The following is a 510704-nucleotide window of genomic DNA, read 5'->3' as shown; positions in this document are numbered from 1 at the left end:
TAATCTCTGAGACTCTATGAGGTAACTACTATTATTGTTTTAAGTAAAAGGGTATCAAAACCTTGACAGGTCAACTAACTTTTCCAAGTAGCATCTAGTAAATGGAACAGCTAAGCTAGATTTGCTGGATTCCAAAGCCCCAGCTTTTAGCCAAACCCTCTGTAGATCTACATATCATTATTTTTTGTTTCCCAGTCATGAGAAATTCCATTGTAAATAAATATGCTTCCACTTGAGACAGTTTGAATGGTCATCTTGTTGTGTTGTTGTTATTGTTTTTTCTTTTCTCTCTTTCTCTCTCTCTTTTTTTTTTGAGAAAAGGTTTAGCTTTGTCACCCAGGATGGAGTGTAATGGCGCGATGTCAGCTCACTGCAACGTCTGCTTCCCAGGCTCAAGCAATCCTCCCACCTCAGCCTCCCAAGTAGTTGGAACTGCAGGTGCATGCCACCATTCCCGGATTTAAAATTTGTTTTTTTTTTTTTTTTGGTAGAGACAGGGTTTCGCCATGTTGCCCAGGCTGGTCTCAGACTCCTGGGCTCAAACAATCCACCCGCCTTAGCCTCCCAAAGTGCTGAAATTACTGGTGTGAGCCACCCATTCGGGTCTCTTGTTTAAAGCAAAGAACTTAATTTAAAATACCCTCTCAGTAATGATGTATTCCATTTTGGCAGAGGTTTAGGTAACTTAAAGATCATGTCTTCTATTTTGTGTTTCTCCTGAAATGGTATTTCATACAATGTTTCCCATTCACAATAATGGAGGGCCACTCATTAGCCCTTTATTGTTGAATAACATATCCAGTATTGAGGAGTGCGTTCTAAAGCACATCTTTTTTTTTCATGCAGGTGACACAGTTTTGTAAAAAGAAAAATAATTTCTACCTCTTACCAGATGAAGTAAAATTTCTTAGACATTTTTAAATTGGAGTAAATGTTTTATTTTCAGTAATTGTGGGGTTAAGAATATAATATCAAAGACTACACGTTTGAAAATGATTCTTTTAGTGGTTAACCAAGAGATTACATTAGCCCATCCTTAACTTACTTCAATCGGATTAAAAATTAATACTTCTTATGCAACTATGGGCCACCTTAAACCTGATGCCAAATATACAATTTCCATCATGAAATGGCTTGTTGCCACCCAATGTTATTGCTTGGTGGATCTGATAGTACTCAGTTCATGATGAGTAGCTTTGGTCAAACAGCTGCTTGGTCAAGGGTCAGACTTTGGGTTAGTAGTAAAATCTATGCAGCAGCATGCCCAGATGTGCTATTTAAACAGTGACTAGTTCTGTGCTGCAGATGGTGTGGCCTTGTTCAAGAACCCTTGAAACTGCACTGTGAGTCTCCTCTCAGTGCTAGCTGGAGACTCCATCGAAGGACCCTGGATTACGGTGGGACATTGTATTAGTTACCTGTTGCTGTGGAACAAATTATCCCTAAATGCATCAGCTTGAAACAACAGTAAGCATTATCTCAGAGGATTTCTGCAGGCCAGAAATCCAGAAGCAGCTCAACTGGGTGGTTCTGGTTTCAGACGTCTTTGGCTTGAAGGTACAGTGAAGCTTACAGCCAGGGCTGTAGTCATCTGCGAGTTTAACTGTGTCTGCAGTATACGTTGGCAGAAGGCCTTGCACTGTACTGGCTTTTGGAAAGAGACATCAGTTCCTCAGAATATGGACCACTCCAGAGGACTGCTTGAATGTTATAATGACATGGCAGTTGGATTCCCGCAATATAACTGATCCAGGAGAGAAAGAGCAGTGCCAACCATAATTCCCGAAGATGCAATCCCGAATGCCATAATCCCAAATGTTATTACTTCTAAAGATCAAAATCCCTAAAGTTAAAAATCCCTAACATCTAAAACCCCCCAAATCACAATTAGTGCATTTACAGTTGTACACAGAATAGTGCAGCGTATTAGGCAGAACTATTACCTTGTTATTGTCCTTATTTGGAAATAAAGTGTGGTTTAAGGAGATGCATATGGATGCCAAGCTAACAAGGGGTAGACTTGTGGACTTAATCTTAGGTGTCAATTTAACTGGATTAAGGAATGCCTAGCGACCTGGTAAAGCATTATTTTCAGTGTACCTGGGAATTTCCAGAGGAGATTAGTGTCTGAGTCTTAATGGATTGGGTGGGGAAGATCTGCCTTCAGTGTTTCTAGTTTTTCAAAGGTCATCAAAGAAATGAAAATGCAAGCAAAAAATATGAGGCCGGGTGCAGTGGCTCACTCCTGTAATCCCAGCATTTTGGGAGGCTGAGGCGGACAGATCACTTGAGGTTAGGGGTTTGAGGCCAGCCTGGCCAACATGGTAAAACTCCATCTCTACTAAAAATACAAAAAGTAGCCGGGTGTGGGATTGTGGGCCTGTAATCCCAGCTTCTTGGAAGCCTGAGGCAGGAAGATCACTTGAACCCGGGAGGCAGAGTTTGCAGTGAGCTGACATTGGGCCACTACACTACAGCCTGGACAATAGAGCAAGACTCCATCTCAAAAAAAAAAAAAAAATCTCTCCTGCCAGATTATTCAGTTGTGTACTACTCCTGCCCCTTCACACATAACACCATGCTTGCCTTTTTAAAAATATGCCCTTCATCAGAGAACGAAGAAAATTCAAGTTCAGAGATCTTCTGAACCAAAGATGTTTGCTGATTTTGAGATTCCTCCAGCATTACAAAAAATTAAGGGGTGAGCTATTCTTGGTTACCGATTTGACTATTAAAGAAGATAGACTTTTTCAGTTGAAAATATAACATAGAAAAACTAGCAGATGCTTCACTTTGGCTCATGGATGTGTTGACCGAAATTAAGGCTGTTGAGGCAGAAATAATTTGATAAAAATTTATTGGAAACTGAATGTGAGGATGGACATGGGAAGACACCAACAAAGTTAGGCATGTTCCAAAGTCTGTTACAAGTTGGAATGCTTTTATAAGGAATTTTATGAGAAGGGAGAGGGACTCCTCATACTGGACTTGTCCTTTTTCTTTGGAGGGTACAATACAGAGGTTAACATCATTGGCTACAGATGTCAACATACAGGCTTAAATGTTCTAGGTGCAAGACAATACAACTTCATAATTCAGAAACAAATCAGCAAAACCTTATGATTCAGAAACAAATCAGTGTCCTTGTCAATGTCAGTAAGTTATGCATTAATCAGTGTATCAACAGTTTGAGGAACTCATGATAAGATTTGAGGGACTCGTGTGAATCACAAGACTTTCCTCAGGCAGTTAATTTGGAAGGCTGCCAAATGTGAGCTGTAAGTTATCAAATGGCATATTCAAAACTGTCCTCACTGTTTTTTAATCAGATAGGTACTATTCATGCCCCTATTGGATCTGAAAATTACAGAGCTTATCCATTCATTTATGTATTAATGACTGCAAAAAGTGAAGCACTTTATAAATGCTTATTTGAAGATTTGGTGGAGTTTGCAGAAAAAAAAAAAGAGGATTCCAACTAAATCCTCAAACCATAATGACAGATTTGGAATTAGGTATGATCAAGCCTTCTAAAAGTGAATTTCAAGGTGTTATCAATAAAGTTTGTTTTTTCCAATCAGCCCAATGCTTTGGCAAAAAAAAAAAAAATCAGATAAGTGGATTGGTCGCATAATACAGCAATGACAAAAACTTGAGTTTAGAAATTTGTCTGTGTTGGCATTCTTTCCAACTGTGAAATTCCAGGAGCTTTTAATAGCTTTCTCTGTGTTTGCCTGGAGAAGCCAGTAAAATTACTGACTCGTTCAAAAATAATTCTGTGCACAGTAGGACAGGAAAACACTTACACAACAGTTTTCCTGTTCCATCACCAATATCATTTCTGCCAAATTAGTGGTCTGTCTATAAGTGCATACAGAACAGATTCTGAGCACTCCAAACAACACAGAAGCATGGTACAGAATGTGGGAAAATTTAAAAGGGAATGCTCCTGTGAATGTATATTGAATCATAGAAGAATTTCAAAAAGAGCAGCACCATGTAGAAAATGAATGGGGGCAGGTGCACTATCATAGTTCACTGCAACCTCGACCTCCCTGGGCTCAGGTGATCCTCCTATCTCAGTCTCCCCAGTAGCTGGGAATAGAGGTATGGCTTGAGCCGGGGAGGTAGGGACTGCAATGAGCTGTGATCCCGCCATTGCCCTCCAGCATGGGTGACAGAGGGAGACCCTGTCTCAGAGAGAGAGAGAGAGACAGACAGACAGAGACAAGCTAAAAAGAAACTTTCTTTAAGTACAATTAATTGTGATCTTAATTACCTTTTACCTTTGCTCACTCCCACTTAGTTGTTTATTGTTATTATTGTTATTATTATTTTGTTATTGTTTGTTATTATCATTGTTATTGTTTGCTGTTATTCATTTATTTATTTTTTTGAGACAAGATCTCACTCTGTTGCCCAGGCTCCAAGTCCTGGGCTTAAACAATCCTCCCACCTTGGTCTCCCAAACTGCTGGGATTATGTGAGCCATTATGCCTGGCCTGGTCATATTTTTGATGTGTTGATTCTTTCCAGTCCATGTTCCAGTCCGGATGCATAGTGATAATACAAGAATTGAAAACAAAAAAATTGAGACAGATCCATCTCATGAACCTGCGTCTCTTTTCTAGCGGTACAAGCCCCGCTGAGTGAAGTGCTCCTAATCTCTGATGATTTAAAATACTGTAGAAAGCATTGCGGTATTTAACTCTGTGCACTGAAGATTTTTTCTAGTCCTAGAATACAGATCAATCTAGATGTATGGTCTCGATCAATCACAAGAGGATCAATAAGCTTTTTTCCTTATTCTACTTCCCTTTTTTGAAAGGGCCTTGATTTTCATTTGCTGCCTATAGACAGCAATTTGTCTGATTTTTTTTTTTTTTTTTTAGTATTCAGGGGGTACATGTGCTTGTTTGTTAAATGAGCATACTGCATTCTGGTGGGGAGTGGGCTTTTAGTGTACCTAATACCTGCATAGCAAACATTGTATCCCACAGGTAATTTTTCATCCCTTTTCCCCCTCCCACTCTCCTCACTTCTGGAGTCCCCAAGTATCTATTATTTCCATCTTTATGACCATGTGTACCCACTGTTTCGCTCCCACTTGTAAGTGAGAACGTGCAATATTTGCTTTTCTGCTTTGGAGTTAGTTCATTGAGTATAATGGCCTCCAGCTCCATCCATGTTACTACTGTAAAAGGCATAAAATCATTCTTATAGCTGCATCATTGGAGAATTTTAACTTTTTTATTGGTTGGTTTTTCTTTCTCTCTCTCTCACTCTCTCTCTTTTTCTTTCTTTTTGCATCTCAGATGACACAAACCAGTGTTTGTTTTTTGAGACAGGGTCTCACTCTGTCACCCAAACTGCAGTGCAGTGGGAATGATCCTAGCTCACTACATCCTCAGACCTCCTGCCCCAGCCTCCCCAGCCTCCTCATGATATAGGAGTTAAGAAGAAATAACTTAGGCAGAGAGTGAGAGTAAGGAAGTCCTCAATAAGGCTTTCCTTTTAATGAAAAGCATCCCCAAATTATTTTGTTTTCTAATAAAGAGCAGCCTGTAAAATCGAGCTGCAGACATAGACAAGCAAGCTAGAAGCTTGCAAGGGTGAATGCCGTTAGCTGTGCCAATAGGAAAAGGCCACCTGGAACTAGGAATGTTCAAAATGCTGGCTCCATCTCCCCTTTTCCTTTCCAACCACTTGTGCAGTAGGGAGCAGACAACATGGCACGGCCAAGTGGAAAGTCTATTTGCATAATAAGATTAGGGTGGGTTAGCCAGCTTCCCAGAGCACTATATAAATGTCACACCTGGTCCAACCAATCTGTGGGCCCTATGTAAATCAGACACCTCCTCCTCAAGCCTGTCTGTAAAATCCGGTGCACTCTGCCATGGGCTGGAAGTCCCATTCGGAAGCCCCTCTCTCGCAAGACAGAGAGCTGTTCTCCTTTTTCTTTCTTCTGCCTATTAAACGCATGCTCCTAAATCCACTTCTTGTGTCTGCCTACTGGATTTCCTTGGTGAGACAACGAACCCCAGGTATTTACCCCAGACAAAGACATGGCTTCACTGAGCTGGGCTGGGTGTGAAGCCTGGGCCACCCACCCTGCCTGGATTTTATTTTTTTTAAGAATTGGGTTCACCCTCCCCATGCTGTTGCTCAGGCTGGTCTCCCGGCTTTTCTTTTTTTTTTTTTTTTTTTTGCTACTGCTACATAGCTGTTCTATGTAGGAGAAATCTGCCCTAACAAGGATAATCCTTGGAAATTTCCCTTTCAAATCTAGCATTTACTTGTCAAATGATCATCTCATGTAAAAGGGAAAAGATTAAAAAATAAAGACAAATATAAAAATATGAAAAAAAAAGAAGAATGAATGGAAACATATTGTACAAGGAGAGCCATGCCTAAAAGAAAAATAAAAAGCAGCTATTCATCAAGATGCAATACTGATAGATGTCGGAGGCAGACAAATGCCTATGCAGATAAGGAAGGGTCCCTGGAGAATCTCTGCTCCACAAGTGTTTATGCCAGATGTTTTTGTGCAGATAAGGGAACCTGCACAGGGTCTTGCCTGGGCATGCCCACAAGGAACTGGAGGCCCAAATGCACTGGTGGAATAGAGTGGAGCCACCAGGAATTCGCGCCTTACACGTGGGAGGAGCCTGACCTCTTCAACTCATGTGTTGTGGCCTGGCATTCAATTTGTGAGGTGGAAACCTGCGTGCATGACCCCTCTTTTTGTTCAAAGCTTTCCTTTCACTTAATAAATTCTGGCCTCCTCACCTTTCAACATGTCTGCGTGCCTAATTTTTCCTGGTTGTGAGACGAGAACCTGGATTTAGCTGAACTAAGGAGCAAAAACATCCTGCATCAACATTTCAAAATATAATTAAGAATTGGGGTTCTCTCCACCCCGCCGACACCTCGGGGCTCCCCCCGCCTGCCAATGGCAGGCCTGGCTTCCCGATCCCCCTCGCTTCCCATGCTCTCCCGCGAGGCCCCGGCCCCGGCCCCCTCTCTCCCTCCCTTCCTTTTAATTCCTCTTCCGGACGCTGCTACCATGTTGAAGCCTCAGCCGCCACAACAGCTGTCCAAGCCCCAGTAGCCGCCCCCTACGCAACAGGCCATGCTTCCTGCGCAGCTCCACCGGGGCCTCCTGCAGCCTCCTCCGCCTGCCTGGGGCCTTCGGCTGCGGGGAGCGGGCTCCGCTGGGGAGCCGAAAGCATCTTGACAACGCAGCCGCCACCGCAGCAGCAGCACCAGGAGAGGCCGGGGGCCGCTGCCATCGGCAGCGCCAGGGGACAGAGCACAGGAAAGGGACCTCCGCAGTCACCTGTGTTCGAAGGCGTCTACAACAATTCCAGAATGCGGCACTTCCTTACAGCTGTTGTGGGCTCCGCTTGTGATGTAAAGGTGAAAAATGGCAGCACCTATGAGGGTATCTTCAAGACGCTGAGCTCAAATTTTGAACTAGCAGAGGATATTGTACACCAGAAAGCATCTGAGCCAGCAGGTGGCCCTCGTCGGGAGGACACTGTAGACACCATGGTGTTTAAGCCAAGTGATGTCATGCTTGTTCACTTCCGAAATGCTGACTTCAGCTGCGCTACTAAAGACAAGTTCACCGATTCAGCCATCGCCATGAACTCGAAGGGAATGGGGAACACAAAGAGAAGGTGCTTCAGCGCTGGGAGCGGGTTGACAGCAACAGCGACAACTACGACCTCGAGTCCAACATGTCCAATGGATGGGACCCCAATGAAATGTTCAAGTTCAATGAGGAGAACTACGGTGTGAAGACCACCTATGACAGCAGTCTTTCTGCTTATACGGTGCCCTTAGAAAAGGACAACTCGAAAGTTTCAGCTGAGAGCTGCGTGCGGCCCAGTTGGCTCCAGAGATTGAATCAAGCCCCCAGTACCGCCTGCGGATCGCCATGCAGAGCGACGATGGGCGCACTGAAGAGGAGAAGCACAGGGCGGTCCAGCGGCAGGGGTCGGGGCGGGAGAGCCCCAGCTTGGCATCCAGGAAGGGGAAGTGTATCATCCCTCTGCCTCAACGAGTCCAGGAAGGTCCCCGGGGAGGAGTTTGACGCAGCAGCCCTCTGGGCAGTCAGCCTGGCCTTAGCAATTTGTCACCTCGTGGCCCTCACCATCTGGACAATAGCAATCCTGGCCCAGGTTCTGAGGCCCGTGGTATCAATGAAGGCCCTTCCCACATGTCCCCAAAGGCACAGAGGCCTCTGAGAGGTGCCAAGACTCTGTCTTCGCCCAATAATAGGCCTTCCGGAGAAACTTCTGTTCCTCCTCCTGCAGTGGGCCGGATGTATCCCCCGAGTTCTCCCAAGTCTGCTGCCCCTGCCCCAATCTCACCTTCCTGTCCTAAGCTTCCCATTGGCTTGGCAGTGCCAACCTCTTCAGCCTCCATCCCTGTGACCTCATCAGTCTCAGATCCTGGAATGGGCTACATTTCCTCAGCTTCTCCAAAGATCTCCCTGGCCCCCACAGATGTAAAAGAACTCTCTACCAAGGAACCTGGGAGAACCCTGGAGCCCCAGTAGCTGGCTCAGATAGCTGAGAAAGTCCCTGGTCTTCAGAATGAACAGAAACTATTCCAACTGGAAGAACTGAGAAAGTGTGGGGCCCAGTTTAAGCTTCAGCCCGGTAGTTCCCCTGAGAACAGCCTGGATCCTTTTCCTCCCTGGACCTTAAAGGAGGAGGCCAAAGGAAAGGAGAAGGAGGATGTTGGTCTGTTGACTTCAAAACCCATGGGGTCCCCCGTCTCCTCCAAGACAGAGTCTGTATCGGATAAGGAGGACAAACCACCCCTGGCACCAGCAGGAGGCACTGAGGGGCCAGAGCCGCCCCCACCACCTTGCCCAAGCCAAACTGGCAGCCTCCCCTTTGGCCTCATCAAAGGAGAGGACAAGGATGAGGGCCCTATTGCTGAACAAGAAATCAACGTTGAACCCCAGTACCAACGAGTGCAATCCCACAAAGCCTCTGCTGTCTGTGAATAAATCCACCAGTATCCCAACTTCTCCAGGGCCTCAGACTGATTCAACTCCCTTTATCCCAGTGCTGACGGCAGGCCGGAGTGGGCTATACAGCCCCCAGTACATCTCCTACACACCTCAGATCCAAATGGGACCAGCTGTGCAGGCACCTCAGATGTATCCGTATCCTGTATCCAATTCAGTGTCTGGGCAGCAGGGCAAGTACTGGGGAGCAAAAGGCTCCCTGCTTCCACAGCTCTGGGACCAACACCAGCCAGCCTCAGCCCCGCCACGGTGGCTGCTGGCTCACCTCTGGTGGCTGCCACGCCCTATTCTTCCTACATTCCCTACAACCCTCAGCAGCTCCCAGGCCCACCTGCCATGATGCAGCCCATGGCCCACTATCCCTCACAGCTGGTGTTTGCTCCCATGCTTCAAAGCAATCCACGCATGCTGATGTTGGGCAGCCATTCCCAGGTCATCGTGTCATCCTCCACCCCTCAGTACCCTTCTGTGGAGCAGCCCACCCCCCAAGCCCTTTATGTCACTGCTCACCAGGCTTACCCACACTATGCCACACAGCTTCATGCCCACCAGCCGCAGCCAGCTATCATGCCTACTGGGAACCAGCCTGCAGCCCCCAGTCCTGTCCAGCATCAGGCGGGGGTGGCCCCACACCTGGACAGTGGACAGCCACAGCAGAATCTGTACCACCCAGGGGCCCTGACAGGCATGCTGCCCTCTCTGCCACTGGGACCTTCTGCCCAGTCCCCTCAGAGCGGTTTCCCCCAGCCAGCCACTGTGTATGCCATCCACCACAAGCAGCTGCCCCACGGCTTCACCAACATGGCCCATGTTCCCCAGGCCCGTGTCCAAACTGGAATCACAGCAGCCCCGCCCCCTCACCCTGGGGCTCCCCACTCGCCCCAGGTGATGCTGCTGCACCCACCCCAGAATCATGGGCCCCCCCCGCAAAGTGCAGTGCCCCAGAGTGGGGTGCCTGCATTCTCAGCTTCCACACCCTTACCCTACCCCTACACTGGACACCCCCAAGCTCTCAGTGACCCCGACTGTCTCCTGACTTACTGGTGGAGTTCAATCTTATCCCTCCCAGCAGCTCCCCTTCCACCCCGCCGGGGAACTGAAGATTTTCCTGGCCGCGATCTGAGACCTCCATGAGTGGAGAGAAGAATGATCTACGTCTCTTCCCCCAGCAGCTCAGACTACTCCCAGCTCCCCATCCCCCCTTTCCCCAGGGGAGCTGGGGAATTCCTACCAAGCACCTTGAATAGGAGGGGCCTACAGAGGACAGCGCCAGGGTCCAGCGGGGTTGAGGGGTTACTGCTCTGTCCCTGCCTGTCCCCACCCAGTATTGCCCTCCCATCCTCTCATCTATTTCCCTGCTGGACACAGAAGATCTTTTATTTTGTGTTATTTATAACCTGAGACTTAGGCCCCCTGTTCTTTATTTCCCATTAACTTGAGTGACCTGTGTGAGAGACAGACAGATGACCCATGAGGATGGCTGGACAAGAACTTTTACTTTTTATTACATAAAAATATTAAAAATAAATAAATAAATAAAATTTTAAATAATTGTGAAAGTCAGCCAACTCTTATGGCCTAGTTCATCCCAATAGCTTATAACCTATTCCCATAATATACTTTTTCATATGTACAATTGTCTTTTTAGTTTTTTGTCCACGATTTTAAATTGTGAGCATTACTTTTTGTAATTTGCTAACTTATACCTCCATTTCCAATACAGGAATTATGTCAAGACTTAGAGTTATAATTTGTTTTATAAATTTTTCACAAATCTGACTTCACAAAAGTACATTTTTGCAACACTGATTTTGTGTGTAAGCTTTGTGTGTGTGTGCATGAAAACATAGAAACTTCCTCAATAAATGAAGAGATGTCCTTTTTGGATGTCTGCATTTGTGATATACATTTTGCTTTTTGACCTATTTCTTTATGAATATGGTTTGTCTGCTCATAACTGTTATTTATACCTGTGCAACTGTCGTTAGTATACCTGAGTGCTTATGCTTGCAAAAATGTATATGTCATTATTGCCTATTTTATTGTATAAAGTGGCCTATAAAATGTTCTGTAGATATAATGTTTCTCAAACACATCCGTTTTAAAAAATGTAAACAAATGTCTTTTAATTTTTTTTTAAATTATTTTTTCCAGAATTACATTTTTGGGACTATGTCTTTTGTCTTTTGGATTATCGCCCAAGCCAGAGCAAGGGAATGCCTCAATTCTTTCTATCACCTAATCTTGGAAGCCACACACAACTACTTTTGTCATGATACCAGCCACTCACCTACATGAATGGTCAAATGTTTGCTTTTTCTTTATTCTAGCTGCAACCTTTTTCCAGGGAACATATCTGAATTTTTAGACTCTGGCCGTGCACAGAATGATAAGTGCCCACAGGTGAATGGAGGCTGTAGATTCTCAATGTCAATTCACTATTCCTTCTAGGCCTTCAGGTCGTGCCTATTTTGATTCCAGTCCACTTCTACAGTGTGTCTGTGTTTCCCAAGCACCATCAGCTAGAGGGAGATGTCACTCTGCCCTTTGTAAGCCTTTTATCTAGCTCCTTAGGGAAAACCAGTAATGAATTTGAGTTACCTTCAATGTCCACTTTTGTCACTCAGTACTAGGCAACTGCTAAAAGCATTTGGATTTTTTTTTTTCCCTGAGGAGCAAGTTTCTGGCTACACCAAACCCAGACCGTTAGCCAGAACTGGCAAATATCTCAAGAGATGAGAGTCAAAAATAGTACACCAGATAAGTTAATTATGTTATAGTCTTACAATGAAATATTATATAGCAGTAAGAATGATAGAATCATTGCTTCTAGCAACAACATGGATGAATCTTACAACGTCAAGTGAAAAAAGCCAGACACAAAATATTCATCTTCTGTGATTCCATTTATATGCCTTTTGAAATCAGACATGGTTAATTTATTGTCTAGAAATCAGGACAATGATTACTTTGGAAGGGTGAGTAGTGACTGGTACAGGAAGGAGGGAGTTTCAGAGTCCTGATAATGTTCTATTTCTTGATCTAGCATGCCAGTTACATAAACATGTTCAGTTTTTGAAAATTCATTGAGCTGAACACTTATGAATTTTATATATTTCTGTACACAATTTTACTTAAACAACTTTACATTTAAAAACCTAAAATGTAGGAATTATTTTTCATTATTGGTGTTTCTGTTTACATTTAAATGTCTCAAATAATATCATCGTAAGTATGTAATATGCTAAGTCACAGGGAAGTTTAATATACAACTGAAAACCACTAAGATTTCTAGAAATACCAGGGCTTATCTCAGTGTAACTGTGAGCATTTGAGCTGGTTCTGTGCCTTCCTCTTCAAGGTATCTTTCCTCTCGTGTTGGAACTGTGTCCCAGTTCATAGAGGTCAAAGTCATCACTGATCTCTTCATGGACCTCACAAAAACAGCATCTTCTGGGTCATCAAACACAGTTCTGCAAAAAAAGCAATTATGTCAGAAAAAAAGCAATCAAAAATGAAAATTTGATCAAAATGAAATTTTTATTCAAGTGAATCAATGCCATGTTTTTCTGTGTTATTTGTAGTATAGTACCACTAACAAATAATTTGCGGGCTCCACTGACAAATGACTCTCAGGCTAAGTGACACTATTTTTATTGTATATATTGTTTATTTTATAAATAAAGTATCTGAACATATTTGAGGATCAACTATTACAGTTTAGATCTCACATACTCATGCAGTCATGTTTTAAAACCAGTTAAATGAGATGGTTAAAATATTTATAGATATATGCATATTATTACTGTAAGTTCATTGTGTTGCTAAGTTTTTTCTACATTATGCCATATTTTATAAATGTACATGGAGATAATATTCAATACTGTATCCAAAGAAAAACATCTTAAGTGAAAAAATAAAAAAAGAATAATGACTCTAAATTCATCAGTATTCATGAATTTGAAAAGTCTTCCATAGTATTAGTGAGGTGCTTGCTTTTGGAAATGTAAATTCCAATGAATATAAAATGTTAATCTACATGATAACTGCTATGACTGAACATATTTAGAGACTAGCTAAACAAGGAATATAAAGCCCCACTTTCAGAATAGCTAATAGTTAAGGTTTATTTTTTATTTTTTTATTTTTTGAAACAGAGTCTTACTCTGTCACCCAGGCTGGAGTTCAGTGGCATGATTTAGGCTCACTGCAACTTCTGCCTCCTGGGTTCAAGTGATTTTCCTGCCTCAGTCTCCTGAGTAGCTGGGATTATAGGTGCCTGCCACCATGCCAGGCCAATATTTTGTATTTTTAGTAGAGGCAGGTTTTCACCATGTTTGCCAGGCTGGTCTCGAAGTCCTGACCTGAGGTGATCCACCCACCGTGGCCTCCCAAAGTACAGGGATTACAGGCATGAGCCACTGCGCCTGGCGAGGTTTATTTTTTTAAGCATCAAATTATCTTTTTGCTTATTTAGTATTTTGACAGTAATATTAAAAGCCCAAATATGTCAAATATGAATACAGAGCTTGAACTCATTTATCACAGAAAGACCTAGCAATTTTTCTAATCTATTGAAGAGTGAGTCATTTTTTAATTCATTAAAATCTATTTTAGGAAATGGAGATGAATTAAAGGGACAACACAATTATGAAATAATCTGATAATAAATGTATAGATGAAATTACTTACTTGTCTACATTATTTGCAAATGCAAAATCTAAAAAAAAAATACATTTTAAAGTTAGTATTTTAAAATATTTATCCAGCATTTAAAAACAGTGGAACAATGCTATAAAGGAAAAGTATAAAGCAGGGCTTTCTGTTTTCAGGTTATTCTTTACGCAAATAGTTCAATCTGTCAAAAATGCCTTTTTATCTACTCCAAAGCAAAACTTTCTCTTAGATATAGTGGGTTTTGCCTTAGGTTTTGGGGCAAATTTTTTTAATACAATACAAATCTCAGAACCCTGAGAACAGAAAGCTTAGTCAATTTATAATGTACCAATGGAATCCAAGTGGGAATTTTTATAATTAAGGTATTGAGGCTGATATGCAGAAACCTATCCCTTTTCTTCCGAAAGGCACATGCATCTATAAATGGACTAACAGTCCAAATGAGGGGAAATATTTAGGAACATTTCAACCATTTGGATTCTTAGCATTAACTTTAAAGAAACGGAATAAACAAATACTAGATCACAAGAATCTAGATCTTCCTAGCTTTGAAGCTCCAAGACTAGTCCTCAAAACCTGGATTTCTTACGGTGTCTTCCAGAGACTGTCACTGCTTTGTTGATTTCCCTCCAGAAAGCCTAGGGCCCGTACAGAGACAGATTTTACTAGCACCTGTTGTGCCAGAGAAGCCCACAGTATCAGCTCTTGCCATTCCACAAGCAGCAGCAACCACAAAGCCTCTCTGCCTTTGAATTCATAGCATTATTCCCTTCACAAGTGGCTAACGAAAGTCTCTCGTGCATTTCTGATCATCCTAGGCTCTTTCTTTTTCTACATTTTTCTCCCAGCTTTAGTGGTATAATTGACAAATAAAAACTGTATATATTTAAGGTGTACGACTTGATGTTTTAATATACATATTCATTGTGAAATAATCACCACACTCAATCTAATTAACATATTCATCAGCCAGACAGTTGCCATTTTTTGTGTGTACGTGGTGAGAACACTTAAGATCTACTCTCTTAGTAAACTTCAAGTATACAATACGGCTAACTATAGTCACATCATATAAGATCTTTAGAATTTATTCATTTGTGTAATATAATTTAAACTTTGTACCTTTTGACTAACATCTCCCCATTTCCCCTTCCCCACAGCACCTGGCAATCACCATTCTACTCTCTGCTTCTATGAGTTTGACTATTTTAGATTCCATATATAAGTGAGATCATGCAGTATTTGTTCTTCTGTGTCTGTCTTATTTCATTTAGTATAACGCTCTCCAGTGTCATCCATATTGTCAAAAAATGACAGGATTTCCCTGTTCTCTTCTTCATTTTTAGTTACAAAAAGTGCATACTTTACTTACAATGAATATAAACAATAAAGAAAATAGTGAGTAAAAAGGGAAATTTCCACTTCCTCTTATTACTATTATCACTATTAAAAGTTTTGTATGTATGTTTCCAGCCTGTAAATAGTATACTCATAGTATACTATTTTTTCAATGTGTGTGGTTTTGTTTTTTGTTTTCGTTTTTGTTTTTGTTTGAGATGGAGTCTCACTCTGTTGCCCAGGCTGGAGTGCAGTGGCACGATCTCGGCTCACTGCAACCTCTGCCTCACTGCAAACTCTGCCTCCTGGTCTCAAGCGATTCTCCTGCCTTAGCCTCCTGAGTAGCTGGGTACAGGCGCCTGCTACCACGCCCAGCTAATTTTTGTATTTTTAATAGCGACGGGGTTTCACCATGTTAGCCAGGCTGGTCTCAAACTTCTGACATCAGGCGATCTGCCCGCCTTGCTAAGGTGTTTTTAATACCTCCAAATATATTATGGATTAATTCTATAATGGAATAGTTTGTATTATACAAATGTGCCATAGTCTATTTAACATTCTCCTATGAATGACCATTTAAATTGTTTCTACTACTTTTGCTATTACAAAAAATGTTGCAACATGCAGCCTTATGCCTCTATATTTTTTCTTTGTCCATATGTGCAAGCACTTCTGTAGGGGAGAGATCAAATTTAGTTGCTGTGTCAAATGGTTTGCACATTTTCTATGTTGGTGGATACTGCCACATGGTCATCCAAGAGAGTTGAACGAGTTTACATTCCCATCAATAACATGAATTGTGCTTGTTCCCCCCTCATCTTTAACAGCCCTTTAAAACTTCTGCCTGCTTGTTGGATGAAAATGGTATCTCATTGTTTCGATTTCCATTTATTTGATCATTAGTGAAGCTGATCATTATTTACATTTCTTTCTTTCTATATATGTCTTGTCCATGTCGTTTATTTTGTTTTCTACTGGGATTTTTAAATTGACTTGGAGATGTCCTTTAGAAATTATGGGTGTTAACTTTTGCCTATTATATATGTTATAAAGACTTCCTCCAATCTTGCATTTTAATTTTCTTCCTGTATGATGCTTTTTATTTTTAATTATTATGGATACATACTAGTTGTACATTTATGGGACACATGTAATTGTTTTTCATTTTTATGTAGTTAAATCTGTCAACATTTCTCTTTGATGGCCTCTGGGTTTTGTGTGAGGCTTTGATTGGCCTTCACTTTGGGATTATGAAAGTATTTTCTTCCAGTACTTTCTGATTTCATTTACATTTAGATATTCAATCTCTCTGGAATCTATTTTTGTATATGGTATCTCCCTTAGAAAGTAATTCTAGTTGATCTCTTTGGCCCAGGGCTACTTTATGGCACAATTCTTGGGGGGCCTCAGTAAATGTTTTCTGTGCAAAGAGTGTCCACTGGAGTTATACAACATGGAAGCTCTGTTGACTGCTGATTTTTGCCTTCACAAATTCTTCTTGTACACAACTCCCTCAGTTGCTCAGCCCTATGCCGAACAATCTCTAGATCTCACATTGACCTCTAATACCTACCTGAACCTTCATGCATAGGTAGCAGTTGGCATTTACTCTTCTGGGTGTGCCTGATATGTCATAGCTACCCAAAGTCAGAAATATCTTCAAGACTTGATTTCCTGAGCCGTTGATCTCCCAGCTCATAACTTTCAATTATCTGTTTTCTCTGGATTGTGTCCTGCCTTGTCTGTACTGGTGCACTCTTTGGTGAATTGCTGTTTGCTAAATAGTCTGCCTGGTCTTCCTTTTTGGCCTTACCCTTCTGTCTTCCCGAGTAGTACATGCCTCACCTGCCAGGCCCAGGCTCTGCGACACTATACCCCAGCTTGGGCTCAGCTCCTGGAGCTCTGTCTTGAGCAAACATGGTGGAAATCTGGCAGCTTCACTTTTGGACCACTAATGGACATTTTAAAAGCTTGTTGGTATTTTATTTTAAGTACCCCTTAATGTCTTTCTACATTTAGACATAGGTAATTGGTGAAAAATCTGCAAATCAAGTTCTTAAAGCCAGGTAGAAGCCCAAAGTGTTTTGGTTCAGAGAATATTGGCTATCATGCAATAAAACCCAGAGACAGTAATGAAAATTGGTACAACCCTTTTAACCATACTTATTTGATAAGGACTGATAGATGGGACTTGAAGAAAACTTCAAATTGATCTTGCTTTTCAAGATATTAGAAATATAATTGGTTTCTTTCTCAACTTCAGATTAAGGATAATAAAATCAAAATGTGGCTTTACAATTGCCTCATAAACATTTTTAAGTGTAGTTTCTTTCCAATAAAACAATTCATATTTCTCTTAGAATTACTCTAATAATTTTTTAGAATGTCACCATAAGGTAAGATTTATAACAAAACAAATATAGAAGCTGCAAAACTATATGGATAAATTTTAAAACTTTACATAGTATGTTTTATTAGTTTTACTACAAATGTTTGCTTAATTAAGATATGCTAAAATAAGCCATACTCTGGGCTAAAAATACTTTTTAGTTGTTATGATATAGTGGCCTTTTGTGGAAAATGAGTAGATTTATAGTAATTGTCCTATCGATTATTTGAGGCTTTAGTCAACATATCTGTTAATTAAGAAGAAAAAGTTTCAAATGCAATAAAATACTCTCCCTATCTTTTCTGCTCCTGATTTTGTTTTTGGAGGTTCAATAGGAAAAGGAGTAAAGAGAATTTAAAACGGATTATAGTTCTTTCAGCAATCTGGTTAAACAAAAGAAATGTAGATCCCTAAAGGTAGGGATCACACCAATAATAATTATAGCACTGAAAAATAGATTGTGGGGGCTGACCTTGCATTGTTTGTTATTGTGTGCATTCGCTGTTTTTAAGAGGGGAGATTTTCTATCTAAAGACTCCTTTCCTACCACAGCATGGTCTACTCCAGTAACATTCCATTTGGGCCATCACCTCTCACATGAAGTAAAAGGAAGGACTTTTACATAAACCAAGGAAGTGGCTGATTAACACAATAGTTCAACTTATTATACACCTGGTATGTGTCAGATCAAGTATCTCAATGTTTTACATATCAAGCATAACAGTCAAAGCAAGATATTATACTCATTTTAAAAATCAGAAATCTAAAGCAAATGTCCAAAATAAAACTTATAATTATTAGCAGATCTGGTATTCAAACCCAAGGGAGTCTAATCCCACACGGGTACTGCCACCTCTCTATTGGTTGATCTCTGACTTGAGTGTACATCAGAATCATCTGAAGGGCTTTATAAAACACAGCTTCTCAGGTCCCACACTTGTTTCTAGTTTAGTAAATCTGGTTTGGGGCAAGAAATGGTAACAAGTTTCTAAGTGATATTGATACTGCTGGATTGGGGACCATACCCTTGTTGATGAAAAGAGTCAAACTCTGTAAAATATTTGAAGGGATTTATTCTGAGCCAAATATGAGTGACCAATGGCCTATCACACAGCCCTCAGGAGATCCTGAGAACATGTGCCCAAGGTGGTTGGGTCAGAGCCTGCTCCCTCCCTCCCTCCTTTTCTTTCTTTTTCTGAGACAGAGTCTTACTCTGTCACCCAGGCTAAAGTGCAGTGATGCGATCTCAGCTCACTGCAACCTCCAACTCCCGGGTCTAACCGATTCTCCTGCCTCAGCCTCCCAAGTAGCTGGGATTACAGGTGCCTGCCATCATGCCTGGCTAAGTTTGTGTTTTTAGTAGAGACGGGGTTTAACCATATTGGCCAGGCTGGTCTGAAACTCCTGACCTCAAATGATCTGCCTGCCTTGGCATCCCAAAGTGCTGGGATTACAAGCATGAGCCACCATGCCTGGTGAGTTAGACAAGTATAAAATATATATATATATATATGTATATTTTATTATACTTTAAGTTTTAGGATATATGTGCAGAACGTGCAGGTTTGTTACATAGGTACACATGTGCCATGATGGTTTGCTGCACCCATCAACCTGTCAGTTACTTTAGGTATTTCTCCTAATGCTATCCCTCCCCCAGCCCTCCAGCCCCCGACAGGCCCCAGTGTCTGATGTTCCTCTCCCTGTGTCCATGTGTTCTCACTGTTCAACTCCCACTTATGAGTGAGAACATGCAGTGTTTGGTTTTCTGTTCCTGTGTTAGTTTACTCAGAATGATGGTTTCCAGCTTCATCCGCGTCCCTGCAAAGGACATGAACTCATCCTTTTTTATGGCTGCATAGTATTCCATGGCATATGTGCCACATTTTCTTTATCCAGTCTATCATTGATGGGCATTTGGGTTGGTTCCAAGTCTCTGCTGTTGTAAATAGTACTGCAATAAACATACGTGTGCATGTGTCTTTATAGTAGAATGATTTATAATCCTTTGGGTATACACCCAGTAATGGGATTGCTGGGTCAAATTGTATTTCTGGTTCTAGATCCTTGAGGAATCGCCACATTGTCTTCCACAATGGTTGAACTAATTTACACTGCCCCAAGAGTGTAAAAGCATTCCTATTTCTCCACATCCTCTCCAGTATCTGTTATTTCCTGACTTTTTAATGATTGCCATTCTAACTGGCGTGAGATGGTATCTCATTGTTGCTTTTATTTGCATTTCTCTAATAACCAGTGATGATGAGCTTTTTTTCATATGTTTGTTGGCCGCATAAATGTTTTCTTTTGAGAAGTGCCTGTTCATATGCTTCACTCACTTTTTGATGAGGTTGTGTTTTTCTCGTAAACTTGTTTAAGTTCCTTGTAGATTCCGGATATTAGCCCTTCGTCGGATGGATTGCAAAAATTTTCTCCTATTCTGTAGGTTGCCTATTCACTCTGATGACAGTTTCTTTTGCTGTGCAGAAGCTCTTTAGTTTAATTAGATCCCATTTGTCAATATTGGCTTTAGTTTCCATTGCTTTTGCTGTTTTAGTCATGAAGTCTTTGCCCATGCCTATGTCCTGAATGGTATTGCCTAGGTTTTCTTTTAGGGTTTTATGGTTTTAGGTCTCACATTTAAGTCTTTAATCCATCTTGAGTTAATTTTTGTATAAAGTGTAAGGAAGAGGTCCGGTTTCAGTTTTCTGCATATGGCTAGCCAGTTTTCCCAACACCACTTATTAAATAGGGAATCCTTTCCCCATTGCTTGTGTTTGTCAGGTTTGTCAAAGATCAGATGGTTGTAGATGTGTGGCATTACTTCTGAGGCCTCTGTTCTGTTACATTGGTCTATATATCTGTTTTGGTTACTGTAGGCTTGTCGTATAGTTTGAAATCAGATAGTGTGTTGCCTCCAGCTTTGTTCTTTTTGCTTAGAATTGTCTTGGCTATACAGGCTCTTTTTTGGTTCCATATGAAATTTAAAGTAGTTTTTTCCAATTCTGTGAAGAAAGTCAGTGGTAGCTTGATGAGGATAGCATTGAATCTGTAAATTACCTTGGGCAGTATGGCCATTTTCATGATAGTGATTCTTCCTATCCATGAACATGGAATGTTTTTCCATTTGTTTGTGTCTTCTCTTATTTCCTTGAGCAGTGGTTTATAGTTCTCCTTGAAGAGGTCCTTCACATCCCTTATAATTTGTATTCCTAGGTATTTTATTCTCTTTGTAGCAGTTGTGAATGGGAGTTCACTCACGATTTGGCTCTCTGTTTGTCTATTATTGGTGTATAGGAATGCTTGTGATTTTTGCACATTGGTTTTGTGTCCTGAGACTTTGCTGAAGTTGTTTATCAGCTTAAGGAGATTTTGGGCTGAGACAATGGGGTTTTCTAAATATGCAATCATGTCATCTGCAAACAGAGACAGTTTGACTTCCTCTCTTCCTATTTGAATACATTTTATTTCTTTCTCTTGCCTGATTGCCCTGGCCAGAACTTTCAATACTATGTTGAATAGGAGCGGTGAGAGAGGGCATCCTTGTCTTGTGCCAGTTTTCAAAGGGATTGCTTCCAGTTTTTGCCCATTCAGTATGATATTGGCTGTGGGTCTGTCATAAATAGCTCTTATTATTTTGATATATGTTCCTTCAATACCTAGTTTATTGAGGATTTTTAGCATGAAGGGGTGTTGAATTTTATCGAAGGCCTTTCTGCATCTATTGAGATAATCATGTGGTTTTTGTCATTGGTTCTGTTTATGCGATGGATTACATTTATTGATTTGCATATGTTGAACCAGCCTTGCATCCCAGGGATGAAGCTGACTTGATCGTGGTGGATAAGCTTTTTGATGTGCTGCTGGATTCAGTTTGCCAGTATTTTATTAAGGATTTTTGCATTGATGTTCATCAGGGATATTGGCCTAGAATTTTTTGTTGTTGTGTCTCTGCCAGGTTTTGTTATCAGGATGATGCTGGCCTCATAAAATGAGTTAGGGTGGAGTTCCTCTTTTTCTATGGTTTAAAATAGTTCCAGAAGGAATGGTACCAGCTCCTCTTTGTACCTCTGGTAGAACTCAGCTGTGAATCCATCTGGTCCTGGGCTTTTGTGATTGGCAGGCTATTAATTACTGCCTCAATTTCAGAACTTGTTATTGGTCTATTCAGGGATTTGAGTTCTTCCTGGTTTAGCCCTGAAGTTTGAACTTCCTGGCGGCTTTGTTTACACTGTGAGGGGAAAACCACCTACTCAAGCTTCTGTTTTGGCAGACGCCCCTCCCCCCATCAAGCTCGAGAGACCCAGGTGGACTTCAGACTGTTGTGCTGGCAAGGAGAATTTCAAGCCAGTGGATCTTAGCTTGCTAGGCTCTGTGGGGGTGGGATCCGCTGAGCTAGACCACTTGGCTCCTTGGCTTCAGCCTCCTTTTCAGGGGAGTGAACAGTTCTGTCTCTCTGGCATTCCAGGTGCCACTGGGGTATGAAAAAAGACCTCCTGCATCTAACTCGGTGTCTGCCCAAATGGCTGCCCAGTTTTGTGCTTGAAACCCAGGGCCCTGGTGGCGTAGGCACCCAAGGGAATGTCCTAGTCTGAGGGTTGTGAAGACCACGGGAAAAGTGTAGTATCTGGGCCGGATAGCTCCGTTCCCCAAGGCACAGTCCCTCATGGCTTCCCTTGGATAGGGGAGGGAGTTCTCCAACCCCTTGCACTTCCCGGGTGAGGCGACACCCCATTCTGCTTTGGCTGTTCCTCCGTGGGCTGCACCCACTGTCTAACCCGTCTCAGTGAGGTAAGCCAGGTACCTCAGCTGGAAATGCAGAAATCACTCGCCTTCTGTGTTGATCTCGCTCAGAGTTGCAGACTGGAGCTGTTCCTATTCTGCCATCTTGCCGGCCACCACAACTGTAAATATTTATCAGACTTAATATCTGCGTTGATGTTAATGCTGGTTGGCTTTTCCTGAATTCCAAAAGGGAGGGGGGTATAAGGAGGCATGTCCGGAGCCCCCTTCCCTCACGGCCTGAACAAATTTTTCAGGTTAACTTGGAATGCTCTTGGCCAAGAGGAAGGGTCGTTCAGATGATTGACGGGCCTTAGAATTTCATTTTTGTTTTACACTCTGAAAGCCACTGCTTTACACTATGCTCCTCTGCACCTACAACATGTCCTATGGATGCTACTTTCATTCTATGGGAAATACTAGGAATAAAGGAACAAATCGAATGACACCTTAAGGAAGTAATTTAAAATTGAGGCATTCTACAGTATAACTGGCCTGGTCTCTTTAAAAAGTCATGGGAAAAAAAAAAAAAAACAGAAACAAAAACCAGGTAATCTATTCTAAATTAAAAGACACTGAAGAGCATAATAAATCTAATTGTGAATCTTGACTAGATTCTGGTTTGAAAAAGCACTGTAGAAACCTTCTTGGAACAATTGAGAAAATGTGAATATGGGTTTTTTGTTTGTTTGTTTGTTTGTTTTGAGAGAGGGTCTCGTTCTGTTGGAGTGCAGTGGTGTGATCTCAGCTCACTGCAACCTCCACCTCCTGGGTTCAAGCGATTCTCATACCTCAGCCTCCTGAGTAGCTGAGATTACAGGTGCTCACCACCAAACCCAGCTAATTATTGTCTATTTTGGTAGAGATGGGGTTTTGTCATGTTGGCCAGGGTGGTCTCAAACTCCTGACCTCAGGTGATCCGCCCACCTAGCCCTCCCAAAGTGCTGGGATTACAGGTATGAGCCACCACGCCTGGCGAGTTATATTTTAAATAATATAAACAAACCAGTTTTTTTCTAAGGTGTGAGAGTGGCATTATGGTTAACAGGAAAATGTCCTTATTTTTAAACTTTCAGTCTAAATTATTTAAAAGTGTGAAAGTTGCAGATACCAGGATGAAATCACTCTTGTCAGAATCAAACAAATTGGAGCCAGAAGGCAGTAAGGAGGAGAGATCACGCTTGCATGTCTGATAAGACCTGTCTCAAGGGCATTCCAAAATAACCCCCACAATACATTATTTTGTGTCCTGCACACAACTCGTGTTTGTCATGACCTACATTTCTCATGTATGCACACATTTCTATGACCAGGTTTATCACTATACATTCTTTAGGACTCAACAATTCAGATAAGATCCTCTCAAAAGAACATTTACCTAGTAACAGAATCTCCACCAATGAACTCGTAGCTTTGGGCCTCTGGAATCAATGAACTGTGCTTCCAAGAGGCTTATGTGAATTCTTTTTTTTTTTTTCTTTTCTTTTTTGAGATGGAATCTCCCTCTGTTGCCCAGGCTGGAGTGCAATGGTGTGATCTCGGCTCGCTGCAACCTCCACCTCCCAGGTGCAAGCGATTCTCCTGCCTCAGCCTCCCAAGTAGCTGGAATTACAGGTGCCATAACTGCACCCAGATAATTTTTGCATTTTTAGTAGAGACTGGGTTTTGCCATGTTGTCCAGGCTAGTCTCAAACTCCTGACCTCAAATGATCTGCCTGCCTCGGCCTCCCAAAGTGCTGGGATTACAGGCTTGAGCCACTACGCCTGGCCACTTTTTCCCAAATAAAAAGCTTCCTTCCCTTTCCTTCCTCTCTTGCACCTGTGGCTTGCCATAGCTGTGCATCCCGGGTTATAATTCTTTTTGCTTACTCCCACATAAATTCATTATCTTAAGGGATATTTTTCTCTGATGTCTTTTTTTAGGTTGACAGGAGTGAAATGTAATGATGTCTGCTGCTGAAACATTTTAATCCTTTGGCAAAACATTGATTTTCCAATTTACACTGTAGTTGGAAATGCCAAATGCAGTGTAAGTCATTCATTTAGGAAGGACAGGTCTTCTGAGGAGACCTGTCCTTGTTTGTTTTTTTGTTTTTTAAGATGGAGTTTCGCTCTTGTTGCCCAGGCTAGAGTGCAATGGCCCGGTCTCGGCTCACTGCAACCTCCGCCTCCCAGGTTCAAGTGATTCTCCTGCCTCAGCTTCCTGAGTAGCTGGAATTACAGGCATGCGCCACCATGCCTGGCTAATTTTTGTTTTTAGTAGAGATGGGGTTTCTTCATGTTGGTCAGGCTGGTCTTAAACTCCCGACCTCAGGTGATCTGCCCGCCTCGGCCTCCCAAAGTGCTGGGATTACAGGTATGAACCACTGCGCCTGGCCACCTGTCCTTAAACAAAGAGGCAAAGCGTCAGATATGGAGGGCGGTAAATATAGCAGAATATGAACACTTGTTGAATATATGTGGGCATATACCAATATTTATTTTAATATTCTTTAACTTTTTCTGTTAGAAAATTTTCACAATAAAAAGTTCAGGGAAGTCTTAATTTTGTTCTCATTCTTCTTTTTCTTTTCCTTTACCTTTTGCTCATTCTTGAATAATAATTGAGTTGGTTATAAAATTCTTGGTTGGCCATTACTTGTCCTCAGCATTTTAAAAACTTTCGATCACTGTTTTTTGACTTCCACGATTGTAGTTGGAGAGTCTGTTGTGAATCTCTGTGTTATTCTTTTGTAGGTCATCTGGGTTTTCTCTCCGACTGCTTTAAGATGGTTTTGCCTTTGGCGAAGACTTTTGTTGTTGTTGTTGTTGTTGTTGTTATGTGTCTTTTTTGTGTTTGGATTCATTTTGTCTGGTGCATCTAAGAATTCTTTGCCAATTCTGGTAATTGTCTGGTCAATCTAAGAAGTTATTTATCAGTTTGGGAAAATTTCCAGCCATTATTACTTTAAACATTACCTTCTGCTCAATTTCTATCTATAATATGTTTTTCAGGAACTATTACTGAAGTTATATTGGACCTTCTCTTTCTAATGTCTCTCCTTTTCTCAATATCTAATTCATATCTTCTATTGCTTTCTTTCTCCATGTAGCATTCTGGGTAATTTCTTCTAAACTATTTTTTTAATTCAATTTCCCCTTTATTTCTAGATAATTGGTTTGGTTTTTTAAAAATGTATGTTGTCTCTTCGGCGAAGTGTCATAAAGAAAAGGATTTTACCTTTGCACCTTTTCTTATCCACCCTCTCTTCCTTCCTGGAATGGAGATGTGAGGCTTGGGGGTATACCAGCCACCTTGTAATCATAAAGCACACTAAGAGTAGCAGAACAAAAGACAGATATATCCTTGAACACTGAGAACATTGTAGAACTTTATGCTAACCCTAGATACCCTATCTTTCTATTCTTTGCTCTCTGAGAAAACTAAACCCCTATTTTTTTTTTGCATTTCTGTTACAAATATGAAATTAAATTCCTACAAATGAAACATCCTGAAAATATTCAAGTTATACTTGCATATAATGACCCTGTATGTGAGTATAATCAAAATATTACCAGTGCTTATTTCTGGATGGCAGAATTGCAGATGATCTTTATTTCTTCTTCATGTTTTTTCTATATTATCAAAAATTATATAGACTTAATTGGTAAAATCATCCATGTTAGTGGTAATAAAAATAACAATGGCTTATTTACTGAGCCCTTTATACTGTGTTAGGTACTGGGATAGAGGCTTCAATGTATTATCTCATTATCATCACAGCACCTCATTTAATTTCACATGCACGAGTGAGGATGAAAACTGCATACCTACTTTAACTGGACTAAAAGTGTTATAAAGTTAGCAAATATATTAGAAATTATTCCATTATATAGATACTTAAGTTTATTGTAAATGGTAGTTGTTATTATTACAATCAAATTACCCAAAAGTTTGAGGAGTTTTAATTTCATTAAATTTGTTTTTTTTTTTTTTTTTTACAAAATACCTGAAGGTACTCTCTGGGCTGGTTTTTGCTTAAATGGTGATTTAGGATCCCGTGAAGCATCCACTTTTCCTCCGAGTGCTATTGATTGAACGATATGAGCCTTTTTATGGTTAAAAATGGTAATCATTGATCTTCTTTCTTTTTCTGTAACTTCTGATAAATGCAAAAAGTAATGTTATTGCATAACATTATAAATAGGCGGAGTGATTCAAAATAGAACTGAACACTTTCAAGAATGTATTTATCTAAACTATGATATATGAGAACATCCTGTCAAAACTGTTTTGTAAAGGGACTATCACACTTATTTCCATAATCTTACAAGCACTCAATATACACCCCACATGTCACAAGACAGAGCTTAATCCTTCAATCTAATGCATCCCAAACACCCTTTAACACATCACCAAGGATGATTAAAATTTTAGCATGAAACATCCTTTCATTTCCTCAAGGCTATTAGAAAGGAGAGGTATAACCATAAGTTTCCAATGTATCCTATAGAAAGTGATTACTCAGTAATAAACTATTAAGTATGTTCAAACCTGCAGAGACAGAAAGGTAAGTAGATAGATAATATAGCATTTGGGGGCAAAATAGGCCTCAAAAAATTAAGTGTAATATGCTGAGGTTGATTGTGTGTGTGTGTGCATGTGGCTTATAGAAATCTGACATGGTATCTTGAAGATGTATTCATAAAGAAGTCATCATTCATTGTATGTTTCAATATATATATATTTACAGAATTTTAAAATCACGACTTTTAGAACTTAAATTCGCCTTATGAGATTTATTCCAATTCCCTCACTTTTGAGATAAGAAACTAAGGTGCCGGGAAGTAAACGATTTGGCATCCAACCTGTTAATGTCAAAACCAGGACCAGAAGGAATACTTTCCTCAGCTCAGTTAGAGGCCTTTCTAATAAAGTAGTAAAGAGACATGAATTTCTAAATTAGGGCAAATTTTAGAGAGCAAGTGTTTCAAAAATAAATAATTGAAAAACTTCCATTTACAAAGACAATTATTCAAAGACATATTTTTTACAAAGACATATTTTCAAAGGTAGTCTTCGTTTTTAAACCGCTGAGCTATAAGACTACTTCTCAAATATTTCTTTGCAAGAAGGAAGGGTCCTTACGATTTCGGTCAAGCAGCTCCACTCCTGGAAGGTGGTAGATGATATATAAACGATACAGGTTATATTGGCACAAAGGATTTTGGTATAGACCTGCAAATGAAGAATCCAAAATAAAAATGTCAGATTTCAAAATCAGTTTCACTTATCACTTATAAAATACAAAAAAAATTAAGAGATTCGTATAAAACATAAGAACTTGTAAAGCTCTTCTTCATATCAAGCAATAGACCCATTAAACCTTTACTTAGAGCACCAGTTAATTTTTCTATCTGTTAAATTCATTCATTCAACAAATATTTACCAAGTGCTTACTATCCACTAGGAACTGTGCTGAGGGCTATGATCAAATCATTGACTCAAGTCTGCAACAAATGAGGGAAATTTTTAACATGTCCATAAATAAGTTAGTAAATGAAGAACTAGATATCAGCTCTATTGGAGTCTTGAGGCTACTTTTTATTAAAATATCACTTGGTACTCTTCTTTCATTCTCCAAGTTCACAAGGGTGCATGTGTGAAGATAGGCAGAGACACAACACCCGGCTCTAATAGAACTTACTTCCTCCACACCATTGCTCATAGTTCAGAATGTGTCAATAGTAGCTTCAGATCTCAGCAGGACCAGAGCTGAGCAGAAGTGGCTCTTGCATCTTGTCTACCTCTGGCCAGGCACGTGCAGTTCTGAGATCCTGGTGTGCAGGTGCTAGGATGTGTGATAAACGGCACTTCCTAATGCAGTGGTTGGAAGAAGGGGGCATGTGGATGCAGAAGCAGCCCTGGCACTTTTGACATCATATCTCTTGGGAATCAGCACATAGGTATGTTTTTAAACATCCTCAACTAGAAGTTGTGAGGGCTTTATTTTTTAAAAAAGATGTTTTCCCTATTCATCCTAGATGATAATAAACATATTTTTTCAATACAATGTGAAATAAAACTTTAATGATTTTCAGTCGGGCATTTTTTTTTTTTTTTTTTTGACAGAGTCTTGTTCTTGTTGCCAGGCTGGAGTGCAATGGCATGATCTTGCTCACTGCAACCTCTGCCTCCCGGGTTCGAGCAATTCTCCTGCTTCAGCCTCCTGAGTAGCTGGGATTACAGGCGCCTGCCACCACGCTTGGCTAATTTTTGTATTTTTAGTAGAGACGGAGTTTCGCCATGTTGGCAAGGCTGGTCTCGAACTGCTGACCTCGTGATCCGCCCACCTTGGCCTCCCAAAATACAGGCATAAGCCACCGCACCTGGCCAGTTATCTTTAGTTATTCGGATTCCACCTACCTACATGCAATTTCTAGGAAATTCTTCTGAAAATACACCTAATAAGGAGAACCACTAGATGGCAGTAGGAGAAAGAGCTCCAGCTACCGCACAACTACTTCACTCAACAAAATGAAGCTCACTTAACGTACATGTGAAATTTAAGAGTACTTTTGTAGACTATTCATAAAATACAGGTTTGATAAAGGCATGAAAATAGTAAGCATTAGAAACTCGGAAAAAACTGATTAATATTTCTAAAGAGCAGTTTGTAACATAAAGAAGATTGGGGTAGGTGCATGCTTAAAAGATAACAAGCTAGATAAAAACTAAAAAAAAAATCAATCATCTGGATGTTTTCTCTGTAGTAATAAAGCATTCTGATATTTGTTGTATAAACACAACTTTTTCTGGCTAATAAAAGCGTTATATATAGCTATTCCCTGTGGAAAACGCGAGCTTTAGAGGGACATAAAGCAGGCAATGGAAGACACCTGGTACATAATAAACAAAAGTTACAGGAGTGAGGAAAGGCATACAGGAAAATGTAGAGCCAGGAGCCACAAAGAAATTTAAAAGAAAGGAAATATGTATGTAATGGAGAAAATGAGAAGAAAAATAAAACTTTTTTTTTTCAAGATTCCTTGAATGACAGAAAATGGTCTGAATTTTATTCTTGAAAGAGAAGGATTTTAAAGTGGTAACAAATAATTATAACTGCAGGACAGGGAATAGAACAGATGTATATTAAACCACTAATAAGGACAGATTTTAAAAGAGCCCTAGGGATCATGAATTGTAGTTCGAGCCAGAGAAAGTAAAGAAAAGGACCCTCTTCAAGGATATAAAAGCAAAACACAATTGTTTCTAATGAGAACTCAGAAGGAAGAAAAAGTCACAGATGCTTTAGTACAGAAGTCTGCTTTGTGGTTACTGTCTTGGGGAATCACATCTGACACCTCATAACCCTGTTATACATTATAGCATCTGGAAGTAGAGTCTGCCGTTACATATGACGTTAATGGAAAGTGTACCAACATCTTTCAATGACGTTTTCTCTAGGTGTACCGTTCGTCCTCTCTTTCCCCTCTGAGGACATTACTATCCACTTCATTTCATTTCTTGGCTTTTTCTGCTAATCCTTGGTTAAGTAACTTCTATATGGAAATTTAAAAACTAGCTTCAGCTAAATAAAACACCAAACTTGGATTTACTACTGTTACATTACTTATTAACAACATATTGATACTTAAAACTCTATGGACTTGTGGTTGACCATTCATCTCATCCTAAAGTAAAAACTGAATGACACGAAATCAGAAAACTGAACTGTTAGCCCAGCCTCTGCTTAAATTAACTTTAAAAATTGAATTAAATAACTTGACAGGCATTTCATCATTATTATTCACTGTTTCCTAGCTCTTAAATTTTAGAAGAAGCAATCATATTTTTAACTCTATTTTTCCTTCTATACTATTAAACATTTAACATTTTGGATTTATGAGTTTTGGATTGATGCTACTAAAATCAACATAAATTAAATGTCTAAGATGTGAAATCGGTTTCCTGTTTCTGAATGTTCTGAAAGCCTTCTATGATGTATGGGCACATTCTTTTAGAAACCATGAAGAGAAATTGCTTACACTTTCACTTTCAATAGGTTAATACTATTTAATCCACCTTCCCTCTAGGCTACTTACAGAGTATACCTCAGTGGCGCCAGCACTGTCTTGCTTATCTTAATTTGGGATTCTGAGTCTAAGCAATTTACATTTACCCAATGATATATCAAAATGTCTCTACTACCTTACCGCACAAGCTTGGCTTATAGGAGTCACGTGTATGAAGCTACTTATTATCGAGACAGAAGAGGAAAAAAAAGACATCTAAATAATTGGCTCCAGTTATTTTTTTTGTAAACTTTTAAAGCAGAATTTAAAATCATTATTTAAATGAACCCCAATGTTTTTAAGGCTGCCTTCGAAGAAAGTTGATGTAATTAATAAGAGACCAACATCCCAATTTTAATATATTGGAAAAAGAAAATGACATGGAGAAGTTAAAAGCCTATAGAGAACGGCCTGTGGAAGGAAGTTCAGCTGTCAATAATCAGATACGAGGATTGTGAGGCTCCGGGTCAAGGTTACTTAGTAAGGTCAGCATCTCCATTGTTAATCACCATCTTGTTTTAACTAAAAATCTGGTGGCCACCACACACCATGTGCTTTTTACTGAATATGGAAATCACCCCTGATTGTAAAAGGCAAACTACGATAAAGCAGAGGATCGAGAGAGGAGGGATCAGAATATCCTCTTTTTCAGGACAAACAGTGGTGAAAAACACTGTTGGTTCTTTTTCTTTGGTGAATTGTTTTGTCTTTTGGGAGGGGTGGTCCCACCTGGAAGGGCATTATGGGAAAAGAGGCTCAAAGGAAGGGACCCTGGAGATCCTAGTCCCTCCCCGTATCCCAGAATCCCTCTGCTCCCCTGGCTTTTTGCCATGGGCAGTGGATTGGGGCCACTGCTGAAGACAACGGCAGGCAGTGTTTAAAGGTAATACCTGTGGAAACATGGAGACCCTCTCTCGAAAGGAGGAACTCCCTGTTCCCGATGCTGATTCCTGGAAGCTCCGGTAGGAAGCAGGTCTTAACAATTATGGCATGCAGGAGTCTTAAGCATACTTTCCAGCAGTGGAGTTTAATAAAACAGAAAATCAGAAAGAAACGAGAAAACTGAAGGTTTAGAACAGGAGAGTGGATTAAGCATTTTGTTGCTGCGGCTTTTGGTGGTGGTGGTTTTCTTCCCTTAGTACTGGAAAGGGGGCAGGAGTTAATGAAAGCCATCAGCCACAAAGTGGGTCTTTGACACATGTGGATTCTGATTTAGAAAGAGTTTGGAGGAGGGAAGGGAAGAGGAAAACTGAGCTAGAAAGAGAGGGTGTGGAAAGGTAGACTGCCTAGAGAGAAGAGGTGGGGCCCCCTGACTCTGCCTGAAGACAGGAATTCCAGTTCCCAGGACCTCACACTCTGCAGCTGGTTTAGGCCTCCCTGAAGCTCTCAGCCATGCGTCTCCCAGGCAGTCCTTGGCAATTCTCCTCATAAATGCCAATGGAAGGTGCGATGCTGAGAATGGATTAGTGTTTTGCCCTTCAGGCTATTTTCTCACCCTCTGAAGAACTTGTAATTTAAGTGGAATAATAACAACACTTTATAATTTTATATGGATTTACAACTTAAAAAGACAAAAATGACCACATTTGAAAATACATAGAGTTCTCATTTTAGTTTATCAGCTAAAGCTAATCTGTGATTGCAAATGAGGCTCATAGAAACTTAATCTGAGGACATGACTGCACAAATAACGTTAGTTGTCTCATAAATACAAACTATTTTTCATACAATATCTTTAACCAAAATGGAACATGAGTTCAAAATGTGAATTTTTAGAAAATGTTTTTTGCTTTTTGTAATTGGCCATAGCGTTTTCTCCATTTCAAACAAATGACCCCACAACAAGATTCTCAACTGGAAAATTATAGTTATGTAACTTGAAATACGTCACTGTGATTTTAAGTAGCGGTCGTAAACTATTGTGACTGGTAATGATATGGACATTATACTACCAGGCTGGTATTTAAAAACTAGAAAACTCCCACTCCTCATGCCTGGCACAATTCTACGCTCACATACACCCTTGACAAGTAGGGCATGGGCTGGATTTCGGGATCCATTCAGTCCTGGGCTGGGCACCTTTGTTTAGGGTATAACCTTATTTATTACTATGGGCATAACTCTGTTTATTACTGTGGGAGTAAGCTTGTTTACCACTCTCCAAATGTTGTTTTATAACAAGTTTCCCTAAATTATAGAGTTTTTAAAGTAGCAAATTAAATCATTTTGCATCAGACCCCTTCGACTCTAAGAAATATTTAGGCTGAGTGTTACTAATTTGTAAGCCCTATATAGGTATAGACTGGGTCTTTCTTGTTCAAATTTGAGTCCTATTATCTAGAATAGTGTCATGTAGTGAATGTGTGATAAACATTTATTAAATGAATGAATGAATAAATTATAAATATTTATTGAATGAATGAATAAATAAATGATAAGTAAAACAAGGCATGAGTTTATGTTTCAACACTCCTTAGGAGTTTGGTTAAATCTCTGAGCTTTTCATTTCCATGATTAAAGGGAATAATTCTAATCACATCATAGGATGCTGTAAAGATTTAAATGCGACTATAATCATTTTTTTAACAGGAAAGACATTCAAACATATTACTATATGATTATTATTTAAAATATCGTTGTTTTATTGAGTCTATTAGCAGAATTTTGAGACTGGATGCAATTTATTTCATTATCTGATTTACATAATCCACAATAAAACAATTTTTTTCTTTTTTTAGAATTTCAATTTTTGTTGTTGCTTCAAAATTACATTAATGGTGAGAAACGTTTTCTTAAAAAAAAAAACAAAACAGAGTTATCTTAATGTTTGAAGCAACCCTGAGAGGTAGCTATCAGCCCATTTTATAGAAAAACAAAGGTAAGTGTTCTAGGTCTAGCATAACTAGTCTTTTAATTATAGCAGCATTTTTCCAGCAGACAGGGGCCAGGTGACTCAAATATGCAGGCCAATTCTTTCACAGAAGATCTAAAAGCTGTAAAAAAACTCCTGACAGCAGGCAGCCTTCTCACGTCTCCAAAATAAGCATAAAATTGCCATGAACTTGGTGTAATTTTGTGATTTTAATACTTGGGTTTAAAGAATCTAACTATAACAAATGAATCATTTTCCCTCAGTACAGTAGATATAACTGATAACACTAAAAATATATGGAAACCTTAGTAACTCTCTGTACATTTATCTGATTAGAACCTTCACCATCAATACTAGTTTACAACTGTTCAAAACACTGTCTCAGGCAATTCTGAGAAATGAATAGAAAAGGAATTAAAAAATGTATCTATTGCATTACATTATTATAAAGAGGTCTCTAAACTCTAAAGTCTGAAAACCTACTCATTTATCTGCAGGTCTTTTACCTTAGTACACCCAGAATCCTTTATCTTGTATTGTGGTTGTATACATGTTTATTTACCCTTCAAGACCATAAGTTTATTGAGAGTAGGAGTGGTGTATTATTTATTTATTTTTGACTCATCTCACACTTCTTTCCAATAGGTTAGTTCCTTACTGGGTGTGATTCAATATATATGAATAAAGTTTGCTGGGCCTCCAGTTGAAAGCTTAAAAAGTCTTTTAGGTTTTTTTTTTTTTTTTTTGGTATCAGCTTTATTAATATACTTCATGTATCACACTGTTCACCCAGCTTAAACATATGATTTGTGTGTTTGTGGTATATTCACAAAGTTATGCAACTTATCACCACAGTCAATTTTAGTATGTTTTATCACCCCCAAAATAACCCCACACCCTTTACTCTCTAGCTGTCACAACTCCCAATTCCTTGGCCGTTGGCAACACTCATCTATTTAAAAACAGTTACCTCTCGGTGTTGCTGTCCCTATAGATGTGCCTACTTGGACACTTACATAAATGGAATCATATGTGTTAAAACTTACTTTTGAGATAAAACCAAAAACAAATTTAAACATGTAAATCCTCTTGCTACTTTTGTCATTTTCATTAGCCATGTGATAGATAGCATTTCACAAACAAAAATTTTTCTATTTGTTGTTTTTTCAAAAGCATATCTTAAAAGACAGTAAGATCTAGCCTTATTTTCAGGAATATCTAATTTTTTTTTTTCTGAGACGGGGTCTTGCTCTGTTGCCCAGGATAGAGTCCAGTGGCGCAATCTTGGCCCACTGCAACCTCTGCCTCCTGGGTTCAAGTGATCCTCCCACCTCAGCCTCTCAAGTAGCTGGGATTACAGGCATGCGCCACCACGCCTGGCTAATTTTTGTATTTTTGGTAGAGGCAGGGTTTTGCCATGTTTCTCAGGCTGGTGTTGAACTCCCGGGCTCAAGTGATCTGCCCACCTCAGCCTGCCCAAGCACTGAGATTACAGGCGTGAGTCACAGTGCCCAGCCTAAATATCTTAGTTATAAACATTGCCTCTCTAATTTTAAACTTGATAAATGGAAAAATGTCTTATGTTAATACTATTTTAATTTATGGCCATATAAAATTGCAAATTGTTACTTAGGATCTTCAGATTTAGCATTCCCTTTAATTCCTTCACTGTTGCATCAATGTTGGTTAGCTCATTGTGGTGTAGCAGGAGTATATGCAATGAAGGCAAATAATGCAGGCCTAAAAAAACAGAATATTTTTACAAGATTTTAAACATTTTTTTCAGTTTATTTTTTTATTGCAAATAAAAGTAAACATTTTTAATGCTAATTAACATGGTAACTAAAAATGAAAACATATGATAGCTGGTTAAAGAAGGAATAACTATTAATAATATATTATAAATTATTATTAAGAATACAATAAGGCATAATTCATATAATTAATTGTGATGTGGGAATAAAGAGTAAATTTCTTTCCACTGTCATTGTTTTCCTTTTTTTTATTTTTATTTTTTGAGGTGGAGTTTCACTCTTGCTGCCCAGGCTGGAGTGCAATGGCACAATCTCGGGTCACTGTAACCTCCACCTCCTGGGTTCAAGGGATTCTCCTGCCTCAGCCTCCCAAGTAGCTGAGATTACAGGCGTCCACCACCATGCCCAGCTCATTTTTGTATTTTTAGTAGAGACGGGGGTTTCACCATGTTGGCCAGGCTGGTCTCGAATTCCCGACCTCAGGTGATCTGCCCGCCTAGGCCTCCCAAAGTGCTGGGATTACAGGCATGAGCCACTGCGCCCGGCCTGTTTTACTTTTTAAAATGTAGCAATGATTTAGTTTGTTTGATTGATTTTGGAGGGGTTATTTTCTTCTTTTTGTTTGGTTTTGGTTTTGGGTTTTTTCCTTGTCAATGCTGCTTAGATTTACAATGCTAGTCAAGGGAAAAATTACTCATCTCCTCCAAATTGCATAGCTAAGTATTTTCTGTACATAACTGGAAGCCAAATATTCAAATCATTTTCATAGATTGTAAATTGTATATTTTCCCACATTTTTAACATAAATGAAAGTGGGATGTGCCTTTTGATAGCCATGTCGTAGCTTCATTGGCAAGATGTTCTTTCTTAGTGGTGCATGAAATCATGATGGGCCTTAAAATTTATGACATTTTGATTCTATGATATATGATATTGAAGAAAAGTGTTTTGTACTGTGCTTCTTTGTATTTCATGATCATGGTATGCCACATGCTTTTATAACTGGCTTGAAATGATCAGTTTTGAGAGTGTTTTGCATATAAAATTAATTCAGGGTCAAAGCAGGAATTTGGCTGGTAGAACATATAGCCAATAAAAAATTTTAAGACTATTTATAAAGTTTTTGTATTTATCAATGCTCCCAACTATTGTTAAAATTTGCTTCCACATGCCTAGTTTATGTCTAAAATACTTGTTAAGATTATTTTACATTTTGAATAAGATATATGGCAATATTAAATTAGAAAAGTAATCTAATGGCACATTTCTTAATATCAAATGTACATTAAAACATTTTAAAAATACATTTCTTAATATATTTTCAACAGAAATGTTAAAACAGATTTTTGTATGTCATTAGCAATTACCATAGTTGAAAGTTATTACTTAATTGAAAATCTATTAAATCAACAGAGAATTTAAGACGTACCTTCTATCTCAAATATTGCATTGTTGTTTAGATATAGTTCTGTCAGACAATAGTTTCTAGTTAGAAATGTTATTCCATGGAGCTAAAAATGAGAGTTAGAGAACAATATACTTTCTATAATAACTGTATATATTACATCAATATAAATAACCTGATATACATAAATAATATATATTTAATTATAATAAGATAATAAAAGCTGACCTTTGCTATTCTTATTTGTGACCTTTTGGTCTGGCTGTAAGTTACATTTGGATTGTCTTTGAGGAGAATGTGATGAAAAGAATATTTTTATCTAACTTAAACCTCTCTTACCACATCTCAACCAAACTTGCTTGCTAGGCTTTCCAAACCTCTGTAACCTGGCCTAGCCCTTTTGCGCTGACAGTATTTCTTCTACTTCTGCTCCATACAGTCTCACTGGATCCGGTTCCATATAGTCTCACTGGATCCGGCACCACTTATCCACCACCTAATATTATCATGTGCCAAGGGCTCTTCCCTTAGATTATGCCGAGGCCATTTCTGCATCTGTAGGAGTCATGACTTCCCTTTGCCTGTATGTCTTTTCTTCTTGGTACACTCGAAATTATTTTTAAGGATTAGCTGTAGGCCAGCAAGGCATACTAAACCGTGCGTGAGTGGCCTGCCGCAGTACGTTTTCACTTGCAGAAATCTGTTGAAACCAAGGGTTGAACTCCTTGTATCTTACTACTTACTGTCTTTTTGCCCTATTGACCCACTTTTTGTTTCTCTAAACTTCTACCTGCTTCAGCACTTTGAGTCAGATTTCCTGGACTCTTTCTTTATGGCCTCATGTATAACCATCTCCTCTTCTCTAGTCCTCTGCCCTTCTAGTAAACAGATCTCAGTTTAGCCATGGGCTCTGTAATCTGAATACACACAGGAGGCAGCTCTGCCAGATCAGGCGCAGTGCTAACAGCTCAACCAGTCACCATCTGCAATTAGAGGGCAAGGCACAGTATAATGCTGTTCATCATTCAGAGTTCATCCTTTTTCACAAAGCCTTTCCTGACAACTCCTATGCTCATGAACGATTCTCATGAACGAGTTACTGATCAAGTATTTAGTACTTTGTGTATACAAGAATATATGTTCCTGACTGTAAATTCTTTTTTTTGTGTTTTCTAAAGCTTATCATAGGAACAATTAATTTTTTTTTTTTGAGATGGAGTCTCTGTCACCCAGGCTGGAGTGCAGTGGCACGATCTCAGCTCACTGCAACTTCTGCCTCCTGGGTTCTAGGTTCAAGTGATTCTCCCACCTCAGCCTCCCAAGTAGCTGGGACTACAGGCACATGCCGCCATACCCAGCTAATTTTTTATTTTTAGTAGAGATGGGGTTTCACTATATTGGCCACGCTGGTCTTGAACTCCTGACCTCAGCTGATCCACCCGCCTCGGCCTCCCAAATTGCTGGTATTATAGGCGTGAGCCACCATGTCCGGCCGGGAACTATTATTATTAGTTAAATAAAAATATTTTGCTCATTGATAAACAGATTCAGAAAAAGGATCCCAACCCATCTGACTTAGTGAGGATTTATTGGACATTTTATTCATGCCCCTCTCAAATCTCAGAAAAGCCTTTTTAGATTTGTATTCGAAGTTTGAAAATTAACTTCTTTGATGAATTTTCTTTACTTTGTTTTTATATTGGCAACATTCACAAATTATGAAGCTATAAAAGGCATATCATGTGCTGTTCATCTGATCGTTCACAGACTCATCTCCACCAAATTATGCCAGCACTCCTCCTGGAGGACCACTAGTAATTTCACCAAATGTTTTGTTATGTCATGAGAGAAGCCGTGTTTCCCCAAGATAGGAGAAACCGTTCAAAGCCAGAAGGTGAGTGTCCCTGTTGGCTCTTTATCGCTTTCTAACTTTTCCCACTGGCCTCCTGGCAGCAATTCGCTGCCTTCTATTCTTCCTCTCACCACTCCCTGCTTTAATAATAGCCACACTTGACATCAGCGTAGGAAAACAATGCCAGTGGAAATCAGAACTTTTTCCTCTCTCTTCTTCCAGTTACCTGCCAACCACACATTAATAGAACTAATTAGCTGAGACTTTAATTTCTCTTGCGTTGCTCATTAAAACAAGAAGAACAGTAATAAACCCGACAGTTTGACCTTGATTATAGAATCATGGTTTTCCCACGAGCATTAACATCCTTGGACCATGATCATAGGGATTATAGGATTGCGGTGTTTGTGAAGGTGAGGGGGAGTGAAGGGAGATAGAGTGGAGTCAAAGCCAAATCATGAGGACCTTGGGGAGCTATTAAAAGATCTTGTTTAGAAGAATGTTATTGCCCAATTAGATTTTAGAAAGAAAATGGCCGATTTACAGGGGATATTAAATACAACGGCAGAAGATGAATAAGGAGGGCGTTTCCCTAATTCGGAAGAATTTGTGGTGGCCCAAAGTAGAGTAAAGGTTGCAGGAGAAGAAAGAATTGGAGGAAATCGAGGTAGTATTTCAAGGTAGAATTCAATAGACATTGCAAGATAGCAAGTTGTTAAAGTCAGGAACATTATAAGATATGCTATTGTCCTGATACTCAGCTATTATTAAAATAAAATGCTATTTATTTATTTATTTATTTTGAGATGGAGTCTCACTCTGTCACCCAGGCTGGAGTGCAGTGGTGCAATCTCTGCTCACTGCAACCTCCACCTCCTGGGTTCAAGCGATTCTCCTGCCTCAGCCTCCCGAGTAGCTGGGATTACAGGCGTGTGCCACCGCACCCAGCTACTTTTCGTATTTTTAGTAGAGATGGGGGTTTCCCCATGTTGGCCAGGCTGGTCTCGAACCCCTGACCTCAGATAATCTGCCCGCTTCGGCCTCCCGAAGTGCTGGGATTACAGGTGTGAGCCACCGCACCTGGCAGTAAAATGTTATTATTATTATCCATTTAGAGAAATCTATATTACTGATTCTCAGGATTGCTGTAGGATTTATATTTAGTGTGGCATTTCACAAATCATATGTCTTAGCTTAGGCTTGGAGCATAGCAAGTGCTCAATAGATGACTATTATTTAACCATTATTATTAATTTTATGGAGCTGGGAGCTTTTATATTTAATGTAAAATACATACAGGTAATCACTAGGGTACTACTAGGTACAAATGTATACCACCATGAATTTAAAATTAAGGAAGAATTCAGGGTTTCTTAATCTCTACAACAACCACATATATGGGACCAAATAATTCTTCGTTGGAGTTGATGGGGCAGGGGCTGCCCTGGGGGTTGTACATTAGCATCCTTGGCTTCTTACTCAGTAGATGCTAGTAGCATACACGTCCCAATCAGAAATGTCTCTAGACATTGTGAAATGCCTCCTGGGAGGCAAAAAACGCCCCCAGTTGAGAAATGCTGATTTAGATGCAAGAGAAGAAAATATATTTATTAAGTGCTTATTATGAGCTGGGCATTAAGCTAGATGTTTTCACAGGCACTATACAATATAATCCTAACAAAAGCCCAATGTTATTTATTTGACCCCCATATGCCCAGTTTACCTAGGAGAAAACCAAGGCTCAGAGAAGTTAAACAACTTTCTCAAGATCCAGAGATCATAAGTAGTAGCAGAGTGAACATTCAAACCCAAGTCTATCTGACTCCCAAACCAAAGATTGGCATATATTACATCATAACTGAGCTCTTTCATTTGGGGAGACTTCTGTCTAAACCATCCAGAAGTTACTAATTTGAAAATATTTTGCAGCATATTAGTTTATCAGATAGAGCACTGGAAAATATTCGATGCATCAATTTATTCCTAGTATTTCAACAATAGCCCCAAAAGGTGTCTAAAATGCATCCAAAAATTTTGACCAGAAATGGAAAGAAGAAGAAATGTAATAATCTCTGAAAACTTTCAAATTGTAAAAATAAACAGAATGTAGCCTTACTAATCTTTACTATAAACTCATTAGGAAGGAGCATATTATTATCTTATTTTAAGATGATGAAACTGAGGCACAGAGAGGTTAAGTAATTTACCCACGATTATACAGCTACTACATGGTAGAAGTGGGTAGGCTTTGACCCAGGCTCGAGTACCTGCTGGAAACCACTGCACTTTACTAACGTTCAGGACAGGAAGCTGAACTGTCCAGCCCAGCTCATTCTCAGACTTGGTTTGAGCCCTGGCCTGCCTTGTTCTACCTACCTGATCTAACTTGACCTCTCAAGTTTTCTGGGTTCTTCTCGACAGTTGCTCTAACCGAGCTGCCATCTCTCAAGCTCGTTTTGAGTTCCAGGCACTGTCCTATCTTTTCCCCACCTCTTAGGTGATGTTCTTATGTTTTTTAAAGAACTTTTCAGCAGAACCTAGATAGATTCATATGGTTACCAATCAATCCAAACTAAAAAGAAGATCCAACACCGGCACTAAGCAGCATCACACACAAGTAACTGCACTTGTTCTTGACTTCTTCCACTCTTCCTTTCAGCATTCCGTTTTCTCCTCCTGGCATCTTCTTAACCTTGGCCATCCCAATGTCCTCTTTTTCTGCACACTTCATTTCCTTTCACGTGCTCTGGAGTCCCATTTCTGCGTGTTCCAGAGGTAAACTATTATATTCTCCCTAAAGATTAATATATTAGCCATCTCAGGGTATTTCTTTTAAATTAGAAGATTATAATCAGTGATGCTGTAATTGTTGATTTTAACATCCCTGAATAGATATGTGTGATCTGAGAAAACTTTTGAATGTTCCTCAAGTTATGCTTCATAACAACTCATTATTATTAGCTTATGAAATCAGCTTTGGGGACTGCGTTGAAAAAACAGATTTTCTCCTCTGCTCTCACACACAACACAGAAGACTTTTTTTGACCAAATGTGTGGGGCTTTTCCCCACATACCATGCAAGCAATTAATTATGCAGCAGACACCAACTGTGTGTCCTCCAGTTGAATTTCTGCACCATCTCCCTGGAGATCGCATCAGATCTCACAGGTTCGGGGCTCAGTCCCACAAGACTGCCCCCCCACCCCACTTCTGATGCCAATTGCAAGCCCCAGGTTGTTTTACCTGTGCTTCTGACCAACTGGCTGTAAATTGGGGTCCCCATTACCCTCTCCTTGAACTTGAAATTTGCTGGAGTGGCTCACAGACCTCAGTGAAACACTTTCATCTACTTTTTTTTTTTTAATAAAGGATATTACAAAGGATACAGATGAAGAGCTGCATAGGGCAAGGTATGGGGGAAGGGATGCAGAGCTTCCATGCCCTCCCCCCGGGTACCACCCTCCAGGAACTTCCATGTGTTCAGCTATCTGGAAACTCTCTGAACCCAGTCTTTTAGGATTTATATGAAACGTTTATTACATAGGCATAATTGATTAAATCATTGGCCATTGGTGATCAATTTAACCTTCAAGCCCTCTCCCCTCCCAGAAGTAGGGCTTCCGGGAAGAAGTCCCAACCTTCTAATTTTGACTTAGTGTTTTTGATGGCCAGTCCCCATCCTGAAGCTGCCTGGGAGCTGCCAACCATCAGTCAATTCTTTAGCATACTAAAAGATGCTTGTCACTTTGAAGATTCCAAGGATTTGGGGAGTTGTATGCCAGGAAATGAGGACTGCGACTAAACATATATTTCATAACATCACAGGGACTATGTCCGTTAAACCCAAATAGTGTCATCAATATAAAGAATGGCTTCAAAAAGTTTATTATTGTTGGCTCGTAGGTGGCCATTTGGTTCTGGTGTCTTCATGTGATCTCTGTCTATGTGCATATGTCTAGTCTCTGGCTCTCTCTGTCCTAGTCTCCTTTTGTTATAAGGATTTTAGTCATATTGCATTAGGTCCCACCCTAATGACCCATTTTAGCTTAATCACGTCTTTAAATGCCCTGTTTCCACATACAGCCACATTCTGAGAGACTGGGAATTAGGGCTCGAACATATGAATTTGAGGGAGACACAATTCAGTTCCTAACAAAAAGCTAACAAAAAAGTCAAACAAATATAAACTCCGGGGAATTGAAGGAAGTATAATCAAGGAAAACATAAAGCTGAATACATGGCTTAGCTCTGAATAGCATACTTTGTCATAACAATATACCAGTGAATATTGATTTAACCAAAATTACAATACAACCACATCAGGAGAATGGGCAAAAGAAAGTATGCATGTGTGTGGCAGAAGTGAGGGCAGGAAAGAGAAAGAATTAAATGCTCATTTCCTTAGTGAAAATTCAATAGCTATTTTCTAGAAGAGCAAAATCAAGAAGCAGCAGCAATACCAGCAAGTGACTTAGAGAAAAGCTGATAAGTAACAAAAGATCACTTAAAAGAATTGAAAGTTGTTGCAACTGGGAAATGACAAGTGAGAGCAGATGTGCGCAACCCTTGCTAACTTAGAGAATTAGCCAATTCTTTCAATTCATATTATATGTTTATATAGCTATGTTAAGAACAACATAAAGAAAAGGAGTAAGGAGGTTGGGTCTTATTGTTTATTCTGTGACTACTATGTGCAAGTTTCTTTGATTAGTACTTTACATTTGTCATCTCATTTATTTTTCATAACAACCCTGGAAGCAGTCAGAAAGAATAAATACCCCGTATTGTCTAAGAAGAACATCGATTTAGAGATATTATGTGATTTATGTTATTAGCTGGTTAGTGATAGAACCATTGCTATACTTCAGTTCTCAGTTCTACACCTTTTTTTATTTTATTTTTTTGAGATAGGGTCTCACTCTGTTGCCCAGGTTGGAGTGCAGTGGTGCGATCACAGTCACTGCAGCCTCACCCTCCCGGGCTCAAGCATCCTCCCACCTCAGCGTCCCAAGTAGCTGGGACTATAGGCACACACCACCATACATGACTAATTTAAAAAATTTTCATAGAGACGTGGTCTGACTATGTTTCTCAGACTGGTCTTAAACTCTTGGACTCAAGCAACCCTCTAATCATGGCCTCCCAAAGTGCTGGGATTACAGGCATGAGCCACCTCACCTGAAAACATCTGTTAATTTAATAACTATCCTTTTCTGGTACTGTAACAGGAATCATTAATGCAGATATAAGTACTTTTCCTTTTATTTTTATCTTTCTAAACATTAATAAAATGTGGAACATAGTTATAACTTTTTGGCTGTGTAGCATCTAAAACTCCTCCCCACAATTCAAGGAATTTCTTATCTAATGAGTCTTGGTGGCAATCAGAAACTACACCCCATTAAACAAGATATTTGCTTTTCCAGACTTCTGGCAGGGAGGGCATGGATTCATGACCTTGATGCACCCACTCTGAACTTCTAATCAAGAGCTATTCACGCGAAGAAGCAGAGACAGTTGAAAGTTAATTCTGGTGATGGTAGAGATGTAGAGAAAAAATATTGCTTTCCATAGCAGTGGAAATGGTGGTAGTGGTGACAGTGGATGTGTCGAGCGGCTGGTGCTGGTGACACCAACAGTACAAGCCACTGCTTCTATTGTTGATTGTTTTTCCACAAACAGTGTTTGTGGAAAGTAGTTCTGTGACATGGTTTTGACCATGGCTCCCTTTGATTTTGAGAACTTTCTGAACTTGATTCTCAAGCTCCATAATATCTATCCAATATCTTTTCGATAAATTATTTTTCTGCTTAAATCGGCCAAAGCATGCTTCTGTCATGGAAATTCTGTTACCTTAACTAGTACTCATGCAGAGAAATATTCTTAGCCATAATGTCCAATAAACAGAAACTGACATTTTCAAATGAACAAAAAGTAAAATACTAAACAAAATATTATCAACTTGCCTTCCTCAAATTTATAACTGGTGACCAATTACATGCCATTTGGATTCACTGACAAAATGAAAATATTGTATTTATGAGAAAATATTAGAGTTTTTATTTACTCATTCTTCCACTCAGCAAACATTTGCTGAGCATCTACTATGTGCCAGACTCTGTGCTAAGTTCTGGGGGAACAGCCATGAAGAAAATAGACAAAATTCTCTGCTTTTATTGTAGTAGGGAAAGATTAAATAAATAATACATACAATGAGTAAATTATATATTATGACCTAAGTTGATAAGTGCTATGTGAAAAAAATGAAGCTTGGAGATTGCGTTGCAGGATCTTTGGGGTACTGCTTCACCAGCTGGAAACCTCTGTGGCCAGTGGCACCTTTGCCTGAGTTTTGCTCTGGCCTGCTGGGCTGGTTCTGCCCACTCAGCCTGGAAGGCTGTGCTCAGCTCCTGCTACCAGCTTGGATCCCATGCCTGTCAAGAGTGAGCCAGGCACAGAGCACTGAGGGGTGTGTGAGCAAGTGTGGGGTCCAGCCGGCTGTGGCAGGACAGGCAGTTCCAGGGGTTGGCATGGGCACCAGCTTGCTGTGAGGCTGTGGCTAGGCCAGGTGTATCAAAAGCAGCTTCCACGACTGACACTGGGGAATGCGGTGTGTGCTCAGAAGCTTGAAGATGCCAGGAACTGCAGATCCCTAAAGAGGGTGTTACAGCCCTGGCTTGGGGAGCTCCTAGGTCTGGGTTCCCCAAAGGGCCTCAGCTCTTCTCTCCTCTCTTCTCCCCTTCTCTCTTCTCTCCTTCTTGTCACCCACAACGTGGCAGGCAAGGGGTGTGTTTTCAGCCCTGTTTGTATTATGGCTCTTTTAGCCCCGCCATTCAGCAGGTCTCGAGTTCTTGTCCTACATCCAGGAAGAATGAGGTACACAGACAACTGGAGGGTATGCAAGACAAAGGGGAGATTTACTGAGCAATAGAATACCTTAGAGAAGACCTGCAGTGGGCAGCTCCTGTCCATAGCAAGGGTGCCCCAACAAGTGTCCAGCTCTCAGCAGAGAAGATAGCTCCTCTCTGCAGCTGGTCGTCCTGTTGTCTCTTCAAGTCTGGCTGAGTTTAGGGATTTCATGGGCCTTAGAGGGGAGGAAGTGCTTGCTGATTGGTTCATGGGCAGCCACGGGCAGGCCCAGAAAAGGTACCACAAGTTTTCACTCTGGTCCATGGGACTGGCACCCCAGCCCTCAGCCTTTAGGCCCTTTCCAGCTTGAAGGTGGGGCTTCATTGGGGACCTGCCCCCCTCTGCCCAGGAGCCTGTGTGCCTCCTGCCGCTGTTCATGGAGCTGAGGTTGTTCATGCCAAGGGGCACCTGCAGGCCAGTGCCGAGCTGCCTTCAGCTCCCCTTTAGCCTCTCTCCCATGCTTCTTGGCGCCCAAAGTCTGGAGGGGGCCAAGGTGGCGGGGGGCTGGCATACCAGCATTGCCTCAAGTGTGTGTACCCCCAGCCAGGTTGTGACAGTGCCCAGGCTTGGGCTCAACTTTACTCTGTTATTGGAGTGGGTGCTGACAGCAGGGAGAAGCCAGACAGCAGGAGGAGGCACTTCTGAGCCTGCAGGCATAAGAGGGGCCTTCCTGGGTCCCGAGAGTGCAGGGAGATGCCTGGGTCCACAGCAGCAGTTTGGGCAGCTGCAGCTGTGCCTAGGAGGATGGGGCTCCTGCCTGCTCCCAGATCCCAAGAGCACAGGGGTGCCCAGGTTGCAGCCATGGCTTGGGCAGCTGTAGTTGTGCCTGGGGAGCTCCTGCCATCTCTGTGGAGCATGGCACCACCTCAGTCCCAGCTCTGCCTTGGGACTCCTCTCTGCCCCCCACTCCATGCCCAACCACACTGCTCCTCCACCAGTGGGTGACTCGGCCTGGCCCCATTGCAGCAGCTCCCAGGGTGGTGGGCTCTGGTGGGGTCTCCCAGGGGTGGGCTCCAGGGCCTTTCCACCTCCCCTCCACGTTTTCCTGGCTGTATCTTCAGCTGGGTAATCACAGGTTCCCAAGACACAGCAAGGAGTGAGGTTAAGGCCACAGTGGAGGCTCTGGGCCTGGGAGCGGGTCCTGCCTGGCTGTGCGAGGGTGGAGGTGGTGCAGTTGGCTGCCTTGGGGATGCAGGGCACAGGGGTCCCACTGCCACCGCTGCTGCTCCCAGAGCTGCTCCTGCTGCCACTGTCCATACCTCCCTGCTGCAGCTGGTATAATGGCAGCAACTGCTCCAGACGGCCTGCCGCCACCATCAGTTGGAAGTGGTAGAGTGAAGTAGTGTTACATTTTAGTGGGGTTGGGCAGAGTAGGCCTTGTGGAGGATGCAATGTTTGAATAGACTGTTGATCACAGGAAGGGAGAGGGCCACTGCAATATTTGTAGGAACAGCACTGGGGACAAGCCAGTGCACAGGTCCAGTGCACACCCCAGTGCCTGGGGTGGCTAAACCAGAATAAGCCAGCGAGAGATGGCAGGTAATAAGGTCAGACAGAGAACCAGAGGCCCAGTGTGTACAGGACCTCGTTGGTTACTGTAAGAACTTGGCTGAATGTAGCAGGAAACCACCAGAGGTTTTGAGCAGAGGAGTGACATGTTTTCACTTAGGTTTCCACAGATCACTCTGTCTGCTGTATTGAATGATTCTCAGTGGAGGTGGGGGGAATTTTGCCCCCCAGGGAGCATTTGACAATATCTAGAAATATTTTTGTTTGCCACTCCTTGGGGGCATCTCCTGGCATTAATGGGTAGAGGCCGAGGATGCTGCTGAGCATCCTAAAATGCGCAGGAGACTCCACCACCAAGAATTATCCAGGTCAAAACGCAATAGTAGCAAGGTTGAAAAACCGTAGGGGCAAAGTCCCATACATAGACCAGTGATTAAACGACATGATGAAATTCTGAAAAATTCTGTACTTATGTGTTAATTAAAACGGTATGTTATTGTATGTTTAGTACTGAAATCCTAATATTTACTAAATTTACATAGAACATGAAACATTAGTTGGGAAGCATTTTAATAATATACCCTAAATTATATAGGAGTAAAAAAGAAACATTTCAATATATTTTTAGAATTTCTAAGTTGATTTTTATGGTGTTCTTATCCAATAAATTAAAACAATGCATTCATTTCTATCTTAGTTTAAAATATAATATACGGTACTTACACAGTCCATACCTTAAAAATATTCAAAAGTAACTATTTTTAACCAATCCAGACTTTCATTCTCATGTTTTTCCCTCTCTTTTCCAACATACTAAAATATTTCTACCTGCTCTTTCCAAAAATAGGTTATATTTTTTGGTTAAATCATTAAAATCCATAACTAGATATGTATTGTACATATCTTCAAATTTCACAACCATGCGGTGAAGTGTTATTTAGTTTATTTATATTGATTTGCTTTTTAAAGAAGTTTTAAAATATGGAGTAAAATATAATTTTTTCAACAAAGTTGACACAAGGATATAATTAATGTTGCCTTAAGGTAACAGAAACACGTAAGAGCCCAAAATATATGGAATGTATGCTAATTCATTTTGTTTTTTTAATAGCTCTTACATCCTACAGTGGAGTTTGTACTGCTCTAAATAGTTTTTTGGAACAAGGTATTGTATGTATAAATGAATAAACAAATACATATACCCAAACTTAATATAGAAATAAATCTGATTAAAGAGGCCAACAGAAATTCCATGATACAAAGCACGTTGTAAAGCTACCTGAAAAAGTACAGCCATTCAAAGAATTCTTTATCAAATATTTGTAACCGCACATTAAAAATAATTAATTCAATTTCCAAAGTATGATTTGCTAATTTTATAAACCAATATTCCTTCCTAAAATACATAAATTTGTGCTATTTGCTGAATTCTCAATATGGGCTTCATGTCTAGGAGCTAGGAAATCATAACAGTATCGAAGATTGAGCCTAAGATGTTTCTTAAAACATTTACTCTTTATTTTTATTTTATTTTACCTTAAGTTCTGGGATACGTGTGCAGAGCGTGCAGGTTTGTTACATGGGTATACATGTGCCATGGTGGTTTGCTGCACCTGTCAACCCGTCATCTAGGTTTTAAGTCCTGCATGCATTAGGTATTTGTCCTAATGTTAAAGCATTTATTCCAAATCTGACCATTCTCTAGTCAGTTAGTGTGAGTGATGTTATTATAAATGTCTCAATTATTCTTTAGATAATGATGTTTATAAACAATGACTTCGCCAGAAGCGTCCTTTTATGTAAATTGAATTTATAAAATGTATTAACCATTGGTTTTTGCTGCACAGCAGAAACCCAGATTCCATTTTGAATACTTGCTTGGTGAGGCATTAGACAGGTTCTTCATCTGAGACAAAATGTAATATACCAAGCTACTGTCGTACTTCCAGAAATAGAAGGATATTAACATTGTGGCACCAATATTATGAATGCATAGTCATTATTGGACATCCATAAAAGAAAATTTTTGAAGTAATGAGCAAAGACAGAAGATTATATGTATGTGCCATATAAATTGTTGTGTAAAATATAGGTCACTTAGGTAATTTATCTGAGCCTAACTCAACCTTTCATGAGAGGCTGGAAAGAATGAATTCATGGACCTGAAATTCTCTGGGTCAGACTTGTTAGAGAATGAAACGAGGAAGGGAGACTTTAGACCTAAGAGCAGCTGCCTCCCACTAATTATGTCAGCGGGTGTTAGGAAAACATGATCTCAAAAAGGAGGAGATGCAGCACTAATGAATATCTATGTAATATGAAGCTAAACAAGCCCTCACAGAGCATAAGGAAAGAACTAGAGTTGCCAAAGCAAATCTAGGAAAGCTAGGATGTTGGAGGTCCTTAGAAATAAACTTGTGCTTTTTCATCAGCTGGTTCACGTTTGGACCAGAAGCTCAAGTTTTATCACCCACTAGATAATGATTTGAAGAAATATGCACCCTTCCAGCATACTAGGCTTCAAATTTACCAAATTATATTCATTGCCTTCAAAGACAACTGTGTTGTCTCATTCCAGGCAGCTATCAAATACAATGTACTTGCTAGGAGCAGAGCCACTCCCTTTACCCTTCCTAATTTTATCTCTAGAGCAGGGGTAATCACATTTATTGTTGTATTGTGTAGCAGCCTAATGCAAGTACAGAATAAGCTATATCCAAATAGGATGCTTTTGGCTCCAAGTAACTTTTAAGCCCAACTCAAATTGGCAAATAAAGAAACATCATTAATTTTCTCTCATATCACCACGTGCAGAAGTTGTGATAGCCTTAGTCTTGGCATCTCCATGAAGCTCTGGGCTCTGCCTTTCTCTAAGTGCTGGCTTCATCAAGTTCATAGGATAGTTACTTCCTGCCTTCACATCCAGGTAAGAAAACATCCAGAAGCAAAAGTACTCTTCTAGTACTCTCTTTTAGGAATAAGAGAGGCTCTCCCAGGAACCTCCCAGCAAATGTGCCCTTATGTCTCTATTACAATTAGGTTAGATGCCTGTTGATTGACTAATCACCCGCCAGAAGAGTGGGATTATTCTAGTTGGCTTAGACAGTTCAGGATCCACCCATGGACCTAAGTGGGGCCACCTATTTAGAATGGAGGAGGGGTATGTACCAAAACTCAAATCCAAATTCTGTTGGGCAGGAAGAAGGAAAGAATAGACACGAATGGACAACAAATAATGACCTCATATACTTCAATAAATATTGTGGGTTGAATAAGTGAATGAACAAAAAAAATGCATTCCCTTTATTTTACTCCTTTTGCCTTATTTATTCCTAAATAGAGGGTAGCTAAAATATTCACTAATGTAAGAATAATGCTGGTCAGGATTTCAGATCATTCTTAACAATGTGTTAATGTGTTATAACTCTAAATATATTCATATCTCAGGGCAATGTTTTTCACAAATCTCTATATCATTTCTACAGTGGCATAGTTTCCTCTTAGTGGTCAAGCTAGTATAATCTAGATTTTAAAGAAAACTCATAATTAAAATTTTATATGTAAACTTTGATGAAATATTATAATAGTTAATATGCCTGTTAGAGTTTGCGATCTGAATAAGACTTTAATTTTTGATGGAGTATGAACACTTAGGCAGCTTAGCACCCAGTCAATTACTGATCAATAAGAAAACTCACATTAGCTTATTTACTTATCCCATGACCACTCAGAAGCTGTTTTGGGTATGAAATCCTTTCAGTACTACACGGACTAAACCAGTCTCTTTCATAAAGAACAAATTAAGTGATAGTGATTTTAGAAATGTGAAAGGAAAATAAATCTCAGGACCCCAATAGCACTAAGCCAAAGGGAAAAATCAAACTAGGAACCACTTAGGGCAAACCTCCCTCATATTCTATTCCTAAAAAAGATAGCTACTAAGATAAAAAAGCTACACACCTCTCTCACAATTTGTCCACAGGGAAATTCTTTGGGGACAAAGGACACACAGGACTCAAAGTCCTTCCTCTGCTCACTGAGATAGATGTATATCTGATTGCTTCCTTTGGAAAGGCTTATCAGGAACTCAAAAGAATGCAGCCATTTGTCTTTTATCTACCCATGACCTGGAAGCCTCCTTCAGGTCACAGGTGGAAAATTGATCAAAGTCTCCTCTCCCTAAAATGCATAAAACCAAGCTGTGCCTGGACCACCTTGGGCCCATGTTGTCAGGACCTCCGGAGGCTTTGTCACAGGCACGTGTCCTTAACCTTGGCAAAATAAACTTTCTAAATTGATTGAGACCTGTGTCAGATATTTGGGGTTCACAGAAATAATATAGTTTGTTGCATATAAATAATCAAGCACGAGAAAAAATTCAGCCTTTTGTTGTATTCCTTTCCTGCCCCACCCCTTCAAAAACAAAAGAAAGTAAAACAGTGGATGGTGCATGCGATCCCTTTCTAAGTGCAGATGCATCTGCAAGTCCATTTTGTGAATATTCAATGAGTAGTTGGAAGTCAGATGATATCCATTCCCAGAAATATTCCAAAAAAATTATAAAATCACTAATTATACCTCTCCCTTCTAGACATTGGTACATGCTCTTTCCCTCCAAACTGGACACCACGGGAACACACAGTAAAAACAGATAGTCACTTTTGCCATGCCTGATGATTTTCATCTTTTTCTAACAGAAGTCGCGCACTGTGACCGAGGACAAGTTTTGGCTGTGTGTGTGTGTGTGTGTCTGTGTGTCTGTGTGTGTGTGTGTGTATGTGTGTTTTTGAGATGGAGTCTCGCTCTGTCACCCAGGCTGGAATGCAGTGGCACAATCTCGGCTCACTGCAACCTCCACCTCCCGAGTTCAAGCAATTTTCTTCCTCTGCTTCGCGAGTAGCTGGGATTACAGGTGCCCGCCACCACAACCAGCTAATTTTTGTATTTTTAGTAGAAACGGAGTTTCACCATGTTGGCCAGGCTGGTCTTGAACTCCTGACATTGTGATCCATTCGCCTCGGCCTCCCAAAGTGCTGGGATTACAGGCATGAGCCACCGTGCCCAGCCAGCAGTATGCTTTTTTAAAAGCATTTTGAATTTGTATGCCCTAAAGTGGAGTGTGCACTTTCCATTCCAGCTGTTAGCTGCCTGGACCTTGAAGGTATTTGTGTTTGTTCTCCTAGAAATTATTTCAAGCTTATGAGATTTATGCTTATAGTTAGTACCAAAGCACTTTCATTTTCCATTTTCCACTTAGTTGGTGTTTAAAAAGACTAAGAATGAAATAAAATATTGAAATATTGTTATAAACATGGCTGTTTACAGATTCAGTGCTGAGATCTGGACTTACTACTTGACAGGCAGATGACTATTGAAAACTCAAATTATTTCTTTTGTCAGCTAGTGTTTGAAAGTCTACATTCAAAATGCTAAGATTGGGTTATCAATATACTGTATAATGAACAAATACAAGCTGTCGGAAGATGAATTTTTGAAAGTTGCAAACAACCTAGTCACTAGCTTACTGTAATGATTGTCTGGGTTTGAATTTTAGTTCAGTCTTGCTCTTTTGCTTGGAAAAAGCTTTGAGTCCAACACTCAGGCCCTTACTGTGAGGGAGGGGTGGGAGAACACTGCCTCCTTAACCCTAGCCTTTAAGAGAAACTTCAACAGCCACACTTGGTGATCTTGAGACGTGTTCCCTCATTTGGGGGCATGGTGGCCTGGTGCCTGACACTTCCTGAGGAAGTTAAATTAGCTTGGATAGTGTATTAGTCCATTTTCACACTGCTATAAAGAACTACCCAAGACTGGGCCATTTATAAAGAAAAGAGGTTTAATTGACTCACAGTTCCACATGGCTGGGAAGGCCTCAGGAAGCTTACAGTCATGGTGTAAGGCAAAGGGGAAGCAAGGCACCTCTTACATGGTGGCAGGTGAGAAAGAGCATGAAAGAGGCAGTGCCACTTTTAAAACCATCAGATCTCATGAGAACTCATTCACTATCATGAGAACAGCATGAGGGAAACTGCCCCCGTGATCCAATCACCTCCCACCAGGTCCCTCCCCTGACACATGGGGATTACAATTTCAGATGAGACTCAGGTGGAGACACAGAGCCACACCATATCATTTTGCCTCTGTCACCTCCCAAATCTCATGTCTTTCTCACATTTCAAAACTTAGTCATGCCTTCCCAACAGTTCCCCAAAGTCTTAACTCATTCCAGCATTAACCCAAAAGTCCAAGTCCAAAGTCTCATTTGAGACAAGGCTAGTCCCTTCCACCTATGAACCTGTAAAATGAAGAGCAATTTAGTTATTTCCAAGATACAATGGAGGTACAGGCATTGCGTAAATGTTCTCATTCTAAATGAGAGAAATTGGCCAAAACAAAGGGTCACAGGCCTCATGCAATTCAGAAACCAGGTGGGGCAGTCAGTCATTAAATCTTAAAACTCCAATATCTCTTTTGACTTCATGTCTCACATCCAGGGCATGCTGATGCAAAGGGTGGGCTCCTATGGCCTTGGGCAGCTCTGCCCCTGTGGTTTTTCAGGGTACAACCCCCACAGATGCTTTCATGAGCTGGCATTGAGTCCCTGTGGCTTTTCTAGGCACATGGTGCAAGCTGTCAGTGAAGCTACCATTCTGGGGTCTGGAAGATGATGGCCCTCTTCTCACAACTCCACTAGGCAGTGCCCCAGTGGGGACTCTGTGTGGGGGCCCCAACCTCACATTTCCCCTCTGTATTGCCCTAGTGGAGGTTCTCCATAAGAGCTCCACCCTTGCAGCAGACTTCTGCCTAGACATTCAGGCATTTCCATACATCCTCTGAAATCTAGGTGGAGGTTTCCAAAGCTCAACTCTTGTCTCTTCTGTGCACCTGCAGGCCCAACACCATGTGGAAGCTGCCAAGGCTTGGGGTTTGCACCCTCTGAAGCAACAGCTCAATCTGTACCTTGGCCCCTTTTAGCAGCTGGAGCTGGAGTGGCTGGGAAGCAGGGCGTCAAGTCCTGAGGCTGCACAGAGCAGCGGGGCCCTGGGCCTTTGATGCCCTGAAGATCTCTTACATGCCCCGGAGACATTCTCCCCATTGTCTTGGCTATTAACCTTTGGCTCCTCTTTACTTACACAAATTTCTGCAGCTGGCTTGAATTTCTCCCCAGAAAATGAGTTTTTCTTTTTTACCTAACGGTCAGGCTGCAAAATCTTCTAAGCTTTTATATTCTGCTTCCCTTTTAAATAAAAGTTTCAGTTTCAGATAATCTCTTTGTGAATGCATATGACTGAATGCTTTCAGAATCAGCCAGGTTATGTCTTGAACACTTTGCTGCTTAGAAATGTCTTCCACCAGATACCCTAAATAATTTTCTCAAGTTCAAAGTTCCACAGGTCTCTAGGTCAGGGGCACAATGCCACCAGTCTCTCTGCTAAAGCATAGCATGAGTGACCTTTACTCCAGTTTCCAATAAGTTCCTCATCTCCATCTGAGATCACCTCAGCCTGGACCTCATTGTCCATATCACTATCAGTATTGTGGTCAAAACCATTCAACAAATCTTTAGGAAGTTCCAAACTTTCCCATGTCTTCCTGTCTTCTTCTGAGCCCTCCAAACTGTTCCACCAACCTCTGCCTGTTACTCAGTTCCAAAGTTACTTCCACATATTCAGGTTATCTTTGTAGCAGTACCCCACTCTGCCAGTGCCAATGCTCTGTATTCGTCCATTTTCACACTGCTATAAAGAACTCCCTGAGACTGGGTAATTTATAAAGAAGACAGGTTTAATTGACTCACCATTCCACATGGCTGGGGAGGCCTCAGGAAACTTACAGTCATGACAGAAGGTGAAGGGTAAGCAAGGCACATCTTACATGGTGGCAGGTAAGAAAGGGAGCAATGGAGGAAGTGCCACTTTAAAAACCATCAGATATTGTGAGAACTCACTCACTATCATGAGAACAACATGGAGGGAACCATCCCCATGATCCAATCATCTCCCATCATGTCCGTCCTTCAACATGTGGAGATTACAATTTGAGATGAGATTCGGGTGGAGACACAGAGCCAAACCATATCTGGTAGCAACTGGGATGTACCAACCCTCTTGGCCTCTGATTGCAGAACAAAGATATGTGAGTCTGAGGACCAGGTACGTTGACCTGGGGCACTGTATAAGGGATTCTGCACATGAGGGTGATTTGCCAAGGCCAAAAGACCCTCAGTTTTAAGTAACCCTGGGATAAAGGTGAGGTGAGCCAGGAGTGGCCAGTGAAGAGGAGTCAGTGTTGGAGAGGCCTAGCAGAGGAACTTCTGAATAAGCCATAACGGGAAGGATCAACTTTGAACATCTGTTAGTACTATAGGGTACAAAGCAAAGAACTTTGCTTCTCCCTTGCCTTTTTGCTACTACAACACCACCCCATTCCATACCAAACCTGGAGAAGGCTGAAGTGGAGATAAGAAGGAAGGAAAACAGCCAACCATGGCTTTCTAGTTAATAAAGAAGGCAGGTGGCCCTCTGCAGTCAGCCATAGCTGGATATAGATGGGGGCATATCTCATTTGTGATTGAAGATGGACAGTTGGCTATTATACTCTTATTTATGAACTGGGACTATGACTATGACTCAATGGGCTGTAAGATTTTGTATTACCTAAGAGAGATGAAAAAGGTTATGGGGCTGCCCAGGTTTTCTTTCAGGAGCCTAAGTAGGAATAGCTTCCACTAAGTGGATTTGATAGGACGTGGGAGACAAAAGTAAAATTGCAATTTGATAGCACCTCACAGATTGCCCTTATTCAATGTATCTCGTGTGTGTATATGTGTATGTATACCAAATACATATATATATGTACCAGATGTATATGTTTTATATTGGTTTCTTAGCTCAATTTAAATTTTAAGCAAAAATTTTAATACTTTTAAAGATTAGCTCTATTAGGAATATAAAATTAAGATAGTAGTTTAATTTTAGTAATTGAAAGATAAAATAAAACACTACCTTGTTATGATGAAGCCATAAGTATTTTAATTTTTTAAACCTAGAAAGATCAATGACCTCTGTCAGTTCCCTGGAAAGAAAAAAAAATGTGAACATTAGCAACAATTAGTTCACACATAGGTAAGTCTGGGCATGTAGTTAGTATGGCTTCGTAGTAACTAGAAAGGCCTCTCTTTGTCCTTTCAAAATTATTGGCACACTCACTTGCTTATTTCAGAAATTCCATCATTATAACTTCATTCACTTGGATTAAGATTTTGTCAGCTAGTTGAAGCTAATACTTGAAAGGGAGCACTTTATCACATTAGCAAAAATTTACACCTCATTATGGCTGAATTTATTGGAACCTTAATTCAAAACAAGTTTTACTGGGGAGAGGACAAAGGAAAAAAGTGAAGCTGATACTGTACTTTCAAGTAAATGTGGGAAATGTAGCTGGGTCCTGCTTCAATATTGTCTGTGGGGTTATTAGTGTGGGGCAATAACCTTGAAGTATTTGGCCAGACTGGACTCAGATGGAAATTGCAGGACACCAAGAGACAGACACTGTGTGAAGTGCTTTATTCTCCCTTTATTTATTAATTATAGGATTAAAATATTACCCACTTCTCTTGATCTGTGTGAGATTCCACCTATCCAAGTGGTCTTGGTTCTTGTTGCTCAGGCAGCTCACTCATCAAAGGGGCAGATGTGGGTTTGGGAGAGGGCACTGCCTGAGGATAGTTGGTCATTTGATTGATGTGGCCTGGAGTAGTTGGATCTCTTATTTCTCAGGGCAGAAATTGTGGAACCCAAGTAAGTATACGTGTACGTATCTGTTTATTTATCAAATGCTTATAGATCACGTATTGTGTGCCAGGTACTTTTCAAAGCATAAAAATATCAATATTTATTATTATTACAGATATTAATTCATTTATGGTAAAATTTTATCACAATTATTTTTAACCTTGGGACACTGAAGGACTAATATTTTTCTAATTTTTATAAAAACATACATTTTTTGAAAGCGTGCAACCATTTCTAAACAAAATAAACCTTTTTTTGCCAACTTTTTATATTGAAAAATGTCAAACCTGAGAAAAGAAGGAATAGTACAATGACCACTTGTATAACCATCGTAATTTTTAACATATTGTCACATGCTCATACTATCTATCTAATTTATATATTTATTGGTTGATAATTTTCTTGGCGAATCATTTGAAAATAAAGTTGCAGGCTTATTGCAGGTGTCTCAGCTTAAGGAGTTCAGCATGTGTATCTCCTATATCAGGGCATTGTCCTGTGCAACCACCATACCATCCTCACACCTAAGAAGATGAAATTGAATTCAGTAATGTAATCTAATATGCCATTCATATTCAAATTTTTCCCTGTTGTTCCTACATTTTTTTTGGTTTATTTAAATCCTGTATCCCATTAACATTCATGCATTGCGTTTTGGGGTGGTATAACCTTTGAGTCTTTTTAAAGGTAATCATCTTCTTTCCTTTTTCTCCCTTAACATTAGTTTTTTTGGGCTGGGCGTGGTGGCTCATGCCTCTAATCCCAGCACTTTGGGAGGCTGAGGTGGATGGATCACCTAAGGTCAGGAGTTTGAGACCAGCCTAGCCAACATGGTGAAACCCCATCTCTACTAAAAATACAAAAATTAGCCGGGTGTGGTGGCACATGCCTGTAATCCCAGCTACTTAGGAGACTGAGGCAGGAGAATCACTTGAACCCAGGAGACAGAGGTTGCAGTGAGCCGAGATCGTGCTATGGCACTCCAGCCTGGGTGACAAGAGCAAAACTCCATCTCAAACAAACGAACAAAAAAACCAGAAAACATTAGCGTTTTGGAGAGTCCAGGATAATTGTCTGGTAGAATGTCTCACATTATTGATTTTTTGGATTGTTTCCTATTGATCAAATGCAAGGAAGATCACGTCTACTTCTCAATTACATGGGTGGTAATTACTGAATCACATAAGGATCCGAATGATGTCAGTCTGCCCCACTCTTGATGAAGCTAAATTCAGTCATTTGGTTAAGAGGGTATCTGCCAGTTCTTGCCACTGTAAAAGTACAAATTTTATAATTGGAAAGTCATACATGAGGCAAATATCTGAGATCATGTGTGTATCTTGCTCCCTGACAACTCTTTACTCAATAACTTTAGCTTCAATTGATGATCCTTACCTGAGCCAATAGATTTGGGATTATAAAAAATGATTTTCCTAATGTTCTTATTCTTTTAACATTTATTAGCTGCTATTCTCCTGTAATGAACATCTGTTCCCTCCTCTTCTATCTCATTCATTCTCCTCCCCACCTTCCCTGAATTTTCAAGAGTTTTTCACTTAATCCTTTATCACTTAAAACAATTATCAAATTCTCCCTTATAAAAGACATTTCAAGCAGAATTGTGTGTCTCTTTGATATGTACCATTAGTTTTTGAGCACTTCTCTGGCACAACTAAGTATTTCAGACTCTTCCAAAACAACTTTTTTTTTTTTCTTTTTTAGAAAGGGTTTGGCTCTGTTGCCCAGGCTGGAGTACAGTGGCTCCATCTCGGCTCACTGCAACCTCCACCTCCTAGGTTCATGCGATCCTTCCACCTCAGCCTCCTAAGTAGCTGGGACCACAGGTGCATGCCACCACACCTAGCTAATCTTTTGTAGAGACAGGGTTTCATATGTTGCCCAGGCTGGTCTCAAACTCCTGGGCTCAGGTGATCCACCTGTCTCAGCCTCTCAACGTGTTGGGATTATAGGCGTAAGCCACCATGTCTGGCCTCAAAGCAATTTTTAGTAGGAAATTTGCACAAATAATAATTCATTCTCCTCTCTCACTGTATATATGTAGCTTATTTCAGGGAAAGAGTACTTGGACCTTGGGGCACCCTAATTATTGCATGGGGCGATAGTGAGAGTACATTAACTTCATCTGTTCCTATGGTAAATAATAAAGAAATCATTACATGGCTACATCAGAGTATCTCATGCCCCACTCAGAGGATTTCCCATAAAAGTTATTTTATTTTATTTTATTATTTTATTTTATTTTTTGAGACTGAGTCTCGCTCTGTCACCCAGGCTGGAGTGCAGTGGCGCGAAAGTTGTTTTAATACACTAAAACTTTAAAGTATTAACTGTGTCAAGTTACTGTCATTAATTTTTTCTTGTAGCGGTAATATCAATGTTGAATTTTCATTGATTAGGTAATGTAATAAATTCATTTTTCATTTTTATTTTTTAAAAAACTTTTACAAGCCCACATCTGATATCATATAAATTCACTTTTCAAGGGTACTTTAACTCTTTCACGTCAGAAGGGTTTATTCTGCACATAAACCTGTCCTAAATCAATAATGGGCCGTTACATTATACAGTGAGGCCAGTCAAAGGATAATGAGAGGTAATTCTACTAATGATGGCTATGACTCATGCTGACAATAATTATCAACATCTTGTTACAATGTATGTTCTCCATGATCACTCAAGAACACATCAATAAGATGCTTTCCATTTCCCAGAGTCAAGAGAAACTTGGTAAATAATTCAGTATACCAGTGTATTGGCATCTGGACTGGGAAATAGTTTTTGTCCACAGCTGGATGAAATGGTAACTTAGTGTCCTTAAAATGTAAAAGGTGTTATCCTTCTCACAAGGAGTCGATTAATTATCTACTGTCAGGTGATCAATATCTCAAATTTCTAGTATTTTAAAGCTACTCTTATTATCTACTTACTGTAGTGATCAATAGTATACAATTGTCAAAATCATGAAAGATGCAATCTTTTGACCACATGAAGTATTTACTGTTATTTTAAAACTAACTGACCTATATCGAGAGGCTCAAAGCATGACCTTAAATGTGTCAGAATGCTCTACCATACCTGTTCCATACGAAAAAATATATTTTTAAACATTTCAAACTGGTTATCAATTTATTCCTTTACTACCAAGAGATTCAGAGCCATTACAAAGGTAAACACTTTTCTCTGTACTGATTAACATATTTATTTATAATAAAATAAATATGTTTAATAATAAAGGATTTCCCCAAATCACTAGAAATAAGTGATTAAATTTGTTGATAAACTAAGGCATTTTCTTTACAAGAAGCTGAGTTCCAAAGATTACATATGAGCAAAAATATGTCAAGCCTATTTAAAAATAATACACAGAATTCAGAGGCATTAAAAAGCACAAAGTAAGGGGGACAAAATGTAGGAATAGGGTCATTGCGCTTAAAATGCAAACTTCAGTGTCACTTATCGGCCAGTGAGAACTGTGGTATCAGAGTCTAATCTTATTTATAACTCCCTTTTCCTCTCATACCTGGGTTCTATCTCATTCTACTCTAGAGAAAAACCCAATTTGTTGTCTGCCACCTTGGGGAGTTCGAGTGGAATCAAAGTGGTCTGTTGATATAAGAGAGGGATTTTTCTACTTACCAGTAAAATTGGTATGGGGATTGGTAGAGGTTGTAGTATAATGGAGGTCATTATCATAGTATGTGGTATAATGATTCCTAATAATAGTAATAATGTTAACCATACTAATACTCATTGAGTGCTTGCTGTGTACCAGTAACTTTGACTAACTTTTACTAACTCACCTAAGCTTCACAACAACCCTGAGAATGAGGTAGTATAATTATACCCAGGGAATAGCGTTGCCAGATAAAATACAGGATATCGGGCTACATTTGAATTTCACGGAAACAGTGAATTTTCCAACTACTATGTGGGACATATTTATACTAACTAAAATTATATTCGTTGTTTCTACGAAATTCAAATTCAACTGGATGTCCTATATACTTATTTGTTAAATCTGACAATCCTAATAGTGAGGTTATATGACATACCCAAGATCACCCAGCTGGAAGAGACAGAGTTGGGATTCAAACAGCCTGTCTCCATAATTTTTTTTTTAATCAATTTCAGTATCTTGTCTCTCCAATAGAAAACTGTGGATTCCAGGAAGTGGTAAAATAATTGGAGTCCTACCCAGTCCTTGAGGGGGTAAAATGGAAAATAACATTTGAATCTGTGAAACATTTTAACATGATCATGATAACATGATACTGTTTCATTTTTTATGTTAAGTACACTTACTTTTTAGAAAGGAACAGCTCAAAGACATCAGCATCCCTCTTGTGGCCACATATCTTTAGCTGATCTTCAACTGCCTGATAACATATAATTAATCTGTCAAACTACATTCCAATGAACAAAAATGCTGAGGCATTTGCAGTCAATAACAATAATGTCTACAAGAAGATCAAAAGAAAGGTGAATATGGAGGTAACCATTCTAAACTGATAAATTCCAACACTACAATTATAGATTATTTACTCATTTTTGTGGTTGAATTTCATTATCCTTAATCCTGGGCACAGATGTTTAAATAATTTTTAATCAGAGAGAAAAAAATATGTATGCGTACGTATACACCAAAAGCAAGTTTTTTTATTCTGTATGAGGCAAGGTAATTTGGTCTTTAAAGAACTATTTTTAGATGATTCTTTGAACATGAAGAATTAGTATTTCATAGGTTTCCTATAGAGAATTCACGCAGTATCAGGGTTGGAGGTGGAGAGAGTAGGATAAAATGTATGTTATTATAGGACATTCTGTTTTGTGCCTATTGCATTATGCTTGGCACCCAGTAAATTCTCAGAAAATGTGAAATGAATGAATACATGCCATTTTTCTCTGAACAAATGAATAAATACATTTTCCCTTGCTTGGCAAGCAGCAGTGACTTCGTTTTTCATGAGTTGCTAACATACTCATGCTGTGAGAATTTTTGGTGGAGAACCAGCTTTTATTCCCATAGCTCTGTTTTAAAAATAAAACTCTAGCAACAGCTATTTAAATGCTTTACTTTTTTTTCTTAAAGTCCTTTGCTAAATTATAAAATAACGTTAATAGGCCACATGACCTAAAATAATATGAAAAAAGTAAAGTCTGTCCGTAATTTTCCATGAAAAAGTAGAGCTAACAAGACATGACAAAAGTGAAAAGTATAATCTTTGCAATCCTGGAATCTGACAAACATTGTAATTATCAGAGTCAAAACAATCACTGAATTTTAGCTGGGATTTGTTATGAATGGTGAGGTTATAGTGACTTATAAATCTTTCTGGGTGATATATGAAATTTTGACAGTGGTTTTGCTATTTGGTAGAGGACTTTAACAGGAGTTATATTTAGTGCAATGAACATATTTAAAGAAATGAGGAAGATAGGTACCCTAGTGATGGAGAGCAGCTGCAAATGTATAGTCAACTTCCCTTGGCGCCTTGTTAATAAGCAAGCTGAATCTAGGGGCTTGGAGCATTCATAGGCTCAGGTTTAGGCATTGCCATCAGGGTGCTTTGTTATCCAGTTACACAAGCCCACCTGGGGCTTGGAAAAACCCATTGGATCAGGCTTAGACATTGTCATCTGGGTTTTGCTTTTTTTGTTTGTTTGTTTTTGTTTTTTGTTTTTTTTTTTTTTTTTTTTTTTTTGAGAGAGTCTTGCTCTGTTGCCCAGGCTGGAGTGCAGTGGTGTGATTTCGGCTCACTGCAACCTCTGCCTCCCAGGTTCAAGCAATTCTCCTGCCTCCCAAGTAGCTGGGACTACAGGTGCACGCTGCCACGCCTGGCTAATTTTTTGTAGAGATGGGGTTTCACCATGTTGGCCAGGCTGGTCTCAAACTCCTGAGTTCAGGCAATCTGCCTGCCCCGGCCTCCCAAAGTGCTAGGATTACAGGCGTGAGCCATTGTGCCCAGCCCTCATCTGAGTATTTTAACTTAAAGATGTCAACTATCAGCCTCTACTACGTACAGTCAGTCACATCTTTGCATAGTGTTTGGGGTGGTTATAGCCCAGCCAAAGAAGAATTAAAACTTGGCAGCCATCTGTTAAAATTATAAATGTGCTTTTAAATTGATCCAGCCATTCTACCTCCAGGACTCAGAAACACAAAGGTGCATACACCCAGACAAATGTGATTATCACTGCTTATTTCAGCATACATTTTCTGTGGTTGTGAAATAGTCCCCATTAATTGGAATGCAGGTTAAATTGACATGTGACATCACAATGGGATACTGTGAAGTAGTTTCAAAATATAGAGAGGTGGTCTGATGGTTAATTTTATATATAAATTTGACTGGACTAGGGGATGCCCAGAAGCTGGTAAAACATTATTTATGGGTGTGTTTCTGAGGATGTTTTTGGAAGAGATTAGCATTAGTATTAGTGGACTGAGTAAACAAGATCACCCTCGCCAACAGGGGTGGATATTATCCAATCCACTGAGGGCCCCAAGAGAACAGAAAAACAGACGAATGTGAACTCATGCTTGCTTCTGGAGTTAGGACATCCATCTTCTGCCTTCAGACATCAGCATTCCTAGTTCTCAGGTCTCTGGGCTTGGACTAAACTACATTACTGGCTCTCTCCTGGGCTCCAGATTGCAGACAGCAGATTGTGGGACTTCTCAGCCTCCATAATCAAGTGAGTCAATTCCTCATAATAATAGTCTCTTTCTATATATCTCTATATATCCTATTGTTTTGTTTCTCCCGAGAACTCTAATAATACAGACAGATATCTAGACATCTAAAGATATCTAAAACATATTTATAAATAAAAAGTAATTGGCAGTATAATATGTGTAACAATATTTCTGTTAAAAGTCATATTTATATGAATACAAAATGCACACACTTCAAATTACTAGCAAAAGTCAACACTTGAGATCATGAGGGACTTTCACTTTCTAGGCAATATTTATTTTTAGTGATGTTTTAGTATTTCACAATAAGCACATATTAATTTGATAATCAGAAAGTAATGCACGTTTTAAAAATTTTAGCCATAGAATATTTAAAAATTTAAATCAAATTTCAAAAAATATGAGGTGCAAGGGAAATTGAATGTATCAGCATAATATGTAAATCACTATCATAATTATTTATTTACACAAGTTTTTATCACAGCATGTTTCTTTCCAATCAATAATTTTGCATGAATCCGGTACAAAATATTAATATCAAAGTGCCCAGAAACATGAAAATGTGCCAATTGACATTTCAGTGAATCCATGGTGGAACAATTCCAGTTCCCAGTGAACACACAGCCTCACTGGTACCATATGCCCTCATCTAAAGGAATTCAGTTAAGTTTGCCATGTTATAGGGGCACAGTTCGTGGTCCCTTAAGCAATTACGATAGTAACATTAGAAAAACCCCAAAAAACAGTATCTGCAAAGCACAATACAGTGAAGCACAGTAGAAATGAAGTACGCCTGTTCTGTTAGCCTGGACACGCTGGAAGATTTCAGGGCACAACCGACAGTCAGGCTGGGCCTTAAGAGGTGAGGCGAAATTAGAAATGGGATGTTGGTGGAAGAGGAGAGTAAGCGCACAAAACAGAAGCAGCAGAAGAATGTATAAGGTATGTGGGGCTGTACAGCCTTTGGCTGAAGTAAAAGGCATGTGGAAGGCAATTGTGAGAAATAAATTAAGAAAGGTGGGTTGGGGTCATATTATTTATGTCAACTTTGAAATTTAGGCTCAGAAGTGTGTACTTAATCAGTGCCGGGAGAAAACTTCTTCAGGCCTTGAGAACTCTAACTTAACATCATTTAATTTTATATGATATATAAACACATGTATATGTACATATATATGAAATATATATTCTAAGTAACTGTATGGTAAAATTCATGTGAGAAAGTCTAATTCTGATTTTTCCCAGGATAACAATGTCAATGCTTTTACACAATATCCAATATCAAATTATTTCAGAAACATTTTTCCTCCTTCTCTGTTAGTGCTCTTGCTTTGTTGGTACCCTGAAAGCACAGAACTAACCTACTGGGTGATGCAGCGTTGTGCTCACTTCTGGGGCAGTAGGAAGATATTACTGGATTTTTGAACTAGAAAAAACATGTGACAAAGCCAGGCTTCAGGAAGATGACTCTAGCAGTGATGTGTATGGGGGCCTGGGGTGCAGTGAGAACTGCAGACAGGAAGCAAGGCTGCCTCTGGGAAACAAAGTCCGCCAGCTAATGAGCCTGCCCCAGGGTGGGGGCAGGTGTGAGTGAGCAGTGAACACATATGACATGGGGCGTGTTTAGGGAGAATGAATGGGAAATGGCAAGTAAATGGAGGCAGAGAATTAGCACGAGGGAAGTCACAGGTGATGATGATGATGATGTGATGACTTGATGAGAAAGGTGATGGGAGGGAAGACAGATGCAGCTGAGAAATGCTGAAATTGAGGCCCTGGTGGAACACACTGGTCAAGGCGCCCACCAGAAAGCTGCAAGGGTACATGTGGAACTCATCAGAGATCTCATCAGGGCAGCTGTGCAGATCTGATAAGTCAGTTAACCAGAGGAGAGTGGGATCCAAGGAAGATCGTGATGAAGTGTCTACATGGAGAGAAGGGAGAGGGAAACATGTTGGAAAGGAGACAGAGGAGGATGGTTGTCAAGTGAAGTAGAAGAAGAAAAGGACAGCAGGAAGCAGAGGAGCATCTGAAGAAGGTAGAATTTCAATCTACAACATTGTTTTGGCTGGTGGAGGATGTCGCTCAGAAAAGGTACTGAATTTAGAGGCCTGAATTTCAGTAGCTTGAAGAGGGTGAAAAGTCAGATTTCAAATTAGTTGGTTAACCTAAAAGGAAAATAAAAAGAGTCCATCACAAAATTGGGATGTGAACAGTTCTAGTATGGGGAGAACAGCAGCTGCTTCTTCCACCACCCGATGCCTGAGGATCTAGAATCAAAGGGAAAAAATGTTTGAAAATGGTAGGATTATTAAATCCTAGAAGAATAAGGTCAGTATTAAAACCTATAGAAGAAAATGCCCTCTCTGATGATAAAATCTTATACCTCCATGCAACACGCAGGCACAAGTTAGGACTTAGTGTGAAGAGCTTTCAATTCATTACAGAACTCTCAGCCTCGTTTAATCACAGCAGCCCCCCATCTTTGCAGATGAGTCAGAGAACTCCAAAAAGCCTTGCTAGGTCTTACCTGGCACAATTCTGAGATTTTTTTTTTCCCCACCCAAATATCCAAATATTCTTTTAATCATTATCTTAACTGCTCTCGACTCTGCTTGTAGGGCTCATCAAATAACGTTTTCTCTTCAAGGTGTTGATTTGCCCTTGCTGGGAACAATATATTAGGGATACACACCGACACCCACATCCACACACACACACACACCCCTGTTGGAGAATCAAGACTGCGAAATTTACTTAATCTCCGTTTCACTTAATCTGCAAACCACTATAATTATATACGCAGCAGATGCTGAGTGGTAAAAGGTCAGTGTAAGTCTACTAGTGTGGATTGGGAAGTCCTCAAACCCCACCCAGGGGATTAGGACCTCTAGCCCAGGCAGAGATGCTGAGGGGGGTTCGCCACCGCTCATAGCTGTTCACATCCCAATTTTGTGCTGGATTCTTTGTTCTCCTTTTATGTTAATCAATTAATTTGAAATCTGACCTATCTCCATCTTCAGGCTACTGAAATTTCCCTCCAAATTCAGTACCTGCCTGGAGTCCTCAGGCAGGAGGTGGGGCCCTGGGGCGGGGGGCCAAAGGGGCTTATGGCTTGGGAAGGCAGGTGCCGCTTACCCGGCGACTGCTCTGTAGGGCAGTTTCGGATGCCCTCCGTAGGCGCCAGCATCGCAAGGTACGGGGCACGGGGTTCGGGTCCCAGGACATCATGACACATGGGCGGCCGAAGCAGCGGTGATTAATCCGGCCTCGCCCGCCGGTGGCACCGAAGAGAGACTTGGCTTGGTGCGCAGCTCGTTGTTCTGTTACCAACAGTTACCGCATTCCCGTTGACTAAAAGCCAGTCCACACTGGGAAATATTTGAAGCCAAACGCTGACTTTTGTGACGTTTGCGCGTGTGGCCCTGCAACACCCACGCTTGTGCCTCGGACACACGCGTGTTACCCCTGCTCGTGGTGATGCGTCCGGTGGATGCCGGAGAGCGGGGGTCAGCTATGTCCGGGACCGGGAGGAGGTCAGAGCGCCTCAACGGCAGTCACCCAGTAATCATCACTTTGATTCGAGATATGAATATCAGGAAATTTAGGTTTCTGGGAATTAGACGTGTGTGTGTGTGGACCACTGGCCTCATGTACAGGGTGGGGGTGAAGAGGTGTGCTGCAGAGTCGCTGTGGATCTTGACGCAAGAGGAAAAAAGCCAGTACTACTGATCGTGTCTCTATTTAAAAGTTTGAAATTTTGTTCATTATGCATGTTATTTGCATACATTTTGTTTTTTTTTTTTAATATTGCATTAAGATATTTATTTTGAGGTCGGGTGCGGTGGCTCACGCCTGTAATCCCAGTGTTTTGGGAGGCTGAAGCAGGTGGATCACCCGAGGTCAGGAGTTCTAGACCAGCCTGGCCAACATAGAGAAACCCTGTCTCTATTTTTAAAAAACACAAAAATTAGCCGGGCATGGTGGCATGCGCCTGTAATCCCAGCTATTTGGGAGACTGAAGCAGGAGAATAGTTTGAACCTGGGAGGCAGAGGTTGCAGTGAGACAAGATCCAGCCATTGCACTCCAGCCTGGGTGACAGAAGGACACGCTGTCTCAAAAACAAAACAAAACAAAAATTTATTTTGAATGCTGAGTTTTTGGTGATTCTTAGATCTGGGTCCAAGGCCACTGCCTTACTTGCGTCATCATAGACCCAGACCTGGGATGAAGGTGGGGGTGGTAGAATTAAGGCTCCTCAAGAGTCCAGGTGCACAGAAAAATGGAAGGAACTCTGTACTGACTTCATTGGCTAAGAACAAGTACTTATTGTTTCAGTAGCTGAGAAATCCTTTCTCTGGCAGAAAATGGACAAATTGAGCCAATATTTGGCCAATCTTTTCCAACCTTGTTTTTTGTTTTTGTTTTTTGAAATTTCTGTCTCCTGTAACTGTATTGGAACCTCTAGCATAGATTATCTTGTGATTTTATTTATATGAGGCTTGTTCCCTCTAGCTTGGGTAACTTTGGAGGCAGGATCCTGTTTAAGACATCTCTCTCTTCTGCCAGAGCTTAACGTACTGCGCTTAATTAATGTTGACTGGATTAAACGAGTTTGTTTCTTGGCTCCAAATTTGAACCTGAAATCTAGGAATCAAATGTAGCTTTCTGAAATGGGTCAAGCTACTTGCATTTAAAAAAAATGCTGGTGTTGAAATGAAGCATTAAAAAATGTCTCAGTGGGGAAATCAAGTACACATTGTTTCAGTAGTTCTAATATGTATTTGGGGCTGAGGTGGGGGTAAAAGCTCTCCAAGTTATTGTGGAGGGATTAATCATCTAAGAACTATTGTTTAAGTAGTTTCTATCCTGGAAATAAAACTCAAATGAGAGAAATGGTCCACTGAGAAGGCATATATAATAATTCATTGGCTCATTTTTGCTGTTGATATGTGCTATAGCATTGCAGATATTATTCATGAATATGCTACACGAAAAAATGGAAATGCACAATACTTGTTCAGTTTTCTACATTACACAAATGTGACTTTATAACCATATGCAAAATAGTTTTAAAGAGCATCTTGCAGATGTAAACTAGTCGCCAGTTAATTTCTACTAAAATCACATTAAAATTTTTTATTCTTTATTTTTTCAGCATTTTACCTCATATTAAAAAGGTAATTTTGAAAAAAACCCTATTCTTAGGAAAGGAACTCAAAACTCACTTATTATAAGGTCTTAATGCGTTCCTTCTTCAAGAAAAAATTAACTGATCACGAAGGCTAAAATAAAGCAAATTTAATTATGGAATGTCAAGGATGGAGGTTAATGAAGGCACTTTTTGGACAAAAGCTCCTTCCCAGACATTCTCACATTGGTGACATGAAATTTTTACAAAAGAATTGTTCCCAGTAGACTGAGCAGAGAGAACTTTTACCTCCATGGAGTAGGATTATAGCCTGAGGAATCCAGCCTGAAATTTTTAAAATTCGTGTAAAATATGCATTCTTCTTTACAATCAATCTTGTTTTAATATAAAAATAAAGCAGTTCCCCAAACTCTCCTCAAATCTTTGTGTAATATTTACATTGAAGCAAGACACCCTGTGTTTATCCTGTGGCTTTACCTCCCTGGCTTGATGCCATTGCCTGCGGGGGTATGCATACCCCAGTTTGAAAGCTCTATCATATCATGTACATGGATTTGGATAAGAAGAAAGAACCCTCTGCTCCAAGTCAGGGCATGTGGGATTTAGTCTCAGCTCTGACATTAACTAGTTGTTGGCCACCTTCAAATCACTTAATGTCTCTGGGCCTCAGTTTCTTCAACAGTAAAAGCTGGAAGTTCAGTTCAAAAAATTTATTATTTGATTAACTCTCCTAGACAGGTAGTGTGTATTGTTTACAGAGTAAAAGATTCTTGTATTGATATAGAATAAGTTTTTAAGAACAAGTTTTCAGTGAAAAGTGTGTGAGAAAAAAATTATGCATGTGACGGCTATCGTTAAAACTACATAATTTAAAAAATTCTTTCTAATTTTGTCTTCAATAATTCCAGTTATCAATCTAGATATTGTTTTTCTAAGTGAGTGAAAAATATTTATTAGATACAATGATCATTATCACTCATTTTCTACTGTGTGAAATGAGCATAGAATAAACAATGTATCGGCCGCAATCAATATACATATTCTTATATGACATGTATAAAAAGATATATCTGGCCAGGCACAGTGGCTCACGCCTATAATCCCAGCATTTTGGGAAGCCAAGGCGGGAGAATCACTTGAGGCCAGGAGTTCAAGGCTGTGGTGAGCTATGATCACACACTTTACTCCAGCTTGGGCAACAGAGTGAGACCCCCATTTCTAAAAAAATAAATATTCAAAATTTATAAAAATACATGTTTTTATGATATTCAATGACCAAGCTATCAAAATTTTCATTATTATAATTTTAGATAAAATAACATCCCATTTTAATTGATAGCTACAATTCTTTTTTTTGTTTACATAAAATGCAAATAACAATGGAATATTGGGGGAAAATTCTCCAGGAGTCTCTCCTGTTACTGCACATGAGCAAAGGCACTAACTGCCTTTGGTAAGGACTACATTTTCAAGGATATTTGTATAGAAAACAGCCTTTGAAGATGCAGTGTCTACCTACAGCCTTGGTAGATATAGCGTCTACCTTCAGAGCAAAAAGTAGGTGTTTTTGTTTTTTGTTTTTTTTTTTAACTGAGCAGTATAATAAAGATAATGTCTCCCTCATTTATTATAAAGATAAGCTGAGGCAACTTACTGCCCAGTATAAAAGGTCTGGCTTCCTTAAGTTCAAATTTCCTCTTCTGTAACACAACCCACTCTATGTGTTCATATCACCTGGCCCATTTCACATCGCCCTCTGGCAATTGTGGGTAGGAGAACTGGTGGAAATACTAATATTCTATCTATGCTATTACCATGAGTAATAAGCTATCCTTTGTCTCTAAGCCAGAAGTATCATCTTTTGCCAGCATCTGTGAAACTGTGGTAGGCTAACTTTTGCTTCTCCGTATATAGGTGGATTTTAAATGAGATTAAACCATGTAATTTGTTCCTCATCCTTCATTTTTCTCTTTACCATCTCATCAACCTCCATCTTTTCAAGTGAGTGTTCATGGAATTACAAAATTGAATTGTGGCATTATGTTCCATTGTCATGTATCTTACATTTTACTTACTTATTACTCCATTGATGAACACTTATGTTGTCCAGGTTTTTGCTCTGACAAACAATGTTGTAACAAATGTCTTAGCATACCTGGATTACTATTCCAGTAGCTGAAATTCCTTCATGAGATTATTGGATCATATATGATAATGCCCCTTTCTGGATAGGGTATCTTTCTCTATTTGACATCAATTTTGTTGAACTTTGCCAATCTAATTGGAGAAATTTTTAATGTCAATGTTTTGGTTTATATTTATTTAGGGAAGTTTATGATCTTTCCAAATCTTATTGGTCATTTGTATTTTTTTCTGTGACTTGTCTTTTATATTCATTGCTTAACTTTTAATATCCAAATGCCAATGAAAAGCACTGCAAGCTGGATCTATAAAGTGTGTGCCATTTATTTCTTGAAGTCACCAATGGGTAGCCTCAAGTCATCTTGCAGCATCCTGCAAAGCTGTCTTCTCTTGCCCTCCTCTTCCTTGCTCATGCCTGCTGCCCTTCAGACTATTGAAATAAGCTTCATTTCTCTAAGCCCAAGTGTCCTTTGCTAGTCTCTAGGATCCATGCCCAGGATGCTATCACCTGATGTTCTAAGTATCAACTTTTTTGTTTTTGAGTTATTAGAGTGTTGGTGGGTTTTGAGCTGATAGGAGAAACACTGCTTTACTCCGACCCATGTGACATTTTGCCATCAATGTTCTGAAGAAACACTGTTCACATGCAGTTTTTCTTAAGCTCTTTCAGGAAAGCAGCCACTTCCACTTCTTCCATATGCACCTCAACTCTTTCAAAATTTGCACACAATCTTCCAAATACCTACCTGTATAGGAATAGAAAGTGGTTCAGATTTGTAAACATTCCTACACTGTCTGGAAAAGCTAGATGCTGTTAGACACAACTTCAGCTTAACTAAAATGATAACAATAATAATTTTCAATTCCAAACCAGTACAGCTTCAATGTGATTTCACATTTCTTCCCAAGAATAATGGGTCCCCATGTCTAAGCTCTGTCTATCCTCATAAACAGCCACCATTTGCTTATCCCTTGGGTCTAGGGGAACACATGCCCATCATTTCAGGGTAGGGTAAGATCTCCAGTGGGCACTCCTTCTCCTCCAGTGAGGAGGGCCAGAGCAGCCCTTCTAAATCATGGAGCCAAGGACAGAAGCCTCTAGCCTGAAATTAGAGATGGAACAGAATGGAAAAGTCAGATAACTTATAGAAGTTAACTTCCATTATGCCAGAAGCCACTGAAATTACAAAGTCTTTCCTCACTTCACTTAATTTAGACTTGGTGATAATTATTGACAATTATTCTCTGCCTAAACTGACAGAGAAGTCTTGTGAATGTTAGCAGGAATGCCACATATTATCACACATATGATACAACAGTCAGGCATTTGAAGCATAAATACTCTAGAAATATATAGATACATGCATGCATAAATATATATGTGTGTGTGCACACACGTGCATGTGTGTGTATTTAAATGTGAGTGTATGTATGAGTAGGTATACATGATCATATACATGTACATGCATACATGCATGCATGTGCACGTGTGCACAACCTCAACAATGCCCTCAGTAATCTCTGCCTCCTGATTTTCACACTCCTGTGTGATCCTTTTTTCTTGCATGTGGGCTGGATTCTGTTCACATCTAATGGACAGAATACAAAGGATAGGATATAACTTCTGAGATTAGGTGATAAAAAGACTGTGGTTTCTATCTTGAGCCCCTTCTCTTTGCTCTCTAGCCCATTCTGAGGAAAACCAGCGGCCATGTTTTAAGCTGACATACAGGGAGACCCACATGGCAAGGTATTGAAGTCTCTGGCCAACAGCCAGGGAGGGCTTGTGGCTTGTCAATAGCCAGATGAGGCAGCTTGGAAGTGGATCTCCCCAGGGGGAACCTTGAGATAACCACAGTATTGCCCTGGATTGTAGCCTGGTGGGGGACTGACTGGAGGCACCCAGCCAAGCAACCCCCAAAGTCCTGACATTCAGAAAGGAGGATAATAAATACTGGTTGTTTTCAGCAGCTATGTTTTGAGATAATTGGCTATGTAGATATCGATGTTATATATTATTAGTTATTATATATATATGCTATGTAAATTGAAATTACAAATATACATAAGACCCAAAAAAGACATCTCTCTGGTCAAACTCAGCTTTTCTTAAAATAATCCTTATCCTTGCCAGTCTGTGTAGTAAAAATTTGACAAAATTTCTTACCCAACACTTTCTGGGTTACTATTTAAATCTAGAAAGACAGATTTACTCTTGGAATGTCATCTGCATGCAGCCTCCTGTTCAAATGTAAAAATAAATAATTTTTTTGCCATAAGAGATAATTTAGCAAATATTTTTAATGTTAAATAATCTAAGTTGAATGTTGACTTAAAAAATCATTTGCCAGAATGTATACTATTACCAAGTCAATAAATATTTTTCTCAAAATAATAGATGCTGGAAAGGTTGTGGAGAAAAAGGAACACCTACACATGGTTGATGGGAGTGAAAATTAGTTCAACCATTGTGGAAGACAGTGTGGTGATTCCTCAAACAGCTAAAAACAGAACTACCATTTGACCCAGCAATCCCATGACTGCGTATATACCCAGAGAAATAGAAACCATTCTACCATAAAGACACACACATGTGAATGTTCATTACAGCACAATTCACAATAGCAAAGACAAGAATCAACCTAAATGCCATTCAATGATAGACTAGATAAAGAAAATGTGGCACATATATACCATGGAATACTATGCAGCCATAAAAAAGAAAGAGATCATGTCTTTTGTCAGAACATGGATGGAGCTGGAAGCCATTATTCTTAGCAAACTAACATAGGAACAGAAAACTGAATACCGTGTGTTCTCACTTATAAATGGGAGCTAAATGATGAGAACTCATGAACGCAAAGATGGGAACAGCAGACACTAGGGCCTAGTTCAGGGATGGGGAGTAGGAGGAGGGAGAGGAGCAGAAAAAAAAATAACTATTGGGTACTAGGCTTTGTACCCGGGTGACGAAATAATCTGTACAACAAACCCCGATGACACGAGTTTACCTATATAACAAAGCTGCACTAAAAGTTAAAACAATAAAATATTTTTCTTACCTGTTTATGAAAAGCTTTGCAAATGTGCTACATACTTAAAAAACATGGGGACAGTGTAAAGCACAATCACTACGTGAAATATATTAATTTTTCTTAAGGTCAAACAGCTAGTCAGACTATCTCCAGATATTCCTTCCTTAATGATTATTCACAGGACTTTATTACTTTCTTTCTGGATTATCTTTAATTGTTTTTAAATTTCAATAGTTTTTTGGGTACAAGTGGTTTTTGGTTCCATGGGTGAATCGTATAGCGGTGAAGTCTGAGATTTTAGTGCATCTGTCACCCAAGTAGTATATATTGCACTCAGTATGTAGTTTTTTTAATCCCATACCCCCCTCCTATCCTCTCCCTTCTGAATCTCCAAAGTTCATGATATCACTCTGTATGCCTTTGCGTACCCATAGCTTAGCTCCCACTTATAAATGAGAACATATGCTATTTGGTTTTCCATTCCTGAGTTAGTTCACTTAGAATAATGACCTTCAGCTTCATCCAAGTTGCTGTGAAAGACATCATTTCATTCTTTTTTTATGGCTGAGTAGTATTCCGTGGTGTATATATACCACATTTTCTTTATCCACTCATTGGTCAATGGGCATTTAGGTTGGTTTCATATCTTTGCAATTATGAACTGTGCTGCAATAAACATACACGTGCAGATGTCTTTTTGATATGACTCCTTTTCCTTTGCATAGATACCCAGCAGTGGGATTTGCTGGATTGAATGGTAGATCTACTTTTAGTAGTAGATTATCTTGACTTGGGGGTAGCTTATTTTCTGGAGCTCATTGCCTTTTTATTCCTGTTCCAGTTCCCTTTTTCAAAATCTTTGCAAATCAATCATATTTTGCTACTTTAATTCCCTAAAAGCCATGGCTTCTAGATTTTCTATCAGCATATACTCTCACCAGAAGTTGAACCACTACAGATAGAAAAAGAAAGTTCCATTAGCAATGTTTTTAACCAATGTAATATTTAAAGCTTCCAAATATAAGTATTTTTAAAGGTTATATTTTTCAAAGTCACAACAATGATTCCACCTATTTTGTCTCATAGAATAGATTGTCTTGGGATAAACAGTGGTCTCTACCTTCTATTTTTCCAAATAAATAAGTAGAACATGGTCTTGGGATTATACGACTAAAGGTTAATTTTCTTAAAAAGAAAAAAGAAAGATTTTCATCTGCCAGAGTTTTATGTTAGTACTCAGACTGAGGTAGAAACAGGAGCACGAGGTTTCACATTAGGATGACTCGGGTTGTTCTCCTTTAGGCTTGAAGTGCGCCCACCCACCCTTCTGTGAGAGACCCTGTTTTGAATACATAGACTGGATTGGCTGGGTTGTTTAGAACTGAGGATCCCAAAAAGAAAAAAAGAGACTTGGAAAGAACTACTAGCTTTGTCATGAATGTTTGCCCCATCACTAATGTGAGTCCACAGGGAAGTTTTCTTTACTTAGGGTTCAGTCTATCATTTCCTGTCTGAGTGTTATTAATTTGTTCTGAGTTATTTTGACTCATTTTGATTATTCTGATAAATGAATTATTTGACTCATTTACTTGGTTATTTTGTCTTTTAACCAAGTAAAGGTAATGCAGTTTTTCCTAAAAAAAAAAAAGTATTGGGATGTTATCTGTGAACACATGGGTTTCACTATCTATTAACAGGTGGGTTTCTCTGATTCTTTTAAACTTAAGCATTTGAGGATACTGGGATTTTCTTCTCCATACTCCCATAATTTTTAAGGTAAATTTCAGAAAGAAGAATCAGCTTGGAAGTCATTTTCCTTGATGTCCTGGAATCGTTTTGCAGCTGATCTCTGTTAGCAGTGGCATTCAGGATTCTTGGTAGCAGAGTCTTTGTTGCTCTCATCTACAAGCTACAGTGGCAGGAAGAGACTACCAAACCAGTTCCAGGAAGCCTGGGTCACCATGTATGGCCAGACATGGGCCATCAAGTGATTTAAAGTGTTCTAACTGTATGAAGAAGCTATTTTAGATAACCTGGCACCCTTCATTTATTATTGATTTAGACAGGCAGGCAGTAAAATGGACTGAGTTCCTACCATAAACCACACACTCTGCCAGACACTGGGGGATGTGAATAAGACAATCTCTAAGGAATGACCATTAGGAAGCAAATAGCCTGAGTACCCATAGCTTTAAACCTACCTTAATTGTATTTGGTCTGTTTGATATAGACTGGCAATCAAATGGAATATTAAAGATGTTACTCTTATTTCCTCAGAGCCTGAAGTGTTTCAGTTGCCTTCATACATAATTCCAAACTATCTTCCTTAGCACATTAACTGTGTGCTCCTTGTGGCCTTTATTCTTCTGCTACATTCTTATTAATGATGTTTTCATTACCACCTTCGCACACAAAGCAAATAGCAGAGTAAAGTTTAATAATCATTTTAATTAGAGGCAGTACTTGTTGGAAAGTAGTTCAAAAGAAATCTTTTTCATAAAAAATGCAAAGGTATTGAGAGACTTTAGCAGAGCAAGTTCAAAGCTTCTAAAGTTTTAGAAAATAATTTTTGTTTCATAAATTCATCTGTAGTTATAACAAAGAAAGAAAATCTGTTTTCACACTTGCCAAGAACTTGGCAATTTTTCATAAATTTGGATAGGTGAGACAGATTAGCAGTGAATGCAGGCTCTATCCAATTATTTACCATTTATCTAGTGTTCAGAATAATTCAGGAAGAAGTAGAAATAAAGTTGAAGGCCACCAGATCACCTACAACTTGTGTAGGTGATGACTGTGGGTGGCTTTTGTTGGAATGCACTATTAAAAGTGGGCAGAGGGATAAGGAAAGAGAGTGAGAGACAGAGAATAGAACAAAAATGAAGAGAAGGAGGAGAAAGAGAGAAGAAGAAAAAAGGAAAAGAAAAGAGGGTTGTAAAGAAGAGACAGAGTGAAGAAAAGAAATGATAAAAGGATGAGAAGAGAAGGCAAGGGAAGAGAAAGGAAGTTTAATATAGAGAAGCAGGTGTGAGGGAAAGGAAGGAGAGAAATAAAAAGAAGGGTGGTTGGGAATTATGCTGCCTTTTGATCCCCCTTGTCTTTTGAAAAGAGAATGTCCTCTTTGGGGGCACTGTTTCATCCTCAATTCTGTGTCCCAGTTAGGCTGACAAACATAATTTGCTATACTCCTGGCATTAAGGGTAGGCATGCAACCTTTGCCGGTCTAAGCAGAATAATCCCCCCCAGGTTTTTCAAATTGGAACTAAGGAGAAAGGAGCAGTCTATTATTTGCAGTGGAGCTCTGTGGCATAAGGCCTAAAATTAATATCATGTGTTGTTTTGACATGTGAAACAGAGAGGACCTCAAATGGCCTAACTGCAAGTTCCCCTTCCTGTGCTGCTCTTTTATTCTGTTGCCTATCCCTGAGTAGCAGGTTCTGCTTTCTGTCTGTATGAATTTACCTATTCTGGGCATTTTATATTAGTGTGATTATACAATATATGACCTTTTATGCCTGTCTTCTTTCATTTGACAAAGTATTTTTGAGGTTCACATACATTGTCACATGTATTGGTACTTCATTCCTTTTCATGACTGAATAATATTCCATTGTATGAGTATATCAGATTTTGTTAATCTGCTCAACAGTTGGTGAACATTTGGGTTGTTTCTACCTTTCGCCTATTATGAATAGTGCTGATAAGTACATTTGTTTACAAGTCTTCATTTAAATACCTATTTCTATTCTTTTAGGCATATATCTAAGAAACTGTTGAGTTGTATGCTAATTTTATGTTTAGCTTTTTGAGGAGCCCCCAAACTCTTTTCTACAGTGATGGCAATGTTTTACACTCTCACCAGCAATGTGTGAAGGTTCTAACTTCTCAGTTCCTCACCAACACTCATTGCAGTTTCAATTTGCATTTCTCTAGGGACTGATGATGTTGAGCATCTTTTCATTTGTTGGCCATTTACATATCTCCCTTGGAGAAATGTCTATTCAAGACCTTTACCCATTTTTTAGTTGAGTTGTCTTTTAGTTGTTGAGTTGGAAATGTGCTTTATATATTCTTAATGGTAGACCCTTATCAGATATGTGACTTGCAAATACTTTCTTCCATTCTGTGGGTTGCTTTACAACCTGATGATTTTGTACAGACTGTTTCTACTCTTTCTCTAATTAATGCTAATTCGAATTTCTTCTATATGTATTGTTATTCAGTATTCACTTTTCTATCTTATCCATATAATGAGAGGATTTGTTAATGAGCCAATAAGAATAGGAACTACATGGCCCACCTCCCAGTCACAGTTTCTTGTCTAAAGGTGGGGACTGAAGTGGACCATAAAACTTGAGTCACAACTCTTGGTCAACCACACAAGCTAGGCCATTTAAAATCCTTCCCTAGAATGTTTCCATTGTCTTATCATTAAGCATGGGTCTTCCAGGTTCAGTAGTGCATGAGCCTAGAAGCTGCCATCAGCCATGCATCTTCCAGCATAGAAAGCGGATGGACAGTAGAAGAAAACTAAACTAATGCAGAGAGCAAGAGACGATCAATTCTCATAGTATTTGAGTCCTTCGTTCTAGTTAGCTCCACACCTTTGTTTACTGTAGTTTAGTTATGCAAGTCAATATACTACCCTTTGGGTTTAAGCTGGTTTGCATTAGATTTTTCTACTTTAAATCGAGAGTCTGACCAAGTCAGTGATATGGTAACATTATCTTGTGGAAGTAGCTTGCAATATCATTGCATTTTCAAATTTACATGTCATTTTTTGGGTCTATATTCTGCCCATATTGATTCTAATTTTTGTGGTAATACTTGCCCAGAGCTTGCATCTTTTGACCTTTTCCATCATATTAAGGACTAAGAGAAAAATTGAAGTTATTTCTGGTGGAATTTTTTTTCCTCATTCTCTTTTTTTAAAAATTTTTCATTAAAATTGTTGGACAGCTGCCAAAAACTTGAAGAACAGCTGCATTTTGTGAATTAATTAAATATCATAACCCTGTTTTCGGTTTCTATCAGTAACTGGAATGATATAAAAAGGCCATTTATTGAAAAGAATGTGTTGTATAATTTAATGTATGCTAGCCGTAGGTGGCCTAAAAATATTTTACTGCGTTCCTGCTTTTACTCATAAACTTTTAACATCCTGTCACTAAAGTGTGAATACCATTAGACAAAAGGAAGTCAACTAAGAATTTATATGGCATTATTTTAAATAATCCGCTCTGTGTTTTCTAAGTCAGATTGTACAGTTAGCTAATCCATTTACCTATTGTAATATTAGGTGGTGAAAAATATCATGCATCCTGTCTTTGCTGTAATTACATACATTCCTTTTCAATTTCCTTTTGTTGACTTTTGTTATATTTTGTATCACAGCTTTAGTAACTAGGATGTCTCTTGGGGGAAGAAAATCCCTTATTTCCGATCTTTGTCATTTACAAATTAATGGCTCAAAGAATTACATGTGCACTTCCCTAATTGTTTGTCTTGGTGTGGCCCACAATGAAAATTATTTCCACTATCAACTTTATGCTGTTCTCTGACATAATCTCTTGGTATTTTTATGTTTTCTCTAAAAGTTCAAGAATTGTCTGTCGGAAGTCCTTTGACAAGAAAATTTACCAAGAACATTATTAGACTGGTAAACTTGACAGTTTCTTTGCTAAGAAATTCTAGCTTCCCCAGCTTAAATTCTTCTTACCCTACAGCTGTTTTTTTTTTAATCTTGCCTCATTTTTTCATGTATTATTCTTATTTGAACAAAATTCTTTTTATTAACTTCATTTTGTTACTTATATAAGGATCACACCTAAACTATATAGCTATTGTAGTAATAAGTTTATGCTTTGTATTAATTATGAACATTTAAGAAACTTCAGTGGCTGTGCTCACGCCTGTAATCCCAGCACTTTGGGAGGCTGAGGTGGACAGATCACGAGGTCAGGAATTTGAGACCAGCCTGGCCAACATAGTGAAACCCCGTTTCTACTAAAAATACCAAAAAAAAAAATTAGCTCAGTGTGGTGGCCCGCGCCTGTAATCCAAGCTACTCGGGAGGCTAAGGCAGGAGAATTGCTTGAACCCAGGAGGCGGAGGTTGCAGTGAGCCAAGATTGCGCCACTGCACACCAGCCCAGGCAACAGTGCAAGACTCTGTCTCAAAAAAAATAAATAAATAAAAATAAAGAAACTTCCTTTAAGCCAGGTTTGGTGGCTCACACGTATAGTCTCAGCACTTTGGGAGGTTGAGGTGGGTGGATCACCTGAGGTCAGGAGTTTGAGACCAGCCTGACCAATATGGTGAAACCCCATCTCTACTAAAAATAAAAAATAAAAATAAAAATAAAAAATTAGCCAGGCGTGGTGGGAGGTGCCTGTAGTCCCAGTTACTAGAGAGGCTGAGACAAGACAATTGCTTGAACCCGGGAGGCGGAGGTTGCAGTGAGCCAAGATTGTGCCACTGCACTCCAGCCTGAGTGACAGAGCAAGACTCCTTTTCAAAAAAAAAAAAAAGAAAAAGAAAGAAACTTTATTTAACTGGTGGAATGACCCTGAGGCTCTTGTCTGTAGTCCCACATGAGACCCACTGGGAAATCTAAAGCTGGGCTATGGCTTTCTCCCGGTTAAGAGGAAGCTTCCAAGCTCTGATTTCTAACACTGTTTATCTGTAAATAATCCTACCTGTTGTTTCCAATAACCCAGAATATAAGTCTCTCCTATTTACCATGTGCAGAGCTGCTAGCAGACTCACTGGCAATGATATGCGCTAACTTTGGAGTAAAGGTATTGTTGCCAATTCAGATGTTTTTATTACAGTATCAGAACACCAAGATCTACTTGTTTAAATAATAAAGGAGTGTCTTGCCTCCATTAGCAAGTAGTTTAAAGAGAGAGTAGTTTTAGGTTCCGTACAATCAGGGCCAGAGCTCTAAATCTCTGCTATTAATAGTTTTAAATCCTACACTCTTCTAAGTTGGCTTTCTTTTCAGGTTGCCTTTCCCCATCACGACATAGCCATAACAGTTCCAGGATTCACATACTGACATGTCACTCTTGAGAGAAAGTAGATGGCCAACATTCCATGGTCACCTTCTTAGGAGAGTCTGGGCTGTTATAACCAAATACCATAAACCTCGTGGATTATAAAAAATAGAATTTTATTTCCCACAGTTTTGGAAGCTGGAAGTCCGGGATAAGGGTGCCAACGTGATTGGGTTCTTGTGAGGGTCCTCTTGTGGGTTGCAGATGGCCACCTTCTTGTTGGATCCTCACATGGTGGAGAACAGAGAGAGTGCTCTCATGTTTCTTCTGAGAACCCTGAAAAGTTGAGACAGGTCTCAGTTAATTTAGAAAGTTTATTTTGCCAACATTGAGGATGAGCCCGTGACACAGCCTCAGGAAGTCCTGACGGCATGTGCCCATGGTAGTCAGGGTACATCTTGGTTTCATACATTTAGGGAGACATAAGACATCAATCGATATACGTAAGAAGTACATTGGTTTGGTCTGGAAAGGCGGGACAACTTGAAGCAAAGGCAGGAAGTCTTGAAGCCCAGAGGGAGCTTCCAGGTCGCAGATAGGTGATACACAAATGCCTACACTCTTTTCAGTTTCTGATGAGCCTTTCCAAAGGAGGCAAATCAGATAAGCATCTATCTCAGTGAGCAGAGGTGTGACTTTGAATAGAATGGGAGGCAGGTTTGCCCTAAGCAGTTCCCAGCTTGAGTTTTCCTTAGTGATTTTGGGGGCCCAAGATATTTTCCTTTGGCACTTCTTGTAAGAGCACTAATCACACACACAAAGGCTCCACCCTTATGACCTAATTATCTTCCACAGGCCCCACTTCCTAATGCCATTGTGTTGGGAGTTAGGATGTCAACATATGCATTTTGGGGGGACACAAATATCCAGCTCATCACAACTACCTAGAACATGGAGTAATGTGTGCCCATGATGGTTAGCTATCCCTTTTCCCACACCCAGCACGGACCCTGCTTAGTTGTCATCACAGTGCCGTTGAGGTGTGTTCACCCCACTCTTAAGCGATGTTTGAAATCAGATGACAGCACTACACTTTATTTTTTTTTTTAATTAATTAAGACGTGGTGTCTCACCCCTGTGATTGCAGCACTTTGTAGGGCTGAGGGTATCCCCTTTCCATGGATACCCTCCTTACCTTTCTTGGGCTCAAACTTTTTACAACAATCCTGCCCCTGCATGAATACCCACACCCATCTCTCCCTGTGCCTGCTTAGCTTGCATTGCCAAGACATTCCCTTCTTGGTCTATACACCATGCCAGTTTCCTCTGCCAAGCTGATGCTGCCCTCATTCAGGCGGAGTCTGACAGTCCACACTCGTGTGCCTGGACCTCCCTCCTCACCCTGCTATACCCACCGGGATGCCCTGCTTCCACGTGAATGTTCTCCTCACCTGGCTTGAACTCTGACACTGCGCCTGTGCTCCTACTCACTTCCACTCACAGGGTTGCTCCCTGCACCGTGCTGAGGCCCTGAATCCCCAATGTAGACCCACTGCACAGACATTGTCTTCACTCAGCTTAGGCTCTAACATCTGTTCCCTTTTTCATGCCACTGAGACAGACCACTCACCCAACAAGTCTGTTTCATCAAGAGTTAAAACCTTGCTCAGACGCGATTTTTATAGGAGTCTATTTAAAGAAGCAAGTTGATACGGCAAATAGCTATGTACAAAGTAAAAACAACAACAACAATAAAAACCTGTGAGATTTTTCCACTCACAGCGAATATAATGGGGTTGTCAGAATAGAAAGCTGTGATGCTGCATGCAGACTGTTGCTATAGTATCTAATACAGCTAATAAATTGTGTGGTTTTCATAAATAAACGTGTGTAGCTATTGCCCCCTTCCATCTTCCATCAGAAGTATCCGAAGTTACAATTGTCATTTTAACCTTTATAACTGTAGTGATACTTACCAATTGGAAAACATAAAAAATAAGAATCTGGCTCTGTTCTGCCAGAGATGAACTTGAAACAGAATAGTTACCTTTTTTAGAGTTAATGTCATGATCTGTCTGAGAAGTCCCTGTAATAATTGCATTGTTCTTGCCACCAGAAGGCCATTTAGAGTAGCAATAGCCCTTTTATATTGGTATATTATCTGCAAGATTTCCAACCTAGACTTATTTTACAGATGAGGAAACTGAAGGACAGAGAGTTAAGAAACTGGTCGAGGGTCATACAACTAGTAAGAGAGACAGGCAGTTACCCCCCACCCACCCCATTTGATCTGGCTTCCATGCTTTTATCCTCCATACTGTGTGCTGACCCTGGGTAAAAAAACAGAAACAAAAAACCTTATTACAGGATTATCTGTAACAGGAGAAAACCAGGAGAAACTAACCATAGATGAGAAAGAGATTAATAATTCATCCTGTGGAATTTAACAGTCACCCTGTGCCTACCTGTCCACCCCAGGTAAATCCTGGGCACAGCCCAAGTCCATGAAGGATCGTCACTAGAAGGAAAAGCTCTAAGGGGTCCAAGAGACCCCTCAGGCATGAATGGTCTACTCAGAACATCCTGACCTGGTTTCTGTTTAATTCCCTTCAGGAGAAGTTTAAGGAAACTCCATCATGAGCTTGGAAGGTGGCTGTTTCTGGGACGTAGAAATGAGACAGCAGGAGTGAGGCTCAGCTCTTGGTTTGGGGGGATGAGTGGCCAGGGCTAATCTGCCAGCCTTCTGCCTTTGAGTCTTGCACATGCAACTTTATTTAAGAAGCTGTGTTTTCTTTATGACCACAAGAGATGACCAACATCCAGAATGCAGAGCACCCTAGGCAAGGCCACAAAACTAGAACTTTTCCTGTGGTGATGGCTGCTTCTTTTTTTTATACCAGTCACCATATGATGTCACTTGTCATCCTGTCTGTAACACTGGGCTTCCTTGCTGGATTCAAACCACACAACGGCCAGATTCTGCCCTTGTGCAGCTCAGACTCTGGGCTCAAGACTCTTGGGGGAAGACTCAGTTTGAACTCCAAGGGCACATCTCTCTAATTGATCACAAGGTCCAGCAGGTAGTTGGGAGGGTCCTGGGGCCTGGTGAAGGGGGAAGGACCTCATGCCTAGAGTCCCCATTGCTACACTCTGAGGGTGGCCCCAGGGTAGGAGAGAATACTGGGCTTTGTATCCTCTCCCATGGTGGCATGGTGATTATCCCTATCTGGTTTTATTTCTTCACAAAATCACCACCAGGTTTCAATGGTCTTGAGCATTTGTGTAGCCGAATCTGGCTATTTAGCAAATGTCAAAGACTTTTTCTGTAAGATTTGGTGACCTATGGAAGTTAGGACTTTGATGAAATTAAAATAAAAAACTTTCATAAGGAAAATAGTCCTACTGGAATTTTGACCAGAACTGCATTCAATGTATAGATTTAAGGAAAATTCATGTCAACGTAAATGATTAAGACTTCCCATCCAGGTACAGGAGCACAAAATGTTGCTCTATTTATTGCGAGTCTATCTAATAAGGCAAGTCCATCTTCTTTGTACCTCCCCCAAATTTCTTTTTAAATTTCAAGGCTGACTTGGCTACTTGTGGTTAAAATGAAAGAATTTATACTTAATCTGAATTAGGATAAGACTCCTGGAGTGATTTGAGGAAGTGGTGACAGCATCATTTGAATGTAGTTGGTAAATCATTTAGCTATAAAAATTTCTTGCTTGGTGTTTTTTTAAAATTTGAATTTTTATGTGTACATAATAGGTGTATATATTTATAGGGTACAAGAGATGTTTTGATACAGGCATGCAATGCGTAATAATCACATCATGGAAGATGGGGTATCCATCCCCTCAAGCATTTATCCTTTGTGTTACAAACAATCCAATTATACTCTTTTAGTTATTTTTATTTATTTTATTCTATTATTTTTATTTTATTTATTTTAGACAGAGTCTTGCTCTATCCGGGCTACACATGGTGCAATTTTGGCTCACTGCAACCTCTGCCTCCCAGTTCAAGTGATTCTCCTGCCTCAGCCTCCCAAGTAGCTGGGATTACAGGCACCTGCCACCACACGCAGCTAATTTTTTATATTTTTAGTAGAGACGGGGTTTTACCATTTTGGCCAGGCTGGTCTTGAACTCCTGACTTCAGGTAATCTACTGCCTTGGCCTCCCAAAGTGCTGGGATTACAGGTGTGAGCCATTGTACCTGGCCTTTTAGTTATTTTTAAATGTATAATTAAATTATTATTGACTGTAGTCACCCTGTTGTGCTATCAAATATTAGGTTTTATTCATTCATTCTATTTTTTCGTACCCATTAACCTTCCCCGCCTCTCCCTCCCTCCCCCCACAACTACGCTTCCCAGCCTCTAGTACCATCTTCCTACTCTCTATCTCCATGGGTTGAATTGTTTTGATTTTTAGATCCTACAAATAAGTGAGAATATGTGACATTTGTCTTTCTGTGTTTAGCTTCTTTCACTTAACATAATGGCCTCTAGTTCCATCCATGTCGTTGCAAATGCCTGAATCTCATTCTTTTTTATGGCTGAATAGTACTCCATTAGGTATAAGTACCACATTTCCTTTATCTATTCATCTGCTGATGGACACTTATGTTGCTTCCAAATCTTGGCTATTTGAACAAGTGCTGCAACAAACATGGGAGTGCATATATTTTTTCAATATATTGGTTTGCTTTCTTTTGGGTATATACCTAGCAGTGGGATTGCTGGGTCATGTGATAGCTCTATTTTTGTTTTTTTGAGGAACCTGGAAACTGTTCTCCCTAGTGATTGTACTAATTTACATTCCCATCAAAAGTGTACAAGTGTTCCCTTTTCTCCACATCCTCGCCAGCATTTGTTATTGCCTGACTTTTGGATAAAAGTCATTTTAACTGGGATGTGATGATATCTCATTGTAGTTTTAATTTGCATTTCTGTCATGATCAATGATGTTGAGTACCTTTTCATATGCCTGTTTGCCATTTGTACGTCTTCTTTTGGAAAATGTCTATTCAAATCTTTTGCCCATTTTAAAATCGGATTGTTAGATTTTTTTCCTATGGAGTTGTTTGAGCTCCTTGTATATTCTGGTTATTGATACCATGTCTGACAGGTAGTTTGCAAATATTTTCTCCCATTCTGTGGGTTGTATTTTCACTTTGTTGATTGTTTCTTTTGCTGTGCGGAAGCATTTTAACTTGATGTGATCCCATTTGTCCACTTTTGGTTTGATTGCCTATGCTTGTGGAGTATTGCTCAAGAAATCTTTGCCAGGCTGGTGTCCTGGAGAGTTTCCCCAACGTTTTCCTGTAGTAGTTTCACAATTTGAGATCTTAGATTTAATTTTTTAATCATTTTGATTTGATTTTTGTATATGGGAACAGATAGGGGTCTAGTTTCATTCTTCTGCATATGGATCTCAAGTTTTGCAAGCACCATTCATTGAAGAGACTGTTTCTTTCCCAGTGTATATTCTTGGCACCTTTGTTGAAAATGCGTTCACTGTAGGTGTGTGGATTTGTTTATGGGCTCTCTATTCTGTTCCATCGTTATGTGGTGATTTTTAACATCATGAATAGTAAGTAATCTATTAATACTTTTTAATATTAATAGTAATAGTAATCATTCTGATAAATGATAACATTATGCCTAGCTCTTTTCTTTTTGTCTATGCTTACTTTTCACAAGTTTATTTACCCTAAAATATTTGTTTGAACTTTCCTAGGTTAAGCCATAGACATATATGTCAAAAAAATTATTGCCCTCATGAAGATTACATTTTAGTGGGTAAAAAAATGTTATACAACATGGTATATCTTTATCCATAGATGTTTCCATAAAAAGCAAGAAAAACAAAAAGCTGACTTTTTCTCAATGAAGCATGGTACCATTCGAGCTGCTTGCCATATTTCTGGTCCTTCTCACTTTCTGGCACATAGTAAAGTTGCACTTCTTTGACTCCTGGTTGAGTGGGACCAGGTGACTAGTTGTCACCAGTGAGTTGTAAATAGAAGTAAGTTGGTGCACTTCTGAGCTGGAGCATTTAAATGCCAGTGCAAGACCCTCCAGGACATTTTTATTGCTGTGACATGAAGCTGGACTGCATTGGAGATGGTGGCTGCTTCATCAGGCTGGGCTCCTGAGTGACTACTGGAAAAAGAGGCCCTTTCCACCTTACCTACTCCCAATGGGCGTGGTCTGTGACTGTGACATTTTGTGGTTTTGCTCCTCTGAAATTTTGTGGGGGAGGCATTATTTGTTACTGCAACATGCTTCATTTTCTTTCTTTGTTTCTTTCTTTTTTTTTTTTGAGACGGAGTCTCGCTCTTGTTGCCCAGGCTGGAGTGCAGTGGCGTGATCTCAGCTCACTGCAACCTCCACCTCCCAGGTTCAAGCTTCTCCTGCCTCAGCCTCCTGAGTAGCTGGGATTACAGGTGCCCACCACCACACCCGGCTGATTTTTTACTTTTAGTAGAGATGGGGTTTCACCATGTTGGGCAGGCTGGTCTCAAACTCCCAACCTCAGGTGATCCTCCCGCCTCAGCCTCTCAAGGGTTACAGGCGTGAACCGCCGTGCCTAGCTGCTTCATTTTCTATTGTCAGTGGGAAAAATGGCATGGCTGGAGTATTGGAGTAAGCCTATGCTGACTGATACAACGTGCTTGAAAGAAAACAAAATAAACTACCTTTCTTTAGGACTTGTGAACAGCCAGGTGCTAAATTATACTTGCACAGCACAAGTGGGCAGATGTGGCTTTGTGCAATATTCTTTGCACTAGAATTAATCAGAGCTATCTAGTACTTGTCTCTTCTTGCCTTTTCTACTTTCTATTCCTGATCATTGGTCCCCATTTCACTGCTATAGTTCTTGTTCCTTCTCTATCCAATGCTTGACATCTTTTCTTCATGTACTTTGTAATACTCTAGAATTGGATCTGGCATTGACTTTCTGTTATGAACACCACATAGTTCTGATTTCAGTCTTCCTATGCTCCTTTTCCACATTAAACCAAGTGCAACATAAACATCTTCCTTGCATCCAAAATAGGTCATTCAGTCCAGATGGCTTGTTAATTTATTTGAAAAGTCTAAGGTAATGCTACATTGTTTCAATGCATACTAATAGACTGGCTCTATCATTTTTAGCTTTATTATTTTATTAGTAAATGGCACTTTAGATACAATATAGCCCACTCCCTCTTCCTGATTTACATGAGTGGAGATTGTTGGATTGAAGTACCACTTAGGCAACCAGAGGTCTGAGAGATGTTATGGTAGCATTTTGTAATCTCTGCTACACGATAAAGTTAGTGAGGAGCTTCAAAAGATCCCAAAGCCCAGGCATCACCACAGCCAGTTGCAATGATATTGCTAAGGCCAGGACCTTGGCAACAGTATTTGTTAAAGTCTCATAGTGGACTCTTAGGAGAGGCAGCTGAGATTGAGAATGACTCTTAGATGTGAGTTCTGGGTCAGATGAAGGCAGGTAACCAAAGTAACTAGCAGCAGTCAGACAGGAAGGAGAATGAAACCTAGGAGACAAAATTTCCCAGGTCTTCCCAGCAAGGACTAACCTGCTACAAATCCCATTGTTGATATGCATCATACTTGGGCTTAGACCCCATTGAAGACCACCAGGCCTCTGTAATTTGTGTCAGCTTCTCCTTTTCTCTTCTGCTCTAGGCACAGCATTAAAGCTACTCCTAGGCCAGCAAATATTTAAAGTCAAAGCCAGGTAAATGGACTCATATTGTAAAGTCCAATAAGAAAGAAATAAAGATTGTGAAGACACTGGAATGGAGTGTCTGGGGTTGGGAACTAGAGCAGAGACAAGAGGGTTTTTCCCTCTTCCATTTTTTGGAAGCACACACACAATGAAGCAAGTAGGCTAGAAGGACCCAGCTCCTTTACTGGGGCAGAGCCATCTTCACACTGCTGGATGGTCCAAGCAGGGGACAGATGGGAGATGGCATATGACATATTTTGATATAGAAACCAATACCTAAGCAAGTAATGAAAACAAACATCTAACAAAGTGCTTCTACATTTGTTTTTTTGAATAATAGATAATGATATATTACTATATACTTAGGCAAAGAATATTGTTCACTTCTGAGAAAAAAAATCCAGTTTAATATCTCATTAAAAAGGTACATCTTAGGGAGAAGGCAACTTGAGTTCACCTTGATGTTATACCTTGATATTATTCTTCCCAAGCTACATTGGTTGTTAGGTGTAAATGTGTTATATATTAAAGATGTACAAATACAAAGGGGCTCCATAGGCTGGTTCAACACCCACTTTTGTACTTTCTTTCTTTGCTCTTCTCCCCATAACTTCCCTTGTTTTTGCTCCCACCTTCTCTTTTTTCCCCCTCATTTTTTCCTTGCCTTCTGCATTTCCTAGGTTCCCTGCCTTCCCTGGCCTCTCCCACCACCAGATCAGCCCACCTGGCAGCTCTCATGCTAGGCCCTCTCTTTGATTCCACTTCATCAATACCACCTCTTCTTGCGACTTGTATCTGTTCTTCAATTTCCAATCTTTGTCTCTGTTAGGAGGCTTTCCCTAAACTGTGTGACCTCATTTCCCTGCTGTCTCCATAAGACCACCCGCGAAGCTTGAAGCTGCGGCCAGATTTCTCTGGGACTCCTTGCAGTGACCTACCCAGTGAAGCTTTGTTTAACCATTCACAAGAAATGAGTCATTGAAGCCTTCCATGTTTGGGGAAAACTCCTGTTTGTCTAAGGAGGCTGACAGAGTAGCTGAATGCTATCTGAACTTGACGTCTACAAATCCTAATGGAGAGCTTCATTATTTCTTCTCCTTGATTTTCTAGCTTTAGATCTAATAGACCAGCTGCTTATTCTGTGTGCTCTAGCTGATGTCAAGAATCCGTCTGGGCCTGATTACCTTGATGCTTCATTTTCTATGTCTTGTCAGTGGGGAAAATGGCAAGGCTTTGGGTATTGGAGGTTGATGGTAGCTCCTGCATTTATTTCCTTCTGCTTCTCACCCTTTGTTGATATGGGACCTCTTGCTTCTCTGAGTTCAGTCTGCCATTTTATCTATTCCCCCTTAAATGAAGATTCTCACCTTAATGTTAGGGTTTGAGTAGGATGGAGAAAGTACAGAACATCTCAGAATCTCTGGAGGTGAATAATAGTTTGGAAACTTTTCCATGATTATAATATTATTATATAGTATAAAAATAAACAAACAAGCAAATCTTACTATTTTCTTTTTGTTAAGTTATGCTCCAGTGACTTAATATTGGTTAACTGCAAAACTTTTAAGATAACTTATTTTTCTCAAAACAGGGTTAATTGTACTACTGTTCGGTGAAAAATTCCTTACTGGATTCGCATTTATTACAAAATAAATTACTGAATCCTTAATATGCAATTGAAGGAACCCCTTGACACACACACACACACACACACACGCACATACACGGTAGGACTCCAACATAATTTTTCAACATTTTCCTATGTGCCAACTTATTTTTTTAAGTAAGTACAACAGATATTTTAAAGCTTAAGGAAACTTTGCTTATTCTATTCTTTCTCCTCACATGCCTTCTTTATTATCACCAATCTTGATAACATTTTTTCTATTCTTTCTTATTTTAATGCAAAAATTCTAACATATGTAAGGGCAGAGAGAATAATACATGGCTAATCTTGTTTTAGCTATCTATCCATATTTTTTTCCTGGAGTATTTTAAGACAAATCCCAAATGTCATATCGTTTTGCTTATAACTCTAAAAGACAAAGATAACTAAATACTAAATACTTGTGTTAATTACCTAATATCATTTAATATTTATTTCATGCTCAAATTTTTTCAATTGCTTCAATAATGTCTTTTTACAATTGGTTTGTTTCGGTCAAGATGCAAACAAGGTCCATAATTAGGATTTGGTTAACGTGTTTCTTAAGTCTCTTTTCAACTACTTCCACTTACCACCCTATCCCATTTTAATGTCCTTTAGTTTTTGAATAAATCAGCTCATTGGTCCTGTATAATGTCCTGTCTTCTGCATTTGGTTGCTTGATTCCTCATTACTACTTATTATGTCCTTTTTGCCTGTATTTTTGGTATATTGGGAGTTAGACCTCTTCAGAGGCTTGATTTGGATTCTAGCACAATTGTTTCAGGGGGGAATACTTTACAGATAGCCTTGTGTACTACATCATTCAGAAGACCCACAATGTCTTCTGTTCTTCTTTAGTGATATTGAAGCAAGATATTTCCCTGACCCCTTCGTAGGACTAGTGAAGGGGGTACCTCATTTACTAATCCCGCAGCTCTCAAGCCCTCGAGGGAGGGAACGTGCGAGCAAATGAGGTGGGAGCTGTAGTGCGCAGGCGCTGGAACTGGCTAGCCACTTCCGCGCTGGCAGGGGCGAACTCCACTCACTCAGACCCGCTGCTCTCCACCCCTCGCCGGAGGGAGAACGCAGGTGAACAGCTGCAGGAGCTGGGGTGAGTGCTTTTGAGCCCCGGCAAGAGCAAACTCTGTGCTGGCCGCGCGGCAGCATCTGGGGGGTGCTCGTGACCCCAGAAGCCCCAGAGGGAGTGGTACAGCACTCTTTTACTTCAGCCATCCACGGACGGCTTAAGTGTTAACAGCTCAGTGGGCCCTCTGCCTTTTTGCGTGAGGTGGCTGCCTTCCACCAGCGAGGGCAAAGGGCAAGTGTGACAGCCTTTTGCATCCACACTCCTGGTTTCCGAGTTCTTGTCCAATGTCCAGGAGAAATGAGGTCACACGAAGGATGGTAACTGCGGAGGATTTTATTGCCAATAGAGGTGGTTCTCAGCGAGAAGGGGAGCTGAAAAGGGGACAGGGAGGGATGGTAATCTTCCCCTGAAATCCAGCTATCTCTGGCCAGATTATTCTCTGAGGTTATGCTGTCAAGCTGTCCCTTTAAAGTCAAGCTGCTTCTCTCCGACGTCCAGCTGTAGTCTCTGACATCCAGCTGCTGCTTCTCTCTCTGCCGCTAAGTTCTGGGGTTTTTATAAGCACAGAATGGGGAGTGGGGCGGGCCATGGGTGGTTTTGGAAAAGGCAACATTCGAGCAGGAAAACAGGGATGTAACTTCTCACTTTGGGCCACGGTTTCAGGTTTTTTGGCTTGCAGGTAGGGCCCTCTTCTGCCCAGAATTTCCCTGCCTCCTGTCCCTATCAATATTAAGATTGATCTGTGGGCTGGTTGTGGTGGCTCACACCTGTAATCCCAGCACTTTGGGAGACCAAGACAGGAGGACCACCTGAGGTAAGGAGTTTGAGACCAGCCTGGCTAACATGGTGAAACCCCATCTCTGCTAAAAATACAAACAAAAATTAGCCGGGGGTGGTGGCTCATGCCTGTAATCTCAGCTACTTGGGAGGCTGAGGCACAAGAATCTCTTGAACCGGGGAGGTGGAGGTTGCAGTAAGCTGAGATCTTGCCACTGCACTCCAGCCTGGGTGACAAAGCGAGACTGTCATACACACACACACACACACACACACACACACACGCAAAAGATCAGTGCGTTCAAGAGATTTCAGCCTGATGATCTCATTATAACTTTTCCTATTAACCTTTCTTTCACTTAAAGGTTTTAGCAGCCTTTGACGTTTGTCTAGTTCCTTTATTTTATTAGGGGTTGTAAAACTGTGACTCTTCTTTCATTCTGCCTGCATTTATTAGCTATCATTTTCTAAGAATAACTTTCTCTTGTCTGTGATTTAATTACCCAGAAATACAGTTTGTATAGGAAAAAAAGAACAAATGCTTTATTTTTTCCCTTTATGGATTTATTTTCAGAATTATAAGTTGGGACTTAACCAACCTCCAAGATGACCAGTGAATTTTTGTTAAAGTTTTATTATAAATTCATAAATCCCTTCATGTTTGATGTGTTTTAATCCATTGCAGTCATTATTATTTTTAATCTGCTATCATTGTAATTCGAACCACAGCATATAAAGCCTGTCTAAATTTTCTTGTCTGGTGGGGATATAAGGCAACATAGCAAAGATTCTCAAGGTAACCTGTGTGTTAGCCTATGGGGAGTAAGCGGTGATGGTTTTATACTAACCAAAATGGGCCTAGATGTGGTAAAGAAGTATTGGTAAGGTTATAGTAAAAGACAATATACATAGGGGTGCTCATTGTAAAATTCTTTCAGCTTTGCTATAAGTTTGAAATTTTGCAGTACATAATTGGAAAAACTAAAAAAAGAAAGAATGTGGTTTTAAAAGGTGAGACTCCCTTGTGTGAACACATGGAAAGTTATAGCACCACACAGGGAAAAAGGGAGTTAAGGAATTTCTAGATTTTGTATATAAAAGGTGATATATATAGTATCTTTTTATTAGTGCAATAAAATTTTTAACAGTGGCACTCAGACATCTACAATTTCTGTTGACCTCTGATATGTAACATTTTTCTCAAATTAAATCAGGACTATTTAGCTATGTAGGGATAAAAGAATCTTGATTTGTTTGAGAAACACATTGGGAAAAGTTATGATGAACTTTAATGGAAAACACACTTGTATAGAAGCCTGGGCATAAGATTGAAATTGATCATCACATTGTTTGTTTAGAAAAGAAAACATAACATTGAAAGAATATGTTGGAAGCATTGGATTTCTTCACATGAGAACACACACATTGAAAATGATGAGGCTTGGATAAAGCATAAATTACAGACTACTTTTTTCTTTCCTTGAAAGTGTTGAGCTTTAAAAATATACATATATTATTGGATATACTAAAAGTTAGTTAGAATACTTCTGCATGGGGAATTCTTTTTGGAAAAAGATACAAAATAATAAAGACTTTAAAAAAAAATACTAATGACCAGACTTTGAAAATAATTCTACAAATGGCAAAATGAAATGACAGACAATTTACAGCAAGCCAAATATGCAGATTTGGGGTGGCAGCCTATCACTGCCAGCATGGGTGGTCTCCCATTTCCCAGAAGAGGGAAATAATGAGCTTTGTGATAAAGTCATGATGTACTCTGCACCCAAGGGGCCTTTGGGGCATGGAGGGAAAGGAAGAAAGGGGGGTAACTTTTTAAAAAGTCATAGAAGGGGGTCAAAAATTAATATAGGAAACTTTGTAAAGTTATATAAACCAACCCATTTACCCCCAAGAAAAATCACACCTAAATTCTTTCAGAAAGATTACAATCTTTCCTATTTCTAAAGACCTCCTGAGAAGGAGTTTCCATGGCCTTGCTTTAGTATTTAACAAACTTCATTCTCAGGAATACTGTCGTTGGCTACATTAAATCCTCAGTGATACTGCCAAGACCTTTATTTGTTCTCATAATACTCTCATGGGGAAGGAGGACGGCTGAGGGAGGTGCTTCAAGAGCTCTCTCTCAGTCCCTCGTAGCTTCCCAACCCTACCCCACCCTCATGCTCTTTTCTTTATATTTCTTACCTCAGTTTCCTTCCTTCTTTTTTTTTTTTTTTTTTTTTGAGACTGAGTCTCACTCTATTGCCCAGGCTGGAGTGCAGTGGCACAATCTCGGTTCACTGCAATCTCTGCCTCCCGGGTTCAAATGATTCTCCTGCCTCAGCCTCCTGAGTAGCTGGGATTACAGGCACCTGCCACCATGCCTGGCTAATTTTTGTATTTTTAGTAGAGATGGGGTTTCACCATGTTGGCCAGGCTGGTCTCAAACTCCTGACCTCAAATGATCCACCCACCTCAGCCTCCCAAAATGCTGGGATTACAGGTGTGAGCCACTGCACCTGGCCTTCAGTTTCTTTAAGGCAGGGATTGCAAGTGCCTTTAGGGTTTAGGCAGATAATATACAAGTTGTAGAATTTAAGACTGCAGAGAGTGGTGGCAAAGTAAAGAACCCAATACTATTCTAAAGGCATTTGATTACATATTCATTACTCATTAAATGCACTGATTAGGCCAAGTTGAATCTGACTTTAGGCTGAATTCTGCTTGAAAGCTGCCTATTTCTAGCCTTTGCTTTATACGTTTCCTAAAAGAGTAAGGCAGATCACAAGGTGGCAGTTGCCTGTGTATAGAAGTGAAAAACTAAGGCTTAGTTGAGCTCTGTTGAAAGATGGTTCTTGTCTGTATTCTCCAGTGCAATCAGCACTCTTATAATCATAACATAGTTTCTTCTGGATACTATATGTATCTATATTCTGTAGAATATATTAATATATACATTAAATGCAAGATGGCCCCAATGATCTTTGCCTCCCAGTATTCATAGCCTTGTGTGCTAACCCTGTGTGACTAGCAGAATACAGTGGAAGTGATGGTGTGTTTCTTCTGACATTAGGTCATGTAAGTCATTGCAACTTTCACCTTTGTTTCTTAAATCACTTGCTCTGGAGAAAGCTGGCAATCATGCTGAAAAGACACTCAAACAGCTCTGTGCAGAGCATCTGAGGCCTCCAATAAACTTGCCAGCCTAATGAGTGAGCCACCCTTGAAATGGAGCTTCTCGAACCAATCAAGCCTTCAGATGACTGCAAGACCAGTTGACATCTGACTGCAACTACATGAGCGACTCCAAGTGAGAACTTGACACAAGAGCCTTTTCAGAGTTCTTGATCAGCAGAAACTTGAGACATAATGAGTGCTTGTTGTTTTAAGCCACTAAGTTTTAGGGGTGAATTATTTGGCAGCAGCAGATGACAAAATAGAATTGATAGATTGAGAGTTGCACATTCATGACTGCAGAGATCTGTCATTTTAACTAAAAAGATCAAACTTGGTGACCTGTTCCTTTCAGTATTTTTTTTTTTTAGCAATGGGAAAGGAGATGTGTGTTTCCTTAGGAATGTAGAGCCAGGATTCATACAGAAAATAGGTGATTTTTATATGGATACGTGTAACATTAGTTTTTAATGGTAGTTCAACAGTAGCTAATATTGATTAAACTTAATGGTAGTTCAACAATAGCTTAATATTAATATTAGTTTTTAATGGTAGTTCAATAATAGGTATTATTAATTGAACTTTTACTATTTGGCAGCATTATGCTAAGAGCTTTACCTGCATTATCTTCGTATGATTCTTATAGTGGCCCTACGAAGTAGCTATTACTATATCTCATCAGTTCACTGCAAGAAAACTAAGGAGCTGTTGAAATAAGCTGATGTCTAAGCAGCTGTGATTTGAAAAAATGTTATAAAATTTCCCTGCTCCAAAATATCTTTACAAATCAGATATCACAGTTGCTTAAATTTCATGAATATGTGCCTTAAGCATTTTCAAAATTATCTCTAAACAGGGTACTCGGTCCATTAATGAGTATATGTTTAGCAGGTGTGTTTTTCTGTCTCTCCTGGTGAAAGTTCTTGTCTAGTGGCCAGCCATGAAAGTGAGCCTCACAGATCTGGGACTGCGAGGAGCCCAGCTGTGGTACTACGAACTCCATACCTGTCTGCATGGAGGCCATGCTTCCCATAAGTGGTTCCTGGCCAGTGATGGAGTGGTAGGGTCACTTACCCAGCACAGTTCCTGCAGGCTGCTGGACTCCTGCGAAGGTGGATTCCCCCATGGCTCTGCTCATCTCTCAGATGAACAAGTTCTGGAGATCTAGCATACAGCACAGTGACTATATCTAATAATACTGTATTGTGTACTTGAAATGTGATAAGAGTAGATTTTAAGTGTTCTCTACACACACACACACACACACAAATGGTAACTGTAGGTGGTAATAGAAATGTTAATTAATTTGACTGTAGCAATCATTATATAATGTGTATACATATCAAATCATCATGTTGCACACCTTGAATATATATAATTTTTATTTGTCAATTAAATATTTTTAACTAAAACAACAACAAAAACGACACTTCTACCCACCCTTTTCCTTTCCTCTCTCATTTACCTGTGATCAGGCTGCATCCTGGTTTGACCAGTCCCCACTCCCCTGTCCCTTCCCATCTCCTCCTCAGAGGAGGAGATGTTGTCTGATATAGTTTGGCTGTGTCTCCATCCAAAGCTCATCTTGAATTGTAGTTCCATGAGCCCCACAGGTCATGGGAAGGACCCAGTGGAAGGCAGTTGAATCATGGGGGTGGGTTTTTCCCATGGTGTTCTTGTGCTAGTGAGTAAGTCTCATGAGATCTGATGGTTCTATAAAGGGCAGTTCCCCCTGCACATGGTTTCTCGCTTGCCACCATGTAAAATGTGCCTTTGCTCCTACTTCACCTTCTGCCATGATTGTGAGGCTTCCCCAGCCATGTGGAACTGTGAGTCCATTAAACTTCTTTTTCCTTATAAATTACCCAGTCTTGGGTATTTCTTCATAGCAGTATGAAAATGGACTAATACATTGCCTTAATAAATCTCTTGCACAGCTAGTCCTGTCTTGGAACCTGCTTCTTAGAGGGCCTGGACTAACATACTCTGGTAGTACATGAAGCATCTGTGATCACAGCGTGACAAGAAAATAGCACAAACAAACCTATGAGGACTTGAGAGAATTCAAAAGGTAAGTAACCTGTGATATAATTTGCTTAAGCAAAGCTGGCACTATACAGAATCAAATGAAAAGATTATTATGAGGAGATTATGTGGAGAACTATTACTAACAATAGAAGTGCTGACTAGAAAAATGAAGATGCATAAGGATGAATATGTGTGGTGTTCTGACTGGTGTAGGTGGTAGATTTATTCTTTATTTAAAATAAAGAATACCCATGGGCAGCAGATGCTTTTGGTTCCCTGCTTCACCTCCCTTCAGGCCACCTCTGATTTTAGCTACAACAGGGGCAGCAAGGTCTGGGCAAGCTCGAACTCATGCTGACAGCACCCCGCCTCAAGCACGTGCCAGGAGTGCTATCTAAAATCCTAATTCAGGCCAGGCATGGTGGCTCATGCCGGTAATCCCAGCACTTTGGGAGGCCGAGGCGGGAGTTCTAGACCAGCCTGGCCAACATGGCAAAACCCCATCTCTATTAAAAATTCAAAAATTAGCCAGGTGGTGGTGCACGCCTGTAGTCCCAGCTACTTGGGAGGCTGAGGCAGGAGAATTGCTTGAACCCGGGAGACAGAGGTTGCGGTGAGCCGAGATCGCACCACTGCACTCCAGCCTGGGTGACAGAGTGAGACTCCGTCTCCAAAAAAATAAAATAAACATAAAATCCGAATTGAATCTGGTTTTGTATTTTACTGGCACTACTAGCCAGAGCTTTTTCTGAAGGCATAGGGGCCTCATCAGCCCTGCAGTGTGAGGGAGTAATTGTGCCCAGGGAACCCTGCATGCACTGAGGGAGGACAGTAGCTGTTCCTCAAGTAGAGAGTGTGGGCGTGCTGTTTCTCAGAGGTTCTAGCAGCCTCACCCCTGCTGCCTACAGCAGCCATTGCCATAGTGCATACCTGTGCTGGCCTGTTGCCTTCTTAACCTCCCCAGTCCTCCACTCCTGCTTCCTGTGAATGCCCTTTAAATAAATCTCATTTCGTATCGTGAGATCTATGTTTAGGGGCCAAAATAAGACAATATATTTGTGGATAGAGGCAAGTGTCAGCAATCTCATTCCCCTAAAATAATTTTAAGTAGCCAGAAATTTGAAAAATGAGTTTAGTAATAAATGGTTACCTAATTACACAAAGATATGATTTCAGATTCTAAGTAAATAAAAACGTTAAGTCAATTTGCTTTTTGGGAAGGGCCATTTTCCATATTTGACTGTAAACAAAATAAGCTATTTGCTCATATTAACTTATGGTAAAAACATTTTCTCATGAAAACAGTAAACCACTAGCATGTATGAAGTGAGCAACTGAAGCTAATCAAATCTATTTTCTAGTGTGTATATACTTTAAAGGCAATAATAGTTTTGTTTAAGGAAGTAATGAAAACATAGTTTTTATATGGATATCTGTAGTAGATTTGGGGAGTTTGTGATTATTAATTCTCAAGTACTTCTGGTCATCAATATAAATATTGTGATAATATTCAAGAGTTACATTCATTTTTTGGCAGTATTTTGCATTTCGTCTACCACAGATTTCAAGTACCTTTAGACCCTGTGAGGTTCTGCATAAAATAATCAATCATTCCCTCTTGGCTGTTTGGCAGAGGCAGCCAATGACTTGTTCTGTCATGAACTGAATTAATATATATTCATGAAGCGCAGAGAAACACTTCATTGTTTCAGACTGTTTTGTTATTTTAGAATAAATCACAAAGGCAGCATCCCACTCATAGCTGGTAGAGAAATATTTGTCCTATGATCCTCACCTTTATGGTTGTAATGTTTCAACTTGCACACAGTTTAGCCCACATAACTTTTTTTTAAAAAAAATAGTAAATTGCAAGCTTTTAAAAAAGTACCGTGTCTCTGTTACCTTTTATCAGCAAAATTTGAAAACATTAAAAACTGAAATGACATGCGTCCCTAAGTCAGAATGATTTAATTTTCACAGACTGAGGGGACTCATGGCAAAATGATGTACAGGTAAGTATTGTTCAAGCTCCCACATTCCATCAATCTCAATCTTTATGGTCCCTCATTTATTTGTGAAGAACTCTCAAGAATCAGTTGTAATTGTAAAATTTTTATCCTGCCAGGATATCTATGTGAACTTCCATAGGGCAACCATAGCACAAGCAGCATGAAAAAGACTTGTTGGGAAAGCTATTTTAGCACCTCTGATAAACAGAGAAAAAAAAGGTGATTATTCCTATTTCGAGCTATCTAACTTTCTCACTTTGTCTGCCTTTTCTAATCAATGTTATCATGTGCTGGCAAAATCTTGTAAAATTCAGAAAGGTAAAATCCAGGGAAATGAAACCCAGGGACAGCAACTCCCCGAAATGTAAAAGCCATTGAACATTCTCTGTCACCACAAAAGTGGTTCTCAGAAAAGACAGTTTATTGGCTCTTCCCTAAGAATTATGTTTTCAGCAACAATACTTAAACATTTACTGTCTCGGATTGTAACAATGGCTATTTGTTTAGGTGGCACTGTGCCTATTTAGAACTTAGTAAAATTCTTGCCATAGGGATCAACAATGTTTAGGAGGACAAACATGAACATAAACACGGCTCCACACGGAGTTGGAGTTAGATTTCTTGGGTTTGAATCCTGGCCCTGAATGCATTAGCTATTCAACTCAGACAATTTATTTGATTTTAACCCTAGGTTTTCTTGTCTGTAAATTATAGATAATAGTGTATACTTCACCATTATGGGAATATGTACTATCATACAGTAATAATCTATAAATTTTAGTTATTATTTTTATTATCAATCGGTGTGCTTAACTGCAAAAAATAGAACCCACCCCAGCTAGATTAAGCAGAAAAAGAATTTGTCAAATGAACCAGGTGACTTATAAATCCTGGGGGTAGGAGGGACAGAGAGTCAGACTTAGCAATGACATAAAAAGGACAATGCCTAAGTCATATTGTAGAGGCTGCAGAGTGACAGAGACAGTGGAGCCCACACAAGAACTACATACACTGTGGGGCCCAGCGCAAAATGAAAATATGAGTCCACTTGTTCAAGTAGAATACTTCCATTGAAGGTACTAAAATATAAAGCTCTTTCCTTTCTTCTGCAGCCTTTCTGAACTTTTCACGAGTGTTTTTTCTTGCCATTTCATGTTGTTCTAAGTAAAGAAAAATTTAAAATTTATGAATTTTTAAATTAAAAAATTTGAGTATGAATTTTATCATTTTTCTTTACATCAGTTTTAAAGATGAAATGTCAGTTTTAAGTGGAAATATAAAAACATTTAATTACATACAGAATTACAGAAATTACCACAATTCATAGATTATAGCTCGTATGTGCGTATGCATTTTGTTCTTACAAGGAGAGTGTAAACACTGTACAAAACTAACCTAACTGCTTTCATTTCACTTCTTGATATATGCTCATTCTGCCAACACTCTCTGCCTTCGGCATACTGGTGAGAAAGGAAGAACTACAAAGAAAAGTAGCTAGACTTGCCCGGTCTTTCCATTTCCTTCTGTGTCATCATTTTCAGTGTAAGTGGTTGGTAACACAGGAAGAAAAGATATGATATGATTGTTAGTGTTTCTTAGAAAGACATGGTATTGTTTTCTCTGTTGGAAGTCACTTCTGGTTTAAAAAGCAAAGTGTCAGCTTCCCCCCACTGCCATCCTACTTACTGAGTAACAGACATTACACGTTTACTTTGTACTTGCTTTGAGCCTCACTGAACTCCCATACATTGTGGGTTTACTGGAATGCTGTGCTCATGGGTCAGTAAATGTTGTATGCAAATGGGCAGTAAGGAATGGGGGCGGATACACTCAGTGTGCAAATTATCACATTCAGCACAATCTGGTTGGGGTATGCCTTGGAAGATTTCATTTTTAACCAAGAAAGGCATATATTTACTGTCTGAATATGTCTTGCCCAAAAAGTAAATGCTAGTCTCCGAAAATGCACATATTTATTCTGCTTAAAGAAATATGTACAGGCCTCGTGAGACTACGTGGAAGAAATATATACTGTATATTAATTTGTCGTTGTCCTGTTAGGCATAAAGAGCCTCAGGATGAAAGTCATCTGATACAGCATGTTGTATTATCATGATCCAGAATTTTAAAATGCCTATCGGCAAAATTCACAAAAGCTTAAGCCGTCTATGTTATCCCATAAAGTGAATTTGGTAGACAGCTATACTTTGTCACTCAGTTCCTGAGAACCTTTTCTTGTGACCTATCATCAATATTCACCTTCAATGCACACTGATGGGTCCAACAATATCAAGAAAGGCCTTTCCTCAAATAACTGGGGGGCGAATGTATAAATTCCCTATGATAGACAGTGTGTTATGAATTTCTGAAGTTCATTTTCAAACTCTTTTTTTATTCTATTTTAACTTTGTGTTATTCTTACTGTTCTCTATCTTTAAAGACAGGTTTATTCTCATGAAAAACATGTTTCACTTTATCAGACGTTATCCAAATAACTTACGTGAAAAATTTCCTGGCTATAAGATTGTTCGTATATTCATCTATCTTTTTTGTTTTATTTTTGTTTGTAAAAGTAAAGGCCTTACATTCTGAATCTTATAAGAAAATTTAAATTACACAAGTCAGAAATACATAATTGTTTTCATGATAGAAATAACATTGGTAAATTGGCTTCTATTTCTTCCTTAATATTTATTGATTCAGATGATTTGGATGAAATTATATGTATAGATAAATGAATACTGAGAGTCTTGTTTCTTTTTTCGGATATGTTTTTCGGAATTCATGTAAGCAACTTATTGCTCAATAAATATTTATTTGAATGATGACTTTTGGACCATTCTAATGAATATGTTGGACCAAGTCATGATAGCTAATAGATTCAAGTAAAGAAACTTCACAAAACTTGATTTCCCATTTTGAGTTACTTGCGTTTTCAATTCAATTTTGAGAAGCATTATAAAAGGATTAGATCAACTATTTTAAGGAAAAAAGCAAGAAGCTTCCACTAGAGAAGTGGTTGTTAGGATTCTTTTCTGGACTGAATCATGAGGTTATTGAGGACAGCCTGGGGCAGAGTTCACTCATTCTTCCCTTTGTCCTTAGCAATAAAATATTCAGCTGGGTTCATGGTGGCCCAGAACAAAGACTACATTTTCCAGACATTCTTACAGCTAGCTGTGGCTGTGGGGCTAGATTTTTTTTTTTTTAATGTGACTAAATTTTAAGTCCAACGATATGTTAGCACAAGTGATGTCTGCAATTCAGATTGTGTTACTCAAGTCAAGAGAATAAAAATTAACCTTAAACAAGTTACTGTGATTCTGGTTTTGCATTGCATACAGCTAAACCTTCATTCTAAACCATTAAATTCCCACGATAGAATGTCTTTAGGGACAAAAATATGGTAAAGATTAGTTAATTTTGTAGTGAAATAAATTAGTGTAAGATGAGAATATTTTGTTTACATATATACATACATGCATGTATATATATGTGTGTGGGTGTCTGTATGTGTATTTGTATGAGTTATAATAGTTAAAGACCTTTCTTAGAAAATAATTTGCTTCAACTCTCCTTGGTTTTGGCACCCCAATTTCCTGAGGTATCAAGACCTTGCCTAGTCCAGTTCCGGCCTTCAGGACCACCTGGCTGGCACTCAAGCCCCCTGAAGGGGAATATTATATGTTTAGTATTGCGGTTGCTGCAGTCCCATATGTGGTGGAGACTGCAAACAACTGCAACAAAATGAGGCAGAGCATAATCAAAATAAAAGAGTGTGATACATAGCAAATATACTTCTTTCTCAGACTTGTGATCATAAAGCCAAACTGTCCTTTCCCGGATAGTATGAGATCTGCTCACCACAACTGATCTCTTCAATCTGTTAGCATGCAAATTAGAAAAATGTGCCCCTTATCATCTGTTTGAAAATTGTCATAGGAACCTGCTTTTATTACAATGAGGCATTTCTTTGCTATCTACTGGAAAGATGTATGTATGTATGCATATATATGTAGGTATGTATCTATCTATCTCTGCAGTATAAACGGTAACCCCTAGACTTGTTCAGTGTACTGCATGCACAACTGTACGAGGCAAGCTGTGTGTAACCACAGGTGGAAATTGTGAGTTAAGAAAAGTGATTTATGCGTCTCTTTAATTTGCACTAAAATTAGACAATTATAGAGGAGTGACTAAGTTTGGAACAACTTCTGACATAGAAGTTTCAAGCCATCACTACTACTAAAGAAACCTTACAGGCTTTTAGAAAGCAGTCACAAGATACTGAAGTGTCTGACAAATCAACAAATTGCTCAAGAGTATGCAAATATATGCTAGAGAACATACATAAGAAGAAACATGATTCGATGGAATTTGTGGCAAATAAAAGTTGGATGTCCATTAAAATGAAGTACAATTATGGTAGAGTCCAATTTTAATACAAGTAAGGACATGGAGGCTTAAGGCTAGGCTGAAGTGTTTACATAGAGATAGGAAAAAAATAAAAGAATGAGAAACGTTAGCTTAAACATTCCACTCTGCTTATACTTTATCAGCTATGGAAGTGGCATCCCAGTTTTCTTGAAAAAGAGAACACAAGGTTTCATTTTCCACTTAAATTAATCATGATTTGCACAAAGATCTCAAGACATATTATTGCATAAAGTTAAAAAATAGTTAATACAAATTACATGATCTTACATAGGATATGTAAACAATTCATGTATCTATACATAATGTATAAGATTTCTTAAAAGATCTCTAGCCAAAATTTTAACAGTAGTTATTTAGTGATTTAAAGTATTTTACTTATTTGCCTTTTCTATTTTTCTACAATAAATATATTTTGTTTTGGGATTTAAATAATTTGGGCTATAAAAAGACTACCAAGCAAAATGTCAGTGTGATCATGTATATTGGACCTCAATATTCTCCATTCCTAATGATATAACCAATAGGATACATAATTGGGAATTCTCTGGAATTCCTCATGCCTAGAAACTCTGAGAATTTCCTACTAAATACAAAGTCTGTTTAAAGAGACAGAAACAAATTTGGCGAAAGCAAACTCACAGCCTCTATTTGGTTCAATATTTATTTTTGCCAACTCAGTGAGCAATATATTATTTTTATAATTAAAATACTCGAAGTAGGTTTTTTAGTTAAGAACAGTTACAAAGTTTCAATATTGTTAAAAACTACATACAATCCAAATATCCATTAGGGTGCTAATTAAATAAATACAGCACAGATAAATTATGAGATACAATATAGAACTTAAGGAGAATGAAGTTGACTTTCTTTACATGTTCTATAAAAATTATTCATAGTTGCTACCCCTGGAGAAGGAAGAGTATTGGGAAGGGAGTAAGGTGAAGGTGGAATTTAACTTTTGAGTATATAAGCTTCTTTTTGTTTGAATGGTATACAAAGAATATGCAGTCAGAAATTCCGCGTGGCATTTGTGTGTGTGTGTGTGTGATACATGTGACAAAAGTGTAAGAGAACTTGGGAAAGCTCAGTTTGGTTATGTTGCCTGTGAAAAGTGTCTTTAGATTTTTTTCCCCTAGGTTTGACTCCTGGTTCAATAACTTGCTAGCTGTTGATAATGGGTAAGGTGCACACATTCTTTGAAAAGTGTCATTTATAATGCAGCCTTGCAGGGTGGCTGCTAGGATTATAGATAATATCACCAGAGCATTGATGTGCTGTTGCCTGGTACATTAGAGGTACTCAATAGATTGCTGCTGTTGTTACTGAAATTGCTCTCAGAATGTAGAAAGCTGGAATGAAATCGCTTTGATATATGAGGTTTATAATTTCATTATGTCAGGCAAAAGTTATAATAGAGAAAAACAAAGTTTGATAGAAAAAAATATAAACAATATTTTAAATAAGCGTATTTTGTAAGTGAATTCCCTGAAGTTACTGTGAAAATATGTTTTACGGACAGGTGCGGTGGGTCATGCCTGTAATCTCAGCACTTTAGGAGGCCGAGGCGGGTGGATCATGAGGTCAGGAGATCGAGACCATCCTGGCAAACACAGTGAAACCCCGTCTCTACTTAAAGAAAAAAAAAAAAGGGCCGGGCATGGTGGCACGTGCCTGTAGTCCCAGCTACTCGGGAGGCTGAGGCAGGAGAATTGCTTGAATCCGGGAGGCGGAGGTTGCAGTGAGCTGAGATCACACCACTGCACTCCAGCCTGGGTGACAGAGCGAGACTCTGTCTCAAAAAAAAAAAAAAAGTTTTATTACATAACATTATGGATCACATGGATGACATGACGAAAGAGTTCTATTTATAATGCAGAAACCAATAAAAACCAGTATAAGAAAACCAGGAAAACTCTTTTAAAAATCTGTAAACCAGCCAGGCACGATGGCTCATGCCTGTAATCCCAGCACTTTGGGAGGCTGAGGTGGGCAGATCACTTGAGGCCAGGAGTCCGAGACCAGCCTGGTCAACATGGCGAAACTCCATCTCTACTTAAAAAAAAAAAAAAAAATTAGGCGGGCCTAGTGGCAGGCACCTGTAATCTCAGCTACTCAGGAGGCTAAGGCACCAGAATTCCTTGAACCTGGGAGGCAGAGGATGCAGTGAGCCAAGATTGTGCCACTGCACTCCAGCCTGGGCGACAGAACAAGACTGTCTCAAAAACAAATAAACAAACAAATCTGTAAAACTTATATAAAGCAAGGTTTGCTAAGAAATGTATAAGAAGATGAATAAATTTAGAGACACTGTATTTCTAAATGGAAAAACTAAGTATTAAAAGAAAGTGTCTTTTTAGATAGATAGGTTTGGCACTGTTTAAATTTGTCACAGTTTGAATTCTTCAAAGAAAGAGGTGGAGGTGGAATTTAGGATATAAGACATTGATTAGAGATGGACATCTGGGAAAAGAAGGGGGAAGTCACAGGATTGAGTGAAAGGAAAAGTGAAGTTGAGATGCAGACCCAGCAAAGCCTCGGCCAAACCAGCAAGGAGCTTGGGAACAGGTGTTGCCCACCAGAGTCATCCCAGGTCTGCTGAAATGACTGATTCTCTTTACCACCACTTTGCCCATGTACTCAAGGGAAGTGGCATTGGAAGTGCGTGACCCTGAAGGAGTCAACAGCTGGAAGTTGTCCATGTGCTCCCAGCAGCTGGGCAACAAGCCCTTCCTTGATGTGGCATCTGGGGGTGCATCTCTGTGTCTACCACATTTTGGGGTGAACTTGACAACGTGATTTTAAAGTTCAACAAGAGGGATCAGTAAACAAGAAGAGCCAACACATTTTTGAAAAAGGAAAATATTGAGAAGGGATTTGTTCTGTCCAGTGGTTTCTTTTTTCTTTTCTCCTTTTTTTTTTAATTTTACTTTAAGTTCTGGGATACATGTGCAGAATGTACAGGTTTGTTACATAGGTGTACATGTGCCATGGTGGTTTGCTGCACCCATCAACCTGTCATCTAGGTTTTTTGTTGTTGCTGGTTTTTTTTTTTTTTTTTTTTTTTTTTTGTGAGATGGAGTCTTGCTCTCTTGCTCTGTCAACCAGTGCAATGGCACAATCTCGGCTCACTGCAGCCTCCACCTCCTGGGTTGAAGCAATTCTCCTGCCTCAGCCTCCCAAGTAGCTGGGATTACAGGCACATACCACCACCCCCAGCTAATTTTTGTATTTTTCGTAGACACAGGGTTTCACCATGTTGTCCCGGCTGGTCTCGAACTCCTGACCTCAGGTGATCTGCCCTCTTCTGCCTCCCAAAGTCCTGGTATTACAGGCGTGAGCCACCGCACCCAGGCCCGTCATCTAGGTTTTAAGCCCTGCATGCATTAGGTATTTGTCCTAATGCTTTCCCTCCCCTTGCCCCCGACTGCCTGACAGGCCCCAGTGTGTGATTTTCCCTTCCATGTGTCCACGTGTTCTCATTGTTCAACTCCCACTTATAAGTGAGAACATACACTGTTTGGTTTTCTGTTCCTGTGTTAGTTTGCTGAGAATGATGGTTTCCAGCTTCATCCATGTCCCTGCAAAGGACATGAACTCATTGTTTTTTATGGCTGCATAGTATTCCATGGTGTATATGTGCCACATTTTCTTCATCCAGTCTATCATTGATGGGCATTTGGGTTGGTTCCAAGTCTCTGCTATTGTAAATAGTGCAGCAATAAACATACATCTGCATATGTCTTTATTGTAGAATGATTTATAATCCTTTGGGTATATACCCAATAATGGGATTGCTGGCTCAAAAGGTATTTCTGGTTCCAGATCCTTGAGGAACCACTACACTGTCTTCCAAATGATTGAACTAATTTACAGTCCCACCAACAGTGTAAAAGCATTCCTATTTCTCCACATCCTCTCCAGCGTCTGTTGTTTCCTGACTTTTTAATGATTGCCATTCTAACTGGTGTAAGGTGGTATCTCATAGTGGTTTTGATTCGCATTTCTCTAATGTGTTCTGTTCAGTGTTAAAACATGTTTTAAAAGCCTCAGTAAATCTCTGGTAGTACCCTCACAGGAGTGGATTGAAAGTTCAGTGACACAGATGTGAAGGCCAGAAACAGCTTTCTGTACACGTAAACATTTAGTACAGGATTGTGGAGCAACAGGTTTATTTATTTATTTAATGAGATATTGGGAAGATTAAGGCAGTGACACCAATTATGAACACTAGTGTACTGTCTGTTTCCTATACCCCATCGTCATGTGGCTGTCACCTTGCTGATAAGTAGGTTTGCTTAATTTTTTCTAAATAAAAAAACTAGATAATTTTGTGTCCCCTAAAAATACCCATAATTTGAAGCAATTACATTGCTGATGCTACTTCTCCTGGAATTAGGATATAACCCCAATTATTTAAGATTTATGGGAAAGTAAGTCCCATTTATGGGAATGGCAATTTACTCTGCTGTGACAGGCCTCTATAGGGAGTGTCACCAGTCGCTGTTAAGTCCAGTTAGTAAACCAAGAAAAAGCATCTGCTCCTCTACTGTGGATCTTTACATTTACATATATTTGGCTAATTAAGTCATAATCATAACATGTGTGAAGAAGAGTAGGAAAATGGAGATTAGTCTCTTATAAATCTGTAATTCTCCTGAAACTGAAATGTTAACTGACAAAAATCAGTGAGAAAAGGCCAGATGTTCAGTAGGCTTTATTTTAAACTTGCTTAATCGTTTGGGAAATATAACAAAACAGATCATGACCTTGTACTCTATACCAAAAGAATTAAAATGTACATACTTATTTATCTGACCCTGGTGACAGAGAAAGCCTTATACCTGTGAAACTGTAGTCAGAAACCATAAAATGCATGATTGAGATATGTGATCATACATACCCATGCCCACACAGAGACATAGACAAACCTTATATGTAAAAAGCATACACAACTAAGCCTCAAAGCAAAGTCTAAGACAAAGGTTTATGTGTGAGTAGTTTATTTAGAAATATGATCCCAGACAGCAGGAGTGAGTCACCAAAGGAGGAAGATAGGTTAGCCGAAAAGGTTAACAAAAGGATGCATTGTTCAGTTGGCCACCCTCTGTGCGTCCCGTTTCTCTAGCCCTAAGATGTTCTGCGAAGACTCAGAAGATCCACTTGAAGAAATAAAGAAGAAGCTCCATTGTTCCCAGGCCTTAATGGTCAATAGTGGCAGTGACCAGAGGATGTTGATTCCTCCATATTTTCAGGTTGCACCAATGAGTACAAGTGAATTTTGGGAGATATCCTACTGTGGGGTGAGAGAACCCCCAGAGCAGAAAGCAGGAGGCTTGGGACAGGGGGCTCAAGCAGATGCACTCAGATTGCACCCAACTGAAACCAGGCAAAGCCAGGAGGAAGCTGAACATTACAGCAGTGGCTGGAAGAAGAGGTGAGACTGGACTGGAGGACTAGGGGTAGGCACCAGCATGCTCAATATAACAAACCAACAAAAAATTTTATAAGCATAATTAAGCAGCAAATCAAACTCAAAAATTATTTTCTGTTTATGATAAAGCATTAATAACTCATAGGCAAAGACCTTTTACACATCCAGAGAAAGAATAAATATGATTTAAAAATGAAGAGGCAAATAAGAAAGAAAAAAACTCATGATAAACATGAAAAATGATCCCATTCATTAACAATCTCAGAGATGAAAATTAAATATTTAATATATGTACTCTTCACCTACTCAGTTGGCAACTCAGTTAGAAAATATTCTCAGTTTTGGGGTGGTTGAAAGAAATGAGCACTTTCACATGTGGCTGAAGACTGTCTATTTTGGTATTTCTGAAGAACAGCTTGGCATTATTCACAAATGTGTTAAAATGAGCACATACAATAATCAAGAAGTAATTCTCTATCAAGTTTTTAGAACTCAGAGAGAAATCAAAATGTGAAATAAAAATAATAGTGAATTTGCAGAGGAAATACAAATAGCTAATCAGTAAGTGAAAAACTAGCCAAATACAATAATGAGCAAATAAACATACAAAATTTAAACATACAACATTTCTTATCTATTATTTATTTATTTATTTTTATTTTTTTGAGATAGTGTCTCACTCTGTTAACCAGGCAAGAGTGCAGTGGGGTGATCACGGCTCACTGCAGCCTCAACCTCCCAGGCTCAGTCGATCCGCCCACGTCAGCCTCATGTTTAGCTGGGGCTACAGGCATGCGCTACTATGCCCAGCTAATTTCTGTATGTTTTTGTAGAAATATGGTGTCACTATGTTGCCCAGGCTGGTTTTGAATTCCTGGGCTCAAGCAATCCTCTGTCCTCATCCTCCAAAAGTGCTGAGATTACAGGCCTGAGCCATCTCACCAAGCCCCCAAATTTTTATCAACTAAAATTCTGGGATGTTTTCACACTGGCAGTGCTAAATGCTGATAAGAGTGGGACTTACACACTGCAGGTATATGTGTACAGCAAGCACTGAAAACAGTTTGGCACCATGTATCAAGCATCATTACATCCATTTTAAGGAAAACAAGAAATACAAATATTTATACACAAAGATCTTTGCTTAGGTGTAAGTTAAATTATCAAGGGAAGAGAGATAATTAAAAAGTCTATTTGAAACACAACTATGACATCAAAGTTTAAATGAAATACCAGAATCATTCCAAGTTAAGTCAGGAACAATATAAGATAACCCATCATTGCTGATATATTTTAACATTGATGGAAAACTTTAACCAAAGGGATAAATAACAATATATGAGAGAAAAAAATATAAATATTGAAAAGGAAGGAACAAAGTTATTATTATTGACAGATGATGTGATTACCACTAAACACTGAGATAACTGAAAAAGTATTAAAAAGTATTATTACTGTGGTCAGTACAAAGTCAATTATTGAATTCAAAAGCAGTTCAACAAACATTTGGAATATGTAATATAAGAAAATCTGATTTCAGCAGCAAGCTAAAACACAAAATAGCTGTGATTAAACTTACGATGTATATATGATATAAAGATGTATATACGATATAAAGAAAACTATGAAATTTGATTCAAGGGTAAAAATAAATGGAATAGTCTGGGTATGGTGTCTCAAGCCTATAATCTCAGCACTTTGGGAGGTCGAGGCAGGCAGATCACCTGAGGTCACGAGTTCGAAACCAGCCTGACCAACATGGTGAAACTCTGTCTCTACAAAAATACAAAAATTAGCTGGGTGTCATGGCGGGTACCTGTAATCCCAGCTACTTGGGAGGCTGAGGCAGGGGAATCACTTGAACCCGGGAGGTGGAGATTGCAGTGAGCTGAGATCACACCACTGCACTCCAGCCTGGGCAACAGAGTAAGACTCTGTCTCAAAAAAAGAAAAATACACATAAATAAATAAATGGAATACATGAATAAAAATAATGGATAAAAAGAGTAAATATTGCCAAGGTTTTATTTAAACACTCTTCCTAATTAATCTTTCAATTCAATATCATGTCAACAAAATTTTCAATGATACACCTATGTAACAGTGGTTATCTCTCAGCATATAAGGATGATGTTTAAATTTACTTTGTCCTTAAGTATTTCTGAATTGTCCCATCTCAAAGATGTTATTTCCTTAGAAAAGTTACCATTTTCATGGGAACCGAACTTTGGCTCATTCCAGATTATTTGGAAATCTTAAAAATATTTTAAGTTCTGGTTCAGTTTACTAAACTTTAGCCTAAAACCACTGCTGAATAACTGCTATTTTCGTTCCCATACTAAAGATGTTTACCCTCTAGGATTTAGGCAATGTTTGAATTTCTGTTTGCAAAGTGAAGGGATTGAGCTCTCTGCCATAACGTTTGTAAATAATAATGGTTACTTAGAAACATCAAGCAAAAAAGAAGTGCTGTTCAGGGGACAATTCTATTCATCCATTTGCTTATTAATTTAGTCAGGAAATATTGAGCACCAATTTTGTCCCAGGTAAATTCTTCTTCATGTGGGAACCAACACTAAACAAACTAAAGTCCCTCCTTCAGGAGTTTACATCTGGTAGAAGGTGTGAGGTGAGAAGAGACAAAACAAAGGGAACAAAGAAAAATGTGAATGGTGAGGTGTGCTATTTTAATTTAACATGGCTTCATGAAAACCGTTCAGATATAGTGACATTTGGACAACAGATATCCAAGGGAGGGATGTTTTGAGCAGAGTGATGCTGCTAGCGCAGAAGCCCTGGAATAACTGTATTTGTTTGTTTGTTTGTTTGTTTTTTGAGACAGGGTCTTGCTCTGTTGCCCAGGCTGGAGTGCAGTGGTGCAATCTAGGCTCACTGCAACTTCCACCTTCTGGGTTCAAGTGATTTTCATGCCTCAGCTTCCAAAGCAGCTGGGATTACAGGTGCCTGCAATGACATCTGGCTAATTGTTGTATTTTTAGTAGAGACGGGGTTTCACCATGTTGGTCAGGCTGGTCTCGAACTCCTGGCTTCAAGTGATCTGCCCAGCTCAGCCTCCCAAAGTGCTGGAATTACAGGCGTGAGCCACTGCACCCAGCCCCTGGGATAACTGTACATCTGAGACAAAAGGAAGCCCAGCGTAGCTGGATAAGAGTGAGAAGAGGGGACAGTAGGAGGAGATGGGGACAAATAGGTAGCAAGGGACAAGATCACTCACAGTCTGTAGATTATGATAAGATGATGGAAAGCCACTGGAGGATGATGAACAAAGGAGTGATGCCTACAGGGTGGAAGCAGGTAAGACAAAGTTTTCAAATTGACCAGTTAAAAGATAATGGTGTCTTGGACCAAGGTAGTAATGAAGATGGCGAGAAGTGTTTGGACCCTGGATATAATTTGAGGGGAGAGCTGATAATAGTTGTTGGTAGATTTAAGACACATGTGACAGAAAGAGAGCCATCAGGGGGTTTTTGATCAAATCAATTTGATATGTATTCAATCATAATCATGGAAGGTATGAAGAAATTTCTCAAATATCTTTGTATTATTTTGAGAACAGGCTAGATGAGAAAGAGTAACTGATGCAACATTGTTGGCATATTAAGGTGAATAAAAGAATAATTTGTTTCTTTTTTGGAGAAATAGAATGCCATGTAAATATCTTATGTCCTCCCTGGCCCTCTTTCATCTCTGATTGGAGACCTATGATGTACAGTAAGCTTTACTTCTAATCACCTCCACAGTTTTTTCCCTCTTTTTCTCTTCTCCCTCTGGCTCTCCATTCCCCGTGTTTTTCTTCCTTTCTTTCCCTTTATCTTTCTCCTTAGTTTTTCTTTCTTTATGATAGTCCTGATCGACAGAAGTAATGGCACAACCTCTGAGCTTTTTGTCCAGCACTGTTTTCAGTGCCAGATAGCGTCTCAGTGCTCCATAATGTGAACTGAAACATGGTCATTCTATGTTAAATATTTTGTCTTTAACTTTCTTCTACAGTTCCTCAGAATTATCTATTTAAGACCCCAAACTGGTCATGTCACATCTTTGCTCAAAATTCTTCTAAGGGACCACATTGACTTTAGAATAAAATTCAGACTTCTTTGGAGGGCAAAAAATGGTGATTTAAAATCTTGGTGTGCTTATCCATCCCTCCTCTTTTCTAGCTACTCCATGGAGGTCTTTCAAGACAAGCAAAGCATTTTTAATTTTCTCTAAAGTTGGTCACGTTTTCTCTCACTGCCAGATCTGGGTGCACATACTATTTCTTCTGTCTCTTGAACACCCAACTTACTTGCTTTTGTCATCTGCCCGCTGCTATTATCCCCAATGCTGTGCTCAGCTTTCACCTCTACTTGGAGTCTGTTTGGCCCTCACCAAAAGGCTTTGGGTCCTACTTCTGTTTTCCCTTGACTCTGTTCTTACTTAAAGCGCTACAAAGCATTATCTGCTTAACTGACCGTCTCTGCCTTATGCAGTTTAGGGGAGGTAGTTTAGTTCCATAACTGCAGGGCAGGTCACAGTCTCTAGTACGTAAGAAGCACTCAATGTAAGTTAGTTCAAATGATGAGTAAATGAAGAGAAAAAAAGCATATTATGAATCCCACAGGGAAAAATCTTATTTCTTTGTCACTGATAAGGAAAACTCTTTTTTTAGATCGAACATGGAGGGGTTAGCGACGAAGATGAGGATTTAAGATGTAAATTCTTGAAAGGCTGTAGGCCTTGTTTTGAATCATACTATGATTTCACTGGATCAAAGGGTGTTTGGCAAGCGGGAATCCTGAAACTGTGCCAACATTTCTGAGCTGATCTGCTCAAGAGTGAATAAATTTTAAGGAACTGTAATTATCATGTGCATTAGCCACCTTTATAATGGGAAAGGCAAAATAGCACTGAAACGGTGCTGTAAATGACAATATTTATGTGCTTAAGGGTTGTCTTTAAAGACTCAATCTTATAAAGATTTCATCTGCAGGGATACAAGCCTTTCAAGTGTTTCAGCCATGGACTTGTATAATATTTGGAGACAGAGTCACCCTCGGGTGTGGCTGTGCACAGTTGTATTTTGTTTTGCTTAACTTCTGAAACTAGCCAGATTCCTGGGACTACCAAGTACGGCAAAAAAAACTAGCAGAACAGTTAGATGCTCCTAAACAGCTTGCATTATCCTGGCAGGAGTGGACTTTCTACAGTCTGTTTCAAGTTCTTTGGCTGTTTGTCAGAGAAGCCTGGCCTCCCCAGCACTGGTGGGCTGACAGCTCCCAAGTGCTTTATAAACATGCTGGAGAATTAGGTTTGAAAGACACTATAAAGTGTGAGTTGACATCATAAAGTTCTAAGCTATAAGACATATTAAGTATCCTTTTTTGTCTTTCCTTGTTGAAAACAATTTTAATCAATGCCTCTAAATTAGAGAATAATGGTTAAATTGTTTCCATGAGATTTTTAATTGAGTTAATCTTTTGCCAACTTTAAACAAGATTAAATCCTTCAATAAAGATTGTAAAAGTATCAATTAAAAGTAAAAGTGGCCAGGCGCGGTGGCTCAAGCCTGTAATCCCAGCGCTTTGGGAGGCCAAGGCGGGCGGATCATGAGATCAGGAGATCAAGACCATCCTGGCTAACACGGTGAAACCCCGTCTCTACTAAAAATGCAAAAAAATTAGCCAGGAGTGGTGGCGGACGCCTGTAGTTCCAGCTACTCAGGAGGCTGAGGCAGGAGAATGGCGTGAACCCGGGAGGCGGAGCTTGCAGTGAGCAGAGATGGCGCCACTGCACTCCAGCCTGGGCGACAGAGCGAGACTCCGTCTCAAAGGAAAAAAAAAAAAAGAAGTAAAAGCAAGGACAAACAAAAAAGTAAGAGTCTTAATGCAGGCATTACTTCTTCATAAAGCATTTTTTTCTCTTCATAATAAATTATTAAATCTTGTCTCTTCATATGTGTTTCAGACGTTGCTTGATGTCAGTGTGAAAACAAAGTGATCAAAGTGATATAATAAATCTGACAAGCCTGGCACAGTGGCTCACTCCTGTAATCCCCCTGAACTTTAGGAGGCCAAGGTGGGAGGATCACTTGATGTCAGGAGTTCGAAACCAGCCTGGCCAACATGGGAAATCCCATCTCTAATAAAAAAACAAAAATTAGCTGGGCGTGGTGGTGCAAGCCTGGAATCCCAGCTACTAGGAGGCTGAGGCATGAGAATCACTTGAACCCAGGAGGCAGAGGTTGCAGTGAACCAAGACTGCGCCACTGCATTCCAGTCTGGGTAACAGAATGAGACTGTCTCAAAAAAAAAAAAAATCTAACAACTTGAGACTCTAGTAAAGTTATGGTTTATTTTTGTTGAAATTCTTTTTTAAATAAAAGAATGGATACCCAAAAATTCCACAGGTAACTGTGTCAGCATAAAAGAACACCATTTCAAATGGGCATTTTCTCTTTCTCTCTTTCTTTCTGTCTTTTTTTGATGGAGTCTCACTCTGTCGCCCAGGCTGGAGTGCAGTGGTGCGATCTTGGCTCACTGCAGTTTCAGCCTCTCAGGTTCAAGTGATTCTCGTGCCTTAGCCTACTGAATAGCTGGGTTCACAGGCACACGCCACCATGCCTTGCTAATTTTTGTATTTTTAGTAGAGATGGGGTTTCACTATGTTGGCCAGGCTGGTCTCAAACTCCTGACCTCAAGTGATCCACCCCACTTGGCCTCCCAAAGTGCTGGGATTACAGATGTGAGCCACCATGCCTGGCCCACATTTTCTCTTTAATCAGTGTAAAAGATTTAGGCTCTTATGGATAAAATGTCTCCAAAATTAAAGTTTGACTTTAAGTATAAAGAGATATTAAATAATCTTGGTATCTTGAAAATTGCAAATGTTTATGAAGATGGTATGAATTCCGGTCAAGAAGCTTAGATGTGCAAAATAAATCAACAAAAAACCGAAAACTTGAATTGCATTTCTTTATATTTTAAAATCAATTTCATTTAGAACCCTGACCCTTATTTTCCCCTTCCTCCTTTCCTAGCCACTCTCCAAGAACTTTACAAAGTTTTGTCCAGTAGGACCAAGGCACTGGGGAGGTCCCTACAGACAGTGATCATGAGCAATCATTCCCCATTGGTTACAGCCAAGGTGTCCACACCCAGTCTGCACAGTCCTTTCAGGTCCAGAGGCGCTGGAATTACATATCCTTCTGGGTCCTTGGAATCATCAAGGAATGTGCTTACCATGCCTTTCTGAAGCCTAGTCTTCTGTCTGGACACTGTCAGTAAACAGGCTTGGCTTCTGGTCTTTCATGAAGTGTGCATGCTCACCCCACTCTTCCACTCCCACTCTTTATCTCTCCCCACCTACTTGGATAAAGGAATGGAGAAAACAGGGGGATGACAATCTAATAGTTCAAAACTATTAGGTTTTGAAAATATCCCACCACATTTATAAAGAAGAAAACCTGAAAACACTCTAAATATTCATCAACAGAGAACTGGATAAATAGGCTATGGTACATCCATACAACCCATTCAATGAAGGGGTTAAGAAGAATGGGGTAAATCTGTATGTTCTGATATGGGAAAATACCCAATATAGATTATTAAGTGTAAAACGTAGTTGGAGAAGTTATATGTATAGCATGATCCAGTCTATATAAAAATGTAAGATATATATGTATGTGTACATTTATAAGCATGCATACATTTATAAGCATGTAGAAGTATGTGCACATTTATAAGCATGTTTAGGTATAAATGTATATGTACCTAAACATGCTTATAAATGCAGACAATATTGGAAAACATCACAAGAAACTCTTAAATGTGATTATCTCTGAAGAATGGCTTTGGAAGAAGGATGAGAAGAGGTGGATTTTATCCTTCTACTGAGTAAACTATTTACATTTTTTACAACATGTACATGTTATTTTCCAAAATTTATATAACCTCAGTTTTAAAAAAGGTAGGAATCTGTACAAGTCTTTTTTATAACATAATCACTTTTGCATGTGTTCAATACATTTTTAAATAAGTTTAAGTATTGTTCAGTAATCTTTTTAATTTTCTTGTTATTGCTGTGGGAGCATGAAGAAGAATATTTGTTCAGAAAATCTGAAAATTTAAAGCAGTATTCTCTTTCAAGCCTCATAAATTAAATATTCTATGTTAAAAAATCTGCATTTTCCCCATTATCTTAATGTTTCATTTTATTATATTTTAAATTATTTTACTAACCATAAATATGTTTTGCAGTATGTTAGGGTTGGAAAAGTAAATCACACAATTGTATTGAGACTAAAAGAAATGTCCTCACATTATTTTAAATTACAGTACCTAATTCTCATAGATCCATACTCCACATGTTCAGAAAAGCTTCCTTTTGCTCCAGTTGCCCTTGTCTCTCTTTCTCATTGCTTGATTAATTAAGTCTATACATTTAAAAACACTTCAAGGAGCAGAATTTTGAATTATGGCGACAACATTTACAGGAAGGAATGGTGTTCTAGGCAGGAGGAACAATATATGCAGAGGCATGAAAGCATTACATAGAGTCATGAGTATGGGAAACTACTACTGAAGCACAAACTGTAAGTAAGGGAGTGGCAAGAAATCAGAGTAGCTGGCTCATGAAGGTGTTTGTTTGTTATGCAAGTAAAGGGAACAAACAATTTTTGAATGAGATGTTCATATATGCATTTTTCAAAGATCATTCTGGTTCTCATTGCAGAGAGTACATTTTAGGATGATGAGACTGGGAAGGCAAGAGATGAGCTAAGAAGTTAGGACAGCAGTTCAGACAAATGATGAAAACTTGGACTAAGCCAGTAGGTAAATGGGCAACATAAAAGGAAATTGGAGAAATGTGTATTACCTATGGTTTCATTAAAACACAGGGCATACATTTTATAAGCCTGTACGAATATATCTATACAATAGTTCATCCTACTTGAGAATTAGTGAACGTAGGGAGTGAAATTTTAATACCTAGGAGCGTGATTAGGTGACTGTAGATATATAAAGGAAAGTCTTAAACCAGTATAATAGTTTTCTAAACCAAGGTCTATCATAATAATGTTGTAGAAAAGCATCCTCATGAAATTGCTTCAGTAGCTGGACAGATTCTTTTATTTTATTTTTTTACATTCCGGGGTACATGTACAAGATGTGCAGGTTTGTTACATAGGTAAACGTGTGCCATGGTGGTCTGCTGCACCTACCAACCCATCACCTAGGTATTAAGCCCAGCATGCGTTAGGTCTTTTCCCTAATGCCCTCCCCACCCCAGACAAATTCTTGAGCTCTGTTTTGATATGGTTTGGCTGTGCCCCACCCAAATCTCATCTTGAATTCCCACATGTTGTGGGAGGGACCCAGTGGGAGGTAACTGAATTACGGGGCAAGTCTTTCCTATGCTGTTCTTGTGATAGTGAATAAGTCTCACGAGATCTGATGTTTCTAAAAAGAGGAATGCCCCAGCACAAGCTCTCTGTCTTTGCCTGCTGCCATCCAAGTAAGAGGTGGCTTGCTCTTCCTTGCTTTCCACCATGATTGTGAGGCTTCCCCAGCCACGTGCAAATCCAATTAAACCTCTTTCTTTTGTAAATTGCCCAGTCTCAGGTATATCTTTATCAGCAGCGTGAAAACAGACTACTACAGTTTCTAGTTGTCTCTTAGACACCTTCTCTTAGATTCCCATCAGCAACCTAACCTCGTCTTAACTCAGCCTACACTCATTATTGTCGTCTTTCTCCTGACACTACAGTCTCCCATTCACTCAGGTTTAAAACATCATTTTCACATATGATTCCCTCTCCAATTACCTACCATCCTAAACTCCACAGTATCTCTAATCTCTGTCCTAGCCTTTCCTCTCTCCTTCAAGTTCAAGATTATATTCTTTTTCACCTGGGCTCTCACAATAATGTTTCCCCTGCCTGTGTTCTAATACAACCACACCTAAACCATCTTACACGTTGCAGGTGGATTAAGCGTCCCAAAACATAGTGCTGATACTGTCCCTGTTTCAAATCTGTCAAGGCTAGTGGAAATTTCAATTATTAAAATTACTTTGGAAAACTCTTTGCTATTATCTCCTAAAGTTGAACACACATGCACCCTATATTGCATCCATTTCACAACTAGATATATATCAAACAAAAATGTATGACCACATACATAAAAGAAAGGTACAGGAGCATTTATAGAAGCATTATCCATAATAGCCTCAATTGGCATCAACGCAATCTAGTAGACTGGATGAGTAAATTGTGGGGTGTTCATGCAATACAATACTACACAACAGTGAAAAAAAGTTAGCTTTTTTACATCAATTTCTAAAACAGTCAAAAGTAATAACTGGTGTCAGAAATCAGGAGAGTGGTTTATTTTAGGGAGAAGAAAGGAAGTAATTACTAGAATGGGACAGGAGGGGAACTTCTGGATATTGGAAATTTTCTATTTTTTTTTTTTTTTTTCGAGATGGAGTCTTGCTCTGTCTCCCAGGCTGGAGTGCAGTAGTGTGATCTTGGCTCACCGCAACTTCCGCCTCCTGGGTTCAAGCAGTTCCCCTGCCTCAGCCTCCTGAGTAGCTGGGATTACAGGCATGCACCACCACGCCCGGCTAATTTTGTATTCTTATTAGAGACAGGGTTTTATCACATTGGCCAGGCTGGTCTCAAACTCCTAACCTCAGGTGATCCTCCCGCCTCAGCCTTCCGAAGTGCTGGGATTACAGGCGTGAGCCACTGTGCTCAGCTGATATTGGAAATTTTCTATCACTTGACCTGGGTGGAGGCTATACTCTGCTTTCCCTTTGGGAGAAGAAAAATAAACGCACACATATACACTTATACATCCTTCAGTAGCTCTCCATTATCTAACAAATAATGTCCAGACTTCTCAAATGCAAAGCAAATTGTAGTCAATAATCTGCTCCAACCTAACTTTCCAGTCAATGGAGTCAAACTTCCTTCCCAATGCTGACCCCTTCACTCCAGCTATGCTGTTGCTGTGAAACCCCCTATGACAGCAGTCCCCAATCTTTTTGGCACCATGACCCCATTTTGGAAGATGATTTTTCCATGGATGGAGCTGGAGATGAGGATAGTTTCAAGATGAAACTCTTCCACCTCAGATCATCAAGCATTAGTTAGGGTCTCATAAGGAACATGCAACCTAGATCCCCCACACGTGCAGTTCACAATAGGGTTCGTGCTCCTATGAGAATCTAATGCGCCACTGATGTGACACGAGGAGGGGCTCAGCTGGTCATGCTCACTCCCTGGCCGCTCGCCTCCTGCTGTGCGGTGCAGTTCCTGACAGGCCATGGATCCATACTGGTCCGTAGCCCAAGGGTTGGTGACCCCTGCCCTACACCACAGATTCCACCTGTATATAACTTGGAAGCAAATTATTTTATTTAAAAAAATGAAAATTGAAATTGAAAATTTCTGCAAGGACTTTTTTTTCCAGGAAAGACTGTGGCATCGTTGGGCCAAATCCTACTAAATTCTTGGGCTTTCCAGCATCCTGACACACCAGGGAGCTTCATACTGTAAAGTCTCTAAGCCCAAGTATCTACCAGTGATGTAAGATCATAACTGACTTAGGCCTTGCCATGAAGCCTGCTGGTACTTGAATAAGGGACTCCTCAGGGAAGAGGGATGCAACACTGCATGTGGCCAGGGCTAGGAGCCCAATTTGACTGTGGGATGTCATTAAGTCTGGTGGACAATAATCAAAATCACAACGATCCAAGTATTTTACCTAAATCTGGGTCAACGCTCACCTCTGAGCAAATCAGAAGTGGCTTCCAGAATTTCTAGTGAGTGATAGTACTACTGTAGGTAGTAATTTTCATGGTTCTCGGTGTCCATTTCTGTGAAACAAAGCATTAATCAGGACCGAGGGACACTGAGAGTATCCAGTCCCTAGGGAGAAATAAATAGAGCAGAAGGAAATGGGTTAGGGTTTGGGCCTTGAGGGCAGAGCTTCAGGGCAGGGCTTCCATTTGATTCTGCAAACTGGAAGTATTTGGAGCACAGGCCCAGTTAAATAGACTAGGCAACCCTCATGGGGATCATGAGTCTAGGCCACAGTTATGAGGGCATGCGTGTATCCTATAACAGTTTACTTCAGACTTTAGCATACTTAAGAATCACTTGGAAGCTTGTTAAAACACAGATTCCTGGGCTCCAGCCCAAGGGATTCTGACTCAAGTCTGAGGTGAGGCCCAGAATTTGCATATCTAACAGGTTCCCAGTAGAAACATTGTTTTAGACCAATTATTAGGCTGGTGGAACAAAACTCATTCCAATCTGCATTCACCACTGGGGGCAGAATATTTAATATGCTGCCAGCCTTTGTCAGATTTAGTTTAGGGACTGTTGGACTGAACGCACACATTGAGGGCATTGATTCCTACTGTGCAATGTAATAAATGGAAGTGAAAAGGACAACTTCCTACTGGCGCTAGTTTGTGCAATCGGATGGAAGTCCTGTCCCTCCTGTCCTCACCTACTCTCTAGCGCTTGCTTGTGAAATTTCTGGGTGGGGGAGGTGCTGTTGGCATCTAGAGGGTACAGCCCAGGGATGCTGCTAAACATCCCCCACAACAGAACTTTCCAGCCCAGAGGTCAATAGTGTGGAGACTGGAGGAACCCTTTCTAGATCTCTATCTATTGGATTTGAGATTTTTCACTTGGGTTTTATATCAGGTTACCCAGGGTATTGTAAGCTGGGTTCTCTAAATTAATGTTATTCATGGTAAGGCAGTTTATAATAAATGAAACATTATATTCAACAATTAAGACCAGCAAGCATTCAAACAAAATACAAATAAAGAGACAAGTAATGAAGGTGATGAGGGAGAAAGAAAGAAAATTTTACAGGAAGAGTACGTTAAGGTGAGTTCCTTCAGTAAAATTCTAACCAGGAGCTTTCTGGAACAGGAAGAGAGGGTAGGCTTCATGTCTCATTCAGCTTTGCCTGGATGACACCATATTTAAAAAGACTGGGCACAATACACGCTAGTATGAAATGAATGAAAGTGATTATTTCATTCTCATTTTAAGGATTTTTATGCATAAAGATTCTACGGTAGTTTGTTGTGTTTTTTCTAAACTTATAATAGCTAATCACTTTTCCATGTAACAGGTGCTATCCTCTTAAGGGGAACTCTCAGAATAGTTTTAAGCCAGAGAGGAGCAGAAATAGTTTATTCTTGTATTCAGTAAATGCTTTTTGTTTATATATTTGGAAATCCCCTTTATCTGTGATATTGCTTTCCTTGGTTTCACTAAAGGGAAAATTCCAGAAATAAACAATTGATAAGTTTGAAATTCCACACAGTTCTGAGTAGCGCGATGAAATCTCATGCCATCTTTACTCCATCTCACCAAGGGAGTGAATCTTCCCACTGTCCAGCATCTCCACGTTGTCTACACCACCTACTATTAGCCACTTAGTGACCGTCTAGGTTATCAAATCACCTGTTGGGCATCAAAGTGCTGTGTGCTCAAGGAACTCTTATTTTACTTCATAACGGCCCCAAAGCACAAGAGTAGTGATGCTGGCAATTCGGGTTTGCCAAAGAGAAGCCGTAAAGTGTTTCCTTTAAGTGAAAAGGTGAAAGTTTTCAACTTAATAGAGAAAGAAAAAAAAATCATATGCTGAGTTTGCTAAGATCTATGGTAAGAAAGAACGTTCGATCCATGAAAGAAGAAAAAAATTCCTGCTAGTTTTGCTGTGGCCCTTCATACTGCACAGGTTACAGCCACAGTACATGATAAGCGCTTAGTTGAGATGGAAAAGGCATTAAATTTCTGTATGGGAGAGACGAACAGAAACGTGTTCCAAATGATGCCAGTCAGGTTTGGAACTGGTTTTAGGCTTTCACTGGAGGTGTTGGAACGTATGCCCTGGAGATAAATGGTACTGTTGTATTCAGACACATCCCCTGTTAAAAATTAAAAACAATTGATTTGACTAATTTTTTAAGCCTAATGACATTTATCCATTATCTCTTACTTTGTTGGGCTAAACAAATCTCCCTTCTCTCAACTTTTTGTTCTTTACCTTAAATAGGGTAATCATATTTTTGTTCAGACTTCTCTAGTCTTTCCAAACTCATGTTTATTATTTGAAGGCTATAATATAAAACCATGCTCCTAGATTCATATTAAATGGCTATTTTTTCCACATTTCTTCTGTGCCAGGTTTTGTGCTAGACATTTTCATATATTTTTGTTCCTCTGTGAGGTAGGTAAGCGTGGTCATGTTTTGTAGATGAAGAAACTGACTAGGAGAGTTTCAGAAAGTATAACTGACTTGAACAACACAGAAGTTAGGGAGCTGACCCCTGTACAGTTGAAAATTCACATATAACTTCTCACTCCCCTAAAACTTAACTACTAATAGCCTACTGTCAACTGGAAGCCTTATCAATAACATAAACAGTTGATTAACACATATTTTGTAGGTTTTATATATATATATAAAAAATATATTCTATCCTTAAGTAAGCTAGAGAAAAGAAGATGTTATTAAGAAAATTGTAAGGAAGAGAAAATATATTTATTCTTCATTAAGTGGAAGTGGATCATCATAAGACATGTCTTCATCTCCATTGTCTTCATAGTGAGTAGGCTGAGAAGGAGGAATGAGGAAGGGTTGGTCTTGCTGTCTCAGGGGTGGCAGAAGTGGAAGAAAATCCAAGTATAAGTGCACCCTCACAGTTCAAACCTGTGTTGTTCAAGGGTCAACTGTATATCCAAATTCATACATATCGTAAATGGTAGAACTAAGATGCAATTTCAGATCCAAATTCAGATTTTCAAATTCAGTTTCCAAGTCATATGATGACACTATTTAGAAGATCAAAATTAGTTTCCAGCTTTTACAAATCAAGCTGCTAGTAGTAATTCTAATACCATTATATGATTATTAATAATGCCACCACATTGATGGCTCAGCTGAGGACTAGAAAATAAGTCTTTAACAAAATCTCCTATTTGTATTTTATTTTTCTTGCAATGATGCACAGCTGAGAACAGAAAATAAGTCTTAACACTCTCCCAAAGATTGCAAGATGCACAGTCACCTTGTCTAATGATTCCACATCTGATGCTCTCAAGGCCCTAGCATTATTCACAAAATGACTTAATTACAAATAACATTGTACTGATTATCTGTTATATAACAAATTATCCCAAAACTTAGTTAAAACAACAAACATTTATTATCTCATAGTTCTTATGGGTGCCTCTGGTTTGATGTCTCTCCTAAAGTTTGCATTCAGGTTGTAGGACAGGGCTGCAGCCTCATCTGCCTGTGAGAGGATTTGCTTCTAAGCTCACCCATGTCATTGTTGATGGAATTCTCATCTGTTTGGCTGAGGCCCTCATTCAGTTGCTTGTTGGTTACGAGCATCAGTTCCTTGTTACATGGACCTTCCTATGGAGAAGTACACATTATGGTAGCTGGCTTCCACCAAAGCAAACAAGAGAGTGAGAGCAGCCAGAAAGACAGAAGTCATAGTTTTTTGAAAACCTAATCATAGAAGTCACATCTCATCATGTTAGTATGTTATACTAATTAGAAGTTAATCACTAAGTTCTTCCCACACTGAAGAAGAGGGGATTGCTACAAGGATGTGAATATCATGAGAAGGGGATCATTAGGAGCCATCTTAGCGACTGCCTACCACAAATATTAGCCAATTTCTTTTTAATGAAAGAATATTTTTTCTACATTTCCTAAATACTTAATTTAGCCACTTATTCCACAATACCCATAAGATAGAAATGGTTCTTCTTTCATAAGTCTTGCCAAGTCATCAGGCAAGTTGCTGCTCTGGCACATGTATGCTGGATGGAGACGAGCAGATAGAGGGAAGAGAGGACAAGGCAAGTTTTCTCAGTGCTATTGCCATCTAAACTGAGACTGGAAGGAAAAGTAGGTGATTAGCCAAGGAAGAGGGTGAGGGAAGAGTGTTATAAGCAAAGGGAATAACAGGTACATACTAATGCCTGAAGATGAGAAAGAATCAATTTCAATATTAAACATCTATATCCATTCTTCTTGGGTTATTACAGTTTGTGGTTATCCTTCACTTGATCTGAGCCAAAAGGCCGAGAAGCAATAGTTTGTGGTTATTTTTAATGGAGCTGTTTTAAACTGATCAGAATAACTGTTAAGTATTAAATTTATGATCATTTCTATTTTAGCAAAGTAGTTTTCTTTCTTTTTATTTATTCATTTATTTTGAGACAGGGTCACACTCTTGCCCAGGCTAGAGTGTTGCGGTGGTATCATGGCTCACTGCAGCCTCAACACCCCAGGCTCAAGCGTTCTTCCTGCCTCAGCCTCCCGAGTAGCTGGGACTACAGGCATGAATCACCATGCTCAGCTAGTTTTTATTTTACTTTTGCAGAGACAGGGTCTTACTATGTTGTCCAGGCTGATCTCGAATTCCTGCGCTCAAGTGATCCTCCTGTCTTGGCCTCTTAGAGTGCACGATTACAGGCAGAAGCCACTGCACCCAGCCTCAAAATAGTTCCCTAGGGGTCTGTCGGGTAAATTGGGCCTAAGAACTCTGAGTTTGTCCTGTCCACATGCACAACGACATTGCCTTCTCTTCCAATTTTGCTTCTGCCTGAGGTGATATCCTAAGGCTGAGCCTTCAGAATACAAGGTGCAGCAGATTTAATAACTGTGCGTGAATTTGGTCAACCTCATTAGCCCAACCCGATAATTAAATTCCAATTAAAATATCTCCTACTTCTGACACAAAAAAAGAAAAAGTAGTGAGGAACAGATTAGATTATTTTGACCTTTTAATTTCCTTTAGGCATTGGGTCTGTAGGTCAATGATTAATATTAACATGCTTTGTGTAATTAACATCAAGTCCCCTGATAAGTAGGGCAGGAAATCTTCATAGTTAGTATTTTAGAAGGATGCCTGTAATCTCCATTTGCACAAAATAAACTGACATATGATTTTCCAGGAAGGATATTAGAATAAATGACTATCCAATCGTAGGATAGAGATATACCATTAGTAGGAAGTATATGTCCATTAAACTGATTGTCTGACTCTGGTTTTTAAACTTTTTATTATGTAGAATTTGGAACATACACAAGAATAAACAGAATATAATACTTTACCATCCTGCTGTAACAACCATCAACTTATAATTAATCTTTTGCCACTCACACCTCTAACCTCCTCATAGTATTTTTGAAGCTTATTCTAGCTTATTCCATATAATGTAAAAGATGATATAAAATCATTTCATCTAAGGATATTCCAGTATATACCTCTAATAGAGAAGCAGTCATTGTTTTAAAACAAAACTACAGTACCATTTCTGTCCTAAAAAAGAACAATAATTTCTTGGTATTATAATATTTTTCCTTTATACTTATTTTTACTTTCTTTTATAGTGAGATAGATGAATAGATAATTAGTGGTTAAATTGGGGGTGATTTTACCCTGTAAGGGTCATTTGGCAATGTTTGGAGATATTTTTGTTACCAACTAGGGGGTGCTACTGGCGTCTAGTCGTTAGAAGCCAGGGATGCTGATAAACACACAGGATGGTCCCCCAATAATAAAGAACTGTCTCTTCCAAAATGCCAGTAGCGCTGCTATGGAGAAATTCAGGTAGGCAGACATATAGGCAAACAGCAGTTACAAGGGACAAAAGCTTATACAGAAAAGAAATACAAAATTAGGTGATTTAGGTAACCACACAAAGGACAAAAATGGATTTATAATTGAAAAGATGATTCAGAATAGTTATTCCAATTGAGATGTCCCATGATGAAATAGAATTTTATGATTGTTTTAAAGGGATCATCAGTGGCCTATAATTAATTAATGGAACACGTGTTCTGGGTGCCGGTAAAGTAATTCAGAAAAATAGGTTTCTTACTTGGGCAGCAGAGTCAAAGGAAGTAATGAGCAAAATATTTAGTAAATACGAGTAGAATCTGTGTTCTGAAAAAATCTAGAAAAAATTATTTTGAATCCGCTAAAAAGTCTGTCACAAATGGCTTTGTTTTATGTAAAATAATGCTATGGATATTAATGCTTGTGACACATTTTTAAGACAAAAATGAGTATTACTTTAATGTAGACAGAACTATGCTCATTATTCTCCACACAAAACCCCTGGCAATAATTTACCTAGCAGCACAGTAGTTCATGCAGATCAAAGCTGCATTATTTAAGCATGTCCAGGGGGCAGGTTTTAGCTCTGTGCCTTTTACTTTAAGGAAAAAAAAAATATTGGTTTGCTTCTTGAGAGAAAGTAATGTTTAGCTAACTAGGTGCTTCATGCAAGTCCTACAATATTTAAACTCACATGAATTCCTCCTGTTATCTGGGAAGAACTCCCTTTCTGACCCAAATACTCTAAAATCTGAGGAAAGTACAGAACAACTGTGGGAAAGCCAGTCTCTTCAAATGAACAGCGATGTATTTTCGTTTAAATTAAACCCGAATGTTAACTAGATTCAGGAAAGGAAATGGCAGAGGAGAGTCTGTCGTTGATATAGAATATGCCTGCCTGCGTCGGCTCACAGACAAGTGATGAAGTCCAACTCTGAAATTTCAGGCAATTTGTATACCAAGCTCCTCCTTTTCTGCAGTCTTCTTTTCCATTGGTAAAATTCTTTTGCAGGGTCATGTAGGGATCCCACCCCTTCTCTGTGTTTTCACTCTGAAGCTCTACACAACTTTACACCTGAATGAACGCCAAACCTCTATGGATATATAAAGGGAAGCTTGAGGAGGAATTTCACAGTTACAGTGCAGAAGCAGAGGCAAAAGAATTAACCAGCTCTTCAGTCAAGCAAATCCTCTACTCACCATGCTTCCTCCTGCCATTCATTTCTATCTCCTTCCCCTTGCATGCATCCTAATGAAAAGCTGTTTGGCTTTTAAAAATGATGCCACAGAAATCCTTTATTCACATGTGGTTAAACCTGTTCCAGCACACCCCAGCAGCAACAGCACGTTGAATCAAGCCAGAAATGGAGGCAGGCATTTCAGTAACACTGGACTGGATCGGAACAGTAAGTGTGTTTTACTTGTACAGTTTTTTTTTTCTTTTCTGGTAGCATTAGCTCACATTCCTGTAGAATTGTTTTATTGGTAACTAACCTGAACCATATATATGTTGTGAAACAATTTGGGAGTAATCTGCTGCATGTGCAGGTTGGCATTCTTCCCTAGGTAGTGATTTTAAAGTTAACCTAACTAAAACAGTGGTTTAATAATGCAAGCACAGACTGAAGTTTTATCAAACATCCACAAAGAAAACATTTCCAGGAATTAAACTATTGTTTTGTCAAAATCATGCAAAATGACCATTTTAAAAAGTATTATTTTAGATAGCTCAAGTTCCGGTTGTTTTGTCAATTTATTTCAGGGCATATGCAATTTTGGTAAAGTGTATAAACGTAACTAATATATATTATTAGTTACCATCCACAAATAAATATAGGGAATCACAAGGGAAAAAAGGAAGCTTCCAAGAGAAAAAATTTGTTTACATTGGATTTCTAAAATATGTCTAGTGAGATAGTCAAAAGTTTTGATGATGCTCAATGTAAAAGAGGGATAAACTAAAAATGTTGGAGAATCACATTTTTCTAAAATAATTCCTTGTTGTCCCATTCAAAATTTAGATAATTGTGTATTTCTGTGACAGACTGGGGACATTTTTGTAACTTAAGAGATGTAAAACAACAGCTTAGTTGACACACTAATTGACCACTGGTTAGGGGGATTCAAATTTCCCCTAACTTTTGTTTCTATCTTTTCCTTTAGAAGAGGCCACATGCTAATAATCAGGTTTTAAGAGAGAGAGAGAGAGAGAAACAGTGCGCAGGAAATCTTACACAAATCTTTTGCCTCTCCTTCTTCACTCCATTCAACTACGAAAGTAGTTTTGACTTTTGAAAAGTCAAAGCAAATATGACTGTTAATGTCTAAGAAAGCTGGGATGTTTTAACTTTCACGAAGCTGGTTGCTTTTAAGTACACAGGACATATCTGATTATTATTAGATTACTGAGCAATGTGGTGGGTATTCGTTGTCAATGAACTGTCACTGCAAAAATGCCAAATCTGTATATACACAGGAATAGAAAGCTTGATGAGACAAAATTATTTCTGGCTATTTCCAGGTGCATTCCTGAGGCAGCTGCAGGAAGGTGAGCTGGAGGCAGAATCAGGCACGCTGAGCACAGTGTCCAACCAAACAATTTACGCTTTACATTTTAATCCCACAATTATAGATTTCTATGCATGCATGTCTATATACATAAGTTTTTCCACAGCTGTCACGTTCCCCTTAAGCTATATCTCTTACCTCAGAAGTACTAGCATACAGAGATGAAGTGAAACTCTTGATTCAGTTCTACTTCGACTTATCTTTCAGTACTTTTTGTGGAACCACTTCAGTGTCCCTTATCATTTTTATTTGTAAAATGTCAGCAGCCTGTACTTTTAAACATCCTTTTTTTTTTTTCCTGGTTGGCAAGCCTTGATTTCTTTTCAAGCTTGTTATAGGCAATTCTCCTCAAGTTTAGATAACAAAGCAAGTAAGGAAAACTTAAAATATTTAAAGATTAATTTTTGCTTTAATTACATAAGGCATGTAACAAGAAACAGCCAATTAGAGAACATACCTATCAAATCCAAATAACTAAAACAAAAAGTTTGCCATGACCAATATTCAGGAAATGAACACCGCGGTTCCTTTTGCAGTTGTAAATCAGACATGTTAGGCATTTTTCTGCCATAAAATTCATGGAAATGTAGCCAAGTTGTTATGGCAACCATACGTTCCTGATTTAGGGGCTTTTATATTCTTTGAGTCTTGAGTTGTAGTGGCATTTTACATTTCAAACATTTTACTGTTTGTATTTTTTAAAAGATAGTTTGGGAATTTATGTTTAAAACATAGTTATTAAGTTTGATATGCAAAATGTCAGATGTTGTACACATATGTATGTCTGAGTCTCTGCAGCTAAAGTCTATAATTGAAATAAAATATTACCGAGAGCATATGCATTATACACAATATTTAAATGGCTACCACATTTTTTCTCAACAGATTTTTAAAAAGCCTAATTAAAAACACTTGCAGACATTAACCAATATGACCCTTGAGAAAGAGAATATTAAAGTATACTCTTAACTCATTGAATAATGAATATTTACACATAAATGGAAGAGCTGCTAACCCCTTATTGGAGAGTCAGACTAAGGAAACTGGATTTTCAAACACTCTAATAAGGAATTAGCTAATGTTATATATAAAAACAATCAGGCATACATTTTTTTTCCCAAAAAAGTTATAGCCATGTAAACTGATGATTTTCATGAAAGTATCCCTATACTATCCAGACAGAATTTTTTCACTGTGAAAATAAAGTAGGTGCTCACTTTCTATTTGGCAATTTGCTATCATTTGCCTATTATTTTTGTCATTGCAGATCACTTTTTAAAAGGTCTTCATTTGCATTTTTTCTCTGATGCACATTCTTTTTTGTTTCCTGCAGCTCGGGTTCAAGTAGGTTGCCGGGAACTGCGTTCCACCAAATACATCTCTGATGGCCAGTGCACCAGCATCAGCCCTCTGAAGGAGCTGGTGTGTGCTGGCGAGTGCTTGCCCCTGCCAGTGCTCCCTAACTGGATTGGAGGAGGCTATGGAACAAAGTACTGGAGCAGGAGGAGCTCCCAGGAGTGGCGGTGTGTCAATGACAAAACCCGTACGCAGAGAATCCAGCTGCAGTGCCAAGATGGTAGCACACGCACCTACAAAATCACGGTAGTCACTGCCTGCAAGTGCAAGAGGTACACCCGGCAGCACAACGAGTCCAGTCACAACTTTGAGAGCATGTCACCTGCCAAGCCAGTCCAGCATCACAGAGAGCGGAAAAGAGCCAGCAAATCCAGGAAGCACAGCATGAGTTAGAACTCAGACTCCCATAACTAGACTTACTAGTAACCATCTGCTTTACAGATTTGATTGCTTGGAAGACTCAAGCCTGCCATTGCTGTTTTCTCACTTGAAAGTATATGCTTTCTGCTTTGATCAAACCCAGCAAGCTGTCTTAAGTATCAGGACCTTCTTTGGGAATAGTTTTTCCTTTTCAGGTTTTTCAAGATGTAGGTATATCCATGAATGCAATTTGCATTTAAATTCCACGTATCCTGTAGTTTTAATTCCTCATTGTTCTTAAAAGACTGTTGATACTATAAACGTCAGTGAATCATTATATTTTAAAACAGAAAAGGGCTTCTCAGATACCCTCCATCTACTGGCCCATCCCCTCTCCTAAACAAAACTCCTTCAAAACAGAAAGGTTAAAAAAAAAATGTTGTCATGAATCTTCACAGTAACATTTCAGAAAGGTGCTTTTTTGGTACTCTTCATGGGAACAGTTTAGCAGCCATGAGTGATCTTCCTTTGAAAGAGAATGAAAGACCCTGTGACATTTCACTTCAAAAATAAGCCCTGTAGCTCTTTACGGTCGCATAGTATGAAATTATACCCTGCATGCTGACCCTCGCTTGGAACGGAATGCCAGAAATGCATGGCAGCGGCTAATAAGTAAAGCTGATTAACTATTTATTTGTCAATGTTATTATTTAATGAGCTTTCACATGTGATCTGTTTCAAAACTTTAATTTTTTAATGTTTTGAAACTTTTTCATGGACCTAAATATTTTCCTATATGATTTGTGGTTGATTAGAAATATGAAAATACATGTTGTAGATATGTAAGATGAATATTTTAGTCTCCTTATTACATATATGTTCATGGTGAACTTTATCAATAGTATGGATCTTTTTAAATCAGTAAGATGCTTTGTAAAGTTGAAATAAGTAATACTTTCTTGTTTAATCTGTGCAATCAGAAGGTGTCTTGACCTTCAATTCAATTGGTTTCTTTTAACAAAAATAAACACTGCTAAAAGTTATTGTTGTTGCCTCTAACATGTATAAAGGGTGCAAAAATTGTAGAATAAATGTATAAGGGTAATTGCTATTTTTTTTTCTAAGTCACATTTAAGCTTTGACAGAAGTATCATTCTAAGAGAGGAGACAGAGGGAGACAGGGAGTCCATCTCTTCAGTAAATGGGAGGTTGCAAAAGTTGGGTGTCAATCCAGCAATGAGTAGTCATGAGAATATCAAATTTACATACACCAGTGGATGCCAAGTCTGCTGCTCATTATAATCACCCGGAGGAGATATTATGAGACCCAATGCCCAGGTTTTCATCCACATTACATCAGAATTTCTTGGGGTAGAGCTCAAATATCAGCAGGTTTTAAAGTTTTCCAGATGATCTCAATGTACAGCTAAATTTGAGAAAGGAAAGAATTGTGAAGAAATCAATATCTTATCTTGGAGAACATTGAATACTATTGTATGGCCCACAAACCAAAAACATGAAATAAAAACAAAGGAAACAAAAGCTAATTTTTGAGTGTTTTCAATTTTGGCATGTTGTTATATTGAGCAACATAGTGTCTTGAAGCAGATTATACAGCTGAAGGACTGTTGTGTCAATTCAATCAAATGATTGATTTCATCACTCCAAATGAAGAAAACCAAAGAGGCTCATGATGTATTGGTAATATTTTCTGGGTTTTCCCTTTTGGGATGCTGAGCACGAAAGACTCCTTAGTAATTTTTTTGTAGTAGATTGTTCTTTTTGTAATTACTAGTCTGAAAATCACATGTAAATTACATATAGTATACTAAGCTAAACAAGAATATTAATATTGTTGCTTCCCTGTGAGAAGCAGAAGCATCTAAAAAAACCCTCTAGATTTTATAATAATGCTAACTGTTATACCACCAAATAAAGAAACAAATCATCGCCTACTACTGATTTCTCTTTCAGTCTTAATAAGGATCTTAAATTATTTCATATTATATCATCATATTACTACATGAAAAATTCATAATAAATATAGGTTGAATATACCAAATATGTCTTGTTTCATATGTCTAATTTACCTGTCCATCCTCAATGTGGGATATTTAAGATAACGCAGAAAATTTCAGATACAGACACTTTGGCCATTTCTTCCTTCTCAACAAGACAGCACCTTCTACAGAAGACCTTAGAGATGGTCTCAAGAATTAGTGTGCCCTAAGATCTGGGGCATAAAAAGGACTTGATCTGACAACAGCTTTTCATAATCAGGAAGACTATGTTGTCATGCTTTACTAAAACAAAGGTTTTGGTGATAATAAAATGCTGAAATCTTCAGTGATTTGATTCCTAATAGTGTATTACCAAATGGACCATAAATATACAAGAAAAAAGAAATGTAATAAAAGAAGCTTATAAATAAGACTTCTGTAGTCTCTGCTAAGTCAAAAATTAGATCTGTTTCTAATGATCACATGCAATTTACTGATCCGTTTCAGGCCATGTTACATTGATGATGCATTCATTGTATCATCTTTAACATCAAATGACAGGAAAAGGTCAGCAGTCAATAAGAAAGGCCTAGAATAAAATCAGTGTCTCAGTGAAGTAAAAATTGAAAGCCAAAAGAAAGAATAGCTTTCTAGTTATTATTTTAAAATACTAAAAATCATATGTGTCTCAACTGCTAATTATATTTTGTGGTTTATCTTCAGTTAACTCATGCGTTCCAATCTAATAAACTGCATAATTTTACTATCACCTTAGTAACTATCATCTCAAAATGGTAGATTATGATAATTTTAGCATATTCTTACCTCTAGTTTACATTCATAATATCCATGAAATGATAGAAATTTAGAGGTGTTCTTAATTAAACTTAATAAGCATATTAAATTTAATGAATTACTAATTTATCAAATTTACTTTGGCCACTATACATCAAGGACTTCTTCAAATGGTTTCACAGATACATAGACAAATGAATAGACATAAATATATTGATATTTATAGATAAGTATACCTTGACATATATATCAATAACAAGAATGAAAGAAAAATTAACAGCATATACACAAATGACTAATATATAGTATGCTAGACCTAAGCCAAACATGGACATAAAACCTTTAAAAATATCTGTTTGCAGGCTGGGCATGGTGGCTCACACCTGTAATCCCAGCACTTTCAGAGACCGAGGAGGGCGGATCACTTGAGGCCAGGATTTTGAGACCAGCCTGAGCAACATGGTGAAACCCCATCTCTATTAAAAATACAAAAGTTAGCTAGGCATGGTGGCACATGCCTGTAATCCCAGCTACTTGGGAGGCTGAGGCACAAGAGTCGCTTGAACCTGGGAGGCGGAAGTTGCAGTAAGCCAGGATCGTCACTGCATTCCAGCCTGGGCAACAGAGTGAGACTCATCTCAAAAAAAAAAAAAAATCTATTTGCAAAAAAGTTAATATTTTAACTACAGATCATTTATATTTATTAATTTGTGTTAGTTACAACCAACCAGTAACTGGCAACATGCTGTTGGCCATGTTTATTTTACTATATATTTTTTGAAAAGCAACCAAAATTAGAATGTGTGTGTTAAATAAAAGACACTGAGCCTTAATTCATCTCTGCTCTATTATCAAATGAGTAAGGTTTTACCAGGAGATCTTGCAGTATCATCCATCCTATAAATCACTACTGAATATCTACTATATTGCTAGAATTTTGTTTTTACTATGTAACATGATCTGTTTACTGAGCATGATGGTTTTAATAGATGCTCAGTGGAACGGTTATACTAAGAAGTTGTGAGTAGAGAGAATAATATTTAGCAGCAGCCAAATCAGAAAACCTCCAAATTTCTGAATAAAATTAAAGCTTTTGAAAGCTTAAATTTAGTATGTTGCAACTTTCTCCATTTGCCATCACCATGAAATTTTAGATATCAAAATATAATTCATTATATTTGGAATTAAAACATGATTTAGATTATATATAACTCTAAAAAGTACCTTTTAATCTTAAAATGGCAATTAACTCCATGCCCTAAATTCAGCATTTATATGCTTTATATGATCATATCATACTGATAAAAAATGAAATGCATGGCAAGGTTTTGATGGAATCCTTGAAGAAACTGAGAAGGAGTTCAGTGGGGAGGTGACTTAGGATGCTCAATGTGAGAAAGCAGCATTCTCTTGTTAGAATGTTTCCTTCCCTCAAAGGCCGATAGAGATGACTCTCATCTTGGTTTCATTGGAACCTATTAAAATATAGCTCTATGTTGAATGGAAATGAGTCTAGATTTGTGAACTAGGTAGACATTTGGTCACCAGAAAACTCTGTTGCATCTGCAAAGAGACCTACTGAAATAGATATCCCAAAAGACATTGTGTTTGTCAGTGTCATTTTCAGTTCCACTGCTGCATCATTCTTAATGTAATAGCTAATTTCACATTTCGTGCATTTTCCTGCATATTTTGCAAATTGTCTTGAAGAGCTATAGGGTAACAACTACTGCAGCAATCTTGAAGTCTCAAAGGGAAAATGTTTTGGTTTCCAGGTTCAAGAATTGATTTAAATGAATTAATACCAAACTGAATGCATAATTATTTCCAGAGCAAATTAAACTGAGTTTATCATCTGCATTTGGCTCACTTGCTGAAGGATTTATTTTTTGTTAACTAGCAAAACAGTTTGGGAGATTTCCTATGAAAAAACTTAAAATATTTTCCTCTAATTTAAGTAACTGCAAATGACTAATATATAGTATGCTAGACCTAAGCCAAAGAGGGACATAAAACCTTTAAAAATATCTGTTTGCAGGCTGGGCATGGTGGCTCACGCCTGTAATCCCAGCACTTTCGGAGACCGAAAGTGTTGTATTACTGATTTCATTTTTAGGAATGGGATTAGGTACTTAAATCTGAGACAGATGTCTAAATTGAATGGCATTATCAGTGGCACAGACATATTAAACCAAAGTTTATTGTTATTAAAACTGATCAAGAGTTTGATATGCATGTCACCTGACTTCAAACTATACTGCAAGGCTACAGTAACAAAACAGTATGGTACGGGTACAAAAACAGGCACATAGACCAATGGAACAGAATAGAGAGCCCAGAAATAAGGTCACACATCTACGACCATCTGATCTTTGATAAAGCTGACAAAAACAAGCAATGAGGAAAAGATTCCCTATTCCGTAAATGGTGCTGGGATAACTGGCTAGCCATATGCAGAAGAGTGAAGAATGGGCCCCTTCCTTACACCACACACAAAAATCAACTTGAGATGGATTAAAGACTTAAATGTAAAACCCAAAACTATAAAAACCCTGGAAGACAACCTAGACAATACCATCCTGGACATAGCAACAGGCAAAGATTTCATGACAAACACACTAAAAGCAATCACAAAAAAGCAAAAATTGACAAGTGAGATCTAATTAAACTTAACAGCATCTGCACAGCAAAAGAAACTGTCAACAGAGTAACCAGACAAACTACAGAATGGGAAAAATATTTGCAAACTACTCATCTGACAAAGGTCTAATATCCAGCATCTATAAGGAACTTAAACAAATTTACAAGAGAAAAGCAAACAGCCCCATTAAAATAAATGAACAGACATTTCTCATAGGAAGATATACAGGCAGCCAACAAGAATATGAAAAAAAGCTCAATATCACTGATCATTAGAGAAATGCAAATGAAAACCACAGTGGGATAACGTCTCACACCAATCAGAATGGCTATTCTTAAAAAGTTAAAAAATAACAGATTGTTATTTCTGAGGTTGTGGAGAAAAGGGAACACTTATACACTGTTCGTGGGAGTGTAAATTAGTTCATTCATTGTGGAAAGCACTATGATGATTCTGCAAAGAGCTAAAAGCTGAACTACCATTAGACCCAGCAATGCCATTACTGGGTATATACCCAGAGGAATATAAATCTTTCTACCATAAAGACACATGCTTGCAAACATTCACTGCAGCACTATACACAATAGCAAAAACATGGAATCAATCTAAATTCCCATCAATGACGGATTGGATAAAGAAAATGTGGTACATATACACCATGGAATACTATGCAGCCATAAAAAAGAACAAAATCATGTCTTTTGCAGGAACATGGATGGAGCTGTAGGATATTATCCTTAGCAAACTAATGCAGGAACAGAAACCCAAATACTGCATGTTCTCACCTATATGTGGGAGTTAAATGATAAGAACTTATGAACACAAAGAAAGAAACAACGGACACTGCGGTCTGCTTGAGCAGGGAGGGTGGGAGAAGGGAGAGGAGTAGAAAAGATAACTATTGGGTACTTGGCTTAATACCTGGGTGATGAAATAATCTGTACAGCAAACCCCTATGACATATGTTTATCTGTGTAACAAATCTTCACATGTACTTCCACACCTAAAATAAATGTCAAACCCCCTCCCCCAAAACAAAAAACAAATGGACAAAAAAAGAGTTTGAGATGGCTTAAACATAAGTTACTATAAAAACATAGGCATCATGATTTTCAGAAGAAATACATTTCTTTTTAAATATTTGTCATTAAATTCATATAAATTAAAATTTTTTTAACCTTACAACATTGGCAAATTTGTCACAAAACGATCATTCAATTCCTTTTATTCATTGAGATGTTAACCCAAATTTGGCATTCAATGACAGCCAAAACACTGAACCCAGCCATCCACTAACCAGCACTTTTAAACAATCCTTTACGATCTTTAATCAAAGCTATATTTTATGTTAAATAGTTTACCACTTTTACTGACCTGAACTTCCTGTATAATTGTTTGCTTTACTTCCTCCCTCACTTTTCAAATGTGGTTTATAAGTTATGAAATAATTTCTTTGCTTTTTTTGGTTTACTTTCTTAAGCTCAAAGGGCTTTACAAAACTTTCTTGCCTCAAATTTATTTATTGTAAACCTAAGACAAAAAAACTGCAAAATGCATTTAATAATCTAGTGAAGGATTGCAACTTTGCCGGTTCATTGACACTTTCTTTCCTAAGCTGATTAATTTTGTCTACTTTTTTTTTTTTCGATGGAGTTTCACTCTTGTTGCTCAGGCTGGAGTGCAATGGCACGATCACAACCTCCACCTCCCAGGTTCAAGTGATTCTCCTGCCTCAGCCTCCAGAGTAGCTGGGATTATAGGCATGCGCCACCATGCCTGGCTAATTTTGTATTTTTAGTAGAGACGGAGTTTCTCCATGTTGGTCAAGCTGGTCTCGAACTCCCGACCTCAGGTGATCCGCCCTCCTAGGCCTCCCAAAGTGCTGGGATTACAGGCCTGAGCCACTGTGCCCAGCCTTTGTCTACTTTTTATACTAATAACAGTTTACATTTAATCTTTGACTGAGTTTGACATTTAAAAAATAATAAAGTTTTCAACTGGACTCATCTGCAATTTTGTAATGTAGTAACTTTATACAAGTGACTTTCAAGACATGTGAACTTGGAAACAGACCTGGGATCTGGATTAGACTCTGTGGCTACTAATTTGTTGGGTGAATTTGCACTTGTTTATTCAGCTTCGTAAAGCTTCACTTACTTCATCTGTAAATTAAGAGAGTTGAACTAGATAATGTCTAAAGTATCTTCCCTCTCTGAAATGTTCACATTCTATTGTCTTAAACAATATGGTTATTTACAGTCACAGTGACATACACAAAAGCAGATTTGATTCATGCTACTCTCTACTTTTGACTCTGTCCCCAGCGCACTCAAATGTGAACTTTTGCAATAACATTTTGGTCAAACTTTTTATGGAAGTTGACATGGTCTATCATAACCAATAAGGCAGGCAATATAGAATGAAAGTGGAGACCCAGCTTCAGGAGGGCTAAGACTGTAGCTTGTTATCAGGCATTTCTTACTCTTAGTCCAAACTTGATCCAACACCAGGAAAATGTTAAGGATCTGGGAGAAGGTGAGGAAACTCTGTACAAAACAGATTAGGATTTTTCTCTGTTAAAAAACTCTATTACTACTCTATTACCTCTTCCCTTCTAGAGAAAATACTATAAAGTGGCTGGAACATATAATGAGAATTGGGTTTTATTTTAAAATAATGATGTTATATTTTGTTGAAAATTTTTATTTTAAAAATTATATTACATATTATAGGTGAGATAGTGATACTTCTAGTCAATATATTTTATAGTATTTGAAATTCATTAATCTACTCCTTTATTTAGTAATTGTTGAAAACCTAGTCTGTATCCTTTAGGTTCTAAGAACACATTGGTGTACAAAAGGCAATCCAATTAGGAAAACAACAAATATCCTGTGGCAAAATGTAAAGGCAAATACATATAATCCCATTATTGAGCAAAATTTATGTGTGTCATTGCTGTGATCCATCACCTAAATTGTGCTATCTGGACTTAAAACAAGAAGAGTATATGTCAGAAGGTATTGCTAATATCCCCACAAACATTTGAGATAAACCACAGCAAATAATAATAAGCATAGTGGAAAAAAACTTTCTTTTTAAAATTAATTTAATTTACTTTAATTCAATTTTAGATTCATGGGGTACATGTACATGTTTGTTACATGTATGTGTATATTGCATATTGCTGGGGACTGGGCTTCCAGGATAGCCATTATCCAGATAGTGAACACTGTACTCAGTAGGTAGACATCTTTCTTTATGATTGTAAAACTTGTCAAATAGAGCTGAACCTTTATTTGTAAGCAGACAAAATCTTAGCATAACTTCTTGAAAAGGACCTATCTTCTTGTTTCAAATTGTTAGAAATTTTATAGAGACTTTTCCCTTTGATTATTAACTATTCATGTACTCATAAGTTGCTTTTTGCAGCCCGTCTTCTTCTAAGTATTCATATTAAAGATAAAAAATTCCTGTTTCATGTTAGTTTCCATGTATTACGTGAAGCCATTTCACTGCTAATGATGGCATGAGTTTAAAGGCAATAGTTGTAGAAAAATTAAACAATCAAAATATGTAGAGACTGGTCCATCTGGGCCACTAAATATTGCTTCTATCCATTATTTAGAAAGATATTTTAAAATAATTATACACATTTCGAATAATGGTATTGTAATCAATTTGCTCTGCAGGGGGGCCTGTGATGATAGAATGATCTGCCTGGCTGCATATGGTAAGGTCTCAGGAAAGCAATCTCCAATAATATGGAAAATTTTATGGATTACATTGGATGATTCCAATGCTATCATGTAAGTCATGCTGTTATTTTATAAGTTAAGCTGGTTCTCAGCTATTAACATACGTTTGAGGGCAATAATTTTTTTAAAGACTTGAATTGCATTTGGGTAAATATATATTATTTCCCCATTCCTCAGTCCATATAATGGGGGGAAAATCCAAGAAAATGCCTCCAGCAGATGTTGGAACTGGAACAAGGCTCTTTTTTGATCATTGTGTTCTTTCAGAGTTAAGACATTTATGATTCAGTAATATTATTAAACCAAAACAGGTGTGGTTACTGAACATTCCAGGTTAAGACTTTTTCTGTTGTGTTTTATTCTCTCTTTCATTATCAGTAGTAATGATAGGCATGTTCAATGGGAAGATGACCATGATACCAAGTAGCTGTATGTTAAGCTGAAGTGAAGAGCTGGGAAATGCTGATAACAGGGAAAACAGGCTTGTAAGGATGTACAATCAACATGATAGAATAGCCCTGGAATGAGTTCTGAAAAGCCACAGTCCATGAGGACTGCTGCCCAGACTAGGAGCCTTCAAACCCTATAATTTCAAGGCTATCCGAAGACCTGCTGCTCTCTTTTCCTGGCTAACAAAACAAAACAAAACACCCCTTTGCAGCTCTTCCATAACTACAGATACCTAATTTCTACCATTAAAATATTATTTTTATTATTTAAAATTTTTGATTCCTCTCACATACAAACATCTCTAGAAGAGAAAACACATTAAGACAAGGTTTGCAAACTCAATACCTACTCAGAGCAATAGGTTGGGAGTAAGGCAAGGCAAAATGGCGGAGACTGTAGAAAAGCTGTATTAACAGCTCCAAATCTACTCCCAGACACAGCCAAATACCCTCATAAATCCAAATCTTTTATATAAATTTTACCAATTTTTAAATGCTAGTCGCAAATCTTAGAAATATCCTGTACCTGCCAAACTGTATATACCTGCCGATTTGCTGGGATAGTTGAAGCTGTCCTATGGGCTGTATGGGGCTTCTTAAGTCATCTCTCAGAAGTTAAGAGAGCGGCACGCTAATCTCAAGTCTGCTCTCCTGAATGGCCTTGGAAGATTAAGCTAAAATGTAAGCTTTCTGAAATCTGAGTTGACATCTCTATTTTAGTTAGTATTCCAAAATGAAACAGAAGGCACGCTCAGAATAAGTTAGGGAGGACTTATTTACAAGGAAACTAATCATAAAAGTCTGGATGGGGAAAGCACAGGGCAGAGCACAGAAGCCCAGGGCCAGCAACAGCAAAGCTGTCACCACCCCAAGCCCTACAAAAATGAGGGATGAGTTGAGGTGATGCCTGGAAGGTGAGAGCACACAGGGAGAGAAGCAGTGAGCTGTGGTCAGTCAGAGGAACCTGCAAAGCGAGGGGGCCAGGGGAGTAATAACTTTGTCACTTTCCTTCCTTCTTCCAATTGACCTCCTGCCAGAGCTCCCCCTTGGCTGGGAGCTGGTGAATGTAACCCTACAGATCAGCCTTGGGCTTACCTTTCTTTGCAACATCTGAAAGAGTGTATTGCATTCAGTTGGCATTGAATTATTATAGAATCTCTTGTTTTATTTTGTTTTTCATTTCAAAAGGTAGATATTAAAATGCCCTCCAAGGTCCCTTTCAACATCAATCTTCTCACTTCATTACTTTATACTTGAGATGAAATCTGAAAGAGAAAATTTGGGAGAAATTCTGAGAGCTTTGAATGTCTTACACTGAGGTCAGATATCATGTCCTTCAAGAAACAAATAAACCTAAATTAAAGCCAAAAAAGACATAAAAACCGAGGATTTTTTTTTTTCACAGTATCATCATGTAGCCTATAAAAAACAGGAGAATGTTAAGCATAGATCCCTGTATACTCTGAGGATGTTTCACTTGTTTACATTCTAGAGTCGGGTTAGGGTTTGGCTGTTTGGGGAGGGTGTTTTTAGTTTTGTTTTAGAGATAGGTGTCTTGCTATGTTGTCCAAGCTGGCCTCAAACTCCTAGGCTCAAGTGATCTTCCTGCTTTAGCTTCTCCAGTAGCTGAGACTACAGGTGTGAGCCACCACACCTGGCGGCTGCTTGTTTTTGTTATCAATGTTATTAGAGGTTTTAATAACAACCATGTCATTAGAATATGCAGTGATTGGTGAATGATTAAATGCACAGTTTCTATTTGAGGGTTTATTTCAAAATGGTCACTCAAGCTTTGGAACAAGACATTAATTGAATAGAAACAATATACTTTATAAATCCATGAAAAATTAACTGAGAACAATGACTCATCAACTATGTTAATACTCACCAAAAGGCATTATCTAGAACACAAATAAATACTATGCTAGGCTTTTTCCTTATCCTAGAAAAAGAAAGCGTTTGAATCTTGGAGCTTTTAAGTTTGGCTGCCATTGCAATCCTTGGTGAGAGTAAAAAGCCAGAACTAAAACGTTAGGGTGGAAGGTTTATAGCTTAGAGGTAGGGTAGCTGCTTAACTCCTACATGATTTCAAAACATGTAACGGTAACCCATTCACTCTGTACCCTCCAGCAGTCATCATCATGACCCATGCACCACCCAGAGTTGTAGAAGGACATCGCTAGGGTTCCACATGCAGCTGGTCTCCTCCCGTGGGACAGTGATGATCACATCACAGTTTCACAGAGTGGGACAGATGCAGGGAATGACGACAGCAGTGTGCCAAGCCACTTTAGATAGACATCAAAGCCAATCTTGAAACTTGGCATAGGTGTAGAATGATGGGAAATGAAGCACGCGGCTTTCAGAATTTCAGATACTCACTCTAAGGGGAAAGTACTGCATAGATAAAAGATGATGAGACAGAATGAACAGCTGTGCCAGGCTTTGCTTCGTGGTTACACTGCCGAGCAGTCTTTAGATGTGCAAAGGAGAAAAAGCACTGCCAACTTTGCAATTTCTTCTTCACCTACATCTGATTGCATAGAAATAACAACTTTGTAACTGGAATAGTTCCCTTTTCCTCTTATTTCACTCCCTTAACTTCAGAGGCCATATGTTAAGCTTAATCCATTTATGGTAATATTACTTGATCAAAATAAAGGCTCTAGAATACTGGAATCTTAGGAATCAGAACACACACACAAAGTTTAAATGAGGCCGGGCGCGGTGGCTCGCGCCTGTAATCCCAGCACTTTGGGAGGCCGAGGCGGGCAGATCACAAGGTCAGGAGATCAAGACCATCCTGGCTAACACGGTGAAACCCCGTCTCTACTAAAAAATACAAAAAATTAGCCGGGCGTGGTGGCGGGCGCCTGTAGTCCCAGCTACTCCGGAGAATGGCGTGAACCCAGGAAGCGGAGCTTGCAGTGAGCTGAGATGGCGCCACTGCACTCCAGCCTGGAAGAGAGAGCCAGACTGTCTCAAAAAAAAAAAAAAAAAAAAAAAAAAAAAGAGTTTAAATGAGAAATTCATGGAAACCTTACTTGTATTTTATTTGGCACATTACTAGATAGTAGTGCATAGTAGTGAAGAGTATGGGTACTGAAGCCAGATACCTGGATTTGAATCCTGGCCTTGCCACTTAATAGTTGATTACTTTAAGCAATATATGCCTGAATTTCCTCATCTATAAAAAGGATAATTATGTCTACCTTAGAAGAGTTAACATTTGTAAGAGCTCATATCATTAGTTTTTACTGCTATTATTATTATGTGTCTTAAGTTGAGATTAGCTATTTGGGTGAGGGAAAATGTCCACTTGAATAGGGAGTTTATCTTCTCCAAGTCCTGGCTGCAGAAAGTAAGCTCAGAGAAGGATAGTGAGAAGCAGAGGAAAGAAGGAAGAGTTCAAAAGAAAGGAAGATTTGAGGTGAAATATCAAAGTATCTTTTGGAGGACATTCTGGACTGATCTTTTTAATTTTAAATAAAGATAAAAAGCTTTGACCTTGTGTTAGTTTTCCAAGAGGGAGTTTTTCTTTTACTGTAACCATGCCTTTATTTATTTTCTTTTTGAATCATCTTAAGCTTTCTTTTCTTGGCTATGTTGTCATTTCCCATTTATTTCATGTATTTGTGTAACACAAAAATTGATATAAGAAACATTTTTACACATTTATTCTTTTACTGTTCTTGCTTACTTTACCAGTATATCACTTCAGGGCTCACCCTCTTGTCTGTTTCTTCTACAAAAGAAACAAATGCAGCTTCATTCCTGTTTTTTTATAATGCCAACAAAATTATTAATCCAATCCTAAATGTTCATATTATTGCTTTATTCTGTTTTTTTCCTTTTATTATTGATGTTAACTGATGGGTTGTTGCTCCCTAAGGTCGTGTCTAATTGTTTTAAACAAGTTCTTCCCAAGAATAAAGGAATTTTGAGCACCTCTCCCCGTGTATCTTTTATTCATTTATTTATAATTATATAACCATATTAATTTATGTACATTATGAAATACACATTTAAAAACAGATAGTGAATGAGACAAAATTGAATACAAATTTTCTCCCTACACTTCAATAGTTTATTAAAGCTTAAAAAATAATAATGATACTGGCATTGTCTAAATGTCTGTGTCTCCCCAAAATTCATACATTAAAATCGAATCCCCAACGTGATAATATTAGGAAATAGGGCCTATGGAAGGTGATTAGGTTATGAGGGCTCTAACCTCATGAATGGGATTACTGAACTTATAAAACAGACTCCAGAGAGCTAGCTATTCCCTTCAGTCATGTGAGGACAACTAGAGTGTCCATCCGTGGGGAACAGGCCTTCACCAGACATCAAATCTGCTAGTGCAGATTTTATCTTAGACTTCCCAGTCTCCAGAACTGTGAGAAATAAATGTTTATTGTTTATAAGCCACCCAGTTTATGGTATTTTGTTATAGCAGCCTGAATAGATTAAGGCAAACATAAAGGAAGAAGAACATGAAACAAGTAAACTTGGCTACATTATTTGAAAATAATAAACCACATATGATTTTGGAAAATGCATAAGATTTTATAGTGTCTATCTGAACTATATTTCGAAGCATTTCTGGCACATTTCTCAAGTCACTGTTACTACTTCCCTTGAGTGATCTTGTGCCATCAGCACTTGAACAGTACAAATTATAGTTTCCTATCATCACGACCTGATTAATCCTTCCCTTATTTACTAGTTTCTTTGACATATATTTTTCTTCTACATGCCAAGATGGTTTTATGGAGTAAAATCCAGAAGAGAATATGAATGAAAATAAAATATTTAATATCATTCCAAAAGGCAATGGCAAAATTCCAGGAAAATGTTTCCTGCTATATGTGGAAATATATTTTATTCTTGGTATCACAAGAGGCTATTTGGAAGAAGTATAAATAGAGGCTTTGTTGCTAAAGATTCTTTCAGCATAGTTTCCTGGTATAAAGGTAATAAACCATTTTTATACCAGTATACTCTTTATATGCTTGGCAAATTTGCTTGATAGCCTTTAGAAACTTTATATCCTCAATTAATGGCTTCATTTGATATGAATATTAATTCTTCACTTGTGTCTTTTTTATATTGGAAAAGGAAGAAGGCACACTGGGAACATTAAAAGTTTTGTGTCTATAGATGAAAAAACTTTGTTTCTTTTTTCTTTTCTATGTGAGAAATAAAGTATAATTTCATAATTTTGAAATAGTATCTAGCTTTTTTCTTTCCTGTTTTGTGTTTTTGTTTCCATAGGAAAACCCATTATTATATAAAGATTAAACCAGGCTTGATTAGTAAGCAGTTGCTATTACAACAGTACATGTAAACCTTAGAATAACAATCAAACTCTATGGGAATGGAAATAGAAATGTTATTATTATTACTGGATGACCATATCATCTATTGCCTATATTACCTCAGCCACATAATTGAGCTCTTAATTGCACTAGGCTTTAGGTGCAACATTTTTTTCTTTAATTAGATTAGAATTTCTTGGAGGGGTAGACCATGTTTTGTATCATCTGTGCAGCTCTTTAATAATAGGTTGATACCCTCTTAACAAGGAAGAATGTTATTCTTGTTTTTCCAAAGCATAGAATCCTCAAGTTGGTGAGGAAGTTGGGGCTGTTGCTTTTGAGACCCTCAGATAGCAAGATGGTCAGAAGTGTGATGTCTTATTCTTCCCACCATGGGAAATGTCCCACAAGCAATGGCAAGAAGGCCCTGGCGCAGCTGCACCTTCCTGTCGATGCTGGGCCATGCAGTCAACTCCTGAGACCTGGTTGGCTGGGATCCCTTTGTAATAGGTGACTGCTAAATAGGCAGTTGTGAATTAATCAATAGAAAGGTTAGGTGTTGGTAAGGTTTGCTAGAAGAGGGAATACAGCATGTGTCGGGGATATCTGAAAAGCCTTTTTCATGTGGATGATATTTTCCCTTATTTTCTTAACATGCTTTCCCAACTTTTTTTCAGAATCATTATCTCAACTCAGTGTGGCATTCCCAATTCTCCATTGTATTTCTTAATTCTGTAATTCAGTCCTTTAAGGAGGTAAAATCAGCATCCCAGGCAGGGTTTTGAAACTCAGACAGATGACTAGTTACAGTGCATACACACTATCCTTCACACAAAGAATCATTGTCTAATAAAACAGAAAAATCTCAACAATGTGGATAAAACAAAGTAGGTTTTTGTGAAAGTCTCATTGATTCATCTTCTCTTTGATATGGTTCTCATATGTCAAATAGGGTTTTAGGGCTAGTTGAGTCAGGCAGTTATATTATGATTGTTTTACTCCTTTTTTCTTGGTCCTAAACTTCTTTCAATAATGCTCGTAAATTATTTTGCAAGCCACAGCCAAAAAAGGCAACAATATTGACATATTCTTTTAACCTGATGAACCTTGACAGAGCGTAGACAAGCTCTTTACTTTAGCCATGATATAATAATTTAATTTGTTTTTTCTTGAATAAATTGTCTTTTTCCACTCCAAATGGGACCTGAGATTTAATGGCCCCTGGCAATGACCTATGGTGAGTAAATAGTTTACTCTTACACAAAATCTAGCTTAATTCTAGAGAGACAGAACATGGCCCATAAAATGTGTCAGCAATAAGATCAGAGAAGCAGAAAGTATTCTCAAATTCTATTCTTAACCCCATCTCTGAGCCACAAAGACTTGATAAAAGTCATTGTTTCACCTCCATTTCTTCATTTTGGTTAAACTGTGTTATTTGTGGAGAAGAATCATGCATATTATTTATTACTATAGGTTATATGATATAGTTGTTATGTAACAGGGACTGTCATATTGGCTGTGGTTAAATTGATTCTGTGTAGTATCAACTAAAATAAATAAATCCAAAGGCAAAATATATCAATTGAAATAGAAATATATTCTAAATTTTTCTATTTCAATTGAAAATAGAAATAGAATGAAATAGAAGAGAAACATATTCTATTTCAATTGCATTATATTTTGACTTTGGTTTTATTTATCAAGACTAAGAATCCTGAACCTAATACTGAAGGGGCAGGCATAATCCACAAGAAGAAAAACTTAGTTAAAACCACAGGAAAACAATGTAGAGATAGCCTACAATGTGCTTATATGAAGTCTGAGTTCTTAAAATCTTTTCCGAGGAAGGACATTGCCCATAGACAAGGGGACTAGGATTGAAAAGAATGCATCCCCTATTACTTAGGGCAGTGGTCCTCAAACTGTGCTTTCCAAATCAGAAGCCTCAGTCTCAAGTAAGAACTTGTTAAAAACTCAAATTCTGTGGTCCCTCTCCAGACACATTGAATCAGAAAATGATTCTGAAAAAAATATGCTTTAACAACACCTTCAAGTGATTCTGATGACACTTCAAAGCGAGGCCCACTGGCTTAGTGTAAGGCTGGCTAGATACCATGAGGAGGCACCAAATAAGCCATTCACTGGAGGTCCAGTATGGCATTGCTCTATCATTAAGGAATGTAGACAACCTGCTCAGCCCTGGGTTTTTGTTTGTTTGCATTTTTAAAAATTAATGAACTTAATTTTTTTAAAGAGAAATTTTAGGTTCACAGCAAAATCACGCGGAAAGTACAGATAGTTCCCTTATACTCTCTTTCCCCTACACACACACACAAAACAAAACAAAACAAAAACCAAAAAAAAAAAAAAAAAAAACTCCCCTACTATCAACATCCTGCACCAAAGTGGTACATTTGTTACAATAAATGAAACTACTGAACCTATATTGACACACTTTACACTAGGATTCACTCTTGGTATTGTACATTCTATCGGTTTTAGCAAATGTATAATGACATGTGTCCAAAATTTTAGTATCATACGGAATAGTTTCACTTACCTAAAAATCCTCTGTTTGCTACCTATTCAGCCCTCTGTCCCACCTAACTCCTAGCAACTGCTGATATTTTTACTGTATTCATGCTTTTGCCTCTTTAGCATATAATTGGAAACATAAAGTACGTAGCGTTTTTTAATTGGCTTCTTTCACTGAGTAATATGCATTTGTCTCCCCCACATATTTTCATAGCTTCGTACCTCATTTCTTTTCAGCACTAAGTACTGAAGTACTTTTATTGTGCCAGCTTATTTATTCACTTGCCTACTGAGGACCCCTTGGTTGCTTCCAAGTTTTGGTAATTATGATTAAAGCTACTATAAATATCCTTGCGCAGCTCTTTGTGTTAACAAAGTTTTCAGTTCATTTGGGTAAATACTAAGGAGTGCGATTAATGGATTTTATGGTAAAAGTATGTTTACTTTTGTAAGAAACTGCCAAACTGTTTTCCAAAGTGGTTGTACTATTTTTGCAATCCCACCAGCTATGAATGAGAGTTTCTGTGGTTCTACATCCTTGCCAGCATTTGGTGTTGTCAGTGTTCTGGATTTTGCCCATTCTAATAATGTGTAGTGGTATCTCAGTGTTTTTTTAATTTGCAGTTCCCAAATGATATATGTTGTGAAATATTTTTTCATATGCTAATTTGGCATTTGTATATCTTTTTTAGTGAGTTATCTATTCAGATATCTAATTTTGGCATTTTAAAAATAGTCATTGACTGGGCATGGTGGCTTGTGACTCTAATCCCAGCGCTTTGTGAGATGAATGCAGGTGGATTGCTTGAGCTCATTAGTTTGAGACCAGCCTGGGCAACATGGCAAAACCTTGTCTCTACAAAAAAATACAAAAATTATCCAGGCATGATGGTGTGTGGCTGTAGTCCCAGCTATCTGGGAGGCTGAGGTGGGGGGATGGCCTGAGACCATGAGGTAGAGGTTGCAGTGAGCTGATATCGTGCCACTGCATTCCAGCCTGGGCAATAGAGCCAGATATCATCCCCCAAAAAAAAAAAAAAGACTGTGGGGGGAGGGGGAATTGTTACGTTTTTACTGTTGAATTTTAAGAATTCTTTGTACATTTTGGATAATAGCCCTTTATCTGATTTTCTTTTTAAAAAACTATCTCCTCATCTGTAACTTGTCTTCTCATTCTCTTGAAATTTTCTTTCACATATCAGAGGAAGTATTTAATTTTAACAAATTCTAGTTTATCAATTATTTCTTTATGAATAATACCTTTAATGTTGCATCTGAAAAGTCATTACCATACCCTAAGTCTCCTAGGTTTTCTCCTATGTTATTATTGTCTAGCAGTTTTATACTTTTTCATTTTGTATTTAGGTCTATGGCACATTTTTTAATTAATTTGTATGAAGGGTGTAAGGTTTGTGTCTACATTCATTTTTATCCATGTGGATGTCCAGTTGTTCCAGCATAATTTTTTGAAAATACTATCTTTGCTTCATTTTATTGCTTTTATTCTTTTGTCAAGGATTAGTCAACTATATTTATGTAGTTCTATTTCTGGGATCTCTACTTTATTCCATTGACCTATTTGTCCATTTTTTTCACCAATACTATGTAGTCTTGATTACTGTAGCTTTATAGTAAGTCTGAAGTAAGGTAGTGTCAGTCCTCCAATTTTGTTCTTTTCCTTCAATATCTTGTTGGTTATTCTAGATCTTTTGCCTTTCCATATAAGCCTTAGAATGAGTCTGTCAATATTCACAAAATAACTCGTTGGGATTTTTTTTTTTTTTTTTTTTTTTTTTTTTTATGAGAGGGCGTTTCAGGTTTTGCTCTTGTTGCCCAGGCTGAAGTGCAGTGGTGCTATCTTGGCTCACTGCAGCCTCCACCTCCTGGGTTCAAGTGATTCTACTGCCTAAGCCTCCTGCTGAGGATTACACCTGGGATTGTAGCTGGGATTATAGGTGCCTGCCACCACACCTGGCTAATTTTGTGTATTTTTAGTAGAGACAAGTTTTCACCATGTTGGCCAGACTGGTCTCGAACTCCTGACCTCAGGTGATCCATGCACCTCGGCCTCCCAAAGTGTTGGGATTACAGGCATGAGCCACTGCACCTGGCCTCAGGCAAGCGTTTTTTCCATTTTTTCAGATTTCCTACATAGATGACAATGTTATCTATGAATAAAGACAGTTTTATTTCTTCCATCCCAATCTGTATACTTTTTATTTCTTTTTATTGTCTTATTGCATTAGCTAGTATTTTCAGTATAATGTTGAAAGAAGGGGTGAGAAGGGGCATCCTTGTTTTGTTCCTGGTTTTGGTGGGAAGGCTGAGTTTCTCACCATTAAATATTATGTTAGCTGGAGGTGTTCTGTAGATATTCTTAATCAAGTTGGGGAAGCTCACCTCTCCTCCTAGTTTACTGAGAGTTTTTATCATAAATAAATGTTGGATTTTGTCAAATGCTTTTTCTGCATCTATTGATATGATCACATGTTTTTTTCGCTTGTTGATGTGATGAATCATATTAATTGATTTTCAAATGTTTAATAAGCCGTGGACACGTGTGATAAATCCCACTTGGTTGTGGTATGTAAATTTTCTTATACATTGTTGAATTCAATTTTCTATTTTTTTGAGATTTTTTGCATATATGTTCATGACAGCTATTTGGTCTGTAGTTTTCTTATAATATGTTTGTCTGGTTTTGATATTATGGTAATGCTAGCATCATAGAATGAGTTGGGAAGTATTTTCTCTGCTTCTATATTCTAGAAGAGATTGTACAGAACTGTTAAAATATCTTCTTTAAATATAAGCTTTTGGTTGTGTAGATTTTCTCTATTGATTTTCCGTTTTCAATTTCATTGATTTCTGCCCTCACTTCAAATATTTCTTTTCTTCTGCTTACTTTGGATTTAATTTCCTCTTCCTTTTCTAGTTTTCTAAGACAGAAAGTTAGATTATTCATTTTAGATAATTTGTCTTCCCTAAAATATGCATTCAGTGCTGTAAATTTCCCTCTAAGCACTCCTTTCACTGCATCCCACATATTTTGATAAGTTATATTTTTATTTTCATTTAATTTGAAATATTTTTAAAGTTCTCTTGAGATTTCTTCTATGACTTGTGTTGGAAGTATTTTGTTTAATCTTCAACATTTTGGGATTTTTCAGCTATCTTTCTGTTATTCATTTCTAATTTAATTGCATTGTGGTCTGAGAGCAGAATTTTATGGTTTCTACTTTTTAAAAATGTGTTAATGTGTTTTTTATGGCCCCCCATCTGGTCTATATTGGTGAATCTTTCATGTAAGCTTGAGAAAAATGTATAAGCTGCTGCTGTTGGATGAAGCAGTCCAATAAATGGATTAAGTTCATCTATGTCCTCACTGATTTTCTACCTGCTGGATTTTTTTCTGATAAAAGCGTGTTAGAATATCCAATGATAATAGTTTATCTCATTTATATCTCATTGCAGTTTATCAGTTTTGCCTCATGTATTTTTCTCTCTGTATCTTCTTACTCATTAACTTCTTTTTCTTTCACATTGAAGAAGTCTCTTCAGCATTCCTTGTAGGATAGTTCAGGTATTGATGAAATCCCTCAGGTTTTGTTTGTCTGAGAAGGTCTTTATTTCTCCTTAATGCTTAAAGGATATTTTCACTGGATATACTACTCCAGTTTCCAATTTTTTTTCCTTCAGCACTTTAAATATGTCATGCCACTCTCTCCTGAAGGTGCAAAACTCACTGGTAATAGTCAGCACACAGAAAAATACAGAATATTATAACACTGTAGCTGTGGTGCGTAAATTACTAAACTTCAGTAGAAAGACTAAATGATGAACTAATCAAAAATAATAAACTAAAATAGTTTTCCAAGACATAGACAGTATAATAAGACATAAAGAGAAACAACAAAAAGTTAAAAAGCAAAGGGAAGAAGTTAAAGTGTAGAGTTTTTATTAGTTTTATTTATCCATGTTTGTTTGTTTATGGAATCAGTGTTAAGTTGTCACCAATTAAAAATAATGGGCTACAAGACAGCACTGAACAGTCTGCTGTCAGACATATTGGACCTCTATTGTATATTGTTTCTTCTCTCTTGTTGCTTGTAGGATCCTTTATTTTTGACCTTTAGGAGTTTGATCATTAGAGGCCTTGAGGTAGTCTTCTTTGGGTTAAATCTGCCTGGTGTTAAATCTGCTGTTCTCACACTGCTATAAAGAACTACCTGAGACTTAGGCTTAACAGGAAGCATGACTGGGGGGCCTCAGGAAACTTACTGTCATGGCAGAAGGCCAAAGGGAAGCACCTTCTTCACATGGCAGTAGGAGAGAGAGAGAGAGAGAGCGGGGGGGAAGTGCTACACACTTTTAAACCATCAGATCTTGTGAGAACTCACTCACTATCACAACAACAGCATGGGGTCAAGCAATTCTCCTGCCTCAGTCTCCTGAGTAGCTGAGACTACAGGTGCTCACCACCATGCCCGGCTAGTTTTTGTATTTTTAGTAGAGACAGGGTTTCACCACGTTGGCCAGGCTGGTCTCGAACTCCTGATCTCAAATGATCCACCCACCTCAGCCTCCCAAAGTGCTAGGATTACAGGCGTGAGCCACTGTGCCCAGCCCTCTGTATCCTCAGCTGTATAATGAGGAGGAAGGAGATTTGAGGTTAAAATGCTTTACTGTGCTAACATATGTATGTTCTATTATGTTATCAAATGAATACTGCTTATTCCATTGAGTAAGCCATTTGAGTAGAAAAAGCTTCAGTGAGGAAGTCTTTTTCTCAAGGTACTAATTATCTAGGGGAAGATTCTGGCAAAATTGTAAATTGGGCTATAAAGTTGTTTTGGCTCCTTACAAGCTTGAAAAGATCAATGAAATGGCCATAGTCATTTAGCCACTGTTGACATATCAATTGAGTTGATTCATCTAAGACTTCTTGAGTGCCTACCATGTACTAAGCACTATGACAAGTACAGAAGATACAATTGTGAAGAAAATAGATATAATCCTTCACACATACACTGACGGCAAAGTGGAAATTGGTTTTACCACTTTGGAAAACAGTTTGGCATATCTACTGAAAGCAAACATATGCATACTCTATGACTCAACAATTCCACTGCTAATACACACCACAGAGATGTATACATATGTTCACCAAAAATATATCCTTTTAATGAACATATATTTATAGAATTATTTGGAATAATTCTCACTGGAAATTACCCAAATGCACATCAGCAATAGAATGGATAAGTAACTGGGGGTATATTTATACACAGTAATATCACAGAGCATTACGAATGAATGATCTATGACTACCCCAATAATATGAGTCTCATAAACATTATGTTGAACAAAAGAAGCCAGACACAAATAGTACATACTGTATGGTTTCATTTATATTAATTCTAAGAACAGGTAAAAATAGTTTTAGCTGTTAAAAATCAGATAATGCTTATTTTTGGAATATAGCAACTTATGAGATAGCACCAGGAGACTTCTGGGGTGCTGTTTGTTTTCTATTTCTTAATGTAGACTCTAATTATACAGATGTGTTCAATTTGTAAAAATTCACTGAGTTCTACACTAGTGATATGTGTACTTTCGTGTATGAACATTATAATTCAATAAAAATGTATCTCCCTCCCCAAGATAAATGACAATCTTACCACTTAGAGTAGGAGACAAATAAGCAAATAAGAACATAAATAAATGGTAATGAGTGCAATGAAGGAAATAGAGAGTGTAGCAAATATTATTCAAGTATTTACAATTGGGAAAATACAAACAAGGAAATAATTCCTTGTTTGGCAATCAAAGTCAATATATGTAGAACCCTTGGTGATTCAAAACTGATTATTTGTCTTCTGTTTACTGAGGGTATTTGTCCAAGGAGGTGCCCCATCTATAGTGGAGGATGTTGTAGACTGGTCAGTTGATCAATGTGATTTTCCAGTAACAGTTATGCAGTGCTCCTTGTATATACTTTCTTTAAGAACTGTAGTTATTCTGCCTACCATGCCTATGGTTGCACCACCTGACTCTACTAGCAATCTGTTCTCCCTTTTCATCCACTCTGTCCCAAAGGAAGTACTAATAGTATTTGAAGATTTATAATGGAGATAAGTGACATTAAGAACATCTGGAAATCTGGTACTTTGGCTTCATTCAATTTATTTTATTAATTAAATTTTGGTAGCTGAGATTCAAATATTGCATGAATCTTTTTTTATTTTATTTTATTTTTTTTTAGAATGTTGAAAGTGTTTGTGTGTGTGTGTGTATCTGACTATACTCTTAAGCCTCTGGGGAATATTATGCATATATTTAATAATGACACTAGAATTTGCTGCTTTAAAAAAAAGATTCTCACTGCATTGTTGTAGTAAGTGAATATTTACAGATTGAATCTAAATTAAGTTCTACTTAAACCCAAGTTAGCTGTCCATCCAAAAAGAGGCTGAACTACATCAATCTGCCTGTGAAACATCCCGGAAGTCTTAAGAGATGTAATGAATCAATAGCTAATCCTTCATCATTACCTTTTCCTGTAATTAATTTGTGACCAAAATAATTCATTTCTATAATTACAATTTTATAAACCACAAAATGTGTTTAAAACATGCTGTTAATGTGCAACAGACTGAGAAACCTCTGAAAAATATAATTCCAATTGATTAGAAAAAGAGTCATCTCTACTTAGTCTGTGCTTCCGAATGTCTTGGCTTGGTCACCAGACCCCTACATGTTGCTAGCTGTCAGGTTACATCAACTGCATGCAACTCAACAGATCTTGACAAATTGAACTCTCCAGTCTGTCAAAGAGACAATAATGTGAAGTTCTTTGTGAAAAGAGCTTTTTTATATCAACTCTTGACTATCGGGGATCTAATTTCCTAGTTCTCTTTAGCTAGGTCTTTGTCTCTCCCCATGTCTTACGCCTTGCCTTTTGGACAACTGACCCCTCTGTAGGTGAACCCCAGGAGATAGGCAGCGTGAGAAAAGCAAAAGGAACTTATTTGGTCAATTGAGCAACTGGATATAACTCTGACATCTCAGTATTCTTACTCTATAAGACTTGTGGAGATAATCATCAATTGCTTCAGAAAAGTGCTATTTAGGAGAATGAGAAAAAAATGCATATAAAATTTGAGTCTTAGGCAAAGCAAATTTAAATAGTGCATGAAATGTGATTATTTTCAAATCTTCAAATTCACAATTTCTGAAAGTAAATATAATGGTACCTTGAATGGTTAAATTTTAAAATTCATTCTATAACCTCTCTAGTTTGTTTGTAAAACACTTTCTTGGGTTATATATTCGGGAAAAAAGCCTAATTAGTCCAAAGAAAGGCACATCCTTGAGAATGGATGTATTTATGCTCAAACACACAGTAATTTTTTTAATTCTCCTCAAACTAAAATTACAGTCCTCAGAAAAATAGGAACATAAATAAGACTGAGATTTAATTAAAAGGATGTCTATTATTATATACATTTAAAACAAATGTGCATACATACAGACACAGAAGAGAAACTGCAATGTAATCTGAATAAGGAAGGAGCTTAAAACTTTGGAAAATAATTTAACAGAAACTCTAGTTTTTTCACTCTTTTTCCAGAATAAGAAGGAAATTGGGGAAAACTTTTACTGAATTAAATTAAAAGAATGGTTGGGTAAATCCCTCAAGTTTTTGAATGAGTACACATATCCTTACTTTTAATGGGTTAATTCCTGCATTCACTAAGCATTTGGTAGGCGCTCTTCTGTCACTGAAGATGCTGTAGAGTATGGACAAAGTTCCACAGAGCTTTTATTATGGGACAAAATGACTAAGGACACCATTATGGAACAAACAAAGGATCAACAGTAAAGAATAAAGCACAAAAATTGCCTTGCTGATTAACTGCCAAATTTCCAACACTTCTGTGGGTGGCAGGTTGATTGCCTAGACAGGTATAAATCAAGCATCCTCTCTAGTTCATGCTTTGCCTTTTTATTGATAAAAAGTGCTTGGGGCTACACAAGTTGATACTTGTTGGAACCCCTCAAACACTACCACCTTTTGCTGAAAAGGAAGGGCAGCTTTGAAAACAGAAGGTGCCCACCACTCCTTAATAAGCTTTTTTTTTTTTTTTTAAAGATCTCATTCTATATAAAGCTCAGTTAGACACTGAGGGGAATGTAATAAAAGCTCAAGGTAGTGAGGGACCCTCCCTTCCAATCAAGTGCAATTCAGCAGAAGATGATATAACTATAAGAAATAATAACCAATGTTAGCATTACATTTTCTTTAGAGGTCATGACAGATTTTCACATACATTTTATTTTGAAAATAACCCTGTGGTGTAGGTAGGACATTAAAATAATATTATGATGCCCAATTTAAGTAAGAAACTGAGCTTGGCAAAAATGAATGACATTTTTCAAAAATCACAGCACCAGGGATGAAACAAGACTTACTTTGTTCTACTTATAATCATTTACATTTATAACCACATCCTGCTCTTTCCCATAAGAATGTTAATGACAGATAGACCCTCATTCATTCCTCTATTCATATATTTATTAAACATCTATTTGGTGGCTACTGTGAAAGTGATGCAAAACTCAGTTATTTTCTGCTCTCAAGGTGTCCATACATATTTGAGTCACACTTTATCTCTTACAAAACTCTTCTTAGAAGAATGATAAATCATCACTACATCTTATATAATGTATGTAATGAGGAAACAAAAGCTCAGAGGGATCTCCTCACTGACCTAATACCATAAAGATAGCCTGAGTTCAGGAAGATTCAGTCATTACTTAAGAGCTAAAATGAGCACAGAACTGTAGGATATTAGCTATAAACTTTGTTGGACATGCATCTCCATTACTGAAAATTTTGACTCTGTACTAGCAGTATATTTTTAAAAAAGTTTAAGTAGTGTGCATGTGCCACTGTGTGTGCTACACGTATTTAACACTAATGGTAAATACATAACAAAACTCAAAAAATTTAAAAGTTTAAAAGGGATGAAATGCAAAGCACATATAAATAGAAGCTTTACTCCTTACTTCCTGTAGCCTAATGGATTATCTTGCATATACTTGAAAGCATACATATCTTTCTTTGGAGATCACTGTTATAATAGGCAATAAATTTTAAACAAATATTAAAAGAAGGACAGTCAATGTGAGTAGGTATACTTGCAACGAGTTCTGGGTGTCTGTTAAGCTTTGGGTGGATAATCAGCAATCTAGAAAAATCTGATCTTCGGATTCCAATTACGAATGTCTCTATTAAACACTAGTGAGATGCAAGTTTTCATAGTCACTCCTACCAGTCTGTTTCTGGGTTACACTTTTCAGCTTTTTGGACAACCTGACCATCAAAAAGCTTGAATGCCAATGATAAAAGTGAGAACATTTTGAACAAATGAATGTCTGCTCCAGCAGAAAAAATGAGAAACACTTAGATTTTATTTCATTCATGTGACAATCACACAAAACTCAATTAAAAGGGGTAGGCCTTTATAATTTAGAAACATTTTATTTGAATTCTCTATTAGCTATTAATATAATTTGCACTGTCGCAATAACTGCACCACTCTATAAAAACATTTAATTTCCACTTATGAACAAGAGATCACTTTTCCCTCCACAATAAACTCTTTAGTTGAGCACAATTTTAATTACTTATTTATACTTTGCCCAAACTCCTCCTCCACAAGGAAACATTTTGTCTTCAAATTTATGGTAATATTGAAATTCAATTTTTTAGCTGTTAGCTCAATGAGTAATTTTTACCAAAAAGCAACAACAAATTTTCATTAATCCTTTCTTTGAAGGATCTAAAGCATGGACACCCCCATTCTCTCAGTCTTCTAAAATTAGTTAACAAGAAGCAACAAAATAATAAATCAAAGTTTCCATTTGTACCATTGTATGACCCAACTTCTGGAAGCACAGTTTACAGTATATCTTCTGGACATGGTAACTACTGGAATTTTGCAACACCAGGTCCTTGACCCCCGAGTCTGCCAGGGCAAATTAGTAGGGAAATAAAAATATAGTTTTCATAAGAGTAATGATGTTTTTGTGCTATACTAGGGCTCTTTGAAAAACTAATTGAACTTTAAGACTTTAAAAAAGCTTTTCCAAAATTCAACAACAAATTTGATTAAAAATTGAGTTACCATGCAATTTTGGGGAATATTTTTATAATGAAGAGAAAACTTGATTTCAATTTATTTATATTACACTTCTACTGAGGAAAAATTGTGGTGGCTTATGTCGGAAAATTTTTGAGACAATTTTTGAAATAAACATTATGTAATAATGGAAAATGTTGAAGTAAGGTAATAAAATGAAGAAACAAGTATTTTCAGAAAAAAAGTATTTTATACTTTAGGATGATGTAAGAGCCATTATTCAAGATGAGAAGAAATCTTAATTTCTAAGGAATATTATAGTTTTCAATGCCTTCTTCAGTTGCCTCATCTCAATTCATCCAAGAAAGTTTGCTCAAGGAGACATTGCTCATTGTTCATTGGAGAAGAGTTTATTGTAATATTTTGCTAAAAGAGGTATTAAAGAGGCTGAATCTCGCTATGGAGAGAATGGAAACACTGTCCTACCCTTTGGAGACAAGTATAGGTTAGACAGACCTGGGATCATAGCTCATCATTTCCTTTGGCAAATCACTAATTTCAGGTTTCACATCTGTAAAAAAGGAGCAAGAAAAACCTTTGTATCACAAAGCATTGTGAACTGAAAGAATTATTGATATACACATATAATACTGTGCCTAACATGTGATACATGTAATAAGCTAAAATTATTCAACAAGTCTGTTCACAGAGTAAAATTAGACCTATTCCCTGATTCAGTACTCAGTTCATTATACCACACTCTGTTCACCTTCATCAATTAGAAAGTGTTAAATTAGACCAGGTTTTCCAGCTTTGTAGATAATCTAGTATGGTGACTATCAGCAAAGGTCTTCATTGGAATAAGCACTTTCACTTTCCTGTCTTGGATTCTGATTTAGCATCTGCAGCTATAAAAACCCCACAGATGATTCTGATGTGTAGCCTAGCTGAGAACTACTAATCTAGTTTATGTGCCAGCCTCTTACTTTCAAAATCTCTAGCTTATCAATGTAAAACTACTGTTGCCTTATTTGCTGTTATTACTATATGAGCTTTCTTTGCTTCCATTTGCAGTGGAATCAGAAGCTGGAATACAGCAGGCAATGGCAAAAGTCAAAGTGACACCATGACTCTGATTTCCCCCCATTTGTTGATGGTTTCTTCCATTATTTCTGGCCGACACATTTACTTATGCTCTTCAGAGGATTTGTAAGCAGGGAGAAGTCTCCTATAAGATAGGACTCTTATAGGAGTCCTTGGGATAGTTCCAGTCCCAAGATATGAAGAAGCAATTAACAGTTCAAATATGGCACCCATGATTTCAAATGAGAGGTCTAACTCAGATAAACAAGTCGTTGAAGTGGGACACCATGTCCACATGATAGAACATTAGGCAAAATACATTGTTTTTCTCCTATTGTTACTGCCAGTGGGTTATTTATCAAAAACTGATAAGCAGGTGACTTCTGTTAAAGAAAGTTTGTACATCTCTAGTAGATATTGAGCTTTTTGGCTCCCTTTCCAACATAGCATAGTTTTAATGTTCAGAAATTCCTGGTTTGCTCAGTATACAACTGTAGGTAGAGGAAAAAAAGCTCCTATCATTTTGTAGACATTTCTCTCTCTTAAAGTAGATGGCCACAAAAAATTGTAATACTCAGAGCTTATAACTTTCAGCTTTGAGGTAATAAAAATCACCTTCTAAATTGTTCATTGGGGCTGGGTGTGGTAGCTCATGCCTGTAATCCCAGCACTTTAGGAGGCTGAGGTGGGTGGATCACGAGGTCAGGAGATGGAGACCATCCTGGCTAACACGGTGAAACCCCGTCTCTACTAAAAATACAAAAAATTAGTCAGGCATGGTGGTGTGTGCCTGTAATCCCAGCTACTCAGGAGGCTGAGGCAGGAGAATCGCTTGAACCCGGGAGGTGGAGGTTGCAGTGAGCTGAGATTGCACCACTGCACTCCAGCCTGGGCAACAGAGTGAGATTCCATCTCCAAAAAAGAAAAAAAATTTTTTTTCATTGACTTTCAAAGAAATTAATTGCTTTTAATCTGTTATTGCAAATATTTCTTCATATTTATAGTTTTGTTGACTTGTAAATTAAGATCATCATGTGACATGGTTTTAACTCTGATTAAAGTTACATTTAATATGTGTGGTTGAAATTAAAAATGGAAAAAATTACAAATATGAAGAAATTCTCACTGCTACCATTTCTCCTTCTAATAATAAAGTGTTAATCCATACAGTATGGTCCTAAGGAGAGCTTCACTTATAAGTGAGACCTAAATGTTGTCACATCTTGAAAATCAGTTCTTTGTATATGACTTGGGATATATAAAAGCAGGGTCATCCATATCAGAAACAATTTCTTAAACATACACTCTCTTTGCCAATATTTCAACCCTAGTTTTGGGATTTTATGATGGCAAAGGAGGGTTTTTGACAGCTATTGGTACCTTAAAAGTGAACAGCCTGTAGAAATAAATGATCCCAAAGAGCAGATAGAGCCATACAGATCACTCTGAATTTCTTTGATATCTCCCTCTCCTGAGAGGAAGGCCAAAGAATAACCTATTGACTCTTCTGCCCTCCTGTGGCCAGAAATCAATGGAGTCTGTACCTATTGAGTAGATATTGCTGTGATCTAAAGACAAGTGGATTATTAAAATGGATGTTTGGTGCCTATGTTAGTCAGGGTTCTCTAGAGAAACAGCACCAATAAGAAGATATATATTTATTATAAAGTATTGGCTCAGGCAATTATGGAGGCTGAAAAGTCCCAGGGTAGGTTGATTGCAAACTGGAGACCCAGGAAAGCTGGTCATGTAGTCTGAAGGGTGGATAGCCCGAGAGCCAATGCTTTAGATTCCAGTCTGTGTCTGAAGGCCTGAGAATCAGGAGGACCTATGTTAGGAGAAGATTAATGTAAAACTTAAGCTGTCAAACAGAGAGGCAATTCAACCTTCTTCCACTTTTTTGTTCTATTCAGGCCCTCCACACATTAGATGATGCCCACGATATTGGAGAGGACTATCTGCTTTACTCAGCTTACAAATTCAAATGCTAATCTCTTCTGGAAACACCCTCACAGACACACCCAGAAATAATGCTTACCCAGCTATCTGAACATCCTGTGCTTAGTCAAGTTGATGCATAAAATTAACCACTTCAATGCCTGTTGAAGATTGTCTGCAAAGATGGCCATTAATAATTCCTTCATTTTCTGTAAAAATTCCTTTCATCATGATGTGCAGCTACTTTCCCTCTTCTTGAATTCTGTCTGGACTTCTGACTTCCTTTGACCAATAGAATGACACAGATTTGACACTGTGCTAGTTTGGGGCATGAAATTTAAGAGGCATTGGCAGAATCTGTTTGTTTGTTTTTTAAAGAAACCATTCACTATATAAAGAAGATCAGGCTATCCTGCTGGAGAAAAATACCATGTGGAAGAGAACTAAGGTGCCCCAGGCAATATCCAACACCAAGGACCCCAACCTATAAAGGAGTCCATTTTGGATCCTCCTTTAGCTTCATTTGAACTACTTTAGCCAACCCCATGTGAAAGAGAGATGAGCTGCTTCCTTTAGTGCTGCTTAAAATCTGGATCCATAAAACTGTGAGCAATAAGATGGTGTTGTTTTAAGCTGCTAAGTTTTGGAACGGTTTTTTATACAGCAATAGACAATTGAAAAAAGTTGTAAATGTTATAGTTTTTATTCTCCACAACTTAACTGATTCATCAGTTACAGAGCATATTTACCCTTAATCATCCCCTCAAATATAAGGTATGAGTTATTTTCAAGATGAGTCTTTCACTGGCTTATGTGTAAGGTATATTTCTTGACTTCTTGCCATTATTCCCAGGCCTTGGAAATTTCCAGGGTTAGAATATCAAGGCTTTAGGTTATAGTCTTAGTGCATTTCTGCTGTTATAACAGAGTAGTACAGGCTTGGTAATTTATAAAGAATAGAAGTTTATATGGCTCACAGTTCTGGAGGCTGGGAAGTCCAAGAACACAGTAACAGCATCTGGTTGATTGTTACTGCATAGCAGAAGGGCAAAAGGCAGAAGGAAGCACGTAAGACAGAAAAGGAATGGGGGCCAAATTTTCATTATTTTATCAGGAGCCCACTCTCATGATGATGGCATTAATTCATTCATGAGGGCAAAGCCTTCATTACCTAATGAACTTTTAAAGGCCTAACCTTTTAATACTGCTGCAATGGCAATTAAGTTTTCAACACATCAACTTTAAGGAACATATTCAAATCATAGCAATTATGGTTCTGATATTTACTAAAGTGGAGACGTCTCAAACAACTATAACTACTTATTCTTGAAGATAAATGAAAAGATTAGATTTTTCTTGACAGCCAGATTAAGTAGGGACAGGAGGGCCTTAGGGTCATAACATGAGCAAGCTCAGATCTTAGCAGCACTGGCTGGTGGGGATGGGAAGTAAGCCAAGGCCAGGCTGTAGAGCATCCCAGGGAGACCCAGGCATCAGAAGTCACAAGAATAACAATTAAAGCCAGTCAAGGGGTGACAACCTGTTTGTATGTGATTAATCCTTTCATAGCAGTTCTTTGGCCAATTAATCAGAAGTCAGCCCTCTGATGACTCAAGCCTAGTCAGTCAAACCGGGGTTGTGTTTTACTTCATGCTAAAGAGATGTGAAATCCCAAGAAGGAGCCAGTTATAAGACCTGGGTCAATGAGATCAAGTTTGGGAAAAAGGTTGCAAGTGGTGGGTACACCCCATGAATAGTAAGACAGTTTTCTAGGCAATGAGACAAATGCAAGATTCGGCCCATTCACAAAGTGAAGCTGCCTGTCCTGGTCAGGACTAGCAGGATTAAGTTCGTAGATGAAAGACACAAGTGAATTCCGGTTCAGCAGAGCTGATAGTGAGATACCCAATTCAGGAGGTAGTGAGGAAAAATAAAAAGACTATAGAAAGGCAAGAGGCCAGGAGAACTAAGACAAGCATAATGAAATTTGATAACTTGCCCAAGACCAGTGTTGGTTAGTTTCATGTATATTTTTGTTATTGTACTATAGCAGTTAATAACCATATATTTTTATGAAGTTAAGAGAATAATTACTAAGGAAGATTTGACAAAGGGGGAAGTTTCTGATTTTCTTTTTAATCACTTGTCAAGATCTTGAATTCTTTCAAGGATAAGTGGTAGGAGAGGTGAAAAGACGTAAGAAGTTGGAGTGAGAGAGTCTGTACAAATTTAAAAACAAAACAAACTTTTTATTTTGTGAATAGTTTCAAGCACTCTAATTTTTCTGAAGAGTAAATGTAAATAGTTCTTTATTGATTTAAGTTTATATTCAATGGTAAGTTTAACGTTCAATTATTCATTTATTCTTTCACTTATGTCTTAAGCCAATTAGCGGTAGCAATGGTCACAAAGGAAAGTACTTAATTTCTATTTAACTTATTTCTCTTCACGTATAGTAAAGACAACACAGTGTCCTCATTTATTCCTCTTAGCTATCTGCTGCAAGTTACTTCTACATAAAATATTGTCCTTTTGTCACCACTAAGTACTTATTGTCCAAAACAGTACAGTTTATTGCTCTCCTAAGTAGATTATACAGCATCTTCCCAAACTCTGTATATTCTTTTTTTCTTCTTCTTTTTCGTGGGGGAGAGGGAGGGTCTATCCCAGTGAGTGTCTCATGCTAGAGAGCAATGAAACATTCTTTTTGCAAAAATCAAAAGCTTGTTTATATCCTTACATCCTTTGGACATCACTGAAGAGACTATATTATTATATGAAAAGACTGTTGCAGTCTTCTCTCTCTCCCTTCTCCATGTTACCCCTTGTGCTTCTACCCTACCATAGTCTCTTTCAATCTGCTTAAGATAAAGATGTGGTGCCCTCATGGGTAAGGCACTATAAGGCAATGATGTCTGAAATTCAGACTCTATTGGACAGCTCACTTCCTGTATTTACTGTGTGCTTGGCAAGTTGTTGGGGGTGGTGGCTGTGGTCACAAGGAACAACGTCCGCATTCTCTTTTTCTTATCCCTCAGATAAAAGATATGACTTTGAATTCCTTTGGACAATTTTCATCTTAAAGCCAAATTTTTTCTTCTTTAAATCTTCTTTTAGCAATGAGTCAAGGTTAAAATGCATATAAACAGCTGTTGTCAATATGTTTCTTGCAGAAATGACAAATCTACCTTTTCTAGCTGTTGCTTTTCTTTAATGATTCCATATGTTCCTCCCTTCCACAGATTATTAAGGCTGGCCACCACCATCTCTAGATTAGTGATTTGTTTCCTAAACAAAACTTTCAAAGATATTATCTCTGTTACATTGTCCCTTGTGCAAGGGGTCATTACCCTCTTTTGGTTTCTGGAGTAATGTGGCATCCTCAGTTGAACTGCATGCATTAGTTCTGTGCTCAGAGCAGTTTCAGGCAACAATTCCTATTCTATTTAAGCTGTGGTCAAGGATACTGCCTTTGATGGTTCTCAGAGGCGACACTGTGTTTAAATGACAGCTTTTACAAGGCAAAATGAATTCTAAGTGCACACACACACACAAAATGACAGGTCTGTAGAAATACCAGGGGATGATCTGGTTTTCTGTTTCTCTTCCATCATTCTGTTCTGGTACTTAAATATTCTTCCCTTGTGTTTCCCTTCTTACAAATTAACAAGAAAATGAAACAGTTTAATGAATTTCTTATGCAATTTTAAAATAAATTTCTTATGCAATTTTTATATGGTATTTTAATATATTACATGCATTTTGCTTTGGGTACTGAAATTAAATGTATTGAACATAAAGTGAGTTGGGGTATAATTCTTTTAAATTCAGTGTTTATTTCAGTCTGGCTCATGACTACACTGGAATCTATGGAGGTGTATCAAAACTCAGATTCCTGGTTCTACTCTGGAGGCATTTAATCAAAATTTCTGTCAGTAGATGCCAGGAATATATTTTCTAAGATTATTATATAATATATACTATATAAATTATATTGTATAAAATATATAAAAATACTACATAGAAACAATTGTTCCAGGTGCTTCTTATGAAAAGTTAAACTTTAGTATCATTAATTCAGTCCTAAGGCTAAATATTCACCATTGCTTCCCTTTTCAGCTATACAAGAAAAGCAGAGTGGATGGTAGAGACAACTGACAATAACTTTGCAAGAAATATTATGAAAATAAAAGATAATAATAATGTTGTCACGTGGTATTGTTTAGTCTGCATTATCTGCAGAGAGACCTCAATTCTGAGTGTCACCTTTCTTATGTATAAAAATGAGTTAAAGGTCAGAGGTTAATAGACTGTACCATTTACATAAGATACACAATAGCAAAACAGAAATTAGAATTCATAGGCTGCCAGAAATGATGGGGATGGCCCATGGTAGAATGTTAATTTATTTCTTCTGGCTCTGATTTCAATGGAGTTAAAGGATGAACCGTTAAGCTGTTCATTAGCACTGATGAGAAACACCCCAACTAATCTCGAGAAAGGGTACTAGAACAATAAGTGTAGCTGGGGAGGAGGGGTATGACTGGTAGTGCTAATTATATTTGAGTTAATACTAAAAAAATTAACCCACTGGAAACTAAAATTTTCTAATAAAAGAAATCTCCAAGACAAGTATTCCAGACAGGTATACTAACATGTAAAGACAAACAAACAAACAAAAAAGTAAGTTTTGGGTATTTCAGATATAAAGATGAGAGCCACTTCCATTTAATGTGCACTTCTGTGCATACTAAAAAGTAAAGACAACGGCAGGAACTAATAAGTGATTATAGCAGTGCTGTAGGATCCAACGTTAATACAAAAAAGTCAATCATTTTCTATATACTAGTAATGAACAAGTGGAATTTGAAATTAAAAACACAGTATTATTTACATTAACCCCCCCCATGAAATCCTTAGGTATACATTTAAGACAACATGTACAAGATCCATATGAGAAAAAGTACAAAACTGATGAAAGACATCACAAAAGAACTAAGTAAAGATGTTCCATGTTTGTGGGTAGAAAGACTCAATATTGTCAAGATGTCAGTTCTTCCAAAATTAATCTATAAATTCAATGCAATCCCAATCAAAATACCAGCAAGTTATTTCGTGGACATTGATAAACTGATTTTAAAGTTTATATGGAGAGGTAAATCCCAATCAAAATACCAGCAAGTTATTTTGTGGATATTGATAAACTAATTTTAAAGTTTATATGGAGAGGCAAGAGACCCAGAATAGCCAACACGATATTGAAGAATAACAAAGTTGGAAGACAGACACTACTGGACCTCAAGACATATAAAAAGCTACAGTAATCAGGACAGTGTGGTATTGACTAAAGGATGTACAAATGAATCAATGGAACATTATAAAGAAACCAGAATTAGACTCAAATAAATATAGTCAACTGATCTTTGACAAAGGAGCAAAGGCAACAAAATGAAGCAAAGACAGTCTTTTCAACAAATGTTGCTGCAACAACTGCATATCTACATGCAAAAACAACAAAGAATCTAGACAAACCTTATACCCTTTACAAAATTAACTCAAAACTCACTGACCTAAATGAATCACTGACCTAAAAAAACACAAAACTATAAAACTCCTAATAGATAGCATAGCAGAAAATCTAGGTGATCATTTTTTAAAAGCACCACCAAAGGCATGATCCATGAAAAACAATTGATAAGCTGGACTTCATTATCACTAAAAATTTCTGCTCTGCAAAAGACACTGTTGAGAATAAGAAGACAAGCCACAGAGAAAATATTTGCCAAAGTAATATCAGATAAAAAATTGTTCTTCAAAATAAACAAAGAACTCTCAAAACTGAACAATAAAAACACAAATGACCCAACTAAAAAGTGGGCCAAAGACTCTGACACCTCACCAAATATGATACACATGACAAATACGCATATGAACAATGCTCAACATCATATGTCATCAAATAAATACAAATTAAATCAACACTGAGATACCACTACACACCTATTAGAATGGCCAACATCCAGAACACTGACACACCAAATGCTGGTGAGGATGTGAAGCAACAGAAACTCTCATTCATTGCTGGTGGGAATGCAAAATGGTATACCTATTTTGGAGGACAGTTTGGCCGTTTCTTACAAAACTAACCATACTTTTGCCTGTGCAATTCAGCAATCTTTCTCCTTGGTATTTACCCAAAGGAATTGAAAATTTTTGTACACATAAAAACCTGCACAGAGGAACAGAAAACCAAACACCGCATGTTCTCACTTATAAGTGAGAGCTGAATAATCAGAACACGGGGAGGGGAACCACACCGGGACCTGTAGGGAGATGGGGAGTGGGGAGGGAGAACATTAGGAAAAACAGCTAATGCATGCTGGGTTTAATACCTAGGTCAAGGGTTGATAGGTACAGCAAACAACCATGGCATACATTTACCTTTGTAACAAACCTGCACATCCTGCACATGTACCCCAGAACTTAAAATAAAATTAAAAAAAAAAACCCTACACAGAGATGTTTATTACAGCTTAATCATAATTACCAAAACTTGGAAGTAAACAAGATGTCTTTCAGTAGGTGAGTGAATAAATACATCACGGTACATCCAGAAAAAAAAAAATCAGTGTTAAAGAGAAAGAAGTTGTCAAGCCATGAAACGATATGGAGAAAACTTAAATGCATATTACTAAGTGAAAGAAGCCAATCTGAAAAGAATACTGTATGGTTCCAACTATATGATGTTCTGGAAAAGGCAAAAGCATGGAGGCAGTAAAAAGATAATTGGATGCCAGGGATTGGGCAGGGATTAGAGGAGAGGAAGGCATGAATAGACAGAGGATAGAGGATTTTAGGGCAGTGAAATTACTCTGCATGATACTGTAATGGTGGATACACATCACTGTAAATTTATCAATCCTATAGAATGAATGTACAACACCAAGTGTGAACTCTAACGTAAACTAGGGACTGTGGGTTATAATGATGTGTCACTGTAGGTTCATCAGTTGTAACCAATGTACCACTCTGGTGGGAGATGTTAATAATGTGGGAGGCTATGTATGTGTGGGGCAGGGAGCTATTGGAAATTTTTGTACCTTTCTCTCGATTTTGCTGTGAACCTAAAACTACACTTAGAAAGAGTCTACTTTAAAAAATTAAAGGCATGCCAAAGCCAGGTTATGAAATCGTGGTATACATTTAACAAAGTTATGCTTTAAACATTTATAATACATTTTTAAATTCACAAGACAAAGGATTTATTTTAAAACTCAATACTGGGGGTCTAGTAATGGGACATAAAGTTGAATGAACAGTGCCTTATTTTTTCAATCATATTACTGCATTTCTAACTACGTATAACTTCATTTGGAGATTATAGTCCAAATGAGAATCTTCCTCAGTGTGAAGCCTGTATTAGTTTCCTCTTGCTGCTATAATAAATTACCACAGATTTAGCAGCTTAAAACAACTCAAGTATATTATCTTACAGTTCTTGATATCAGAAATCTGAAAATGGGGTGGCAGGGCTATATTATTCTGCAGGCTCTAAGAGAAAAACCTGTTTCCTTGCCTTTTCCAGCTTTTAGAGGTTGCCTACCTTCCCACCCGTCTGCACTCTGACGGCTGCTTCCATCCTCATACCTCCTTCTCTAACTCTGACCTCTCTCTTATAAGGATGCCAGAGATTACACAGGGCCCACCTGGATAATCCAGGCTACTCCCCTCCATCTTGAGATCCTTCACTTAATCACATCTGCAATGTCTCTTTAGCAGTGTAAGGTACCATATTCATAGCTTCTGGAGATAAGAACATGGGCATCTTTGGGGAGTCATTATTTTGCCTACTTGGAAGCTCAAAATGGAAACCACTCCAAGAACTTCCAACTCTGCATGCTCTGCCTCATGATTCAGTTGGGGTTTATTTTTTCTAAACTCTTCAAGTGATGTCTTAGAATTGTTATTACCAATGGGTCCCAGAGGATTTCACTTTTCAGGGTATGTACTTTCACATGCCTGATGCAGAGAAGATCTTCTCATATTGTGGCTGCTATAACTTGGTATTAAGTAACAAGGAAGCTACATCTGTTACCCCAAAGTATGCATAACATGGAACTAATTATATTTATATAAAAAGGACAGAGGGAAAAATGTTGCTTCATACTACATATATGAATGAATACTTTAATCTGCCCTTTTTTCTCTACAAGTTGGTCTGCTAGACATTGTTAATATACAGTATGTAAGATCTAAGCATCTAAGGATTCATGGAAGATCTAAATTGATATATCTGCTCTAAGAACAAAACTAAGATTCTAGTTAAAATTTGTCAATGTTTAATTATATAAAATTATTCTATAGCAATTGGTATAACAAGAGCTTTATTACTCTACTTTTCTTCGCTCAAGGTTCAGTAAAGGAAGAATACCTTTATAACAACTCCACCTTTAGATTAAAAAGGGAGATTTAAAGATCAGTATTAATAGAAATACTATTTGATTTGCCTTCCTGCTCTCACAGATAGACTCATTTATTTATCCACCCAGTTAGTCAACAGATATTTAAATGCTTGATGCAGGTGTGGTAGTGGCGCTATGAAGTCAAGTATTGTGCCAAACTTGTTTAATATAGTTGCTGCCTGGGCATCCATTTTTAGGCCTGATATAAGCTGTTTGAAACCCAGTTGTATCACGTCACCTGTGGCCTACTTAAAACTTCCCCTCCCTGCGATATAGAACACTTATTCCTCATTCCATGCCCAAAAACCCAACAGCTGCTAACCATGATAAAACCCAATGGTCAACACCAGAGTCAAGTTCCCCCTTTGCTGGTGTTTTCTTTAAACTAGTCAATCCACAGCCCCCTCTGGAAAGCCTAAGGGATAAAGCCTTTGGACCTTAACACAGCCCCACAGGTCCTCTCTCTTGCTCCCCACCTGCTGGTTGGGAGTCCTGTTATCTCCAGACTTCCATCAGGCTTATTCTCTGGTGAATCTGTAAGTAATAAAATGCGCCTGTTATTTCACATGTTTTGTGTGCTGCCTCCTCTGGCGTCTCACCTGCACACCAGAACCTAGCTTTCCTCTCTGGGCCAGGGCTCTCCTGAAGAGTGGCTGTTCTGGCTTATGGCCACTCTTAAGAGAGAGACCTCGAGATCAAATTAGAAAGGAACGATAGCAATAAAAATTACAAGGAAGTATATTATGACACCCACTTTTCAGTTAAGAAACCAACTAGCACAGGACCTAAATGCTAATTATAATAAAAGTAACAAAAGTGAAAGAATGCCTTCAATAAGACTAAACAAAAAGGAAAAGCAGAAAACATATTTTTGTATGCTCTCAAGAAAACAGGTAAAAATAAAAATTGTAATACTATAACTGGATAACATTTCCAGTGTTTAAAAAGATTATTTTTTATGAATCATAAACCACTGGATTAAGACTGAATTACTGATGATTATACACTTTATGATCATTAATCTATTTAATCAGCAATTCATTCAATAAATATTAAGCTTGTGTTACATTCCAGGAGCTGGGCACACACACACAGCCCAAGCCAAAAGAAAAATGTTGCTGCTTTCATGGAGTTTACATTCCAGGGACCTAATACAATAGTGCTCTCCTCCAAACTCTCACTATACTTTCATGGTAAACCTCACCAGCAACAAGAGTACTAAATAAGGTAAGATATGCTTTAGGCCTGGAATTCTTCAACTTTGGCCTACTTCTGTATGAGGGCCTTAAGGCTGCTCTGCCATTAGTTGTGCAATCTTACATAAATTAACCGTTTTAACTTCTTTTCCCCTTTGTAAAAAGGGAAATGGCAATAGTTGAGTTCTTCTGGGGACTAAATGACATAAGGTGTATCGATTGTTCAGCAATTAGTATTGCTTTGGCCCTATGGTTCCAAAACATGCCTGCTCATCAGAATCACCCGAGGATCTTTAAAAACATTCCAAAGTCCGGTGCTCACCAGACCAATTAAATCCCAATCTCTCAGCGTGTCAGGACACGCTCCCCAGGTGGTTCCAACGTGCAGACAAGTTTGAGAGCCACCACAGTTTGGATTATTGATGTGCCACAATAACACTTGCTAATCCATCTGTCTTTACCCCAGGTGGAACCAGGAAGCCTCCAGAGCTTAATGGAATTCAGATAATCGAGGTGCATACGCACCCTACGTCCCATCCTGTGACTTGAATCCCAGTCTCTTCCAAAATTTTAAAGCAGGGAGGGATGGGACAGAGGCCTGATCTCTCCTGCGTACTCATGGCCCTTGAGTATCTGCGATCTTTAGATATGTAGGGCGTGCTGACATTTCCACTTGCGGCGACAGCTGGGCCTGCCCGGGGGAAGCGCAGAGCGGGCAAGTCAGCCCTCCCGGAGGCGCTGGGACCGGGTGCGGAGGCCGCAGCCGCGCCGCGAGGGCAGATCGGCAGCCTCAGCTGCTGCCGTAGCTGTCGGGATCGTCCCCCGCGGGGCAGCAACAGCGGGGCTCCGGCGGCTGAGGGGGGCGCCTTCTGCTTGCGCACTCTGCGTCCCTCTCCGTGGTCTGCCCTTCGCCCCGCGACCCCGGCCGAGGGTGGGAGCAGCGCGGGGTCGCATCGGCCCGAGGCTAGCGGGGCTCGCCGTTCCGCCCGCAGCCATGGAGGCCGGGCCGCCGGGCAGCTCCAGGCCAGCGGAGCCGGGTCTTTGCCTGAGTGGTCAGCGCGGCGCGGACCACACGGCTTCCGCCTCCCCGCAGAGCGTGGCCGGGACCGAGCTCGGGCGCCACCCGCAAGCCGTGGCAGCTGTGTTGCCTGCCGGGGGGTGCGGGGAGAGGATGGGGGTCCCCACCCCGAAGCAATTCTGCCCCATCCTGGAGAGGCCGCTCATCAGCTACACCCTGCAGGCCCTGGAGAGGTAATGCGGCGCCGGGCGCGCCCCGCGGTTCCCTGGGGCCCGGCCTCCCGCTCCCCGCCCTGCCGCTGCTCTAGCGCTAGCACCTTCATTTGGGGGGACTGCCGGGCCGCGCTCAGTTATTCAAGCTTGAGCTCTGTTCCCTCCCGCATTTCAGAGATGGGAAGTTCTGGCCTTTAACAGATGGGCACGAAAGCTGCAGCTCCCCCACAGAGCCCTTTACGTCCCCAAGCAGATGAGGCTGTGGGGAAGGCCCGTCGTGTGGCGCCGATTAGAGAGTGCATGGGTTGGGACTAGGCGATTTGGGGTTCTAGCTGTGGGGCCTAAGGAGAAGCTGTGCGGATAGTCTCGCGGTCTTGGGGCTCTGCCTCCGCGCATGCGTGGATTGAGTTGTACGTGCACACTGAAGTTTCCAGGGCGTGTGTTCGTTTTTTTCATTCATTTACTGAGCACCTTCTGTGAGACAGGCTGCGCTAATTACTCGATGCTGCAGGAGGGGAGAGGAGCAGAATTTAATAACCTTTCAATGGTGGAAAGGGCTTTAAGCCTGAATCTGAGGTCATACCCCCTTTATCTTAGAAAGGGCACTGAAGTTAACTAGTTGGGGAAATGAAGGAGACAGGGAATGGGATAAGGAGGACTAGGGGAACAGTCGTGAGGAGCTGAGGAAGTGAAATGAAGGGGTATGTTATAATATTAACTTACTTGGTTTTTAGCACTGAGTAATGAGGTGGAGCTTGGGGCGAGGGTGCAGGGGTGGGAAGCAGCGGCATTACAAATATCCACATAGTTTTGCTAAGGTGTTTGAACTTCTCTGAAGCCAGTGGGGAGCTGTGGTAGTTTGTGAAGCCTTGAATTGATGCGAACCGTTTGCATTTCAAGATAGATGTCATCCTTTAGCATACATTGCCTTTGCAGGAGGTTTTGAAAACCAAGCTAGTGAGGTTCTAGTCCAAGGGAAGTGGCACGTTCTCCAGAAAGGAGCCCCACGCAAACCCTCACACATGCTTCAAAAGCCAAAAGGTTCAAGTTGTTTTGTAACCGCCCCACGGGTTCACCTTGCCCCTGCCTAAACAGAGCGGATTTATCAAGACAGGGGAATTGCAATGGAGAAAGAGTAATTCACGCAGAGTCGGCTGTGCGGAAGATCGGAGTTTTATTATTACTCAAGTCAGTCTCAAATTATTACTCAAAAAATTATTACTCAAAAATGATTGCTCAAATCGAGCATTTCGGGATCGGAGTTTTAAAAGATAATTTGGCGGGTAGAGGCTCGGGAAGTGGGGAGTGCTAACTGATCAGGTTGGAGATGGAATCATAGGGGGTCTAAGTGAGGTTTTCTTGGTGTCTTCTGTTTCTGGGTGGGATCGCAGGACTGGTTGAGACAGATTACTGGTTTGGGTGGTGTCAGCTGATTCATGGAGTGTAGGGTCTGTAAAATATCTCAAGCACTGATCTTAGGTTTTACAATAGTGATGTTATCCCCAGGAGCAATTTGGAGAGGTTCAGACTCTTGCAGCCAGAGGATGCATGACCCCTAAACTGTAATTTCTAATCTTGTAGCTAATTTGTTAGTCCTGTGAAGGCAGACTGGTCCCCAGGCAAGAAAGGGGTCTTTTTGGGAAAGGGCTATTATCAATTTCGTTCCAGAGTCAAACCATAGACTAAATTCCTTCCCAAGGTTAGTTCGGTCTATGCCAAGAAATGAACTTAATGGTTAGAAGCAAGATGGAGTTAGTTAGGACTGATCTTTCACTGTCCTAATTTCCTCAGTTATAATTTTCACAAAGGCAATTTCAGGTTCTCCTATGACTATTTTACTTTCTGAATATTGGAGTTTGGAAAATGGAAGTGTAAAAAGCCATAATCACCGATTTAGGTAATCTGCCCAATGATTACATCTGAAACTCAAAATTTGAAATGATTCCAGTTGCTAACTTTATTCCATTTCTCTGGGTAGTGGGGAGAGGGGTCCCTGAAACCATTTCATGAACCACTTACCTATAATATTCCAGTGCCATGAACATTGTGACAACATAGCTCATATATGAAGGCATTTCTGTGGGACACAATGGGTCTTGGCCAGCAGGATCTTTATCTGCGTGGTAATTAGCTATGGGGGTTATAGTCACTTTTACACTAAACTTTTCTCCCATGGAGAAAACTTTTGCATTAACTTTAATTTTTTGCATCTTCTGAGGCAGTCTAAGATAGGTGGACACTAAAAATCTCACTGATATGGTTTGGCTGTGTCTCCACCCAAAAATCTCATCTTGAATTTTAATCCCCATAACCCCGCATGTTAAAGGAGAGATCAGGTGGAAGTAATTGAATCATGGGACAGAGATCAGGTGGAGGTAATTGAATCATGGGGCGGAGATGAGGTGGAGGTAATTGAATCATGGGGACTGTTTCCCCCATGCTGGTCTCTTGATAGTGACTTCTCATGAGATCTGGTAGTTTTGTTAGTGTTTTGTAGTTTCTCCTGTGTTCATTCTCCTTCCTGCTGCCTTGTGAAGAAGGCACCTTCCTTTCCCTTCACCTTCCACCATGCTTGTAAGTTTCCTGAGGCCTCCCCAGCCATGCTGAACTGTGAGTCAATTAAACCTCTTTCCTTTATAAATTACTTAATCTTGGGCAGTTCTTTATAGCAGTGTGAAAACAGACTAATACACTCACTTTTAAAGGAAAATAATGTTTGGAAAGGCCTTGTTTATGGAAAATAAAACGTTTGTCTTCTACTTAACTGATAACAGCAGTCAGAAAATCCTAATAGCAATAGTAACTCATCAAAATTTTCATTCTGAAATACTTCATGGCTCATTTTTATCACTATTATGTCTGAAGAACTTATGGAACATGATTATATTTTGGGTATATCCTAGGAAGTCCTTAGAAAGCTTGCTTTATAACAGTGTGTGGGTGCTGCTTGGCCATTTGCCAAGTGAAAGCCCTTACTTCTTTCTGTAAAAGATCAGCCCTACAGACTGTTGATAGTTTTCTTAGGGTATGGTGCCAAAAGTCTTAAGTCACTTCATTAAAAAAGATAATTTATACAAATTCAAATAAGGAAAAGGACATGGAAGTATAAAATGCCTTATAAGACTACTTTTTTGCTCTGTTGAGAAATTATGCATGCTTTTTGCTTATTAAAGAGAAAGCACAGTTCTCATTGTCCCAAATAAGAAAAATAATGGGTGTCACCGCTGTCAATCATTTAGGTTATTCTGAGAGAATGTCATTTCTTGTTTTTCAAGGGCTGTATGTGATACCCCAAATTTTATTTTTTTTTTATAACTTCAACTTCTATTTTAGATTCAGAGGGAGTGTGTGTGTAGATTTATTACCTCGGTATATTGTGTGATGCTGAAGTTTAGGGTATGATTGATCCCATCACCCATGTAATGAGTGTAGTACTGAATAGTTTTTCAACCTTTGCCCCCTCCCTCCTCCCTCTAGTGATCCCCAGGGTCTATTGTTGACATCTTTATGTCCATGAGTACCCATTGTTTAGCTCCATCTTGTGAGAACTTGTGGTAATTGGTTTTCTGTTCCTCTGTTAATTTGCTTAGAATAATGGCCTCCAGCTGCAATCACGTTGCTGCAAAGAGCTTGATTTTGTTCTTTTTATGGCTACATAGTATTCCATAGTGTACACGTACCATATTTTCTTTATCCAATCCACCATTGATGGGCACCTAGGTTGATTCCCTGTGTTTGCTATTGTGAATAGCACTGTGATGAACATGGTGCATGCATCTTTTTGGTAGAAGCATTTGTTTTCTTTTGGATATATACCCACTAATGAGATTGCTGGGTTGAATGGTAGTTCTGTTTTAAGTTCTTTGAGAAATCTCCAAACTTCTTTCCACAGTGACTGAACTAATTGACTTTCCCAGTAACAGTGTATACGTGTTCCCCTTTTCTCTGCAGCCTTGCTAGCATCTGTTTTTTTGGGCTTTTTCATAATAGTCATCATGACTGGTGTGAGATGGTATCTGATTGTGGTTTTGATTTGCATTTCTGACTAGTGATGTGGAACGTTTGTTTGTTGGATACTTGGATGTTGTCTTTTGAGAAGTGTTTGTTCATGTCATTTGTGCATTTTTAATGTGGGTATTTGTTTTTTGCTGGTTCAATTGTTTACAGTTCCTTATAGATTCTGGATATTAGGCCTTTGCTCGAGAGTGCAAAAACTGTTTACTCCGATAGTTTCAATTGCTGTGCAGAAGCTCTTTTGTTTTTTTGGAGATAGGGTCTCACTGTGCTTCCCCGGCTGGAGTGCAGTGGCAGGATTTCAGCTCACTGCAGCCTCAACCTCCTGGGCTCAAGCGATCCTCCCACTTCAGGCCCTCAAGTAGCTGGGACTACAGTCACGTGCCACCATGCCCAGATAATTTTTTTTTTTTTGTATTTGTTTGTAGAAATGGGGTTTTGCCATGTTGGGCAGGCTGGTCTTGAGCTCCTGAGCTCAGGTGATCCACCTGCGTCGGCCTCCCAGAGTGCTGGCATTACAAGTGTGAGTGACTGCACCTGGCTGCTGTGCAGAAGCTGTTTAGTTTAATTTGCTCTCAGTTGTCAATTTTTGTTTTTGTTGGAATTGCTTTTGAGGACTTAGTCAGAAATTCTTTCCCAAGGCTGATGCCCAGAATGGTGTTTACTAGGTTTTCTTCTAGGATTCTTATAGTTGGAGGTCTTCCATTTAAATCTTTAATCTATCTTGAGTTAATTTTTGTGTATGGTGAGAGGTAGGGGTCCAGTTTTATTCCTCTGGATATGGCTAGCCAGCTATCCTACCAACATTTATGGAGTAGGGAGTCCTTTTCCCAAAAATTGCTTATTTTTGTCAACTTTATTTCTAGGTTCTCTGTTCTGTTCCATTGGTCTGTGTCTATTGTGTACCAGTACTGTGCTGTTCGGGTTACTGTAGCCTTATAGTATAGTTTGAAATTGATGCCCTGAATTTGACTTCAAAATTCATTTTATTTGCCCCTCACAAGTAAGAATATTCTTTGCCCAAACTTTTGCTATCTCACTAATAGAGGGTTGAGAAGTTATAATTTTTTAATATCTCACCTAAGAAATTCAAACTACCATTGAAAATAACTCTTATGGGTGGATTTGTCTTTTGGAATTTTGAACAAAAATCTAATTGGGGACTACAAAAGAGAAGGTAGAAACTTCTGAACCTTGGCCCCAAATTCCTAAATTGGGATAGGGAAATGTAAAGAAACATGACTAGTCTTGCCTCTAGTTAAAGACTGCCACTTACACATACATTTGTTTCCACTACTTCCTTGACCCACCTAAAGGAGCTAAAAATGTATGGCTACAGAAGGGAGAATGAATGAGAGGAAGTGCAGCAGATAAGTACTAATAAACTCAAGAGCTAGGCGCGTGGTAACCTAATCAGATTTAATGAACCCAGGAAAGCTAAAACATAAGCCTTCAGGTAGAACTTCAGTTCAGGTAGAACTTACTTCTCAGGAAGTAAGGTGATTAAAGTTATACGACCTTGAAAAAGTATAGACATCAGAGGCAGAGGGTATCTCTGAAGGTGGGGTAGAACAATGAAAAGGGGACACCTGATTGAATCCTTCAAAAGGAAGATTAAAATTCCCAGATCTTTAACAGATACTGAGGCTTTTTCTCTGGCTGAGAATTAGCACAGCTAATGACTTGAGTTCGGTACTCTCTGGCAGTGGGGGAATTAAGAGAGGCTACATTTTGATACAGTGAGATCCTTAGTGCCTGAGGTAGATGACTCAAGGAAGTTTTCTGCTTTTCAGACATGCCATATATTAAAGTAGCTATTCTTCTAAAATCAAGGAGTTGGAGGAGACATTGAAAGAAAATCCATTTTGTGAATTGACTGGAACTTCAGATTGCTTGTCCATTTTCCTTTTGACAAAATCAGAACAGTTTTAGTTTAGCCAAGTTCTACTTTGCGCCATTGAAACTGCTTAGAAAACTACTTATCAGATTAAATGAGATTCAAAAGTACCTCTGAACCCACCAGTATCTGAGGCATGTTGGCTAAAGGCTCTGAGAGAATGGAGATTTACAGCTAAGTATTTAACATATCAAGGTTATGTTGTTGGTGGATATATTTGTATATTATGATTAAACATCATATACATGTATAGACATATGTATTAGTATACATGAATGTGTGTATAGGTTAGTATACTCCAATCTTAAAGAATGGTAGTCCAGAATTGTGCATATGGATATTACTAGGAAGGATCACATATAACAACTCATTTCTACTTTATGCTGGGAACTAGACCCTTTCAGAAGTTGATTAAAAATGTTCCTAGGATTTCAAAAGTTGTTTTGGCTTTTTAACCAAACTGAAATATAATTATTGAACCCCAGGTTATAAACTAAAGGGAATCTTAGTTTTTGCCTTTTACTAACAAGAAACTGAGATTAGGGGTACTAATCCCTTAGATAACTATCGCTTTGTGACCTGAGTTTCTATAAGGAAATGTTGCTCCAAGAAATCAGATGACAATGGTGTTATTGGCAGGGGCATAAAGCTGACAATTAAACCGTAACATTCACTCACAATTTCTCAATTTATGTATCTAGATTTTACTGTTTTAAAAAATGTATTCCCTGGATCTGTTGTAGGAGGCAAAAATTCCTGCCAGTAATCTAATTTCTGGTTTAAATATACAAGGAAAGTGTCATGGGGTGTGTGTGTGTGTGTTGGGGTAGGGGGATGGTCAACCTGGAATAGCTGAAAAATAGACTAAGATGACAACTACAGCAAAAGGGATTAAGAAAGGCAAACTTCAGCCATGCTTATTCAGACTTGGTGATGAGTTGGGTAGGGGTTGGGAATTCCTGACAGTGGATTTGAACAAGGTCTGGCAGGGCTTTCCTCATAGTTCATGAGGTTTTTGAGCTCTCTTAGGTGGAGGACAATGCTTAAGATAACTTTCCTTTAGATGGTTTCATGCTTGTCAAAGTTTGTTATAATTTGGCCTCCCCTATAAATCTTCTACAGGAAAATGTGCTGTTCCACTGATTAAAAAGTATTCTAGACCTTATGATAGTTGTGTGTATCATTGTATGTTAATCTATTGGCACTGATTCATGTTTCAGAATATTTTCAGTTTGGCTAGAGTGAATTAGTCTCCTTGAGTCGGACAACTCCAGGTAAATTTGGGGAGAAAAATCACTTTTGTAGATCTGTATGTGTTTATATTATGGAAACTAAATCTTCAGATTGAGATTGGGCTTGGAAATCAATGAAAGTCTATGTTTCATTATTGTTTAAGAGTCCATAGTGTGTGTTTCAGTATATTAACTTTGTTTTTTAAAAAAATTTTTGTCCATTTATTCGATTTGTTTTCTTGTGTACTTTTACATATTCTGTCCTAGATTTTGGAAAACCACAGCAAATTCTGTTGAGCAAGATACACAAGTAAAGATATAAATGTTAGTCCAGATGAACAAGGTTGATCACTTGAATTAGGCTGAGATAACAGGAATGGAGTAGAGAAGACGGGAGAAATATTTAGGAGCTAGTGTTGATAGCTCTGAGTGATTAACTGTATTAGAGATTCAGAATGAGAAAGGAATGTTTTTAGTTGTGTGGTTAGATGAATTTGACTTAAAATTTTGTCTCAAGGCTTCCTTAATAAAAGGGTCAAGTCTGAGTCATGGGACTTGTATTTTGTACAGGTCAGATGATTAGAGGTCAGTGTCACATTTCTAAAGGACCGCATGGAACACCTTCAAAATAAGTGGTAAGACTAAGGCAGGTAGGCTGAGGCCTGACAACTGGGAGCCTTCATGGGCCATAGTAGGAAGGCTTCACATTGCAAAGGTAATCCAAGAGCCAGCCCCATCATGCCAATTCAATATTCTGCTGCTAAAACGTCAGGGTCAGTATGGAGAAATAGAAATCTATGAATTATGTCCATAGTACAATCCAGAGGCCAAGTTTCCGTGAAGGCTGCCATGGAAATGAGCAGCAGCTGCCACTGTCCCCTTGCAGCCAAACTCTGCAGACTAGATGAGAGGGCTTTCAGAGGTGTTAACAGGGCCTGATCTTTCCCATCTGTTTCATAAAGCATTTGTTAAAATGTTCTGTTCCCAATAGATCTGTTAAAACTGTCTGGGCCGAGTATTCCTGTAAGCAATATTTGTTATTCCAGGAGAAAATAACTTTTGAGTTATTATATTTCTTCCTCAATGTCTGTAGGTGTAATAGAGCTTAAGGCTAGGTTCCTATTTGCCTATGGAATGTGCTAGAAAGGAAATATTCAGGAGAACTTGACAGAATTAGGCTGCTGAGGGTTTGGTGTGGACTTGTCCTCAGTTAAGAGGTAAACTAGATCTCTTTATTCAGCAAATATTTGATCGGTAGGCACTGTGTGAGGTACTTAAGGTCTTTTTAAGTCCCATGATTTTACATTATTAAATTTTAATACTATAAAAGACTTTTAGTTCTATAACTAGAAAAGAATGTGAATAAATCCTTAGAAATACAAACAGTACTTATAAAGACTTGCAAGTACTGGGTGTATGCTTGGTTGCTGACCAAAATAGCTTTATAAGCCTGTTGTCTCTGAAGAGTGTTCTAAAATAGTGTTTTCCAAACTTTTTTTTGACCTGTTACAAGAATTACATGTTTGCCTTATGGCTCAGTGACAAATGCATATTTACTTATATACTCATGCACATTTGAAAGAAAATTCATGCAAACAACCTATCTCTGTGCTACGCATTTTAACTTTTCTGTTCTATTTCTGTTTCATTTACCCAACAAAGTTGCTTTAAAACTTACTATAAACTGATTTTATGACACTCTAATGGGACCCGAAATTGGCAGTTTGAGAAATACTGGTTTAAAATGCCATTTTCTGTTTAGAGTCTCATACAATTGTTTGAAATAGTGTAAGGCCATAAGTGTCTGTTTGTAATTATTTACATCTACTCTGGCTGTTTTCTGTCTGATGGAATGGAGAATTTGAGTTATTTTAAGGCAATCTAGTAAAATTGGGAGTTAATTCATTGAATAGATACTTGAATGACTACTTTATGTCAAATGTTATCCTATCTTCCTCTTAATTCTTCATCATATTTTAACATTTAAGTCAATGTAAATTTTCTTTAAAAAGTAGCAAACTGATTTCCTTAAAAGTTTAACCATTTTTTTCTGGTAGAATATACTATGAAAAGTGACAGGCGAATAGTTTAGAGGACAAGTTGTAATCTTTCCTTTAAAAATACTACTTATTTAGTTGAACACATACTTATAACTCCTATATTAAAAAGTGAACATGTCACACTAATAAACAGCTGAAGTATATATGAAATACTTTTAGTAGCTTCCTATAAATCTAAGAGCAGTTTTTATGCCTAATTATTCAAGCATTCTCCTCTCTATTTATTTAACAGATACTTACTGACATGTGGTTGAGAAGTTAGGAATTCTGTCAGTCTTTGCTCGTCACTGACTCATCAGTATCTAGTATAGTGCCTGACAAATGCTTGATACATACTTGATGTTTGTTAAATGACTAAAGGAACACATGAAAGAATGCCTACTTCTGCCTGAGTTACAAGAAATTATAAGAAACTTCAGCGCTTTTGACTATAAAAGCAGGAATATTATGTGTTTCAACTTTAATATAAATGAAGTGCTGTAGATGCAATGATCCAAAATGATTTTTTCTCTCCTGTATTTTTCACCTTCCTCTCAGAGACAGTGTTGGTGCATTATTTACAGAGGCTAAAGTTATAGACTCCAAAGTCAGACTGGAGATCACAGCTTGGTCCCTTAGTTTCTGAGCTGTGTGATTATGAGCAGGTTACTGCCTGTGTCCTCATGTGTAAAGCTGAGATGATGATAATGTGCTTTATAGAGCTGATATGGATATTGAGATATTGCAGGCGAAATATTCTACACATTGATTGCCTGGTACCTAGCAAACATTCCATATATCTTAGGTGTTATTTCTACTATGTTACTGAAAGTCGAGTATGTGCTAAGTTCTGGGACATAGTTTTTGCTTTCTATGAGTTGGCAGCCTAGTGAGGAAGATAAAGTTATAAACAGTGCAGTATAGTCCTTAGGGTTCTACATGTATAAGCACTCTGCAAGCTGAGAAGCAGGGATGTTGTATGCAGAATGGCAGTCAGGGAAAGCTTCCTGGAGGGAGCCATCTCTGAACTCAGAACTGATGAGTATGAAAGACTCGGGCAGGGCTGGCGGGGAGTAGGGGCAGTTAGGGAGGAGAGAGGGATGGGGACAGTGTTGAGAGGCCAGGTAAGCAGCACATGCAAATACCTGAGTATGAGAGATGCCTTCCCTTCAGGGAGTAGTTGGGTATGTGAGTAAGAGGGCATGGAAGAGACCAAGTGATGTGCATGAAGTAGGCTGAGGTCAGGGCTTGAAGGGTCTTGCTCGAGAGCCAGCAGGGGATGACCTCAGATTTGTGCTTGAGAAAGATCATCCAGAAGTGGTGAGAATGGATTGTATTGGGATAAGAAGAGTAAGAGGAAACAGCTGAGGGGCTAGTGCAGTTAAATTATGGTAGAGATGACCGTTTGGGTCACAGCTGTGGCAGTAGAGCCAGAATCTTGGGAAATCCCACATTTAAGAGGGATTGAAGAACTGTCACTCACCACTTGCTAATAACTTTAATTTGAAACTGTGAGTGCAGTGTAAGTTCTGCAATTGCTAAATTTGCAATTAAAGGCCTAGGAAATGGGCTACAAAACAAAGAACAACCCACGTTTAGTCTTATTCCAGAATCACTTTCATTGCCTGTACAGTTTACTGCAGATTGTTCTTTGGAGTTCTGAAGTGAATTATTTTTTATTGTGATACACATCCTCCCAAGGTGTGTGAAACGTGAAAGTAATCCCAGCTCTCAAGGAGCCTTAGGACCTAGAAACCAGAGCAGAGGGTCAAATACCTAGAAACAAAACAATCAACAAAATCACACTGCATAGGGAATGCTGTTTTCATTCTTAGATTTATTTATATATTTGTAGCTAGTCAGGGTAATGAGAGCCTCCTTTGTTTTCACAGTCCTTGAGACTATGCTGTGTTGTAAGATGTTATACTGCCTCCAGTAGATGAGATTGACTAGTCATTTTTTCAACAAATAATGTACTGAGCACCCACTAAGAGTTAGGTGTAAGGCAATGGACAAAACAGACATTGTCTCTATATGGAGCCTACATTCTAGAAGAGGAAATAAAATGAAATGTTGTATTATCTTGAAAAATGGTAAAAATTTCTTATTGCTTCATTTTTAGAATAAGATGGTAGTATAGAAAAAAGTAATGTAATGTCTTTGTATATTCGGATCTTTTTGTCTCTTGTATGAGAGATCGTGTAGAAGTATTGTAAAGATTGCAAGAGCTAAAATATAAAAAATGCTTAAGACATAGTGCTTAATTTATATTGGCTATTATTATGTGATACTTGTCTTATTTTGCTACTTTTTCTTCCTGACTCATGTAGATGATTACGTCTAGAATAGACTATCTCTAAAACGCCATATACAAGCTCCACCTAGTACCCAGGCGACCATCATTGCATTGCCCATATTACAGCAGCTACCTCCTACCTGGTCTCTCTGCATCCTTTCTCTCTTTGCTGAATCCTTTCTCCTCCCTGCAGCCAGAGTAAAATTTATGCTCTTGTGATTCCTATTGCTGCTATAAAAACTACCACAAACTGAATGGCTTAAAACCACATTCTCTTACAATTTTGGAGGTCAGAAGTCTCAATTTAGTTTCACTGAGCTGTGTCAAGGTGTTGGCAAAACTGTATTCCTTCTGGAAGATTTGGGGGAGTATCCATTTCCTTGCCTTTCTCTAAATTCTAGAGGCTGGCCATGCATGGGGTTCAATTCTATAATTCCAGCACTTTAGGAGGTTGAGGTGGGTGGATCACCTGAGGTCAGGAGTTAGAGACCAGCCTGGCCAGTATGGCGAAACCTCGTCTCTACTAAAAATACAAAAATTAGCTATGTGTGGTGGCAGGTGCCTGTAATCCCAGCTACTTGGGAGGCTGAGGCAGGAGAATTGCTTGAACTTGGGAGTCAGAGGTTGCAGTGAGCCAAGATTGTGCCACTGCACTCCAGCCTGGGTGACAGAGTGAGACTCTGTCTCAAAAAATAAAATTGTAGAGGCCACTCATGCTCTTTGGCTTGAGGCCCTGCATCAGTCTGACATCTGCTTCTGTCATCACATCTTCTCCAGTGACTCTCCTGCGACCTCCTTTCCTTTATAAGGACTCTTGTGATTACATTGGATCCACCTAGATAATTCAGGACCATCTCCATATTTCAAAATCCTTAATCACCTCTGCAAAGTCCTGTTTGCCATTTAAGGTAACATAGTCACATGTTTCATGAGTAAGAAAGTGTACATCTTTCTGGGTACATTATTATGTTTACCAAAAACTCCTATTAGAATGTGATGAGTGAGTATTGGTTTTTGGCCTGACTGCACTTACCTGCTTAAAGCTTTTCTATGGCTGCCTATCCTCTTTTTAGGATTAAAGTTTAAAACCCCTAGGATTCTGCCCACCTCCTGCCTGGGCCTCCAAGGCTCTGCATGGGGCCTTCTCCTTGCTCGGGGAACTCCAGCTACGCTTCCTCCCAGCCCATGAGGACCTTGCCATGGCCTTTACTTGGACCAGTCCTCTCTCCTTCTCTCCTAGCCTGTTTGCCTGCTTACCTGCCACCCATCCCTTGTGTCTCAGTGCAAACTCCCTTTTCTTGCAGAATGCCCCCAAAGCCTTCTCCAGACTGTTTAGCTACTCAGCCTACATGCTGTCTTGAACGTGGACTTCTTCATTGTGTTTAATCACAGCTTGCAATTGTTGATCGGTGTTTTTGTTTCATGTCTGTAAGTTCTGAGTGCTTATTTCTATTGTATCCTCGATGCTGATAAGTTTTTTTTTTTTTTTTTTTAAAGACAGAGTCCTGCTCTGTCGCCCAGGCTAGAGTACAGTGGCATGATCTTGGCTTATTTCAACTTCTGCCTCCTGGGTTCAAGTGATTCTCTTGCCTCAGCCTCTCGAGTAGCTGGGATTACAGTTGCATGCCACTATACCTGGTTGATTTTTTATATTTTTGGTAGAGACGGAGTTTCACTATGTTGGCCAGGCTGGTCTTGAACTCCTGATCTCAAGTGATCCACCTGCCTCAGCCTCCCAAAGTGCTGGCATTAGAGGCATGAGCCACCATGCCCGGCTGATGCTGATAATGTATCGGTGCCTAATAAATATTAAAGAAATGGGCTTAAAATGAAAAGGCAGTGTCACCTATAAAGTAGCTCTTGGTTTTGTTCATCAGTGTAGTCTTGTTTTAGCTACAGGCAGAATGGGGTTTTGGGTTGTGGAAAGGGTCTGTTCGATAACAAGAGGTAGGAGACATTACACCCAATGTTAACTTCATTTTTCAGTAAAGGTAATCTTTATGCAGTAATTTTCAGGCCCTTCCATATCTTTAAAAATATTCTAAAGACTTAACTGGGCCGGGCGCGGTGGCTCACGCCTGTAATCCCAGCACTTTGGGAGGCCGAGGCGGGCGGATCACGAGGTCAGGAGATCGAGACCATCCTGGCTAACACAGTGAAACCCCGTCTCTACTAAAAAATACAAAAAATTAGCCGGGCGTGGTGGCGGGCGCCTGTAGTCCCAGCTACGCGGGAGGCTGAGGCAGGAGAATGGCGTGAACCCGGGAGGCGGAGCTTGCAGTGAGCCGAGATCGCGCCACTGCACTCCAGCCTGGGCGACAGAGCGAGACTCCGTCTCAAAAAAAAAAAAAAAAAAGACTTAACTGTTTTAGCATGAAAGTATAGGATCTCATAGGCTAAGAATTAAAAATTAAGTCTTTGTTCAGAATTGGTATCATGGGTCAGAGACCGTTGTCTTGGTTTGGGCTTTTGGGCTCTGGTATATTGAGTCTACAGTGATGCTTGCCTCCATTAGCACTGGTGTTCCAGACAAGTCTGCCAGACTCTTATGCAGCAGCAACTCAGTAATGTGGACTACTTGCAGTCTAGTATGTCAGTACCTTCAAGAAAATGTTTTACAGGCTGGGCTTGGTGGCTCATGCCTGTAATCCCAACACTGTGGGAAGCCGAGGCGGGTGGGTCACCTGAGGTTAGGAGGTGAAGACTAGCCTGGGCAACATCGTGAAACCCTATCTCTACTAAAAAAATACAAACACTAGCTGGGCATGGTGGCGGGTGTCTGTAATCCCAGCTACTTGGAAGGCTGAGGCACGAGAATCGTTTGAACCCAGGAGGCAGAGGTTGCAGTGAACTGAGATGGTGCCACTGTACTCCAGCATGGGGCACAGAGTGAGACTCTGTCTTGAAAATGTTTTACAAGAGAAACATTGCTTAATGCTTTGTATATGACTCAATAGAACAATCCTATTTCATGAATTGTAAGCTTTTCCACTTAAGCCTTATTGCTACAATATTAATTATTACGGTTTCTCCCATTTAAGGTACGTATTTAGCAAGGCTTGTGTTAGCTAAGTTTTCCAGCTTTGTTGGTATTCAAGTGGTTGGCTGCCAACTCGGTGGAATTCTTGAAAGAGACAGTCAACTTTTAGATCTCAAAAGTGCTTTCAATTGTCTCATTGAAGGGAAAAGTATTTGGAAAAATTAAAAAGCATATCCCAACTATAGACTATTTTTTCATACAATCTATATTCTAATTATTCAAATTTAAGTAAAAAATGACATCTGGTAGTACTATATACTGTGTACATTTACTATATCATGTAAGATATTCTATGTAATATGAAACACTATCTAGAGCTACAGTGTTAAATGCTCACTGATTCTTTTTCATCAACCTCTTTACTGGACCTAACAAGAATGCATAAAACTGATTTATTAACTTGCAGTTTTTAATCTCCCTATGTAAATATACTAATACTAGTGATTCAGTTTTCTGTTACTCACTTTAGTTGTCTAAGAATTAATTTACGAATTGTACATATACTTTCCTTTTAGAGTATGTTGGATAAAGGACATTGTTGTAGCAGTAACTGGAGAGAACATGGAAGTAATGAAAAGTATTATTCAGAAGTATCAGCATAAACGCATCTCACTGGTCAAAGCTGGAGTGACCCGCCACAGGTCAATTTTCAATGGACTAAAAGCACTGGCAGAGGATCAGATCAACTCTAAACTCTCTAAGCCAGAAGTGGTGATTATCCATGATGCTGTGAGACCATTTGTTGAGGAAGGTGTCCTTCTTAAAGTTGTCACAGCTGCTAAGGAACACGGGGTAAGTCTTTTTACTTGAGTCTAGATAGAAGGGACAAGCACTGTAGTGTGGTTCATTTGCTGAATTTTGATTCAATTCTGTTTAAATGTCAAATTATTTAAAATGTGCATGATGACCTAAAGATGTTATGGTGATTTGTTGTAGTAACTTTATAGATTGAGACTGTTCTGGAGCATATCTTTTGCTGTAGTCATCTACCATAATGTGATATGAGGTATTTGGAGAAGAATGTATTAATGTTATTACAGTATAGATATAAATGAAACTTTAATGAAAATTAAAAGGCAGTTATATTAAAAATGCCAGAGAAATCTCTCAGAAGTAAAGGATATGTATAATATGGTCCATTGTACTCAATTTTGTGTTAGTTTCGAAGTGGTTTGTTTTCTAGTATATACTATATAAGATTTTCATAGCCCTTAAAGTAAATCATCTTGAGATGACAATTGTTTCCATTTGCTTCACCAAAATAAACACAGGATAGCAAAAGACCTATTGTAATCTTTGGAGCATGTTTATTTTTTCCTTCTATTACCAAGTAAAATTATATAAATATGGTAATAGATACTAAACTTTTTTGCAGTCTAAATTGGAGACTTAGTGAAATTTATTGCAAAGCGATGGTATTATATAATAGAAATAGGCTATGAAGTTGGACAGACCTAGGTCCAAATCTGTCTTTTTATTTACTAGTGATGTCGTGTTTTTAACTTTCTGAGTCCATTTTCCCTACCTGTGAAAATATAAGAAATAATACTTGTAAGGTTATTTTAGGATTGGAAATTATGTTAGCTATTAGAATACTAAGTGCTTAAAGGGTATTAATACTAAGTGCTTAAAGGGTATTAATACTAAGTGCTTAAAGGGTATTATTTTAAGAGGAATTATAACATCTTTGTAATAGTTTCCTTTAAGATTATAGGCCAACAGGAGGCAAGCCTTCCTAGCCATCTGGGTGCCCAGAAGCTTTTTTTTTTTTTCCCCTTTAAAACCTACTTAGGAAAGACAGTCTATAACTTCAATAACCCATGTGTATTTGAATTGCCGTAGGAAATTTTCCCTAACTTCATCTCTTCCTTCTGCAACATGAATTTCACTTTAAATTTAAAACTGTGTAAGAATTTCATAGACCAAATGAAATATTTTGATTTGCCTTTAAACAAAAGGATAAATGGTATTTAAGGTAGTGAAACTTGTGGTCCAGGAACCATTAATGACCACAAAACTTTCCCCTGGATCTTGTGCTTCCCCCTTGACTCCTTCCTCTTCTCCAGACAGCTCAATTGTGGTAGAGGCAAGGTAATCAGTTGCAAGGGTGGTGAGAAGGCATAAAGAAGCAAAGGATTTACAACTTAAGAATTTGAGTAAATTTTGCACATTTGGAAAAGTTCTTAGGGATGACAATACAATTTGGTAGATGGACATTCATTCCAACGCATATTATACACAATTTTTTTTTTTTGCCTGTGATACCTTTTGGAAAATTCACTTAAGCTCACTATAACAATTGCACACATTTGCAATTTTTTTGTTGTTGTTGAGTAATAAGCAGAAGGTATTTCTGAGATATTGTCCATACAGTGAGTCTTCTGAGAGTATGTTGTAAAAGGCAAAAGAAGTCTTTTATCTTGCTCCAATTAATATGCTAAGGATATCATTGTCTTACATGTGATTTAATATAACATTAAAATACATAGCAGTTACTTTTTGCAGATTTGAGGGAGTTCCTATTAGATTGTTTCTTAGAATATAATTTGTAAGATTTAATCACATAATGCATCTTAAATGAAACAAACTATATTTCAGTGAAATCTGTAATTTTGTGATTAGTTTAAGAAGCTGGTTCAGAACAAAACCTTACAACTTGTTTAAGGAAACCTCAGAAATACAGTTTCTTTTAGAAATATTGCCTTGTTTTTGTTGGTGTTAAAACATAAAGGGTAAAATCATGAGTTTTATATACATCCATGTTTAAGAATTTTTTTCAAGTTTATTAGTGAGAGAACCAGACAGATATTACAACTGGTTCAAAGTTGAATCCAGAAAAGCACTTATTTATACAAAGTAAAAAGGTATGTTGAAGTGAATTAAAACAGAAAACTGGCTTTTTTATGGGGGAGTCAGTTGAAACTCCAATAGACAGAATTCATTTGCATGTTTATAGGCAAGAATTGTTTTGCATTGCTATTGGTTATCTACAACTTTGAAAGCTGTAAAAGAGCTCAAGGCTAGATTCAGCTAATCTGGAAGAGTCTGCTTTTAGTCATGTAGTTGTCCATTGCAGACATCCTGTAACCTTTTTGGTTTGTTTTAGATTTTCTTAAAACAATTAGGATAGTGTCCCAGTATTCTCAGTTAACTCCAGGCACTACGTCCTGCCAGTTCTCTCACACTGTACTGACTTACTGTCATAAAAACATAAATGCAGTCACACACTGTTCAGACTGTTTTCCAGGCCCGCTTTTAACTCATTGCCTTTTGTTGTCTTAGATAGTTTTCTACAGACTCCTTAACTGATTATTTTTTCTTCCTAGGTATTAATTTTCAGGTTCTACCTAAAGGTCCCCTTCACACACATTTTCTGAACAAGCTACACTTGTTATTATCTTTAGGGGGAGGGGTGGGTTATGTATGCTAACAATAACTCTATTTTAACTGACTTTCCATTTTGCTTAATTAAAAAAACTTAAACTGGTAAAGAGAATGCCTCAAGAGACTCAGATATCCACGATTAAGGCTGGCATTAAGGTTGTAGAGCTCAAAAGCATCACAAGGACCCAGTTTTTCTTTTTGCCTATATTACATTGTCAGGCCCTACAGGGAGGCAAGATGGCTTCCATAAGTTCGGGAGCAAAATTCCATCAGGGTTATTTCTGTCTTACTTTAATGATGATAGTTTTTCTGGGTATAAAATTCTAAGTCTACAACTGTTTTTTCCCCCCCATCACTATTTTGAAATTAGGTTATGTCACTGTCTCCTGGCTTTTATATTGCTTTTGGGAAGTCTAACCAACCTAATTGTAATCCTTTGAAAGTAATTTGACTTTTCTCTCTGAATGCTTAGATAATTTATTTTTCCTATGTGTTATTTAGTCTCTGTGATGTGTCTGTATAGACTTTTTCCCTTGCTTTGGATTTATTGTCCTTTATGAACATTGATTCATATTTTTATTCTAGAAAAATCTGAATAATTATCTAATTTGAATATTGATTCTGCCCCATTTCTGGTCCTGACAACTCTTTTCCCCTTACCTTATGTATACTGTATATATGATACACTCTTATCCAGTCCTCATGTGTCCTAAGTTCTCTTTCATATTGCTGTTTTTGTATGCTGCATCCTAGGTAACTTGTTTCCAATTTCTCATTTTTTTTTTAGCTCTGTCTAATATCCCGTTTAAGGACTTTTAAAACAAACATTTTAAAATTATTTGGAGTCCCATTTTGTCCCTTATCATGTATGATTAATCTCCTTTCTGTTTTTTATCTTCTATTGCCTTTTAAGCTCTGAACATAATACTTTATACACTATAGCCAATAGTACTTCTTGGTCGTTTAATTCACTGACTCTTCATTTCTGTTTACTTTTGTTCGTAATTTGTTTCCTCCTTTGTTTTATAATTTGGATTGTAAGGCCATGTTTGGCAAGACTTTATCATCAGGATTTCTGTGAACATGGGATAAGGGTGTGTTTCTGAGGCATGGATTTTTGTTCCTTCTGCCAGAAATCCCAGGGGCTTTACTAACTTGGAACAACTTTACATTAATTCTTGGCTTGAAGTTTTATAGATTCTGTGGTAATGTTAAATGAAACTCCAAACTCACATGAAACCAAGCTTACTGTTGTAACTTCTCAAGGAAAACTGTCCCTGCCCTTCAAGATCCCAAGCCAAGAAAATTTTGCTTGCTTTTTCCTTCACTTGTGGGTGTCTCTCCTCCCCTGCCCCAGCTACCTTTTAAATGAGGGACTTTCCCTTTTATGGGTCTTAGTGTGGAAATTACAGTTCTAATCAAGTAGCACACGCTCAAGGTCTTAGTCCTCATTCTTCCTCATCTGTTAAAACTAAAGCCTCTTGTTAACTGAAAGCATCTCTGCCATCTTATTTCTCTGATTGCTAACTATCAGGTTGTTTTACTCTTAGGTGATTAGTTGAGTCCAGACATACTCTTAAAAGGCTGTTTGTAAAATTCTCTCCTATATATATATATTTTTAATGAAAGAGGTGTTCCAAGATACCCAGTCTACCATATTACCAAAATTAGAGGTCCGTAATCTTTTCTAAGTCAGAAGGACTTGTATATTTCTGCATAATTAAGTCAGATAAAGAAGTGGCAATGAGGACTTTGTTATAAGGGAAATGTTGGAAAGAGTAAAGTAAGTTGGAATGTGGAGAAATCAAAGGTAAGTGAGAATAATTTTAAGAAGGACCGACACATTAAATATTACATTGAGTCTAAGAACACTAACAATAGGATTACTCAAATGAGACTGCATCAACAAAGCAACCTCCTAAGTATTGCTCCTGGTGGAAGAAGGCATTTTCTAAGTTACTGGTATATCCTTCTTACCTCAGCTTTGTACTCCAGCACCTCTAGTCATTTTATGTTCTTGTTGGTGATCAACTTCTTACACACTTCTCACCTTGCATACCCCTAATTTATGTTATAAATCATAGCAGTCTGGCTAATTTTTCCTCTGACCATTCTTTCCAAAATCACCTGTGACTACCTAATTCCCATAATAAAAGTGCGTTTCAGTCTGTTGAATAATAAAGAATTTGCTCTTTATTCCAGGTTCCTGGGAGGAAGACTCTAAATCTTTGGGATTCCTGAAGTAACAGGAGAGTCTGTTATTTATGAGCTCCTTGGATTATACCTGAGCTTATGCTAATGAGAAAACATGATTTAGGAAGTGGGCTGGTCACCAGAAAGATGAAGTAATGTGATTAGAGGCTTTGAACCAGCTCAGCCTCTGGGGACAGGAAAGGGGCTGAAGATTGAGTTCAACCAGGTGGCCAGTGATTGAATTAGTCATGCCTCTATCATGAAACCTCAAACTCTGGACCCTGGTCCAGGAGAGCTACCTGGTTATTGAACACAGGGCTGTGCTGGGAGGGTGGTGTACCCTGATTCCATGGAGACAAGGCATAAAAGCTTTAGGATTCCCCCAGACCTCACCCTGTGTCTCTTCATTTAGCAGTTGTATCCTTTGTAATTAAAACTGTAATTACAAAGGTATAACTTTTATGTCACACACGTGTCAGGCATGTGTTGGGCATATGTTGGGCATGTGTCCATGTCTTCCGTCACACATATTGGTCATGTGCCACGTCACACGTGTTGGTCACATGTCACAAACGTGTAACGTGTCACACGAGTTGGTTATGTATCTCATGAGTTGGTTATGGACCCGTGTCAGTCACGTGTCAATAATGACTCGATCACATCATGTCGGTTGTGTTGGTCATGTGCCAATCGTGTCAATTGTGTGTCACAAATGTGTCAGTCAAGTGTCAGTCGTGTCGATGTGTCAGTAGTGTCAATCATGTGCCAGTTGTGTCGTTCGGGTGTTATACATGTTGGTCATGGGTCAATCAGGCGTCGGTCATGTGTCACACAAGTGTTGATCACAAGTCGATCATATGTCAGTCACCTGTTAGTCATGTGCCAGTCCTGTCAACCAGGTCAGTGTGTCACAAACGTGTTGGTCATGTGTCAAGCATGTCAATCACGTGTCTATCAGGTGTTGGTCAAGTGTCAATCATGTTCCGTGTCTCATTGGTCATGTCACACAGGTGATCACGTGACAATCACGTGTTCATCATGTGTAGATCTTGTGTCAGCCACGTGTTGGACACCTGCCAATCATGTTTCAATTGTGTCAGTCACATGTCACAAACGTGTCATCACGTCAGTCATGTCAATCACGTGTCAATCATGGTCACGTGTTGGTCACGTATATGACCAGTCACGTGATAGTCATGTCATACACGTTGTGGATCACGTGCCAATCATGTGTTATGTATTTGTCACGTGCTAATCATGTCATTTGCGAGTCAGTCACATGTCAAATGCATCAGTCACGTGTCAATCGTGTCACATGTAGGCCATGTCAGTCACGTGTCACATGGTCACATAGCACACCTGTCACACACGTGTTGATCACGTGACGATCATGAGTCAATCACATCAGTCACATGTTAGTCGTGTGTCAATCAGGTGTCTGTCATGCGCCACACGTGTTGATCACGTGATGATCAAGTGTCAGTCACGTGTTGGTCACGTGCCAATCATGTCAATCACTTGTCATTTGTGAGAAACGTGTCAGTTACATGCCAATCATATGTCAGTCATGTCAGTCATGTTGGTCACGTGTTGGTCACGTGTCACTGATCATGCGTTGGCCACGTGTCACACGTTGATCACATGTCGATCATGTGTCGATCTCGTGTCAGTCATGTGTTGGACACATGCCAATCGTGTAAGTCACTTGTCACATGTCACAAACGTGTCAGTCACATGCCAATCGATTCAATCACGGCAGTCACAAACGTGTCATGTCATTCATGTCAATCTTGTGTCAGTCACGTGTCAGTCATGCTCTGGTCACGCGTTGGTCACGAGTCACGTGTTGATCACACGTCTTGTCAATCTCGTATAAGTAACATGTTGGACATATGCCAATCTTGTAAGTCACTTGTCACATGTCACAAAGGTGTCATATGCCAATCACTTCAGTTGTGTCACAAATGTGTCACGTCAATCATGTCAGTCATGTGTCACACTCTGGTCACGTGTTGGTCACGTGTTACACGTGTTGATCACACGTAAATCATATGTGTATCATGTCAGTCACATGTTGGACATGTGCAATTCAATCCTGTCAGTCAAGTGTCTAGTGTCACAAATGTGTTGGTCGTGTCATGTGTGAATCGTGTCATGTCACGTGTTCATGTGTCAATCATGCTTTGGTCACGTGTTGGTGACATGTCATGTGCTGACCCAAAATGACAATCACGTCTATCACGTGTCAGTCACGTGTTGGTCATGCACCAATCGTGAATGGCTTGTCACCTGTCAAACGTTTTGGTTACATGTCAATTGTGTCAGTCACGTGTCAGTCACATTCTGGCCATGGGCTGGTCAGGTGTCACGTGTTGGACATGTGCTGATCACGTGTGAGTCACGTGTTGGACACATGCCAGTTGCGTAAATCGCGTCAGTCACGTGTCAAACGTATCGGTCATGTGTCAATCATGTTAATCACGTGTCAGTCAAGTGTCAGTTACGTATCACACGTGTTGCTCACATGTCAGGCATTGGTTAAGCATTGGTCATGTGTCACCCACGTGTTGATTAGATGCCAATCGTGTCAGTCGCGTGTCACGTGTCACAAAGCTGTCCACGTTTCAGTGATGTTTCAGTCACGTGTCAGTCGTGTTGGTGATGTGTCAATCATGCTCTAGCAACGTCAGTCACGTGCCACACGTGTCGATCACTTGACGATCACGTGTCACTCATGTCGATCATTTGTCAGTCACATTTTGGACTTGTGCCAATCACGTGCCAATGATATAGGTCATGTGCCAATCATGTCAATCGCACACGTGAGTCACGTGTCACAAACCTTGGTCACGTCAATCATGTGTGAATCACTTATGTTGGTCATGTGTCAGTCACATGTCAATCATGCCCTGGTCTTGCCTCAGTCACGTCACACATGTGTTGATAACGTGTTGATCATGTGTTTATCAGTGAATTACCTGTCAGTCACGTGTTTGTCTTGTCAATCATGCACTGGTCACGTGCGAGTCACGTGTAAGTCACGTGTCGGTCACGTGATTACATGTAGATCGTGTCTTGATCACGTGTCATGTTGGTAACATGCCGATCATGTGTCAATTGTGTCATTCATATGTCATGTGTCAGTCAAGTGCCAATAATGTCAATCACCTGTCAGTCATGTCAATAATGTTATTGTTCACGTGTCAATCATGCCCTGGTTATGTTGATCAGCTGTGACACATGTTGATTACGTGTTGATCATGTGTCAATTGCATCAGTCACGTTGGTTAGGTGGTAAGGTCAATGGCATGTAAGTCACATGTCAAACGTGTCAATCACGTGTCAATCACCTGCCTGTCGTGTTAGTCACACGTCAAACATGCTTTGGTCACACGGTCACATGTTACACACGTGTTGCTCAGGTGACGATCACGTGATGATCACGTGTTGATCCTTTGTGGATCACGTCAGTCACATGTTAAACACGTGCCAATCATGTCAGTGATGTGTTGGTGACGTGCCAATCGTGTCATTCGCGTCAGTCACATGTCTCAAACGTTGGTCGCATGTCAATCATGTATCACGTGTCAGTCCGGTGTTTGTCAGTGACGTCTTAGTCACGTCAGTCATGTGTCACGTGTCACACACGTGTTGGTCACGTGTCACGTGTCACACACGTGTTGGTCACGTGTCACGTGTCACACACGTGTTGGTCACGTGTCACGTGTCACACGTCAGTAACCTGCCTCACGTCTCATTTGTCAGTCAAATTGGTCACATCAGTCACATTTCGTCAATCACATGTTGATTGTGTTGATCATGTCACATGCTCACATGTTATGTGTCGGTCATGTTTCTGTTATATGTCAACTGTGAGTCACATGTCACGTGTCACGTCTGTTACATCACACGTTACACGTCTGTCACGTGTCTGTTACGTGTCAGTTACTTGTCACATCTGTCACGTCACACGTGTTACACACGTTAGTCACCTGTAACACGTGTTGGTCATGTCACACATGTCCGTCACGTGTCAGTTACATGTCAGTGACTTGTCCCACTTGTGTCACCCTCATGTGTTGGTCATGTGTACATGTCAGTTACATGTTATGTTTGTATCACATACGTGTCAGTCGTGTTACATGTCCATCACGTTTTGATAATGTGTCATGTCATTGGCATTTTGCTAATGTGTCAGACACGCATCTCTAACTTGTCAGTTGTGTGTCCACGTGTCTTATTTCACACGTGTGTCTTCCATGTCACACGTGTTTTCTCACACCTGTCCCATGTGTCACGTGTTACGCATTTGTTCTGGCACATGTTTCACACGTGTTAGTTCCATGTCAGTCATGTCACACGTGTCACCAGTGTCACACGTGTCTTCCATCACACGTCACAGTTGTTTTTTTATTACACATGTCACATTTGTCTTTCACACAGGTGTCACATTTTTGTCACACGTGCTTTCAGTCATATGTCATCTTCTATTACGTGTCACGTATGTATAACGTATTCCATCACACGTGCCACACATCTTTAGTTACACACATGTCACATGTCTTCCTTCACATGTATGTCACACGTTTTCCATCATTCATGTCATACGAATGTATTCCATCACACATACATCACAGTTTTTTCTATCTACTCATTGACTGGTGGGCATTTGGGCTGGTTCCATGTTTTTGCAGTTGCAAGTTGTGCTGCTACATATGTGCATGTGTGAGTATCTTTTTCGTACAATGACTTCTTTTCCTCAGACTGGATACCCAGTAGTGGGATTGCTGGATCAAATGGTAGTTCTACTTTTAGTTTTTTAAGGAATCTTCTCACCACACTGTTTTCTGTAGTGGTTGTACTATTTTATATTCTCACCAGCAGTGTAGAAGTGTTCTGTTTTTACCATATCCACACCAACATCTACTGTTTTTTTTAGGTTTTGGTTTTGACCATTCTTGCAGGAGTAAGGTATTATCATATTGTGGTTTTGATTTGCATTTCTCTGATCAGTTGGCAGATTTTTGAACTCTGTATTTGGAAATGTGATATTAAGTAGGATTCACCATGGCTAATAATCACTTGTACTTGTCCATTGTAATCAATGACTTCAGGTCAGGCTTTATTCATGTGTGGGGGTAAGATAATGATTTTTCCTGGCTTCTGCGTGGGGATAAGATAATGTTTTTTTTCCTGGCTTATTGGATACCATAGTATTGTCTTCTAGAGAAACTTTGATACTGCTTTAAATCCTAGATCTAAAGAAATTTTACTTGTGAGAAAGCAGTGAGTTCTGGTTCGTAAGGAAACCCAGGTTTATTTCGACAAAGGGTAAATTGCCTGGACCAAGGACTGACCTATTCTCTGAAGTGCTATGTGAATGAGGTGGAACTTGATCTATTTTTGATGTTGGGGAAGCTACTATGTGAAAAAGCTTTTGCTTTGCTTTATTTCAAATTACCCACTTCTATGTTTCCGTTCTATGAATTACTTTCAAAGGAAGTTGGGAAAAGGGTAGGTGAAAGACAGATGAGAGTATCTATGGTTTAACATGAAATAATGTTTAACATCCTAGTATATTCCCAATCATGTTATAATTAGGGTAAATGGTACTGTTGAAATTTTAGGAATTTATAGGTAGAATGTAAAATGAAGGCCTCTCTATTCCTTTTTGCTGCATATCCACTTTTAGTGGTGTACTACAGTAATATGAATAAAGATTTTTCTAAGATATCTCTATTTCTATATTGGACAAATTAGCTCAGTTCAATTTATTTGTCAGAAGGAGATTAGAAGTATTCTATGATTAAAAATGTGAAATATTCAATCTTATAATTCCCAATGATTAGCTTTAGAGATGCTGTTCTGCAAACACTGATTAAGCCTTTCAATAAAGACAACTTGCCTAACTAAAATCATAATTATATGGTTGGAGGATTTCTGTTGTACATTGTTATAATTAGCTAGAATGCAGTTGCCTGAGGAGAAATGCATGTTAGTGCCTGCTGTATGGATGCATCACAGTATTATACAATAAAGCAAACAGTAGAGGTGGGATTTATTATTCCACATTTTATGATTTGTATCAATGATTTCCACACAGTGACATGTGGAAATATGGTGATAGATTAGCTTGAGAGACAAGTAATCACTGAGGCTGGTGCTGAGCTCTTAAGCTTCCATTCAGGGCCTATTACTAGTACTTGAGGAGGCATTTGTACTTGATAAGTCAGGAATGATGCCTCCTACAACAAGCTTCTCAGGGAGATGTGCCTTGCAGGCCACTAACCAACTTGTTTATACTTGTCATAATTTTGATACTTTGAATTTCAGAAAACATCACAAAATTGAGGTTTCATTGCATGTTTGTTTGTGAACAGAAGTCTCTTACATAAAGACAGCTGTGGAATATATGCCTTTTAACATGAGCATTTTCTGTATCTGTTTATAGCAGATGGCAAGGCAAGGGATGGAGTCAGCCAAGAAGTTATTTTCACTTGTGATCTCTTTTCATGGGCCTTTAGTTTAAGATGCCTGAAGCTTTTTGTCACCTTTTGCTTTGATCTCTCTTCTTGTTGTACAACTTTCCCATCTGATATTCTGGCTTTCATAGACAAGAACCTAGTAATTTGTGGAATTTACCAATCCTGCCATAATTGTATCTGAAATATGGATGGTTTCTGCTCTTGAAGCTAGTTTTTGGTAATCAAGGTGGGAACCCATGAATACACATTCTGAATTTTAAAAAACTACTGAAGAACTTTGGATACCTCTGTGTCTACTACTGGTATAATCAGAACATCACCAGTCGCATTGAAACTGTCTCCTCCCAAGTCTTATCTAATCCCCCCAATGAGTAAACATTACCCAAACTTTGTTTTTCTTGTTGTCTCACTTTTCTCTTTAGTTGTATAACATCTTTTCCTAAAGAATGTTTTGGCTATGTTTATATGATTTTAAAACATGCTTTGCATATATTTTGACAGCATTCTCACTTTGCACAGTGTATTTGGGGAAATGTATTCATATAAGTCTACTCAGCTATAGTTTGTTCATAATCACTACTGTGTATACCGTAATTCATTTTACAGGTGATGGACATTTGTTTTCTAATTTTTTGCTGATGTAAACATTACTAGTATGGATATTATTATATATCTTGTGCCCATGTGCAAGGATTTCTCTACAGTTCTGACATATGTAGGTTATCAGCTTTACTAGATGATGCCAAATTATTTTCCAAACTTGTCTTGAATTATCCTCATCAGTAACGTAAAACAAGTTCAAGTTGCCCTAGTCCTCACCACTACTTGATTTAGTTAGACTTTCCTCCAATCTATTTACTGGAAAATGCTTTCTCTTTGTGGTTTAAATTTAGCATTTTGTTAATAGGTTGGGCATCTTTTTATATTTATGGGCTTTAAATATTCTTATTGAAACGCCTGTGTAAGAATTTACCCTATTTTTATTTTTAAGCTTTTGACTTGTAGGAGTTATAGATTCTGGACACTAATACTTTGGCCAGTGCATGCTTTGTTTTATAACTATTTTCTTTCATCTGGAATGCTTAAAAAAATCACAATGTGTTGTGATAAATAAGCATTTTTTAATCTTAATATACTTAAAATCACTAATGTCTTTGTTTATGGTTTTTGTTTTTGCCTGGTTTAAAAATTTTTTTCTTACACTGAAGTCATGAAGATATTCACCATTTTTAAAAAATGTGTTATAGTTTTGAATTTTACATGGACATCTCTTTCTGGAGTTTACAGATTGAGTAGGGGTTGATTTCACTTTGGTCTTTTGCTACAAAGGTAAGTCTTTGCCTAGCACCATTTATTGAATAATTATCCCCTTTTCCACTGACCTGCACTGCCACTTCTGTCATATATTGAGTTTCTATGTCAGCATGGGTCTGTTGGGACTCTCTTCCATGCTGTTGGTCTGTTTTTGTACCCTGTCTTTGTCACTATTGAGACAGCTCTCTCATAACTTTTCATACTGCTAGATCAAGTCCCTTTCCCTGCTGTTCTTAAGTATACTTCTTAAACCACTTCTGTTGTTTAATTTTCTTATATTAATATTGCTGTGTATATATGCATTCTAAACTATTAGGTAATTTTTAATGTTTCCTAAGAAGTAGTTTGTTCAATCACTTATCCATCCAGCAAGTATTTGAGAACCACTTCAGGAGGTTAGAGGCTCCCACCTTGCTCTGGAACTCAGGGCTCTCCACCCCCAATATTTTGCATTATTGTATCTTATAGTTGTTGGCTTGCTAATCTGTCATGTTCATTAGACTTAAAGATCCTTGACAAGAGCAATTCTATCTTATTTGTTGAAATCCTTAAAACAAGATTCTTTCTTTATACATAGTACAAAAAAAGTGGTCAAGAAATGTTTAAAGAAGTACAAGAATACTTTTTAGAGAAAAGATAGAGATTCTTACTTGGAGTATCCAGGTGGAAAGAGAATATTGTGAGCCTGTCTGCTTTTCACTGTTTGTTGGGTAGGGGAGGAGGCTGGGTGTATGAGAGGGTGTTCAAGTTTTTATTTAAACTACGTAATTCTTTAAAAGTCATAAAAATGAGTGAATATGGTATTGAGAAACTATTAGGAAGTTTTCATAATAGGAACTGAGGTTAAAATATCAAAAGCAATTTATTAATGGCTTATATTCATCAAGTAACTGAGATGAGGGAAACGAGTTCACAGTGTATTTGTAGCACTTCAGCATTTAATAACTGGTCTCTGGAGGGAATGCATCTACCCTCTCCCTCCCACCAAAACTGAACCCTTTCAGAGCAAGTATTGCATTTTGCGTATTCCTCATTATGCAAAGCATAATGCTTGGAATATGGTTGTCTAGGTCTTTCAGATAATATAAACCTATCATATGAACTAGATAGCTGTGTGAAAGTAGGACAAAAATATGAAGAATCTAAGACTACTGTTTGCCCATGCGCTCTACTGAGATGGATGTTTTCTGCATGGGTGATGATATAATATTCTGCCATTTTGTAAGGCTGACATTTCTATTTTGGTTTGGGAAACTGCCACCACATAACTCTTACTCTGTAGGGGTATGATGGCTATTGAGAGAACTTAGGGTGAATTGTTGGATTGGAAGCTTTGACATGTGGGGGCTTTCCTCATAAAATATTATAGTACTAAAGCTGAAGGGGCCTGAAATAAAATACCTGGTTAAAATGTTTCATTTCATAGAAAAGAATATTAATTAAGCAGAGATGAACTTGTTACAAATAACACAGCTATTAAGTGGCATGAATGAGACTTGCATTGTTGTTCATAGACTACAAATACAGGGTGCTTCTATCAAAGCAAGTTAGGTGTCTTACTGAGGGAATGGGATTTGGTTTGACCTCATCTTGAAATTTCTTCAGATGCTGCTGCTGTGTAAAATATCATGAAGACATATGTGTATTACCAAGTGACACTTTGACTTCTTTGTGTGGCCTAATCAGTATCTCTGAGACCTAACAACACTGATTCACCAATGTAACCCTTATTTACTGAGTGCATGCTATGTGTTAGGCACTTTTGTAGGTGCTGGAGAGACAGCAGTCATGGAGTGAACATTCTAGGGCACTGCTGTCCAATAAAACATTCTGCAGTGATGGAAATAGGCTAACTCCACTGTCTAGTACCTAAGCTACTAGTCACATGTGGCTATTGAGTACTTAAAATGCTCCTAGTGGAAATGAGGAACTGAATTTTTTAGCGTTATTTAAGTTGAATTAAATGGAAGGAACTTGACTAGTTCTTTGAGATGGAAAGCTCTTGGAAGATTTTGAACAGAAGAGAGACATGATCTAACTCATCATGAACAGGTTTGTTCTATTGCTTTGTGAAGAATAGGCTGTGGAAGGACAAGAGTGAAAGAGATACCAATTGGGAGGCTACTGGAGTAATCTCGGAGGATGGGTGGCTTGGACTTGGATAGCGGAGACAGTGAGAAGTGGGCAGATTTGGAATACTTTGAAGTTGACAGGGACTGGATTACTGATGGGCTGAATTATAAGAGTGGGGGAGAAATCAAGGACAGCATTCAAGATTTTGGGCAAGAATAACAAGAAGAATAGAGTTCATGTTTGTGTAGATGGCCGTCTGTAGGAGCAGGTTTGGAGGCTGTGGAGTGGGTAATACCAAAACTTTGAGTTCAATTTGTTGCAGTAAAGGTATGCATTTTGAACTAAGTGGAAATGTTAAACAGGCATTTGGAAGTGCAAATCCAGAATTCAAGAGAATTCTGGGCTGGATATATAGGTTTGGAAGTTCTCATGTAGATGGTGTTTAAAGTCATGGGACTTCATGTGGTCATTAATAGAATGACTGTAGATTGTGTTAAATAAAATTTATAGGAGGCCATTGACTTTGACTAGGCTCCTGAACTAAGCCTAACAGACCAAACCAATACAGAGTTTAACTTCAGGAGCTGAGCATTAGTTAATTGCAGGAGGACCTGTAACCTTAAATTAAGCTGTAACTTATTAAGTCATCTCTACACAGCACTTCCATTTCCTATAAATGCTGTCAGATTATGTTATTGGAGTTCTCCAAAACTGCTCTGGTTTGGAGGGCCGTGTGATTCACAAGTCATTTTTGTTTTGCTGGTTTTGTTTGCTCAAGCTCGATTAAAATGCAAACTTGCCTAAGTTTTTTCCCATTTAACAATAGAGAAGTATGAGGATGCAGCTCTGGAATACTTTACCATTTATAGTCTGAGAAAGTAAGGACCTAGGAGTTAGTTTGGGAAGATGAGAGGGTGTGGTTGAGAATGATTTCTGAAAACTAAGTTAACAAACACTCAAGAAGACTAAGAACTATTAATTGGATTTGGCAATGTGGGGGTCATTGGTGACCTTGGTTAAATGTATTTTTGTGGTTGTGTGGCGATAATGGCCTGATTGAAATAGATTCCATAAAGCATAGGAAGACAGAAATTGGAGATGTGCTCTTATACAGATAATTTAGAGTTGGGCTTTATACTTGTGTGAAGAAACTTGTTATTAGCTGGAAGAAGATATATATAGAAAGAATTGCTTTAATGATGGCAGAAGTCATGGCATACTTGTATATTAATAAGCATAATTAAATGGAAGACTGGAAATTGAGGAGGCAGGACAGAAAGAAGAAGACTAAATGCAGAGACATATTTGAGAGGGAATGGGTAAAAGTAGCTAAGTAGAGACATTGGCCATTAGAAGCCAGGACATTTTTTTGGAGTTTTTGTAGTAACTTCTGAACTTCTTCATTAAATTTACTCTTAAGTGGCCTTCTCAATGCTTTTGTGAGTGAATTTTTTAAATTTCATTTTTGGATTGTTGTATTTCTATATGCTAGCAGTAAACTGATATATATATATATATTTTATATATATATATATATTTTTTTTTTTTTTTTTTGGTATACTAGGCTTGTTCTCTGTATCCTTGCTGACAACTCGCTTCTTCTAATAGTTAGAAGACACTTCATTAGTGTCTTCTATATATAGGATCATGCAATCTGCAAATAGAGATAGCTTTACTTCTTTTGGATAGCTTATTACATTTTCTTGCCTAATTATCCTAGCTAGGACTCCCATTACAGTCTTTACTGGAAATGGCCAACAGTGGATTTCCTTGCTTACTCTTGATCATAAAGGGAAAACACTCAGTATTTTACCAGTAAGCATGATCTTAACTGTGGATTTTTCACACACTCTTTTTCAGGTTGAGCAAGATCTCTTCTGTTTCTAATTTTTGTACTTTTCTCACAAAGGGGTGTTGGATTTTGTCAGATGAGTTCTATGCACCTATTGACATGTTCATATGTTTGTCCTTTATTCTATTAACATGGTTTATTACATTGACTATTTTTTTTTTATACGTTGAACTGATCTGGTATTGCTGGGATAAATCCCACTTGGTCATGGTGCATAACGCTTTTTTATATGTTGCTGAATTGGGTTTGTAAGTATCTTGTTGAGAATTTTTGCATCTGTTTTTGCAATGTTTACAAACTAATATCCCTAATTGGCTTTCTTTTCTTGTGCTGTCTTTGTTTTTGGTATTAGGATAATACTGGTCTTACAGAATAAGTGGAGAAGCATTCTCTATTTTTTTGGAAAAGTCTGAGGAATTAGTATTAACTGTTCTTTAAATTTTTGGCATAGTTCATCAGTGGAGCCTTCTGGATCTTGGCTTTTCTTTGTGAAAAGTTTTAAATTACTAATTCAATTCCCTTTTTATAGGTCTATTCAGACTTTCTATTATCAAATTAATTTTGGTTAATTGTCTTTCTAGGAATTTGTTAATTTTATCACTTTTCTAATTTGCTGGAATATAGTTTGTGGTTTTGTATTCCTTTTTATTTCTCTGAGATTGATAGAAATGTCACTACCTTCCGATTTTATTAATTTGCCTTTTTTTCGTCAAAGGTTGTGAACTGTTTTTGTTGGTTTGAGATGGAGTCTTGCTCTGTCGCCCAGGCTGGAGTGCAGTGGCGCCATCTCAGCTCACTGCATCCACTGCCTCTTGGGTTCAAGTGATTCCCCTGCCTCACCCTCCCGAGTAACTGGGATTACAGCCATGCACCACCATGCCTGGCTAATTTTTTGTATTTTTAGTACAGACAGGATTTCACCATGTTGGCCAGGCTGGTCTCAAACTCCTGACCTCAAGTGATCCACCTGCCTTGGCCTCCCAAAGTGCTGGGATTACAGGCATGAGCCACCACGCCCAGCCTCAACTGTTATTTTATAAGAGAACCATATTTGGCTTTTTTTCTTTTTCTATTCTCTAATTTATTTCTTTTGTTTACTCTTTGTCTGTTTTAATTTTAGTTCTTTTTTCCCCCAGTGTCTTAAGGTGAAAAATTACACTTGTCTAGAATCTTTTTATATAGGCATTTACAGTTGTACATTTTCCTCAAAGGGCTGCTTTAGCTGTACCCCATACATTTTCATATTGTTTGTGTTTTCATTTAAAAGTATTTTCAAGTTTGCTAGTGGTTTCTTTGGCTCATTTTTTTTTTTTTAGTATTAATTTTCCACATACTTTAAATTCCCAACTTTGGCTGGGCATGGTTGCTCCATGCCCACTTGGGGACTCCAAGGCAGGCAGATTGCTTGAACCCAGGAGTTTGAGACCAGCCTGGGCAACATGGTGAAACCCTGTCTCTATCAAATATTAGCTAGGTGGGATGGCACATGCCTGTAGTCCCAGCTACTTGGGAGGCTGAGGCTGGCAGGTTGCTTGAGCCCAGGAGGCTGAAGCAGTAGTGAGCTGTGATTGTGCTACTGTACTCCAGCCTGGGGGGACAGAGCAAGACCTTGCCTCCCCGCACAAAGAAAGAAAAGAATAAATGAGGTTCCAACTTTGTGTCTAATTTTATTCTATTCTAAGAGACTATACTTGGTATGATTTTGATCCTCTTAAAACTGTTCTATGGTCCAGCATATGATCTGTTCTAGAGAATGTTCTATGTGCACTTCAAATACGTATTCTGCTGTTGTTGGGTGGTATGTTTAATAGATGTCTGTTAGTTTTATTTGGTTTATAGTATTTTTCAAGTCTTTTGTTTCCATGTTGATCTGCCTAGTTCTAGCCACTATCGAAAGTAGAATATTGATGTTTCCAAATATTGTTGGATTGTTTATTTCTTCAGCTTTGTTCATATTTGCTTGTATTTTGGACATCTTTTAAATTCAAACTATTTGTGTCTTTGAATCATAGTTGTCTCTTGTAGACAGCATGTGATAGATTTAAAAAAAATTTAGTTTGACAGTTGTTGCCTTTTGATCCATTTGTTTTAATATATAATTAGATTTGTCTGCTAGTTTACTTTTTTCATGTCTCCTATTGCTTTCTTTTGTAGTAAGTGAAAATTTTTATTGTAATACTTTATTTCCTTTATATTTTCTAATTTTTTGAGTTTCATTGCTAGCGGTTGCTCTAGGGCCTACAGTATACATGCAAACATTTATTTGCTTCAGAATTTACTACCTTAATTCCAGTGAGATATTTAAAAATTACATGGCTCTATTTTCCTCTTTTTTGTTCTGTTATTATGCATATTATATCTATGTAAGAAACCCAACAATCCATTATATTTTTTGCCATTGAAAGTAATGGTAAAAACTGCAGTTACTTTTGTACCAACCTAATAATTATCAGTTTATATTTTGCTATCTATAGAAGATGAAAAGTGAGCAAGTGTGTGTGTGTGTGTGTATATACATATATATATGTATTTTTATATATCTTTTTTTTAATTTTAAATTAAAAAAATTTTTGAGATAGTCTCTATCACCCAGGCTGGAGTGTAATGGCACAATCTCAGCTCACTGTAACCTCTGCTTCCTGGGTTCAAGTGATTCTCCTGCCTCACCCTTCCAAGTAGCTGGGACTACAGGCATTCACCACCATACCGTGCTAATTTTTATATTTTTAGTAGAGTCAGGGTTTCCCCATGTTGGCCAGGCTGGTCTCAAACTCCTTACCTCAAGTGATTTGCCTGCCTCTCCCTCCCAGAGTGCTGGGATTACAGGTGTGAGCCACTGTACCCAGCTGCAAGTATGTATTTATAGAGTTTGTTGTATTAACTTCCTTGCCTGTCATTTTTAATTAATTTGTTACTGTTGGTGCAAGTTGCCATCTGGTGTCATTTCCTTAATCCCATACGCCTTTATCCCTATCCACCTCCTTTTTGCTGTTTTCATCAAATATATACAGTTCAATATGTTATAGACTAATTAGTTAACTATGTATCTATTGTTCAATATAATTTATACAGATAGGAGGCAGGGAGATACTGGGTAGAAGAAGACAGTTCACTGGCAAAGGCCCCATCCTCAAGCCCAGAAACTCATGGTCCTAAATGGGAACAGACTTTCCTGTTTTCACACCCAAATGTTGCCTTTTGGCCTGCCACACCTTCCCTATCCTGTACCTACATAAGCCCCAAACCCCAGGCTCCATGAGCAGAAGAGCAGACAGACAAAAGAGCAGCAGAATGGCAGAACAGCGCGGCAGAGAAGAAGAAAAAGAGCATCTGAACATTGAGAGGAGTTCAGCTGGGGGTGGTCAGAGAGAAGATTGACCACTGGACAGCCAAACTCCAGGAGAAGATCATCTTCCCACTCCATCCCTCTTTTAGCTCCCCATCCATCCTACCGAGAGCCACCTCCACCGCTCAGTAAAACCCCCACATTCACCATCGTTCAAATTCATGTATGATATGATTCTTCCTGGACGCTGGACAGGGACCTGGATACCAAGAGGGCACTGAGCTGTTTAACATTTAAGCTGTCTGTGGACGGCAGAGCTAAAGGAGCACTGTAACATGCATGCCCACTGGGGCTTTAGGAGTCATGGGTACCCACCCCTAGACGCTACTGTGTGGCTGGAGTCCAAAAGCGCTCGCTCTGGCTACTGCACCTGCCCATCTGGGTGCTCCCCATCCCATAAGGGGTTTGAGTGTATGGCAGCCAAACAGATGAGCCACACCCCTGTTGCAGGTCCTGTGAGGGGGGGTCAGGGAACTCTCAGGTTCCATAATTGCTTTTAAAAACAGTATATAAAGAGAAACATACATTTATATTGTCTTTTATAATTACATTATCTTTACTGGTACACTTTGTTTTTTTAATGTGAATTAGAATTGCTGTCTTCAAATGTCCTTCAGGCTGAACATTTGTTGCTACTTTTTTCTAAGATGAATCTGTTAGCAAAGAATTCTGTGTTTCTTTGGAAGTGTTTTCATTTTGCTTTCATGTGTGAAATATTGGTTTTGCTGGATATGAGATATTTTTCCTATTAGTGACTATTACCCCACTGCCATCTAACTTCTATTGTTTCTGATAAGTCACTTGTTAATATTGATGTTCTCTTGCTAATCATTTTTCTTGAGCTGCTTTCAAGATTTTCTTCCTTGACTTTGGTTTTCAGCACTTTTACTATGATGTGTCTAGATGTGGATTTTTTTCTGATTTTTCTACTTGGACTTCATTGAGCTTCTTGAAGACTAATTTTTCCTTTATTTTGGGAGGTTACCAGTCATTTCCTTGAGTTTTTTTTTTTCTGCTTCTTTCTCATCTTTCCTTTTGGTACTCCCAATACAAAATTGTTGTGTACTTAATGGTGTCCTTTATTCTGCGGCTCTGTTCATTTATCTTCATCCTTTTTTCTCATTTGTTTGGATTGTATTACCTCTATTTATCTAAGTATAAGTTCATTGATTCCTCTCCAGTTCAAGCCTGTCACTGAGCTCCTTTATAAATGTTCATTATAGTTATACTTTTCAATTCTAGAATTTCTATATTTTTAAACTGCTTAACATTAGTGATATTGTCATACCTTGCCTTACTACTTTAAGTGTAATTTCCTCTAGTTCTTTGAATGTATTTATAATAGCTGATTCTGATTTGAGGTCTTTATCTGCTAATTTTGATATATGGGTGGGGCCTTCTCATAGGCAGTTCCTCTTGCCTGCCCTTCCCCTCCCACCCCATCCCTGGAGGATATCACTTTCCTATTTGGATGCATGACTTGTTTGCTTATTTGTTTATGACTTGGTTGGCCTATTTTAGTGATGTCTTTTACTTTTACAGGGAAAAGCTTCTGATGTTGCTTTTTCAGAGGGTGGACACTTGAGTATTATATAGTCATCCTAGAATGATAGAGGTTTCAGTGGGGCTCTCTTTGACTGTCTCCTTCCCTGACCTCTATTATATTGTCTGCCTTTGATATCTCACCTAGCTGTTAAGCTACATTCATTGTGTGCTAATTGCTCACCTTTATTTTTGATAATGCCTTGGGCATATATCCCTGGTAGTCTCAGTTAAATTCTAGCCCCTTTGCGGGGGTAGTTTTTGAGGTTTGTTCCTAATCCCAGGAGAGCTTTTGTTGGCTTTGTTTTCCTGTGGCTTTCACTGGTAAACTGGCTGTCTGACAGTTTAGCTTTTTGTGCTCATGTATCTCCAGCATTCTTTTAATTGCTTACCATGATGATCTCTTTTGAGAGTACACTTAGGTTTGAATTTCCAAATAAAGTGAGTTCCCTTTGGGAGAGCTTCATAGCTCTCTACTCTCACATCCTTTGTCTTCTACTTGTGAAAAATCACCACATCAACCCCAATGGCTAACTGCATCAAGAGTGGCCCTAACACGGCTGCAGCCAAGATGGCCGAATAGTAACAGCTCCGGTCTACAGCTCCCAGCCTGAGCGACGCAGAAGATGGGTGATTTCTGCATTTCCATCTGAGATACCGGGTTCATCTCACTAGGGAGTGCCAGACAGTGGGCGCAGGACAGTGAGTGCAGCACACCGTGCACGAGCCAAAGCAGGGCGAGGCATTGCCTCACTTGAGAAGCGCAAGCGGTCAGGGAGTTGCCTTTCCTAGTCAAAGAAAGGGGTGACAGACGGCACCTGGAAAATTGGGTCACTCCCACCCTAATACTGCGCTTTTCCGATGGGCTTAAAAAACGGCACACCAGGAGATTATATCCCGCACATGGCTTGGAGGGTCCTACACCCACGGAGTCTCGTTGATTACTAGCACAGCAGTCTGAGATCAAACTGCAAGGCGGCAGCGAGGCTGGGGGAGGGGCGCCCGCCATTGCCCAGGCTTGCTTAGGTAAACAAAGCAGCCTGGAAGCTCGAACTGGGTGGAGCCCACCACAGCTCAAGGAGGCCTGCCTGCCTCTGTAGGCTCCACCTCTGGGGGCAGGGCACAGACAAACAAAAAGACAGCAGTAACCTCTGCAGACTTAAATGTCCCTGTCTGACAGCTTTGAAGAGAGCAGTGGTTCTCCCAGCACACAGCTGGAGAATTGAGAACAGGCAGACTGCCTCCTCAAGTGGGTCCCTAACCCCTGACCCCCGAGCAGCCTAACTGGGAGGCACCCCCCAGTAGGGGCAGCCTGACACCTCACACGGCCGGGTACTCCTCTGAGACAAAAATTCCAGAGGAACGATCAGACAGCAGCATTCGCGGTTCACGAAAATCCGCTGTTCTGCAGCCACCGCTGCTGATACCCAGGTAAACAGGGTCTGCAGTGGACCTCTAGCAAACTCAAACAGACCTGCAGCTGAGGGTCCTGTCTGTTAGAAGGAAAACTAACAAACAGAAAGGACATCCACACCAAAAACCCATCTGTACATCACTATCATCAAAGACCGAAAGTAGATAAAACCACAAAGATGGGGAAAAAACAGAACAGAAAAACTGGGAACTCTAAAAAGCAGAGCACTTCTCCTCCTCCAAAGGAACGCAGTTCCTCACCAGCAACGGAACAAAGCTAGACGGAGAATGACTTTGACGAGTTGAGAGAAGAAGGCTTCAGACGATCAAACTACTCCGAGCTACAGGAGGAAATTCAAACCAAAGGCAAAGAAGTTAAAAACTTCGAAAAAAATTTAGACGAATGTATAACTAGAATAACCAATACAGAGAAGTGCTTAAAGGAGCTGATGGAACTGAAACCCAAGGCTCGAGAACTACGTGAAGTATGCAGAAGCCTCAGGAGCCGATGCGATCAACTGGAAGAAAGGGTATCAGCGATGGAAGATGAAATGAATGAAATGAGGCGAGAAGGGAAGTTTGGAGAAAAAAGAATAAAAAGAAATGAGCAAAGCCTCCAAGAAATATGGGACTATGTGAAAAGACCAAATCTACGTCTGATTGGTGTACCTGAAAGTGACGGGGAGAATGGAACCAAGTTGGAAAACACTCTGCAGGATATTATCCAGGAAAACTTCCCCAATCTAGCAAGGCAGGCCAACATTCAGATTCAGGAAATACAGAGAACGCCACAAAGATACTCCTCGAGAAGAGCAACTCCAAGACACATAATTGTCAGATTCACCAAAGTTGAAATGAAAGAAAAAATGTTAAGGGCAGCCAGAGAGAAAGGTCAGGTTACCCGCAAAGGGAAGCCCATCAGACTAACAGTGGATCTCTCAGCAGAAACTCTACAAGCCAGAAGAGAGTGGGGGCCAATATCCAACATTCTTAAAGAAAAGAATTTTCAACCCAGAATTTCATATCCAGCCAAACTAAGCTTCATAAGTGAAGGAGAAATAAAATCCTCTACAGAGAAGCAAATGCTGAGAGATTTTGTCACCACCAGGCCTGCCCTAAAAGAGCTCCTGAAGGAAGCACTAAACATGGAAAGGAATAACCGGTACCAGCCACTGCAAAATCATGCCAAATTGTAAAGACCATCAAGGCTAGGAAGAAACTGCATCAACTAACGAGCAAAATAACCAGATAACATCATAATGACAGGATCAAATTCACACATAACAATATTAACTTTAAATGTAAATGGACTAAATGCTCCAATTAAAAGACACAGACTGGCAAATTGGATAAAGAGTCAAGACCCATCAGTGTGCTGTATTCAGGAAACCCATCTCACGCGCAGAGACACACATAGGCTCAAAATAAAAGGATGGAGAAAGATCTGCCAAGCAAATGGAAAACAAAAAAAGGCAGGGGTTGCAATCCTAGTCTCTGATAAAACCGACTTTAAACCAACAAAGTTCAAAAGAGACAAAGAAGGCCATTACATAATGGTAAAGGGATCAGTTCAACAAGAAGAGCTAACTATCCTAAATATATATGCACCCAATACAGGGAGCACCCAGATTCATAAAGCAAGTCCTGAGTGACCTACAAAGAGACTTAGACTCACACACAATAATAATGGGAAACTTTAACACCCCACTGTCAACATTAGACAGATCAACGAGACAGAAAGTTAACAAGGATACCCAGGAATTGAACTCAGCTCTGTACCAAGCGTACCTAATAGACATCTACAGAACTCTCTACCCCAAATCAACAGAATATACATTTTTTTCAGCACCACACCAAACCTATTCCAAAATTGACCACATAGTTGGAAGTAAAGCTCTCCTCAGCAAATGTAAAAGAACAGAAATTATAACAAACTATCTCTCAGACCACAGTGCAATCAAACTAGAACTCAGGATTAAGAAACTCACTCAAAACCGCTCAACTACATGGAAACTGAACAACCTGCTCCTGAATGACTACTGGGTACATAACGAAATGAAGGCAGAAATAAAGATGTTCTTTGAAACCAACAAGAACAAAGACACAACATACCAGAATCTCTGGGACACATTCAAAGCAGTGTGTAGAGGGAAATTTATAGCACTAAATGCCCACAAGAGAAAGCAGGAAAGATCCAAAATTGACACCCTAACATCACAATTAAAAGAACTAGAAAAGCAAGAGCAAACACATTGAAAAGCTAGCAGAAGGCAAGAAATAACTAAAATCAGAGCAGAACTGAAGGAAATAGAGACCCAAAAAACCCTTCAAAAAATTAATGAATCCAGGAGCTGGTTTTTTGAAAGGATCAACGAAATTGATAGACCGCTAGCAAGACTAATAAAGAAGAAAAGAGAGAAGAATCAAATAGACACAATGAAAAATGATAAAGGGGATATCACCACCGATCCCACAGAAATACAAACTACCATCAGAGAATACTACAAACACCTCTACGCAAATAAACTAGAAAATCTAGAAGAAATGGATAAATTCCTCGACACATACACCCTCCCAAGACTAAACCAGGAAGAAACTGAATCTCTGAATAGACCAGTAACAGCCTCTGAAATTGTGGTAATAATCAATAGCTTACCAACCAAAAAGAGTCCAGGACCAGATGGATTCACAGCCGAATTCTACCAGAGGTACAAGGAGGAACTGGTACCATTCCTTCTGAAACTATTCCAATCAATAGAAAAAGAGGGAATCCTCCCTAACTCATTTTATGAGGCCAGCATCATCCTGATACCAAAGCCGGGCAGAGTCAAAACTAAAAAAGAGAATTTTAGACCAATATCCTTGATGAACATTGATGCAAAAATCCTCAATAAAATACCGGCAAACTGAATCCAGCAGCACATCAAAAAGCTTATCCACCATGATCAACTGGGCTTCATCCCTGGGATGCAAGGCTGGTTCAATATATGCAAATCAATAAATGTAATCCAGCATATAAACAGAACCAAAGACGAAAACCACATGATTATCTCAATAGATGCAGAAAAGGCCTTTGACAAAATTCAACAACCCTTCATGCTAAAAACTCTCAATAAATTAGGTATTGATGGGACGTATCTCAAAATAATAAGGGCTGTCTATGACAAACCCACAGCCAATATCATACTGAATGGGCAAAAACTGGAAGCATTCCCTTTGAAAACTGGCACAAGACAGGGATGCCCTCTCTCACCACTCCTATTCAACATAGTGTTGGAAGTTCTGGCCAGGGCAATTAGGCAGGAGAAGGAAATAAAGGGTATTCAATTGGGAAAATAGGAAGTCAAATTGTCCCTGTTTGCAGATGACATGATTATATATCTAGAAAACCCCATTGTCTCAGCCCAAAATCTCCTTAAAGTGATAAGCAACTTCAGCAAAGTCTCAGGATATAAAATCAATGTACAAAAATCACAAGCATTCTTATACATCAATAACAGACAAACAGAGAGCCAAATCATGAGTGAACTCCCATTCACAATTGCTTCAAAGGAATAAAATACCTAGGAATCCAACTTACAAGGGATGTGAAGGACCTCTTCAAGGAGAACTACAAACCACTGCTCAATGAAATAAAAGAGGATACAAAGAAATGGAAGAACGTTCCATGCTCATGGGTGGAGGAATCAATATTGTGAAAATGGCCATACTGCTCAAGATAATTTATAGATTCAATGCCATCCCCATCAAGCTACCAATGACTTTCTTCACAGAATTGGAAAAAACTACTTTAAAGTTCATGTGGAACCAAAAAAGAGCCCACATTGCCAAGTCAATCCTAACCCAAAAGAACAAAGCTGGAGGCATCACACTACCTTACTTCAAACTATACTACAAGGCTACAGTAACCAAAACAGCATGGTACTGGTACCAAAACAGAGATATAGATCAATGGAACAGAACAGAGCCCTCAGAAATAATGCCACATATATACAACTATCTGATCTTTGACAAACCTGACAAAAACAAGCAATGGGGAAAGGATTCCCTATTTAATAAATGGCGCTGGGAAAACTGGCTAGCCATATGTAGAAAGCTGAAACTGGATCCCTTCATTACATCTTATACAAAAATTAATTCAAGATGGATTAAAGACTTAAACGTTAGACCTAAAACCATAAAAACCCTAGAAGAAAACCTAGGCATTACCATTCAGGACATAGGCATGGGCAAGAACTTCATGTCTAAAACACCAAAAGCAATGGCAACAAAAGCCAAAATTGACAAATGGGATCTAATTAAACTAAAGAGCTTCTGCACAGCAAAAGAAACTACCATCAGAGTGAACAGGCAACCTACAAAATGGGAGAAAATTTTTGCAACCTACTCATCTGACAAAGGGCTAATATCCAGAATCTACAATGAACTCAAACAAATTTACAAGAAAAAAAACCCCATCAAAAAGTGGACGAAGGAGATGAACAGACGCTTCTCAAAAGAAGATGTTTATGCAGCCAAAAAACACATGAAAAAATGCTCACCATCACTGGCCATCAGAGAAATGCAAATCAAAACCACAGTGAAATACCATCTCACACAAGTTAGAATGGCAATCATTAAAAAGTCAGGAAACAACAGGTGCTGGAGAGGATGTGGAGAAATAGGAACACTTTTACACTGTTGGTGGGACTGTAAACTAGTTCAACCATTGTGGAAGTCAGTGTGGCAATTCCTCAGGGATCTAGAACTAGAAATACCTTTTGATCCAGCCATGCCATTACTGGGTATATACCCAAATGACTATAAATCATGCTGCTCTAAAGACACATGCACACATATGTTTATTGTGGCACTATTCACAATAGCAAATACTTGGAACCAACCCAAACGTCCAACAATGATAGACTGGATTAAGAAAATATGGCACATATACAGCATGGAATACTATGCAGCCATAAAAAATGATGAGTTCATGTCCTTTGTAGGGACATGGATGAAATTGGAAATCATCATTCTCAGTAAACTATCGCAAGGACAAAAAACCAAACACCGCATGTTCTCACTCATAGGTGGGAATTGAACAATGGGAACACATGGACACAGGAAGGGGAACATCACACTCTGGGGTCTGTTGTGGGGTGGGGGGAATGGGGAGGGATACCATTAGGAGATATACCTAATGCTAAATGACAAGTTAATGGGTGCAGCACACCAGCATGGCACATATATACATATGTAACTAACCTGCACATTGTGCACATGTACCCTAAAAAAGTGTAATAATAATAAAATAAAATAAAAAAAAGAAAAATCACCACATCACTGCTTTGAAACTGTGGGTGGGCACAGTGCACTATTTTTTTTGGAGTAAACTCCCTACTCTGTGATCTACATGAGGGCAGTAGAAGACTCTGGTCTTTTATTTCCCCTGGTATGAAAACTGCCATATGTGTGAACTGGAAGAAGAATGATCAGGGCCCCAGTATTCTGGGGCATGGGTGGGAACTATGTGAAAGAGGTGGGCCTCAACCTCGTGTCCACACTTGCATAGATTTTAGCCTCTGTGCCATAGTGCTGAGGGGCATAGGAAATGCTGGCCGTCTGCCCTTCATACTGGGAACTTGGGGTGAGGGGGCCGTATCTTTTTAGCCATACCTACTCTGAGTAGAGCATCCATTACATTGAGGTGGCTGGAGGATAGAAGAAGAAACGGGTCACGGCTTGAGTACTACAGAGTCTGTTCTTACCAAAATTTAGTAGATTTTCTGGAATAAATGTTTCTTCATTTGCTGAATGTCCTTAGGACAATTTTCAGAGGCTTTTAATGGTTCTTAAAATACTTTTCACTAGTTTCAATGAGGACAGAGTCTGCAGAGCTCCTTGCATTGGCATTTTGGATGTCTCGTGTTCTCTTAAGTATTTTTTAACTTCATGCCCTGATATAGAATTCCAAAAATATACGTAGTTTCAGTGGAATCTTTTTTCTTAAAGCAGCATACATGTTTGTGTGTACATGCATTTCCTTCCTGTCTTATCTTCTAGCTCTACTGATAGGTACTGGGCTTGACCAGTTGACCTACCCTTCACCTACTTGGATACTACTTCCTCTTTGTCACCCTGTGTCCTCATTTTTGTTTTTATGCTTAGGTTCCAAATTTCTACTTGAGGCACTGGAAGGGGTGACACAATTTATAAACCGTCTGTTTGGCTCATACATTTGCTTTGATTTTCAGCCAGTCCCTTGGCTTTTGCAAACCAATGTGTGGACTATCTATCTTGTTCAGATGTTGGTCTCATCAAGAAGACATTTGTTTTATTTGTGCACTAATTTCATATGCTGCAATCATCCCCATGTAGCAATTGTGTGGAAGAAAGGATGTTTTTGAGTAAATATAAGGTTTGGTTAACTGCCCACCATTGAACTATATTTTAAAGCAGTTTCACTAAGGCAGTTCTTCTGGTAATGGCCTTCAAAACTGTCTTACAATGGGACTCCATAAAAGATAAAGGGAAAAATTGTCAGACATGAAATGTCTCTTCTAAAGTTCAGATGCAACTATTATTGAGAGAACTTTCATCATAGCAATTGAAGTCAATGGTTATTGCCTGAGGAAGCATTGCATGGAGACTGTGTTTGACAGGAACTGTTTTTCCTTGTGAATTAGAGCAAGACACAAATTAGAGCAACCCACATTGTTTGGGTTATTGAGTCTCATCTAGGGGATCTTGGAGAACTTGTTTATTTCCTTAAGTATCTAATATGTAACTCTCCTGAGGGTGTACTAATATTAATTTGCAATCCATATCAATTATTTCGTGATAGTCTTTCTCTGCCTCCTTCATCTTCAGGGAATACCCAGTTGGATCTTAGCATCTTTTTTTTTAGTGTTGACTTCAATGGCCTGTGATCAGAAGGATTTTGAACTTATAATGAAGGAAAATTTCACCTTAATGTATGGAACTGTAATACTACAAAATTGATTTTTTTTTTACCTGAAATAACCATTTTTGAACCAATCACACTTATTCAGATGTTTTCTTAAGGCAGCTTGTTGAAGGTATGAATAAGATCTATCAAAAGTGAGATACTGAATTCAGAATGTCACTTTAAAATGGCTTGTAGGTGAAATATATTCTTTGCCTCTTTGTTCTTCAGGCAGCAGGAGCCATTCGACCTCTTGTATCTACTGTCATCAGTCCATCTGCTGATGGTTGCTTAGACTACTCGCTAGAACGTGCCAGACACAGAGCAAGTGAAATGCCCCAAGCTTTTCTATTTGATGTGATTTATGAAGCATATCAGCAGGTAAGAATTTGGGCTTTTTGAATAAGCTGCTGTTATGTCAGGTTCCCCAAACAACCTCCACATTTGGAGAATTTCCAGAACTCTTGGGACTGAGCGTATAGTTATACTCAAGGCTAAGACTTATTACGATGAAGTATTAAGGTTATAGAGCTGGATCAGAAGAGAGAGATGCAGGCAGAATGTTGAGGATCCGTTTGCAGGCTTCTAGATGCTCTTTTCCCTCCCTCTCCTGAAGGATCATGCAAAGCACACCTTCCTTCCAGCAGTGAAAATTCAGCAAATTGTGTGTGACGTTTATGCCCAGGGAGGGCTGTTAGAGATACAATGCCCAGGGTGTTCGATTGGTCATCTGGATATCCTCTGCTTGGCACATACAAAAATTCCAGATTTCCAGAAGGAAAGTTGGTGTTCAGCATAAATCATATTGTTGATACCAACAGTCTAGGCAGGCACAGTGACTCGCCCTTGTCAGTTAATTCTCAGATGCTGGCTGAGGGCCTGTCTTATAAGCCAGTCTTTTTAAGAACAGCAGTCTCAGATGTACTATTGTAAGTTATCTATACAGCTCCTTAGACATTTTGTTAATCAAAATTTTAGTTAAAAGTAAGTAACTTAAAAATCAAGTAATTTCATTAATATTACTGGATTGCTTCTGGTTTTCATGTTTTGGAAATGCTGCTCTACTTACATAAGTTTACTGTCATTTGTTTGCACATTGAGTAAATAGTTATTGAATGTCAGATATTGAGCTTGTCAGAAACTTCCCAATGATGATAAGTTTGAGCAACTAATCTAGTGCTTTAGTCAACTTGCTACAGGAGGTGGGGAAGAATTAGGTAAGGGGTTAGAAGAGTGGCCATAAGGATTAGAGGGTAGTATCCCAGAAACTTAATGAAGACAGTACTTTCTGATTGAGCTGAATCAGATACAAGCTGATCCATGGTCATCGTAGAACATGGCAAAGTAAAAGGAGGTGTGCAGTTGTAGGTTATAGATAACTCTTCCTCTTCAAATGGTACTGGAAGGTCACAGATGTCTAATTGCCATTCTGTTAAATGTTGCCTAGGATTTCTAAAAAGTGAGGACTGAGAACTGTACATAAACATTTGCAATGTGAAATTACCAGTGTTTGATGGGAGTGGTGGATATGAAAATCTTGTTGGAATTGATCTAAGAATAGAAGGGCTGATTTTTGGAGGAACTTTTATACATATTGAGTAGAGAAATGGGAGGAGGTAGCTGAATAGTTATAGATTAAGTTTGATTTTTTTTCAGGTGGATGATAAAACAGCACACTGTTATGCTGATGGGGGTGATTCCACAGTGAGAAGACAGTGGTAAAGTGAGAGTGGATGGGACCTACTGCATTAGTGGTATTGAAGTTGACCTTGGCTGGGAATATGGATAGTTCATCCATAGGGACAGGAGGAAAGAGTAGGTGAAGAAAGATGCAGATAGACTGGTAGATGTGATGAGAAGACTTGGAATTTGTCCCTTTTGAGGAATGCATGCAGAAAATACATAATAATGTTGACCATTTGGGAGCTGAGAAGTGCATTAGGGTTCTCCAGAGGAACAGAACTAATAGGATATATGTGTATATGAAAGAGAATTTATTAGGGAGAATTGGCTCACACAGTTACAAGGTGAAGTCCCATGATAGGCCGTCTGCAAGCTGGGGAAGAAAGAAGCTGGTAGTGGTTCAATTCAAGTCCAAAGGCCTCAAAAGTAAAGAAGTTGAGAGTGCAGCCTTCAAAGGCTGAAGAGCCTGTTGTCTGATATCCAAGGGCAGAGGGAACAGGAGTAAGCATCCAGCACAGGAGAAAGATGATAGCCAGAAGACTTAGCAGGCCAGCTTATCCCACCTTCTTCTGCCTGCTTCGTTCTAGCTGTGCTGGCAACCAATTGAATTGTTCCACCCACATTGAAGGTGGGTTTTCCTCTCCCAGTCCACCGACTCAAATGTCACTCCCCTCTGGCAACACCCTCACAGACACATCCAGAGACAATACCAGCTATTTAGGCATCCTTTAATCTAATCAAGTTAATATCTAATATTAACCATCACAAGCAGATATCTGGCAATTGTAACCAAGGTGTCATATGAAGTTAGTCAGTTAGAAGAAACTCACTGCAAGCTGATCCATGGTCGCTGTTGAATGTGGCAAAATAAAAGGTGTGCAGTTTTAGGTTATAGATAACTCTTCCTCTTCAAATGGTGCTGGAAGGTCACAGATGTCTAACTGCCATTCTATATGCTGACTGGCTGGATTGCTTCTTCTCCCTGTTTCTTCTGGCTTATCTCATTTGCCCCCTTATATATGCTCTAGCCATGCTTACTCTAGTTCTTCAAATACAAGATTCCCACTATCTAGAACCTTACTTTCTACCTTGCTGCGTATTATTTAGTTATCCTGTAATTATCATTTATTCAAGGAATTCTTTTCTGTCTGGCCACACAAGGTTAGGCTAATCCATTCTGTGTTCTTTTAGTGCCTGTTTTTCTTCTCTCCCCAGCATCAGACTTACAATTGAATAATTACTTGAAGTCATTTGTGAAATGTCAAACTCCTCTGCTAGGCTGTGAGCCCTGTGAAGGCAGGGATGGTATCTGTCTTCTTCTTAGCAATCTGCCTGGTATATTACTAACACCAAGTATATATTTGTTCAAACGAATGATCATAAAAGGCTGTGCATATAAATGTATTAAAAATGGTCCACATGCTTGCTCTTCCTCTGCCTAGGTCACTCTTTCCAGATCTTAAATTGCTTATTTCTACTCTTTTTTTTTTCTGAGATGGAGTTTCGCTCTTGTTGCCCAGTCTAGACTGCAATGGTACAGTCTTGGCTCACTGCAACATCTGCCTCCTGGGTTCAAGCGATTCTCCTGCCTCAGCCTCCCAAAGAGCTGGGATTACAGGTGCCCGCCACCATGCCTGGCTAATTTTTTGTATTTTTAGTAGAGATGGGGTTTCACCATGTTGGCCAGGCTGGTCTCAAACTTCTGACCTCAGGTGATCCGTCTGCCTTGGCCTCCCAAAGTGTTGGGATTACAGGCATGAGCCTCCACACTTGGTTTATTTCCACTCTTTATTGAGGTCTGTAGCAAACATCACCTCCTCAAAGAAGTCTTACCTGATAATCTTATAATCTTAAAGTAGCAGCATCTATCCTGTATCCCTTTTTCTGGTATAAGGATCACTACTCCTGCCCACTTTTGGTTTCCATTTGGTTTGCTTGCAATGTATTTTTCCACCTCTTTACCTTAAGTTTATGTGAGAGTCCTTATGTGTTAGGTAAGTCTCCTGAAGACAGCAGATACTTGGTTGGCTTTATCCATTCTGCCATTCTGTATCTTTTAATACTGCATGTAGGCCATTTACATTCAGTGTTACTACTGAGATGTGAGGTACTGTTCTATTTATCATGTTAGCTCTTACCTAGGTACTTTTTTTTCATTATGTTATTGTTTTATAGACCCTGTGAGGTTTATGTGGAGGAGGTTCCATTGTGATATATCAAGCTTTTGTTTCAAGATTTAGAACTCATTTTAGCATTTCTTGTAGTGCTGGTTTGGTAGTGGCAAATTTTCTCAGCATTTGTTTGTGTGAAAAAGATTTTATCTCTCCTTCATTTATGAAGCTTAGTTTGGCTGAATAGAAAATTCTTGGCTGACAATTATTTGTTTCAGGAGGCTAAAGATAGGACCCCAATCCCTCTGGCATGTAAGGTTTCTGCTGAGAAATCTGCTGTTAGTCTAATAGGTTTTCCTTTGTAGGTTACCTGATGCTTTTCTCTCATAGCTCTTAACATTTCTTTCATTTGTCTTGACGTTAGATAGCCTGATGACTATATGCCTTGGTGATGGTCTTTTTGCAATGAATTTCCCAGGAGTTTTTTGAGCTGCTTGTATTTGGATGTCTAGATCTCTAGCAAGGTCAGGAAGTTTTCCTCAATTATTTCCTCAAATAAGTTTTCCAAACTCTTAGACTTCACTTCTCCCTCAGGCACACCAATTATTCTTAGGTTGTTAATCCTATATTTCTTGGAGACTTTGTTCTTTTTTTAAAATTTTTTTTTTACTTCATCTGATTGGGTTAATTCAAAAGCTTAGTCTTCAAGCTCTGAAATTCTTTCTTCTACTTGTTCTAGTCTATTGTTGAAACTTTCCACTGCATTTTGTATTTCCCTAGGTGTGTCTTTCCTTTTCAGAAGTTCTGATTGTTTTTTCATTATGATATCTATTTCTCTGGAATTTTTTTCATTTATATCATAGATTTAAAAAAAGTCTTTAAGTTGTTTTTCACCTTTCTCTGGTATCTCCTTGAATAGCTTAATAATCAACTTTCTGAATTCTTATATCTGGCATTTCAGAGATTTCATCTTGGTTTGTATCCATTGCCCGGGATCTAGTGTGATCTTTTATAGGTTGTTATAGAACCCTGTTTTGTCATAGTGCCAGAATTACTTTTCTGATTCTTTCTTATTTGGGTAGACTATTTCTTCAAATTGTTCTTGAATTTATTTTTTGATTGGACTGTAGGTTTTTTTTTTAATTTATTTTTTTCCCCTTTCAAGGATCTGACTTTAATGTTTATTATAGCCTGATTTGATTTTTGGTGCTTTTAGGGGAGAAGATGCTGCATGAGTTCCTGAGTTATAGAGGATCTTTGTGCACTGGCTTTCCCAGATGCTGATTGTAGTAGTTGGGTACTTGGTGTGTGGGCAAGTTGAATGTCTCCTATGGGGTTTGAATGGCAGGAATCTCTTGAAGCTTATCTCATTCTGTTGTGGTATACACTTTAATTTTTCTCTAGTATTTTATTTACTGAGTTGATTCAGGCTTCAGGTCAATAGGGAGGTATCCTTTGGTAGGTACCAGTTGTAGCTAAGGCAAGTGAGTAGATGTAATACTCAATGGTGGGCAGAGGTCCTAGCCTTGATAAAGGTGGCTGGGGAAGCTCTCAATTAGACATGCTGAAGATTTATTAGGTGAAGGGTGGGAGCTACCTCAGCTCCCCTGCCAGCCCAGCAGGAAAGCGATCTACCTCATAGCCTCACTCCTGTTCCAGTGTTCTGGCTATTCAGATTAAACAGTCAGCTCTTTTCATCTGTAGGAATGTTGATGTTCCAAGTAGGGAGGAATTGTGACTATGCCTCTCATGCAAGCCTGAATCCAGGAGTGCCCCTTCTGTGGGAGTGCAATCACCCTGAATTGTTCCAGGAAGGCTGTTGGTAGGTGCACTCACACTGCATTCCTGTGGGAGAAGCCTCAGCTGTGTCTGCAGTGTGGTGTATGGGGTGGCAGGTAGGGGAGGGCAGAGGACAAGGACCCCTTCTCCAAAACCCTTCATGATTACAGAGGCTGCCTGCCTGTTGGTGTAGAGGTGCAGACTTTCCCTACTGCACAGCACTGCAATTATGTCTCTGCTGTAAGAAACTTCCCACCAGCAGAAAGATCTGGGACTCGAGGCCTGTCGTTTAGATTCTCTTGTCCCAAAGGGTATTTCCTCGATGTAGTGCCCTCTCCCTTTCCCTAGGAATGGGACTTCCTGAGTGCTAGACTGCAGTGATATTGCTCTTCTGGGTCTAGCCACCCAGTGGGGCTACCAGACTCTGGACTGGTGCTGGGGAATGTCTGCAAGGGATCCAATGATGTCTTCAAGTCTCCCAGCAGTAGATTCAGCTCTGATGGAGGTGGCAGGGGACTGACACAGACTCTGAGATTCCTTGGTTGTAGATTGGCTTAGTGTGCTGGCTTTCTTGATTGCTGGCTCTACTAGTAGTGAACTTGTCACATGGACAGACTCAGGACCTCTGGTTGGCCAGGGTGTTGCAGACAGTGGTGATAGCTGAGATCATGCAGCTGTTTTCCCCTACCTGGGTGTGATGTTATTCTGCTGAGGTGCTGTAATGGCCTGTGTTGTTTGGCTTCCAGCCAGGAGGTGGTGCTTGCAAGAGAGCAGCAGCTGTGGTATTAGCAGTGGGATTTGAGCTTGCCCTAAGTTGCCCTGGGGAAGTATTCTGGCTTCTCAGGAGATGAGTGGGGCCGTAAAGTTCCCAAAAGTTTGTCCTTTGTGTTAAGCTACCAAGGTGGGTGGAGAAATACCACCAAGTAGGGACAGGGTTAGGTGGGTCTGAGCTCAGACTCTCCTTGGGTGGAGGCTGCCGTGGCCACTGTAGGGAACAGGTGGTTCTCCAGCCACTGTGGTAATGTTTCAGGGAGGAGTATAACTGCCTTTTCTGTGCAGAAGAGTTCACAAAGGGAGTAGGAAGTAGCAGGCAGCAGTAAGCCTCACCCAGCTCCCATGTAATTGGTGAGGCCAGTGTTGCTCCCATAGTGTCCTGCTAACAGCACCATGTTTAGATCTGGACAACCTGCACACAGAACTCAAACATGCCCCAGGCCATTAGATTCCCTGCAGAAATAGCAACCATGGCTTTCAGGCCATGTCCCTCCCCATCTCCCCACAAGGCTGGGCACCCAGATCCTGCTCTCCTATCTGTGGCACACTTCCAGCTTACCCTTGGGTTCTGTTCAAGGGAGTTTATCCCCACTTGAGATTATATCACAGAATTCAGTTGTGAGCTTCTTTCACCCTGCAACCCCTCCCTGAGTTCATTGGCTAACTGCCCTGAGGGCTTCTCTGAAATATAGTCAGGAATGGCTTCCCTTGGCTAGTGCTGGAGACTGGAAGTGCTTGCAAGGGACTTCCTGCTGTTGCTTCCACTTTTATATTTCACACCACTACCTAAATCCAGTCCAGCTCTGGGTAGGGTTAAGAGCTTCTGCTGTGGTCTGGATTTTCAGATTCCCCAGTGGGGATGTATGATTGGAGGCAGGCTTTCCCCCTCTCACATTCTGGACATTTAGAGTTTTTCATCTGTCTTCACAGAGTAGGCTGCAGCCTGCCACTTCTTTCAAAGGGTCTGTGGATTCTTTTATTTTTTTCCTGTTAAGTTCCTATTGTGGTTCTTGGGGGAAAAAAAAATCACAATGTGAATCTCTACCCCCTATTCTGTCCTTCCAAGTGGGCTAGTCACACTAATACTGCCTGCTATCTGCCATCTTGGGGGCAAAAAAAAGATCATACTTACTTTGTTCTGCTTTAGTTTTGCTTATTAGATATCACTACCTGATACATGTTTTTTGGTGTGTATCTTTCCTATTAAAACCTCAGTTCTGTGAGGGCAGGTGAAGGAAGAGAAAGACCGTCTCATATTATTTTATACTGTTTTATACTCAGTACCTGTTTTAAGAAAAAACAACAAGGAAGTAAAACCAAAGACAGGCAGCCTGGCGCCAGGCCTGAAACCAGGCCTGGGCCTGCCTGGCTTAAACCCAGTAGTTAAAAATCAACTCATAACTTAGAAACCGATGTTATTCATAGATTCCAGACATTGTATAGAAGAACATTGTGAAACTCCCTGCCCTGTTCTGTTTCTCTCTGACCACCAGTGCATGCAGCCCCTGTCATGTACCCCCTGCTTGCTCAAATCAATCACGACCCTTTCATGTGAAATCTTTAGTGTTGTGAGCCCTTAAAATGAACAGAAATTGTGCACTCGGGGAGCTCAGATTTTAAGGCAGTAGCTTGCTGATGCTCCCAGCTGAATAAAGCCCTTCCTTCTACAACTTGGTGTCTGAGAGGTTTTGTCAGCGGCTTGTCCTGCTACACAGGGACTTTGTCTTGTTCAGTCTCATTTCTAGCACCTAGAAGAGTTTATGGCATGGATTAGGTTCTTAAATATTGCTGGATGAATTTCATGTGTATACATATATGTAGACACATATTTTATATGTTAACACTAATGCCAGTTATATAAACAGATTTGATGTGAGTTATATATGTGCATATCTTAAGTACATACACATTAATGAAATCCCCTTAAATCTTTAAGAAATTCATCTGAAAAATTATTGGAAGTATGGGCAAAGATCCGTGTGTAAGGTTGGTGATTTGCAGCATTTTTATAAGTGTGGTCATTTTTACTGAACCTTTATTTCTAGAGATCAATAAAATTGTGATATTTATTAATAGAAGCTTTAAAGGGTCACTAAAAATTATTTTTGCAGAATTTCAGCATGAAATTGTTGATGTTAGAATGTTACTGATAAACTAATATATAAAGTTGTAATAACAACTATATAAAATCTATATATGCCTGTTTGTAAGTGTAAGTGCACACACAAAATCAGAAAGGTTGATTGCACTTGTGAAAACCAAAATGCTACTAGTGCCAATGTCTGGATTGATAATTTAAAAGTCAAAATCTATTGTATTTTACTTAAGATACATAAATTCGTATGTGTTTGTTTTCAAAGAATCTTGGGCTTTTCCATGTAACTAGGTATTTGTTCAGTTTTATTTTATTAAGATTGGAGATGAAAACTATTTCATCCTTGAGAATTTTTAATGACACATTAGGAGTTTGCTAAAGGAAAATATTTCTAAAGAAAATAACAAAAGAATAATACAAATTTCAAGAGTGGAAACTATGCGATCTCCAGGAACATGAAGAAAAGCCCACGGATTGGTCCAGTGGATTCTTATTGAATCTTCAAATGTGAAATTCTTTTCTGTGCAATTTGAGGAAAAATAATAAATTATTATACAAAGAAGCTTTTTAAAATCCATTTCCTGTGAAAATTGGTGTTATGCTCACAGATGGTATTCTGAATTTTATTGTTCAGAGACCTGGCCTTGATTCTAACACAAGTTTTTTGTACATAGAGAATTTTAGAAGGTAATTTGTCAATTAGGTTTGAATGAAAATTCATGAAAGATACAGCAGGATTCAGCCAGTGACAGAATCAGTCTCTGGGGTGTTAATTATGTACCTTTTGCTTTGATTTCTTAGACTTGACTATGGAGATATGTAATATTTAAGTGTTAATCTTATAATGGAGATTGAGAAGGTGTATTTTTTAAGTGCCTGTTTAACTTAATTGAAACAACCTCTCCCCACATTTTTAAAGATTCCCGTGGCTTATCTGTGGGTAGCTGAATATAATAGCTATAAAATTAAAGAAATATGACAGGAATTCCCATTCATAATTCATAGCCTGCCTGTACCCCACGTGTTAGAATAAATAAGACTTGTATCTCGTACTGTCAACAAGTTGGGCCTTAAATACTGAGTTAACAGGAACAAGTCAAAAAGATGAAATTTTATGAAGTGTCTTTTCTTTATATTCACCAAGCATTACAACTCTCAGAAGTTTTATTTCAATTTTTACAGTGTAGTTCCCCATTTCTTCTCCTTTCCTGCCTTCCTCCCTGGCTGTTTTTGCTTAGTTGTTCGGTTGTGCCTGGATTGGATTTGCAGATAAGGAAGAGCCTCAGGGGAAACCTCATGTCACATTGAGTTTTAGGATAGGGGGCACAGTGGGCACAGGGAGCAAGGGGTATAGTAGAAAGAGATTAGAAGGCGTAAGTTTTTTTTTTTTTTAATTTTGACAAATGGAGATTTGAGGAAAGGGGCAAGGAATGAAAAGATCCTCAGGAGGGTGAGTGAAAGAACATATGAAGAAAAATGATTTATAAAGAGAAATGAGTAGGGATTTAAAGATGAAGCTTTGAGTCAGAAAGAGCTGACTTGTTACTTTAGTGAAAGTATTTGCAAACCATTGTTTCTTACACAAGTCAGTTGCAAACCACAGTACCAAAGTGGCACATCGCAGTTATTAATGAAAACATGATCTTTATGTTTATGGTATTTCATCAGAGAAAGTAAATTGACAATCCTGGTGATGGACTTGGAAAGTGTTTATCTCTTCACGGTCATGCGTCTTCCTATTTGTCATATTTCCCTTTTTTTTTTAATTTTTCTCCCTCTTGCCTTTTTTTTTAATTCTTTCAATTGTTCTACTAGGTAGGTTCATATAGTCATGTCATTTTCTTTGGTTCCATTTTGGAAAAATTATGAAGAGCTGTAGAAAAAATGATCCGGTGACTTGGCTGGGATCTTCTTTGAGTATACTATTTGCTATCCCCAGAAATTTCATTCTCAACCATTAGCCTAAAAGCATAAATTAGCCTAAAAGCATAAATCACTTTTATCTGTTTTCAGTTCATATGTATGGCAGTTTATAAGTGATTCTAGTTCTGTAAGTTTCTGTGAGTTTCTATAAGACTAATAAGTATAGTTATATAAGGTTAGCAGTGGTTATAGTTTCAGCCACATCTTCTGTAGCTTTTAATGATCTTTAATTTTCTAGCTTTTGTCAATTTGATGGCTGTATATTGATTTGTGTTTTAATTGAACTACATTGCTAGTGAGGATGCAGCTTTGTATGTTTGTTCATGTTTGTGTTACTTATTGCTATGGTCTGAACGTCTGTGTTTCCCCTAAAATTCCTGTCGAAACCTAACCACCAAGGTGATAGTATTGAGAGGTGGCACCTTTGGGAGGTGATTAGATCATGAGGGCTCTGCCTTTATGAATGAGATTAGTACACTTAGAAAAGAGGCCTGAGGGAGCTTGTTTGCCCCTTCTGCCAAGTGATGATGCAACAAGAAGGTGCTATCTATCAGGAATGGGTCCTCATGAAACACCAGGTCTGAAGCCTTGATCTTGGACTTCCCAGCCTCTCGAATTATGAGCAATAAATTCTTTTTATAAACTATGCAGTCCGAGATATTTTGTTTTAGCAGTCTAAGTGGAGTAAAGCACTTACTAACATTTCAATATGCTTTAATGTTTTTTGTCCACTGTCTTCTGGGTGTCTTATCTTTTTCTTGTTGATGTGGTAGGGTTTTGTATACATCCTAGGTACAATTTTTTTCTTGGTCTTACACATTACAAATATATTTGAATCTGTTTGTCAGTGTTGTCTTTAATACATTAATATATTACTTTGTGGCCACATCTTGAGTTGAAGGTCTTGTTTAAGTTCTTGTCCGTATCATGGTTGTATTTTATTCTATTTTCCATTTCACACTTAGGCCTTAAGTTTGTTTGGAGGTCATTTAAAATATTCTCTGATACAGGGCACCTGCCTTTTTCATCTTTATAAAGAGAGATTTTTCAACATCATTTATAAAATCATCCATTTTTTTGACTAATGTGTGCCTCCATTATGTTGCTTTATGTAGATTTATTTCTGGGTTCATTATTCACTGTCTCCTGTGATACTACCACATTGTTTCATTTTCTGTTAATTACTTTCAAGATTATTGTTTCAGCACAGGTTCCCTAGCAAATAGAGCCTTAGGCAAGGCTTAAATACTGATGTAAGATGATGATTACAAATCTGGCCATTATTTCACAAACACAGCTGGTCACTTCATCACATGGGGACATATCCAGACAGGCTTATCCAAAACTGTTGTATTGTTACCTCCAATGTCCTGTTCTAAGACTGAGAGTTCATCTGGCATCTCCCTCTGTGTTAGCACTTCTCCCAGAGGCAGTGAACTCCTAGCTCCTTCAGTCACAGGGAGAAGCCAGATCCTATGACCAGTATCATGGTTCTCTGTCTCCAGAGGAAGCTATAGGTAGAAATCAGAGACTCTGGCTGCTGTCCTCAGTTAAAAGACCATGAGGGCCCACAAGCAGTTAGTCACTCTGGTGGAGGGAGCCTAGGAGACAGATGAGACCAAGGGAATCTGAGGCAGGGAACAAGATGTGACTGATACACTTGGTATTGACCTTTATAACTTTTCTATAAATTTGAAATCTTACGTTAAGTTTCCTCCAGTTGGAAGACTTTACTGGAATTCTTTAATATTATAAATTGATCTAGGTATGTCTCTCACAGTCTGGGAGACACGTCAACAACAGGTTGTTGTTCAACATTTGTTATGTGGGCTGGCTGATGGTTAATAAAAATCAAGCCATGACAAAATTTATTCCCTGAGTAAATTTACTCCCTGAGGCCGGGTGTGGTGGCTCACGCCTGTAATCCCAGCACTTTGGGAGGCCGAGGCGGGCAGATCACGAGGTCAGGCGATCGAGACCATCCTGGCTAATACGGTGAAACCCCGTCTCTACTAAAAATACAAAAAAAAATTAGCCGGGTGTGGTGGCGGGCGCCTGTAGTCCCAGCTACTCGGGAGGCTGAGGCAGGAGAATGGCGTGAACCCGGGAGGCGGAGTTTGCAGTGAGCCGAGATCGAGCCACTGCGCTCCAGCCTGGGCGATAGAGCGAGACTCCGTCTAAAGTAAAAAAAAGTTACTTTGTAAACTTGTGATGAAATATATAACTAAATTTACGATTTTAATTATTAAGCGTGTGGTTCAGTGGCATTAAGTACATTCACACTTTTGTGCAACCATCATCTTCAGAATTTATCTTTAAAAACTTTCACTTTGTGCTTATTAAATGGTAACTCCTCTTCCCCTCCCTCCCAGCTCCTGGCAATCCCCATTTTACTTTGACTCTGAGTTTGACTATTCTAGGTACCTCATGTAATCATTGTATGTGACTGCTTATTTCACTCAGCATCATGTCTTTAAGGTTCATCTATGTTGGAACATGTGTCGGATTTCCATTTTTGGGCTGGCTGAGTAACATTCCATTGTATGTACATACCACATTTTGTTTATCCACTCATCTGTTAATGGACACACTTGGGTTACTTCTACCTCTTGGCTATAGTGGATAATGCTGCTAATGCACATGGGTATATAAATCTGTTGGAGTCTTGGCTTTCAGTTCTTTTAAGTATATGCCTAGAAGTGGAAATACTGGAAAGTATGACAATCCTGCTTTGAATTGTTTGAGGATTTGCCATACTTTTTCCATAGTGGCTGTACCATTTTTATTTCTATCAGTAGTTCACACGGGTTTCCAATCAGTTTCTACACATCCTTGTCAACAGTTACTTAAAAAAAAACAAAGTAATTGTCCTAATGGGGATGAAAAGGTATCTGATTGTGGTTTTGATTTGCATTTCTCTAATGATTAGTGATGTTGAACATCTTTTTATTTACTAATTGGCCATTTTTATATATCTTCTTGGGAGAAATGTCTATTCAATTCATTTTTCCTTTTAAAATTGGGTGGTTATTTTTTGTCGAGTTTAGGAGTTCTTTATGTATTCTAGGTATTAACCCTTTTCAGGTATGATTTATACATATTTTCTTCTATTCCAGAGATTGCTTTTTTTACTGATATATCTTGTGATGCACAGAATTCTTAAATTTAGATATGGTCTAATTTATTTTCTTTTGTTGCCTATGCTTTTGGTGTTATATCCAAGAAATCACTGCCAAGGTTAGTCATGAAGATTTTGCCCCTATGTTGTCTTCTAAGATTTCTATAATTCTTGCTTTAACTTATATTTAGGTCTTTGGTCCAGTTTGAGTTAACTTTTGTATATGTCACGATGTAAGAGTTCAAATTCATTCATGTGCATATGGATATTCAGTTTTCCCAGCACCATTTGTTGAAGAGTGTTTCTTGTCCATTAAATGGTCTTGGCACCCTTGTGAAAATTATTTGAACATATATGTGGGGGTTCATTTCTGTACTCTATTGGTCTATAGGTCTGTCTTTATACTGCTACTACTTACTACTACTACTACTACTACACTGTTTCGATTAGTGTGATTTTATAGTAACATTTGAAATGAGGAAGTATAAGACCTCCAACTTTGTACTTTTTCAAGATTGCTTTGGTTATTTGGAGTGATAAAGTACTCCTTAATGTAATTGACTCTAATCATATTTTTGTTCTTCCTTTTGTCTTATTATCTAGCATAGTGTCCCAAATCTAATGGATGTTTAATGAATGTTACTATGAGAATTGATGACTTTTTAATAGTGTAAAATACAGCATGCTTTAAAAACAATTTATCTTCCTCATGTACTACAGAATAGAAAACTGAACTTACTGTAGAATCCTTAGAGATCAATACTACTTTCTAAAAAATACTTTTATCCTAGCTCACACTTGTTCCGTAGGAATCATGTCTTAACAAGACGTGAACATCTGTCTTTAGGCTAGACAATTTCTAAAAATGCAGTGTGGATGAAGTCCAATTGTAAACGTCTACAAAACAACAGAAGACAAAAAATAAAATGGAGGACATAGAAGCAGAGGCTAGAGTGGGGACAACAACAATAATAGAGTTGTTACTTCCTTCCTGTGGCTTGTCCTGAGTTCATGGTGTTGTATTGGAAAAGTAGGATTCTGGGGTAAAAAGGCTTTAGTCTGAGAGGTTACTGGAAATCTCAAAGGCACAAAATTACTGTTTGTGCCTTTTTGGTAAGAAAGTTAAAAGTGGAGAATAAAATACTAGAGAAGAGGCATATAAGACTTATTATGTCATAAGCAGTAGGTAAAAGGTCCTCTTGGCACTGTCAAAGGATTTTTGTTTTAACTTCTAAAATCCTGTTTTTTGTTACAGACTTTGGCAAGGGAGGCTCCCTCTCCTGAGTAAATAAAAATTAACTGAAAGGCATATCTTAATCTTTAAGAATCTGCATCTTAAATTAGGTTCTCACTTCTGGAGGATGGTCAGGAGGGGACAAAAGTTAGAACGAAGTTGAGAAGTGACACAGATGGACACTAAAGAATTAGACATAACAGACAGTTAAAACTGCTGGCTACATGTATATAGCAAGAGCTATGCACACCAGTATCCAGGCAGTGCTCTGACATTCTTCCAACGATGACAACTGTTGACTACCAAGCAATTCAATGACGACAGTACTTGTGATCACACTGTGAATTACATGTGTACTAGTAATGATGCCATTATTTAGGGGGCAGAAATGAAGTTTAAAATGAAAAACTTCCATTAGCTGGGTGTGGTGGTGCTCCCAGCTACTCAAGAGGGAGGCTGAGGCAGAGGATCACCTTGAGCCAAGGAGATCTAGGTTACAGTGAGCTATGATTGCACCACTGCACTCCAGCTTGGGTGACAGAGTGAGACTCTGTCTCAAAAAAAACACAAACCAAAAACACAACATCAAGATTATTAACTACTAATATTAAAGCAAGCATTTTCATTAACTACTCTTGTAGAAATTAGTCAGGTCTGAAATAGTTCTGTTGCATTCATACACTACAAAATTACATGCCCTTCAACAAGAACTTAGACATTATGGATTTAACAAATAAAAATCTATTTTTTTCTTTACATTCTTTCAAAGTTGTCATTTTACTGACATTCTTTGTGGGCATTAATATCTTGAAAAAACTTGATGTTTCAGTTTGGGAGCTAAAGATGTAATTTTGCATTGTATGGACAATTTAGAAGAGTCATTTTGAATGCTTTTGACATTAATCAATTTCTTCATTTTTTAGAACTAGTAGAAAGCAGTTTTTTTCAGAATATTTTGGACAAGTGGAATTTATACTGTTGAATGCCAAGATACCTGTACATTTGCCTCAAGTAGTTACTCTGAAATGTGAAATAGTGGGAGTTTTCTGCTTATAGTAGTCTTCAGATTCTGTGTCAAGTCATCACTCAAGGTTTTTGATTCCTAGTAATGACAGAATAGCATGCCCAACCCTCTGGATACAAATTATAAACTGTGATATATATTTTGTGGATGGGGTGATTGGGGGTGGCAGGATAGATTTGACCTATTTGTATAAAGGCAGTGAACAGTAAAAATAGGCAAAAATCAGAAGGGATTCAGCCCGTGAAAGGTAATTGTACTGGGTAAGAGCTACCTTTATACATTGTACCATTTAATCGCTTCCCAGCTCCAAATCCACGCGTCATTGTCTGCTGTACCCTGTAAACATCTCCCTTGCTTAAGACATCTTTTGAGCTTCATCGCTGGAGGGTGCCAAAGGGATGCTGTGGGAGGAGGGGGCTTCTGTTCCTGATTCTGGCATGTTTCCATCCCTGCTGGCTCCACAGCTGCCATGGCCATGTGTGTGGCACTCGGTGGTGTTTACTCTCTAGCAGGTTTTCTCTGCCAGTCTGGCCTGCTGTTCTCTGCCTGCCAGCTTCTGCCTGTGTAAACCCTCATGGAGATTTTCCTGCATGCCAGTCCTGGCCTATGGCTCTGTGCCTGCCAGCCTCATTTTGCTGGTACCCCAGCAGTATACTTCCAGCTTGTCAGGCCAGTCTGTCATTCTGTGTTCAGCCTCAGGCTCCTTGGCCATCCATTCGGGGACTCCCAGGTTGCCAGGCATTTGCGGTTTCTGACACAGCCTTGGCCTGCTGACCATGCACCAGCTCTGGCCCACCTCAAGCCATGAAACTTCCCTGCCATCCGGTGGGCTGCAGCTCAGACATGGAGAGGGTATGTTCCTTCATTTGGTGCTCCCCCTCAGACTTCAGGTATCTCTGAGTTCTGTCTTATTCCTTCTTAGTAATAAAACTACCATAGTTAACACTTCATATGAAATCTTTCCTGTTGAGATTATTGTGGCGTTTATGACTCTTGACTGAATGCTGAATGATAGCTTTTCTCCTGAGGTCATCTCCCAGTTCCTGTAGTGACAAGGCAGACAGCTACTATCTTTTTGTCCTGTGAAGTAGGAGCTTGCAGCTGCCAAGGTAGCGGGGAATTGAGGGGGATATCCTAGAATAGTGGAGCCACAGGGGAGGGAGGCTGCACACATCTATGAAATCCTCTAAAGCTGACCGGGGATGGTGGCTCATGCCTGTAATACCAGCACTTTGGGAGGCCAAGAAGGGCAGATCACTTGAGGGTCAGGAGTTTGAGACCAGATTGGCCAACATGGTAAAATCCTGTATCCACTAAAACTACAAAAATTAGCCAGGCATGGTGGTATGCACCTGTAATTCCAGCTACTTGTGAGGCTGAGGCATGAGAATCTCCTAAACCCGAGAGTTGGCGGTTGCAGTGAGCAGAGATTGTGCCTCTGCACTCCAGCCTGGGTGGTAGAGCGAGACTCTGTCTCAAAAATAAATAAATAAATAAATATCCCCTAAAGGCTTTGCTGACTCCTGAACTGTGTACACAGGGGGCGATATCCTGAGGGACCCATGGGAAAGCATCCAGCTCCCATAGGAAGATGGAAAGAGAAAAACAGATACTTCAGCAGTTGCTGAGGTGGAGGAGAAACAGTTTGGAGTTCAAATCCTGCTATATTAATAGGAGTTTGATAAACATCTTTGGCTTTTCATTGATATCCCAGAGAACCACATTTTAGGAGTGAACACCACTTCTCAGGACACACTCAACATCCTTCAGAGAAAGTTAACAGAATCTCTAAATGTAAAACATCATTTACAGTGCTCAGTATGTAGTTAAAATTTACTAAATATTGTGACTCATGTTAAGAAAATAGGTCAATAGAAAAGGACCCAGATGTTGGAAATGGCAGGGTAGTTTAAAATAACTATGATGAATCTACAGGAAAAGGTTGAGATAATGTATGAGAGATGAGGAAATTTAAGACAGATGTGGAAAGGGTAAAAAATGGCAATCCCAGAACTGAAAAATATCCTGAATATGAAATGTAGTCTCTATTGGCTGTGATTAACAGCAGGTTGAAAAATGAATTGGGGAACTTTATGCAGGGTTCAAAGAGAACAAAGTAGAAGCTGCCTGTCTCCTTATAGCCTGAGCCAGACCTCAGACAGCATCACTGCTTTTGTACCACATAAAGCAGAGCAGTCAGAGGCCAGCCTGTGTTTAAAAAGAGGAAAACCAGATACTCCCCCACCTCCAAGAGCATTTGTCGCTATCTTTAATACACCACAGTCATTATAAGAGCAGGAAATGTGGAATCAGACAGCTTTGAGTTTATTTATTGTTGTTGATGTGCTATATTTCTGAGTTGTGGTATTTTACCCAAGAAAGAAGGTAGTGCCTTCCTTGCTGGGTTGTTGAGAAGGAAGTATGTAGAAATAGAAAAATTAACACAACTTACATGTTAATAATTTTGTTGTTTGGCTTAACTTGCTCAGTGCCTAGTAAAGTATTTATATGTAGATACTTTTAGATAAGTTTATAAACATACATTTTTTTTCATGATTTTGGGATAAATTTGAAAGCAATCTAGAATTTTTCTCTGTAATTTTTTTTTGCAGTTCCACTTATGCTTCGTTACTTAGCTTAGCTAGAGCATGTAAGTTGTCAAACCAGTAAAAAGGTATTGTCACTACTATCACTGATCAAATCATCTGATCTTTTACAATTACTTACAGTAGTGAAGAGCTTGCAGTGATATGGGGTAATCAGTGAACACATATCTTTATACTGTAATAATGAATGAGAACCATCAGCAGATGCCTACTCAAGTCACTGTGCTGGTGGGCGGCCCCTTTGCTGGGATAACCTGCCCTGCCACCCTGCTATCTCAACACCCAAACCTCTCTACTTCAAGCTTGTTCTATCAGTCAGTGTTGATAGATGCCAGAAGAAATGAGGATGTTGGGAGTCCAACATGGCTACCTTTTGTTTCTAGCTAAGTGGTCTTAAGCAGTAATGGTCACAGACTTTAATTTCTTTGGGACTACTTCCATACCTGTAACTGAGGAGTTTGGACTAAAACACTTTCTAACTCTGACTTTGAGAAACAAGTAAAGGGCTGGGTAAAGTAATGATTATCCAGAAAGCATCGAGTAGAGACTGAAAAGACATCCAATGGTCATTTGGTTACATGAGCACAATAGGCATGAGATATGAACAACCAGAACAGACTGTACTGATGGAATGATGCAGTTAAAGTACATGATGAGTTGTAGCTGTGAAGACATTTGCCGGGTCAATCACTGTAAGGATGTCTTAAATTATGATGGAGAAGAAACAGTTGCTTTTAAAGAGATATTCTTGATTTATGCCAAGGGAAAGGGAAACTGGTTCATTGAGTATCCACTCAGTAGAAGCCATGGTGATTGGTAAGTGATATTCCCATTTTTAGTTAAGAAGTCAAGGTAGTTACATGAGGTTAATATATATTAAATGGCAAAAACAAGATAAGTTAGTCTGATTACAATACCTGTTATGTTTCTTGAAGCTGATTCTTAAGACATGGACATGCTTTATTTTGATACATTTTGATACTTGCCTATAAAAGATGCAATTACTCATGTAAATATCTTTTTGATTAGGTTTGGTAACTTAATATGAAAAGGTTAAAGAATATTTTCTTGCTGATTAGTTGGGAGTATATTTGGCTGTACATTTTTATAGCATATTGTCTACCTTTATTTGTGTGGTTTTCATCTTTCTGGTTTAACTTTGCTGTTTAGTTTTAATGTTGAATATGTTTTTTACATACATGCCTTAGGGGAATAAATGTATTTGAAATATATATTAAAAAAGATGACTAACTCCATTATTTTCTGATGGCTGCATTTCAGTGAGGAGGTTCAGGAAACCTCCCATTAAGTATATGTGTTTAATGACACTAAATTCCTTTCTTGGAAACACACCCTTTTCTTAGCCACAGTTGTCTTTGGGATAATAATAATAATAATAATAATAGTCATAACTGCAAGGAAAAATTTTATGTCCACCCTTGCTCAGAAGAGCTAAAATGAACTCTCCTATTTTTCTCTTCTAAAGTAATCTCAAGTTTCTTTGTAAGTTAAAATTTTTTTAGTGTCCAAAGCCTCGTTAGGCTGATTAGTTTACATCATTTTGTGCACTCTGTGTGTTCCCTACCACAAAATATTAAATGGAATTAAGAGTTTTAGGAAGTCAGACTTTTCTTTTATTAGAAGTAGGCTACTCTACTTACTGCATACCTGATTCTGATTGTGGAATGCATAAATGCCCTTTGTTTTCAACCATATTACAAATCATGTTGTATCATGTTCTGGTGCTAATACAAAGCAGAATAACGTGATAAAAGTGAGCTACATATTGAATATTGCATTTTAAATAAACCAGTTTTTATTATGGCTTTATTAATACAGATAAAATAATTAAATTATTTTTGATAAAAGGAACATTCTTGCCATCATTTGTTTCCAAGATAATATTGTCACAATCAAATTGTGTACTTACAATGCGACCTGACAGTGTTATTTTCAGTAGGACATTTTAAAAACTGAACTCAATTTTTTTTTCTATCAGGTTTAAATGATAAATAGTAAAACAATTTTTTATGGTATAGCTGCTTGATTCCTTTTATAAGTTTGGTTTTTTTTTGATAATTGTATATATATATATGTGGTACAATGTGATGTTTTGATGTGTGTGTTCATTGTGGAATGATGAAATCAGGCTAATTACTATACCCATCACCTGAGTTATTGGTAAGTGAGGACAAATTAAATTCTTTTTTTTTTTTTTGTGAGATGGAGTGTTGCTTTGTCATCCAGGCGGGAGTGCAGTGGTGTGATCTCAGCTCACTGCAACCTGTGCCTCCCGGGTTCAAGTGATTCTCCTGCCTCAGCCTCCTGAGTAGCTGGGATTACAGGCACGTGTCACCACGCCTGGTTAAATTTTGTATTTTTAGTAGAGACAGGGTTTCACCATGTTGGTCAGGCTGGTCTCAAACTCCTGACCTCAGGTGATCCACCCGCCTTGGCCTCCCAAATTGCTGGGATTACAGGCGTGAGCCACCACACCCTGCCAACAAATTAAATTAAAATTTAAACTGTTTGTTAATATTCAATGTATTATTAACCATCGTCGTCATGCTATGCAATAGGTCACCAGAAGTTCTTCCTCTTGTCTAGCAAACTTTATACCCTTTGACCAACATCTCACCCTTCCAGCCTCTGGTAACCTCCATTCTTTTCTCTGCTTCCATGAATTTGACTTTTGTTTTTATTTTTACTTAATGTTTAGAGACAGGGCTTTGCTCTGCCACCCAGGCTGGAGTACAGTGGCTCAGTCATAGCTCACTGCACCCTCTACTCCTGGGCTCAAGCAATTTTCTCACCTCAGCCTCCTGAGTAACTGGGACCACAGGCAGTGCCACCATGCCTGGCTAATTGTATTTTTTAGTTTAAACAGGGTCTCCCTGTATTGTCCAGACTGGTCTCGAACTCCTGGGCTCAAGCAATTCTCTCTGCTTGGCCTTCCAAAGTGCTGGGATTACAGGTGTGAGCCACCACGCCTGGCCAACTGTTTAAGATTACAAATATAAGTGAGATCATACAGCATTTGTCTCTGTCCCTGGCTTATTTTACTTAGCAAAATGTCTTCTAGGTTCATCCGTATTCTTGCTAATGACAATTTCCTGTCTTTTGCAGGCTGAAATAGTACTCCATTGTGTGTGTGTGTGTGTGTGTGTGTGTGTGTGTGTGCCATGTTACTTAAATCCTTGTGACCTTTGGTCGCTTAAGTTGTTTCCATATCTTGGCTAATGTGACGTCCTGCAGTGAATTTGGGAGTACAGACATCTCTGACATATTAATCGATTTCAATTTCTTTGGATATATACCCAGAAGTGGGATTGCTGGATCATATAATAATTCTATTTTTTGAGGAAACTTCATACTGTTTTCCAAAGTGGCTGTACTAACTTACAATATTACCAACAAAGTACAAGTTCCCTTTTTGCCACATCCTCACCAATACTTCTTAGATTGGCTGTTATCAAATGAAATGTAACAGTTGTGAGATGATACCTCATTATGGTTTGAATTTGCATTTCTCTATTTAAAGATGTTGAGCATTTTTCTTTTCAAATATATCTGGACCTTTGTATGTCTTTTGAAAAATGTCTATTCAGGTCCTTTGCACATTTATTTTTTTTTTAAATTTTTTGTTGTATTTATTTTTAAGTTCTGGGATCATATGCAGAATGTGCAGGTTTGTTACATAGGTATACATACGCCATGGTGGTTTGCTGCACCTATCAACCCGCCATCTAAGTTTTTTGTCCTAATGTTCTCCCTCCCCTTGCTCCCCACTGCTCCGACAGGCCATGGTGTGTCATGTTCCCCTCCCCTGTGTCCATGTATTCTCATTGTTCAACTCCCACTTATGATTGAGAACATGTGGTGTTTGGTTTTCTATTCCTGTGTTAGTTTGCTGAGAATGATGGTTTCCAGTTTCATCCATGTCCCTGCAAAGGACATGAACTCATCCTTTTTTATGGCTTCATAGTATTCCATGGTGTATATGTGCCACATTTTCTTTATCTAGTCTATCATTGATGGGCATTTGGGTTGGTTCCAAGTCTCTGCTATTGTAAATAGTGCTGCAGTAAACATACGTATGCATGTGTCTTTATTGTAGAATGATTTGTAATCCTTTGAGTATATATCCAGTAATGGGATTGTTGGGTCAAATGGTATTTCTGGTTCTAGATTCTTGAGGAATTGCCACACTGTCTTCCACAATGGTTGAACTAATTTACACCCCCTCCAACAATGTAAAAGCTTTCCTCTTTCTCCACATCCTCTGCAGCATCTGTTGTTTCCTGACTTTTTAATGATCGCCATTCTAACTGGCATGAGATGGTATCTCATTGTGGTTTTGATTTGTATTTCTCTAATGACCAGTGATGATGAGGTTTTTTTCATATGTTTGGCCGCATAAATGTCATCTTTTGAGAAGTGTCTGTTCATATCCTTACCCACTTTGATGGGGTTGTTTGTTTGTTTTTTTTCATGTAAATTTGCTTAAGTTCCTTGTATATTCTGGATATTTGACCTTTGTCAGATGGATAGATTGCAAATATGTTCTCCCATTCTGTAGGTTGCCTGTTCACTCTGATGATGATTTCTTTTGCTGTGCAGAAGCTCTTTAGTTTAATTAGATCCCATTTGTGAAGTTTGGCTTTTGTTGCCATTGCTTTTGGTGTTTTAGTCATGAAGTCTTTGCCCATGCCTATGTCCTGAATGGTATTACCTAGGTTTTCTTCTAGGGTTTTTATGGTTTGAGGACCTAGGTTTAAATCTTTAATCCATCTTGAGTTAATTTTTGTGTAAGGTTTAAAGAAGGGGTTAAGTTTCAGTTTTTCAGCATATGGGTAGCCGGTTTTCCCAGTCCGTTTATTAAATACCAGATTTCTGGTATTGAAATCTGTTACTGTGTTACAATTCATTTCCTTTCATATCTCTTAGTGTTTGCTTTATATATTTAGATGCTCTGATATTGGGTGCCTATATATTTAAAATTGTTATATTCTTTTTGATGAATTGTCCCCTTTATCACTATGTAATTGTCGTCTTTGTCTGTTTTTACAGTTTTTGGCCTAATGTCTGTTTTCTGAGAATAGTACAGCTATTCTCGTTCTCTTTTGGTTTCCATTTGCATGGAATGTATTTTTTCATCCCTTCACTTTCAGTCTGAGTGTTCTTTAAGATGAAATGAGTCTCTCATAGCATATAGTTGGATCTTTTATCCATTAAGCCACACTCTTTGCCTTGTGATTAGATCATTCAGTGCATTTAGCTTCAAAGTAATTATTGATAGGTAAGGACTTACTAGTGCCATTCTGTCAATTGGTTTTTGGTTGTTTTACTGGTCCTTGGTTCCTTTCTCTCTTGCTTGCTTCATTTGTGGTTTTATGGTTTTCTATAGTAGTATGCTTTGGATCACTTTTTAAAAAATCATTTGTATATCTATGATAGGCTTTTGTTGTTACCTTGAGGCTTACATAAAGCATCTTATAACAGGCTATTTTAAGTTGATAATTTTGATTGCATACCCAAACTACACTTTTAGTTCCCTTTTATGTTTTATGTTTTTGATGTCAAAATTTACATTTTTTAATATTTGTAGTCCTTAAGAAATTATTCCAGCTTTAGGTGCTTTGAATAGTTTTGTTTTTTAACATTTGTACTACAGATATAACTGACTTATTGCCATTACCGTATTAGTGTTTTGGATTTGACAATGTACTTCTACCAGTGAGTTTTATGTAGTCATATGTTTTCATGTTACCAATTATTGTCATCTTCCCTAAGCTGAGGAACTCCCTTTAGCATTTTTTATAAGGTAGGTCTGCTGGTGATCAACTCTTTCAGCTTTTGTATGAGAATGTCTTTATTACCTCTTCATTTTTGAAAGATAGGCTTCCTGGGTATTCTATTCTTGGTTGACATTTTTTTTTTAAGTTCTTGAAAATATCGTTTAATTCCCTCCTGTCCTGAAAAGTTTCTGCAGAAAAAAATCCACTGATCATTTTATGGGGGCTCACATGTCTCTAACAACTTGGGTTTCCCTTGCTGCTTTCAAGATTCTGTCTTTAACTTTTGGCCATCTGATTCTGATATTTCTTGATATGGTCTCTTTGGATTCATCTTATTTAGTGTCTCTTGGATTTCCTAGATCTGGATTTCTATCTCCTTTTCCAGCCTTGGGAAGTTTGTTATTCTTTTTTTTGAATATGTTTTATGTTTCTTCTGTTTTCTCTTCTGGCATGTGGATAATGCATACGTTCTTCCACTTGATGGTGTCCCATAAATCTCATAAGTAATCTGTACTCTTTCTCATTCTCTTTTCCTTTTGCTCCTTAGGTTATGTGATTTCTGGTGATCTTTGAGTTCACTTTGAGTTTCTTCTGCTCGATCTTGTCTGCTGCTGATTCCATTGACGTTTTCAGTTATTTTCTTCACCTTTAATTTCTGTTTGACCTGTTTTTGTACTTTATCTTTTATTACTGAAATTATCAGTTTTTGCATTGCTTTTCTCACCTTGGTGAGCATCTTTATGACCATTGTTCTAAATTCCCTGTCAGGTAAATCACATATCTTCACTTCACTCAGGTCATTTCCTAGACATTTATCTTGTTCTGTTATTTGGAACATATATTTCTGCTTTTTCATTTTCTTTGACACTGTTGTTTTCTGCATATTAGGTAAAACATCTGCCTCTCTGTCTTGTCAGACTAATTTCATATAGGGAGAGGATTTCTAATTCATCTGACCAGGGATTTTAAGGTACCTCTCAGTCTCATGTTTATGCAGACTGCTGTCTGTTTTTTGTGGACCTTCAGGAGGTTGGGATGTGCCACATCCTGGCAGTACTCTGATACCTGGAAGGTAGAAGCCAAGACCCTCTAGATGTAGCTGAAAAGGTTTAGGTGTTGGATGGTCTTCTAGTTTCTTCTATTTTCATGATGAAGCTAAGCATGCGTATTCATCTCCCATTCTCTGCATCAAACTAGGGAGAGGATATGTTACAAATATTGTACTCACATTCAAGCTGCACCCTCTGATACTAGTGAGATAGCTGCTGGAAGGGGTCCTGTTATAGGTCCACCTCTTTGTCCTCTGTGGTCTAGGACTATTCAGGAATACAAAGCCCCATTGACTTCCAGAGGTAGGTTGTTAAGGAGACAGTCCCTTGGGTGGGAGCTAGCTCTAGAAGTGTGGCATTTGGTGCATGGATAAACTCTAAGAAGAGTGGGTAGACCTGAAGTAATCACTGGGGTGAACCAGAGGAAAGGCTTTAGGAAATGTGCAGTGCCCTGGCTCAGGCTGCTGAGAGGCTACTGTTTGTCTTCTTTGTTAGCTCCCAGATGCAAGTGGACTAGAAGCCAGACCACTAATTAACCAATGAAAGAGTGTGCAGCAACCACCTTCCAGAGAAAATGAGAGTTTTTTTCTGCACTGTTCCCAAAGGGTGTAGCCCTTATATTTTCATGTCTAAGACTACCTCTTGGTTTGGTCCTCTTTGGGAGACGCTCATATACCTAGTCCCTTCTGCTTCCAGAGCTAGATTTATAGGATGCATTACCTCAGGGCAGCAGCTGTGAAAAATTAGGCACAGAATGTGTGTGTAAACCTCTTCCAGGATGAAATAGGGAGCAGCAGTTTTTGAGCCCTTTCTCTACTCTCAGGGGATTAAGCCCCTGGACATGCTTGTTTGCTCGTATAAAATTGCTGCTTTTTTCTGTAGTCTAGAGAGACTTGCTTATGTGTGCTCTCCTCTTGAAGAGTTAAGAAGTTTAGGATGCAGTTTCTGAAGTGGAAGCAGTAAAAGTTGAGCATTCAATGGATGGACAAATTCTTTTCAGGATAAATTAATAGACCTGGAGTTAATAGCTGGAGTGAGCTGAGGAAGAAGGCTTGGGAAGTGCTGATCTGCTGCTCAGGTTGCCAGCAAGGTATTATCTAGCTGACCCTTTATCTCCTGGATACAAGCTACTTAGAAGCTGGGCTGTGCCAAGTAGCCACTGGAAGAATGTGTTGTAAATCTCCTTCCAGAGAGAAATGGGGAGCTATTTATAGTCCCTTCTCTGCACTGCTCTCAGAGGATGAGGCCCCTGGAAGTGCTTTTGTGCCTGTAGAAAACCACCATTTTTTTCCTGTGGTGTGGAGAGTCTTTAATCCTCTTCACTCCCTGCATTGGTGAATTAAGAGCCAAGCCATAAGGAAACTTAGGTTAGGGTGCTATATGTGGTTCAAACCCTCTTTTCCACAGGGAGAAGCTGGGTGCTGGGAATTCTTTCAATTTTATGGTACAGTGCCTATGGCAGAATCTGCCTGCGTGTGCCTCAGCTTTTTCTACCCATCCAGTGTGGATGTTTTCTCAGTTGCCTTATTGGGTGGGAGACTTGACTAATGTCTGACTTTATGTAAGGGAATTCATCTGTGAATAGATGTCTATTCACTGGGTCTATGGGTGAAGGGGGAATCTGGAGCCTCCTGTTCTGCCATATTGCTAATTCTACTATCCCTGACTGCTTCTTGACTATATTTTCTGAACGATAAAATAGTGGCATTATTTAAAGTGACATCAAAACATGGTAGAACTCTATTCAGTTTGCACCTGGGTAAAGTGGATCTTGACTGAGGCAAGAACAACTGATAACACAAGTCCTTGGTTTATTTTTTGTTCACTCCGTAAGTGGTAGACTTCAAATAGGACAAAGATATACTTACTGATACTAATGTTTTGATAATGCAATAAGACTTTAGTCACTTAGGAAAAAGGGGAATATCACAGTAATATAGTCATAGAACTTTGAAACTAGACTGGTTGGGCTTTTTGGTTTTCCTACTTGTTATATAACTGTCAGCAGGCTATTTAAGGTGTCAATCTTAGTTTCCTTGTCTGATAAATGGGGCTGAAAGTCCCATCTACCTTATGAGTTTGGTGGAAAGTTTGGATGAGCTAACTTATGTAAAGCATCTAGTATTATGCCTGATATTGGAAGTATTTATTAGTTATTATGGACAAATATTCTCAAAACTCCATGGCATAAAACAGTAATTCTTAATCACTTGTCTGTGGGTTGACTTGGTGTTTGTTGATCTAGGGTGGACTTGACTGGGTGGCTTTGCTTATAGCTGCGGATCTGGCTGTGCTTGGCCCTTTACTGAGGGTTATACACAGGACTGTTTCTCCTGGATCCTATGCTGAAAGGGAGGTAGCTATGTTGGTGAGGTTTTTATAGTAGTGGAGGTGCAAGAGATTAATTCAACATATGTGGTTTTTCATGAGGACTAGGCATGGAATGTGCACACTGCCACTTCCATTCACATTCCTTTGGACAAAGTAAGCCTTGTGACAAAGCCAAACATCAGTACAGTAAGCTGGTATACTTCACATCTATGAGACAAGACAAGGGTGTGAGTACATTATTCTACCACAGAGAAATAAAAAAATTATGACAAATAATTCAGCCTGCTGCAGTAGTCAACAAACACTAGCTATTGCCTCTGCTAATTATCTTAATTTTTCTTATCGTTTTTTTCCTCTTGCTATGAACTTTCTTGCATGAACAGAATGGGTGCTGAACCTGTAACATTCTTGTGGTTTTAGCACATTACAAGCCTGACTGACCGCATCTTTTTCTCAACTGACACAGCTCTTTTCCTTATCCTCTGGCTTAATTTCAACCCTTTAGATCACAGCTTAAATATAAACTTCTTATGGAGCCTTTGTTGTTATTCCTCTTATTTCTTTTCTAATGTTCTTTTACTTCCGTCATAGTACTTATTTCTATTTGTAATTATCTAGTTTGTTTTTACTTGTCTGTTACCTTTATCCTTTTTAAATATGCAGTCCACGAAGGCAGGGACTTTATCTTGTTCACTGTGTCATCCTCAGGGCTGAGCAATGGCATCTGGCACATAATAGCCACTCTGTAATTATTTTGTTCTTATAAGAAGGAAACATTTGGAGAAATTATGAGAACAGCTTTATATTTGAGATAAAATTATCTTTTCCAGTGTGTCTCATTTTGGTGTATCAGTTTATTACAGGTATTTACTAAATAACACCTTAGAACACTTACGTATACAACGAGACTTTGAGAAATAATGTTTTTATAAGTGAATTCAGCAATGAGTAAACAAAAGCTTTTATAACTGAATGAGGCAAAGAATTAAAGGAAATCATTTGGACTCTGGAGGATAAAACCTGAACAAATGTTCTAGTTGTAGCAGCAGATTTCTATACTTTTATAGAGTCAATTTCCATGTATAAAAAGATAATTGTACCTCTTCAAAAACTCTAAAGGACTGAGAGTGACATTTTAGCAGAGTTGCCAAACTAACAGCTTGAGGGTCAAGTATAGCCTCCAGTATGTCTGTATATCCTACATCTTTTTTAACTGAAAATTTTTAGCATAAAAGTTCATTTTTTCATTAAACAATATAAGATTCAGCAATACTGTGTTCTCTTTCCTGTGTGCTGTGTTGTCACATAAATTGCATATTTATACACTGTTTACCTTTTAATATTTATATTATTGCTCTCTATAGTTGTCATATAAATCAGGACAATAAAAGGGTTCAACCAAAAGTACATTTGTGTGATCATTTATATTTACTTATTTGTATATGTGCTTACTTTTACTGGTCCTCTTTATGTAGATTCAGGTTACTGTCTCATGTCCTTTCATTTTAGCCTCAAGTATTCCGTTTGGTATTTCTTGTAGCACAGGTTGACTAACAACAGATTCTCAGCTTTTGCTTACCTGGGAATGTCTTAATTTCTACTTCAAATTTGAAGGATTATTTTGCTGGAATAGAATACTTGGTTGACAGTCTTTTATCTTTTAGCTCTTTGAACATCATCCCACACTGCCTTCTGACCTCCATGACTTCTGATGAGAAGTAAGCTGTTAATCTTACTGGTGAATGTTGTGCATGATGAGTAGCTCTTACTACTTTCAAGATTCCCTTTTTGATTCCTTTGGCTTTTGATGGTTTGATTTTCATGCATTTATATGCGGACCTGATTGTATTTATCCTGCTTGTAGTTTGAGCTTCTTGGATATGTAGATTAACACTTTTTCATCAAAATTGGGCAGTTTTTAGTTATTACTACCAAAAATTATTTCTGCTCCTTTCTCTGTCCTGTCCTTCTGGGTGGTTTTCCCATTATGATTATTTTGGCATGCTTCATGATTATCCACTGATAATCTGAGATTTTTTTTTTGTCCTTCTATTCCTCAGTTTGTATAATCTCAGTTAACATATCTTCAGGTGTGCCAATTCTTTCTTTTGACTGATCAAGCGTGCTGTTGTGCCCATCTAGTGGACTAGTCATTTGTATTGTACTTTGACTCCAGAACTTATACCTTTTTCTTCTTTTTCAAATAATTTATACCTTTTTATTAACATCTTCTAGTTGATAAGGCAACTTTCTCATACTTTTAAGTCCTTAAGTTGACTGAACATATTAGAAAAAGACCATAAATAGGCTCATCCTTTTTTTTTAATAGACAAGGTCTCTGTTGCTCAGGTTGGCATGATCATAATTCACTGTAGCGTTGAACTTTCAGGCTCAAGTGATCCACTCAAGTAGGCAGGACTAGGCACATGCCACCATACATAGCTAATTTTTTTTTTTTTTTTTGGGTAGAGATAGGTTCTTGCTATGTTGTCCAGGTTGGTCTGTAACTCCTGTCCTCAAGTGATCCCACCTGCCTTGGCCTCCCAAAGCCCTGGGATTACAGATGTGAGCCATCACACCTGGCCCACGTTATTTTAAATAAGTCAAAATTCTAGGTTTCTGCAGGACAGTTTCTCTTGACTGCTTTTCCCTCCTCTATATTGGCAATATGTTTCTGCTGCTTTGCATACCTCCTGGGTTTTTGTTAAAAACCGAACATTTTCATTAACACAATATGACAACTTTAAAAATCAGATCTCCTCTCCCTAGGATTTAGTGTTAATTTTTTGTTGTTGCTGTTTAACAGCTTTCCTGAACTAATTCCATAAAGTCTGGTTTCTTTGTTACATATGATTACTGAAATCTCTTCTAGATTAGCTTGATGGTCAGCCATTGGTTAGACAGATTTCCTTTAATAACCGGAACTAATAACTGTCCCATATTTTGCCTAGGGACTCTATGCATGTGTAGGGTTACACCCTTAAAGCTCAGAGGTGCTATTGATAACTCTTCTTTAGTCCTCACTTTGTACATGTGCAGAGACACGTGATCATCCAGAGGTGAGAGCATATGGCTTTCTGAGGTCTTTCCTGGGCATGTGCTCAGCCCAATGCACGTATGTGGCATTTTCTAGTTTTCCAGGAATAGGTTTTCAAAGTCTCCCATGAACATCTCATTCCCCAGATTTTCCTTTTAAGTGTTTTGGTAGCTTGTTGTGCGCCTCAACCGTGATCACCATCTAATGCAACTGTGATGTTAAACAATTACCACTGACTGTTTTTGCAAATGCCTCCAAGAAAATGCTGCAGTGGGAAACTGAGTCAGGTCAACTAAAAACATATATTGGGAAATAGATTTTGCAGGGAACTTTGAGACAGGTCGAATATGGCAGTTATCTGGGAACTGGGACTTGGAGCAAATCCAACCTTATTTTGCTTTTTTCATTGGCTACTAGGCTTCCGGTTTTACTGTAATTGTACAATGCCAGTTTTCAAGGCTCCCTTCAGATTCAGAAGAGTTGGGGGGTGGAGAGGAAGTGGTTTTGTTATAAGGTTAATTAAACTGCTACAGCTTCAACTATTACCAGGATTCAGTGTTTTATACCTGAATAAACATCCCCTAGATGTTGCATGCTTTAGGTTAATTTCAGATTTCTTTAAAAAAATGATTTTGATCATTTTTCCAAAGTTCTCATGACTTTTATGAATGAATTTTTGGAACTGCTTACTAAGCCATTTCTGCTGATTCAGTCCCCGTAAAATGTAACTTATTATTTGATTTTCACATATTTGGCTTTTTGCATGTGTCATTTACTTATTTATTTTTTTGAGACAGGATTTCACTTTGTCATTCAGGCTGGAGTGCAGTGGCATCATCTTGGCTTACTGCAACTTCTACCTCCCAGGCTCAAGCAGTTGTCACACCTCAGCCCCTTAAGTAGGTGGGACTACAGGCACGTACTACCATATCCAGCTAATTTTGTATTTCTGTATATATATCTATATATCTATATATGTATATATATATATATATATATATATATATTTTTTTTTTTTTTTGTAGAGATGGGGTTCATCCTGTTGCCCAGGCTGCTCTTGAACTCTTGGGCTCAGATCACCTCTTGAGGTGATCTGCCCACCTCAGCCTCCCAAAATGCTGGGATTACTGGTGTGATCCACTGTGCCCGGCCTTGTGCATGTTTTTAATTCTCACTTATTCCTGAGATGAGGATTATCAACATGAAATAAGAGCCAAATACGCAAAGCTTCGTTATTGACTTTTACATGCCACATCCATTGTTGCTTATTTAAAATTATATTTCAGTACTAAATACAAATATTTTAAATGTTTCTTTCCTTTAGTTGGGAATACCTTTTCCTAAAATATAAGTTTGTGCCTGTTTTGACCTTTTAATTATCATTAGAATAATGATTTACCTGGTCTCTTAACTTAGCATATTTTCTCCCATGTCATTTTCTCAAATGAAATAATTTTCACATTACAGAGAATTAGTGGTTTATTTTTTGATTTATTAGGTAATGTTTAAGCTCTTATTCACAAGATTTCTGGAAACAGTAACATTGATGTTGAAATAAATTGAAGCATACACCTTCATTTATGGAACTGAAAATAAAATTTTAGGACACATAATCAGAGGGTCACTTGTGAAATATGGGTTGGTTATTAATACCTAGATGTTATGGTTCTCATGAAACCCATGATTAGAGTTTTATAAAGTGTGTGGGTGCCTGTGTATGTGGAGGAGGTACAGAAATAGAGTATGTGCAGCAGAGACCAATATGCACAGAGCGAGAAACCAATAGAAAGGTTGCCAGAAAGAAAGATTGTGACACACTCCACAGTGGGGAGCAAAGAGGGAAGGAGGGAAGAAATGAATAGAGAAAGAAATAGAAGACAGACAAGGAAAGGGAGGGAAGTCAGACAGCAGATTCTACAGAAATAGTGGAAAAGCTAATTTTTCTAGCTGCTCTTAGGAAGAAAGATTAAACCATCACTTCCCAGACTCTGTTACATGGAACACTATTCTCTAAGATATTCATTGTTGAGATAAGTCTTATTGTAAAATATATTTGGGAAGTGGTAGACATAATATCCCACATTTGAGGATTCAGAATACACGTTATTAATTAAAGTCCCTAAAATAAACTTGAAATTTGTTTAACCTAGCATTTCCCCACCTAATATGTATAAACAGTACTTTCTGTGGATTGCAGTTGGTAACACACTGAAAAAATAGGGCAGCTCTGTACAACAAACAGGACTTGTAGGTAATTTTATTCACTTATTTTAATTTTTCATTTCAATTAAATATGAAAGGAAAATATGGATAGGCAAGAAGTAGTGGCAATTAAAAGTCAATATCGTTTATTTTTCAAAGACTTTTTTAGAGCAATTTTACAGCAAGACGGAGGAGGTACAGAGAGATCCTTTATAGCCCCTTTCCCTCTAGGTGTGCATAGCCTTTCCCATGATCAATATCCCCTACCAGAGTGGTACCTGTTTTTTTTTTAAAACCATTGAACTTACATTGATACATTATTATCATTATCACCTAGAGTTCATAGTTTACACTAGGGTTCACTCATGGTGTTCTATGTTTCAAGGCTTTGAACTAATGTTACAATGACATGTATCTACCATTATAATATTACATAGAATATTTCACTGCCTTAAAAATTTTCTGTGCTGTATTTACTTTCCCTCTCCCCCAACATCTAACAACCCCTGATGATTTTACTGTCTCCGTAGCTTGCCTTTACAGAATATTATAGTTGGAATCACACAGTATATAACCTTTTCAGATTGGATGTTTCACTCAGTAATATGCATTTAAAGTTTCTCCATGTTTTTGCATGGCTTGATAGTTTCTTTTTAGAAGTAAATGATATTCCATTCTCTGGATGTACCATAGTTTCTATATTCATTCACCTACTGAAGAACGTTTGGTTTCTTCCAAGCTTTAGAAATTATAAATAAAACTGCTGTAAATATCTGTGCAGGTTGTTGAGTGAGTATAAATTTTAAACTCTTTTGGGTAAACATTAAGGAGTAAGATTGCTGGATCATATTGTAAGAGTTTATCTAGTTTCTTGAGGAACTGCAAAACCGTCTTCCAAAGTGGATGTACTATTCTGGATTCTTGCCAACAATGAGAGGTTTTTTTTGTTTTTGTTTTTGTTTTTGTTTTTGCTCCACATTATTGCCAGCATTTGATAGTTAATGTTGTGGATTTTGGCCATTTGTATTATGTGAACTATTATCTTATTGTTTTACTTGGATTTCCTGAATGACCTATGAGCATCATTTTTATATCCTTATTTAACATTTGTACTTCCTCTTTGGTGAGGTGTCTTTTAAGGTCTTGGGCTCATTATTTTATTTGGGCTGTTTTCTTATTGATGAGTTTTAAGAGTTCTTTGCATGTTTGTGATAAGTCTTTTACCACATATCTTTTGTGCATAGGATCTCCCAGTCTGTGGCATGTCTTTTCATTTTCTCTATGGTGTCTTCTACAGAGCAGAAACTTAATCTTTATTTAGTACAGTGTACTAATTTTTTCATGTATTGTTCCTTTAGGGTTTTACCTAAAGTTATAGCCATACCTAAGGTCATCTTGGTTTTTCTCCTTTGTTACCTTCTATGAGTTTTATAGTTTTGTATTTTATGTTTAGATCCGTGATCAGTTTTGAGTTAACTTGGGTGAAAGATATAAAGTCTTTCTAGACTTTTATTTTTTGCATCTGGATGTCCAGTTTTTCAGCACAATTTGCTGAGAAGATTTTCTTTGCTTTATTGTATTGTTTTTGTTCCTTTTCCAAAGTTGACTGTATTAATATGGGTCTATTTCTGGGCTCTCTATTCCTTTCCTTTGACCTACTTTTTTTTTAACCAATATCACATTATCTTGATTACATTATTTTTGTAACTTTACAGTAACTGTTGAAGTCTGGTAGTGTCAGTCTCTTGACATAATGGCTTACTCCAGTTCTTTTTGTTGATGCATTTACATTTTCTGCATAGACAATGATGTCACCTGTGAAAATGAGTTTACTTCTTTCCAATCAGAATACTTATTTCTTTTTCTTATCTTATTTCATTAGCTAAGAATTCCAGTATGATGTTGAAAAGGAATGGTGAAAGGGGAAATCCTTGCCCTATTCCTGGTCTTAGCAGGACTGCTTTGAGTTCTCACCATTAAGAATGATGATAGCTGTAGATTTCCTCCAGATGTTCTTTACAAAGTTGAAAAAGTTTCCTTTATTCCTAGTTTGCTGACTTGTTATCATAAGTGGGTGTTGGATTTTTATCAAATATGTTTTCTCCATCTATTGATATGATCATGTGATTTTTTTTCTCCTTCAGCTTATTGATATTACAGGTTACACTGATGGATTTTTGAATGTTAAATGAGCCTTAAACACCTGAGATAGATAGATCCCCCTTGGTCATGGTGTATAGTACTTCTTATACAGTAGATTTAATTTGCTACTATTCTGTTGAGGATTTTTGAATATATATTCATGAGCTATTGGTCTGTAGTTATTTTTTTTTCTTATAATGTCTTTTTCTGTTTTTGGAATTAGGGTAAGGCTGGCCTCACAGAATGAGTTAGGAAGTATTCCCTCTGCTTTGATAGTCTGAAAGAGATTGTAGAGAATTGGTATAACTTCTTCCTTAAAAGTTTGCTGGAGGCCGGGTGCGGTGGCTCACGTCTGTAATCCCAGCACTTTGGGAGGCCGAGGCGGGTGGATCACGAGGTCAGGAGATCGAGACCACGGTGAAGCCCCATCTCTACTAAAAATACAAAAAAAAATTAGCCAGGCATGGTGACGGATGCCTGTAGTCCCAGCTACTCGGGAGGCTGAGGCAGAGGAATGGCATGAACCCGGGAGGCAGAGCTTGCAGTGAGCCGAGATCATGCCACTGCACTCCAGCCTGGGTGACAGAGCAACACTCTGACTCAAAAAAAAAAAAAAAAGTTTACTAGAATTCACGATGAACCCATTGGGGGCTGGTGCTTTCTGCTTTGAAAGATAATTGATTTAATTTCCTTAATAGACATTATATCTATTCAGATTTTCTATTCGTGTGAATTTTAGATTATGCCTTTCCAGGAATTGGTACATTTCCTATAGGTTATCAAATTTGTAAGCCTAGAGTTGTTTATAATTCTCCTTTATCATCTTGATGTCCATGAAATCTGCAGTTATGCCCTTTCTTCCATTTTGGTATTAGTAATTTTTACCCTCTTTTTTTCTTCGCCAGGTTAATCTATGTTGAAAGGTAGCAATGATAGTGGACATTCTTGTCTCATCCCTAATCTTAGAGGAAACACTTTCGACTCTTTGCCATTGAGAATGATGTTAGTTAGCCATTGGCTTGTAATATATAGCCTTTATTGTGTTGAGATATATTCCCTGCATACCTAAACCATTGAGTTTTTATCATGAAAGTGTATTTTGTCAAATATTTTTTCTGCATGTATCAAGATCATATGACTTTTATCCTTCATTTTGTTAATGTAGTATTACATTTATTGTTTTGCCTATGTTGAACTATCCTTGCATCCCAGGGATAAATCTCACTTGGTCATTGTGAATGCTTTTTAAAAAATGTGTTTTTAATTTGGTTTGCTAATATTTTTTTCTTTGGTCCTCTTACTGTCATTCCCAATTGGTTTGCTAATATTTTGATAATTTTTGTGTCTATGTTCATTAGGGATATTAGCCTGTAACTTTGTTTTCTTGTAGTGTCCTTGTCTGGCTTTGGTATCAGGGTAATCCTAGCTTTGTAAAATGAGTTTGAAAATATCCCCTCTGTTTGGGGTGGGCGGAGTGAGTTTGAGAAGAATTGGTATTAGTTTTCCTCTAAATGTATGGTGGAATTCAACAGTGAAGATATCTGGTTCTGTGCTTTTTTGGGGGAAACTTAGCACTGATTGCAGTGTCCTTAATTGTTATTGGTTTATTTAGATTCGGTTTGGTAGGTTGTCTGTGTTTAGGAATGTATGTTTTTTTCCTAGGTTATCTGATTTGTTGGAGTATAATTGTTTTTAGTAATCTTTTATGATCCTTTGTATTTTGGTGGTATCAGTTATAATGTCCCGTTGTTAATTTCTGATCTTATTTGAGTAGTCTTGGTTTTTCCTAGTCTAGCTAAGGAGTTTTCTAATTTGCAAAAAAACAGTTGTCAATTTTTTTTTCCTGTAGTTTTTCTAGACTCTATTTCAGTTACTTCTGCCTGGATGTTCTTTACTTTTTCTAAATTTTGGTTGTGATCTACCTTGATATAGATGTTTAATGCTATAAATTTGCCACTTAGGACTCTTTGCTGCATGCTATAAGTTTTGGTATGTTGTGTTCCCATTTTCATTAGTCTTAAGGTATTTCTTGATTTTATTTTCTTGATTTTCTTCTGTGACCTGTTGGTTCAGAACGTGTTTCTTAATTTCCACATATGTCTAGGTTTTCCATGATTTCAACTGTTACTGACTTTTAGTTTTACGGTTTTGTGATCTGAAAAAATACTTAAGAAGATTTCAGGCCTCTTAAACTTAAGATTTGTGGCGTAACATGTAATCTGTGCTGGAGAATAGTTCTTGTGCACTTGAGAGGAATGTATTCTGTCGTTGGACCGAATGTTCTCTACATGTCCGTTATGTCCATTTGATCTAAAGTATAATTAAACTCTAGTGTTTCTTTTTTCTTTCTTAATGGTCGGTCCATTTTTGAAAGTGGGATATAGAGGTCCCCTACTATTATAGTATTGCAGTCTCTCTCTTCATTCAGATTTGTACATAATTGCTGTATGTATTTAGGTGCTGCAAGGTTGAATGCCTATATATGAATTTTATGTGGTCTTGCTATTTTAACCTTAGAATGACCTTCTTTGTCTCTTTGTAGGCCTTGACTTTATCTATTTTATAGGTATAGCTACCCTGCTACTCCTCTTCTCTTTTGTTTTTTATTCATGTGGAATGTCTTTTTTCCAACCTTTCATTTTCGGTCTGTGTTCTTAACAGTAAAGTGAATCTCATTTAGGCAGCATATGGTTGGACCCTGTTTAGTTTTTACTCCAAACACTTTTGCCTTTTAGTTGGAGAACTTACTGTATTTATATTCAAACTAATTATTATCAGATAGGGATTTGCCACTGCCAGTTTGTAACTTTGTTTTCTGATTGTTTTGTAGGTTCCTTCTTTCCTTTTTTTTTTTGCTCTTTTCCTTTGTGGTTTTATGAGGCTTTTTGTGGTGGTATGCTTTGATACTTTCTTTTTATATTTTGTACAGCTATATAATATAGGTTTGGCTTTGTAGTTATAAGGCTTACATAAAATATTTTTATACCAGGCCTACTTTAAGGTGACAACTTGCCTTTAATTACATACAAAAAATCTGTGCGTTCACTCTCCCTTTCTCTTATTTTGATGTCAAAATTTACACTTAAAAATAATTTGTATCTCTTAACAACTTACTGCAGCTACAGTTGTGTTTAATAGTTTTGTCTTTTAACTCTTTTAAAAGGGATTAATTTGGTTTATACATTACCCTTACAATATTAGAGAATTCTAAGTGCAACTAGGTACTATCTACACCATTGAGATTTTTAATTTCATGGTTTTTGTTATTAATTCGTAGCCTTTTTCCAACTTAAACTTCCTTTAGCAATTTCTGTGAAGCAGGCCTATTAGCAACAAACTCTCTGAGCTTTTATTTTTGTGGGAAAATTTTTAATTATCTTTCAGTTCAGAAGGACAACTTTGCCATGCAAAGTATTCTTGTTTGACAGTATTTTTTCTTCAGCACTTTGAATATATTATCCTACTCTATCCTGGCCTGAGGGGTTTCTGTTAAGAAATCTGCTAAAAGCCATCTTGGGGCTTCTTTGAATAACGTTTCTTACCCGCCCACTGCTTTGTATACTGTTTCTTTTGGTTTTTGATAATTTGATTAAGATGTGTCTTGGCAAATCCCTCTTTGGGTTTGATTGGTAATCTTTGAGCTTCCTGTATATGGTTCTTGTCTTTCCCCAGATTTGGAATTTTCAACCATTGTTTCTTTAAATATGCTTTCCAGGCCTTTTTCTTTCCTCTTTCAGGAACTCCTATTATGCAAAGACTAGTTTGCTTGATGCTGTCCTGTAATTCTCCTAGGCCTTCTTTATTCTTTTCTCTCTTTGTTGTTATTGTTTTGCTCAACTTCAGATGTCCTCTCTGTGAGTTCACTGTTCTTTTGTTTGATCACGTCTGCTGTTGAAGCTTTCTAACACATTTTTCGGTTCAGTTATTGTAGTCTTTATCTTGGATTTTGTTTCTATTTCTTTGTCAAACTTCTCATTTTGTTCATGAATTATTTCCCATACTTTAGTAAATTTTAGATCTGTATTTCTTGTAGTTCCCTGAACTCTGTCTGCAGAGGGTGGGGGAAGGAGTCTCACTTTGTCACTCAGGCTTGAATGCAGTGGCACAAATACAGCTCATTGCAGCCTCGACCTCCCAGGGTCAAATTATCCTCCTGCCTCAGCCTCCTGAGTAGCTGGGACCATAGTGCGTACCACTACACCTGACTCTTTTTTTTTTATTCTTTTTCCTTTTTTTTTTTTTTTGTAGAGATGGGTCTCATTATGTTGCCAGGCTGGTCTTGAACTCCTGCACTCAAGCAGTTCTCCTGCCTCAGCCTCCCAGATTGCTGGAATTACATGTGTGAGCCACTTCACCTGGCCTGAACTTCTTTAAGAGGATTATTCTGAGTTCTTTTTGAGTCATTTCACACATCTCCATTTCTTTGGGGTCTATTACTAGAGCTTTATTTGTGTACTTTGATGGCATGATATTTCCCTGATTTTTCATAATTCTCATGCCTTTACATTGATGCCTATGTGTTTGAGGAGATAGCCATTTATTTCAGGTGTTCTTTTGTAATAGACCTTTAGTATTTAGGAATTTGGATGGGGCCACTGATGACAACACAGGAGAGGCAGACCTTGGTGTCAGCTTCTCTAATTGGGCTCGGTTGCTTCCTGTGCTCTGAGGTTGAATAGTATTGCTGACTGTGCTCTGGTAAGATCACTGGCTCAACTTTGTTGTCAGTTGAGGCTGTCACCTGAGTTCTGCAATCATCTGTGTTTTGGCAAAGTTGTGGATTGTCATCTTTTTCTGGGCAGTACCAGAATCTGTAGTTAGGCAGGATTGTGTGAAGGACTCCAAGGCTGAGTGAGGTCTTATGGGATTGCCACATAGGATGGGCAGGACCAGAGGCTATGCTTCAGATATGTGTGAAGTTTGGCTTGCTTTCTAGGTTAAGATTAAGCAGAGCACTGAAGTTTGGAGTAACAGCTCTGCAGCTAGGATTAGGTGGGTCCAGATTCTCCCTCTATGGGTATTCCCTAACCTGCTGGTACCTCCTACCTTGGAGGATATAACAAGAACACCAGGGCTTAGTTTGATTACTTCTCTACTACTAGGATTAGGTGGGCCCAAGTGCCCCCTGTGCATGTAATCGCTGACCTGTAGTTGCTTCTTGACCTGAACGATGACACCTGGGCTATGCGGGAAGCTGCCTAAGGATTCCAGATGGGAAGACCCATGGACTGCACTTCAGTTGGCTAGTTTATCTGGTGTGGTGCCACCGTTGGCCAGAATGTAGAGCAACCACCAAGATCCATGAGTTGGTGGCCATCACCCCCATTTTTTGTTTCTAACTGACTTCAAGTGGTCCAACCATGTTGGTACTCCCAGTGTTTCTTTCTAGACAAGACAGGAGTGAGCCCCTGTGAAGAGTCCTAGAATAGTGAGGAAGGTGGATGTCTGCCTCCAACTCACTTTTCCAAACATCATAGAAACCATCGTGCCCGGGGAATTCTGGCTTGGGGCAGTGGTAGTATAGTCAAAGACAGCAGTTCAATTGTGGCTTTTCTGATTTTTGTGGTCCGCTGCCAAGTTCTGGGATATTCAGGATGGTATTTTTTTGTCTGCAGATAATTGCTAGTTAGATTTCTGTTTGTGAAATTGGGGGAGAAGCTAAAGAAATTCTAATCAGCCATCTTGCTGATGTCACAGATCCATTACATCCATTTTATTTGCTATAATTTTATTGATTTCTTCTACTTACATTTGAATTAATTGACTCTTTTTGGTTTCCCATGGTGGAAGCTTAGATAATTTATTCTTTCCTAATACATGCATTTAATTTTATAAACTTCCCACCAAGCACTGCTTTTGCGGCATGCAGAAACTTTACTAAGTTCTGTTTTAATTTTCATTAATTTCAAAAATTCATTTCTTTTACACATGTATTATTTAGAGGTGTTTAATCTCCAAGTGTTTTAGGAATGTTAAGCTATCTTTCTGTTATTGAGATGTTCTTTTAAACTTGTTAAAGGGTTTTTAATGGCCTCAGAAGTGGTTTTTCTTGGTGAATGCTTCATATGAGTCTGAGAAACACATGTGTTCTGATGATGTTGGATGAAGTAGTCAATAGATATCAGTTCTATTCTGTTGATTGGTGCTGTTGAGGTCAACTATGTCTTTATTGCTTTTGTTTTGTGTGTATTTGCATTGAGTATGTCCATTTCTGATAGAAAGGTTTTGAAGTCTCCAATTACAGTTTATTCATCTAGTTCTTTTACAGGTCTATCAGTTTTACCCTGTTTCACCCTCTCTTGTTAGGTCCAGGCACATTGAAGATTATTATGTCTTCTTAGAGTATTGACCCCTTTATGATCTTATAATCTTTGTCCCTGATAATTCTCATTGTGCTGAATTTGGTTGTGTGTGAAATTAGCTACTCCTACTGTCTTTTGATAATGTTAGTGTGGTTTTTTTTTTCCATCCATTTACTTTCACCTCTGTGTCTTTATATTTCAAGTGAGTTTCTTGTAGATAAGAGTTGGGTTTTGTACATTGGTCTGACAATTTTTCTCTTAATTGGTATATTTAGATCATTGAAATTTAATGTGATTATTGATATAATTGGGTTAATATTGACTACATTTTTAAACTATTTTATATATGTTGTCCTTGCTATTTTTGTTTTCCAATGTTTTTCTGCCTTGTTTTTTAGTTTAATTGAACATTTTGTGACTTGTGTTTTCTTCTTTCTCTCTCAGTAATAGCTTTTCCCCCATTACATTCTTTTAGTTTTTGTCATAGTTTCTAGTACACATTTACAACTAATTCTGTTTTCAAATAGCACTATAATAATGTGAGTACTTTATAAGAAAATAGTCTTTATCATTCCCTGCAGCCCTTGTATCATTGCTGTCATTAATTTCACTTATACATAAGCATAGATAAGCATGTATATGTACACATTTAAGAAAAAATACATTTTGCTGTTATTTTGAACAAACTTTCTTATACCAATTAAGAATAATAAAAACAAGTTTTTACCTTTTTTTCTCTGAAGCTCTTCTTTATGTAAAGTCTCTGACCTGTATCATTTCCCTCTAAATAGCTCCTTTTAACATTGCTAGCAAAGCAGGTTTATTGGCAACAATTTTCCACAATTTTTGTCTGATAAGATGTTTATTCCTCCTTCCCTTTTGAAGTATAGTTTCAGAGGATAGAATTCTAGGTAGGTATTCGTCCCTTCCCACCAAAAAAATAATATTACTCAACAGTCCTGCTTGCATGGTTTGTGAGAAGACAGATGTAATTATCTTTGCCCTTCTATAGGTAAGGTGTTGATTCCTCTGGCTTCTTTCTGATTTTCTGTAGTTTGAGTATAATATGCCTAGGTAGAATTGTTTGGCATTTACCTTGCTTGGTGTTCACTGAGCTTCTGGGATCTGCAGTTTGCTATCTTACATTAATTTGGAGAAATTATCAGTCACTGTTGTCTCAAATATTTCTTCTGTTAATTTTATTCTTGTATAGATATTCCCATTATACTTGTATGTTACACCTTTTATAGCTCTTAATTATTCTATTCTGATTTTTTTGGTCTTCATTATCTTTACTTCTCACTTTCAGAGGTTTCTATTAAGATAACCTCAAGCTCAGAGATTCTTCCTCAGCCATTTTCAGTCTGCTAATGAGCCCATCAAAGGCATTCTTCATTTCTATTAGTGTTTTTGATCTCTAGCGTTTCTTTTTGATTCCTTCTTAAGAGTTCCACCTACCTACTTAAATTGCCCATCTTCTTGCATCCTGTCTAACTACTGGAATCCTTTGTATGTAGTTGATCATAGTTCTAAATGTTCTGTTAACATCTGGTAATTCCTACATTCTTGCTGTGTGGTTCTGATCTTATTCCTTCTATTTAAGCTGGTTTCTGTGTTTTTTGGCCTTGTAATATGCCTTGTAATTTTTTATTAACAGACAGATATAATGTATTGGGTAGAAGGATCTGCAGTAAATATATCCTTAGTAATGTGGCAAGGTGTGGGGGCAGGAAGGCATTCCATAGTCCTATGATTAGATCACAGTGTATTAGTGATCCTATGCCTTGTAAAACACGTTTCTGTCCAGGTGCGGTGGCTCATGCCTGTAATCCCAGCACTTTGGGAGGCCGAGGCAGGCGGATCACGAGGTCAGGAGATCGAGACCATCCTGGCTAACACAGTGAAACCCCTCTCTACTAAAAAATACAAAAAATTAGCCGGGCATGGTGGCGTGCGCCTGTAGTCCCAGCTACTCGGGAGGCTGAGGCAGGAGAATGGCGTGAACTCGGGAGGCAGAGTTTGCAGTGAGCCGAGATGGTGCCACTGCACTCCAGCCTGGGCATCAGAGCGAGACTCCGTCTCAAAAAAACAAAACAAAACAAAACAAAAAAACATGTTTCTTAATTTTTCCTTCAACCTTAAATGGGACAGGATAGCTAGAGTGTGCTGGAGTTGGGTATGTGGGTGTGTCCCTTCTCCCACATGGAGGGCTGGGTGTCTGGAGTTGGGTATTTTGTTTCCCACAGGTTCATTATGTTCTGATAAAACCTTTGGCAGTTTAGGCTCTGGCTCACTAGAGTCTCCTCAGGGTAGACCTTGCTAAGAAGAGCAGCCTCTGGAGTGTTTAAAACAATTTTTTTTATTTTCCTTCTCCCTGCTGGAAGCAGGAAGAAATTTTTCTCCCATATTAGTAGTATGAGAACCTGATCAAGCTCCTGGAGGTAAAACTCACAGAAGCATGGGAGCCCTCCTCTGTGACTGGGTTTTCCCGGAGTTTTTAACTCTCAGACTTGCCCACACTGGGTCTCTAGGAATTCGTCAATTACATTTGAGCTTTCCCTATGCAGGCACTTGTTCCTCCAGTGGATTCTGCTTTCATATGTTGTGATTCTCTGAATCTGCCTGTTTTTCTCTATGATTCTGGGGACAGCAGCTTGACCTATGACCTCACTTCTCTTATGGATATAAGAGGGAGTGGTTCATATTTCAGTAGTTCAGCTTGTTAGGACGAAGTTGCGAGACTTCCAATTTTCTTATATGTAGAAACAAAAACCATATGTCTTGACGATCTTGTTTTAAATATTCTTCTGGAGAATGGAATCCACTCATTTCTGCTAAGCTGTGTCATACAGTTTGGATAACAATGAAGTGTTCATAAGCTTACAAAATGTAAATTCTGTATGTGTCTTAGAGCTTTAAGAATACAATTAATTGGTTCTAATTGTTTTGCACAGTCTCTAACACGTCGTAGTTGTTAACATGTGCGCTGTGTAATGAATGAATACATTTCATTGTGATCTTCAAAGTTAGTTCCAGAGAATTTATCACTTACAAGAAAGCAAGCTAGAAGTTCTGAAGCGATATACCGTGATTTTCAGCTCCTGATTCTCAGTTACTTAGATTTACCTTTTGAGATAAATTCAGGAAAGATTATTGAAAATGTTTGAAACAATCAATATTATGTGGCCTAATTGGATATGAAAATCACACAGGGCTTCAGGTAGTATTCTTTTTAGTTGTGACCAACATCATGGTTCCTCTATACTTTTCCTTTTTATGTCTTTTGTGATTGCAGCCAAAAGAGAACTACATTTTATTTGGGCCTTTTGTAATTAATCAAAGATTACTTATATATAATTTAAGGCCTACTCTGACCATGAATCCTCAGCTTTTTGTGTTTGTGTGTGTAGAAGATTGTTTACGTGTTTGTATTGTAACTGCAATTTACTGATGAGAGGCAAAGATTAGGCAGGGTCTGATACAATACTTGTAAGGAGTCTGTTTTTCACATATGTAGTTTAAAACCTTCAGATTGATGTAAATGTGTCTCCTAATTGTGTTTCTTAGTCAAATATTTGAGTGTGCACACTCTTTGGATAATCAAAGGCCTGATTGTATTCTGAAAGCCAGTTTCAGATGAAAAATTCCTACAGATAATACATTACCAGATAATCTAGAGGGGAATATATTTTGTGGCTTCCAGGGCCATGCACTTCACTTACAATTTTAATAAGAATCTATTTTGATATTTCTGGAATGTAACTTGAATGTGCTGTTTCTTCAAGGGGCAACCTTTCATTTGTAACTTCCATTTGTCAGGCACAGGTAGAAATGCTAGCAATGAAGTCATCTGTAAAGGAAAAAACTCATTATCTTAGTAGCTCCTATTGCCACCACCAAATTAATTTTAGTGTGGGGTCTTGAACAAGCCCAACTTGCCACTTGGATATAATCTGTAACTAAAATTGCCTATGGAAAAATCCCCAAGTTTTATTTCATTTTAAAGTTGTACCTTAAGGACATTTGTGTATAATAAGTTTCCTGGTAAGATTTCTAGTTTCATGAATTTTGCCATTGTGGACTTATAGTATGTTACTTGTCTTAATGATTTAAGTCCAGGTGTTATGTACAGTCAAGAAAGCAATTTTCAAAGGGTCCATGTTTCGTGCTATGGCCCAAACTGTGTGCTGTTATTTGATAGTTGGCAGGCTATCATGTTAAAAAAATAACCCCAAATTGCCGTATAGTCTCTCTCAAAATGCAGTAGTAAGTATTCCATTATGAAAACTGGAGGCCAGGCATGGTGGCTCATGCTTGTAATCCCAGCACTTTGGGAGGCTGAGGCAGGTGGATCACCTGAGGTCAGGAGTTCAAGACCAGCCTGGCCAACATGGTGAAACCCCATGTCTACTAAAAATACAAAAATTAACCGGGCGTGGTGGCATGTGCCTGTAATCCTAGCTACTCGGGAGGCTGAGGCAGGAGAATCGCTTGAACCTGGGAGGCGGAGGTTGCAGTGAGCCAAGATCACACCACTGCACTCCTGCCTGGGTGACAGAGTGAGACTCTGTCTCAGAAAAACAGAACAAAACAAACCCCCCAAAAAACCCTGGAGATAGACAGCTATTTATCTGTGGTTCTTTTAAAGAAAGCAACCATTTATTAATTTATTTCTAACAATATTATGATTTAACATAATTTTAGTGCTTATATAGTGCTTTTCATATACAGAAAATTGAAAGCAAGACTGGTAGTTTTAGAATGTAGTTAACTACTTAGACTGTGTCCTTAGTTATTAGAATTTTTGCGTAATGAAACGTCCAGGTATATAAATCATTTGGGCACAAAGGCAACATTCTCGACTTTTTCAGAAGACTGAATAAAATAAAAAAATAAAACAACAAACTACAGGAGGAGAAACCATGAAAATAAAAAGACTTAAGTATCCTGGACAAATCAGAAGATGTTATCTCCCTAAAGATTCCGTAATAAATGGACATGTGGTTCATTAATGTCACCTAGTATAAAGTGAAATACATATGTAGATTTTAAAAGCGTTAGATATGATGAAAGGAGAAACAAAAACAGGAAATCTCATCTGCATTTCATGGAGAAGTGAGAAAGTAAAATCATGGAGGGTTTGTCTTAGCTTTGGGCAAAGACAATATGTGGTGGTGACTATGATCTAGCTTTTTGTAGCAGGTTGGTGTTGGGGACACACCTAGATCAGATGTGTATTTCCACTTCCATGCAAAGCAAGCAGAAGGAGTATGTGTTGCATGTTGCCCCTTTATTACTAAACCAAGGAGCTCCTTCCCCCTTCAGTGCCTATATTGATAGGTTTTCTTAATAAGCATCAATTTTAAGATAAAAGCCAGTTTAATTTGAACATTTTTAATAAATTGAATGTATGAATGTAGGAATATCTTACCCTGGGAAGAGCATGTGTATCTCCTTGACAGTTGTGGTCTTGGATTTACTCTTTACCTGTCTGCACAGGATGCATGTTGAACAAAGGGTGAGGGCCAGCCATGTTCCTTAGCTTTTTTTAAGGTTGAGTTCTACTTGAAGATAATCAGTTTTACCTGGAGTGAGTTGAAGATATCTCCATTCTTGAGAAAAGAGAAAGCAAAAGAACTGCTGTTTGTTTGAGGCAGGTGATGGTAAAGATCCTATGAAATATTTTTACTCTCCTGGGGAAAAATAGAACAAAAAATTAAGTTGTGGCCAAAACGAGCTAGCATGTCTTACTCCAGGCACTAATTTTCACTGTTCTAACATGGAAAGATGGTAAGACCCAATCTCCTACTTTTTTCTTATACATTGCATCAGGACAGCCAGAAAAGGAGTACTGGCTAGTGAAAATACAAAGCAGCATTTTTGTGATTTGGTACAAGTATTTAGGCTCTTGACAAAATTGCTCCCAAATTGGTCCAATTTGGAATTATATCAGGGAAGGAAGTTTGTTGTACCTTTTTGCTATACATTTGGATGATGAAGAGAGAACATTTGGTCTCTAGTGTAATCATCCTGAGATCTTTCACAAGGATTATACTTATTGGCGAAAAAGGTAATCACACAACTACTTAACAAATGCTATAGGATTTGGCAAGAACTAGTAGTAGATAGGTGCTGAATCTCTTTAACTTCAGAACATAATATACACAGAATTTTTAAAAAGTTATTTAACATCAACTTCATCACTTTTTTCCAGGAATATTGCTTCAGTTTTTGTTGTGGTCCCAGTGCCTACAAATTAAGATAATTTTAGCTCACAATGAACTTGATGGTTATTAAACCCTCTGCTCACAGGAGGATTCTCTAGAGGAACAGAACTCTTTGACTGGCTTTGTAGGACAGATGGTCTATTTTATTCCATGACATCTACTTTAAGGGGGATTTCCTCCTTCAATATCTACATATATTTCCTAGCCTTGGTATCATCACAGTGAAAGCTAATCAGCAAGCTGGGTTTTATTTTTTCCCCTGTCTTTGTACTTGATCTAGGCTTGTGTCTGTTAGATGTCTGTTTAATATCATGATAATCCTTTGGGAGAGAATATGCTTTTGCTTACATTAAATACCAAGGAATAAATGTCAACACTGAGGAAATATTTATTATCCAGGGAGGGAATATAGCTGTTTAAGAGGACTTGGAGTTGGAGGTAGATAGGTGTCCTATGTTTCAGCCTTAGTACTGTCACTGAGCTTTTTTTTTTGAGATTTTCTTACTTAAAGCATATTTACATATGTTAAAACATTCTAATCTTTTTTAATAAAGCGTATTACTAGACCATGATTGTTATGCATGATGGTTGTTTTTAACAGTAGTTCTTGGATAGCTTATCCCTTTATTGTGTTGCCAATTTTACTACATATAACCAAGATGCTATTCTAAAGTGAATAAATATCATTCCTGTTGATGTTAGTTGTCTGGTAGTGGATTCCATTGTATCAGTGCACTTTAATGTTAAAAATCGAATCCTTTGTTTCATAGGGTATCTTAAGACCATTATGCATATCACAAGATTCCATCACAGTTCTAACAGATGATGAACCATTATGGAGATTTTAAATGTCCTGTGAATGGAATATCTAAATGGTATACTTACAAACTTTCATTCTGATAATTCCTTGTTTTGTCTTGGAAAAGGTTTTTTGGTACTTTGGCACATTTACAAATGGTTGTCAGTGATGCTGTCAAAGTTATATAGTCATCACTCTTTCAGGAGTATTTTGAGATGATTGCCTCTGATAGTTCTTATTGTTCCTGAAACAGTCCAATATCCATGGAATCTTCCTGAGTAGCTCTTGTGTTTGCAAGGAAAAGAGACTCCATTTTGAAGAAAGACATGTTATTGGAAAAATATAACTGGCAACTGGCAAGTTGCTGAGACCTGAGTTATTTCTAGGCCTTTTCCTTCCTTATGACAAATCTATTTTTAATTTTCCCAACTGCTTAATCTGTCTAATCTATGGTTTGTTTCTGTGTAATTTCTGCTTTAGTTTCCATCGTTCTCCAGCTCAAAGAAGGAGTACATAGCATTTAAGGTTTGACTTCCTTTCTCAACTTGTGAATTCTTTATGTTGTAGTTCAGATTTCTTGCAGATGGAACATGATTTACTCATCTTTGCCAACCAGTTCATGCAGATTATAAGTCATTGATTATCTGATGGGTCAGTGCTTAGTTTTGAAATGTGTTTATGAATTCAACAAAAGCAAAAAGTTTGCTGCTTTCAGAATAAGTCTACATCAGTAGCTGAATTAGCAGAAGTGGAGGTGAGTGGCAGGCAGGGAATGACAAGAAATAAGGCTGCACCATCCTTAGCAGGAATTGTGGTCTAGACATTTCCTTAAAAAAGGATGAGGACAGGGCGAGTACTCAATAACATAGTATAGTCAACTGTAAAACATTACAAGTACATTATCTCATTTGATGTTCCAAGTATGGGAGCAAAAGTGGATAAATTTAGTCAAAGATTGCAGAGTCCATGTTTTGGGTATCTTCACTATTGAGATAATTCTGGTTTCATCTCATTTTTGTCAGTGCCTTTTATAGTTGTGTTGTTATGTCATGAGCAGATAATGATGTTAGTGATTTAAAGAGTGTAGTCTCCAGACCTTGTTGATGGTAATGTACAATTTATTTCCCTCCATCTGTACTAGAGGTGCCTTCAAGGTGGCAAGGGCCATAGTAGTGGCCCTTGAATACAGTGTCTTGTTGCTGAGGTCTAACTGCATCAAAGGCCAGTGCCCAAAGTCAGGTGTGATGGGCCAGAGGAGTTGGTGTTTGCCAATGACATTCTCTGCTGGCCCATGTTAGAATCGACAGAATGTTTAGAGAAACAGCAAACTGGTCCATTAGGCTGTGTGTTTACCCATTTTTTGTAGTAGTTGAAAACAAATGAAATGATCTCAACTTCTTGATGCTGGAGAGGTTTGTTTTCTAGTGTCGTCAGACCATCCTGACCTATTACCTTTAAACAGTGGCTCACCAGTCTGCAGCTGTCTGTAATACGGAGTTCATCTTGACTAGGGGACCACATCTTAGCTCTCAGCCAGGGAGGGAGGGACATGAAGGCCTTAGTCCATTCCCTGTCAGGAAGGCTTTTGTGTGTATGTGTGCAATAACACATTCTTCAGCATGTATCCTATCCATTTGGTCAACTGATTTAAAGACAAATAAGAGGTGTTTCATTTTGTGGTCATGATCCATCTCACAAGATAGAACATCGCCAGTGCATGGACATCTTCTCTGCTTCCTCATATTTGCATCCCTGTTACTGATTGTGTTCCCTTCCTTCCTATTTGCTGTCCTTAATTTTCTGTTAATTTCTTTGCTTTTCTCTACAGTTTTACCACATATGTAGGTGCTTTCAAAGCTGCTTAGTTTCAAATGTGTTTATGAATAGAATAACACTGGTAATATATTTGTGTGATGTGCTTTTTTTTTGCACAATGTTTGAGATTGATTTCTATTTCCTGTATCTGTAGCTTTTTACTTTTGTTGCTTGCATTAATGTACTATGGATTGTTCATGACGCTTTCTCCTTTTTGGCTAATCTTAAACAACTTCTTAAGCAATTACATCAGTTTGCTCTTGTTACACAAAAGGTATGTAATAAAATATACAGAAAGATAGTGGCTTACTGACAAATTATGTTCATGCCTCTGTGGATTAGCTGAGGTTCTCTCATTTGGAGTGGACTTGACAATAAACGGACTTGGCAGGATGGCTCTGCTTTAGTTTCTTTTCATCCTTCTTTGACCAGCAGATTATCCAACCATGTTCTTCTCATGGAGATAGCAGAGGTACTAGAGTAGAAACATACAAGGCCTGTTAGAGCCTAGATTTGCAACTGGTATACTGTTACTTCTTCCTCATTCTATTGACAATCATATGACCAAACCTAAAATCAAGGGGTGGGGAAATTTATTTTACCCGTTAGTAGCGAAAAATGTAAAGTTACCTGGCAAAGGTTATAGATAAGGGCAAGTGTATAGAGTTAGGTCATATCCCTTTGACATTAAATATGCTGCATAATATCCCAGGACCCCTTAAATTCTCATCTAGTCACACCATCATGCTCAGCATCTCTTTATCTGGAGACTTGTGAATTAAAAATGAAGTTTTCTATTTCATATGGTTTGGCTATGTCCCCACCCAAAAATCTCATCTTGAGTTGTAATCTCCATAATCTCCATGTATCAAGGCCGGTACCAGGTGGAAGTAATTAGATCACAGGATCGGTTCCCCCATGCTGTTCTCATGATAGTGAGTGAGTCTCATGAGATATGATGGTTTTATGAGCATATGGCATTTCCCCAGCTTGCTCTCATTCTTTCTCCTGCCACTCTGTGAAGGGGTGCCTTCTGCCATAATTGTAAGTTTCTTGAGGCCTCCCCAGTGATGTGGAACTGTGAGTCAATTAAACGTCTTTTCCTTATAAATTCCCAAGTCTCGGGTATTTCTTCATAGCAGCATGAGAACGGACTGATACACTGTTCACTATATACCCAATATACAGTTGTGGAACTTATATGGAATAATCACATTGAATACTCTCCCTCAAATGGGGTAAGAATAGGAAGCAAATACCAATCAGTGGTCTGTAAAAATTTTGAAATCCTGCTCAACAAGTGTTGTCAGGTTTCCTTACCCTAAAAATAGTGATTATTCCTTAGTTAAGTCCCAGTTCTCTGCTTCCTGGAATTGGCCTCCAGAGCCCTGGATTTCATCTACACCCTCAGGATTTTCTTATTTTGAGAATTGTTTTTGGGGAAAATGGGAGATTAGAGTTCTGTTTTTCTAGGCTGTCATATTCTGGGCTCAAATTCCTTTCAAATTTGTTTACAAACTGGCCAGTTCTTATAACTTCTCAATTGTTTGCTACCTTAACATATTCACCTTAAAGATGCCAGTTCATGCTTTCAGGCTTCTTTCTGAAAGCTATCTTGCCCAAGTTAGTAAATTGATTAAATTATCTTCTAAGTCATCACAGGCCCTTCCAAAGTTGTGCCACTACATAACAACAGTTTCCCTTCCACTTTTATTTCTTTGCCTCCTGGTGCCAGCTTCCAAAGCCAATATTACGTATATTAGGTTTGGTATTTTGTGTTCATTTTTGAGGGGTAATATATTAGTTTCCTAGGGCTATTGTAAAAAGATTTCAAAATTGAGTGACTTAAAATCAGGAATGTATTATCTCACATTTTGGAGGCTAAAAGTCCAAAATTGAGGTGTCATCAGGGCTAGGATCTTTCTGGCTCCAGAGTAGAATGTTCTTGTCTCTTTTAGTTTCTTCTGTTGGCCAGCAGTGCTTTGTTTTTTCTTTTACAGTGCCTTTTATTTCATTTGCTTGTATGGTTTTTCCTAAGCCTCACCATCTTTCTCAGGACTTACTATATTGCCTGGCAAATTTTCCATAAATATTTGCTTCGGAAAAGGATAGATGTTCCTCAGTTTTCCAGTTATTCTTTTTCATGTTTCTCCAATACATACTGGGCATATATTTTTAACTGCCTATGAATACTTTTAGTGGTTGTCCTATGGGTAACTTAAATCCAATTGGTTCCTCCAACTAACCAACAGACCTACTCTTTCTGCTACATCATCCAACTTGAGTAATGATGTCACCAGTCCTGTTGCTAATAAAACAATTCTTGGATCTGGGCCCTCCCTTCCCTATATTTCTTGGACTTATTTCAGATTCTCATAACCTGTTAGTGAGATTATGGCCAACAGCATTGTAATGCTTCTCCTTGTATGAATATAAACCACACCTTTCCTTTGGGGTTGAATGGTGATAGTTTTGATTTTTTTTCCCTAAGTTATTTACATTGGGGTTAGATAATGTCACATGTGATATATCTACTCAGTGTTGTCATATAAGGTTAATAATTCGTGTGTTAGGGAAATATTTTAATTTCTTCTTTTGTTGTCTCACTTTTGATGAGTTTATCAAATAAGTTACAATAGGGTAAAGCATTTTAGGGAGATTCTTAGTTTTTAATAGTTTGATATGAAGGTCAATAGAAATATCTAAAAAGACAGTTATAGAGTTACTGATAACATTGTTTCCTGTATTACTTCTTTCCCCAAATTATTTGGACTCTGAAAAAGAATTATCTAGGCAGTGTTTGATAGATATGGGTTGTGTTGCCTCTAAGTTTGTAATGGATTTTTGGTTAGGTGGGGCTAGAAAAATTTGAATAAACTGATAAGCTTATTTTTTTCCCCACTGATAGGCATTTGAAAACTTCTCGTGAATATAATTGTCTCTGCCCATTTAAATAATTTTACTCAAAGAAGAAATCTTATCCTTAGCCAGATCATTCATACTGTTACTGGAAGAGTGATGGTTGTAGCTATATTATCAGCCTCATATGGACTTAGTCTGAAATTGTTTATTTACTCATAAAATGACTGATATAAGAACAAAGCTGCTTGGATAACTGTCTCTCATGAAATCCCAAAATACATTGCATAATTCAAACAATGTAAATATATGCAAAATGCTTAAGTTTGAGTTTTAGGTGATAAATCGGATGCAGGTGTTCATTGTTTACCTAATTGTAAGATTGTCTATTTTGTTTCTAGTTGAAACATTGTCAGCGTGGGGCTATAACTGCAGAGTGAGAAACCTGTGCATGCATGCCTTTGATTTAGTTTTACTCCAATGTATACATTGTTCTTGGTTGGGCAAACTTCCCGGGCTGCCTAGCAGAAATAATACTGTGAATGATGTTAAGGCTGGAAGGATAGGTAATCAGATTATCTGTAGCCATGGACCATTATGTGGTTACCATAAAACAACGGTTTCTAACTTTTTTTTGTTATAAAACCTCTGAAAGTTGTAGAATCCCTTCTCAGAAAAATAATTGCATTATATATACAATATTTTTTCAGAAGTTTTCCAGTCCCTCTGAGTCATATTCATTTACCACATGTTAATAACTCTGCCATATTCTCATACATTGTTTATGCAAACATAAATTGAAACCACTTTTATAGAAGACAATTTGGAATATTTATCTAATTAGAATGCACATTATCTTGTTTCTCTCTTGTTTCTGGGTAGAGATAGCAAACTGAGCAGTTACCTAATTTTGCTTATAACTCAAACCTCATTAAAGCTACTAGAAAGGGATTAAAAATGACAAATCCTCAAAAGAATAGGAGAGGTGACAATGACAAATGAAGAATAGCTGGAAAACAAGTGAATTAGTACTAACAGATGCAGCTTGGAGAAGGCCAAATTACAAGTAAATGGTTGGGGCAAGCTAGGAATTAAAACTGTTTGCTGTAGAATTCTCAAAGTCCAGGACCTAGCAGCACCAGGTACCTCTGGAATGGAATGAAGAGGGACAAAATAAGGAGGGTTGGCTGAAAACTGTTTAAGCAGTCTGATCTCTAAATCTCCTTTCCTAATCTATGACCACCCTAGCAGAGGCAGGTGGTGATGAAGTTCTCTGTCTATACCAGGAGAACATAGGATGCTGTAGAAGGACCGAGTGTGTTGCCAGAAACAGTGACTAACAACCATATGCCTACTGACTGCCAAATAGGAAAGCCCATGGCTGCTTCTCCCACTCAGCCAGCTGCTATCTTCGTGGCTTGGCTTTTTTTTCCAGACTGGAGACTAGAAGAATTTTCTTTGGGCAGTCTGTCCAGTGTAGGAAGAAAGACCTAAAAATACTAACATCAGAGGTACCCATAAACACCTTAACCCGATCACTCTACAGAAAGCTATTGGAGGATTTGTTCTAACCCTCCAAAATCAGAGTTGCAAAATGAGTCGATCAAGGAAGCAGACTGCATGGGATACAGAAGCTAGGGGATCCATGTTGGGAGAGAGATGAAGACTCTTTCCAAGACGGTGATGTAGGGAGTTCTTAGGATGATGGCTGAATGACTGGCAGAGAAGACAACAAGTCCGTTGGAAAAGATCAGAGGACTTCAAGGGTGACCTTTTCAGGAATATAAAATTGGTGCAATACCTTGTGTCTGAACATCTTGAGAGTAGATTTAAATGAATAGCTAAGTGTTTGGCATTGAATGAGTCATAAGCATACAGAAAACCACATAAAACAAAAGATAAGCTATAATTCCAGGGAAACAGAGTTGTATAGGAAATGAATTTTAATAATATATGACTCAGCTATGAGTTGTGTTTACATAGCCACTGATTTAAACACTCAATACTGATTTAACCAAAATTATGATATTGAAAGGGTGGGGAATGGGAAGTGTTAGGGTATATTGAGATGAAGTTGGGAAGAAGGACAAAAGTCTTCTGTGGATGATAGCCAAGATGGAAAAGTCGAGAGACAGCATCACAACAATGTAATTTAGAGATACAGGATGAAAGGCAAATTATTAGTCTCAATTCTTCAGTCCTCAGCAATAGTATTCTACTTTTGTGCCCTTGCAATGGCCTCCTGGTGAATTAAGTTTGTTTCCCTTCTCCTTGATTTGGTTGCCTGACTTGCTTTGGAAGTGAGATTTTTACCAGATGTGATTGATATAGGTGGAGGGCCAAATGTGTGCTTGTGCTGTTGGACTTACCCTCTTTTGCTACTTTTATTGCCTTAAGGAAGGCATGCTCTGGTTGGTTGCTGCCCCTCCAGTCTGAGCTGCAGAGTAAACCCAAGGAGCAGAGCTCTCACAGCCCTGTAGCTTGGAGCAGAGTTACCTCAGCCATGTTACAACTGTGTGAGTGAGAAGTGAAAGTTTATTGCTACATGCCACTGAGGTTTTTTTGTACATATTTGTTACTTAGCAAAAATTGACTGTTACATATGGAGAAAAATATAAGAATAGTTAAATATGAACAATGATTGCCTACAGGGAGGACAAAGTGGAGTGAAGGGAGTGGGTTGGACTTTTTTTCATAACTGACCTTGTAGAGATATTTGGGTCTTGAAACCATGTGCATGTGTGACTGATAAAAGCATAAGCTAAAAGTTAAGATAGTAAAACAGATTACGTGATTTTGAGATTAGGGTTTGTAAAGAAGATCTAATGGGTGGAAAAGAGAGTTGGGGTGCTACTAATAAAATTATTCGTGCCATTACCTGTAGTCTCCTTGTTGATAAGAGTAGTCTAAGAAAATAGGTTTTCTAACCAAGAGCAATTGGAGGTTTCACGGGGTTGGATGCCTCAGTGAGGTAAAAGGGCTAGGTCAGGAGAAAATAAGAGAGATGACGGATGGAGCTTCCAGTTAGAGACTGTGTTGACAATGAAAATTCCAGAGGAGCCATGAAAGAAGTAAAGCCAAGTTTCCAGGTTGATTACAGAAACCAGTTGTTCAAGTGAAGACAAGGGTCATCTCACAATTGTTAGAATGATTATTATCAAAAAGACTAGAGAAATAACAAGTGTTGGTGAGGGTGTGGACAAAAGAGAAATTTGATACTCTGTTGGTGGGGATATAAATTGGTATAGCCATTAAAGCAAGCAATGCAGAGGTTCCTCAAACAATTGAAAATAGAACTAGCATACAGTCTAGCAATTTCACTTCTGGATGTGTCCCAAGGAAATGAAATAAGCACTTCACTCCCATATTTATTGAAACATCATTGATGCATTGTTCACAGTAGTCGAGATATGGAAAAAACCCTGTGTCCATTGATGAATAGATAGAATGTGATCACATGTGTGCCCACTGGAATGTTACTTAGCCACAAAAGAAATAAATCCCACTATTTTTAACAGCATGAATGAATCTGCCCTTTTTCTAAGTGGACATTAGGTATAAGAAAAAGCGGAAGGAGAAGATGATGCATATTGTCAGAGCAACCCTCAGTCTCCCTGCAGAGAAAGTAGAATGCCTCTACACAACCATCAGATGTTACGGATTAGCATCTGGTAACATTTAAACCTCAATTTTTAGGGTTAACAATTTACATTTATAACCAATGATTATTTAGATTTTTATCAAGAACTTGTCATAAGCTAGACACTATACCAGGTACATCAGATGTGCTGTTATGTTTGTTTTTTTATAATAACTTTTATCTTCCATTTCCCAATGTGGAAGAAGCTGAGAGGCAGATTGAATAGCTTGTCTAGAGTCTGACAACTTGTTACATGGCAACACCATGGTTGGAACCCAAGTCTATTTGACTTCTGTGTCCATGCTCTTAATCAATTGGTAATGGTGCCTCATATTCATGAGAATGCATGTACACTTTTATGAAGCAAATCCTATTCAAGGACATACTATGAGTTGTAATGTACAGTTTATACATTGCTTTAAATTACTATTAGAAAAAACTAAGCTGATTGGCATGTAAGAAAATGAATACCCTGTGTTTATCATGATGGTAGCCAGATCTAAAATTTTATAATATAGCAATAATACATAGGTATTATTTTTACAATCGGGTGTTTAGATTTTTAAATAACTTAATATTTTTCTATTAGAGATGGTGTCTCACTCTGCATTGCCCAGGTTGGAATGCAGAGGTGTGATTGTGGTTCACTGCAGCCTCGAACTCCCGGGCTCAAGTGATTCTCCTGGCTCAGCCTTCTGAGTAGCTTGGACTACAGGAACGCACCCCAACACATGACTAATATTTTACCTTTTTTGTAGAGAGTCGCTTTGTTGCCCAGGCTGGTCTTGAACTCCTGGCCTCAAGCGATGGTCCCACCTTGGCCTCTCAAAGTACTGAGATTACAGGCATGAAACACCACATCTGGCCAGTTGTTTAAATTTTAAATGATCTGTAACTTAAATACCACCAGAACATGAGACTGATTAAATCTATATATTCGGGAACAAAACCATATATATGTTCAGGAACAAAACCATAACTCTTACTTATAAGCATGTTTTTCAGGAATATAACATGTTTTACTACATAAGACATATAATATAAACATTACATAACATGACAATATAACTTTTTTGGGCAAGAAGTAATAAAAGAATAGTGTGTACATGGCAAAGGGTACAAAAATAAAGTCTTCATGCCAGCCCTGTCCTCTTCTGTCTCCCAGAGATAACTCATTTCTTCTGAGACCTTCCAGAGAGATTTTGTTCATTCTTAACCCCTCCTACCTGGCTTCTTATTCTGCCACCTGCACAGCTATCATCTTGAGGTTTTTCTTCACCACTGTCCTAGCAACTCCCTTTGTTCCTCTTCTGTATAGAATATCTGTATCCTGTGTCGTTTTCTCATTTTATCTCTCTCAATTTTATAGATTACCATGTCCTACTATAGTTTCCTGAAAAAGAGTGCATGGGGGAATTCTGGTTTCCTGCGTGGCATGTAGGGAGCTTAGGAGTTGTTACTCCTTCCTAACAAGTAAAATATTGAACAATTGAAAAATAAACTTTTCATATCTTTCAGAGGGGTGAGGTCACAGGGCAAATTGCTGTCCTCAAAACTGGAGAGACAGACAGGTGACTACAGAAAATCACAATTTACCAGAGCAGAAATCTTCTTGGGAAATAGTGACAGGGTAGGAAAACCTAAATTATAATTGAAGAATTGCTAGAGACTCAGTATAGACAAGTGTGAGTTAGCTTCAGGAGGACCCAGTCAAAGGGGAGCTCCCACAGTCTTGTGAGTTTTACTTCCAGGAGCTTGACCAGGTTCTTAAAATGGATACTGGAGAAAAATCTTATTGTGCTTCCTATGGAGGAAGGGAAACAACCATTTTGAAAAATGCTAGAGCATTCTGCTCTTAACGAGGAGGCCCACCCTCAAAAATTGTCTTATAAAGCCTAAACTATTGTCCTTACCCAACTCCGTCCTTTCCCACTCAACTCCATACCACTCTAGTCATCCTCTGGGGAGAGGCAGAGAACTGAGAAAGTGAAAGTACAAGTCCGATTTACCTTGGTTTCTTTTACCCAGTAATCATGTCCAGCTATCAAGGAAAATTTACGAAGTGTAAGAAATAGTGAGCATAAGAACCAGACCCAGATATGGCAACATTGAAATTACCCAACTGGGAATTTAAAACAACTATGATTAATATGACAAGGACTCTCATGGTTAAAGTAGATAGCAACAAGAACAGATGTAGGCAGTGTAAGCAGAGAGATGGAAATGGAAAGAACCAAAAAGAAATGCTGGAGATCAGAAACACTATCATAAAAATGAAGAATCCCTTTGATGCCTTATCAGTAGACTAGACATGAATGAGGAAAGACTATCTCAGCTTGAGTATATATCTTCCTAGAAATTTGCAAAACTGAAAAGCAAAGAGAAAAAATGGAAAAAATAACAGAATATCCAAGAATCATGGGCAATTGTAAAACACATAACACACATATAATGAGCATACCAGAAGAAGAAAGGAATGGAAGCAATATCTGAAGTAACAATGACTGGAAATTTATCCAAATCAGTGTTAGAAACCAACCAAAGATCCAGGAAGCTTCAGGAATACCAGACTGTATAAATTCCAAATAAACTACACCTAGGCATATTATACTCAAACTACACAAAAGCAAAAGAGAAGAAAAATATACTGAAAAGATAAACACCTTACCCATAGAATTACATCTCACTTCTCTTCAGTAGCCATGCAGGCAGGAAGAAAATAAAATATTTAAAGAATGTTTGCATGAAGAAACCTACCACCCTAGAATTCTGTTCCCAGCAAAATTATTTTTCAAAAGTAAAGAAGGAACGGACTTTAGCAGACAAACAAAAATGGAAATGTTTTGCCAGTAGACCTGCCTTGTAAAAAAAATGTTCAAAATCTTCTCCAGAAATTTATATAGGTCAGAAACATGGATCTACATAAAGGAAAAACTTCAGTTGAGGAGGCAGTGAAGGTAAAATTTATTTTTCTGAATCTAACAGGTAACTTTGTTCAAAACAATAATAGCAACGATGTATCTGATTGTGTGCTTACATAGTGAAATGAATGACAATGACCTAAGGGATGGGAGGGAGTAATTAGGATTATTTTATAAGACACTTGCCCTATTCACCACGTGGCACACCATTATTGGAAAGTGGTCACAGATTAGTTGTAAAAGTATATTGCAAAATCTAGGACATTTACTAAAGGGGCATTACATAATGATAGAAGGGTCAATCTTCCAAGGATATAAAACAGTGCTTAATGTGTACACATCTAACAACAGACCATCCTTATATGTGAGGCAAAAACTAATAGAATTGCAAGAAGAGATAGGTAAATCCATTATTACACTTGGAGACTTCAACATCCCTCTGTCAGAAATGGGCAGATCCACAGGCAGAAACTTGGTTAAAGACATACTTGACCCCAGTAACACTATAAATCAACTGAGTAAAATTGACATCTAGTTACTTCATTCACAAACAGCAGATTACACATTATTCTCATGCTCATATGGAACATTCAACAAGATAGACCACTTTCTGGGCCATAAAACACACCTTAACAAAGTTAAAAGAACAGAAATAACACAAGGCCTACTCTCAGACTTCAATGAAATTAAACTAGAAATCAATAACAAAGGTACCTGGAAAATCCAAAAATACTTCGAGACTAAACAACATACTCTTAAATAACACATATAAAAAAGAAATCTCAGAACTGTATTTTGAACGAAATAAAATGGAACGCACCAAAATTTTGGAATGCAGCAGGGGCAGTGCTTACAGGAAAAACGATAGCATTGAATGCATATGTTAAAAAAGAAAGACCTAAAATCAATCATGTAGGCTTCCATTTTAGGAAACTAGAAAAAGAAGAGCAGATTAAGCAGAAGAAAGCAAATAAAAATTGGAGCAGAAATAGATGAAATTGATAGTAGGAAGTCAGTAGAGAAAAATCTACCAGACCAAAATCTGGTTCTTTGACAAGATAAAATAAATCAGCGAAGCTAAGAAAGAATATACAAATTAACATAGAAATGAAAGCATGGACATTATTATAGATCCCATGAACATTAAAAGGATAATAAAGGAGTATAATGAGCAACTCTGTGCCTAAAAACTTAGTAACTTAGGTGAAATGGACCAGTTCATTGAAAGACACAATAGCCCAAAATCATACAGGAAGAACTAGGAAATCTTAATAAGGCAACATCTGTTAAACAAATTGAGTCAATAATTAGCAACCTAATATATGAAGTACTAGACTTAGGTGGGTTCACTGGTAATTTCTACCAAACTTTTTTTTTTTTCTGGGCAACAATAGTGTGCTTTTATTATACTTTAAGTTTTAGGGTACATGTGCACATTGTGCAGGTTAGTTACATATGTATACATGTGCCATGCTGGTGGTATATCTCCCAATGCTATCCCTCCCCCCTCCCCCCACCCCACAACAGTCCCCAGAGTGTGATATTCCCCTTCCTGTGTCCATGTGATCTCATTGTTCAATTCCCACCTATGAGTGAGAATATGCGGTGTTTGGTTTTTTGTTCTTGCGATAGTTTACTGAGAATGATGGTTTCCAATTTCGTCCATGTCCCTACAAAGGACATGAACTCATCATTTTTTATGGCTGCATAGTATTCCATGGTGTATATGTGCCACATTTTCTTAATCCAGTCTATCATTGTTGGACATTTGGGTTGGTTCCAAGTCTTTGCTATTGTGAATAATGCCGCAATAAACATACGTGTGCATGTGTCTTTATAGCAGCATGATTTATAGTCCTTTGGGTATATACCCAGTAATGGGATGGCTGGGTCAAATGGTATTTCTAGTTCTAGATCCCTGAGGAATCGCCACACTGACTTCCACAATGGTTGAACTAGTTTACAGTCCCACCAACAGTGTAAAAGTGTTCCTATTTCTCCACATCCTCTCCAGCACCTGTTGTTTCCTGACTTTTTAATGATTGCCATTCTAACTGGTGTGAGATGATATCTCATAGTGGTTTTGATTTGCATTTCTCTGATGGCCAGTGATGATGAGCATTTTTTCATGTGTTTTTTGGCTGCATAAATGTCTTCTTTTGAGAAGTGTCTGTTCATGTCCTTCGCCCACTTTTTGATGGGGTTGTTTGTTTTTTTCTTGTAAATGTGTTTGAGTTCATTGTAGATTCTGGATATTAGCCCTTTGTCAGATGAGTAGGTTGCGAAAATTTTCTCCCATGTTGTAGGTTGCCTGTTCACTCTGATGGTAGTTTCTTTTGCTGTGCAGAAGCTCTTTAGTTTAATTAGATCCCATTTGTCAATTTTGGCTTTTGTTGCCATTGCTTTTGGTGTTTTGGACATGAAGTCCTTGCCCACGCCTATGTCCTGAATGGTAATGCCTAGGTTTTCTTCTAGGGTTTTTATGGGTTTAGGTCTAAGGTTTAAATCTTTAATCCATCTTGAATTGATTTTTGTATAAGGTGTAAGGAAGGGATCCAGTTTCAGCTTTCTACATATGGCTAGCCAGTTTTCCCAGCACCATTTATTAAATAGGGAATCCTTTCCCCATTGCTTGTTTTTCTCAGGTTTGTCAAAGATCAGATAGTTGTAGGTATGCGGCGTTATTTCTGAGGGCTCTGTTCTGTTCCATTGATCTATATCTCTGTTTTGGTACCAGTACCATGCTGTTTTTGTTACTGTAGCCTTGTAGTATAGTTTGAAGTCAGGTAGTGTGATGCCTCCAGCTTTGTTCTTTTGGCTTAGGATTGACTTGGCAATGCGGGCTCTTTTTTGGTTCCATATGAACTTTAAAGTAGTTTTTTCCAATTCTGTGAAGAAAGTCATTGGTAGCTTGATGGGGATGGCATTGAATCTGTAAATTACCTTGGGCAGTATGGCCATTTTCACGATATTGATTCTTCCTACCCATGAGCATGGAATGTTCTTCCATTTGTTTGTATCCTCTTTTATTTCCTTGAGCAGTGGTTTGTAGTTCTCCTTGAAGAGGTCCTTCACATCCCTTGTAAGTTGGATTCCTAGGTATTTTATTCTCTTTGAAGCAATTGTGAATGGGAGTTCACTCATGATTTGGCTCTCTGTTTGTCTGTTGTTGGTGTATAAGAATGCTTGTGATTTTTGTACATTGATTTTGTATCCTGAGACTTTGCTGAAGTTGCTTATCAGCTTAAGGAGATTTTGGGCTGAGACAATGGGGTTTTCTAGATAAACAATCATGTCGTCTGCAAACAGGGACAATTTGACTTCCTCTTTTCCTAATTGAATACCCTTTATTTCCTTCTCCTGCCTGATTGCCCTGGCCAGAACTTCCAACACTATGTTGAATAGGAGCGGTGAGAGAGGGCATCCCTGTCTTGTGCCAGTTTTCAAAGGGAATGCTTCCAGTTTTTGCCCATTCAGTATGATATTGGCTGTGGGTTTGTCATAGATAGCTCTTATTATTTTGAAATACATCCCATCAATACCTAATTTATTGAGAGTTTTTAGCATGAAGGGTTGTTGAATTTTGTCAAAGGCTTTTTCTGCATCTATTGAGATAATCATGTGGTTTTTGTCTTTGGCTCTGTTTATATGCTGGATTACATTTATTGATTTGCGTATATTGAACCAGCCTTGCATCCCGGGGATGAAGCCCACTTGATCATGGTGGATAAGCTTTTTGATGTGCTGCTGGATTCGGTTTGCCAGTATTTTATTGAGGATTTTTGCATCAATGTTCATCAAGGATATTGGTCTAAAATTCTCTTTTTTGGTTGTGTCTCTGCCCGGCTTTGGTATCAGAACGATGCTGGCCTCATAAAATGAGTTAGGGAGGATTCCCTCTTTTTCTATTGATTGGAATAGTTTCAGAAGGAATGGTACCAGTTCCTCCTTGTACCTCTGGTAGAATTCGGCTGTGAATCCATCTGGTCCTGGACTCTTTTTGGTTGGTAAACTATTGATTATTGCCACAATTTCAGCTCCTGTTATTGGTCTATTCAGAGATTCAACTTCTTCCTGGTTTAGTCTTGGGAGAGTGTATGTGTCAAGGAATGTATCCATTTCTTCTAGATTTTCTAGTTTATTTGCGTAGAGGTGTTTGTAGTATTCTCTGATGGTAGTTTGTATTTCTGTGGGACCAGCTAACATCATAATGACAGGATCAAATTCACACATAACAATATTAACTTTAAATGTAAATGGACTAAATTCTCCAATTAAAAGACACAGACTGGCAAGTTGGATAAAGAGTCAAGACCCATCAGTATGCTGTATTCAGGAAACCCATCTCACGTGCAGAGACACACATAGGCTCAAAATAAAAGGATGGAGGAAGATCTACCAAGCAAATGGAAAACAAAAAAAGGCAGGGGTTGCAATCCTAGTCTCTGACAAAACAGACTTTAAACCAACAAAGATCAAAAGAGACAAAGAAGGCCATTACATAATGGTAAAGGGATCAATTCAACAAGAGGAGCTAACTATCCTAAATATATATGCACCCAATACAGGAGCACCCAGATTCATAAAGCAAGTCCTGAGTGACCTACAAAGAGACTTAGACTCCCACACATTAATAATGGGAGACTTTAACACCCCACTGTCAACATTAGACAGATCAACGAGACAGAAAGTCAACAAGGTTACCCAGGAATTGAACTCAGCTCTGCACCAAGTGGACCTAATAGACATCTACAGAACTCTCCACCCCAAATCAACAGAATATACATTTTTTTCAGCACCACACCACACCTATTCCAAAATTGACCACATAGTTGGAAGTAAAGCTCTCCTCAGCAAATGTAAAAGAACAGAAATTATAACAAACTATCTCTCAGACCACAGTACAATCAAACTAGAACTCAGGATTAAAAATCTCACTCAAAGCCGCTCAACTACATGGAAACTGAACAACCTGCTCCTGAATGACTACTGGGTACATAACGAAATGAAGGCAGAAATAAAGATGTTCTTTGAAACCAACGAGAACAAAGACACAACATACCAGAATCTCTGGGATGCATTCAAAGCAGTGTGTAGAGGGAAATTTATAGCACTAAATGCCCACAAGAGAAAGCAGGAAAGATCCAAAATTGACACCCTAACATCACAATTAAAAGAACTAGAAAAGCAAGAGCAAACACATTCAAAAGCTAGCAGAAGGCAAGAAATAACTAAAATCAGAGCAGAACTGAAGGAAATAGAGACACAAAAAACCCTTCAAAAAATCAATGAATCCAGGAGCTGGTTTTTTGAAAGGATCAACAAAATTGATAGACCGCTAGCAAGACTAATAAAGAAAAAAAGAGAGAAGAATCAAATAGACACAATAAAAAATGATAATGGGGATATCTACCAAACTTTTAAGGAAGAAATTATACTAACTCTATAGTTTCTCCAGAAGATAGAAGCAAAGGGAATACTTCCTTAACTCATTCTGTGATGCCAGAATTACCCTAATTCAATAAACCATACAAAAAAGATGTTACAAGGAAACTATGATCAATCTCTCTCATCATTGTAGAGATGTCATGGTCCTTATCAAAATATCACCAAGCTGAATTCAACAATGTAGAAAAGCAAAACCCCACAACTGACTGGGATTTATCTCAGATACACAAGACTGGTTCAACTTTCAAAATCTAATGTATTTCATCACATCAATAGGCAGAAAGAGAAAAATCATATGATCATATTAATGGATAGAGAAAAAGCATTTGACAAAATACAACACTCATTTATGATACATTTCAGAAAATGAGAAATAGAGATCTTTCTTGATTTAAAAAAATATCCACAGAACACCTGCAGCTAACATTATTAATGGTGAGAAAATCAAGAGCTTTCCTGGTAAGGTCAAGAACAAGGCAAGGATGTCCCTTCTCAGTGCTCTTTTTCAATATTGGCCTGGAATTTCCAGGTAATAAGAGAAGGAAATGAACTAAGTATTGTGATTGGGAAGGAAGAAATAATTTTTCACAGATGACATGATTGTATGGGAAATCTGAAAGCATTGACAGAAGTTATGGAATTAAGAGACAGTAATAGAAAAGTTGCAGGCTACGAGGAAATAAAAGCCCATTGCTTTCGTTTGTACCAGCATGAACATGTGTAATTTGAAAATAGAAATATATTACTCTTTACGTTAGCAACCCCCAAAATGATACTTGGGCATAAATCTAACAAAATGTACAAAACCTTTTTTGAGGAAAACTGCAAAACTCTGAAAGACTTCAAAGAACTACATAAATGGAGAGGTGTCCCATGTTTGTGGATAAGAAGACTCAAAGTTGTCAAGATGTAATTTCTCCCCAACGTGATCTACAAATTTGATGCAATCCCAATCAAAATTTCAGCAAGTTATTTTGGAGTATTGACAAACTTATTCTAAAGTTTATCTGAAGAGGCACAAGACCTAGAATAGCTAACACAATATTGAAAGCAAAGAATAAAGTTGGAGGACAGACACTACCTGACTTTAAGAGTTACTATAAAGTTGCAGGAATTGTGGCTGTGTGGTGCTGGCTTAAAGAATAGATAAATGGATCTATGGAATGAAATAAAGACCCCAGAAACAGAATCACATAAATGTAATCAATTGGTCTTTGGCAGAAAAGCAAAGGCAATATACAATATAGCAAAGATTTGCTGTCTTTTCAACCAAATGTTGTTGGAACAACTAGACAACCACATGCCAAAAATAAATCTAGGCACACACTTTCAACCTGTCACAACCATTAACTCAAAATGGATCAGACCTAAATGTAAAACTTAAAATGCAAATGCAAAATGACAGTCACTTTAGAAGACAGTTTGGCAACATCTTACAAAACATACTCTTACCGTAAGACCCAAATGAGTTATGTCCACATTAAAACCCTGCACGTGAATGTTTATAGCAGCTTTAGTCATAATTGCCAAAACTGGAACCAACATAAATAGCTTAGATGAGGGGATAAACAAACTGTGGTACATCAAGATGATGAAATATTATTCACTCCTAAAAAGAAATTAGCTATAAAGTCACCAAAAGGGAAATTAAATGCATATTTTGGTGTGAGAGAATACAATGTAAAACAGCTAAATATTCTATGATTACAGCTATTTATTTCTGGAAAAGACAAATTATGGAGGCATTAAAAGGATGAGTGGTTGCAAGGGGTTGTGGGGGCCGGAGGTATGTATAGATAGTACACAGATAAATTTCACTGTCGTGTGAAACTACTCTGTACAATAACTACAGTGATGGACGTATATCATTGTACATTTGTGAAAACTCATAGAATGTATAATACAATGCATGGGTCGTAATTAAACTACGGGCTTTGAATGATAATGATGTGTCAATGTAGGTTTATTGATGCTAATACACATACCACTATGTTTATAAGGTTTCAATAGTAGGAGAGGTCGTGTGTATTTGGGAGCTTGAGGGTATATGGAAATCTTTGCCTTTTGCTCCATTTTGCTATGAACCTAATATTTAAAGTCTTAAAAAGTGTAGGGAAGAAAACAATGCATGGATAATAAAATTCTTTTGATACTTTGAATGTGAGGAAAAGTTCATATTCTGCCCTCAAACTTGATAGCTCTCCTGGGAGTAGAATTCTATGTTTAAAATCATTACCCCAAGAATTGTGATTAATTTGCTTCTTTGTTCTAAGTTGTATTGTTTCTATGAAGTCCCAACTCATTTGGATTACAGCTTGTTTGTAAGATAGTTTTCGTTAAGTGGGCTTGGCATACTTTCACCCGTTAGCTTCCATACTCTATAATTTCTCTTAATCTGGAAATTCAATGTTGTTCATCTTTGGAATATCTTGAATTATTTAGTTGTTTTCGTCTATCTTTTTCTGTTTTTCCTGAAATTTCAATATTTTTATTTGGATATTTGACTTTGTCGATGAGTCACATGACTCTTTCCTTTTCTGCCTTTTTAAATATTACCCCATCACCTGATTTCAAATTCTTTATCTTCCTAGATCTATTAATAGTTTTTAAAAAATTGCAGTTTCGATTTTCTTGAGTGCTTTATTTTTGCCATTTTGATCTTTCACATTACAGTCTTTCCTTGGGTGACAGTTAAATATGGGTTTTCTGCTCATGTTTAGCTGGGGACTGCTTACACTTGGTGAGTTTTCTACTTGGGGCGTGTTGACTGTGTGTTTCTCTATAACATAACTGGGCTGGACCTTGCTTTTTGGGGGATCTCTGATAAGTGTCCTTAGGGCTTTTGCCTTGGCAGAAGGCTGTTAGACACTATTTTCTGGGGGCCAAGTCTGGGGAGGCAGATGGTTTTCAGTGTCTGTCTGTTTGCGTGTGTGTTTCTCATGTGATCAATGATATCATTATAACTATAATCCCCCCATGGTGAATCACAAGTGTCAAAACATTTTGTGCAATACCCTCTTTCGTTCATTAACTTTCTTGTCTAAAATCATCTTGCTACTTGCTTTGTATTTGTTCCACCTGTTCTTGGTTCTTTTTCTCACTTTTCTGTTGGCCTTTGGATTAATTTACTATGTTTTATGATTTCATTTTGTCACCACTATTGATCTTTTAAACTTAATTTTATTTAGCGATTGACTTGAATTTAGAATATACGTCTAATGAGAATCTCCTTCAAATAATATTAGTTATGGGCACCCAATAGGAGATCACAAGAGAGGAGACTGCACAGGTTTATGAACTCCTTTTGTGACTGTGGGTCCCAGAGGTTTTATATTCTTTCAGTAACTTCCATGTAAGGATAATAAAATAGCTTTGGCAAGGGGTGCTTGATGCCATATTCATATTTGTTGCCTTGTGCAATCCTTACATGGATATGCTTTCTAAAATAAGTCTCAGCTGGGCATGGTGGCTCCAGTCTGGGAGACAGAGCAAGAACTCTGTCTCAAAAAAAAAAAAAAAAAAAAAAAGGAAGAAGAAAAAAAAATAGTCTACCAAATGTCTCAAACCTCCATAACTTTGCAAAGCACCTTTTGATTTAAACATAATCCTCCTTGTTCAATTTTATTCTGCTGTTGGAGATCAAGCCATTTCCTCTGATAGGCCTTCCTGATGCCGTCACATAGAATTAAGTGTTTTATCCACTGAGCTACCTCTAGACATTCTTCTAGTGCTGCATCTATCAGGTTCTGTTACAAACTGCTTGTTAGATGCCAGCCTCCCCTTCTAGACCTGAGTTCCTTGAGGGCATAATACATGTGTAATTTACCTTTATATATCTGGTACTTAAAATAGAACTTGGAGACAGGATAGGTACCCTGAGTATTGTTTAGCTGAATTGTATTATTACTTGGTTATTTTAGTGGCTCTGCTTAAAATGCCAAAAAATGTTTTATTTTTACTGAATTTATGAGATATGTTTACAGTTTTTCTCACAATGAAAGACTAAATGTTCCATGTTTATAAACAAAATGTAAATAATTAAAAGATATATTGATATTTTAATTATTAAAACAAGAGAACTATGACCTGCAAATGTCCTGATATAAATACAAGATATGAGATTTAGATTTTGTAGATATATATTTATCAACAGTTATGATGTGATAATCCTCAGCCATACCTTCAGGCATTTTATAAACATGTTTGGAAAGGTAACTTATAAGCAAAGGAAACAAAGTATTACATTTATTTTACGCCTAGAACTACTGAGGAATCTCAAAACTCATATGATTGCACTATTCCTATTCACTATTTGTTTTGCTTCACATGATGATTGCAGTATTCCTATTCACTGTTTTGTTTTTAGCTAATGGGGATGTTATAACTCAGTCAGTAGCTGATTAAATAGTTTGAGCCCTCTAGGCCCTTCCTTTGTTTGCAATTGATTATGAAATAAAAGGCTTGGTTTTACTTAAAATCACATTTTAGCTTAATTGTTGTTGTTGTTGTTGTTTCCACACCAGTGTAGTGACTATGACTTGGAATTTGGAACTGAGTGTTTGCAATTGGCCCTAAAATACTGTTGCACTAAAGCCAAACTTGTAGAAGGATCACCTGACCTCTGGAAGGTAAGAGGGATGATACCTTGCTTGGGTTCTTTTCTGTGCTTTCATGTGTTTGCGTGGGTGTACATTTAAAACCAGTAGTGCATTGAGTGGGAGTTAAGGGAGTCTCAGGGGTTTACTGAACCATCAATGTGTAGTATCCCTTCTATTGCTTGGCTTCAAGAAAATTCACTTTGAGATAATTTACTCAGGCACATCTCATTTTAACCTGTGAGATTGGTTTATTCACTTTTTTCTTTTTCTTCCTCTCTGTAGATAGCTTTATTAGTCTGTTCTCACACTAATATAAAGAAATACCTGAGACTGGGTAATTTATAAAGGAAAGAGGTTTAATTGGCTCATGGTTCTGCAGGCTGCATAGGAAGCATAGTGGCTTCTGCTTCTGGGGAGGCCTCAGGAGGCTTCCAATTATGGCAGAAAGCAAAGGAGGAGTGAAACACTTCGAGACCTCACTCACTTGGAGAACAGCTCCAAGGCGGAAATCTGCCCCCATGATCCAGTCACCTCCCACCAGGTCTCACCTCCATGGTTAGAGCTTACAATTCCCCGTGAGATTTGGGCAGGGACACAGATCCAAACCATATCAATAGCTTTTTTTTTTTTTTTCTTCACTCAGTTGGATTAAAGCTACAACTTTGCCTGCAGTATCAACATTTCCTTTCAGGCCCTGGGTGGTTGCTCCAACTTAACTGGGTTAAAAGGATATCTGCAACAGTTCCAACCCAGTGGGGGTGGTAGCTGGATCCACTTTCTGTCCCACTGTGAGGAGTTAGACTGTTTCCTGTGGCAGGGCCCAGCTCTTTTAATGGCTAACTTGCTTCTTTTTTTTTTTTTTGACAGAGTTTCACTCTTCTGGCCCAGGCTGGAGGGCAATGGTGCAGTCTCATTGTAATCTCCACCTCCAAATTTCAAGCAATTCTCCTGTCCCAGCCTCCCAAGTAGCTGGGATCACAGGTGCCTACCACCACCCGGCTAATTTTTGTATTTTTAGTAGAGACGGGGTTTCACCATGTTGGCCAGCCTAGTCTTGAACTCCTGACCTCAGGCTATCTGCCCGCCTCAGCCTCCCAAAGTGCTGGGATTACAGGTGTGAGCCACCATGCCCGGCCTAACCTCTTTTGGAGGGAATAGAGTACTTATTGCAAACAAGATAATGGCACTATCGTACTGCAGCTTCTTATCAAGGCCAGGGATGGTTTAGAGTGTGATTCTTTGTTTCATTAGTTGAATTGAACAGGACATTTGGAAATAGGAGTCTGGAAATCAGAAATAAGTACATTTGGAAATAAGATTATTTCATAATCTTGAAATACATATTGCTGCTTTTGAAATATTGCTTGCAGTCTTTGGAAATCTTTGTGAAACATCCATCAAAATCTGATTAGTAAAGATTCATTCTAATTGAGTCTATAAGCATATTTCCTTACTGATTTTTAAAACAGAAAGCCCTGTAAGTTGACCAGTTATTTTGCACAGTAACATGATCAGACTCACTGCATGCTAAGATTGTCTCAGGATAATCTTAAATACTTAAAATGTTGAATTCTAAGACTCCAAAATATTGACATGTTTGAATTATTGCCTGGTAGAGAAAATTTATGCGGTAAAGAAATTTTATGCAATATTACTCTTCATTTAAGGACAACTTAAAATGTCTGCCTGCTGGGTTAACTATCATCAACCCAGCAGGCAAACATTTTATTCATCCTTTTCTATATATGGCTCAGTGATATTTATGAGGATTTTTGGCAATTACCAATTAGATGTTTCATTAAAGATCCTGACCCACATTTCTTTAGAACTCCTTTGGCTGTCTGGCAGACCTAATTTGAAGACCAAGAAAAAAGGCAGAAACTCTAAGGCGTTTTATTGCTACTGACATGTCAATAATCCCTGGTCTCACTTTGGACATCTTTGGGGCTGTGATTATTTACCTCTTTTGCATGTTCTGAGCCCTCATCAAGTTTGTAAAGCACTCTTGAGATCTGTGGATGAAAAGGAAGCAGCACATTACTCTCTGAATGTTACATTCCATCTTCAGTGTTTCCTTTTTGGTGAGGTGTTTATATTTCTCTGTTCTCTCCAGCAAGAGTGTTAGTCCTCAGGTACATCTTGATGCTCTGCTCCCCTTTTATGTGGAAAAAATATCAGTGCACGCTAACCTGATTGGCCTTTCCACACAGTGCTTCTCTTGGTTCCACTGGTGAGTCCCTTTTTAGAGACATTGTTGTGGGTTCAACTGTCCTCTAAAAAAGTATGTTCAAGTCCTAATCCGTGGCACCTGTGAATGTGACCTTATTTGGAAATAGTGTCTTTGCAGATATAATCAAGTTAAGACGAGGTCCTGCTGGAATAGGGTAGGCCCTAAAGCTAATATGACTAATATCTGTACAAGAATAGAAGAGACACAGATACAGGGAGAAGGCCATGTGATGATGGAGGTGGATATTGGAGTGACACATCTGCAAGCCAAGGAATGGCAGGGGTTGCCAGCCATCACCAGAAGCTAGGAAGAGGCTGGAAAGAATTCTTCCCAAAAGCTTTCAGAGGGTCCTACTTGTATCTTGGTTTCGGATGTCTAGTCTCCAGACTGTGAGAGAATATAAATTTTTTTGTTTGTTTGTTTTTGACGGAGTCTTGCTCTGTCATCAGGTTGGAGTGCAGTGGCACAATCTTGGCTCACTGCAACCTCCGACTCCCTGGTTCAAGCAATTCTCCCGCCTCAGTCTCCCGAGTAGCTGGGACTACAGGTGCTTGCCACCACAGGCGCTTGCCACCACATTCAGCTAATTTTTGTATTTTTAGTAGAGACGGGGTTTCACCATGTTGGCCAGGATGGTCTTGATCTCCTGACTTTGTGATCTGCCCGTCTTGGCCTCCCAAAGTGCTGGGATTACAGGCGTGACCCACCGCCACCACGCTCAGCCAAATTTCTGTTGTTTGAAGCCTGCCAGTTTGTAGTAATTCACTGTAGCAGTCCTGGGAAACACATGCTGAAAGGGCGATCCCCCCCCCCCCCAGAAATCAGCATCATAGCATCACTTTCCACATGGAATGGAAGTAGAGAGCTCTACTCTTATGAATGAGATTTGAATAATGCCATGCTTCAAAGGGAGCTTGGACCCTAAAAGTCCTGTCATGCTCTGGATTGGGGAAGATGTCTTACAGATAGACGTTATAAGCGTTTTTTGTTTGTTTGTTTTTTGGTATCACATTTTTTTCCCTGTTAACTGAGGTGATACTAGAATGCAAATATTGCTGTTGTTTTCAGGGTCCCTATTTTCTCTTTCTGCCTCTTGTCTCATCTTTGACTTCTTTTTTTGGTATTTTCATAGCTAATTATTTAACCCCTTTTGATAACATTGTAAGATTTGTCATTAGGCTTTTGCTTTAATTTTGTGATCTTATTTTGTATGATGAGAGTATTTGTTTTACACAACAATGGAGTTTATGCTTTGAAATTAGTTTCCTAATTCTACACTAACTCCAAAGATGCTGCCTTTTAAAAAAAAATGTATCTGAAAAGTTCTAGTACAATTATGCTAAACTGGTACTGGACTCAGATGGCATGGCCATGTACTTGAAACATGATTCAAAAATCTGACAGTAAAAGACATATTTGGACATAATTGAGGCATTTTATTACCATGTAACAGTGTAAGGCAAAGGAGGATCCTGAAACATGGAGCAATACACCTTCCCTTTCCCCTGAAAAGTCAGGGAGTTCACTTCACATTGGTTTAAAGACTGACTTGAAATTTCTGAGGACTGCGCATAGTACTAGAATTTCAGTAGTAGAATTTCAGTTGCCACCAGAAATCCTAGGAGGATTATTTTGTATTTTATTTTATTTAATTAATTAATTTTTTTGAGATGGAGTCTTGCTCTGTCACCCAGGCTGGAGTGCAGTGGCAAGATCTCGGCTCACTGCAACCTCTGCCTCCTGGGTTCAAGTGATTCTCCTGCCTTAGCCTCCCAAATAGCTAGGACTATAGGTGCCTGCCACCATGCACGGCTGATTTTTGTATTTTTAGTAGAGACGGGGTGTCACTATGTTGGCCAGGCTGGTCTGTATTTTGTATTTTATAAATACGTTTTGGTAAAAGTAAAAGGTAAACATTCTGGCTTGATGTCACCTTCCTGTGCTAGCTCTTCTGGGGTCTGGAGATAATATCAGTTTTTTTTTCTTTCAAATCACCATGCAGGGTAGAAAATGGCCACGGTACCCTACTACCCCCACCAGGGCGATAAGCACTGAGGAGTACAGAACTGGTTCTGGGAGTAGGGATCAGCTGTCATGCTTTCCTGGAGTAGTCTTGCTTTGACAGGCCCAAGTAAATACTCTTATTTTGATGAGATTTCATCTAGTCTGCATAACAACTTGAGTCCCTTTAATTTAGAGTTGTACCATATTTTTGACCCCATTTACTTTTAATTAACTTGGTCTCTTACTACACTGTACAGGCTTAATTGAACAGACATCTTGTTTCTAAATATCAAAACCATCTTCAAGCCATACAAGATTGATAACCAGTTACTGAAGAAATGTAACCACTGTGTTCCGTTGTCTGAATGTGCTTTTTTGGGAGTTTCTGAAGTTTTTGTGTAATCACAATATTATTGGAATGAATGACTTTTGAGGATTCCTTTTGTTGGGGAATACATTTTTTTAAGGTCCAAGTATTTCAGCATCTGTTTAAAAACAAAAGAAGCAAAGTAGTCTCTATTTGGTTTTTGTAATTTCAAAAACAATATGGTGACATTGTTTCTCTTCAGATATTTTTATATAGTTATCCAGCATTTTATATAGGTATCCAGAAAAGAATATTTTCTATATGTATATGATTGGTAAGGAAATAAGTTCTGAAAAATCTATACCTAATAAACATTCTATTATCTTTGAAATGTAAGTTTTGCCTATTTATTGTGAAGGGAAAGATGGGAGAACATTATGTGTCACCTTAAGTTATTGGAGATAGTGGCCAACTGGCTGTGTTCTGAAAGTTTTTTTTTTTTTTTTTTTTTTTTTTACTATTTTATGTCTCAACACAGAAACAAGAACAACATGTAGACGTGATAGGAATGAGAAATTCCCACCATATTGTTACCTTACCGTGCCTATGAAATTGGAATTTTTATCCTCCAGATTAGCTAACTACTAGATTTGTACAGAAACTTTGTTTAGTGAAGTGGGCTACTGCACTTCTATCCAAATTAGATTCCTCTGCTATTCCTTTATCCTGGCAGGTAAATCCTGGACCAAAACTATACCTTACTATCCAGAAATAAAGTAGCAGCTAACTTGGTAACACAGATAAAAAGTTGTTCAAGCAATTCAACCAATCTATTAAAATGTGAAATGCTATAGTATTTCTAAAACAAGCACATGCCAACCAAAACTAGTGAATTTTAAAGTACTTTTAGCCTTATTTTTTTCCTACATAGCTAACGTACTTCAAAAGCAGTATGACTGGAAAATGTTGTAATTCTCAATTGATGGGTTATTCATTTTTTCCATCTAACTTTTACAGCAATATGGGTTGTCCTTATTTTAATTAAAAAAAACCAACACCCTGACAATGAGTATTGAAGTTCCTTTCGTTCTGTTAGCGTGATCAGTAGTCTTCCTTTGACCTTGCACAATACTCTATAATGAAAAATTACTTAAGAAAATCAGTCCTGTAGTGATGAGAAAGAACTTCAATCCTCTAATTTGCTGGTTTTCAGACTGTGCTCACTAGAGCCTCAGGGGCCACCTGAAGAAGAGGAAAGGTTCTGTGCAGGTGAAATTCCAACCCAACACCTGGCACTCACCTAGTTCAGCTCATTTTTTCTCTCTTTTGTTTGATTGTGTTTCTGTGTGCTATTTCAGCTGAGTTTAGGCATGGTGAGGTAATAATATGGTATGAATTTCTCAAACTGGGTTTTTAGAACGCTTGCATCATAAATATCTAGGTGCTTGAATGTAGCTTTTAAGACCTTATAAAAGCTTATTTATACTGTGTCATTATTTACTATGTATTTCAGCTCTGTGATATAGAATTAATTCTGCAACACAATGCACTTACATGTTCTGTACCTGAGCTCACTGGATGGGGGTCTGTGAAGTATCTGCCATAGGACAGACACATGCTATGTTGGCAGGTTACATTACAAGGAACAGATTACAATTATGAGGAGGTTGTATTTTTTTTTTTTTTTTTTTTTTTTTTTTTGAGACGGAGTCTCGCTCTGTAGCCCAGGCTGGAGTGCGGTGGCGCGATCTCGGCTCACTGCAAGCTCCGCCTCCCGGGTTCACGCCATTCTCCTGCCTCAGCCTCCCGAGTAGCTGGGACTACAGGCGCCCACCACCGCGCCTGGCTAATTTTTTGTATTTTTAGTAGAGACGGGGTTTCACCGTGTTATCTAAGATGGTCTCGATCTCCTGACCTCGTGATCCGCCCGCCTCGGCCTCCCAAGAGGTTGCATATTTTTAAGGAAAGAGCATCATTGTTCTTAGACACATAGTGGTACCCTATAGGCTCTTTCTATTTTATCCACATTTTTAATAAAAATCTTACAAGGTGAATCTTATCTAGGTTCATACGGATATATGTAATTCAGAAGGAAGTCCCTCTTAACATAAATTGACCTTTCAGAATTATTTCAGCTAAGAATGTAACTCAGTGACTTTTTTGTTATACAGAGACTTCCACCCTACCTTTTTTTCCCTAGTATAAAACCTCGTTTTTATGCAGTCACGTTAACACTGTTGTTTAAATGCTACCACATTTTCTTTAAGTATAATACTTGAGTTACATTAAGATTTCGGTAACAACTGCCACATAATTTCTTCATTTATTCAAAGATTTAAAAACAAATCAACCATTTGTAGAAATAGAATATATTTTGTGTGAATTTGCTGATGCTTTTCTAATTGAGAAAATGTCAGTATTACATGTTTATAGCTTCTGAAAAATCAAGAATTTCCTTGGGGGCATTATTTTATTGCTTGCACATTCCTTCCTGCTCTGTTAAGTCTAATGAAGTTTATCTGTCCTTTAGGTGACCTACAAACGAGATCTCTATGCAGCTGAATCGATTATTAAGGGTATGTTTGGCCTTATGACTGTCAGTTCCTGTGTTTCAAAAATGTAAGCCAATTTGGAATTTCTCATGACAGTTTAAATCCCAGCAATCTCAAAAGCAGAAAAGCCTGTAGGCCAAGGTCTCTGATTTGTTTTTTGAAAATAATTACATTTTATGTGTTTCATGCTAGAGAAATAGCAGTTATTATGATACCACATTGATTTTAATTTTTATAAAGGAAGTACTTTATTAACTTGAGGGAAGTATGGGACGTTGATACTATTAGAAGGAAAATAGCAAAACCGGATTTTAATAATTTTGTAAAGGTCTCACCTCATTTTTACTATTAAGAGGACTGCCCTCTCCCCTTAACAGTGTCGTATCAGTACATTAGATAGCATCTTCCATGTGAGAAACTTTGTTTTTCCTAACTGGAGAAATTAGGCTGGACAGGGTGATTTTTAAAATTTCTTTTGTGTTCTGACAATGACTGCAATTTTGTAATTGTAGATATCATATGTGTGATAACTCTTTTTTAGTTCTTTTTCATCTCTGACTCGAAGATCCCAGCTAAATAGAGGTAGTTTATTTAATAAGCAACAAGTATGTGTTATTTTGCTTAACACTGTGCAAGGAATGTAATTAAGATGCATTAGGGACAGTCTTTCTGTATTTTTGTAGCCTGTTATTTAAGTCAGCTTTCTCAGTCTTGGCACTATATTGGCATTTTAGTCTGGAAAATTCTAAGCTGTGTGGACTGTTTTGTGCATTACAAGTTGTGTAGCAGCACGCCTGGCCTCTGTTCACAAGCTGCTGGAAGTACCCATCCCTCACTCCCCTTCCCCTGGTTTTGACAGTCAAAGATGTTTCCTGATATTGCCAAATGTTCCCTAGGGATAAAAACATCTCCACTAATAGAGAACCACTATTTTAAAATATGGACTCCTAGCAAAATCAGAGATGTTCACCCCAATCCTGAAACACATGTGATGCTTTACAGTGTGTTAGTAACTGATTTCTTTGAAGATAGATTATGGCTAGAACTACATGCTCAGGTTTTCATTGAGAGGTCAACTTCCAAATTCAAACTTTTTTCGAAGTAGAAAAATGTACTGAACCTGCATTCTGAGTGCATCAATTTATTAAAAAATTTTGGGAAACCCTATTTAACCATCAACAGACTTCACATTCAGAAAATGAAAATCTTTTCTCTGATCATGACAATGTATTTGTGGTTTACCCTCAAGTTCTTTGTCCTTCAGGGATTTGTTGTTTTAAACTATTAATGTACTATAACTTATGCATCTGTTTGTGTGTATGTAAACAGATCATTTATAGCTATAAATCAAAATCTTGACATATTTACATATCAACCAAGCAATGTGTAAACATTACTCTGGAAAAGTCGGCTGAACGATGATGTGGTCGGTCGTGTCCTCAACACAAGGAAATATAAAACTCAGTTTGGTTTCTTCACAGAGCTTTGTATGTACTACGTAGGAAAAATAGAAATGACTTTTTTTTGTCAACAATTGGTAGTTCGACTGAGGAGTATAATTGTAATACTTGGCCTATATATTATCAGAGGCTTTTTAAAAATGTAAAAACCTATACTGCAAGTGTTATTGCAGGGGCTATGACTTTGGAAATTGTTTGCAGAAATGGCTTTTGTTTATGTAATAGGTTCTGGTCTGCTACTTTTATTTTTTAAGTATTTAAAACATGTTCTACTTTTATTCTTAGGGAAGATAAATCCGACCTGCCTAGTGTAAACAGCTCATTTAGGTCAACAAACTTTTAGTTTCCTTATATTTTAGGGTTTGTATATCTAATAACTTCCCAGGAGATTCTGATGCTTCTGGTACACTTTGAGGATCACTGCTCTGGGGCCTTTCTACTCTCAGGGAATGCTCTAGACCAGCAGCATTGTGATTACCTGAGGACTAGAATCTCAGGCCCCACCTCATTCAATCAGAATCTACATTTTAACAGGAGCTCTGGTTGATTAGTTTGTACATTAAATTCCAGACATCTTCCTCTAGGCTGCTCCTCAGTCTTTTATAGGTTTATTTCTAAATAATATCTTTATTGCATTAAGAGCTTTAAGTCTTACGATGCTCTCCCAGCTGCAAATGCTTGTTTGCTCACCTGAGATTACCCCTTCCATTTATGACTTGTACTCAAGGCTATCTCTGATAGTAGAAATGCCTCTCTGGGCATAGGAAAGAGAGAACTCTTGGATTAAAAAAAATTCCAAAGTGTAATATAGTATATAGCCTACTATGAGAGCTGTATATTTACCTGTAGGCATTTTCCTAGTGTATTAATCAGGGTTGTTTAGAGAAACAGAACCAGTAGGATATACAGAGATATAGATAAGATGCATACATAGATTTATTATGAGGGATTGGCTCACGTGATGATGGAGGCTAAGTCCCACGATCTGCCAGCTGTAAGCTGGAGGCCCAGGAAAGCCAGTGGTAGAGTTCCAGTACAAACCCAAAGGCCTGAGAACCGGGGGAGTCAAGGGTGTAAATCCCAGTCGGAGTCCCAAGAAGACCCAGAACCTGTCTCTGCTTTAGAAGGGAGAATCTGCCTTTCCTTTGCCTTTTTGTTCTGTTCAGGACCTCAGTGGATTGGATGATGCTCCCACACTTCAGTGAGGATGATCTTCTAAGTCTTCCAATGGAAATGTTAATCTGTTCTGGAAACACCCTCATAGGCACACTCAATAATAATGTTTTACCAGCTAATTGGGGATCCCTTAGCCAGATGTAATTGACACATAAAATTAACCATTTTTATGACACATAAAATTAACCATTTTTATGACACATAAAATTAACCATGTTCAAAGTATTTTCCTAGGCACTATTACTATTACACAGCATTAATTGGGCACTTACTTTGTGCTGGGCATTATTTGAAGCATTTTATGTATTTTATCTCTATCTCTTATTTCTTCAAGAACTTGATGTTGTATTATAGTAGTGTTATTGTTTCCATATAATAGGGTATTTGAGAGTTCTAAAGCAAATGCTGACTTGGGAAAGAGAATGTTAACCACAAGTCTCTGCCTTAGGCAGTATGCTCTTTTTATATTTCTATTCCTTTTTTTCCCTCCCTTAAATAGAGATTGTACAAATTCCCTTATCTGAAACCTTTGGGCTATATGTGTCTTAGAATTTGGAATAATTTGTACTTCTAGAAGCTACTGCAGTACATCACATGTTATAATATCTTTATTGCATTAAGAGCTTTAAGTCTTAGGATGCTCTCCCAGCTGCAAATGCTTGTTTGCTCACCTGAGATTACCCCTTCCATTTATGACTTGTATTCAAACTGTCTCTGATAGTAGAAATGCCTCTCTGGGCATAGGAAAGAGAGAACTCTTGGATTAAAAAAAAATTCCAAAATATAACAGAGCATATAGCCTACTATGAGAGCTGTATATTTACCTGCAGGCATTTTCCTAGTGTATTAATCAGGGTTATTTAGAGAAACAGAACCAGCAGGATATACAGAGATATAGATGGGATGTATACATAGATTTATTATGAGGGATTGGCTCATGTGATGATGGAGGCTAAGTCCCACGGTCTGCCAGCTGCAAGCTGGAGGCCCAGGAAAGCCAGTGGTAGAGTTCCAGTACAAACCCAAAGGTGGGATTTTGTATCCTACCACAAGGTGAAATTTAAGATGCATAAATGTTTATGCTCAATGCAGTAATAAAGGCTATAGAGCTTCTAAGCCAGTTCAAGTTCAGGACTGATTTTGCCAGCAAATTTATATAAAAACAATTGTTTATTATGGTTTTAAGAACTTTTTGGATTTCAGCATTGCCTGCAACACTGTATGAACCTGTTTTAGATTGTGATTCAATGAAGGTGGAAACAATGTCTAATTTTTATGTTGCATCCCCTAACATTTAGTTGAATTGAATTGCATAATAGGCTAACAGATGCAGCTGCAGTTTTTCCCTAGAATCTAAGGGAATTTATGGCCCTTCTCTTCTGCCTTACCACTCTGCCTGCTCCTGATACATGCTTCTAGGGAACTAGAATGTGTATCACTATATCATTTTTTTTCCTTTTAAAACATAAAAATGGTATAGTAATTGAGCATTCTTTGTCAAGATTTAAAACCAAGACTTGGAGGACATTGGACTCATGCTAGGTGCCTTATATGTTATCTCACTTATTCTTTACAATAACGCTGTAAGATATATACATTGCTCTCATTTTGCAGTTGGGAAACCTGACCTAGGTTACTTTCCTCTGGGTCACACGGTTAGTAAGAGCAAGATCCATTATTTAAGCTCAGGTCTCCATTGTCTTTAAGTTTGACTCGACTCTAGGATATGTCCATTTTGTACCTCTGATTCACATAGCTACTCCTGCTGCCTGCTAAAGCAGATGCTGGATTCAAGAGCTCTCTCTTGGGTGAGTACATCAGTGGTTTATAAAGTTCAGCTTGCCTAGCTCTGATTCCTCTGAGTTGAAAACTATACCTTCAGCTGGTGTGATGAAGAATGATCCTATAAGTAAGACAGAAAATTTTCTCTCCCAGTGTTTTCCTAAGCACATAGTACAGTCTTCTAGAAAGTGTTTGTTACTGGCATCACAGGTGTGTGAAAAGCATATAATGTTGTAATGACAGATTTCTAGACATGCTCAGAAAAAATAATAAAATTCCAAATCAAAATAATTGTTTTAAAATGATTTGGGGTACTGTTTAATTTTTTTTTTCTGTTGTTGTTAATTCTGGTAGTTGATGTTCATTATCTAGACATAACAGATTTCCTTTCTAGGATGGAACTTTTTTTGTTCTGTGATGAGTGCTTCATGTTTGTTTTTTTTTAAGTGTCCTTCCTGAGCTGTTTTTTCTCTCAAATAACAGTTATTCCTGGTCAACAAATTGTATTCTATTAAAGTAACTATTTTGTTGTTTACTTAGTTTGTTTTCAGGTGCTAGAAAACATTTCTAGGATAAATATCATGTCTCATATTTTGCAAGAACATTTTGTACTCCAAAATTTACTTGTCACCAAAGTAGCCTGTGTGTTTTGGTCCATCTTAATTTATGTTCAAGTCAACATCTTTGGTTTAGTATGGGAATTTTGATGTTAGGAGAAAAACGAATATTCTTTCATTGGTATTTGGTGTAGGTTTGCTAACTTCAAGGCATGCTTTTGACTAGAATCTCCAAATTGTGGTAGATAGCAAGTCTCCAAATCTGATTTTTATCTTATGTTTTTAGGTAATTTTAAAGCTTAATTTATTTTAGCATCAGTGTGTTTATATGTATTTCCATTTATGGTAAACTATTTGAAAAAACATGTATAGAAAGTGGTAGTTTCATTTGTCTTTCAGAGTCTATTAAAATATAATTAATTACAAATTTGTTAAAACTGTATAAAAAAGTATTCATAATAATCCCTTTTCTTAGGCAGAGGGTTGGATTTGGTTGTTGTTCTTTAATGTTTAACTCATTCAGGCTTCTACTGTGAGTGAAATTTAAAACAATTTTCTACGGAGTAGTATGATTAATTGGTACAGCGAGACACTGGACTGACTGATAAGTTTGTAAATATCCACTTAACAAAGAGGTATTGTAGTTTTGTCGCCCAAGCTGGTTGAGCCCACCCAAGTCTGCTCTGCATGCTCAGATGAACCCAAATGATTAAAGTGGTAACAGATGCCAGTGGTAACATACTTTATATAGATTTGCATAAGCCATACAAACGGTTCCAACCCACACTTGATTTAGTATGCTGACCGTATCCTGGCATGAAGGTCAGTATTCTAAGAGTTTCTAAGAAAAGCCCCAATGGAATTTCTAAATAAACTATTGCATTTATTTTCTACCTTCATTCTTCATCTACTTAATATATTCAATATTGTGGCTAAAGAGTACTTTTAAAATTTTATTTTATTCTTTCTTGGTTATACTTGTACAAACCCAAGTAAGCTTGTGCTACAAAACTGCCTCATGGTGCCTGTTTTCGTGTATGGTGGTGTGTATTAAAAAAGAGGAAAAATAGGTAAAATTGGAAATCCATTTCATCCCCTTTGGTTTTAACTGGCTTTAGTTAATCTTTTTTCCAGTGATTATGTAATATTTTCCATTTGTTAGGTATTTTAAGGAAATTGATTTTCTGTGAAATTCTTGTTGGTTCAGAAACTTACATCTTATTCAGATAAGTGATACTGGTAGATTTCTTTCAATAAGTACTTAGCAACTGTCAAGTTATCCTCATGCCATGTTTTGTTGATTTGTTTCTGAAAAACTATACTGATAGAAGAGCAGTTAAATTCTTTTATATTTATACATTGAAAGTAGCTAAATATACTTTTAATTGGCATTGACTGCAATGAATAAAATCACATGAGAATACCTTTGGTTCAGAATTGCTGAGAACTAGGAATACTGTGTTGGATTGTGTTTTATGCATATGCAGAAACTAGTCCCTTGATTTCTTAGTGATCCTTTAACTTTTTTACTTAAAATTATGGCATTTGAGGTGCAAGATTGTTTGTTTTTGAATCCCTTGGATCAAGTTGGAAAGATGAGGAACTTTAAATCAGGTTTTCCACATCTGTGACCAGACAACATTCCGCATCTGTGGTATGTTCTCATCAGGCTTTTTCTTGTTAAATACCCAGGGATAACACCGTTTATGTTATTAGTCGTGTGTTTTGGACAATGCAAAGTGACAGCTAAGATTATTTATATAGTAACCCCAAGGTTTGATGTTTCTGGCTTTGAGTATGACACTTAATTTTCCAAATTTTCAGAATAACACCATAACTTCTTTATACATAATATTTTTTGTTCTTCACTCTCTCAAAGAATACTGTGACTGTATGTTTTGTGAATGTATAAGAACATTTGTGTCAAACTTTAGTAAAAGCAGGAAGGCAGCAACAGGATTTAAGAGCAGTTTGTTCCCCTTGAAATCTTACTGTAAAAAAAAAAAGTAAATTGGGAAGTTCAATATTTGGGTCAGGATTAGGAAAAGTAGAGTTCACTTGTTTTAGTTTTACCATTTCCTTAATTTGTTGTCAGCAAAATAGTAATTTAAGCATATACAAGTAAATCTGTCGCTTTTGAAGGTCACATTGAGGTATTAAGCAACTAGTTAAATAAGACTTGATATCAGACAAAAGCCAGCCACTGACACTTCACTCTGATGTAGGTAGTTAAAAAAAAACCCAAAAAACCCAAATGATGATATTTATGCTCAAAGCAAATAGTACATTTGGTAAATATCCTCATGAGTCACCAACCTTGGAACTTTGCTTTTCCTTCTAACTTTTCTCTCAACTAACTTAGAGAATATATACTTTGAAAAGAAAAAAAAAGTATGGTATTGATACAGCTCTGATGAGTAGAGAACACCAGGCTTTTCATTTTGAGTTGAATTAGAAAAAATGACATGGACACACGTGGAATAGTTTTAAGGAGCAGGGAGTTTAATAGGCAAGAAAGAAGGGGGAAGAAAGCTATCATTTAGTTAGAAAACAGTCATATGCTTGACTATACTGCTTACATGTAAAAACATGTGCAGGAGACAAGAAGTCACATGCCTGGTCCTTACTTTTAGTTCTAAGGTAGGAAACTTCATCCTATATTCAGTGACTCACTTAAAAATGTGGTTAAGATCTGATAATATTAAGTGTCTTTTAAAAATCTGCCTATGTGCCATTGTCCTCCCGTTGAAACATGCTCAGTTAGCTTCTGTGTTAGCTTTTCAGAAGACCACTTTGACCTTTCAGTGTGGGCGTGTATGGTTTTCTTGCATGTCTTTATTTGTTGTCTCCGTCCATTTATATTGTAGTAATGCCTTGTTGGTTGTCCTTCCTTTGTTTACTGCCTGCCTTCCTTTTCCTAGTCTAATAGCTTCCTATTGCAAGGTGTTCAGACAAACCTTGAGTATCCTTTACAGATGAAACTTAGAGACATCGGGACTCAATAGTGGTGATTCTCTTTAATATTATTTTAAAATTCTTTCATGTGAGACAGAGAATAGACTCTAAGATTGGCTTTTGATTCACAGAATGCAATAGAATAATGGAAGCCACTGCTCTTACTTTGAATGGATTACAACTTGAAACATCTTTTGGAAATGGCTACTTTTGGATTTGATATATTTGTTTCTTATTTCTGGAGGCACATCTAACTTTGACTCAAGAGGTCAGTACAGTGGACCATGAGGCTCGATGGAAGAATTGCATGGTGTTGAGTGTTTCCAAGAAAATTGGAGACAGATTTCTCGATATTTTGCCCACCTGCTTGAGGATCTACCTTAGTGTTTGTTTGCCTTTCTTCCATTGTTACTGAGTTTCTTGTAAAATACAAATACCATTCTTACTAGAGGTGATTAATTGATACAGGCATATGCATATTCCTTGCTCCTTAATGTGTCGTGGGTCTGTCATATGGTAAAGCAGAAGCTGTGTGTATTAGAAACTTTACGTATTACTGTTTTGTGAAATTAAATCAAAAGACCCCTGATTATATCCATTTTCTGGCTATAGAGGACAGTATACTTTCTATATACCAAGAGATCCAGTGTTCAAGGAAAGTAAGAGGAATTTTTTAAAGATACGTGTGTTACTGATTAGGTTTTGGCCTCTTTTATGAACTTTGAGATTTACACATCATTTTGCTTATGACAGATTTTAGTTAGAATAACACTGGAATTGAACATTTATGAAACCACATTATATATAACTACATTTTGTTGAATCATGTATTCAAATGAAAGGTGGCTATATTTAGTTTGCAAATAACATTAATCAGGGAGTTGAACCCTGAAGAAATTCTGTTGCGCTTACAACTGGACTGAAATTTGAGAAAATTTAAAAGGAGTCTGGCAGATGGATGGATATAGTCAAAACTCTGACATTCAGAATTTCAAGCTAGCTATTCCTTAATGCACCCTTCAGGGGAGATGGCTTGAATTCTAATTCTTCCTCCCTCTGTGCTACCATCAACTCCTTGAAAGAAGTAGAGGAAGAGAAAGATATTTTGCTTGGAAAAGCCTCCGTGTCTTCTCTTACTTCCTCCACTTGGACCTAATAGTACATAGCTTTGGCACTGAAGAGTCCTGCACAAAAGGACAACTGACCTCCTGAGAAGTTCTGGATTAATATCATATGTGCTTCAATAAATACTAATTGTCTTTGGTATTTGAGGATATTGTCTTCTCTAGTACACTGTGGACCAGTGAAGCAGCCAAAACTTTTAAGTTCTATATCTGTAGCCATCAGATTTAGAGTACGGTTAAGAGAGTATTTTTAACTCATAATTGATTAATATAACTATGCAAATGAGAGACAGTATGACTTTGATTTTGGTACACAATGGCTAATGTTGTGTTAGATAAGCAGCTGTCAATGAGAATTATGTTGCATGATTAGGGAGGCATGTAACAAGTACATTTCCACCATGTTTCATCTACCATAAAGTGCATAATCGAAATTTTCTACTTCCAGATGGAAATAAGTAAATGTATGTATATCTATATTCTCAAACAGAAGTAAGGAGAAAATAATGCATGTGCCTATTGCATTAGAGTTCAGGAAAATATGATTTTTAAAAGTTGGTATGTATTTATACATATTTATGGGTGCTTTGATACAATGTGTAATCAAATCAGGGTATTGAGGGTATCAATCATCTCAAACTTTTTTTTTTACTTTGAGGACATTTCACATCCTCTCTTTTAGCTATTGTAAAATATGCAATATATTGTTAACTACGAATAGTCAACCTATTAGGCTATTGAACCTTAAAACTTATTTCTTCTATCTGACTGTATGTTTGTACCCACTAACCTCCCTTTATTTCTTTCTCCACTACCCTTCCCAGCTTCTGTTAGTCATCATTCTCTTCTTTATCTTTAAGAAATCAATTTTCTTTGTCTTTCATTGTGTGAGTGACAACATGCAAAATTTGTCTTTCTCTTCCTGGCCTGTATAACTTAAAATAATGACTGCCAGTTCTATCCATGTTACTGCAAATGACAGAATTTCATTCATTTTTATGACTCAATAGTATTCCATTGTGTAGTATGCCACATTTTCTTCATTCATCCATTGATAGATGCTTAGGTTGATCTTGTATATTGGCTTTTATGAAGAGTGCTGCAACAAACATTGGGGTACAGATATTCCTTTGACATGCTGAGTAGCATAGTAGTTATATTTTTAGTTTTTTGAGAAATCTCCATACTGTTTTTCATAGAGGTCTTGTACTAATTTAAATTTCCACTAGCAGCGTATAAGAGTTCCCTCTCTTCTGCATCCTCTTGCAGCATTTGTTATTTTTTGTGTTTTTGATAATAGCCCTGTAACTGGGGTGAGTTGATAACTCATGTGGTTTTGATTTACATTTTCCTGAGGATTAGTGATGTTGAACATTTGTTTTAATATACCTGTTGGCCATTCGTGTGTCTTCTTGTAAGAAATGCCTATTCGTGTCCTTTGCCTACTTATTAATGGGATTACTTGTTTTTTTGCTGTTGAGTTCCTTGTATATGCTAAATATTAGTGCCTTGTTGGATGAAAGTTTGCAAATATCTTCTTGTATTCAACAGATTGTCTCCTTACTCTGTTGATTTTCTTTGCTGTGCAGAAGCTTTTTCGTTTAGTAAGTACTATTTCTCTATTTTTTGTTCTTGGTTGTGCTTTTGGAGTCTTAGCCATAAAATATTTTTTGACACCAATGTCCTGAAGCATTTCCTCTGCTTTCTTCCAGTTATTTTCATAGTTTTGCATCTTACATTTATATCTTTAACCTATTTTGAGTTTATTTTTGTATATGATGAGAGATAAGAGTTTAGTTTCTTTCTTCTGCATGTGGATGTCCTGTTTTCCCATTTGTCAAAGGTATGTCCTTTTCTGCATGTATATTCCTGGCACCTTTGTTGAAAATCAGTTGACTGTAAATATGTGGATTTATTTCTTGGTTCTCTATTTCATTGTATTGTCTTCTGTGTCTGTTTTAAACTAATGCTGTACTGTTTTGGTTACTATAGCTTTGGTGTATTTTGAAGTCAGGTTAGTATGATGCATCTAGCTTTGTTCTTTTTTTTCAGGATTGCTTTGGCTATTTGGGATCTATTGTGGTTCCATACACATTTCAGGATTGTTTTTTTTTTTCTATTTCTGTGAAGAATATCATTGGTATTTTGATAGGGATTGTATTGAATCTGTAGATTGCTTTGGATATAGTGTGGTCATTTTAACAATATTCTTTTGATTCATGAGCATGGATGTCTTCCCATTTTTTAACGTCCTCTTCAGTTTCTTTGATTAGCGTTTTGTAGTTTTTGTTGTAGAGGCCTTTGCCTCCTGGGTATTTTATTTTACTTTTTGTAGCTATTGTAAAAGGGATTGCTTCCCTGATTTCTTTTTCCGCTAGTTATTTGTATATGAAAATATGACTGATTTTTGTATGTTGAATTTTGTTTTCTGCAACCTTACTAAATATCAATTCTAAGAGTTTTTTTGTTGCAGTCATTATGTTTTTCTAAATATAAGATTATGTCATCTATGATAGAACAACAATTTAATTTCTTTGCCAATTTGGATGTCTTTTATTTCTTTCTCTTGCCTGATTTTTCTGGCTAGGACTTCCAGTACTGTGGTGGATAGGAGTAGAGAAAGTGGGCATCCTCTTCTTGTCCTCTTAGAGGAAAGGCTTTCAGCTTTTCTCCATTCAGTATAATGCTAGCTGTGGGTTTATCACATATAGCTTTTATTGTGTTGAGGTATGTCTCTCTATACCTTATTTGTTGAGAGCTTTCGTGAAAAAGGAATGCTGAATTTTATCAAATGCTTTTTCTATGTCTATTAAGAGGATCATATGGTTTTTGGCCTTTATTCTGTTGATAGTGATGTATCACATTTATGGATTTGCATATGTTGAACCATCTTGCATCCCTGGGAAAAATCCCACTTGACTGTGGTGTTTTATCTTTTGATGTGCTGCTAGATTTGGTTTGCTAATGTTTTCTTCGGGGGTTTTGTGTCTCTATTTTTATGTTGTATTCTTGTGTGGTTTTGGTATCAGGGTGATGCTTGCCTCAAAGAATGAGTTAGGAAGAATTTCCTCCTCTTCAATTTCTTGGAATAGTTTGAGGAGGATTAGTATCAGTTCTTCTTGATATGTTTGGTAGAGCTCGACAGTGAATCTATCTGGTCCTGGGCTTTTCGTTCTTGAGAGACTTTTTATTACTGATTCAATCTCGTTAATAATTATTCATCTGTTAAGTTTTTCTATTTCCTCCTCTTTCAATCTTGGTAGGTTGTATGTGTCCTGGAATTTATCAACTTCCTCTAAGTGTTCCAATTTATCAGTATATAGTTGTTCATACTAATTTCTCATGATCCTCTGTATTTCTGTAGTATCAGTTATAATGTCTCCTTGTTTGTTTCTCATTTTATTTGGTGGCTCTTTTTTTTTGTTGAGTGGTTTATTGATGATGATTATTATTTTTGGGTGGTTTACAACGAAACTTCATTTTGTTGATCTTTGTATTTTTTGGTTTGTTTTTGTTTTTTGTTTTTGGGGATTTTTTTTTTTTTTTTTTTTGAGGCAGAGTCTCACTCCGTTGCCCAGACTGGAGTGCAGTGGTGTGATATCAGCTCACTGTAACCTCTGCTTCCCCGGTTGAAGCAATTTCCTACCTCAGCCTCCTGAGTAGCTGGGATTACAGGCATGTATAACCATACCTGGCTAATTTTTGTATGTTTAGCAGAGAGGGGGTCTCACCATTTTGGCCAAGCTGGCCTCGAACTCCTGACCTCAGGTGATCCACCCACATTGGCCTCCCAAAATGCTGGGATTACAGGTGTGAGCCACTGTGCCCAGCCTGTATTGTGTTTTCAGTCTTTATTTTGTTTAGTTCTGATCTTTCTTTCCTTCTACAAATTTTGGGTTTTTGTTTTTGTAGTTCTTTGGGTTGCATCATCAGCTTGTTATGTTACATCCTAATAAAGTTGGAATTACACTATGTTAAAGATATTTTTAAGGCTTGTTTTATTTTTTTTTAGAATATATAGATTTAAAATAAATATTTTAGCTTGACTTAATTGATAGTTGTTACTGGCTTGAAAGAAAAATGGTTGTATTTTTTATTTCTCTAAAATAAGAATCCAGTGATAATTTCTTGAGCTTTCTACCTCTGTCTTCTTTTTAAAACAGTCTTTGTTTAACACCAATTTTTATTTAAATTGATGTAAGGAAATGTATATATTAGTCTGCCTGTGCTGCCATAACAAAGTACCAAGTCTGGGTGGCTCAAACAACCAAAATTTATTTTTTCACAACTTTGGGTGCTAGAAGTCTGAGATCAAGGTTTTGGTAGGTTTCATTTCTTCTAAAGCCTCTCTCCTTGCCTTGTAGGTGGTTTCTTCATCCTTTGTCTATACATAGTCTTCCCTCTGTAGATGTCTGTGTACATATTTATTTCCTTCTTTCCTTCCCTCCCTTCCTCCCTCCCTCCCTCCCTTCCTTTCTTTTTTTCACCCAGGCTGGAGTACAGTGGTACAATCTTGGCTCACTGCAACCTCTGCTTCCCAGGTTCAAGTGATTCTCATGCCTCAGTCTCGCAAGTAGCTGGAATTACAGGCACATACCACCACGCTCAGCTAATTTCTGTATTTTTAGTAGAGACAGGGTTTTGCCATATTGGCCAGGCTGGTCTTGAACTTGACCTCAAGCAATCCATTCGCTTTGGCCTTCTGAAGTGCTGGGATTACAGGTGTGAGCCACCACATGCCACCATGCCCAGCCAATATTTCTTTTTCCTATAAGGGCCCACCCTAATGACCTCATCTTAATTTAATCATCTCCCTAAAGACCATATCTCCAAATAAAGTTACGTTCTGAGGTATACTGGTGGGTAGGATTCCAACATGCTAATTTTGGGAGAAACAGAGTTCAATCCATAACAATGTGTGTTACTCATGATCCTAGTACAGAGCCTGGAAAATAAGTCTTGAATATCTTCTTGGTACTGTGTTCCAAAGCTTGGGATGATACTGAGAAATCATAAGCGGAGTTCAGGAGTTTGTGATCTTGTGGAAGAGAAGGACAAAAAATATACTGTAATGTAGAAACTATAATCAAAGTAAAATCAAAACACAAAACAGTGTTAGAGGAAAAAAATCTTTCAGGATGCTAACTTCACATAGATTTCAGCTAGAAATCTTAAAGTTGACAATTTTATGCCTGTGAACTTGGGCAATTTACTTGCTTTATAGACACCTTTTATTGATCTATAAAATGGGGAAAATAATTCATACTGCTTTATTGTAATCATTAGGTAAAATATATAAAAGTATCTACCACAATAAAAAGCAAAGGCAGTATTAAAAATATACAGTATGACCTGAGCACTAAATAATCATAATGCATCTGCTGACTATTGAAATGGTTATTGGCTATAAGGAACTGGTATGGCTCTTTTGGTGCATAATGCATAAATATCAGCTCTGAATAAACTTACAAGGGTTGTATTACATATAGATTTCTTTGGTTTTTTTCTGAAACCCTATACTGAAAAGCCTTTCCTCAGGAATACTTAGATTCAATACTGCAGTGATTTCTACCTGAGTAGAAGGAGAATGCTGGGTTTGTGTTGATATATATTTGAGAGAGATACTTTTATGTATTAGAAAAAGGAATTTTTGTAGTTTTGAAAGTCTCCTTGATGATTGTTGCCTGTGCATTCCTTCTCCTAGCCAACCCACATACACACCAAAATACATCTAAAACACAGGCTATAGTTATTAAAACAGATGGTACTTGAGGTGGACCTTGTTGGAGAATTAGGAAATTGGTTCAGGAAATTGGTAGGAAGCGTCCGTTGATTGATGAGTAAGGTATATAAGTTGATTGCTTTGTATAGCATGAGAAGAGGTAGGAATCCTATGATGAGAACCTGGGAATTATTAGTTATCTGGTGAAGAATGCTTAGACATTTGCCAGTGTAAGTTCTACAGAGAAACACCAAAGAGGAGATATAGATATGAATACAGATAAACATTTGGCTCGTGAACTTATGGAGGCTGGTAAGTCCAAAATCTGAAGAGTGGATGTCTCAGGCTTTCATTTGATTGGTTGAGGCTTACTATACTGTGAAGAGCCATCTGCTTTATTCATTCTACCTAGTTAAATATTAATCTCATCCCAAAACACCTTCTCAGAAACACTTAATATTTGACCAAATATCTGGGCACCCTGTGGTCCAGTCAAGTTGATACACAACTTAACCATCAGAGCCAGGAAAATTAAGTTGTACGTTGTTTCTTTTTGGCATATATATATATATTTTTATATTATATATATATTTTTATATTATATATATTTTTATATTATATATATATATATATTTTTTTTTTTGAGATGCAGTTTCACTCTTACTGCCTAAGCTGGAGTGCAGTGGTGCAGTCTTGGCTCACTGCAATCTCTGTCTCCCAGGTTCAAGCAATTCTGCTCAGCCACCCAAGTAGATGGGATTACAGGCATGCGCCAACATGCCCAGCTAATTTTTTGTATGTTTAGTAGAAATGGGGTTTCACCTTAGCCAGGCTGGTCTTGAACTCCTGACCTCAGGTGATCCACCTACCTCAGCTTCCCAAAGTGCTGGGATTACAGTCGTGAGCTACCGTGCCTGGCCAACATAATTTTAACTGACAATTATATACATACCTTTACCATTTAGAGGTTCTCAGACATGAGCTGAGGTATTGACAGAAAAATCTGGGCTTCTTAACTAATGCTTACGGTTTTCAATATAAGTCTATAGACTTTCTTATAATCTGGCATGAATTTTCTCTCTGTTAAATCACATCAAACTATGTGACCTTTAAATGCTGTAGACAAAAAAAAGAGTTATTCATTATAAATCAGAGTATATGTTGAAATTATTTTGGGGGGACCTTACTTGTTATGACATCAATATTTTGCCATCTGCCACTGGCCTTTTAGGAATTTTTTAGAAGCTACTTAAAAAATAGGATAGTGTAAAAACTAAAACTCAGAGGCTAATATCAGTCTAATATCAGTCAAGTTGACAGGTCATGTGTCATTTAATGTTAAATCTAAATATTTTATAATTTATTCCCAGTCTATTTTCAGGGAGAGACAAAAGACTAGATTTTTATATTTGTACAATTCTGGGTTGTAAAATGATTTTGTGGTTCCCCTCAATATTTTTACTTCAACCTCTGAAATTTTCTAGGAAGTGCTTTATTAATAGAACAGAAGATTAAGAATTCTGAAGGCTTCTATTTTTGTTTTGATTTCATTAACCTCAAGGTAGTTGTTATGTACTTTGTTTTCTTTGAGAAGATTATCAGTATTAATCATATGTTTGGAAAGAATTTTGTGCTTCATGAAAAAATTAATTTTAAATATTTTGTGTGCCTTTTCTCGTCTCGTTTAGTTTGGGGATCCTAGAATAACTCTGGGATTGATGAGGTTAAATTAATTTATTGGAGCCCTGCTCCTATAGTTATGTATTTTTTCTATTCTGAACTTCCAAACACATGGTACAATTACAGTCATTACTGTTTTTTTTGAGACAATCTTAATTGCCATACACAATTAAGATTGTCAGTGCAGCATGCTTTTGAAATTATCAGTAGCAATTGCATAAAATGCTTCAGCCTAGATCCTAGTGGATAAACTAAGATGTAAACAATGAGAACGAGTGGGCGTCTGTTTTAAAGCAAATCAGAGATGCAAACATGGGTGTATTACTCAAAATGTATATTCCATTGTCACATATGATTATGGCATGTTTGGTGAAATTTGAAACAAAGCCTTAGTGGGATGCAGTTGATATGGATTGTTTACCAAACCCTGAAATATTAAGACCATAAAGAAGAGATTAATTTGAAGTCAGAAATTGATCATATTTTGCATGGACAAAGTTATTTCAATTTATGTTCTTATTGAATGTATGTGTCCATAACAGCAATAATTCTGTCATCTATTAGGTGTTTTCTTGTACCAGGCACTAGAAATAATTTTACACATTATCTAATCCTTATTAAAATCTCCAAGTGTAGTCTTTTACACACATCTCCTGCCTTCCTCTTATATATGTCTATTTTTAAAATGACAATATTTTATTATACTGAGGGATGAATCTTAAAATCATTGTACTAGTTGGAAAATTCACTAATAGCAGAGGTCACTTCTTATTCAATTTTGAGTGGACAATGCCTAACACACTGAAGTCATCAATAAATGAAAAGACTTTTCAAGTCCATCTCCTTGCCCTTGATTTGTCCTTTTACAAATGTGTGCTTCCTAATAATCTTTTAAAAAAGAAAAGAAAAGAAAATTTGACTCTGCATAGAAATCGTTCTTTGGTCTCTTCTCATTTCACACATGCAAAGTGCTGCCAAAGTATCAATATGCTACTTTCAGCATCTGTTCCAATATAGAATTGAAATTGTTTAAAATTTTAAAAATTGTATTTCCCTCAATTTAACAAATATTATTGAATGCCTATCAAGTATCCTATATCTGTAGTTATTAAATATGTTACCTTATTTAATATCACCTTTATAAATGTTAGAGATTGCTTAATTGTAAAACCCAGTGAGACATGCAGATAAGAGTAGTATTTGTGTGGGTTTGGGTTTTTAAAATAGTTTTATGTCAGAAATATCAAAGTCTCTGTGCAATGGGCGACTGAATGCAGCTCTGTCTCACTAAACTTACCATCCTCCTATTGCCACACAGAAGATTAAAGAAAACTGGAAAATTACCCCCAAAGTTATTCCATTTTGGGTAATAAGCTATAGTAGGATATGTATGTATCCTACTATATATAAACACACACACACACACATATATAGTGTATCTATAGATATATATATACACATAGATAGTATCATTTATATATATATAGATCTACCTATCTATACCCATAGATACAGTATCATCTATATAGTGTCATATATATCATATATGATATATATGTGATATATTAGTGAATCTAGGTAGATAAAAGGGAAGCTATTTGTGTTCTTGTATCTTTTAAGTTGGGAAGTTATTAAATAACTTTCATAACATATAAAATACATATATGATACAATATAGGTATGAATAGGTAGATCTGTATAGATAGTATCATTTATATATATATATGGTAGATCAGTAGATCCTATCTATTTACACATATATGAAATATAAATGTTGTATCATATATATGAAACCATATTTATAAAGGTTCTATATATGATAGACCCTTTTGTAATCCCCACATCATAAAAAATCAGTGCAATAGCTAAGCAGAGGTTTTTAATCTGGCTATACATCAGAATCAGTTTTGGACAAAAATATAGGCTAGTATCTTGTTTGATGTGCACTAGGCATATGTATTTGAAAATATGAAAGGAAAACAAGATATTTATGTTGATTCTGATGTGCAACCAGTTGAAATTGATGATGATTTTGTATGTGGTCTAATCTTTGAATGTAGACAGATTGAGAATTTATCAGTAGTAGTAAAGGACATATTGACTGGGTCCATAGACACTGTAAGAAATTGGCCTGTCAGATGCAGACCACTGTGGAATGCAAATAGCTGAGATTAGCTGACAATATAGAAACCAACACAATAACAGATCCACCATATTTCTTATGATGTTATTTTACCTCAAATCTACATCTTTATGTTTTGCTCACTTCAGAGAGGTGAACTTTAAAGTCTCCTATTAATATAGCTTCACATATTTTTTCTTAATTTTTGTTTTTAGGAGAGGGTGCTTTTTTATTTTAATAACTTTCAAACTTAAAAGATACAGGAATAACACAAATAGCTTCCCTGTCTTTTACCTACCTTGTTGTTTACATATTGCCTCATTTACTTTATCATTTCTGTGCATGTACTCCCTTCTCACCTTTTCCATCACCCTTTCTTCTCCTTCTCCTCCTCCATCTCTTGACCTGTAGCATTGTGAACTACTTAATGGGGTGGTGTTTAAACCACCAAATTTATAGTAATTTGTTACACAGCATTCTAATAAAAACAATAAAATTCTACATAATCCGTAGAGGAAATAAGAAACCACAATAGAAATTAGATGTTTCTAATAATATGATTCTAAATGAAAGCAAGTGAAAAGGAATGAAATATTTTAAACTAAATGTGAAGTCATTTAAATGGAGTGAAAATATCACAATGTTTGAGATACAGCTAAAACTGTTTGTTATTAGAGGAAAATTTAGAGCCTTAAATATAAATAGTAGAAAAAAGGAAGAGAGTCAGCAACTTAAACATTTTTAAAAAGAGAAGCAGCAAACAAAACTCAAAAGATAGTGGAAGGAAGGAAATACTGAAGAAAATGTTAAGAACTCATAAACTAGAAAACAAACATATAAGACAGAATCAATCATGATTTCCTCGGATGACAGTAATAAAATTGGTAAGACCTTGGCAAGAGTGATTATGAAAAATATTGAATGCTCAGTCAGTATCAGAAATGAAAAAGAATCAATACAATTGTACAGACATGAAGATGTTATGAACAACGTTATGCTACTGTTAATAAGAATTTAAATGAAATGAACACATTCTTAGGGAAATACACCTTACTAACCTGAGACAGAATATAGAGAATGTGAATAATCATTCATCCATTTAAGATACTGAATTTTTATTAAAAGCTCTCCCACAAAGAAGCAGTTGGCTTTTACCAGTGAATTCTACAAAACCACTCAAAAGAAGACATGACACCAATCTTGCACACTTTCTAGAGAGTAGGAAAAACACTTACAACTCATTATGTGCGAATAGTATAATTACTTAATGACAATATGACAGGGCCTTATAAGTAAGTAGAATTACAGGCTAACTTTTTTTTCCATGAGCATAGAGCCAATATTTGAAATTTTTCATTATCAGATAAAATTATAGATTGGAAAGAAATAAAACTTTATCACTCATCAGCATGTCTGTATATACCAAGAAGTTAAAATCTATAAAACATCAGTTTATAAGTAAATGTAGCAAGGTTACTGACTATACAAGGTCTGTATCAAAATGTATTTTTATACATAACAACAAATAGGAAATTAAAAATCAATTTATAGTGGTGTCAACAAACAATTAAGAATAAATCTAACAAAAGATGAAAGGGGTCTGCACTGGAAACTACAAAGCACTATTGAAACAAAGATTTCAGGACACAGGGGACAAATCATGTTCATTTGGAAGGCTTGTTATTTTAAAGATGTCATTTCTATACCAAACTCAACAGATGTTTTTGTGGAAATGATGGTAAAAATTTATGTGGCAATGAAAGACTCCTAAACAACAAATGTGTTCTATTTAGGGTAACTGAAACATGGCATAGGATAAATGCCAAATAGATTTTTTTTTCCCTTGAAACAGAGTCTCACTCCGTCGCTCAGGCTGGAGTGTAGTGGCGTGATCTTGGCTCACTGCAACCTCTGCCTCCCGAGTTCAAGCGATTCTCCTGCCTCAGCCTCCTGCGTAGCTGTGACTACAGGAGTGCACCATCATGCCTGGCTAATTTTTGTATTTTTAATAGAGATGGGGTTTCACCATGTTGCCCAGGCTGGTCTTGAACTCCTGACCTCAAGTGATCTTCCACCTTGGCCTCTCAAAGTGCTGGAATTACAGGTGTGAGCCACTGTGCCTGGCCAGCAAATAGATTTTGAATTCATTTTTTAAAAATATTTCATTTTTGTAAGTTGGTAGTAATATATCAGTTTTATTACTGTACACATGTTGGGTAGCACTTAGAATTTTATAAAGAGGGATATATGATGAAACAAGGCAAGGAAAACCTACATATGCTGTTTTGTATTTAAAAATTATTCTTAATGTTATGCATTATTTTACAAATTTATATAAATGTTTGTGGCACCATCACATTAATTGTTGCATTTGCAGATTACTTTGTACATTAAATTTCTTGATTGTCCTAATGTTTTCATGAGGAGCTTTCAGAAATAAAACTGTTGGGGCCTTAGCCTAAGACATTACAAAGCCCAGATTTCTCTAAACATGTAATTTCATGATGTATAAGTTTGGGTTAACTTTGTTTTCAAAAGCCACTGCTTTTATGAGTTAACTTCTAAATGAAAGCCCTAGGACACTCTAGTGTCCAAGACAGCAAGGGATCCCTTTGATTTGATCTCACTAAGTATCCCACTTTAGAACTCACTACTAAATCATTTTATGTCTTTTGACATGGTTTGGCTGTGTCCCCACCCAAATCTCATCTTGAATTCTCATGTGTTGTGGGAGGGACCCAGTGGGAGGTAATTGAATCATGGGGGCAGGTCTTTCCCGTGCTGTTCTCATGATAGTGAGTAAGTCTCATGAGATCTGATAGTTTTAAAAAGGGGAGTTTCCCTGCACAAGCTCTCTTCTCTTCCCTGCACAAGCAGACGCGTGTCTGCTGTCATGTGAGATGTGCCTTTCACCTTCTGCCATGATTGTGAGGCCTCCCCAGCCACATGGAACTGTAAGTCCAATAAAATTCTTTCTTTTGTAAATTGCCCAGTCTCTGGTATATCTTTATCAGGAGTGTGAAAACAGACTAATATAGCTTTCAAGTAATTCTCTTGGTTGTTGGTCACACTATGTTTATGTGACTACCTACCTCAATACACATTAAAATGTTGTTTCTTTCTTATCATTTCTGATTGTTTGCAAAGCTCCTTTCTCCCACTCCTAAGCAAAATCTATTCCCCTTTCAAGAGTGAGCTCCTAGCTCATTGTATTATAGAGTTATCTGATCTTGTCTCCAGTTTCTCTCTCCACAATGATGTTCTGTAGCATTTACTGTCTAAAACATTCATTTGTGTTTTTAATTATGTTGACTTTTATTAGCACCACGTAACTTAGAATTACAGATTTATTTTTTTGGATTTGAATCCTTTTTCTACTACTCATGTCCCTGTGGTCTTGGGCAAATTACTTCTTGGAATTCAAGCTTCCTGAATCTGTTATATAGATTCAGAATGATACTGATCTTGTAGGGTCATCATGAAGATTAGTACTCATATATACCATATAGCTCCTGGAATACATAATATTCTTGTTAAGTAGGAGGTAGTAATAGCAGTGCTATTAACTGGTGGTATTATTTTCAATAACCTATTCTCCCTAGCTTTGCTTGAAATAATTATTAGCTATTGCTACATCAGTGATTTATATGGACCGTATTTTACAGAGTTGCTCAGGTAAGAAGCAGTTGGGTCAAAAGTTAATCAAACATACTTTTGATTCAGGAATCCTATCTTAAAATTAGGCTTTGTTTTCTTTATCCATGATATAATGCTATGTAATGGCTCTTTAACTGGCAGCTATATAGGCAATTTCCATACAGGATGCCTGAAACTTTGAAGAATTGCTGTTAATTATAAGACAGAAAGATGTGGATTAAGAAAAATTCTGCTCAGATTTCAGCTCATGGTTGAACTTTGTATCATGATAACAAGAGGTCAAGTTACCTTGAATCAGGGTACCCTCTGATTTGCCTGCTGTAGAGGAGGACTTCATATCTTTTGGAAGAATGCATGCAGGGTTTCCAGAGGTGACTATCACTGTGTTACATAGTTTATAAATTTTAAATCAGACCATCTCAAGTCTTTCAGATGTGAAGAAAATTCTTTCAGTTGTTTTTACTTGTTAGTGCAATAGTCAAAACAGGAACTTAATTGTACTGAATTGAAAATCTAGAGGAATGTCAAGGAACACGATGTACTTAACCAAGGCACTGGATGGCACATTGAATCTGTGCACAGGAGATAACCTATGGCCTAAAGAGTGAATCTGTTTAAGAAGTGGAAATCTGTTAGGTTCTGGGAGACCCCTTATAAACATGGAAAGATTGAATTGTTGAACTTCAAATGGTTGTCACCTCTACTCCCTTCCGAATGCATCCTAAAATATCTTATTTCTGTTAGTTGCACAATGGCTGGTTCTTCACCCACAAAGTGTTCAATGGATAGGTTTATGGACTTGGGTAGTAAACTGAATCAAGGCCATCTCAGTGTGTACACACATTACTCCACTTGGCCTGAAATCAAAACCTCCCTATTCTTAGTCAGCAGCTAAGAACATCAGGTAAGTTTATGTTTCAGCATCCTAGGGCCTTGTTACATGTTTTGTTTGAAACTTAAAACTTTTTTTTTTTTAATTTCAGAGAGAATTTCCCAAGAGATTTGTGTAGTTATGGATACAGAAGAAGATAACAAACATGTAGGTCATCTTCTTGAAGAAGTGCTGAAAAGTGAATTAAATGTAAGTGTTCAAAGACTGAGTTTGATAAACTTTGATTGCCAAAAACTTTTATAGTATAAAGATATCTTTCTTGGAAAAAAAAACATCAAAATCCCTTAATCATAATGTTCTTATTATTTTGCCTCGATGAGATCCTTTGGTCTGCCAGCACTTAGGATCTGAAACATAGTCCATCCCCCTTTTCATTCGTTTTGTGGATTTTTTTCCAGTGTCCATGTGTGACGACCTTTAGGAAGCCCTGCCTGATGCCTGCATTCCCCAGCATAAGGCTGAGACTTGTCTTAAGAGGCATAGTGGCCAGCACATGCTAGATGCTTAGTAAAGTTTGTAGACTCTATGAAGATTAGAGAGATTATGAAGAGGGAGGGGGAAATAAGGGACATGATGACAAAAGGTGAAATAATCATGATATTGGAAAAGTAAGTAACTGTGAAGTGACCAACTTCCTAGTTAAACTCATATCTAATATTAGGGCTAGGCAAATAGAAGATGCAATAAGTGTGAGGGTGTCTATAGGAACTCTTTATAATTTTACCAGCAAGCACTGCCATTAATCATTTTTATGACAACTTTCAAGTATTTTCTTTGCCACACTTATTTTTGTACATTTTAATTAATTTCTGTTTTCATTAAAATATATAACTTCTAATCCGAGTTTATGTTCAATATGTGATGACCTTTTGACAACGTACATAATTCTCATCAAAAGTAGAGGGTAAAAGTTGATTTTAGCTGTGTAATTTTTTTTTTTTTTTTTTTTGAGATGGAGTCTCACTCTGTTGCCAAGCTGGAGTATAGTGGTGCAATCTCAGCTCACTGCAACCTCCACCTTCTGGGTTCAAGTGATTCTCCTGCCTCAGCCTCCACCATGCCCATTAGCTGTGTAATTTTATCATGATAGCACAGTTGGAAAGAGAACAGGCTCTGATATCAGACTGCTTGCACTTTGGATGTCAGCTCTGTTTCCTAATTTCCTTATCTGTAAATTGAAACTGTTAATAACATCTATGTTCTAAAGTTGCTGGGTGAGTTGAATAAAATGAATATATTTAAAGTGCTTAGAGAAGCATCTGGCATGCAGTACATTTTCAATGGATTTGAACTATAATTAAACTTTCAATGATAAGTTGGCAGAGTGGTGTGACAGTATTAGATAGTACAGACTGTTAGTTCTCATACTTCAGTGCTGTACTGGATACATGAGTTGTTAAAATTAACAAATTAACCAGTGTCTTCTACCTCCTCATTTGTAAAGAATCTAATTTGAATTAGTATGCTTTAATTTAAAGTTTATAGCTGAAAGATGACAGTGAACTTTCTTACTGTATATATTCTTACATTCATGTCATTACCTACTATCTCCCTTAAACAATTGTTTATTCTTAGTCATATAAGTAAATGTATATGTAATAGCCACTACAATCCTTATGTTGATACCTTAAAAATCATTTTGGTTTTCTGGAACTAATCCTCCAATAGATGCTCTAGTGAGGGCTCATGGGCACAGTATTCCCAAGTTCTTTGATGTGAGTAAAATTATTCTTTTGCTCAAAATCTTCAAGGTGATTTTGGCTAGATTAAAAGCAGTCTTAATTCAGTAATTTTTTGTTGAGTATCTTCGATATGCCAATCTATTTTCTTTTGTCATAAAGTGTTTTGGTCAAGTGTGATGAAAATCTGACTTTCTTTGTCTTATAAGTGATTTAGTCTATTTGCCTGGATGCTCAAATAATTCTTTTCCTTTAAAGTCCATTTGTTTTACTACAGTTTTCTTAATTATAGTCATTTTGGCTGATATTGCTAGGTACATAGTGGATTCTTCTGTGTAGTTTCAAATCTTTTTATTTGACATTATTTCTTTAGTTTTTTTCTGTTTGGTTACTTCAGTTTTCTTCACAGATTCCTGTTGGATGAAGCTTACATGTTCTTTGGCCATCCACAGCTATTACATTCTCCTGAGTTTTTCTAATCTCTTAATTTCTCTTTAATTTTCTTACTTCCCGTCTTTTATTTCTGTTCAGTCATTACCTTTTGTGTTTTTTCTAATTTAGTCTTCATTTCTGAAATATTTTTTAAATTTTCTCTCTTCTCATCACCTTGTTTCTAAGTTATTCCAAGTCTGACTTTTATAGTTCTGTCATTTTCTTAATTTCTTTTAGCTTATTAAATATTGGGTTACAGTCTTCATTTATTTTATGACTGGGTCTTTCTGATGTGCATGTGTTTCTGTAGGTACATTATTTTGCTCTTTAGTCTTTTTCTTTCTTTCTTTCTGTCATTCATATATACATATTTTTTGTTTGTTTTTGTTTTTGTTTTTTTCCGAGACAGCGTCTTGGTACTATCATGGCTCATTGCTGCCTTGGCCTTGGCCTCCTGGGCTCAAGCGATCCTCCCATCTCATCTTCCTGAGTAGCTGGGACCACAGGCACACACTGCAATGCCCAGCTAATTTTTTTTTTCCTTTTTGTAGAGACAGGAGTCTCCACATGTTGCCCAGGCTGGTCTCAAACTCCTGGCCTCAAGTGATCCTCTCACATTGGCCTCCCAAAGGGCGGAAATACAGGCATGACCATTGCACCTAGCCCTATTGTTCCTTTTTAAGTAAAAGAGTTTTATCTAGTTTTAGGAGGAAGGGATGAGTCAAAATAACACCTCCGTGGCCCTCCTTTGCCTGTACTTTCTCTTTCCTTTATTCCTAGTGCGCCTCCCTTGGTCCATGTAGACTTTTCTCAGGCTGGTGTTTTAACATACTACGGTGCTTCTGTTTATTGGTTTTGAATGTGCTTTGGACCCAGACCCCCAGTTATCCCTAGCACAGAACGTTCATGTGGCTTGCTTGTTTTCAACTTTGAATTAAAGCCTACAAAGGCTTCTCCTAGTTTCTGTTGCTAATCCCAGAATGGAATGGCCTGCTAAGGTATCCAGAAAGTATCTGATGATGATTTTGTTGTTTTCTGTCTTTCTTGGTTTACTCCTATTTTTTTCTACAGTTTCTTAAACTGTGTGTGTCTTTATATGTGCTGCCAATTTATCCCTACCCAGTAATATTATTTTTTTTAGACACTGTCTCACTCAGTTGTCCAGGCTGGAGTGCAGTGGCATGGTCTCAGCTCACCACAACCTACGCCTCCCAGGTTCAAATGATTCTCGTGCCTCAGCCTCCCAAATATTGGTTTTATAGTAGATAATGTCTATAGGTTTTTGGCTTTGATATCCTCCTTGCTTTTTCTGTTTTTATGAAGGGTCTGCAGAGATTCAAAGGCTAAAATCATATTTCTAGGTTTCCAGAATCTTTCTCCCCTTTATTGTTCGTGTGCTCTCCTGGCCATTTATAATTTTTAAAGATCACTTAAATTTCTCTTTTAATTTCAAGTATCTAATTTGTCTATAAATATAGACAGACATAGCAAATTTGGAATTTTTAAAAAATTAGGTTTGGCTTGAAGTTAGGGGTTTCCTTCATATAATAAAACTAAGAAGTATTCATATATTCAAAAGTAAGAAAATCACCATTCCTCAAAAATTTAATTTAATATCTTCCTTTTTGGAGATAAATTAGACTTTTTGTTTATTTTTAATGAGGAGCTAATGTAGAACTTCTAAAACTGAACTTTGGGTGTCCTGTTATTTTACTCAGAGAATCTTGGTTCTCCTTGAAAGGAGATATCGTTCCTGCTAAGCCTTCCCTGGCTTCTAAATTTGGTTAAAAAGAATTAAAAGTTTAAAAACCTGTCATGCCACACAAACTTAAGAGAATGCTTTCTCTTAGAAACAGCCACAACAGGCCAGGTGTGGTGGCTCACGTCTGTAATCCCAGCAATTTGGGATCCGAGGTGGGCGGATCATGAGGTCAGGAGATCGAGACCATCCTGGCTAACACGGTGAAACCTGTCTCTACTAAAAATACAAAAAATTAGCTGGGCGTGGTGGTGGGCATCTGTAGTCCCAGCTACTCGGGAGGCTGAGGCAGGAGAATGTCGTGAACCCGGGAGGCGGAGGTTGCAGTGAGCCGAGATCGCACCGCTGCACTCCAGCCTGGGCGACAGAGCGAGACTCCGTCTCAAAAACAAAACAAAACAAAACAAAAACAAAAAAAACCAGCCACAACACTGATTATGGAGTGTCAGGAGTAGTACCGAAGTGGGTAGTTCCCCTGTCCCCTTTGCAGGACTGGCTAAGGGGTTGGCTCATTTACTCAGCCCACGGCTCTCCACCTCTCATGGGACAGGGAGCATGCAGGTGAGCGGGTACAAGGGCCAGGACAAGTCCTTCTGGGTGCGATGGCAGGAATAGAACTTCATGCGGCTCCATGGCAGCATCTAGCAGGGTATCCATGACCCCTGAAGCCCCAGAGGACGTGTGTTACATTGTGCTCTTTTACCTTTGCTGTCTACAAACAGCTTAAGTGTTTAACAGCTCAGTGGAGGGTGGGATGACAACCTTTTGCACCAGCCCTCTTGGTACCAGAGTTCTTGTTCGGCGTCCGGGAGGAATCAGGCTGCATCAGTTAATTGAAGGGTGGTGAATGTGGAGGATTTTACTGACGAGTGGAAGTGGCTTTCAGTGGGATGGGGTGCTGGAAAGGGGATGGAGTGGAAAGGTGGTCTTCCCCTGGAGTTTGGCTGTCCCCTGCTGAACTCTTCTCTGTGGTCCTACCGTCAAGCCGTCTTTCTGAAGTCCCACCTTCAAGCTGTCCCTCTGAAGTCAAACTGCTTCTCTTTGACAGCTGCCGCTTCTCTTCTGGCCTCTTCTGTTCCACTCTGCTGCCCCTCTGCCATCACTCTGCTAGTGGAGCTTGGGGTTTTTTATGGGTACAAGATGGGAGGCAGGGAGGGCCAAAAAGCAGCATTTGAGTGGGAAAACAGGAATGCATGTTCTCACTTTGGGCCACAGTACCCAGGCCTAAAGGTGTGGCCCTCACCAGGGACTGTCCTCTTCTACCCGGGATTTCCCTGTCTCCTGTTTGTATCAGTACTATGCAGTTCTTTTCTCTTTAAAATAACCCTTTGATGGGGGGAGCGGGAAGGGATAGCATTAGGAGATATACCTAATGCTAAATGACGAGTTAATGGGTGCAGCACACCAGCATGGCACATGTATACATATGTAACTAACCTGCACATTGTGCACATGTACCCTAAAACTTAAAGTATAATAATAATAAAATTAAAAAAAGCGACAAAGGATATGAATAGACATTCTTCCAAACAAGATATATAAATGGAAAAAAAAATAACCCTATGATTTCCCCCTTTATTTTACAAATGGAAATAGGGAAACTTGCAGTTTGATTTGCCTGAGATCATGTAAATAGTGAATATAGATGCTAGTTGATTCAAAATGGTCTCTACTAATTAATATTCTTCTAAGGAAAGGTAAGATAAAAGACTGAGATTTTTAAGTTTGACAAAGGGCTAATACCTAATGTCTGGAAGACATCCCCTTAGGAAAGGATTTATGTAGTTTTATATACTTTTTCCCTTCCCTTATAAAGGTAAATTTATCTCATGACATTTTTCAGCTTATAACTTACAAACACAAAATGCAACGTATTCTAACATTTTCACCTCTCAGAGCTTTCATCCTACTTTGAAAGGAATGTGTAAAAAGGATGAAGTCACTACTATTGAAATCCTGGCATCTGTAGGGCAGATCATTGTGGGTGTGGAGCTGCTCAACACATAATGGGAGGATTGTTTTGTTAACATGAAAAGAAAAAATGTTTTCCTTTGAAATTAAGGGAAAAGAGTGGGTATGTTTATTGTAATTATCTGTACTAGAATTTTGCAACATACCTTACAGGTGAACCAAACATCTAACTTTAATGATACCCACCAAATACCTGGAAGAAGTTGTTAAAAAGTTAAGTAAAGAGCTAACTTGGGGAGAGGCACCTCTCCTACTCCCCCCATTCACAGGCACTTTTTACTGATTCTTAAAGGACAAGGCTTTGCTATCAGTCTTGCTATTTTCCTCCTCTATTTTTCTCAGCAATTTGAAGTATTTCACAGACCTTACCAGCTTTGAAGATAGAGCTCTCCAGAGATAGATCAGGGTGGTAGACAGTTTTAAAGGGACCTCTCTCACTTCTTCCCAGTTTTCAGTAAATATCCAAAAATAGTTTATACTATATACTGAACTGAAGGTAGTAAGGAATTTATAAGTAGGAAGATATGATTAGTCTTTTATTCCTAAATTCTCTAGTTTATTTACCAAATAATAAATGCCTGTCATGATACAGTCACTAGATATAGGGAGTTGAACTGAGCCAGTATGATTTCCTATTTCCAAGGAGCATATTGTCCAGTTGGGGATAAAAAGTAAATGAATGCAAATTAAGATGTCAAATTGTGATGAATATTCTAAGGAAAACATAACTGTGCTTATATAAGAGAGCCAGAGAAAGTGACTTAGATTGGGAGTGGAAGGCAGTAAGTGAAATCTCTTGGCAGATGTGGTATTTAACTTAAGTCTTTAAGGGTAATAAATAATTATCTATTAAAAGAACAAACGAGAAGTAACAGTATGTGAAAGGCACATAAAGAGCTTCATTGGGGCACAGAAAGAAAGCATCTGTGGTTGGAGATGCAAATGGAGTGGAAGTGGGAGTAGCAAGAGACAAGGAAAGAGCCTTGTAGGCTTTTTATGTTGAGTTTACCACTTCTACTGTTACCGTTGCTACTATTATCATTTATATATTGTTTTAAGGGGAAAATGAAGTGAGAGAAGACTTTATTTGAAAATGACATGATCCAGTTTACCTTTACAAGAAGATTATGGTGGCTGCTCCTCTTAAAAGTACAGTTCTACAGAGGAAACCTCTGCAGTATTTGTTTTCATACATCACATTACCTCTAAATGCATATAAGCATGTTCAACCCAATATTCATTCCTGTAATAAAAGAATGGAACTCCTAAAGAATGCTGATCTATACTCTGAACAAACAGGGACTGTAGGGGCTTTTCATGTATTTTGGTTATGCACTCCTTCCTGTTTCCTGGAGCACATAATTTAATTATTGTTTTGAGTAATCACAAATGACAAGCAGGGTGTAACTGAAAATCATGTGTAAAGCATGCTTTGATTTTGTTGAGGCTGTTCTATGGTACTTAGTTTCTTTTTTTTTTTCCTTATGCCCTCAAGGTTGTGTCCAGTGTATGGATCCATGCCTTTTGTTATAGACCTCAGTAAATTCACTGTATGACATATTAGTCAAACAAAACATCAAAACTAGCACATGCAATAAAGAAAAGCAGAGAGAACATAAACAGAGCAAATTAAGCCACAGCAGCATCCTAAGACCTATCCAAAACAGTTATTTTATGCTTATTTTGATACATATTATATTTTAGTGTGAATATACAGGATTTTCATTTGTTTGCACCTGAATACTGTATAGTTAATAACAATGAAATAACACTGGAAAGCTACTTTTTTCTCTTGTGCCTCTAACTCTGAACAGCACCACATTTATGTGGTACATGCATGTGTATACAAGAATATAGAAACTAGCCAAAAACCATCTCACTAAATCCATTTGGTTTATTTGGTATGTTAGCCAGATTTCCTGAGCAATTCTCCAGAGGTGGAAAGAAACTCCAAAATGATAGACCACCTAGTTGAAGAAGATGGTATGAATTATATTGATGTTGTATTCAATAAAATTAACAATTTATATTGATAACTGATTGTCATGGTTTTAAAATATTAATTGAGGGAGCTAGGATAATTTGCTTTAAATGCTATTTTCTCTATTTTTTTCTTTGTGTATTTCACATATCTTCATCTTTTTAATTATTTATATTCTTGAAATACAGGAACCTGTTGAAATATTACTCGTCCTAAAGGAACCAGATGGTTAATCTGTAAAAATGGTCTTTTGCATCTTGTCCACTTAGAAATGAGGTCATTGCTTACAAGTTCTGGACAACCATTATACTAAGCTTACAAAATAAAAACAGAAACCAGCCACTACCAATTTTTGGGCATGTATTCATAAAGTCAAGTCTTAGCCTTTAACTCAGGAAATTTTTTGATTTTACACATAAAGCGAATATGTTTAGAAGGAAAATCCATATAAAAAGTTGACAAAGTTGTTTTTGTATGTAGATTATAGTTAACCTTCAACAATTGATTTTGAAGAATGTTGTATACTAAATTGCTTATGCTATTTAAATTGAGATGTAGTTTCAGAACTCAGTCATTTCACTTCATGTCATTAATTTTTTTTCTCCAGTTATAGGATACATGATGTTTGCAAAGCATCATTTTGTGCTTATGTTATCCCTAATAATTGAGTTTGGAAATGTATTTTATGTCAAGTATTTGTGTGTAGTATAATTTTACTTTACAGTGCCACGAAGTAGGTTATTCTGTTGTTCTAGTAGCTTTAGCTAAACAATGGTTCCAAGGTTTTGGTGGTTCTGGGAACACTGAATCAAATATACCACTTTGAGCTTATAACCACAGTACATTATTCGTGTTATCTTGTTACTGGAAAACTTCTTTCCAAGGCCTACAACTTGTGTTAAAAAAAAGTTTATCTTTCTCTCTTACGTTGGCCCTGTATACCTTAAATGACTATTCAGTATAAGAGGGTAAAAAAAAAGTCTATACAGCTTGATCCGTCATTGAAGATCTTCTGCAATCTACACCGACGTTTTTTGTCACAATGTTATTGCTGTTGTGGCTCAACATGTCTTGAAACGATTAGTCTTCTACCTCTTTTGCACTCTATTCTACTGGATTGCATGCCTTCTCTATTTGTCAATTTTATGTTATAAGGCTTAGTTGATTACTCTTTCCATGAACTTGTCCCCAATCTTTTTTTTTTAGTTATTGGATCTCCTAAATTACGCATCAATAGTTGTGTCATTCTACATATCCTGCTTATTATTTATCCATTTGCGCATGTCTTTCACCGTCTCTTATCACTGATCCCTCACACAGTGCTGTGGAGATGGAAGGAGTCAGATAAATAGTTGTGGTTAAAGATGAGAGCATGATGAACCAGTAAGCTTCTGGAGTACCTCTCTACCGGGCCAACGGCCAAATATGTTGCTGGAGATAAAGAGGTCGCCTCTGGGCAACCATCAGTCATGGGAACAGTTGAGAAGAGTTTAAAACACAAAACTCAAGAAGTTCGAACTGATTTTCTAACTAGAAGAAAAAGCTATGTTCACAAAAGGAGGCAAGAGAAGGTGTTGGTAGCAGATGTTGCAGAGATTAGATGAGCTGGAGTTAGCAACAGTGATGAAATTGGTGGTGAGCAGCCTTCTGTCAGGAAAGAAAGACAGTGTTGCAGAAATGAGCACTGCAGAGGGGACCTTCTAGTGGAGTGAAGAAAATAAGCCATAAGCAATATTTTTAAAATGTATTCTGTAGACTCTACAGTAAGATTCTATATTACATATTTGAATCTATTTTTCTATATTGTCTAGAAATGTAGTTTAAAAAATATTATATGGTATATACATAGTTCTGAAACAAGTCACACGATCGAGTTTTTGTTCAAAATGTAATTTATCCTTAGTATTTTTAAAATATTTTGAACCTCTAAGCTAAACAATGTATATTCAACAGACTACTAATAAGTCATAATGGGAAAGTTGTATGAGAGGGAAATTTCATATATAAATATTGCAAGTATATTTCTGATATAAGAGGAATATACATTAATGAAAAATAGTTTGCTTATTACATAGGGTTTGGCAGTTTTCAGGTTGAACAAATATTGGGATGGTGTCTGAATATTCCTTAAAAGACTATTGCATGATTTTCTTGGGATTACATGTGAAAGGACTCTTCGGTAAGCTATTCATACATATTATAGCTGATTTTAATTTTCTTTATTTTCTATCATTTTGTAAAAACTAGGTGGAAAATGGAGGTTGTTGAGAACCTTTTTAATATTTCTTATCTAGACATTTTGAAAACAATTTTCACATTTGCAGTACAATATCAATCATGTCATTTAAGTGATTGTCATTTTCTCATCACATGATTTTAATATGGAAACAGGCTGCAATTATACTTCTATATACAGTTGTCCCTCAATTTATATGGGGGTTCCAGGACCTACCTTTCTGCTCTACAAATACCACAATTTATGGGTGCTCTAATCCCTTACATAAAATGAAATAATGTTTACATATAACCTATATACATCTTCCTGTATATGTTAAATCATCTTTAGATTATATACAGTCCCTAATACAATATAAATGCTATATAGTTACACTGTATTTTTATAAATTTGTATTTTTATTGTTTTGTTTTTCAAATGTTTTTGACCCGTGCTCGAATCCTTAACTGTGGAACCAACAGATTCTGGAGGCAGACTGTACATTTAGACAGACTCTTTATTACTTAGGAAAAATAAAAACTTTATGCATTTAAATTACGTTGTAAACTTAGCAAGAATTTGAAGGAAAAAAGTTGAGTTAATGAATTTTTTAATTTTAGTCATTTATGTTTGCCATACCAATATATGTAATAAAGATAAAGGCAATGGCTTTGGCTCAGTAAGGTTGCAGTTTTCTTTCATTTGCTAGATGAGGACACACTCCTCAGTAAATATCTACTCAAAATGAGAGATGACTTTTAGATTAATGTGGATTCAAATGATAGAACCTTTTGCTGGCTCAAAGTGTGATCCAGGCATCAGTTATATCAGTATCAACTGTAAGCTTCTTAGAAATGTTTATTCTTAGCTTTACCCCAAATCTAAAAGAATTAAAATCTGCATTTATAACAGGATTCTCAGAAATTCCCATAGACATTGAAATTCAAGAAATACACATCTAAAATTTATTTTGTTTTCCCATTAGGCTATAAACTTCTTAAGGGCAGAAACCTGTCTAGTCATTGACATGGTCTCAGTATACAATTTAGTGTCTGGCTTGTAGCTATCAATAAATATTGGTCAAATGAATGAAATTATATTAATCCATCAATGGCTAAGACACTCTGTTCTTTGTGACCTTGTTTTATTTTTAATTAAGACAGATAGGATTTGTTCCTTTTAACTTGCCAGTTCTCAGCTTGCAAATGTTTTATGCATTACTAATAAATATAAAGGGATCATATTACTGTTTATATCTTTTTCACATATCATTAGTGATTTCCACTAATAGGTACAGAACATGCCTGCCAAACGTGATATATGAGTTAATGCCAGTCGTTTCCCATCTACTACACACTGTCTTTTAGTTATAATATAATCTGTCATGAAAGCTCAACAGAAAGAAAAGCAGGGTGGTATTTTGCAGCTTTACAATTTGTGTTGATACTATCCAACTTTGGATGTATAATAAAACGGGGCTGGGCGCGGTGGCTCATGTCTGTAATCCCAGCACTTTAGGAGGCCGAGGTGGGTGGATCACCTAAGGTCAGAGGTTCGAGACCAGCCTGGCCAATATGGTGAAAGCCTGATTCTACTAAAAATACAAAAATTAGCCAGGCGTGGTGGTGAGCACCTGTAATCCCACCTACTTGGGAGGCTGAGGCAGGAGAATTGCTTGAACCCAAGAGGCAGAGGTTGCAGTGAGCCAAGATGATACCACTGCACTCCAGCATGGGTGACAGAGCAAGACTCTGTCTTAAGAAAAAAAAAAAAAAATGGGAGCCTTAAATTCTTTGTGTCAGGTGCTCAAGGTTTGTTAAATTTAGAGCTTGTCATTTTCCATTCCATGGTCCTTGTAGTGTTGCATCAGAACAATAGTTGGCTTTCAACATGAGTTTTAACAGTGAGAGAGGGATGCACAAAGGAAGACTTACCACAATAATGTCTTCTACCACCAACTGCTCAGCACACGTTTAATGCAGTGGGTCAGAAGCACTTGACATTACTTTGATATCAAATCTGAAGATTGAAATTGGAGGACACTTCTTAAATACTTTCTACACTATCCAGGATCCAGAAACATCACAGTTAAGGGAATGTGTATACTGGCAATTAAGATTGTTAGTACTTAACTGACTTCCTCCAGAATACATGTTCCTCCCCCACACCCCTTCCGCCTGGAGTTGACTTTGGGACATGTAGAATTACTCCTTTCTGGGTAAGGGTCTTGTGATGTCTGTGACAAGGTAGTAGTACCTAGAGTAACTCTGATGTCCAGTGTGCTTTAGAGGTTATGTATGTGGACCTGGGAGTTCCAACAGACCTGAGTCTGAGTGCTAGCCCCTTACTGGCTGTGTAATCTTAGATTATGCAAACTTTTGTGCCTGTGCTGCATTATCTATAACATGAGGATGATGATAATACCTGCCCGTGCATAGGTGTGCTATGCAGTTTTAACAAGATAATTGTTGAAAGTATTTAGCATAGATTCTGGCAAGTTATAAAGCCTCAATAAATATATTAAATGTAAAGGGATAATGGAGATATGTTTTAAAGGGTCCTCTAAAAGTGGAAGTTAAGAAGTGAGTAGAGTTATAACAGCAAGCATTTAATATAGCAGTGTGCATTAGGTGACCCAAAACATGAATGCTACTGGGTCTTTACATATATTCAAAGATGAATGACTTGACAGTACACACATTAGACTTCAGACTTCCTAGAACAGTAGTTGTTGGGAAAAGTCCTTGGACTCAGACAGAGGCAGTGTCCACTGCACTATGTAGCACTGCAAATGGATCTTCCGGGCTGAATGTTAGACTCCAGTCTTTGTGCTGTGACTTTTAAGTTGCATAGTGAGGGAAGCACCAGTCCTTTTCCTTGTGTGATAAGAGATAGGGATCCAATAGCAGTGCAATGTCTCAGAACCTTGGTTATAGTACTATTCTGCCTACCCAGCATCTAGGATTGGGAGAGTATCAAACCTGCTTTAGTATGACCAGCTAGCTAGGGTTTAAGTCCTATGGAGGCAGGTCATGAAGTGGAAGGCCACTGGTATGATCCACCAGCTTACCATTCATGGTTAGCAGCCTGTAGCTTATATAACCTAGCCGACTGGTAACCCAATTTATTTATTAGCTTACAGCTCTACCAGGATTGACTTCCTTAAAGCCTTCTACGAGGACAAGCTATAGAGAAGACATCTTGGAAAAGTTAACTCTTACCCTTCACATATTAGCTTAGCCAATCCTCATATGAATTCTATAATGTACTCATTTTACTGAGGAGTAAACTGAGCCACAGGACTTATGTAACTTACCCAAAGTCACACCGCAACGACGTTCTGGAGATAGATTCAAACCCAGGGATCTTGGTACCAGAGTCCATGCTCTTTACTACACACATGCACACACATACAAAAAGAAAAGCTTAAAAGCTTATTCTAAGAAATAGTAAATGCTGAATGCTAGAAAGGCAAAAAGGGATAATTGTTGGCATGTTCACAGAGTGGAAAGAAAATACATCTCTCTACAAGTCACTTGTTTATACCTATATTAGTGCCATTGTTTGAATGGTAGAGAGGCTAGAAGTTGGAAGATTCTGACTCAGAGATGACCCAGCCAACGTTTTCTGTAAAAAGATGATTGACTTTTCAGAAACACATATTTGAACCTGTGACTCATGGGAATTGAACAAAAACCTTTCAGCCTTAGGCCTTAATGCTTTTTGAGATGAAAACTTTTTTGACAATCCATCTTTATTCGTAATATCCATGCTTTATATAGTATTAATATTGTGAATACACAGATGTTTGCATTTAGTTTATGGTAAATCTTTCCTAAACTCTTATTTGTTATGATGTAAGGAAAGTTTGATTTTTTGTTGTCGTACTTTAATTTACTGAACACATTGGAAGTTGTTTTAAATTTTGTTTAAATGTCCTTTGAACCAAAATATTTACAGAAGAAACTCTAGCCAGCAGATTGTTCCATTTGTTGTGTTTGAGTGTGGAAACATCAAGAATGACAGCATATGATGATGCTTAGGAGTTTTTTTTTTATATAAACAACCTAATAGCGTTTCTGTTGTGGGCTTTGTTGATTAAAAGTGTCACAGATACCTTTGCTATATTTAGGTAAAATCTAAGTTTCTTTACTCAAGCATGGAAAATACTGATTGTTTTCTTGTTGGGAGGGAAGCAGTATGACCAGAAGAATTACACTGAACTGGAAACAATTATTAAGAGTCTCAATTTCAAGAAGAAAAAAAATTGCAGTTTGGTTTTTCAAGAGTACAAAAATACTAATATTTGATAACTTTTATGTAAATATTGTGTATGCATTTCTGTCTTAGTTTATGGGCATTAGCTAAAGAATGACTTTAAGTGCAGTTTTAAATGTATCATGTAACTGAACAAATATATTTTAATTACAATTACAATAACACTATGTGGCTGGGCATTGTGCTTTCCATATATCTATATTGTACATTCTTTTTTTTTTAATTTTGAAATGGAGTTTTACTCTCTCGCCGAGGCTGGAGTGCAGTGGCGCGATCTCAGCTCACTGCAACCTCTCCCTCCCAGGTTCAAGCAGTTCTCTGCCTCAGCCTCTCAAGTAGCTGGGATTACAGGTGTCCACCACCATGCCCGGCTAATATTTGTATTTTTAGTAGAGACGGGGTTTCACCATCTTGGCCAGGCTGGTCTTGAACTCCTGACCTCAGGTGATCCACCCACCTCGGCCTCCCAAAGTGCTGGGATGACAGGCATGAGCCACCGCGCCTGGCCTACAATTGTGTATTCTAAGAGTGTATCTCTTACTAACTGTTAAAGTTTAAGAAATACATAATAGCTTTGAAGAAGCAAGTAGATATTGAAGTCAGTATGGGCCGAAGTTGTCATACGTATGAATGAGCCCAGTATTTGTGACAATAGAGAAAAATTTCTTTAGAGTTTAAGAATATTTGTGTTGAAGAGTGGAATGGGTGGCTAGGATTTGAATAGGTAGAATATAAGTAGACTATGAAGGGCTTTAATGTCAAAGTCACTATTTTAGATTTAATCTAATGGGAGTTACACACATATACACGTAATATGTATATAAAGTTACATGTTCTTAATGAGAAAAATGAAGCTCTTCTAGGAATACTTAAAATACTCTTAATGGTTAGGGAATACTTGCCTTTTGTCTAAAGATGTACAATACAAAAATAAAATAATTCCTTAAAGTACTTAAAAATAGTAGTGACAGCCAGGTAAATATGATAAAGATCATTCATAAAATCTTCCTTCTCCATTGCTTTAAAAACAATAGAAAATAAGCAAAATTAACAGTAGCCAAACAAACATGAGGGGCCCCACTTAATGCATACATTTTTAAAAGTAACAGTCAAGAAAGTAAGTGCAGATGATAATCTGGCTGATGTCTTCTAAACCCTGCCCGTGGATCTCCCAGACCTTGTAATGGGGGCAAAAGTTGATTCATTAAGATAATTCTTTTATTTTTAACTTAGAAGCAGATTGAGAAGCTGAAGTGTGAGAGCCAAGGAGAATCCTTTAAAAGTAGAAAATATCTCAATTTTCTGTGGCATCTCATAGAGACAGAGAAAACTATCAGTGTCTGATTTTGTTTTAACACTCTAATTCATAGAAAATAACCAGGAAAAGTACAATTTGTACTTAAAAAATTATAATGCACATAAGAAGTAAACCTGGGTGTAACCTGAGACCTCTTCCTTCTCCCAAATTATACCTTTTTGTTCTGTAGAAGAACTCAGTGAGAATCTGAATTCAAGGTTAAAAATTCAAAACACAACATTGTAAGAGATTAACAGTGATGGAATAGGAAACAAAATTATTATGAAAGCAGCACTATTAAAGAACTAGTCTCTTAGAGAAACAATACAGCAAGTCAGATAACTGAGGGGAGAAAAGTCAAGATAATGGCAGCATATTCCAACTTAAAAAAATGGTAGCTAAAGTAGAGTAGGTGTTTAGATGACTAAGGCAGCCAATGTGTGGACACTTTTCATGTATCAAGTAGAAAAATAAAGAAATTCTTCAGAAAGCTAAAAGAAAGTTTCCTTGAACTAATTCTATTTGATCTAAAAGGGCATATTTTCAGGAAAAGTTGAGAAATAACAATTGGTAATAAAACTTACTGTGGTTGATTTGGAAATTCCCCATGAAGAATACTTCAGGAAGACATCAAGATGCAAAACCCATAAACAAGCAGAACATAGGATAGTCCAACCTCATATATCTACAGTATTCATTCCAAATATAATGAAGGATTATCTACAAACATCCGAGGGGATGAAGGTGATATCCAAGACTATCACCACAAGCCAAATTTTCCTCTGGTAATAAAGATAAAAGAAAAAAACCTCAAATGTAACAACTATGCGTACTTGGAAGGGCAATGGGGGGGTGGGTGGGGGAAACTGCTTGACACTGAAATACAAGAAAATGAATGGAAAATGGCTGAATGACAAATGGAATATAAGAAGCAGAAGGAAAACATGTAACAATTAAAAATAGTGGCACAGTGATTGCAGATCTGTGAGGGAAAGTATGAACCAAATTTTTATTCCTAGATAAATTATTCTTAAGCAAAAACTCAAGGAACCTAAAAATGTTACGGCTTTTCTTAAAAAAAAATTGCTCCAAAACAACCAACGACTTGCCCATATTCATCTAATAATGTGAATTAAAATGAAAAATTTAGAATTGGGGAAAATTTTGTTAAGTCACTTTCCTTGAAGGTAGATAATGTCTAATGTTAATTATGGCCACGAAATAGAATAAGAATCTAATAAATGTTTTAGATTTAAAACAGCATGATTGACCAGACCTAGACTATGAGCAGAACTTAAAGTGTGCTATCTCCTTCTCTCACAGAAGGAAGTCAGTGAATACTGACTTACAAAAAGAAGTGAGTTGTTATTAAGAGTGCAGTGTCTTTATCCTGCTCATGGCACCTCTTCTTAACCTTTAGAAATTAGACTTCCTGGAAATGAATTATCTGAAATTTAGCAACACTTTTGGTTTTACTACATTTGGTTTTCATTCACTAAAATTACATAATTTAAAATGACATGCATATTATTCCATTTTAATGCAACATTCGTACTTTTAATACTTCATTTGTCTTTCCTGGTTACTACATATATTATTCATAGAGAATTGTTGGAATGATACTTACCTTTCAGAGTAATTATTTATATGTAGTATTTTTTGGTGAGTTTTTATTTTTAAAGAACTTTCCCACATTGTTCATTTTAAGAACATACACTATTTTCTTGACACAAGATATTTTTCTTTAAAAAACTGGTGGCAAAGTTTTGTTTTTGTTTTTAAAATTATTAAGCATTTGCTAGTGGTAAAAACATGAATGTTTCTGTCTTCAAAGATCCTAAGCTCTGTCCTAAAGAAATTTATTTTAATACTTCAAAAAAACTGAATCAGAATATCTCTCATGTTTTCATTCTCTACATGCAGAAGGAAATTTTAAAGTAAGATTTTCTTTTTTCTGAGTTCAGAATTCACTTGTGCATCTTTGTTGAAGTTAAGATCTGGTGATATGGTTGCCTTATTTCATATCTGTGAAGTCAGAAACTTGGCAGGATGTGAGACTATACCTTACTTGCATGCAAATAAGTCAGCCTGACACAGTATCATAGATATTGGTGGAAGATCTGAGACTACAGAGTCAGAGAAAAGACCATTTATAACCATAGCAGTAGCAAGAACAAAAATGTAGCACTCGGTTTTTTTCTGAATTCCAATTTCCATGGAGAGATGCAATTAGAGTTAGTTGTTGCTGGGCAGTAGGGTTCTTTAAAAAGAACCTTGATAGTAGGAAACCCTGGCCTTATACAGGCAAATCAGCCCATCTGCTCCTCAGGAGATAACTCTGGAATGCCAAGTAAGCCTAATCCAGAGAGAGAGAGATGTCCCCATCTTACTGGAAAATAAATCTGTTCTAGGAAGAAATATCTCTATCTCTGCAATTTGTACAAACATCCTTGCAAAGAAAGTATGGAACAAGTTAGCTGTTAATGCCTTTGAAAATGTTTGAATACATGTGGGACTTTTGAAAAATTGTCTCCCTGTAATATCTAGATGTTACCACTTGATCAAACTTACTATTGCAGAATGGATGCTGGTTTCTATTTTTATTGTGGTGTTAATATATTGTTGATGACTATGGACTTTTTGGCTTTTTTCTTAAAAATCTTTGAACTTTATGCTCAATATGAATTTTAAACTGAACTAAAATTTTTAAAATTTAATAGCCAACTAATTTCTAGAGTAAACCTAAGACCTTGAAAACCTTCCTTTCTCATTCTCCAGTATTTTGTCAAAATTATAGCAAATTAAGCTACTAAATAGATAATGTACAGAGTTACAGAGTTTGATGTTTTACTAAGGAACAGCACTGTATTATTTTTAGAACTATGAAATGTAAAGCATTCTAAATGTAATACCAGTAAGAATCACTGAAGTGTGATTTCCTGTGGAATTATTATAGCAAAGATATCACAGATCCCTTGTCTAGTAATTCTTAAGTTTTTGTTCATATTGTGATGATAGAAAAATCTTAAAAGAAGCTAATTAGAATATTAAACTATATGGAATAAAAAATCTTACAGGAAAGTTTGCATAATATGTGTTCTTCTCTAAATCTAATCTAATCTCGGACTACTTATAGTAGTAGAAGTAAGTTCCCCGACTGTTTTAGGAATAGTTTGTGTAGTTTAAGTCTTATTTCTCTCTCACTTATATTGTTGTGATGATTTTTTACTGCTTTCCCCATTTCTAGTTATTTCAGGTTTAGTGAAGTCTATTCCCTGTATTAAAACTGTGTTATTTAATGTGCTTCCAGATACCTGCAATCATCACTGCACCCTTTCTCTTTTAGTCCTTCAACATGCTCTTCAATATTTATTTGTATAAGATAAACCAGACTACTAGCCTGTTCCAGAATATATTCTGTTTATGTCCATATTTTTTTCCTATGTGAAACAATTTTCTATATCCTTGTTTGCTAAAATATGCATTATTCATAGCTTAGTTCAAATGACTATTTCTTGATAGCCTGATGAACTTCAGCATGTATTAATTTTTTTAAAAAATATATGGTCCTTGGCTTTATGTGCCTTCTAGCAATTATGTGTTCCGTTGTAACAAAGATGTTTATGTTTGGTCTATCTAATTTGTGAATTCATTTCTGTTTTTTCCTGCTAGCATGTAAAAGTCACATCTGAGGCTCTGGGTCATGCTGGCAGACATCTTCAGCAAATCATCTTAGATCAATGCTACAATTTTGTTTGTGTGAATGTAAGTCAATTCAAATGATTGAAAGCACTTAAGGATATGAACACATGTAATGTGGAAGAGAACTAATTTGATTCTTAAATATTTATATATGAGATTATGATGAGTTCTTTTACATGTTTTTGGATATTTTATCTTTGAAAGAGAAATAATACTTTCAACAAGCTAATTCCCATAATGAGAAGAGTGGTATTTTGGACAGTATTTTCAATTTTCTGTTTGTACCTGGTCCAAAGTAGGTAATAAGAGACAGGTTTGACTCAATTAGTAGATAAAAATTTGACATGTATAACTTTATGGATATCCTTTAAAATTGTTTCTAAATTAAAAACTAAGCTTGATAAATATTTTGAATGTTATGCATAATCTCTCCATTTATTCCTTGAAATAACTTTTAAGTCATTTAAAAACGTCTTCTCATATCCTTTTATTTTTCTGGTCTTTTAGGTTACAACCTCTGATTTTCAAGAAACCCAGAAGTTACTGAGCATGCTTGAAGAGAGTAATCTTTGCATTTTATATCCTGTTGTTGTTGTTTCAGTAAGTGAAATTAATGCAGATTTTTCTCAAACTTATGCTTCCTTCTTTGTAACTCAATGTACATATTTTTAAAAACTCATCCAATTGAGAGCATTGACCCATACTCAAAAGAAACTCTTGTTTGTGGATTCCTCTGCTTACTCTCTAGCTATGACTTCTATGACTGAATGCCTTTATCATTGCAATCATTTGGTTGAACTGACAGGTTTGGAAATCTTTTTCAACCCAGCAACCAATTTCATATTTTTTCCTTCACTAAAATGGCAAAGTATTCGGCTTAAGTCAACTGGTTGTTTGGATAATTTAAAACAGCTTTATTTAATATATTATCAGAATACCATTAGGGAAGCATTCCAGATGTTAATGTGAGGAAAAAACCTCGTGGAAGAAAGCTGATTCTTGGGTTGTTTCATTTTCTCTGTTCCACCGAAAGCAAAAGTAGAACAAGCAACAAATTAAAGAGAATTCCTAGAAGAATGGCCTATGAAAAATTTTGGGAGATTTTTCCATGAAAATCTAAAAGTATACATTTAATGCAGAATTTATTTGATTAGCCCATTAAACTGTATAGCAGAGGGGACTATCAGAGAGTAAACTCAGGAAGGAACAAAATCAGAGCCCAAGCCCTCTAAATTGGCTGAGGAGCAGAATGTATAGTTGGTAGCATTTTGCTGTGTGAAGGGGTTCCAGACCGTAAATTCTCAGAAGTGCCTAGCAGCTTCGAAGTTCCTAAAGCTCAGGCGCATCCCATACTGTGGGAATTTAATTCTTGTCAGGTAAGATTAGTAATAAAGAATAAAGATAATTTGCAATATAAATAACTCTTGACTGAGTAATGCAAGTAGTAACAAATTAGCAACTATGGGAGATTTAATTAATTCAGTGGCCTCTTTATTTGGTCATATACCATAAAGATAACTTTCATGATTGCATCTGGTTTTGAAACCCAAGCTTCTTATGTAATTGATCTTCATAGAACACAAGCTTTCATTGAGATTTTTAGAAACAATATGGAATATATCCAATGTTGGAAGCCTCTGAGGCTCTTAGGATAGAGATAAGTTCAAAGTTCTGTGTTTGGCCTTTTATTCCTCTCTCCACATTTACTTGCTTAGAAATTTCATTTTTCCATGTTCCCAGATATGGTGATGAGGCCGTCCAATGTAGTGAAAATAACAAAGGCTTTGAACTCAGAACACTTGTTTCTTGGTCTAGTTACTTAATTGTTCTGAGGTTTGGTTTCCTCGACGTAGAAACAAGGCTAATAACTCTACTTCTTAAGTTGTTATAAGGATGAAAGTGAATGAATGCAAAATGTAGTTTCTAGCACACTGCTAGGCCCTGATCAGGCATGTGAAGTTAGTTTTGTTTAATAGTATGGTCCTCTTTTTTGTCTTTGGATGAGATGACTCCAAATTAACTTCCACAGCTCTAATCTGATTCCTAAGCTTCAGCCATGTATTTCCCAACATTTTTTTTAAATTATACTTTAAGTTCTGGGGTACATGTGCAAAATGTGCAGGTTTATTACATAGGTATACATGTGCATGCTGGTATGCTACACCCATCAACTTGTCATTTACATTAGGTATTTCTCCTAATGCTATCCCTCTCCCAGCCCCCCACTCCCCAACAAGCCCCAGTGTGTGATGTTCCCCTCCTTGTGTCCATGTGTTCTCATTGTTCAGCTACCACTTATGAGTGAGAACATGTGGTGTTTGGTTTTCTGTTCTTGTGTTAGATTGCTGAGAATGATGGTTTCTAGTTTCATCTATGTCCCTGCAAAGGACATGAACGCATCCTTTTTTATGGCTGCATAGTATTCCATGGTGTATATGTGCCACATTTTCTTTATCCAGTCTATCACTGATGGGCATTTGGGTTGGTTCCAAGACTTTGCTATTGTGAACAGAGCTGCAGTAAACATACGTGTGCATGTGTCTTTATTGTAGAATGATTTATAATCCTTTTGGTATATACCCAGTAATGGGATTGCTGGGTCAAATGGTATTTCTGGTTCTAGATTCTTGAGGAATTGCCACACTGTCTTCCACAATGTCACCAACAGTGTAAAAGCATTCCTATTTCTCCACATCCTCTCCAGCGTCTGTTGTTTCCTGACTTTTTAATGATTGCCATTCTAACTGGTGTGAGATGGTATCTTATTGTGGTTTTGATATGCGTTTCCAGTGATGATGAGCATTTTTTCATGTTTCTTGGCTACATAAGTGTCTTCTTTTGAGAACTGTCTGTTCATATCTTTCACCCATGTTTATGGGGTTGTTTGATTTTTTCTTGTAAATTTGTTTAAGTTCCTTGTAGATTCTGGATATTCGACCTTTTTCAGATAGATAGATTGCAAACATTTTCTCCCATACTGTAGGTTGCCTGTTCACTCTGATGGTAGTTTCTTTTGCTTTGCAGAAGCACTTTAGTTTAATTAGATCCCATTTGTCAATTTTGGCTTTTGTTGCCATTGCTTTTGGTGTTTTAGTCATGAAGGCCTTGCCCATCTTTATGTCCTGAATGGTATTGCTTAGGTTTTCTTCTAGGGTTTTTATGGTTTTAGGTCTTATGTTTAAGTCTTTAATTGATCTTGAGTTAATTTTTGTATAAGGCATAAGGAAGGGATCCAGTTTCAGCTTTCTGCTTATGGCTAGCCAGTTTTCCCAGCACCATTTATTAAATAGGGAATCCTTTCCTCATTGCTTGTTTCTGTCAGGTTTGTGAAAGATCAGATGGTTGTAGATGTGTGGTGTTATTTCTGAGGTCTCTGTTCTGTTCTATTGGTCTATATATCTGTTTTGGTACCCAGTACCATGCTGTTTTGGTTACTGTAGCCTTGCAGTATAGTTTGAAGTCAGGTAGCGTGATGCCTCCAGCTTTGTTCTTTTTGCTTAGGATTGTCTTGGCAATGCAGGCTCTTTTCTGGTTCCATATGAACTTTAAAGTAGTTTTTTCCAATTCTGTGAAGAAAGTCATTGGTAACTTGATGGGGATAGCACTGAATCTATAAATTACTTTGGGCAGCATGGCCATTTTCACAATGTTGATTCTTCCTATCCATGAGCATGGAATGTTCTTCCAATTGTTTGTGTCCTCTTTTATTTCCTTGAGCAGTGGTTTGTAGTTCTCCTTGAAGAGCTCTTTCACATTCCTTGTAAGTTGGATTCCTAGGTATTTTATTCTCTTTGTAGCAATTGTGAATGGGAGTTCACTCATGATTTGGCTCTCTATTTGTCTGATATTGGTATCTAGGAATGCTTGTGATTTTTGCACGTTGATTTTGTATCCTGAGACTTTGCTGAAGTTGCTTATCAGCTTAAGGAGATTTGGGGCTGACGTGATGGGGTTTTCTAAATATACAATCATGTCATCTGCAAACAGAGACAATTTGACTTCCTCTTTTACTAATTGAATACCCTTTATTTCTTTCTCTTGCCTGATTGCCCTGGCCAGAACTTCCAGTACTATGTTGAATAGGAGTGGTGAGAGGGGGCATCCTTGTCTTGTACCTGCCTGCCTTTCTTTCTTTCTTTCTTTTCTTTCTTTCTTTCTTTCTTTCTTTCTTTCTTTCTTTCTTTCTTTCTTTCTTTCTTTCTGTGTGTCTGTCTGTCTTTCTTTCTTTCTGTCTTTCTTTCTTATACTTTAAGATCTAGGGTACATGTGCACAATGTGCAGGTTTGTTACATAGGTACACATGTGCCATGTTGGTATGCTGTACCCAGTAACTCGTCGTTTACATTAGGTATTTCTCCTAATGCTGTCCCTGCCCACTGCCCTCACCCCACTACAGGCCCCCATGTTTGATGTTCCCCACTCTGCGTCCAAGTGTTCTCATTGTACAATTCCCACCTATGAGTGAGAACATGCAGTATTTGGTTTTCTGTCCTTGCAATAGTTTGCTCTGAATGATAGTTTCCAGCTTCATCCATGTCCCTACAAAGGACATGAACTATCATTTTTTATGGCTGCATAGTATTCCATGGTGTATATGTGCCACATTTTCTTAATCCAGTCTATCGTTGATGGGCATTTGGGTTGGTTCCAGGTCTTTGCTATTGTGAATAGTGCCGCAATAAACATAGGTGTGCATGTGTCTTTATAGTAGCATGATTTATAATCTTTTGGGTATATACCCAGTAATGGGATCTCTGGGTTAAATGGTATTTCTAGTTCTAGATCCTTGAGGAATTGCCACACTGTCTTCCACAATGGTTGAACTAGTTTGCAGTCCCACCAACAATGTAAAAGTGTTCCTATTTCTCCACATCCTCTGCAGCATCTGTTGTTTCCTGACTTTTTAATGATCACCATTCTAACTGGTGTGAGATGGTATCTCATTGTGGTTTTGATTTGTATTTCTCTGATGGCCAGTGATGATGAGCATTTTTTCATGTGTCTGTTGGCTGCATAAATGTCTTCTTTTGAGAAGTGTCTGTACCTATCCTTTGCCCACTTTTTGATGGGGTTGTTTGTTTTTTTCTTGTAAATTTGTTTAAGTTCTTGGTAGAGTCTGGATATTAGCTCTTTGTCAGATGGGTACATTGCAAAAATTTTCTCCCGCTCTGTAGGTTGCCTGTTCACTCTGATGGTAGTTTCTTTTGCTGTGCAGAAGCTCTTTAGTTTAATTAGATCCCATTTGTCAATTTTGGCTTTCGTTGCCATTGCTTTGGTGTTTTAGTCATGAAGTCTTTGCCCATGCCTATGTCCTGAATGGTATTGCTTAACTTGAACTCATCTCTGCACCAAGCGGACCTAATAGACATCTACAGAAGTCACCACCCCAAATCAACAGAATGTACATCCTTTTCAGCACCACATCACACTTATTCCAAAATTGACCATATAGTTGGAAGTAAAGTATTCCTCAGCAAATGTAAAAGAACAGAAATCGTAACAGTCTGTCTCTCAGACCACAGTGCAATCAAATTAGAACTCAGGATTAAGAAACCCATTCAAAACTGTACAACTACATGGAAACTGAACAACCTGCTCCTGAATGACTGCTGGGTAAATAACAAAATGAAGGCAGAAATACAGATGTTCTTTGAAATCAATCAGAAGAAAGACACCGCATGCCAGAATATCTGGGACACATTTAAAGCAGTGTGTAGAGGGAAATTTATAGTACTAAATGCCCACAAGAGAAAGCAGGAAAGATCTAAAATCGACACCCTAACATTACAATTAAAACAACTAGAGAAGCTTGAGCAAACACATTCAAAAGCTAGCAGAAGGCAAGAAATAATTAAGATCAGAGCAGAACTGAAGGAGATAGAGACACAAAAATCCCTTCAAAAAATCAATGAATCCGGGAGCTGGTTTTTTGAAAAGATCAACAAAATAGATAGACCACTAGCAAGACTAATGAAGAAAAGAGACAAGAATCAAATAGACGCAATAAAAAATGATAAAGGGGATATCACCAGCGATCCCACAGAAATACAAACTACCATCAGAGAATACTATAAACACCTCTACTCAAATAAACTACAGAACTAGAAGGAATGGATAAATTCCTGAACACATACACCCTCCCAAGACTAAAGCAGGAAGAAGTTGAATCCCTGAATAGACCAATAACAGACTCTGAAATTGAGGCAATAATTAATAGCTTACCAACCAAAAAAAATCCAGGACCAGACCGATTCACAGCCGAATTCTACCAGAGGTACAAAGAGGAGCTGGTACCATTCCTTCTGAAACTATTCCAATCAATAGAAAATGAGGGAATCCTCTCTAACTCATTTTATGAGGCCACCATCATCCTGATACCAAAGCCTGGCAGAGACACAACAAAAAAAGAGAAATTTAGACCAATATCCTTGATGAACAACGATGCAAAAGTCCTCAATAAAATACTGGCAAACCGAGTCTTGTGCTAGTTTTCAGAGGGAATGCTTCCAGTTTTTGCCCATTCAGTATGATATTGGCTGTGGGTTTGTCATAAATAGCTCTTATTATTTTGAGATACGTTCCGTCAATACTTAGTTTATTGAGAGTTTTTAGCATGAAGGGCTGGTGAATTTTGTCAGAGGCCTTTTCTGCATCTATTGAGATAATCATGTGGTTTTTGTTGTTGGTTCTGTTTATGTGATGGGTTACATTTATTGATTTGCATATGTTGAACCAGCCTTGCATCCCAGGGATGAAGCCGACTTGATTTCAGTGGATAGGCTTTTTGATGTGCTGCTGGATTTCGTTTGCCAGTATTTTATTCAGGATTTTCACACCAATGTTCAACAGGGATATTGGCTTAAAATTTTCTTTCTGTTGTCTGTCAGGTTTTGGTATCAGGATGATGCTGATGCAGTCGTGATATGCTCTCTGTCATTTTTTATTGTGTCTATTTGATTCTTCTCTCTTTTCTTTTTTATTAGTCTGGCTAGCGGTCTATCTATTTTGTCAGTCTTTTCAAAATGTCATCTCCTGGACTCATTGATTTTTTTGAAGGGTTTTCTGTGTCTCTATCTCCTTCAGTTCTGCTCTGATCTTAATTATTTCTTGTCTTCTGGTAGATTTTGAGTTTGTTTGCTCTTGCTCCTCTAGTTCTTTTCATTGTGATGTTGGGGTATTGATTTTAGATCTTTCCTGCTTTCTCTTGTGGGCATTTAGTACTATAAATTTCCCTCTACACACTGCTTTAAATATGTCCCAGAGATTCTGGTACTTGTGTCTTGGTTCCCATTGGCTTCAAAGAACATCTTTATTTCTGTCTTCATTTTGTTATTTACCCAGTAGTCATTCAGGAGTAGGTTGTTCAGTTTCCATGTAGTTGTACAGTTTTGAGTGAGTTTCTTAATCCTGAGTTCTAATTTGATTTCGTTGTGGTCTGAGAGATGGTTTGTTATGATCTCCATTCTTTTACATTTGCTGAGGAGTGTTTTACTTCCAATTATGTGGTCAATTTTAGAGTAAGTGTGATGTGGTGCTTAGAGGAAGGTATATTCTCTTGATTTGGGGTGGAGAGTTCTGTAGATTTCTATTAGGTCCATTTGTATCAGAGCTGAGTTCAAGTCCTCGTTATCCTTGTTAATTTTCTGTCTCGTTGAACTGTCTAATATGGACAGTGGGGTGTTAAAGTCTCCCCCTATTATTGGGTGGGAGTCTAATTCTCTTTGTAGGTCTCTAAGAACTTGCTTTATTAATCTGGGTCCTCCTGTATTGGGTGCATATATATTTAGGATAGTTAGCTCTTCTTGTTGCATTGATCCCTTTACCATAGGTAATGCCCTTCCTTGTATTTTTTTATCTTTGTTGGTTTAAAGTCTATTTTATCAGAGACTAGGATTGCAACACCTGCTTTTTTTTTTGCTTTCCATTTTCTTGGTAAATTTCATCTATCCTTTTATTTTGAGTGTATGTATGTCTTTGCATGTGAGATGGGTCTCCTGAATGTAGCACACTGATGGGTCTTGACTGTTTGTCCAATTTGCCAGTCTGTGTCTTTTAAATTGGGCATTTATTCCATTTACATTTAAGGTTAATATTGTTATGTGTGAATTTGATCCTATCGTTATGATGCTGGCTGGTTATTTTGCCCGTTAGTTGATGCAGTTTGTTTATAGCATCAATGGTCTTTACAATTTGGCATGTCTTTGCAATGGCTGGTAACCGGTTGCTCCTTTCCATGTTTAGTGCTTCCTTCAGGAGCTCTTGTAAGGCAGGCCTGGTGGTGACAAACTCTCTCAGCATTTGCTTGCCTGTAAAGGATTTTATTTCTCCTTCACTTATGAAGCTTAGTTTGGCTGGATATGAAATTCTGGGTTGAAAATTCTTTTCTTTAAGAATGTTGAATATTGGCCCCCACTCTCTTCTGGCTTGTAGAGTTTCTGCTGAGAGAGCCGCTGTTAGCCTGACGGGCTTCCCTTTGTGGGTAACCTGACTTTTCTCTTCAGCTACCCTTAACCTTTTTTCCTTCATTTCAACCTTGATCAGTCTGACGATTCTGTGTCTTGGGGTTGCTCTTTTCGAGGAATACGTTTGTGGTGGTCTCTGTATTTCCTGAATTTGAATGTTGGCCTGCCTCGCTAGGTTGCAGAAATTCTCCTGATTAGTATCCTGCAGAGTGTTTTCCAACTTGGTGTCATTCTCCCCGTCACTTTCAGGTACACCAATCAGACATAGATTTGGTCTTTTCACATAGTCCCGTATTTCTTGGAGGCTTTGTTCGTTTCTTTTCACTCTGTTTTCTCTAATCTTGTCTTCTTGCTTTATTTCATTAAGTAATCACTGATATACTTTCTTCTGCCTGATCGATTCAGCTATGGAAACTTGTGTATGCTTCACGAAGTTCTTGTGCTGCGTTTTTCAGCTGTACCAGGTCTTTTATATTCTTCTCTACACTGGTTATTCTAGTTAGCTATTTGTCTAACCTTTTTTAAAGGTTCTTAGCTTCCTTGTGTTGGGTTAGAACATGCTCCCTTAGCTCGGAGGAGTTTGTTATGACCCACCTTCTGAAGCCTACTTCTGTCAGTTTGTCAGACTCATTCTCCATCCAGTTTTGTTCCCTTGCTGGCGAGGAGTTGTGATCCTTTGAAGGAGAAGAGGCATTGTGGTTTTTGGACTTTTCAGCCTTTCTGCACTGGTTTCTCCCCATCTTTGTGGTTTTATCTACCTTTGGTCTTTGATGTTGGTGACCTCCGGATGGGGTTTTTGTGTGGATGTCCTTTTTGTTGATGTTGATGCTATCCTTTCTGTTTATTAGTTTTCCTTCTAACAATCAGGCCCCTCAGCTGCAGGTTTGTTGGAGTTTGCTGGAAGTCCACTTCAGACCCTGTTTGCCTGGGTATGGTCAGCAGAGGCTGCAGAACAGCAACTATTGCTGTCTGATCCTTCCTCTGGAAGCTTCGTCCCAGAGGGGCACCCACCAGATGCCAGCCAGAGCTCTCCTGTATGAGATGTCCATCAGCCCCTACTGGGAGGTATCTCCCAGTCAGGCTACGTGGGTGTCAGGGACCCACTTGAGCAGGCAGTCGGTCCATTATTAGAGCTCAAATGCTGGGCTGGGAGAACCACTGCTCTCTTCAGAGCCATCAGGCGGGGACGTTTAAGTTTGCTGAAGCTGCGCCCACAGCTGCCCCTTCCCCCAGGTGCTCTGTCCCAGGGAGATGGGGGTTTTATCTATAAGCCCCTGACTGGGGCTGCTGCCTTTTGTTCAGAGATGCCCTGCCCAGAGAGGTGGAATCTAGAGAGGCGGAATCTAGAGAGGTGGTCAGCCTCACTGAGCTCTGGTGGGTTGCATCCAGTTCGAACCACCCAGTGCCTTTGTTTACACTGTAAGCATAAAACCGCCTACTTAAGCCTCAGCAATGGTGGACGCCCCTCCCAGCACCAAACTGGAGCATCCCAGGTTGATCTCAGACTGCTGTACTAGCAGCAAGAATTTCAAGCCAATAGATCTTAGCTTGCTGGGCTCTGTGGTTATGGGTCCCACTGAGCCAAACATTGGAGGGAATCTCTGGGTCTGCCAGTTGCAAAGACCTTGGGAAAAGCACAGTATGTGGGCAACAGTATACTGTTCCTGCAAGTACAGTCTGTCATGGCTTCCCTTGGCTAGGAAAGGGAAATCCCCTGACCCCTTGCACTTCCCAGGTGAGGTGACGCCCCACCCTTCTTCAGCTCGCCCTCTGTGGGCTGCACCCACTGTCCAACCAGTCCCAGTGAGATGAACTAGGTACCTCAGTTGGAAATGCAGAAATCACCTGCCTTCTGCGTGGATCTTGCTGGGAGCTGCAGACGGGAGCTGTTCCTATTCAGCCATCTTGAGTTGTCTCACTATTTCCCAATATTTTATTAGGTACTTCCATTGGAGTACTCCCCTTTCAAATTTAGCCTATCAGATATATCACAGAAGCACATTCTCTGTAAGTTGACTTCTTTTCTTAATGGTAGTACAGCTGTGGCTATACAGGCACCCAAATTGGAATCTGCCACCTGTGAGTTTTCCTTTTACGTTTCTCTCTCTGTCCCCCTCCACCAAATGCACAAAGACAGGCACATAGGCTCTCTTATAATTACTTTTTGAGTTAGAGTCTCACTGTTTTGCCCAGGCTGGATTGCAGTGGCATGATTATGGCTCACTGCAGACTCAACCTTTTGGGCTCAAGTGATCCCTCCAGCTCAGCCACTTGAGTAGCTGAGGCTACAGGTGGATGCCGCCACATTTGGTTAATTTTTTTTTTCTATTTTTTGTAGAGATGGGGTCTCACTTTGTTGCTCAGGCTGTTCATGAACTCCTGGCCTCAAGCAATGCTCCTGCCTTCCAAAGTGCTGGGATTACGGTCCTGAGCCACTGTGCTTAGCCCTCAGTTTTGAACTGTTAGTTCTTCTGTTCATTGCTATTGTGTCTGAGTCCTAGGCTTTTTTATTGCCTCTGTAAATATTTGAATTTAGTTTTCTCTTGACTTCTGTTGAGTTCCATCTCGTGTGTCCCAGTGAATGGCAGAATTGTCTGGCTCTCTGTTGTTCCCGTACCAAGCTAAGAGAAAAGATAACCCTTTTGTTAGGGTGTACATGTCTCTCACAACTAGTTTTAAAATAGAATTAAAAGTCTGTATGCTAAAATATAGTACAATGTTTATTTTAAATCAGAACATTATCCCTTTATAATACTTGAACGTAGGCATACTTCAGTTTATTGCACTCTGAAGATACGTGTTTTACAAATTGAAGTTTTTTGGCAACCCTGTGTCTGGCAAGTCTATTGGTACCATTTTTCCCACAGTGTATGCTCACTTTCTGTCTCTATCACATTTTGGTAATTCTCACAATATTTTAAACTGTTTCATCTTTATTATATCTGCTATGGTAGTCTATGATCAGTGATCTCTGATATTACTATTATTGTGTTGGAACACTGCAAATCATATCTGCATAAGGTGGCAAGCTTAACTGATAAATATTGTGTGTGTTCTGATTGCCTTTTGACTGTTTTCCTCATCTCTCTCCTTCTCTTTGAGATTCCCTGTTCCCTGAAACAAAACAATACTGAAATCAGGCCAATTAATAACCCTACAATGACCCCTGTGTGTTCAAGTGAAAGGAAGAGTCCTGTGTCAGTCACTTTCAATCAAAAGATACAAAGCCTAATTTAGAGCAAGGCCCTAATTCCCTTCAATTCTGTGAAGGCTGCAGAAAGTGAAGAAGTTACAGAAGAAGAGTTTGAAGCTAGCAGTTTATTCATGTGGTTTAAAAAGACAGAATTGTCTTCATAACAGAAAAGTGCAAGGTCAAGTAGCAAGTGCTGATGTTGAGGCTGCACTAAGTTATCCAGAAGATCTAGCTGAGATAATTGATGAACATAGCAATGCTAAATGACAGATTTTTCAATGTAGATGAGACAGCCTTCTATTGGAAGAACATGCCAGGTAGGGCTTTTATGGACAGAGAAGAGAAGTCAATGCCTAGCTTCAAATGATAGGCTGACACTTGTTAGGAGCTAATGCAGCTAGTGACTTTCAGTTGAAGGCAGTGCTCACTTACCATTCTGAAAATCCTAGGACCCTTAAGAATTATGCTAAGTCTACTCTGTGTCTGTGCTCTATAAATGGAAGAACAAAACCTGGATGACAGCACATCTGTTTACAGCGTGGTTTACTGAATATTTTAAGCCCACTTTTGAGACTTACTGCTCAGAAAGAAAGATTCCTTTCAAAATATTACTGCTTATTGACAATGTACCTAGTTACCCAAGATCTTTGATGGAGTATAAGCAAATTAATGTTACTTTATATCTGCTAACACGACATTTATTCATCAGCTTATAAATCAAGGAGTCATTTAGATTTTCATGTCTTATTTTTGAAGAAATACCTTGTGTAAGGCTATCACTGCCCTAGACAGATTCCTCTGATGGATCTGAGCAAAGTAAATTGAAAACCTTCTGGAAAGGATTCACCCTGTTAGTTGTCATTAGGAACATTCATGATTCTTGGGGGGTCATAATCCAACCCTCACGGAAGACTTGGAGGGATGTGACTTCAACAGGGGAAGTAACTGCTGATGTGGTGGCAATAGCAAGAGAATAGAAGTAGAGTCTGAATATATGACTGAATTGCTGCAATTTCATAAAACTTAGATGGATGAGGAGTTGCTTCTTATGGATGAGCAAAGAGAAAGTGGTTTCTTGAGATGGAATCTACATCGGGTGAAGATACTGTGAACGTTGTTGGAATGACAATAAAGGATTTACAATATTATATAAACTTAGTTGATAAAGCAGTGGCAGGGTTTGAGAAGATTAAGTCCAACTTTGAAAGAAATTCTGTTGTGGGTCAAATGCTATCAAACAGTATCCCATTCTACAGAGAAATTTTTTTGTGTGAAAAGAAGGATCACTGTAGGCAGCGAACTATGTTGTTGTCTTATTTTAAGAAGTTGCCACATCCACCCAACCTTCAGCAACCACCACCGTGAACAGTCAGGAGCCATTATGCCAGCAAAAAGATTAGGACTCACTGAAGGCTCAAATGTTCATTAGGATTTTTAGCAATACACCATTTTAATTTAAGATATGTATATTATTATTTAGTCATAATGCTATTGTGCACTTAACGGACAATAGTATAATGTAAATATGACTTTTATATGCCATGGGAAATAAAAAATGTCATGTGACTCATTTTATTGTGATATTTGCTTTATTGGCTCCAGTAGTCTGGAGGGAAACTCCCAATATTTTTGAGGTATGCTTGTTACTTTCTCATTGCATAGGCTGACTTAGTGTGGTGATATTATGAGCATTATTGCCTTAATAGAAAAATGTGTCACTAGATTATATCTAGCATCTGTATCCATAGGATGGAGCAAATCGCTAGAAAGGGTACAGTAAGTAATGCTGGCTTCTTGGATGGAGAGGCAAGTGAATAGTGTCTGGGTGTTTGAATTGTCCTGTCAGTGATTGTGAATATGACTGATCAGGCTTCATCCTTTTTCCTTCTGATACCGCCTTCACCAAAAATGGCCAGAAAGCAATTTCAGTTTTCCTATTAATGAAAATTTGGCAGGACATTTCAAATGTGCACCAAATTAATAGATGTATGGAAAATATAATTATAAAATAGAGTAAAATGAAAGTCTTAAATCTAGATATATCACAGTTTTCTCATTAGTAAGAGGAAAAACTACTGATACACATACATACATAGACTGTTTGCATGTGCAAATTCATATGCAGACATGTATACATATGTTTGTAATTGGAAAATTGCATATCAGGCACTTCAGAGGCTATAGTGTTCTCTGTCATTCTGTCTGAATTAACTTTTCTGGAAGATTAAACCAAGAAAGAGGCCCTACCACAAGCTTTTTTTTTTTTTTTTTTTTTAAATATAAGACTTTTGTTAAACAACTTTAAAATTTGAAAAGAATGGCCAAAAGGAGTGTGATCACTTGCTTCCCTAAACAAGTAGGTTTTATTCATCAGAAAATATATTACAAAATGATATCAAAGTTATAGAAAAATATGTCCGTTTTTATTTTTGAGTTATGTGATTCCACAGATATTCAGTGCATTTATTGTAGATGTTTAAAGGCCATTTTGTCTTGGCTGAGATTTGCAATGGTTTACAACGGTTCTTTTTCTTATACAAGGGTCTTCAAGTTCCAATTTCAGTCCATCTGAAGTAGCCAAGTAAAATTGTGGCTATTAGACATTTATGAGGCTTTTCAATAGAGAGACTAGTTAAGGTTGTCATTTGCAACATCATCACTTTTTACTCTACAAGAACAGATATTTAAAGAAAAATGAGGCTGAATGTCAACTTAGGTGGGCATTTGGCAAAAACAACATTGGGTTAGGTTTAAGTGGTTGAAATTTGTTTCAGGATACAATACTGATGAAACCTCCATTGTCTCTTACGTTCTCAAGTATATAAAAATACTTTGGAATTCCCTGGTATCTGTCATTCAATAGATATTCTAAAGGGACATGTAACTTTGAACCTCATCTATATTATTTCTCCTGGAAGAAGTTAAGCAGTGAGTGGATAGTTAATGGTGCTTGGTTGTTGGTACATTGGTATCTAGCATAATTGGATTTTATTTTTAGGTTCTGCAGAGATCTTGACTACATGAAGATCAACTTTTTGTCTCTAATGAAAGGTGAAATGGGCTAGAGATTATTTAACGTGGGAAATTTTTGTTAGCTAAGATAAATTGGCACTTGTAAGAGGCTACTATTCTAAGATCCACTTACAGAAGGGAACAAATTTTCACCATGAAGAGCAGAAAAAAAAATTCGAGACTTTGTTTTTAAAAGAGATAAGATACTTATTAAAATAGTCTTATCTTCTTAAAATCCTTTAGGTTATGTTTGCAAAATTAAGCTTTTTGTATCATCTTGTAGACATTATATAATAGTATGCTGTAATATGCTTCATTTCAAGTGGTTATTGATTGATTGATTGATTGACTGAGACAGGATCTCACTCTATTGTCTAAGCTGGAGTATACTGTGATCATAGCTCAATGAAGCCTCCATCTCCCAGGCTCAAGTGATCCTCCTGCCTCAGCCTCCTAAGTAGCTGGGAGTACAGGTGCACACCACTATGCCTGGCTAATTTTTTTAATTTTTGGTAGAGATGAGGTCTTGTTGTGCTGCCCAGTCTGGTCTTAAACTCCTGAGCTCAAGCAATCTTTCCACCTTGGCCTCCCAAAGTGTTGGAATTACAGACGTAGCCACTGCACCCAGCTTTGAGGTGGTTATTTTTTCTAAAATATTTTTAGGGTACTTATAGATTTCTAAAAATATTCATTATTAATCCTTTGATATTAGAAATATTTTTGGACCATCTCTTCAGTCATTATTCTCCTTTATTTTTATATGTTTTATGTAGTCTTCTTTTGAGAAGTTCTCATTTCTGTGCTATTTAGCATGATTTAAGGAGTCTGCCAATATTACTTTGACCAACTTAATAAAATACTTATGTTTTGCTAGATGTAACTATTTTATTGTAATTATATTGAATTCTCAGAATTCTACAGATTTTTACTATCATCTACTCTATTAGTCTGTTTTCACACTGCTATAAAGATACTACCCTAGACAGGACAACCTGTAAACAAAGGAGGTTTAATTCTCACAGTTCCACATGGCTGGGGAGGCTTCAGGAAACTTAAAATCATGGTGGAAGGAGAAGCAGGCACCTTCTTCAAAAGGCGACAGGTGAGAGAAGAATGAAGGAGGAACTTCCAAACACTTACAAAACCATCAGATCTCAGGAGAACTCACTATCACGAGAACAGCATGGGGGAAACCACCCCCATGTTTCAATCGCCTCCCTCCCTTGACACATCAAGATTATCGGTCCCGCCTTTGACATGTGGGAATTACAATTTGAAATGAGATTTGGGTGGGAACACAGACCCAAACCATTTAGAGACTGGTGGTGATATTGATTACTTGAAGTAAAGCAGATTTCAGCGTTAAGTGGCCTGAAATTGTCGTGTGGGTCATATTATAAATGTTCTGTTCTTAATGAATCTGTGTATATTAGTATGACATTATGATTCTATGCAGTCTTTTAACTGTGAGCTTTTAGAAATACTTGCCTGATAACACCACATCTTATACTAAGAGAATATCCCTACTTGGGTGAAAATATTTTTTTTTTTTTATTGGAGACTGGTCAGCATAATGGAATTTTACAAGTTTAGATCCCTTGTGTCTTAAGAAGAAAAATCTAATGCTACAAACCAGCACTTTCTTTTGTAAAAATAAAATTCTGTCGGAATTATGTTTGAAACTTTTTTCATATGTGATTTTTCTAAATGCTTAGTCTATACTCTGTTGTCGAGGAGCTCAATTTTTGCCCTGATTTGACTGAAGTTATTGTTAGCCTTCTGTTCGTTGCATTTACGGGGGTGTGTAGTATTGCTACCACCTCTGTCAGATTGCATCTTTCAAAAAGGATTTTCTAAAAGTTTTTTGGGTGGTGACCTGTCACAAAAGATATGATATGAACATGGGACATATCCAGTTCTCTGTTTTCTACTCTTACGTGTTTTTGTTCATTAAGTAATGATGAAAACATTCTTAGAAAAAGGAAGTAATATAGTAAATGTGTTGCAGTACTAAAAGGTAAATTCATAAAATTTCTCATGTAAAAATCACTTTAAAAAGATTAGATTTGGCCGGGCGCGGTGGCTCAAGCCCGTAATCACAACACTTTGGGAGGCAGAGGCGGGCAGATCACGAGGTCAGGAGATTGAGACCATCTTGGCTAACATGGTAAAATCCCATCTCTACTAAAAATACGAAAAATTAGCCGGGTGTGGTGGCGGGTGCCTGTAGTTCCATCCCAGCTACTCGGGAGGCGGAGGCAGGAGAATCGCTGGAACCCGGGAGGCAGTGAACCGAGATCGCACCACTGCATTCCAGCCTGGGCGACAGAGCGAGACTGTATCTCCCAAAAAAAAAAAAAAAAAAGAAAGAAAGAATAGATTTTTACCTAAATTAAACAAGATTTATAGGCTGTAAGAATCTGAACTGTAGGCTGAGTTCCTTGCTTACAAGTTACTGATCAGAGAGCTGTTTTTTTGCCCAGTGATAAAGGAGATTTCAGGAGAAAAAAACGAACTATATGTGTTTTTTAGCAGTATTATGTAAAACCACAAATAATACCTTCCCACATCCAAAAAGTAAAATAAAGTTCCTTATGTATTTGGTTCTGGCAACGTTTCCCAAAATATCCTTTTCTACTCTTAGATAAAATAGTGGACAATATTTTGTTATTTAAAGCTTTTTTAAAGAAACACAGCAAGTTCATATAATATGTACCAAGTAAGTGTTTAATTGTTAAAAGTGGGAAGAAATTGGCAACAAATCTAAGTTCAAAATATAAAGCAAACTCTAATTTTACTTGATAAAGTAGTTAATCGCATTTTCCATAGCAAAAGTTTTACTGTAATTATCTACATAATTACATGAGAGCTTTGCTTTTCTCTGCTTGTATATACAATGATTTTATTGGTGTTTTATGAGAGTTAAAAATCTCATGAATTTACTTTAGCTAAAAGCATAAATTACCAGGGGGAATTTTAATACTGTGAGAAACATAACCTTCAAAAGTATTGAATTGAGTTCTAGTTATTAGGAAGTAGTTTATTGACATTACAATAAATTATCTTTAAAATACTTGAAAATATTTAGTATTTGAACATGTCAGCAAATTAAAAAAAGAAAAGAAAAGAAAGTCATCATCCATTTACACTTGATATTTTCACATCTGGAGAAACTGTCACAGATGTAAATTGTTTCCAGAATGTTCCAAAGCTCACCAGTGGCAGAGCCAGCAACTGAATCAATCTAGTGTATTACTATGTATCATATATACTTGTTATTTTTATGTTCTCATGAATGTGCTAATAGCATGGAAAAAGTAAAAATATACACACATATATGTGTTTAATGTTCCTTCTTAATAAAAAATGACAATTTAAAAAACATAGTGATTCCTTCTGTGTGCTAATGGCTTCTTACTTTAGCTTCATAGAGGGTACTGAGCCTTACTGAATTTGTTATAAAAATCGATGATGCTGTTAAATTTAATACCAGATCCCAGACATATCTTTGTCATCTTTTACTTAACTGCTTGTTCCTCTGTTAACTCTATTATTACTAGACTAAGAAAATGTGTTTTCAAGGCACAAGTTCATATCAAACAAAAGAGCTGGCTATTTTAGTTCTCACTGCATCCATATTGGGTTTACTTTTTATAATCTGTTTCAGGTCCCTGATAGTTTACATTTTTAAATGAATAGTGTGTGTGTGAATGTGTGTGTGTGTGTGTGTGTGTGTGTGTGTGTGTGTAATAACCAATGATTGACTTTAAGAGCAGGCCAGTCCAAATCCCTGTTCCATTCCTGTCTCAACCTTATTGCTACTGTAGCCTTATGGATTCTTTCATTTTTTTTTAATCAGAAAAACTATAGCTTTATTATATACTGAATTTTTACTTTGGCACTTAAGAGATATTAAAATTTTCTCTTTCATAGTTGTACACTGCTCCAGTGGCAGAAATACAATTACTTGTATAAATTCTATAAATTTTTTCATGCGTTTTCTGCTAATGTAGTAAGTCTCAGGTATTTCCTGCCTAAATCAATGAGAAAACCTAAATAAATACTGGTTAAAAATACCTTTGGAACCTTTATCTAGTTGCGGTCATGAATAGATTCATTTCTAACACAAAAATGAGGAATGATGAAATCATTCTAGTAGGAGATGTTGAATAGAAAGAATTGATGGTGTTGTTGTAAGTTTTAGGAGATCTTTGCTTATGACTAAATGGTTAATGGAAAGTTTGTATTATGGGATATAGAATACTCCCTGAGATTAGTTGTGATGGACATGTAACTGATGTGTAAAGAAATGATTCTCATAGGGCATACCTCGCTAGTATTCATTCTTTTAATGGTAAGTTATTTTCAGATAGAATGGAATTCTGAAGCAATGTGTGAATAAAATGAATTCCAGAGGACTTTGTCTAAGTTTTATGAGTAAATTTTTCTTTATTAAGCACAGAGTTTGGCATTGCTATTTATTTCCCTATTTTAAGTAGTTTTGTCAAGTTGGTCAGATGACTGAGATTGGCAAGATTGTGAATTTATTTTCCAGTGCTATTCTAGTAAATCAGTTTATAACATTTAAGATGAAATGCACAGGAGGCAAAATAAATGAAACTAGACTTTATTAGGCATTTCACATTGATTGTAGCCCTAGGTAAGAAATTTGAACAATTTATGTGGTCATTCAGTTTTTAAAAAGATGCCTGGCAACTTCTCTCACTAGTTTTTTATTTTTTATTTTTTTTTGCTATTGACTTCTATTTAAATAATGGAAATAGACTTTAGCTTTAATTCTCACGTGCTATTTCTTTACAAAGATGGAACCAAATATTATATTTTCAATATCATTTATTAAAGTTAATGGTTATATTTTGTTATTAATACCTAAACTTAATACAATTTAAGTATGCCTTTTAATATGGCTTTGTTATTATAATATTTAAAAGAGCATTACTTCATGTATAAATGTAACTTGTAAAATGAGCATGGTAAGGATACCGAATCTAGAGTTAAGATTTAAGGCACAAGTACTAGGTCTTCAAGTAGCAAGTGTCTCTTAACCTGTCCAAGTTACTTAATGTTTTTGAATTTAGTTCAAAATCCTGATCTGTAAACAGAGTGGGATGCCTTTGATGGCATCTAAATGGCTTTTTTTTTTTTTTTTTTTTTTTTTTGAGACAGAGTCTTGCTCTGTGGCTCAGGCTGGAGTGCAGTGGCATGATCTCAGTTCACTGCAACCTCTGCCTCACGGTTCAAGCAATTCTCCTGCCTCCACCTCCTGAGTAACTGGGATTATAGTCACCTGCCACCACGCCTGGCTAATTTTTTGTGTTTTTAGTAGAGACGGGGTTCCACCATTTTGGCCAGGCTGGTCTCGAACTCCTGACTTCAAGTGATCCACCCACCTTGGCCTCCCAGAGTGCTGGGATTACAAGCATGAGCCACTGTGCCCAGACCTAAATGGCTTCTTTTTCTAAAAATATTTTCTGTACTAGAACATGCTGTGAAGTCTTTTTGCTTTCATATGCTCTTATGCATGATTTTAATGTGTAGATTTAGCAGAATAATTCAGGTTTTAACAGTCATGTTAAACATGAATCAGGTGATACGTTATTCCTATTTCAAGCCATTTTTGAGACCTTCTACGTTAATTCTTATCACAAGACTCATAGGTTATTTTGATGTTTTCTCTTGTATTTGTCCATTTCTTATCCTCCTTTTTTATGTCCAGTTTTTACAGATTAAGTCTAAATTTTCCATTTTTGTGTTTCATTGTTTTTTCTCTCTGCTTGGTAACTGTTACAAAATATTTTTTCATCAGTGAATCTATCCTTTCATGTCTATCCAAGCCCTTCCATCTGAGAATGACTCCATACTGAGTAATGCTCACACTGTTTCTTCTTACCAATTCATTTTAAACTTATTTTATATATACTATCCAGTTAGCACTTGGCAGGGAATGATCTTATTCTCTCCCTTACCTAATAGATTACTTAATATGGATTCACATAGTATTGATTTAATGTCTGTATGATAGATATTTTGGCCTACATGGAGCTTATTTGATAATATAATCTTTTTTAAAAAAACAGCATCTTACTTTAGATTACTGAAATATTCTATATAAGCTAATTTTCCAGGTTATTATATATTAAGGAAATAATTGTATTGGTCTGTTTTTTCTAAAATAAGGATTCATAATAAGAGTTTACTTAAAATGACCAGAGTTAGCCAGGAAAGTACTTTAGTGACTGGGAGTTGACAAAATCCCTGGTCCCTTTCCCTTCTATCTACCATCTAAGGTTTGAGAAATTTAGCCAGGTGTGCTTGAAAAAGAGGCAGTTCAGCCTGGAGAAGTCATCTTAAGGATGTGAGAGGAAGCCAAGATTTGGAAGACTAAGCAGGGTCCATCTCTGTGAGGAGTGAGAGGACTGGCATTTGTATATGGACAAAGAAGCACATAGAGTGGTTGGAGTTAGAAAGAGCCACTGAGTGTGTCTGAAACTGAAGGAATGGCAGATTGTAAAGTGTTGAGTTTGAGCTGGGCCTTCTAAGTTTGAAGTCTATAAAGCAGCACTGCCTAGTATTAATTGATGTGACCAGATTTCCATTTTATACATCCTGCATGCAGGACAGAAAGTAGATTAAAATAAGCAGAAAAATTTGTGGTTTAGTTGGGAGGCTACTGCAGTATAATAGTACAAGAAATAATAGTGGTAGTGAGGACTAGGTTAGTGTATTGGACTGAATGTTTGTGTCCCCTCAAAATTTATATGGTTAACCCCCATAATGATGGTATTAGGAGGTAGGTCCTTTGGGAGGTGATTAGATCTTGAGAGTAGAGCCCTCATCAATGAGATTAATGCCATTTTAAGAAGAGTCAGAGTTTGTTCTCACCACCTGAGGACACAATGAGAAGTTGGCAGTCTGCAAGCTGGAAGACGGCCCTCATGAGTACCTGATGATGCTGGCAATCTGATCTTGTACTTCCAACTTCCAGAACTGTGAGAAATAAATTTCTGGTGTTAATAAGCCATCTGGTCGATGGTATGTGTTATAGCAGGCAAAACAAAGGCAGATAGTTTTAGTGGGAGTGAACAAAATGAAATCAAGATACATTTAAGAGATCAAAGCATTAAGAATTGAATCTTAAATAAATGAGAGAAAAGTATAACCTCTAATTTTATGTCTCATTAAACTTGGCGAATGATAGTAAGATACGGAAGATTAGAGAGGGAATTTTGTGGTTTGTTTTTTAAGGTTGAATAGGCAGATGAAGATCCCAGATTTTTTGGCAAAGTATAATTAAAAAGATTTTATTCATATTCAAAAGTTTTGTGTGTGTGTGTGCATGAAAGCTCTTAAAGCTTACTTTGAAAGGCAAGTTAGACTCCTTTGTGACTTTCTTAATATTGAATTTTAATAGAGTTCCAGGGATAGACACAATTTAAAATATATCTTTTATATTACAATGTCTTTTCCAAGCCGTCTATAGTGTCTGTATGGTAGATGATTTTTTTTAGTGAAATCCTTTTTACTGTAATACTTCATATTCTGAAAAATAAAAACAGAAAAAAAGCTTTTCTATTGGTTGAATTATTGGCAGACAGAAAGATGGTAAGAATATTACCAGGCTTATATGCTGTTGCCTTAGGATTAAGATCTGTAGCCACCTAAAAATAGATTACTTTTGCAGGTTTTGGAAAGCCTGAACTGTTCTTGTATGGAAAGTATAGAAAGCTAATGGAATCAGTGCCAGAAACTTCTAGATTCAGATTTTTTTGGCTTGAATCCTGTTAGCAATAAGTTTAAGTGTGATACTTTTGAAAAGTATAATATGATTCAATTTTCTGGGTACCACAGATTTTGTTTTATGGAATTATGGAACTTAATTTTACTTAAATGCTCAATACTTAAGCTTAATTCTACTTTTACTTGCTAAGGTGGAATGTAGCAAGTGTTGTCAAGGTAGTCCCAGAGTCAATACTGAAAAACTTATTTGGGAACAGTAGGACAGGTTAAAGTCACCAGCGTGACTCCTCTGAGTACTGAGTAGTATTTCCACTTCTAGAATATAGTGAGAGGCCTCTAGATTTAAATTTTCTTAGTTAATGTGTTTATAGAATGACTGAGCTCTGAGTTGTTTCCTCAACTATCAAAAATCCAACTATGAGCTTGTGTTTCTTGCTCTTACCATTGATATGAGATGGAACTTCAAATACATTTATAATTTCCAGAACCCTCCCAGCAAATGTGGCCTGCTAATGTATATTATTAGTATAATTAGGTTAATGTTAGTAATAACAGACACTTACTGAAAAGCTTGAAATAATGAGTCACCGTTCTTTTCTTTTAAAATGTATGATCCCAGGGCTTTAGTCTTCAGAGCAACCCTGAGAGTTGATTATCACAGATAGCATTATCCCCAGTTCAAAATTAAGCCTAGTGATCATTTCACTGTATCACATAATGTTCATGAGTAATGCCAATGCTTGCCCTTTTCGAATAGTACAAACCTAGTTTGTTACAAGGGAAAAGGATCTTGAAAATCATTTAGTGGAATGCTCTCATTTTAAAGAAGTGACTCAATCCCTTTCTTTGTCTGGCTCTAAGATACCTTCTTTTACTTTAGGAATTGGCAATTTTTTCCTGTAAAGAAACAGATAGTAAATATTTTAGGCTTTGTGGCCTGTCTGCACAGTCTTTGTCACAACTATCAACTCTGCTGTTTTCATGTCAAAGCAGTCATAGACAATATGTAAAAGAATGGGTATGGCTGTGTTCCAGGAATACTGTATTTACAAAATTGGCAGCAGACAAGGCTTGACCCATACTTTGCTGATTTTTTATTTAGATTTTCAATCTGAAATGACCTAGTTTGCCACAGTTATTAGTAGCTTTATCCTACATGTGTTAGGCATTTCTTTAACAGACATGCACTCTCTGGGTCATGAAGCCTCACGATTTAAAGTATTACTCATACACTGACTTACGTGTTTTTATCCCTACGTGTCATCCTATCCCAAAGTTTTGATAGAAATTCAAATGCATGCATTTTAAATGTTTGAAAGTCTTTTTCCTTCTCTGAACTATTCATCGCAACTTCTGTCTTTTGTTTCCAATTGAGCTTACCATAGCCACCGTGAGAGATTTTGCTAGTATAAATTTACCAAGTTACTCTCCTTATTGAAAACTTTCAGATGCTTCTCGTCTCTTAATGGAAAAAACTCAGATCATAAAGCCTTGGCCTGGTCTGGCTCTTCCCTAATTCTACTGTTCTGTCTTTCTCATTTCCTTATTGAGTAGTTTGCCCTCTGGAAATACTAAGTTATTTATAGTTCTCCACATGTACCCTGTGACCTGACTTAGATGTGTTTCCTGCATGAGTTTTTCTTTCTACCTGAAACACCTTTTTTTTTTAATTGTTTACTTGCCAAACTCTCCTTAAAAATTTGAGTGACATTTCCTCTTGCAATCCTTCCCTAATACCTTTGTGCTCATATCCCTTCTCCTTTGAGAAGTCAGCATGTGTAGATATTCAGAAACATTTGTTCATTTGAACATGACTTGATGTTCCAAGTTATGTTGTCTTCTATCGTACCCTGTTCTAGTGCTGTCTTCTACAACGAGGTGCTCTGTGATGACTTGCAGAAAAGACGGAGGCAGATATGAGGAAATAATAAAAATTGCAACTCAAGTAATTGCTACATTCTATTAAGGAGAATAATACTAGTTCTGAGTTTTTATGACATTTACAGTATATAAGTTTAAACTTCATGCATTTTACTATCTTGATCTTTTTAGTAGAATTCAATTTAAAAATTTTTCATTTTGCCTTTTAGAAAAAAGTTTTTTATTTCAAAATTGTCTAACTTACAAGTGCCTGCTTTTAGTTTTTATGAAGCATCTTATTGTGTCAATAAATGACTGCTTGTGTCTTATTTTAAATTGTTTTCTGTATGTGTCCTGAACAGTAGTATTAACCTTTGAAGTATTTCTCATTTCTAAATGGGACTTCATTTTCCTCTTAAAAATTAAATTTGGGGAGTGGTATTCAAACTTTTTTTTGGAGATAGCATCCTTTATTTAACCCAGAATAAATTTTAAATGGATCGCTACTATATTAAGTAAACCAAAAATTACATTATGAACACTCAATTGCTGTTTTAGTTTATATGTGCAACATTTAGAAATGTTAAGTTGAAAACAAAAGTTTGAAATAAAATATTATGAGTGATAATTGTTCTTTTTTCCTGTCTCCTTTTATTTGGATTATATAGTAAACTGGCTGCCCTATTAAATACTGATAATATTAACAGGTACAGAAGCATTTTTTCTTGCAGTTTATCGTTTTCAATTAAACGGACCCAGCAGCCTGAAAGTGAATAGCCTCTACCCTTGTCATAAATATAAAGTAGAACAAAAGTTACCTTCAAACTTAAAATAAATGCTAATATTATAATATGTCAACAGAATTTGATATTTCACTCATTCATTTATTGTTGCAAAGCCAAATCCCCATCTGTGAAGACTGGGATAAGTATCTGCTTCTTCAAATGTGCATTACGATTGTACACGATTATGAAAGCATGTGCCAAACAGATGCTCCCTTGCTCTGGCTGGCCATTTAATTGAGCTCAGCATCCATGTGCTGAGATGGTATACATCATTGTACTGTCTTATGTGTGCAGACATGCACTGAATTTTAAACAACAGTATTTTTTGTATTAGTCACTGTAGTTTTCCTCTCTAGAAGTTTGATTTAGGTCCTTTTTAATATATTCTCTAATTCTTGAATATATGTGATTTAATTACAACAACCATTATAATATCTTTGAAGATTCTGATGCCTATCAGTTCTGGGTTAGATTGAAAGGAAGTATGTATCTCCTCATTATGGGTCACAGTGTCTTCCTCCTTTCTTTGCCTAAGATTTTTCTTTTTTGCGTGCATACTTGATTGTGTTGATATGTGGTTTTAACATTTTCATTCAATTAGGAATGTTTTCAGCATTAATTATTCAAATGTTTTTCTGTTGTTTTCCCAACTTACTGGCAACTCTCATTACCTGTTTATTAGGCTGATTAAATATGATCCATATCTCACTGGTGGTCTGTTTAATTTCCTCTTTTTGCCTTCTTTTTTTTGCTGTTTAATTTAAAATCGTTCCTATGGCTGTGTCTTCAAGTTTACTAATCTTTAATATCAAATTTTCTGTTAATTATTTCTAGTGGGGGTTTTAAAAATATCACATGCTTTAGTTTTCATCTCTTGAAGTTAGATTTAGGTCTATTTTACATCTGTGCTTAATATGTTCAGTCTTTCCTATAGTTTTTGAACAAACAGAACATAGTTTTAATAACTGTTTTAATGTTCTTAGTTCTAATATTGGTGTCAGTTGGGTGGTTTTGGTTGATTTTTCTCCTCATAATCGGCCATATTTTCTGTTTTTTAAAAGGTTTGGTATTTAAGCTATTAGACGTTGTGAATTTTATCTTAGGTGATGGATGTTTTTGTATTCTTATAAATACGAGCTTTGTTCCAGATGTAAGTAATTAAAAATGGTTTGATCCATTTGGGTCTTGTTTTTTTGATCTTTCAGCAGGACTAGTATATTTAGTGTAGAGATAATTATTTCCCACAACTGAGGGAAGACCCTTGTTTATACTCAACCTAATGCCCTTGTTTATACTCAACAGTAAGTAATTATTGTCTTACTGTGTTTTCTGGTGTTATAACAGAATAACATGAACTGGGCAATTTATAAAGAAAAGTGATTTATTTGGCTCATGATTCTGGAGACTGGCAAGTCCAAGAGCATGCTACTGACAATTGGTGAAGATCATCCCCTAGTGGAAGGGCAGAAGGTGGGAACAAGTGCACATGGCAGAGAGAAGTGGGCTGAACTCATTCTTTTTGTCAAGAACACATTTCTGCAGTAACTAATCCATTCCCATGATAAAAGCATTAGTCCCGTCATAAGCCCTCATGACCTTATCACCTCTTAAAGGCCCTACCTCTTAATACTGTTACAGTGGCAATTAGGTTTTAATGTGAGTTTTGGTAGGGAAATTTAAACCATATTAATTATGAAGTTTTCTAGTATGGCTCATGGCTATTGCCAATTTTTCCAGCCCTGTGTGTGCATTGAGTACTGTTCCTTCTAGGCCTTTGACTAATTTTCTCACATAGGTGCACAGATCAGTTCTCTGCTGTCTGTATGAGGAAGATATTCTGATGTTCTATAGAGCTCTCTCACTGTGAAGCTCTCTCCTTTCTGGTACTCTACCTGTGACTCTATTCTGTCTACCTTGGTCTCCCCAGATTCTTAACTTCATCTCTCAATTAAAAGAAATGAAATCTGGATTCCTCCATGTACCATGTCCTGAAACTCTCTTATGGGCAGTAGGATGGGTTACATGTACAGCTCACTTTGTTTTGTGTCTCTTAGGGATTATTTCTTCATTGTATCATGTATAATGTCTTTAAAAAACATTGTTTTGTATAGTTTGCTTTTTAAAAGTTGGTTGAGGTAGAAAGACAATTTCATCCCTAGTACTCCCTGTTGGGTAGAAACAGAAACTGGATTCATCTGAATTTTGAGTGTTTAATTTTTACACATTTAATATTCATCCACATTTTTGGAAATCTTTTTATGTAAATAAGAAAAAGTTCAGTCTGTTTTAGCTTAGACTGTGTAATTTTGCCTGTTCCAGATCTAATTTTTCACAGTGGGATTTTAAGTAGTAACATTAGGTAGGAAAAAAAATTCCTTTGCAGTATGGATGTGTAAATTAATGATCAAAAATATTTAATGGGATATATGACCACAAATCATACTATATAAGCACTGCTTTTGTTTAGACAAGCCCTTTCCATTAGCACTTTTTACCATGATAACATGTTCTGGATGGGTGGAACAAGATGACAAAGCAGGATTATCCACTGATTGTCACCCCACCACCAGAAACATCAATTTGAACAACTATCCACATGTGAAAATACCTTCACAAGGGCTAAAGAAACCAAGTGAGAGATTCCAGTACCTAGCTGTAGCATGGTAGTAAGAAAATATGCATTGAAGAGAGTAGGAAGGACAGTTTGTTACCTGTGTTACTCCTCCCCAACTCTGGCAGCGTGGAATGGGGAAGAGACATTGTTCACTTAGGGAAAAAGAAGGAAGTGAGCATAAGATTTTACCTTGAACACCAACACTTGGCCCACCACAATAATACTCAACACCAGGGTGATCCCCACAGCTTTGTATTTCAAGCCAGTAACTGCAGACTGAGCCTGTAGGCCAGCTGCAGCACTAGGTGGGACCCCAGAGCCCTAGGCTTCAGTCTTTCTTGGCAAACTCAATCTCCTGCTTATACCACCACCAGACTTGTGTCGGTCCTCTGAACAGCACTCAGCAGCAGCAGGTGGCCCCTGGCTTCTGGCCAGTTCCAGTGCAACAACTGATGTAGTGAGCCCTAGGCTTCTGGCATTGTCACACCTGCTACAGAGCCATACCAGGCAAAGCCAAATCCCTATCTGTGAAGACTTGGATAAGTATCTACTTCTTCAAATGTGCAGACATTGACAAATGACCAAAAGCATCAAGAACAATCAGGAAAACATTACATGACCATATGAAAAAAATGTGGTACAAGTGACTGACCGTAAAGAAATGGAGACATGTGAGCTTTCTGACAAAGAATTCAAAACTTTAAGGAAGCTCAGCAAACTTGAAGAAAATACAGAGAAACATTTCAACACAATGAAGAAAACAGTGACCAGAATGTGAAATATAATCAGATGGAAATAATATTTTTAGCGTCTACTAGATGATGCATGAAACAATTTTCAAAAAATCAAATCCTGGTGGTGAAAATACAATGTAGGGAATGAAAAATGCAATAGAGTGCATCAACAGCAGAACTGGCCAAGCACAAGAAAGAACCTGAACTTGAAGACAGGTTATTTTGAAATAAATAGAAGAAGAAAGAAGTAAAGGAATGAAGAAAGGTTATAGAGTTTATGGTACAGCATCCAAAGAGCCAATCTTTGAGTCACAGGCATTAAAGAAGGAGAAAAAGATAGAAATCTTACTTAAATAGTAACAATTGTTTTTAATTTTGGAGAACAGTGTAAATATCCAGGTACAGAAATGTCAAAGGTCTCCAATCAAATTTAAACCAAATAAGGTGACTCTCCAAGACATAATAATGCTATCAAAAATCAAAGACTAAGAAGATTCTGAAAGCAGCAAGAGAAAGGAAGCAGATAACATAAAGGAATTCAAATATAGCTAGCAGCAGACTTTTTGGCAGAAATCTTGTAGGCCAGGAAAAAACGAAAGGGTATATTTAAAATGCTGAAAGTGGGGAAAAACTGTCAGCCAAGAATAGTGTACCCAGCAAAGGTGTCCTTCAGAAATGAAGAAAAGATGAATACTTTCCTGGACAAACAAAAGCTGAGGGAGTATATCACCACCAGACCTGATATACAAGAAATGCTAATAGGAATCCTTTAAGCCAAAAAAAGCACAACACTAATGAATAATATGAAAACATTTGAAAATATAAAACTTATTGGTAAAAGTATACAGTGAAATCCACTATACTCATGCTGTAATGGTTGTGTGTAAATCATTTTTATCACTAGTTTGAAGGCAAAAGGCAAACCTATTAAAAATAGTAACAAATTTAAGGATATGCAATATGAAAATTGTGACATGAAAAATACTAAATATGGAGGAGTGAGTGAAGTAAATGTGTAGAGTTTTTGTTGTTAAAATCAAAGTGTTCATCACCTTAAAACAATTTAATGTGGTTTTTGTAAGCATCATGGTAACCACAAAGCAAAAACTTACATTAGATACACAGAAAATAAAAAGCAAGAAATTAAAAACATAACACTAAAAAAATTTACTTGGCCACAAAGGAAGATAGAGGAAGAAAGGAACAAAAATTGGCAAAACAACTAGAAAACAATGCACAAAAATGGCAGTTGTAAGTCTGTACCTATCAATAATTATCTTGAATATAAGTATATTTTTCCAATCAAAAGACATAAAGTAGCTTAATAGATTTTTAAAAATCCAACAATATGCTGCCAAAGAGAGACTAATTTTACCTGTAAGGGCACACACAAACTGAAAGTGAAGGGATAGAAAAAGATGTCCCATACAAATTGAAACAACAACAAAAAAGTAGGAGTAGCTGTATTCATGAGGTAAAATATACTTTTAGCAAATAAATATAAAAAGTCATTATATAATGTCAAAGGGATCAAGTAAGAAGATAGGACAGTTGTGATATATGCAACCAATGTTGGAATACCTAAATATATAATATGAAGCAAATATTAATAGATCTGAAGGGAGAGAAAAACTGCAATGCAATAATTGTAGGGTACTTTAACACCTGCTACCAGCAATGAGCAGGTTAACCAGAAAACCAGTAAGGGAATGTTGGACTTAAACTATGCTCTTGATCAAATAGACATAACAGACATACATAGGATATTCAGTCCAAGAGTTGAACAGCTGAAGAGTACACACTCTTCTCAACTGCACATGGAACATTCTCCGGGGTAAATCATGTTAGGCTATGAAACAAGTGTTAAAATACTTAAGATTGAAATTATACCAAATAATATTTTCTGACTACAAAATATGAAACTAGAAATGAGGAACTGGAGGACTTTGGAGAATTCACAAATACATGGAAATTAAACATCCTCCTGACCAACCAGAGGGTCAATGAAGAATTTAAAGTTATAATTAAAAAATTCCTTGAGACTAACAAATGGAAACCTAACATACCAAAATCTATGGGATACAGTAAAAGCAGTTCTAACAGGGAAGTTGATAGCAATATACACCTACATCAAAAATGAAGAAATACTTCATTTCACCTACTTTTCACTTAAAGGAACTAGAAAAAACAACAAACTAAGCCTGAAGTTAGGAGAAGGAAGGAAACAATATAGAGCAGAAATGAATGAAATAGTGGGAAAATGGTAGAATAGATCTACGAAACTAAGAGTGAGTTTTTTTGTAGGGCTAAAAAAATTGGAAAATCGTTTGCTAGACCCTGAATAGTCAAAACCATGTTGAGGGAAAAGAACAAAGCTGGAGGGAATCACATTACCTGACTTCAAAATATACTACAAAGATACAGTAACCAAAACAACATAGTACTGGTATAGAAATACACATAGACAAATGGAATGTTATAGAATGCCCATAAATCCCATGTTTATAGCCAACGGATTTAGACAAAATTTCCTAGAACACACAATAGAGAATGTACAATCTCTTCAATAAATGTTTTTGGGATAACTGAATATCCACACACAGAAGAATGGAATTAGACCCTTATCTCACACCATATACAAAAACCACTCCAAATGGATTAGGGATTTAAATGTAAGATTAGAATATATGAAACTACCAGAAGATACATAGGAGAAAAGCCTTATGACATTGATCTGGGCAATGACTTTTTGGTATGACTCCAAGAGTAATGGCTACAAAAGCAAAAATAGACAAATAGGTGTCACATCGAACTTAAAAGCTTCTGCACAGCTGAGGAAAAATAAAGAGACAACTTACAGAATGAGAGGAACCATACATCTCATATGCGAACTATACATACATCTCATATGCAAACGATACATCTCATAAGGGCTTAATATCAGAATTATGTTAAAAAACTTGGCTCCATATCAAGAAAACAAGATATTAACAAAACAGTAGAAGACCTGAGTAGACGTGTCTGAAAAGGAAATAGATGGCCAATAGGTATATGAAAAAATAATATCACTAATCATCAGGGAAGTGTAAATCACAACCACAATGAGATATCACCTCATGCCTATTAGAATGGCTGTTATGAAAAGGACAAAGATAAGTGTTGACAAGAATATGGAGAAAAGGGAACCCAAACATTCCCTTGTTAGTGGGAATGTAAATTACCACAGCCATTATAGAAAGCAGTATGGAGATTCCTAACAAATTAAAAATAGAACTAATGTATTATCTACCAACCCCACTACTAGCTACATATCCAAAGGAAGTGAAATCATTATTTCAAAGAGACATCTGTACTCTTATGTTCATTGCAGCATTTTTCACAATAGCTAGGATATGGAATCAACCTAAGTATCCACAAATGGATAGATAAAGAAAATGTGATACATACACAAGTAAATACTCTTTGGCCATGAAAAAGAAGGAAATCCTGGCATTTGCAACAATGTGGATGAATCTGGAGCACATTATATTAAGTGAAGTAAGCCAGGCACAGAAAGACAAATACTGAATAATGTTGCTCATGTGGAATCTGAAAGAGTTGATACTGTGGCAGCAGATAGTAGAGGGTTACGGAAATGTCAAAGATTATAAAATTTCACTTCAATGAGGAATAAAAGATTGATTGTACAGTCTGACTACAATTAATACATTCTTGAAAAACTCTGAGAGGATATAAAATATTACCACCAAACTGATAACTATGAGGCCATACATATGTATATTGTATAGATTTAGTCATTCCGTAACTAATGTATGCTTCAGAACATCATGTTGTGTAAACTTATCAATCTTATCTGCCTATGTGAAAATTAACAAAAAGTTGTATTTCTCTTATATGTGGTAGCCACTATCTAACTGAGGCTATGACCTCTTGAAATATAGCTAAACTGATGACCTGAGTTTTATTTTTAATACTAATAAGTTTGAATTTAAATGTAGCAGTATATGGCTAATGTCTACTCAAGTGTACAGTGCACTTGTAGACTGTGTTTTATTTGGCCGACCATTGAATTGAGTCTGCTCTATCACATGATGTACCTTCATGGAAAAAAAAAAATCTGTTCAAAATAAAATGTTAAGTTGGCATTTTATTTTAATCCAGAATATCCCAACAAAGTAAAGCAAAAGTGACCTTCCAGTTTTTCATTGGAAGCACTGTAACTGTAACTTCTTGTTATTATATTTTTTGTCTATGGTCATTCTTTTTACATTTCTTAGCACAGTTCTTCATATATTTTCACATTTTTAATGACAAATTCAGAATAAATATGTATAAGATGTTAATCTTATGTATCTACATTGATTTTGATTATTAGATTATCTATTTCCTGGGCTCAAAGAAACCTAAGATTATTTTGCCAAAACATTGTTCCTGAGATTATTAAATAATTGCTAATTACCAAGACTTTTAATGATTTGGTTTGCACCTAAGAGAAGGCACAGGATGAACTGGTGGAGGCTATTCTAATATGACTTGGATACAGTGTATACCTGCCTTACAGGCATCTTGGTCATGTTTTTGAATATTTTTTTCTGTGTATTCTGAATACCTCATCTTCTAAAAAGTTTTTTTTAACTTTGCCTTTGGAACACATTAAATATATTTATTTTTAAAAAACTTGCAAAAGTAGGTACATAAAACAGAATCAATTCTTATAGATTAGAAGTAGCATGATGGACTTGTAGTAGTTGGCCTAAATGCAGAAGTCCTCTTTATTTATGAAGTAAACTCTAAAACTGTTTAGTATTTTTTTAAAAAAATGACAAGTAATGCATGCCTACATGGCCTGCAGAGAACCTTAATAATAATTATAGATTGATGCTTAAGCAGTAATAGTTTTTATAATGTAAAATGAAATTTTGACAATTCACTAAAATATGATATTGTAAACTCGGATAAATTTTGGAGAAGCATATACCTGCTTTTTGTTTTGTAACTTTGGTGATTTATATTCTGACAGTTTTCTTGGAGAAAGTAAATGAACATAGAATTATGTTTTATAGTTAGCTAAACAAATCAATGCTTTATATTAATCAGTGGGATTGTTCTTAACTTTTGATTCTAAAATTTGTTACAGATGTTAATTAAGGTAATTGTAGATGTATGTAATGTTGAGATAATTGTGCCATAATACAACAGTGTTAAAGTATGTTCTTGTAAGAGAGACCACCTTGTAAAATAATTTGAAAAACTATTTATTTTATGACTTAAAATACTTTTGAAGTTAGGTTTTCCTATTAACTGTTTAAAATATGAATTTCTAGTTTCATTACTTTGATCTTTTGAATAAGGATTTGAAACAGTGTATACTTATGTAACATTTGTACTGATATTATGAAACTCATTTACTTTTTAATTCTTTGAATCAAAAGAAACATTTAAATATTTTGTATGGTTAATGTTTTAATGCAATGTGTTTTGTTTACTACCTTTTGTTAAATGCCATTATTTCTCCATTTAGTTTTGCCTGTATTTTATTTTGTGAAGATTTACCAATGACTTGCTAAACATTTGCTTTGAGTTTCCATGATAGTTTATAATTTAGTTTCTATTCATCAGAATTATGAGTTGACTTTGATGATGACTCTGATTTAATTTTGTTCTACAATGAAGTGGTTCACTATTAGAAGCTTATTTTAAGCATAACTTATTAAATTAATTAATAGAATCTAATTCTTAAATAGTTGAAATAAGATAGTTTTTCTAAAATCTTTTCTAATCCTTCAGATCAAATATTACTTTGACCTGTTTAGTATCGGCTGGTGTCATCAGTTTTTAGATTCATTATATTTCTTTTGAAAAGTGATGCTTTGAAGATTTTGGGTCTTATTAACACAATTTACTTTTTTATGCACATGTTGATAATTTTGCAGCTATTATGTAGATTCAAAGAATCTCTCTGGTTTATCTACCAATTCTTTCTAACTCATAATAAGAAGTTTCATTTTGACCATCCTTCCTTCCACTTTGGTGGGCATTAAGCAGTGCATTATTTAGGTATATACTTAAGCTTTGGTTCTTAGTGAAATAAACAGAGACTATTTCCCCTCATACCACCAACCCTGACTCCCTTCGTATGCCTTTTATTGTGAACATAGACTCTGCAATGAGACGAAAGTGTTAAATGTGGGGTTTTAAAGAACATCGTGCAGGATACTTACTTACAGTCCTTTAATTAATGTATCTGTTCTCAGAAGTAAAAAATCCCATTTGAAAATATAAAAAGTTAACTGGAATTCATCTGGGACCAGGAATATATTAAATGATTGCTAGACAAACATAAAGCTTGCGTAGAACTGAGTGTAAAGACACACAATGCACAGAGGAGCCTTTTCCAAACACCGAGAGCCGGAAACCTCGCCCACCCACAAAGCCATGAGGCTAACCACATGTTAAATGTTTAAGCAGTTTACCAGTTTATATGAGTAAATGTGCTACCTTTCATTAAAATGAAATTAGATATTCTTTTTTGTGGGGGGCAGAAGGATAGGCTTATCTTTTTTATGTATATGTGAGAAAGAACTGTTAGAAATGTCACACTGCATGGGAAATAATGTTTTACTGTAATTCTATTTAGTGAATTAGTGAATGGTACAAAAAGACATAAAAAAATCTACTTGATGTGTACCTATAAGCAAATCTGCAGTACTCAACCTATATGAAATGTTTGGCTGTATTTAAATGGATGCAAGCCTGTCCAGGCTGTAAGTTTGTTTTAATAAGGCAGAAACATTTACATTTCTCTTGAGTTACCATTTTGCAACCCTCTGCTGTGGTTATATAAAACTGCTCTGTTCTTTTAAATTAAAATTGTGATTTTGTACCAACTGAATTTTTTTCCTAGAACACATAAGTAGTTGGTATATTTTAGAAGTTCAAACTTAGTAGCACTATGTAAAGTATATGCTTAAGTTTCATGGTATTAGGAACAACATCTGCAGGAGATTGTCTTCTGTTTTCATGTCGTCATCAGGCCTTTGCATCTGGTAAAGAGAATTTTGAGATGCATCCTACTTCTTCATGCTTGAATTTTGTTAACCTAATTATGCATTTCGTAAGGTTGAGTTCTGTATCTGTGTTTAAGTTAATTCGTGAAAAGACTTTGTAAATACTTCTCCTATGTTTCTTTAATGTCTTAAAGTTTTCCTGTAATTTAAGTAGTTAGTTTGATGGGATAACATAGAAATAAGTCAGTTTGTAGATGGCATCTAAGTAACATAGGTAATTCTGTAGTTCAAAAAGTTAAATAGTATGTTGAGACTTTTAACATTAAGCAGCAGTATTGTTCCTTAGTCCAGCTGGCATGTGGGTATGTAGTGAGTTACAGGCGCATGCCACCATGCCTGGCTAACTTTTGTATTTTTTGTAGAGACAGCATTTCGCCTTGTTGCCCAGGCTGGTCTCAAACTTCTAGGCTCAAGTGATCTGCCTGCCTCAGCCTCTCAATCTGCTGGGATTACAGGAGTGAGCCACCATGCCTGGCCAAGATTGACAAGAGTTAATGTATTGTGTATTTAAAAATAGTTAGAAAAGAGGACTTTAAATGTTCCTAAAACATAGAAATGATAAACGTTCAAGATGATGGTCAGCCTAGATATACTGACTTGATCAATACACATTCTATGCATGTAACAAAATATCACAGTACCCCATAAATATGTAGAAGTATTATGTATCAGTAAAAATTTTAAAAATGTTTTAAAAATGATCACTAGAATATTTTCAGGAAAAACCTAACTGCTTAAAAATAGTCTTTATAAAAGCCCTCTTAGTTTAAGAAATAATTATATGTTAGAGACGACAATTATTGACCACATTGAAAGAGATTCTTTTAAAAAACTTTATTTACTTAACTGGATAATCACTCTTCTTGAATTTTATTTACATTATTAATTTCTTAGTATATGTAATATTGTATTTCTATCTCGCCCCGTTAAAAATTATGATTAAGTTGAATGATTTGATGAAAACGCACATACTTTATGTATTTGACTCTAAGCGAAATAGAATATTAACATTTGGTTTTTCAACCTCGTTTTCTCAGTGAGTGTTTACTACATCTGTGTTTATAAAGGAGGATTCATCGATCTTAAGTATGGCTTGAAGCATAACTAGAAATTAACAAAAGTTAATAAAGATTATTGCAATATTGTAATCATATGGGTTTTGAGCGTCTTTAATGTTTTTTCCCTCCAGAGAAAGTTGAAGGGAATGATATTCTAAATACTATCTTTTATATTTTGCAGGTTCATTTTCTTGATTTTAAATTAGTACCTCCCAGTCAGAAAATGGAAAACCTAATGCAGATTAGAGAATTTGCAAAGGAAGTAAAAGAAAGAAATATTTTGTTATATGGCCTTCTCATATGTTACTCACAGGTAGGTAAAATGTTTATCTTCCGAATGTATGTTCTGTAGACTAGTTTTAATGGTAGGTATCTGATTTGTTAAAAGCAGGAGGATATTAATGATAAGTGAAATTACAGCTGTAAAGTTACTCATCTATGTGTGTGCTATAATAGTAGAACCTCTTGCCTCTAGGAAAAAAACAGAAACCAATAAAACTATTAGCATTGGGGAAATGCTAATGAGCAAACATCTCATATTAGGTATCCCAAATAGAACTGTCAGGTTTATCAAATAAAAGTATGATTTTCCCAGTTAAAATTGAATTTCAAATATATAATACTTTTTGTTAAGTTTGTTCCAAATATGAAATTTGAATTTCAAATCTAATAAAATTCTTATATTTATGTGGCAACCCTACAAAGCCACATTCCTTGTCCACTGGTGTAATTTAAGATTGTTTACTTTTATGTTATGTTAAAGATATTGGTAGTCAATTGTTTATCTCCCTAATTTGAAAGCACTGCCTGGCATTCAGATTATAAGAGGGCATGGTACTGAACTAGAGAAATGCATTCACTGTCACTGTCTTTAATAGCTGCATGTTAGTTACACTGAAGGCACAATGAGCTAGCATTACAGATTCTTTGTGCAGAGAAATGCTATTTAAAAGAAAGAATTTGGAAAATCTATTAAGAAATAGAATTAGGGGAAAAAATTTGGAGAATCTGTGGATTTGTCCTTTGTGCATAGATAGCTTTCATTGGATTTGTGACTACTTTAGAGTTTCTTGGAGGCACCATACAAGAGTCTAGCAAGTTGAACAGTCCACTGCTTTTTTTAGTGGTCTCAAAAGTAATTTGGTACTGAATGTCCAGTGAATGACAGGTATTTCAACTTATTTGTGGGTGGCAAATAACAGCTATTGTTTATGAAATTATTTCGGCTGCATTTTTAACCTGTGGGTAACATTTCTTCTGAAACTATGCATTTTAATTAAATATGAGGACCATCTTTTAGCTAATCCCTTGGTTTTGTTTTAACTTAAAGGTTGTTGTTTCCTCTGCTTCCAAAATATGCAAGCATGACCTCAGTTATCAAGAACTAGGCAAATTTTAGTTCACGTAGGATAATGGAATTGCAAAATGTTAATGCTGTAGGGGGCTACTGAAGTCAGGACAGCCAAGGCCCAAGGAGTTACATATATTTGCCCAAGGACAGATAACGGGTAGAGTAACAGAACTCAGATCTGTATCCATGGTCAGTAATATTTTCTCTTTGTGGTGGCTCACGCCTGTAATCCTAACACTTTGGGAGGCCAAGATGGGCAGATCACTTGAGGTTAGGAGTTCAAGACCAGCCTGGCCAACATGGTGAAACCCTTGTCTCTACAAAAAAGTTAAAAAATTAGCCAGGCGTGGTTGTGGGTGCTTGTAGTCCCAGCTACCTGGGAGGCTGAGGTGGGAGAATCACTTGAATCTGGGAGGCGGAGGCAGAGGTTGCAGTGAGCAGAGATTGCCGCCCCTGCACACCAGTCTGGGAAAAAGAGTGAGGCCCTGTCTCAAAAAAATAAAATCTTTTTTGTTTGTACTCAGATTATTACAGTGGGAAAAATCTGTTCTTTTTCTCATGTTGTCTAAAGGAGTCATGGACAAACACTACTATTGTCACATAGTGCAGTTAGAAAGTAGAGTTTATTGAGGCAAATCTCAATCAGAAAATGGAGAGTGTAAATAATCCCTGGAACTCTCGTTTGGCCAGGCCAAAAGGGTCTGTATGCACTGCACTGTAGTTGCCTTTCCAGTAAAGAGTAATGTTGCCAGGTTATATATATGATGCCTAGTTAAATTTGAATTTCACATAAACAATAATTTTTAGCGTATGTCCCAAATGTTACATGGAGCATACTTGAATTAAAAAAACCTTTGATGTTTACTTGAAATTCAGATTTAACATGCAAACTCAAAAAGAAAATTTATCACTTAAAATAACCTCTTTGTAGATAGCTTAAATGTAGACTTATGGATTATATTATTGGCTTGGCCATTTATGCATAGTATAAAGTTTTCTGACTTTATGCAATGCTCAGTAACTCATGTAAAATAATTTGGAATGATTTAAAATTCTTGCTCTAGATTAGAAGTGTAACATAAAGCTTGCTTTCACAATTTGTTGAACGAATTTAAACCAGGCCTTATCTCTCTTTCTAGAATAATCCTGTAGACATGACTATGGATAATTAAAATGAGCTTTCATAGTTTAATACTTAAAATAGACTAAGGGACAAATAAGAAAGTTACCAAAGCAGTTCTGTAATTTTTTTTTTTTTTTTTTGAGCCGAAGTTTTTCTCTTGTTGCCCAGGCTGGAGCGCAATGGCACAATCTCAGCTCGTTGCAACCTCCACCTCCTGGGTTCAAGCGATTCTCTTGCCACCGCCTCTCAAGTAGCTGGGATTACGGGTGCCTGCCACCATGCCCAGCTAAATTTGGTAAATGTAGTAGAGACAGGGTTTCACCATGTTGACCCGGCTGGTCTTGAAATTCTGATCTCAGGTGATCCACCCACCTCAGCCTCCCAAAGTGCTGGGATTACAGGTGTGAGCCACCGCACCTGGCCGAATTTTTGTTTTTTTAAAAAAAAATTGTAAAAGATTGTTGAGAATTATTATAAAAGTCCCCAAAACAGGATATGGAACAATAAAATGAAATTTTTTGGTAACAAAATTAAATTAGACAAAGTCCCTTTAAAGTATAATCTTAAATAATTCTATGTGTAAAATATTATTCACTTTTCATTATTAATCTAACTTTGCTGTGCAAGTCATCATTAAGATCCATGATATAAAATTATATTTGAGGAACCCGTACTAATCACCTAAAAATCTGTATTTGATGATCTAGCAGTGAACTTACAGAGACAGAATGTTTCTGGCATGAATAGTTCAAGCCAATAGCTTAGAGTGTGTAGTATTAATTTTGTTGAAATCTGAAAATACCTCTATAATGACTTTTTAATGCAAATATTTGCAACTATATATATTTGAATTTTGCATGTGAACTTCTGTGACAGTAAAAATTTTAAAGCCTGTAAAATATCTAAAGTTCTGTAAGCAGTTTTATCTTTAACCTGTGCATTTTATATGCTTAGGGATTTAGCAATAGAAGCACATAGGTTCACAGTTTAAAAGTTTCCCATAAACTATTATAACTGATTGTTTCTTTCACTGAACTAGTGTCTGTTGCCCTCCACACTGGAAAAACTAGTTATATCACCTCGGACAAGCAATGTAAGTTTTATAGGCCCCAGGTTCTTCATTTGTAAAATGCAGATGTCAGAACTTCCACATTAAAGCCTATGTTGCATGAGAAAGTGGAGACAGAGGATGGTGGTGCTGGCTGTGTCCAGAGATGCGTTATACATACATATCTCACTCTGACACGCAGACATTCTGGAACTGAGCCTGGTTTTTCTTTCCTTTCCATATGTGACCGCAAACTTCACCTGAACTATTATTTCCTTTCTTTTACTGGAGAAATTATTCATTACGGTGTGTATATTTTAGTAGAGTTCAGAGAGGGAACTGTTCTTTTCTCAGACGTCTTGATCAAAGGTACAGTGGAAGACAGTGGGGGAGTTAGGATCCATCAGAAGAAGGCTGAGGAGCATATTAAATGTGGCAGCATGGTCAGGAGTGTGTATCGTTTTAGCCTATCCATTTTCTCTTATTTCTTCCCCACTAAACTGTCATTTCACTTACTTATAATATAGTGGGAAATAGAACTTTTGAAAGCAATGTTAGCTTAGTCAGTATTTTAATTGGATGGGCACATTGGAAAGGATGGCACTAATTGGCAGACCTGCAAAAACCAAGCCACGGAGAAGCCATGGGATAAAGCAGAGGCACTCTCTTACCCTCTCCCTTAGCCTGAATTCTACATTTTCTTTTGTTCCTATGACTGCAGATCTAGGAGACATACAAATAAGAAAGTTACCAAAGCAGTTCTATACATTTTTGTTTTTTTAAAAAAAATTTGTAAAAGATTTATGAGAATTATTATAAAAATCTCCAAAACAGGATATAGAACAATAAAATAAATATTTTTGGTAACAAAATTAAATTATATAAAGCTGTATGTATTGGTCTTGTATCACAAGTATAAACCATATTGCTCTACTCGATGATGTAAGTACTATTGTTTTTCTCTATTGTCTGGGCTTTGAAGGCTTTCTGTTCACTGTAAAGGACATCCAAGAAACATTCTTGATTGCGAAACTCCATGTAATTACCTTAGGTCAACTGATAATTATATAGGAACAGTTTTCACTGCCCTATTACAGCTTTGGTCCTAAAGATCTGAATGTATAGGGTACCACTGACATCCATTTTTTCATCTCAAAGGTCCGCATTTACTCTGTTTTCACTAGATAGAGGAATCATCCTTTAAGTATGCATGGTCCTTTGGAGAACAAATGGGTGTATGCTGTCGGTTAGCAGAACACTGTTTTTTCTTATGGTAATCGTGGGTGAGGTTAGACTTAGAAGTTCAACTTTCTGCAATGAACAATTACTTGGAATTTAAATGGGAATTATTTACTAAACACAGAAAACTTTCCATGGCACCGAATCATATGGCAGACGTACCAAACATGCAACACCAAATCTGTTTACAGAAACCCATACTACCCTCTTCAAAGTAATCAGGCTTTTTTGATGTGGGAATGTTTGTGAGACCAAATATTTTTCACTTTCAATATTGTTTTGGCTTTTATTGTTTAGACTTAGTCATTCTTTGGGAAAACACAAAGGTCATAAAATATGTTTTCAAAAATTTGTAATTTTGAAAAAAATTGTTTTTATAGAGTTTGGTTAGCTTACTTGGCAGACTCATTAGAGAATGGCGGTAAGCTTGTTTTACTTAGATATATGTAAATGAAATGCGATATTAAACACACACCTTCTGCTACAGATTTTTTTGTCAATACAAAATGCACGTATTTTCAGGGTACATTTGGTAATTTGATCCATTCACATCATGTGTAAAAATAAAATTGGGGTAATCAGGATATTCATCACCTTGAATATTTATCTTTTCTTTGTGCTAGGAACATTTTAGTTATGCTCTTCTAGCTATTTTGAAATGTACAGTAGATTGTTAACTATTGTCACCCTACTGATGTATTGAACAGCAGGTTTTATTTCTATCTAACAGTATGTTTGCACCCAGATCTTTCCTTTTTTTTTTTTTCTGGATAAAAGAAGCTACTTTCTGTATGAAAATGAAGAGAAGCATCCTCTAACTTAAGGAGGGTAGTGCCATGGAAATTTTTAATGAGCGAATTCCTTTAAACAGTGCATTTGTTAGCTATTACTACATAACCCAACATTTATTATCTCGCAGTTTCTGTGGGTCCTCAAGCTCTGGGTCTCCATCAAGGATGCAACCATCTTAAAGCTCTCCTGGAAATTTTCCCAAGTAGCTCACTCACCTGGCTGTTGAAATAATTCAGTTCCTCATGAGCTATTGCACTGAGGCCTCAGTTCATGATTTCATGAGCTCCTGGCTGGAGGCTTGCCTCTGTTCTTTGCACAGAGTATCTGGAAACATCATAGAATGCAAGAGAGAACCAGAAGATGGAAGTCACAGTCTTCTGTGACATCAGCGACTGACATCCCATCCCCTTTGCTGTATTGGGTTCGCCAGAGGCAAATCCCTATGCTCCACCCACATTCGGGGGAGGTGACTACACAAGGGTTATCATTGGGAACCATATCAAATGCTGCCTACCACACTAACACTGGAGTGCAGATATTGTAGGCTAAGTATTTCTTGCTACTCACCCCCATGAAGATTAAGGGATTTATAGGGTGAATAGGGCTAGACATGTTTAAATATAAAAAAAAATACAAATTATATACATGTATCTATCCGTACACACATGTATATATGTATATGCTTTTTTACTGCATGTAGAGTGATAATATCTGGAAGAGGGCATAGGGTGTTAGAAAGGCAAAACTTATTTTTACGTTATCTGTAAAATTGTTTTTAAAGAGCTTGATTTGGATCAGATCCATATCAAACCCATTGGTGCAATTATATCATTTTCTAATTTTTATTAAAGAGAGGGAAATTGCATGTAAGTGAAAAAAATGTGGATGTAATATTGAAATGGGCATCGTCAGCCATAGCTTTAAGTTCTTGTTCTTCAGTAACCTCGTGGCCATTCTCAAGTTACTAAAATTTGTCTTTCTGTATTTGATTATAAAATGGCCATATGCTTTTAGATACCAAACTTAAATTTTTAAAAAATCTAATGAAATGAATATTTTGTTTAGTAGTGTGTTCTTATATACATTCCTAAAAGATCTCATTCTGTAGTGGTTGTATTTCAGATGGTACAACCTAAAATTTTGTGTTTTAGATTTGCTTTCTTTTTTTGTGTGAATGTTTCTTTTTTGTGTGTGAATGTAAACTCAAGATTTTATTTTATTCATAACAAAAGAAAAGATGACACTTAGGGCTCGGCGCCATGGCTCACGCCTGCAATCCCAACACTTTGGGAAGCTGAGGCTTGCAGATCACCTGAGGTCAGGAGTTCGAGACCAATCTGGCCAACATTGTGAAACCCCGTCTCTACTAAACATAGAAAAATTAGCCGATTGTGGTGGGGAGCACCTGTAATCCCAGCTACTGGGGAGGCTGAAGCAAGACAATCACTTGAATCCCTGGGAAGTAGAGGCTGCAGTGAGCCGAGATTGCCACTGCCCTCCAGCCTGGGCAACAGAGCGAGACTCGTCTCAAAAAAAAAAAAAAAAAAAAAAAAAAAGACACTTAGAACCGTATTACTTGGCCGTGTCTCTTCTTATCTCCTTCCAGTTCAAAATGCTTGCATCTTTTGATAGCTAGCATTCTCTTAGATCTGCAGTTGGGCTGGGCTTAATGCACTAAGCCTTAGCACAATCTTCTTTGTAGTTTTAGCTTTTTCTGGATAATTGGCTTAGTCTGCCCACCAGAGCCACCCTGCTATCTGTCATAACACTACTTTCCCTGGGCATACAGAGAATCCTTGCCCTTCTTGCCCTGTGTCACTTCGTGGGGTTGGTGCTTGCCACACTTCTCACAGAAAATTTGGTGGGTTTTAGGAATGTTCACCACGCTTGCGGGAATGCTATTGGCATGGAAAGACTCAAATCGTTCTATTCATTCTAAGTCCAAACATCCAGCTTATTTTCTAAGTGCCCAATGTCATTATATACAACATAATGTGCCAGCCACTAAGGGGTAGTTTGAACTTGCAACAAGGTTTCAGTCCTGAAGGAATTCATATACCTGGAGATGATATCCTTCAAAATTACACAGGCATACATATGAAGAATGGGTGATATACACTTATTCTCTACCTTGTTCTACCAAATTTTTAAGATGAATTAGCCAAAGATAGCCTTCTTTGATAAGGGTGGGACACACAATAGTACAGGAGGAGTTGAGAAGAGGACGGCTAATGTTCACCCCGCCTGCCATGCTCTCTCACCTGGTGCAGGGCAGCTTCTGTGTGTCATAAAGGGAGGTTCCACAGAGACACCATAATTTAGAAGATCTTTATGAAGTGAGAAAATTAAATGCTTTATCTTGAAATTATGAAATTACAGACTGCAATTTTTTTTTACCTAATGTATTGTTTTTCCAACTCATGTATTTGAAAGGAGATTCAGTATAGAACACTGCAAAATCAATGAAAGTAGTGTTAAGTATGTAAATAGAGGAGATTGGAGCTTTACTTAAGACATATTAAACTGGCAAAAATAGAGGTATAAGTTATTTTTAAAAAATTATCCCTTATCCCTTGTTTTTGTGAGACTTCCTCACTATCCCAACTCATGTCATAACAAAAGGAATTATTTTTGACACTTTATGAGTTTTATGTTTTAATTAAAGCATCATTAATGGGGGTGCATAGGTAGGCTATATTATTTTGATTCAGGTTAGTGAAGTCAGTGTTACAAAATAATTGCTAGAAATTGCGAAAGTTGTGATGCATACAGTAAAAGCATGTAATACAAAAGGTGCTGTGTCTCAGAGGTTGTAGAAAGGTATTTCCAGGGGATAGTTGTATAGTAAGTCAAGAGGAATAGAAACAAAAAGAAGGCAATTTGACAAGTGGAATCCTACTGGTAGTCTTCAGGAAAACATGTTGTGGACTTACAGAAAACACTGATATACTTCATTGAGATTGATCTGATTTCCTATAACTATTTACTCAGTAAAACTCCTGCTCTATTACTTATATCAATGAAAAATTTAAAATGGGATTTGATTTTAGTCTTTGTCCAGTTTCCGATATTTTGAGTAATGAAATAGTGAAGAAACAATGGCATGACAAATAGTCTAAAAGAACAAACTGAATAATTAGGCTTTGCAAAACTGAGTGTTTTCTAATATACATGGCATTATTTTAGTGCATTGAAATAAAATGTGTGTATCCTGCTTGCAGCAGTTTTATGTAGACTTTCCTTGAATAATATGTGAGTGAGGGAGATGTCTTTGTTTGTTTTCACTTTATGCAACACTAATTATCCAAACTGCATAAGCAGCTGTATAAGGAACTGTGAAATTGCAGTGTTTAACGGAATCCATTGGAGAGCATCACGTTCATGCTGGAGGACTTGAAAGCATGAAGGGTAGGAAATGAAACTAGATAGGAGAAATGTGAAGTCAACCTAATTTTAAAGATTTGACATTCTAAGTCAGTGACAATAAGTCTGAATGCTTTGAAACATTTGCAGCGTATTGCCTAATAGATGCTGTATATCATTTTAGAGCAAAGGTAAGTGATTTCCAAAATCAGGAGCTATCTGTCCAAGAACCATTTTCCAGGAATGAGAGTGGAAGAGTGGTAGAATTTGGTCATATGCAAAATCCCTTACTGTCTTTCCCACTCAGTAAAGAGAATAGTTTGCAAAATTAGGGCATGTGTTTATAGTCTCTGAGAATCCTATCAATGTTTCTGATTTTGATCACAATGGGAATATAAAAGGACTTTCTTCACGGAGAATCAGAAAGGTGTGTAATGTTTGGCATTTGGTTTTGTTTATAGAAAATAGCAAGATTTATTAGTTTTTCATCCATCTCATTACTCACCTTTGACAACTGGTAAGGAAGTATACTTTAATTAAGATTCAAACTTCCTCTTACTGAATGGAAGGTGACAATGTACTAATGCTGTTTAGAAATGAGTTGGTTTAATAATAAACACATCTACAGTAATTCCATTTAGACTCTGGATTTTAATGGACAGGAAAAACACAGATGTTTCACACAGACACTATTCATGATTATTATGCTTTTATCATTGTTTATGTTTGTAATCACTGTATCATTCTAAAACACTTTGTAAGGAGGAATATAAAGAAATAGTGTTCAAAAAGAGTACCACAGAGAATTTGCCACTTTTTTCAGCTAAAATTTTACCTTGTAATCATTTCATTTTTATTATGTTCTTTTTAAAAAAAAAGGTTCAGAATTTGTACTTATGGCTCAAAACTTTCTAAGTCACATAAAAATAATCAGGCCACAGATCTTATGTACAGACAAATCTTTCAAAAGAGGGGTTCAGAAACACAAGAAACTAAAAGTTCACTATTGAACATACTGCTTTTTTTTGTTTACCACAAATACTTTTGTATTAGAAGTATTGAAGTTAGGACGCAAGTAAAGGAAGTTTAATTTTGTTCATAGGCTTGCAAGCTGAAATCAGCACAATATAAAATGTATTAAAATATGGACCACTAAACTATATATTACCTACTGGTATGTATTTACATCATTGGTTTGAGCCAACCTTATGCTCCATTCTTACTTTAAAGTAAGGTAACAAAAAAAATATTTTGACCCTCCACTGGGGATATGCTTTTGTGAAAATATACCAGTCACTAAATCTTAAGCCACATACAGTTTTTTAATGTATGAAGGTATGCATTTGTGGTTTTAGAATACACCTATCTGCATTATACTATTTATTTCTAGTTGCCTTTCAGTGAAGAGTCAGGTCATTTCTTGCTTGTCTACTGGTTAGGTATCTTGGATTCTGACTTGATCTGTTTGGTTTTTAATTTTAAGTAGGAATAATATGTTTTATTAAATATTACTAAGATTTAAATTTAATTGTGCCATATTCACCACCTTAATTCTCTTATCCCTTTATTAAATTTCTGGCTTCGTATTTAAGATGTTTTGATGATATTAAAGGATTTTGGCTCTTTAGGGAGGATCATCTTTTTTTTTTTTTTCTTTTATAGTTTAAAAAAGTCCAGCATTAGCAGACATTTGCTTGTAATTTTCTCACTGTAGTAAGAGGAAATAAGCCAAAGCCCCTAGATAAGAAGTTGCTCAAATCTAGTTACTCACTTCCCAGTTCTAGCCCATGGAGAAAGGAATAAGCATGATCCTTCAGTCTGACTTTTTAGATGAAAATGGTTACATAAGGTTTCTAAAACATGCTGATTATAGAGCAAACATTAAAACATTCAATGGCAAATCTTTCTGAACTTTGGTAGCAATTTTAATAATGAAGGCGTCGTATTTAGCCTAAAAATTACCAGTTTAAGCAACTGTATAAACACAACTGGTGTGGGGGGGTAATTTTTAACAAGTGACCTGGCCAATATAATTTCAGAGTCTCATTCATGTTTTTTACAGTTGTACCTTCTATATCATGATTTCAGTTTTTCTAATGAACTGAGAACACCAGGCTTTGCCAGCAACATCATGAGAACATGGATTTTCTTCACCAGTAACTTTCTCAAGTCATGTAAATCAGGGTTACATCAGGTTAATTGGGTGTTAAAAATGCATGCCTTTTGTTATTTAGAGTTTAATTATCTCCTCAGGCGTGTGAGGTTAGCTGAGCAATAGCAAATGTGGCCCTTGTTGTGAATTCAAGAACATAAGTAATGGTGAATAGCTGTTTTGCCTTCTGCTGCCTGTGGGACTGTTGTTTGCAAGCCTCTTTCTTGCCAAGTGCTGTGTATATTGCATTGAGATTAAAGATCTTTTCAGCTGGTCTGTATCTGGGGCTTAATAAGAAAGCATATGTGCTAAGAATCTTGGAGAGATATCTCTTCTAGGTCTTTGAATTATGAATTCTCTGATGTAAAATATACAGTAAAGAAAAATGATCAGTATGAATCCAAAACATTACCAAGTTATGATTTTTAAAAAATCTTAGGAAAGTCACAGAAGTTACTACATTTGATTCTACTGTTACAGATGCCTTGGCTTTAACAAAGCTTATGAAGACAGGGAACTATCTCTCTATGACTTTTCAGTTTTACTTGGTGCTAAACTTGAATGAATTATCTCAAAATTCTGTAGTTTGACTCAAAATTCCAAAGTTTGACTTAGGTATGGTGGCTAAATGATTGCTAACTCTGTGCCTTCTCAGTTTTGTTTTGTTTTTTTTTTGTATAAATTTAAGGGAGAACAAGTGCAATTTTGTTACATGCGTATGTTGTGTAGTGGTGAAGTCTTGGCTTTTAGTGTATCTACCATCTGAATAGTGTACATTCTACCCATTATGTCGTTTCTCATCAATTTCCCCCTTACCCTGCTTCCCTGCTTCCAAGTCTCCAATGTCTGTCATTCCCCTCTTTGTTCATGTGTACACATGAACAAAGTGGGAGTTATTTAGCTCCCACTAATAACTGAAAACTTGGTATTTGAGTGTCTGTTTGAGTTGTTTCACTTAAGATGATGGCCTCCAGTCCTACTCATATTGCTGCAAAATCTCAGAATTTTAATTGGTTTATATTATTTGGATATTAATTTGATTCAGATTAACCTTTCCTCAATTCAATTGTCGTATAGTTTTCTGATGCTTATGACATTGTAGATGGAAGTGTGTAAAAATTTTTTGTCCAACATGCCAAATTCATTTAAAAATTTAAAAAAGAAAATGTAGACTAAAATGTGTAAATTGCAAAATTATAACTTAGGTGATTAGAGGGATAATTTTTAATGAGCTAGGAAATACGTGTTCACCACAGTTTGCTAAATAACATAGATGCGCAATTTTTAAATTTCATCTCAATTTTTAACCAATATCCTTAAAATTTTGAATATAGTGATCTTTGTTTTTGTAACATGAATTAATACATATGTCAAATCTTTATGTAGATTTGTTGCTATATGGATTCCAGTATTTTGCTTCCTGAATAAAATTTTATGATGATTTAAAATGCAGCCATGCATGTCAGTTTCAGCTAAATTTACTGGAGGAGGATCAAGGCAGAGTGGTTTTTAAGCCAATTGAATTAATTGATGAGCTAATTGGTTTATCAGTTGGGACTTCTTAATGGCAAATGTCAGAAACACAACACATAGTGGTTTAAAAATATAACTGAAAAAATTCTAAGATAATGGCTTCAGGCTTTGTCAAACCCAGATGGTAAAAGGGCAATTTCCTCTCTCATCAGTCTCTTCCTCATCCCTATCTATACCCAATAATTTGGTTCTTTATTCTCAGGAGGTTTTCTAAGTAATATCAAGCATATACTATAAAATATACTGCTCCCACTTTATATTTTATGTTTTGTAAACTCAGTGGAAAGAGAATGCCTCTATCCCAATATTTTCACTAAAAACCATAGTTCTAACTCTCATTAAGCGTGTTGTAAAATATATCTTCATTTTCAGATTCAACTACTGTGGCCCATGTGAGTGTTCTTTCTATCATTCAGGCCTAGTTAACTTGTCCACACCTGGATCCAGGTCAGCTCCACCCAAACTTCATGAACGAGAATAAGGGTGGGGCGCATTCCCCACAGGATGGGGAACAGATGCTGGATACGCCCAAACAATAGGTCATTATGTTTATTATTTTTGGCAGCTTTCCTCTTTAGCAAATAAGTAAGATAAAGACACTAAAGATTTGTGTCCAAATTATATAAAATGTGGATATTTGTTTGCTAATTAACTGTGGAATTATAAAGGGTCAGATTTTCAGGGGACCTTAAAGTGCAGCTAGATAAGACCCTTAAAATATTACCAACCTAGTTATTTTTAACCACTTGTGAAATATACTGTAAGTTACATACACTAAAAATAATTCTAAAACTTGGGATTTATTTTAATAAAAATAACTAATAGTAATACCCATTTGTCTCATCTTTTTTCCAGTATATTCCCTAGGCAAGGAAGGAAAGGGTGGGTCACATCATAGACATCATTTCTTATTTTTGTTGCATTAGGAGGGATTGGGCTGAGAGCTACTACTCTACCATATCTGTCAGCCTTGACAAAATTGTCTTTTTCACAAAAAATAGTTTGTTTATACTGTTTTCATCATAATGCTTAGCTTTGGCTTCCTTTATCACATTGGTGTCTTTCCAGATGTGCTTCAGTTTGTATTGAGCATGAAATGACCTGCCCATCTTTCACTCAAGTATTCCCTGTTATTCTTCATGCTTTTTCTCTATAACAACTTAACACAATCTGGCACAAAATGCTTTACTTATTCATGCTAATTGTCTGACTTCCTTATCTAGAATAGGAGGCCAAAGAAGACAGGATGTTTTTGTCTGGTTTACCACTTTATTTCTGGAACTGGAATGGTGCCTGGTCTAGTGTAGGCCCTCAGTGACTGCTGAGTGACCAATACGTAATGTGCAAAAATGAACAAACACTTATAAGCTGTATAAGGACATCATAGATTTGAGTAGTAGTACTTTTTCATTTAATGTACTACTCTATTGGTTTCTGTTTATACTATAGATATTGTATTCCTGAAAGTGTGTAAAACATGAACAGAATAGTGGTTAAATTATTATAGGTTAAAGTTATAGAGGTAAAAGTTAATAAATTACAAATTGTAGGCTATTATCATTCATAAACATGAGTACAAACTGATTTATCCCAGGGATTCAGAGACAGTTTATTATTAAAAATTCAACTGTAATAATTTACCATATATTCAAATTAAAAGCTAGTGACATTATCTCTATAGTTGGAGAGGAGATGTGATTAAATTCAGCACCAATCATGATAAACTCTTAGCAAATTATAATGTCTTGGTAAAGTTATACACCAAAAATCTAAATCTAACATCAAACTTAATGTGTTAGGAACATTACCTTTAAATTGAAGAGCAAGAAAAGAATGGCCATAATCACCATTTCTATTCAACCTGGTACTGGGTGCTTTAACTAGCACAGTCAGATGAAAGAGAAGTAAAAGAATAAAGGATGGGAAAGTAAGAAACAAATCAGTCATTATTTGCAAATAATACAATTATTTAAGAGCTCAAAAGTTTTACACATGCAAGCAACATACAGTTGCAGCTGTTTTGCTCCTGTAGTTCAGTGGGCAAGAGTGTTACAGCCCTTTAATTCCCACTGCCCTGCAGCTCAGCGAGCAGGAGTGTTACAACTCTTTCACTCCCACGGTTCGGCAAGTTCCAGGTTCTTTTCCCACACCCAAGAAGAATAAGATACAGGGACACTGGAGACAAAGTAAGGGAGAGTAGAATTTGTTGAGTGTAAGAAAAGCTCTCGACAGCAAGAGGGGACCCAAAAGTGGGTAGCCATCTGTGAGGCTGAGTCCAGGGTTTTTATGGGCTTAGAATAGGGGAATGTGTGCCGTTTCGTTTATGGTTGGGCTTGGAAAAGATACCATTTGATTGGCTAAAAGACATCGTTCAAAAAGAACAAATTGAGAGAGAGTAAGACTGCGATGGAGGTTCTCACTCTGGTTTATGAATTCTATCTGTAACTGGTAGCTTGGTTTTCCAGGCTTTAGACTGTTCTTGGCTTGAAGGTAGAGTTTCACTGGGGACCCGTCCCTGTCTGCCTAGGAATTTGTCTGTCTCCTGTCGCGAACAATGCTTATATGTTTTTATTTCAATGTAAATGCAACAAATTTAGAAATTTCAAATGCTATATTTTATGAAATTGAATCAAACTAAATGGTGTGTGTGTGCACCCTTGATCTCTCCTTTCATCTTGTGAAATATGTGACTATTGTTTTAATTTATTTTCCTTGCAGTGAATTTGATATTTTTATGTATTCATATGTGTGTTGCAATTTTCTTCATTATTAGACATAGCTCAAAAATATTAAGGAAAAATGCTTCTATAAAAAATAACATAAATTAACAAGAATAGGACTCCTTTTGGATTAGAAGAATTCAGTGTATGTGGTAGACTGTTAAGCAAGAACAGTTTTTGATATCTATGTATTAGATATTTGTTTCAGGTTTCTGCATGTTTTCTCACCACATTACCGTGTGAAAATTTATTGTCTGTTAGGTCTGCATTGTTGCTTAAGGGAATTGATGATATGCCAATTTATTACTCTTTCACAATACTAAGCATTTAAATGTACACAATGTTTACACTTTATAAAAAGCCTTGTGAGAAGTTTTGTGACTTTAAATTTCTTGTAAACAGATTTTCATTGACTTGTAAAAAATCTTAAGACATTATAAGGTAGCTGCAGCTTGATTAATTATATGTCAAAAATCAAATTAGGCAGCAACATATATTTTTAATTGAACTTTTATGTGTCAAGTCATTCCAATGTTTTGAATTTGTAGGATGTGAATGCCTTGCAGAGAAAGTTTAATTTAGATCATGCATGTAGTACTCCCACATGATCATTGTCAATGTTACTATTATTGTAAATAAATACTACTCTTTGTGTAATACAACTTTTGAAATACTATATAGATTTGAGGTTTGTAGTCTAACATTTCCATTTTCTGGTGTGAGAGAATGTTTTCCAATGGAATCACTTTGATGAAGACTAAGTCACTTAGTTTGTAAGCATAACCACTTTGCTTCTTGCACAAGAACTCCTGAGAGGTGATTGAAGTTTATGTTTTTGGAGAAAAGCAGTAATGTCCATAGAAGCAAAGTCACTTTTAGAAATCTACAGATCTGGCCGGTCAGAGTGGCTTACGCCTTTAATTCCAGCACTTTGGGAGGCCAAGGTGGATGGATCACCTGAGGTTAGGAGTTTGAGACCAGTCTGGCCAACATGGTAAAATCCCATCTCTACTAAAAACACAAAAATTAACTCGGCGTGGTGTTGTCTGTCTCTAATCCCAGCTACTCAGCAGGCTGAGGCAGGAGAATCACTGGAAACCAGGAGAGAGAGCTTGCAGTGAGCTGAGATCGCACCATTGCACTCCAGCCTGGGTGACAAGAGCAAAACTCCATCTCAAAAAAAAAAAAAAAAAAAAAAAAAAGAAAAAGCTTACAGATCTGAAGGCAATGATTTTGGAATAAATTAGAGTGGAATGTCTGATTTTCTTCAGTCCATGTTAGTCGCAAAATCTGGAAACCAGAAACACCATTAAGGAATTTGCTGTAGTGAATTTTCTAGCCAGTGTAAAGATACTTCAAGTGAGAGAAAATTCTTTACTGAATTTTTTTTTAAGTGAACTTATGGTTTGAGCATATGCACAGGAAACATGCAGATTCTACATAGAAATGAGATTCAGGAGAATTTGATTTTGATGGTAATAAAAAATGACTGTGGGGTTAATTTTTTCGAGGAGGGCTCATCCTGCACAGTTAGTACTTAGAATTCTTCTAAATAGTGTGTGAAAAGCAGTTAGATATTTTAATTCCTTTGTTATCCATTTTATTGGGAAAATTTTATTCTTTGATACAGATTTTTTTAAATTAAGGTTTTTGGACATAACCTTTACACATATGAAAGGCATTAACTACTATTAAAGATAAACAAAGGCAGACATTGATTAAAGTGGAGAGAGCAGATTTTATTTAGTAACTACTGATAGGGTAAAGAGTGGAGCTTCCTTCCGAGTTTTGCAGAAGTGACTGATCATTTTTAAGGGAGCATGAAGGGGTAGGTGGGAGGACATTTAAAATCCCCAGGTGACTGTAATGTACAACCAGAGTTGAGAACCACTGGTCCAGTTAGACCCCTCAACTAGCCGTCAGGGGTCCAGGTCAGTGCTTCTCAATGTATTGGAAGTCTGGGAGAGAGCAGCACTCCAGTAAAAAATTACAAAGGGTTGGTCAGTGTGAATCTGTTTAGGCTGGTTGTGTATGTTAGCTGGTAATCAAAGAAGTTAAGATTCTGTTTACTCAGAGAGGCTGGAAACAGAGGTTCCTATTCTGCTGATGGAGTTTGGTTGCCTCTAGTGCAGAGATTTGGATGGAGTCATTATGTGTTGGAGGTTCTACAGTTCTTACTACTTTATATTATATAAAATTCAGATGAAAGAATTTACCAATTTTTGCTTAGCATTTTCAGAGGCAGAGGCAGGAAGGATTGCGTGAGCCCAGGAGTTTAAGATTAGCTAGGGCAACATGATGAAACCGTTTCTTAAACAAAAAAAAAAAAATGCTGCGCAAGTATGGGAGTGCATACCGGTCATCCCAGCTACCCTGGAGGCTGAGGCCAGAGGATCGCTTGAGCCCAGGAATCTGAGGCTGCAGTAAGCCATGATTGATTACACCACCACACTAGCCTGGACAACAGAAGAGACCCTGACTCAAAAAAGAAGAAAAAAATTTACTGATTCTTTTCAGGGTTTCAAGTACATTTGTCTTTTTTAGCTTATTTTTTGAGAAAGTGTATTCATGTGGTTTTAAACTTAAATCACATATACTTGTACACAGTGGAAAGCCATTGTGTCCCTATCAACCTAGTCCTCATTCTCCACCCTGATTCCCAGGTGTGTGGCTTGGTTTCATAACTCGGTTTTCCTTCTTGCCCTCCAGCATTCTTCAGGTTCACAATGGTGTATTCATGATGTAGGTGTGCCATGTTTATCATGTTTACCCTATTCTGTTTGACCTGGGTTTGGGTAGATTGCTTTTTTTTTTTTTTAAGGGTTTTTCCCAACATGTTGTCAGATGAACAAAACACCTGTTGTGTTTCACTAAAACATGAGCGTCAGCATTTGAGCAATCAACAGGGTTTGCTTATTTTGTGTATGAAAATAATATACCTCATTAGGTTATGAAAACACATTAGTATGGAAACAGCAGCAAAACTCTAAGAGTGATCTAGATGGCTTCACTATCTTGGTTATTTAGGGAAAAATGAAACTGAGAGTGATTATTGCTTTCCTGGGACCAGAAAGTTTGATGTGATAGAAATAGGCCTTCTCCGGAGCTTGCAGTGAGCTGAGATTGCGCCACTGCACTCCAGCCTGGGCGACAGAGCCAGACTCCGTCTCAAAAAAAAAAAAAAAAAAAAAAAAAAAAAAAGAAATAGGCCTTCTCACCTAAGTAGGGAAGATGGTTCTTTTGTTTTAGACTATGAGTGAGTCCTGTAATTCTGAAGTTTCAAACCTGAGTGTCTTTCTCTAGATACTATAATGTGTTCTAGAAAGTCTAAAAGTTCTCTGACATTGTTTGTCTTTGAATTTGCTAGCTGCATTACTCAGAAACACTACATTTCTCTTGAATGCCCTTTTGTTAGTATCTACAGTGTGTCTTCTGTCATCCTAGCCGAAGATAACCTCACTATTTCTGATTGTATATTTTATTTTCTTCACATAAGTAGCCTAGTAAAGCTGCTAAATGAAAGGTATTCATGAAAATCAGCCATTCATAGAGTATGGAAAAAGACATATATTTTTTTGAGCACGGTGTGCACCAGGCACTTTTATATAAACTCTTTTTTTTTTTTTTTTTTTTTTTTTTTGAGACGGAGTCTTGCTTTGTCGCCCAGGCTGGAGTGCAGTGGCGTGATGTCGGCTCACTGCAAGCTCCACCTCCCGGGTTCACGCCATTCTCCTGCCTCAGCCTCCCGAGTAGCTGGGACTACAGGCGCCCACTACCACGCCCGGCTAATTTTTTGTATTTTTAGTAGAGACGGGGTTTCACCGTGTTAGCCAGGATGGTCTCGATCTCCTGACCTCGTGATCCGCCCGCCTCGGCCTCCCAAAGTGCTGGGATTACGGGCGTGAGCCACCGCGCCCGGCCTATATAAACTCGTATAGAAACTTTAGGATAGCTACATGAAGTGGGAATTGCTAGGTCTGTCATATGCTAGTGAGGAACCCAGGCCCAGAAACTCAACTAACTTCACATGCATAAGCTAATAAGTGACTGAACTAGATTAGGACCTCAGATACACCACTGTGCTTACATGCTCAGTGAGGCTTTAGCAGGAGAGCTTCTTAAAGTAAAAAAGACAACATATATATGTTCTATATTTCTATACACATGTTTGTATATACACATATACTACATATATACATGTACAAAATAAAATGAAAGCCATGTTCCACTGTCAATATTTAGTGAGCTTTCACTTTATCCTAAGAAGCAAACTTGTTTCTGTTAATCTCCAGATTATTTTATGGTCCCATCTTCTCTCTTTGGCTTTTTGGGGATGGGATGCTGTGGGGAAGCGGGGTTGGCAGGGCCTTTCCTCAGCTTTGGATGCAGAGGAACAAAGGAATCTGGCCTGGTTGTGCTTGGAAAACACGACAGTCTTTATTATCAGTTCTTCTGGATGAGTGCAGAGCAAGAAATGGACCTGAGCAGATGGTCTGTAATCATGATGGCAAGAATGGATGTGCAGGTGTGAGAGGGCACTTGGAGATCAGAGTCTTCTAATGAGATTCCTTGAGAAGAAGTCATATGAAAGGAAAGAAGCTTTTTTTAATGGAGCAGCCACAGCCTGGCCCCAGAGATGGGGAGGAAGGTATTAAAGTCGCTTGATTAGTTCAGGTATTGCTGCACTTTCTTAGACTCTATCTTCTGGCCAGAGGGAAGCTAAGGATTCCCAGGACTTCTAAATGGGGGAAGCTGAGGCCCTTCCCAGCTCTTCTGGGAAATGCCTGTCTCAGTGCAGTTAGATCTAATATTGGCTACAGTATCATTAAGATACGGATAGATTGTTTCCTGGGCTACCTCAATCAGCTACAGTGGTGTGAGGAAGAGAGGGGCAAATCTTTCAGTGAAGTATTAAGAGAGTGAGTCAACTTAAACATCAACTCTTTTTTAAAAAAGGCAAAATCTCAATGGAAATACTTGGTTTTAGGAGGAATAGTTCTTTGACACTTGCTTTGTTTCACTGCCAGAATTGGCTTGGTGGGATACATTCCAGAGAGAACTAGAAAGCTGTAACACTGCTTTTCTGATAATGCCCACCTTAATTATCTGCACATCTTAATTACTTTTGCTTCAAGGCATCATTGTGTGGTTTACTTTGATTTGGGTTGGGCTCTGAATTGTATATTATATAAAGAACATTGTAAACAGAGTTTTTCATGCTTTTAAAAAAATTACCACTGTGATTCTTGGTGGGATGAGGAAATAATGGTGGTATTGCAGGAACCTATCAGAATGATCTGGGGAATTGTTTCAAGCTGCAAAAGTCTCCATTCCACTCTCTTATGCTAGTGATTCCAAGAAGCCACCTCCCAACAATATCCATCCAAATGTCACATTCTTCATGTTAAGAGAAAAAAAAAACACCAAAAGACCAAAAACAAGGTTTTAAACTCACTAGACCATAATTTCCAAAGTTCACACAGGTTTCCAGAGTATTAATATAGATCCTACTACTCTCATTCAGTTTGGTCTTTGTCTTCATTACCTTCCATCTTGACCCTTAATTGAGAGTATAATTTATACACTGCAATTCAATTGGTTTGTGTAAGAAAAATCTTACCATTAAAGCAATACAGCAAAATAAAACATACTACAAGGTGTAAATCCAAAGTTAGCTTTCTTTGGCACTCAGATTGTTCTGGGTCTAGGGAAATACTTTCCATAGGTTTTCTCTTTTCTGATACATGTTTAGTAATTTTGTGTTGACAGATTTTAGTTTCTTGCCGTGCTACTTTGTTAGAGCCTTTATAGTCAAATTTAGGGGACAGTTAAGAGACAAAGGCATATGGATATTAAGTAAGGGAGTATGAAACTTGGAACATAAGTGGTAACAAAAGTATCTGTGTGTGTAAAAGCTCTGAGGAAGCAGAGTGGGTTTCAGGTCATAAGGGAGCCAAAGATGGCACCATGTCTCATCTACTCGTATAAGGCTACCTTATCTTTCAGTGTTCTAGGGCAATAGTGTTATGTCTAATGAATTAAAATCTAAGTTCACATTCTCCCCTGCCCACAACATGGACTAAAAGGCCTAGATTAGGTTTCCTCCAGGACTAGCAGAGGAATCTTCATGTGATTTAAAAGCCTCTTTGTCTCATCTGTCACTCTAGTTTTTCATCTGTTTTGCAAATAATTTTTTTTGTCTTAGGTAAGTGTGTTTAATTCTACGTTAAGTATTAAATGGTCTGGTCCTGGTAAACTTTTACCATTGGTGTTTTCAATTTTCGTGATATCAGCCAAAATGTATAAAAAATGAGAGTCACAGTTATTTGGTTGAAGAAGGTTGCTGATGAAATGGTCTGGAAAGTCCTGGATTCCTTAAGAGTTGGGGGAAATCATCCTGCCTAAGTAAAGGAAACAATACCCATTGAACTGGCCCTGTTTACACTGCAGGGGATAAGCAAATGGAGGAGTTGTGCCTTGAGGTATTTTTGTCACGCTTCAGCAAAAGCAGTGCTGTTTCTTTGATTTGTAAAGACTTTTATATATATGCCTGAGTGTGTGTATACATACCTATATGTACACACACACAGACACACATATAAAATTGACGTTTAATCCCTTTTATATTTATGGTATTTATACTTAAGTATTTATTTGATTTCTTCCCAAGCTTATATGAGCAGAAACTTAAAATATGGTGAAATTATTATCTCAATATTTATATTTTTTAAACTACAGGAGACTGAAAGCAAGAGTGTATCACTAATGTAAATGAAGACTTGTTTATTGAAGCAAATTTACCTTAGAAGTAATTTATGTAAAATGTTAACTTCGCAAGTGTTTAGTAAGAATTTTATGAAAAAGTCCCATAGTTAACTAATTTTAGAGAAATTGCTTTCTTAAATATAAGGTCAATATAAAAAATTTATATACTACAAACAAATATTGGAAATTAAAGGTAAACAATCTCACTTATAGTAGCATAATAAAATATAAAAGAGGAATATAAGTGTAGAGAAATGTTCAAGATCTCTATACTTAAAAGTATGAAATACCATTGAGAGGAATTAAATAACACCTGAATAAATGGATATGTATATTATGTTCATGGATTGACAGGATGACAGTTCTCCACCAACTGAGCTGTAATTCAATGCAAGTCTAATTAAAATGCCAACAGGCATTTATTTTTGAAAATGACAAGCTGATTTTCAAATTTGCATGGAAATGCAAAGAGTCTAGGATAGCTGTAATTTTTAAAAGAATGACAAAATTAGGTGACTCATACCAACTGATTTAAAGACTTGTAAAGCTACAGATTCAAGACTGTGTAGAATTGGTGTGAGAAAAATAAGTAGAGGAATTAAAATAGTCTAGAAATAGGCCCACACAAATATAGACAACTGATTTTTGACGAAGGTGTCAAGGTGATTCAACAGGAAAAGGAAAGTCATTTCAGCAAATTGTTATAGAATTGGAAACATGTGTTAGAGGGTATTGAGCTTCCATCTCTACCTATCACCTAATGCAAAAGTAAACTCAAGATGATCAGAAATACAAATATGGAGGTTAAACAAATCTACAAACATACAACAACAAAGTTGAATCTCAAACATGTTCAGCGATGGAAACCATTTAGGAAAGATTTGTATTATTCCTTTGAAGTTCTAGAACAGGCAAAACTAAGGTAATAGAAATCAGAATAGTGGAAAAGGGCAAGAGAGATGATGGAAATGTTCTACATTTTAATCAGCATGGCAGATATACAGTTGTATGTATTTGTCAAAATCATTAAGCTTTACACTTGAAATGTGCAATTTGTAGTGTCAATAATACTTCAGTAGAAACTAGATTCCTTAAGAAATCACATCAGATTGCGCATGTTATCTGTGCATCTCTAAGCAGCCATGTTGCTAACATTGTGTTTTACAACTTAGGCTGCCTCAGAACCTTACATATCACACAGGGTTCTCCAGAGACACCGAAGCAATAGAATATATATATTCTTAAGGGGTGAACTATCATGTCCACCCAAACAGTAAGCATCTAGCAGAGAGAGGATGCCTCTGTTCTCTTACCTTATCACCCACACCATCCCATGTGGAAAAGTTACGAGTATAAATTTAAGAACTATCATTGGATTTCATTTACTAATGAGAAATCCACTTGTTGTTTGAACCACTCTGAGCTGAGCAGGGAAGACTTCATCCCTTTTTTATACAGAAAGATCAGAAACACCAAGATGGAATGATTTGTCAAACATTAAATCGTTAAAAAATTCACTATGCCAGGCATTGTTTTAGAAGCTTGGACTGCACCAGTGAACAAATCATACAATCTCTGCATTTGTACATCTTGCATTCTGTAAGTGGGAGACAAAGTAAAAATAGTACAAAAGAAAATTATGTGGTAAGAAAATTACTGTGATAACTTCTAGGGGGAAAATTAAAGTGGAATAAGGTAAGGGAGGAGGCATTGAGGATCCCAGATGTGGATTTGCCTCATTAGGAAGATGTCATTTAGCCAAATGTTTGAAGGAGCTGAGGGAAATAGCCATGCAGATACCTTGGGGTAGCACATTTCACTAAAGGAAGCAACCGGTACAAAGCCTCAAAGTCCAATATAACTAAGACTAGTACTCTGATATTCACTAGTTCATTATTTTAGCAAATAAGTGTCAAGCTCACTCTGTGCAAGCACTGTACCATCCTTTGGAGCTACAACAGTAAAAACACAGTGCCGAGGCAATTCTTAGTTCCTTCCTCTTTCACTTTAGGAGTGCTTCCTACACCATGAGCCACACCACCATTATCAAAGTCTGCAAATCTGTTTTACTCTCAGAATTCTCTGTAAGGAATAAATAATTATCTTCAAATATATGGGTGTTATAACTGATGAAGATAATTTGAAGGTATTTCTAAATTCATAATTACGCATTTTTCAACTGATAAATCGTGAAAGTTAAGCTTAGTGGTATGGTCTTTGAGCATTTCAGAAGTTGAAAGGGTCTTCATTCTAGAACATACTGGGCAAACCTCTGCTTTACACTATGAGAGTAAGATTTCTGGTTCTTCTAAAAGTAGATCTGCCATTAAATCCAGAAATCCCACTCCTGGGTATCTACCCAGAGCAAAAGAAGTCATTATACAAAAAAGATACTTGCACGTGCATGTTTATAGCAACACAATTAACAATTGAATAATTTTCCAATTATGGAACCAGCACAAATGCCCATCAATCAATGGGTGGGTAAAGAAAATGTGACATATATACATATACACACATACATGCCATGGAATTCTGCTCAGCCATAAAAAGGAACAAAATAATGGCATTCACGGCAACCTGGGTGGAACTGGAGACCATTATTCTATGTGAAATAACTGGGGAGTGGAAAACCAAACATCGTGTTTTCACTCATAAATGGGAGCTAAGCTATAAGGATGCAAAGGCATAAGAATCATACAATGGATTTCGGGGACTTGGGGGAAAGGGTGGGAGAGAGATGAGGGATAAAAGACTACACATTGGATGCAGTGTACACTGCTTGGGTGATGGGTGCACTAAAATCTCAGAAATCACCGCTAAAGAACTTACTCATGTAACCAAATACCACTTGTTCTGCAAAAAATCTATTGAAAAAAAATTACTAGTTCCAAAAGCGACATTAAAATATGCTCTTTCTAAAGACAAGGGAGATCTTTGAAAATTCAACGGGAGGAATAGCATAATCAGACCTGTGTTGTTTGGAAGATTACTTTTTATTTTCAGTTATACAGCGAAGCCAAATGGAATAAATCTATTGATGAATGCGTATTGTTACGTTATAGTTATTCTTTTCATTTTGTAACACGGTGACCTAATTTACCATACCTAATTCGTTTGTTCCTATTACCTAAAACAGCTCCAAGTCTCAATTTTTGTGCAATACACATTAAATAAAGCAATGTTTTTAAGTTAACTGTCTTCTATTAAAAGTTAGCAATTGAAAATAGCTGTCTAGTTTAGCTCTGCCTGGACAACTTCAAATGAAACCTTGGGAAAAATTAAGGCAGACACTTGTGCAGGTATATGCACATGCTAGTAGATATCTGGTTTATGTGTCTGCAAGCTGGCTTGACACTTGTAAGTCTGGATGAATTTTCATTGTAGTTTCATGTTTGAAAGTGTAGCCTTTTGTGTTTGAAGTTTTAAATTTGATCTTGTAAGACTATGGTGAACCAAAGAATTATTGTATGAGATATTTCAAAATATTTACTATCAGTAAATATCCCTCTACTATTATCTAATATTGGATTTTTTAGAGCTGAGATAAATACTTGTTAAGAGAATTGAGAAAAAGAAAGATGGGTATGAACATATTCAGTTTTAAAAGACTAAAGCCATGACATATTTGTAGAGGATTTCTCAAACCTGCTATTTACCTTGGATATTTTCACTTGGGATTCTCCGTGTGGTCTGTATTCTATTTCTGTACAATATTCTTTCCCACTCAGAAGAACTGTTCCTCTGTGATTACTGCTAGTCTCTATCTCATTTCTTAATACTAGCTAAATACACATTCACGATGAATTAGCCTATATCATGTTCTATTTTGATCTTTGATGTTGCTGTCAGGCAGAATAACAGTATGAAATTATAACAGTTGTATTTAATGTAACCTGTGTGGTACTTGGCAACATCATGAATATTCATTCTTTGGTAAGACTTAGCCTTTGGCTTTGTTCCTGATTCAGATTTTCCACGCATGTGGCTATGTGGTAGCTCTTGCTCAACCATCTAGATGCTTGCTGGCTAATGCTTTTCACTTGTCAAATGGTAAATATGCAGCCATCACTTTCCAGATAATATTGCCATCTGGGTAGAAATCACCGTACATTCTGAGTTTTTCTTGTGTACTTTTTAGCTCTGTGAATATCAAATGAGATTGGGTTACAGCAAAATGGCTCTGCTGTGCCCAACCCAGTTCTGTGATGCCTCAGATTTCTAGAGTTGCAGTGATTTTATTCATGCTTAAGGGAATACTTCCCTTGTTAATATACCAGTTGCCAATGAAGGTTGTAAGATAGCCTGAGTCACACTCTTGCTGAGATTTATTCTAGTCCTGATGATCTACATGTAACAATCAGAGAGAGGAAATTGGAAACTTTGAAATGTGCATGAGGTTTTTTTTAATGTGTGTTTACATCTACCAGAGTCCTCAGAGACATCGAATGATGTTGCAACATACTAAATGTTTGCATGAGTATGGATCATCCAATCTGCATTTAAGTTATTTTTTTCTTTTATGTGTTTTGTTATTTTCAATTATTCTGACTAGAAGAGCTGAAAACATGGCTGTTTTATATTTTGGAACTTGTTAAGCAACTTCTCAAGGAGCTAGAGACCTGCTGTATACTAGTCAGTTATTAATAAAATACATTTGGATTGGAATGATGACAGAGTTCCCATGCTACTCTTCAAATTATTGTATATGTACATTTCTTTTGAAAGCCACATAAAAGTAAATACATTTAATATGGATTATACTGCTTTTGAAAGGTTGGGTTGTTGATGAGTATTATTTACTGAGGGCCTACTGTGTTCCTGCAATGAACTGAGTTCTCTACGTTAACCTGATATTATGCTTACAGTGGACCTATTGGGGAATTATTATTTTATAGGTGAGAAAAACAAGGCTCTAAGAGTTTCTGTAGTATGTCCAATCTCACACTGCTAGCAGAGGCAGACATTGAATAGAATCCCAAGCCAGTCTGATTTCTAAGTCTTTAATGTTAATAACTACAATACTATATGATGCATTGTTTAAAAATACTCTCCAAATAGTTTTGCACCTGTTTCAATCAGTAATTATGGTTTGAAACTATACTGCTATCTTTATCATTGAACTATGTATTTAACAGTCATCTATTTAATGTACTCCCTCACCTCATCTCTTTGCTCACACCATACATTTGTTCTCATTATCCTGACTATAAAATAGGACAAAGTTATTTAGGGATTGAAATAAAGAATTCACCCTTTGGGAGGCCGACATGGGTGGATCATGAGGTCAGGAAATCGAGACCATCCTGGCTAACACAGTGAAACCCCGTCTCTACTAAAAATACAAAACAATTAGTGAACCCGGGAGGCAGAGCTTGCAGTGAGCCGAGATCACACCACTGTACTCCAGCCTGGGTGACAGAGCAGGACTCCGTCTCAAAAAAAAAAAAAAAAACAGAAAAAAAAATTCACCCCAATTCATACAAACTGTCCTGGCATTGGTTCAGTTCTTCATTTATGTAAGACCACAAACTAGATCACCTTACAGCCTGAAACACTCTTCCTGGGTATTAATTAGCACTTCCTAATCTTTAAGGATGTTTTATTCATCATCAATGTAATTCTCTGTTTCAACCACACAAATCTCTAGACTCTTCGTTACGTTATTCCTGCTTCTGCTTCAGTAAGGGAGATTTGCTTTCCCATCATCTCAAATCCATGTCTCCTCCCCATCAACTCCCTTTTTCCCAAGGAATTATTTAATTCTTACCAATCCCATATTCCCTCAAAATTACCAAATTTGAGTCTGGATCTACAAAGTCACAGTCATTTTTCTTCACATGAAGCCTTCGATGTTTTTCTTTTACTACATTTTTATTTCCTTCAGGACATTTATAATTGTGCTATACACATTGTTGATACATGCTCTTTGTTGAGAAACTCTTGAGTTGCCTTGGATCTCTTAAGGTTAACAGAAAAATGAAATAGCAAGAATTTTTTATTGACAAGCAAAAGTTAGACTTGAAAAGGATTCCGAAAAATGTCCCAGTTCCTTTGTTTTCTCTGTTATGATACTTGTGCTAGCATGGATTATTGAAATGCTAATAAAATGTCTTTTTGTCTAAACAGAAAACTGTAAATATACATATTGTTCCATAATTCAGAAATATTCAAGTTTTAGGAACAGAAAATCCCCTAGAAATTTGTCTAAAGACTGAGTGTATGTTTTTAGTGTACCATGACTAATTAAATGCATATGAGTGGAACAGACAGGAACAGCGTAGTACATATGCTTAATGGGCCTAAGTATTTTGATAGGCAATAATTTAGGTATCATGGGGGTAATACTTGAGGAAAGAAAACCTTATCTTTGTTGTTTCAGTTTTTAGTGAATAATACTGGATACTAAAAATATTTTCTTTTTCATGAAGCATACATGAGATGTTTAATAAAAATAAAATTATTAAAATGGAGACTATGAATCTGAAAGAGGAACTTTCACTTAAATGTTTAATTTTCATCTTTGCACATGAGCAAAGATTAAAATTATATGCCTAAAATGTGAATGTTAATCTTAGATCTTGTCTGATTCTTTCAGCAAACTTTCCACATAGGTTAACAAACGTTGAAATGCATTGAATCCATTGACGGTGGGACAAAATCCTCTCCTTGGTATTTTTCCTTCTCTGAGTTTTCTAGATTTTGCTCTGTTATATCTGCTATATCCTCTGTGTATATTTGGGAACTCTGGGAACAAATTCTATTTTTGAGCTTACAAAAAATCAGGACTCAAACTATTTAAAACATATAAATTGTGTAGTACTATATCCTGAGGCTAAGACTTCTTTTTGATAGTCTATTATTTTTATTTGACTAAGTAGCCTATCATTTGTAACATTTATTTTTCTTGAAAAATAATAAATGTATCAACCAGTAAATTCCTTTCAATTCTATTCCCCCTCTGTCTTACTCATTTTAGGTTGCTATAACAAATTTCCATAGATTAGGTGGCTTATAAGCAGCAGAAAATTATCTTTCACAGTTGTGGAGGGTGGATGTCTAAGACAGGGTGCCAGCATGGTTGGATTCATGGTTGGCCTTCTTGCAGGTTGCTAAGACTGACTTCTTGTATATGCATGTGGCGGAAAAGAGCTAGCTAGCTCTCTAGCCTCTTACAAGGGTACTATTCTCCCTTTTAGGAAGGTCATGAGGACTCTACCCTTCTGACCTAATTACCTTCCAAAAGACCCATCTCCAAATACCATAGGATTAGCTGAACTCTGATACATTGGGATTAGGGTTTCAATATTTAAACTAGGTATAGGGAGCACATACATTCAGTCCATAATATCCTCCAAAGAAAATAACTGCTAACATTTTAGTAGATATCTACCTAGATAAATTTACTTGCATTATCAAATCTGTCTATATATGTATGTATACATATGGATTTGTATGTCCTGGAGGACTTTCAATGCCAGTTTATCTAAATTTATCATTTATTTTAACTGCTATAAACTATTTTATGGTCTATTGGTACTGCTCTGAACATTAAGATGTGTGAATATGTACAGTCATGCTTATGTATGTTTATTTCTGCAAAACAGAAATCTAAGAAATGGAATTCTTAGGTAAACATTCTTTTACAGTTGCCTCCTTATTCATTTCTATCATAGGTAAGTCCTTATTTTGACTGCCACTTTTTTCCCTTGTTCACTTTTCCAATCAATGCCTCCTGACCATGCTGCTAAATTATACAGTGCTATTTCTGTTAGAACTTGATACCTAGAAAATTTATTTTTGCCTGACTTTCAACCCCTAGTGGAATATAAAATACGTATTTCAAGTGGTTCTCATATTGCAATTACTATAGTTCTCTTAATCATCAGTTGACTTCAGACAAAACTAAAGAAATGGTCATCCAAAGTATAAACTTGCTTATCCAGATTAGGAGAAGCCAGGCAGGAGCCACACACAACAATATTGGAGTTTTCTTTCTATGCCTATTGCCACCACCATTGTTATGCCTTGTTATAATAACACTACTATAAACATGATGGTGTGGGTTAGCAAAATGAGCCATGGTGATATGGTTTGGCTGTGTCCCCACCCAAATCTCATCTTGAATTGTAGCTCCCATGATTCCCAAGTGTTGTGGGAGGGTCCTGGTGGGAGATAATGGAATGATGTGGGCGGTTTCCCTCATACTGTTCTCATGGTAGTGAATAAGTCTCATGAGATCTGAAATCTGAATGGTTTTATAAAGGGGAGTTTCCCTGCACAAGCTCTCCTCTTGTCTGCTGCCATGTGCGACATGCCTTTCACTTTCTGCCATGATTGTGAGTCCTCCCTAGCCATGTGGAACTGTAAGTCCAATTAAACCTCTTTCTTTTGTAAATTTCCCAGTCTTGGGTATGTCTTTATCAGCAGAATGAAAATGGACTAATACACATGGAGAGATATGTCTGTCTTAAAATAGTCTATGGTACCTAGAACCACTTAGTTTACTTTTGACAGTGTATCCCATTTAAGTTTTCATAAAAATCCACAAAAATGTCCAAAACAACATTGTAAATCACTTAAAAGATTCTATAGGAATGGTGAAATAAGCTAATGTATACCCTCAGTGGTAGAGTATGAGTTTATTAAAAATCACTAATGACGATTATGAGAAACATGGGAAATATTTGTTAAATAAACAAAATTATACCAAAACTATAAAAACCCAATCTGCCTAAACATTTGGAGGAAACAAAAGGTAACATAAGTAAAATTACTGAGAATGCCTATAGGAAGTATGATGAGGCACTGTAGGACTTTCCCTTTGTGTGCCTTTCAAGGAAACTCTATTTGTTTTATAATAAAATGTTCAATAATAAACAGCATGTGCTTTTGAATTATATTGCCCTGGGGTGTCTCTGCCATTGAGCAAAAAATGTGTTTCCCAAATAGTATCTTCTGAGTTTTTATTAAGAATAATACGACTTTCTATTCATGTTAGGTATTTAGTTCATAGTGAAGTCATTTACTTTATTTACTAAATGTGATACTTGTCAGACAGGTGGGATATCAATAAAATATGAAAAGCAGATTTGTTCTACAAAATAAATATGAAATATGAGAAGAAGCAGTATGAGAGTATTTTATATTTTCTTTACTAATTAGAATAATGTATGTGTCTATGAAATGCATTTATAAAAATTTACTGAAAAAATGGATTATGTTTGGTCTAGTAGTCCATTTTCATACTGCTATGAAGAAATACCAGGCCGGGCGTGGTGGCTCATGCCTGTAATCCCAGCACTTTGAGAGGCCAAGGTGGGCAGATCATGAGGTCAGGAGATTGAGACCATCCTGGCTAACATGGTGAAACTCCATCTCTACTAGAAATACAAAAAAGTAGCTGGGCGTGGTGGTGTGCGCCTGTAGTCCCAGCTACTCAGGAGGCTGAGGCAGGAGAATCGCTTGAACCAGGGAGGCGGAGCTTGCAGTGAGCCGAGTTCACGCCACTACAGTCCAGCCTGGATGACAGAGCAAAACTCTGTCTCAAAAACAAACAAAAAAACTACCCAAGACTGGGTAATTTATAAAGAAAAACAGTTTAATTTTGTACCTTAAACTAAAATTAGTGCTGGCAGTGGTCATCAGTTTGGGTATTTTTCAGGAAATAATACCAAACCTTTTCAGGGAAAAGACCAAACCTAACCTTATTGGCTTCTATTAGGCACCTTCTTTGAGCATTCTCTGTTCTATCAAAGGGGCAGAATTGTATGTAATAAATACAATTTGGGGTCATCTTTTCAATTGCCTATACCATAGGCCATTACACTGAGGATGGTAGAATAGACAAGTTTAGAGCCCTATGCCTGTGAAACACTAGAGTGTCCAGAGTCTAGAAGGACTCTAAAGCAACTCACTAGTTATAGTTATAAGGCCGTAGATTTGACTAGATTCAGACATACTAGAAGCTTCCTGAATTTTTATGAGAAATCTGTATCCAAAGAAATGCTAATCCTGGTAACAGCCTGAGACTGTTCAATCCATAAGGCAAGTTCTCAGGCTTTCCATCTCTGACAAAATGAGCTGATAACTGTGTGGCTCCCAGAAAAGGCATTCTCCACAGTACTTTTCTCAGTATGGCCATGGGGGAAAACGAACAAGAGACAGCAGCCCTTCAGAAAGCAGAAACTTGGGCTATGCAGGAACATGGTCTTTTCCCAGAGCTGGAAACCTGCACTTTCCCATGTTAGGAACATCAACTATGAGTATGTTATGGACCAGAGATGACTTTGGATTGCTTTTCATTTACTCCTTTGCTGGCATTGTTTTTGCCATTATTGCTATTTTGTTTTTTTTTCTCTACCACTGATTGACGTGTGAATGTGAAGAGCTAGCTACCTTATCATTTAGTTACAGTTCCCTGGGGTCTTTAGTTACCCCAGATCTTTGAGATGAGAAACTGGTGCTCTGATTGTAAAGAACTTGAATTTTGAAATAGATGTAGTCATTTTTAGACTTGAGTCAGCACTTGTGATTTAGTATTTTCTGTTACTCAAAGCGCAAAGGTCTTTACAGATAGACTTTTCTTGGGCCTTTGCAGAAAGTAGCTTAATTGCATTTTTGTTACTTCAACTCAGCGTCATTGGTGCATTCTATGAGGGTACACTCAAAGTGGAGGGGCACAGGTTAGGTGAAAGAAATCCAAAAAGGTAAGATGATGACAAACTTGGCACAAGTCATAATTAAACTTTGGGTGGATTCTAACTGATTGGTTAAAATTGCTGTGGGGGAGCAGAGCCTCAAAGTGAGAATTGGGGAATCAGGGCTGATAACTTGGTTATGAAGAAAACAAATATAGTTCTTTGGGCTCCAGTTTCTCTTATTATAATAAGAGGATTGTGTAGATGCTCTGTACAGACCTATCTAGGTTCCTGGTTCTTAATTTATTTTGTTGAGGTTAACACTGGAGTTTTGTTTTGGATAATTTATGAAATACTTCACTTATTTAACACTTTGGATATAAAGCCCCTTTGTAACAATGGACCAAGATGTTATTATAGGATGCTCTTGAAATGATGCTTACAAACTACGGTGACAATCTATATTTTTGTGATTTTAAAAATTCATTTTCTGTTAAACAAGGAATTTTACTGTGGCTTATTTACCAACATCCCCAGCCCTCCCCAAATTCCTAATAAATCTTTTTATATTTCATAAACTTTACTAATTAAAATTATTAGTAAAATTATTACTATTAAAATTATGTGATAGTTGATATAGTTTCTCTAGGACAAAATATTTTTCTTATCCCTATTAATGCTGCCTAACATCAATTAGTTAGGTAGTTATAGAACAATGTTAAACAACGTATTTCAGCCAGATGCAAAGAGATATTTTATAAAGCAAATGCAGACTACGTATTACATATGTTTTTATTTATTGCTCACTGGTAAATATTTACCAACCTTTCTAGCAATTACATATTAGGTTTATAAATTTAGAAATAAATATTGATGATATAGTTATAATGGTTCTGTTGCTCATTACAGATTAATTACATTGTTTATATGTATATATATGAACTATATATTAAACAGCTTAAAAACCTGTAACCTATTTACTGTTAAAAGATTGTATTTAAGAAACAATTTATAATTGTTGAAGAATATAGTCCTTTTTTGTTTCTCATATTCAGTATTTATAATATCACCAAATATTTCTATTTTAAAGCATAAAAGTGTCTTAGAGGCTGTTATATATGTGGAGAGAAATAATTACACATATGTTGTGAAATATCCTTGAATTAATTTAATAATTTATGCTGTTTTTAAGTTGAGAAAAGTGCTCTGTTATTTTCAAAGAGAATGTGATTTTGGAAAAAATGTGCTCTGACAGGATGATTTGGATTATAGCAATGAAAATAATCAATTTCATGTCATTAGGTTTGTGTCTTTGTTTTGGTATACTCGATACTACATATGTGTTTTGTTTATACCTTGAAGCTGGAGATTTAATAAATGAGTCAAGTAAAGAGTAACAAAATTCAATAATTTGACCTGTTTAACATCATGAATATATTCTTTCACCTGTTCAATTTGATTGTGGTGATAGCTAATGAATGATAAAACGGATTCTAATCTTATTAGAACATGTTAATGAACACTGATTATGGATATTGATGTATTTTAAATTCATTTGGAAAGGAAGTAGTTTTCAAGGGTTTATAATTAGTATATAATTTTTTTCCTACAAGTCCTAAATACATTTTCTTAAAATAATTACATTGTATCACATTCCAGTGGTACATATAAAATAAAAATTATTTAATCATATAGTTGTGTTTTCAAAATTTTCAATAGAATTAAAATTAGAATTTTAAAAATTTTGACTGTAATAGAGATAAAAACATTATGAGGAAAAAATATTATCAATTTAAAGTCTTCATCTTTATATCATGGCTTTTCTACAAACATTGTGCCTAAAATTACAGTGTAGCTTTTCTAATCATGTGTATCACCTCTGTTTGCCATTCTGTGAAACACACAATCATAAAAGATTTTCCTTTTTATATAAAAGCACAAGAATAAGGCACCATAGCAGTTTGGAGATACAAGTTCAGCCATCTTAGTCACATACAGCTTTGATATTTTTCAATAAAATATTAGTTTTATGAATGTTTCGATTTTGACTTTCATTAGATAACATACGTAGACATAATTCCAATAAGCTATATTTATATTTTATAAAGGACTTCTTTCCTTAAATATTTACCATAGAATTTATGGCTTTCTGTTTTTCTTGACAAAAAGCTGACTATAACAATTGGAGAATTGGCATTTCACAGTGAAACCTCAGTCAATTCCAGAATAAAATTGTAGAAAATATTGTTAGATGAATATATTCCATTGTATGATTTTGAAATTAATGAACAACATAATGCTTGCCACATGTGCATGTAATGAGATTAGAGAAATTAGCAACCACTTATGCCTAGATCGATAAAACTACCATTACATTATCTATAAAGGATACCATCTTATAAAAAAAAGTGTAACAAATACACTCATATATTTGTTGCTTTTCTTATATTATATATTATAACTTAACATTTTGACTCCGTCAAGTAAGTTTTGTTACTAATTAAGAGTTATGGAAAATATAGTGTTGTATATATTTTTAAATTGTATCTATATTTCTGATTCCCAGCCCTATCTGTATATTAGAATTACCAAAAGGGCTTTTAACAAATACTGATGCCTGGGTCCCACCACAAACCAATTAAATCAGAATCTCTCAGAGTAGGATTGGGCAATAGAGTTTGTTTCTAGAATTATCCTGGTAATTCTAACATGCAACTTGGGTTGACGACCTCTTGTCTGTATGGTACAAGAATATATACAAAATTATCATCATAGCATACCACTGAAATAAAATTTTATTTATCTCCGTGACTTATAGAGTTCTAACAAACCTAGCAAATTAGGAAAAAACCTTTTCTTGACTTACAACCTTATGATGTTATTGCTGATGCTCAGAAAACAGATTTCTTCATTAAATACATGTTAAAATGAATGTAATGTAACAAAATGTAATGGATGCTCCTGCTATTGCTGGTCATTCTTTGGAAAATCATCTGCTGACGTAGATGAACATCATGGTTTGTTGACTATAACTAAGAAAAGACTTCTGCAGACACCCTTGGGTGTTCTTTACTGCACAAATAATGTATGCCACAGTGTACCAGTTTCCTGTTGCTGCTGTAACAAATTGCCACAAACCCAGTGGCTTCAAACAACAGATTTATTATTTTATAGTTCTGGGAGGTCACAAGTTCTAAAATCCAGGGTGTCAGCCAGGTTGCATTCCTTCTCAAGTCTCTAGTGGAGGATTCCATACCTTATTTTCCTGGATTCTCAAGGCTGCCTGCATTACTTTGCTTGTGACCCTTTCCTCTGTCTGCAAAGCACAAGACTTCAGTCTCTGCCTCCATTGTTACACCTCTCTCTCTTACCCATCTACCTCCCTTTTATAAGGAATCCTGTGATTATGTTGGGCCCCACTCAGGTAAAGATAATCCAGGATAACCTTCTCATTTCAAGATCTTTAACTTAATCATACCTGCAAAACTTCTTTTGCTATGCGTGACAACATTTTCATGGATTCTAGAATTTAAGAATGGACATCTTTAGAGAGTCTTTATTTTGTCTATCATTTATAAAGTTGAACTACTTTTTAAAATGCAGCATTTTAAAATTTTCATAGGATAGAATGCCTGTGAAGAATAGAACAAAAAGAAATTCAATGCTAGAGTTTCAGAGAGCAGGACAAAAAATACTTGATACTTGTTAAGGAAACTATAAAATATATGGACATATTTGAATTATGTAAAAATATTTTAGTTCATTATTCTGTATTACTTTTCTGATTGCTTTACCATGACATTAGAATTTGTTTTTCCAACAGTGTCTAAATTGAGATAAGACTCGTGTGTGCCTGAAACACTCCAAAGGCATACACTGTTTGCTCTATTTCTTTATCTCTCCATGTCTTCGTATTTCTTGTTAGTAAATAGAGCCTCAACCAAATTTATGGAGGTTTGATACTGAAGCGATGAAGTGCACTCAGTGTTTTTCACACAGGGATAGGAACATAATAAAGACACAATTAATACATGATGTTCGTATACTAGATTTATCTTTTAAAAAATGCTTATGTTGACACTTAACATTTAATTATTGTCTGACTTGGTAGATTTATGTATCTTCTATACATTCATTGAATGTTTTTTTGTATCCATACTCTTAAGATCCTGAGGAAGCTATAATGATATAAAAATAAGTCACTGATAGTCTGCCCTCAACTGAATAGATAATATCCTATTTAGCAAGGAAACTTAAAAGCAGTCTAAGAGAGATACAGAGAAATGATTTTAGTTCAGAGGATAAAACGTTTTTGATAATAATATATAAATACTAAATTTGTTTCTTGAAACTGAACCAACATGGTTTATCCCACCATTTCTCAGTAATTCATGTAAGAATTTGTGCAGGCATAAATGTTTCTTTGATCTTAATGTTTTACTAGTTCTTTATTATAAATTCTGAAGCATTACGGACATAAATCTTTAGAAGTTCTGCTCAACAACTGTACTTCATATGGTACTGGAATCGCTAATAACTCACTTTTACCAATCTCCAGATGCCAGCAGATGAATCACAGTAATTGCTGTATGGTCATTTGTGTATGTCATTTCCATCTGTCACTGTCCTGCAATACATCTGACTGAGCTAGGGCCAGAATCTTACAAGTAAGCACTCCCCCTGTAAATTCAGCATCCAGAACTCTCTATCAATCAGGAAAAGACCACGTAATTGCCTTTAAAAATATTCCAGTGTCTTAAATTCTAGTCAAAGTTTCCATTTTTCTCTTTTTTTTGCCTTCTTTTAGACAACAGCCAAGAAATCTTCATTAATCTCTCTGCTGTTTATACTTTGTTGAAGCTATCTTCTTCCTCTTGATTTTCTGGAAGAAGTTGGTACAGAGGGTGTACAGAAAGATAGAAATAGAATTTGCTTAATAATTCTCAAGCTTGGAAGAACCACAGTGGTTATATTAGGCTCACAGAAATTCCAGAGGGAAAATAGCCATCCATTTGGTGGCCTATGTAAGAAGATAGTTAGTTTTATAAAATGATAATGTATATAATTATTGCTGTTTGCTCCTGTGTACTTCTGTTTAAAAAGAAAACTGGAATTGTGAAGAAAAATGTTAATTAGAATATTTTGTTTCTAGAGAATTATTTTTTCCTACAATTAATTGCTCTTAGTACTGTAACAAGATGTCTTAGAAATAGTAAAAATAAAAATAATTCCTCTTGGTATTTTAATCATTTTCCTTCAAACTTTTTAGTTTTGTATAGTGTTTGATAGAAACATATACGTATGTTCTTTTGTTCTCTGGGTTATTACATTTATTCTCTTCATCTACATGGAGATGACCCCCCAGGTGAATATCTTTAGTCCTACCTGATTATCTGATCTCCACAACCTTGATTGTGACTGTTTCACAAAATTACGATTCTGTATGTTGCACTGTTTTATAAAAAGTTGAATTAATGAATTTATATCAAATAGGACATATTATATACTTCATTCCTTTTCAGTTATTTTATATGTAATACTTTTTTTTTAGTTTTAAAACTCACATAAAATAATCTACCTATCTAGAATACCATTCCATTAGTTTCAACAAATGTATTGAGCAACCACCAGCACAACTAGGGTACAAAACAGTTCCTCCACTACAAAAATTCTGTCATCATGTTTCTTTTTGGTCATACTTTCTCCCCACCCCTAAAGCCTGCCAACTATTGATTTCTCTTCTGTCATTATAGTTTTGGCTTTTCAACAATGTCATATAAATGCATTGAAACCATATGTAACTTACTGAGTTGAGTCTCACTTTTTTCACTTAGCATATGCATTTGAGCTTAATTTGTGTTGCTGCGTATATCAATAGATTTTTCTTAATGCTGAATAGTATTCTTATGGATGTACCATGTAATGATTTACTCAACCCATAGGAGGATATTTTGTTTCAAGATTTTGTGACTATAAATAATACTTGTATCAGCATTCATGTTCCGTTTTTAAATATTTTATATGATCATATGTTTCCATTTTTCTAGAGTAAGCACTTGGGAGGGTCAGTGGAGAATAATATGAAAAGTGCACATTTAACTTTAGGAAAATATTTTTGCCAGGTATGGTGGTGCCTGCCTATAGTCCCAGCTACTGCGGAGGCTGAGGTGAGAGGACTTCTTGAGCCCAGGAGTTAGAGTACAGTGTGAACAACATAGTGAGAACCCATCTCTTAAGAAGAACTCCTAAACTGTTTTACTTTTTCAGAATAATTTTACTATTTTGCATTATGCTAGAAATGTATAATTGATAGTTGCTTCATGCCTACAATAGCACTTACTATTCTTGTTTTTATATTAGCCATTCTCATAGGTGTGTAATGGTACCTCATGTGGTTTCAATTAGTATTTCCCTAAAATTACTAACGAGATTGAACATCTCTTTATGTCCTTGTTTGCTATCTATGTAGCTACTTTGGTGAATTGCTTTGGTTGGTGTCAGAGTTCAGAGGCATTGGGATTGATAAGAAAACACTCAACAAATTTTAAGTGTAGAATGACTCATAATGTTTAGGAAAAATAATTTCCTCTAGGATATTAAACTGACATTTGGTCTTCTCTCTTTAAATATTTTGTTATTTTAATGGCATTTTTATTACTGAAGAAGATAGTTGGAACCATATTCTCTTAATACAATGTAGCTTTGAAGGGCAGTCGGATTTAAGGTTGTTTACAGAGAAGATGGAATATAGAGCTTAATATCTTCAGGGTGTATATCATCTGTAACTTCTTCTAACCACAATTCTTCATAAGAGAAAAAGATTGGCAATTTAGGGGCCTACTATTCCCACAATAAATAAGAAGCTTTTCACCAGTGTCTTTTAAGGCTACATTTAGATATTCATGACTCCTAAATATTTCCACCATTTTCTGAAATGCTTAGTAATGTCATCAATAGGAGAGACATTTATACAGTTTAATTTCAGATAAAAGCTCAGAGATCCAATAGAAATGCCAAAATCTTTGGGCCTCTGCATTCCATAATAATCTTTTTCAAGCACAATTTATCTTTCCTTTTGCCTGCTTCATTTGTAAAATTAAATTTCAAATTTTTTATAATTAATACATAATTTGCATAATTAAGACATTGTTTTCTCATTATTGCCACTTTGTAGACTAGCATAGAAATATACTTAAAAGAATAATATAATGGGGAAAGACAGGAGAGCTTACAAAGCGAACAAAGGTAGGTGTGGAGATTCTGTGCAGAAACAAATTGTTCTCACAGTTCTCTGGTCCTTCAGTGGTTATAGTCACAGTGACACAAGATGGAGAAGAGTGTGAATCTGTGCATCTGGCGTTTTTAACTTTTTCATTAGAGATGAAGAGTGAGCTGGAATAATGCATGCACTTAAAATAGATATTCACTCCCTTGAAAGATTGTTTATTTTAAAAAGTAATGTATATAAAAATGTAGTTAAAAGTGGAATCACTTTAACTGAAACAAACAGTATAGTGAGAGATTGTGACTTTTAATCTACTGTATTAATGGTAGTTAATATTAATATTTTGCTTATTTTAAGGTAGAATACTTTAGAGAGTACTGTGATTTGGGTTTATATTATGTTTAAAGCTGATCAGTTTAAGTCTTCTAACCAGCATACTTTCAAATTTGTCCAGTTTTAAAACTTTCCTTTATGTATATGTGCAAATTTATTTAACTTTAATATTAAGACTTTGCCTCTAAGAACCATTTTCATTGGTTTCCATGGACTGCCTAAAGTACAGTACATTTCCACTGAGCCATATGAGTGTATAACTATGAAGAATTTCCAGATGTTGCTCAAAAACCAACAAAATCTTACCCTTCTCTCAGTTGGAGACCTGAGGTATATCTTCTAGTTGGTGAAAATAATGTGTGGAAATATCTGCAGGTTAGTTGTTTAACCCCTTCTCTCTGACAAAGAGTAGGATGGAAATTATAGATTATTTTGATCTTAAATTGAGCTGTTTGCTGAATAATGTAAAGGTTCCTTTGAAGCTCTGCTTGGAATATATTAACTGAAAGATATAATTCTTCTAAATAATTCAGAATCCATTGACTTGTCTTTACAGAATTCCGTGTAAATATCCATGTGCTACTTTGAGAAAATGGAAATCATGACATCTAAGTATTTTGTAGTTGATTCGGTACTTTCTGCCAAAAAAAAAAATTAGAACTGGGTACTTCCTCTAATTCTGTAACTCAGTTTCTCTGTCTTCATCATTTAATGCTTTTTCCTTATGAATATGCTTAAAAGACCAGTGACTATTAATTTGTAATTATTCTTTAATTGGAAGTGGATTTTTTGCATGGGTCAGCAAACTACACCCATGGGCCAAGTCTGCCATTTGCTTATTTCTCTAACGAGTTTTATTAGAATACAGCCAATCTCGTTTGTGTTGTCTATGGGGCTGCTTTTATGCTACAACAGCAGAATTGAGTAGTTGTGACACAAACCATATGGTCCACAAATACTATCTGCCTCTTACCGAAAAGATTTGTTGACCCTGACTTCATAAAATGAAGACTGCCAATCCTGAACCTTGCATTTTCCCCCCATCCTTGAGGTTTTTCTAGAACCCAGTTCTGAGTTCCATCAGGATGATGCTATTGGGCCATCACCTATTTGCACTGAAAGCATGTTTGCAATGTGTCTCGTAAATGGAATCATACAGTTTGTGGCCTTTTTGGTCTGGCTTCTTGTAGTTAATTTTTTTTTGAAGTGTTTAAAGAAGTTGTTCCTCACAGATCACAAAGGCAATGTATTCTCCTACATTATTATATATGTTATCATTTATTTACCTTCCACGTTGGGAAATTTTCACCCATCAGGTTAAAATTTTTATGTTGTTTTAGGTAAGAATTCAGTTTTTTCCCAATAGAGTGAGCTACTTATTTCAGTGCCATCTATAAATCAGTGTTTTTAAACAAATACAGTTTACATTTTTATTCAGATTATATTAAATATACAAGCACAGTTTAACTTGTAGATCATGGCTGTTAATATTCTATTCAGTGGCATGGTATATCTCAATCTAGTCTCTGTTCCTTATGCCTTTTAAAAGGCTTGTAACCATTTTTTCTGTAGGGATCAATGAACACTTTGTTAACTAATTCCTACATAGCTTTTTACTTTTGTGAGTGCTCTCTCATTTTATCCTATTCTATAAATATATATTGCTAAATTAGAGTACCATTGATTCTTATAAATTGCTGTTTTATTGGGCATCTTGTTATACTCTCTGATTAGTTTTAACGGTTTATTTATTAGTTTTTCTAAGTGATCCATGTAGCAGGTTGCAAAGAGTAACAATCTCATTCATCCTTCAACATGTTCCATATGTTATTTCATTTTCCTTTCTTATAGCATTGACTAGGACTTGCTCAACTACCTTAAATGTAGTGGTGAGAGTAGCAATACTTGTCGTATTCTCTCTCACTAAAAGAATGCTTGCCATATTATTAAGTATAGTGATTGTTCTAGGTTTAGGTCTCAAACATAAAACAATGGAATACTTTTTTCCAGAATACCAATTAGCATATTCCCTAGAAGGGATAGATATGGCACTTGATTAATGAATTTACTCCTAGCCTGCACTAGAACCACCTGGATGAACTTAGTGAAATCTGGGCTTTACCCCTGGAATTTTTCATTGAATTGGTCTGGGTTAGGACTCAGGCATCAGCAAGATTCTCAGATAATGCTTACGTGAAACTACCTTGATAATCACTGGAGCAGGTCATTAAATTAATTAACCATGAAAGAATATGTGTCTAAATTAGTTTCAAATGTTAAATATGGACTACACATTTAAAATTTTAGTGATAAAACTATAGAGAACTGTGGATTTCTCCAGTTGAAAACAAAGTATGTTTCATGGAATGCTTCATGGGTATCATGGATTTTAATATGTAAGAAGGCAGTTTTAGTTTCTTAAGGAGAAAGGCATTCCTATTATATTTTGTGTGTGTTGATGGCTTCTTGATACTTAAATTGATTTTTCTTAAAAGATCTATGCCACCCCAGGATCCCTCATGTCCTATTCAAATGTTCCTAAAATGAGTTTGGATTGAAATTACCATGTTAAGTATCTTGTCAATTACCTACATGCCTATTTTAGAACTATTTAAGGATCACATAGGAGAGAGAGGAGTTTCACAGTTCGAATATTTATGATCACACATGAATAATTTACAAAAAGCACGCCCACTAAGAAGTCTTTATTCATGTATATTATCAGCATGCATTTATTCAGTACTCCAAAACTGGCAACCCTCTGTTTAAATAACCTGACAGACATGACATATAACCAAATGTTGTCTCTTCAAGGCTCATATTCTTGGCTGATTGGACTGTAACTACAGCAAGAAATTTCCTTCTAGACTCCCTGTATTGCAGGACACACCGGCCCTCTGCTCTTTACCATTTTTTCCTTTGCCACCCAATCCTCATGCCACTTTGCTTTTGACTGTTCCTGCTGTGAGGATGGAGCCCACCCCAGCAGCTGACTGATAGCTGCACTTTCCCCTCTAGATGCAGACCCAACTTCAGAACAATGAACACCAAGCTCCTTAGTTTGTACTTTGCTCAGTCTTCTTCTATGATGGCAAAGAGGAAGCTCCGCAGTGTCTCTACTGCCTTATCTATGGTGGGCAAGTAATCGGGAAAGAATTTCCTGTAATTACCAAGTAAAGAATGTGTAGGAGGTAGAACAGCAGTCACATTGCTTGTTTGAGGAAGGAGGCAAAGAAAGCGTGCTTTGGTAAGCTGAGGTGAACCATAGGGAACTGAAATGACATTTTCGATAGAAAATGAGGAAAAATATAGCTACTTGTAGGATAGCTTGCCTTTATTATGTGTCTAAACCACTGGAAAATATTTATACCACAATTATCAAAAAGGCTGGTCGAAGAGGGATATCAGTGAGCAAGTGTACCTGCTAAAATATATACTGGAAGTGTCAATGTGCAGAACCTCTGAGAGAAAGCACTTATTTTTATTTTATTTATTTACTTATTTTTGAGACAGAGTGTCTCTCTGTTGCCCAGGCTGAGTGCAGTGGCACAGTCTTGGCTCACTGCAAGCTCCGCCTCCTGGGTTCATGCAGTTCTCCTGCCTCAGCCTCCTGAGTAGCTGGGACTACAGGCACCCACCACCATGCCCAGCTAATTTTTGTTTTTTGTATTTTGTTTTGTTTTGTTTTTCGTTTTAGTAGAGACGGGGTTTCACCTTGTTAGCCAGGATGGTCTCAATCTCCTGACATCATGATCCACCCGCCTTGGCCTCCCAAAGTGCTGGGATTACAGGCCTGAGAGAAAGCACTTATTTTTAAGAGAAAATGCATTCTTTGTTCTAAACAAATTTTCTTGGAAAATACTTTTAGATCTATTTAGTGAGTTGGAAAAATTTTGAGTTTAAAAATCAACAAGATACATTCAAAAGCACACAAGATAGTTGAAAAGAAAGAGAAGTAGTATAAAAAAAGTAACGTTTATATTTTATTGTGTAAATTTTAATACGAATTAGCTTTTTAATTATAAAGGGATAAGCAGTCAATGTTGAGTTACATAAAAGGTTGGAGAAACATTTTAAATGTTTGCTATACAGGTGCTTCTACTAGGAGATTTAAAAATAATGTCTTTCTGCCAAAAATCTATCCTTTAATAATTTTCACAAGATACTGGTGAGAGATAACAACGTGCTGGCAGCCCTCACTCGCTCTCAGTGCCTCCTTGCCCTTGGCGTCCACTCTGGCCATGCTTGAGGAGCCCTTCAGCCTGCTGCTGCACTGTGGGAGCCCCTCTCTGGGCTGGCTAAGGCCGGAGCCGGCTTCCCTCTTCTTGCGGGGAGGTGTGGAGGGAGAGGCGCAGGCAGGAACCGGGGCTAAGTGGGGCACTCGCAGGCCAGTGCAAGTTCTGGGTGGGCGTGGGCTGAGGGGACCCCCACACTGGGAGTGGCTGCCGGCGCTGGGCAATGAGGGTCTTAGCACCTGGGCCAGCAGCTGCATAGGGTGCACTGGGTCCCCCAGCACTGCTGGCCCGCCTGTGCCCCGCTTGAATTGTCACGAGGCCTCAGCTGCCTCCCCAGCGGGGCAGGGCTTGGGACCTGCAGCCCACCATGCCCGTGCCCCGAGCCTGCTCCCTCTCTCCCCCGTCCGCTGTGTGACAGATAAGGGAATAAAAGCAAGCTGCCCTAGCCAGCAATGGCAACCCACTTGGGTTCTCTTTCACACTGTGGAGGGTTTGTTCTTTCGCTCTTTGCAATAAATCTTGCTGCTGCTCACTCTTTGGGTCAGCACTGCGTTTATGAGCTGTAATACTCACCGCAAAGGTCTGCAGCTTCACTCCTGAAGCCAGCGAGACCACAAACTCACCAGAAGGAAGAAACTCCGAACATCAGAAGGAATAAACTCTAGACACACCATCTTTAAGAACTGTAACACTCACCGCGAGGGTCTGCGGCTTCATTCTTGGAAGTCATTGAGACCAAGAACCCACCAATTCTGGACACACTGGGTTCCAATATTTCTCCTCTGGCAGCTCATTTCTAAATTTGCTGATCAATTATGTGTAATTGTAATCGTTTACTCTCTGCCCTTGGAAGAGAAACAGAAGAATATGGGCAAATAACACTGTTAAGGAGCTATGACAGTCAATTCTATAAATTAAAAAAAATCACATCCTACTTTTAGATTATGATTTATACTTCTATGTTTTATTTGTTTATAATCATCTTTTATTTAGGGCCTAAAAATTCACTTTAATATGTATTAAAACCGCAATTACTTTTGCACCAACCTAATAGATTAATTAGAAATGCTAGCTGCTGGTCACAGAAAAATGTAGAGCTTCCTAAACTCAGTATATTATATCTACCAGGAATATCTAAATTATTTATAGTTTAACCTTATCGTTTGTGTTCCTCTTCCTTTTCCTTCAACACAGTGAGTGCTTCTTGTTTTCTGGATCTAAGGGGAATTGTTTTCCATTGTCTAAGTAGTCAAAACAACTGTTGTTGGAAATAACCTCATTTTAGCCAGTTGTCCAGAAGTGGTGTATGACTTTCTTTCCTGATATAGTCGATGAGAGAGGCGCTAGTGAAATGGTGATACAGCATAGCACAAAAAGAACTTCATTTCAAGTACAGTTATTCCTGGGCAACAGACTCACGCTGTGAGTTAGCTGGACAATGTCTCATTAAATGCATATTTTTTTTCTTGAATTTAAAGCCTTACAATTTAATGCTTAAGCTGCCTACATTCTTGTCTAAGAGCATTCTCCTATGAATACTTAATATGTTGTAAAATGATAAAATAGGACAATCGCTTCATCAGTTTGAGAAATATTCCATTTTCGTATTCACCTTTCTGGCACACAGTTTTAGATTATGATTAGCAATGTTTAATTGTGAGCCTTTATTAGACAGAATGTAAAGGTAAACAAATGTATAGCTGGAGCTTTTTCTGTTTTTATTTCTTCAAATGGAACAACTATTTGACTTCATCATTTCTTGTTCTTAATTTCCATTTATTAGTGTAGTACATGTACTTTTTAAACTTCCCCTGTCATATTTTCTTCCACTTTAATTATATCTTACCTTTTATAGGTTAAGGAAGATGTAAGCTAGGTATTGGAAGATATAAGCTAGGTATTGGAGTGGAAATAACGTGTAATTTCCATGATATTTTTTATTTATGTAAGACAGGTGTGATGTTTCAATTCTGCCAGCTAAGGAGAATGAAGTTCTTGTTTCTTACAGTTGGATTTCAGTTTCCTAAAAATCTTACATTCCTAAACTTTCCTAACAAAATTTCCCATATAGTTTGACATTGACTACAATTCCTTAAGAGTGTAGGGTTGTGATTTTGAGAAGCCCCTTCAGGGACCATTGGTTTTTCGGGTACACTCAGCCAAATCTAATTGTAATTGCTTGAGTAGTTATCATCACCTCATTTGTTGAGAGACTTTACTTTCATTAACTCTTGTGTAAATAAAGCCATATAGTATACATTTCTTTTTCTTTTAGCATGTGTATTTGTTAACCTAACCATCAGTCTGGCTAACATTGAACAAGACAATTTATTTGTACAGCCATTGAGTTTCCCTTTTTTAGAATTCTAGATAGATACCCTAATATTTCTGCTTGAATGGAGTTGGAATTCTTGTTTTGGCCATAAATGTATTGTTACCATAAGAATATCAATGTCCATTCTCTCTTCAATGGTATGTTAATGGTGTGTGTGTGTGTGTGTGTGTGTGTGTTTTACTTCACTCAGTGTCTTATGTCATTTTAGGTTCTAATTTATTCAGACTTAATTAGATTGAAAACACTGATGCTAGGTATGAAAATATGGACTATAAATTTATTAGTTTTATCCATCATATAAATCTATTTCAATATAGTACCATTAATACTGGTTTGTGTATAAAGGATTCCAGATCTGTCATATTCCTTATATGTCCCTATGCACTTAATTTAACATTAACTATTTAAAAAACACATTTATAGCAAACCAAGTTGTAAGAAGTATTTATTGGTATCAAAGTGAGCAACTAACTTGGCAATGAACATGAATTATCTATTTAGCCAGTTCACACAAAGGAAATATTGACCCATGTTTGTATTTTTTGGCTGATTTTGTCACTTTTCTTATGTAACTTAAAAAAATTTTTATACATCAAGTTATTACATAGTGATTGGTGACCATAATCAATTGCCAAGAAACACATCAAAGAATAAGAAAAGTCACTTGTAGGATTTAGGCTAAAAGTAAATCATACATAACAAGAAGAAAGGGGAAGGGAAAAAATACTCAGTAACAAATATTTGCGTATTTACACAGAGCGCAGGATAATACAATGAGGAATAAGACAAAGTGATCTGTTTTTTCTAGCATGTTACAGTCTCTACTAGGAAAGAAGTTCATTAGATAAATAGGGTGGGATGAGAGAGGAGTCAGGAAAACTTTGTTAAGAATAGATTGATAGGGATTAACTAGGTAAATAGATGGGAAATAAATATTTAGGCAGAGGGAAGAGCCCTGAGGTGGAGTATGCATAATACATTCAAAGAAATCAAAGAAGTCCGTGAAATGTAAATATTATTATCCTTGATTTTTTTCCAAGGTGTCAGTGGCTCAGAGATTGACTTGTGTGCCTAAATAAGACAGCTGGTAAGCAGAAAGTTGGAATATTCACAAGCCCATTTCTTTTATACTGTACTACACTGACAAGGGTAATGGAGACACATTTATAAGTAATGGACCTGGCAATTTGGACCCAAGGCCTTTATTCCAGACTGGATAGTCCATCTCGGAAAACCTGGGGCAGATAATATTTTAATTTCTTAATATATTTGAATATACTGATCACCTTCATATATACAGGCACCTTCTGACAGAAAATATCCAAAGAAAGTATGAGATTTTTCCTGAGCTTTGCAGAGTTTATGAATTAGATGACAAGATTGGATCATCTCAACCCAAACAGGTAGGAAGTAGTGTATAAATAAGTGCCAGTTTGTGTTATGGCCTTACAAATTTGGAGAAGTTGGTGATGAAAGTAGGTTGGAAAGGCTGGGTGCGGTGGCTCACGCCTGTAATCCCAGCACTCTGGGAGTCTGAGGCAGGCCGATCACGAGATCAGGAGATCGAGAGCATCCTGGCTAACACAGTGAAACCCCGTCTCTACTAAGTACAAAAAATTAGCCGGGCGTGGTGGCGGGCCCCTGTAGTCCCAGCTACTTGGGAGGCTGAGGCAGGAGAATGATGTGAACCCGGGAGGCAGAGCTTGCAGTGAGTGGAGATTGTGCTACTGCACTCCAGCCTGGGTGAAAGAACGAGCCTCTGTCTCAAAAAAAAAAAAAAGTAGGTTGGAAAAGAAGGGGAAAGCTTTCTTGAAGAGGTTGCACACAAGCTTAGGATGGTATTGTTATGTAGGAAGAAAGCAAGAAGAAGGGCATTGGCATGGGTGAAGGGGTAGGCAGAAGTAGGATGTTTTTATAGAGTAGTGCTGGGCTTATATTGAGAGCAGTGGAAACCTGGCAAGATCATGATGTAAGAGTCCTGAAAAGTCATCAGGAGAATTTACACTTGGCACAGTAGCTAGTAATAAGGCTCTGGAGACTCTCGAGTAGGACAATGTATTTTTAACCAATTGATAACAAATGAGAATTAAGAATGTACTTCCCTTATAGCCTGTTAAAAGTAGTTTAGGCTGGCCAGGTGTGGTGACTCACGCTTGTAATCCTAGCACTTTGAGAGATTGAGGGGGGTGGATTACCTGAGGTCAGGAGTTCGAGACTAGACTGGCCAACAAGGTGAAACCTTGTCTCTACTAAAAATACAAATATTAGCTGGGTGTGGTGATGCCAGCCTGTAATCCCAGCTACCTGGGAGGCTGAGGCAGGAGAATCCCTGGAACCTGGGAGGCAGAGGTTGCAGTGAGGTGAGATCATGCCACTGCGCTCTAGCCTGGGCAACAGAGCAAGACTCTATCTCAAAAAAAAAAAAAAAAAAGTTTAGGCTGTACCAATAGTGTTAGGAATCTTCATGCAACTATCTACTCCTAATGCTGTCAAAAAGAACCATTTAAATAAATATTTATCGGCTACATCACCTTTAGTCTAAGACTGTACAAATGAAAACAGGTTAAACTGGTGTAATTAACAAAGTCTGCTGGAAAAAAAACCTCACAGGTTTGACTTTGTGTACCAACAATGGTGTTATAACACTTAAGAGGTAGGGAATAAAGGGGTAGCCATAAAATGTTCATGTTTAGACAGAATGTGATCAGAGGAATTCTGTCCTTTCTTTCAAATAAGGAAAATTTAATGTAGGCTTTTGGAGCTATTCAAGTGAAGCAAGAGTGAAGAAAAAGTAGCTAGAGCTCCACAGTCTTTTCAACCGGAAGATTTTACAGGTTGAAAAGGGTTATGAAGTGTTACAGTACACCAAGCCATGACCTCTGTAGAAGTGCATCTGACCAGTTCTAACAACATGAGCTATGTCATCTTTTTATAATATTTGGGTGCTGATAATTTTTATAACAGTGTAACTGGGAGTGGGTGGGGGAGAAAAGAGAAAGCAAGGTGGAAGAAGGGAATTATGGTGTTTTTACAATCTTGTTCTAAGTATTTTATAAGGAAAAGGCTGTTTTTGAATTTGCATTTGCATGTGGGTTCCATCTGACAATGAATATATGAGAGTTAGTTAATTGTTGACTTCTCCTCATGTGTGGTGTTTCCATACAGACATAGCTGCTGAAGCATATATGGTCTTATATTATTTTCCAATGACTAGAACATGTGTCTGTTATTGACCTAGTTCCTGGAACTGATGATAACTGAACATATTTTATAAATGTGGCTGCTTTCTCCCAGATGCCAAAATTTAAGTATCTGGGTTTAGTTTGTGAGACAAATGTAAATATATTAAGCTTCTAGTATTGTTGCTAGTTTGCTTGTTTTATAATCTAAACAGATCATTTCATTTCTTAGTATTTCTCCTTTATCATATATAATCATAAATATTTACAGGTGGTATTAATTTAAAATGTCCAAAATGTTTTTTTTTCTTGGAGGAGGTTGGGAGAGATGTGTAGAGAAAAATTATAAATATTAAATTTAGGTATGGAAGAGAATGTGTAAGAAAATAGACTTATAAAATTAAAGAAAAGTGACTTTTAGGGGGAAGGGGCAGCTGTGGGCACACCTTCAGCAGACTTAAACGTTCCTACCTGCCAGCTCTGAAGGTAGCAGCAGATCTCCCAGCACAGTGCTTGAGCTCTGCTAAGGGACAGACTGCCTCCTCAAGTGGGTCCCTGACGCCCATGCCCCTGACAGGGAGACACCTCAGAGCAGGAGTCGACATACACCTCATACAGGAGGGCTCTGGCTGGCATCTGGCAGGTGCCCCTCTGGGAAGAAGCTTCCAGAGGAAGGAGCAAGTAGCAATCATTGCTGTTCTGCAGCCTCTGCTGGTGATACCTGGGCAAACAGTTTCTGTATTGGACTCCCAGCAAGCTCCAGCAGACCTGCAGAAGAGGGGCCTGTTAGAAGGAAAACTAACAAACAGAAAACAATAGCATCAACATCAACAAAAAGGATGACCACACAAAAACCCCATCCGAAAGTCACCAACATCAAAAACCAAAGGTAGATATATCCATGAAGATGAGGAAAAACCAGTGCAAAAAGGCTGAAAAGTCCGAAAACCAGAATGCCTCTTCTCCTCCAAAGGATCACAACTCCTCGCCAGCAAGGGAACAAAACTGGACGGAGAATGAGTTTGATGAACTGACAGAAGTAGGCTTCAGAAGGTGGGTAATAAACTCCTCTGAGCTAAAGGAGCAGGTTCTAACTCAACGCAAGGAAGCTTAGAACCTTGAAAAAAGGTTAGAGGAACTGCTAACTAGAATAACCAGTTTAGAGAATAAGATAAATGACCTGATGGAGCTGAAAAACGCAGCACAAGAACTTCATGAAGCATACACAAGTATCATTAGCCAAATGGATCAAGTGGAAGAAAGGATATCAGAGATTGAAGATCAACTTAATGAAATAAAGCATGAAGACAAGATTAGAGAAAAAAGAATGAAAAGTAGGGAACAAAGCCTCCAAGAAATATGGGGCTATGTGAAAACATCAAAGCTGCATTTGATTGGTGTACCTGAAAGTGATGGGGAGAATGGAACCAAGTTGGAAAACGCATTTCAGGATATTATCCAGGAGAACCTCCCCAACCTAACATGAGAGGCCAACATCCAGATTCAGGAAATATGGAGAACACCATAAAGATACTCTAGAAGAGCAACCCCAAGACACGTAATTGTCAGATTCATCAAGGTTGAAATGAAGAAAAAAATGCTAAGCCAGAGAGAAAGGTCAGGTTACCCACAAAGGGAAGCCCATCAGACTAACAGCAGATCTCTCGGCAGAAACTCTACAAGCCAGAAGAGAGTGGGAGTCAACATTCAACAATCTTAAAGAAAATAATTTTCAACCCAGAATTTCGTAAGCAGCCAAACAAAGCTTCATAAGTGAAGAAGAAATAAAATCCTTTACAGACCAGCAAATGCCGAGGGATGTTGTCACCACCAGGCCTGCCTTACAAGAGCTCCTGAAGGAAGCACTAAATATGGAAAGGAAAAACTGGTACCAGCCACTGCACAAACAAACCAAAATGTAAAGACCATTGACACTATGAAGAAACTGCATCAAGTAATGGGTAAAATAACCAGCTAGCCTCATAATGACAGGATCAAATTCACACATAACAATATTAACCTTAAATGTAAACAGGATAAATGCCTGAATTAAAAGACACAGACTGGCAAATTGGATAAAGAGTCAAGACCCATCAGTGTGCTGTATTAAGGACACCCATCTCATGTGCAAAGACACACATAGGCTCAAAATAAAGAGATGGAGGAATATTTACCAAGCAAATGGAAAGAAAAAAAAAAAAGCAGGGGTTGCAATCCTGGTCTCTGATAAAACAGACTTTAAACCAACAAAGATAAAAAAAAGACAAGGGGCCCAGGTGCAGTAGCTCACACCTGTAATCCCAGCACTTTGGGAGGCTGAGGCAGGCAGATCACGAGATGAGGAGATCAAGACCATCCTGGCTAACATGGTGAAACCCTGTCTCTACTAAAAAATACAAAAAATTAGCCGAGTGTGGTGGCAGGCGCCTGTAGTCCCAGCTACTTGGGAAGCTGAGGCAGGAGAATGGTGTGAACCCGGGAGGTGGAGCTTGCAGTGAGCTGAGATCACGCCACTGCACTCCAGCCTGGGCAACAGAGCGAGACTCCGTCTCAAAAAAAAAAAAGAGAAAGAAAAAGACAAAGAAAAAAAAAGACAAAGAAGGGCATTACCTAATGGTAAAGGGATCAATGCAACAGGAAGAGCTAACTCTCCTAAATATATATGCACCCAATACAGGAGCACCCAGATTCATAAAGCAAGTTCTTAGAGACCTACAAAGAGACTTAGACTCCCACACAATAATAGTGGGAGACTTTAACACCCCACTGTCAATATTAGACAGATCAATGAGACAGAAAATTAACAAGGATATTCAGGAATTAAACTCAGCTCTGGACAAAGCAGACCTGATAGATATTTACAGAACTCTGCACCCCAAGTCAACAGAATATACATTCTTCTCAGCACCACATCACATGTATTCTAAAATTGACCACATAATTGGAAGTAAAACACTCCTCAGCAAATGCAAAAGAATGGAAATCATAACAAACAATCTCTCAGACCACAGTGCAATCAAATTAGAACTCAGGATTAAGAAACTCACTCAAAACCACACAACTATGTGGAAACTGAACAACCTGCTCCTGAATGACTCCTGTGTAGATAACAAAATTAAGGCAGAAATCAGTAAGTTCTTTGAAACCAATGAGAGCAAAGACACAACATACTAGAATCTCTGGGACACAGCTAAAGCAGTGTTTAGAGGGAAATTTATAACACTGAATGCCCACAGGAGAAAGTAGGAAAGATCTAAAATTGACAACCTCATATCACAATTAAAAGAACTAGAGAAGCAAGAGCAAACAAATGCAAAAGCTAGCAGAACAAAAGAAATGACTAAGATCAGAACAGAACTGAAGGAGAGACACGAAAAACCCTTCAAAAAATCAGTGAATCTAGGAGCTGGTTTTTGGAAAAGATTAAGAAAATAGACAAGTAGCCAGACCAATAAAGAAGAAAAGAGAAGAATCAAATAGACACAATAAAAAATGATAAAGGGGAGATCACCACTGATCCTATGGAAATACAAACTACCATCAGAGAATACTATAAACTCCTCTATGCAAATAAACTAGAAAGTCTAGAAGAAACGGATACATTCCTGGACACATAGCACGCTCCCAAGACTAAACCAGGAAGAAGTTGAATCCCTGAATAGACCAATAACAATTTCTGAAATTGAGGCAGTAATTAATAGCCTACCAACCAAAAAAAGCCCAGGACAAGACGGAGTCACAGCTGATTTCTACCAGGGGTACAAATAGGAGCTGGTACCATTCTGTCTGAAACCATTCCAAACAATAGAAAAAGAGGGACTCCTCCCTACTGATTTTGTGAGTCCAGCATCATCTTGATACTAAAACTTGGCAGAGACACACAAAAAAAAAAACAACAAAATTTCAGGCCAATATCCCTGATGAACATTGATGCAAAAATCCTCAATAAAATACTGGCAAACAGAATCCAGCAGCACATTAAAAAACTTATCCACCATGATCAAGTTGGCTTCATCCCTGGGATGCAAGGCTCATTCAATATATGCAAACCAATAAATGTAATCCATCACATAAACAGAACCAATGACAAAAACCACATGATTATGTCAATAGATGCAGAAAAGGCCTTCGACAAAATTCAACACCTCTTCATGCTAGAAACACTCAATAAACTAGGTATTGGTGGAACATGTCTCAAAATAATAAGAGCTATTTATGACAGATCCATAGCCAATATCATACTGAATGGGCAAAAGCTGGAAGCATTCCTTTTGAAAACCGGCAGAAGACAAGGATGCCCTCTCTCACCACTCCTATTCAACATGGTATTGGAAGTTCTGGCCAGGGCAAAGAGGCAAGAGAAAGAAATAAAGGGTCTTTAAATAGGAAGAGAGGAAGTCAAATTGTCTCTGTTTGTCGATGACATGATTGTATATGTATATTGTATATGAGACAATGGAGAAAACCCCATTATCTCAGCCCAAAAACTCCTTAAGCTGATAAGCAATTTCAGCAAAGTCTCAGGATACAAAATCAATGTGCAAAAATCACAAGTTTTTCTATACATCAACAATAGACAAATAGCCAAATCATGAGCAAACTCCCTTTCACAATTGCTGCAAAGAGAATAAAATACCTAGGAATACAACTCCCAAGAGATGTGAAGGACCTCTTCAAGGAGAACTACAAACCACTGCTCAAAGAAATAAGAGAGGTTACAAACAAATGGAAAAACATTCCGTGCTCATGGATAGGAATAATCAATATCGTGAAAATGGCCATACTGCGCAAAGTAGTTTATAGACTCAATGCTATTCCCATCAAGCTACCACTGACTTTCTTCACAGAATTAGACAAAACTACTTAAAATTTCATATTGAACCAACAAAGAGCTCGTGTAGCCAAGAAAATCCTAAGCAAAAAGAACAAAGCTGTAGGCATCATGCTACCTGACTTCAATCTATACTACAAGGCTACAGTAACAAAAGCAGCATGGTACTGCTATCAAAACATGTAGACCAGTAGAACAGAACAGAGGCCTCAGAAATAACACCACACCTCTACAACCATCTAATCTTTGACAAACCTGAGAAAAACAAGCAATGGGGAAAGGATTCCCTATTTAATAAATGGTGTTGGGAAAACTGGCTAGCCATATGCAGAAAACTGAAATTGGACTCCTTCCTTATACCTTATTCAAAAATTAACTGAAAATGGATTAAAGATTTAAATGTTACTACCTAAAGCCATAAAAACCCTAGAAGAAAACCTAGGCAGTACTATTCAGGACATAGGCATAGGCAGACACTTCATGACTAAAACACCAAAAGCAATGGCAAGAAAAGCCAATATTGACAAATGGGATCTAATTAAACCAAAGAGCTTCTGCACAGCAAAATAAACTGTCATCAGAGTGAACAGGCAACCTACAGAATAGAAGATTTTTGCAATCTATCCATCTGACAAAGCGCTAATATCCAGAATCTACAAAGAACTTAAATTTACAAGAAAAAAAAACATCAAAAAGTGGGCAAAGGATATGAACAGACACTTTTCAAAAGAAGACATTTATGCAGCCAACAAACATGTGCTCATCATCACTGGTCACTATAGGAATGCAAATCAAAACCACAATGAGAATGGCGATCATTAAAACGTCAGGAAACAACAGATCCTGGAGAGGATGTGGAGAAATAGGAACACTTTTACACTGTTGGTGGGAGTGTAAGTTAGTTCAACCATTGTGGAAAACAGTGTGGCGATTCCTCAAGGATCTAAAAGTAGAAATAGCATTTGACCCAGCAATCCCATTACTGTGTATATATCCAAAGGATTATAAATTATTCTGCTACGAAGACACATGCATACTTATGTTTATTGCAGCACCTTTCACAATAGCAAAGACTTGGAACCAACCCAAATGCCCATCAATGATAGACTGGATAAAGAAAATGTGGTGCATATATACCATGGAATGCTATGTAGCCATGAAAAGGAATGAGTTCATGTCCTTTGCGGGGACATAGATGAAGCTGGAAACCATCATTCTCAGCAAGCTAACACAGGAACAGAAAACCAAACACCGCGTGTCCTCATAAGTGGGAGTTGAACAATGAGAACATATGGGCACAGGGAGGGGAACATCACACACCAGGGCCTTTTGGGGGGTTGGGGTGAAGGGGAGGGATAGCATTAGGAGAAATACCTAATGTAACTGACGGGTTGATGGGTGCAGCAAACCACCATGGCACATGAATATCTATGTAACAAACTTGCACGTTCTGCACATGTATCCCAGAACTTAAAATATAATAAAAATAAAAAGTATTACAGGAGTGTGTAAGGTAATTTTCTAGATTTTGTGATGTTAGTGATAATTGTCAGCTTTTTTTAAAAAGTGACTTTCATCGTCTATTGTATGTTAGGTTTTTTAATATGTTCTGCTGTATTTTCTATAAATTAAATTTAGCAATGTTATTAAAAAAGTAGCTTTTTTATTAATAACCTCAAAATGCATTATATGTTTCTCAATCACTAAAACCCCAGCTAGGTTTAGTAGACTCTGCAAAAGCAGAGTGTAGACAAATGTATTTTGTATCATTTTGAAGAAAAAGATCTAAAGTAAAACAGTGTTTCCTATAGCACTTTCAGCCCCAAAATTAAAGAGAATGTCCTGTCACTGGGATGACTCTTCAATTGAGTGATTGCCTATGGAGAAGAGTGTGGGTAAGACTTAATGGTGTGCACTTGGAGCTAGGCAATTGTGTAGTAATATTGTAAGCATGCAGGAAGAAACTTGGAGGCCAATTATCTTGTTTAGATCTTGTCTTTGTGACCAATTAGCACTATGACTATGGGCAGGTTACCTAAAACTCTTCAGGCTTTACTTTCTACATCTTTGAAATTGGAATAAAAACAGCACTTTCCATAGGGTTTGTTGTGTTAAATGTTAAACATGTAAAGTGTCCAGCAAAATGTAAGAGCTACATAAATACTATCTATGATCATTATTATTAGGATATGAACATAGATCTTATCAAAGTATAAGAAGGTGAAGCCATAAGATTTGAGAGGGTATCCTAGGACAACTTGTGAAGAGTGGAGAAAATAGCCAAAGACAGAGTCCTAAGGAATCCACCATTTATGGGACAAGTAGAGGAATGAGGACATGCTGAGAAGTAGCCATACACATAGGAAGAAAATCAGGCAAATATGATATTGTAGAAACAAAGGAAAAGAACATATCAAGAAAAAAGAATTGGTTGACATTACCAAATACCAAAAAAAAAAAAAAACAAAAAACAAAAAAAACCTGGTTTGCAACATTTCATACCGCCACATGCCACCATTAGGTTATAATCTATATAGATAGACTTCTCTGTCTAATGTTCATATCTTATAAGGTGAATGGTGTTCTTAAAGTTGGCTGGTGTGGAGAGGATTCTCTAACTTCCAAAAGGTGCCAGGTAAGGTTAGTAAAAGACAAAGCATTTGCTTAAGTAGGAAAGTTGTAGCTAAGTAGGAAAGTGATGACCTTTGACCAGAACTGTTAGAGTATAGTTGTTAGGGAGAAACAAATGCAGGAAGTAATAGGCTAAGAGCTGGAAAACTGTAGAACAATGATGATATTTGTGGAGGAGGGGAGGAAGCATGCAGCTGACAGGTGTGGATCTGTGTTGTTTTAAGATGGGAAAACATGCTAATGGTAAAGAGACATTAAGAAGGTGGCAGTGTGGGTATAGAGAGGGGCTGTGTAAAGATAGCTAGCAGGTTAGGATACAGTCTGTGGTGAGCTTGAAAGAGGCAGACTGCTGGGTTATAACAGAATGCAAGGAGGAAAGAATAAGTTCCTACGCAGCTACTTTGAAACTTTGGTAACAAGGAGTTGAAGATTCTGTCTGATGGCTAACACTGTCTCTTTGAAATAAAGATGTACATTTTAAGGAGAACTATATAAACCCAGTCTCCAAGTAAGAAGTGTTATACCACTAGGTACTTGGGAGTAAAATTTGATAGCCATAGAGGCAATCAATCTTTTTTTTTTTTTTTTTTTTGAGACGGAGTTTCGCTTTTATTGCCCAGGCTGAAGTGCAATGATGGGATCTCGGCTCACCACAACCTCCGTTTCCTGGTTCAAGCAATTCTCCTGCCTCAGCCTCCTGAGTAGCTATGATTACAGTTGTGTGCCACCACGCCCAGCTAATTTTGTATTTTTAGTAGAGATGGGGTTTCTCCATGTTGGTCAGGCTGGTCTCGAACTCCTGACCTCAGGTGATCCGCCCACCTCAACCTCCCGAAGTGCTGGGATTACAGGCGTGAGCCACCGCGCCTGGCCGAGGCCATCAATCTTGGACCCATTCAATAGGAGTTACTTATTTAAGAAATAGGGTCCCATGGTTTAGCATTCTAATGGAACCCTGTAAGTACCCAGGAGCAATGATGATGAAGCTTCTGTCTGGTGGCATTGATGAGTGTCCCAAGGAGGCAAAAGTCTGTTTTACTAAACGAGGCTTGATTAGAGTCTTGAAAATAATGCCAAAAGTGATGCCGTAGAGCTGTCAACTCTTTTTTTCCTTGAATAAAAATGATCTTCAAATGTTAGGAAAAAAATTCAGAAAGTACTTACCTCTTCATCGATTTATTTGTAGTACCAAAAACTCCTTTAAATACTTTCCTACAAAAAATCAGTTTTCCTTAATAGATCTATTTTTATATGTTTTTCCTCTGTTTCATGATAAACAGAGAAGAAAAACTTTACTATAATGTTTATTTCAATTATGAATTATGAAATATGTGATACAGACAAACCAGAACTTTTTATACTAAATGAAGTCAACTTGAAAACTAACAGAAACTAGATATTAAATATAATTCTACCTTGTATTTATTACTGTTATGTATATTCAGAGGAGCTAGGATCCCTTAAGTGATTAAATATCCCACATATAACAAAAGAAACTGGTACTCTTTTTAGTTGTGTTTAATGATTCAGAAGTTGCTCCAACTTCAAAAAAATTTAATGTAACCCAATGATTTATAGAAAACACCAACCTGGTGGAGTTTTACCAGATGGTTATTTTTTAGTATCTTTAAGTTTATGCATTCTTTTCTATAGGGCCTCATAACAAGAAATTTTATCATGTCTATTCTGCATAAAAGTTGGTTTTTCTTTGCCAGAAAATCACTTATAAACATTTAACAGAATGCTAACTTTTTAATATCAGTTTAATAAAGTTTGGTATCCAAAGGCTTTTTTTCAGTTCAGAAGATATTTGTCATTATAAAAATTAATATTTTTATTAATTTTAAAAGGTCCACCTTGAGGATCTATTGAAATAGGATAAAAATATAGTATTTCTAAGAATACACAAAGATTTGCACTTTTCTCATGCCTCATGCTGTATTAGGGGAAAGTGCTAATCATACTGTACTAGTTAGGGGAAAGAGCTAATCATACTGTACTTGTTAGGGGAAAGAGCTAATCATACTGTACTGGTTAGGGGAAAGAGCTAATCTGCTCTAACAAGGAGATTACAACATTCAGTGGTTCAGACAAGATAGATATTTATTTCTCTCTCTGGTGACAGTCAAGGTAGAGCGTCCAGGGCAATTAAGAGCTCTTCTTCATGCAGCAGTGGCTCTCTCAAATTTTTTTTTTTTTTTTTTTTTTTTGGAGACAGTCTTGCTCTCTCGCCCAGGCTGGAGTGCAGTGGCATGATCTCAGCTCACTGCAACCTCCGCCTCCTGGGTTCAAGCGGTTCTCATACCTCAGCCTCCCAAGTAGCTGGGATTACAGGCGCCTGCCACCACACTGGGCTAATTTGTGTATTTTTAGTAGAGACAAGATTTCACCATGTTGGCCAGGCTGGTCTCAAACTCCTGACCTTAGGTGATCTGCCCACCTCGGCCTCCCAAAGTGCTGGGATTACAGGTGTGAGCCACCGCACCCGGCTACTCTCCCAATTTTTAATGCATAACTTTCAAAGTCATTGGTTGTAACCACTCTAAGTGGTGGTGAAAAGAACAGAAGCCTTGGCCACGGATATCCTCTTAGGCAAGTTAAATGGAAATTGTCACATATTTTATGCAAATCAATTCGGTTTATAGATAATTGCAAAATAAGTATAGCTAAAAAACAAAAACAAAACACAAAAGAAGAAGTTAGTCACATAATTCTTAATTGGATTCTATTAGCAATGAGGGATTAATTACATGACCACACTTGTGCCAGAGGGGACTGGGAAGTACAATCCCCAGCCAGCAGCCATGTCTCAACCACCCTTTACTGTTATGGAGAATGGTGAAGAAAAGTCTTTAGCTGATAGCTAACAAATGCCAGCATAGATACTATTGGATATATAAGGAAAGCTATGCTGTTTTAAGAGTATCTTTATACCCATTAAGATACTTTTGAAAAGTAAAATTTTGGGTTGTCACATTAATAATATACTAGTTTACTCTGTGCAGTTGTAGATTCAATTACAATACATGAAGTTCATATAGCATCTTTTAGATATAAAAAAATCTCTTAAGGGAGAGAATACTAGTGTAAAATTGTGTAAAAGGCCAGTGGGTAGAAAATTTCCACCTGTCCCTGTTCTATTAATATTTTCTAATATCTTGAGTTATTTTCCTAAAGAAACTGTATTCCATTTAGAAATTTCATTAGAAATTTATTCATAAATATTTGCTGCTACATATTGTGTTTGGAATCGGGGTTCCTACTCCCTAGAAACAGAATTCAGAAGGGGAAATGTATATAATGACAATAATGTATAATATATGAAATAAAAGGGTGGTACAAAGGAAAAATGTTTTAGAGAAGGCCTCATAAAATAGGCGATTCCTACTCTGGGATGTAAAGAATGAACAGAAATATCTACATTTGGCCGGGCACGGTGGCTCACGCCTGTAATCCCAGCACTTTGGGAGGCCGAAGTGGGCGGATCACGAGGTCAGGAGATCAAGATCAGCCTGGCCAACATGGTGAAACCCCGTCTCTACTAAAATACAAAAAAAAAAAAAAAATTAGCTGGGCGTGGTGGCACGTGCCTGTAGTCCCAGCTACTCAGGAGGCTGAGGCAGGGGAATCGCTTGAACCCGAGGTGGAGGTTGCAGTGGGCCAAGATCGTGCAACTCTACTCCAGCCTGGGTGACAGAGTGAGACTCGGTCTCAAAAACAAGAAAAAAAAAAAAAATCTACATTTAGGAAAAGGGAAATCAGAGTGACACAACAGGAAGCAAGCATGGTATGTTCAAGGGCATGGGAAACTGCAAATTAGTTGATTTAAGTAGAGTGAAGGACAGAGAGGGGGCAAAATGCTTAAGGTAGACCTTCGTGCTGTGCTGGCAAGTCAGTAGGACTTATTTGGCAGTTTAAAACCCCTGGAGTAGGTGAAGGTATTTCTGGGATGTATGTCACTATGGAAAAGTCCTTGCAAATGGAATTATATAATAGTCCCTTTTTTCTTAGCTTTTAAACATAAGGCATATCATTATTAAAAAAATACTACCTGATTTATTAACCTCAAAATATGAAATTCAAATTTCAGGATACAGTAATTTTTATGCAATTGTAATAGCTCAAAATAGTGAAAAAATAGTATGCTTTTCCTTATAATCGCATAAAATTTTGGTCTACATTTTAATATGCATTATGTCTTACATCTGTTTTTCTTAGATAATAAACACAAAACAATGCAAATAGCATCCATCCTTTTTCTATTTTATTTTTTGAGACAGGGTTTTGTTTTGTCACCCAGGCTGGAGTGAAGCAGCATGAACATGGCTCACTGTAGCCTTGACCTCCTATGCTCAAGTGATCCTCCTGCTTCAGTTCCTGTGTGACTTTTTTTTTTTTTTTTTTGGTAGAGACTGGGTCTCACTTTCTTGCGTAGGCTAGTTTTGAACTACTCAACTTAAGAGATCTTCCTGCCTCAGCCTCCCAAAGTGCTAAGATTACAGGCATAAGCCACCACACCCGGCCTTCTTTATTTTATTTTTTGCATTCTCTTTCAATTAGTCAATGAAATGAGTTTAAGGACTACATTGTGTAACTTGGTACAGTATTTGCTAATACAGTGGTCTAAAATAAATATTCTGCTTTATTCTAAGCCATGTAAAACCATAAAGTGATTATCACATAACATTTTGGAAATGTTTTAGAAATCCAATAAAATTTTTGGAGTGAAGTTGTGGGTAATAGGGTAGACACTGAAGTAGGGGGATCAAACCTGAGAATAATGAGATCAGATTCGCTTTATAGAAAGATCCCTTTTAGAGCAGCTTGGTGGATGAAGTGTACAGATATGGGAGTAGAAAGAGATGCACGCTGAGCTTGAGACTTGGCTGGGATGATGGGCAGGGAAGCACAGGGTAGATTTCAAACATAGTGGTAGAATTGATAGGTCTTAGAGTGTGAGGCCAAAGGAGGGGAGGAACCTGGAATTACTCTGGTTTCAAGCTTGCTCTCTGCATAGGTGGTGGTGATGTCAAGTAGAGTGGGGACTGGGAGAGAGGGAGCAGCTTTAGAAGAGGGAGCTGGAACATGTGTTTTGATTTAGAAATTTAATATTTCGTTAATATAATTGCAATAATGTTCGGGATGACTTGGTTTTATCCTAATCGATACGGACTTGTTGCAGAATCATATTGTTTCCATAAGAGAACCTTCTCCCAGCTCTCAGATGTCCTTCCAGGTACTTTCTTTAACTCTAGTTGCTTATGTTCCTCACTTTTGTCTTTCCAAATCAGAATAGCAATAAGCTTATGAATTTCATTTCTTGGCTCTTTAGGGCAAAAAAAAAAAAATGCAGCATTTGTGTTCCGAAAGATTTCCCAATGCCTCAAAAACACAATAAATATTTCTTCTCCTTCTGAAAAACTTCCTGCAACTTACTTTGAAGTCTTTGTTACCAAAGGAATTAAGTTAAGGACTTTCTTCAGGCCATTAGATTGGGAGTAACAAAACACAAAACAAAAAACAACAATAACAAAAAAACTATGTTATTGCTGCTAACATGCTCTGCTGTGTTAGGCAAAAGATGTCACCTCTTTGGAGCTGTATTTTGCTATTTATATTGAATCAAAAATTTCCTGGGGTTGTTGGCTTGATTTCAGGTGATCTATGAGTCCCCTAAAAGGTATGAAAAATTGTCTCTACTAATGCAAATACTTTTCCACAACAACATCCACAGCTTTCAGCAGATTCTTAGGGTTATGGGACCCCAAAAAGGTTTCTTAAGAAATGCTATTATGATCGTTTAACATGAAGACTGAATTTCTTGCCATGAGACCTCTGTATTTTGATGGAGGTGAAAATATTCAGCATAACATAGAATGGAATTTTCTTAGATGTAGACCTATTATTTTACAAATTTGTTTATAAGTTGTGCCTTGTCTTTTAGTTTTTCTCTGATCTTCTGAGATGCCATAGATAAAATTCCAGCATCTGGTCCCTGTGGGAGAGGCAGAAGTATGGAGCAAAGTTACAGAGATGTCACCAGAGGGAAATTCTGAGTTTGGTCAAAATTTCTGCCACCTGACCTTTAAGACTAGGAGCCTATTTAGATTTTCTTCCCTTTACTCATGAACACTATCAGAAGAGACATTAACCCTTTGGCACAGCCCTTTGAAAAAGCTGCCAATGTCTGTACCAGACACAAAAATTGACTGCAAAGTACAACTGTGGCCAAAACTTGAGAAAGTCTTGTCTAAGCTAGAACAGTGACAGTTATTAGCTAAAGCAACTGAAATAAAATGAGTGTTGCCCCTAGAGCTATTTTTAAGTCTGAACCTTGGCCAATTATCCAAACACACTTCTTTTTAAGATTCTAGATAGTGTAATTAAATAGCGTATTTTTTTTTTTTTTGCTTTTGAATAACTCAGTAAGTCTATACAGGGTTTAGCTGCATTTGTGTTGGCTTAATATATATATAAAAAAGATGTAGTCCTCATGAAATGTATCCAGTATCCATATTGGCCTTAATCATGTTTGTTTATGCTGAACCCTCCCGTTGACTTCCCCTTATATCCCTGCCATATCCTGGATAGCAGTGCTTCCCAAACTGAGATTAAGAAACTCTTGTTTGTTATATTTGAAAGTATCCCTCTATTATTGTGTTTCTTTTGTACATGCCTAGTAAGGAGTTTGTATAGTTGACCCTTGACTAATGTGGGAATTGACGTGCTGACCCACTGCACAGTTAAAAATCCACATAAAACCTTGGACTCCCCCAAAACTTGACTACTAATAGCATAATGTTGAATGCAAGCCTTATCGGTAACACAAACAGTCTATTAATGGATATTTTGTATATGTGTCATATACTATATTTTTACAATAGCGTAAGTTAAAGAAAATGTTATTAAGAAAATCACAAGGAAGAGAAAATATGTCGTATTCCTCAAATGGAAGCAGATCATCATAAAGGTCTTCATCCTCATCATCTTCATGCTGAGTAGGCAGAAGAGGAGAGTTGGTCTTTCTGTGTTGGGTGGCGGAGGCAGAAAGGGAGGCAAGAGAGGCGAGTTCACTCGGTGTAACTTGTATTGAAAAAACATCCTTGGGTAAGTGGACCTGCATAGACTTATGTTGTCCATGAGTTAACTGTAAATAAGACCCACCAGAGTTAATGTCTGAACCAGTGTGTAGCCTGTTCAGTGATGTCAGCCCACTGATCTCTTGCTTGAATATGGGGGAATATGATATGCAGAAATTTTTCACCTCTAAAATAAGACAATTGATGTATGTAGACTATTTATGACACTGATAGCTGGCCTACAGCTGTGGTAAAAGGAATAAATAAAACAATACAGACAAAGTGGCAGTACTGATGTATTCAAATGTAATAAGGACTCATTTTGAGGCCTGGGGTGGCGGCTAACCCCTGGCTCATCCCAGCATTTTGGGAGGCCAAGGCAGGCGGATCATTTGAGGTCAGGAGTTCAAGACAGCCTGACCAACATGGTGAAACCCTGTCTCTACTAAAAATCCGAAAGAAAAAATTAGCTGGGTGTGTGGCGCATGTCCCAGCTACTCGGGAGGCTGAGGCAGGAGAATTGCTTGAACCTGGGGGACAGAGGTTGTGGTGAGTCGAGATTGTGCCACTGCGCTCCAGCCTGGGCAGCAGAGTGAGATTCTGTCTTAAAAAAAAAAAAAAAAAAAAAAGACCCATCTTGAATATTGACGATATTTGTCAAACTTTGAAGATTGAATCACCTGTAAAATAAAATTAATAGTATTTAAAAGCATTAATCAAGGATAACTATTGGAAAGACTCATGTTTTGTTGTACAGTCAAGAACAAGACAAGATCAAATGTAATTTTCATTTCTAATCTGGGAAATAAGTCCAAGAAGACATAAATTTAAGAGTGATGACTTTTATAACTAATACTTGGGCACACATTTTTTATTCTTAGAATTGTGTAACAGAAGTTTAGTTTTATTACTCGGAGTATATATGATATATTCTTCTCTGTAAGCATTTCCTCACATTTAACATATAATTCATGAGGGAAATCAAGTCCTTAAAATGTACCCAGTGTTCCTCATAAGTGGGAGTTGAACAATGAGAACACATGGACACAGAGAGGGGAACACACACACCAGGGTCTGTTGGGGGGTTGGAGGTGAGGAAGGGAACTTAGAGGACAGGTCAATAAGTGCAGCAAACCACCGTGGCACACGTATACCTCTGTAACAAACCTGCACGCTCTGCCCATGTATCCCATTTTTTAAGAAGAAATAACAAAAATTGAAAACGTACTCAGTGTTCAATGAATGTATTTATATTTAAATTTCTTGAAACAAAAACTGCATTTTTGTTTACCACATTACAAGGAGTGGGAGGCAGGCCACAACCCCCGCTAACATCAAGTTATTTATTTAATACTACTGCCTGTTAGTAGTTTACTTGACCATATGAGATGACCTGAGAGCCACAAGCCATTACAAACAATTTGTTCAATGAAAGGCTTTCCTGATACACTTGTTTCTAATGAAAGTCTGTAATTGTAGTTTTGGATTAAGTAGTTAAATATCTATGGTCTGCTACATAAAACACAAAACAAATTATTTTCATTAAAAAATTAAAACACAACACTTGATTCTGCCTTTCCTAAAGTTTATCTCAAGGGAAGAGGTAGAAAGATAATGCTGCTTATGAAAAAAAAAGTGAACAGTTTAGTTTTCTAAAGAAAAATTACTCCCACAGAGGTTTAGATTCCTTCTTTGTAAAATGGACCTCGTGATATCAGTGACATGAGATTATTTGAGATATTAAGTTAATGTGAAACATTTTATGTAATACCTGCCTGATTCATGTGATATATTGAAAAAAATTAGGTCACTTCATGTGACAAACATATGGGAAATAGGACTTGGTAGATATTTATGTTTATGTGTTTACCTGCAGTTTGCTTTGCTTTGTTCAGTAAATACATTCTGAAAGTTAGTTCAAGCTTTTGAATTAAAAATATATAGTAAATTATTTAAACTAGGGAAGCAAGCCTTTTCTCTAAAAGGTAATATTGTAAATAATTTAGAGTTCATAGGCTACTGATAGTCTGTCATATATTCTTTTTTTTTTTTTTAAAAACTTTTAGAAATGTGAAAAAAGTTATTAGCTCATGAGCTGAATAAAAATAAGCCACAGGGAAAGACTTTGCTAACAGATTGTGGTTTGTTGACCCTTGATTTATGTTGATGTCATAATAATAGTTTAAATACCTCATAGGTAATTTATATATAAATTGTGAAAAGAAATTGGCAGTGAATCTTTCTGATAGGGTAATAATCTTTAATTTTTATTCAATTTGATAAGCCAAAATTGACATTGTTAGTTTTATGTAAAGCTAAGCATAAATAAAAGACAAGCTGTGAGCAACATGCTTCTTTGCCCTAAAAGTTGGAATTCCAAATATAGAAAATCCCAAACATTCATTTTTTATCAATTAAGGATATCACAGTTAGGCTAATCATAATATATGCAGAGTAAAATTTATGCTGAACAACATACAACATTGACTTTCTTTCTGAAAAATACATTGAGCCCCCTAAGAAATGTACATTAGAAACTAAAAACTCATGTAAGAGAAAAAATGGAACAAATTCACATTTCTTAAGATATTTTGAGAACTTTATATATTACAGGATTTTTGAGTTCATTGTATTGGTGCTACAGAAAAAAAGTCCTATTTTACATTGCGAACTGCCTAAAGGCTTTGGAAATAATCTTAAAATCATATTCATAACTTTAAACCAAGACCCTGCCTTTCATGTTGAAATACTAAGGGCAAAATCAGTGTATAATTGTTTTATTAGGAACTATAAAAAGAAAAACAGCGATTAAAGTATTTTCTGTTGTTTTAACCTCAGTTTCACAACATTTCAGTCCTAATACTAATTCATTTTATAAATACTTATGGAAAATAATAAAATAATTAGCAGAAAATCTTTTAAACAATGGGAATGACACTTTTAATTCACAGTAAGGCAAATTAAGTATTCGTCCAACAGAAGTCCCAATATAACATTTTTATACCCTTACTGAGGGGTAGTTACCGTTTTCTTGAGTGTGTTATAGTTCAAATGGAAAATTACTGTTTTTTTCTATTAAAATAAAGTCATTTATCTTATATAACTTATAAATTCATATAAAGTATATTTTATAATACTCTGTACACATTTAATGTACATCAAATTAACATCTCACATATTTGTTAATTTTATTCCCAGTTTTATCTTGATTATAAAATACTTATCTGCTTATACATAAAATGCTAGAATTACATGGTCTCACATTTCCATCATATTTTCTTACACTTTTAAAATGCAGAGATGCTTTTATTTACCACATTTACATTGATTATATATAATCATTCTCTATTTGTGGTGATTTAAAAATTATTTATGGAGGAATGGAACATAGATTTTTTGCCATTCTGAGTTTCTTCAGAAAAATGTTTGAAGAATATGTTGTTCAACTTCGTTAAAATTTTAATTTCATGAAATTTTGGAGTGAATTTTTTTATTTGCTCACTATGTTTTCAGTCAGGGATAACTTTATTGTGTATAATTTGCACATGGTTTTAACCCAAGACATGGTAGTATATTGTAATTTCCTACAATATTTACTAGTATTTTTCTAGAAAAATTATGTTGAAAATGTTTTATGTTATACTTTTCTTAAAATTGAGTCTTATAAAATAATCTAACTAATATATGGTAAACTAGAAGATCAGTCAATATGTACAATATTTTTTCAATTTGTAAAGTATGTACATGAATGTAAATATATTAATAGAAAGCATATGGAAGAAATACACTTCAAAATGTCTAGGAAGAAGATAATCAATTTTATTTTTTTTAAATATACTTTAAAATGTTTTTCTACCCATCTACAATGAATGTTTTAGAATTAGGAATATAAAAATCATTGAGATGTGCATAATAACTATAATGTTATCTTCTGACTTTAGCAAGGAACAGGCAACATAGTATTTCTGCTCCTCTGTGAACAGAGTGCCTTTGTTTACTATTGCTTGAAAAAACAAATCATCACAACCTACATTTCCTTTATATAATTATCTCAATTTTGAGCCTGAGGTCAATTTTGAATAAGTACTTTTTCTAAGAAATAGATTTTGCTAAATTGATGATTTCAGGTGATGGTTTCTAGTTTGAAGCTCCTTTGTCTTATGTTTGTCATTAACTGAAATATTACCTGCTTTAGAAGAGGCAACACACTAATGAATAATGATTTATTATCTTTGACTCATTTAGTCATTGAGGTACATAGTACCCACCTCATCTACATTGTCTCATTTTATCAGTCTACCAGTGAATCCTACTGGTGTGTTAACAAAATTCTGACAAAGAAACTATTTGATTTTTTAATTAGTGACTGCAAAACAGGCATGCTATGGTTTGAATGTGTCCTCCAAAAAACCTGTGTTCGGAACTTAATCTTCAATGCAACAACATCATTGGGAGGTGGAGCCTAATGATAGGTGATTAGTCCATGAAGCTACCCTTATGAATGGATTAATGCCATTTGCCAGAGAGGGTTTATTATCATGGGAGTGGGTTTCTTATAAAAAGAACTCATTTGGTATCCCACTCTGTCACTTGCCCTCCTGCCATAGGATGACACAGCAAAAAGACCCTTGCCAATTGCTGGCATCTCAGTATTGGACTTCCCAGCCCCTAGGACTGAAATAATTTTTTCTTTATAAATCACCCAGTCTCTGGTATTCTGTTAAGCAGCACAAAATAGACTAAGACAAGGCATCTTTCATATTTTCTTATAGCAGATGGTGCTCAGTAAATGTTGCTGACTTATCAGCTTAACTCTTACTCATTTTTTCTTGTATCGTGGTAGTGTTTTTTAATTCTAAAAATAGCAAAATAGCATGGATTTCCTGTTTTATATCACGTTTTTGATGTGGGATGAAAACAATCATTAAAAAGCCATGCTTCATATTTTCAAAGTGTCATGGGTTTCTTTCAAATTCAGTCCTATCATTTAGCATCCTCAAAATGATGATTTATCCCCAGCATCCCTTTAACATCTTCTAATGCATAGCTGTTCGGTTAATGTTGAGGATATCTATTCTTCTTAATTAGACAGGAAATGTTATATTTTAATAGTTAAAATAAATTTTAAAAACTAGAAAGTAAGAAAGTTGCTGATTATTCTTACATTGAGGAAAAATAAAACTAATAAATCCTATTCCACTAAATATTCAGTTATAGTTTCTGATAAATCTAACATTATTACAAAGGCATTTTGCTCATTTAAAATCTTTGTTCAATTATAAGAATAAAAGGGTTGAGTAATGATTTTACAAAAATACTATGACTATGTAAAATGAGGAATACCAGTTTCGTTGTACACATAATGTCTCAATGAGGTTAAAAAAATAAGCTGTATCTATAAGGAGGTAAATGATAGTTTCTTTTTTTCTTTTCTCTCTCTTTTTTTTTTAATGACTCTCACTGTGTCACCCAGGCTGGAGTGCAGTGGTGCGATCTCGGCTCACTGCAACTTCCGCCTCCCGAGTTCAATCAGTTCTCCTGCCTCAGCCTCCCGAGTAGCTGGGACTACAGGTGACCGCTGCCACGCTTGGCTAATATTTTGTATTTTAGTAGAGACGGGGTTTCACCGTGTTGCCCAGGCTGGTGGCAAACTCCTGAGCTTAGGCAGTCTGCTCGCCTCAGCCTCCCAAATTGCTGGGATTACAGGCGTGAGCCACCGCTCCTGGCCAATAGTTTTTATCAATTATATAGATGTAATTAGAACTTAACTGTAATTTTTATGAATCAACTTGCTAGTTACCTTCAGAATTTAGTTTAGAGGCGTGCTACATAATATCTCTTTAAATATAAGTGATAGTATGCTTGAATGCTAAATTTTGTAGAAATAGTACAAGATAATGGCCTTAATTTCCTCATGTTTCCAATATGTATTGTTAGAATTTCTCAGACCGTAATGAGAAATGAATGGTCATGGCAGGAAAAGGACATATGCATGTTTCCTGTCCTTTCCTTCTAGAACGCTTTTCTAGATAGTGCATTCTGTAATATTATCATGGAATTGGTCTGTCTTTCCATGCAGTGGCAGGATAAAGTGAAAATGTTTCAACGTCCTCACTATTCAAATCTGTTACATGTGAACTTGACCAAGAGGAGCCAAAACTGGTTACTTATAGCTCCTCTGAAAAGTATTTTAAAATATAGATTCCTGGGATCCATAGAATCTGAGTCAACCCAGTTCCTTCCAAAACACTAATAACTTCGCTTATGGTGACTTGGCGAAACAAACCATATGTATATTCATAGTACCCTACTTTTACTTTGTAATCATACTCTAAATATGTTTATTGGCTAGGATTCATGAATATTTTATTGTTGATAAAAACAAAATAAATTCAATGAAAATACAAATTACATTTCAGAGTAGAAAACATATTTTTTGTAAGTTTTTCTGGAGGTTTTATACAGTTTCTTCATTTTTAGTTAATACATAATGTACATATTTATGAGATAGAGTGATATTTTGGTGCACATATAGAATGTGTAAAGATAAAATCAGGGCAATTAGCATATCCATCAGCTCAGCCTTTTATCTATTCTTTGTGTTGGGAACGTGTAAAATCCACCTAACTTTATAAATATATGCAAAAATTATAATAGATAATGCATTCCATAATATTATCACGGACTTGGTCTGTCTTATTGACTCTATTTACCATACTATAGAACTCATTCTCCCATCTAGTTGTAATTTTCTATACATTAACCATTTCCCTGTTTTCCCCTGGCCATTACCTTCCTTAGCCTCTAATAACCAAGATTCCACTCTCTACTTGTTATATGAGCTCATTGTTTTAGCTCTCACTTACGAGTGAGAGCATATAGTTTTTCCTTTTTTTGTGCCTGACTTATTTCACTTAACATAATGTCCTCGAGGTTCATCCATGCTTCGGCAAATGACAGGATTTCAATGTTTTTTAAAGGCTAAATAGTATTCCATTGTGTATACGTACCACATTTTTTTATCCATTCATCTGTTGAAGGACATTTAGGTTATTTCCACATGTTAGCTATTGTGTATAGTGCTGCATTAAACATAGGAGTGCAGATATCTAACAATACTGATTTCCTTTCCTTTGGATAAATAGTAGTGTGATTGGTAGTTCATGTCACAGTTGTATTTTTGATTTTTTGAGAAATTGGAGGTTGTACTTTTAAGAGGAAGAGAAAATTATGTCTAGTTATGCTGAAATTATTTTATGAATATGTATAGTATGTATACATGTTTGTTTATATGTAAAGCAATTTTTAACATCCTATATAAGATTACATTGGGAGAAATAAGGTATGTATATAAATAACAGCTGTATGAGGCAGTTCAGGGATAGACAATATTGAGGGCTGGAAGAGACTGATTATTATAGTTTGAGATGATTAAGAAATACTTCATGGAATATATTTCAACATCAAATTTGTTAAGGCTGAAAAATCTGAAATATTGCAAGTTGTAAGAATGAGGGTAGGAACCAAATCATCATTGCATTAATAAACAGGATGAAAATCCTGACACATAGTTGGTACTAGAATATTTATATAATATGGATGAATGTCAAATTTTATAGGAGGTTAGGCAAGTCAGAATAAAAATGGTAGAATGCTTGGGATACCTGTTAATATGCCTTTATTTATCCTTTGAACAAATATTGTTTGAATCCATAGTATGTGCCAAGACCTTGTGATAGGCACTGAAAATGTCAGACATGTTTTAATTCCTCAAAGAGCTTAGAGTGCAACTTACTTTAAGTAGCAAAACATCCTTTTCAAATTTTTCTTAAAAGGGAGGAAGTTCATTTACTTGAATTTACTGATTTTCTTCAATAAGTTATTTTACTTTTTGAACAAAGATAAGTAAGTGCATAAATGACATCAGTTATAAGAAGACTGTGCTTGGTAGAGACATTCAACAAAGGATGTGTTTGTGACTGATAAGTTAAACTGAAGGTATTATAACCACACATAATTATATCAGGCTACTGATGGGAGATTTGATTTTGGGGGTTAATCCCTGGGAGTGTATAGAAGGGATAGAGGTAAAGCATGTGGCCTGCATCAGGGAAATGCTGTCCTTGAAGCCAGGGATTTTGCATCTTTGAAAGGTAAGGTGAGGGTATTAGTCCATCCTCATGCTGCTAATAAAGATATACCCAAGACTGAGTAATTTATAAAGGAAAGAGGTTTAATGGACTCACAGCTCTGCAGGGCTGGGGAGGCCTCACAATCATGGAGGAAGGCAAAGGAAGAGCAAAGGCACAACTTACATGGCAGCAGGCAGGCAAGAGAGCTTGTGCAGAGGAACTCCCATTTTTAAAACTACCAGATCTTTTCACTTTCACCCTGAAAATGAGTTCCTAAATGAGTTTCTTGCAGGCAGCGTAGAATTGGATCTTATTTTTAAAATCTGTGTAGCCCCTATGTCTTTTGATGAGATAATTTAATCTCTTCACACTTAAAGTTGTTACAGACTGGTAGGAACTTACTACTGCGATTTGTCTATTGTTTTCTGACTTGATTTGTAATTCCTTTGTTCCTCTCTCCCTGACTTGTCTTCCTTTGTGATCTGATGAGTTTTTATAGTGGTATGCTTGCCTTCCTTTTTCTTTATCTTTTGTGTGTCTATTATACATTTTATCTTTGTGATTACCATGAGGCTTCCATAAAACATCTTATAGGTATAACAGTCTCTTTTAAGATAACATTTCGCTTTGGATTAATACAAAATTCTACACTTTTACATATCTTCTCATGCATTTTAGGTTATTGATGTTACAGTTTATATCTTTTATATATTGTATCCATTAACAAATTATTATAGCTATAGTTAATTTTAATATTTTTGTTTTTAACTGTATACTATAGTTGAAAGTGATTTGTGTTATCACCATTACAATATTAATATTGAGTTTGATTATATACTTATCTTTACCAGTGAGTTTTATACTTTCATTTGTTTTTATCTTGCTAACTAGTGTCTTTTGTTTCAAGTTGGAGAACTCCCTTTAGCATTTCTGGTCAGGCAGGTCTAGTAGTGACGAACTTCCTCAGCTTTTATTTGTCTGGAAAGAACAAATAAAGAGATAAAGAGATAAAGGAAAGTCTTTATCTCTCCACTCTCGAATGACAGCTTTGCTGGATATAATATTTTTGGTTGGTAGGTTTTTTTTTTTGGTTTGTTGGAGGTTTAAAAATTTATTTTCTCAGTACTTTGATTACATTTTCCCATTTTCTCTTGGCTTGAAAGGTTTCTGCTGAGAAATCCAGTCATAGTCATGTGGATGTTTGTATTTAACTACTCACTTTTCTCTTGCTGCTTTCAAAATTCTCTCATTGTCTTTGACTTCTGACAATTTGATGGTAATGTGACTGGGTGAAGACCTCTTAATTCCACTTACTTGAGGTTCTTTTTACATTGAAGAGCTGGATGTTCAATTCCCTTCCCAGACATTGGGAGTTTTCTGTCATTATTTCTTTGAAAAAGCTTATTACCATTTCTCATTCTCTGCTTCTTTTGGTGCTCCCTTAATGAATATGCTGCTTAATTTGATGATGTTTCATTAATCAGATTGGAAAAGAAAAAATCTTTTTCTTTTCTTTTTTTCCTCTGAGTAATTTTAAATGACTTGTCTTTGAGTTCACTGATTATTTCTTCTGCTGGAGTCTGCTGTTAAAGATCTCTGTTTGTTTATTTCAGGGATTATATTCTTCAGCTACAAGGTTTCTGTTTTTTTTTTTTGTGATAGTTTTTATTTATAAGTTAAACTTCTAATTCTCCTCATATCTTGTTTTCCTGGTTTTATTAAGTTGTTTAACCACATTCTCTTGTAGCTTATTGAGCTTTTTAAAGATTTTGAATTCTTTGTCAAGTCATTCATGAATTTTCATTTTGTTATCATTGGTTACTGAGGGTTTATTAGTTTCTTTTGATGGTGTCATATTTGTCTCATTCTTCATGTTTTGTATAACCTTGCACTGGTGTTTGTGCTTTTGAAACAGAAGACTCCTCTTTCATTTTTTATAGACTGTTTTCAGCAGTCTATAACCTTCTATAATCTTCTCTAACCTGGTAGGACTGTTTCTGGAATTGTACTTGGGTGAGATGGAGTGGGGTCCTATGGTTGTGTCAGGTTCCTCACTCATATCTGCAGTTGGCAGGCCTATTACTAGGGGCACAGATTAGTGTAGCTTCCTTCAGGTTTCTGAGCATGCTTCTGCCAGGGCATGTCCCTAAATAGGTAGAACTGCTTCCAGACTATGGTAGAACAGGGATGGAGCCTAGGTCACTATGCTGCTTCAGGGACAGCAGTCAGGTCTGAGGTTGGCAGGCCAATTCCTGGGGCACTTATGGTTTTGACTCCTGCTGGATAACTGGGTGGGTAGAACAGCCTCCTGGCCAAGATGAGCCTGGAGGCTTGTTCTGCTTCAGAGGTTAAAGTTGGATCTGAGATTGGCACATCTGTTACCTGTAATGCCTATAGGTATCACTGCCGAGTCTGTCCCACAGAGTCTGGCTGAGCAACGGATGAAAGAAGTACACTGACACAGGTATTTTACCTGACAGCGCAGCTAGAGGACCACACTGCTTGGCTCTGCACTGTTGACGGGAGAGTCCAGCAGCCGCTGAGAGAGTGCAGCTGCTGAGAATGCAGCCTCCATCAGCCAGCCCCGCTCACATTTATTTAGTACAGATTTAATGACAAAGGCTTGGAGCAAACACAATTTGTGGGGAATAAATATCATTGACTCCCCCCACCCAGTAGAGAGCAGTCCTGCATGTGAATGATCAAAGGTCGGTTTTAGGACAACTTGAGTAAACAAGCTATTTAGATAAACTCCTCTACATTCCATTGTACCTGTGCCCTAAGCCCCAGGGTAAGAAGAGCTGCCTTCAGCTCATCCTTCCCTGAAGCTTTGCAAAACCTTCTGTCCTTCCAAGAAGGCTTGCATCTTTCCCTAAAACTTTTTCTTACAACTTTTCCCACCACCCTGACTGAACTCCTGCATATGACTTCTCCCAGCTCCCTTGGGCATGTCTCTAGATAGGTAGGACTGCCTTGGACTGAAGTAGAATGGAGCTGGAAGTCAGGTCACAGTACTGCTTCAGGAACTTCAGTTGGGCCTAAGGTTTGCAGGCCCTGTTACTGCAGGCATGAATGGGCATGGCTCATCCCTGGATTTTTGGTGAAAGGGGCTCTTGGCAGGACTGGGGAGGAGTGGGGCTGGAGCCTGCTCCATACAGGAACAACATTGTTTCTATTCTGAAGCTGGTATCAAGGTCTATGGGCTTGTCATCAATGTATAAGCCTGTCTTCTTAAAGCAGTCCTCCTGGGTCTTTGGCTCCACTAGAATTTCCTTCCCTCTACCTGAATTCCAAAGCTTTACATAGGCACTTTGGTCTGTAGATACCTGTCAAATATTTGTTTCTGTAGAGGAATTCAGCGTGAGGACCTCCTGTTCCCCCATCTTGTTAATATACCCCTTCAAATGTTTTGGATTCTAATTCCGTTTTTTTGACATTACCCACCTTTCTTTTATTTTGTTGTTGTTTTTGTTGTGACCAATGTAGTTGAGGTGTTGGTTACAACTTGGCAGGACAACTGCCATACTTTTCCAGATGGTACCCCTCTAGAAGTCTCTTTTCTGAAAATTGCCCTGCATTTTACAGTTTAAACATCTAACCGTATCTTCTTATTCCATTGCTCTTTCCATTGCTAATGTGTTGTGCTACCATTGAGAGAGAGTGATACTTGGTACACTAGTGCTTTGTACATAACTACAGAAACCAATAGCTCCATCATTCCCCTGTCAGAGAGCAATAGACTTTATTAATATTTCTTCAGTCAGAATTAGGTATCCAGCATTTTAGGATTCCTTTGGGGAATGAGTAGCAGTTGTACAGGCAGTGACCTTGTTGGTACCTCATTCCAGGTGATCATAAACTGGTCTCTATGGATACTTATTATCCTACTTACCCTTGGCTTAAATACATCTCTTCATAGATTTCACTGCCTCCCTTTCTTTGTCCTGTATTTCCACTGACTTTAATATTGACATTGTTGTGCCAAAGATAAGTTTTTTATTCCTTGAGTGTCTTGTGATAAACCTTTCCTGAATGGTGGAAATGTTCACCTTGTAAATATCCAGAAACATATGGTTTCATCTCTTGTACTCTCAACTGCTTCACTCCCAGAGAGGAAAATTGTCTGCAGGTGAGGTTTTCTGTTTTTGTTTTATTTCTAAGATGTGATAATAATGGTGATGGTGGTAATGATTGTGATGCAGACTTTGGGTACTGCCTACTCTGTGCCAGGAACTGTTCTCAGTACCTTGTTTGCAATAACTCAGCCAAATACAAGACGATAAAATATATTTTTCTTTTTCCAACATTGTCAACTGGGAGCTTTGAATACAGTATAAAACTGCCAACCCTACCTAGTTACAAGTCTTTACTATAATTATTTTGTTCTTGATTTATTTCTGGCATTTATTATTCACCTTTAAATCATCTTGGTGAATTGTTATTACAAACTTTATTTGGACATGAAGAAAGTAAGTTATAGGTGAGCTAGCATTGAGATTCATTACTCTTTGTGCCAGTTATTTTATAATGCATTAATGTTCTAAAAATGCAAAATTGATTAATACCTCATTAGAATTTAACACAGGACAGAATTTTGAATTATATATTATTCTCATGGGGAGAATTATTACAGATCTATACTACAGTTTAGGTGTTGCATTTTCAGTAGGCTATGAAAGTGTCCAAATGAATTTAAAATAATAGTGTGTAAATACAAACCTAGGAAAACCCTTATCACAGATTTTACTTAAAGAAGTGGGAACTACTTTGGAAGATCTATTTGACCAAGAATAACTCAACATCTAAAAGTTTTATCAGCATTTATATTCAAATTACCAAGCAACTCAAATTGTAAATAAAGTTTTTCTCTTCCTGCACAATCTCTTTAATACAACAATATAGAACTTTATTCTTGAAAGAGGAAACTGTTTCACATTAAGTGTGGTCCATTATTTAAATTAATGTACAAGTTAGGTGGGCGGAGAGAGGGAAGCAGAAAAAATTATTGAGTACTAGGCTTAGTACCTAGGGGATGAAATAACGTACAACAAACTTCTGTGACACAAGTTTACCTATGTAACAAACCTGCACGTGTAGCCCTGAACCTAAAATAAAAACTAAAGAAAAGAAGAAAATTATTTTGCTTTAGTTCAAATGTAGAAGCCAGTCCGTATCTGTGGCAGAGCTCTCAGATGCCCCTTAATATCCGTTCTCGTTTATGTCTCTTAGGTAACAGAACTTGTGGAGCTAGCTATGCCATTTGATTTAAATTCTGTTCACGTGTACATATAACGTGTATAATTTCTTGGTGGTTTTCTTAAAGAGAAAGGTGATTCTCCTTCCGCTTCCCCTATTTCCTCTCTCTCACAGGCTGAAATTCAGCCATGAGGGTGGGCCATCTATGACAGTGTGTGTGAGGACAATGATCTGGGATGGCAGGGTGACAGGATAGAGGACAGTCTGACCCAAGGAGCACCACAGGAGCGCTTGACACCCAGCCTCTGAAAATAAACTTCTCTTTTCTTTAAGCCAGAAAAAGAATAATGTACAAGTTGAATGTTTGACATTGGTAGATGAGTACATGCTTATATTATACTGAGTGGAAGATCAAGGCTTGCATAAAATCACTCATACAGATGTTTGGCTTGAGTTTGTCTTATGCAGTTTCAAATGTAGTGATTAAAGAATCCTTCTAACACACTGATGATTACTAGCTTGAGAAGGATAAGAATTACAGCGAATGATAGAATAATATGATGCCTTCTTGATATGCCCTTTAAAATGAAATGTTTTAATAGTCATATTAGCTCACTTAAATTATCTTGTGTTTAATATTTCAGATTTTTTAGTTTTGTTGAACACTAAATCAAAATTTCTGAACAGCTGTTATCTTAATTAGGATCTATTTTTTAGTTTATTTGCATAAATTACAGAAGAATAGATGGAAAAAATGGTTCTTGATAATTTTTATACAAATCAGATGCTGAGTGTTGATTAAATATTTCAGAATGTGTATATGAAAACCTAGGTTTCAAAATAATTTATTTATAAATTGGTGTTTTCTTTTTCTTATACAGGATTTAGGAAGATATAGGGGTTTTGGGGTGCTCAAATACAATTGCAGTGGTAAAGCAGCCATAGAAAAATCATAAATGAATGGACAGCTGTATCCCAATGGCACTTGAATTATAAAAACAGGAGGCAGCCTGGATTTGGTCAGAGGGCAATAGTTTGTTGACCTCTGGTCCAAGATGCCAATCAACATGGAAAGAAGAAGACACAGGAAACGAGATCTTAGACAAGTGGGGAATGTTTACTCTACGCAAGGTTCTTAATATCAGGTCCATTAGTCAGTTTTAGGCATTCACAAGCAGATGTTGTGCTTTGGTTTCTTTTTCATATGAAATGTTCCATGCTTATCCTTAGTGCTTGGGGCATACTGGGTGCTCAAAAAAGAGTTCGATAAACAATAAATGAATTAACAGTTCTTAGTATTTCATGACCCGTTAAAAGGTATTTTATTGGTAAGAAATGGCAGAAATTTATAAATAACATTCTGGACTACTGGAAAAGATATACAGGAGATGCTGGGGAATTTTTGATACCCATTGAAACTGCTGTCTGCAAAAAATTCAAACCTGATGAGTCTCCTGTGAATCAGAAAAGGCATTCTATACAAGATTGAGATAAAACGGATTATATAATGCCATAGTTTGCAAACTGCTCTGCAGAAGTATTTCACAGATCACATCTGGGGCTTCTGTTGATTCAACTTTTTATGTTCTATCCGTATGTGTCTGTGTAATAATTTGTATGACTAAAGCATATACGGCCATACTTCTTAAAAATCAGTAGTATAGGACTGGGCGCAGTGGGTCACACCTGTAATCCTAGCACTCTGGGAGGCCAAGGCCAGTGGATTGCCTGAGCTTAGGAGTTTGAGACCAGCCTGGGCAACATGGTGAAATCCCATCTCTACTAAAATACAAAAAAAAAAAAAAATTAGCCTGGCATTGCCTGGCGTGGTGGTGCATGCCTGTAGTCCCAGCTACTCAGGAGCCTGAGGCACAAGAACCACTTGAACCTGGGAGGTGGACATTGTAGTGAACTGAGATCACACCACTGCAGTCCAGCCTGGGCAACAGAGTGAGACTCTCTCTAAATGAATAATTAACTAAAAATTAAAAACCAGTAGTATTTATAATAACATAAATATGGTACTTACATTTTCATTTTTCCTCTATCTTGTATAGTATTTCTTTGAGTATATTTAATCAAAAAGAATAATTTTACTTGACTTTTTTAAAACAGAAATATTAATGGTGGCAAGATACTAGTAATCTTTAATTATGTCTGTGGGAAGTATGGCTAACTAGATAGAGTATGTCAAACAAGATACTTTTCTGCATCTTGTAGCAGATTATCTGCTCTGGAAAAGTGATGGAATTCTAGGTGGTTAATCTTTAAATACCAAAAATAGAAATAAAGTATCTATGTTGGGAATATTTAAATTGTGTTAATTCTTAAATCATGTGGCAGAGTTGAGCCTGGGTAATTCAAGAGACACATTTCTTTTCCTTTCTTCCTTTATTGATCAATTTTTCCTGGGTTTACTATATACCAGGCAAAAGGGATCCGAAGGCAAGTATAATCAAGTTGAAAGAGAAAGATAGAAGCTTCTGGTTTCTAGATAGCATTTCTATTTTAAATTATTAGGTTAGTGCAAAAGTAATCGCAGTTTTTAACATTAAAATTAATCACAAAAACCACAGTAGCTTTTGCACCAACCTAATATTTTAGTGTTAATATTATTTAGATATGAAAAACTCATTATATAAGGTTTTAAATTTACCTTTACCCCCCGTAATATCAAATGAATCAGTCATAAAATGTGTATGAGAATTAACTTCATAAAATGTTATATTTGATGAGGACTTTCTTAGACTTTTCATTTAAACCTTAGACAAATTCTGGCATGAACAGGTAGGTTCAGGGATGTACAGGTCAAGTTTTGTTACCTCGGCTTTGCAAAGGAAAAAAGAAAATTAAGAAGCTTAATGATTTACCCAAAGTCACAATGTTCTTAAGTCTCAGATCTTTGACTAGACTACTGTTTCCACCTCCTTGGATTCCTCCAAATACTCCACGCTGCCTCTTCCTCAATTATTAGTTTTAATGGCTCTCTCATTTGAAGTGAGCTCATGAAGGGGGTAAATTGGCCAGGCGTGGTAGCTCATACCTGTAATCCCAGCACTTTGGGAGGCTGAGGTGGGTGGATCACTTGAGGTCAGGAGTTTGAGACCAACCTGACCAACATGGTGAAAACCCGTATCTACGAAAAATACAAAAATTAGCTGGGTGTGGTGGCGGGCACCTGTAATCCCAGCTACTCAGGAAGCCAAGGCAGGAGAATTGCTTGAACCTGGGAGGCAGATGTTGCAGTGAGCCAAGATTGTGCCGTTGCACTCTTGCCTGGGCAACAGGAGTGAAAGTCCATCTCAAAACAAACAAACAAACAGACAAAAAAATAATGTGGGGGGGGGGGTAAATGGGCCCTTTACAATGTTTAATAGCTATTTTAACTCATTCTTACTCTCTACCATTGGTCAAAGTATAAGATAATTTTAAAGAAAATTACACTATTCTTTAATTTTGTAAGATGTAGACATTTTTATATAATGAGAAAAGTATATCAAAACCATCAAATTACATTTTTTCCCTGTTTTTATGCTTTGGAGCTTGTGTAGGATTGCAGTTACAACAAGCTCACTTCTAATTGATGGTAGATAAAACATGAAACATAGGTTAATATAGGTAAATGTAGACTTGCAGTATAATTTGGATACCCTCTCTTGTTCACTTAAAAGCTTTTAAATGATTCTAAAATATTCTTGGTATACAGTTTTTGAAGGTATTTCAAATTTTCTACATTTCACAGGCCATACTAAAAGATAATTTTAGCTTTTCCCCTTTACTTTGAGATGTAGTACCTTTGCCAGTGCTATCCTTGCACAGACAAATTCTCTTCTTGAGGCATTGTAGATAATTCAGCTGTAAATCAATTGTTCTACCTGAAATTTTATTATTGTAGGTGGTAAGTAAACAGCATACATTCTTTAGAAATGATTATCTTGTTTTCACATAAATATCTTTAGCTATAAAGGCTTCGGATGGAGAAATAAGTCAAATATATATACATATAAATTGTTGACATAATTTATGATCTTTTAACTTCGCTGACTTTCACAGCATGCTGGTTTTATTGTTGTCTTAATATTTATGTTATCTATTTCTTGTCACTTCAAAAAAGAATAAAGCTTATGCTGTAAAATATTTTCCTATAGGACATTTTCTTAGGTTTTAATGAAGCATTACTAGTTTAATGAACACTCAGTGCTCATATTTTGTATAAAATTATAATTACAAGCATTTATTATACAATTCATCATGGTTTGTGTACCGCATACACTGTGCTAATAAAAAAGCAAAGGTTATAGTTATCTTTAAGTCTGGTGCAGAATTGTTTATTAAGTTTATTCCCAAGATAGTTTTCTGTAGGAAATGCTTAGAAAAAAACAAAACCATCAAAATATTGGATATTCTAATAGAAACTAAAATATAGGATCAGTCTAATTGAAAGAAAAGTTAAACGTCTTGTTGGGATCAGATAATTGAAAATCAGTTTAAATATTATATAGTATTCTTAATCATATGCTAATAAAAGATTTTGTATAGCTGTCTCTAAAATTCAACCCTCCTTTGAATGTTTAATTTTGAATGCTGCCTTTGTTGCTATTATCATTTTTTAAAAAGTTAATACATGAGCCCATTTTTAGAGAATAATTTTCAAAATACAGCAATATATCAAATAAAGATAAAATATTTTCCTTCATCCATTTATTCTACTTCTTTCCTGAGGTGTCTTAGTCTGTTTGGGCTGTTGAAAGTGTACACCTAGTGTATACCTACCTGTACACTAGGTAGCTTATAAACAACAGAAATTTATTTCTTGTAGTTTTGGAAGCTGGGAAGTTCAAGGTCAAGCACTGGCATGTTCAGTGTTCGGTGAGGACCTGATTGCTGGTTCATAGACAGTGGCTCCTGCCTGTTTACTCACATGGAAGATAAGCAAGGCAGCTTTCTGGAGCTTCTTTAAGCAGCATACTAATCCCATTCATGAAGTCTCTACCCTCATAACCTAATCACCTTCCAAAGGTCCTGCCTCTGGGGGCTTAGGATTTCAACATATGAATTTTGGGCAACACAAATATTGAGCCCATAGCTCGTGGTTAACCACATCAAAAAGGTTGAAATATTAGATTGCAAGAGTTGAGCATCTCAGTTCTACTTTCCGAAATATGACCTTGATTTTGTTGTTTTTAATATAGTTTCTAAAAAATTATCTTAATGGGTTTAAACTTGGCCCACATTATAGAGCTCAAAGCTATCAGATATAGGGAATACTTTTAGATATCATAATCTAGACATAAATTTTAAAAGATACATATCTTATTTTTAAGAGATCTATGTGTACAAAATGTTTGTGTATGCGTGTATATGTGTATAAACTTCCTACTACTCTCACCTCACCCCAATAAACAGTGGGCACCTTCTTTCTCTCAGGAAATCATCTTAGTGAAGATCTTATATCTACATATTTAACGTAATGGAGACAGCTGGAAATAAAGATGTTTGTGCCCAACAGTAACTATGAGTTCCTTAAGAATGTGTGATATTTAGCAATTGTTGGCAATAATTTGTATTGTAACTCTGTTTCAGGATCTATGTATTTGAAGTCAGTCTAGTTTGTAATTGGGTCCTTCTCGAACTTCAAAATGGATACAACATTGTCACAAAAAGAATAGTTTTCTGAATTCAGATGGAACTGATTGTAATACTCAGGACCATTATTTTTTAAACTTGGATAAGATACTTAATCTTTGTGAAGTTTATTTTCCTCATCCACAAAACTGAAACAATGTTCTTATCTCATGGTTATTAAGTATATTAAATGAGTTAATTTACAAACTTGATAAAAAGCATGCAAGAAATCTTAGTTCAGATCTACATTTAAATACCTTGAATGGATTTTTATACTTTTAAAATATCAATTTCCAATTTGTAGTAAAAGATATAATACTTGATTATATATTTATGTGGTCAAAGTGAATTATGAACTTCATTTTGCATTTCATCTACTCTTCCAAATTAGTTGGTTTCAAGTATTACACAATTGTACTTTTTAGCTAAGAAGGGAAAATTGAAAAGCTGTTAAGAAGTAGTCCCAATAATGTGAGAATTTGGGAGACAGAATAGAAGCCAATTGTAAAGAAAGCAACATGCCTCTCTACTTTTGTTCCTGGGAGGAAGATGTAAATCTTCCATCTGCCAAGGACATGGAAGGGAAAATGGTACATAAATACATAATAAAGGACACTGTAAGAATTTTCATGCTCCAGAGATAAACAGATAATCACTACCATATACAAGTTAAAAATAGTTATGGAAATAGTTTTTCATGGGAGATTAACAACTGAAGCCCCAAATGTTTGTGGTTGCTCACATGGAAATTGCTTTGTTAGATGAATGTACTGACTGGGCAAGAAGTAGTCAATAATTTGTGTGAGCTGTTATTTTCAAAGTACAGAATTCTGCATAAGGTGGCTCTGATTTCAGATAAAGTTGCATACCTTGGTAGAATTATTTCTTTTTGGCTTTTGAATCATTTATAAGCAGAATTTTTCTTTTTTAAGGGAAAAGAATAACCTTCCCTCTGGCCTTTTTATCAGAATGTAATGTTTCTGTATGCTTCTTTAAGTGTTCATAAGAAGTTTGTGGATTCCAAAAGGGATTGAAGAATTATTCCTGGTGGTCTTTGGGTCTAATTGCTGCCAGCTGAGGAAGCAAAATTCCAAATAAGTTGAAGAAACTTTCACAAAAAAACACTTAACGTAATTATAAGGCATAAAGGCTCAATACACAGTTTATGTAATAAAATCTTACCTAACCACAAAACATCCAAGGACCAGTCAAGCAGAGGTCTTCACAAAGGTATATGTTAACATTTTGCTTGACACTATACTTGCTTAGATTTATTAAAAACCTTCTGGCTATGCATTTTAGATTAATCCTGTTTTAAAAACCTTTGCAAAGTTTTTCTGTTTTGTTGTGAGCAATTCAAAGAGCATGTAACAATTGATGTAAACATGATCTTCAAAAGTTAGAATATCATTCATCCTTCCCCATTGCTTCCTCCAGGAATACTGGAATAATATGGCTTTGAGATATTGGCCAAGGATTCCTAGTGTTAGTTATTTATGAATTCAATATAGTGTGTTCGACTTAAAGGAAACGATACAAAAATCCAGACAACAAAACAGGTATATGAGTAAGTGATCATAATATAAAATTTTTCTCTATTTTTCAGAAAAAAATTACATAGTATTCACTTAAGTCTTTTCACACTACCTTTGCTTTATGATTAGATTTAGTTGTGTGCACTTTTTAGGAGCATTTCTAATATTTTGACAATTAATAAATTTGTACATGATCTGGCTGTGATTCAATTATAATTTACAAAAGCAAGTCTTAGAAATATCAGGGTTGCCCATATTTTTAGGTCATTTCTGTCATCATTTAATCTTATTTTTGTTTTTACTTATCTATTGAAACTTCAGCAAGTGTTCTTGATCATTGATTATTGATTATTATACCCTTGAACAACATTGGGTTAGGGCATTGAACCTCATGCAGTCAAATGTATGTAAAACTTTTGACTCTCCAAAAACTTGACTACTAACCTACTGTTGACCGGATGCCTTACTGGTAACATAATTGATTAATACATATTTTGTATGCCAGCAATCCCCAACCTTTTTGTCACCAGGGACCAGTTTCATGGAAGACAATTTTTCCGTGGACAGGGGTCGGTGGGAGGATGGTTTCAGGATGATTCAAGTGTATTACATTTATCATTAGGTTCTAACAGGCTGTGGACTGGTAGTGGTCTGTAGCCTGGGGGTTGCAGACCCCAGCTGTATGCTGTATGTATTATATACTGTATTCTTACAATAAAGTAAGCTAGGGAAAAGATGTGAAGAAAATCATAAGGTCCGTGCGTGGCGTCTCACGCCTGTAATCCCAGCACTTTAGGAGGCCGAGGCTGGCGGATCACGAGGTCGGGGGATTGAGACCATCCTGACTAACACGGTGAAACCCCGTCTCTGCTAAAAATACAAAAAATTAGCCAGGCCTGGTGGTGGGCGCCCGTAGTCCCAGCTACTCGGGAGGCTGAGGCAGGAGAATGGCGTGAACCCGGGAAGCGGAGCTTACAGTGAGCCGAGATCGCGCCACTGCACTCCAGCCTGGGCGACAGAGCGAGACTCCATCTCGGAAAAAAAAAGAAAATCATAAGGAGGATGTTAAGAAGATGTTAAGAAAATCATAAGGACATTTACAATACTGTATTTGTTGATATGGTAAGTTTACCTCATCTCTTTCTTTACAAGATGAATCCTCTGAAATGGAAGGCATCCTCAGCTGCAGACCTAAATCTGTGGTACATATCAAGCATTTCAGCTTTTTTGTTTGGTAATGCCATGACTTTTCTTAACTTTTTGAGAGCACTTCCAGCACCATCAGTGGTACTTTGTATGGCTCCCATGGTGTTATGCAAGGTTTACAGTATTACACTAAACATGATGAAAAATACCTAAGAACCATGGGAGATCACTTTTTACTATCATAACACATTTTACTAGAGAGATGAACTGCTCATGTGGAGATGATTAGCATCACACAGCATTTTTAGCAGATAGTTGCAACACTCGAGCCCACTGAAATAGCAACAGGAGGTGGCTATGAAATTATTACAGTAGTATAGTATGTATTACACTTAATTTTATGCAGTTGTAGCTTAATACTATAAATTTGTTTACATTTCTCTTGACTGCAGGTGGTGCTGTGTATTGTCTGTAAGTGGTTGTGTGCATTGAGTTTTGATAAATTTTACCTTTTTTTTTTTTTTTTGAGACAGACGCTCACTCTGTCACTCAGGCTGGAGTGCACTGGTGTGATTTCAGCTCACTGCAACCTCCACCTCCTGGGTTCAAGCAATTCTCATGCATCAGTTTCCCAAGTAGCTGGGACTACAGTAATGCACCACCATACCCAACTAACTTTTTTTATTTTTAATAGAGATGGGATTTCACCATGTTGTCCAGGCTATTCTTGAACTCCTGACCTCAAGTGCTTTGACCTCCTAAGCTCAAGTGATCCCCCCACCTCAGTATCCCAAGTAGCTGGAACTACAAACACAGGCCGCTATGCCTGGCTAATGTTTGTATTTTTTGTAGAGACATGGTCTCACTATGTTTCCCAGACTAGTCTCAAACTCCTGAGCTCAGGCAGTCCTCCCACCTCAGCGTCTCAGAGTGCTGGGACTTCAGGCATGAACCACCATGCCCAGCCAAATATTAACTTTTTACAATAGATTTGGGCATATTTTATTATAGTAAATGGTAAAAGAGACTAGCATCTACATATATTTTGTGCATTCATGACTTACCTAACTTTTTATTTTTTTGGTATTTCTAGGCTACAATGTTTGCCAATTTTTACAAATTGTTGCAAATCTCCAAAAAAAATTTCAGTAAATTTCCTTTTTTAAAAATTTGCATGTAAGTAAACCCATGCAGTTCAAGCTTATGTGGTTCAAGAGTCAATGGTATTATAAAACCTACTATAGACTTTAGTTTCATGTGAAGAAATCATTTACTCAATCTCTTTTTCCACTTTCTACCTCTTTCTCACCTCATTAAAACATATACTTCTCTAATTTTACTTTTCTGAGTACTATTTTCCCTTTACAAAGTCCTGAGTCATTCTTTATCCTTTCTATTCTCTTTCAATGAGAGAATTCTATATATGCTTTCTTCATTATGTATCTAAGACTCATTTGTTTAGATCCTGTCTTCATCACTGTAGTCAAGGTCTCCTGAGGCAAATTGTTTTCTAGCTGGGAACCTGTGAAACAAACATATGTTTCCAAAATACAATAATGTTACAGGCATACGATGGACATCGCCACTCTGAAAACGGATAATAGAAAAGAAGAAAGGAGTAACCAGTCCTATGTAAGTTCAAAACCTAAGGCAAATGCCATTAGTTCATAAGGCTCAAGATCACATCACTCTTTGGTTCCATACTCTTTTCTCTAGGCCCATGGAGCTGGCAGTCTTACCCCTATAGCTTTGCCAGGCAGGAGGTGGTTCCCCAAGGCTCTCGGTATTCCCACCCACTGCATCTCTGCTAGGCATTGCCCTAATGGAAGCTGTTTGCAGTACCTCTTTCCCCTATAGTGGTTCACTGCCTGGGCTTTGCCCTACTGGCTTCGGTCCTATACCGTGACTCTCCATGGGTGGGATCCCAAGCCTGAAGCTCTGCCTGATGACCTTTGAAATTTAAGTGGTGGCTGGGTGCAGTGGCTCGCTCACACCTGCACTTTGGGAGGCCAAGATGGGCAGATCACTTGAGCTCGAGAGCTCGAGAACAGCCTGGGCAACATGGTGAGATTCCATCTTTACAAAAACTACAAAAATTAGCTGGGCATGGTAGTGCGGCCTGTAGTTCCAGCTACCTGGGGGGCTGAGGCAGGAGGATCGCTTGAACCCAGGAGGTTGAGGCTGCAGTGAGCCAAGATCGTGCTACTGCACTCCAACCTAGGGGATAAAGGGAGACCCTGTTCAAAAAAGAAAAATCTAGGTGGAGAAAGCCTTGACACCTGGGCATTCTGCACATGGCTGTCAAAATGTGCTAACTTTGTACTCCAAAGTGGGCTTCCACCAGAGCCCAGGTCATATTTCAGCCCACTGGAGCTGTACGTGGGGCAGCCACTTTATAACAAGAATCACCTTTCCTCCAGTTTCCAATAACATGTTTCTAATTTCTATCTCAGACTTCATTAGAATTACTTTTCCCTTCCTTATTATTATCAACATTGTATTCAGGAACACTTATTCTGTAAGAAAATTAAAGCTTTCTCTATAGCTTTCCTCTTTTCCTTCTAAAATTGCCTCTAATGGTCTGTTCATGGCAATGTATGCTTTTTCTTGTATGCACCTCAAAACTCAGTCCCTACCCATTATCCAGTTTCAAAGTCTCTTCCACTTTTTTTGGTTTTGTTACAGCAGCCCCCACTTTGTGGTGCCAATTTTCTTTTAGTCTGTTTAGGCTGCTATAACAGTACAATAGACTTGGTGGTTTTAGAAACAACATAAATTTGTTTTTTCACAGTTGTAGAAACTGGCAAGTTCAAGGTGAAGGTACTGGCAGATCCTGTGTCTGGTGAGGGCCTGCCTCCTGGTTCATACATGGTCATCTTCTCAGTGTGTCCTCACATGGTGGAAGGGCATGGGAACTTGCTGGGGTCACTTGTATAAGGGCACTAATCCCACTAATGATGGCTCTGTCCTTATGACGTAATCACCCCCCAAAGGCCTTACCTCCAAAAACCATCTCATTGAGCATGAAGCTTCAATATAGGAATTTTGGGGGACACAGATATCCAGTCTACAGAAGGAAACTTCATCATCTTTAAAGCCCAAACTTCTAGGAATACTTTCCAAGTGATATTCATCTGGACCTAATTTTAAAAATAGGATATAGACACTAATTACTCATTACTTGCCATAAATAAATGTACTACTTAGTGTACAAAAGGAAAAGAGAACATTCCAGGAAGCCTTCCAAATCCTGCAATTTGACAGAAGGAGGGGTGGGGTCAGTGTTACAGAGTTGACTCTTGCCCTTTGAAAATCCATTCCTCAATTTAGGAATGGATAGTATAGAACAGAGGAATGAAATTTTTTCTTTTATTGTTTAATTCTGTTTTAAGAATTAAATAAAACTCAAGACACAGTCTGCTGGGTTATTCTCTTTTTCCTCACTATAGAAACTCAATTTTTATTTGGAATAGCATTTCCCAGCCAGCCTTGTAGCTTGGCGTGGCTTCTGTGATATAACTAAAGATTTTCTGGAGACTTTATTTAGAGATACCCTTTGTTCTCACTTTTGCTTACTTCTTCCTGCCTGGAAAATATCCAGTATTGTATGATTAAAGAAACAAATTATGAAGTCTTGCTTTAAAAAGCAGAATGTCATCTATTCCCATTAACAAAAAATTATAAAATGTGTACTCTTTTTAACATCCTAGTGTTATTGTTTACACGTAACTCCTATCAAGAGTTTGGTCAGGACAATGGATTTTCTTGAGGGGTGTGATAGGCATGCTATGGATGGAATCTGGGATGATCCAAGGTAGAATGGGAACAAGTTTTTTAAAAATTCAATAGTTATTTATTTGTGTGCTTCCTCATTCTTGTGAAGCTAGGGCACCAACCAGGAAAGAATGAGTCCTGTGAGTTGGAATGGTTATGTGTCAGAAGGGTTGGAACCCATAAATAGAAATGTCTTTTCTGGTCATTATAGTTGGATACCAATGAGGAAAGGAAAAGGTGGGAGGAAGGGAGATGAATTGCAAACATTAAAGGAAAAGACAAAAAAGTTGCATCCTGAAACAGTTGCAGAAACTCAGCAACAAATAGTTCCAGAAACCGAGGTTCTATTCCTTATACTTTTACTTATTCAAAATCTGTACAAATCTTGCTTAGCTCCCCTCTCCTTGACAATAAAATATGTACTGAGCAGCTCCTCAGGTTTCAGTAACATGACACATATTCAGGATGGAATTCTGAGCAAAAACAGATGATGTAACATGATATCTGGTATTGTGGCATAAAGCTTCAGGCAAGAAGAGAATCACTAACACATAAAATTGGGACAAAGACGTGCTAAAAAGGAGAGAGACAATGAGAGCCTAAGATGGATGGATTTGACCAACGCAGGAGATCAAAGGCTTTCTTGAGGAGGAGGAATGGAATGAATACCAAATTTTCCATCCAAACACAAAAAATTGGGACACAGATGTGCTAAAAAGGAGAGATATAATGAGGATTGATTTGACCTAGGCAGGAGATCAAAGACTTTGTTGAGGCAGAGGAACAGAATGAATAGCAACTTTTGCATCCAAGCAGAGATCTGAAGGTAGAAGAGAGCATTCAAGAGAGGAGGCAACATACATGAGGATCTTGTGACAGAGGACATGTTAAATTCAAAGGACTGAAAATGAGCTAATTAGGTTAGATGAGAGAAAGGGAGAGCATGATGTATGATGTGGCAAGAGAAATCAATGTCATTTTCCCCTGAAAATAGTGGGTGTGGTAATACTAATTAAAATTGGATGGATTACTGAAATTTTGAATCTTTCGCTCATATGCTTTTACTCTTAGGATTTAGCTACAATACTTGAAGCAATACATACCAACATTTCTTGTTTGGAACAGAACTGTTAAGACTGAAATAATTTATATATTATGCATTTAATCATGAAGTAAAAATAATTTTCTGTTTTGGGGATCATTTGCTTCTGTTATTATATTCTTCTTTCTTCTCTTCTACTCATTTTATACCTTAGCCCTAGTAACTTTGCTTTCTGTTTCCATAATTATCATAATCTGTTATAATTGCAACATATTTGGCTTTTTCTAACTTTGTCCATTACAGAATTCTACTGAAGTGGTTTGTTATTTGGGACAAATTTTTCCATCTGGCCAACAACTTGGAAATGGTATGGATGATTCTTTTACTGTCACCCACCCCCTTTCTACCTCATATCACTAATAACTCCCATGTTTTATATTCTGGCCAAAGTTCAGCTTTCTTGTCAAGTTATTTCTTTGGCTTTGTTACTTATCTTCTGGTTTATCTTTCTTCTATTAGAAGCCCTATGTTCTCTGAATGTTCTTCTTACCTGAAAGTCACAGATTATCTCTAACCCAGATTAGCAGGTTTTTCATTTAAAAACTCTTCGGATTTCCCTAACTACAGGCATCCTTTCTTTGAAAAAAGAAGAAAAAATAGAACTTTTGATCACTGGTATTATTTGGGGAGGTTGAGATGAATTTTTTTAAATTATAAAATTACATCTTTATTTTTTTTCTCGAGTAATACTTTTTAAATTTTAATTTTCAAGTTTTATTTTAAGGTTGAGGGTACATATGCAGGTTTGCTATATAGGTAAACGTGTGCCATGGTGGTTTGCTGTACAGATTATCCCATCACCTAAGTATTAAGCCCAGCATACATTCAGTTCTTCCTGGTGTTCTCCCTCCTCCACCCTCCAGCAGGGCCCAGTGTGTGTTCACTTTTACACTGTTGGCGGGAGTAAAAATTAGCTCAACCATTGTGGAAGACAGTGTGGTTACTTCTCAAAGACCCACATAATATTTGAGAACAGTAAAATTTATTCCATTGTAGCTGTAGTCAAAGAATATGGCAGCCTCAAAAATTGCATGAACTCATTACTTCCTTAGTGTAAATCGGGACCAAAATTAACATAATATTTGACTGTTTAATCAGTCAACAAAAATTCAGTGTAAGAATACTAATAACATTAGCTATTAAAATGCTGAATAAGATTTACCATTAGAGCAGCTTTTTGTGATTTATTATTTTTGTATCTCCAAAACTATAGTCAGGTTACTTGTCTTGAGATGCAATTACTAATTTTTATTGGTGATTTATGTGTTTTAATTTGGCAATATCCATGCTTTACCTGACACCTTTCCATACTTCATTATGACTATTTTATGGGTTTTTGTTTTGTTTTGGCTATTGTGATTATGATTTTTTATATTTTATAACTAGTTATTTGCAGTGTTTTCAAAGCTACCAAATTTTGTGAATGGAAATTTTTAGGACATTAAAGTTTATAATAGGTTATTCTCTTTACATAGGAAAGCTCACATTGTTTTGTGAGTTGATTTTTTTTCTTACCCAACTACTTATTATACTCTATTAGTACTTATTTTATACCTTTTTATGTTCCAAAAGAGGTTACATTTAATTCTTATTTTCTAATATTTAACCTTCTTATTTATTTTTCTTTTCTTGTTACGTTAACCTACAACTCAAGTACAAGGATACATTCAATAGTGACACCAGTCATCATTATTCTTTCTCTAACTTTAAGGGAAACTCTTGATAAAACAGTGATTCTCATCCCTCTTTTCCTTTATTTAGTTTTTGTTTGTTTTCATAGGGATGGTTGTTGAATAATGCGAAATGCTTTTTGGCATCTAATTAAAAGTTTATATTATTTGGTTTTTAATTTCATAATGTGTTAAATCACATTGATTGATTTTATATGTGAATGAAACTTGAAATCCTAGTATACGTACTTCTTTCTCACAATGTAGTGCTGTGAGAGAACATTGTCTGCATATTATTACAACTTTTACTTAACACAGTATTCACTATTCACATTATTTTCATTGTATAAATGGCATTTACTTCTGAGTCTTGTAGCATACTATTTTTTCTTTGCACAAATTTGGGAATCAATCATTAGTTCAAATTTCTTTGCCTTTTGTTGCTCATTTTTCTGTGACAAAACTCTAATGTTCCTTTCATTCATAAGCACATCATGTAAGTTATCAGTCATTTTTGGAACTCTTGTATCTGTCATCTGTATTTCTGTCTTCCTTTTTCTCTGTATTCTGGAAGAACTCCTGGAGTCAGTTGTCCAGCTCACTAATTTTATCTTCACCTGTACTCATTCTGCTATGTAGTCTTCTATTGAGTTTTTCAGTGATTGTATTTTTAGTTTTCAGTATCTCCAAATGCAATTCTAGATATTTTAGACATGAAAGACTTTTAATTCTCATTTGGATATGGACCTTATATTAGGAACATTTTTTAATTTTTTGAAATACCAACACTTTCTTTGAATATTTGTTAAATTCACTGACTTCCTTTCATGGTATTGGCCTTTTATACACATTTGATTGTTGTTAATCTTTGAAATTAGCCAAAGTATATCTCAGTGGTTCTGGGGTGAGAGAACAAACAACATGTGAGACATTTGGGCCTTGCATCCTGATAGTTTGTTTCCTTTATATGGGAATCCTTTTTCCTTCTAGGATTTCCCAGAAACCTAAGACACTGGTATTTCTCTGGACAAAGTGCCCACATGATTTTATTAGACGGTAGATAAACATACTTATTGCCAGTTCTTTAATGCAGCTGGGGAATGGGGGAAGAGCCTATTGACTGCTAAGAATATAGCTTTATGGGTACTTACTTCGAAGACTGGCACAGGATCTTTTTCTGCTTCTTGATTCCTGACCCCTCTCCAAAGCTTAAATAAACCCAGTATTGGCTTTTATAGAGCCCTACCTTGTGCATGTTTTTGTCTGTGTTTTCTGTTTCCAGTCTAATTTTATTTTTTTCTATTTCTCAGAAATTCTACAATTCCTAGTCACATCATAGAATTCACCTTTCTTTTCTAGTATTATTATGTATGTATTTGTGTGTGTGTGTGTGTGTGTGTGTGTGTGTGTGTGTGTGTGTGTGTGTTTGTAGGCAAGCTTCTATTGTGCATCTAACACCGCTACCACCAATACATATTTGTAGGGATTTAAAATGACAAAGGCATGTGTCCTGAGGTTACCATCTTGATTGAGCTTCTTGAAAATTTTTTGAAATAAATTCTTACAACAGTAAAATACTGGCCTTTTGATAAATTTTGAACTCATCACCCATTAGACAACCTGTTTCATACAATTAAAAAATAATTGATTTCTTTTTCAAAGATATACTTAGGATTTGTGACACTTGCTTATTTACGAGGGGGGTCCATTACTATAATTTTACTTATGATCTAGTCAGTTGAGAGTATACTATGTCTTGGCTATTAGCTTTCTTACATTATCTTCAAATTTATGGTGATTACTCTCTAGTTGACTCATTTAATTTATTTTTAGTCAGCTTCTAAACTATTCTATTGGGTTACATTAAAGAAACAAGCTGTTTTTAGATAAATTGTACGTTATATAAATGGCCCCATAGTAAATGACAGAGACTATGCTTGATACTGTTTATAATTGGGGGGCAGGGGAGAAATTGAGAAGTTATTATATTTAAAGGAACAAAAATTCTGCTTTGTGTTTATTTGCAGTTGTTGTTGGTTTTGTTTTGTTTTGTTTTGTTTTTTGAGACAGTCTCCATCTGTCACCCAGGCTGGAGTGCAGTGGTATGATCTCGGCTCACTGCAGCCTCTGCCTCCCGGGTTCCAGCAATTCTTCTGCCTCAGCCTCCCAAGTAGCTGGGATTACAGGCATGCGCCACCACGCCTGGCTAATTTTTGTATTTTTAGTAGAGATGGGGGTTCACTATGTTGGCCAGGCTGGTCTCAAACTCCTGACCTCAGGTGATCTGCCCACCTCAGCCTCCCAAAGTGCTGGGATTACAGGCGTGAGCCACTGCACCTGGCCTATTCACAGTTTTAAAGTAGCGTGATTTGGTTTCAAAAAAGCTATTCTTTCTTTTTTGTCTTCCTCTTTCCACTCCTCAATGAAAATAGGAGATTATATATTTTTTTTATTTAAAAATTATTTTAATTGACATTTAATTGTACATATTTATGGGTACAGTGTGACATTTTGATACATGTATACAATGTGTTATAATTAAATCAAGGTAATTAGCATATCCAGCACTTCAAACATTTATCATTTTTTTGTGTGTTGGAATATTCAACATTCTCTCTTACAGCTATTTGAAAATATACAGTAGATTATTGTTAGTTATAGTTACCCTGTAGTGCTATAGAACACTAGAACTCATTCCCTCTGTCTAGCTGTAATTTTGTATCTACTAACCAACCTTTCTAGATCCCAGCCACTAGTAACCACTATTCTACTCTTTATTTCTATGAAATCAACATATTTAGCTTCCACATATGAGTGAGAACATGTAGCATTTATCTCTTTATGACTGACTTATTCCACTTAATATTCTCCAGGATCATCCGTGTTATCCACAAGTGACAGAATTTCATTCTTTTTTATGGCTAAATAGTATCCCATTGCATATATATATATATACTACAAATTAATCTGAAGGTCACTTCTCAAAATAATACAAATGGCCAACAAATTACATGGAAAAATGTGCAACATTGCTAATCATTAGCAAATCTAAACCACAATGAGATATTTCATCCCAGTTAGAATGGCTATTATCAAAAAGAGAATAACAAGGATGCAGAGAAAATGGAACTCGTACGCACCATTGGTGGGAATGTAAATTGGTACAGCCATTATGGAAAACAGTACGGAGGTTCCTCGAAAAAAAAAAAAGAAAGAAATTGAGCCTATATGATCCAGCAATCCAACTACTGCTTATTTATCCAAAGGAAGGGAAATGAGTATGTGATAGGGATATCTGCACTTCCATGTTTATTGCAGCTCTATTCACAATAGCCAAGATAGGAAATCAACCTAAGGCATTTTATTTTAAATGTCAATATGGATGTCTGAGTGGGTTTTGAAAAGCGATGAGTAGCAATTAAGAAATAGGATGAATGTTTGTTGTTTAAGTTAAATTTAATTCACATTTTTAAATGAAATTTAATTTTGTAAAATGGCTGGTGTTGGAGAAAACCTTTCCATATTTTTGTTTAGCTGTTTTTCTAAAATATGAAAAGTTGTAAGTAAAGCAGTTAAACAGTCACAAATTTAGAATCTCCTTTAAATCCTCGACTCATGGATTTCCAGAGTTTAGTGTGCTGTAATGACCTCTTCCTATGCCTCTTAGGCACCATACAATTTGGCATACAACCCATATCTTAGAGTTTATCATCACTATTACATGATATTTACTGGGTGGCCTAGCATGTTGGGTGGTCCCCTGCTAACAGCTATAAAATAGTTATTTTTTGAAAGCTATCCTTGGCTTCTTGTGGTTAATGTGAAAATGAATGTTGCTGGACGGAACTTAAGTTACTGGAGTTTTTGGATTTTGTTTCCTGACACGACAAATTCTCATGATTCTAACATAGTTAGCCTTTGGACTTATCTGAAATTTGAGTCTCTTACGGCTTATCTATATTTGATATTCCTCTTCTCCAAGTTAAATGGATTTCCTGCTGTTTTATGCACCCTAGAAATTAGCAACACATTAGACCTAAGGAAATGAAAACTATTTTGTTTTGAAGGGAAGAAAAATAAGCACTTACAAGCTTAATGTCATGTCTTAGGGTGTTTAAATTTCAAGCATATTAAACTATAGCAAATATCAATTATATTTATAATTTCTCATAGCTTTTTTGATTAACAAGCCTATTATAAGCAGCCAAACTATAAGATATTAAAAGCTCTTTGCATCGCCTTATGTGCCCCTATAACCTCATACCTAAAATGTGCCTAGGTAAAACTAAGACACTTTTTACTATTCTTTTAAACAAATCTCTTTTGCCTCCTTCTGAAAACACCTACTTGATTCCTTCTATATGCCATATAACTCATGAGTGGCAGAAAGGTTAACATGCTATAAAGGGGTGTACAAAGTAGTTATCACCTCATGTTGAAAATAATTATTGTAAATCAGTATATTCTTCCTGCTTTGATTATTGAAAATATGAAGAGCAAGCCCTCCGGCTTCTTCAATACCAATTAGACAAACCTCTCCCACCCTTTCTTCCTAAACTCTTACCATTGTTTTAAAAAGGAGTATAATAGCATAAAGAATGTCAGTGTAAGCTACAGTTTTCATAGATAATCTAGATGAGTTTATGTTTTTACTTCATTTTTGTCCCTGCCATGATGACTTATTTCCAAGTAAGACATTAAAACAAAACAAATCTGAGTGGGATAGGTTTCTCAGTTCAAGTTATCCTTTCATTTTTCATGTTATAGAAATAAATATTTTATTCTGTAAGAGGAGTATGTTTTTATAAGAATGATGTGTGTAATTATAAGAACTTCCTATGAACATGTTGACTTTTAATTGTCTTATAACATGCTCTTAAAAAGATTATCAATTGTTTTTTTCTTTTCTAAGTTTAGTATTCAGTGGTGTCTCTCATTCTTTTCATTGGAAATGTGTATAATCAAGATGGACTCTTTCTTTCTTGTAATTATTATTGCTCTTTGCTAGTATTTTAATTATTTATAGCTGCCAGATATTTGTCTTTTAAAGGCCTTCCAATCCCAATCAGAATGAATAAACAATTAAAAGAAAAAGATTTTGTTAGCCCTAGCCCTTCTTTTCCTTTTGATTGTGTGTGTTCTATATAACAGCTAAATTATTCTTTATGAAATTAGTATATCCAGCAAACGGGAGAATTATGCCCTAGGCTGAGTGAATGGTAAACATGTTAACATTTCCTTTGTAGGGTTTCCAGGGTGCCACAGGAGATTTGTAATGTGCTGCTTATTTGTATTTTCCCCAGATCTCTTTCAGTTTATTATAATGCTGGAGCAATAATTAAATGTTCCTTAGCGTTTCCTATGTCCTACACCTCACTGAAAACATGTCGGCAGAGAAAGCAAATGTTCATCATTTCTCAATATAAAACAGATCCTGCCAGGGATCATGCCAAACCCGACCAACCATGACAGTCAAATCAACGTATGTTTTGGTTTAAATTTTTATTTTTGCCTTTGCTTTAGCAACTTGATTCTGGTATTTGTTTTTCCCTGTGGCTTATCATTTTATGGCATGACAGTTCCTGAAATTGACAAGGCTTCCTGCTTACCTTTGTAATGCATATGTGTGACAATATAAACTATAAGAGAAAATGACATTTTGACTCAATAAATATTTGCTTTATGTCCATTACATCTGTTTTACGAAGTCTTTTTTTATTCCTCCATCAATATTCACTGAAAAAGAATGCTTACTTCTACCTTTTGTCTGGATATTGCAAATTCGGGAATCATTAGTGTCCCAGTTTTCAAGTTAAGGTTTTTATTATTATTGACACAAGAGATTTGATTCTCTCATTAGTCTGTATTCACATTGTAAACATAAATTAACTAGGTAATTTTTTTTATTTTTTGGGAGGTGGAGGGGGTATTCCTGAAAGCAAGTTATACATACTATGGAGGTATGAATGTGTATTAGACCACACAGCCAAGTTTCTGCTGCCAAATCATTTAAAATCTCAAGACAGGGATTCTATTTTTAAATTTGATATAAAATTGCATAAAATAACAAATAAATCTAAACTTCAAATAATCATTTAAAAGCATGTTTTCTCAGATAAGTATATTTCTAATGTAGCTGTGAAGTGGTCGGACTCTCTAGATTTCAATTCTGGTTTGGACTCTGAGTTTTTCAGTCATTACCTATGTGAGTTTGGACAAGTTATTCAAATTTTATTACCTTTTATCCCTAGTGATTTTGTAAGACATAAGCTTGTTTTATACTATTGCTGATTTTTTTGTTCTCTATGGACATTTTTTTCTTAAGATCAGTGATGATTTAATATATATTGGCTTGTCTTTGTGTAAAATGAGAAATCCAGTACCACTTTCAACCCTATCATTATCTCTTTACATTCCCAGGTTCTGTGATACACTTTAAATAATGTATTTTTTAAATCCTTATCTTTGCAGAATTATTAGTCATGTTGTTTTGCTTCATAATCTATTAAGAACAATTGTCTATCTCTTTATAACCAATTCTTTTTTCTGTAATGTTAAATATTATTTTAATACTTGTTAAAGATAGTAAAGAAGACTTTATCCAAGGGATGACTTCAATGAGGTTTTGCAGTAGGAGAGAGAGACTGGCCTCAGCTTTGAATACAGCAAGGAAAAGTAGAGATTTATAGCCAAGGAACAAGATGAGGAGCCAGTGGGCGGAAATAAAGATTTGGAGAACAATGATGTTATAGTTTTTTCTATCATTCTTTGAGACATTACAAAATCCTCATAAATTTGATTCTAAAAGCCTACCATAAATTTGTTTACCCTTCTCTAAGTACTGACATCTATATAGTACAATGATGGGATTTCATGTTTTACAGTCACTAAGAGAAACATTAGGGATAAGGGGTGATTCTGGTTAAACTCACTTGATGGGATTCTTACTGAAGGCAGACCAGGGTGATGAGATAGCACCTGGAAGATGGTGCGGGATGAGAAATTTGATCAGATATTGAGGTTGATAAGATATTGAGGGTAGAGAATTTTTGCTAAATTAATTTAACAAGATTCCTGATAAAACCGGATGATACAGACCTGACCAAGGTCAAAACCTGAAGGGCTTAAAGGAGACTGATTACAGTTTGATCAAGGAGAAAGGCTTTGTTAGTAATACTCTGTGAATACTAATGGTTAACAAGGTACCATTTTCTTCTTTATGGCTTTTTAATCTCAGGTTCCATTACACAACCGTGTCCTGATTTCTTTCTATAAAATGTGTCTGTTCCTTGTTGGACTCCTTGCCAGCTTGACTTCCACTAGATTCCTAAATGCTGAAGATTCTTAAGACACTCCTGTGTGATCCTTAGGAATTCTTGCACACTTCTAAGGATTTAAACACCTTTTATTTGCAAATGACTCTTTTCCACGTTCCAGACTCAACATATACAGCTGTCTACTTGATACCTTCTCTTAGTTGTCTTCCTGGCATTTCAGATTTATCCAAAGCATACTTCATTGCCCCTAACATCCAAAACCGGCCTCTGGTGAATTAAACTTTTTATAACTTTTGTAGTGACACTCTTTAATACTGCTTTTTGTTTTGAAGTCTATATTTTCTGGTGAATATAGTGAACCAAAGTTTCTTTTGGTGCAAACCTGGTCTGGCATATCCTTTTAAATTACGTTCAGACTTTTGGGTCCTTGTGTTTTAGGTATGACTGTTATAAAGGTCATATAGTTACATTTGGTTTTTAATCCATCTTGACAATCTCTGTGTTTTCACTTCAAGTTTTGTCTGTTTACATTTATTGAAATTGGAAAATTATTTGGACTTGTATATCTCACCTTGTTTTTTGCTTTCTGTCTTTTTTGTTTGTTTGTTTTTTTATTTCTTAGCTGTCTAAGGATTTTGGTGTTTTGCGTTTTTTTAAATTTTTTTTCAGATTTTTAGATTTAATGGAAACACTGAAAATGAACATGGTCTACCAATGAGATGTGTGATTCAATTCAGCACCCACTTTCTATGATCCTACTGTGTGCCTGCCCAGGGCTGGGCAAAGGACCCACATGATATGGAGGGCACAGTCCTTGTCTTACCATCTGTGCACATAGTAGCCTTCCCTGTAATTAGAAATTGTTTTGAGTCTTATCAAGCAGTTAAGTGATGAATCTAGGACAGTCAAGGGTTGGAGAATGTGGGTTTTAATCAAGGCTGGAAGTTGGGGACAGGAATGAGCATGGAGCTGGCTGTGGGGCTGGGGCACCAAGAAAGACTCCTTCGGAGATCAGGCAGAACAAGTGAGTGAATGGGGCAGAGGTTGTCTGAGGATGAGGGCAGCCTCATCCTCCTCCTATCTCTGATCTGTTTTCACAGGTTCCCTCCTTTCTCCCTCAGCTGAGTAAGGGCCACTGAGGACACAACTACTGCCCAGGCTTCGTATCCCTAAACCAAGGAGGTCTTTAGGTCAGAAATAATCAATGTCTTAAAAACAAAAGCTTGTCCATTTGAGCTCCATGATGCTAGGATTTATACTTCAGATTTAGTTTTCCTTAGCCAACTTCTTCAGAGCTGACATGGTAGAAAGCAATGCCTTGGGAAACTTTGTTTCCAGTCATCCTCAGACACTGCAGACGTCACAGCTAACAGTCATGAATTCATCTTAACTATCAATGAAAAGGAATCCCAGGCAGTCCTAGTTCTTTCCTTTGTCCAGCATTTTATTGATTCACACATTATCTCACTTGTGCTGACTCTCAGGAAGCAGGCTACACACTGGGATTGGTATTTGTGCCTCTGTACTTTCTTTTAAAGACAAGCAGTCAAAGAAGAGATGCTAAGTGACTGTTCAAGAGCACAATTTGTAAGTAGCAGGGTTTGGATGCATGTTTTCTGGCTCCTTGTCTAGGGTTCAGATCAGTCTAACCCAGTGCCAGCAGTCATGTGTAGGAGCAGTGCAGGCACAGTATGTCCCATAGGCCAAGTAAGATGTGTTCTTGGTTGGCCGGCTTTCTTCCCTGTGAGAAAAGGCTACACAAGTCGGCCCCATCTTGATAAGACCATCACCTTCCACAGTCTGTACCTCAGAGAGACAGAAGTAAAACTTCTCCTTGGGTGGTGCGCCCAAAATTGGCTGGATTCGGAGAGCAATTCATGAAAAGTTGATATAGAACAGTGGTTGGCATGGAGCCGAGACCTTGTAAGTACTTAATGAATGGATAAATTCTAAGAGCCAATTCAAAAACCTGATGAAGATTTATTGAGGAAAGGAAGTTAGTTGGATGATCTTAATGGCATGATTTTGGGATATGTAATTACATTAGAACACAGAAGCTTCTTACCATATTGACACTGACCTGTTATGTTTTAAAGCTTACTCATGTCTTGGTACATTTAGGAGACAGTCACTCTAGGACTCAAAGGCGGGGAAGTAAGTTACAATAACACAAGGGCAACGTTGCATATTTGGAGGAGCAAGGCTGAGGACTCTGGAGCTGACCTGTATGGGCAATAGTAACCTGAGTAACTGCAGCATGAATGCATTCTGGTCAAACATGTGAGGCCTTTCTTACAAGGAAGATGGTGGGAATGCAGATGAGGTTGGTAGGAAATGTTAGAGGATTCCTCTTTGGATTGTACAACCTGGATTAGAAAGAGGGAAAGGAAGTTGTGAAGCTGCCAAAGCCCCTTCCAGGTGGCAAGGATGTGCTCCCTGGTTCTGATGATGTACTGGGGTGCATGTAGCTCCCGCAAGGTGTGTGCAGTCTTGCAGCAGAGCCTAGAGGTTTCCAGCCAGGGCTGCTGGAGGGAGGCTTGCTCTTCCATCCTTCCTGACAGCAAGATGGCCTGGCCAAGGTCTAGAGGCCAAAGAACTCCTGCCTCACTCAGCCTCTGTAACAGAAGACAAGGAAAAGCAAATGCCTGAAGGAAAGAAAAAGAAGGCTCGTCTACCCAGAGTTCCACAGGTAGATATGACTAAGTGCTCAGTTCAGAGTCGCTTCCAAAGAGGACTCACCCCTGATGCTGCACATTTGGCCTGGAACAGATTCACACTACCTGGTTTCACTTGAGACAGGAAAACCAACCCACAGTGGGAATAAAGAGAGAGAAACAACCGATTCACATGGAAGATACAACAAAAGGAATGCTGAAAGCATGTTTCTTAATGGTTAACCCATTTTAAAATCCATCATTTTCCAAGTTGACATCTTTTTAAGGGAAAAATCTGTATATAAGGTCTATATCAGAAAAATACATGTGGAAGTCTGCAGCCCAGGTCTGAGAGAGCTCTAGATGCTAAAAAAGCAGCAGGGCCTGGTTTTCAGTGCTGATGATGATTCTTTACAACAAACAGGAAAACATGGTCTCTAGAGTGACACATAAAAACTTTCAGCCGGATTGCTTTGTATGGTACCTGGGCGGAGTCCCTGTCAGGTGGTTAACATTGATTAACTCGGTTATGTAAGCTGCAGATCTTATTCATGTTTTGTTCTTGTTCCTCTGATACACTTTTTCTGATCCAGGATTCAATCCGGGAACACATGTTGCATTTTGTTGTCATGTCTTCTTGGTCTCCTTTATTCTGGAATGTTTGTTTGTTTGTTTCTCTCTCTCTCTTCCTTCCCCCTCACTTCCTTTTCCCTTCCCTTTCCTTTCCCTTCCCTTTCCTTTCCCTTCCCTTTCCTTTCCTTTTTTTTTTTTTTTTTGACAGAGTCTCGCTCTATTGCCCAGGCTGGGTGCAGTGGTGCAGTCTTGGCTCACTGCAACCTCCACCTCCCGGGTTCAAGCAATTCTGCCTCAGCTTCCCGAGTAGCTGGGATTACAAGCAAGTGCCACCAGGCCTGGCTAATGTTTGTATTTTTAGTAGAGATGGGGTGTCGCCATGTTGGCCAGGCTGGTCTTGAATGCCTGACCTCAGGTGATCCACCTGCCTAGGCCTCCTAAATTGCTGGGATTACAGATGTGAGCCACTGCACCTGACCACTCATTCTTTCTTTGTCTTTCATGACTTTGTACTTTTGGCAAATACTGATTTGTTTTGTATAATGTCTCTCATTTAGATTTCTCTGCTGTTTTCTCATGAATAAATGCATTTAGGCAAGAATACCACTGAATTAGTGTTGTATCCTTCTCAGTGCATCATATCAGGGATCACATGATATCTGTCTCACTGCTGATATTAACCTAGATCACATGGTTAAAGTGGCATCTGCTGGGTTTCTCCACTGAAAATATATTACTACCTTTATAATTAATAATTATGGTAAAATATTTGGAAACTATGTAAATATCCCGATTTTTAATCATACCATTACACGATAATTTTAGCATGCATCCATGATTCTTGTTGGAAACCTTTATATAGTGTTGCTTGTCACTTAGTGGTTTTTTATTTTCATCATTCTTTCCAAATGTATTAATTGGAATTTTCCAATAAAGATCTTTACCTTTTGTGCCATCTATCTCTTTCTGCTCTTTTTCCCTTTCTGTCTATCTAATCTATCTATCTAATCTATCTGAATGAACTCATTAGTATTAGTCTTATTTTATGGATTCTGTTCCATAGTCTCATGATTTTGTTGCTCCAGTTTTCCCACATGTGGTGAATGGGAGCTCCTTCATGTTGCCTTATGTTGTCCTTCACAATGTTCTCATCAGATTTTGAGGATGTCCCTACATTCTGGCACCAAAAGATATTTCAGACTCATCTTATTCTTCATTCAGGCTTGAAATGAGCAATTTCTCCAAGAAACCTAAATTTCTTTTTTTAAAGATCGGTATTTAGAAACCAAGATCCTGAGCACTAAGGGTGCTCATTGCACCTTGCATGTCACAATTTGTAAGCCCTTTCAAAGTGAACAGGACTAGGAAATATATCTATTTCTATACACAGAAACACTCATCTATACCTATTTCTACATTTGTAACTGAGTGTATTCGTAAGTAATTTATAATCTAGCTAAAAGAAACCATTTGTTGATATCTCGATTTTTCAGTCCAACATCATAGAATTTTCTAGCTCTCCTTTTTCTTATATGTAATCCATCTCTCTAACATATATCTTACTCAACATAGCATACACATAGTGTACTTTCAGAATTGCTAACCCATATCTCTTAGAAAACAATAGTACTAATGAGTATGATAGTTTTATATGTAGTTCTTTGTCTTAGAATATTGAATCAAAATACTAATTTCCAAATTTAGTTAGGGCCACTCTCTTCAGTTTGGTTCTTTATTTATAGTACATTTTGGTTCATTTCATATTGTTAATCGATTTTGGAGTATCCCTACCCCATCCTGCTTGATTCTAATTATTTTTTTGGAGTGCGTGGAACATTAACACAGTTTTCAAAGTCAGATAGTCAAAGGCTATTCAGTTTGGAGTGTTACCTTAGTCTTTTGCCTCATTATTTTTTGGAGAGCAGGGGAGTCATTAACTGAGGTAACTGAATTTTATTTTATGTAATAACTATACATTTATTAAGTTCTCTCATTAATTTCTTGTGGATTTGACTGGGGTTTACACGATACCTAGTTCAATGCTGCCCTCTTCTGTCACTGTAGCAGAATCTGGCTCCTTTAGTTAATCTTATTTAATGGTGGAGAAAGGAGTTGTGTGTCCTCCAGTTGTTTGGTTGTCTTTTATATTTCAGGACCCTAATATTTTTCTTTTCCTCTTCATTACTCTATTGCCAAATATTTCTTCTCCCTTGTTGTGTGTGTGTGTTTTCCCCAGGAGAAGTCTGCCAAATCAAGCATAATTTTAAGTCCCTTCCTTAAAGTCTTGCTGGTTATACCTTCACACGTTTTAGTATTTTCACATTTAAGTCAGAATTACTGTTTTTGGTGGTGATTTTAAATAAACTTTATACTCATCAGTAGCTCCCTTCTTTCTTTTCATATTTTTTCAGTTTGCCCTTAGTTGCCACACAAACATTTATGGCAGAAAAGGAGAAGGAGAAATTGCTCATTGAGATTTGCTGGTTTTCTCTTATTTTTTTTAACTTGCAGTTACTTTGAAGTTTGGGGATTTTTTTTTGTCTTAAATGGTATCAAAGGTGTGTGTATGTGTGTGTGTGTGTGTGTGTGTGTGTGTGTGTGTGTCTACTTTGATCTTGTTCAGTACTATTTTTGGAGAAAGTATTAAGAGTCTCCATTTGCTTTAGCCACCTGAGATCCCCTTTGTTTTTACTCCAATTTCTCTCTACTTGTTAGAAGTTTCACATCCTATTTTTATACATTAAGCAGTCTCTTAAAATTTTTCTTTGCATATTTATTTGAAAATCTGAAGTCAGTATTTTACTTTCCCAACACTTTTATGAATCTTAGAGCATTTCGAGTTTGATCACTTACCTCCTTTTATGCTACTGTTCTTACCCAGTATTTTGATTTTGTTCTTTTAAATATCCTTTATATTTAGATGTTACTTATTTATAATTTTCTAGAGACTGCTGTGTTTAGATTTATGTACTTATTTTAAAATCATTTTTAAATTTTCCATGCCTTCCTGCTCTTTAGACCTTGATTCAGAGATTATTTTCCTTCCATGTGAGTTACATACTTCAGTGTAAGAAGGGATTTTAAGGATATACTTTCATATTTTATTTGAAGGAGGCAGTATTTTATTTCTAATCTTGAAAAATAATGTTGGTGTGTGGAGTGGGGAGTGTTGTAAACATTCTAGTTTGATAGCTTTGTTGAGGGGGGTGTAGTTTTTGCTGTTGATTTTAGCACTTTGAAAATACTGTCCTTGTGTTCTTGCTACCATTATTTTTGGGAGAGACGCTGCCAGGCTAATTGTTGGTCTGTTTTGATGTATTCCTTCTAGTTGCTTTAAGATTGTCTCTACTTAGTATTTCAGTTTCCTTACAATTTATCTACTTGTTGTGATTTTTTTAATCCCCCTTGAAATTCGTTAGGTTTCCTTGATGAATTTTTGTTTTGTAGTTGGTGGAAAATTTACAACCATAAATTATTATTTTTTTGCCTGTTGTTTTTATTCTCCCTTTATGGGATTCTGATTAAATATATATTTGACATTCTTATTGTATCTACCAAATCTTTTAACTTCCTACTACGTTTTCCATTTCATTGTCTAATATATATTCTGAGTAATTTCCTTAATTATTTCTCCAGTTTCAGTAATTCTCTCTTCAATGAATCTAATCTATTGCTTTTGAGATTCTTTTTTCTTTATGTTCAACAATGCTTTTCATTTACAAAAATTCTGTCTTTTGTATTTCAGGTCTCATTTCTGTTTGTTATTTTATGTTTCAAGACTCTCATTGAGAGAGACTTGTCTTGCTTTCTTATTTTCCTGATTTTATATTTATTTATTTAAATATTTTATGTAGTTTAAAAGGTATTTTGTGCCTGAAAATTCTAATGCTGTATTTATTTTGATGCTAATGGGTCTGTTTTTCATAGATTTTTATTATGAATGCATTTCTGTATTTATGTATTTGTCTGTCTTGCCTAACTACGTATTCCATCAGGGGAAAAAAAAGTCTATATATTCATATCTTTATATATAGCTTAGAGTCTGGCATCAGGTAAGTTCCTGAAATATAGTCATTGAATGAATAAAGGAGTTCCCATTCTTCTCCCTGCTCCTACAACCTTACTTATTTCATCATTGGACAAATTAAGTTTCTAGTTTCTAAACAGTTCCCCCCAACCAAGAAAGGTTCCATTAATTGCACTACTTTCAAAGTCCTTGCACATAGTACAATGTCTCTTTTTTTGTTTCTCTGACAGCCAGGAGTCTTAGGTAACTACTTTTCCCATATTCCATTGTTTTCTGTTACTTAGTATTCTAGAAAAGTTACACATCAGTCATTCTTCTCTGTTAAAAGCAATCTGTATCATCTGCTGGAGGTTATTGAATTTTTTCTTTAAATTTGAAGGTATCTTCTAAATATGACTTCTTTTTTGCTGTTCTTTTATTAATTTTGTAAGGCGCCAAATGATAGCTATCTATCTGCAGATCCTTAACTTAGTTCAACTAATGGTATTTTCTTTCTTAAAAAAAGGTTTTAGTAAATTGACTTTTTTTTTGTCCTTTTGAGAGACACCATCTCACTCTGTTGCCCAGGATGTAGTGCAGTGGCACAATCTCGGCTTACTGCAACCTCTGCCTCCCAGGTTTAAGAAATTCTACCTCAGCCTCCTGATTAGCTGAGATTACAGGCACATGCCACCACACCTGGCTAATTTTTGTATTTTTAGTAGAGATGGGTTTCACCATGTTGGTCAGGTTGGTCTCAAACCCCTAAGCTCAGGCAATCTTCCTGCCTCAGCCTCCCAAAGTGCTGGGATTACAGGCATCAGCCACGGCAATTTTTAATTATATAAGTTTATGGGGTAAAAAGTGATGTTATACTTTATGAATACAATATGAAATAATTAAATCAATCTAGTTAACATATACATCTCTTCAAGTACTTAATTTTTTGTGGTGAGAACATTTGGAATTTACTCAGCAGTTTTGAAATGTACAGTATTCCCATTATTAACTATATTCACCACATTGCAATAGAACTAAAAAATAAAAAGTAAAACATATTTCTCATGTCTGAGATTTCTATACCTTGTGTTTGTTATTTCCCCATTCCCCTAACCCCATCTTTTGGAACCACAATTCTACTCTGCTTCTAATTCAATTGTTTAGATTCCATATATAAGTAAGGACCTGTGATATTTGTCTTTCTGTGTCAGGCTTATTTTATTTAGCGTAATGTTCTCCACTTCCATCCATGTGGTTGCAAATGACAGTTTCTTTTTTAAAGGTTGATAGTATTCTGTTCTGTATATGTACTGCATCTTCTTAAACAATAAATCTGTTGATGGACTCTTATATTAATCCCATAACTTGGCTATTGTGAATAGTGCTGCAATGACCATGGGAGTGAGTGCAGACATCTCTTTGAAAAACTGATTTTAAATCTTTTGGTAGATATCCAGAAGTGGAATTTCTGAATTACATGGTATTTCTAGTTTTAGATTTTGAGAAACAACCATACAGTTTCCCACAGTGTACTAATTCATGTTCCTACCAACAGTGCACAAGAGTTTTTTTCTCCACATCCTGCCAACATTTCTTATCTTTTGTCTTCTTGGTAGTAGCCATTCTGACAGGTGTAAGATGATATCTTATTGTAGGTTAAATTTGCATTTATCTAGTGATTACTGATGTTAAGCATTTTTTCATACACTTGTCCGTTTGTATTTTTTCTTTTGAGAAATGTTTATTCAGGTCCCTTGCCGTTTTTAATTTTTTTTAATTTTTTGCTTTGTTTTCTTGCCATTGAAATGTTTGAGCTACTTAAATATTTTAAATATTAACCTCTTATTGGGTATATGGCATGCACAGATTTTCTCTCAATCTGTAGATTGTCTCTTCCTACTGTTGCTTCCTTTTGAGTTTGATCTAATCACACTTGTCTACTTTAGCTTTTTTTCTCTGTACTTATGTAGTCCGATCTGAGAAATCATTGCCCATGTTGTGCAGTTTTTCTTCTGTCTTCTTCTAGTAGTTTTATAGCTTTTGGTCTTGTGTTTAAGTCTTTAGTCCATTTCAAGTTGATTTTTATATATGGTGTGAGATTAGGGCCCAATTTCATTCTTCTGAATGTGGATATCTAGGTTTCCCAGCACCATTTATTGAAAAAAATTATCCATTTCACATTATGTGTTCTTGGCACCTTTGTCAAAAATCAATTGACTGTATATGCATGTATTCCTTTCTGAGCTTTCTACTCTGTTTTGTTGGTCTTTGTGTGTGTTTGTGTATGTCTCTGTCTCTCTTTTTAACCAGTACCATGCTGTTTTGATTAGTATAGCTTTGTAGTGTAGTTTGAAATCAGGTATTGTGATGCCTTCAGCTTTGTTCTTTTCGCTCATGGCTGCCTTGGCTATTCAAGGTTTTTTGCAGTTTCATATGAATTTAACAATATTTTTTATTTGTATGAAAAATGACATTAGACTATTGTTAGGAATTGTGTTAAATTTATAGATTGCTTTGAGTAGAAGGGGCATTTTAACAATACTAATGCTTCCAATATGTGAACATGAGATATCTTTCTATATATTAGTGTTGTCTTCAATTTTTTTATCAGTGTTTTACAGTTTTCACTATATAGTGAATCCTTTTAATTTGTTGTTCGGTTTGCTAGTATTTTGTTGAGGACTTTTGCATCTATGTTCCTGAAAGGTATTGGTCTGCAATTTTCTTTTCTTGTAAGTGTAATGTTTTTGTAATACAGTTTATTTTCTTGTATTTATTTAAATATTTGGTAGAATTCATCCAAGAAACCATCAGGTCCTAGACTTAAATTTATTCCCAAATATTTTTACAGCTATCATGAATGTAACTGTCTTCTTGATTTCCTTTTCACAGGTTTGTTGCTAGTATATAAAAATGCTACTGAGTTTTGTGTATTGATTTTGTGTTTTGCAACCTTACTGTATATGTGTATTTTTTTCAACTATTAACAGCTTTCTATATATATATAAGATCATGTCATCTGCAAACAGTGAGAATTTCACTTCTTTCTTTTCTGTTTGGATGTCTTTTATTTCTTTCTCTTGGCCAGTTGCTATGGGAGGGACTTCCAATATTGTGTAAAATAGAAGTGGTAAGTGTGGGCATGTTGTCTTGTTTTGGAACTTAGTAGAAAGGCTTTCAGTTCTTCAGCATTAACTATACTGTTAGCTGTGGCATAATGTTTCCCATATATGGCCTTTATTGTGTTGAAGTAAGTTTATTCTATACCTAATGTGAGAGTTTTAACATGAAAGGATGCTGAATTTTGTCAAGTGCTTTTTTTGCATCTGAATGAGATTATATGGTTTTTTCCTTCATTCTGTTAATATGAGGTACAGCACTTGTTGATTTGTATATGTTGAATCATCCTTGCATCTGTCATAGTAGATTATCCTTTTAATTTGTTGTTCGGTTTGCTAGTATTTTGTTGAGGACTTTTGCATCTATGTTCCTGAAAGATATTGGTCTGCAATTTTCTTTTCTTGTAAGTGTAATGTTTTTGTAATACAGTTTATTTTCTTGTATTTTTTTAAATATTTGGTAGAATTCATCCAAGAAACCATCAGGTCCTAGACTTTTCTTTGGTGGGAGACTTTTTATTCTTGATTCACTCTGCTTACTTGTTATTGGTCTTTTCTTATTTTCCGTTTCTTCATGGTTCAATTTTGGTAGTTTGTAGGTATCTAGGAATTTATGCATTTATTCTGGGTTACTCAATTCATTGACTTATAATTGTTTGAGGTAGTCTCTTACCCTTTGTATTTTTGTGTTATCAGTTGTAATGTGTCCTTTTTCATTTATATTTTATTTGAGTCTTCTCTTTTCTCTTACTCTGCCTAAAGGTTTGTTAATTATCTTTCCCAGAGACCAACTCTTAGTTTTATTTATGTTTTATGTTGTCCTCTAATCTCTTATGTTTATTTTTGCTCTTATCTTTATTATTACCACTTTTTTTCTGCTAACTTAAGGCCGAGTTTGTCTTTTTCTAGTTTCTTGAGATGTAACACTAGATTGTTCACTTGAAATGTTTTTTTCTTTTTTTGATGTAGGCATTTATCATTACAAACTTTCTCCTAAGGCCTGCTGTTGTGTTCCCATTTCTATTTGTCGCAAAATATTTAACACATTTTTCTTTTATTTATTGATTCATTGGTCTTTCAGTAGCATGTTGTTTAATTTTCATGCATTTATAATTTTTCTGCCATTTCTCCTGTTATTGATGTCTAATTATATATTACACTATGTGGTCAGAAAAGAGACTTAATATAATTTTAGTATTTTAAATTTTCTGAGGCTTATTTTGTGCTCTAACATGTGAGATCTATCCTGGAGAATAATTCATCTGCTTGAGAAGAATATGTATTCTATTGCTGTTGGACAGAATGTTCTGTATAAGTCTGTGAGGTCCATATGGTCTAAAGTATTGTTCAAGTATAATATATCCTTATTAATTTTCTGTCTGGATGATCTTTTCATTGTTGAAAGTGGGATATTGTTGTCCCCTACTATTATTGTATTCTCATGTATATCTCCTTTCAGATCTTTAATATTTGTTTTATATGCTTAAGTGCTCTGTTGTTGGGTGCATATATATTTATAATTGTTATATTATGTTGACCCTTTATTATTTATAATATCCTTTGTCTCTTTATGATGTATTTGGTGTAAAGTCTATTTTGTCTAAGTATAGCTACTGTTGCTATCTTTTGGTTTCCTTTTGCAAAAAAATATCCTTTCCATCCCTTCATTTACAGTCTATGTATGTCATTAAAAGTGAAGTAAGTCTCTAGTAGGCCTATAATTGGATCTTGTTTTATTACACATTTAGTTACTCTGTGTCTCAGAGAATTCAATTCATTTATGTTCTTGGTATTTATTGATAGGTAAGGATTTACTACTGCCATTTTTGTTGTTTTCTTTTATTTTGTAGATACTGTATTTTTTTCTTCTCTTGTGATTTAATGGTTTTCTGTGCTAGCATGCTTTGAATCTTTTTATTTTTGTTTTGTATTTCCACTGAATATTTTTGCTTTGTGGTTACCATGAGGCTTATGTAGAACATCTTATAACTGTCTATTTCCAGTTATTTCAAAGTGAAAAACTAACTTTGATTGCATATAACTCTACTTTGTACTTATCCTCTCCTCTACATTTTATATTTTTGATGTCAGAATTTTCATATTGTATAATATATATCCCTGACAATTTTAGCTATATTTATTAGTAGTGTTTTTTTAAACTCTCATACTAGTATAAAACCCTCATACTAGGTCTTACCATCATTACTGTTTTAGAGTATTCTGAGTATGACTGTTTTACTTATACAATTGTTTTTTTTTTGCTTTTTTATAGTTCATGTTATTAATTAACAGCTTTTTGTTTCAGTTTAAAAAACTTGCTTTACCAGTTCCTATGAGTATGCCAGTGATGAACTCCCTTTGCTTTTATTTTATGAGAAACTTTTTATTTCTCCTTCATTTCTGAAATATAGCTTTGCTGAATAAAGTATTCTTTGTTGTTTGTCTTTTTTTTAATTTAACACTTTGAATATATCATCCCATTTTCTCCTGGCATACAAGGTTTCTGCTGAGAAATCTGCTTATAGTCACATTGTCATTCCTTTGTATGTGGTATGTTTCTTATGTCTTGCTGCTCTCAGAATTTTATTTATTTTTTGATTTTGATAGTTCATTATGTGCCTTGATGAACTTCTTTCTGGGTTGCATTGATTAGAGACTGCTATGCTTTCTGTCCTTGGGTGTTGGCATGCATCCCCAGAAAAACATTTCTCAGCCATTATTTCTTTGAATATGTTTTTGGTTTTTTTGGCCCTTCTGCTTTCTATTCCATCTGCAGTTCCCCATTATGTGAATGTTCGGTCCTTTGCTGCTGTCCCTTAATTCCTATAGCCTTCTTTCTTCTTTTGTGTTCTTCTTCACTAACTGTATAATTTTAAATGTTCTGTTTTCCAGCTAATTGATTCTTCTGCTTAATTGAGTCTGCTGTTGAAGGTTTCTTTTGAGTTTTTCAGATAAGTCACTGTATTTTTTATTTCTAGGATTTTTATCTAATTTTTAAAAATTATTTTTATTTCTTTGTCAAGTCTTTGTTTTCCAAATTCCATGAAATTTCCTATCTGTATATTCTTATAGTTCACTGAACTTTTTTGAGTATTATTCTGAATTCTCTTCTTCAGTCATTTCATAAATGTACATTCCTTTGAGGTAGACTATTGGAGCTTTATTACTTTCTTTTAGAGGTGTCACGATTCCCTTATTCTTCATAATTATTAAATTATTATGTCTTTGCATTGTTGTCTGTACATTTGAGACAGCAGCCCCCTCTTCTAGCCTAAGAGGTGTTCTTTAGCAGGGATAGATCTTCACTATTTAGCCTAGACTGTGATTCTGGAAGGGCCAGCTGGTAACAACCCCAGATGGGTAGAACTTGTTGTGAGTTCCCTAGTTGGCTGAGTCACCATCTTTTGCTCAAATGTCAGGTGGGGCTACTGGTTGGGCTCTGCTGTCTGGTGGCTGGGGTCTGCTATTAGGCATAGTTTCTGGCTGGATACTGCAGTAGCTTCTGGTCAGACTAGTCACAAGATACACTCCCTGGATGGCCATTTCAACTCTTTGGGATCTATAGCTGGGCAAGGCTGCAGGCTGGACTCCAAGTTTAGGCAGAATTGCTGCTCAGCACAGGTCAGAAGAGAGGCTATGCTCTTTAGAAATGCGTGGTTGACAATTGACTACTTGTCAAGGTGGAGTCACAGGATGGGTTTTTTTTTGCAGAATTGAGTGGCTGTTTGACTTCCGTGGTCAAGCAGGTCTAGCTCTTATGCTTCTCCAAATTTGTGGAAATGGGAAAGTTATTGGGTGGGCTTTTAGGCTGGGTGGAACCCCTGAGTTTTGGGTTACAGTGAGTGCAACCACTGCTTGACTTTCTGGGTCAAGCTGGCTACACTTCTCTGAGATGTGCAGATGTGGAAGTCTCCCTGCCTGTGCAAAGTTGTTGGGAGGGCTTATTGGCTTACTGGAGCCACTGTTTGACTTTCTGGGTCAAACTGGTGTAGTCCATTCATTTCTCTAAAATCTAAAGAAGTAGGATTCTTCTTTCCTGAATGGGGTCATTGGGTAGGACTTTTAGCTTCATAGAGCTGCTGCTTGGCTTCCTGGGTCAAGCCAATTTAGCCTCTTCATTGTTTCTGAAATGGAAGGAAGTGGGCACCTTTCTGCCTGTACAGGATCTTTGGGGTGGTCTCTGAGGTTGGGCAGGATGACTTACGATGTCTAGGACTCAAGTTTTGTTGAACATCCCATCAGGCTTCTGAAGGCAACCAGCTCAGCTTTGTGGGTGGGTTATGAGGTTGACTGATATCCGCAATTGGATACCATCACTTGTAGGAACACAGAGGTACCACCAAGATCTGTGACCTGATCACTAGGACCTCTGCCTCCTTTCTTTGTTTCTACCTGACCCCAAGTGGTGTAGCCATGACATTTTCGCTACTGTTTTCTATGAAATAATAAAACCAAAGTGGGCTTTCTAGGAAGCATGCCAGAATGGTAGGGATGGGTATGACTGTCTCTATTTCACACCCCTGCCATCAACTCATAGAAACTGTGGGTACCCAGGGAAATTCTTTTCATTTGGCATTGTGCCAACTTAGAGGAGGATGAGGGATGTCATAGTTGGAGTGAGATCATTCTTCTTACCTTTCTCATTGTAACTTCATTCGTTTCTATGGACCACATTTGTGTCTCAGTCTTGTTTCCAAGTGTTGGGGTTTAAAAAAAGATATTCTTCCAGTCTGCGGATAGTTGATAGTTGAACTTTCTCTGGAGGTCAGTGGAGGAGAAGACTTCCCATTTTGCCATCTTGCTGACCTCACCTATTCTACACCTGTATAATGACTTCCACAAAATCTCTTGTGTTTTCTCTCCAGGATTCCCTTAGATTTTAAATTAATGCCTTGATGTTTCTGTCACTGTTTTCACTGTTTTCTCCTGAGTTCTAGACATTTCAAGTCTGTCTTCTTTGTATATAATACAGTTTTGATGATAAAATAAGTTGTACACTACCTCTAATAAGATTTTTTTTTCTTTTTTTTTTTCTTTGAGATGGAGTCTCTGTTGCCCAGGCTGGAGTGCAGTGGCGTGATCTCGGCTCACTGCAGCCTCCGCCTCCCAGGTTCAAGCAATTCTTCTGCCTCAGCCTCCTGAGTAGCTGGGACTACAGGTGCACGCCACCATGCCTGGCTAATTGTTTGTATTTTTAGTAGAGATGGGATTTCATCATGTTGACCAGGTTGGTCTTGATCTCCTGACCTCGTGATCTGCCCACCTTGGCCTCCTAGAGTGCTGGGATTACAGGCGTGAGCCACTGCGCCCAGCCTCTAATGAGATTTTTAATTCAAAATACATTTAATATCCACATGAACTCTTCTGACACAAGATTATTCCTACTTTGTGCCCACCTCTATAGTTGAAACATCTTCTTTAGTCTTCCTGAGACTGAAAATCAGAAAATATGTAACATGTTTTCTAGTTGTACTCAAAAGCGTCATTTCAGGGAGACATTTAATTGTAATAATTCTTAAAAGTTCTTTCCACCTGGAGAATGACTTCATCTATATGTTGATTTTTTTTCTACCTCCCTATTGGGAAGAATCTCTATAGGCAATAATTCTACCATCTGTGACCTTGAGAAAGGATTGCTTCTGCTCTTCATTCTGGGAGGGAGCTTTGCCAGGCTAGGATTTTGCTAACTAAGGCTGATAAAAATTGGCACTACTCTATTCAGAACAGAAGTATTTTTGCAGGTTGTAATTCATGGCCACCTTCTTGGAAGGAAATAATTTCTAACATAATGGTAAACAACTGTGAAACTTTGAGATTAACACTTTGGATACTAACTATCCACCCATTAACCAATATTCAAAAGCCTAATAGTCATTAACCAGGGGTCTTTTTAACTAGTCAAAAATATCCTTTAAATGATCCTTTTCTTTGCCCCATGTTTCTGCCAAGAAGGTATGTTTGAATTGGCCCATTTTATTCTTTTTTTGCATTAAGTTTATAATTTAAAATTTTGAAACTAAATGTTATGTGAACAAATCTAACCAGTCTTTCTGCTTCTTAAGAAATTATCAATATTATTCTACTGACACCTGAACCATTAACTAGAGAAGTAACTCTAGGATAAGCTTTCTATCCCTCCTATAAGTTATCATATGTTCTGGAAATTGTATCCATTGCCTAACAACAGCTGGTGTATAGCTTTCTATTTATGCAGCCACCCCATTTAAGAGAATGCCTGCCTCATTGTCTGCCCTTATCCCCCAGACTTGGGTGTGTTCGTATAGATTTATCAGTGTCCCTTACACTTACTTCTTAGACTGGGTCTTTTTTCATAGGAGGAAGAATCATGGAGTACAAATTCCTAGTTTTTGACACCGTTTCCAGTTCCCAAGTACAAATATAAGGTTTTTATTTTTATGGTGTTATTTTCATGACAATGTAGCCTTCATCTAAAACCTTTGATATTTCTTTTTTTAAAATTATACTTTAAGTTCTGGGATACATGTGCAGAATGTTGAGGTTTGTTACAAAGGTATAAACGTGTCATGATGGTTTGCTGCACCCATCAACCCGTCATCTATATTAGGTATTTCTCCTAATGCTATCCCTCCCCTAGCCCCACACCCACCAACAGGCCCTGATGTGTGATGTTCCCCTTCCTGTGTCCATGTGTCCTCATTGTTCAACTCCTACTTATGAGTGAGAACATGCGGTGTTTTGTTTTCTCTTGCTGTGTTAGTCTGCTGAGAATGATGGTTTCCAGCTTCATCCATGTCCCTGCAAAGGACATAATATCATTCTTTTTATGGCTGCATAGTATTCCATGGTGTACATGTGCCACATTTTCTTTATCCAGTCTATCATTGATGGGCATTTGGGTTGGTTCCAAGTCTTTCCTATTGTGAACAGTGCTACAATAAATATATGTGTGCATCTGTCTTTATGGTAGAATGATTTATAATCCTGTGGGTATATACCCAATAATGGGATTCCTGGGTCAAATGGTATTTCTAGTTCTAGATCCTTGAGGAATTGCCACACTGTCTTCCACAATGGTTGAACTAATTTACACACCCATCAACAGTGTAAAAGCATTCATATTTCTCCACATCCCCTCCAGCATCTGTTGTTTCCTGACTTTTTAATGGTCGCCATTCTAACTGGCGTGAGATGGCATCTCATTGTGGTTTTGATTTGCATTTCTCTACTGACCAGTGATAAGCTTTTTTTCATATGTTTGTTGGTCACGTAAATGTCTTCTGTTGAGAAGTGTCTGTTTATATCCTTTGCCCACTTTTTAATGTGGTTGTTTGTTTTTTTCTTGTAAATTTGTTTAAGTTCCTTGTAGATTCTGGATATTAGCCCTTTGTCAGACGGATAGATGGCAAAAATTTTCTCCCATTCTGTAGGTTGCCTGTATATTTTGATGATCATTTCTGTCACTGTGCAGAAGTGCTTTAGTTAATTAGATCCCATTTGTCAATTTTGGCTCTGGTTGCCATTGCTTTTGGTGTTTTAGTCATGAAGCCTTTGCCCATGCCTGTGTCCTGAATGGTATTGCCTCAGTTTTCTTCTAGGATTTTTATGGTTTTATGTCTTACGTTGAAGTTTTTAATCCATCTTGAGTTAATTTTTGTGTTACGTTGAAGTCTTTAATCCATCTTGAGTTAATTTTTGTATAAGGTATGAGGAAGGGGTCCAGTTTCAGTTTTCTGTATATGGATAGCCAATTTTCCTAACACCGTTTATTAAATAGGGAATCCTTTCCCCATTGATTGTTTTTGTCAGGTTGGTGAAAGATCAGATGGCTGTAGACGTGTGGTGTTATTTCTGAGGTCTCTGTTTTGTTCCATTGGTCTATATATCTGTTTTGGCACCAGTACCATGCTGTTTTGGTTACAGTAGCCTTGTAGTATAGTTTAAAGTCAGGTACCATGATGCCTCCAGCTTTGTTCTTTTTGCTTAGGATTGTCTTGGCTGTATGGGCTCTTTTTTGGTTCCGTATGAAATTTAAGGTAGTTTTTTCTAATTCTGTGAAGAAATTCAATGGTAGCTTGAGGGGGATAGCACTGAATCTATAAATTACGTTGGGCAATATGACCATTTTCATGATATTGGTTCTTCCTATCCATGAGCATGGAATGTTTTTTCATCTGTTTGTGTCCTCTTATTTCCTTGAGCAGTGGATTGTAGTTCTCCTTGAAGAGGTATTTCACATCCCTTCTGAGTTGTATTCCTAGGTATTTTATTCTCTTTGAAGCATTTGTGAATGAGAGTTAACTCATGATTTGGCTCTCTGTCTGTTATTGGTGTATAGGAATGCTTGTGATTTTTGCACATTGATTTTGTATCCTAAGACTTTGCTCAATCCAGGAGCTGTTTTTTTTTTAAAGATTAACAAACTAGATAAACCACTAGCCAGAATAATAAAGAAGAAAAGAGAGAAGAATCATATAGATGCAATAAAAAAATGATAAAGGGGATATCACCACTGATCCCAAAGAAATATAAACTACCATCAGAGAATACTATAAACACACCTACACAAATAAACTAGAAAATCTAGAAGAAATGGATAAATTCCTGGACACATACACTCTCCCAAGACTAAACCAGGAAGTAGTTGAATCACTGAGTAGCAAGTTCTGAAATTGAGGCAATAATTGGTAGCCTACCAACCAAAAAAAGCCCAAGACCAGACAGATTCACAGCCGAATTCTACCAGAGGTACAAAGAGGAGCTGGTACCATTTCTTCTGAAACTCTTCTAAACAATAGAAAAAGAGAGATTCCTCCCTAACTGATTTTATGAGGCCAGCATCATCCTGATGCAAACACCTGGCAGAGACACAACAAAAAAAGTTGTGTCTCAGGCCAATAGCCCTGATGAACATCGATGCAAAAATCCTCAATAAAATACTGGCAAGCCAATTCCAGCAGCACATCAAAAAGCTTATCCACCATGATCAAATTGGCTTCATCCCTGGGATGCAAGGCTGTTTCAACATACACAAATCAATAAATGTAATCCATCACATAAATGGAACCAATGACAAAAACCACATGATTATCTCAATAGATGCAGAAAAGGCCCTCGATAATATTCAACACCCCTTCATGCAAAAAACACTCAATAAACTAGGTGTTTATGGAACATATCTCAAAATAATAAGAGCTACGTATGACAAACCCACAGCCAATATCATACTGAATGGGCAAAAGCTGGAAGCATTCCCTTTGAAAACTGGCACAAGACAAGGATGCCCTCTCTCACCACTCCTATTCAACATAGTATTGGAAGTTCTGGCCAGGGCAATCAGGCAAGGGAAGGAAATAAAGGATATTCAAATAGGAAGAGAGGAAGTCAAATTGTCTCTGTTTGCAGATGACATGATTTTATATTTAGAAAACTCCATTGTCTCAGCCTAAAACGTTTGATATTTCAAACATATCTTAAGGTAAGCTAAAAGGTCACCTCTTTATAGAGTTAATTAGCCAATTATTCTAACTAATAAATATTTACCGAGTGCCTACTGTGGACATAGTACTATGTTTGAGCTTAGAATTTGGAAAAGTTATCTTTTAGTATCTTATGATTTAGCTGAGAAATTAAGTCCTGTAGATTGCAAACCAAATAAAAATATTAGGGATTTTGAGAAAAACTATGATAACATAAATTACTGATATGCAATAAAAAATAGATGACATCTTAAGAGGTAGTCATTACAGCTGAGTCTTTAAAAATTGATGTCAATTAGACAGTTACTGGGAAACCATTTTTCTGGGGGCAGAAATAATAATGATTATACTGGGATGGCAACAAAAGTGGATTCTGAAAAGTAAAAGAAAGAGAATTGCAGTTAGAAGGGTTGATTAGGTTGATTGTGGATGACCTTGAAAGCTAACAGGAGTAGCTGAAAATTTGAGTTTGATAGAGTGAAGGTGGCTATTTTAGGGAGGTTGAAGCAGTAGCCAAAAACAGACAGAAGTGACCAGTTAGAGCATCCTGGAGGAGTCCAGGCATAGGATGGTGTTAATGTAGGCTTACAGTGGTTGGAGCATGACAATAGAAAACTAGCAGGTGTTGGTAATTGCTGGGTGAGTTGTGTAGGATCAAAACATTTTTTGCTAATTAAAAAGGATGTTGTATATGACACTGCTTTTTCAATTTTATTAAGTTGTGGAATTTACATTATGATTGATTTAAGAAAATAAAATGTAACAGTGTCACAAGTCCCAGATCTAGAAGTATTGGATGCAATAATGAACTGTTTGTTCTTCAGGCCAGATGTCTGATGCCTTTTGGCTGTCTACATTTTTCCTCACTGCAATCTGGCTCTGAGCACTGTAGTTTGGGTCTTTCCTACTCTCTGTTCCTACTCAGTAAAGTATCGGTGCTGCCTTACAGGGTTTTACTGAATTTTGTTGACCAACCTTTCCCTTCCCTTCTCCTTCCCTCTTTCCTTCCCTTTTCCCTTCCCTTCCCTTCCCTCTTCCCTTCTCCTTCTGTTTTTCCTGCCCTTTTCCCTCCCTCCTTTTTCCCTCCCCTTCCCTCCCCTCCCTTTCCCTCCCCTTTCTTCTCCCCTCCCCTTCCCTCTCCCTTCCCCTACACTCGCCTTCCCTCCCTTTCCTGTCCCTTCCCTTTTTTCCTTTCTTTTTTCCTTCCCTTTCCTTTTTTTCTTTCCTTTTTTTTTCTGCTCCTCTCCCTCTCCTCTTTTTAAAGAGATAGGGTCTTGCTCTGTCACCTAGGCTGCAGTGCAGTGGCACAATCATTGCTCACTGCAGCCTTGAACTCCTGGGTTCAAGTGATCCTCCCCACTCAGCCACCTGAGTAGCAGGAACTACAGGCTTGAGCCATGGCACCTGGCTTCCCAATCCTTTTTTTCTTAATTATCTCTTTCCGAAACAGTTATTGAATTCCTACTGTATTGTAAGGCCCTGTTTCTAGACACGGAAAATAAAAAAGACTAAAACTGTTGTGCGATGATTATGTTAATCAGTAAACCCAAGTGCATTTTCATTAGTATTATCTAAGTTTTTGAGAGGCATTTGTTATCACTCACAGGAGCAAGAGGGAAATGTTTCTCATTCGGAGGAGGCTGTTTTGTTTTTCTCACACCCTATCAGTAGGTGATCGCTTTTTCCTGCAGTTTTGGCAATTGACATACACTGAAAAGTTATTTTCATCTCCACTAGGGGACAGTGTGCCACCGTTAGGTTTTTTCTTCCATATCAGCAAAATGTTTACAAAAAGAAAATTTAGCTTCAAATTATTTTGATTTGATATTAATGATCTTATAACAAGCCTGTCGAAGGTTTAGTAAGTCTAACACTTGTGGTTTTTGTATATTGTATATGGTACAGAGATAGGGATGTGTATATTGATGACTAGATGTAAATATAGCTAGTACATTTTTGTTTAGTGTTTGAAATTTTGTGACATTTAAATAATAATTTTTGCATAAGTTCTCCAAAACAAGGATGGAAGAAGGGTATTAATATCAAACTATGAGCAACCTGAATTTCAGGAGATTTTGTAACTCATGGAAATTGAATTAGGTTTTAGGTATGGAATTTGCTGAGACAATGTAAATGTTTACCCTTAAAGAAACATTGTGTAATCTCTTGAGACATCTAAAGCCTAAATACATATGCATACATTTTAACTTTATAGTTTTCCTTTTAGCAGAGTACATTGTGTTCTTTAGAAGTGATGTGTATAGAGGATAGATAACTCCAAGAGATTTCCTTTCAGCTTGTCCATAAAGATTGAGAGGACAATTACATCATAGCTTTTCCTGCTATTCTTTGAGATGGCATTCCACCAAATCCACATAAATTTGATTCTAACAGCCTACTATAAGTTTGTTTACACTTTTTAAATTCAAATGCTGATATGTGTGTAGTTCAATTATGGGATTTTTTGTTTCAAAATATACTTTTTAAAAAAGCTTGTCAATATTAAGTACTCTGGGAATAGTTTCTCCTGAAGTTATCCTTTGAGAAAATTGAAAGGGACAGTTAGTAAGTAAGGATTTTTGAGGACATGGGCATCATATAAAGTTGACCACTTATACACTTGCAAGGTGCTACATATTAGTAATTTACATTACTGCAGCCTTTCCTTGCTCAAATTTTGAGGTGGGAGGTGGAGAAGGATGTAAATGAAGAGCCTCTATGAGTTATAGAGGTGCCACTGTCATTGCCAATCTTCTGTGAAAATCCCCTGCTTTTCCTGATTTCCCACAAGTTTGCCAAAGGCTTAGGAGTCCCATCAAGGTTTCATCAAGACTTCACTTGATGCTGGATATAGTCATCACAAAAGAACCAACTCAACAACAAAAAGACAAACGCACACAAAGACTGGCATGTGGGATTTTATTGACACGACTTCATTACTATGACTAAATTTAGAATTACCTCGTATGTTTAAAAGATAATGGTAATTACAGCTCTTCTTTTGTGTATCTTTCACCCAAACATGGTGTATTTCATCCTAAACTTGAAATTATAGGTGGTAGAGAAATAGCTAAATATAAGTTTCTAGGTAAAACTCATGGTGAATTTTAATCCTAAATAATTCAGTCTGATAATTTAGAAAATTAAAAATGCATATATTATATTGCGTTTTTGTCTTCTAATAGTCTTAAAACACAGCTATTATGAAACTCTTTAAGATCTCAGTGAACAATTGTTACATGCTGGGTAAAATTAAGTACACTTTTTTTTGTTATTACTTTTAGCTAGAATTTTAGATAGTTTTCTTAATATCTAAGAAGAAAGCTAAGACTTTGTGAATTATTAATATGATTCCTTTAGGGGCCTTTTACTGAAGCCTTGAATTTTCAAGCAAAAAAGGTTTTCTTTGTATAGATCTTGAAAATATTTATGGAGAGAAATGCTCCCGGAGTTTGGACAATGTTCAGTGCTATTGATTTCCTATGACAACAAATCAAATTTAGCTCCCTGAATTTAGCAGTCTTAAAACTAAATTTTAAAATAATTTGTTTTTCCTCCAAGAATAAAATGTGTTCATTGTGGGGGTTTTGAAAATATAGCAAAGCAGAAAGAAGAAATAATATTGTCATAAAGCCATCATCCAAAAATAACTTCTGTCAACATGTTTATATTTTCCCGCCCAGTATGTTAAGAAAGCGGACTACTGAAGAGTATACTGTTTTCCCCCTTTTTAGCTGGTCTCTATTTTTGCTATAATATAGTTGTAACCAAGAAAAAGAGTGAAGCTGGCTGTAATAGTTCACACCTATAAGCCTGGTACTTTGGGAGGATGAGGTAGAAGGATTGCTTAAGACTAGGAGTTTGAGATCAACCTGGGCAACCTGCACTCTACCCTGGGCAACAAAATTTTCTAAAACAAAATTGACACTGTTATGAAGTGAACAAGATGATAAAACAATTTTTTTTTTACTATCTTCAAGATTGCTTATACTGTGTTCTGCTCTGCCTATTCATTATAAAACCAGTCCGATTAATTCTTAATTTCAAGCATTTTATAATTGTAAAATTCTCTTTATTATAGATTCTATGTTGAAAATTTCCATTTTTCATCAACATTTTTATCTCTAGTTCTATTTTTTAGTGTCTTAGGCATAGTTATTTTGAAATCCTTGCATGATGATTCCAATGTATGTCTCATTTCTGGGTCTGCTTAAATTATTTTTTTTCCTGCATCTTTGCTTTCTGCTTCTTTGCCTTTCTAGTGATATTTGATACCACACTTTGAGTGCAAAACATTATAAAAGCTCTAGATTATTTTAATGTCCTCTAAGGAATATGAAATTTGTTCTAGCAAGCAGTTGTATTGCTGAATCAATTTGATTCTGTGGACGTTGTTGAAGCTTTCTTAGGGCTGGTCGGATTCAGTTTTGCCTTATACTCAGGCTGTAGTCATGGCTTTTCAGATATCCCAGCTGAAAGCCATGGTTGTTCACCAAGGCGTCTTCATTCTAGCTGGACTCAGATTTAACCTCCTGCTCCTTGGCACAGTGGGGCCTCAAAAATCTCTCCTCAGCTCTCCAACTTTCCAGCAGTTATTCTCTGCTAGGCCTCATTGAGTTTCTCCTTGGGCATGCACAGTTAGGAGCTGGCCAAGGACTGAAGGAATTTTTAGCAGATTTTTAGGAGTTCTCAGCAATTCCTTCCTGTCAGGCATGCTGCCTGCAGAAATACAAGCCACTTTGACAGGTTTAAATTGTTATCTATGTCTTTTCTACCCAGAGAGATTGCTATGCTCTCCTTGGGTTCTGTTTCTCTTCTTTGTAGATTGGAAAAATGCTCTCAGCATGACAGCTGGGGAGAATGTTAGGAGGCTCTTCTTTCAAGGATTATAGACATGCATATGTTACTGTCCAAGACCTGCAAAAAATATTCTCACATAAGTTTTCCAGATTTAATGGCTATATATGGTGAGAGGGTGATATACACTACTCTATCATAGCTGAAATTAGTTTACTTCATAAAGGTAATAATTCTAACTGCTATTATTATTGAATATTTACTAGGTGTCAGTGCTTTACATGTCTTATCTAAGTTCCCACAAAAAATGTTATCCCATTTTTAGATGAAAAAAATGGAGAGCTGTACAACTTCAGCTGTTTGCTCAAAGATCACTTAAGTTGTCAAGTAGCAGCAATCTGACTTCCCAACTGCATAGTTTATTAAAGGAATATTGTACGTTTTTCAAGGAATATATAAATGGTCCAGTGTGCAAAAATAAATTGCTTTTGTAACTCAGGTTTTGTAATCCGGAACGTAACATTTGTAAATAGTCATCAATTAAAAAATATCTTTTTGAAAGGAGTATGCTTCAGTTTATAGATATACAGACAAATTCAGAGGATGCCACAGAGAGTTCCCATATACTCACACCCAGGTTCTCCCATTATTAATATGATATGTTTGTTACAATTTATGTACCAACATTGATGTATTATCATTAACAAAGTCCATAGTTTAGTGAGATTTCCATAGTTCTACCTAGTGTGTTTTTCTGTTCCAGTACCCCATGTTACTTTTAGTTCTCTTCAGGCACCTCTTGGCTGTGACAGTTTCTCACACTTTCCTTGTTTTTTGATGACCTGTACAGTTTTGAGGAGCACTTGTCAGGTATATTGTAGAATGTCCCTCCAACAGGAACTTTTCCGATGTCTTCCTCATGATTAGCCTGGAGGTACAGGTTTTTGGGAGGAAGCCCACAGACATAAATGCTATTTTCACATAATTTCAAGAATGTATACTATCAGCATGATTTTTCACTGTTCATATGGACCCTGCTTACCTGAGTTTAATAAACATTTTAAATGTTTATTATATAATATTTGGAACTCACAAAATAATGTGTATATATATATACACACACACACACACACATTTATGTATGTGAATAATAAAATGATCTCCTGTATTGCACCTCTGCTCCCCACTCTCCTCAAGGATTAAAACCAATTTTTTTGTATATTTGCTGGAGGCAAGAAGTGCTTTTATAAGATACATTGGGTTTGCATTTTTTTCCTGTGTTAATACTGTTCTAGAGATATGAAATTTTGAGATGAGTTTGAAATCCATGAATTGTGTGACTATCTAATCTTTTCACATACTAGAGTTTCCTGAATATACGTGTGTCTAACCATCTTAATCAGTTTTTAAATTTCCATGTTTCTTAAGGGTAGAATGATCAAATGAGTTCAGGCAGAGAGGGAAAACAAATGTTCAGTAGAATGACAGATTCTTGTCCTTCAATTCTAATCTTTGAAAATGAAGCCTGTAAAAAATTGAAGAAGTAAATTAATCTTTAAAAGCACATCTTAAATTCTTTACTAAAAATATGTACATTATGGAGCTATCAAAATGAACATAGATGATTTATTGTAAGATACAGAAATGTGATTTTTCTAGCCCTGGGATCTTAAACAGTTTTTCCTTAATTTCTTCATTTGTTACTGTGCTGCCTTCATTATAACAAGTATAAACTGGTTTCAACGGGGTGATAGAGACAGACTTGTTCTGTTTATTTTTGAAAGAGGAACCTTAATTATCATCATCTGTGTCATGTCTCAATTTAATAAATGAGACTTAGGAATAGATGTGTGTTATAGACCCTGCAGCACTATAATTAATTGATCATTAAGAATGACAAATGCATATCAATAGTTGATTTGTATTTGCTCATTTTAGAATATTTATTTATATGTTTATGAATGATGTGACACAGATGAAATCTCTCATATAAATCAATCATATTTTAAGTCCAAACATACATAGTTTTATGATTTGTTTAGATGTGGTTTAGGTATTGTGATATTCTGGAAACCAAAATGGTGTTTGAATCCAATTTTAAAATGTTGTATAAAACCCGCTTTCAAGAAGCGAAGTAGCTGACATTCAGCATCTTGCAGATCTTCTCCAGCTCCACCCCTTAGAACACAATCAAGGAAATTGATAGAAAAGAGCACTTTAAGCAGAGATGGCGTCTCACCGTCATCCTCATAGCTGAGGAACCCAGACACAGGGTGGTGGGAGCGTGTAGTTGTTGTGGTGAGGCTTCAATAATATATTTATTTTGTACTATTGCCAGGCTTTAGGCTAAATATGCAAATAGGAGTGAAGAAGGTAAGCAATTGCAGTCAGTGTTAACAACTGAGCTCAACTAAAAGGGTGATATGTCTATCATAATCAGAACCTCTTTTGCTTTGAATTTGTTATAATTTATGGAGTGCTACCATGTGTTAGGCATTGAGCAAAGTGTTCCATATTCAAAGATAAAATGAAAAATTCTTTACATCAAAAAATGCATCATCTGGTAAAATAGATGGTCAACTAAAAAAGACTATAAAATTCAGTGTGCTAGAGGAATTCACAGCTGTGGAAACATACAGTCACTTCACCCAGACTGGACTGGAGGATAGGAGTCAGGGTAGATTTCAAGAATCTCTGATACCTAGGTTGAACCATGAAGAGTAATTAGGGTCAGCTAAGCTACAAAGGGTGTGGGAAAGCTTTTCTGGCGAAGGAATTAGCTGGCCCAAAGATATTCAAGCTCAGAAAAACAGCTTGTTTGGACAATCTTAAGCAGTTCTATGTGGCTTGGAGAATTGAGTAATTTTAGGGGAATATCAAGAAGAGGCCGAGAGGATAAGAGACATTTTATTACCAGGTAATGGGATCAGACTTTATCCTGAGGTTTAAAAGTAGTCTTCAAAGGATTGTAGTCAGGATACTGATGTGATCAGATCTATATGTTAAAATAAGTATTTTGACTTCCCTGTGGGAAATGAAGTATAAGAGGGCAAGGCTTTAGAGGGACTATCTGTGAGAATATTCCAGTAATTGAGGACAGAAGGTGCTATGCTGGCAGTGGCAGTTTGAGCGGCATTATCGTTAATGCCTTATCTCAATGTATATGGATGCAAGAAACAATAGGAAGGAGCTACAATAGGTCCTAGTAATATATTGGATATTGGGATAAGGCATTAAGGATGATTCTGGAGTTTAGAGATTGGTTACCACATCCCTCTTTTAAAAGACAGCACAATTCACAACACAGAGACCTGAAAGATATTAGCTCTGTTTCTATTTTCCCTTCACATTATAATCTTCTCATAAATAATTAGAATAAATGGATTCTTACAGGCAATATGATTTCAAAGGCAAAACCACTTTTTAGCAACTTGTAAAATAACTCATTTCTTGAATTTTCCCGATTCTTACTTTACAAACAGCAAGCAGGGCTTTCCCCCCTATACCGGTACTCACAAACAGTTCATAACAAAGTTGGAGAACACTCAGAAACAAGATGAAGAAAAGGATTGCATCATTGATGAAATATTCACACTTCAGTGAAGAGCCAAAGGTTGTCAGAAATTGGATTAAGGGAAAATAATCTTTTCTTTCTGTTAGCATTTGAAATTGTGTCAGTGTTTTTCCTTGCATCTTAAGCAAATATTTTTTGGTCTATAATGAAAAGTGTTTGTGAAAGTATTTCCTCTTTATTCGGGGAACCGTGTCCATGACAGTGGCTAGAGTCTGAGTTTCTAAAATGCCAAATCCAGACAGCAGCAGATCTTGAAAAGTGGCTTTTTATCAAATTTAACACATGGCATATTTTTTTTCTAAAATATTACTGGTTTATCCTTTCTTTTCAGGATGATCAGAAGCTACAGGAGAGTTTAAGGCAAGGTGCTATCATTATTGCTTCATTAATCAAGGAAAGAAATTGTGGACTCATTGGTCAGCTTCTGATAGCATGAAGAACACAAAAAATTACCTACTTTCTAAAACATCTATTTGCGTATCTTTATTGTGCTTTATGCCCCCGCTGCTGTGTGTGGTAGAATGTTTCAGTTGTCTTTTATATCTTCTCTATAATTTGTAGGATGTGATGCTTAGATTATAAAGCAGATTAATGTTTATATCTGTGAAGTAAAGAATACTTTTGTGTATGACAAATATTAATTGCCTGAACCAGAAAAAAATAGTAGATAAGTGGAAAATAATAGCCTTCAAATGAATCTTTCCACAGAGACATGAACGGTCAAATAGAAATAATGATGGGCGAGCTATTCTTTCAAGGAATGAGAATTTAGAAAACTTCAGTTATTATCCTAACTGTTAATTAATAATTTACAGTATTATGAAGCTAATGGATAAACTTCAGAATTATTCTCACTTCTATAATTGTCCTGTCACCAGGTGATATTTTGTCTTTTTGTCTTGTGTTAAAAATGTCTACACCTTAATAAAAAAGGGTGAGTGGGATACCAGGGAACGGAACTGTTTGTTTCTAGCGTTTTCCCCATTTGCCACATATTACTCAAGATCCCTAAAACAGATGTCATTTCCTTCTTTTCTGTTTTTAAATTGTATGTTATTTTTGGTTTATGAACTATAATTATGACTTACATTATTTTAAAGGGTCTCTAGTTTTTCTGAATGAACTTAAAAGTGTCTGGAAAGTTTCGTAAGTGATTCTGGTCAATCCCTGGTTAGTTATCTTCTATAAGGTAGAGAATCTATTGTACATCATAGAGTTAAATTAGTTATTTCAATTCAGATACTGCTACCTTTTAAAATCAAGTTCTTATTTCCAGTTTTCATTGGTATATACATCTGAAATATTAATATTTTCCCTCGCATTTTATAATTATGGGTGTCCTTTAATTCATTAGAGGTGCCTTTTAATCTATACATATGCTTACTGTATTTATTTTATTTTTTATTTTTTTGAAATGCAGTCTCCCTCTGTCACTCAGGCTGGAGTGCAGTGGCACAATCTCAGCTCACTGCAACCTCTGCCACCTGGGTTTAAGCAATTATCCTCCCTCAGCCTCCTGAGTAGCTGGGATTACAGGCACCCGCCACCACACCTGGCTAATTTTTTTTTTTTTTTTTTGTATTTTTAGTAGAGAAGCGTTTTCGCCATGTAGGCCACGCTGATCTTCAACTCCTGACCTCAAGTGATCTGCCTGCCTCGGCCTCCCAAAATGCTGGGATTATAGGTGTGAGCCACCATACCCAGCCAACATACATTTATTTTATTGAAACAGATTAGGGCTTAGGCTGCACGTGGAAACTATAAAAGTTGCATGAAGTGTTTTCAGTTAAAGATATACTATACAATATCTATCTTGTGGAATTTTTGTTTAACATGTTGGGTGATTTTCCCTCTAGTGTTCAAGTATCTATATAGTAGGAGAGTTTATATTTTACATTCTCCTAATTGAAATGTGTTATTTGAATGTAGGCTTGTATCTAAATTCCTGGGCCTGCCCTTTTTCTCTCTCTAGGAATATTAAGAAATTTAAAATCCATTAATTTAAGTTTTTGAGGATGGAAATAGGTAAGCAATGTGTGGATTGTGGTTAGGAATGTCTGTGCCCTTGTTCAGAGGTCGGCTGTGTGTGTGGCGAAAACCACAGCTGCCGAGTCCCCAACATGCACCTGTTGAAGTCATCAGGTGAAAATGTTTAAGACTTTGAAAGTGCTCATAAAGGAAGAAGGGGAAATGTTATCAAGGCTTTAAAGAGAGGGTAAGTGCCTTGAAGAAGAATGCAGTAAACTGGGCATATTTGTGGCACAGCAAAATCACCCTGATCGCTGGAGTGCTGGCTGAGTTAACATGGACTTCAGCTTAAGGAATCCTACAGCAGACAAGAATTTATCCCAGAGTACTTACTATGACATTACCCTAGGCAACTGGTAACATTTAGTATAATTTAGTTAGTAAAATATTAAATTGTGCCTGGAAAAATTGCATTTGGTCCTTCATAGCAGACAAAGCAATTCACAGCATTGGGAAAAAAAAATGCATACATACATATACATATATGTATACCCATATATATGTATGCACGTACATATATACCCATATATATGTATGCACGTACATATATACCCATATATGTATGCACGTACGTATATACCCATATATATGTATGCACGTACGTATATACCCATATATATGTATGCGCGTACGTATATACCCATATATATGTATGCGCGTACGTATATACCCATATATATGTATGCGCGTACGTATATACCCATATATATGTATGCGCGTACGTATATACCCATATATATGTATGCGCGTACGTATATACCCATATATATGTATGCGCGTACGTATATACCCATATATATGTATGCGCGTACGTATATACCCATATATATGTATGCGCGTACGTATATACCCATATATATGTATGCGCGTACGTATATACCCATATATATGTATGCGCGTACGTATATACCCATATATATGCGCGTACGTATATACCCATATATATGTATGCGCGTACGTATATACCCATATATATGTATGCGCGTACGTATATACCCATATATATGTATGCGCGTACGTATATACCCATATATATGTATGCGCGTACGTATATACCCATATATATGTATGCGCGTACGTATATACCCATATATGTACGTACGTATATACACATATGTATACGCATATATATGTATATATACGTATATATGTATACGTATATACGCATATGTGTATACGTACGTATATACGCATATGTGTATACGTATGTATATATTTATTTTTATGTTTTATGTATATGTATTTTATATGTATATGTATCTGCACATCCTTCACTATTTTCGTGAGGAAATTGGAGCTCAGAGATCTCAGTTACCTTGCCAAAATCATGTGACTGAATAGTAACAAAAGTTTGGGCTTTAAATCAGGAAGACTGATAATAAGTGTTAAGCTTATATTCCTGTCTAACAATGACCCCTGGCAAAGACATCTGATATATAAGCCACGTCTGATATATAAGACGTGATATATAAGCCAGAGGCACTGAATGAACATTGGCAAAATGGACAAGAAGGGTGGGACACATATGTCCAGGGACTAGATGAAAGTCCTGGAGCTTTTGGCTTTCCAGCCACCTTCCCAGCATAAAGAAATTGTAGCTAAAGTTAAGGGAATGAATAGAAGTATTGGCCAAAAGAGAAATTATTTTGTTGTTTAAGAGATCTGGCCGGGCGCGGTGGCTCACGCTTGAAATCCCAGCACTTTGGGAGGCCGAGGCAGGCAGATTACGAGGTCAGGAGATCCAGACCATCCTGGCTAACGCGGTGAAACCCCGTCTCTAGTAAAAGTACAAAAAAAATAGCCAGGCATCGTGGTGGGCGCCTGTAGTCCCAGCTACTGGGGAGGCTGAGGCAGGAGAATGGCGTGAACCCGGGAGGCGGAGCTTGCAGTGAGCCGAGATAGCACCACTGCACTCCAGCCTGGGCAACAGAGCAAGACTCCGTCTCAAAAAAAAAAGAAGAGAGATCCAGAGGTAACTTTACAGTTACATTTTCATCACTGCTTCTGTAAATTTACTTTAGTAAAAGCTGTCTATTCTCACTTTATTTTCCAAAATCTCTTAAAAAATAATAGTGATTATGCTTCAAGGTTTCTGAAAATGCTTCTACTTGTGGGAAATTTTGTTGCAAAATGGTTTTCTTTCTAAACTTACGCTAGTTAGTTAAATGCAAATTAAAGTTAGTCGTCTTAGGAGTTCATCATAGCGTGAGTAATGGTTTGATTAATGACATTTTGGTAGAGGTCCTATTTTTTTTCATAAAAGTGCTCAATTTGAGATGACTTGTTGCAAGTATACTCACTTACAGGTAAGAGTCAGCTCCCTATATTCTCTCAGAGTCATTGTTATGGTTATTATTGTAAGCATTTTACATTAATTTAACAGAAATTTTTTTCTTCCCTAACTTATAACTGTCAACTTTATGTAAATACAGTGATCATCTTATAAAAATCAAATTACAGAATGTCTTAAAATCTGTAAATTTGACTTTGTTTTAATGTTGAAACTACAAATTCACAGAGGCATAAATCTAACATCTTAATTAAAATGTCAACCATATGCAAGAAGAAAGATAGAAGTTATTTCGAAAGTTTAATTTGAAAACAGAATAATGAAGCATTTTAATTGATATAGGATTTGTTAGTATGGCTTAAAATCAGTGGACTAGAAGTAGCTGTGTAGGTGGTGGTTGGCATTATAGTTGCATTTATATATGTTCTTATTAATTTCAGTTTCAAAATTGTAAAAAGCATATGCATATTTTTAAGGTGACATTGAAAAAGTACTATAAAGATTCTAAATATGTTGTTTTTACAAAACAAAATGTAAATAAATTATTGATTTAAAATCTAATGGCATTTTCTTTTTTTTAGTTTATACGTGTTTTTTCAAACTCAGTCACAATTGAATCACTAAATGTAACATTCTCAGAATATAACATTGTGATGGTTTATATTATATAAAGATAGAATTTGAAGTCCAGATCTATATTCTCTAAATATATATATACACATATATACCTATGTATGTAAATATATATATTTTATAGTACTCACATATATATATAAAATTACATGTATAAACATATGTATAACCATATATATATATATATATATTTGATTGTGAAACCAGAAGTCTTAAATAGATTTCCTCTTCTTCTCCTAGTTTTTAGCAATTATAGTGGCTGCTAAGGATATAAAACCTATACTTGGGCACAGTGGAGAAAAGTATTGTGATTACTTAATCTCTGTAATGAGTTGAATTATTGCTCAGAAATAATCTTTTCTTCCCATTGCCTTCTGGAGAAATATTTGTTCAGGACTTTGGTATTCATCATGTGACCTGCTTTGGCCAATACAGTGGGTCAGAAATGTCAGTGTGCCACTGAGACTAGACCTGCAGAGACCTTTTGTATATCTACTCTCTCTCCTGCTTCCACCCCCACCACCATGAGAAGAACATGCCCAGCCTAGCCTGCTGCCTCCAGAAGGAAGTCAAGAGCCAACATCAGCTGAACTCCAGATAACCCATAAATGGATGAAGGGCCCAGCTAAGATCAGCAGAGCCACCTAGCCCAGTTAGGTTGACCTCCAGCAGATGTGTGAGCCAAATAAATGCTCATAGATTTTGCTAGTACTGAGTTTTGAGTAGTTTTATTGCACACCAATTGGTAACAAAAGAAAATCTTTGGCAATGTGAGGTATATTTGCCTTCACAAATCTAGGACATATCTAGAGACACACATTTGCTAAAGCAGAATGCTTATAAAAGAATTGTTAGAGCAATGATCCCAAAGTACTAGAAGGTTCTGAGGATCACTCATTTCCTACTCAATAGTTTTTAAAGGAGAAAGATAGACCTGAGTGTTTGTGAAAAGGTTTTGAAAGAGGTGAAACTTTCTTGGATATGAGATTATATTGAGTTAAATATATGGGCATTTAAAATAATAAGTAATAGAAATAGCGAACTTGCTGAATGATTACTATGTTCCCAAAACTGTTCTTAGTATTTTACTTGCACATAACTTCTGTATTCTTCATAATTACTTTATGTGGTAGGTAGTACACCTATAACCATTTAAAAGGTGTCAAAACTGGCTGGACGCAGTGGCTCACGCCTGTAATACCAGCACTTTGGGAGGCCGAGGCAGGCAGATCACAAGATCAGGAGTTCGAGACCAGCCTGACCAACATGGTGAAACCCTGTCTCTACTAAAAATACAAAAATTTGCCGGGTGTGGTGGTGTGTGCCTGTAATCCCATCTACCCAGGAGGCTGAGGCAGAAGAATTGCTTGAACCTGGGAGGCGGAGGTTGCAGTGAGCCGAGATTGCACCACTGCATTCCAGCCTGGGCAACAGAGCGAGACTCTGTCTCAAAAAAAAAAAAAAAAAGATGTGAAAACCAAGGTGCATACATTTTGAATAACTTATTCAGAGTTAGCCAAGCAGCACGTGGGAGGAATGAGATTCAGATTTGGTTATTGAGCCCCAGAGCCTATATTTGTGAGCAGTATGCTATGCAATATTTTAAAACATACTTTTTTAAGATCCCTTAAACTAATGACTCTCAAAGATGAGACCTTTTTTTTTCTTTAATAACAAGAGAAATAAAATGAGTAAAGCCCATTACTTTTCAGTGTTTTAGTACTCTTCCTTTCCCCATCTCCATCCCCAAAAGACATATTTTAGAACATCCTTGGATCTGTATGTGCTGGTGAAACCAGTGAAGACTGATAATGTACATAAGATTATTATCAGTGCTATCTCTGTGAGCTCTAAAGTTGTTGGGATTTCCTCAGGCAATGAATGATGAGATACACTTGGATAGTGAAAGTGGAAGATGAAAACATGGAAGCAAGCACTTTCTTGATGGACAAGAGATGCATGTAGCCATTTGTGCCTCAGCACCACAGCAAGACATGAAAGAGAGTTGAAATCTTTTTATCCTTACAGGAGAAAGAAAGGTTCAGAGAAGTGCCTAGGAATGAGAAAGTATAACGTCTTTCTTTGTCTTGGGATTCTCTTAATCACATATGTTACCAATGTTTGGTCAGCAGGAAAATTTTGGGGTGAATGGTGCCTAGTTTGATGAGAGGCCAGAGTGGAGCCAGGTTGTTTTTCCCTTATCTGAAACATTGGAATCATTTAACAATGTCTTCACAGCTGAGATGTATTATGCAAATTAATTATCTACTTAGGATGCTACCAAATAATCTGAACAGTTGTTAAAACATCTGGGTCTGTTTAGCAGCATTGATGAAGCCTGGCTTGTCAAATGCATTTTTTTCTTTTGATTTAATCTTTATTAATCCTTGCAGGATCTCTACGAGGTAGGTCTGTATCAACCTTTTGATATGACAGTTGCAAAAAGGCAGATGCATAGATTAAGAACTCGTGATCGCTGGGCACACTGGAAGCCAAACTGGAATTCTAACATTTCTAACATAGGACAATTTTGGACCAATAATAGTCCATCTAATTTGAATAATTTTTTAGGGAATTGGATCACATATAGGAAGGACTGTTCTTTAGGATTAAAAAACTCGATTTAAATCTATATCCAGAATTTTACCTGGATGCATTCACTTATTTTCCATTTTGCAAAATTGCAGTTAAGCCCAGAGGAAAAAGCTTCAACAAGACAATCGCAGAGATGGTTGTGACTCGAGTTGGAGACATGATTTGGGATTCTAGATAGAGGCCAATTTTGTAAGAATTTCCACTAGTCTGCAGACTGTAATAATTGTGTTATTTGGATAAGGTTTGGCAAAGCATCTAGTAAGATTAACTGAATGAGTTTTCTGGAGCTTTGCCATTTGGCGCTATTCATTATGTTCTTTGTTCTACCTCATTATAAAATGGGCTATTGAAACTGAAATTGATTGGTTTATTGGTATGTCAGGTTTTTATTTCCTTTTTTTTTCGTTTCCTATTCTTCACATCTGAGCTCTTAATTTGGTTGAAAGCAAGCTCTTCAGCCTAAGTGGATAACAAAACATCCCTTTGAGGATGAGGAAATAGACGATAAAATCTGTGTTCCTAATTTTCTTCAATAGTTTGGAGGATTTTTTTTTCATCCTGTGTGTGTTTTTAAGACCTTGTTAAGTTCATAGTTCTTTTTTCTTTTATTGTTTGAATAGAACACCATTCTCTTTAATCCCACCTGAGTTTCAAAAATGTATTATTGAACTGCCCAGCTCAGGAATTCAGTTGCCTGTTTTACTGAATGGAGGTATGTATGACCCGATGGTAAAAGAATGTTATTCAGAGACGTTTCCGCCTGTTTGTTTCTTGGATCAGTTACTATTCACATAAATCTGGAAAGAAGCCAAAATATGTAAACAAATTAAGAGTTTGAGGATCCCAGTGGGAATATCTATAAGTTCTGCTATAATACAGGAATTTAAGATAAATGAAGATAAATGCATTATGTTATAATAAGATAGCCAGGAAAAGCAACTATAGACCAATTATTCTTGGCTCTGGTTTGGGAATCTTAATGAATATTAAAAGATTTGGGTTAATCATGGGGTTATGCATAATGTCACTCCTTCCCAAGCCTATATATGTTGCCTAAAGAGAATTTTATTTTCATTTTACTAGCTTTTAATTGTTGCTTAATATCAAACAACTATTCAACTTAGAAGCTATATTCTCAAACCCTATTACATATTTAAAATATGCAAATTACTTATTTTATCATTAATATCTTTATATATTACATAAATCAATGAATACAGTAAAGTATAGTTTGAAAGACTGGAGATTTTCCTCCAAGAGCTTTTTTGATGCACTGTCTTCTTGAAACTGTCAGTCTCAGCCTGTGAACGAAAAACTGTTAGAAGAGATACAAAGTAATGTGGTGTTCTCTGGTCGTTTTATTACCTTTGACCCAGGGCTACAACTTAAATGTAAAACTCCCTCTTAAAAAAGATAGCACAAAAATTTAATTTTACCAGTATGACATGTCGATTAATTTTCGTGTGAGTGTAGAGAAGGAAAAGTGTATTTTTTTGGTAAACATTTTCTAGAAAGAGTTGGGAAACAATTTCATTGTGAGTTTGTGCTTTGTATGCATATACAATAACTTCTAGAGACTGGGTGTCACTGATTTGGCAAAGCAGGAAAACAGTAAATGAATATTTCTAGTGCATATGTATACATAAGAAATACATGTTTATACCTAATAATTATACATACACAATTAACGATACTCATTGGCAATACAGGTTAAACACATTTTTTTTTTTTTTTTTTTTTTTTTCAGACGGAATCTCGCTCTGTCCCCCAGGCTGGAGTGCAGTGGCGCGATCTCGGCTCACTGCAAGCTCCGCCTCCCAGGTTGACGCCATTCTCCTGCCTAAGCCTCCTGAGTAGCTGGGACTACAGGCGCCCGCCACCACGCCCGGCTAATTTTTTTTTTGTATTTTTTAGTGCAGACGGGGTTTCACCGTGTTAGCCAGGATGGTCTCGATCTCCTGACCTCGTGATCTGCCCCCCTCGGCCTCCCAAAGTGCTGGGATTACAGGCGTGAGCCACT

General features: G+C 37.3%; 3 protein-coding genes, 3 long non-coding RNA genes and 2 pseudogenes across 10 annotated transcripts; 4 read left to right on the top strand and 4 right to left on the bottom strand.

The window, feature by feature from the left end:
- Positions 1–7066: 7066 nt before the first annotated feature.
- Positions 7067–10205, top strand: LOC101141760 (ataxin-2-like protein; annotated as a pseudogene).
- Positions 10206–12081: 1876 nt separating this feature from the next.
- LRRC72 (leucine rich repeat containing 72) lies at positions 12082–66456 on the bottom strand. The gene is made up of 9 exons (XM_004045126.3): positions 66239–66456; positions 60706–60779; positions 55594–55663; positions 36343–36424; positions 34789–34899; positions 27361–27450; positions 26222–26374; positions 13739–13766; positions 12082–12519 (listed from the first exon to the last, which is right to left on the bottom strand). Exons 1-9 carry the CDS (start codon positions 66329–66331, stop codon positions 12354–12356), a joined length of 867 nt encoding a protein of 288 aa, XP_004045174.2. The 5' UTR covers positions 66332–66456; the 3' UTR covers positions 12082–12353.
- Positions 38086–132789, top strand: SOSTDC1 (sclerostin domain containing 1). 3 transcript variants are annotated; one of them, XM_055347372.2, is made up of 5 exons: positions 38086–38212; positions 62877–63099; positions 96803–96936; positions 127459–127852; positions 130348–132783. In XM_055347372.2, the coding sequence occupies exons 4-5, from the start codon at positions 127648–127650 to the stop codon at positions 130761–130763; spliced, it is 621 nt and encodes a 206-aa protein (XP_055203347.1). In that variant the 5' UTR covers positions 38086–38212; positions 62877–63099; positions 96803–96936; positions 127459–127647; the 3' UTR covers positions 130764–132783. The 3 variants fall into 3 exon arrangements, with proteins under 3 accessions (XP_055203347.1, XP_004045175.1, XP_055203348.1); XM_004045127.5 differs by lacking the exon at positions 38086–38212 and having other exon boundaries at positions 62793–63099; XM_055347373.2 differs by lacking the exons at positions 38086–38212; positions 62877–63099 and adding an exon at positions 90834–90935 and having other exon boundaries at positions 130348–132789.
- A 24974-nt stretch (positions 132790–157763) lies between these two features.
- LOC134758894 (uncharacterized) lies at positions 157764–172632 on the bottom strand. The gene is made up of 3 exons (XR_010134605.1): positions 172394–172632; positions 170340–170397; positions 157764–161291 (listed from the first exon to the last, which is right to left on the bottom strand). It is a non-coding gene; the product is annotated as an uncharacterized lncRNA (long non-coding RNA).
- CRPPA (CDP-L-ribitol pyrophosphorylase A) lies at positions 171607–502082 on the top strand. Of its 3 annotated transcripts, none has more exons than XM_019030382.4 (10): positions 171607–172310; positions 187323–187599; positions 217566–217715; positions 286775–286879; positions 293921–293966; positions 317161–317258; positions 336354–336446; positions 336891–336983; positions 373108–373239; positions 501470–502082. In XM_019030382.4, exons 1-10 carry the CDS (start codon positions 172054–172056, stop codon positions 501572–501574), a joined length of 1356 nt encoding a protein of 451 aa, XP_018885927.3. In that variant the 5' UTR covers positions 171607–172053; the 3' UTR covers positions 501575–502082. The 3 variants fall into 3 exon arrangements, with proteins under 3 accessions (XP_018885927.3, XP_030868508.2, XP_055203344.1); XM_055347369.2 differs by lacking the exon at positions 171607–172310 and adding an exon at positions 172648–172990; XM_031012648.3 differs by lacking the exon at positions 217566–217715 and having other exon boundaries at positions 171877–172310.
- Positions 324791–329131, bottom strand: LOC115935246 (uncharacterized). Its single transcript, XR_004070913.2, has 2 exons — positions 329041–329131; positions 324791–326538 (listed from the first exon to the last, which is right to left on the bottom strand). It is a non-coding gene; the product is annotated as an uncharacterized lncRNA (long non-coding RNA).
- LOC129523774 (uncharacterized) lies at positions 346847–378802 on the bottom strand. Its single transcript, XR_008667383.2, has 3 exons — positions 378695–378802; positions 358015–358058; positions 346847–347466 (listed from the first exon to the last, which is right to left on the bottom strand). It is a non-coding gene; the product is annotated as an uncharacterized lncRNA (long non-coding RNA).
- Positions 502083–502194: 112 nt separating the features above from the next.
- LOC129523773 (uncharacterized) lies at positions 502195–506017 on the top strand (annotated as a pseudogene).
- The last annotated feature ends 4687 nt before the right edge of the window (positions 506018–510704 follow it).

Source organism: Gorilla gorilla, chromosome 6 (assembly GCF_029281585.2).
Source record: "Gorilla gorilla gorilla isolate KB3781 chromosome 6, NHGRI_mGorGor1-v2.1_pri, whole genome shotgun sequence".
NCBI classification, from domain to species: domain Eukaryota; kingdom Metazoa; phylum Chordata; class Mammalia; order Primates; family Hominidae; genus Gorilla; species Gorilla gorilla.
The sequence above is the reverse complement of the archived record's forward strand: the minus strand, read 5'-3'. Positions and strand labels throughout refer to the sequence as shown.

Bases quoted from the DNA above. Each gene is read 5' to 3' on its own strand.
- LRRC72 (XM_004045126.3), bottom strand. From the start codon at position 66,331: ATGATGTCCTGGGACCCGAACCCCGTGCCCCGTACCTTGCGATGCTGG. The intron at 36,425-55,593 runs GTAGTGTTTTAT...TCTCATTTTTAG, and splicing joins TATGGCTTCATCATAACAAG to CTCCATGGAATAACATTTCT. The intron at 27,451-34,788 runs GTAACAATTTGC...CTTCATTTGCAG, and splicing joins GCTAAATCTGAAGATCCTAA to GTCTATACCAAAATCCTTTG.
- SOSTDC1 (XM_055347373.2), top strand. From the start codon at position 127,648: ATGCTTCCTCCTGCCATTCATTTCTATCTCCTTCCCCTTGCATGCATC. The intron at 127,853-130,347 runs GTAAGTGTGTTT...TGTTTCCTGCAG, and splicing joins CACTGGACTGGATCGGAACA to CTCGGGTTCAAGTAGGTTGC.
- CRPPA (XM_019030382.4), top strand. From the start codon at position 172,054: ATGGAGGCCGGGCCGCCGGGCAGCTCCAGGCCAGCGGAGCCGGGTCTT. The intron at 293,967-317,160 runs GTATGTTTGGCC...TTTTAATTTCAG, and splicing joins AGCTGAATCGATTATTAAGG to AGAGAATTTCCCAAGAGATT. The intron at 317,259-336,353 runs GTAAGTGTTCAA...TTTTCCTGCTAG, and splicing joins TGCTGAAAAGTGAATTAAAT to CATGTAAAAGTCACATCTGA.